This window comes from Pleurodeles waltl, chromosome 7 (genome assembly GCF_031143425.1).
Source record: "Pleurodeles waltl isolate 20211129_DDA chromosome 7, aPleWal1.hap1.20221129, whole genome shotgun sequence".
NCBI lineage: Eukaryota > Metazoa > Chordata > Amphibia > Caudata > Salamandridae > Pleurodeles > Pleurodeles waltl.
The window spans coordinates 1,161,687,115-1,162,263,830 of record NC_090446.1 but is presented as its reverse complement, the minus strand read 5'-3'; positions in this window follow the sequence as shown (position 1 = coordinate 1,162,263,830).

The following is a 576,716-nucleotide window of genomic DNA, read 5'->3' as shown; positions in this document are numbered from 1 at the left end:
GGCACACACCCACCCACCCACACCCACTACAACACACACATCAATGCATTCCCACAGATCACTGTCACAACCCACAAACCACCCCCCTCCGAAATAATGCAAAGACCAAAAGAAGAGATCATAAACGGGCAGATATATTGAAATATGTACGCCATTAATCCCAATAAATAAATAAACTATGTACAAAATATATACAGCTACTAAATGTAGTCCAACCACTGTCCGTGGATCACAGGGGTCCTGTGCAAAGGGGCAAGGCCCAGTCCCACGACAAGAACTCCACGGAGAGAACACTGCAGGGGCATCAGAAAGAAAATAGGACAGCCACCTCAGGGGGAAGGGAAGGGGGGGCACCTCAGCCACTTGAGTACACGACGCCAGATCCACGAGGGGACTCCATGACCACTGGGCCATCCTGGGGAGAGCAAAGCCACAGTCCATACAGTCCATACAGTGGGTGGCCTGCCCACTGGGCCATCCTGGGGAGAGCAAAGCCACAGTCCATACAGTCCATACAGTGGGTGGCCTGCCCACTGGGCCATCCTGGGGAGAGCAAAGCCACAGTCCAAACAGTCCATACAGTGGGTGGCCTGCCCACTGGGCCATCCTGGGGAGAGCAAAGCCACAGTCCATACAGTCCATACAGTGGGTGGCCTGCCCACTGGGCCATCCTGGGGAGAGCAAAGCCACAGTCCAAACAGTCCATACAGTGGGTGGCCTGCCCACTGGGCCATCCTGGGGAGAGCAAAGCCACAGTCCAAACAGTCCATACAGTGGGTGGCCTGCCCACTGGGCCATCCTGGGGAGAGCAAAGCCACAGTCCATACAGTCCATACAGTGGGTGGCCTGCCCACTGGGCCATCCTGGGGAGAGCAAAGCCACAGTCCATACAGTCCATACAGTGGGTGGCCTGCCCACTGGGCCATCCTGGGGAGAGCAAAGCCACAGTCCATACAGTCCATAACAGACCCCACTGCCACTGGAGGAGGCAAGTTGGCCAGAGGACATCCTGCAGCCCTGCCCGAGATAGATCCTGCCCTGCCACGTGTGCCAAAGGGCCAGCGGTTCTTGCCCTGAAGGGCCCAGTTCAGCGGTTCATGAGACGGCGGGGCCCAGTTCAGCGGTTCTTGCCTTGAAGGGCCCAGTTCAGCGGTTCTTGAGACGGCGGGGCCCAGTTCAGCGGTTCTTGAGACGGCGGGGCCCAGTTCAGCGATTCTTGAGACGGCGGGGCCCAGTTCAGCGGTTCTTGCCTTGAAGGGCCCAGTTCAGCGGTTCTTGCCTTGAAGGGCCCAGTTCAGCGGTTCTTGAGACGGCGGGGCCCAGTTCAGCGGTTCTTGAGACGGCGGGGCCCAGTTCAGCGGTTCTTGCCTTGAAGGGCCCAGTTCAGCGGTTCTTGCCTTGAAGGGCCCAGTTCAGCGGTTCTTGAGACGGCGGGGCCCAGTTCAGCGGTTCTTGAGACGGCGGGGCCCAGTTCAGCGGTTCTTGCCTTGAAGGGCCCAGTTCAGCGGTTCTTGAGACGGCGGGGCCCAGTTCAGCGGTTCTTGCCTTGAAGGGCCCAGTTCAGCGGTTCTTGCCTTGAAGGGCCCAGTTCAGCGGTTCTTGAGACGGCGGGGCCCAGTTCAGCGGTTCTTGAGACGGCGGGGCCCAGTTCAGCGGTTCTTGCCTTGAAGGGCCCAGTTCAGCGGTTCTTGAGACGGCGGGGCCCAGTTCAGCGGTTCTTGAGACGGCGGGGCCCAGTTCAGCGGTTCTTGCCTTGAAGGGCCCAGTTCAGCGGTTCTTGAGACGGCGGGGCCCAGTTCAGCGGTTCTTGAGACGGCGGGGCCCAGTTCAGCGGTTCTTGCCTTGAAGGGCCCAGTTCAGCGGTTCTTGCCTTGAAGGGCCCAGTTCAGCGGTTCTTGAGACGGCGGGGCCCAGTTCAGCGGTTCTTGCCTTGAAGGGCCCAGTTCAGCGGTGCTTGAGACGGCGGGGCCCAGTTCAGCGGTTCTTGAGACGGCGGGGCCCAGTTCAGCGGTTCTTGAGACGGCGGGGCCCAGTTCAGCGGTTCTTGAGACGGCGGGGCCCAGTTCAGCGCTTCTTGCCTTGAAGGGCCCAGTTCAGCGGTTCTTGCCTTGAAGGGCCCAGTTCAGCGGTGCTTGAGACGGCGGGGCCCAGTTCAGCGGTTCTTGAGACGGCGGGGCCCAGTTCAGCGGTTCTTGAGACGGCGGGGCCCAGTTCAGCGGTTCTTGAGACGGCGGGGCCCAGTTCAGCGCTTCTTGCCTTGAAGGGCCCAGTTCAGCGGTTCTTGAGACGGCGGGGCCCAGTTCAGCGGTTCTTGAGACGGCGGGGCCCAGTTCAGCGGTTCTTGAGACGGCGGGGCCCAGTTCAGCGGTTCTTGCCTTGAAGGGCCCAGTTCAGCGGTTCTTGCCTTGAAGGGCCCAGTTCAACGGTTCTTGAGACGGCGGGGCCCAGTTCAGCGGTTCTTGAGACGGCGGGGCCCAGTTCAGCGGTTCTTGCCTTGAAGGGCCCAGTTCAGCGGTTCTTGAGACGGCGGGGCCCAGTTCAGCGGTTCTTGAGACGGCGGGGCCCAGTTCAGCGGTTCTTGCCTTGAAGGGCCCAGTTCAGCGGTTCTTGCCTTGAAGGGCCCAGTTCAGCGGTTCTTGAGACGGCGGGGCCCAGTTCAGCGGTTCTTGCCTTGAAGGGCCCAGTTCAGCGGTTCTTGCCTTGAAGGGCCCAGTTCAGCGGTTCTTGAGACGGCGGACGGTCTATGGCCGACTGCTAAATGCCTGGTGGTGCCCTCCTGGGCAGCGGGGATGGTGCTCCTTCACTGCCCACCTGGGCTGTGGGTGGTGGGGCCCTCCTGGCCAGCTGGGCTGGGTCCTCCCTGGGCAGCGGCTATGGGGCTGGTGGGCTCTCCCGGGGCAGCTGTGCCGGTTCCTCCCGGGGCAGCGGCTATGGGGGTTGTGGGCTCCTCCTGGGCAGCAGGCCTGCTGCCTGACCTCTCCAACTTGCTGCCCTTGCCCTCCTTAGTCGTCGGCCTGTGGCCCTTTCCTCCCTTTGGAGCTGTGGCTGGTGACTGTCTCTGGGTGGTGTCCGGGGGGGATGTAGAAGGCGGGCTCCTGCGGCGCCCCTTCCGCCTTCTGCTCCTCTTCCCAGGGGGTGGGCTGGCTGTCCCCTTGCTGCTGGGCGAAGATCCAGACATGCGGGCTGGCGGGCTCCAATACCCCTGCACCCTTGTCAAGGGGGCTGCAGGGCTGGTGGTGGCTGAGGTGCTCTTCTTACCCCGACGAGAAGGAGGGGGGGGCTCAGGGTCAGGAAAGAAGTTAGTAGTGGCAAGGAAGAGCTTCTTGGGACAATGGAGAGTGGTAGGTACAGTGGGAATGGGAGTGGAGGGAGAGGATGTGGTTGTAGGTGAGTCACGTTTGCTGTCTTTGGGTGCAGGTGCAGGAGGGATAGGCTGTCGTGAGGTGGATGGCTGTTGGGTGGGTGGGTGGCTGCGTTTGTGTGGTGTGGAAGAGGGGGTGACAGACACAGTGGGAGAGGACACAGGGGACGTGTAAATGGCAGTGGGGGTGGTGACTGCACGTGTGCGGACTGGAGTGGAGGGTGTGCTGGTGATGGAAACACTGGCTGATGGTGAGGTGAATGGAGGTGTGAGTGTAGACGTCACAGGGAGGGAGGAGGGAGACGAGGAGGTGGGGGTCACAGAGGTGGTAGTGACTGTTGGCATGTCTGCATCGGAATGTTGCGTGTGTGAATGTCTGCGTGATCTGTGGTGCTTATGTTTGGATGAGCTTCTCTTGGGTGTTGAGGTGTGTGCAGGCTGGTCTGATGGTGTGGGTGGGACAGGCAGAGGAACAGGAGACTGGGAGGAGGGAGTTAGTAGAGGCAGGCAGGAGACAGGGACAATGGCTGCCGTCAGTGCTGAGGCCAGAGCCTGGAACGATCGCTGATGGGCAGCCTGACCCGAATGAATGCCCTCCAGGTACGCATTGCTGCGATGAACCTCCCTCTCCACCCCCTGGATGGCATTCAAAAGGGTAGTCTGCCCAACAATGAGCGTTCGGAGGAGGTCAATGACCTCCTCACTGAGGGCAGCGGGGGTAACAGGGGCAGGGCCTGAGGTGCCTGGGGCGAAGGAGATGCCCGGCTTCCTGGCAGAGCGGGCACGGGGCGAACGCGGAGGGGCTGCTGGGAGGGCGGAGATGGTGCGCTGGGTGGCGGCTGTACCTGTAATGGCGGGGGGCACGGATGGTGCCACCCCCGCAAGGGAGCCCCCTTCCGAGGACGTGTCCGTGTCGCTGCAGGCTCCAGTCGTCCCCGTCGTGGAGCTCCCCTCGCCCTCCGTCTCACTGGTCCAGTCTGACTCTGTGGCATGGCCCTCCTGGGCCATGTGAGATGCAGCTCCCTCCTGCCCCGATGCCACTTCTCCTCCGCCTGATGATGCTGATGCACACAAGCACAGAAAGACAAACAAAAAGGGGGGGGGAGAGAGAAATAAAGGGATATTGAGTACATGGATCTCCGGTACAGTTAGCGGACATGACAGACACAGATGCCCCCTGCACTAAGTTGCGCACTTGGGGTACGCTACGCATTCCGTGGAACATGCCCTACACGCCTAGAGTTGACAACTGCACCCATGGATGACACGGCCCAGGGATGGCTGTACTGACAAACTACTGAGGGTGGTGGCTGGGGACACAGGGGCTTACGGGGGTGCCCAGCCTACAGATATCGCCCTGGCCTAGGGGGACCCCCAGCCCTCCTCCCCCACCCAGACACCTCCACTGCGCGACAACAGAGTAGATAATGCTTGTACTCACCCCCTTGTGTCTGCTGTGCTGCCCTCACGCGCCCATCCAAATCAGGGTAGGCCACCGCCAGGATCCGGAACATCAGGGGGCTCAGTTGACGGCAGGCACCCCGCCTACGTTGGGAGGCCATCCCCAGCAGAGACTCGGCGGTCTTCTTGGTCCTGCGGCGGATGTCCTCCCACCTCTTGCGGCAGTGGGTGCCCCGTCGATGGTGGACCCCCAGGGCCCGGACTTCCTTGGCGATGGCACGCCAAATCCCGATCTTCTCATGGGCGCGGACCTATGTGACACGTACAGGGAGGGAGAAATACCACGTTCAAGTTACTCAGCATTTTCCTTTCCAGTGGCCCAACGCCCCCCCATCCCCGCCAGGCCCCCCGCCAGGCCCCCCGCCAGGCCCCCCGCCATGCCCAACATGCCCCCCATCCCCGCCAGGCCCCTCGCCATGCCCAACATGCCCCCCATCCCCGCCAGGCCCCCCGCCAGGCCCCCCGCCATGCCCAACATGCCCCCCATCCCCGCCAGGCCCCCGCCAGGCCCAACATGCCCCCCATCCCCGCCAGGCCCCCCGCCAGCCCCAACATGCCCCCCATCCCCGCCAGGCCCCCCGCCAGGCCCCCCGCCATGCCCAACATGCCCCCCATCCCCGCCAGGCCCCCCGCCATGCCCCCCACCATGCCCAACATGCCCCCCATCCCCGCCAGGCCCCCCGCCATGCCCAACATGCCCCCCATCCCCGCCAGGCCCCCCGCCAGGTCCCCCGCCATGCCCAACATGCCCCCCATCCCCGCCAGACCCCCCGCCAGGCCCAACATGCCCCCCATCCCCGCCAGGCCCCCCGCCATGCCCAACATGCCCCCCATCCCCGCCAGGCCCCCCGCCAGGCCCCCCGCCATGTCCAACATGCCCCCCATCCCCGCCAGGCCCCCCGCCAGGCCCAACATGCCCCCCATCCCCGCCAGGCCCCCCGCCAGCCCCAACATGCCCCCCATCCCCGCCAGGCCCCCCGCCATGCCCAACATGCCCCCCATCCCCGCCAGGCCCCCCGCCATGCCCCCCACCATGCCCAACATGCCCCCCATCCCCGCCAGGCCCCCCGCCATGCCCAACATGCCCCCCATCCCCGCCAGGCCCCCCGCCAGGCCCCCCGCCATGCCCAACATGCCCCCCATCCCCGCCAGGCCCCCCGCCAGGCCCAACATGCCCCCCATCCCCGCCAGGCCCCCCGCCAGGCCCAACATGCCCCCCATCCCCGCCAGGCCCCCCGCCAGGCCCCCCGCCAGCCCCAACATGCCCCCCATCCCCGCCAGGCCCCCAAGCCAGCCAGTGGCCCCAAATCCATATTGAATTAAACTCACTTGTTGGTCTGGAGGACCGTAGAGTAGCGCATACTGGGGGAGGACCCCATCCACAAGTTTCTCCAACTCCTCTCCAGTGAAGGCAGGGGCCCTTTCCCCAGTCGCAGCAGCCATTGTCCCTTCCAGACCGAGGTCACAGCAACACTTGCAGTATAGGTCCTCTCCTGTGAAAGTTCAAGTCGCAAGTGGATAAGTAGATAGAAAATGGCGGTCACGTCCGCGGCGGTGCGTACCGCAGCGGTGCGTCCCGCCACCGCCGGCGCCCTTCGCCATTGGCTCCTGAAACCCATAGGCTTCAATGTTAACCAATGCGGCTTCGCGCCGCGGTCTTCGCCCGCCGCCCGCCGCGGTGTGCCACGCCAGCGCATTGACCTCACATCCCATTGTCACACTTCACAGGTCAGGCAGCCGCCATTTCCAGGGCCCACATGGCTCAATTTCAACTGCGTCACACAGGCCTAGGCCTTGCATAGCCACTCAGACACGCCATTCACTGCATAGAGAATCGTATACTGTGCAAGCTGTGAGTACGTACCTGTGGGTTGCCTGACTGTGTGCTCCATGTTGTCCTTCCTAGGCACCGTCCGCTGGGTTGGGCGAGGAGACGGATGAATCCTCCCGTGTACCGACCGCTGGTGGACCTGTCGACAATGGAAGAACGCCACATTATCCTGACCTACCGTCTTAACCGTGCCACTATCCATGAACTGTGTGCCCAGCTGGAGCCCGACCTGATGTCCCCCATCCGCCAACCCACAGGGATTCCCCCTCTGGTGCAGGTCATGTCAGTACTACATTTCTTGGCAAGTGGGTCATTTCAGACAACCGTGGGAATTGCTTCCGGGATGTCTCAGCCCATGTTTTCGAAGGTGTTATCCAGAGTGTTGTCTGCCCTGATGAAATCCGTGAGGAACTACATCATTTTCCCTGAGGTGGGCGAATTGGCTACAGTGAAGGGTGATTTCTACGCCCTTGGACATATTCCCAACGTAATTGGTGCCATTGATGGGACCCATGTGGCTTTGGTTCCCCCAAGAGACAGGGAGCAGGTGTACAGGAACAGAAAAAGTTACCATTCAATGAACATCCAGGTGGTGTGTTTGGCTGACCAGTACATCTCGCATGTAAATGCCAAATTCCCAGGGTCAGTGCATGACGCCTACATCCTCAGGAATAGCAGCATCCCTTACGTGATGGAACAGCTACAGAGACACCGTGTATGGCTAGTGGGGGACTCTGGGTACCCCAACCTGTCGTGGCTACTGACCCCAGTAAGGAATCCCCGGACCAGGGCAGAGGAACGGTACAATGAGGCCCATGGGCGTACTAGGAGGGTGATCGAACGCACCTTTGGCCTCCTAAAGGCCAGGTTTCGCTGCCTGCATATGACCGGTGGATCCCTAATGTACTCACCTAAGAAGGTGTGTCACATCATCGTGGCCTGCTGCATGCTTCACAACCTGGCTTTGCGCCGCCAGGTGCCTTTCCTGCAGGAGGATGGTCGAGACGGTGGTGTTGTGGCAGCGGTGGAACCTGAGGAGAGTGACGAGGAGGAAGACGACGGGGCTGAAACAGACAACAGGGACAGAATCATTGAACAGTACTTCCAATAGGACACAGGTAACATTTCAAAGATAATTTAGTAAATGTTAACTACTCTGCAGCATCTCTGCTGCCTGTCTATTTGCCCCAGTGTATGATGACTGAGTTTTGGCTTTTCCCTCCCTATTTCAGATCTGGGGTCCCCACTACGAGTCCTGTGCTTCGTTTCCCCATGGACTACAGCTTTGTGGCAGCTGTTTGTTGACTTCACCATGTACAAGGACATATTTGCACTGTCATGTCAATTACAATCTATTGAAATCACAGCCAGACTCCTGATATTTTGGTGCAAAATAGGTGTTTATTGAAGTGCTCAAAATGGGATGGGTGGTTTCAAGTGGGTGGGGGCTATGGTGAAGGAATGTCCATGGCAGAGTCCAGAGTAACAGTCACACAGGTGCATTGTCCAGAGGCCTGTGGAGAGATGGAGCATGGGCAGTTCGAGGATGGACAGGGTGACAATGTGGGACAGTGGGATGACATCAGGTGGTATCCATTGCTGGCGGGGGTCTTGACATCCTACTCTGTCTTGCGAGATCTCAGGGCCCTCTTGCGGGGTGGTTCTTCTCCTGCAGGAGGTGGGGGTCTGGTGGGCTGCTGCTGTGCGGGGGCCTCCTGTCCACTAGCGCCGGCGGAGGTGGATGGCTGTTCTTGGTCCAGGCTAGTGGCAGGGGCCCTTGGGTGTTGTTCAGTGTCCGCCCTGCTGTTTACGAGGTCCTGCAGCAGCCCTACCATGGTAACCAGGGTGGTGTTGATGGCTCTGATGTCCTCCCTGTACCCCCGATAGTGTTCCTCCTGCAGCACCTGGATCTCCTGGAACCGGGCCAGTACCGTCGCCATCGTCTCCTGGGAGCGGTTGTATGCTCCCATGATGGTGGTGAGGACCTCGTGGAGAGTGGGTTCCCTGGGCCTCTCCTCCCCCCCCTGTCGCACAGCTGCCCGCCGAGTTGCCCTGTTTCCCTGGGCCTCTGCCCCCTGGCCGGTGTGCCCACTACCACTGCCCCCAGGTCCCTGTTGTTGTTGGGGTGGTGGGTTATCCTGGGTGCCCTGTAGTGGTAGACACACCGCAGATTGACGCGCCCTGGAGACAGAGGCATGGGCCCGCTGGGTGGGAGCTGTGCTGGTGTTCCCAGAGGGGTTAGGGTCTATAGTGGCCTGTGCCTGTGTGAGGGGAACCGACTGTCCAGAGGTCCCCGATGGTCCGGGCTGGTCATCGGTGTCCAGATCGACAGAGCTGCTGTCATCGCTGACGGCCTCTTGGGTGGGGGGTGTGGATAATTCTGGCCCCTCCGCCGCGGTGTGTTGACGGTCGGGTCCTGCAGGGGTATAGAGGTATGGTTATAGTTTCAATGTGTGGCATATGGGTGTATCTGTGGGTTCCCGTGTCCCCAAGTGCTGGCATTCGTGTGTGGGGGCTTTGGTGAGGGTGGCTTGTGGGGGGGATGTGTATATGCATTGGGCATGCTTTGGTGATGGGTGTCCATGCTTAGTGGACGCATGCAGGCCTAGGTTTTGGGATGTGTGGGTTGTGATGGTGAGACATTGGCGGGGAATAGGTGTGCTGGGGGTGGGGGTGAGGATGGTGGTGGGGTGAGGATGGTGGTGGGGGTGAGGGTGGGGGTGAGGATGGGGGTGGGGGTGAGGGTGGGGTTCGAGGATGGGGGTGAGGGTTGGGGTCTGATTTGGCATGCAGGTGGGGGGGAAGCAGTATTGAAGCTTCAACTTACCAGTATCCATTCCTCCGCCGACTCCTGCGAGGCCGTCAGGATGCAGGATGTTCAAGACTTCCTCCTCCCATGATGTGAATTGTGGGGGTTGAGGTGGGGGTCCTCCGCCAGTCTTCTGCACGGCGATGTTGTGCCTGGATACCATGGAACGCACCTTCCCCCGTAGGTCGTTCCATCGCTTCCTGATGTCTTCCCGATTTCTGGGGTGCTGTCCCACTGCGTTCACCCTGTCGACAATCCTCTGCCATAGCTCCGTCCTCCGGGCAATGCTGGTGTATTGTATCTGTGTGCCGAACAGCTGGGGCTCTACCCGAACGATTTCCTCCACCATAACCCTGAGTTCTTCGTCTGTGAAGCGGGGTTGTCTTTGGGGTGCCATGGGGTGGTGTGTATGATGTGTGGGGTGGAGTATGTGTATTTAAGTGAGTTGAGTGTGGTGGTGTGTGTTGTTTTGTGTGTGGATAGTGTGTGGGTGATGGTGTTGAGTGGCTGTGGCTGTTATGTTTTGGATGCTGGTGTCTCGCTCTTGTCTTCTTTACGAATTTTTAAGCGTAGGGGTTTGTGGGTGATGTGGGTGGGTGTTTTATATTGTATTGTGTGTGTGGGAGTGGTGTGTGTATGTGTATCAGGTGTGTGGGATTCAAATCGTCCAATGTGGGTGAGTTTTGTTTGTTTGTGTGTATTCTGACCGCGCCGGTGTGTCCCGCCAATGGAATACCGCGTTTGAATGACCGCCGCGTGGATTCGTGGGTCGTAATGGCATGGGCGTATTTCTGTTGGCGTGGCGGTGGAGGTTTGGTCACCTCCACCTTTCCGCCGACCGCTGGTCTGGCGGTCTGTTGTGGCGGTCGGATTTTCGGAGGTTTGCCTTCTGCGGGTCAGAATGACCGTGGCGGGTTTCCGCGACCGCGGCGGGATTATGGAGGATTTCTGACCGGCGGTAGGCGCCTTTTACCGCCGAGGTCAGAATGACCACCATAGTATCCCTAGTCAAAGTATTTTTTTCAAGTCATAGTATCTGGCTCTATGGACATTAGGCTTAAAGTAAATGAAGCTGGGCATTGGTGTGTCTGGTAACAATGTACGAGTTGCTTAGCCTTCAGTAGCTCAAGACAATTTTCAAAGATCAGAAGTAGCTCTCACTACAAAAAAGGTTGGCGACCCCTGCTTTTGAGGGTCCTGTGTGTTTCAGTGTACTGAGATAGTTGCACATCACTCCATTTTTATTTAAGAATCACATGTGCTGGGCTTATGCTTGCGAGCCAGCTGCATCATTAGGGGGCATGCGCTATGTGGTAAAGTAAGAACACTGGTTGGCACATGAGGCCTTACCGAGATACATTGTCCCTAAATTCACTGGTCCGAGGAATTCTGCATATTTTATGGCCCCCACAAAGTGTTCAAAGAAGATGGTGCTGCTCTTGCTAGCATTGTGGTCAAGGCAATGAACAGAACTCTTGTGACAAAGCACAGCAGAAGTTAAATGGGAACTTTCTAGTGAAAGTCAGCCAGCTCTAAAAGAGAAGGTTGTGGTGTTTCAGGGCATAGCAGCACAACTTGCTTGTGAGAGAGCCTTACCAGTGTCTTGAATTCCAGATTTCGGTGTCAGAATGGAGGCACTGAAACTGTAGACTTTGACATCAGGAAGGAGGATACCAAGGAGATGTTTGATTGAGACAGGTCTGAAGGCGTGTGAAGAAAGCCTTCCCAAGGCCTCTTGGTTAATTTAAAAAAAGAAATCGGTCTATCTTCAAGGACATTGGAGATAGAAATTAGACTATGACCCTCATTCTGACCTTGGCGGGCGGCGGAGGCCGCCCGCCAAAGTCCCGCCGTCAGGTTACCGTTCCGCGGTCGAAAGACCGCGGCGGTAATTCTGACTTTCCCGCTGGGCTGGCGGGCGGTCGCCTTCAGACCGCCCGCCAGCCCAGCGGGAAAGAGGCTTCCACGATGAAGCCGGCTCGGAATCGAGCCGGCGGAGTGGAAGCTGTGCGACGGGTGCAGTTGCACCCGTCGCGTATTTCACTGTCTGCGCAGCAGACAGTGAAATACATGTAGGGGCCCTCTTACGGGGGCCCCTGCAATGCACATGCAAGTGGCATGGGCAATGCAGGGGCCCCCAGGGGCCCCGCGACCCCCCCTACCGCCATCCGGATCCCGGCGGTCGGACCGCTGGGATCTGGATGGCGGTAGGGGGGGTCGGAATCCCCGCGGCGGTGCAGCAAGCTGCGCCGCCGTGGAGGATTCAATGGGGCGGCGGTACACTGGCGGGAGCCCGCCAGTGGTGCCGGTCCGACCGCGGCTTTACCGCCGCGGTCGGAATCCCCATTGGAGCACCGCCGGCCTGTCGGCGGTGCTCCCGCGGTCCTCCGCCCTGGCGGTCTTTGACCGCCAGGGTCAGAATGAGGGCCTATGTTGTTTGAGGGTATGTTGTGACTCGAAGTCATGGAAATTCGAAACATCGCCTTTCTAACTGTTCTCAAATTTCAGTGAAAAAATATGACATTCGATTAATTAATCAGTGCAGTTATTTGACATTCATGGAGTTCATATTATTCTATGTACTTCAGTTGAGAAATGTGCCTTGTTCCCACTGTGGACTTTATTAGGTTGGGGAAATGCTTGATTGGTGATTATTGGATATAACCTCCCATACACATCTTACTGGTGGAGCAGGTGTGAGGTTAGTAAGTTTCCACATAAGTTTACTTTTGTTGTTTGGGAACAGTAGTTTGTTAGTGGCTGTGCTGTGCTGAATGCTTATGTACTGCAAGAAAAGTTGGGAAGTTTAAGTAATCCACCTGTAGGCTGTTTTGGGAGAACAGGGTGAGGACTTACTTTCAATTTCATTTGGAGTCTAGTTGGCAGTTTGGAAGGTGGTGCAGTGCACATCTGCATGTTGTTGTGCATGTACGTGCATTCTGTATGTCCAAGTGTCATGGATGTGGGGAAGATTACCACCCTATTGCGAGAGATATGAGTGTAGTACATAGGTATGTGTTTGTGTGAACTGAGGAAAGAACAGTTCCCCATAACTGGAGATTGTATGGGGGAGTATCGCATGGAATGCAAAGTTGGGGAAAAGTAGGACCATGTCATGAGAGTTTGCATAGGGGAGTACCCAGTGGTGTGCTAAGTTGGGGAAGAGTAACACCCTGTGTGAGATGTTGCATAGAGGAGTGCAATGCTGGAGAAGAAAAGTACTGTGTTGCAAGAGTTTGCATGTGGAAGAACCCCGTGAAGTAAAAAAATGTGAAGTGATAGCTACAATTTTCACTTGAATGTGCTGTAGGACCAGTTGTCATCCTGTACAAACAGGATGATTTGACAGGTGTGTGGTACAGGAGGCAGAGTATGTTTGTGATTGTCTTGTGAAGTGTTTTATTCAGTTTGTATGTTATGGAGTCAGTGTTGTGTTTGAATGGTAGTGTTTTATGTAGCTCTAGTGTGTTGTAGGTGAGTGTTTCTTTACTTATTAATGTGGTCAGAAGTCAGTGGTTGTTTTGCTAGACTATGGGGGTGATTCCAACCCTGGCGGTCGGTGATAAAGCGGCGGCCAACCCGCCAACAGGCAGGCGGTCAAAAAAATGGAATTCTGACCCTGGCGGGAACCGCCAACACAGCCCGCCACTTTAACACTCCGACCGCCACGGACAAACAGCGCGGCGGTCACCGCCAACAGGCAGGCGGCAGACAATGTACCGCCCACAGTATCACAACTCACCAATCCGATAAAAACACGGCGGAAACAGACTACGAACGGGAAAACGCTCACCTCTATACACTCCACGAGGACGGAGGACAGCATGGAACCCGAATTAAACATCCTACCAGCTATTGTCTACCTGCTCATCTACCACGAGTACGAACTCCGGCGCAGAAGACATCAGTGAGTACTGCACCTACGACACAGGGGAGGGGGGAGGACGAAAGGTTACGGGCACACACATACGCCCCCCCCCAACTATCAACATACCAATGCAGAGCAACAACTGAGTGACACCCCCCTGAAAAATGCAAAGACATAATAAAAATGTGAATTTAAATTTATGTATAAATTAGGTTCATTGAAGTCATGGAAAATTATCGATATGAAATATCAAAGCAAAAATAATGAACAGTGCGAAAGCTATGTACATAGTCAATAAGTCCTGCTCAGTGTGTCAAATATCCACAGTCCGTGGGCCAATGTCTACCAAACACATGGGCAAAGCCCACACAGGAGACCTGAGTCCGTTGGAGAGAACACTGCTGGGGCATCAGATGACAAAACTACAGGCACCTCAGGGGGAAGGGAAGGGGGGGCACCTCAGCCACATGAGTCCACGACGCCAGAACCACGAAGGGGCCACCATGCCCACTGTGCCATCCTGGGGAGTGCAAAGCCACAGTCTCTCAAGTCTCTACAGTGGGTGGGTTGCCCACTGTGCCATCCTGGGGAGTGCAAAGCCACAGTCTCTCAAGTCTCTACAGTGGGTGGGTTGCCCACTGTACCATCCTGGGGAGTGCAAAGCCACAGTCTCACAAGTCTCTACAGTGGGTGGTTTGCCCACTGTACCATCCTGGGGAGTGCAAAGCCACAGTCTCACAAGTCTCCACAGTGGGTGGTTTGCCCACTGTGCCATCCTGGGGAGTGCAAAGACAAAGTCCATCAGGTGGATTACAGACTCCACTGGTCATGGAGGAGGCAGGGTGCCCAGAGTGCAGTGTGAACACTAGCTCGACACAGAACCGGCACTGTCAATGGGCCAGCGGAGCTTGAGAGGAAGGGCCCAGCGGAGCGGTGCTTGAGAGGAAGGGCCCAGCGGAGCGGTGCTTGACAGGAAGGGCCCAGCGGAGCGGTGCTTGAGACGGCGGGGCCCAGCGGAGCGGTGCTTGACAGGAAGGGCCCAGCGGAGCGGTGCTTGACAGGAAGGGCCCAGCGGAGCGGTGCTTGACAGGAAGGGCCCAGCAGAGCGGTGCTTGAGACGGCGGGGCCCAGCGGAGCGGTGCTTGACAGGAAGGGCCCAGCGGAGCGGTGCTTGAGACAGCGGGGCCCAGCGGAGCGGTGCTTGACAGGAAGGGCCCAGCGGAGCGGTGCTTGACAGGAAGGGCCCAGCGGAGCGGTGCTTGAGACGGCGGGGCCCAGCGGAGCGGTGCTTGACAGGAAGGGCCCAGCGGAGAGGTGCTTGAGACGGCGGGGCCCAGCGGAGCGGTGCTTGACAGGAAGGGCCCAGCGGAGTGGTGCTTGAGACGGCGGGGCCCAGCGGAGCGGTGCTTGACAGGAAGGGCCCAGCGGAGCGGTGCTTGAGACGGCGGGGCCCAGCGGAGCGGTGCTTGACAGGAAGGGCCCAGCGGAGCGGTGCTTGAGACGGCGGGGCCTAGCGGAACGGTGCTTGACAGGAAGGGCCCAGCGGAGCGGTGCTTGAGACGGCGGGGCCCAGCAGAGCGGTGCTTGACAGGAAGGGCCCAGCGGAGCGGTGCTTGAGACGGCGGGGCCCAGCGGAGCGGTGCTTGACACGAAGGGCCCAGCGGAGCGGTGCTTGACAGGAAGGGCCCAGCGGAGCGTTGCTTGAGACGCCGGGGCCCAGCGGAGCGGTGCTTGACAGGAAGGGCCCAGCGGAGCGGTGCTTGAGACGGCGGGGCCCAGCGGAGCGGTGCTTGACAGGAAGGGCCCAGCGGAGCGGTGCTTGAGACGGCGGGGCCCAGCGCAGCGGTGCTTGACAGGAAGGGCCCAGCGGAGCGGTGCTTGACAGGAAGGGCCCAGCGGAGCGGTGCTTGACAGGAAGGGCCCAGCGGAGCGGTGCTTGAGACGGCGGGCCCTGTTCAGCAGTGCCTTTCTTCACGGTGGGGCCCTGTTCAGCGGTGCCTTTCTTCACGGCGGGGCCCTGTTCAGCGGTGCCTTTCTTCACGGCGGGGCCCTATTCAGCGGTGCCTTTCTTCACGGCGGGGCCCTGTTCAGCGGTGACTTTCTTCACGGCGGGGCCCTGTTTAGCGGTGCCTGCCTTGTCTATCAAGGGAGCCAGACCTGGCCAGGACTCCCTGCTTAGTCGCCCTCCGACCGTGCAGTTGCTGGACCCTCCTGTGACGGAGTCCTGGGCCTGTGGGTGTCCTCCGTCACACCCGGGATGGGGCTTGTGGGGCCCTCCTGGTCCGCGCCCCTGCTGGCTGACTTCTCCGCCCTGCTGCCCTTGCCCTCCTTCGATGAGGCTCTCTGGCCCTTGCCTCCCCTTGATGTTGTGGCAGGTGACGGGCCACGACTTTGCTCCTTGGGGGCAGCCGTGTCAGCCTTCTCGCGGCGGCCCTTGGTTTTACAGGTTCTCTTTCCAGGGGGGGGGCTGGCTGTCCCCTTGCTGCTGGCCGATGTATCTGTGCTGGGAAAGGGTGGACTCCAAAACCTGTGCACAATGGTCAGACTTGATGCAGGGCTGGTGGTGGCTGAGGTGCTCTTCGGACTCTTACCAGATGGAGGGGGTGGGTCAGGTGGTGCAAAGAGGTCAACTTTGGAGAGGAAAAGTTTTTTAGGAGCAATGGGAAGGGTAGGTGCAGTGGGTATGGGAGTGGAGGAAGAGGATGAGGTTGTAGGAGAGTCAGGTGTGCTGTCTTTGGGTGCAGGTGCTTGTGACGTAGGCTGTCGTGAGGTGGTTGGCTGTTGTGTGGGTGGCTGCCTGCGTTTGTGTGTTTTGGAAGAGGGGGTGACAGACACAGTGGGAGAGGACACAGGGGATGTGTAAATGGCAGTGGGGGGTGGTGACTGCACGTGTGCGGACTGTACTGGAGGGTGTGGTGGTGATGGAAGTACTGGCTGATGGTGGTGTGCATGCAGGTGTGAGTGGAGACGTCACAGGGAGGGAGGAGACGAGGAGGAGGGGGACACAGAGGTGGGAGTGACTGTTGCCATGTCTGCATCTGGATGTTGCTTGGGTGAATGCTTGTGGGATCTGTGGTGCTTATGTCTGGATGAGCTGCCCTTGGGTGTTAAGGTGTGTGCAGGCTGGTCTGATGGTGTGGATGGGATAGGCTGAGGAACAGGAGACTGGGAGACGGTGGAGGCAGTTAGAAGAGGGAGGCTGGAAACAGGGACAATGGCTGCCGTCAGTGCTGAGGCCAGAGCATTGAACGATCGTTGATGGGCAGCCTGACCCGAATGAATGCCCTCCAGGTATGCATTGCTCCGATGCACCTCCCTCTCTACCCCCTGGATGGCATTCAAAAGGGTAGACTGCCCAACAATGATGGTCTGTAGGAGGTCAATGACCTCCTCACTGAGGGCAGCAGGGGTAACTGGGGCAGGGCCTGAGGTGCCTGGGGCGAAGGAGATGCCCGCCTTCTTGGGCGAGCGGGCACGGAGCGAAGGCTGAGGGGCTGCTGGGAGGGCGGAGCTGGTGCGCTGGGTGGCGGCTGTACCTGTTGAGGCGGGGGGCACGGATGTTGCCGCCACCGCTAGGGAGCTCCCTTCCGAGGACGTGGCGGTGTCGCTGGTGTCACCACGGGTCCCCGTTGTGGAGCCCCCTTCGCCCTCCGTATCACTGGTGACCTCGGTGTCTGTAGCATGGCCCACCGGGGCCTTGTGAGTTGCAGCTCCCTCGTGCTCCGATGCCAATTCTCCTCCGCCTGATGATGCTAATGCACACATGCACAAGAAGATAAAGAAAAAGGGTGGGGGGAGAAATAAAGACAGGTTGAGTGCATGCATTGTCAACACCGTTGTCGGAGAGGACAGACACAGGAGCCTCCAGCACTACGCCGCACAATCGGGGTACACTACTCAGTACTTGTGACTAGGCCTACAGGTCTATGGACAACAAATGCACACATGGGTGATGCTGGACCATGGATTGCTGTATTTGGCACCCTACAGAGGTGGGGGGCGGGGGCACAGGGCCATGCCTAAAGGAGGGGACTACACTACAGAAAGCGCCCTGGCCTAATGTCACCCACAGCCCTCCTCCCCCACCCAGACACCTCCACTGCGCGTAAAGATAGCAGAATGTGCTGGTACTCACCCCCTTGTGTCTGCTGTGATGTCCTCACGCGCCCATCCAAATCGGGGTAGGCCACCACCAGGATCCGGGACATCAGGGGGGTCAAGGTACGACTGGCACCCCTCCTACGTTGGGAGGCCATCCCCAGCAGTGACTCGGCGGTCTTCCTGGTCCCGCGGCGGATGTCCTCCCACCTCTTTCGGCAGTGGGTGCCCCGTCTGTTGTGGACCCCCAGGGCCCGGACTTCCTTGGCGATGGCACGCCAAATGTCGACTTTCTGATGGGCGCTGACCTATTTGACATGTACAGGGTGGGAAAGGAAATTTCATCATTTTTCTGCATGTTAGATGTGATTGCCCCCCCCTCCCCAACCTTGCCATGTGGCACATGCTCTCATCTGTCGTGCCTTGCACTCCTCATTCGCTCCCCACCCCATCATCTTACATCCACCATAGACAACCCAGGCATAGCCCATTCAACGTGCACCCAGTGTACTTACCTGTTGGTCTGGAGGACCGTAGAGTAGCGCATACTGGCGCAGGACCCCATCCACAAGTTTCTCCAACTCTTCTGAAGTGAAGGCAGGGGCCCTTTCCCCAGTCGCAGCAGCCATTGTCTCTTCCAGACCGAGGTCACAGCTGCACTTGCAGTATAGGTCCTCTCCTGTGGATGATCAGGTCTCGAGTGATTAAGCAGATAGAAAATGGCGGTCACGCCCGCGGCGGTGCGTGCCGCGGCGGCGCGTACCGCGACCGCCGGCGCACATCGTCATTGGCTACTGAAACCCATAGGGTTCAATGTTAACCAATGCGCCTTCGCACTGCGGTCTTCGACCGCCTACCGCCACGGTGTGCCACGCCAGCGCGTTGACCTCACATCCCACTGTCACACTTCTCAGGTCAGGCAGCCGCCATTACAAGGGCCCACATGGCTTAATTTCTACTGCGTCACACAGGCCTAGGCCTTGCATTGCCACTCATACAAGCCTGTCACTGCATAGCAATTCGTGTACTGTGCAAGCTGGGTGAACGTACCTGTGGGTTGCTTGACTCTGTACTCCATGTTGTCCTTCCTAGGCACCGTCTGCTGGGACTTGCGAGGAGAAGGATGAATCCTCCCGTGTACCGACCGCTGGTGGACCTGTCGACAATGGAAGAACGACATATTATACTTCGATACCGACTTGACCGAGCCACTATACATGAACTGTGTGCCCAGCTGGAGCCAGACCTGATGTCCCCCATCCGCCAACCCACAGGAATTCCCCCTCTGGTGCAGGTTCTGTCAGTACTCCATTTTTTGGCAAGTGGGTCTTTTCAGACAACAGTGTCCATGTCATCAGGGATGTCTCAGCCTATGTTTTCTAAGGTTTTGTCCAGAGTGTTGTCTGCCCTGATGAAATACATGCGGAGCTACATTGTTTTCCCTGAGGATGGTGATTTGGTCACTGTGAAGGGTGATTTCTATGCCCTTGGACATATCCCCAACATCATTGGTGCCATTGATGGGACCCATGTGGCTTTAGTACCCCCAAAAGACAATGAGCAGGTGTACAGAAATAGAAAAAATTACCATTCGATGAATGTCCAGGTGGTCTGTTTGGCTGACCAGTACATCTCCCATGTAAATGCCAAGTTCCCTGGGTCAGTGCATGACGCGTATGTCATGCGAAATAGCAGCATCCCTTATGTGATGGAACAGCTACAGAGACACCGTGTGTGGCTAAAAGGTGACTCTGGTTACCCCAACCTGCCTTGGCTATTGACCCCAGTGAGGAATCCCCGGACCAGGGCAGAGGAACGGTACAATGAGGCCCATGGGCGAACTAGGAGGATTATAGAATGGACCTTCGGGGTCCTGAAGGCCAGGTTTAGGTGCCTGCATATGACAGGTGGATCCCTAATGTACTCACCAAAGAAGGTGTGTCATATCATCGTGGCCTGCTGTATGCTTCACAATCTTGCATTGCGACGCCATGTGCCTTTCCTGCAGGAGGATGGTCCAGATGGTGGTGTTGTAGCAGCTGTGGAGCCTGTGGAGAGTGAAGAGGAGGAAGACGACGGGGACGACACGGACAACAGGGACACAGTTATACAACAGTATTTTCAGTAGCACACAGGTAAGAATCACCCACGCCATTTTACATTTACTTCTGGCCTCCTGCATCTCTACTTTCTGTGTTTCCCCCCAGTTCCTTTTAACTGATTTTTGACTTTCCCTTCCCTTTTCAGAGCTGTATGACCCACTGTGTGACTTCTGCTTTGTTTGCCCATGGACTAATGCTTATTGACATTGGTATGTTGTCATCACAATGTAACTGAACATTATTGCACCGTTATGTGTAATACATTTGTTAAGAATACAAGCAGACTCCTGATTTTTGAAGTGCAATTGGTGATTTATTTTAAGTGCTACATATAGGTCCATGATAGTAAAACGGTGATGGGTGGGGGTGGAGTAATGTCCATGGCAGAGTCCAGTTCTCAGTCTCACAGGTGCATTGTCCATATGCCTGTGGAAGGATGGAGCAGGGGCTGTTTAAGGTTTGACAGGGTGACAATGTGGGACAGTGGGATGACATCAGGGGGTATCTTATGCTGGCGGGGGTCTTGGCATCCTACTCTGTCTTCTTGTGTGATCTCAGGTTCTGCTTGCGGGGGGGTTGATCTTCAGCAGGAGGTGGGGTTCTGGTGGCCTGTCGTTGTGTGGGGGCCTCCTGTCCACTAGCGCCGGCGGAGGTGGTAGGCTGTTCGTGGTCCTGGCTAGTGACAGGGGCCCTTTGGGGTGCCACATGGTCCCGCAATGTGGTGACTATCTGGTTGAGGGCCAGGACGATGGTCCCCATTGCGGAACCGATGTTCCTGAGTTCGTCTCTGAACCCCATGTACCGTTCCTCCTGCTGTGCCTGGATCTCCTGGAACCTGGCCAGTACCGTCGCCATCGTCTCCTGGGAGTGGTGGTATGCTCCCATGATGGTGGTGAGGGCCTCTTGTAGAGTGGGTTCCCTGGGCCTGTCCCCCCCCTGTCGCACAGCAGCCCTCCCAGTTCCCCTGTTTCCCCGGGCCTCTGTCCCCTGGACGGTGTGCCCACTACCACTGCCCCCAGGTCCCTGTTGTTGTTGGGGTGGTGGGTCAGCCTGGGTGCCCTGTAGTGGCGGACACACCGCTGACTGACGCGTCCTGTAGACAGAGGCATGGGCCCGCTGGGTGGGAGCTGTGCTGGTATTCCCAGAGGGGGTTGGGTCTGCTGTGGCCTGTGTCTGTGTGTGGGGAACCGACTGTCCAGAGGTCCCTGATGGTCCGGGCTTGTCATTAGGTTCTAGGTCAACAGAGCTGCTGTCATCACTGGGGGCCTGTTCTGGGGGTGGGATGGACAAATCTGGACCCTCCTGGCCGGTGTGTTGGCGTTCGGGCCCTACAGGGGTAAAAGAGTATGGTTATTGCTTCTGTGTGTGCCATGGCGTGCGATTTGTGGGTGCCCTTGTCCCCCAGTGCTGGCATTCCCTTGTGGGAGGAGTTGTGAGGGTGGTTTGTGGGGGGGGGGGATGGGTATGTGCAGTGGTCATGCTTAGGTGATGGGTGTCCATGGTTTGTGTTGGCATTCAGGGATTGGTGTTGGGTTGGGTGGGTTGTGCTGGTGAGACATTGGCAGGGAGGATGTGTGCTGGGGGGTTGGGGGTGAGGGTGGGGTTGTGGGTTGGCATGCTGGTGGTTGGGGGGGGTGAAGTAGTTGAGATTAGACTTACCAGAGTCCATTCCTACGGCTACTCCAGCGAGGCCGTCAGGATGCAGGATGTTCAAGACCTCTTGCTCCCATGCTGTGAATTCGGGTGGAGTGGGTGGGGGTCCGCCGCCAGTCTTCTGCACAGCGATGTTGTGTCTTGACACCATCGACCGCACCTTCCCCCGTAGGTCGTTCCAGCGCTTTCGGATGTCTTCCCGATTTCTGGGATGCTGTCCCACAGCGTTGACCATGTCGACGATCCTTTGCCATAGCTCCGCCTTCCTGGCTATTGTGGTGTGCTGCACCTGTGTGCCGAAGAGCTGGGGCTCTACCCTAATTATTTCCTCCACCATGACCCTGAGTTCTTGGTCCGAGAACCTGGGGTGTCTTTGGGGTGCCATGGGGTGGTGTGGATGAGGTGTGGGGTGGTGTTTGTGGTGATGTGAGTGGTGTTGTGTGGTGATGTGTGCGTAGATGTGGTGTGGGTGATGATGTTGGGTTCCTGTGTGTTGTGGTTTGCATTCCCTGTGCTCTCTCTCTGTGTATTGCGCCTTGTCTCTGAATTTCAATTTGTGGGGGTTTGTGGGTGATGTGGGTGTGTGTTTTATATGGTGATGGGTGTGTGGGAGTGTTGTGTGTATGTGTATCATGTGTGTGTATTTGGAATTGTCCAATGTGGCTGTGTTTTGTATGGGTGTGTGTATTTTGAGCGCGGCGGTGTGTACCGCCAATGGAATACCGCGGTTGAAAGACCGCCGCGTGGATTCGTGGGTCGTAATGGCATGGGCGTGTTTGTGTTGGCGTGACGGTGGAGGTTTGGTCATCTCCAGTTTATCGCTGACTGCTGATGAGGCGGCCTTCCGTGGATGTCGGGTTTTTGGCGGTTTGGCAGTTGTGCGTCAGAATGACCGTGGCGGTTTACCGCGGCCGCGGCGGTATGATGGCGGTCTTCTGACCGGCGGTAAGAGCCTTTTACCGCCGAAGTCAGAATGACCCCCTATGTCTACTGAAGGCTGTCATCAGTGTATTTTGGAAGGGGTCCTGACTTTTTCATGTGCTGTTTTCAGACATAGTGGTACTGGTCATGTTGGTCAAGTTAGTCTGGCTCATGTGACTGGATGTGGGATGTACTGGAGTGTGCTGGCCTGCACTTTTCTGTGCAAGTGTGTGGTGGAGTTGTTTGTCCTTTTTGTGGGTTTGTGAGTTGATTGTGGAAGATGGAGAAAGGGTGAGAGTTTGGTGTGTCTGTGTCACCTGCATGTCTCAGTAGTAGGATGTGGAAGTCTGGGTACCGCGTGAATGGCTAGTGGTAGGTTTTGTGTTAGTGTGCTCAAGAGAATTTTGAATTAATTTTATGAATGGTTAAATGGTCCTTTTTTGTTAGGGTCAAGCCTGCGGAGCATGCGCTTGCGCATGTATATCACTTGCGAGACGCTGTAGTAATTACAAAAGGGCTCGGGCCCTGCACATGTCACGTCAGTGTATTTTATTGGTTTGTGGGCTTGCCTTTTAAAATCTGCTTGCTTTCATTAGTGGGAGGCATGCATACATCATGCCTTTTTCCGGTGGTTAGCCCTCCTCGAGTGCAGCGACCAAGTACTAAAAACTTAAAAGGCTTGCTGTTTTCCGTACGGGTTGTGGACTACTTTTTCTCTATCTTCACAGCACGATCTAGCTTGTTTAGCAGCACGATCATGCTCATTTTTTCCATTTAATGAGGCAAGAAAAGTCCGGTTGGGAGTTTACAACTGCTAATAGCACTAACTCGGAAAAAATGCGAGACCCGTTGCATTGCAAATGCTTGTTTTCTTTGTGCCTTGAATGTGTAGACTTAGGGATGACAAGGGAACCCTTTGTCGAAGGAAGCTAGTGGGTTTCTTGCTCTTTCTGCTGAGTGGCTGCGCATCTGTGACTACAAATCCTGTGTGAATAAGTGTTGTATGGTATCATTGTCAGTGTGCAGACTTGTTGTGGTTGTGCCTTAAGTTGTGATTAATTGCATAGTGTCTGTGACAGCTATTTGTTTCCTTTGTGTGTTTGCCTGGGTATTGGAGAGTTTAACAAGTTGTTGTTCGTGAATGAGTAAAAAAGGCATGTTGGGGATTGAGTGATTGTGAATGATTGTCCACATACTTTATCTCTAAGGGAATGGCTGCCCTTTGTTTTTTTGTTATTTGTAAGAAGGGTTCAGGGACAAGGGAGTAGCCAGAAAATTGAAATACACCCGTCTTCGAATCAGGGGTGTGCGGAATTCTCATGTTTTGCTTTTTTGTAATTTTGCAAAATTTTAGGAAAATTACAGGAAATTATGCAAAATGCAAATGTGGCATTTATTGTTATATTATAACATGAAAGGTGTGTGTGCATCTATTTGTGATGCAAGGGCACATTTAGTACTAAAACTAAAAATGTAGTGTAAAAAACAAGTGCTGCAAACAACCGCCACTCCCGTTTTGGTAGTCTGCACTGCTCCCATAAGCTTGCCCTAGGATTTTGCCGTGGCATAAAGACGTGAGTACAGGAGTTTCGCATAACATGAAATTTCCAAATTTAAGCAAGTTGTGGTGGTGTAATTCAAATTTCACTAGGCCTACTCTGAACCGAACCTCTAATGATACCAAGCGAGCAAACCAAGTAAGCCTGACTCTTTTATCTATTTATCCTCCCACCCTACCATCAATTCTTTCACCTTTTCATATGTCCTATTACTATTATAATTAACATCTCATCCATCTACAGATACATCTATCCATGCTTTTACTCGCAATCAACCCTTTCACATTTTCCTATCCATCGTCTGACCATTCTGATCACACTTTGATCCATCCATTCTTTCAGTCTTCTATCCATTAATCTTTCTACCCTTACGGTTACCAATCCAATCATCCCTTCAAAATATCTAGCTTTTTCACCCTTTCTTTGTCCTTTTCACTCTTTCTTTTCACTTTTCCTTTTACAGTTCTGTTAAATACCAAGCATGACAGTGGAAAGTTATATATAAATCCTCGAGTTTATTTTGATCAACAACAGCAACATCCGCTTGCTTCGGTCTCCAACAGCCGAGTCCCGAATCCCAGCATGCCTCCCACATTCCAACTTCACCCCACATTCCATAAACACATTCTCCTGTTACCTAGATACAACACATTTCCCTTCCTAAAACAGAAATATATAAAACGAAACCAAACACAATAAATGGTGTTGCATAGTCCAAAATACACAGAAAATACAAAATAAAAACACAAAATATAGATAATGATGGAGAATGCAACAAAACTATTATACACATTAACACTTAATTTCTAATTACACAAACTCTCTAAATTTGCCTGGTGGACAACGTTTCCTCACATTAAGTTTTACTCTTGAAGCGACAGAATCTCCATTCCCTATCTTGTCCCCAAAACTCCCTTGATCTGAGGAAGCATCAGCAGAGACAGACTGTCTGTACTCTCTTTCGCTTCCTGCCCACTCAACAGGTCGTACAACTTCTTCACAACAACCACTCCACCCTGTTACCAGCTGATCAATACAATTACCTTCATTACCATCAACTTGGTCACCACGGCACTTCGCCACCCTTCTCACATTCCACACCCTGCCATCCTGCGTAACCACACTATTTCTTAACACCTTGACCACCTTGATAGCCTTGCTAAATCTGCTTTCAGTCTTTCTTACCAAACCAGGCTTACGTATCTTAACCCAATCTCCCACTACAAACTTAGGTTCTTTCACATTCCACCGTCTGTCATAAATTTCTTTAATCTTCATCTGTTTGCCCTTGACTCTTTCCCTGACTTCTTCCAGAGATACACTTTCCCACTCCTCCTTTCCATGCTTCCTCTTGAACCACCATGGACATAATTTTGATACAGGATGTCTTCCCCTTAACAGTCTAAAAGGACTCACCTCTGTTGTGGATTGTGGAGTAATCCGATAAAGCCATAATCTTTCTCTTAACTTTTCCTTCCACAAACCTCCAAAACCACGTGCCCAAATTATGCTGTCTTTAAGAACCCGATTAAATCTCTCCACCTGTCCGTTGCCTTGTGGTTCATACAATGGAGTAGTAACATGTTTAACGTTGCTGTACCTAAAAAATCTCTGTGTTTCACTAGCAACCAATTGAACCCCATTGTCCGTAACTACAACTTCTGGATAGCCCTCTCTTGCAAAAATTTCCTTGAAAAATTCTATTATACTACTCGCTGAAACGCTTGGAACCATTTTCACCTCAGGCCATTTGGAAAAATAATCAATAAGAACCAGAGCATAACGTGCATCAGCTGGAAGTGAATAAAATGGACCAGTAATGTCAAATCCCAACTTCTGCCAGGGAGAGGTCGGCCAGGAAACAGGTGCCAAAGGGGCAGGCACAGTTCTTAACATTTTTTCTGCATTTACACAAACATCACATTCTCTGACCACTCTATCTACCATTTTATCTAATCCTGGCCACCAGAAACATGTACGTACCAAACGTTTCATAGACGACATACCCGGATGTCCCTCATGGGCTATGCTCAAAATGGTCTGTATCAATCCACTGGGAGGAATGCACTTCCCTTTCTTGAATAACATCTCATTTACCACTTCCAATTCATCCCTAACCATAGCAAACGGTTCTAGTTCTGATGCAAACCTCCCTTTACCCAGCCAACCATTTCTCACATATTTTATTACCTCCTGCAAAACACTATCATTTTTCAACCCATCCATCCAATCTTCTTCTTTGATACTCCCAAACTCTTCAGTCATGTATCCTGACACATTAGAAATTACATCATTCTCTAACATCTCACGGACTGCCTCATCCCCCTTAGTCTCATTCTGTGGAAGTCTTGATAGACAATCTGCCATCGCATTATTCCTCCCCGGTACATATTCAACATCAAAACAATACTCTTGCAATCTTGACACCAGCCTTGCAATACGAGCTGTGGCATTCCATCCCCCACCTGGAGAAAGAATACCAACCAAAGGTTTATGATCCGTTTGAAGAATGAACTTTGTACCCCAAATATAATCCCTGAAATGTTCCACCGCCCAAGTACATGCTAACAGCTCCTTTTCAATCACAGCATATTTTCTTTCTGTGTCGTTGAGTGTACGTGAGGCAAACGAAACATTCCACCTGTCCTTACCACTTCTTTGAGATAGTACACCTCCAATTCCATACATGCTTGCATCCACCGTCACCACACATTGCGCCCCCACACTGAACGGTTTCAAAGTTGGAGCCTCCACTATCTCCCTTTTTATCGCTTCAAAAGCTTCATTTTGTCTTTCGGGCCAAATATATTGGATCCCTTTCCGTGTGAGCTCTCTCAAAGGTTCCATTTTTGTGGCAAAGTTGTCAATAAATTTACTATAGTACTCACACAATCCAGCAAATGACAGTAGTTTCTCCCGATTGTCAGGAGCAGGAGCCTTCACAATAGCATCAACCAACGCCTGTTTTGGAACTACCCCATTGCCAGATATGCTATGCCCCAAATACTCCACAGATTCGGCAAAAAACTTACATTTGTTTTCCTTTAAAGTCAATCCTTTTTCCCTTAATACATTACAAACATTTGCTACATGTTCTTTGTGGACTTCTTCATCACTGGAAAATATTAAAATGTCATCTTGAAAACACTTTACATATTTATCCATGTCCTTGAACAAGTGAAACATTGCCCTTTGAAAAACTGATGCCGCAGAGGCTAAACCAAAGGGCATCCTTTTGAACTGGAACAAACCCTGTGGGGTGATAAACGCCGTAAGATGCCTTGAATCCTCCGTCAATTCTATTTGATGATACGCTGACCTTAAATCCAGGGTGGTAAAAATGTTTGCTCCTTCTAGCAGACTGATCACCTCATTGATCTTAGGCAGAGGATGACAATTTACAATAATGTTTGCATTCACCGCCCTCAAATCCACACACAATCTCAAAGATTTGTCTGGTTTCCGGGTCAACACAATTGGAGAAACCCATTCAGAAGATTCTACTTCTTCTATTACATTGTCTTTTATCATCTCCATCAATATATGTTTAAGTTCTTCTCTAACACAAATGGGTACATTTCGAAGTTTCTGCACTACAGGTATAGCATTATTCTTAACCTTTATCTTATGGCTGTAATTCACCAATTTACCCAGATTATTGGTGAATACTTGTGGAAATTTGGAAACAATGTCCTCCCTGTTTTTCTCACATCCTACTGCCAACACTGGTTCTCTGCTCCTGGGGTTCAAAATTATATTCAACTTACCTTGATCCTTCCAACCCAAGACATTCACGCCTTTCGATGCCACATACAATTTAATGTTTGCTCTTCTTTCTTTGAACACAATTTCCGTCTCCACAAATCCCATAACATCAATTGTCGTACCTTCAAAACTCTCAGCTACAATGTCAGGTCCACTCAAGTCAGTCATGTCCCAAATACCTTCAAACATAAGTTTGAAGTAATCTTGCACAACAATTGTCCACGGCGACCCCGAATCCGCCATGAGTACTAACTTTCTTCCTGCCACCATCACCTCACACATAGGTCGTTTAGAAACACTCTCTTTTTCGCCATTGCAACTTTTCAGTGATAACACCGTCCCACTATACTCATCACTTTTCACATCACTGCCCCATCCATCCACCTTAGATTTTCCAACACTCACCCACGCCATCTTCCCTCTCAAAATGTTATTGTTTTTCTTAACATCCCTGCATACCCTAGCAAAGTGTCCCATTCTTCCACATCTCTTACAATCCTTCCCAATAGCCGGACACTGAGCTGATGACGCTAAGTGATTTAAACTACTACACCGAAAACAAGCATATTTATCCACCCTGCCAACCCTTTCTTTTCTCTCCACAACATTGTTGCTATCACCCATTTTACTATTGGAATTCCCTCTCACCGCTCCCACAACATCCAATTCCATACTACTAGCTTTGTCAGATTCTTGTATCGTTTTTATCCATTTTTCTGACTGTTCTAAAGCTTTAGCCGTTGCAATAACATCTTGTAGTTTAGGATCTCCCATAACCCACAAATGTTCCTGAATTTTCCTACTTTTTACGTGCACAATAATTTGATCCCTAATCATTTCATCAGTTATTTCTCCAAAATTACAATGTATCGATAAACCCTGGAGTGCCGTTAAAAAGTCATCAAAAGTTTCTTCAGGATGCTGCATTCTTGTGTAAAACTTGAATCTATTCAACGCAACGCTTGGTGTAGGCTTGAATCTGTTTTCCAATCTTATTAAAGCTTCTTTGAACACATCTACATCTCCTTCACCTTGTCCCAACATAGCCACAGGTGGTAAAGTTCTGAACACCATTTGTCCCTCCGAGCCCAAACAATGCAGCAAAATATTTTTTTTTCTTTCTTGAGACATATTTTCAACGTCAATCGCACTCAAATAGGTTAAAAATTCTTCCTTCCACCTGGACCAATGCATAGGCGGATCACCTTTGTTTTGCAAAAATTTAGATGGTGGTTCAAATTGCATCTTCAATCCTGGTAAGTCTTATTGTCCTGATACAATTCCTTCTTTTAAAATATATCACTGAAGCACGAGTTGCTCCCAATCAATACAAGCAGCACGAAGAAGACAGTGCAGCGCGTGTTACCTGATCGCGCTTACTGAACAGTGCAGCGCGTGTTATTTGAACGCGCTACTCCATCGCTGAAGGAGAATGCTGGCGCGCGGTAAACATATTGCGTGCGCCGCTTGTTTTGAACTTAGTCTTGTTAACGGCTAAGTTCAATGCCATAAATCACACAGTAACTAACATTAAAGTTACCAATTCAGTCCGTAGAATTTCTCCTCAGCTGTATGTTCTTAAAATGCGATCTTTCCAGAACACCAAAGAAAAATAATCGAAAAACTTCCCATACGCATATAGGTCCGCTAAAAAATACACTGTATCTAACAAAATTGTCTCCAGATCCTCGTCGCCACTGTTAAATACCAAGCATGACAGTGGAAAGTTATATATAAATCCTCGAGTTTATTTTGATCAACAACAGCAACATCCGCTTGCTTCGGTCTCCAACAGCCGAGTCCCGAATCCCAGCATGCCTCCCACATTCCAACTTCACCCCACATTCCATAAACACATTCTCCTGTTACCTAGATACAACAAGTTCCTTCCTTTCACGTTTGTTTTCACCCTTCCTCCCTTTCTTCCTTTCCAAATTATATCATTCTTTGTTTTCTTCCTTTCCAATTTATCTAATTCTTTCCTATCCAATCATCCTTTCATCCCTTCAGTCATCCAGCCTTGCACCCTTCCTTTCTTTGTTCTTTTCACTCTTTCCTTTCACTTTTCCTTCTACAGATCCTTCCTTTCACATTTGCTGTCACTCTTTCTCCTTGCCCCTTTTCTTCTTTTCCAATTTATATCATTCTTTCTTTTCTCAGGTTGTTTCTTTTTTGTTCTCCTCTTCCCCATATACTCTGCTGGTCGTTGTCCTGATGTTTTTTTTTCTTTTTCCTTCAATGAGCTTTGCTCACTTCTTAGCCGTTAACTCCCACCTCTCAGCCCTGCATTTTTCTTAGAGCATTTTATGAGCTTTTTTTTACAGCACTGCAGATTGAAGATGCCAGTCTAAAATGAATAAACTTTGAGTTAGAGGCTGATTACCAGGCTATCCATTGCAGTGACTATCCCCACCTAATATGGTAAAGCTGTGCTTGCCGGGTGAGGGAGGGAGATGGTCAATGCCAATGCACTCTCCTTATGTTGGAGTCTCATCCGTGCTGGGAGCTATTTGGAGCCCAACACCTTGATGTTGATGCTATGGAGGAAAACAAAGGCACTCAGCTTCTTCAAAGCAACTAAGAGAAACTATGGAAGTCAGTTTTTTGTCTTTGTTTGACCCTTGGGATACATATGCCCAAAATGTAAGAATGTCAGATGTATCTGTTAGTGTAATTATACTAATAAAGATGTAAGTAGCAGCCACAATTGTATTAACTTAATTTCTTTTATAGCGCAACTCATGCCGCTGGAGGATGTCGGAGTGCTTTACGTCACATACTATACAGAGTCAATGAAGCATACACGTGTAAATAAATGTACAGGAAATGTTACACAAGATAATGAAGGCTACCAGGTGTAAGAGTCACAGCATTCATACTGGTATGCATTAAACCTTAAAAGTACTTGGTCTGGGGTAACTCTGACATGATTAAAAACTATGGGTTATCTGTACTAATAAAAACATTACTTCCCAAATAACCACCTTTTAGCAACCACAGAGTAACAGAGATTCTGAAAAGGAATAATGTTCTAATCCTGAAATCTGATTGCAGCTCCTTCATTTTGGTTTATAGCTGACTGTGTTATGTTAGAAAGACTGCAGTGTACCAACTTCAATTAACAAAATGATATATTCGACAAAAGCAGTAATTCACTGATCTTTCATCATAAAACTCAAATTTAAAATCTGCATTTTACATATTGTGCTTTGCAGCAGGCACATTAATCCCCTATGTTGCATTCTGTGGGGTCACAATTGTGACTAGGCAAAAAGACAAATAAATGTTGTTTTTATTAATATTAGCCCCTGTAAATTGATGGGCACGCGAAGACCTCTAAATCAGGAACCTTTAAACCTTTAAATATTCTGAAACAAAGCCACTTTGTAACCAGTTGCAGCACAGACGTGTATTAAAAATTGTTGAACCTCACTCAGGGTGGCTCACTCCGTCTGGCTCACCTGTGCTGCTCAAACGGACAGAGCCAAAGTGGGCCCAGGTCCTCCTTCTGCTGTCTTTGCCCTGTCTCTATGGTTTCTCACTCTGACACAGTTACTCCTCTCTCCTGAGGAGTGGTGTGTTTGAGATCCTGGGAGCAGCTAAACTTCAAACGGATGTCATTGGTAGCACTTTTAAGCACTACATTAGATTGTCTGCCTTCTGACCAGTGACACGGTCACGCTGGGGTCCTGTCAATATTTCAGACATAACAGACAAAGGCATACGTGCCATCACCTCACATGTGTGTGCTACCAGGGACGATGGTGGGGACTACCCTGGAGGGATACCGAAGGCTCCTGAGGCAAAGGGAAGGAGGCGCAGAAGGCTCAGTGAGACACTGGCAGTGCACTTACACATCTGTGTGAGTAAGCATTAAAGGGGGGGTACTATCTCATTTAAAACAAATCAACACACTGGCAAAATAAGCTCAACTATAACTCCTCCACCAGTTCAGGATTTTTCTGCACAAATGGTAAAATATTGCCTATTTGTGTGGGAAATAGCCCAATCTGGCAACACAGATTCATGCTGCTGCCACTAGGAATCTGAAATGCGTCACCACAACCAGCATCACATGTGGAGGAAAGCAGCCTCTGGGGGTTGCAGTGCTAAAAAAGCCAGTCACAAGATGGAAAAAATGCCGGTGGACTACAGTTCCCAAGCAGCAACAGTGCCTCGCCAAAAAAGTTACGAGGGACAAAGCTGGTGTGTCTCGAGTCAACTGTGACAAGAACAGGTGAGTTTGGCGACCTCTGCACTAATATCTCCTTGGCCATGTGGGGCCCAATAAAACCACTCCTGCTCTAGCAGATGAAGCAGGGGGTTGACAACACCACTGGTCAGGGAGGTGTGGGGTGATCCCATTCCCTATATGTCAGCTGGTGTCTGAAATGGTGAGAGTGAATGATGTAATTGAATGTTGGTGTCTGGTCTGCAGTTGAAGCTAGGAGAAGAGGAGAGGAAGGAGCTGGTGCTGTAACCTGAGGGCTTAACATGAAATAAAGAATTTGCCTCCTAGAATGGCTTCAGACTCTTGTATAAAAAATCCAACCCTCCAAATGAAACAGTTTCTAGGCCATACCTAAGTAGGAAAAAGACATTAGGCTAAAATTAGTACCTTTGCACACTGTCATTAAATTAGTCACTAGGTGGTTTATTGCCCAAATTATGTCCCACAAAGATAGAAGTGCTTCAAATCATTACAGATAAGGTTTTCTTAAGTGTCAAAAAGAGGCAATAGCCCATTAAAACCTTTGGAAAAGTGTCCATAAGTAAAAATCAAGCTCTCTGCCAGCATATAATTCTGTAAGCAGTACTGTTCTAAAGTTGCTCAGGAGAAAGTCGCAGCAAAATTTCAGCACAAAATAATTAGCATTGAAAGAGGAACATGAGGCTTTATTTACAGTTTGAAACTGAAAATCCTCCAAGTTCTGTAGCAGACTCTAGTAGGCATATTTACGAGCCCCTTGCACCAGCCTAACGTCAGTTTTTTACAGTAAGGAGGAGTTAAGTAGACCCCCACTGTGCACCATATTTACAAAGTGGCGTAATGCATGCATTGCACCACTTTTCAACCCCTTGCTCCACATTATACCTGTACCAGGTATAATGTATGCGGGGGGAGGTTCCCACACAGGGAGGCCAAAAAAAAATGGTGCAGTGAAATGTACAAGAATTCACTGCGCCATTTTTTCCGTAATTTTTAACACCTGCTCAAGGCAGGCATTAAAGGTGCGCTCCCATAATAGCCAATGGGCCTCCCTGTGCTTTGCTGGACTAGCGCTAATACAGCAAAGCGCCACAATGGCGTCATAAATTATGATGCTATTGTGCTAACGTGCACCATGGTGTTCTGTACAGTAAATAAATCACAACCATGGTGACGTTAGAGGAGTACAGGACGACGCATGAAAAGGGGCACCAGAGCTAATGCGCCACTTTTTTGTAATTATGCCCCTAAATTCAAAAGGAGATTCCCGATCTGAACTTTCCCCAAAGTATTATCCCTATGGTGGATGACATTTACACAGTTGAGTTTCTTGCAACAATTGGAGGAGTTCCATTTCCTTGCAAACTGTAAATCAGACCCAAAGTCTCTTCTGGCATTGGATGCACACTAGGCACTGTTATACCATGTAGCTGTGTAGCGAATGCAAATGTATTCCACTAGTGATTGGATATTAACCTGCCACGAGATTAACTCTGATTAATACTTGCACGATTCCCAGAAACACTGGCTTCCCAGGAATTTTCTTGATTCTTCTGTAAGAAAGTGTACCTCTCATTTTGTCTCCACCACTGCCTGAGCTGGTGTGAAATAAGGGAGAGGAAAAAAAACACAAGGCAGTTCTTATTTTTAATGGGCAATTTGTCTTGCCTGGCAGCTACAGCTGAGCTCACTGCGTGGCTCAGTGATGGGTAGCAATGGTCGACTTAGTGCTTGTGGGTTTTTAAACCAGCCATTTTATAGTGTGCCCTTGGCTGTCTACGCGGACGCTGTTTCAGCAGAGAGAATTAGGTTACGATGTGTGTGTGTTCTGAAGCCTGGGCCTAGCATGCATATGGCAGGTCAGGTACGGCACTGTGAACCCATGAATTACTTAAATGTCTCCAAATAATATTTCCTTTGTTGTTTGAACATTAGGGTGTGTATCTGTATTTCTGTGCCTGCATGCACAGACCTGTATGTATGCGTGTGTTGCTGATGTTACTTATGCTGTACTCAGTGGAGTAACACAAAATGGTGGCATCCCCCCTACAAATCATGAGCCCGGGAATTTGGGCCACTTATGTCATAACTGAAAGAATACCACCATGCCAGCTGTTCATATAAAAAAAACTCAGCCTGTCATCCTTAGAGACATTGGGAATTATTCAGGAAGAAAAACGTAAGTATTGGCAGAAATGTACGTCTCCCCTGAATGTCAGGCCATTTTATTTCCTACTCACAAACATTCCCAGCAGTATGGAGTGGCGTCTCATTAATACTGGGTACAAGGGCTGTACCCACCCATTAATAAACAGAGCAGCAGAGATGAAACACAAAATAATCATCTTGCTGCTGCGTAAGCAAAGAGTGCAAACTTACTCTCCTTACTTGAGTGTGTTACGCTCCTTGCTTAAGTGTGTTTCCACCAGTAAACTGTTTTTTCTGCGCAAGTCAGGGCACTCTTTTCACTATCCCTAAATCACCCAGGGAGAAGTGTCATGCTCCATGGGAAAATATAGAAGGGGAAAAGGCCCACCTTAAAAGAAGCTCCATGGGTGCTTGGCATAACAACTCAGCATCATATGAATGACTGTTGTGTCGGAGGGGGGCCTACAGGCTGCTGATCACCTGGGCTACTAAATTACACCAGTTATGTGTTACAACTCTTGGTCAGTCAGGCTGGTCTCCCTGTCTCAAGCGTACGTAGACCCAACCTGCCGACCTCCGTTATTTATCACCTCTGATCCACGTAATTACAAGACCACATCATTATACCATGAGAGAGAGGGGGTATAACTTTGTGACCCCTCACGCTCGGCTAACACCTTGGTAGTGCCTGCAGACCAGTTACGTCACTGGCACAACACTACATTCCTCCCCAAAAATAAAGGCGACATCACAAGACTTCGTGCGGATGTTCTGAAGTACTTAGTCGCCCAATTTACACTAGATGATCCCTCAGTCTTTCAGACGGTACAGGATTGCTTCGCAGTTCATACCTGGTGCGGGTAGTGCGGTCGGCTTGGCTTTCTGGCTGTTGACTCCCGGGTTTGTTTGCCTGACTTCTTTCCGGCAAGCCTCTGTCACAGCTGGGAGGAGGATGCAGGGGCAGCATGGGTGGAGAGCTGTCAGTTTCAGATAGCGAGTCTTGGTCCACCCCGCAAGGATCACCTTCCCTCCCGAGCCCATACTGGCAGGGCAGGGATAGACCTTTGTTAACATTGAGACGTTCCTGGTGATTTTGTCCGCCCCTCGTCTGGCGATGACCATTGTGCCTTGCTGGTGGAGGATGGTCCAGGGGCTTCTTTCAAATGGCAAACAAAACTTGCTCCCTGAAGTTTGGTCTTTGAGGAGTACCAGATCCCCCACCTTCAGATCAGAGGTTTTAGAGCGCCAGCACTGACTAAACTTGTCATTTGCCTCTGTTCTCTTCTTGCTTACTTGCAGATCATCCACCAGGGTGGGTGTCCAGAGATGATGGTGAGGAAAGGAGTTGGCAAACACACGCCGAATGCAAAGGTGTCCTGGCGCTCGCCCATGGTGAAATGCGGGGTCTGGTGATAGTCTTGCAAAAAGGAATGTGTCGCTAGTTCTGCGGCTCGATGACAGGCTGAGGCTATTCAGATTACTTTGTTTAAGGTTCACATGAACCTCTCCACTTCCCTGTTCGCTTGAGACCAGTGGGGAGTGATCTTTCTGTGACGTATGCCCGCCGACTTGAGATAGGACGACAGCTGATGAATTTGAAGCAGGCGCCCATTGTCCATCTTCAGTTCTGAGATCAGGCCATGCGTGGCCTACGAAGGTCTGTGGAAGCATAAAGTCAAATCCATAAACATGGCTGCACTTAGGATCAGATGCTTCACAAGAAAGAACCACCATCTCCTGAAGGCAGAATAAGGCAGTTGAGAACTCCACAGCTTCCCAACTGGATGGCAGTTTTTTTGCCACAGCATTCATTGCCTAGTAATGTCACATATGCTCTCATTATTCTAATGAGACTACTGGATTTTGAGCTGTAGAATCACCTGCGGTGTGGGAGACTGAGTCTTTACCCACTACAGGTGACGCCTGTCACCCTAATCTGGGCTTTGCTCCGGCTAACTAGCAGTGCCTCATCTCTACCCAAGGACAGGGATGATTGGGCAGCCAAGCGCATGACATAGTTGATTTCTCAGGGAAATCGTGGTCACTCAGGTCTCATCCGTTTCTCTTGTTACATTAGTCTCACATACACGATGACAAACAGAGGCAGTATATGTTTCAATAAGGTTTTAATGAGGCGATTGCATCTTAGATAGCAAAGTATGTTTTGCAATAACCAGGACGATACAGCATGACAAGATTAGAATTGTGACAAGGAGAGTTAAGCATAGAAATAACGCTACCATACTGTCACTAGTCAATAGACTAATTCCTACCCAGGCTATAATCGAGCACAGCATGTTAAGCTCTAATTCTGCCCTTCAGGTTCCCCTGGGAAGACATCATCCCCCATACCTGAGCAAAGGCCTGAAGTCTGCATAATCAGCTGTAGCGAAGCGTTCAGCAATCAGCATACAGTTGTGGTTCTCTGGCTGGAATCTCCCTTCAACCTGTAAGGGACAGGGAAGTGTTTATATAATAAAACAACTGATGTTCTGACAAAATGTCCCTACGTAAGGATGTGTGTTTTTCTATGAATGTCAGAGACAAAACTTTTACCACGTTCACCGGCAACCTATCTTACTGCAGCCTTGAAAGAAGCACAGAGTGAACAAGAATGCCTTGTTTGAGAACATAGTGCTGGCCTAAGCAAGAACAGCTAGGTTGAAGTAAATAAAAACAAGACCGCAAAAGTGGTCAATTTTCACCACTGTTGCCGCCTGCATGGCCAATGACCAAAGCCAAATTGCAATGAGTGAGTGAAGCAGCCGAAGATACATTCCTAAGGAGTGCTGATGAGGTTCACCCTCTGAAAAGGTTTTAAAATAATTATGTTAAAGTGTGGATATTACAGCAAAACTATCATTTATAAGTTTGCAAAAACCCAGAATCTCTGAAAATGTTCCCTGAAGGGGCACTATTTAAATAATCCAGCCACCAACTAAGGAGGATGTCCATTCCCACTTATGTCCCTCCACATTTGCACAGCCTAAAAGCTTAAGTCTAATTTGTTTAAAAATGGAGGTTGTGAACAATGTCGAATTACAGAGCATGGCATTTGGAAATCTTATGCATTCATTATTAGTTTGAAGAAAAATGCCTTGGACTTACGCTGGGATGCGAGCTCTGCTCCAGGGCCTCTTCTATCCCACGACGAGCTCTAGTCTGGTCAGGGGGAAAAGAACCAGGGAGGCCGGATCTACATGCATCGTTTAAGAAGCTCACGTTCAGACACCCGTGAATTGGTGATATCACAGGTCAGGCAGATACCCGCACATCTATTGTTCACTCTTGTTCAGCATTCGTCTGGCTGGGCCGGTGGAAGGGGTCTGAACCCTGCAGGCTGAAGTACAGAGGTGCCTTCATCGCCCGACACCTCTGACACTTTAACTCACTTTCATCTCCCCTCTTCCCTGGTTCCTACTTCACTCTCACTTCCCACTTTTCCAACTCTTTTCCTTTTACATCCCCAGGGGGTGAAGTGCATTGAAGGAGACCAACAGCAGTGTTAAATGGACTACACGCACTTTACCTGCGATGGAATCACTGTCCGTCGTGTTGGAATCCTTCTTCCCTTCCTCTCTTGCGTACATTCCTTACCACTGCACACCCATTTCTAACCAGTTCCGCAGGGGAACCTAGAGGGATGCCGGTGACAGTATATGAGCAGCATCATGTGTCCTTCCTTTCTCCTATCTCCTCTTCCCCGTCTCTCTCTCTTCCGTTCATCTACTGTTACTCATTTACTACAGCGCTTTGAAGTGCAGAGTTATAAAACTAGACGCTCCATGCGACCTTTGTGTTCTCCAGCATGCGATCAGTCAGCATTGTTGTAACACAGGTACTGTAGGATGTCAGGTTTTGTACTCACATTCCAGCTATCCCCTGTGCGCAATTTCACTTTCCATATTGCATGAGGGGCCCATGGTAAAATTAACCCCTGGCAGCCTGTATTGGTTTTTCACAGGGTATTTTTCTCAGGCCTGTGGACAGGTTTTAGCAGGAGGAACTGGAAGAGTCCCCATCCCATTAAATAAGAGCCAGTGGGGCCTCCATCGGCACAAATTAACCAATGGACTGCAGAAACAAAGCACCCCTCCACCCCCGCTTCAAAAGAGGCACGGGAACAACAGTGTGGTGGTTGCAAAATCATCTGATTTGAGGTGGGCGGAGTCTTCACCACTCTAACCTAAATGAGTCCTAATGGCCTGAATGAGACCTGGCCTGAATGAGGGCCTGATGAATATATACAACCACTTAATAAAAACTCTCTTCCCACAAAGTAATTGCCAAAAGCTACTTTCAGAGTATTGGTTCCTCTGCATCCTAATTGACTGAAACATCAGTGGACTGCTTGGACGATGCAAACCTACCAATTTATACCATTGCGCAGAAGGCCAGAGAGGGCATAAGAAAGGGAGGAGGTGCATTTGCACAGGTTGAAGAGACTGGATATACTGTGCTCGAAACTAGTTCACTGGCACGTATATGATAGCAATATTTAGGTGCTCCTGCGACAGTGGAGCCATATTTGATGCATTTAGAGGCTTTTCACCACCCCGTGATGACTGTGTACTAGGAGGGTGCCTAGACTTGCCTTACCATAGATTTGACTCTGACTATGCTCTCCTGAATTCTTTATGCCAAGTTTAGATACCTTGCTATTCAGTGCACAATTGATGCCACCTTTATGGTCGTCTTGACTTTCACCCACTATTCTCCAGGGTAAAACAGACACATCCTATGTGTAACCCCTAAGCCTCAATGATCAGGACTTCAACCAAGCAATCAAAGTTTGACTGCATGATTAGATGTGAGCATTTTCTTTAGTGCCCATTGAAACAATAAGCCCACCTCTGCCTTCCAAATATTGATGGACTCTCCATGGATCTATCTCTGCTTAGTCATTGTAAAGTACAATGGGTATTCAGTGTTTAGGCAGACCAGGCATTGTAAAACGACTGACCATTCAGAGTAAACATTAGATTTACCAGTGATACTAGCAAACTGCATGGTGAGACAAGCCATGAGCATATACAAGGTAACTTTGACTCGATGCTCAGAAAGTCATTGATGAATCCCAGTTAGCATGACAGCATTTTGATTTGAGTTTTGCCATATGGATCCAATTTTTTTGCGGCCAAAATATGGCTGATGAGAAGAATGGGAGCGAACGATGTAAATGAGGGTCACTTGTACGTCACCTTTGTGGACTTAAAGTCTGCATTTGATCTAGTACCATGCAAAAAACTCTGGTCGGTTTTAGAGGTGAGGGTTCCTAGTAATATATTGTCAGTATTATTCCTACTACACAATGACAATTACACTCAGGTGCGGTGAGGTAGCCAGGGCGAGCCGACAGAACACATCATCATAAATAAAGAAGTGCAGCAGAGGTGACTTCTGGCTCCGACTTGTATTTCTTTGTATCTAATTGATGCAATCCCATATTTGGATATTTGTGTTAATGACTCTCCAATACTTGCAGGTAGCAAAGTGTCTGCATTACTCTTTGCAGAGGATACACTGCTGGTCTGAACAACTCCAAGAAGGTTACATCTTTTGATTGTCTGCTTTGTAGAGTTCTACACTGAGTGCAGTTTGGAGGTAAACTCCTCTAAATCCAAACATATGACCATCAATTGCACAAATCATATTGGTGAGAATATCTGTGGGCGGGGTAAATCTTGAAAGGTTGTCTGATGTGGAGTATTTGGGGTTAAAATTAACAGCAAATACTTCTTGGGCGTAGCAAATTAATAAGAGTTGTCTAAAACTTCAACAGACCATCCTTAGAGTTTTAAAATCTACAACAACCAGATCAGTGTCTTCAGCTCTCCACATCCGTAAACTTAAAGCCCTGGGAGGCGTGATCTATGGTGCTGAATTATGGGGTTTCCTGCAGCCTAGCAGTCCCACTTCAAATGAAAATAATTTGTTGGGATCTCTTATTAACTTGCCCCTGAGTACCCCGATGCTACCAGTCTTTTTGCATTTGGGGATAAAGAATGCATGTTCAAAGGCAAACATTGGGCCATTGCTATATTGGTTGAGGTTGTGGAATACCCTGGAAATATTAACATATTGCGCAGCCTTAACAGACATCATTTCATTTGATAGGCAATGTCATATCCTCTGGATAAGCAGTTAACGCTCAATGCTAACATTGCTCAGTTTGGAAGAGCAATGGAAAGATAGGATGGGCTCCCAACCACTATCAAAAGAACGGATGAAGGAATTATATTGGGAATATGTGTCAGAGGAAGTAATCACCAATTCTTGACTCGGGTCCCTAACTCTAGACTTTTTGGCTTGTAAATTGACTTGTGTTACTTTGATTTTATTACTCTCTCAGTGGTTAGGCGGGTGTGTGTAAAGTTCAGATTTGGCACTTTCTTGGTCATTGTCTTTTGTTCCAAATGGCAACATTACCACTGTATGCACAGTGCTTACCCATCTTGTAATTCACCAGCCAAAACAATGGCTCATGTACTTTTTTGTGTAGTGGATAATCACGATTTGCCAATTCCTGGGGGTAACACAACATGCAGTGGCACTAAGGTTATTGAGGTCAGGTACTAGTGAGGCCACTGCATGCAGTCTGGAAAAGTATCTCCATGGTGCTTGGTGTACGAGAAGGAAGATTATTGACGGACTAGCCCTACAATATTATAATAAAAATGGTCCATTACGTAATGCTGGTGAAAAATATGAAATAGGACGAACATTATCGTATGATTATATTTATGTCTAATAATGTTTTATAAATTGGTTTATTAGTGAGCTACTTCTATGAACTGCACAAATGTTTCACTTTTGTAATTATACCAGTGGCCTGAAATGAGGGAATCTGTTACTATTTTAACCAAATTTACTGTTTTTTCTTGTATGGTTTTAATGAACTGAAATAAATATTTATGACTGACCAGAGAACCTTCCTAGCAACATTTCAAACATACTTAGCCAAGTCGCACCTCTGAGTATGCTGAAACTGAAACACAAGGAGCTCAACAAATTATATACTACTGAGGTTGGTGACGCTGCCAAGGCCATGTTAGAAGGGTTAAGATCCCTGGTGGTGAGTAAAAATGAATTCTTGCTACTAGATATTGAGGGCCTACCTGATGTAAGGCTCTAAAGGTAAGTGTGTGAGTTGTAAACAAAATCCCTTGTTCCACAGGCAGCCTGTGAAGAAAAAGGAGATGTGGGGCGCCCCTGGATCTCAGAGGAAGATTGAGAAGCAACCTTGCCCCTGCATTTTGTACAGCCTGAAACGTATTTCTTAATTAATCAAGCAAGCCCAAATATAGAACGTTGGCATAATTCAGCCTAGAAGTGATTAAGGCCTGAATCATAGTTTTCCTGACTGAAAGGGAAAGGGAATGCAAACATTTCCTTAACACAAGAAGAAAGTCAAGACAGGTCCCTACTGGCACCGAAACTTGAGGTTGAAAGGAGAGCTGGTTCTCAAACGTGGCCCTCAGGTTCTTAACCACATCCAATTGAGGAAGCAAGCAGGAGCACCCTCAGGTCAGCCAGTGGACCAACTCAAATGGAGAATTAAGGCCAAAGAGGAGGAGTTGGGTCTTATCTGCATTAGCCTTCAGCTGATGATGATGCACCCAAAAGAAAACTGCAGCCAAACACAGCAGGATCAATTTCTTCGATTTATTAAACAAAAAGAGCAACTGTTTATCATCAGCATAAAAGGATTATCTTTGCTCCAAGGGGTTCTACAAGGTGTGCTAGAGGAGTCAGTGTAGGACTTAAAGCAGAACTTGGTGCACCCTTACAGTCAGAGCCTTGGTACCAGATGAGGATGAGGAAGGAGGGGTCCAGACTTCCTGACCTCTGTTCCCCAAAAAGCAATCTGGCCATCTGAATGCTCAACCCTCTAACCCAAAGGTCTGTAAACGGAGGAGAAGCATCGAGTAAGACACCATATCAAAGGCTGCTGAACTATCTAACAGTCTCAGCACAGCCTTCCCACCTTTATCTAGGGTACATTTGATGTACTCTGTCACCTCTAGAACAGCCATCTTTGTATTCAGGTTAGGCCAAAACTCTGATTGACTGGGGTGAAGGAGATCATTAGAGTGTCAGTAGTGGGAGAGTTGTTGATTTACAAATTCCTCTAGCATTTTTAACAGCACAGGAAGTAGCGAAATAAGCCTATAATTAAACAGAATATTAGGATCAGCCGAGGGTTTTGTCAAAAGAGGAATTATTTTAGCCTGCTTCCTTGCAAAACGTACAACAGCAGTGGCAAGTGAATCATTAAATAGTTTATTCACAAATCGGTTGATCACATCTACCCCCAACATTAACAAATCAGCTAAAGGATACTCCAGAGGGATGAAATGAAAGGTGGCCAGGGAATAATCCACATCCTCTGTTACTTCATCAAGAGGGGATATGAACACATCATTCGCAGTAGCTGTGTCAAAGTCAGACTGTATTTTAAGAACCTTATCCTGGAAAAAGTTAGCTAATTTTTCACACCATTCTAAAGAAGATGACAGATATCTAGAACAAGCAGCTGCTGCAAGAAATGTTTTTACAGTCTTAAATACCTCACACATTTTTTTTCCTGCTGCCTAAATTCTTTTCTCAAAGAAGGCTTTCTTGGTAGTGTTAACTGTGGCATATTTCCTTAAAGATGACCAATAGGAGGCTTTAATCTTCTCACTATAGTACTTGCGCCAATGTCTCTCTACCCTTTTGCAAAGTTTTTTTTTCAGCTCTTATTACTTCCGAAACTCGCTTGGCTTGATCTTGCTGAACGGCCTAAACGAGTTTGGGCATTCCCTTGCATGTTTTTCAATAGGCAATAACACAGATCACCTAAACTTTAGTAGGAAATAGTCTGGGCAGGGTATCAAGCATGATATTCGAAAAAAAACAAAATCAAACATATGCCCGACATAGTGAGTGTGTCTAGTGACAAATTGGGTCAGATTACATAATGACATTTTAGGGTCACTACCTCCCTCTCTGCCAGATGGTCCTCATAAATGTTAAAATCACCTAACGCTGTACAGTGTGAGAACCTCAGTGCAAGGTGGGATTGCACTTCATCCAAAAGAGTTTATGACGTCCCCTGCAGAACCCATAGGCCCTATATATTAAAATGCCAGAGTAGTGAGGGGAGAGAGAGAGAGACAAAAAACAAAACATTCCGCTCCCATCAGATCGGTGATCATTAAGGTCGTGCACTGGTAGATTTGTTGGTAGGCCCTTTAAACTCCGCTTCCCCTCCGACTAGGTCTATCCAAATTATGAAATTTGTACTCAGTAGAAATGGCTTTTCCAGTCATGGGGAGGGCAGTGTTAGTTAGACAAGTCTCTGTTGGAAAGAGGACATCAGGTTGTTCCTTGCATAAAATATCAATAATAAATGTTGCATGATTCTGTAAGGAGTGCGCATTAAGAAACGCAGCTGAAAAAAACACTGCACCTAGCGGCTTTGCCCCGACCAAATGAGAGATCACCTGAGGGAGCGTGCCGTTCATTGAAGTGACAGGAAGAACAAGAAGGAAGCCCCCATCAATGTATATATTAAAAAGAAAGGTACAAGAACTCCTAGAGCATAACTTAAGAAGCTCTTGGGCAGAGTAACAAATAATTGAGCCTGAAGGCAACTTACTACGGGCATAGTGGCTGGCGCTGGATACTAATGGGATGCTGACGGGTGCAGTGGGCTTTTCTTGGGTTCGCCTTTGGCATGCCAGCGGTGCACAGCTCAAAATTCAGAGCAGGGCTTTACCATATATACATGAAGAAACTGCTGCAAACCGAACTTTGTGTGCAAGACTTTGACTAAGGGACAGTCAGCACAGTAAATGAAACTCTGATCCATAAAGGAAGATCTACCCGAATAGGAATAGCTATGATAGAAGTATCCTGAAGGGAACACATCAATTGTTGGTATAACTCTGTCAATATATAAATATGTTGCCATGAATGAGTAATAAAACCGGATAACATTACAATTTTGAGAAGCCGTGAGATTTACTGCAGTGCCAAATGACGCAGACAGCTCATCAGCTTTGCTACCTGAAGTAATGTTTGTAACTTTTAGACCCCAGACCTAAATAGCATTATCATTCCAAGAAAGTGCTGCATAGTGCTGTGACTCAAGTCAAGAGCAAACATGCTAGCCTCCAGTCTTCACGTGAAATCAATACCGACAGATGTCCTAACTAATTCAGTCTGAAGAGAGATACTTCATTTTCTTTACTTTTATATTCAACATGGAATGCAAATTATATAGTAAATAAATACCATTCATTGCAATGAGGCATTTACTCACAAATATACCCCAGTTTCAAACATAAAAGATATTCACCAATGATTGTGCAGACATGAGTGATATGCGTATGAAATTTTAATTGTCATCCTACCTCTGAAACATAAAACAGGACCATTAAACAAAACTATATGAGGCTAAAAAATAGGGAGGAAAGGGTATCACGCCTACAAACGTCTATATAAACGTACAAATGTATATAAAGATTCAAAAAGCATTATATTTTCAAGTTGAGCCCTCTGTCACAGAGATTTCTGTAAACCATGAAAACATGGATAGGTCTTAGGTCCAGTGGAATACGAGTAGTATCTTTACGCGTGCGGATACCTCTCTTTTTATCTGCAAAGAGAGTCTGCACTGGTAAAGATGCTACTCCTAAATACCTTGGTGAATGTCAAACAATTGTGAACATATATGAAAGTGTAAGTTTACCTTCTACCTTTGTGAATCTGGCTCTTTGTGCTTCAAAGGAAGTTCTTTAATTGAATTGTCAAAGGGAAGATGGGTACACCTGATGAATTTCACCTCATAGGTCAATCACACACGCAATCATCCGGAATACCTCAGACCAAAAAAGGCAGTCACGCGGGGCACAAGGTCCTCCAGCATTTCCACAGGACCATCATGTGTCAGTTTCCAAAAAAACACAGCGATGTATCAAAAGAGGTGCATAGTATTTGCGAAATGATAAACACTGCTGAGATGATCTTAAATGCAGGCCCAAAGTGTATGCGCATCTATTTTTCAAAACTGTTTCACAGTGTAAAAAACGATTGGGATAGCCTATAAAGTCTAACATATGTTTAATGCAAAATAGCCAGTGTGCAATCAAAAATAATTTGAGGTAGTTGCCGTTTCAATTGACCAGAGCTTCAACATTGGTCAGTTAGGGCAATTAATACTAAAATCCATACTTTTAAAATGTATTTCTAAATATTTTCTCACAGTGAATTGAATAGGAGTGAGACCATGTGATAAAATAGAAGCTCAAAGAAAATGACTAATGCAGACCTGCCAACCTGTAAATCTTTTTTACTGCGTGAGGAGGGGGCGAGGGTTTGAAGGGGGGTGGGACTTAGTGCCGAGCACAGCCTGTGGAACTTTTAATGTAACTGCCTTTAAGCCCCTACCCCACCCCTCAAACCTCTTCTACCCCTCCAACATCAAAACAAAGGTTTTCAGGCCACCACCAATGTCCTGAGGAGGTCTCACACCCTGTAAGGGACATAGGGCCAGGTGTATGTCCATTTAATTTTGGGAGTCTCTAATTGCCACTTGCAAAATTAAATTTACAAAGGTGCCTCAGACACATTTAGCGATTCCCAATGGGGTCTCAAAGACCTACCTCATCAATATTCATGAGGTAGGATGCACTTTGCAACCCCACTGGTAAAGGCCACACTCACAGGGATAGTGACCTGCTGGGGACAGCAGACAACCATGCCTGTGACTGCTTTTAAATAAAGCAGTTTAAAAAAAAAAACGGGATGCATTTAAAACAAAAAAATGAAAAGTTTTCTTTTCATTTTTTCACAGTAGGCAGTGGTCTGTGGGACCACTACCTGCTCTGAAAAAATATTTATGGTTCCATTCATAGAGGAGAAGGGGTTCCTGGGGACCCCTTCCCATTTGCAAATGAGTTACCACCAACTTGAAGTTGGTGGTAACAGCAAATGTTTTCCGACCACATTCACGGTGGCAAAACATTCCTACATGCCAGTGCGATTCGGTAGTAGAAAGGGACGCCCTAAACACACCCCTTCCTCTACCGAATTGCAAAAGCAAAATGCGATTCGGTAAACAAGTTACAGAGTTGCATTTTGCATGGAGTTTCCAGCTAATTGTTTGCACACTGCTTGATATTGGCTCTGCCGATATTGTGTTGCACATGGTGGCACCGTGTGAACTGGAAGGTGTGCTAATGTGCATGTGCCAGGACCTGCTTGTGGCAAGGATTGTGAGCAGTTCCTCACAATATGTTACAAATAACAATAACAGGAGCTGTCTCCACTACTTTCTCAAATTCTTGCTTCATTGTGCCAACCTCAGAGCAAGCCTGCACTTCACTAAAACAGGTCAACAAATTTGTATTGCACCACATGGCATTGCATGATCATAACACACTTACAATTTGTGTAAGTATGCAAAAATACTAAGGGCCTGAGTTAAGGTTTGGCGGATGAAGTGCTTTACCTCCCCACTATGATGGACTATCGTCTGCCAAATTTAGAAATGACAGCTTGCACAGAGGTTATCTCTGTACAATGAAACAAAACGGCCTTCACTGCGGTTCTTTTCAAGGTACAAAACGTTTGGTGGACAGCAACCATCCGTTCTGATGCCCATTCACCAAACTTTTCCAAAGTTTTTGTTTTTCAGAAACAAATTTTCAAGGTGGAAGTTTGTTTCTGAAAAGCAAAACATGAACAACCCCAACTCTCTGGTAGCTTTTTCCCTGGGCGTGGAGGTCATTAGTTTTTTCCCTGTCCCTTACTGCCAGATTTTAGCTGGCAGTGACAGATGGAAAAAAGGATGTTACAACTTCCACCCTAAATGGAGTGGTCCCCATCTAATCTTACTCCGATAGCCCCTACGCCATTTACACATTGGAGGAAGCTTTCCATCAACAGAGCCAATAGGGGCTCCATTGATGGAAAGCTTAGGGTCTGCCTGTCTCTAAATGAGGTGCAGGAACAAGCGTTTGGCAGACAAGGTCCTCTTTCAAGTTTGCGTCCCTGTACTCTGCCCACCAAACTCTAAATCATACCGTAAGATTTTAAACAACATGGGCAAATGATAAAAAAAATGCAACAGCACATGCTAATGCACACATGAGCATTACATTTCTTTTAGTAAACATATAGGAATTGAGGCACATATATGGATAACTTCACATTTGCACCAGCAACTTATTTCAATGGCACATTTAACTCTTCAGACCAGGCAATGCAATTACTAGATTACGTCTTGGGCTCCCTTTAGAACTGTGAAGCTGATATCCTAGTTATCAAAATTACGCAAAATAATCACTGTGGATTTGAGCAGAGAATACCAACATTATGATGTTAAGCAAAGTTTCACATAAAGCCACAGACCTACTTCTTTCTTTTTCCACAATTCCATATTGATCCTTCAAGTGTTCAAATGATGAAAGGGCCCTCATTTCCTATACGTCTTTTAGACTATGGATGCCTTGTTTAATCCACAGTTTCCAGTAAACTATTTATCCTTGGTGTTTGAGAAAAGCATCCCCCGTAAGGATATCATTTCATCTTGTTTTTTCTAGTCCAGGAATGCTAGATAACTAGCTAAGAGTAATACTAATACAGATGAATATCTGCTATCAGGGCAAAGAAGCCAAGCCCAAAAACACCTCCATGACACAGTGCATCGAGGACACTAGTTGCCCGTATGGAAGTTTACACTTTCCCTGACTGATGCTTGCGGGGGTTGGAAGTAAAATGCTTCCCCTAAAGTATTAGAATGTGGATGTGTGGGTCATCTTTGGGATATAACACTGGATAACCTAGTGAGGTCAGGGAAGTCAATTTCTTGTCTCTTTCTAGACTGTGTGCAAGGGGAGGCTGCATTGTGCATCCTCAGGGTGTACCTGTTTTGTGTTAGAAGAATGCTTCCACTGTGTAGGAAGGTAGCCTCTTTCTAGCCTTGTTACCCCCACTTTTGGCCTGTTTGTGAGTATATGTCAGGGTGTTTTTACTGTCTCACTGGGATCCTGCTAGCCAGGGCCCAGTGCTCATAGTGAAAACCCTATGTTGTCAATGTGTTTGATATGTGTCACTGGGATCCTGCTAGCCAGGACCCCAGTGCTCATAAGTTTGTGGCCTATCTGTGTTTCCTCTATGGTGCCTAACTGTATCACTGAGGCTCTGCTAACCAGAACCTCAGTGTTTATGCTCTCTCTGCTTTTAAAATTGTCACTGCAGGCTAGTGACTAATTTTACCAATTCTCATTGGCACACTGGAACACCCTTATAATTCCCTTGTATATGGTACCTAGGTACCCAGGGTATTGGGGTTCCAGGAGATCCCTATGGGCTGCAGCATTTCTTTTGCCACCCATAGGGAGCTCAGACAATTCTTACACAGGACTGCCACTGCACCCTGAGTTAAATAACGTCCACATTATTTCACAGCCATTTAACACTGCACTTAAGTAACTTATAAGTCACCTATATGTCTAACCCTTACTTGGTGAAGGTTAGGTGCAAAGTTACTTAGTGTGTGGGCACCCTGGCACTAGCCAAGGTGCCCCCACATTGTTCAGGGCAAATTCCCCAGACTTTGTGAGTGCGGGGACACCATTACACGCGTGCACTACATATAGGTCAATACCTATATGTAGCGTCACAATGGTAACTCCGAACAAGGCCATGTAACTTGTCTAGGATCATGGAATTGGGGGTGACAATTCCATGCATCCCCTGGTCTCCAGCACAGAGCCTGGGTACTGCCAAACTAACGTTCCAGGGTCTCCACAGCAGCTACTGCTGCTGCCAACCCCTCAGACAGGTTTCTGCCCCCCTGGGGCCTGGGCAGCCTGGTCCCAGGAAGGCAGAACAAAAGATTTCCTCTGAGAGAGGGTGTTACACCCTCTCCCTTTGGAAATAGGTGTGAAGGGCCTGGGAGGAGTAGCCTCTCCTGGCCTCTGGAAATGCTTTGAAGGGCACAGATGGTGCCCTTTCGGCATAAGCCAGTCTACACTGGTTCAGGGATCCCCCAGCCCTGCTCTGGCACAAAACTGGACAAAGGAAAGGGGAGTGACCACTCCCGTGACCAGCATCTCCCAGGGGAGGTGCCCAGAGCTCCTCCAGTGTGTCCCAGACCTCTGCCATCTTTAATGCAGAGGTGTGAGGGCACAATGGACAGCTCTGGGTGGCCAGTGCCAGCAGGTGATGTCAGACACCCCCCAAAAATATGAATACATATGAAGACTCCTCCTGATAGGTGCTTACCTTTCTCAGAAGCCAATCCTCCTCTGTGGGCTATTTAGGGTCTCTCCTGTGGGCATCTCACCAGATAACGAATGCAAAAGCTCACCAGAATTCCTCTGCACTTCCCTCTTTGACTTCTGCCAAGGATCTACGGCTGATTGCTCCAGGACGCCTGCATAACTGCAACAAAGTAGCAAGAAGACTACCAGCAACATTGTAGCGTCTCATCCTGCCGGCCTTCTTGACTGTTTCCTGGAGGTGCATGCTCTGAGGGCTGTCTGCCTTCACCCTGCACTGGAAGCCAAGAAGAAATCTCCTGTGGGTCGACGGAATCTTCCCCCTGCCAACGCAGGCACCAAACTTCTGCATCACCGGTCCTCTGGGTCCCCTCTCATCCTGACAAGCGTGGTCCCTGGAACACAGGAGCTGGGTCCAAGTGTCTTCGACAGTCCAGTGGCCCTTCTTTCCAAATTTGGTGGAGGTAAGTCCTTGACTCCCCACGCCAGACAGTAATCCTGTGAACTGCAGCTGCTCGGGCTTTGGTGCACTTTTGCAAGACTTCCTTCATGCACAGCCTAGCCCAGGTCCCCAGCACTCCGTCCTGCATTGCCCAACTCGCTGAGTTGGACTCCGACGTCGTGGGACCCTCTTTTGAGACTCTGAGTCGACCGCTGTCCTCATATCTCCTAAGTGCCTGTTCAGGTACTTCTGCGGGTGCTGCCTGCTTCTGCGTGGGCTCTCTGTGTTGCTGAGCGCCCCCTCTGTCTCCTCCTCCAAGGGGCGACCTCCTGGCCCTTCCTGGGCCCTAGCAGCACCCAAAATCCTTGACCGCAACTCTTGCAGCTAGCAAGGCTTGTTTGCGGTCTTTCTGCGCGGAAACAACTCTGCATCCTCCAGCACGCCGTGGGACATCTTCTGACCAAAGGAGAAGTTCCTGGCACCTTCCGTTGTTGCAGAATCTTTGGCTTCTTCCACCCGGAAGCAGCCCTTTTGCACCTTCATTCTGGGTTTAGTGGGCTCCTGCCCCCCCTGGACACTTGCGTGACTCTTGGACTTGGTCCCCTTCCTTTACAGGTCCTCAGGTCCAGGAATCCGTCTTCAGTGTTTTGCAGTCAGTTGTTGTCCTTGCAGAATCTCCTATCTCAACTTTACTGTCTTTCTGGGATAGTAGGGTAACTTTACTCCTACTTTTCAGGGTCTTGGGGTGGGGTATCTTGGACACCCTTAGTGTTTTCTTACACTCCCAGCGACCCTCTACACACTACACTAGGCCTTGGGTCCATTCGTGGGTCACATTCCATTTTTGGAGTATTTGGTTTGTGTTGCCCCTAGGCCTATTTCTTCCTATTGCATTCTATTGTGATTCTACATTGTTTGCACTACTTTTCTAACTGTTAATTACCTGATTTTGGTTTGTGTGTCTATGGTTTGTGTATATTACTTACCTCCTAAGGGAGTATATCCACTGAGATACTTTTGGCATATAAAGTACCTTTATTTTTAGTAACTCGGAGTATTGTGTTTTCTTATGATATAGTGCTATATGATATAAGTGGTATAGTAGGAGCTTTGCATGTCTCCTAGTTCAGCCTAAGCTGATCTGCTATAGCTACCTCTATCAGCCTAAGCTGCTAGAACACCTCTATTCTACTAATAAGGGATAACTGGACCTGGCACAAGGTGTAAGTACAACAAGGTATCCACTATAAGCCAGGCCAGCCTCCTACATGATGTCCATGCTGCACACGTTCTGTGTCTAAGTTAGCTAGGTCTTATGAGCCATAAAACAATATTTGAACAGCCTGTGTAATTTTAAAGGGATGCAAGTGGCAGCATCTACTGCTTCCACAGGCACAAATTAATTACTATAATCACAAAATAACAAGGAGTGTTCTGTTGTGAAAGTCAATGATCACTTCTGTTGGATCCCTCTAGGTAAGTGAATGTTTACTCTACTTCAAGGATCAAAATGCACCCACTTCTTGTTGCTAGGGAGTCCAACCAGAAGTTCTTTGTGACAATTATGACTGATTTCTGCCAAGAACCACCTGCGTATGTGTTGAATTATCAAATTATGCAAGGTTTCCATAGCATCCCAACCACTTACATGAGTATCACTGTGTAAGAACAACATAGATAAGCCACGGAGGCAACAACGTTTGTGGTATGGACTACTTTACGAACCATTTCTCACAATCACAGCTCCCTTATCAGGGATGGGCGGGCATTAAATAGCATATCCTAAACATAAAAGGTTGTATTTAACCAGTGAGAAAAAGCCCCCCGCACAGACTTTCGCTGGGAGGATTAAAAAACCACTTGGATAGAGCCTATGGGAAGGAAAAACTGTGGCACTGAAAAGAACATTCATAGTTTGCTACAACAAATTAAATCTCGACATCTCTACATATTGGTAGTCGCAATCAAGCTTAAGTATGGACCTAGGCTTTTATGTGTTAATATTTACAATAGACTGGGTGCCCCGAGCCAATCGTCTAATACTATTAGTGCGTTGAATGCCTTGGCCTCGGAATTCTCTTCCTCACATTTTATCATCAAAGCAAGGGATTTAAATGTGTCCCTGGAGCACAATTCCCTCTTCTCTCAGTTAACCCAGACAGAGGATCTCAGGTGGGGAATTCCAACTTTTTCATCGTTAAGCAAGCAACCTAAAGCCAGTACCAGGGCCCTCCAAGTCATCGACTTTAGGATAATGCAGGTCTCCTGTCAGGTAATGACCATTTTCCCTCCGATTACCCGGCAAAACCTATGTTTTTAGTAGGGTCTTATAGCAGCTCTATCGACTATGTGCTCATTGATGTAAGAGTCTGACATGAATTTAAAGATCTTAGGGTGGGTGAGCAACGTACTAGTGATCACTCCCCTATTTTGGTGGAGTATTATAGGTGGTTTTCCACAGCAAATAACAATCAACGAGATTATGAGGGTATGCCACTCATCATGGTGTCTAACAACAAGCATGCCATAAAGTGGAAGTCTTTTACAAATTCTAATGCCTTAGTGGTTAAATTGCACAATTTAGCCTCCTCCAATAAATTACTTGCCACATCTCTTATGTGCAATCCAAACCTAATTATTATGGCTATTTACGTAGAACTCTTATCCTCCCTAAAAGATCTATTTTTCAGCGCGAGTAAGGGAAGGTCGCAGTTGAGAGAAGGTAACTGTAAATGGTTTAATAAAGGATGTAGAATGGCTAAGGGTAGACTCTTAAAAGATAAAGAAAGGATAATTCTTGCAAGGCATGAGTACGCTTTTATAATAAAGACCAGCAAGAACAAATGGGTAGAGTCACCCTGGCAGGAACAACTATTAGCAGCTAACCAAAACAACTCTAAGCGGTTTTGGTCATTGATTGCTCATGGAGGATAGAATGTAAACCCTAAAGCTGACTGCCATATTCCTGCTGATGTTTGGTCGCATTATTTTACTGTTCTTTATAAACAGGAGATTGTGCCTTCTCAAAGCTTAATGAGCATAGTAAAGATTGCTAGTCCAGGCACTTACACACTTATCCTGTTTACTTTAGGAGAGACTGTGTCAGCAATCAGAGCACAAAAACCGGGAAAGGCGCCTGGCCTAGATGGAATTCCATCAGGTTTGTACAAGTCTGATCTATGTTTTTGGGGACCTTATATAAACAACGTGTCCAATGCAGTTGTGGCAGGATGCACTCCCCCTCGTTCCTGGAAGGGTGCAATAATTGTTCCAGTTCATAAAAAAAGAGGATAGATCAGTCCCGGGAAACTACAGACCTATAAGTCTTCTAGATAATTTGCAGAAATCTTTTTCTTATCAAGTCTTGTGTAGGCTCCAGGATTGGCTTGAGGAACAGAATGTCTTATCCCACCTCCAGGCGGGCTTTAGGCAGAAGACTAGCATAGTAGACCAGGTCTTCTGCTTTGTCTCAATTAAATGGAAAACTGTCGACCTGCATGCTGGGAGACGTTTCGTCGTTTTTGTGGATCTCAAGTCTGCCTTTGGTTTAGTCCCTCAAGATAAACTACGGGAGATCCTGGGCAGGGCTGGAATCCCGGGCCCTTTGACAAACTTGATCCAGGAGTTATATTCTGATAGTTTTGCCAGAGTAAGGTGGGGCATGAATGGCGAATTGACGGGGGAAATTACATTACAGAAGGGGGTGAGACAGGGATGTGTGCTGGCTTCTACACTCTTCCTACTTTTTATAAATGCTTGCATCCCCTATCTCTATGACTGTGAAAACGAAGCTCCAAAACTGAGTGGTGTAAAGACCCCATGTCTCCTGTTTGCGGATGACACCCTCCTCCTTTCCCAAACTGCTCATGGCCTTGATAGACTCCTTGAGAGATTTTCAGGGTTTTGTAGGGATTTTGGCATACAAATTAATGCCACCAAAACAAAATAAATGGAGTTTGGTAACCTTAAATGCAGAGTGAAGAAAAGGATATCACTGGATGGTAATATCTTAGAAAGAGTTTCAGACTTTGACTACCTGGGAATAAGGCTGGAGGACTCGCACAAGTGGGAAGCCCAATCGTTAAAAAGTATTATGTCTTTAAAACAAAAAGCAGGAGGCATTTTGAGATTTGCCTGTAGAGCCCCTAGTTTTTCTACCACACCAGCAATGGAGATGTACAAAAGCCAAGCCAGAGGAGGAGTACTTTATGGTGCCAAGCTGTGGGGTCATGGCAATTTATTAGACTTAGAGAGAGCGGATAACTTTTTTCTCAAGGCCTTGTTAAAAAATCCCTTTGAGCTCTCCCACACTTCCTATTTGAATGGATTTGAACTTACATTCGTTTGCGGATATAGCCGCCATGAAACCACTGCAGTATTGGATAAGACTATGGTCAACAGACATTTTAGACCCATACAAAATATGGCTACGAGCGGTGCTAGCTGCCCTGCTTAATGAAAAAATTCCCTGGTGCAGATATGTGAAAAAGGCCTTTTATACCCTGGGGTTAGGATCGTTTTGGACAGATCCTCTGCACTGTCCAAAGATCGCTATTTAAACTTTGAAGGACGCATATTGGATGAATCGGACAGTTGTACAGCTGGCCTCAGTTTCGCCCTCAAGTTTAACTGATAGTTTTCTATTAGATAAATGCCACTATGAATTTGAGCCCTATTTTGACATGATTTTGGTACCTCATGCATGTGCACTTCATATTAGGTTCAGAATTGGTTCCCTACCACTTCGGGTTTTTACTTCTAGATTGAAGCAATCCGAGTGTCGAGTTGATCTCTGCCCGATGGGATGTATGACTACAGAGAATATTTCTCATGTCCTATTCCACTGTATGGCATATAATAGGCAAAGGGTGTGCTAGATTAGGCCTCTCTGCAAATCTTTGGGTATTAGAGATTGGCACTGGGCCCTCAGGATTTGTAGAACAAATCTGCATGGGACTGTGGCATGTGCGTTTGCAAAATCTTTAGAGGCAATATGGCATATCAGATCTAAACTCTTGAATTCCAAAATATAAGTTTTACCAAGTAGTTTATATTGGTGTCTCCTTTTTTGTATTTTTTTTAAACTAATGTATATATATATATATATATATATATATATATATTTTTGTGGAGGAAATTTTAATTCTCAGGGCAGCACGTCTTATGCGTAGAGTGAAATTATAGGTTGTGAGCCTCTCCTTCCGGCAAATAACTACAAGTTTGCAAATATTGTTGCTAGTAGTTTGGGAATTAGTGTGGTGGATAAAGTCCAAGCCACTCTTTTATATGAAGAATTGGATTTGTAAATATCCTTCACTTTGCTCCAGTTCTAGTCTTTTAATCTGTTCTTTCTGTCCTGAGTGCAACTATTGCAAGACAATTTATATTTTATATCTTGTGAAATGTTATTTATAAGTTTGTAGATGAAATTCTTTTTAATCTGTTTTAAGAAATGTATGGTTTTATTTTTATTATAATGAGCTTCTATTGAAGACTGTGTGACAAATGTGCTTTAAGATCATTGTTTTGCCGAAATAAAGCTGAATTGAACTGAATCTCTACATCAGTCAGTAAACTGAAAGCCAAACCTCGCAGCTATTATATGTAGTCTGTAAAGTTTACAGAAGCTGAAGAGGAGCTGTGAGGAATCTCACAGCATTTAGCTGACAATCCAAAATGGCAAAAGCCATTCCATGTCTAGCCCAATGGGCACTGTCTACTCAAAGCCTGAATCCTCAGTTGACAATAATTTCTCTTGCACCTTTTGCTGTTATTTTCTCCATCAATTAATCCCTGATTATTTCATCTTTGAACTTTTTATAGTAGATTGTGGCAATCGATCAGGTTAAGCCTGACATACAGGCATCAATCAATTCGCCAGCCATCTGCAAAAACAATAATGTGTTTCCATGGCATCTTTCTTTAGGATTTAAACCTTTTATCAAACATTTATTCACTGATGCCTAATTATCAACTACACAACCTTTCCTTTCACTCACATAACTCCTCTCTGGTCATGTGTTTAAGCATGGTTCTTCATTAAGCACTCAAGCCATGTTTGAGGAGAGCAAATTTCATAGTTTCATAAACACATCGCCTCCAAAGGCAATGAGAAATGCCAGTACAGATACATTTGGTGTACATAGTGTTAACGCTGATTTTAATAATGAATATTCAAATATTCCAAGTGTTGAATTTGCACAGAAAATGTAAGAATGTAGAGAAAAATAATGCACGCTTTTAAAGGGGGGCCCACCAGAATGGCCGTCAATGATTACGAAGTGTACTTATTAATGGCTTATTAATATTAAATGTTGAGCTTATGTTTGATTAATGCAGTAATATGTCATATTAAGGGTTATGCATTATGTATTAGCTTTATTAATCGCAGGCCTTAACTTAGCGAGGTATTGGCCTAGTTGCACTGCCTCATGTCAAGCTGCATTTCTTAACCGACGTCTAAAATGGATGCCTAGAGAATTAATTTATGATTTCCCACCGTGCTGACCAAATAATTGTAGCTAAAAATCCATTCTCATGAGAACTGCTTGCTAGGAGATTATGTATTTGGTAGCGCAACAATGTTTAATGTAATGTGTGTGATACTAAGTTTCCCAGGAAGACCATACTGACTAGAGTATAAGCTGCAACAATATTGTTACCTGACGAGCCGGATGATGAGAATGGTATGGAAGGAGCCAATCACCAACATGGGAACCATGTACTAGTAGAAATGTAGATCTGAACTTTTAGTTTTATTGGACAAAGTGTGAACATGTGATCCCCTGACCAATTAGGATGTGGGAAGTAGTTTTAGGAAATCTAACTTACTCAGACTGCACTGGGAGAAGACAGACCATTTTGCCCATTTTCCGTCTTGAGAAGAAACATGCTTAAATTTATTGATTAAAAGACTTTTCCTTTTCTGAAATTTGATGCTGAATCCTGATGCCTTGCTGACCAGACTGATACCCTGATGTTGAAGACTATCTTAGCTTGCCGATCCAATTGAGGAGAGTTATACTATCACTGAGGTTGCTTGCTATGTCTATTTGCTTTTGTTTCTAGGTACCAACCGCTATTTTGATAGAGCCATAGTTAGATGTTTTCCAAATTTTTGTTGACTAAATTGTTTTGCATGAAGCCCAAACATGCTATGCCAATCTAATGTTAGTTAGAGATCTCACTGAGGAAGATCGCTACATGAGATAACAGCTGTTGTCTTTTCTTTGCTGAATCTAAATGTATGTAATATTGTTTGCACAGTTATTCTTGTTATTAATTTGCACTGTAACTTTAGAATGTGTAGTAGTGCAAGCTTTGATTAGTTTGCAACTTTTTTTTTTTTATATTTCTTTATTGCATTTATATTTCAACATGACATATTGCAGAGTAATAGTGCATGCGACCTACATGTTTGTAATCAATGTCAATTCACAACAACAAATATATGAGGAGGAAGATGCTGGCAAAACAGATCCATGTATCTACATTCCAGAGTTAGCAAAATTGTGATACAACTCACATGGGCTCAGTAACCTGTCCCTACACATCCATTCTATGCAGCCTGTAACTGGTGCAGGAGCCCGAAATCTGAAGGGAGCATGCTGAATTGGGTACATAATGTTTCAATTATCCATCGCTTACAACAGACGAGTCAAAGTGGAGCAAGCGCAGGTGTCAGCAGTGTGCAGAGGTCTGTTAACATTAGCTTCCATTGTGCCGCGAGGGGATACTTGCGTAGTCCCAATACATCCTCGTGCTGGAGAGCCGTGCACTCTGCTCTCGCCCAGATAGTTAATAAACGTACCCATGCTTCATATGTAGGGGGCTCGGAAGACCATCAGTTATGGGTTATAAGGCGTTAAGCCACCTAGAACCCCAGATCCAAAAAGCGGGACGTAGACTTCAACTTTTTACCCCAGGAAACAATCCCAGAATACATGTCTCCCATGTCAATAGTAAGGGCCGGTCTACACAGTGCATTAAGCATGTAGGGATTGAAGACCAGTAGTGACTCAGAGTGGGACATGACCACATCATGTAAAGAATTTCCTCTCCCAAGCACTGATAGCGCTGACAAGCTGCATCTGCACGGTTAAAATATCTGTTGATCTTGTCAAGTGTAAGGTAGGCTCTTTGAGTAACATAGTACTCATTGAGTTGAAAACGCATATTGTGTGGGACATACATGGGGGTTTCCAGTAGGGTCGCCCACTCTCTGTCCGTCAAAGGCTCCCCCTGTCTCCTTCCCATCTCCCTTGGAGATCCACAAGTGGGCCAGATGTATGGAGATGCAGAGAGTCCGCTATACAGTGTCTTAAATGCCTCCCTTCCCCAAATACATGTAGATATTGTAGTGTGTAGTGCACATGGGGTTCCTCCATGAGGTCACCCTATGCATGTTGTAAGGTATGCCTCAGGGAGCTGTATAACAGAAAGGTACCTTGATGCAGCCCAGTGGCCTCCATCAGTGTGTCATGAGTATGGAGAGTGCCATCCATGTAAAGGTTCTCTAGGATATATATTTCAACTGCATGCCAAGCTGCCAGTTCTGCAGCCGACATGCGCCACGTGGTGTCCCCAATAGCGGTATGGCTGGTGCATAGGGCATAGTGTCCCTAATGAGGAACAGCATCTATGGAAGCAGCGATATGCTAGGTTCAGCAGTATGGGTGCCGGCGTTGTGAATTTGGCACAGGGATGAAATAGGTGAAGCAGTTTACACCGTGACCACGCTGGAAGGTCAGTGGTCGTGTCTGCCAACTGCCTCGAAGAGAGGCAGCGGGCCACGCACTGTAGCTGCACAGCCATCTGGTAGTAGTGTTCCAAATTCGGCAGTGACAAACCCCCCCTGATTCAGTCGGGGATAAACTTTAGATTATGCCACTCTGCAGCCGGAAGCATTCCAAATCAAATTACACACATTCCGCTCTATGGACTGCAAGAAAGAAACCGGAATGTGTAGGGGCAGATTCACAAAATAATATAATAGTCGAGGTAGCACTATCATTTTAACAAGGGCCCCTCTGCCCATGACCATCAGCGGCAATGTTTTCCAGAATGCCATCTGATGATGCATGCCTGATACAGCACATGCCAGGTTCCCGTCAAACAGATCAGACTCTGTGTGATATACCTGTATGCCTAGGTATCTAAATGTGGTGGATTGCAATGCCATGCCAGTGGGTATAGACGCAAGGCTGGGCTCAGACACAGTAGGTGATAACGGGAAAATATAGGACTTGGCCCAGTTAACTCATAAGCCAGAGACCCTCGCATGCGCATTGAGTAATGGTATTATATCGCTGGTAAAATTCTCTAGGTCTCTAATATGCATTAGAAGGTCATCCACATATAAAGAGACTGTATGATTCCCATCCCCCAGTGGTATCCCCCAGCTGCGTCCCACCTTGCGGAGTGCAGCCACCAGTGGATCCACTGCAAGAGCAAAATGTAGGGGAGACAGAGGGCATCCTTGCCATGTGCCCCTCAGAACACTAATGGGGGACGATATAAGGCGCCCTGTTCTATTTCAAGCTAAAAATCTACATAGATTAAGAGACGTCGTGCGGCCTGGTACAAAGCCATTCGGATCCTCATTGACCAATGTGGGCACCAGTGGGGCCAGGCACAGTGCAACCACCTTGGCCAGTATTTTATAATCTGTGTTTAGAAGTGCCAACGGTCTATAAGAATGCAGATCGGTAGGGTCCTTATGCGGCTTGAGAAGGGAGACTAACATGGCCTCTCGTAACGTTGGGGGTAAGCATGCCAGTGCTAAGGACTCCTCGTATAAAGCGAGCAATTTAGGCGGTAGTTGGGCAGCGTAGGTCTTATAAAATTCAGCCAGTAGCCCGTCCGGGCCAGGTGCCTTGCCATTTGCAAGAGACTGGCTGGCCTCCCGTATCTCGGACAGCAGAGGAGGACACTGCTCGGGCGTGATCTGGGGCAGAGATACTCTTGCGAGGAACTGCTCAATGTCGTTTAAAGGAGGAGTAGAGACAGAGCTATATAGGTATTCATAATGAGTGTGAAATGCTGCATGAATCGAATCCTGTGTGTACAACAGGTCGCCGGACAGAGTCCGAATAGATGGAACCGAACTAGGGGAAGTCTCCTAGCGTATCAATCGCGCAAGCAGAGCGCTGGCTCTATCTGCCCTTGCACGTGCATTTGCCGAGTGTGCTGCATAATTATTAGATTGCCATTCTTTTGCCGCTTTGGTCAGCCAGTGTTGTTTCTGTATGTTTATCATTTGATTTTGAGAATGAGTTACGTGACCTTAGCATTGCTAATATAAGGAAATAAGCATTCTACCTTTTACACAAAGGTGTGGTTATTCATGACTGCAAGGTCATGGTGTGTGACATTTACTGACTCCTATTGATTATTAATGCTAACAATTTATTATTTGTTATTGATCGGTATTGGTACAGGGTTTACATGGTGGAAACATCGTAAGCGTTGTCAAAAGGTTCATTGACCTATTCACATCTCCTTTGTAAGTTTACTTATTAAGGTCTGATGGGCTAGAAGAGATGGTGGCAGACTGATGGTTTGTCTCCTTAAGAGCCCATCATAGAGGCCCAGTACATGGTTTGTCTTCTTAAGAGCCCATCATAGAGGCCCAGTACATGGTTTGTCTCCTAAAAAGCCCATAATAGAGGCCCCGTACATGGTTTGTTTTTCAAGAGCTCATCATTGCTGAGATTTGCATTTATTTTTTTCAATGATACAAATTGGAGATACAATGTGCCCGTAAGTACCTGAAATGCTTTCCCAGAATCTTGGAGCTTGACAATGGTTGTTTGAGGATTTTCTTAGCACTCTAGTGATAGTGTGAATGGAGTAGGTTTTGCACTTGCACAGCTTGTGCAAATCACAGGTGAATTGTGATGTTTGCGAGGGTATAGGGAGCTTGCATACTCCAAATGAAGTTGTAGAAGGAGTGTGCATACTCCAAAGTGTGAGAGTAGGGAAGTCGTCAAATTTCACATGTGTGTGGCGCTTTGTGCTAAAAAATTGACCACATGGTTGTTGGTATATGGACCCTGCATGGCCTAAGAAAAGTGTATGAGACACTTGGTTTTTGTTGTAATTTGTCTGGTTTAATAGATTGATCGGGCGTGGTTGATAAGTCAGAGTGTGAGTCAAAGTGAGTGAAATAATTTTTCGACTGAGATCTGGTAAGTCTTACGTGCACCAGGACACACCCACTGATCAATTGAGAGTGAAATTTGCAGGTTAAATTTTGCTTGCGAATCAGGGAAACCGAGAAAGAAGGAGTAGCTGTTAGAGCGAAACACTGTCAGTGAAAAAATCTGTAAAGTTTCTGAAGCGATTGTGTCACCTTACCTATAGTAATCTGACAAATTGGGCTTTGATTTTGTTTAGTGCTCGCAATAATTTTGCATTAGTTTAGTGTGAATCTAAGTTTAAGAGGACAAGCCGCAAGACTTTGTCAGCTGCAGTGTGACGTCATTGGAGCTGCGCAGGAATAGGTTGGTTAATGAAGAAGGCTCGCACACAGATTGGCAGCCGTCTGTGAAGCGCGATTGGTTGAGAAGGTGGGTGAAGAGAATTCTGGAATTAAAAGTCACTTCCTGATTTGATTTTGAAGAAAATAAAGGTCATAGAAATGAAATTTTTCAAAGCTTTAAAGAGTGCTTTAAGGGGAGATGTGTACATTACCACGAGCATAGGGGATGTAGCACCACCAGAAGGTACACCAGCTTACATTGTAATCGAACAAAAGGATGTTGTGCCATGTCTTTGGCTGAAGCAGTGGTTCAAAGTGACAGAGAAGGATGGAAGTTTAGCGTTTCCTGCCAACGGAACATTTAGGGCCAGATGTAGGTAGGATTCCTTTTGCGAGTTGCAAATTGCGAGTCCCAGCGACTCGCAATTTGCAACTCGCAAAAGGAAATGCAGAAAAGGTGTCTCAGACACCTTCTGCGACTCGCTATGGGGTCGCAAAGACCCACCTCATAAATATTTATGAGGTGGGTCGCAGTTTGCGACCCCATAGCGAGTCTAAGCACTAACGGGGATGGTGGCCTGCTGGAGACAGCAGACCACCATGTCTGTGACTGCTTTTCAATAAAGCAGTTTTTTTTTTCTCTTTGCGGCCCGTTTTCCTTAAAGGAAAACGAGCTGCAAATAGAAAAAATACCGAAACCTTTTTTTTTCGGTTTTTTTCAGAGCAGGCAGTGGTCCATAGGACCACTGCCTGCTCTGAAAAAATAAAAAATTTTGCATTCACAAAGGGGAAGGGGTTCCATGGGGACCCCTTCCCGTTTGCGAATGAGTTACCATCCACTTCAAGTGGATGGTAACTGCGAGTTGATTTGCGACCGCTTTCGCGGTCACAAATCAACTCTACATCGCGATGCGGTCGCAAATAGGAAGGGAACACCCCTTCCTATTTGCTAGTCTGAATCCCATTTTGTGAGTCGGTACCGACTCGCAAAATGTGATTCTGCATTGCGTGAGGGCTTTTGCGCCTCACAAACTGCGTTTTTCGTCATTTGCGAGGCGCAAAAGCCCTCCTACATCTGGCCCCTAATTTGAGGAGTTTAGAGAATCTGAGGAGGGTGCTGCATGATCTAAAACTCTCTCCGAGACCAGCACAGTTTGAGGCATTGGCTTTTTGGGAGCTAGTAGCTAGGCAGCAATAGCATCAGAAATTTGAGAGGAGGATGAGAAAGGCAGAAAAGATGCTGGCGGAGGCTAGATGGGACGTTGGTTAGAAATTATGGAGAACTGAGACTTTACAGGGAATTAAAATGTTTCCAGCAATTACACAAGACAATGAGAGAGAAGGGAGGAAAGCCTCTAGAAAATCAAATAGGAGACCTTCCGAGAGTAGAGATTAGAAATCATGGGAAACCATGAGATCTTTGACATATGAGGAAGAGTCAGACGATGATGAGTTTATCTTGCAGTTATTGAGAAATCGTCCACCACTGTATGCAGCACAAAGAGAGTGGTCCGAGCACGAGTAAAAATCCCACAGCTCCGACCCAGGTTAATGCAATAATGAGTCCAGTACCAGTTAATCCGAGCATAACACAGAGCCCAATGCAGAGCAGTCTAAATGCACCTATTACTCCGTTAGCACAAAACCAGGTGCCACAGCCAAATGTCCCAAGAATTTACTCTGATGTACCTATTGTGGAAAGAGCAACAAGCTTAATAGTGCCTACAGGACAGGTTTTCACGAGGCTGACAAATTAGTTCAGCCAGAACCAACTCCACTTTTACTGCCTCAGGTGTAGTCACAAACAATGCCAAAGTACACTCCTATAACAGGGACACAGTCAGGTATGTCTGTACTGATGAAACAGAATGCGGGAATTATGCAACCACAGGACTTGAGTACCAGACCAAGCCCAGATGCTGTATCTGTACCTGTCACCATTGGACCAATCGTACCTTTGTTTGCACAGGAGTCTAACAGAGCAGGTGGACAAGCAGTCTTGAGTCAGAATTCAATGAGGGGAGGTCTCAATGAGAATGCTCGAGTAGTCTTTCCAGTGGGACAGACTTTTGAAGGGACGAGATCATTGCTAGACCTTAGCCCATTTGGTGTTCTTCCGGATACTGTGATAGGGTCGAATGTTAGTCAGAGCCTGAAATTATTGACACCGCAGACTCCGAATATAGTTGTGCAACAGGTGCCACCTCTCCAGGCCAGCAACATTTAGTTGCAGGGTTTGACTTCCCAACAATTGACTGAATGGTTGGATAAGCTGAATACCCCGCAGAGTGCTCCTAGGGGAGAGGAGTACTTGAACTATACGAGACTAGGAATGGAAGCGGGTGAGCTCATTGAGGGAACTATGGGCGTGAACAGATTAGAGTCCTACACAGAAGCAGAACTGAGATACCTGTAACCCGAAACTCACAAGGGAAGCGAGAAATGTACATCAAAAACTAGCAGACCTGGCAAAAAAGTACGGCATAGAAACAGAGAAAATTAAACATTTAAAAAGGAGTTACAGATTAGATTTTGACACAAAAGATTTTGAACACATGAGATCTGCCGGACGAAATGGAGGCACACCTTAAGGAGTTACTTCAAAGTGCCCAAACCTTGGGAGCATTAAATAGATGGGAAGGCAGATGGTGAAAGAAAAGAGATAAAAGGATAAGGGATTCTGCATAGCTGACTTAAAATGTGCAGCAGAACAAGGAACTGGTGAAACTTTTACCAATGAGAGAAATTCCAGGGGGGATCTTTGTTCATGTTCCTTGGAGGAGAAGTGACATTCTGTCCTTTACAAATGATTAGCCCAGGTTGAGAGAGAAACCAGTGGAATGGTACCAGCAGACAGACAGGTTCGTGAAATTTGCAAAGTGCCTGTGTGAGGACTTGAACACTCTTTTAGAGATAGAAGTCCTAGCTGATCTGTGGATGAAGTGCAAGAGGAGTATAGATTAGCCGACAAAAGAACCAGAGAGAGAGATCGGGTTACAGTTGCGCCTTCTCTTGAGGTAATGAAATATTATTACAAAGTGACTGAATTTTTGAAAACAAGAATTTTGTCCAAAAACATTGACTGGCAGAGAATAGACAGGACAGCTCTGGAAGCTAAGGAGTCGATACATGCATATTATGAGAGGTTGTTGCAGGCATTCAAGCATTACAGTGGTACAGAAACGATCAAGCCGAAAGACATGATTCATTTTGTGTTCAGATTTGTGGAAGGATTGAGACCTGAAATTAGCCAGATGATTAAGAGTTATTTGATTTGCTGGCAAGCAAAGCCGATCGATCAGGTATTGCATTATGTAAAGTACTGTAGTGATGAGATTCGAGTTTAACCGAGAAAGTTGAAAGTAAATGCAATGGTGGTGCAGATTAAAGCTGCACAACAGGGATGTAGGGAAATTTTCCACAGCAGCAACAGCAGCAGTAGCAGCAGGGAAATATGGTATTGCAAAATCAGATGAGAGGTAGAGGTCGTGGAGGAAATGGTAATGTAAATTGTCGTATCAACTTGGGTACAGTAGTGGTTCACAATGATGTGCAGGGAATGAAGAAATTATTGCCTTGTCATGCTTGCAGAGCGGTCGGACATTGGAAACGGGAGTGTCCGATGTTGGTACAGGAAGGTGTTGTTCAGCAAACTGATGGCATCAACTTGTTTCAAAATATGAGAGGACTGAAAATGAGAGGTCATAAACCGAATTTCCAGAATAATGTGAATCAAATGCAAGGTTTTCAACCCATGCAGCAGGTGCAAATGCCACATGTACACATGACACAGGTGCAACCCATGCAACAGCAGGTTCCCATGGTACCAAGACAGCAAATTCAAATACCTCATACCCCAATGGAACAGCAGCAGGTAATGCTTCCGCAACAGGTCACAGGTCACACCAAAGTAATAACACAGTTCACCAATTCCCGATACACAGTGAGATTGGAATAAATGATGATTGGGTGAGTGAGAGTTCAGATGAAGAAGAATGTGTGCTTGCAGCTCCCTTAGAAGTAGATCAAAAAGGATCCTATGTGGAGGGAAAAGTCATGGGTCACAGAGTTTCATTCATGGTTGATTCAGGAGCTACACGCTCTACAGTAAGTTCTGCAGAAGTTCTGAATTTACCCCTTTCAGGAAAGACAGTCCAGATTGTAGGAGTAGCAAATCAGTATTTGACCAACCCAATTACAGAACCAGTTCAGGTTAAAATTGGCAACTTTCAAGGGTTGCAAAAATCTGTAGTCTGTGATTCAAGTCCGGTATCCCTTTTGGGAAGAGACTTGCTGTGTAGAACCAGGTGCTCGATTACTTGTTCAAAGACGGGTTTGAGATACAGACGAATAGTGATGATGAAGATGACCAGGCTCCAGAAACCACAAACGAGGAATACCCCCTGATTGATTTCTTTCCAGTGTTCACAATAAAGGAGCTTCCTCCTGATTTACAGGGAACGGTTAAAGAGAAAGTGTGGGATCTGACAGGGAAAGCAATAGGTCTGATAAAGGGAGTTGAGCCAGTTAAAGTTCCTGTAAAGCCAAACACAAATTTTCCCCAGATTACCCAGTATCACATGCCACAGGACATCCTTATAATGATTGCCCAAATAATTACGGGATTTGTAAACAAAGGGGTCTTGAAAGAAGTATTGAGCAGCCCATGTAATTCACTAATAATGGGATTGAAGAAGCCCTGCGGGAAAGTTCGAATTGTCCAGGATTTGAGAAAAATAAATTACAGTTTGATCAAATTCTGCCCTGTGGTGCCTAATCCAGCTGTGATAATGTTTCAGATTCCATGTGATGCTGAATTGTTCACTGTTATTGATTTGTCACAAGCCTTCTTTTCTGTGTCTCTTCATGAGGTCAGCCAATTTCTCTTTTGTTTCAAGTTTTTGGGCAGAGATTACTGTTGGTGTCAAATTCTTCAAGGGTTTTCAGAGTCACCTTCCATATTCAATCAGATCTTTAAAAAGAATTTGAAGACATTGGATTTGCCTTTCCAATCGACCTAGGTACAGTACATCGATGACTTACTAATTGCGTCCAAAACGAGGGACAGGTGCAAGTATGACACAATTTCCTTACTGAACCATTTGGGAAAGAATGGTCATAAGGTATCTCCACTTACTTTGCAGTACTGTCAGAAGTAAGTGAAATACTTGGGTCACCAGACTGAGAATGGGTTCGAGGAAAATATCCAGAGATAGGGTCACAGCCATATTGAAGATGAGTCCCCCAGCCACACAGAGAGATGTGGCAGAATGTTTTTAGGAATGGTAGGCTACTGTCACCAATGGATTCCAATGTTTTCAGTTATTTCCAAGCCCTTGCAGAAGCAGACTCATAAAGAAGTCTCCAATCCCATAGTGTTACACCAGGCTTGCATGAAAGCGTTTTCTGAATTGAGAGAGTCTGAGCAAAGCTCCAGCTTTGGGTATGCCTGACCACACAACTCTTTAACATTGTTTTGTCATGAGCGTGATGCATGTTCATTGACTGTCTTGACGCAGGTCCATGGAGGTGTAAACCGCCCAGTAGTATATATTTCAGCTACTTTGGACCTGGTTGCAGTAGCTTTACCAGGTTGTTTGCGTGCAGTTGCAGCGGTTGGACAGGGCCTCACACAACGTGAAGGCATTGTGATGAGACACCTCTAACAATCATGGTCCCTTACTCTATTGAAATCCTACTTACAAAAACGAAGACCTAGTATCTAACAGGTGCCAGATTGACCCGTTACGAGACAAGTATTTTGGGGTCAACAAATGTGTCATTGAAAAGGAGTACAGTGCTGAACCCAGGAACCATGCTTCCAAATGAAAATGTTGAAATTGAAAAGCTGGAAGACATTGAGCATGATTGTCTTGAAATAACTGACTTGCGCACAAATCCAAGACCTGACATTAGAGACACCTGATTGGAAGAAAATGACCAAATTATCTTTGTTGATGTTTCTTGTCTAAGAGATAATAAAGGAACACTGAGAGCAGGATATGCCATGAAAACAATTTCTGGTATACTGGAAGCGTCTTGGCTTCGAGGAGTGTATTCTGCACAAGTAGCGGAATTGGTAGCCCTTACTAGATCGTTTCTGCTCAGCTTAAAGTTACCATCTATACGGATAGCCAGTATGGATGTGGAATAGTCCATGATTTTGGCCAGTTGTGGTCACAGAGAGGTTTCATGACCTCTTCTGGTTCACCAGTGAGTAATGGTGAGAGAATTAAAGAATTGTTGCATGCTATCCAAATGCCTGAAAAGATTGCCGTGCTGAAATGCAGTGCTCATCTGAAATCGCAAAATTTTATGTCAATGGGAAATGTTGCAAGGTTTTGTGCATTGAACTGTATATTGTTCAAAGATAAGTGGTAATTGTTATATGAAGATGACAAAACATGCCCAAGTTTTGCATTGCATATAATAGATACAATGGAAGAATTGAGAACATTGCAGAATAATGTTGACTGGAAGGAAAAATACTCATGGAGCAAAATGAAATGTTTACAGAGACAGGATGAACTGTGGGTGTCAGAAGAGGGTCAATTGGTTCTGCCCAATAGTCTATTGTCTCAAATGGCTAGGTATAATCAAGGTCAAGCATATTGGGAGGGATGCCATGATTTGTTTGATCAAACACAATTGGTTCAACCCAAGGTTTAGACAAGTTGCTGAAGCAGTTTGCCATTGTTGCACCATTTTCCAGCAAATGAACGCGGGGGAAGGGACAGTGGTTAACTTGAACCACATTGGAAGAGCAGGAGGTCCATTCAGCAGAATACAGATAGATTTTATTGAAATGCCTGTGTGTGGAGGTTTGAGATATGTGTTGGTGATTGTCTGCATCTTTAGTCATTGGATTGAAGCGTACCCTACATGAAGAACTGATACCACATTTTGGGTTTCCGATTCCTTTAGAATGAGATAGGGGAAGTCACTTCAACAATGAAGTAATTAAATTACTATGTGCAGCATTGAACATTGAGCAGAAGTTGCATTGTAGTTACTGGCCTGAAGCATCAGGACTAGTGGAACAGATGAATGCTACCTTGAAGTCAAGAATGGCAAAGATGTGTGCTTCCACAAACCTGAAATGGCCTGATGCACTGCCGTTAGTACTGATGACAATGAGAAACACACCCAACAGAATTGTCACCTCATGAAATCCCCATGGGCAGAGCAATAAGGTTGCCAGCGGTGCCTGCAAATGCACTTGTGAACATTACAGATGATATGGTGCTGAACTACTGCAAAGGTCTGGCTGATGTGGTTCACTTTTTCTCGCAGCAGGTGGAAGCCACCACACTGCCACCGATCCATGACCCAGGACACAATCTGAGAGCTGGTGACTGGGTTGTGGTCCGGAAACACGTGCGGAAGACCTGTTTGGAGCCTCGCTGGAAAGGCCCATTCCAGGTAGTTCTGGTTACTACTACAGCTGTGAAGTGCGCTGGAGTACTGAACTGGATCCTCACAAGCCACACAAAGAAAGTGGCATGTCCTTTGGACGATAAAGAAGAGTTGTTGAGAGTACCAACAATGACCAGACAAGCCTCAGAGCCGGAAGGAGAAGAAAGAGGAACCGAGCCCGGATCTGAGCACATTGAGGACAGTTCAGTCACTCCTGTGAGAGACGAAGGAGACGACCTCCAGGAGGTTGACAGTGAACCAATCGCAATTGAGGCAACAGGAGAGTCAAATCAGAAAAGAAATCTCCCAGAAGTAGACTATTTTGAAAGACAAGCAGAGCAATTGCCAGATCCCGGGGTAAGGAGTTGAGGCAGATCAAAGTGGATGTGGTCTGACTCCTCCTGAGCCAGGTGTTGGTCTGTCAAAAGAAAATCCTGCAGAGCAAGAAGAAGATTCAAGTTCAACACTGAAAAGAGCATTGACAAGGGTCTACTGGAAGGAGATAAGTGGCCGGACTCACAAGCAAAGAGAAAGGAAGCAGTTGTTGAAACAACAATTGAGGAAGAAGTAGATACGACAGGGAGAGAAGACCTGAGTGAAGGAGAGTTGCAAGGAGATCAAAAGTTGAAAAGAAAGAGAATGGCAAGTCGAAGGTGCGCAGGTCCTGAATGGGCATATGCAACTACAAGTGAATAGCACAAATCATTTTTGTCTTTTTGTTTTGATTGAGACATTCCATGTCAATATTTTGGCACTTTGAAGAAAGCATTGGACTGAATTGTTGAAACAAATTTGAGAAAGTAAAAAGAAAAGAGACTGTTGAAAGTAACCAGAAAAGACTTTGATAACCTGATTTTGAAAAGCTGCTAAACTGATTTTTGACATGTTTATCGATTTTTGACAAAAAATCCTGGAAGTGAGACTGAAAGCTGTAAAATACTGCTGAAAAGAAAATGTAAGGTTTTTGTTTTATTTTGTTTTAGATTTTTGCTGCAAAGTTGCTAAAGTTTTCTCTTCTCCTTTCTGATTCTTTACAGATCATGAGTAACATTAGCCAACAGGTAGAAAGAGCAGGTGCTGTAATACATGAGTGTTGGTTTGGCAATTGTGTGTGTGATATTGTTTGTGATATTGACTTTGGGAATGACTGTTCTTGATAAGAGTAAAGCCAACCATACTTCAGCTTTAAAGACAAATACTGCATTAACTGCAATAGAGAAGTTTAGGCTTGATGAGAAGTATTTGCATGTAAGTAATGCTCAAGGGGAACTTTCTTCTAATGTCTTCCATCGCTTATTGAGTGAGGACGTTGAAACGATGGATGCAAATAATTTGTATGCGTGTAGACAGATTCCTTCATCATTCGAAGAAGGAGTTATCTATCATAGTTTGCCTCTTACTTATGGGATAAGTTGTAGTCTGTTACTAACAAGATTCTATAATCAGGAGTACATTCACTACTTTTACTCCAACCACGACGTGGTGTTTTCGTTTATCCCCATAATTAGGTATCTGAGTAGAATAGCTAAGGATAATGACATAGTATTAGTTAGAGATTTCGTTGAGCCTATATTAACTTTTGGCACAGCTTATGCACACCGTAAGAACTTGACATGCTTGCTTACACTTTTAGAGAAGAGCTTCTTAGATCATACAGATGACAGGAGAAAGGCATTAAAGGAGAAATTAGAAAAGGGCTTAGAGAAAAGGACTTATAAGAATGATTATGCTTATAGTGCAATAAAGACAAAAGGGAAATTAGCTTTAGATGTGCAACACATAGGGAAGCTTTGTGTGTATAGACCTAAATCTCTCACTGACACTTTGTGGGAACAAGTGAATGTAGTCATGTGTTTTTCTTTCGGAGCAAGGTTTGTGCCAAGGTTTTGAGAACAATACATCCACGGAAATGGATCAAACATGCATCACAGATGTAGCACGTTTGAGCATCAATGAATATTGGACTGTTTTTAAGTATAGTTCCAAAAAAACTGGTTACAAAGTCATGGACACACAAGCACAAAACAAAGACATGGGGCCTCATTTACTAAGAAGAGGCCAAGTGCAACACTGCACCAAATTTGGCAGCGCCGTGCTGCGTCACTTCAGAAATGCAGGGATGTGCTGTATTTATTACAATACGGTGCAGCCCTGTGTTTTCCCTAGCGATGGTGCTAAAATTAGCTGCCTAGCACCAACGCAGGCACCCTTACACGATAGCGTGTCCCTTCCTGCATATAAACAATCAATAATGACAATTTGCTCTTCCAATGTGTGCTGCAGAATGCAGCACACTTAGGAAAAGCAAAAACGATGAGAAATAAAAGTATTTCTCCTTGTTGCGCCATGCTAACGCCACCCCTGGGCTGGCGTTAGTTTTTGACTCTGCCTCGGTTTCCGAATCCTTGTAAATCTGGGGCAGCTTGAAAATGCAATGGGTGTTACAGTGGAACGCCCACAGCAACACCCATTTGCATGCCTCTTTCATGCAAAGTGATGCGTGTAAAGGGGCCATATTTCCTAAGCCACAAAAAGTGGCTTAATGCCGCTTTGTAAGTATGGGGCAGGGCACTGCGCCACCGGAATATCGGTAAAAGTGATGCAGTACCCTTTTAAATGAGGGCCATAGTGTACTCACAGACATGTGTGCAGACATGTGATCGTTATGATAACAATCAGGCAAGGCTTCATCAGCTGTACCTGCTCCCTACATATGAAACACTATAAGGATAGTTAACAGCAGTAGAGTGAGCAAAAAGGAGGGAACGGGCTTTTTTGGGAACCCACATTTTGTTTTGTGCCGTAACGGGGGTGCTGGCTGTACCTCTGTCTCCATTCGCAGGGCAACAACACCTTTGATTGAATGCCCTGGCCTCTTTGGCAGTGAGTGGCAGTGCCAAAGTTTGTATCCAGGATTCCTGTTCTTTTCTTGCATTCTCTCTGATACTACCTGCACAGGACTTCCACTTGGATGGGTGAGAAATGTCACGACCACACAAGAGATAAAATAACACTTACTCTCATCTCTATAGCATGTTTTTGGGATTGATATTAACCTGACTGTTAACTTGTAATACAACTCCTTAACTTTATTCTTGATTCCTGCCTTTCTCGGTAGCTACCTTTTTTCCTTGGACAGACACTCTGTCTGTGCCTATTTAGAGCCTCCTTTTACTGCACTGTAACTCCAGAAAGTGCGGGAATCTTCTGCTGGTGCTGGAAATGAAGCATACGTTTCCTGGGATCTCACCATCATTGATGGCAAGGCTTGGGGCATTTAGGGGTAAGGTGTTTGGTTTCAGGAAGCTGATTGACTACTTAGGTGACATTTACTTCCACAGTCAGTTGTGCTGTCACCACTTTAATTCCAGCAAGTTTAAAGAAAGTCTGTTATTTTTTTCATGAAGAGTGCTTCCCTTTCTAGACCGGGCTGTCATATTTTTTTATAATAGGGAAGTACCAGCACTTCTCAGCATGGCTCTCGTAATTATTTATTGGCAGCACCTGTCAGCAGGGATTTACCACTATTGGTCAATGCAAACATGGGGTACTGTCCTAATTGGGGAAGCTTTCTAAATAAGGCATTCGTACACAAGTTTAACAGTACTAACACTTCTCAGCATGGCTGGAGTAACCTTAATGAGACTGAATTATTGTTCCTAGAAGGACTGCCATACCTCACATGACATTACAAAACTTGTTGTCAGGCTATCCATGTTTTAATGGAGAGTACTGAAACCTCTTAGCAATGTTCCCTGGCATTCATTTGATAATACTAGCACCTATAAGCAAGGCTGCCATATATGGTATGTTATGTGTACTTGTACAGGGCGCAACTCACCCTGGACGGTATTCAATCACTGAAATGGGAGTTCCATGAGCAGAGCCAGGGCAAGGGCAAGGTGATTTGCCGGGTCTTCAGTTTTGTGCGGAATTCAAGAACTGAAGAGGCAGCTCTGATATACAGAGGCAGGTCATTCCAGGTTTTAGGAGTGAGGCAGGAGACAGCACAACTGCTGGATCTGGCTCTTTGTATGCGGGGAATATGTGCAAGTAGGACTCTAGCTGTGAGGAAGTATCTGTTTGGTTTGTGGTAGTTAATACCATTGTTGAGGTGGGTGGGGCCAATGTTGTGCAAGGCTTTGTATGTATGCATAGGGGGTTTAAGATTGCCCATTTGTGGATGGGGAGCCAATGGCTGTTTTTGAGGGACAGGGTGATATGGGTGTGTGGGATGACTGGCAGCTTAGTTCTGCATAGTCTACAGTATTCTGGTCAGTTGTGCATTGATTCCTACATAGAATGCTGTATTGTAATCCAGATTGCTGGTGATGAGGGCTTGGGTGACGGCTCTGCGAGTGTGTAAGGGAAGTCACTTGAAAATCTTTTAGAGAATCTTTAATCTGTGGATGCAGGAGACTGAATAAACTGTATTCACTTGGTCTGTCATTGTGAGTTGGTTTTTTATTAATATTTTGAGGTCCTTTGCTTGGTTGATTGGGATGACTGTGTGTTCTAGGTCAGCAGGCCACCAGTAGGAGTACCATAGCAAGGTGCCTTTATCAAAGAAGACTATTTCAGTATTGCCTGTGGAGTTTGAGAGAGATGGTTTTCAACCATCTGGCGAATTTGGACATGTAAGTAGAGAAGTTGGTCTGGGTGTTCAATGTTTTGATGTAAAGGGAGAGAATGAGCTGAGTGTCGTCTGCGTAGGGTATAAAGTGTCCACAGATGATACTGGTGAGATGGGCCATGTAGGCATTACAGCCTGGGACTCAGCAAGGATCTTTGTGGTACTCCACAGATGAGGTTCATGGTTGCTGAGGTGAATGGAGCCAGGCTGACCAACTGGGTGTAACCTGTAAAGAAGGATTCTATCCAGCAAAGTGAGGGTCCTTGAATACTGGCTTCATGCAGATGATGAGTGAGGATGGGTGGGAGACAGTGTCTAAGCCAGCAGATAGATCCATAAGGATGTCTCTTCTGTCCAAGATCCATGGGATATCATCTGTGGCAGCAATGGGAGTTCTCTCATTGCTGTGGTTGAGTCTGAATCCAGATCTGGTGGTGTTGAGGAGGTGGTTGTCATTGAGGTGGGCAGCTAGACATTTATTCATGATCTTCTCCATGATTTTTGCTGGGTAAGGTAGCAAAGAGATGGGTTGGAAGTTTGTTAGCATCTTTGGGTCCACTGGAGGTTTCCTTAGGAGAGGAAATCTGTGGTGTGTTCCTATGTTTTTGGGGAAGGAACTGTGTTGATTGAATCTTTCAGGATTGGAGTGAGAGCTGTGCTGATGGTGTCCAGTCCATTAGTGAAGACGTGATGAGGAGATGTGGCTAGGGTGCCCCAGAATGAATGGACTGAATGGTCACTGACGTTTCCTGAGTGGTGATGGTGGGCCTGCTGGTCACGGTGGTCCTTTGGGAGCTGGAATTAAAGGGTAGGATGGCTTGAGGGTGGATAGGTTTAGTTATGTCTCAAAGTTGAGAAAGAGGTAGACGCTCAACAGAGTGTGCGAGGGGAAAAGTGGCAAAGAGCCCTGAGGAAAGGTCACAGAGGTAAAAGCACAAGTAGGAGAGGAGGTCAAAAGTCAAGAAGCAGACAAAGTGGTGAAATGCGAGAGAGAGCAGGAGAGCAAAACAGACAGATAGAGCAACAAGTAGAAGAAGAGACAGAGAGAGAAGTGGTTGAGGGTGGGGGCCTCAAGTCAGCACTGGAGCTGGGCCCAAAAGGACCATACATCGTCCAAGGACCATGCACAGGTAAAGGCGCAGGTGCAGGCAGGACCAGGCAGAACTTAATTACAGTACATTATAGGTACTACAGTTGCTATGGATAGTATCAACACTTATCATCGGGGCTAGAATCGAATTATTGGATAGAAAAAACACTCAGTTACCAATACTCATAAGCAGGGATGCTTTTCACCAGGGCTCCTACACGTTTTATGGTGGGAGGTAACAACACTTCACAGCAGGGCTTTAATAACATTTGAGAAGAATACAAAACTGTCTGTGCACTGCTGTTCTTTAGGAACGTGCCAACACTCCTCAGCATAACTCCTGTACTCTAATTATGATTGGATAGCACAAATACTTCTCAGAAAGACTGTCATCCCTTTACTGAATAATACCAACATTTCTCTACAGAGTTCCAATTGTTTGCACGGTCAAGGGCAATATTTTTCAGGGATACATTTATTTCACAGCACCAACACGCCTAAACCATGCTCTTATACATCTATATGTACATACAAAAACTATTCAACAGGACAGGTACACTTTCATGGAACAGCACCAGCATGTCTAAGATTGTCAGTAATACTTTCTATAAGAATGCTAACAGTTCTCAACAATGTTTCGATAACTTTACATGAATGCATATAAATTGGTCAGCGGGGCCGTTGTATGCTTAGTGGACTTGTGCCAGCAGTTCTCATCTGGCTGCTCTACGTGGACCATGCCAACACTTCTCATCAAGCTGCTGTGAAATTTTCCATCCCTATTGCCATGAGTTATAGCTAGATTATCCTTAATAGCTCTCAGTTTTTAATGTGCTTGTTTCAATCTGATCGGAGTTGTAAGAGAGCTGCTCAGTGAATTAATCATTTACATCTGACATTTGTGATTAATCTGCCGGTTAAAATCCCAGCAACATTGTCTGAACCTTTCATCCTTCTAGGCTTTACAAAATTATCACCACTTTTTATGGGGGAAATAATAATCGTACATACAATTTTGTCTGCCAATCCCTTCTGCCAAAGTGCTATATCAGTAAGAGTGTCATTGGAATGAATATTTTTATGTAATTTTTGCACAAAACTAATGGTTATCAATTCACTCCCCCATCTTGAAAATGAAAGCTACAGGTGAAAGAATATAAGTAGACTGAAGTGCAGTGCTCCTTTCTTAATTAAACACCTTTCCAGTTCAAACACAACATGTTTCCACAAAAGGTCATGCCAATCACTTCCGCGAAATGGCCTCTTGTGCAAGGGACTACATTGCTATCAGTACAACCTTTTAGATTCCAAACATTAAATTGATGCATATTCTACTTGTTAGCAGCCTTGCTATTTCTCAATGCTCAGATGCCATTCTCACCATTATCAACAAATATGCGTCATTACACAAATACTGTCATCTTACTTACATAAAGAGATAATTTTACACCCCTTGGAATGTTTATTTCACAATGCAGAGCATGTCTTTCACTTTAGCTAGCGTGATGTGCTTATTTCGGCATGAATGAAGCCTGTTGTTTATCTGAGTAGTTCAATTAAAAAGTCATCCTGTCAGCATTGTCTATTTTCTTTCGAATTTAGATGGGACCAAGCAGAATATTTTGTGCTAACCCATCCTTCACAGGCTTTCTCTAGTTACGGCCTTGCATTTTTAGATTTCGCCTCAACAGCACATGCACTATCTCTGCAAGAGATTTTGGCCCTCATTACAACATCGGCGGTATTGACCACCTACCGCCACGGCAACGGCCGCCAACATACCATTGTCGTGACTACCGACCGTCCATGCCATTATGACCGTAGCCAGAATTCCGCCAGAAGACTGGCGGAATTCCATTGGCGGTCATGGCAGCAACGGCGGTAAGGTGGCGCTGTTGACAGCAGCAGCGGCAAGCCAGCATAAAACCACCTACCGTATCATGTTCCATGATACGGCCTGGCGGTGTTTTGCTGGCAGACGCTGCTGCTGGCAGCAGCACCGCGTCCCATCTCCTGCCGGAGGACCCCCTGCAAGTAGGTAAGTCAGGTTCTCTGACAGAAGAGGGGGGTGTGGGTGTTGTGTGCGTGTGTAGGGGTGTGTGTGACTGCGAGTGAATGCGTGCATGCGGGTGTAATGCATGTGTGCATGAGTGGGTGGGTGTGTGTGTACGTGCATGTTATGTCGCAAGATTGCGTGTGTGCCTGGATGTATGTTTGTGAGTGTGGATGTGGGAGTGTATGTATGTATGCATGCGTGGGTGAATGTGGGTATGCGTGTGTGTGTGGGTGTGTATGTATGTGCGTGTATGTGTGTATCTGAAGGGGGGGACGTGAGGGGGTGGGGAGGGCGGGGGAGGCTGGGGGAGGATTCTGGGGAGGAGGGCGGGGAAGCCCCTATCAGTGCCAGGGAAGGAAGGAATTCCCTGGCACTGATAGTGCCTACCACCATGGTTTTCATGGTGGTAAGATTGCCACGAAAACCATGGCGGTAGGCGGAGTCATAAACCCAAGAGTAGGACTGAGACGGCCGCCTGGCTGGAGACCGAAGTCTCCAGCCCAGCAGCTGTTACCGCCCTGGTGGACGGAGTGATACATTGGCGGTTTGGCTTGAGCCAAACCGCCAATGCCATATTTTGGGGAAGGGTACCGCCAGTCTGTTGGCAGTACTCTTTTCCAAAATACCGCCATCCGCCAGGGTCGTAATGAGGGCCTTTGTTTACATGCAGTGGGCTTACAGCACGTCCATAGCTTACCGTTTGTTAGCTTCAGCGTCGCTCTCATTTCCTTCATTCCTATTGGTCATGGCATGTGAGCATCATGTCCACTTCTTGTGTTTGACCTTCCCCTGCAGCAGGACCAAGTACTTGTGTCCATCCACTGCTCCCATTTTTGGAGCTACTTTTTTCTTTGTGTTCAAGCACTCCATATGACTGCTTGTGTTACCATCTGCTTTCTGTCTCCCATATCCCCATCCATGTAGCTTGCATTCCCTCACACCCATTCCCCTTCCATGTTGATTATTTTCCCTTCCACCCCACTAGGCCATGTACTCTACACCACTGCACTTTACTCTGCACCATTCTACTGCATACCACTGCACTCCACTCTGCACTACTCTACTCTACACTACTGTACTCTTTTCCACTGCAGCCTACGTCACTCTGCTCTTCTCTGCACCACTTTACTCTATGTCACTCTACTCTACGCCACTGCACTATACACCATTCCACACCACTGCACTGTACATCACTCTATTCTACTATGCACCACTCTACTCTACGCCATTGCACTCCATGACATGGCACTTTACACAGCGCCACTCTGCTCTACGTCTCTGTACTCCATGCCACTCTGTACCACTCTACTGCACTCTACACCATTACACTCTGCACCACTCTACTCTGCACCACTCTTCGGCCCTGCACTCTACGTATGCTATGCCATTGCACTATACCCCACTGCATTCTACGCCACTGCACTACCGATCAATGCACTCGATTACTGCACTCTACACCACTTTAGTCTATGCCACTGCACTCTACTACACTGCACTCTATGTCACTCTGATGTTCTCTGCACCACTCTACTTTGCACCACTGCACTCTACGCTAGTGCATTCTACACCACTGCACTATTGGACAAACTATGCAAATGCACTTTTCATCACTCTACTCTACACCACCCTACTCTATGCCACTGCATTCTACATCACCGCACTCTGTGCTTCTGAACTTTACTCAGCACCACTCTACTCTAGGCCGTCGTAGTCTGCATCACTGCAGTCTGCACCACTGCTCTCTATGCCACTCTACTCTGCACCACTCTACTCTATGACACTGCATTCTGTCACTGCCCTCTGCTCTATCCCACTGCACTCTACTTTGTGCCACTCTATGTCACTGCACTCTATACCACTGCATTCTACACCACCCTACTCTACTATGTACCACTGCACCCTACGTCACTGCACTTTAAGACACTCTACTGTGCACCACTGCACTCTATGCCACTCTAGTCTATTCTGCACCACTCTACTCTATGCACTTCACTCTACGCCATTCTACTCTAACCTGCACCACTCTATGCTACTGCACTCTACTCTGCACCGCTATACTCTGTGCCATTACATTTTGCGACACTCTACTCTGCACAACTGCACTCTACACCAATCTACTTTGCAACACTCTACTCTATGTCACTGTAGGCTACACCACTTCACTCTACTCTGCACCAATCTGTGCCACTGCGCTCTTCTGTGCATCACTCTACTCTATGCCACTGCACTATATGACACTGCACTCAACTCTACATCACTGCACTCTATGCCACTACATACTATACCACTCAATTCTGAACCACTGTACTCTACACTGCTGCACCCTATGCCCTTCTACTCTGCATCATTCTACCCTAAGCTGCTGCATTCAACGCCACTGCACTCTATGCCACTCTACTTTGCACCACTCTATTCTATGACACTCTATTCTACACCACTGCATCCTATGTCATTCACTCTACTGTATGCCACTGAACTCTATGCCACTCTACTCTACTTTGCACCACTCTACTCTATGCCATTTCACTCTACGCCACTGCACTGTGCAAAACTACACTTTATGCTAATGCACCGTATGCCACTCAGTTCGACTCTGCACCACTCTTCTCCACTGCACTCTACCCCAGTGCACTATATTCAACTCTACTCTGCACCACTCTACGCCACTGCTCTCTACACCACTGCACTCTATGCCACTCTAGTCTACTCTGCACCACTCTATTCTATGCCACTGCACTCTTCTCTGCACCACTCTACACCACTGCTCTCTATGGCACTGCACTCTATGCCACATCACTCTACTCTACACTACACCACACCACTCAACTCTATGCCAATCCACTCTACGCCACTCCATTCTGTGCCACTCCACTCTATTCCACTCCATTCTACACCACTCCACTCTACTCTACTCTGTGCCATGCCACTCAACTTCACACAGTGCCACTCTACACCACTTGATCTGACTCCACTCTGTACAATGCCACTCCACTTTATGCCACTCTCTCCACTCTACTCTACTCCATGTCACTCCACACCACTCTATGCCATGCTCCTCCACGTCGCTCATGTCTATGTCAATCTAATCTATCGCAATCCACTCTATGCCACTCTACTATACTCACTGCCAGTCCATTCTACACCACTGCACTCTACACCACTCTATGCTACTCTACTCTACTCTATGTCACTCCACTCTATGCCACTCCAAGTGACTCTATGCCACTCCAAGCCACTCTACTTCACTGGACCCCAGTCTACCCCACTCTATGCCATCCCACTCCACTCTACTCTATTCCAATCCACACTGCTGTACAACATGTCTAAAAGACATTGGCAAAGCCAATAGCTTTCGCAGAGGCGAAACCTATTTGCTAAGCCAGTGCTTGTTCTCGAATGTTTCAAGATTACCGATCCAATCCTTCACTCTGCACTGCTGATACACACCTCTATCAGAATGTTAGTGGACACACTAAGGTTGCCCATAGACCACCTGTCACAAATGAAATAATGCAAATATTCAAGATGGATATCATAGGTTTTCCCAAAACAGACAGCAACTGCCAAACCTCTAGCCTTAAACATAACCCCTGCACTCGGGCCACATTCGTCTCTTTTCTTTGGCAACAATTCCAGAGACGTTGCTGAGACTAAATGGCCCCAATTTCAGGTAGATTCATTTTACAATTTTGAGCAATCGTCATTGTTAGTCATCATGACTAACATAGTAACCTTTTGTTTGATTCATCTTTTATCCTTTCCACAGTTGTGACCGCTTGGGTGATTCTAGGCTCCATTTGCTACTCTTTTCGATCCAGCCCCTGCCGTACCTGGTCTACAAATGGTCTGCTTGCGGCGTCTGTAAACCAGCCCACAGAGACTTCCTGTCTTTCCCATCCCTGCCAGACAACTGTAATGTGGTGCCAGCATCATAGGCACTTGCATGCCGAAGCTGTCAAACTGAGGTTGGGGGCCAGGTGTAGCTCGGGCCCTTAGGGCATTCTCACCTCGGCCCTATGCACAATGTGGCCTGGCCCAGAAGCAGTGTCACCACCCCCTGGGCCATTACTTTCAGGCCATGGTGGATGTGGGGAGGGTGGGAGTTTGCAGGGGCTTCGCAAGGGGCCAATTCTCACCAAAGCTCACAGAGCACCAGCAGCTTTGTGCTTTCCTAGACCCCTCCCCTGCCAGGACATCAGCCTGAGGCTACACTGGGCTGGGAGGGGTGAGTAAGAGAAATGGCCTCACTAGGAGCAAGGTGTTTTATCTTAGGTCCCAGTGTCCTTGGTGGAGGAGTAGGGGTGTATTTGCATAGGCCTCACTGTAAGGCAACCTTTACCGGAGGAATAAAAACATAGTGTGTAGCGTTCTAGTCAGAGCAGCCAAAGTTGGATCTCAATATCCTGTGATTCTGAGCAAAACACTTAGACCCTCATTACAACCCTGGAGGTTGGTGATAAAGTGGTGGTAATACCGCCAACAGGCTGGCGATAACTACCGCCACATTATGACCATGGTGGAAAGAGCTCAGATAGACAGCCACTTTACCACACCGACCGCCAGGGCGGAAACAACAGCCACCACGGCGGTAGCTGCCTACAGCCAGGCGGAAGTCAATGTTTCACCCACCGTATAATGACAATCCAATCCGCCACCTTTTTTTGGGGTGGTACCAATGACACCAAAAGCCTGGCGGAAACAATGCACAAAAGGGAAAGGACTCACCATTGGAGACTCAGGGAAACAACCACGCCACCATGGAGCCTGAGCTACAAATGTTTCCTATGATCTTCTACGTCCTGCTCCACCATGAACACCAACGACGGCGAAGATGACCACAGTGAGTACAGCCGCCTAGCACCCAGGGGAGGGAGGGAGGAAAAAGAGAGTGACACACACACGCAACACCCCCATTCACCCCCAGCACCATACACACAATCAGATGCAGTAAGAAAACATATATATATATATATATATATATATATATATATATATATATACCCCGTACCCCTCAGGAATAATGCAAGGACAACACGAATAGATGAAAGTGTGTGTAATAATATAAATACATCAAAAATACTTACATCCAATTTAAAAGTATATACATATGTACAAATCAAGGGACACTGCCCAGTCCTCACTGTCCGTGGGCCACAGGGCCATCTGACAAAGTCCAAGGCCCCACTTGTCTCCTGCAACAACACGAAGGGAACACTGCTGGGGCATCAGTTTGAAAACAGGCAGGCACCTCAGGGGGACGGGGAACAGGGGGCACCTCAGCCGGCAGATGGGACAACACCACTGGTCCTGGAGGGGGCAACATCACCTGTGCTTGGTCCTGGAGAGTGCAAGGCCACAGTCTCTCAAGTGGGTGATTTGTCCACTGCTTGGTCCTGAAGAGTGCAAGGCCACAGTCTCTCAAGTGGGTGAATTTCCCACTGCTTGGTCCTGGGGAGTGCAAGGCCACAGTCTCTCGAGTGGGTGCCATACCCACTGGTCCTGCAGGGGGCATCGTGCCCTGTGATCTTTATCCTGGGGAGGATGGGGTGAGTGGGTCTTTTCCCCACTGGTTCCAGAGGGGGCATCGTGCCCTGTGATCTTCATCCTGGGGAGGATGGGGCGAGTGGGTGCCACATCGTCTGGTTCTGGAGGGGGCATCGTGCCCTGTGATCTTCATCCTGGGGAGGATGGGGTGAGTGGGTGGCTTTCCCATTGGTCCGGGAGGGGGCATCGTGCCCTGTGATCTTCTTCCTGGGGAAGATGGGCTGAGTGGGTGTTTTCCCCACTGGTACTGGAGGGGCATCGTGCCCTGTGATCTTCCTGGGGAGGATGGGGTGAGTGGGTGCCATACCCACTAGTTCTGGAGGGGGCATTGTGCCCTGTGATCTTCATCCTTTGGAGGATGGGGTGAGTGGGTGGCTTCCCCACTGGTTCTGGAGGGGGCATCGTGCCCTGTGATCTTCATCCTGGGGAGAATGGGGTGAGTGGGTGCCATACCCACTGGTTCTGGAGGGGGCATCGAGCCCCGTGATGCAGATCTTGGGGAGTGCAAGGTCACAGTCTCTCTGGTGGTTGTCATACCCACAGGGTTTGCAGGGGGCAGGCTACCCAACAGCCCATGGACGCAGGACTACAGACTGTCCGCCGGCGGTGACGGCTGCTCAGTGGTGGTGCTGTTGTGATGCTGGTGGTGGTGGTGGGACAAAGCTCCTGCCCATCCCCTGCAGCCTCAGATGGCTGCTCAGTGTGGTGCTGCTGCTGGTGGTGGTGGGGGGAGGCTCCTGCCCATCCCCTGCAGCCTCGGACGGCTGCTCAGTGGTGGTGCTGCTGGTGATGCTGGTGGTGGTGGGGGTAAGCTCCAGCCCATCCCATGCAGCCTCGGACGGCTGCACCACCATGGATGGTGGTGGGGGCTCGGCTGAGTCCCAGCACCATGCTCCTTGTCCCTCCTGCCTGCTGGTGCAGGCCCCTTGTCCTTCCTGGCTGCAGATGTGGATGGCTCCTTGCTCTTCAGGGCAGCTGCTGGTGCAGGCCCCTTGCCCTCCCTGGCTGCAGCTGGGGATGGCTCCTTGCTCTTCAGGTCAGCTGCTGGTACAGGCCTCTTGCCTTTCCTGGCAGCAGCTGGTCAGGGTTCCTTGCCCTTCCAGCCAGAACTTGGGGGAGGCACCCTTTCCGTGAGGCTCCCTGGTGCCCTGGATCCTTTTCCACCATGAGTTGCTGTGGACACTACTGGGCCCATGGACTGGGAGCTGAGGTGCTTGCCTGGGTTTTACCCACCCTGGCCAGATGTGAAGGCGGGGGGAGGGGTAGGGAAGAGGTCAATGGTGGAGAGGAAAAACTTCTTAGGAACATTAGGGCAGGGAGAGGGAGAGGGAGAATGTTTGGGAGTGGAAGAAGAAGGAGTGGTTGTAGGAGGTGTATGTCGGCTGTGTTTATATGCAGGTGCATGGGCTGGATGCCTTTGTGAGGTGGATGGCTGTTGGGTGTCTGAGTGCTTCCGTTTGTGTACCTTGGGGGGGGCACAGACACAGTTGGAGAGGACCCAGGGGACGTTTGCATGACTGTTGGGGCTGTGTCTGCCAGTGAGGTGTGTGTTCTGATAGGTGTGCTGGTGATGGCGGTAGTGGATGAGGATGTAGTGCATGCAGGTGTGAGTGTAGACGGAACTGGGAGGGAGGAGGAGGAGGAGGGGTACACAGTGGAGGCAGTGGATGTTGGTATGTCTGCATCTGGATGGTGTTTGTGCCTATGGGATGATGTGTGGTGCTTGTGTTTGCCTGTGCCACTCTTGTGTGTTGTCTTGTGTGCATGCTTGTCTGCCTGTGTGCTTGGGATAGGTTTGGGCTGGGGGGAATGGGACTGGGAAGAGGAAGTTGGAAGGGGAAGGGTGAAAACAGGGACAATGGCAGCCTTCAGAGAGGAGGCCAGAGCCTGGATTGATCTCTGTTGGGCCGCTAAGCCAGTGTGATGCCCTCCAGAAAGGCATTAGTTTGTTGCATTTGGGCTGCCAGCCCCTGGATGGCATTCACAATAGTTGACTGCCCAACAGAGATGGATCTCAGGACCTCACTCTGGGCAGCAGGGCTAACTGGGGCAGGGCCTGAGGTGCCTGGGGCGAAGGAGATGCCCACCACCAGGGAGTTTCCATCGGAGGAGATATCTGTGTCCGAACTGTCCCCTCTAGTCCCCGCCGTGGTGCCCCCCTCACCCTCTATCCAACTGGTGCCCTCACTGTGAGTGGACTCTGCCTCCTGGGTCCTGTGTGATGCAGCTCCCTCTGTCCCCGGTGCCTCTGCTCCTCTGCCAGATAATGCTAATGCACATAAGGACAGGATGACAAAACAAAAAGGGGAGGGAAGAGACAAAGGAAACACTTGGTCAATGGCTGCACCAACACCACCATTGGCGTACACAGCACCCTCACACACAGGGAACAGCCCTACGCACTATGCAATGCACTACCAGCAACAATGCTAGTCACCAGGGCATGGGGAGGGACACATACCGCCAACTGCAGCACACCAGGGACCCACACAGCCCTGCCCAGTAGTGGATGCCTACTAATTAGGTAGGAGGAATATCAAATCAGAGCCCTGCCCAACATAGGACCTACTCTGCAATGTCAGGCCTGGTCTAGGGGCACCCACAGACACACATCCCCTACACGGACACCACCCCACCAGGCGTAAGTTGTAATGATGGGCACTGTACTCACCCCATTGTGGCTGCTGTGATGCCCTCAAGCGGCCATCCAGGTCCGGATAGGCCATCGCCAGTATGCGGGCCATCAGGGGGGTCAGGGTGCGACGGGCACCCCTTCCTCATTGGGAGACCATCCCCAGCTGGGCCTCCGCCGTCTTCCGTGCCCAGCATCTCAGGTCCTCCCACCATTTCCGACAGCGGGTGCTTCGCCTGCCGTAGACCCCCAGGGTCCGCACGTCCTTGGCGATGGCACACCATATACCCTTCTTTTGATGGGCGCTGACCTGCAGAGGAAATACACACAGGCGAAATGTATTAGTCAGACCGTCCTGCCTGTTACACTCATGGCCCACCATACCCCTTCCCATCCCAATTTGCACAAACATGGCCCAGCACACAAGCTGCACGCTGCCCAGGGGATATCCACCAACCCCCCCTACACGAGGCCTTCACACACACCACTCCATGCATTCATGCCCCATGCATCGTGCTCACAGTCTACTCACCTGTTCGTCTGGAGGCCCATACAGCAGTCTGTACTGGGGTAGGACCCCATCTTCCAGTCACTCCAACTCTGCTGAGGTGAAGGCAGGGGCCCTTTCCCCAGTCACACGGACCATGGTAGGTTCCAGACACAGGTCACAGCAGCACATGCAGTGTAGGTCCTCTCCTGTTGAAGGTCAGGTAGCAAGTGAGTGAACAGATAGAAAATGGCGGTGACATCCGCGGCGGTGCATACCGTCACCGCCGGCGTACATCACCAGTGGCCACTGTAACCCATAGGGGCCAATATTATCCAATGAGCCTTGCACGGCGGTTCCCGACCGCCTCCAGCAACGGCGCACAATGTCAGCAGAATTACCTCACTTCCACCTGTCCCTCCACACAGGACAGGCGGACGCCATTTCAGAAGGGGGGTTATAACTGCGTCACAGTTCACAATTGTACATACAGGACAAATGCCACTTATACATCTCAATTTCACATCATGCATTGTACTGTTGTGTCTACAATGTACAGTTTATGACCAGCTCCTCACTCTTTTGCCCCATAGATTGCAACCGCTGCGGATGAATAGGGGATGGAGACATACCCCTGAGTACAGACCCTGGTAGACTTGGCAACAATGCAGGACAGGCACATTATCCTCACCTACAGACTTGACAGGGCCACAATCACGGAGCTGTGTGCCCAACTGGAGCCTGACCTGATATCTGCTATCCGTCACCCCACTGGGATCCCCCCTCTTATGCAAGTCCTATCTGTGCTCCATTTCTTGGCAACTGGTTCTTTCCAAGTGACAGTGGGCTTGGCAGCTGGAATGTCACAGCCAATGTTCTCAATAGTGCTAACAAGAGTGTTGTCTGCCCTGATTAAACACATGTGCAGCTATATTGTTTTGCTCCAGGTGGAGGATTTGGCCAAAGTGAAGGCTGACTTCTATGCAATGGGACATATCCCCAACATCATTGGGGCGATTGATGGAACACATATTGCATTTGTCCCCCCCACCGGCAAAATTAACAGGTCTTCAGAAATCGAAAGAGCTTTCACTCAATGAATGTCCAGATGGTGTGCCTTGCAGACCAGTACATCTCCCAAGTCAATGCAAAGTATCCTGGGTCTGTGCATGATGCCTTTATCCTGAGGAATAGCAGCATCCCAAATGTGATGGCCCAACTACAGAGGCAGCAGGTGTGGCTAATAGGTAAGCCCAGGTTCCCACACAGTGGAAGTTGGTGTATGGGTATGGTGTGGGCCATAAGGGATAGTGTGTGGCTAAATGTTGTCCCTTCATATTTGCAGGTGACTCTGGTTAACCCAACCTATCATGGCTACTGACCCCTGTGAGGAATCCCAGGACAAGGTCTGAGGAACGTTACAATGAGGCATATGGGTGAACAAGAAGGATCATTGAACGTACCTTTGGCCTCTTGAAGGCCAGGTTTCGGTGCCTGCATCTAACAGGTGAATCCCTGTGCTACTCACCCAAGAAGGTCTGCCAGATAATCGTGGCATTCCTCATGTTGCATAATTTTGCCTTGAGACGCCATGTGCCTTTTCTGCAGGAGGAGGAGGCTGGAGATGGCCGTGTGGCAGCAGTGAACCCTGTGGACAGTGAGGATGAGGACAACAGAACTCAGTGATTAGAAAATACTTCCAATGACACACAGGTAAGGCAGTGTAACTTCACATTTCATTGTCATTTTTTTGTTAAACATTGTCACTGGCAGGCTCTGAATCCCCACTGCTATGCCCACTCACTGTACCCTTTGGCAACTCCTTTTGCAGATGTCGGTGCCCCACTATCTCTCCTGGTGTGTTCACTGCACCCAACTGCAGGTCTTTCCTATGTGAACATTACTGTACAGTTGAATTGAAATGTTTAAACTTTGTTAAACGAATACATACTTAAATCATTTGACATACTCCATACTTGTTTTTTTTCAAAGTGTGTTTATTGCAGTGCTAAGATGAAAAGGGGAAGTGCAATGGGCTGGGGTGATGATGGAGGAAAGTCCAGGGTATTGTTCCAGTCTATTTGTAGCACAGGTGCATTGTCCAAGGGGGCATAGGAAGGGGAGCAATGGCAGTTCAAGGTGGACAGGGTGACAGAGTGGGACACAAGGGTGACAATCAGGAGAGTCTCATTTCCTGGCAGGGGTCTCAGCAATAGTGTCTGTCTTCTGCCTGGATCGCAGGGAACGTTTGCGGGGTGGTTCTCCTTCTGCATGGGGGGGTGCTGGTGGCCTGTGGGTCATGTGGCGTGGCCTCATGTCCACTAGCTGCAGTGGAGGTGGAAGGCTGTTCAGTTGTCTGGCTAGTGGTAGGGGCCCGCTGTTGTAAGACTGCCTCCCTCATAATGTTGGCCATGTCTGCCAGCAGCCCTGCATTGGAGACCAGGGTGGTGTTAATGGTCTTCAAGTCCGCCCTGATCCCCTGGTACTATCCCTCCTGCAGCCGCCTGTTCTCCTGCACGTTGTCCAGGATCTGGCCCAGCGTATCCTGGGAATGTTGGTATGCTCCCGAGATGTCAGCTCCAAATAGCTGTGGCTCTACCTGGATGATTTCCTCCACCATGACCTTTAGCTCCTCCTCAGAGAATCTGGGGTGCCTTTTTTGGTGCCATGGGTGTTGTGTGAGTAGTGTGGGTGAGGGTGTGTAGGGTGATGTGTTGGGGTGTGTGTTGTGAGGTGCAAAGGGTGAGTATAGGTGATGGTGGTGTGTGGCTCTGGTCTTATCTGTGGTCGTGGTGTCTATCTCATGGCAATTGTTTGTAGTGGTGAAGGGTTGTGGGTAATGTGGGTGTGTGTTTTATAGTGGTGTGGGTGTGGTGTGTGTATGTGTGTCAGGTGTGTGTAGTTTGATTTGTCCAATGTGGTGTCATTTTGTTCGAGTGTGTGTATTTTGAGCGCAGCAGGTATGTACCGCCAATGGTTTACCGCCATTGAATGTCCGCCGTGGTGATTTGTGGGTCATAATGTGATGGGAGTAGTTCTGTTGGCGTGATGGTGTGGGTTTGGATACCGGCAGTTTATCACTGACCTTTGGTGTGTCAGAGTTGTGTCTGTGGCTGAATAGTGACAGATTGTGTGTGTCATAATATGGTGAACGGATCTCTGCCGCGGCGGCGGTATGTTGGCGGCAGTCAGCATGGCGGTAAGTGGGATTTATTGCCAGTGTCATAATGAGGGCCTTAATCTCCCTCCCTAAAATAAAAATGAATTTGATCTTGTGCAAGGTAACTGGTTCTCTTGTAAATTGCTTCAGTGCCTTTCGGTCATGTCCACACTATATAAAACTACAAAGAATAATAACAATTCATGAATGTGGGCCACGTTTTTTGGGAGTGCCCAGGCCTAATTGTGTTTCCAATCCAACCCAGCTGATTGCCTTGCCGTTCGCAACCCCTAGGACCACGGATAAGGTGAGACCAGAGGTTAATTTGTAAATTGAAACATGCCAGTGCCCAAAGCTCTCCTCGGAAACATGCAGCTAATGCATTTAAATGTGCGAGCACAGATTACTGAGGCAGCGTAATCATAAAGCCATCTCGAGCCTCTTTAATCCATTTACAGCCACTTCCTGCCGCTTTAGCTCACTCTTGCAGCTTTCTGCTTTCTCCCTTTGTGATGCTTTTCCATCTTTATTTCCTCTATCTCTCTCATACATGTCTTTTGCTTACAGTAATTGCCTGATACAGAAAAAAAAGTGCCAGCCCTCAAAAATAAGTGCTGGTGCCCCCCACCGGAAACCACCAGCTTGAATTAAGCACTGAGTATGACTGTGTTACAGTGGTGGCTTCTACGGAACAGGGGTGGCGGACTGATAAAAAAAAAGAACACTTACCTGTTCTGTCGAGAGACGGGTTCTGTCTCTCCTCTGTCCTGTTCTTGACTCCCGGCAGCACACAGGCTCCCAGAATACCCTAAGCCAATCATGATGCTGCTGTCACCAGCATGACAGCAGTGTTGTGATTGGTTGGAGCAGCCTGGTTTAGCGCTCAGACAGGGAGTGGGAGCCTGTGCACGTTCTCCACCCGGCTGTGCAATACAGCCACGTGGAGAAATGCTAAGTGCGCACTTATGGCTGGTCAAACCTTCATGCGCACTTATGGTGCACATACCCCCTCCTCCCTGTAACACAGCTCAGCTCTGTCCTGCCCTAACCTGGTTCCAGCATTGAAAAATAAAATGATAATAACCCTGTGTTATTATCATGTTGTTTTTTCTTTTTTGCACTGCTCATAGCAGTGGGGCGATGCTCCTCAGCCTTAGCAGAAGAGCTGCTGCTGCTGCGTTATCCGGCCACCCTTGCGACTCATGTCCATTGTTTTTGTTGTAGGCAGACTGTCTTTCTTTCACCACCAGGACGTGCAACCTCCTGTGCATAGTACCAGTACGGGTGGGTGGGATATTACTCCCAATGGCAGTGACAATGGTTGTGGCTGCTGCCTGCTGCTCTTTAATATCCTTTCGCTCTTCTTGATCGGGCAGCTTGAATGGTGCACTGGCCCTTGATCTGCTCACCTATTCTCTTGCTCGGCTTTCCTTTTGACGCCTTTCCTGTTCCCCCCAGCAGGCGCGGCCCGTCCTTTAGGGCTGAGGGGCCACGCCCCCCCCACCTTTTGCCCCTCATGAAGAGTGTCTGTCAGGCTGAACAAAGGTCAGCCTGACAGACACTCTTCATTTTCAGCTCAGACAGCCAGGAGTGAGACATGCGCGATTTGTGCAGACTCCTGGCTGCCTGAGCTGAACTTTGCTGGGCTGAGGAGGTCACAGCTCCTATGGGCGTGACCTCCTCGGCTCAGCAAAGGTGCCTCGAGGCCCTCCCCTGGGTGACGAGGAAAGCGTCACCCATTGACACTCACCCTGGGCGCTTCAGGTTTAAGCCCTGATGCGCCCAGGGCGAGTGCCAATCAGTGACACTTCGTCACAGAGTGGGGTGAGGTCAGCAGTCTCACTGACCCCATCCCACTCTGTGACGAGGCTGGGACTGCTACCTTCCCTCACTGGCTGACCTAGGGAAGGTAGCAGTCCCAACCCTCCTGGGACCTCGAGACTGAAGGTAAGTGTGTGTGTGTGTGTGTGATGTTTTAAAATGAATGTTTGGTGCGTGTGTGCATGTTTGAATGTAATGAGTGTTAATGGATGTGCGTGTGTGAGTGTGTGAAAGAATGAGTGTGTGTGATGTTTTAAAACAAATGTTTGGTGCGTGCATGTTTGAATGGTATTAGTGTTAATGGCTGTGCGTGCGTGCGTGAGTGTGTGAAAGAACGAGTGTGTGTGTGTGATGTTTTAAAACTAATGTTTGGTGCGTGCGTGCATGTTTGAATGGTATGAGTGTTGTTAATGGATGTGCGTGCGCGTGTGTGTGAAAGAATGAGTGTGTGTGAACTTTTAAAACGAATGTTTGGTGCGTGCGTGCATGTTTGAATGTTATGAGTGTTGTTAATGGATGTGCGTGCGTGTCTGTGTGTGAAAGAATGAGTGTGTGTGTGCTTCCCGCCCGCCCCCTCTCCCTCCTAAAGCTGCTGGCCGCCACTGCCCCCCAGTAAAGAGGGGGGCTGAGACCCACATCATACTCTTGTGTAGAAGCTGAGATATGCGTAAACATACTTTTTTTGATAGGGGAGGAAACTTAACTTTAATACGTCAACCCAAACAACACACAGAATGTAACAGGAAATTGTCAGAATTAAAAATTACGAGTAATAAATGTGCCCATGGTTTGCACGTGTGCTTTTAAAAGCAGTACTCAGGAAAATAAGTGCGCCAGAGTAGTATAATGAACCACAAATGTATAAATGGTTGCCAGATCCAGGAATGGAGAGGATCTAGAGAAAACGATCTGTTTTAGATGTGTAATATAGATACATCATAGGCTGATTGCAGATAAGTACTGCTGCAAGATTTGAGTAAAGAACAGGTATATAAATTGTTGGGCGTGTTAAAAAACAGAAGTTGGAATTTAAGAGAACTGACGCTGAGGACACATGGGGCCATATGTACGAACACTTTTCCCCATAGACACGGAATGGGTAAAAACCTTTGCTACATCTGTCCCATGGTTTCTCCCTATGGGTGGTGTGGCAGCAGCTCATTGAGTTCATTTACTGCATTACTGCAAGAGATGGAACCGCGAACGGCTCCCTCCCAACTTCTGCCTGCATAATTGTCCGTCAAGATGAGCGCTGTCATCGCGTGAGTGACTGCCGCGCCTGACGAGGGCAGTGCATATGGTTTTTAAGTGAAGAGTGCGGGCGGGATTTAGCGCTGTCACAGCTACAAGGGCCGTTAATGCAGCAAGGAGTGGTGAAGGACTGAATAATGCGCCAAGGGCATCGTTGTGATGTTCGCGCCTTGATCTATCACTAGGCGCCAAATGAATGGCTTGTCCGAACGCGCGGGAAGACGAATGTCTCGGGGCCTTCGCTGCGAGCAGAATAGAGTTTTAGAGCATCATTTATTCACCTAATGAGCAACCCCTTTCCGACATGCTTCCTGCTGCATCACCTTGGAGGATACTCCCTCCCAACTGCACGAATTGGCCCCTGCCCGAAGAGCTGCCTGGGTCAGAGGTGGGGAGGGTAGGTACGGTGCTCCACCTGGCAAGGAAGCAAATTCAGGAGGAAGGGTCGAATTTCAGAACAAAGATTCAGGACAAAAGGTCACTTTTACTGACACATCTGAGGAGTCTGCACTAGTTTGAAATAGCTGACAGAAGTACAAGCAGCAAACATTCACATGTAGGTGGAGGTATTCATCAATGAAAAACTAGCGAACATAAGCACCTGAAGCAGAATTTGACAGCCAACCACCAATGATAGTGCTAGAAGCAGTGCTGTGTTACTGAATGTAGACTTAAAGTCAACAGGCTGTTGCACTACTAGAGAATGTGAGACACAGAGAGAATGATAATAAGAAAGGAGGCAAGAGGGATATTTACGGAGATGGAGAGAAAGAATGTTGGGGCATTGAGATTGGACAGTGAGAGAAGTGGAATGCAAGCGTGGGGTGGCCAGAGGAGAGAGAGAGAAAGAATAGATGGAGAAAGAGAGAAAAGAATGAGATGGGTCACATAAAGGAGAGAAAAGAGCTACAGAAATATGACAGTTAAAGAAGAAACAAGCTTTCTGTCCATTGTGCTTGTTACATGAAAAAATGTAAATGTATGCAGCAAATTAATCAGCAAGTCTAAAAGCTACTGGGGAGCACGTGGTATACTGTGTAGCTCGCACTTACGAGACAGTCCAAGAACTTACAGTGGGTTACAGCCTGCCATTGCCTACCTTTGATTGTCTTTAATGTCAGTCTTACTTGCTTGCTTCTTCTTCAGTGGCTTTCCTTCTCCCAGCTTGTCCATCTTGTGTCTGTCTCTCTGTCAATTAGTCTTTAAGTGTCTCCTGTGTCTGTCCTTGGATACTGTGTATTACTCCATGTAGACAGTTCAAGTCGCAAGTGCAAAAGATCACCTGCCCATGGTGCAGGTCAGCCAGGCCATGGTAGCCCTTCAATGTGTTTCCAAAGAGTTGCATGGTTGCACTCAAACAAATCAGTTTGATTCTGTTTTTTAAATCAGGCCTAGACACAGTGCTACTGTCTTGCCAGCCTCATGTTTAAAAAAAAATCATAATAAAAATATATATACAAATACACAGTGCTTTAAATGAGCAGGTACTGTCTGATACTGAGTACCTGCACTTCTTTAACTTGGAAGAGATAGTACCTGCACTTCTCAGCAATGCTGCAATACATTTAATATAAGAGAACTGGCACTTCTCAGCAGCAAACAGGTACTCTAGTTAGTGAGTACCTGCACTTCTATAGTTCCATTTAAAACACTGCAAATACATACATAAATGGCCTGTCAGGCAGCTCTCTTCAGGACTGTCAGCAATGCAATTTTCACTGAACACATGTGAGCAACAAGCGGAGAAGAAAGTGCTTCATCGACAAGTGCCAGTACTAATGTGCCTCGGCTTTTGGGTGACTTTTTTCACTTCTACATTTTTGTATATTTGCCTGTTTCTTTCATATTGCGTATGTTTGCAAGACAATATATTAAAAAATGTCACACTAATCAAGCCCAGACCTTTTGGCTTTGCATGATATATTTTTAATGTATGTTCACCGTTCGAGGTGAGGTGTTGTAGTGTATTTTCAATTTATTTCAGGCTTGGATTTAGGGTACTTTTTGTATGATCAGGGAAAGCAGGGAAATTAAATCTTAAAAAAAAAATATATATATGCTTTCTGGTGAAAATATAAAAGCAAAAGTCGACACAGAGTTGACAGATTACTCCATATGTACCAATCAAAATGTATTTAATGTTAGACTTTCTCTTAATATAACACTGCATTCTGGGAGTTGTATATTTCCTTGCTTGAACAGAACCATTTTTATTGATTTGTCAAATGAAAGCCTAGACTCTGTACACAGCATTAGGTCTACTCGGGAAAATGTGGCAATTCCATTGGCTGTTTCAGAATCTTCTGATTTTAGGGTTTTCCAGCCCAAGGTACCTCCATCAATTAGATTCACCTTGGCAAACGACCCTTCATTGCACTCCTCCTTAAACAAGGGACTCCATCTTCCTGAGAGGAAGAGGTCACATAGAGCCTTATGCTGAAGGGGCAAGAGGTCCAGAGATGTCAGTATCTGTTGTGCATCCTGACGTTTCACCACTTTCAATCACTTGATATAGTTTTGGGGCATAATGTGGACCTACTCAATGGGCAAGGGCTACCGACCCCACTGGCTATTTGATGTGGTTTCAGACTGATCTAACTGAAATACTCCTTAGGACATTTTATACCAGAACCTGTTTGGTGAAAAGAAAATTGATAATGGATGGCTCCTATCCGAGAGGGTGTGAGAAGGAAGGCTCTCTGCTCTAAACCATCGGGACCTATTCAGTGATTCAATTTTTCTTGAATGGGGTAATTTCCTGGCTGAATACAGCAGTGAAGTACGGTTGTTCTGGGTCCTAATGCAAGCAGTTATAATGCCCTTCACCTCCGAGGTCGGTATTAAAAGACAGCCATTTTAGGGGTGCAGTTAGCACATTGCAGCCCTGGGCACTGATGTTACTACATCTTCTGCACCAGTGATAGGGATGCCACTACTTACAGATGTCTGAGTTCCGCATTCCTCATATGCACACACACATATATATATATATATATATATATATATATATATATATATATATATATATATATATATATAGATAGATAAATAGATATGTATATATATACACACACATATATATATATATTCTCCACTTTCCCCTTTCCTGCCTTCTCATCCTATCCTCTTTCTTCAACTTATCTCTAACTACTATGTCATACCCCTCTCTTTGTCCAGTCTCCGTTTCATTTTCCTATTGTGTCTCTTTACCTTTCCTTCCTTTCACATCCATATCTTCTTTTTACTTCTCTTTTGCTCTTCATACTATTTTCTCGGAAACCCTAACTTCTGCCCCTTACTTTCTTCTCCTTGTCCCCTTATGCTGGTACTGTCTTTTCTCTCTCATACTTACTTCCTTTGCCATTCTCTCATCTTTTCTTCTCCCTATTTCATTTGACATTTTCTGTTTTTTCCACTCATTCTTCCATTTCTTGCTTATTCTCTTTTCCACAAAAGCATATAATCTTTTCTTCTTTTCTCTCTGCCCCTCCATTTCTGTCCTCCTCTTTTCTCTCCAAACTCAATCTTTACTTTCACTTTCGCTCCTTCTCCCTCTGCCCTCCTCTCTTTGTTTCATTTTTGTTCTTTGCATCTGTTCTCATTTCCTCTTCTATCATTTATTTTTCTTCAAAAATATATATTTTCTACCTTCTTTGCCATTTTCCTTCTTCCTGGCTCACCCTTTAATTTACTACACCTCTCACATCAGAGCCACCCTTCACTTTCAGGTTCACAGATGCAGACTCCAGTGAGGTACTGGCAAGCAAAAAATGCTGACTGAGTTTAAGTGACCAGCAATCAATTTACGGCACGCTGCCCACCCCCCAACACCTTAGAACCTGGCGCTACTGCACTGCCTGCCTCATGATAGCTGTGTCAATGGCTGAATACAGTCATAAGGACTCTGCTACAAATGACTGAAGGGATAGTGCTGCTAGGTGCATGGGGATTCATGCCCTGCATAAGTTCCAGAAGTAATTTTGGGACTTTGGAATAATGGTGGTCTGAAGAGACATAGAGCAATGAAGTAGTTGTCTCTGCCCCTTGGTTTTGCATGGACCTAAATATGGACTGGTATATGTTGGACAGGAGGGTGGTGTAGAACAACCGTGGCAGCACTGACTCACCAAATGGTGACATGCTTCATCATCAGGCTTTTGCTCCTCGTCAGGCCGGCACTGCAATGCCTGACGGGCCCCTCGTGGGGGCTCTTTGCCGGAGATCTTTTGAGTGTAAAGAATGCCGGTAGCTGAGTGCTAGTATGTGGGATTGGTATATGGGTATGTGAAAATAAAAATGGCTAGAGGTCTGGAAATATCGTATTTAATCAACCCAGACCCCTGTCATGATTAAAAACAGAGTGTGGGTAAGGATTAGAAGTAATGTCTAGTCCACCCTCAGAAACAAAAAATTGTCAGTCCCTAAATTGGGGGAATGTGGAGAGTTAGAGTACAGAACTAACTATACTTCTATCATTGGGGTCAACATGTTTCTCGCAAAAAATGTCTGTTAAGATCGGTGCGATTCGTCAGGACCAAAAAACGTACCTAATCCACATGTTATAACCCAATACGGGATTTCTTTGTACCTGGGACGCAGAGCAGGGGTAGGTTATCCACCCGGTGGCCACACGAGCGGGTTGACTGTACAAACCTGGACCACTGATGCTTATCGCTATCGCGATGGGGCGCATCCTTTAATACAAGGAGGGTTTTTGTGGTACGAAGAAATCCCGCATTGCAGTGCTGGCCTGACGAGGAGCAAAAGCCTGATGATGAAGCATGTCACCATTTGGTGAGTGAGGGCTCTTGTTCTAATAAGAGCAGACTCATAGACTCTATTACTTACTGTATGCATTTGTACAAGTCTATTGGCTGGAACTGTGTACTTTTGTTTTTTTGGTATTTTGATGGGAGTACCGTACACAGGACCAACTTTTCTCTAAACTCTCCTGACATATTAGCCCTTCTTTGTTTGTATTCGATAATTGTGTTTCTTTGCACCAGGTTCAATGGGTGGTGAAGGGGAGTTCCTGTACATTCACCCATGGATTTTGACGCAAACCCAGATTTACATAGGCCCAAATTTACAAAGATTCTGTACCTGGGTTTTGTGACTTTTGATCTTTTTGGTATTTACAAAGCAATGCAAATATCGATTTGCGTGGCTTTGTAAGAAAAAAGCTGCACAAAGCAACGAGTTGTGCTGACTTGTGTTACTTTGTATCAGGCAGGGTTCCATGGGTGGTGCATGTGTATTCCTGTCCATCCACTTCTGGATTGAGACGTAAATGCATATTTACAGAGATTTGTAGACATGGACTATAATGGTACACCTGCCTGAAGCTGGTGTAACAAGGAGAAAAAACCTTTTAAGGATATTTTGTGTACAGGTAGGTATCCCTTCCTGCACAAAAACTATCCTGAACATAACACAGACATCCTTGCACTATGGTGCAAGGGTACCTCCTTTTACATTAGGCAGCTCAAAGTTCACCAGTACATGGGGAGAGGTGAACTGTGCCATTTCTCTGATGCAGTTCTGCTCTCTTCCGGTGACACAACGCAGCACAGAACCTTTGCTTGCTGTGCTGCATTGCGCCAATTATTTGAAAATATGCCCCTTTAGTGACCAGTTTACCAAAGAAGAAGCAAATCTGCACCCACAGAAGTGAAAATTTGCTACTTTTAGAATTCACAATATTGCGAGTAGAAGGCTTGGAAAGGTACACCAGTCTCATGTTTCCAGGCCTACTACTGGCAATCAGGCACCCAAACGGTAATTGGATGATTGCTTGCACATAGTGTACCACTTGCAAATCCCTAGAGGTATCATTCCAAGCTATTGTTTTTTGCCCACTGTATCACTCTAGACAGAGGGCCTGATTTCTGATTTAGCAGACAGAGTAAAGGCAGACAGAGTGGAATGTGGACTTTATTGTCTTTATACCGCTCATCAAATTTAGAGATATCCATCAGACCAGCAGACATCCCTATACATTGGCAGGAACTGCCATCAGGGTGGTTTCTGACAGTGTAGGAAAAGTTTAAACAACAGCTCTATTAAACATGACAGCCGGCTCTCAAACTTCTCCAAAGTTCTTTATTTTTCAAAACTGAACTCCCAAAGTATTAGTTTTTTTTTTCAAAACTAATGCTCCCTCACTCGTTTTCTCCCGCTGTGTGGGGGTAATTTTTCTTTCTTTTTATATTTGTATTCTTCCTCACCCCCAGGACATACCTGGCTGTGATGGTTAGTTAAAAAATAAAAAAAAGGTTGACTGACCTTCCAATCTAAATAAAGCTGACAGTCGGATGGCTTACTTCTGAGGGCACCTAATCGGTCGGGCCATCAATTACTTTTTACACTGACAAAGTAAACTTTACTCTGTCTACGTAAAACTTGTGGTCCATCTGACTTAAAATTGGACAGGCAAACCTTGAGTTTGAGGGTCAGGGTACTCGTCGCCATTGCCATCTCAAACTCTAAATCATCCCCTGAGGCCCACCTAATGGACATAAGTATTGACCCTGCTCCTCATGGAAACCGTTCATCCCGAACCTTGGTCAACTCACACATTTACCCTGTGCACACTGGTACTTTAGTTGGGAAATTGAGATTCACACTCCCTTGAATCTCACTGGCTAAGTTACTCCCCTGGCCATTTGTACCTAAGGTTATATAGTCTGGTGGGGAGCACGGTAGCATGTGATGCAGGCAAACAATATTGTTGCGACCACAAGGCTGTTTTCTGTTGTTTTGTGCCTATAATCTTTGGGGTTTGATCTGACTTTTGGTTACAATTATTAGATGTCAAAGAAAAGTATAAAATGATTTTTAAAAGTTTTAAAAAAGATTTCCGATCCTCATATAAAGTCAAAATGGCCCCTGTAATTATTACTGTTTTTATTCTCCCCAGAGTTTGAGAGGGTAAAACGAACATCGGTCTGAGTGTCTCCTTTTGGAAAGGGTTAGGCCTCAAGATAGTGGATGTGTGCATGCCAGCACAATTACCTGGTCACCCACTTCCTTCATCGTTACTTGGCTAAACAAGGGCAAGCAAAGCTTGCTCAGCATGCTGGCACCAGAGCACACCTCGATTGCCCAGCAACAGAAGAGCTGCACGTAATGTTACTCTGGAGGTCCCATCTAGCCTCTGCATGGTGGAAGGAAGCCTGCAAAGACGACGTCTGCCTGATTGCTGCCAAATGTGTGAACCATGCATTGCCAGAACCTTAGCCTAAGGGCCAGAGCTCCATGTCATCCGCGCCAGCAATTAGAAGTGCTACACCTGAAAAAGCCTATGATAAAGCTGTTGTGGCTCTCTCGACGAAAGCTGCATGACACATGTACCTTCAAGGACAGATAAAGCCCAAAGCTCTGACAAGGTCCTCCTGCTACCTGCTAACTATGTTGGATGGCTACCGAAGACGAGATCCAGCACCATCCCAAGGAGACCAACGCAGTGCTCAGAGCTCCTTTAAGCCCTTAGAGACCACTCACAAGAGACAACGGAGAAAGTCAGGAAAGTACAGGTGACCTGTTCCTAGGAGTGATGATTCTGCCTAAGAAACATGCACCCCTGCACCACTGCTTTGTCCTTGTGACCTTCCAGTTCTCTCCTGCACCTGACTAGAACAACTAGTTTAGATAAGGCATGGTATGAGCATGTGCCCCCACCGGCCATTGGTATGGTCTCAGAAGAGTGTCCTGGTGCCAAAATTGGGATCCGCACTAAATCTGCCAGGCTGTGCAAAGTTTCATTCGACGAACAGCGCCTCCTGAGTCCGTGATCACAAAAGTGTCTTTTGAGAGAGCGTTTGACCCCTCTGGGCTGGTCTTATGAAATTGCTTCAGTCAGTCCAAATTTTTTAATCTTCTTACAGTCACCCCTGAGTGGCTATCTCCAACAGCCCAGAGTCATACATTATGAACGTCTAGAGAGGTGCTAACACTAGCAGGGAGAAAGCAAGGCCTCACTGCCGCCATCCAATAGCTTTATGTTATTGGACCACCTTTGTCTAACAAGAAGAGACTGACTCAAGTGTAATGGGCTGCCTTTTGATTGTGGCCAAAAGTTGCCAAGATATTGGTCCGGGTGATACCTACCCTAAATTGTGAGACACAAGACTTTGTACCTTCAAAGAACCTTACAATTTGGACTGCATCCAGTGGAAAATGTGATAACCAGTCATTATACAACTTTGATTAGCTTTGATTTGAAATTGATTCAAACTTTGAGTTATTTTGAAAAATAACAGAATTGTCATTAAAACTTTGCAATGCTCACTTCTGAGCTTCAGAATAAGTACCTTTAGTCTTTAAGTCTGTTTATTCTTTTCTCAGTACCGCGAGGACGTCTACATATACTTCAACTTCAGCGTTTCAGGCTTTCGGAACAATGACCAGCTCCTGAGCTATCCATGGTGCTGAACTCTCATAAAACACCACTGGCCTGTTGTTTCCTGTGATACGTGTTCTGTAGAACGGGACCATGGAACAGTATAAACAACTAGTGTACAAGCTGCTGAATGCAACCCACTTCAAAAGGTTATATTTACACTATCTCTTGAAGCAGTAGGACCAAAAAGTAGAACCTACAGCCATTCGTCTCCATGTTTACTGTACTATATTTTTACGGTGTTTACTACGTTATTTATTTTCAGCTAATACGGTTAAATAGTTATTCATATTTATTTTGTGCGTAATATTTGTGTTGCGTTGTTTCTAACCCCCTCCCCTCGGTGCTAGGCCTTGATTGGTGGACCCAGCTAACCAATGAGGCTTTGGAAGGTCAAGTTTTCGTCTGAGACCTAGTATATCGATTATTAGGGAACGCATGCAGCCTTATCTTTGATCTCTTTTGGGTGTTTTTGAACGTCAGTATTTGATTTAAAAAAAAACGTGATAACCACGATCCTGGGTAAAAACTGAATTAAATTATTTGCTAACCCGAGCGTCAACTACATAAAACAATCAAACATACTGCAATTTGCAGCACTAGGCAGGATCGTGGTTTCAATAACCTCTTAATACCTCTTAAACTGCATCTTGGCGATATAAGTTGTTTATGTTGAAAATATAAACAGTGTTTTCCTGCAGTATAGTCTGATGCCTTGTACAAAACTGTGGGAGCTCTCACAGTGCCCTGGTACCTCAGGACAAATATATAATAAGATGTGTGACAAGACACCTCCATCCTGACTTTCACAATACACTGGTATTCAAGTAATGACATCTCCACCAAGCTCTCATGATGTAGTATTATACTGACCTGCTGTATGTACTGCTTACCACGCCTTGAGACATCCACAGAGCTCTCCCAACACCCCGGTGATGTAACGGTACCGTGCACAGATATCCTATTGAAACACTGGCATTGCGTTCACAATGTGCCTTTATCTCCACTTTCGGTTTGGGCTATTATACCTGTGATGAACAATATAGAGAAAGTCCTTCAGTAACGTGATGGGAAGTGCAGTCTATTAATAATCAATACGGTGGTTCCTTTTAGTAACCATTATGCAGGACCACTGGTATTATGTGGCAAGGGAGGAACAAACTATGTGGAAAGGTTGCTAGATTAAGGGGTTAAAACAAGCAAAATCCGAAGTGCTATGCAGCAAATTTTGAAGCAGTATTACTTCACTATTTTGTCATGTTTGCCCCGGTGCAGCGGCAAAACTAGCCAGGGGCATCGCGAGGACACAGTAAACCAGGCAACGCAATATTGATCATGTTGCACCATACAAGATTAGACTCAACCCGTCATCCATTTACTGTTTCTATCTTGATGGAACGCTTGCCTCCACTGCTATCACTTCAGTGCCCTCCTTAAGAAGGTGGAACCATTCTGATTGTGTGCCGGGGGAGCCTGGTCACCACATGCCGCGCACTCTGCTCCTCACCAGCAGCGGTGCGCGAGACGTTCCTGAAGTTGTTCCAGGAGCGCGGCGGGCACCAGCGCATGCTTTCCTCCTCCGTGCGCCGGCGCGGTGACCCCAGCCTGCTTATCATCAGCTGGGGCATGAACCAGGTTAGTGTGCTGCCTGGAAGGGGCATGGCTTCTGCTGTAGTGGTTGAGTCGCCAGGTATGCATATTCGGTATGTACCCGAGGGCGAGCACCGTCTGAAAAATAAAATAAAGGACAGCGGATATCTGTTATGGAATACCATACAGTCTAGAGAAATTCTATGTCAGGACCGGAGGCTCAGATTATGCTTCTCTTTCTATGCTTTATTAAACACAGCAGCCAATCAAAAGTGAGTATAACAACGAAAACATATCCCAACATTCAATGTATATCGTCATCACCTTAGAGACTGTAAACCATATATAATCAGGGGAGGATAAAGAACTTCCTCTTTCTTTGCTGCTGCCGCAGCCAGATAAGTGCATTTCTCATTCTTCTATATCACACTGCCTTGTTTGTTTAGCGCACGCTCAGCGTATTGATTTGGGCACATTTTTGTGGAGCGGGAGCATTCTACGAGGCTTTGCCCGTAGATATTTTCGATCCCTCAGGACCTGGAGTACCGGCTCTCTCGCGTGCTCGTTCCTGCTCGTAACCACCCATTACCTTCCATTCAGAGGTTTTGGTGTTTTTTGTACGCAGAACGATCGCGCGCTAAAGGCTCCTCGCCTCTTCCCGTTTTTTCACTGTCGCTTTTCAAAATTCTGAGCTGAGTACTCCTACATTTTAAATACATTTTAAATATTACAGCTCCCTTACGCCCTGGGACCTTCTGATTGGCCCAGGGTTGGAAAATTATCATAGGCTCTGCCTAGAGTACTGCCGGCTGCTCCCTCCACGCTATATAGATATTTTGGTGCCCTTTAGCCTGCTGGGGTTTTTTGCACTCCCCCCGACTGTAGTCTTTGACTACCTTTGATTTCAGTCCCTCAGACAGACTACTGTAATAATGGCTCACTCATTTTCATATGAGGAGGAGGAATATTTTGGGGAAGACGCCCAATCTTTTGAAGAAAATCTGGTGGGTGCCCTGGACAATAGCGTTTAGCTACCTGTGAATAAGGCTCTAGCAAAAGCCTTGGGACCCCTTACCCAACACTTTGCGAGCTTCTCTCACCATAAGGGATGGCTTCCTCTCATTACAATTGCTGAAGATGCCCAAATGAGCCAACTCTCTACTTCCAGGGCAAATCTAAGTCCAAAAAATGGGCTCATTCAGAACTTTTTGAAAAGTTAACTGCCTCCATCCAGAAAGAACATGGCTATAGCTCTTCCAAGTTACAGGAGGCTCAGGAGACAGACCAGTCATCTGATCAATCCTCTCCTAAGGTCTCTTCAGACTCCGGATCTGACTCCACTCGGAGCGAGCGCCCTGGCCCTAGTAAACGTAAGAGGTCAGACAAGGTTAAGAACCCTTCTCCTAAGACACCCCGAGTACTTACCTTTAATCCAGAAGACATTGTCCACCCTCGATCCTCCAACTGGACCCCTCCCCCAGAAGTAGCTCTATACATGCAGGAACACATCAGGGCAAGCTTCGACAAGGATGTCAGAGCAAGACTTTGAGCTTAATGCCCTAGACCGGATCTGGAGGGTAAGGTCACTGACACACCTGATCTTGACCCTACTATGGTTACTTTCATGAAAAAGTGGGCCAAGGACCCCAAGAAGGGTCTGGACCGAGCGTGGAGATCTTGTCAAGACAAACTTCTCGATCTCTCTGGTCCCCTAGCAAAAATTTTGGAATTGGCACACGTATCTAAAGAATCCAACACGGCCATTGACCCAGATGTCCTCGTGGGTTGGGCTCAGCGAGCTATTTGCCTTCTAGGTAATGCTAACGTAGCGATATCTACAGAAAGAAGAAGCTCTATTTTGATGCGCATTGATCCGCAGCTAAATGAACTCGCATCCTCTGAAGCAGGTCAGGTAGCCCAAGGTCTCCTCTTTGGTGCACCTTTCATTAAAGATTTATCTAAATTTGCAGCTACCTTCAATTCAATGGACAAGGCACAATTATCCCAATAAAAGATTTTCAGAGAAACTCTTTTTCGGAGGGCCGGACGTATGCGGGGCCACTCATCAGGCCATTCCTACTATCAAGGCCCCAGATGTGAATCCTTTGCCCGTGGTCGTGGGTACTACAGAGACCAACAAGCGGACTCCACTTTTTACCCCTCACGTCCCCGCGGAGGGAGATCTCGTTTCCGCAAGAACCACTACAAAGGACAACAGGTGTCCTCCCAAGATGCCTCCAATTCAGGTGAGACTCATTCCTTTCTCAGAAGTAATTCTTGGGGGCAGGGTCCAGACATGTCTTTTAGAATGGAAGAAATTAACCAGGGACCCTTGGGTATTAGAGACCATTCAGGGTTTCAAGTTGGAGTTTTATCAATCCCCCTCCAAGGGTTTCGCCCTCCCCCTCCCCATTTTTCCCGTCTCGACCAAGAGGTAATAAGTTCAGAGATTCATTCTCTCCTCCAAAAGGAGCTATTTGCCCTTCGGATCCCCATCCAAAAGGGTTTATCAGTCCCATCTTCCTTGTCGACAAGAAAGGCGGCAGTTCAAGACTAGTCCTCAACCTCAAAGATTTCAATGCCTGGATAGTCTAAAGGCATTTAAAAATGGAGGGAATTCATCTCCTAAGAGACATACTTCAAGAAGGAGATTGGATGGTTCGCCTGGATTTAAAAGATGCATACCTAAGCATTCCTATTTTTCCCCCCATCAGCATTTTCTTCAATTTTTTTGGATGAACCAATGTTTTGAGTTTCAGGTTCTCCCCTTTGGTCTTTCCTCTGCTCCTTGGTGCTTTACCAAGGTGATGAGACCAGTAGCGGAATCCCTACGCGCCCGGGGGGGTGCGCCTGATTGTTTACCTCGACGATCTGATAATTATGGCTCAAGATCCTTTAGTCCTTCAAGATCACATAACTTGGACAATCAGTCTTCTTCAGAATCTGGGTTTCTTGATCAACCAACCCAAATCTTGCCTCCTTCCCTCTCAACAGATGGAATTCTTGGGATTCCAAATAGATTCTGTGAAGACCCAATTGATTCTTCCGCCCCAGAAGATTCGCAATATAAAGAAAGAGTTGCGTCTTCTCTTATCCAAACCGAGAGTGTCCTTGAGGAGCTTAGCCCGGATGGTAGGTCTTTTATCCTCCTCGATTCAGGCTATATTCCTGGGTCCCCTTCACTACAGAGCTCTTCAGCGTCTCAAGATCTCGCATCTTCAGAAAGGACTCTCTTATTCAGACAAGGTTCCTCTCTCTGCGGAGGCCCAATCGGAGATAATTTGGTGGCTGGATCATATGGAAGCCTGGAATGGCCGGGCAATTTTCGGCTCCTCGCCGGATGTGATTCTGGAGTCGGATGCCAGCAGATGGGGCTGGGGCGCACGTTGCGGATCTCTGACCACGGGAGGTTGTTGGTCGGAAGTGGAACTGCACCTCCACATCAACTGTCTGGAACTGCTAGCCGGTTACTTTGCGATACGAAATTTATCACCCCTGAGGTCGGATTGTTGCATTCTTTTGAGAATGGACAACATATCTGTGGTCAGGTATGTGAAAAAATTGGATGGTACGAGGTCTCGGACACTTGCTCAGATTGCCAAAGAATTTTGGCAATTCTGTCTTCAGCACTGCATCTCAGTAATGCGGGAACATCTGCCAGGGGTGAACAACATAGTGGCGGACTGGAACTCCAGATTCCTGCGGGATGGCAGCAATTGGAGACTCCTTCCAGAAGTGTTTCTGCATCTGAACCAGTTGTGGAGCACGTTTTCCATAGACCTGTTTGCCTCGAGACTGAACCGTCAACTTCCCCTATTTTTCAGTTGGAGACCAGATCCGGAAGCAGTGGCCACGGATGCTTTTCTTCAGGACTGGTCCCTTCATCAGGGATATGCCTTTCCCCCGTTCAGCATGATACCTAGAGTTCTGTCCCAGGTTCGCCACCAGAGATCAGGAATCACCCTTGTGACTCCCCTTTGGAGAGCTCAGGCCTGGTTTCCACTAGCTCTGGAGTTATTATGCGATTTTCCCCTTCTGATTCTGCTGCAATGCAATCTGTTGCTGGACCCTCTCGGGAATCCTCATCCTCTGATTGTGTTGGGCAAGTTACAGTTGGTAGCTTGGAAAATTTCCAGAGACAATGGCTCCTGCCAGGCATTTCTAAACAAGCTTCAAACTTCATTCATCAGGCATGGTCATCCAGCACACATAAACGTTATGCCTCCGCCTGGAAGCGATGGGTTCATTGGTGTGCGGAACAGGATTCAGATCCCTTTAGTTCTGATGTCAATCTCGTAGTTAATTTTCTAGCTTCCCTAGCAGCTTCAGGCCTAGCTTACAGATCTGTAAATAATTATAGATCCTCCATTTCGGCTGGTCACATTCCAGTCTCAGGTAAACCGATTGGTGAGCACTTTGTAGTTTGCAAATTGATGAGAGGTATTCGGCTTGCCAAACCTCCTTTTCCTCATTACTCGTCGTTTTGGGATGTTAACATAGCTCTTTTGTTTATTTCCTCCTGGCCTGATAATAGATTTTTGTCACGTAAACAACTTTCGGCCAAGCTTACCTTGCTTTTGTGTCTAATCTCTTGTAAAAGAGTATCGGATGGTAGAGCTCTGGATCTAGCAGGAAGGATTTTTTCTCCTTCCGGAGTTTCCTTTTCTATTTTCAGATGCACTAAGACCGGTACTTCTTCAGTTTCCTATCCAGCCTTTCCACATAACCTCAAACTATGTGTAGTACAGTGCTTAAAAGCTTATGAGGCGGCTACAGAAGAGATCAGGGGAGACCCCAGGGGTCAACTTTTGATTGCTCTTCAGAAGCCTTTCAACCCTGTTTCGTCTGCTACTTTAGCAAAATGGATTAGATGGATTCTGGCTGAAGCAGGCATTGATGTTTCCATCTTCGGAGCTCATTCTGTTTGCGGGCTATGGCTTTCAAATCCTTCAATTTGGGAGTTAGGTTAGAAGATATTATGAGAGCAGCGGACTGGTCTGCAGAGTCGACATTCAAGACCTTCTATTACAAGCCCGTATTGGATATAGCATCAGTGGTGGTAAATCAGCTTTGAACTAGCATAATCTGAGCCTCCGGTCCTGACATAGAATTAAAAAAATTCTAGCTGTTGCGTCAAGAATTTTCAATTCTATTAAGGACATGGAGGCAAGGATTATCCCACCCAGACTACAGGAATAAATTATAATTTAAGCGTTGAGTATCTCAATTTATTTTTATAGTCCTGTTTTATTGCATTTCCCTCCCATTACATATGTTTAGCTATGATGTTGATTGCTATGATCTTGCCGTAGTCTATGACTGGTTATGTTTCTTTTTACTTAGGATTCGACCAGAAACAATGATAATCTGGACAATCGCTGGATTTCTGAGATATTTTTCTTCTGGAATTCTTGTACTTATTTAGTCACTTTGACCTTTGTAGATTACCACTTTGGATCTGTTCATTTATAGATTTTACTTGTTGACTTTGTTGGTTCAGCATTCGCAAAGAAAGAGGAAGTTCCTTATCCTCGCCTGATTATATATAGCTTAGAGTCTCTATGGTGATGACGATATACATTGAATGTTGGGATATGTTTTCTTTGTTATACTCTCTTTTGATTGGCTGCTGTGTTTAATTAAGCATAGAAAGAGAAGCATAATCCTCACCTCCGTGTCCTTAATAGAACTGAACATTCTTGACGCGACAGCTAGAATTTATTTCATTGTTGGCAGATAGTCACTGCTGACCCAATCACGGTATTCCTTAGTTTGTGCAGAGGCCCGGACCGGTTCTGGTGGGTGCAGGAAGTGCTGAAGCATGCTAAGCATTTTCATGGGAGGAAGAATCGGTGTGGAAAGATCTCCTGTACTGGGAGCTTTAAAAAAACTGCGGAATGTAAGAAAGGATCTGCCTTTTGTGACCAGAGACCTTTGAAGAACATGGTAGCTGGCGAATGTGTGAGGGTCTGATTCATGATTGTCTGCTGTAATGAGGCAATAGTTTTTAAGAAGACACTCTCCTTTGGGGAATTTTGCACAGAAGCTACTGTTTACTGATGTGGTTGGATTGGTATTAGTAGAGCACTTAAAGCAAGTTAAAATGTTTTCATCCAGCATCTTTATTACATAAATGCAATTTTAAGTTTATAAAGGTAGGTCCTTAAATTTCATGACATCCATGGGACAATATAAACTCTTCAATTTGTAAGCATCCCCACAGTTGATCTCCTCGTACCATACCATGCCCATTTGTGTCTCAGAATCCACCATTATGAAGTTTTTAAAGTCACTGTACATTCCAGCTTTCTCAATATTAACCTCAACAGAAGGGTTTTACTTTATTGTGGTCTGTGAAATAGTAAATAGTGTCCAATTGATTCTAAAAAAAACAATTGGACTTCTCTTTCCAGAGTAAAGTAAATTGAACTCTCATGAGACGATAGTGAGATCAATCCAGGCATGACAAAACAACAATATCATTTATTGAAGGAGTTTGTTTAATGCTTCTGATTCAAATAATAAAGAAGCAGAAATTTTTAAAAATGTGTCTTCGCTCATAGGAAGGAAGATGCATTGTAAATATCGATGCAGCTCTGGCTCATTAATGGCTTTCCATTTGGGATTTTAAAATTTCCAACTTGGATTGGCTTGGGCCTACAGACAACAGTGAAGCGCACTGCAAGTAAGCTAATACTTTATCATCATACTGCCACACACACTGTCATGATGAGATGGCAAGAGGAAAGAAGAGAGAGGGACGACACATGGAAAAGAAGAGAGGAAAGAGCACAGAACAAAGGAAAGGAAAGCTAGAGAAGCAGATTGATGAAGGCAGGGCAAGATGAGAGGATGGAGAAAGATTGAATGGAGAAGAGGAAGAAAGCAATGGATTAGTAAAGTGAAAGAGAGTAGAATGAGAAGTACAATTCTAGACCAGGGAGCCAATGAACAGATAGAAGAGTAAAGGGCATAGTGAAGACGTAAGGAAGGAGAGAGGGTGTCTCCTGAGATGGATGGATAGTGTATCACACACACCAGCATAGTTCCCTCGCAGTCCAGCAGTCTAGGGCCTAATTTAGTGGCAGATGGTAAAGAAGAATCTCCTGATTTATGAAGCACTCACTTAACCAATTAAAGCTTTTTATTAAACAACTGTTATATTTTTATTTTGTTACATCTATGAATATAATAGCTTCATCAGTTTCATCCCAATTATTTTCCAGGCTGAAAATGGAAGTACTCCAGAGGCTGGGATTCCATTCTCCCACCTGCCAAACAAAAGTAACATAATGGGGAGCCGTGGCCAACACGACCAGTAGGTCAAAGGACCCGGAGATCGAAAAAGTTTGGCCTAGCGAGCAAGCGAAGCAGGCAAGCCCTACTGTTATAAGGGAGGTGGGGGCGAGACATAACATTACAATAACTACCTTTAACCTAACAACTAGCTTCATAATGTGGCGCTTCAGGAACTCGAACCTCATGATCACGTTCTCGAGCTGCAGCTGCATGAAGGTGGGCCTCTGATTGTACTTGCCGTTCATATCAGTTCCCACAGGTTCACATTTCATGCTCATGGGCGCCTGCACATACATAAATATCATACACACGTCACAGGCGGGCACACACAAAACATGCACATAATCAGTGCGCAGGCACAAATGACATAATCCCTGCATCTCATACAACACTCTGACACGCACACACTCTGGAATATCAGTTTCCTCGCACTGCACCATACCAACTTTAGTTTCAGAAACTTAGGCCCAGAATTATACTTTATCATGCAAAACTGTGTTCGCGTGAAAAAGTATAGCGCCGGCTAGCGCCATTCCAAGTCGCCGGCCGGGCACCATATTTATGGAATGGCGCTAACCGGCGCTAATGCCCTGTTAGCGTCCTTGTAAAGGACGCAAACAGGGTGGGGGAGGAGTAGGGGAAACCGGAGCTTGTGCGCTGAATTATGGCACTACACTGTTTAGAGGCAAAAAATGCCTCTAAGCAGTGTAGCACCATTTTCTGGAGCACAACACCAATGGACATGGCTCCTGTCTCAGTAAAGACAGGAGCTATGCCCACCACCCCAATCTCAATAGCCAGGGGACGTATGTCCCCTGGGCATGGCCACTGGGGCAAGTGCCATGCAGGGGTCCCCAAGTCAGGACCCTCGGGCGTGAACAAAAAAATATATGTAGCTACCTGGACTTACCTGGGATGGGTCCCCCATCCTGTGGTGTCCCTCTGGTGTGGGTGGGGCTGGATGGGGGGGTCCCTAGGGCCAGGGAAGGGCACCTATGGGCTCTTTCCATGGTCTCTGACCATGAAAATATGCCTACAGATCCCCTAATACTGCCCATACCCAGATGTTAAATAATGGTGCTAAGCAAGCTTAGCGCCATTATTTAAGGCCCCCATTCCCTGTGCTGGATTTTAGCATCTCATTGACGCAAGGTAGTTTTTCACGTCCAGAAAACAACATTAACTCCATTACTTTGGCACTAAAAGTGTCTAATGCAAAGTATAGATCTGGAGTTAGGTTTGGTGCTGAATTAGCATAAATAAAATGACGCTCATTCAGCGCAAACCGAGTATAAATGTTGGCCTTAGAAACTTGGAGTTTTTTCCTGCCCTGCTCTTCATTGAATCGATCTAATTATAAATAGCCTGACTTGAAGTCTGAATGTCAGCACCCTGCACCTTCTGAGCAAGTGGCATGAACCTGTGTCAGTTCATGATTGAAAACTATCACTTCTAATAATAAATGTCAAGCAGCGCAGTGATATGATCTAATTTACGTAAGTGAAAGTCTTCTGCATGTTAAATGAATACCGTTTTTGAATGTTGATGTCTTTATCACACTTTTGAATGGCCTTTGTTGGACGATTTAATTGACAAATATGTTGTTCTTTCTTGTTAAGCCCCTTAGAGCAAAGTCAAATCCTTGGCCCACTCTCATTTTCATTTGCTGGTTCATCCATCTATATTTCTTAGCTTGCTCAGTGCTTCGCGCCATATCTTAATGCATATGCTCACCTGCCCATTTCTCAAACCCAGGATAGGCGATTTGGACGTAATGAAAAGTGTTTTGGTGTAGGTCAGAAAATGCGAGGTGTTTGGTCAGCCTCGCTCTGTCCTTTTTGGTCCCACCAGTTCTGAGTAGTATCAACAGAAGCCGTCGGTTATAAGGGCCTGAATGCGCTCTACAATAGTGTGTTTTTATGATCAATATGTAATATTCAGTGAACTAAAGCCGCCGAGATGTCAGCTTTATTGTGATTATGTCAGATTAGGCAATATTAAACCCTGCCAGTCTTACAAAGAAAGGCAGTAGCAACAAATACTTATTCAAAGGAATCTGTAATGTGGTTGTTTTTCAGGCAGCAAAGAGCTCTGAGAATACCGTGTGCTCACATCTTAAACTAGTTATATAAAGGTATTTGTGTTTTTAACCTACTATATAAATATGAACTTAATTTTTGACAAATCGATGTGATCCATGAGCACGTTCCATTCCGACAGACATGAGATCTCTGCATTACCCCTCATTTAAATTTGTGGAGCCCAGCACGAAAATCAATGTGTTTACCAACGTCAGCCGAGTTAATAACAGAGTTGTTGCTCATTTGAATTCCACTCCATCCAAATGAAGGCAACTAAGCAGGAACAACCTCATTTCAGCAGAGAGGTGATTAAACGAGAAAAGTGAAACACCCTTCAGAGGAGCACTGGCAATGCGCGTGAATGGAAAGTGGCGGCTGCCGCAAATCTTAAGCAGGGGGAATGAGAGGGGTGGTGGGGGCAGGGGAAACAATAAAATAATAATTTGAAAAAAATTACCTGTCCTGCCTTTGCCGGCTGCCTCACTCCTCTTCTCTCCTGATGGTCTCCCAGCAGTTCCTGGGACACCAGCACAGGCTTCCTTCCCACACAATCCTGGTGCTGCTCTCATGCTAAACATAGAAGGAGAGCAGCACCAGCACCGTTCTGAGTGCCTTGGTCTGCCGCTCAGAGAGTGCACTGGAGTCTGTGCTCTTTCTCCAACCCAGCTGTGCAACACAGCCAGGTTGGAGAAACCTAAATGTGCATGTCAGTTTGACCTGCCAATCTGACACGCGCACTTAAGTGAACTCCACTCCAATACTCCTCCCTTTTCCCATTGCCCAGCCCCGCCCCTCTTAGCACATGCTGGCTCAACCAGCAGCTGAAAAATAAAACAATAATAAAATATTGTTTTATTTTTCAGCTGCTGGCTCGTAGTCCGTGGGGCGATGCTCCTTCGCCATTGCAGAGGAGCTGCCCCTGCAAATGAAGAGCATCATGTGAAAGCCAAAATGACTGAAATATGGCCAATCACTGCACAGCTTTCAAACAAAGCTTCACAGTGACTGGACATGATCTGTCACTATTCTGCCCCTGCGTTGTACTGTGTGCACGAGCCAGACAGTTGGACTGTCTAATAAATCCAAACACTGTTCTCCTGTTGTTTTTAAAAGTAAACAGCATGAGAACAGTGCAAGGATTGCTTAGAGCAGGAAATCTCAGCGCTCAAAAGGAGACAAGGAGAGCTGTGTCAGTGTTCCTCCTAATATAGCGAAAGTTGGAAAGGCCTCTATTGCGCATGTCAGGCAGGACATAGCAAGTCTCTAGCTCTTCTTGACATGCGCACTTGACTTCAAACTGTGCCACCAACTGTCCTGATTCCATTCTGTCCATCAACACGATTGCCCCACCCAGAGATCGGACACAAACAGAGAGTGCTGCAGTCAGGTAAAACCATTTTTAAATATGAAGAATATTTAAAATTCTATGAATGAATGTGAAGGACTCATAGTGGGGGGTGTAGCTCCTACACTTAAAGGGATGAGCCGCCTCTGGTTTCCGCTCGCATTATTTTGCATGTGCATGCAGCATCATGCATGCATGTGCCTACGAAATGATGAAGGTGCCATTTTCCTTTGTATGTAGTGATTTAATATGGGGAAATCCACTTGAGTAGGTAAATAAAACATATTTTTCTAGTGCAAAATAAAAAAGGACTTCAAGGGTCGGGGGAGCAACAGAGGAGAGGGTGGGGGAGCAGCAGAGGAGGTAGTGAGGGAGCAGGAGAGGGGGTAAAGCAGCATACAAGGGAGACAGCAACAAGGGGGTCAGGGAAGAAGCCCATGATGGAGAGAACAATATGGAGAGTAGGGACATTTGGAGAAGAACCATATGAGAGAGAGCCAGCAGAACACAATGGAACAAACAACATAGAAGGTGTGGGAGAAGCACACAAGAAAGAGTGCAACACAGAGCTTGGGGGAGAAGTACATGAGAACGAGCAGCATATGATGGAGAGAGCAATAGGGAGTGTGGGGGCAGAGGGACAAGCACAGGAGGTAGAGAACTGGAAAACACATGCACTCTCATGAAGTGGTTAACTCAAAATAAAAAATGTAGTTTCCTAAAAGTGAGCAGTGGAAGCATACAAGTCAGTCAATTAAAATGACGGTAAAGAGGCTATGCTCTAGGAAAGGGACAAACACAAGAAGAGGAAAGCAAGCATATAAGAGTGACAGTAAAGCCAACCAATCATAAGTAATAGGCAGGCTGAAAACCCATCTTACATTCCTGGTAAGCACACAGTAGGTATTTTGCATCCAGACAGCTGATGCTGTTTTGGATGTGAGACCCATAAACGAGTCAGCCTTGAACATAAGGTAGAGAGCTAAGAAACAACACAAGGATTAAAATAAAACTTGTTTGAGCAAATTAGGGAGCAGCAAAGTAAATTGTGGAATAAGGGGTAGCCAGGTCCTCCATTTTTATCAGAGTTTGAGTGTATCATGCATGGGCATCATTTAGAGGTCACCAGGGGATGCAGATGTGGCCCTGGCTTGCCCCTTGCAACCCCTGGCACTTCGTTTGCTACCCCTAGTCTCAGAGGGGGCTAGATTAGTGCCAAAAACATAGGCACAGCTCACTCTTTTAGTCATTGGAGCTCCTCTCTTCTTTTCAACCAATTGCTTTATTACATTAATAGTGACTAATAGTGTGTTATTCACTATTAGTGTAATAAAAACATGGGACACCAGGAGCTGGAATGAGAATTTTGCTGGCAGCTAAGGTAAGTGGATTTAAAAAAAAAAATGTATGTCATGTGCATGTTTGCAGCTGCAGATCTGTCTGTGTAAGGGAGACAGAATGTGTCTGTGTGTGTGAGTGAAAGTGAGTGGGTGAGAGTCAGAGACATGCCATAAGAGTGAGTGAAACCAAGTCTCAGTAAGGGAGTCTGCACCTTTCTGCTACCTGTCCGCTCTCTGCAAGTAGGGAGGTCATGTGTGGTGTGCCCCAGCTACCCTAGTGACAGGTAGCAGGAGGGTACACCGAAATGTAGGGCATGCACTGTGGCACTCACCATGTAAGTGTACAGGGTGCCAGGGGTGGTGTCCTGGGATCCCTATAAACAGTGGCAGCCACTGGGGAGGTAACAGCCTCCCTAGTGGGGGCAGTATCCAGTTGGAGAGGGAACCCCAACCACACTCCTTCTGCATCTAATTGGTTTGTGGTCTCAGGGATGGGAGTTTTTAAACGTTGGGCAGGTGTCTCACACAATAAAAAAAACTTTTGGTTGAGGGTGTTTCAGTCCCACTGGTACCCCTCCACCATGCCCATTGGGTCAGGGTATCCAAACCTTGCACCCCATATGTAATTTCCTTTTTTTTCAGGACACGGGCGACTGAGTCCCCAAGTCCTACAATGGCTGCCGTAACATCTTTGTTGATATTGACAACAGCCAATCAGATTATTATCTTATGTTCTGCCAGTCCTGTGGTACTACTACTGCATTGCTAGATATCTATACATTTTGAACCTTATTTCTCAAAAACTACTGAACAGGTTTACACCAAATCACAAAAAGCATGCTTTCTGGGAAGCAATCTAGCTTTCTGTCAAATTTGACGTAATTCCGTTCAGCTCTTTTAGCTGTAGCATTGCCTAAAGTTCCTATGACAAATTGCTGAGGGAAACATGCTTTGGGAACCCCCCTTTTTCTTGGCTCCTAATTGACAGATCATTCTGAAACTTTTCAGAGAGGAGCTGAGGTGTTTGAACCTTTTTTAAAGGTTTGTGAAAGTTCATTAAATTACACCAAAGTTATTAATAAGCCAAAAAATGCATTTCAGATGTAAACATGGTCTTAAATATAACTACACAGTGGCATTTGCCACTGTGTAATAAATATATCTTCTGCCATTGGTCAGAATAAATTTCATGCATATTCTGCTGTTATCCATGACAGCATGGGGCAATGGATAGACCACTTCAGCTATTCGCTCCCTTGTTCTGTGAGCAAACGTGTTGCCTGATCATATGTACAGATCTGCTTGAAAATGAATGTGCTTCAATGCCAGGGGTGGTGGTCGGGTCCTTTCATTTTCCACTTTCTGTCTTTATAGGACCCTTTATTTTCTTTCGTTCTCCTCTTTTTATTTAATTTTTTAGAGCATACAACAGTTTTCCATGGGTTGTATGATAGAACCATGCATGCCGGAACAACGCATGCCTTAACAATGCAGTGGGAACCACAACCACATCGTTTCCACACATGCCTTTACCAAGAATGCCTTTACAATAAATATTGTTGTAAAAGCATGCTTAGCAAAGGCATATGTGGAAACAGCATGCGAAACAGCATGCGTGGTTCTGATATACAACCCCCCCCCGCCTGCCCTGAGGCTGAAAACTACCACCACACCTAATACCTAAATTACCCCAACCCCCCACCCGCCCTAAAAAAAACTACCTCGACCCCCTGCCCCTAAAAACGAAACTACCCTGACCTCTCCACCTGCCCTGAGCCCCAAAAAAAAACAACCCATCCCTGCACCTAAAAAATAAACTACCCCGACACCCCCATCCACCCTGAGCCCTAAAACCTTCCCCCAATAAGTAAATTACCCCAACCCCATCCTTCCTCCTATTCTCTCCTCCCTCCTCCCACCCTTCTTTAAGCCTTTCCCCACCCCTTTTAAAATAAACTAAGCCCTAAATTTAAAAAAATACCCAGACTCCCCACTCCCACCCCTAAAAAACAGAATTAGCTCAACCCCCCACCGTAATACTTAAAAACAATAGCCTTCCCCCAATGCCACACCCACACCAAGCCCTTAATTCTACCCCACCCCAGCCGCACTTACCTCACTGCGTCCTCTGCGTCCTCTCCCAAACAACACATGGCTTTTTCTGTGCCTTTTGCGTAGTTTGGCAAATGCATGCATTAAGGCACAGAAAAAGCTTGTTGTTCCAGCAAGTGTGGTTACGCTTGCGTGGGAAACTTCAGAATTGTTTGCAACGCGTTGTCAAGGACGTTTCCCTTCTCCATGCAGTGCTAATAAGCCACTTGCTCGCTGCTCATTTCATTTGCAGTGAATCACAATCTGCGCTGACTCTAAACCAGGCAAGGGTCATTCCAAGATGGCCAAAATGTTGGTTCTAAACTTAGTGGCCACTCTGAAACTTTAAAACAATAATACACTATGTACAATGTCACTACAAGTCAGCTGTACACTGCTATGTTTAATTTTATCTGTTGTAAGCAGATGCCCGCCATACATATGTTGTTGAGTTTGTGGTTGTGTAAGTGGGTGTGGGTGTGGGTGTGGGTGTTGGCGTGACCACCTAGATAATCTCCATGATAGACATAACACTCAATGTGCCCATATTCAGAGTCAGGGACTGTGTTGTCCTCCAGAATAGATTAGGCAATATGTACCTAAAGACAAGAAGGAAAACTGCATTTCGAAATGTAATTGAAAAGCAGGAACGGGTTCAAAATATGAGTTTGAGATCAAAAACTTAAAAACATCATGAAGGTTTATTACAATAATAAAGTCCAATACAGAAAAGTAAAATATAGCAGTCTCAATAATCAATCAAGGGACACAGAACTAATTTACCATGAAGGCTCTCAGATAATTAAAAAATGTTTAAATAATTGCAGCAACGAGCAAGTCTAAAACGATAAGTCCCAAATGTACAGAAACTTGATAGGGAACGGGGTAGGGACCCAGGAAGACTCACCCCCAAATCTAATAGTTTATATAGCCAACTTCACCATAGAAAATGATAGAAACTGCAATGTCAGCATGGGCGAGTAAAAGTTTCATTATACCTGCAAATCACATTTCAGCATTATGAAATGTCATATAAACCTACCATCCTAACACTATCCCACTACATGAATATTGATCCGCCTCTTTTGACCTAATGTCATCTGGCGATGTCAGAATAGTAATAAGAACAATAAAAAAGAGTTGTGAATGAACACAATACAGTGTGCTAGCAAGAAGAGCCTTGGAAAGTAGCAAACGCTTTCTCCAAAGAGTTATTCAAGAACAATATGTTGACAGGGCTCATTTCCTGCGTGTGGTGTCAATCAGAATTAAAGCACACAATGAATATTATAAAGTCAGGAGCCGTGTTTATAAATATGGGGTCATAGCCTAGTTGAGGCCTAGTTAGCATGTGGCCTTGAGAACTGTTCTACACATCAAAGCCTTTTAACTTCATTTGCAATCAACCCATATTATTAAGCACATATGTTTATGATTAAGGAAAACTCTAACATGGATGGCAAAAATTAGTCAGTGATTGGGTGAATGGATGTGTGAGTGTAAGGATGAGTGAGCGAGTGCATGTACAATGACTTATTGAGTCCTAAACCCATCAATGACCGAAGAGGCACATTCATTTATAAACAACACCTTTTTGTTAGACTATTTTGAACAAAGGAATGTTTCATTGACAGCTGGCATTAGGGGTGGTTTCATATCTTTTTTTCTGTATCACATATCACAGAAATCGTTCTAGACAGTGTTGTAGTTTCAGGGGTTAAATGAGCTACAGGGGAAATTATTTTCTACCAGGAGAATAGCTGGTAAAGGCTGGCGGGAAGGGTGTGGAGTTGCAAATGACGTTATCATAGGCATTGACCGCCTTATTCAAATGAGCTGTAATCTTTCCTTAATTAGCTGTCTTCTAAAAATGTATAATCCTGCTTCCAGAAGTGGATCAGTAAAATGCTTCCTCAATGCCATTTTACATGCCACTTTCATTCCTGGCAGATAATCTTCAGGGAACTCGCACTGATTATGGGGTGCCCTGTGGGAAGTTCGCACTGGTGTTTACTAGTTAGAAACACTATTTAGAGACTGAACTCAATTCCTCTTTAGCATTGTCTTTGAAAACATTCAGTCTTAATTTATTTTTTGACCACATATGTTTTGATAAGAACACCATTTGCCTCCAATCACAACCACCAAGACTTTTCAGGAGGGACCCCATCCCTTCAGAGAGCATCCGATGTTAAGGTAAAGTTTTCCTTAAATTCTGTCGCTTTTTAACCATATGTCATTGGCCCAACATTCATCAATTCTTCAATCCTTTTCAAAGTGACATACTTGGGGATGGCAGAAATGGCTCACGATACTGGGCACAATAGAGATTGGAAAGAACAGGGAGACTCTTCAGCAGGTTCAGCGCCAGAAAAGAGGGCTTATGCACAGAATAAATTGAGCAGATATGCATTTTAAAGATTACTCAAATGGGTCCAGGACCCAACTATCACTTTCATAAACTTCAACGGTACAAAACTGCTCCATTCAATCAATATTTATAAAAAATGCCTCAGGTGTTGCTCACAGAGGTTGGAAAAGTCCTCAGTTTCAATCGTGGAGCAAGACATGGAAGCACTGCCAAATACTTGGTAGATTGCTCTAGAGGCTTCTATGGTAGGCATTAAAAAAATTAGCCTTAGCAAACGTGATGACAATAAAAAAGGAGCTATGTATAGTTCAGAAACCTCTTTGGTTATCATAACCCATTGCTTTGAAAATCACCAATGCGACCTAAAGCACCACAGTTAACAAAGTTAGCATTAACAAAAGACCAGCAGAACTAATTAAATATACATTTAATTAGATTATCTGGCAAAAGAACATCAGAATAAGGCTCACTCTACAAGTTGTACTGATTTGGCAGAACCAGAGTTTCATTCTGAATCGGTATTACAGGACATGCAGTAATTTCACATGGGGTATTTATTACTGCAGGCAAAATTAGCATGGCTAATACTGGCAACAAAGTCTCCTAGTCAAGCCTAGAGTAAATTGTTCCTCTAAAAATGCACATGATTCATGGGTAATGGCCCTTATTGGTCGCGGTGGTGGTCGGACCACCGCCAATGCGGTGGTCCGATTTCCACATTACGACTGCTGCTGTAGCTCTGTGGTCGGACCTTCAGCTCCGACACAATATGACTGAAAATTGGTCTGGTGGTGCTGGCGGTCCTAATCCGCCAAGGCAGTGCTGCAAGCAGCGCTGCCATGAGGATTACGACTCCCTTCTCCGCCAGCGGTTTCATGGCGGTAGAACCTCCATGAACCGACTGGTGGAGACAGAGAGCGGGATGCCGGGACTTCGGCAGACAGGCTTTTCCATCCACCAAAGTCATAATAATACCCTATATGTGTCAATCGATGCAGTGACAACAGTTCATGGTGTAATTCCCTATTCCAAATGGGATTACTTGTAATAGTTCAGTAGTTCTGGGTTTCAAATTACAACAATACAATTACACTGATAATTGTGATGTGGGCCCAAAGTGGTCAGTATCATGCCCATCACAATATGTATTTACACATTAGACATAAGAAGCTGACGTTTGGGATATTGGACAGTGTAGGCATGAACATACATGGCTGCAAAGCTATTATGTGCTTGGATATTGTTCAGTAATTGCAGAATATCATCAACATTGTTTAGAAGAGGTTTGCAAAGAGGAACATTTATGTGTGCAGCATTGGAAAGCTCCCTCCTCTTTTCATTTGCCTCACTTATGTTTTTCCTCCGCCTTCTCCTAGCTCTTCTTCATGTTCATGGCTATCCTCCATCCCCTGCTCCTTCCTTTGTTCTCTGTTCCTTTCTTTTCATCGGCCATCCCTCTCCCCTCTTCCCTACTGTAGTCCTTCTTCATTAATGGACTGGGAGCTGGAAGCAGCCCTCGAATGCCAAACTATCTCCACAAGAACGGGAGAGGCATTTGTAAACGTTTATTCAAATCTAATACATACTTCCTCCAGGAACTTTTGACAAGCTGGACAAGCAAGCAGCTCCCCCCTTGCTCCGCCTATCGGGGGTTTTCCCTGTGTCCTATGTGGCATGTCCCGCCCCGCCCTTCTTCTCCGCGTTTATTCCTCTTCCGTTCTCTTTTTTTCCTTCCCCCTCTGTCTTTTGCCCCAGTTTATGTCATGCTTCTTCCTGTGCCCTCTTACCCTTACTTATGATATCCTTTCCCACACTCTGGCTCCTCCCCTTTCCTCTGCTCTGGGCACTTCTCTTTTCCCCACCTTTGCTACTCCTTCCTACCCTGAGTCCCCTGTCCTGCCCCTGTTCCCCAATCGGTCCTTTGATCTCTCCTTTGCTGCCTCCTCTCCCAGCTCCTCCCTGTTTTTGGTTGTCCCTGGAGCCGCTGTAATTGACATTTTCCATCTGACAGGTCCGGCTTTCCTGGCCCGGGGTTGCCAGGGAAACACTCGGTGGGACCTGTGATGGGCGCAGTGAGCTGGCTCGGGGCCTGCCCGCCTGTATCAACATCAATCTTATTGTGAGCCACGCCGGGCATAGCCCTCGGTGCTGGAAATAAAGGGCCAGAAACGGGAGAATGCAGTAACATCGATGGGAACCGATCAAACGGTAGAATACGGATAGGGAATACATTTATTTTGTTCGCCGTTTTGAAGGCATTAAGCAGGATCACGACGCACCCCGACGTGAGACTGGCTCTTCTACAGCCCATCTGGCCGCTCAGAGGCACTGCCCTATCAGGACCACCCCTCCATGCGCCAATAGACCATTTTATATTATGCAGACCAGGAAAAGGTTCTACTACGTTACAGTGGCATAACAAAAGCCCCCGCGATCTTGGGGGGGGGGGGAGTTTGAGCTCCAGAACCCTCCCTCAGCACACTACGCTGTGCACGGGCGCCAGGCGCCTCACTGGGTCCAGAGAGGAGGGGCCCCTACAGGTACGTTGCAGCCCCCCTTAAGTTTCGTTACGCCACTGCTCCGTTCCTATCCATGTATAACTTGTTTCATTATTTCTCCAGCACTCTCCCCTTTTACTTTCTCACTTTATACCCCCGTGAAGTTTTCTCTGTTGCTTTTTCCTTCCCTTCTGTATTTCCCTCCCCCCACTCCCTGTGTCCCATTCTTACTAGCCTTCCCTCGTGTCTCCTCATTCCCTTTCTTTTCCTCCCAATTTATTTCATAAATCGTATATTCTCCCTTTGCGTCCTACAGCCCCTCCCTTCCCTCTTTCCCCGCTCATTCCCCTCTCCCTCTGTCTCTCCTATGAACCCTATCTGTTATTTCTCGTTCGATCATTTATCTCCCTACTCCCTTGAACTCCTTCCTCCCTCTTCCATATTTCCTGTGTCTCTGTTTCTATTCCCCTCTTTTGTTTACTCCCTCCCGACATTGCCCTTCCTGGTTACTGCAGCTCCATTCACCTGTCTCCTCTCCATTTCTATTCACCTCTCTATCTTTCCCCCCTTTTCATCCCTCCTTGTGTCCCACTCTCTATTTTTTTTATGGTTCTTTCCTCCTACTCACTATAGTTGAACTTTTGTCACTACTGTCTTGCTGACCCCCCACCCCCCCTTGCACCTTTAATTCCTTGTTGTTCTGCCTCTCCATTGTTTCTCTCCCTCTCGTTCGCCATTACTGCCTTCGGGTCCCTTCAGCTCATCTCACCCCAGGATAATGGATCCAGTTCAAAATGCCACATGTCCAGAACTATAAACCCAGAATAAGTCAGCTCTTCGAAGACCCATCAGTATGGTGCTAGGTATTAGGAAAGGATATGAAGGGGCCTTCTTTCTGGAAAGCCAAGTAATCCTAGCACTTGCACTAAAGGACCAATTACCCACGGCAATGAAACACCCATTCGGTAAGCATAACTCACCACCACCATATGGCAAACAACAGCTTGGCAATAATGACTGGTTTTCAAGGTTACTGTCAAACTAACTGTGATGCAAAAATGTCGGGTTAGGGAAACAAACAGCTGGAAGTAAATATTTCCTGTAAAACAAATATTAACCTCCCTCTGCGGCCCTGTATTGCCTCTTGTCTGGAGTTCCCAGCACCTTATACAAAATCTACCGTCTAGTATGTCTTTTAATCTAAAAAATGAATTGAATGAATTCAAAATATTTTTATGGTCTGCCTTGTGGCAAATAAACACTCAGAATATGGTACCTATATAAACGGAATGTGGGAGTCCTTCATAGTTTGATCTGAAATTCATACTGTAATCAGACTGCCAAACTTCTATTTCTAATTGTATTTTTATAGAGGTTAAAAATATTAACTTCCTTTCAACTACACAATGTAATTGCACATCCTATTTTCGTATTCTTTTGTCTGGGACAGCGCTGAATTGGGCTAGGTAAATTTTAATGAACCTGCCTGGTTACATTGGCACCCTCAAATCAAGCAGAATATGGACATCTCGTTATATGTTGGATGAACTACCCCCTGCTGCACATTATAAGGATATTGCAAGTCACTGAGAAATTCCATTGCCATATGAATAAATTATGCTGAAGACCGAGTTCTTTTATAAGGTTATGAAAGTCTGAGGTGTACCATCTACGTCAGTGGGTACATTATCCCTTCTAATACATGGTCACACCATCATCTTTCCCACAAACCACTTAAATCCTCGGTGCGTTGCTCTTTCATATGAAAGAGAATGCATTTTTCCAAACATAAAGAATAAAAATAGGATCACTAGGGCAAAATTGAACACTTTAAAAAGTTGTTAGCTAGTTGTTGAAAAAATATATTGGAAGCAGTAGAATAGAAGTCTTTTTTTTTAAGACACAGTAGAAACATGTAGAAAGATTTAAAGATTCTGACTTTTCTCTAATTTCGCAAGGAGTGCAAAAAAAAAAAAATGTTGCAATAAATATCTACTTTCCGCTTGACACTGTAATGTTAAAAAATGCAGAAGGCATTGTGACGTCAGAACTCGACTGTAATAAGTTATTACAGTTTAGTTGTGACATCATTCCTTTATAATCGGCGACGGTGTGCATCACAAGTCGCTGATTATAAAGAAACTAGAGACAGATTTTTATAGAGGGGTTGCAGAATCCAATGTATCCTAGTCAAGTATGTTTCTCAGTTGAGGAAATAGCTAAGAATGGAGAAGTACAAGCTTAAAATCTATTAATAGACTTTACAAACATAGACTGGGTTAACAATCTTTTTAGCAGTTTTCCTTTAAGAAGAAATTACAGCGATTCCAGATAAAATGGCCATTCTGGGAGTACTGGTAACTAACTCATAGATGCCAACATTTTAGAGCAGACAAGTGGGAGATTTTAAAAAATTGTCAGGAGAATGTATTTCCCCAATAGTGTATATTGGAGCAGAGGCAATCTGTTGGCATCTGGTCTATTGGTATCTTTTGAGACAATCAGCATGTCATTTTTGGCAGTTAATAACATAGCACAAAGTAAAACAGAGTTCTAAACTATGTTTGTGTATGCTTTATGTAGAACTGCCAACAATAAATTACAGAGGCGGTCACATATTCTAATCTCCCCTCCAGGAATGAAGGACAAAGGGGGTCATTCTGACCCCGGCGGTCTTAGACCGCCGGGCCAGGGTCGGCGGGAGCACCGCCGACAGGCCGGCGGTGCCCCGCAGGGCATTCTGACCGCGGCGGTAAAGCCGCGGTCGGACCGGCAACACTGGCGGTCTCCCGCCAGTGTACCGCCGCCCTTTTGAATCCTCCAAGGCGGCGCAGCTAGCTGCGCCGCCGAGGGGATTCCGACCCCCCCTACCGCCATCCAGTTCCCGGCGGTCCGCCCGCCGGGAACCGGATGGCGGTAGGGGGGGTCGCGGGGCCCCTGGGGGCCCCTGCAGTGCCCATGCCACTGGCATGGGCACTGCAGGGGCCCCCGTAAGAGGGCCCCTACAAGTATTTCACTGTCTGCTTGGCAGACAGTGAAATACGCGACGGGTGCAACGGCACCCGTCGCACCTTCCCACTCCGCCGGCTCGATTACGAGCCGGCATCCTCGTGGGAAGGGAGTTTTTCCCTGGGCTGGCGGGCGGTCTTTTGGCGACCGCCCGCCAGCCCAGGGAAAAACTTAGAATACCCTCTGCGGTCTTTTGACCGCGGAGCGGTATTTCGGAGGGGGGAACTCTGGCGGGCGGCCTCCGCCGCCCGTCAGGGTCAGAATGACCCCCAAAGTGTTAACCTTTGATGTCAGAGGTCATTCTTGGAGGCAGAGATTGAAGCATGACAGGCATGGTAATTTTATATTTGGCAGTTTTACAAACCTCCGAATCAGTTTTCTGCATGCAGGAATCAGTGCTTTGAGGCCCTACAGTTGATTAGCCGCACTTTAGAAATCATTGATTGCTTGATTGAGGAATCGGGAGTTGGGAGACTAACCATGAAATTTGTAGTCTCCCACCTGAATCAGGAGCGTTGGCATGTATGCCAACCCAGATCACAAGGTTTTGGTCAGCCAGTCTGAGCTACCTACCTTCAGATGAAGTGTGGGCATCTCTGGTGTAAATCGTCGTGACCACAAGGTCTTAGCCACACAGAAGCTGATAATGATTTGTCACCACTTTCAGACCCTGCAAGGCTTTCTGGAAAATCAGAAGCATACAGTTACCCATGAACTAAGGTAGCAGGAATGGCACAAATACTGTGTATTGTCACAGACTAAGCAGTGCTTTTGTACCCATTAGGGGTTTGCCTTGAACCTCTAAACACCTGAATCTGGTTCTGCTTGACTAGCAGCTGCGTGTTAAATTAGCTACTGACGCAGAATAAATGTCTCTCTATATTACAAAATTCAAAGGATACTCCTAAGCAGATAGGAACAACAACAAAAGAAAATAAGGAATCTCCACCATCAAGATGAGGCCAGCCCAACAGCCAGCATGTTTGATTGTTTCACATTCTATAAAGCCCAGCAAGGAAACAAAGAGAGCTAGTGTCATCACTACCTTATGCTAGCATTATTCTGTGCTTCTTCTAAATTGCAGAACACAGGTCTCAGCACTTCTGTCATTTTCACCTGTTTTTTACCTGATTCTCTTGAGATTTAGGCCCTAATTATGACCCTGGCAGTCTGAAGACCTCTGCCAAACTGCCACATCTCCCCTAGTACGCCTGGTCGGTAGGACAGCTGGGCCGGTGGACTGCACCTCCAGGCCGGCTGTCCACTGAGGACCACTGGCAGCATTATGAGTCGCCTTTCCTCCAGGGTTTCCGCAGCGGTAGCACCTCCACTAAAACCCTGGCGGAAAGGCTGCCGGCGACAGGAAATTCCTTACCTGTCACCGGCAGACGACTTCCCCAACACCCCTTTCGAATCCTTAACCCGCCTCAACCCCCCCTTCCATGACAGCACCCCCTTCTGTGACAGCACTCCCCTTCCCTCGACCCACCCTCCCCGCATACACGCACACACACACCCTCATGCACCCCGCATACCCACATTCACCAACACTTACATACATGCATTCACCAACACTTACATACACACATTCACCAACACTTACATACATGCATTCACCCACACCAACAGACACGCATTCACACAAACATACCAAGACGCACTTACTTCAACAATCACACACTCATTCACACACTCATACACACTTACATTTAGAAATGCCGACATTCACCCACTCACATGCGCTCCCACCTCCCTCTCCTGTCGGACGATCAAGTTACCTTGTCCGGCGTGGAGGTCGTCCGCCAGGGAACATGACCCAGTGCTTCCACTGCCGGCAGCCCTCTGCCATCAGGACACCAAAACGTCGTATTACTGTTCGTAATACGGAGGGCGGAGTCCTTTTGGCGTGGCGATGACGGCTGTGGAACCGCCTCTGCGCCACCGACCACCAGCACGACTGCTGACAGATTTCCACCCAAATTGTGACGAAAATCCTTCAGTAGTCATAATATAGCGGTCGGAAGACCTCCAGCACTGGCGGTCTTCTGGCACCCGTGGCTTCGGCGTTCTTTGTAAAAGACTGCCAAAGTCACAATGAGGGCCTTAGGCCCATATTTATACTTTTTTAGTGTCGCATTTGCGCCGCTTTTTGACGCAAAATCGGTGCAAACTTACAAAATACAATGGTATTTTGTAAGTTTGCGACGATTTTATGTAAAAAAATTACGCAAATGCAGCGCTAAAAAAGTATAAATATGGGCCTTAGTGTCCTTATTTAGGGTATGGGGTCATGTGTGGTTGTGTTGTTGTTAAATTTTTTAATCAGCATGAGTTAAGCATGTTATTACAAACCCGCAGAGCCTGCTCTAGCATTAAGATATTGATAGACATCCTGTGGGAAGCCACTCGATAGATACCATCTGTTAAATGCAAGTGTTCTGAGGTTGAATGTGGTGACAGAATAAAAGACTGCCACCTAACGTCTCTGTAAAATGCTTACAGTGAAGTCTATTTGAGGATTTCTGCTCCTTCTTTTGGATTCAGGTTTACTCACGATCTCATATTCAGGGAATCACATAGAGAGCCACTGGATGGGGGAATGGATTGATAAAGCACGGAGAGCCAACTCATAGTCCAACTAACATTTGTAAAAATCCAAACAAACTTTAGTCTTTAAACTTCGCACTGCCAGTAGAAAGGAAGAGAACACGTCTGCAGCAGTGTCTACAGGCTGCTGGCCTTAGAGTAGGGTCTTACCCTTTTCTAGCGTGAGCTTGGTTTTGTTCCCCTTTAGAAGTGTTTCCGGTCTGGTAAACATATAGTGAGCCAATGGAGGAGACCACAGTGCCCAACAGAGGAGGAGAAGAAGATACACAGGAGTTAATATTCATCAGGTTGAAGCACACTATTGAATTAAAACAAGATCATTTTTCAAGAACATAATCAATGGCAACAAATTCGGTGCATGAATTTATCCGCACGGTTTTAAGTAATTGCAAGCAGTTTACTCACTGGATGTGGAACATGATGGGCTAAAACACAGGAGGAACGTGATATCTTCGAGGCAGAGAACGAGGCCAATAATCCCACTCCAGATCAGGACTCAGGAGCCCTGGAGACGATTGTTTTCTTTGGTGCTAGCAAAAAACTCAGAATCTGATTCAAGTTTTATAAAAAAAAAGAGTTGGATTCTCTGTATTACTGCTTTGTGTCTATTGTATCGGTCATTGAGTAGCTGAAGTTCCCTGTACTGAAGGCGACTTGATACACATAGGGGGTCATTACAACATTGGCGGTATAAGGCGCTTACAGCCGTGCAGAAGACCGCCAATACACCGCGCCGGCGGCGGTAGACCGCCACAGCTATTATGACACACATTACGGAATCTGCCGAAATTCAGACACCCACACAACACCGCCACACCAAAGGTCAGCGATAAACTGGCAGAAACAAATCCTCCACCTCCACGCCAACAGAAACACGCCCATGCCATTACGACCCACGAATCCACGAAGCGGTCTTTCAACCGCGGTATTCCATTGGCGGTACACACTGCAGCGCTCAAAATACACACTCATCTCCAAAACACCGCCACATTGGACAATTCAAAATACACACAACTGCTACACATACACACACCACTCCCACACACCCAACACAATATAAAACACACACCCACATCACCCACAAACCCCTACGACCAGAAATTCAGAAAGAAGGCCAGAGAGAGAGCACAGAATAGACAACCCCATCACACATAGGCACACAACACCATCACCCACACAACATCCAAGCACAAACACCACATACCACTACACTCACCACACTCATCACCACATACACCACCCCACACATCACACACACCACCCCATGTCATGCCAAAGACACCCCCGCTTCTCCGAGGAGGAACTCAGGGTCATGGTGGAGGAAATAATCCGGGTAGAGCCACAGCTATTTGCCTCACAGGTACAGCACACATCAATAGCCAGGAAGATGGAGCTATGGCAAAGAATAGTGGACAGGGTCAACGCAGTGGGACAGCACCCAAGAAATAGGGAGGACATCAGGAAGAGGTGGAACGACCTACGGGGGAAGGTGCGTTCCACGGTCTCCAGGCACCACATCGCGGTACAGCGGACTGGCGGCGGACCCCCACCTCCTCCCCCACAACTAACAACATGGGAGGAGCAGGTCTTGACCATCTTGCATCCTGAGGGCCTCGGAGGAGTCGTTGGAGGAACGGACACTGGTAAGTCAAATCTTAAATATCACATCCCCCACCCTACCTGCATGCTATCACACACCCCCACCCTCACACCCTCCCCTATCACTCCAACTCCTCACTAATGTACTAAGAACACATACTACACATCCCAAACCCGAGACCTGCATGACACAACTAAGCATGGACAGCCCTCACTAAAGCATGCCCACTGCACATACCCAGAACAACCCCCAACCATCAGCACACAAGCCCCCACACAGGAATGCCTGCACTGGGGATCACGCACACCCAACCATTGCACACCATGACACACACACATGCAATAATCATGCTCTTATACCCCTGCAGGAACACGAAGGAACGTCACCACACCAGAGGGTCCAGACAACACCACTCCACCCCCAGAAGAGGCCCACAGTGACGACAGCAACTCTGCCCTACTGGATCTTGATGACCAGCCCGGACCATCGTGGGCCTCAGGACAGTCGGTTCCCCTTGCCCAGCCACAGCCCAACACCGAGCTGCCACCCTCTGGTAAAACCAGCACAGCACCCACCCAGCGGGCCCAAACCTCCCTACCCAGCACAGGTCAATCAGCGGTGTGTCCACCACTACAGGGCACCCAGGGTAACCCACCCACCCAACAACAACAGGGACCTGGGGGCAGTGGTAGTGGGCACACGGTCCAGGGGACGGAGGCACAGGAACATAGGGGAACTGGGAGGGCTGCTGTGCGACAGAGGGAGGACAGGCCAAGGGAACCAACTCTCCACGAGGCCCTCTCCTCCATCATGGGAGCATACCACCACTCCCAGGAGACGATGGCCACGGTCCTGGACAAGTTGCAGGAGACCCTGTGTCTGCAGGAGGAACACTATTTGGGGTTCAGGGAGGAGCTCAGGACCATCGGCTCCGCCCTGGGCACCATCGTAGGGGTGCTGACGGACATTCAAAAGACCTTGAGAGACACCGTGGCACTCCAAGGGGCCCCTGATACTAGCCAGGACGATGAAATGCCCACCACCTCCGCCGGCGCTAGTGGACAGGACGCCCCGCTACAGGACCACCACACCAGCACCCCACCCCCTGCAGACGGACAACCCCCACGCAAGCGGGCCCTGAGATCCAGGAACAGGACAGAGCAAGATGGCAAGACCACCGCCAGGAAATAAGACCACTCTGATTGTCCCCCCACTGCCCCACTTTGTTACCCTGTCCATATCGGAACTGCCTCAGCTCCACTTCCAATGGGCAGATGTGCAATGTACCTGTGAGACTAATAGACTGGACTCTGCCATGGACATTCCTCCACCATCACCCATCACCATTTTACAACCCCCCTTCATTTTTTGAGCACTTAAATAAACACCCTTGAAAAACAAAAAAAAATGCAGTCACTCTATGATTTGTAATTGTGTTTTATAAATGACAGTGTCATAATGGGTTACCCATAGGAAGGCTAACATACCTATGTCACACATCACAAGCCCTTCAAGGATGCAAGCACTTGACACGTAGGTTACCACATTTGTGAAACTGAAATGGAAGGGGACAACTCAGTTAACAAATAGTGAGTGAAATGGAGCTACAGGATAGAGGTAGACGTGTGAAAGTTACTGTAATGTTAAACCTGAAAATGTACTCACCTGTGTTTCACTGGAAATATTGCTGGATGACTGACTCCCTGTTGTCGTTTTCTTCTTCCTCAGCTTCATCCTCATCACTGTCCACAGGCTCCACAGGCTCCACAGCTGCTACAACACCGTCATCTGGATCATCCTCCTGCAGAAAAGGCACCTGGCGTCGCAATGCCAAATTATGAAGCATGGAGCAGGCGATGATGATGTCGCACACCTTCTTCGGTGAGTAGAATAGGGATCCACCTGTCATATGGAGGCACCTGAACCTGGCCTTAAGGAGGCCGAAGGTGCGTTCAATAACCCTCCTAGTACGCCCATGGGCATCATTGTACCGTTCCTCTGCCCTGGTCCTGGGATTCCTCACTGGGGTCAATAGCCAGGAAAGGTTGGGGTAACCAGAGTCCCCCAATAGCCATACACGGTGCCTCTGGAGTTGACCCATCATATCAGGAATGCTGCTATTCCGCAGGATGTAGGCGTCATGCACTGAGCCAGGGAACATATAATTTACCTGCGAGATGTACTGGTCTGCCAAACATACCATTTGTACATTCATGGAATGATAACTCTTCCTGTTCCTGTACACCTGTTCACTCCTGTGGGGGGGACCAGAGCTACCTGGGTCCCATCAATGGCACCTATGACGTTGGGGATATGTCCAAGGGCATAGAAGTCACCTTTCACTGTAGGCAAATCCTCCACCTGATGGAAAATGATGTATCTCCTTACTTGTTTCAGCAGGGCAGACAACACTCTGGACAAGAAGTTGGAAAACATAGGCTGGGACATCCCTGATGCCATGGCGACTGTTGTCTGAAATGACCCTCTTGCAAGGAAATGGAGCACTGACAGCACCTGCACGTCAGGGGGGATTCCAGTCGGATGGCAGATTGGTGACATCAGGTCTGGCTCCAACTGGGTACATAGTTCCTGGATAGTGGCACGGTCAAACCTGTAGGTCACGATTAAATGTCTTTCTTCCATTGTCAACAGGTCCACCAGCGGTCGGTACACCAGAGGATTCCGCCATCTTCTCATATGTCCCAGCTGACGGTGCCTAAGAAGGACAACAGCGAAGAACCAGTCACTATTCCTCCAGGCATGTACCCACAGTTACACACAAGACTACACCAGACAAAACCCCTTCCTGTATGTGTGTTGAGTATAGGCCTAGCTATGTGTGACGCAGTAGTAAATGAAGCCATGTGGGCCCCTGAAATGGCGGCTGCCTGACCTCTAAACTGGGACAATGGGATTGTGGGGTAACTGCGCTGGCGTTGCACACCGTCACGGTAGGCAGTCGTAGACCGCGGCGTAATGCTGCATTGGTTAACATTGGACCCTATGGGTCCCAGGAGCCAATGAACAGGTGCGCTGGCGGTGATGATGCGCACCGCCACGGACGTCACCGCCATTTTCTATCTGTTCACTCACTAGATACCTGACCTTCAACAGGAGAGGACCTACACTGCTAGTGCTGCTGTGACCTCAGTCTGGAAGCTACAATGGCTGCGGCGTCTGGGGAAAGGGCCCCTGCCTTCACTGCACAGGAGTTGGAGAAACTTGTGGATGGGGTCCTCCCCCAGTACACCCTACTCTACGGTCCTCCAGACCAACAGGTGAGTACACAGGGAGCACGTTGTATTGGCTAGGCCTGGGTGGAGAGGGCTGGGTGGAAGAGGGAAGGGGGCAGACTTCATAGGACATAAATGCATGGGAATGAATGGGCCACATGGCCAGAGTAGGGAGGGGGCCACTCACATTGACAGTGCAGTTGGTAATGACTGTTCCTCTTTCCTTGTGCATGTCATGTAGGTCAGCGCCCACCAGAAGAAGGATATTTGTCGTGCCATCGCCAAGGAGGTCCGGACACTGGGGGCCCACCAGAGACGGGGCACCCACTGCCATAAGAGATAGGAGGGCATTTGCCGCTGCAGCAAGAAGACGGCGGAGGCTCAGCTGGGGATGGCCTCCCAACGTGGGAGGGGTGCCCGTAGCACCATGACCCCCCTGATGTTCCGGATCCTGAGTGGTGGCCTACCCGGAGTTGGATGGGCGCTTAAGGACATCACAGCAGACACAAGGGGGTGAGTACAACCTCATTCTGCGGACTTTGCGTGCAGTGGAGGGGTCTGGGTGGGGGAGGTGGGCTGTGGATGTCCCTAGGCCAGGGCGAGTTAGGTAGGCAAGGCCCATCCGTAATGTAGGCCATGTGGTACTCTACCCCACCTCAGCAGAGTGCCAAGTTGAGGGATAGTTGCCCCTGTGGCATCCATGTGTGCAGATTTCCACCATTGCCATGTAGGCTATATCCCAGAAATTGCATGTGCAGAGGCCAGGAGCACGGCGTTATGCAGGGGGCTGCTGCGTCTGTCTTGTCCGCCAACGGTAACGGTGTGCCATGCACTAAAACTCTCTTTCTTCTGTCTCCCCCCCCCTTTTCCTGCTCTCCCTGTACTTTTGTACATCAGCATCATCAGGCGGAGGTACAGTGGCACCGGAGCACGAGGGAGCTGCATCCCACATGGCCATGGAGGGTCACACCACAGACTCTGAATGCACCACTGGGACGGAGGGCGAGGGGAGCTTCACGTCGGGTACCGGATCACCAACCAGGGACACGGACTCGTCCACCGATGGGAGCTCCCCTGTGGTGGCGGCACCATCTGTGCCCCCCACTTCTGCAGGTACAGCTGCCACCTCCCCTACCAGCACTGCCCTCCCAGCAGCCCCTCAGGGTTCGCCCCGTGCCCGCTCACCCAGGAGGGTGAGCATCACCTTCGCCCCAGGCACCTCAGGCCCTGCCCCAGTCACCCCTGCTGCCCTCAGTGAGGAGGCCATTGACCTCCTCAGGTCACTCACTGTTGGGCAGTCTACCATTGTGAATGCCATCCAGGGTGTAGAAAGGGCGTTGCAACACAGTAATACATTCCTGGAGGGCATTCATTCTGGTCAGGCTGCCCTTCAGCGAACCCTGCAATCTCTGGCCTCAGCACTGATGGCAGCCATTGTCCCTGTGTCTAGCCTCCCCCTCCAACTTCCTCCACCCAGACCCAATCCCCTGTACCCCAGCCCATCCCAAGCACACCTACAGACCAGCATGCACACAAGTCAACACCCAAAAGTAGCTCAAGCAAACATGGGCACCACACATCCCACAGGCACTCACACAAGCATCACACACATACAGACACAGCAACATCCACTGTCTCCACTGTGTCCCCCTCCTCCTCTCCTCCCTCCTCCCTCCCAGTCTCGTCTACACACACACCTGCATGCACTACATCTACAGGCATTAGGATTTGCACCAGGACACCCAGCACCACACGCCGCTCACCTGCACTCACCACCTCCACTGCCATTTACATGTCCCCTGTGTCCTCTCCCAGTGTGTCTGTGACGCCCCCTCCCAAAGTACCCAAACGCCAGCAATCACTCACCCAACATCCATCCACCTCACGACAGCCTCCAGTACCTGCACCTGCACCCAAAACACCTAAAGTGACACCTCTTACAACCACCTCCTCTTCCTCCAGTCCCAGATACCCTCCAGCTACCCATCCCAGTGCCCGTCAGAAACTGTCCCTCTGTCAAATTGACCTTTTTGCCTCCACCCCCCCCTCCAATTCATCAGTCCTGTCGTAGCGCCTCAGCCAAAAAGCCTCCAATACCAGTGGTGCGTGTTCCAGGTTTTTGGAGTGCACCGTCCACCAGGGCAGGCAGTAGGACCCGGAGCCAAGGCACTGGTAGCCCACCCCCTGTAAAGGTTCTGAAATTAGAGAGTGGACGACAGGACCGTGTCAAGACTCCTGGTGGGACAACAAGTGAAATGGGATCAAAGGCGATTGGTGAGTCAGCTGTTACTCCAAAAAAGGTGGGGAAGGTCCAGAGGAAGTCTCCCCAGGCCTGTTGTGAGTGTCACGGCGGAGAAGTGCGCCATCATTTCCGGCGGTCCAGACACAACCGCCAGCACCGTCGTCACTGGTCCGGAGACCACCGCCGGAGTCACAGCCCAGGAGGGCCCAGGTATCATTTCTGGTCAGGAGACCACCGCCGGAGTCATTGCCCAGGAGGGCCCAGGTATCGTTTCTGGTCAGGAGACCACCGCCGGAGTCATTGCCCAGGAGGGCCCAAGTATCGTCACTGGTCAGGAGACCACCACCGGAGTCACAGCCCAGGAGGGCCCAAGTATCGTCACTGGTCAGGAGACCACCGCCGGAGTCAGTGCCCAGGAGGGCCCAAGTATCGTTACTCGTCAGGAGACCACCGCCGGAGTCAGTGCCCAGGAGGGCCCAAGTATCGTCACTGGTCAGGAGACCACCACCGGAGTCACAGCCCAGGAGGGCCCAAGTATCGTCACTGGTCAGGAGACCACCGCCGGAGTCATTGCCCAGGAGGGCCCAAGTATCGTCACTGGTCAGGAGACCACCACCGGAGTCACAGCCCAGGAGGGCCCAAGTATCGTCACTGGTCAGGAGACCACCGCCGGAGTCAGTCCCCAGGAGGGGCCAGGATGCCACAGCCCCGCTGCCCAATGATGGAACTTCATGCCACACACCAATGTCCAGTATGGAGATTGTCATGCCACACACCAATGTCCAGTGTGGAGATCGTCATGCCACACACCAATGTCCAGTATGGAGATCGTCATGCCACACACCAATGTCCAGTGTGGAGATCGTCATGACACACACCAATGTCCAGTATGGAGATCATCATGCCACACACCAATGTCAGTATCAGACCCGCCATGTCAAAGCACCGCTGAACAGTCCTGAACCGCCATGGCAAAGCACCGCTGAACAGGGCAAAGACCGCCATGTCAAAGCACCGCTGAACAGTCCTGAACCGCCATGGCAAAGCACCGCTGAACAGGGCAAAGACCGCCATGTCAAAGCACCGCTGAACAGTCCTGAACCGCCATGGCAAAGCACCGCTGAACAGGGCAAAGACCGCCATGCCAAAGCACCGCTGAACAGTCCTGAACCGCCATGGCAAAGCACCGCTGAACAGGGCAAAGACCGCCATGTCAAAGCACCGCTGAACAGTCCTGAACCGCCATGGCAAAGCACCGCTGAACAGGGCAAAGGCCGCCATGTCAAAGCACCGCTGAACAGTCCTGAACCGCCAATCCAAAGCACCGCTGAACAGTCCTGAACCGCCATGGCAAAGCACCGCTGAACAGGGCAAAGACCGCCATGTCAAAGCACTGCTGAACAGTCCTGAACCGCCATGGCAAAGCACCGCTGAACAGGGCAAAGACCACCATGTCAAAGCACCGCTGAACAGTCCTGAACCACCATGGCAAAGCACCGCTGAACAGTCCTGAACCGCCATGGCAAAGCACCGCTGAACAGGGCAAAGACCGCCATGTCAAACCACCGCTGAACAGGGCATGCACTGTGTAGGAATAAATGGACCGCCACATCAGGCATCCTTATCCCATGTGCAGCTGGGACAGTGGCAGGACAGGGACTTTCACGGGGAGACTCATCCAGTCTGGGCACCAGTCCCCCTCCAGAACCAGTGGAGACCTGCATCTACTTGTGAGACTGTGGCTTTGCACTCCCCAGGATGGCACAGTGGGCAAGCCACCTACTGTAGAGACTTGAGAGACTGTGGCTTTGCACTCCCCAGGATGGTACAGTGGGCAACCCACCCACTGTATAGACTTGAGAGACTGTGGCTTTGCACTACCCAGGATACATCAATGGGCATGTAGCCCCGTCATGGATCTGGCTCTGCATTCATGTAGTTGAGGTGCCCCCCCTTCCCTTCCCCCTGAGGTGCCTGTAGTGTTTCTATCTGATGCCCCGGCAGTGTTCTCTCGGATTTTGGTCAGGTATCTATTGTGGGCCTCGCCCATGCATTTCTGGACTGTTGGTGCACGGACATTGTTGTGTAAATATCTGCACTACTTCTTGTATTGTATATATTATTATGTGTGATTTAGAGATATATATCTGTATATTTTTTTATTACATGTATATTGGCACATTACAGTGTTTGACCGAAATTCGCTTTGTCTTTGCATTCTTCCGGGGGGATTGTGGGTTGTTAATGTGATATTTTTTTACTGCATTGGTGTGTATGTTGTAATATGCGAGGGTGTGGGTGGGGTTGTTTGGTGGGTGTCCCCCTAACTTTTGCCTCCCCCCTCCCCTGTGTTGTAGATGCAGTACTCACCGGCATCTTCTGCGCCTACGTCGCTGTTGGTCGTAAATGAGCAGAAAGACAAGGGCAGGGAGTATTTGTAATTCCGGGTCCATGGAGTCGTCGTTCCTCGTGCGATGTGTTGAGGTGAGCGTTTTCCCATAGCAAAAGCTGTTTCCGCTGTGTTTTTATCCACGGTGAATCCGTCCCGGAAAAGGTGGCGGATTGGCCTGTTGTAATAGTGTGGGCAGTACATTGTCTCCCGCCTGTCTGTTGGCGGTGACCGCCGCGCTGCTTGTCTGTACCGCCGTGGCGGGCGGTGTGTTAAAGTGGCTGTCTTTGTTGGCGGTTTCCGCCAGGGTCATAATTCCCTTTTTTTGTCCGTCGGCCTGTTTGCGGTATTACCCCACCTTTTACACCGTCCGCCAGGGTTGTAATGACCCCCATAGTCCCATATTTAATCAGTTTTTGCCAGCAGAGCAACCAAATTTATTGAAACGCATTGTGCAAGAGGGAAAGCACATGCAGAGCTAGATCTACTGAGAATGACTTGCTGCTGCTGTGATCCTGTGTGCTGGCACTCTAAATTGCTGCTTTGTGTGATACACAGTCTCAGAGAGGTCTGTGTCCACTGTCTAACATGGATTTGTAGAGGAAGCAGAATAATTCCAAATCCTATGTCTAGATGACTAAAGAAGGATCACATACACTGGAGATGTCCGGGGCACTTTAGCACACATGCAATAGATGAGGGTTTTTAGGAAAAAAAGATGTCTCCTTTTTGTGCCTGTTTCAAGAAGAAATTATTTTTTTATGCAAAACCTGGTTTGACTACCTTTGTAGATCATGCTTTGCATCTAAACCTATTGATGTGTGTGCTGATCAGTCCAAGTAACACCCCCTTGATGCACAGCTGTGCAAAGTGATTTTTGTGCTTAACAAAGGAAAGCTTTCCAGCGCAAATTACCTTTCGCACTGGAAAGTTAATACCAGGAGCCAGTTTGCATTAATTCAAGCTCACCACAACCCAGCAATCAAAATCACTAAGTAACCCTTCTGTTGTTTATTTCTTCAATATTTTATCTTTCTGTTGCTCACTCCTTGTTTCTAGTCCTTTCCATTCCAAATCATTCTTTTGATACATATTTGTGTATATTTGAGTGGTACAAAACCATACATTTCATCCATGATTTACAATACTAGTCTTTACGTTTCCATAGTCACGTCTATGTCAAACAGTGAAAACTTAATGCATTATCATGCCATCAAACATTTCACCACAGGAGGAGTGGCCGACAGTGCATGGAACTAGTCGTATCAGAGTAGAGCTCCAGCACTGGGCCTGACGGAGACCTTTCTTCTGCAAAGCATGGCCCAGGCCTTGGAGCTGGCATTGTGTGGTGGGGCTCCCTGAGCCTCGGGGTGAGCAGAAGGCAAAAGCGCGCATCCGATGATGGAGTTTGGGCTGGTTGGCCGCTGCAACTCCGAGGCCTTGTGAGTGACTCAAAATGGTGGCAGTGGTCCAGTCCAGCTCGGCGGAGGAGTAAGCACGGCCTGTTGGCCAGGGTACCCCTCACCCCATGGGTCAGGCTATCCCCCATTGCAGAGGTAAGGGGCAGCAGAGAGGAGGCCCAGGGCCCCGGGGGAAGTAATTTGGAGGCACAGTTGAGCATGCACGAGAGCACGAGAGCAGCTGTGCCATCGGCCAAAGTTTCAAAAGCAGTGCATCAGAATTGAGTGGACAGTGCAATCTGGTGCCACAGAGAGGCCTCATCATGGGGGCCCAGAGAGGATAGCTTGGACCATTCTCCCCCATTCCATGGAGTGCCAGAGGTTGGAGCAATGACTACGTTGATGATCTTCAGCTGGTGCTGGAGGAGGCATGAGGCTGTGCGTGTGCAGCCTGAGAGGTGACGTCATTGGCAGACCACTGCCTGGGGTGCTCATGCCTCTGGGGGGATATCGACTGCCTGCTTGGTGTCTGGCTTGCTCTGCTGCCCAAGTGCAGCTAGTGGGGCTGAGTAGTTGGATGAAGGGGGACAGGGCCATGGTGGTGTAGGAGGCTGGTCCTCACGGGTTTAGGAGCACCCTGTACGGCAGCCCAGGCAATACGATTGAGGCAGTGGTATCTGCGAACACCTTGAAAGAGGGGCTGAGTCTGGTCTCAGAGAAGCAAAGCCTGCTCGTTGGGGAGCAGTAGTAAACATCCCTGGTGCTGTCTGCCCCCTGTCCCTCCATGGTGAGGACCAACATGCAGAAATTGGGGCCGGCGGTGGACCCTGCAGAGAGTGGGAGTCAGCAACTGTGCCCATATGGGGGAGGATTGCAGACTGGAGGCCCACAATGCAACAATTCTGGTGGCAATGCACAATGCCAATAAAATGCAGAAAAGTACAGTTGACCTGGGACTCCTGATAGCAGATCACGAAAGGCTAGAGCACTGAGTGCCCCGCACAGAATTTTTGATAACGCAAATGCGTCCATAAGCTGCCGGATACTGACACCAAGATGTGCACAATACAGAAAATGATTGTGCAGCTTTCGGGACAGGTGGAGGATGCAGAGGGCAGGTCGAGACGCAACAACGTGTGGCTGGTCGGGCTTCCAGCGTGTTGGAGGGCTCCGGCATGAAGCTGTTCTCAAAGAACTGGCTGCTGTCGACCTTGCTGGGGGGCAAGGCATCTAACCTACTCCCAGTAGAAGGGCCCACAGGGTGCCCGGCAGGTCACCGGTACCAGGAGCGTTGCCCCATCTGGTGGTAGACAGACTCTTAAAATTCCAGGACCATATACTACAAGTGGCCCACACACACAGTCGGCACTGTGAGCACATAGAAGCAATGCAATGCAGTGCAGTGCCAGAGAGAGGCTTTCCTTGCTGCGAAACAACATTTGAGGACATTGAACCTGAAAAATATGCACTCTTCTTTCTAGGAAAACTGCAAATAATTGACTAAGATGGATCTAATTTTTTTAAGTCAGCCACCGAGGTGTAGGATTAACTGGAAGTGAGGGGCACCTGACCCCAGAACAGAATCACGGGGTGGATCAGCAGTGATGACAGTGATAAAAGTCAAAGTGAAAACTGTGTTAAAAGCTGTGGATTGTCCCTTCGCAGGACCACATGAAGACAAATTGGACTAAGATGGTAACAGATGTTAAACAGTGTCAGTACCTACAAGCTGGTACCACTTGGGCTGCCTTGACAAATGACTTGAGGTGACGATGGAAGACTCGGAAATGTAAACTGGAGACTTGGAAAAAGAGCCTCCCCCCCCCCCCCCAGTGGACATCATGCACCAAGCCATACCGGCTGTCCATTCTTGTACTGTCAGGACCATGGCCTTTCCTTAGCACTTCCCCGTCTCCTTATCAGGTCACTCTGCGCCACCAGCGGTGCCACATTATAAAAAAAGGAGCGCATATCGATCCAAAGTCTGATCTCCCCAAGCTCCCAAGGCCACTAGTTGTGGGGTGAGGTCTATTGTTATGTCCTGAGTTGCCGAAATCCGTCCCCCTCCCAGAAGCCCCAGGCCTTTGGGTATCTCCACATTGTGTGTAGAGGTGCACCTCTTTGTCCACATCCCCGCATTCAGAGGTCAGCCTCTGATCTACCCATATGAAACAACTTGGTCCTGGCACGCCATGTGCAGTATCTTCAATTTTATCAACTGAAATCTAGCCCGTATTGCCACCTCCCAGGGTAGCAGCATGCTGCACCCCAGCCATCATCCTCCAACTTACCCACGTCCATCTCCCATTTACTCCTAAGACAGTCACGAGCAGGGAAGACTGTTGTGCAGAAGCATGGAGTATATTTGTGGCACCCCATGGCTGGTCAGTGAGGCCCCAAGGGCCCTATATTCCAGGGGGGTCTCTTCTGTGATCTCATCCAGTAACTCCCCATAACGTTATAAGATAGATGTCAGTTGCAGGTATCAGAGGTACTGTCTACCCGCCATTTCCTATTGTTCCTGCAGATCGGGTCCCATTTCTTGTACTCTTTATTGTTCTTAATGTGGCCCGCACATCAGAGTCCCATAATGGGGATTCCACTGTCACTCTACCCTTCCATCCCAGAGCATCTGTTGCCCTTTTTTCAGATTTTGACCGTCACTGTAGTCGGGGCGGGCAATGGTGGAGATCCTTTGTTCTTGTATAGGCAGTGGACATAGCCCTAAGGGTCCATCGCTTGCTATTCAGCCAGCAGGGCTGGTTCCTGTTGGGATGATAAAGCACAGTCTTTGATCACTTGGAGCTGAGTTGCCCAGTAATACAAACACAGGTTGGGGAGTGTGATTCCACTCTCTAGGGGTTTCCTTGTCAGAGTAGGTAAGGCTATTCTCAGGGTGCCCCATCCCATAGCAGGGTCTTAGTCACTATTTTAAAGAAGCCGTTCAGAGCCTCTAATGGGGTGTTTTGTAGTGTATATACAAATTTCGGCAGGTATATCATTTTGTAAAGGGCAGCTGATGCCATTAGCAACAACAGGAGTTTCCATTGTCTACCCATGTCTCTTCTATAGTTGTCAAGGACCTGGTGAGTTTTCCAGGATATAGATCTCCTTAACTGTCGTTATGAAAATTCCCAAGTATTTAAATCCAGACAGTTCCCATCTAGGGGGTCGCTCCAAACCCCACGAAGACCAACATGTAATACAAGGTAGGCTGTTGATTTAATCCTGAGCAAGACCCAACAATATTAAAATCGGTAGGATTCTGGTCATGGATTGTTCCAGGTCAGCCAAGAAAAGCAGGATGTCATCTGCATAGAGGGATATGACATCCTTCCACCTCGGGTCCGACCGCAGTCCCCGGAGGAGAATGTCCTGGTGTCTCCATGCCACCACCGGCTGAACTGCCACCACAAAAAGCATGGGGGATAGAGAACACCCCTGGAGGGTACCCCTACTCCATGCAAGCGCTGTGGAGAATGCTCTATTAACCTTTACCTTAACAATCAGATTCCTGTATAACAGCTGCACCCAAGACAGACACCCTGGGCTGAAGTCCATCTTCTGCAAAATTGCCCACATAGAAGGCCTTTCTAGTGAGTCAAACACCTTTTTAGCATCCAGAGTGAGCAAAATGGCTGGTCCAGCTACTCAGTCCCGGTGGGCAAGGCACCCTGACAGTAATTGTAAGTTATGTTGTGTCACCCGGTAGGTCATACACTACCACTAGTCAGGCTCCACCAGGGAATCAATCACCTGCTTCAGGGGATTCACCAAAACTTTAGCCAGGGTATTGCTCTCAAAGTTGAGCAAGAAAATTGGTCAGTTGGAGGCGCATTTATCAGGGGGTTTCCTTGGCTTATGGATCATTACCATAGTTGTCCTCTTCAGATCCCGTGGAAGGATCCCATCCTGCAATGCCCTGTAGAACATTGGGCCCACCACACAAAACCATATTAACTTTAAAAATTCAGGTGGCAGACCATTAGGTCTGGAGGATCTCTGCCCTTTCATTTGGCCAATTGCCTGTGAGATCTCCATCATTGTGATCTCCAATTACAGTTCTCTACTTGCTTTTCTCCCCAGCATTGGGGCTGGAATGTTCACCACAAAATCTCTCTGGTCCTCCTCTTCCCATCTGGCCTGGAATCTATATAGCTCATTCAAGTACGGGGCAAAGACATGCAAGATTGCCACTGGCATTCCAGCCATGTCTCCCACAGGAGAACTGACCACTGCACCAACACCCAGCACTGACCATCTTCTCTACACAATAGCCAGGCCAGGAGCTTCCATGCCTTGTCATCTCGTACAAATGGCCTTGCTATATTCAGAACTTTGCCTTTGCCTCTTGTTGGGTGTGTGACTGCAGGTCAGCCTTTATTCCCTCAATCTTATGTTGTGTGCAAGACAAGGGGGGCAGCCACATATTTCTCCTCCTACTTCGTCAGCATGTATTGCATCTCCCCAACTATCTTATCCCTCTTTTCCCACTTTCCGATACATGATCAGCTGGCCCCTTACGAATGACATAAATGACTCCCAGAGGGTCACATCTGAGTCTACCATTCCCTTCTTGTCCAGGAGGTAGTCATGTACTCAGATACCGGTTTCCTGGTGTTCTGGTCCATCACTTCCCACAGATCAAATTTCTATTTCCTTTTCATTCCTCAGGGGTTATATTTACATATGTAGCAATGGGAGATTAATCAGAGATGCTCTGTGATAAAAAGGAATGCACATGAAATGGCCTTGTTGGGGAGATGGTAATAGCAGTTAATCTAGCCTGAACGAAGAGTGATGTTGGCATCATGTTGGCCGCTAAGAGCACTTACGTTCCCCTAGGTGTTTCTTCCTCCATAAGTCAGACAGTCCCGGCGCCTCTAGGCATTGTGATAGGCGAAGGTCAGTCTGAGGCCTCTTCCCAGTGGCAGTCACCCGGTCCATCTCACTCTTTATGTTAGGTTTTGGTCTTCTCCAGGGAGAAGGAGGGTCTCCAGGAGCCCCAAGGATTTCAGGCCAGGGAGCAGGTAGCAGAATGCCAACATCAGGTTTTGACCGTTCCATCTCCCCCTCACTGCCGCCCGGCAACCCTGATCATCCATCCAAACTTGGGTAAACTGAAGTTGGAGGGATTTGTGAGGTAGGATTCCCACTCCTCTAGACCACCTGGCAAACCCCACATGGGCCTGTAGTTTTTATCTGCGCTGACCCCTAAATCCACAGCAATGGCCCACCAAGGTGGGTTTCTTGTAAAAGAATTACGTTTGGGTCATGCCTAGACAGATACTTTCATACTATCCCTTTCTTTAGTTTATTGACCTGGCCAATACCATCCCAAGAAAGTACTTCCACGGTCAACCACAGGCCTTTATGTCCACTTACATGTCTCATCATTCTGCAGCTACCTTCCATGTCAGGCTTTGTCTTTTGGTACATGTGAATGTGTCACCTGAACCAGAATTCCTCATACAAACTTCCCATTTCCCCCTCCCCACTACCTCACACCACAGTCTCAAATCTAGCCGACACTCCAATGCCCAAGGAGTCTGTCACCCCAAAAACATAAACATAAATATGTGCTATTTGTCAGTTAAACTGATATTTAATTTGGTAACAGATACAGATATTCAAACATCAAAGTCGCGAAGTGGGGGAAAGGTGGCCCAATGGAGGTAGTATAGACATATATTAACATCAAGATCTGTCCCTGTGACCCTTATCAGGGAGCACTCCCCCAGTTTAACCGGGGGCCAGCATGTTCTCTCATCTCTTCAACCCAGTGTCTCTGACTTCACTGGGGTGACCACTGGGTGGTTAGAAAAGCAAAATAATCTGCAAGTTCTTTTGGTTGTTTACCTTCAGGTAGCTACATATAAAATAATACACAGCCTAAATTAAAAATCAAGATAAAATGTTAGGTTAGTCAAATGCACTATTAGGTGAATCAAATGAGAAATGCACTAGAGTACACTGTGAAACCTCTATTAGTTAATGCACTGCAGAGGTCTTTGTGCACCCAGAGAGCCACAGAATTAAATGTTGGTTTCTTGGTTGGTGCACTGGAGAATAGTGACGTGTATTTTCTGTGCTACGAGATCCCAGCCTGTGACAGAAAGCACTGTGAATATGTAAGCCATTTTTTAAACTTGTGTTGCACACAGTATAAGATAGACTGCTAAAAAATATGCAAAATATTTAATATAAAATGTGCTTCCAAAATATAGATCTTAGTAATGCCCAGACTGTATGTAATGTATTTTTTTAAATACAACTGTCTCCTAAAAGCATGCACCTCACTGCTCAGCTAGTAACTCCCTTGCACTACCACTCATAAATCTGTCATCAGGAAGCCTCAAGTGGTTTCATCAATTAAAGCCAATACCAGCTCCCATGCACTCTTTACATTTGCAGATTAACCAGTTGCACACATTTGCATTTCTTTCAGGCAAGTAGGCACTCTGCCAAAAAGGCTTGTTTTATTGTTTAGCTGTCTGCCCACCTTTGATAAAATGGCATTTGAGACTCCCTGAATGACACTTCAGCTGAAGTATTTAAACTATCGGAACAAACCATCCCAGGATGGTTGTTTTTTCACAAAAAGTAGGGAAACGGTTTTTCATAAATGAAAAAAGCATGGGCACATTGTGCCCCTGCGATCCCACCCACTTTGGTCAATGGCTATCTAAGACATTTAAATGGCATTACAATGTAGTGTGTGCCTCTGAAAAGTTCAACCTCAGGCAATTGGTTAAATAGACAAAATGATCACAAATGGGTGGAGGGGAAGCATTTTTTGTGGGAGCACCAACTCTGGCTCCCAACACGTGGACGCAGCCAAAGTCCATATCTAGTGATGCTCACATAATTGTCTGGTGAAAGCAGCGAAGTCAAACCACACCATAAAAAGGAAAGGCGAATAAGGGTGTGTAGGTATGGGGTTTTCCAACTGTCTACTCCTGGGAATTTATTTTAACTGTGCAGCAGTGATCGACCCAAATGGAAAGAAACAGTATTATTGGCATTGACAATTTATGTATGCTTAGGTAATTCTTATGCAGCAGGTGTACTTGCTACTTTGATACAATTCAAAATATGTGATTCTCTATGAAAAAGTGGAATTTTCTGAAAATGTCGTTCACGATCAGCTCCTATTATGTTGTTCCAATGTGCAGATGAAAGGCAGAGAACCGTGTAATTCTAAGGTGTGCTTAAAAAATAGACTTGTGTTATAATGGTAATAGATCAGTTTTAACCATACACGTTCTAAAATTCATACAGCTTTTACATGCAAATGCTGGTGGTTATGCAAACAACTTCATGCACTCGACATCATGCGTGAATGCCTGCAAATTTTAAGCATACTGATTTTCATCCGACCAATTTGTGCTGTAAACTTCCTTCACAAAAACAGGATCACGTCTTTTTAGAGCGTGTTGAGTGCAGGGATGATTGCGATTTTCTGTCATTAAGTACTTTACCAGAAATATTCTAGGACTGGAGTGAACATTAATAAATAATGTTCCTGCGGGATAATTTTTGTTAAGGGAGGGTCGTTGTGTCTTCCTGTAATTACTAGAGATAATAGAAACTCTTTCTCATCTACATTTTGTCAGTAGTTCTGTCTCACTCCTGACTTAGGTATAACATACTCCTGAATTTCACTGTTTAAAGTACACTTACTAATGGGGAAAAAAATAACATTGTGAATTGGACCGTTCTTGTACGGGTTCTTTATTGGTGTGCACACATTGTAGAGGTGTTGCTTTTGTGTCAGACAATTTATGTGAGCTAATTCTATTGCAAATTGATGAAAAATGTGCATTTTTTCTCGTCCTCTCTTTCAGACTTCCATATCAAGTATAGTGTTATAGTTATAGTTAGCTACTTTTGCATCCTTCATTTTTAATTATTTTTTCCTTCTAGTACATCATGTGAGAGAAATAACAAGCTTCTACATCTTTCAGCTGTCTCGCCATAAAAACATAACAAGCATTTGCAAAGCCAATAGGTCTTGCCTATGCAAGAGCTATTGGCTTTGCCAATGTGTATTAGCTATGTTGTACACCAGTGTGGCTTCTGTTCATCGTGGCTAAAAGTTAGTGGCTTAGAGGAGAGTCACATTGAGAATTGTAGAGTGGAATTGAGAAGTGTAAAGTGTTGTAGAGTGGAGTGGAAGAGGGTGTTGTGTATAAGAGTGGCATATTGTGGATTTGCATACAGTGACATACACTGGCGTGACGTAGAGTAGAGTGGACAGGTGTAGAGTGCATTAGCATAGAGTGTTGCGATTATGGTGGCGAAGAGTGCAATATCATTGAGTGTAACGGCACTGAATGCAACAACACAATGCAGTATCGTAGAATGCAGTGGCATTTATTAGAGTAGTACATTGTAGAGTGCAGTAGTGCAAAGTGGAGTGGCACAGTGTAAAGTGGCACGGTGTAGAGTGGTGTAGAGTAGAGTGACATCGAGTGGTGCAGAGTAGAGTGGCGCAGAGTTGGGTGATGCAGAGGGCAGTGGCCCAGAGTAGAGTTGAGAGGCACAGAGTGCAGTGGCTTAGAGTGCAGAGTAAAGTCAAACAACATAGAGTGCCGTGGCATAGAGTGGTGCAGAGTAGAGTAACATGGAGTGGTGCTGAGGAGAGTACAGTGCCATAGAGTGCAGTGGTGTGGAATGGAGTAGTGTACAGTGGCATAGTGCAGAGCAGAGTGGCATGGAGTTCAGTGGCAGAAAGTGAAGTGTTGCAGAGTAGAGTGTCAGAGAGCAGTGGCATAGAGTACAGTGATGCAGAGAAGAGTGCAGTGGCATAGGGTGCAGTGACATAGAGTTCAGTTGTGTAGAGTGCATTGGCATAGAGTGGAGTGGTGCAGAGTGGAGTAAAGTGGCACAGAGTGCAGTGGCATAAAGTGGGTTATTTCAGAGTAGATTGAAGTGGCATAGAGTGGAGTGGTGCAGGGCAGAGTGCAGTTGCATAGAGTGGCATAGAGTGTATTGGTGTAAATAGGTGTAGAGCGCAGTGGCATAGAGTGCAGCGGTGCAGAGTAGATTAGAGTGGCGTGCAGTGGATTGCATTGAATGCAGAATCATAGAGTTGAGTGTTACAGAGTAAAGTGCATTGGCGTAGAGTGTATTGGCATAGAGTGCAGTGTTGCAGAGTGGCTTAGAGTACAGTGGAGTAGAGTTATGCAGAGAAGATTGGTGGGGCCTAAACTGGAGTGGTGTAGAGTGCAGTAGCAGACTGCAGTGGTGTAGAGTACAGTGGCAAAACCTTCATTGACATAGAGTAGAGTGGTAAGGGGAAGAGTAGAGAGGCAAATCATTAAGTGGCATAGAGTGGAGTGGTGCAGGGTTCAGTTGTGTGGAGTGATGTAAAGTGGAGTGGTGCAGAGTAGAGTGAGTGGCCTAGAGTATGCATGGTATGGTAGAGCACTGCTATTGCAGACAACACATTTTCAATTGAAATTACCATTACATTTGCACCAACATATAGTTTTACTAATAAAACTATGCAGTGCACAAACGAAAATGTGTGGAAATTGCATCACCTAGTGTAATGATTTGTTTTGATCATATTAAAGTATTTGTGTACAACACACCAAAAATAACAACAAATGTGCTTCATTTGAGTTTCTAATTCTGATATATTCTGAAAATACTTACACAGTTCATTTAAATGTTGTCATGAGCTAGAAACAAACTCTTTCCTACCCCCAGTATCCCGCAAGATTGTCACATAAATCCTATCTTTTTAAAGTCAGAGAAAGAAAATTAAACAAGCACTCTTGGAAGACAGGGCCTGACATTTGACCTCTGTCTTTGAATGTACAGCAAATGTGACACGATAAGAACAAGATTTAAAGGCTTGTTTAAAGAAAGGGATTTCATGGAAGAATACACTAAACACGGTTTAGGCAACGCGAGGGACGGACTGAACCTGGAGAGCCTAAAGCAAATAATGCCAGCAAATAAAAAGCCAGAAAATGTGAGTTACAAACCACAAAGCCAATGGTAATCAATGGGCTGAATGCATTCCTAGGTCAACTTTCTGAAAGTCCCCAAGATGTCTTTAGCAAACCAGACATCTGTGCAGTCTGGTAGGTTGCGACCTAAAAATGTATGTTTCACATGTACATGGTCTTGTCTGACTGTATGGCACTAATGACCTTCTACCTGCAAATTAATTCATATCTTCTAACTTTAAAGTTATGGTGTTAATTTAGGGAGAACTGAAATTGCTTATATTTTTCTGTCTTTTTCACTGTCTTCAGTTCTTATTTATGGGGTGTTTTTTCACAATACTGAGTATTTATTATTGTACTGCAAAAGTATCCTGTAAAGAATATCTACTATTGCAATATCATCAATGTATGTTTGAATAGGTAAGCATAGATTTATGATTCCTATAAGTTTAATTTCTATATATGCAGGAGGAATCAGACGGAAGGGTTAAGCAAGAGCTTAATTGGCCACCTGCTAGTCTGAGCTATTACTGATTACCGCCGGGACAATTGAGCCTTTAAACCTTCCAGAATCAATGCTTTTAAAAAAAAGAAAAGCAATGAATGTGACAGGCAAGGAGCTTTCTCCCACCTATGGGGTCGTATTTGATTTTTCCCTTAAATGACTGTCCTGTTTACTGAAAACGAGTAGTGGTCATCCCTACTAAACAGTGTGGACTACTCCACTTTCATCTGATGGCCCTGTGGCTTAGATTACGCTGTTACGATGGTGTAAACCTAGAGTTTCATTGATTTCAAATAGAGTGTGGGGAACCACCAATTCACAACAGTGGCAAACTCTAAATAAGGCTCTTAGAGCCAGTTGTTTGAAGCATTTTATTTTTATTGACCTATGGGCCTCCCTGTGCGTTACTGCACTAGTGCCAAAAATTTTGTCTCTAGTGCAGCAAAGTGCCACAACAGCACCAAAAATGTTGACGCTATTGTGGTAACAACCGCCATGGTGTGCCATATTGTAAATACGGAGCAACCATGGTGTTGTTAGGGGGGCACAAGGGGACACAAGAACAATGACCGATACACCATTTTCTTGTAAATATGCCCCAAATTTTGTCAGGTTTTATCTGGCAAAATTGTTGCAATGAATAACCACCAGGCCAGTGCATCACACTCAACAACTTGGCTATTGCTAAGCTAAGCAGTGATATACTGAGTGAGTTAAAAAGTAGGACACTAGGGACATGTCAAAACTCTTTACTGTTAGTAAACTGTCAATTGCATTTTATTTCTATTTCTATAGCGCAGCATACTGCGAGGGCATCCATGTGCATGAGGTCAAGCAGGAAACAAAAACATGAGATTAAAATACAGAACGTCATTGTTTCAGGTAGAGCTGCACGTCTCATATCAGACATATGCAAGTTACTGTGCATGGGCTGGCAAGAAAGGGCAAAGGGGAAAAGGTCAAGCCTAGTCATGGGGAGAGACATCACATATGAGACTTATGAGATCAAGGATTCAAGAACTCATTTTCCTGTAACGTGCCTCAGGATTCATAAAGGGAGGGGCAATGGGCGATAACTAGTGGAAGACGGTGGTGGAGAATTTTTCTGTCTCTGGCACCTGATAGGATGTGTTCAGATCCATTTCTTGTTTGTTTATTGATTGGGCCCTGTTTCAACTTGATTGGGTTTAAATAGTTTCTCACTAGGAAGAAAAAACCCTGTGGCACTGGAGCATCAGAGATGTATTCAAGCGACAGAGCAGGGAGGCTATGCTGCAAAGTGAATGTCCTTCTCAGAAGCTTTATTCCAAGCATTTATATGACAGATCTCATGGTGTTTGACGAGGATAACCCTGTAGGATGCTAAAGATTTGGGCACAGAAGCTTTTTGAAGCGAACCCCTCTCTATGCAAGGGGGGGAGACAGCTAGGAAAAACCTGGCAAGCTGCACCACTTTCCATAAATCCATGCAATCTAACCTGTACTGAACGCCCAAGATTTTGAGGGTCGGCTCCTGACAAGAGCCTTCAGCCTACTGGTTGCTTGTCTGGCTTATGTTTCATACAGTGAGCCAAACATCAGAGACTAGAGATACTTAAGGCCTGATTTAGATCTTGGCATTAACAGTCCTGCCATCGACTTTTCTACTGGAAACCCGTCCACCACCGTGACAGTCCGCCCGCCAGATATAGATGTTTGCAGTCCCATACATAGAAGCCCTTGTTGGAACTGCCACCTCCTTCAAGAAACACCACCCCCGTTGATGGTGGGGGAGGGAAAAGAGGATGCTGGTGGGAGCTCAGACACCCTTCCACCCATGCAGATTTTGATGTGCTGTACCGCTAACAAAAAAGTGAAGGTCTGACTTCCATCCCTGAGTTGGCGGATGGGGGAGGAAGTGTAGGGAGGTGAAAACTCACCTTTTTTCCACAATCCACCCCTGTCTCCGACTGGACATGAATGAACAACACCTGACATCACTGCTGCCATCCACTCATGGAGAAAACATGAATCGCCAGACTCGAAAGTAGGGACACCGCATTGCCAGTGTACATTGGGTGGGTACTGCACTGGAGGTTGGGCCTACTGCAGACATATACATGTTGCAGTAATTTTTAAAAATCCCTGTGACATGCATATGTCAGGGACACAAGTGAGTCAGACACGGATGGAGACACACTGGTACACAACACATATCGCACACAGACACAACTGTCATTATGGTGCCAGTATTCATTGGCAAATGAATGCTGGCACCACAATGACGGTACGTTAACACCTGTCACCTGTGGCCATGTGTGCACATTGCCAGGGGACCTCTACCTGTCATGTTGTGCTGTGAGTTGTATGTGTGAGTCAGCAGGTGTATGTGTTTACAATGCAAATGACTGATTGAGGTGGAGGGAGCTGGAGTGGGTGATGTGGTTGTGTCTGTATGTGTATCACTTGTATGTGAGACAGATGTTGTTGTGTATGTTGTGTTGCCATGTGACATATACAGGTGAGTGTGATCGTTGTGTGCAGGACATTGTCATGATGTGTGTAGCTGCGCGTGTGAGTGTGTTTGTGTAGCTGAGTGTGTAGTTGTGTTGGTTGTTGTGGTTGTGTTGTGTGTGGATGCAGTGTCCGTTGTGTGTGTATGTTGTAGCTTTACTGTGTGGCAATGTGGGTTTTCAGCTTGTATAGGTTGTGTTGTGTTGAAATGGCAATGGGTTGTTATGTAAATGTGGTATGTTGGGTACTCTGTTGTGCAGGGGTACACCTATGACTAAGGGACAGTGTGTTTGTGGCACTTACCTCCCTTTCATAGCCTCAGACATTGTACGAAGTTCATCGGGTCCCACTGCCGTCTCCCTCTGTCAGCAATCAGTCGCCAATCAATCCGCTTGCTGAGATGTAACGTCTAAATACGGCAGGTGGGAGACCACAGAATTGACCGTCTTCTCAGGACTGCGACTGATGCAGCTTGACAGTGTGACCTCAAAGATCTAAATCAAGCCCTTAATCATATAAAAGGAAAAACAATAATGCTATGCTGGTTTCATTTATTGTATCCCACAAATAGTGTCATACTGCAAAGCTGTGTGGCTCCATAGACAACTGTACTCACAAGCATTTACGTTGCTGCCCATCCTTTACAGTGGAAGGACTCACAGATCCCACACAGTGACACTTTCCTCACTATCTGTGGGTTTGTAGTTCTCTGCTTTCCAGCCGAGCGTCCTAGCATCTGCCTGCAAGCTCCCACCTGCGTTGTACTTGCAGCAACAAATTCATCATTGGGTTGGCATGTACCAAACTCCTGGACAATGTGGCATGTTGCAGCTTGGTTCATCCTTTTTAGGTCAAGCCTACTTAAGAATGTATGTGCTGTTTGTTGCAAGACATATTGGCCCTCATTTCAACTTTTGCCGCCCGCCAAGTTGAAACCGCACTCCCGCTGGGTCTATTTGGAGATCCCCGCCGGCCCAGCAGGGATCTCGGCCGCAACACGGGATCCGGCTCCAAATGGAGCTGGCGGTGTTGCGGCTGTGCAACAGGTGCAGTTGCACCCGTCGCGCTTTTCACTGTCTGCATAGCTGTCTGAAAAGCTCCATGGGGCCGTGGCAGGCGCCCCTTGACTCCCCTTTCCGCCAGCCTTTTCATGGTGGTTCCTACCATGGCGGGAGGGGGGACTCCCCTGGGCAGCGCTGGGGGGATTTAAACCGCCGGGACAAAAGTGGCTGGAAACTGCCGGTCCTGCGGTACAAACTCCAAAACAACTTTCCTGTCACTCTCATTTTGCCTACTTCTTATTTGTGCCCCAGCTTGTCAATATTGTGCTTGTCCCTCCTATGGAGCATTGCCTCTTTACCATCTGTTTGATTGTCTGGCATCTCTGCTTCCACTGCTTGCTTTTCAATCAGCAGTTGCTTATTCCCACCCCCCATGTTGCCTCCGCCCACTTCCACACCCCCACCAACCTCCCTAGACTTGCGTATGCACCCATATTGCTTCAGCGTCTCCTCCTGTGTTACTTCAGTGACCCATGTTGGTACAGCATACTCCTGACCCCCTACACGTTGTTTGGCATCCCTTGACCTCCCCTTTGCTGCTTTTGCTTATCCTGTTGCTTCCACTCCACACACAACTTAATGAAAAAAAAAATGCTTTTTCACATTTTGTTTTCTTTTGAGTTCCCAATCTAACTCAGATCCGTAACTAAAAAGAAAAGAGAGCCCTCATCATTTTGTAGGCATTTTACATGCACGCACATGCATGGTGTGCTTGCATACAAAATGACGCTGGCAGGTGACTGCATCAAATTTGTTTTTATAAACACTTTAGCTATCCTGAATATCTTTGGGGATGCTGTGCAGTGTGGATAACAATTGGAAAAACACGTGGGTCATCCAATGCCTGAATTCACTAGAAGACCAGGAGCCAGATTTGAAAAGCATTTTTAGAATCCAACACCACTCCTATGGCTGCCTCTGCACTGAACCTTCCACCCAACTGAGCAGATGTTTCAGACTGATTACAAACACTACCCTATAGCAGCATCAGCTTCGCACTGCTTTGGTATGTAACAGCGTTGGTTCTGCCATGAGATGGGATCAGAGTAAAAAAATGTGCGCAAAGGAGAGACCCAGAAATAAACGTTCTGCTACCACATGACGAGCCTAACTCTGCAGTCTGGTAGCTAATTTCTTATAAATTATTTTTTTACCTTTCAATATTTGCATTTTTCTATCATATCACCCTCTCCTATATGAGCCATCTCCGAATTTCTTTCTTCATTTTATCACCCAGAGTTTAAATCAGTTTGCTTGCCCCTGATGACAAATGAGGAACATGAGCAAAAGTTGCCTGGCAAGGAAGCCAATCATGACCGAAATTACTTTCAAATGAATTGGGTTGACTCATCCCATGGTTTACGTTAAAGCACAAACAACTTATGTTATTCACCAACATTATGCATGCTCCTATCAGCATCTTTATCAAGCTGTATTACTAGTCCAGTCAGAGCCAAATAGATGTCAGCTGAAAATACCCAAGGTTCACCTTCTTGAACAAGGATTGTTTGGATCAGACTAAAATAAAATTGCTATTATCACTGGCCATTCACATTTCAAAGTTCCTTCTGTTGTAAAAGCTACTATAATCCATTTTCAATCTATAGTATTGGTTTGTAACAGTATTGATTATGCCGTGGGCTTGTGCCAAATTCAAAGGACTTGTGAAGAAGAGATCCAGAAATAGAAGTCCTACTTTTACAAAAATCCTAGATACTTTTGAAAACTTCGAGCACACAATGATTAGACCATGTAGTGTTCATGAATCACAGTTCCAACTTTAATTCTTTTTTTTTTATGTTTGAGGAGATGTTCCATAACAGTTCAGCATCTCTGCCAACTACATCTCTATCAAATCCTCCAATTTACCTTTTTCTTTACTTCCACAGTTCAATAAAAGGCTCTATACAGTTTCAGTGCCCAAGCCAACACGTGTTTCGTCGGTGCTGCATGGGTGGCAGCTGACTTCTTCAGGGCTAAACTAAATTCATATATATGGAGCAATACAAGGGGAAGTCATATGTATTGAAATGCCATCACCAAGCCATCAGAAATCGAATTGTGAAGAGCTGCATAGTGTAGGCTGGATACGTCACTATACCCTTACCAAATCAAAATAGAGATAACCTTATTTGCCCAGATCTGAAATAATCAACAGACGCACTTGGTGTGTTAGTAATTCACCGGCAACAAGTACTTCTTACCTAAATCTTTGTAATAAAGCACAAGAAATCCAGGAACTAAGTGATACAAAACATCCTGAAATGTAAAAGCACCATCTTATTATTAGTGTCTCCCACTCAGGTGCATGGCCTGGTTAGTCAGTTTAAAGTCCCTTGTTATCTCTTACCTCAAACGCAACGTATTTCAAACTTGACAAATTTGCATGTGCATAACAAATGTTTTCAACCTGTCCCATAGAATGAAGGAAAAACAAAAAAAACACTATTTAGTCTCCACAAATCAATACTCAAATATACATGTACTTTCAAAGCCACATTTAAGTCAGCGTTATCTCAACTCAACCGCTCATTATTTAATTCTATTGCAGTATACACAACACTCCAAGGCATGTTTAAACATCATAGATTCCAAGTTATGTATAGAATGTAAGTGAGTCACAAACAATTGTAAAAATCCCGCGATATGCAAACTCAAGCTGAGGCATTGTCTAAAATATCACATTTTGAAATGCGTCTAACCATGTTAGTAACAAAATGATACAACGCTGCGGTATATGAAAAATTCCGACATGTAACTAGACATCTCACATGATGTCTGTATATGCCGCTATGTATAGAGTGTAATCTATGTCACTCTTGAACGTACCTGACAGAGAAGTATATAAAGATCTGACATCTTTGCATGTACACCAGACAAATCTACATTTACCAAAATTAAATCTGTAGATGCTGCTACTTGAAAAACGTAATCTGTGTCACTCTTGAACACACCTTACGGGCGAAGGGGAGAGCGCTCCCTGTGTCCTTGGTTTCTAGCCACTGTAGTGGTATGGAACACGGACGCTATGTTAAAACCCTTTAAGTCACAAACACGTGACCATAGAGTACGTAATCAATCCCAGAACCAGTGGCGGCCCGTCCTTTAGAGCGGAGGGGCCACGGCCCCCCACCTTTTCCCCCCCAAGAAGGTTGTCTGTCAGGCTGAACAAAGGTCAGCCTGACAGACACTCTTCATGTTCAGGTCAGGCAGCCAGGAGTAGACATGCGCGATTTGCACAGACTCCTGGCTGCCTGAGCTGAACTTTGCTGGGCTGAGGACCTCCTCGGCCCAGCAAAGGTGCCTCGAGGCCCTCCCCTGGGTGACGAGGAAAGCGTCACCAATTGACACTCTCCCTGGACGCTTCAGTTTAAGCCCTGAAGTGCCCAGGGCGAGTGTCAATCAGTGACACTTCGTCACAGGGTGGGGTGGGGTCAGCAGTCTCACTGACCCCATCCCACTCTGTCACGAGGCTGGGACTGCTACCTTCCCTCATTGGGTGACCTAAGGTGGGAATGAGGGAAGGCAGCAGTCCCAACCCTCTTGGGACCTGGAGGCCGAATGTAAGTGTGTGTGTCTGTGTGTGATGTTTCAAATTGAATGTTTGGTGCGTGCATGCATGTTTGAATGGTATGAGTGTTGTTAATGGATGTGCGTGCGTGCAAGTCTGTGTGTGAAAGAATGAGTGTTTGTGTGTGTGTGTGTGCCCCGCCCGTCCCCCTCCCTCCTAAAGCTGCTGCCCGCCACTGCCAAGAACCCTGTTCAGTGTCCACGTAACAAGTATGTAGTTACAAATAGATGAATGCGGCCGCAATCTTGCAATAGATAAACACACCATACACGTCAATGTGCTTACCAGCTTACATATACAGATTCCCTTCACTCTCAGTATAAATGAAATTAAAAGTACAAAGGACCTTAACACTCAACATTATTATGAGGACACTTACGCCATAATAATACACCATCAAAATGTAAACTATAAAGCGTTTCTCTTGTTACTGTTCAAGCTACCATTGGGACTCAGTGAGAGCACCATAATTCCCTACCACCCACTCCACTTAAAGTGTATTTCACAGCAATCCTCCCACATCTGCAGCCTGGCTGCTTGTCTCTTGTAAATTATTTCTAACCTCTGGGTACTTGTCTATGTTTGTCATGTCCTCCTTTGCTCCAGTGTGTCTGCACCCCAATCATTTCTTTGTTTTATCATTAACAGTTTAAATAATTTTGCTTTCCTTCCAGAGGATTAATTCTACTTTGTCGGTGTCACCCCTGAATCCTGAACTAGACATAGCTGAGATAGTTCCTTTTCTCACCCAAAAACAGGTAAGGACACCACTGTGTGTATAATTACTTATTCATTTGGGGAAATAAATATGTATACTGAGTAATTCAAGAGGAGAAGCCTTACATTAAGTGCATTGCTACAGTTTCAATTAGAGGCACATCTAGAGCTGGACTTCAGGGGGCAGCAGGTGAACCAACGGAGGTAGGCTAACACTTCAAACCAAGGGACGGAGCTATCCTTAGAGCCAATACCAGGAAAAGCAGTGATACAGTGTGCGTTTTAAACATGTTGGTCGAACCTGTATCGATCACAACAAACATGTGTCAGTACATTTGACAGTGTTTATAGGATACTGGCAAAGATGTTTTAAAAGGGCAATGAGTAAAATGACAACTAAAAAGCAACTTCTGCAGATTTCAACAAAAAACATTTTAAAACCAGTTTTTGCAGTTATTTCAATAAACAACCCTTTTGCCAATTATCTGAAAATATCTTCTGTGGAGTGATAATGAGCTCATGAAATATTTTAATTCTATCTTCAGAAAGACTCTCCCTTTTGACTGTTGGTGAAAGGTATGTTTTAGTCTGCTCATTAGGACGTTGCAACATATGATTGTTTGCGGTCTTAAAATATTGTGCTATTGGGTAAACAAATGAGATATCACGATGTCTGACTGGCAATTCTCAAGTTTAATTCCTAATGCATCTTCAATTCCTCTTGAGATTGAATAAGCAAGTGCCAATCAGTTAGCAATACTGGCACAAGCTAATTACTCTGCCAAGAATCTATGTTATTCTAAGTCAAACGAGAATGGTTGTTTTCACCCCACATGCAGCATTTCTCGCATTAGGTGACTGAGCTTCATCCATGTGGGAAGTTACCATGCCTTAGGAACGTGCAAAAATCATAGTTGCCTTGAAATATCTTTGCAACAAATGGTGTTTTACTATGCAAATTATATATGTATTCCTTCGAGCTCCAGAACACATAGAATGAGTAGCTGATGGGCAATGCCCTGCAAAGAAATAGTGCCTCTTAATAGCATACCTTATAACAACAACAACAATGCTTCCAATTCTGTTCTCAAGACCACAGCACGTAAATTGTGAGATCCGCTAAAATGTCAATGTTCATTTTAAATCCTCCAGGGGTAATGTACCTTATAAAATGCAACATTTGTTATTAATATTTCCAAACTTCCTTTCAGAAGAGTGACCATGTTGTCTAATGGTTGTTCCTAAATGTCTACACTAATTATAGCAGTTAGTCTGGCCTGGGTGGAGAAAGGGACCATCTTGAATAGGGCATAAGACAGACACTAGGCAGACAGCATGGTTAACAGTTCGTCATTGAAACACTGGAACAAGCAGTGCACAAAGTAGTGGTTTCATTGTGCAACGTTTTTGCATCTGTAGCCCATTTTGATCTATATCACAGCTGTGCTACTTTTGATAGGCCCAGGCTTAGTGTTACAGCAGAACAAGGTTTCAGAAGTATTTTGCTGCCAACCTACACGAGCTTGAAGAGACAAAATAAAGTGACACAATGCCTACACAAGGGAATTGTTGGTGCACTTCTGTCTAAACACCATCATAAAAATACACACAAAACATAGGTTAATACAGATTCTACACCTGTTTTACAATGCCCTCTCTGAAAATGATGAACGAGGTGTTTGTTTTATGCAGTTGATGTATGCCTTGGTTAGAAATATATCATATGTTCAGATTTCACATAGCTAAGCTATTTCTCACTGCACGTCACCCCGTGGCCCCGCCCTTTTCAAAGAAAAGGATAGTAAACAAAGGTTTTGCAGCTGCCGCTGCTTGCGGGGAGGGCGACGCTCCTCCACCCTTATGGAGGAGCCGCCCCTTAATACATGCAAGATGTGAGTTGATTTGTTATCTATAAGGTGTAACAAACGTCTTAAGCTATCTTTGCACTGAACGAACAACCCCAGAAAAGATATGAAGATAATCAATATAATAGTTCAATTTAAAGAGCTTCCTGCACATAGCATGGTCCTCTATTTCGCACAGGCCAAGACAGAGTGCATTCAAATAGAGGAAACAACAAAAGAGAAAGAACATTCTCCTGTATATCCCCCTCCAACAGAGCATTTCTAAGTTAGGGGCCAATCTAGTAACTGGTGCTATTCAACATATTTAGAAATCCTGTGAGCCACAACTTTTCAACAATATTAATGCCTCCAGGCAATAGAAATATGAGCTTTTGGCCTGGATCCAAGTTTGCTTCTTTAAAAGAGTTTCGCAATCCTGTTCGTCCATCCACTATGGACAGTGCCAGATGGAAACAGATGTTAAGTATGAAGGTAAACACAGGTTTAATTAACACAAATAAATATTTTAGAGGCCTAACTGGTCATACATGATTTGAGGAGCCCAACTTTAGTGGGATAAGCAACAAAGAAACCTACTCCCCTTCTGGGATAAGCAACAAAGAAACCTACTCCCCTTCCTTAATGATTATGGCAACTGTGAGAGAAATGAAAAAAAGTGTGAAGGCTTGTAACCATGCTCCACCAGGCAGGATGAAACTGAATGTTGGGAAATACAGTCATGACAATGACCTTGATCTTCTCATAGAAAAAGAGGCCACATTGTCACAAATAACCTGAGAAAAGGAAATAGACATTTTGATGCAGGGCAGACTGGTGAGATTGGAGACTGCCTGAAAAGAGCCCTTAAGAAGTTGGAACCCCAAGATAGAGAATTTCTAATAAAAGAGGTCTTAGACACGTGATCCCCGAGTAACTGGTGGTTCTTTAAAGTCGTACATGTGTGTGTGTGTGTGCATACAAGTTTGTGTTTTACTAAATGCAAGGTTGTATATTTAAGAAATTGGGTTATTACTTCAGAGCTGTGGAGGTCCCACTCAAATAATAAACACAATTCTAGTCAGGGTGAACCACACATATCACTAAATTAACCCGTGATTGACCTTCTGGTAGTTTGATACAAAATTAGTCAGCCTTAACTTAGAGGCAATGTGTTAATATTTATGTAACACATAAACAGTCATGAAGTGAAAACACAATTCAAGAAAAGTCACAATTTGGAAACATAGGGGGTCATTCCTACTTCGGCGGGCGGCGGAGGCCGCCCGCCAAAGTTCCCCCGCCAGAAGACCGTACCGCGGTCAAAAGACCGCGGCGGTCATTCTGACTTTCCCGCTGGGCTGGCGGGCGACCGCCAAAAGGCCGCCCGCCCGCCCAGCAGGAAAGCACCAGCAACGAGGAAGCCGGCTCCGAATGGAGCCGGCGGAGTTGCTGGTGTGCGACGGGTGCAGTTGCACCCGTCGCGATTTTCAGTGTCTGCCAAGCAGACACTGAAAATCAATGTGGGGCCCTGTTAGGGGGCCCCTGCAGTGCCCATGCCACTGCAGGGCAAAATAATCTCTTACAAGAAATTATATATACATAATTGCATTGAAGATCGTTTTCCGACAAATCACAATTCATAAATATAACTTGTTGCTGATCATCTGTGAAAATTACAACCCCTTGGGCCCCCAGGGGCCCCATGACACCCATTCCCGCCAGCCTGGTTCTGGCGGTTTAGGCTGGCAGGAAGGGGGTCGGAATCCCCTTGGCGGCGCTGCTTGCAGCGCCGCCGTGGAGGATTCCCTGGGGCAGCGGGAAACCGGCGGGAAACCGCCGGCTTCCCTTTTCTGACCGCAGCTTTACCGCCGCGGTCAGAATTGCCCCAGAAGCACCGCCAGCCTGTTGGCGGTGCTTCCTCCGTCCCCTACCCTGGCGGTCTCGGACCGCCAGGGTAGGAATGACCCCCATAGTCCATTGTAATAAATAGAATGGCATAAAAATGGTAAAACTTCAATAAGTAGAAGTGGAGTTAATAGTTTTTTTAATCCCAGGTTAAAAAAGCACCAATGATGTGTATCTAGTCATGCTGGACCAGGACAAAGTCACAAATTCAGGCCACCCACTTTGGAGCGGAGGCTGGGTATAGGACCAAGTTTTCCCTTTTGGGAGTTGTACCTTTCGTCGTTGATAAAACGTCTGCACAGCGTTGCTGTGTGAGGCTTTGCATAACTTTTTGTCCATCCCAATGAGGCTTTCAGCTGTGTAGTGAGACTTTGTGGAGTGTCATGTCACTTGGTGCTGCTTCAGATGAAGCTTTCAGCTGTACGGTGAGACTTTGTGTCACTTGGCATGAGACCAAATGAAGACTTCAGGTAGGAACTGTACAGCTCTGTGAGGCTGGCCTTTACTCTGTGTTGGGTCTGGTGAAGCTTTCAGGCTGGTTCTGAATGGCGTGGCTATGTGAGGCTTCACCTTCCTCAGCATTGGATCCAGTGAAACCTTCAGTTTGGAGCTGCGCTGCTTTGTAGAGCTTGCATCAATTTGCACCAGATATGGTGAAACTATCAGTTAGTCCAAGGGAAGTGAACTCTGACTCCAACCAAGATTACAGGACCTGGGGGACAATACTTGGAGGGTAAGGACTCACTCCAACAGAAGCTAGCACTGGGGACCAGATGAGGTGCAGATGGGTCTGGTCAGTAGAAAAGCAGAAAAGGCCTCAGGCCACTTTTTGTGTCCCTGTAGCTCAAGCAGGAGGTCAGCCAACTGACCCTGGGAGTCAGTCTGTGTAGCCTGGGATCAAGGCAAGCAGGTCCGATCATCCTTCTTCAGACAGAGAGGCAGTCCTTCAAACAGCAGGGCAGTCCCTGTAGTGGCAGCAGGGCAGTTCTTCTTCTGAATCTTTCACAGGTCCAGAGGTGTTCTCATGAGTGGTTCTGAAGGTCCTCATTTTATACCTGGTACCAGCCTTTCTGTGGGGGCATTCACTGACCTACCCCCAAAACTGATTCAATTCAATTCTTCCCCTTCCCCAGTTCCTGGTTCCAAACTGCCTAGGGTGGCAAAAGGCAACACATGCATGGTGTCAGGCTTTGTGTGCTGCAGGCAGGACCCTCATGCCTATGATTCATCTGTCTTACTGTCAGAAACCACTGCACAAACCCTGGCAGTAGAGCTATTCGCAGTCATATGACCCAGCACACTGGCAGAAAAGCACAGTTGGTTTGGACAAGGAAATGCCACTTTCTAAAAGTGGCATTTTCAAAATCAGATTTCACCATTAAAGAGGATTTTTAATTACAATTTAAAACAGCATATCTCTATCTGCTCCCACTTAGCACTTATTCACTGAATTAAGGCAGCCCAGTGTTATTCCATGGGTGAGATAGGCCTCACAACAGTGAACACGACTTCAGGAGTTTTTCAATGCCAGAACATGTAAAACTTAAACCCGCATGACTTACTTCTTTAATGCCTCGCACCCTGCTTTATGGGTTTTTATGGTCTACCTTATCTGTGACTTGTAAGTAACAAAAAGGTAGGTTTAGACCTGGAAAAAGGTTTATCATACCAATTTCTCCATGTTTTGCATTTATATCTTAGCGTTTAGTCCTGATGGATTTCCCCAGGCTTTTTCTGGTGGAATCTGTCAAGAGAAAATTGCATAATGTGGTAAATGATTCACAGCTCAGAATTAGGATCTGTGTGCAAATAACCATTTGAGCCTGGACTTGAATTTAAAACACAGCTTGGGATCCATGTCTGTGAAAAGTTTGTATGTTTATTGAAGGCAGGAAGGGGGTGTGTCAAAAGAGATTTGCCTAGCTCTGTATCACCATTACTGTGGACTCCCAGTGCTGTAGTGCTCAAATATGCTGTGTTGTATTGTAGTATTATTTATACATTGCTTCAGTCTCCTAATGAGTCTCCAAAACACATTTGCAAAGAGGAAGCACCCACCTCTGTAGAGTGCCATAGATGAGACGGTGTATGTTTGCTGTGTGGCCTACCTGAGAATCTTTTTGTCATGCTCTTAATATGTTTTGCTGCTACGACCCTGAGGGAATTTAAAGAGAAAATCAGTGAGAGAAAGGTTGCTTGTTGAAGGATGAAGTGTGTCAATGCAGACTGGCCTGTTTCAAGTATTTGGTGTGTGAAAATGTCTGAAACTACTGAAACTGTGTAAAAAAATAAATGTGTAGCTATGCTTACTCATTGGTGTAGGAGAGAAGTGTGAGGATAGATACAGCTGCACAAGCCAATGCCTGCCATCTATGGAGTGTTTTGGGTACAGAGAGTTCGTGCAACTCAGAATACAGGGCTAAGGAGGTGCACCAAGTTGATGGGAGCTACCCTTGGGAATTGCAAACTCTGGGATTTACACAGCAAATGAGTGCAACCAATGTACTTCAAAAAGCCACATGAACTTCACAGTACAAAGGGGAATACTGTACCCACAATACACTTTACTTAAGGCAACAATTACCTGTGATCAGGAAAACGGTTATGTTTTGGAGTGCTGGGGCATCAATTACAATCATTGCTAAAACCTAATGAAAGAATGCATGTTTTATTTCATTTTCTATTTAAATAATGTCTGATGTTATTAATGGATTCAAGATATCAAGAGAATTAAAGAGAGAATGTTTCTGCCACATCTCCACTTTGGGCCTCTCGAGGATTTATAGCGTGATATGCAAATGACAATACAGTACAGTACAATATCACTGCCTCTCTCTATTACATCCTGAGGAAGCTTCCATTCTCCCTCTTTTGTTGTTGTTAAGGTGTAGTGAAGTACTTGCTGTATATTTGTAGATGTTGTGGAATATAACTGGGCCTTTTACCACTGCTTATCTATTGACAGTAGCCGAACATGGCCCTATTACAATTTGCATGATACTGGCATTTTATTATTTATGTTATTTTGTTATTCCCTTTAGCACACACATTTAACCTATTCTCAGCAGGTGGTAAAAGTCTGCAGGAGCCGGAAGTAAAAGTGTGAAGGTGGGCCATTATAAGGCATGTTTTAGAGAGGGGTGAGGAGGTACGAGGAAAAAATGGAGAATGTTGTCGGGCAGTGGGGAGTATGTGACGTCTTTCCCCTGCGCTTTATCTGAGATTTATTCAAGGGTAATAGAAAGGGTCCGGGCTACAGTGCAGGCTTTTCCCACTATGTTTTTACTTGCTGTGATTTCCTGCTGGTAAAACTAGGTTTGTTGTTCCTGGGCCATGTAAGTCCGGGTGCACCCGGATTTACTTGGCCCTGTACCTGAAAGAAATGTCAATCAGCAAATCTAAAGGCTGCTTTGAAGCCAGAATATGGTTTTCATTGATGGAGTCATTTGAGGCTTAATGGTGACAAAGGTTTATCCTTTTTGAGAGGTAAGGTAAGGGAGTAGTTAGCTGGGGTCTGGAATGCATCCTTATAATGGAGACATATAAAAAAAGATTTACATTGGGTACAGTCAGTTTGCTTGTTTCTAGAAAATTTTTTTTTTCTTTTCTCTTAAACACCAAGGGTATGATGTGTGAAAATGCCATTTGAAAAATGTGGCCTCAAATTGTACACCAACTCTTTGTAAATGGAAAATATTTTGGGAAACTACCTTATGTGCAAATAGTCGGTTCACAAAATTATGAATCCGAGTGGATCACAATCTGGCCTAACCTCATCTTTATTTGTGGGGTAGGTCGCAATTTGTGACTCAACTCACTAAGATTAGATGCCATTATAGGAATGGATGGTGGCCTGCTGGGGTTAGCGGACCACCGTGTGTGATAGCACTTAAATAAAGTAAACTGTGTATTTTTTTTAACTGCTGCATGTTTTCCTTAAAGGAAACACAGCTGCATTTATGAGAAAATGTTTGCGTGTTTTTTAAAGTTTGCTTGAGAGTTGGCAGCTGTTCATTGGACCACTGTCTACTTCCCAAACACGGGTTTACATTCACATTTGCAAATGTGTTGCCACTCCAACTCAGGAGTCAGTAACTTTAAAATGTTTTGCGACTGGATTTCAGTTGCGGAACATTGCTATATATCACAATGAATCACTGTTTATAAGGGTTGCCCTAAACAAGCCCCTTCCAAATAGCTTTTTGGTATGCCTCTGTGTTTTGTGGTCATAAACCCTATGATTTGGCAAAGCACAGTCTTTTCAACTGCAAAATGACTTTGTACATTAGGCCCAAAATCTCTTTCCATATCTTGGGGCAGTCTACCTTATAGTGTGTGCAATACAATTTTCAAATAATGACTTGTATATTCATAGTGCTTTCAATCATAGGTTGAGGCCTCATAGCACTACAATACAATGTCACTATACTGCACTACACCATCCAGGATTTAATTGTGTGACTATCTTGTTACACACAAAGGCATCTACAAAGATCACATTAGCCAACTGAGCTTTCATAACATAAAACAATGAATACATGTTTCACTGATTCCTTCAGCTTGCATTTATTTTTCATCTAAGGTGTGTGTTATATTTTATATGTATTTACCTGCAGGTGAAAGAACAACAAGTAGTTACAAAATATTTTATTGTTTTTTAGCTACATTTCTGGTCCCATCCCCATTGCACTCAGGATCACAGTTCCCATACTTTTTTTTACTTCAAATTGGTGGCACTACTGAATATCGAGTATACATACATATATATATATATAATACCAACAGCCATAGGAGTAATTGGAAGACATGCACCCGGACATGCTTGATTCACAAAGCACGCTAGAGTACACATCTTCCAGTTACTCCTGTGGCTGTTGGTATTGTTTAATTATGGTTTTGTCGGCCGTACGACCTGCCACCCCTGTCTGGGTGCCGGTTTGGAGTCTTTGGTTCAATATATATATATATATATATATATATATATATATATATATATATATATATATATATATATATATATACAGCAGGGCAGTCCCTGTGGTGGCAGCAAGGCAGTTCTACCTCTGAAACTTTCACAGGTCCAGAAGTGTTGTCATGAGTGGTTCTGAAGGTCTTAGTTTTATACCTGGTGCCAGCCTTTCTGTTGGGGCATTCACTGACCTACCCCCAAAACCAATTCTAGTCAACTCTTCCCCTTCCCCAGTTCCTGGTTCCAAACTGTCTAGGGTGACAAAAGGCATCACAGGCATGGTCTTAGGTTCCTTTGTGTGAGCTGCAGGCAGGACCCTTATGCCTATGATTCACTTGTTGTACTACTGCACAAACCCCAGCAGTAGAGCTATTCACAGTCATGTGACACAGAACACTGGCAAAAAGGCACAGTTGGTTTGGACAAGGAAATGCCACTTTATAAAAGTGGCATTTTCCAAATCAGATTTCACCTTCAAAAAGGATTTTCAGATAATTTTTACAACAGCATACCCCTGTCTGCTCCCACTTAGTACTTATTAATTGAATTAGGGCAGCCCAGTGTTATTCCATGGGAGAAATAGGCCTCACAACAGTGAACACGACTTTAGGAGTTTTTCAATGCCAGGACATGTAAAACGTAAACCCACATGTCTTACGTCTTTAATGCCTGGCACCCTGCTTTATGGGCTTTTAGGCTCTACATTATTGGTGACATGTAAGTAATAAATAGGTAGGTTTGAACCTTGAAAAAGGTTTATCACATCGATTTCTACATGTTTTGCATTACATCTTAGCGTTTAATCCTGATAGATTTCCCCAGGCTTTTTCTGGTGGAATCTGTCAAGAGACAATTGCATAATGTGGTAAATGATTCCAAGCTCAGAATTATGATTTGTGTGCAAATATCCATTTGAGCCTGGACTTGAATTTAAAACACAGCTTGGGATCCATGTCTGTGAAAAGTGCATATGTTTATTGAAGGCACGGAGAGTTTGTGCCAAAAGAGATTTGCCTAGCTTTTTATCACCATTTATACCAGTGCTGTAGTGCGAACATATATATATATATATATATATATATATATATTCCTTCCAAAAGTAATTCCCAGCACTCCAAAAGACTTTGAATTAATATTTATTCTTCTGAAGAAGAATAAATATTGATACAACGTCTTTTGGAGTGCTGGGAATTACTTTTGGGAGGAATCAATTGCAGGGAAATGGTACATCCCTGACGCAGGCCCCAGCCGAGGAGCGCGCCGTGAGAGGACTGTTTTGCCTGTATATATATATATATATATATATATATATATATATATATATATATATATATACTGAACTAAACCGGTGCCCAGACAGGGGTGGCAGGTCGTACGGCAGAGAAAACAGTAGATAAACAATACCAACAACAGCCACAATAAACATACACAATGAATAGAGGAAGGTATGGAAAACAATCTTGTCTGTCAACTCCAATCATATGCTGCATTAAATTGATACCCAAACCCTTCAAGTTGCTTATCTATGCTCATGAACAAACACTTTACCTCATTTGGAAATTTTCACACTAAAATATAGCACCAATGCTGTTTTTGTATTTTGGATAATTACATGTCATTCTGCATATTTTTTATGAAATTTTGTATAATTACGCAAAAGCAAATTACATGAATTTAGCACACCCCTAAAATTCACTATACCTACCATACTTCTGAGCCACTCATTTATTTTGCTATGCGCCTTTAAGATTTTTTCCCTTTTTTTTTTTGCATACAAAGAACAATGTGAAACAATGTTGACACTGGCTCTGAGGGACCTCCTTTCTTCTGAGTCATAAATAATAGGCCATTTGTATAAACTATATGCCACAACATAACTAACATATTTATCACTATCTATAGTCCTCTGCATTAATTTGAGTAACTAATACACAAATGTTCATACTCAGCAGTTACACATTTTCTCCACTATTCCCTTGGTATCCTCAGTCAGGGCAAAGTGTTTTATACTTTCTAAAGGTTTTGCTTTACCGGTATTTCCCACTGAGTAAGTGGAGTTATAGATAAATTGTATTTATTTGTTTATTTTTATATTCCCCGAGAAAACTACATTTTAAGGAGAACTGACCCAGTTTTGATAGTGAATACAGCATAGAACCTCAAAAGACATAAAATTCACAAGTTAAGGTATCACGTTAACCTTAGCTCCCACCCGTGCTGTACTCACTTCATTTCAACATCTACCCCACATACACTCTTTTCAACATCAGTCATGCTTCCATATATTGAGTACGAATGGGGCCAGACACTGGAGTTCACTTAGTCTATTGGGGTTACAAGTCGTGCAGTAATATCAGGGGCCTAGGGTTTTTCTTTTACCTGGATAGCTTTCCGGGTGAATTACTGAGCAGAGATATGAGGATAGCATGCGGAAACACAGCCTGCAGTAAGTTGTTCGCCAAACCCCTGTAGTGAGAAGTAATTCTGCACTCCTGCCCTGTCTTCCTACCCTCCCACTCCTGGTATCGATTATTCCAGAGATGATTACCTGGCCATTTCCCGACCCACTGATAATGGATTGGAGCACAAAGGGCGAGTGCAGGGGGGCTGTAGGAACCCAGAGGAGCTGGAAGAGGCCAGGGGCATGTAGAGGTGAGTCAGGGGGCATAAAGAATGCCTGCAGGAAATGGCGGTACATAGAAGGGCTTCAGGGGACGGGGACACACAGTACATAGAAGGGTCTGCAGGGCGGGTGGCGTGCACACAGAGGGCTGCAGGGGACTTATGAAGCACATAGAAGGCCAGAAAGGGTGGGACTGGAGGGTGCACGGTGCACACAGCGGGTCTTGAGGAGAGCGGGGACACACAGGCTGGCAGGGGTCAGGCAGGATGCACAGACCAGCTGCAAAAGACACACAAAAGGTGAGTGGGGTGTGGTGAGGTAACAGACAGTGGCTGCAGGAGGAACAAGGTACACACACACACAGGCTTCAGGTGGAATGTGCCAACGAGAGTAGATGCAGAGGAAGAGGAGAGGCTGAAGGGGTTGGCGGAAGTGCTATATAGCATGATAGGGTGGCATAAGGGGGGCTGCAAGATGGACCTATAGGGATAGCAGGGCACAACGAGGGAAGGCAAGGAGATACAGAGGGTGGGTGAAAACGCTATAGGGAAGATGGGACAAATGGAGGGTCAGCAGAGATGAGGTAATGTGGCACACAGGGGAAGCGAGGTGACAGAGGACGTGCTGATCCCGCAGAGAGCCGAGCTGAACTGACCATTGTGCTACTCTGGCATTCGACTCGAAATATGGAAGGGCCAGAAGTGCCCAGTACTCAGTGTTTTTCAAGAATTTTTGGGGCCCTGTGCAAGACATATTTTGGAAACAACTTTGAATTGTATTACCCATTTTCTTCTAAATTAAGCCTGCATACTGCCAGGCAAACTTTCAGAAATGGGATTACTCAAAAACTGTTTGAATATACCTGGCTTGAATGAGGTTGAACATGGTTACTATTCCTATTTCCAATTACCTAAAACCAACAAAAACTGTTTATAAAAGCAACTAGAAATATGCCTTGTCCAGGACCTCAACAATTCTTAAGGTGATGATGGTCAAAAAGAGACAGCGTTAGTGGTAGAGGTAGACAGTGAGGAATAAGAATCCCATACAGAAATAGACAGAAATGAGACAAAGAAAAAGTTTACTTGCCTAGAGGGCTCCTTTGAAGGAGGAGTCCTGGACAACTGCCCACTTTGCCAATGCCTTAAAATATCACTGCCAGCAATGGATATCAGTGCCCCTCCATCCTGGGTTCACCTTTTTACTAACTGAGGTTATGTGCATCTGCACAGAGAAGGAACCAGACCATAGATAGAAGTAAGACGAGATGATACTTGATAGAGTAGCCTGAGCCAAAGTAGAGCTTCAGCAGCCCACTTGTTGAAGTACTGACGTCATAAGGGTGGCTTGGGTCCAAAACAGGAAGCATCCCAGATGGTGGCCCAATATTGTTGAAAGCCCCACACTTTGCACCCAGAGTCCAGTTTGTGGTCTGGAAGAGGCACCATGTTTAGTGACCCATCACCAGTATGAGCTCTGACAACCTTTAGGTCTGAGGCTGGCAGGTAACCCAGTAAGTGCATATTGGGAGACACTCTGTGAGGTACCCCATCACCAATAAGGGCCTTGGCATTTCTGTAGATCAGAGGAAAAGTGTGAAACTGCACAATGGTAGAAGTGAATATAGTTAACTGCCCGTGCCAGTAATAAGGGCTAAATGTTCTTGTTATTTTTAAATATTGCGAACAAACAGAATTTATTTAAGGGGTGCTACATCAGAAAAGCACCCTGCTACCATGAGGCTGCAACCCGGGTGAAGGAAAGAAAGACACCTCCACAACGTCCAGTGTGTGAAAATGCAGGCTGTGTGGTGTCTTATTACTTGAATGGGCTCCCTCACACTGGACCCAAAAGTGTATCTGAGTGACAGAAGAACAACTGCAAGCTGCACAGAAGATGTCATCACCACTGTGACGGTTATCAAGGCCAGCACAACTGTCCTTCATCAGTAGTGCTATGTAAATGTGACCATCCAACATTGCCCCTTCAGCAAGAGCACCAATGCTTACACTGCAGCAGGCAGACTGATACCACTGAGTCCTCGTTACACCAGCGAATGATTGTCACCATGTGTGGTTAAACCAGGTAGGCCACAATCACTACAGAGTTTGAACTCCCCTGGGAGCCCTGAACTCTTGCTTTAGCACCACCTGGGGTCCCGGAAAAGGAGTTTTTACTCTCCTGTTCCAAGTTCAACAGCCAGCAGTGCTCAGGGATGAGTGAGACACCATCAACACCAATCTCACCCTTTAAGGTCGACGAAATCTTTGGACTTGGCGAAGTGTATAGTAGTCACAATTCTTCAATATCTAAACAATGACATTATACCATAAACAATTCTGGACACCATAAACAATTTAACTCTAAATCAAACTCCAAACCGAATAAAGTTTCAAAGGTTTATTACAATACAAAAATCAATGTCACATAAATGGTGTGCAAAGCAAAGTTATAAACATACATGAAAACCATAGGCTGACCAAAACGTGTAAAAAGATTCAACCACCTAAACATCAATATTGTAAGACATTTGAAAAGAATGATATAGATTAGCAACAGTTCAATATGCGCATGCTTATTAACATTCAAAGCAGATGATGGTAACATCAATATATCATCAAAATAAAGTTTTAACAATAAATTACGAAGCTAGGCCCTTCCTAATTCTAACCAGAATTGGGACTAGCATGCGTGGGAATGGGCTAACACATGCGGGCAAAAGCAAAAATAAAGAAGGCAAAAATAATTTAGAAAACATCTAGCTAGGGCAACTAAGTATAAAAATATGCTGGTGTAAGTGACTAAGCTAAAGGAAACAAGAAATCACATTTAGTTCTATCTCTTCTCATGGGACAGCATACAGGATGATTCCACAGGAACAGTCACCATCTTCTAGCGCCAGTTGATAGCAGCATCAGGATGGTGCAGAACACGAGCTGCACATAGAACAGATCAGCAGTTCAGAATTAGTTGGCCTTATTAGTACTGAACCACATAATAGAATAGGGCAGTTAAGCATATCATGAGAAAACTCATCATGGAACTTAGAGAAGAGATGTGTGAGAGCAGACAGATATGAGCAGAATTATGAACAGCTTGAATACATGAATGGACTTTTAGAAATATTTTCAGCAAATGTGCGTTGCTTGCTGTGGGACTTAATACAGTCCTACCAAAATATTATATTTCTAATAATTTGCATCTTACAGTTCCTCTCACCCGATTCACAATAAACTGAACTAATATTCTTACACATGAATACGGTGATTTCCTACTCCATTCAACATCTAGAACAAATATTGTTACATTATTTCATCTGAAACATGTCTCTTGCCTACAATGCAATAGGACATTCAACATTATGTTAGCAGCCTTAAGGAAAGAATTCAGGTCAGAGAGGACAGAATAAACAAGTGTTTTTCCATGATTGCTTGCAAAATAAATCTTAAGGCCTAGTCAAGTTAAGAAACCTAAATGCACTTGAATACACTTAGGCCCGTATTTATACTTTTTGGCGCAAAACGGCGCAAACCTACAAAATACAATGGCATTTTGCAAGTTTGCGCCGTTTTTGCGTCAAAAAACGACGCAAATGCGGCGCAAAAAAAGTATAAATACGGGCCTTAATACATTAATAAACCTATTGTGCACCTTAAAATTCATATATGCAAAGCATATTTTTTTTATGTCAAGCATTATTCATGTTTATCAAAGCAATTTTAAACATATATTCATTTTTCTAAACACATTATTCATAATAATGAAATCCATTTATTTCAATGTAAGTGTGTTTAATTCATATTTAGTTAATGCTCAATATACATTTAATTTCTACAGTTTCTACTTGGAAATAATATTTTCAGGTTAATGTTTATTAACAATTCACTCATTTATGAATACACAATTATTTCATGTTAAACGTGATGTCAAAATACGAATGGTAGGCACAAATGTCCACCATATTTAAACATGCACATTTTCATTTCTACATTATTTTCTCTGCTAAGCTTTATAAAACTGCAGATACATTAGCTGTCATATGCTACGTCAATACTACTAGTTTATTAATAAAACTTGATCCCTCTCACTCTCATAAAAGACTCCAAACAGTACTTGGAAATCCTTGAAGTGATGATATTCGAAATAAAATCTACTGTAAATCCACTGGCTAAATGTTGGAGGAGACCTCTATGGAAGAAGAAAGAAGCTGGAACATCACAGCACCTGATATGACAAAGGACATTACCATTCTACAAGAGAGAAACTCTTTAAAAAGGTATAATTAGTGACATGCCGACTGTGATTACTTAATGACTATACCTATACTGATAGCCCAGCTGCTCCAGCTTTTATGCGCAGCAGAAGATCAAGCTAGAATAATTATAAATATTGAATCCTGGGTGTGTGCTCTTGAAATGAGGGTTGTGCAAGGATTGGAGGGTGATTACAACCCATTGATATTCAATGTTAAATTAAATCCCAAGATCTTAGACACTGCTGTGCATATTCTGAATCTCATGCATCCTACAAAAGACCAATGAAATGGAACATGGAAAGATACTTAAATGAGGGCAACTCACCACTATTTGCACTACTGAATATGAATAGTCTAGAGTCATTCTAGACTCATATAGTGACACATTTGAGAAATTATCTGTCTTCTGGCCAACATCACGTTTGATTTGACACAGATTGCAGATTTAAAAAAGAATGTCATCTAATGCTTACACCTGCAACCACTCTGCTCCATATAAACAAAAATATTTTAAGACCGTTGAGCAGCTGGATTTGGCTGTTACTTTTTCTGTCACAATGATGATCTATATGTGACGTGTTTTCATTATATTGTGTGAGATTTTAACATGTTAATTGTAAAGTGATGCACTGAGAGCTCATAATAAGGTGCATTCACTATAGACTAGTCATCTAATGTGATGTGGTAGAGATATTTTAATATAAGCATAATCATTTGTTTTGATTTCAAATGTTTCCTTATGATGTTAAGAAGTAGATTGTATTGAAACAATAAAGAATTTCCCTTTATAAATGCCTTAAATGTATTATGCTAATGTTGACAATTTTAGTTCCCCATTACACCTATTGCAATGCATTAAGGCATTATTTTCCTCTTTGAAACTTACTGTAACATGAATTATTGACAAAACTTATTAATGATGAGTGTATAATTATAACATGTATATGTGTTTTGGGTAACAAGAATACGTGTGCCATTTAAACTATATTCTGCTTTAGTTAGCCATGTTGATTTCCTAGGCCTCAGACTGTCAGAACTTGAGCAAGCTGGTTTCTTTTGCTAACATGTTATTTCTTTTCAGATGTCATTCCCATGAATTGTTAGTCATCTTATTCATAAAGAACCTGAGAAAGTAACCTTGACGTTGTATCACCTAGAGACTGAGACCAGGGGGGTTATAATTTGTTGCAAAATCATCATAGGAGAGCAAAGATGGATGCCTTCCCATGATGGAATTGTAAAATTTCCATCACTTTGCATATGCATGTTATACGATGTGCTGTGATTGGATAGAAAACCTTCCGCACCATGGGGCATCATTAATGGACAAGTCACTGTTCATTTGGACTTTAATTTACCATTCCCCAGTTGGATTAAGGGAGACATCATTTGGATTTTAAGAGGTACAGACCTCTTTGCTCTTGCCTTGCACTCTCCTAATGCTTGCTTAGGGCCTGATTTAGAGTTTGGCAGATGGGTTACTCCATCGCAAACATGGCTGATATTCCGTCTACCATATTATGATCTCTGTGGGACCTGACCCTTTTTGCAGGGCTATCCCCAAAGTTTTTGCCTTCTGCCTCCTATTTTTTTTACATGTTTTTGGTGGCTTTAGGGATCTGGGCACTTTACCACTGCTAAACGGTGCTAACATGCATATGCTCTATGTCTAAATTGTATTTGTGATTGGTTTCTTCATGATTGGGTTATTTGATTGACTAGTAAGTCCCTAGTATAGCGCACCAGGTGTGTCCAGGGCCTGTAAATCAAATGCTACTAGTGGGCCTGTAGCACTGATTGTGCCACCCACATGAGTAGCCCTGCAAACATGTCTCAGGCCTGCCATTGCAGTGCCTGTGCACACAGTTTTAAACCGCCATTTGTACCCGGCAAGTGCACCTGCTTGCCAGGCCCAAACCTTCCCTTTTACTACATGCAAGCCCAAAGGAGCCCCATGGGCAGGGCGCAGTGTATTTAAAAGGTAGGACATGTGCTGGTGTGTTTTACATGTCCTCATAGTGAAATACTGCTAAAATTGTTTTACAATATTGCAAGGCCACTTCCATAGGGTAACATGGGGATTGCTGTGAAATATATTTTAAGTGTAATTTCCCATTGGGGGGGAGATAGAGAGATGAAGTTTGTGGTCTTTGAAATTGCAATTTAAGAATACAACTTTTGGTGGCGTTGGTTTTTGAATTGTAAGTTTGAAAATGCCACTTTTAGAAAGTGGGCATTTTCATCCTTAACCATTCTGTGCTTCTGCCTGTCTGTGGAATACATGTCTGGGCCAGTATGACAGTTGGGCTGGTTCCGAATTCCCTCTAGACAGTCACACAAAGGGAGCTGAAGTGTACCCTGCATATCCTGATGGCCCATCACCAGGCTGATGGGTCTTCCCGAGCTAGAGTGATAGTAGGATCTGATACTTGAATAGGACTGTGCCTGTCCTCACTCAAAGCAGTCTCCAACCCTCTGGAGTGTGTCTGGGGCCATGGCAGGGAAAGGCAGAGTCTTGTGCACTACAAAGACCTCTCTGAGGTTTGCCTACTTCAAAGACAGAAATGGGTATAAGTACTGGACCTCTGACCCCACATACTTTGAATGCTTCGGGACTGAGGACATTCTGCCAGAAAGAAGAGCTGGATGCTGTAGGAGGGACTGCCACTCTCTCCATTACTTTGCTGTGCTGGCCTTCTGCTTGCTGCTTCTGTCCTGCAAGTGAAATAACTGGACTTTGCTTTCTACATCCTGCTTCTAAAGGTTCTTCAAGGGCTTGGACTGAGCTTGCCCCCTGTTAAGAGGTCTCAAGGACATCAAAGATGTCACCGGCCAGCATCTGGGCTGTTTTGCTGAGAGTCCTGACTTGCCAAGTGATGCCAAATCCAGTTTCTGAGCCCTTGGGAGTGAGTTTGGGTGTACCAAAGAAGAAACTAGTGCATCGACCTCCAGAAAAACTTTGGAATAGCATCAGGCCACTGACACCGCGCTGCTTCCTGCACCAGATCCATGGTCCCTGCTGAGTGCAACACGTGCAAAACTGAAGGCACAGTCGTGACACCGCTGCAGCGCCTCTGAAGTCCCACCACTTGGTGAGTCCAGAGAGCTGTGTCACCGAGGCCCGTGGCACCCAACTCCACAGCAGCACCTGTGGTCCCGTCGTGTGATCACAACACCACAAAGTCAATGTCTCGCATCTTTTCCTGCTGGATTTATCAACCCCACCTTGTTGTAATGAACCGATGCCTCACAACCAACGTAGCATCACCTCCCCTGCAGCCGTAAGGAACCAATGCCTCATCTCCGCTGCCTAGCAGTAAGGAACTGACACCTCACCTTCCCGGTAGCAGTGAGGAACTGACGCCACACCAGCTCCAGCGATGCCTCACCTCCCCAACTGCATGCAACTTCGTTGTTTCCTCATTGATTTCCAAGGTACTGTACCAGGGGTCTGTGCAACTTTGTGACCATCCCACACTCCCTCATGAGTGGCGTTGGACTGTTAGAAACGGCTCCATCAAGATGACGTGACAGCCCCAATTGAAGCTATTGTGTTTCTAAGCGCTATACTAAGAGTTAAATCTTTGAAAATTGGTATCTTTACTTGTGTATGTTGGATGTTTGTTGTTTTGGTCTTTTTTTACTCAGATACATATTGACTATTTTTTCTAAACTGGTGTGGAGTACTTTTGTGGTGTTTTCATTGCGTTACTGTGTGTGTACAAATACTTTACACATTAACTCTGAAATAAGCCTGACTGCTTGAACCAGGGTTGTCTTAGGTGTGTGACTCCTTTGTCCTGACTATAGTGAGGTTCTCAACTTGGAAAGGGTGCACACCACTGCCAACTAGAGACCCCATTTCTAACAATCTCCATAGGCTATTATGGCATAATACGATGAACGGGATATCTGTCATGTGTGGGACGAAGTAACCCCTTCCACCATACTCTAATTCAGGCACTTAGAGTTTTCTCCTGACCCAATGAGAAGGCTCATAACCGAGCTGCTGAAATACTGACACTTTCCCTTTTTATTTACTTTTTGCCAACCTTAGCATCATTTTGCCCCAGATGTTGTTTTCCCAAATTCTTTTTGTCCTTTTTCCTTTTTGTCCTTAAGTGTTGTAGCCCAGCACATGTCAGTTAGCGAATTGACATTTTTGGATTTCCTTTGCTTAATCAACTAACTTGGGTGACTTTTAGATTTTCTTCATGCTTATAAGTGTTAGATAGGGTTTGTTTACTGACCACCAGATTCTACTCTTTTTGTTCTGTATAGCCATAATTGAGTGCTTAGTATGTATTATGCTAATTAGTCTTCGATTTTTTCAACATTTGAGACATCTGAAGGTAATATTGTATTTTTATAGTCCTGTATTGAGAATCGTTTACATTAACCTGAGCTTGAGCTTGTAATAAAACCCTTTAACTTTTTTTTCAGAATTGGGTGTTCCTTGTGTGGCCAAATTGGTCATACTATAAAAATGTAAATGTTGATTAATTTGTAATGTTGGAATCTCTCCTACTCCTTTCTTAGGGTGAAAAGACCTGTTGAACTCATTTAAAGCATGCCTGGAATGCTTTATCAACTGTAAGGAAGAAATATAAAGCGCTAATAAGAAAAAAGGAATGCAGAAATCAACAAGCTGTTTGGGAACATCCTTGCTTGATAGCTGCAGAAAAAAGATTCTAAAGGATTCTGGGCAATTGTGTCCAATGCAAATAGAGAGGGAACAAAGACGTAGAGACATCATATTTGCACTGATGCATGGGTAAAGCACTTCAAGAATCTCTTTAGTGCTTGCAATAACGCATGTGCGCCCGAACAAGCCCTGAGTATTGGCAAAGATAACACCGGCAATAAATCACCAATTACTGCTAAAAATTGAAAGAGCTATATTATCCCAGGACCTTAACAAAGCACTGGGGCCAGATTTTGTACCAGTAGACATGTTTTGCGCTGACCTCAAACTATGGGCAGAAGTTCTGACAAAACTATTTGCCTCAGTTATGGCTTCCAACTCTATTCCAGCATCCTGGCACTCCACAATTTTAGTGCTGCTGCATAAGAAGGATAGTAGAATGCCACCAACTTATAATAGGCCAATATCACTCTTAGATTATGTGGGTAAAGTCTTTGACTACATGTTCCTGACGGGCTGCAGATGCGGGCTGATAAAAATTCCATCCTCATTGGTGCCCAAACCGGCTTCTGTAAAAGAATTGGCACAAACTACCAGGCAGGCTGCTTATGATCTGTGTTAGAAAAATAATAAAATCAACCATCATGCTTGAAATCAGCATTTGAACCAGTTAATAGATCTAAATTGTGGAAAGGTCTTCAAAGACTAGGAATTGATAAAGCATTACTACAGGCAATTGAAAGAAACTAATGTTTGAGTCCGATATGTGGCATCTAGGTAATGCAGTGACACCTTTTTTCATTCCTATGGACATTCGTCAGAGGTTTGTCATGGCCTCAATTTTGTATTTTTCTTACTGATGTCATAACACACTTGGAGAAAGATAATCCCGACGTATTGAAGATGTGCAACTAAAAGGCAGTAATTATTATTTTTGCTGATAATGCAGTGATTCGTTCTTGGGCACAAAATACATGAACAGGTTGCTATATGATTTTGAAGAATATTGGAAAGACAAACGCCTTCACATCTATACTACCAAATGATAATGGCCACCCTCTTTAGGGAAGTTGCCTGAGGTTAATAGTTAAGAACTTGAGAGTGTACTAATGTTCATTTATCGAGACCTGAGTCCTTGAAACAGTAAGAAAAATGTTTTCAAGGCAGGCTCACCTCCAAATCTTTATGGAAAGGATTACAGACCTGCAAACTTGAACAAAAATGTCACCATGTGAGGAGGGGGTGGGGCTTTGACTAGAGTAGGGCTTCATGCTGAGAAGTATTGAAGAGGCACTTTTGCTGTCACCCCGCTCTCAAGTCCCCTTCTCCAAAAAAACAAAAAAGATTGTTGAGGTTGTGCCAAGGAACTTGGGTATTTTCACACCCATTAATGGATATCAGCAGTTCAAAGTCTCCAAAAACAAGCTGAAAACCACTCTTTACGGAGATTTTCAGCTCATTTTCCCTGCCACCATGTGATATCAGTTCTTCACAGTGTGACCATGTGATGGGAGCCTATATCGTGTGTCACACTGTGGCACTGTCTGAGTTGGCAAGTCTGGAATTAGGTGAGTGAGATGGACAGGGCTCAGCCTCCAGGGAGAGGTCCATGGGATAATTTCAGGGGTACTTTGTCTATAGCTGTTAGTCCACATGAAATGTGAGACTTATAAAACAGCAAATGAATCAAACAAAAGCTGTAAGTTACCCTAACATATTGTTCTCCATAAATAGGGGGTTTGAGAAATTAGGCTGTTGGTTGACTGGGGTGTGAGTCCTGGTCAATCATCAGCCACAATCCCTTGCAAGATGAACCACAAAAAGTCAACAATTTAACCTGTGCTAAGCCCTGTGTAGCTTAGCTTAAAAAGGAGTCAGGCTTAACTCAGAGTTAATGTGTAAAGGATTTATGCAGCACATAAACTGTAGAGCCCCAACCAATCGGTAGCTTCTTGGTGCAGACCATTTCCCTTTGCTTGTACTCTAAATGAGAGCACTGAGGTTGGACATGGGCTGGGTCCAAACTGGGGTGGCATGGTGAGCAAAAGAACGATGGATTAAACCCAGATCTATTACTGGGGGTGAGTGTTTGACAATGTTCAGCATTCCATCCATCACTTGTTGTTTTTGCTCTGCCCTAGTCCTACACCTGCCAGAACCTCCCCCCAGTCACAGGAGGGGCATGGGAACCCTTTTCTTCCCTCTTAGCCTGAGACTTGTCTGTGTCACCTCTGGCCTCCACCTCACTCTTCTGGGGAGAACCTGAACCACCCATTTTGGGATCACCCCCAGATACCTTCTTGAACACTCTGTAGCTGACCCAGAGGACTGGGTCAGTAAGCCTGCTAGCCAATAGGTGTTGTTGCAGCTCTGTAAAACAAATATTGTGCTCCCTCAATATGAGGTTGTACAGCCCAATACAACAATCCACTTTGCTGCCCCTTAACTAGGGCCTGACTGGAATAGTTTAGGACATCCACCCAGGACTGGTTTGGGAGTTTGTGGCTGTTCCTGTTCCTCGGGCAGTATTTCTCAGGGGTAAGCCCAAATAGGGAAAGAAGCATAGCCTTCATGAGGGATACTTTGTCTGGTTGTCTACCTCAAGTGTCAGCAATGTGTCCCTTCCCACTGTGGGCATGTACCTTCACAAGCAACACCCCAGTACTCTGCTAAGACCTTGTATACCCTCAGAGCTACCCCATATGCTGAGAACCATTTATCAATATCATCCACCACCATATTGCTGGGCACCAGATCCGTGAGAATGCGGACTTTCACCTCTCCAGTGGCCACTACTGGAATGCTTCTACCAATATTGCTGGACTTCTGTTGCTTTGAGACTGAGGTAATGAGCCAGTCTCTCTCTTGCCATCCTCTCCTCAGATTTCAGTTTTAGTTTGGCTAGCTGCAGCTTGAGCAGCCTCTCGTCTTAACTGTCTGCCAGCTCCTCTGAGGTCAGACTCCTTGCAGACACAAAGCTCCCTGCTCCATCCTGGGCATCATGGTCACCTGCTAGGGTTGAGTAGGGCTCTCCTTGCAGCAGAGGGAACTTGGGCTGGATCCTCTCTCTCGTCATCCTCTGTTTATGCTCGCTTATCCTCATTGTCACCACTATCATCCTTTCCTGATGTGGACTGCTATACCTGCTACTCCTCAAAGGCTCTGAGGGCTACCTGGAGATTCAGTTTGGTAGCCATCTTGTCTACTTTTAGCACCCTCTGTTTGCAGAGTTTCAGCTGCTAAACCTAATGCAAGCAAGGAAGAATAGTAAAACAGTAATGTTTGGATTTTAGTTAGCTCTTCATATCATTGAACCCTGTGGCCACTGTACCTGCAGCACCAATGGAAACAGCAAGGGTGACTGGGCTTTAATGCTAGCAAGAACAATGCGCCCTCTTTGTTTATTTTTGCAATAAGGCAGCCATTATTGGGGTGCAGTGACCATGTACATCCTTAGCCTGATGACCTGCGGCAGTAATGGTATTGATGGCCCTTTCAAATTGCCCCCTTACATTGCCTCCTTCCTTTGGGGCATTTCTCTGAGGAAATTGTATCTGTACTTTTGAAAACAAAAAAATGGAGCACCCAGATAGTGTACCCTCTTCTAGGCCATATGGCACTATCCATGAATTTTGATCCTTTTCTTATTACTTTGAGCCCCCTTCCGAAGAATACGACCATGAAACCCCAGGGTGGCACATCCCACAGTTTGAAGACCTCTGATATAGGCATATGTTCTAAACACAAATTAGATTGATATGCTGACCTAGATAAGGCCACACTTGTGCTTAAACAAACAGCTAATGCTGTACTGCATCTTGAAGATATAATTGGTAGCAAATCGCTGATTAAAATACTATGGATATGGACAGAATGCTGTAGCTGCTGCAGTTTATGGAGCTAAATTATAAGGCTATACTAAGGTCAAGCAATTGCAAATAATTCCAGATAATTTTCTGAGGGCTCTACTAACACCGTTAGTCCTTATACATGTAAACTTGTCTCAGACCTATCCAGTATAATTGCACTATGCCACATGTGTACTAGTTATGCCCGAAAAGAAACCATTATGGGCAATACATGTTAAAACAGGGGTTCCCAACCTGTGGTCCGGGGACCCCTGGAAGTCCGTGAAGCCTCCCCGGGGGATCTGTGACACTTTAGAAAATTAACTAACGGTAACAGATTAATAAAGTGTATATAAATGAAGAGGCTAAATGTACAACTGAAGATTTTTAAAACGTACTGTAAATGTCAAGGCATCTGAAATTTGGGCTAAAAATTTAAATAGTATCCTCAGATTGACTCATGGGAGCAGTGAGGGTGCATCAAACAAAAAATAGTATGAATGATGCATGCCTTCAATTGAATTTCAAAAAGCTCCATTCTTCCTATTATTTTTTTTTTATTTCTTTGCAAATGAAATGAAATGTGCTATTTATGTATGTGTTGGATGCAATGTTTGTTTCTGTATTTTTGGTGTATTGTTTTGCAGTTCAATTCATTGACAATGTTTAGGCATGGGTTCCCCAGCGTCCAGTAATGACTCCATGGGGGCTCCCCAGATTCCAATAATGATTCAGTGGGGGTCCCGGGTTCTAGTACTGATAAAGTGGGGATCCACAGAAGTCAAAAGGTTGGAAACCACTATGTTAAAAGATACATTGATGAATTTAGGGTTCAAAGATTTTTGGAACGACTCTGCAACAATTGGCCCTGCATATAACTGAAGAGCTTCCATTTACGTTCTTCCTCTATCTGCAGCAAAAAATGAAACTTAATTTAAATCTGTCATGCTACTTCATAAAAGTTCCATCAGAATGATCATCTTTCAGCATTCATTTCTAAACATAAAAGTAAAGATACTTTTGTGTATTTGATATCAAATGCTAAAGCAGCAGCCAGTTTCCAGTAAGATGAACAAAACATCAAAATATTAAAAAAATGTTTCAGAGTAGGCTGTGGGTTGCTGGTGGAAAGAACATCTTGACAGTTGTGTGCCCGTTATTTGGGAAGCCCCTCGCCTGAGGTGTCATAGCCTGAAGCGGTGTTACAGGCAGCAGCTTATAGCTGCCTGAAATGTGGACGTTAACAGGCCTGTCACTAAGTTTACTTAAGACTCATTTGTCTCTGCCTGTTTCAGCGCAGAAATGCTGGTGCTAAAGACGTACTCGGGCTCTGACAACAACAGTTTGCAGGGAGATAAAGATTGTACTTAAAAGATTCCTATTTTAGCCAGCACACAAACTCGCATGCCATCTCCTCATATGACCAAGAAAGACACATGAAGGCCTGTTTTATATTCACAACAAACATAGTTTTGTTTCAAACTGAAATATTTTTGACAACCTGTGGTGTCTTTAAGATCACATGTTTAGAATCACATGCATGTATATCAGTTGCTATATCTATTAATACACCAAATTGTGTGTATTTTGCTTGATGTGTCTACTTTGAAAGTGCTAACTGTGAGTGTGTGTGCAGTTTTCTGCAAGCATCTGTGGTGGTCATGTGACTTATGACGCTTATGCATGCAAAGTCCTAGTTCCCTACTGTTAAACAATTACAGGTTTGAACAAGTAATTAAATAAAAAATGGAGGAGGTAAACATACAGTACAGCCTCGAGTGCTGCGCTGTAACAATCAAAGGAACTAGAATGCATCATGTGCTCCACGGAAACGTGGTAGAACAGGTAGAAGGTGTAGCACAATGGCTAGAGCTGCTGACTTTGGAACTAAAGGCCCGAGTTCAAGTCATGGCGTCAGTTCAACATCACTTAATCCCCGTGTGCCTACAAAAAATTAATATGTTCTTGTGCAATGTAGCTGGTACTTATGTAAAGCCTCCACTATCTTTGGGTGGAGTTTGGGCTACTTAGCAAACAAGTAGTTAAATAAACACAGCAGGCAGACACACTTGGTGAACAAAATCCAAACCAAGGAAGGGTGGAAGTCAGGCAGATTGGAGAGAGCAGTGAAAGAGGGCGTAGAGCGAGGAAGAGCAAATGTGCCCAAGATAACAGCCTTGTTTACAGCAAAGCTGAGAGCAAGAATGCTCTGCAAATGAAAGAGACGCTTCACTGAACAGGACCAGGAAACAAAGAGAAAAAAAGTCCCCCAAAGAACAGATGAGCACGACAAAGAGTAATTATACAGTAGTTTGTCCCTGCTCCCAAAGAGAAAAAGGAGGGACAAATATGCATGACTGACCACTAGCAAGCCAGGATTTCTAAATGACACAGACATGAACAAATGAAATGGCTTTAAGCCCACAGTACAAGTATACTTAAAAGTATACAGGATGCCATATGCTTTACGCTCATCCTAAAAAAGGCCCCTGGCATTTCAGTGAGCCTACAATAGTATTTGGTTTCTGCATTCCCAAGGATAACAAGATACTTATTACAAGGATTGTGTAAATGACCTAGGGTTGTGCAGGCCCCACAGACTGCCCTAACACGTGCACATATTGTCAGTTGACCTTCAGGGGCAAACTGTAGTATTTCACCTTCTCAAAATTACTGATACTTGTAGTACTGGTAATCTTGGTGCCATTTTTAAACATAAAGCAGCCAAAAGGGCAGAATCAAGTTGCTAGTATTCTTTGAACATAGGGTTTTGAGCAGAGGAATTACTGTAACTCAGTGAACTGTAACTCAGTCAGGAAAGTTATATCCTTGTCAGATTTTCTGTATGATTATTGAGTAAATTATCTTCATTTATGTTGACATCCTGTAAACCTGCACACAAATATAGATACATAGTTATAGTTAGGACCTACTTTCCATAGCAAAAGCATTTTTTGTTTTGCCAATAACTTTGTCACCGCTTGACAAACCTTCACGAAATTTTCAAAATGAATGCTGCAGTCGGTTTAGCCGCTGACTTGAAAGTTTCAGGGTGATCCATCAAGTGGGGACTGAGACAAAGGAAGGATGGCAAAACCTATTTTCCGAGTGCATTTTCCCACAGGGTCTTTAGACACGCCTACAGCCCAAACTGCTGAATGGAATTACACCACATTTGGCAGGAAGCTAGATCTCGGTAAGCAGATTGTGCTTTTTGTGATTTGGTGTCATTACTTTCAGAGTTATTTAAGGTACAAAATATAGAGATGTAGGGATGCAGATCCTCTGGCGAATACAACGAATTAGTGCAAAGCCCTGATTGTCTGGCCTCAACCTGACAGAAAAGTTGAGGCCACCAGTTTGTTTGTAACATCTGCTGGGAGTGGGAAAAGAAGAGTGAAAAGACATACAGGGGGTCAGGATACAGGTATCTTGACCCCATAGGACACATAGCGGGGACTGTTAGGGACCCATGGTGGGTAAAAATTGGCCAATTTTATTTTTCGTCCAATCCACGGATCCACTGCGGGTCTCAGTGTGGCACCCGTGTATATTCATGGAGTATCTGCAGATAAAGAGAAAATTAAACAAAAAAACAACCCCCTGCATCCAACCCCGAAGGCCGTGAACAGCTTGGGTTTGGGTCCATGCGTCAGGGTTGGTGACGCTGGTTAAAGGCCATGCTCAGATCTGGTTATATTAACCCAGTAACTCAATGTCCCCAAACACAACTAGGCACATGTGTCATCCAAGTGATAGGTCTTAGTGGAGAGGCCAGTCCCTACACAGATCCTACTATGCACACTGGTCATGCAAGAAAGGGGTCTCAGAAGAGAGGCTACTCCCTTCACGCTCATTACTGTGCACATCTGTCTGTTTGACACGGCACCTGCCTGGTCTCTTTAATTGGTGGAGCATGTAGCCTTTTAGGCTGCATGCTGCACCCTGAATGACTGCTCTTCCTACCCCACTTCCACTTACCTGCACGTTCTCATCCTGCGTCCACTGTTCTCCGAGTCTTCACATGCTCCTTAGCGGCGGTACATGTCCTGCCCCCGCTTAAGCATCCACGTCCCTCCACACCTCTGTCTTTGCTGTCTTGATGTCAGGCAGTGGTTCTGCTGAGTCCCTGTTTGCCTCCGTCGCCCCCTGCAAACGACAAGAGACAAACAACATTAAGAAAGCGGACATACTCTTCAAGGTGGTAACGCTCTCATCACGCTAATAAATCTGCTGATACTTATGTGATATAATCCTGTTCGCACTGCACTTGTGAAATGAGTCCTAGCTCCTAGAACTACTTCCTAAATGTAAGTAAAACAGTAATACTGTTGGAAATCATAGCCATGAACAAGACAATAATGGTTATATATTAATTGGACTTAAACTCTATTTCATGGAACTTGGGTGTTAAGGTTCTTACAAAGAATGCTTCTTTGCTTTACTTGTTATGATATCACTGCCTGACCATTAATCAAGAAGTGTTGTTTAATTTTAAAATACCCAGAAGCAGTATTTCTCTCCACTTGCATCAACATATTTGGGTATGTCTAGAACTATATTTACCTTTACGTGTACACATGAATGTTCCCTAGGGGAATTAACATTGTAAGTTCTTGTGATTCTAGATGCAGTTATCAGGAGCTGGGTCTTTTCGCAGAAATCTGTCAAAAGGGAGGAAGGGACATCAGGTTAATCCAAAAATACATTCACATTATTGATTATTAGGCTAGGAGCCTCATTACGGGTCTGGCAGTCTTTAGACCGCCAGACTCGCAGTGGCACTTGGACCGCTGCTCTCCAGGTGGTCCGACTACCAAATTATGACTCTGGCGGTCGGATCGCCACCACCTCCAGGAACAAGGTTCCCAGTGGGGTGGCCGCAGTCGTAGTCATGATCACCCATGGAAACATTGAGTTCAGCACTTCTGTGCTGAATATGAGTCCAATTTCCATCAGTCTTTTCATGGCAGGGACCCCACTGCATGCTGCAGCCTGAATGACTGCTCGTCACTCCAGAGTTCCTGACCCCGCTTCCACTTAACTGCACTTTCGCGTCCTGCGTCCACTGTTCTCCCCATCTCCAAAGACTCCTTAGTGGCGGTTCACATCCTGTTCCCGTTTCAGCGTCAATGTCGCTCTACACCTCTTTCCTTGCTGTCTTGACATCAGGCAGTGGGCCTGTTGGGTCCGTATTCTCATCCATTGCGCACTGCAAACGACAAGAGACAAACAACATTAAGAAAGCGGGCATACTCTTCAAGGTGGTAATGCTTTCATCACGCTAATAAATCTGCTGATACTTATACCTATCTGATATAATCTTGTTCACACAGCACTTGTGAAATGAAGTCCTAGCTCCTGGAACTTCCTAAATGTAAAAATAAAGGAAGAGTAAAACAGTCATACCTTTGGAAATCGTAGTAGTGAACAAGACAATCATGGCTATATATTAATTGGACTTAAACTCTACTTCATGGAACTTGGGGATTAAGGTTCTATCTAAGAATGTTTCTTTTTTTTTCACTTGTTATGCTGCCACTGCCTGACTATTAATTAAGAAGTATTGTTTATTGTGAAAGTACACGGAAGCAGTATTTCTCTCCACTTGGATCAACATATTTGGGTATGTGTTAGACGAGCTAGAACTATACGTACCTTTATATGTATACATGAATGTTCCTTAGGGGAATAAACATTGTAAGTTCTTGTGATCTTGATGCAGTTATCAGGAGCTGGGTCTTTGACAGAAATCTGTCAAATGGGAAGAAGGGACATTAGGTAAATCCAAGAATACATTGCATTAAAGTAGTCATTCACATTATTGATTATTGGTCTAAGGGCCTCATTACGAGTCTGGCAGTCTTTAGTCTGCCAGACATGCAGTGACGGTTGAACCGCTGCACTACAGGCGGTCTGACCACCAAATTATCACTGTGGCGGTTGGACCACCACCACCGCCAGAAACAAGGTTTCCGGAGGGGTGGCGGCAGTCGTGGTCAGCCATGTCGCAGTGCTGATTGCGACTCCAGTTCCCACCAGCCTTTTCATGGCAGGGACCCCACCATGAATAGGCTGGTGGAAACCCAGTGCTGGGGTCCAGAAGGGGGCCCCTGCATGACCACAACCATGTCATGGGCAATGCAGCTGTTACCCTGCCCAGCACCCTCGGAATGCACACTGTCTGCTCCAGCAGACACTGTGCATTCCAAGGGTACTGGGAGAACCCTCTGTGCGACGACATTGGTGTCGGCACCATGAGGGGCCGAGGCCAATGCTGCCACATGGTTTCCAATGGGCTGACCAGTAGAAACCTCTGAAACCTTGTAATCGGCTTGAGGGGGGGAGACTGCCAGGTCTGCTGCGGTCTTCCTCCACAGGGCTGGTGGGCTGACGGTCAGCCCACCAACCTCATAATGAGGCCCTATATCTTGTTACTTACTTTATAGAAGCTGAGAGAAGACAAGGCAGCTCAGAAGTAATCGAGTAGCAGTCCGGTGTCCATTAGCTATCATCCCTTCGTCTCAGGAGGTCAGGTCTGATCCTCATTACTTGGTCTGCAGGGAAGCAGGGAATTAACCGTGTGTCCATTTCACTCCTGCATAAAGGTAAGAGCCTAACACTGTCTAGCTAGTCCCTCCTCAAACAGTACTACAGACACCAGTAATCTAAGAGAGAGGTCTCAGTTGAGAGGTCAATCCCTCTCCACACCCTGTTACACACACCTGTCATGCAAGAGAGAGGTCTTAGTGGAGAGGCCAGTCCCTCATTACACCCTGTTATGTACAGCTGTGGGCCTGGCTGTAAGCCATGCCCAATGGCCAACACCACAATGCGCATGACAAAAGGTGATACGAGGGGTTGGCTTTACGTATGGTAATAAACATTTTACTTTACGTTAAATAAACCCTAGAAATGTATTGATAAAAACAAAGATTAAAATAACGTTATAGTTAGGTGTGATAATGAGATCTGTTTTTTTTTAAACTTAGAAATTCCCTGAAAAAAACAAAGGTTAAAGTAATGTTATATTTAGTTGAATATGTGACGGACAACATTAAAGTTTTGAACTCAAACAACCATAAATTCATCAGTTATAGTTAGCAGAGTGAACTATAACTTGTGCCCTCATCACGACTGCTTAGGACTTGAATACTGAAAAAAATAATTTTTTTAACTTTGCTGCGAATTCCGTGGGGGTACATGGTAAAATGTTTTTAAAAAGCACAGGCTCCCATGCTTTACAAAAAATACCCCCCCATGGGGTGGGGTGGAGGACAGCACATTTATAATTAAGAGAGAGGAGGCATGTGGCCCTCACTCCTCAAGCTCCTGCGGAACGCATCCCCTGGGGTCGATATCTTAATAAAGGTGAGCGGGATGCGTGGTCTCCTCCCCATGTATAAAAACACCCTGGAGACCCCCATACCCCAGGACTGTATAAAAAACTAAGGGGAGGGGAACACAACCCTCTCCTCAAGCCTCAAAAGCCCTGACAAACCCATCCCCAGCGACCACAAAACACTAGATGGCGAGTGGGTCACATCCTCCCCCTCCCAAAGCCGCACCATGGCCCTAGGGCCAACTCAGGGACGGTGTCCCAGGGTCTTCAACCCTCAGGACACCATCTTTTCCCTGCCCTTGGGCCATGCAGCCCACACCAAGAGCCTGAAAACGCCCTGCCTGCCCGCACTCAGGGCCGGAAATGCAAAAAATGGGGAGGAGGCCATGCTGCTCCCCCTCCCTGAGCCTGAAAAGTCCATGAGGAGACCTACCATGGGGCCAATTACTTTAAGGGTGGGGGGTGTGCGTCCCACGCCTAGGGCCGACTTAGCAGCTATGTCCTGGGGTGCCCACTCCTGGGACATAGCGGTTTCTTTGCCTGCCGCAGCACAGGCAGAGAAGCCTGCGTTTGGTCTCGCTTGGCAGGGGCATTTTCAGATCTCCTGCCAAATGGTTGCAAACACTAAGGGCCTCATTACGGCCTTGGCGGAGGGGATTACTCCGTCCCAAACGTGACGGATATCCTGGCCACCGTATTACAAGTTCCGTTATATTCTATGGAACTTGTAAAACGGCGGACAGGATATCTGTCACTTTTGGGACTACCAAGGTTGTAATGAGGCCTGATGTCTGCTCCCAGCTGGTAGGAGCTTCAAAAATGCTCCAGCCTGCTGGGAGTGGACTTTAGAGCTGTTTCCCTGATCACATCACTGCAGGCACGGAAAAAGATCTAAATATAAGCATTTTTAGCTGCTCTCTTTAAGCGGGAGCAATGCTGGCCTTCTCCACTCCCCTTCAGGATAATGTCAGGCCTAGGGGAGCTGAAATTAGCCTGGGGAAGGGGTTTGTGCTCCTCCCTTCAATATACTGTCTGGCCCCGGGAAATGGGGGTCCCTAGGCCCGAAAGCGGTCCACAGATCTGCCAAGACCCAGGGTATGGGGTTCTGGGGGACAAAACTGGCCTGGACAGGGGAGCCACACACCCTTTCCCCCTTCAAAATTGAACCAGCCCCCAGGGGTTGGGGTCCCATGGGCCAAATCAGCCCAGAAGTGGAGCTGCATGCCTCTCTCCCCATAACAATTGCACTGGGCCATGGGGTCCCTGGGGCTAAAATCAGCCTCAGGAGTGGTGCTGCATGCCCCTACCCACTTCAAAATTGTGCTGGGCTGAAGGTGGCAGGGCCCCCGAGGCTATAATTGGCCCAGGGATGGGGGATGTGCACCCCCTCTCAATAAAAATTTCACTGAGCTCCAGGGGATGTGGTGACTGGGGCTCAAAACAGTCTGGGGAGGGGGGCCACATACCCCCTTCCCCAAACCAGCATGCCAGACCCCATAAGAGGGGGTCCCAGGTCTGAAATCGTCCCAGGAAGGGGGCGTAATCCCACCTCCCCCAAACAAGCATGCCGGGTCCCTTGGGATGGAGATGAAAGAGTGGACCTAGGCGATGGGGTCCCCAGGGCCTAACAATGTTGGGGAGGGGGCTCCCTTTAGTTATGTGACTGGCCCCTGGGGTTATGCTCCCCAGGGCCGCTAATGGGTCAGGGAAGCGGGGGCTTGCGGAGAGCATTCTTCTTAATTAAAAAAATTGCCCTGGTGGAATAGGCCCTCAGGGCCAGGCCCTATGGCCAACTACCCATGCTAACAGCCAAAGGCCGTGCACAGCGTGGAGTTGACTGCATGGGGGGTAGTTGGGTGCAGAACCAGGCCTGGCCACAGGTCAGGCCCTGTAGCCAAGCTCCTGCTGCACACTGCCTAGCTGGGGTTTGCATTTATATATGGCAATTAAGTACTTTACACACAAAAAAACTAGAAATTCACTGAAAAAGCCAAAGCATAAAGTAACATTATTGTTAGGTGTGATAACAGGATCTGTTAAAAAAAAAACTTAGAAATTCACTGAAAAAAACTAAAGGTTAAAGTAACATTATAGTTAGGTGAACTTGTCAGGGACAACATTAACATTTTGTACTAAAAAAAGGAAATTCACCAGTTATAGTTAGCATTGCTAACTATAACGTGTGCCCCCACCATGCACTGCTTATGACCTCCTATATGACATCACTCATGACATGTTCTATTAAATCATTTATGGCATCACTTGGCTGCACCCAACTCTTCCCCATAGAATCAACCCCTCACTGTGCATGGCCTTTGGTCATGCGCAGAAGTGGGTTGTCCAGAGGGCCTGTCCCTATCACCCAGGGCTGCTTATTTAAGTAAAGGGGAGGAGGACCCCGTGGTACCTCTCCCCAAGCCTTTTTAGGCCCTGGGGACCCCATCCCCAGGGCCACTCTTTCATCCCCATCCACAGGGACCCGCTGTGCTTGTTTGTGGGAGGGGGCATGAGGTGCCCCCTCCCGGACCAATTTCAGCCCTGAGGACCACTTTCCTCGGCAAGGGGAGCACACGGCCCCCTCCCTGGGACAATATTGGCCCTGGAAACCCCATTCCCCAGGGCCTGGCAGTATAGTCATGGGGGAGGAGGGTATGGCCCCCTCCCCAGGATGAGTTCAGCGCCAGGGCCCAGCATTATACTGAAGGGGGGAAGCAGCCCCTGTCCCTGGGCTGATCTTGGTCCCAGAAACCTCATGCCCTGGGGCCTGAGAGTATATTGAAGGGGGCACATGGCCCCCCTTCCCCAGGAGATTTCGGCCCCCGGGCACCAAATCATGAGGACCAGTACTATATTGTGGGGCCACATGCACCCCTCCTCTCTGGGCTGATTTCAGCCCCCCGGGCCTGGCAGTTTATTGAAGGGGGAAGGGGCATGAAGTCCCCATCCCTGGGCCGGGTTCTGCCCTGGGGACACCATCCCCAGATCGACAAAAGTTGGGGGCCCACCCGGGGCACCCACCACACTGTCATTGGGGGCCACGGAGGGACCCCCAAGGACCCCGTAGCCCTGGTCAACTTCTCCAATCCAGCAGGAGCAGGCATTGCTTTCTTCCATAGGAAACAGCTAATAATGCTGCTCCCTTGGGGTGGGAGCTCTATTTAGATCTCTTTCCCTTACAGCATCACTATATATAATTCCCCTCCATCCAAGATTGGTGGTGGGGATACTTCGTCATAAAAGTGTTGGACTTTTTGTTCACCATATTACACATGCATTATAATATCCTACAGCACTTATAATATGTCGGACAGGACATCCACAGCGTTTGCTAAAGAATATTCTGTCCACCAAACCCTAAATAAGGTCTTAAGCTTACTCAAAGCACAATATTCAGAAAACCACTCTATTGCATGACTCTCTGGAGTAAATGCACTGAATGATTTCCTGGAGAGCACAAAACTAATCCCAATAACCAACAGTAACTATTGGGTAAACTTAATCTTGGATTCCGGAGCAGCGTGCTCCTTGCTGTAAAGCACTGCAAAACCTTGTAAGTGATTGCACTATTCAAATGCAATTAAAATGCAATACAATCTATTTTGAGGATGAACATGTTCCAGGTAGCAATGCTGCAAGATTTTTGATCCCACCTGAATGTTCTGTACTACACTGCAACATTTATATTACACGTACTACTCCTATGTGGGGTGCTGAAGCACTTGCCTACATGATTAGTATTCTACACTGTGTATGGTGGGTGGTTTTGATCCTGTGGGAAAAGTGTTTCTATGTCATGCGTGATGATCACCAAGGTGCGGGTATCATGTAATAGGACACAACTTAGCAGCTGGATGGATGCAGATGTGTGTGAGAGAGGAGAGCAGTTTATGATTTTCAGAAAACTGGTAGCTTTTAGCAGATCTGCAGGCCCCATTAGTCCACATAGCTATTTACTTCTCTTGGGTGTCCATTCTGAGAAATTTTGATTGAAGTTTAGGGCCCTAAACAGACATAGGTTAGAGGGAGAAATGGTACAGGGATCTGCTAGTGCAGTTACTTCTTCTACGCTTGAATGGTGCGCGGACTTTTCCGGTCAGGCGCTCACAGCCTGCTCTCTGAGTTTCTGCATGCAATAAACACCACTTAACTGTAATTGACTGTTGTTGGGGTCCTCACACCATCTAAATTGAAATGTTAATTGCTCTCAATTTTCTGCTGATAAACAGCCGCTCCTCCAGCGCCATTGCTGCACTGGCAGTGATGAATGTCAAAGAGCGGCGTACATGAAGCGCTCTCCATGTACAATAGTTACAGTATCTCTGAATAGCGCACGTTTAGCATAGGCTGCCTTGTGTGAGTCCGGACGTGGACAAATAATGAAATCTGAGTTTGGTTCGTTGTGCTCTCCTTGGCTCAACTTTATAGCAAGCGTGCACTTGATGGGCTGTATTTAGGGTGACCAGACGTCCCGGATTTCCCCGGACAGTCTCGGTTTTTAGAGGACTGTCCCGGTGTCCCGACGCTTCTCTTAATTTTAAATAAATGTCCCGGTTTTTTGGGACAAAGTTCAGATTATTAAATAAATGTCCCGGTTTTGGGGACAAAGGTCAGATCATCTAGGGAAGCATAAGTTAAAGACGCCTACAAAGTATGAAATAATTAAAGTGATGTATCTGCCACTGTCAGGCAACACAGTCCCCTGTGGGCTCCCAGCAGAGAGGGAGTGGGGAGTAGAGAGAGTGGGTGGGATGGAGGTGCAGGGTGGGATGTCAATCCATAGATAATTTTATATATGTAGTCTTGTAAATGTGTGTATGTGTGTGTGTGTTTGAACACACATGTATAGGCACACATTTACAAAGCTACGCAAAAAAATGGGACAGGCCAGATATAAAAGTGAGAGTAAAGTTGTTAGTCCTTCTTTTATGTCTGACCTGTCCCGGTTTTTGCTCCTCAAAATCTGGTCACCCTAGCTGTATTCCATACAGCGAGCACTGGCAGTGCTAATTTAAGGATTGGTCCCTGCCACGGTTTGGGGCTGACCAGTGTCTTGAATAAGTAAAAAGCTGGAGCAGTGCAACTTTACCAAACGGTTGCTTGTTGTGGGAATCCTAAAAGCCCCGAGGACCACTTTACCCATTTTCCACTTTCTCAAAAGCTTTTGAGTGGAAATCTAGGAGCATTTTGACACATCTAAAGAAATTAACAAAACATATCATAATAACATGCAACGAAACAAACCAACAAAGCGATCAAAGCAGTTTGAAACAAAACAACCTTATACAACACAGCAATACCACATCCTAACACAATGCAGTACAAACAAATAACAGACTACATGGCCATCACAAAAAAATCCACACAGCAAATATGCACAAACGTTCTTGTCATAGATTGCAACCTTCAGAAAACAACTCTCATACCAGGGTGGTAAAAGCTGTTTACACCAAGCACTGTCTTATTTACCATCAAGAACATGGAACAGCACCAGTCAAAAATATTTTCTGATCCAGCCCCACATCCTTATTCTCATTGTTGGCGAACATATAGTTGTTTTATTTTCTAACAGTGTGGTGTTCACGGCTCACTGTATTGGCAGCCATACTTTCCGTGTGCTTCTGCAAATTGTTGCTCCCAGGGGAAAAATTGTCAGGGCTGCTTTGAGTTCCCATTCAGGCCCTGGTGGGTATGGCATGGCAGTAGCCCAAGGACGAGGTGTACCACACCACCTTTGTAAATCTGGTAGCCCTTTATAATGCAGATCCGGTCCCCCTCACTCCTAGTCTGCGGGAATGCTTTGAATGGGGCTTGTAATCTGCTCTGTGGAAACAATGTGAATTTCTCAACTACCTGTAGATGTACACAGATTCCCGTTTAGAGTCTGAATGTATTGAGAGAGAGAGAACCACTGTGATTTTTGTGGGTCTCTATTTCTCGGTATCTCAGATTACAGTCCCGCAGGCCGGTTTAGGAAGGTTTATTTGCCAAAAGGGAGTATCTGTTTTATTTGCCAATAGGGAGTATCTGACAGTGCAGATGTAAGCATTTATTTTTATTCTAAATGAAAATTACTGTAAGTTTTACAATTGAAAATAAGTTTCACTCGAAACTTTAGGCATTTTGCTAAATTGGTAATTCTACATTTTGCCCATCTGGTCTTCATTTTAGGCATTCCAAATGAGAAACAAGCAAAGGCAAGGATAGTGTGGGGGGCATTGCGGTACAACAGCTGGAACATCGGCTTTTATTTTGAGTCCTCACTAAAATATAAAAAAGCCAGCTGCAGTGAAAAAAATGTTTTGCTCTAAAATTCTTTTCTAAGCTAAAGAATTTGTGTTATGATTTTTAAGTTGGTAAAAAATCATTGAGCATTGAAATGCAAGCACTGCAGTGGAAAAGGAATGATATATCAAACAACTAGGAATATGAGGTGAGACATACTCCTATGTGCAGAGCCAAACCACATTCTATAAATCAACAATGGTATCCTCCCAGCTATATTGTACCATACTAAATAATAGACCGGACGATCTAGAAAATTATGGGAAGAGTTAAAACTTGGAAGATATTGACAGGGAAGTGGTCCTGATGCACCCATTAACGTCAGGCTATGCCTGATCCAGTTCACCATCCTTCCTAGGTCCTACTATATTAGGTCCCATTTCAACAAAATGGAAGAGCAAAGAACATGATGTGCCTTTGTTGCAATACAGACAACTGCACTTTTCTTCGCAAGATTTGAAGCTGCCAGATGGTGGGTGACTATTGGGATTCAATTATCACCAAACAGGAAGCAGTTTTGAGACTGCCACTCCCACAACACCCTCACTGATTATTATGGACATACCCAATGTCATGGATAGCCCAAGGAAGCACCAACTGTTTTGTATGCTAGACTTTGTCATAGCCAAAAGACACCTGGCCAAGCTGTAGGGAAGGAAAGGCACACCCACAAGAGACATGTGGTGAGCAGAAATGAATCGATGTTTGTAGGTAGAGAGAGTCAGGGCTAAGGTTGCCCCAGGAAATTTGACAAAGCCTAGGGGAGACGGAGGGCCAAGAATACACCAAGAGAGGCGCCAGGGGTGTTCATTCTGGTGCTGTGCATCAACTGCGTCGAGAATGGGGGGCAGGGAACATTGAGATGTAACCATATGTGTGCTTGAGTGCTTACCACACATGTATTGGCTGCTGTTCTGTAAAATCAATTAAAAAAAATATTTGGATGTGATAAGATATGCACACTGTTGTTTATATTAACCAGCAAAGTTTACTGCACAAATCTTTAAGTACATCAACATTTCAAACACCAAGAAATGTTTCATGATCATTCTTCCATAGAAGAACATCTATATTCAAATGTAATTGTCTTTAAGTGCCGACATGTGTTTCACAGAGCAGCTGCTTTTTTAAGACAAACACAAATGAATAGCAGCTTAATTAGTCCATAATCCGAAGGTTGGCGGTGTTTTGCAACCAATTCATCTCCAAATTCCATCACATCTCTTGCAGTTAAAGTTGGTACAGTCTTAGTCAAGATGTATTCCGATATTGGTAGCCTCCAAACAAATCCTCCAAAATATAGCGAAGTATTATCACTGATTAGGTTAATTTCACAAAATGTGCTAAGGAGATCTATCCACTAATAATACTATTACATTGCTATGTTTCAGAGGATTTGATTGGAAAATACCAGTATGGGAATACCTCTTAACTAAGACCACGGGGTGTTGCCTGATCGCTAAACATGGCGGTTGTGGGTTAGAGGAGCTCCTGAGTCAGGCGACCATCTGGCATCATTCTTCGGGACTCGGGCCCCCACCCATGTATAGCTGGCACTGCCACACCTGATGACCCCCTAAGTGCTGCCTCACCATGGGATTGTTGCCCGATCATTGCTCGGACGACATCCTGAGCCAGAAGATTACCAATGTGGTGTGGGCCCTGCTGCTTGGACATCTGCACCTGGAGGAGCTTGCTTATGGGCTGTGACTCCTCCCACTCCTCGCTCCCTTCCCAAGGCTGATTGAGGCAGATGTCCCCTACATCTCACACCAGTATGCAGGGATGGGACATGTAGCTGGGACTTCACCCTACCCCAGGACCTTGGATTCTGTGGGAGTAGGATTTCCACCGGAGCAACCCCTGATGTCAGGATCGGCTTTGCAAGGTGGGCCATATGGCCTTAACGTCCACACCTGGAGGTGCTTGCTCATGGGCCAAGGCCTGTCTTGGCCTTCACGCCTTCCTCTAGGGCCACGTCCGAGGGATATGTTGTGTGCTGCAGCCTGGTGAATGGGAGTGGGCCATAGGCTGAGGACATTCAGTCTGCCAGGGCCTTGACTATTAGTCCCTTGCTTGTGCTGGCCGCAGTGAGAGACTCAGCATCCACTTGGCCTAGGCAGCTCGTCTCTTCTCACCATTCTAATTATAATTTCTTCCACTGGCCCCTGAGGGGGTGCTTATGGCCAGCATACTCCTCTGGTGGATGTGGATTGCCCTGGGGTAAAGGGGGGATGCCCCCACAGATTATAAGCCCCTTGACAGTGGAGACCCTGTAGCAGGCTGGCCCTCTAAAAGTGTGCAAAACTAGGCACACTGTGCAGGGGATCCAGTCAACAACACGTTGGTTTACAGAGGTAAAAACAAGATCACCTAATGCTCTAATTGTTAAGCTAGCTTGGTCAAGCTGTTAGGCTAATCTTGGAGAAGTGCAAAGCATGTGTTGTACTCACAGTATCAATCTTGCCACTCACACACTCAAAGGAATAACTTGAGACCAATTTATAAAAATACTTCACATTTTTATATAATTTTTAAGACTACGATTATCAAAATTGGTTAAGTACTTTTTGACATATGGATTTTTGAAGTTGAATAAAAATAGTCTTTTTGTGTGTAATTATGCACCATAGGAATCAATGGAAAGTCACCTTTAAAAATACATATAAAATCACACAGTTGTTTTATCAAGTTCTTCTTTTGCAGGTTAGTCGAGGCTGTCGGTGGGCACACTGTGCCAGCTGGAGAAGTTCAGGCAGCTCCCAGTTCTAGTGGGAGCAGCAGTGAAAGGTCTCTGGAGCTGGTGCAGGGCCACTGCGGTGGACCACTTGGAAAAGGTCTGTGCAGGTAAGTTTAGAGGTGGTTCCTTGGGATCCCCTTGGAATGTAGAGGTCGCAAGGGGTGAGGGATCTTTGGGGCACAGCAGGTTCTTCGTTACAGGTCACAGGGCGGCCGGGTGCAAAGCGAATCGGTGAGCCAGGAGCTGTGCACAAAGATGCCCTTTGGATCTGGAGGTAAATCGCTTCACGGGTCGTCTGCAGGACAACTGCAGAACTCTGGCAAGAGGTCAAGGGTGTTCATAAAGTCTCTTGCTTGGGGCTTCTTTCTGGTCTTTTTTCAGCCCTGGGCAGGCTGGTTTTCCTGGTGTCCGATGTCAGCTAAACAATACCCAGGGTATTGGTACAGTTTGACCACTGGAGGGTGCAGTGCCACTAATCTTGGAACACTTTCAGGGTTGGTCCTTGTGGTATTTGGTGTGTTGTCAGGTCCAGCTGCAACTTCCAGTTCAGGAGTTAGCGGCTGGTAAGTGAAGTGACCCTCACTGGGTTGCTAGTTTCTTCTTTGTTGCAGAGCGGTACCTACACTCTGGAGGGAGTACTTGGGTGACTGGTGAACCCTGGAGGTCCTCTGGGGTTCTTGAGGTCAGTCCAATAGCCCAGCAGCTCTGCAGCAGCAATTATCGGGTCCTGGGTTTAGCAGGCAGGGTTTGGCGCCTTTTCTTTTTGCAGCAGGTCCACAGTTCTCGTGCCTTGGATCTTCTTGGTGCTGGTCTTCCTTGTGTCCTTCAAATCTGATTAGCTGGTCTATGGGTGCCCACTAAACCCTGAATTTAGTGGGCATTTTACAGGGAACCTGGTAGTGTCCAATGGGACACTTACCTTTGGGTTGGTACACCCACTACAGTGACCACTTCCTGTGGAAAGGGTCGCTTCCCTATCCTTGATTGGCTATCTTCCTTCCATCAAAGATGGAGGAAAATGAAGTAGAGTGCCCACCCCGCAGACAACTCCTCCTGCCCCTTTTATAGTTTCCCACTTTTGTTACCACCAAAAGTGGGGATTTGCAAAGGTATTTACCATCTTCTGCTAGCAGCAGGCCTGGGGATTGAGTTTCAATGGGGGAAGCCGTTTGAAGCTCACTGCTAGGGCAGTGCACATTCCTGAGGGAGGAGGTGTTAGCGCCTCCACCCAGGAATGGTATTGTTCTACAAACCAGAGAGATAGTGCTCTCCCCAAGGTTTGTAGATTGGGTGTTTGAGGGTGGCAGGTTGGATTGAACCAGTCCGTAACCATGCCAGGGTAGTTAGCTTTGGCAGGGGTCACCTCTAAGGTGACCCCTGGGTACATTTAGGGAAAAATCCAATAATGGTACCAGTTTCGATTTATCATTCTGAGTTGTTTGATACCAACCAACCCAGGGTTCAGAGTGGCCACCATGTAGCTGGGAAACTCGTGTTGACCAGTGTCCAGCACAAGCATTAAAATGGCTTCTCTGTTCACTCACGATGTCCTAGGTTGGCAAGGACACGGTGGGGTAATATTGCTCATGCAGGATTGCCCTCTCATATGATATGGTGCCTTGCCTTAGGGCTGTAAGGCCTGCCAGAGGGGTGTCTTATCCATAGTATATGCAGTGTATGGTGGACAGGGCACACAGGCAGTGTGCCATGTTGAGTTTGTGTTTTAGGTTTGCACCAGTACACCCAGTCTGCAATGGCAGTGCTGGGTGCATCTTAATGCATAGCCCCAGAGGGTGGCACAATCAGTGCTGCTGCCCTCAGGGGCCTAACCATAGTAACCCATGCTCTGGGTACGTACGTAAGTGCCTTTTACTAGGGACTTATAGTGGTAGCTAAAGGTGTATCCAATTGTGCCAATGCATCACAACAGTTTTAGAGAAACATCACCTGGAACCTGGTTGGAAGGGGCCCTGGGTACTACAATTTCTAGGCTACATCATACGTCAGACAAAAAGTGGGGCTAACCATGTCAAAAAGAGGCCTTTTCTCACAGACCCTAACTAAATTTCCAGAAGAGCAAGGCCAATTTTGTAACACACCACTCTCCTCTCTCACTTAAGGATTACCTGCCCTTCACTGATGACAAGGTCAGGATCTTGAGCCTCTTAGCCCACCCTTGTACACCCTCTCAGAAACCTGGGATTCTGACTAGCTGTGAACATGGCACCTGATATTTGTCAATGATATGTACTTACCTGAATCTCAAGAGCAGGATCGGAACTCCTGAAACTGTTAATATCTGTATAATTATTTGGTGCTGCTAAGACTGCTCATGCCTTTTAGTCTGTTTGGTCATTCATGGGTGAGGTGGGTCTCTTCTCTTAAAGTATGCAGACTTTCTCAGGACCAGCTACCATCCCTGTTGCTGAGCACATAGCTCAGTGCCATAGGCCTGATACCTGCATGGGCAGACTGAGAGGGCTGCGCAAACAAAAAAAAGGGTAATCTCCTGGGTGCTACAACCCCCCACTGCAGCAAACTTTAATACAGCACAGTCAGGTGGCCTCCACACTGGACTCCTTGACGGGGTCAGACTTAGCCATGACAGAGGGCACGTTACTAGGACAAAATACTAGCAGGCAATGAAGACTCTCAAGAAGCCTTTAAGGCTAAATTTAATGTGTTCACCAGTGATATGTCACTCCTCCGTGAAAACCAACAAAAGCTCTTGGAAAGTTTCAACGCGAACACTTATCCCAATGCAACCATATTCTTGCACAGTTCCTGACAAACTCAGTCGATTCTAAAGCAGCAACGCATAGTGGATCATAATTAGATGATGCAGAGCTGCGCTCATGTCATAATAACATCCATATTGTTGGCCTGCCAGAGTACGTGGAGGAAACTGATCCAATCTCCTTCCTTAAATGTTGGATTTAACAAGATATTGTCCCTTCCGCACTCTCGCTGTGCTTTGTGATAGAGCGGGCACACTTGGTCCTGTATCGACTGCTCCCCTTACCCCCAAGGTGCACAGCCCAGACCCCAGGTTATGAGACTGCTGAGTTATTGAGACCAGAGCACGATTCTGGATGCGGGTCGAAACAAAGACACTATCTGATATGGAAATCCGAAAGTGATGTTGTTCCCCAACTACACATTGGCAGCTCAATGCCAGAGAGCATTCTTTCTCCAGGTCAAGAAGAAACTGCAGGACATCAGACTCAAGTATGCTTTACTGTTCTGCGAACACAGTTTTTTAAACTCCAACCTGAAGACACATGGGACTGGGTGGAAGAATTTGACAAACAAACACTCAGTTGCTCCCCATTGCCCTCCCCTTCTTCACCTAAGACAGATCAAATAACAAACACTGTCTGGAGACTTCACCACGGGAAACAGCAACATGGCCCACACTTGCTTGGGCATAGCCAAAGGGAGTCGTGGGACGTGGTGACCACTGCGACCTCCCTAGAAGGGCTTTCATCTACACCACATCTGCTTTTCTCTGACTCTAAAGTCTCCAGTGATTATTAGATGTCAGAGGAACTTAGCTCTGAAGTGTTACCTCTGCCGGTATTACAACAAAATCTACCACAACTCTGGGGCATCTGTTTCCATCTGTCTTTCTATGGTTACATTAAGGATTAGTGGTATCAGTCATGTAGTATCCTCTCTTGGTTTCTTTGCTGCACATACCTCAATTGGGGAGTCTCCACCGGAGTTTGCAGCTCTATGCCCCCTCAGACCCTTATTTATATATATCTACTGAGGCCCTGCAGACTGCTTTTGTTGTCCTGAGCCTCTGATGGGAATGGAGTCTCCTCACTACTTCAGCCACGTCCCTCAATTTGCTACCTTGGCAGATATAGCTAAGGCACTGAAGTGGATATGTTTTGTCCTCCTTTACCTGTACTTGGTTGGGTTAGTATGTTCTCCCTTTTATGTTTGTATTTGTTGGACGGTCCTGTTCTGTACTGTCCTATGGATGCCTCTTGTCGATGCCTGTTCTATTTTATTTCCATCTGTCAATGCCTATTCTATTTTATTGGCACCTGTTCTATTTTAAGGCCACTAAAACTAAGATTCTCTTGCTATGCAGACATAAACATCTCTGGAGTGACCAATGGTGGCTGGCAATTTAGGGTTCTCCCCCTGATCCCAAATCCATGGTGAAAAACCTAGCATACATATGGTTAACTGTCTATCCTTCGAAACACAAGTCAAAATGCTAGCTAGTCACTGTTTGGTATCCTCAGGAATCTTAAGCCCATTTTGGGCTGCTTTTCGCAGCAAATGTGCCAACTGATCATGCAATCTTTAGTTATCTGTGACCTGATTACTGCAACATCTTCTATCTGGGACTACAAATATCCGCTCTCAATCATATGCAGGTCATTTAAAATGCTGCTGCAAGACTTCTTTTTTCCCTCCCCATGTTCGGTTCTACCTCCCATCTTCTTGTCAAGCTCCACTGGCTACCTATCGAAAAGTGTACTAAATTTAAGGCCCTATGTACTTCTCACAAAAACTTATACAAACAAGGAACTCCCAGTCTGTCAACTCTGATGCATTTGTACGCACACTCTAGTGCATTTCACTCTGCTGATTGAAATTTGTCTTATGTCCCCCCGCTACAGTAGAGCCAGAATCAGAGTCCGCTCTTTTCGTGTCCTAGTTCCGACCCTATGGAACTCTATGCCACCTACCAATAGGAAAATTCAGGACCACTTACAGTACCGGAAACACCTGAAATCCTGTTTTCCAGCTAGACTTTCGTATGGTGTCTTACTGCTGCCATATCTCACCTGTGACTAGAGCTGGGAGGCCCCTTTGGGGGTATCCATGGGATTTACAATCTTTCATAACATAACATAACATAACATTGCAGTCCATTCTTCGTTCCTGTCTGCGCTAGGCACCTCAATTACATTTACGGGACACTATACCCCCTAGAGTGTTCAATTATACACCTTTCTCCTTTCTAGTGCTCTAAAGCTTACAGCATGATCGTGTGGAATGTCACAGGCATGAACTCGCTGAAAAATTCTATAAAGTCCAGGTAAGGCTACTCTGCTGACAGGAAGTTCATTTAACAACGGGAGTGATATCTAAATAAAAATACAGCTGGAGAGGGCAAGTGTTTGGAATGGGGTTCTCCACATATAATCGATAGGCAATGCTGTGGATCAGGGCGAGAGTCCCATTTAAGGTAGTTGGAATCTAAGTTGACACAGATTGTTGCTATTTACTTGCAGTCGTCCATTACAATTAGGAGTTATCAATGCACCACAGGCTGACCAGCTAGCCTTTTGGTACCATGTCACAACCATTTTGGGCGATTGGGTGTTTGGAGGAGATTCAACTCTGTTCTCAACATGCACCTCAATCACTCAACGCCTCCACTTCCACAAACCCCTGTGCTACTGTATGCCATACTTCTATGACAGTGGCTCACCCACTGGTCAGTAGATGACACCTGGCGACTCAAATACCCAACATGCTGGGAATTTTCCTTTTATTCCCCAGTACATAAATTACATTCACGCCTGGACAGGTTTGTCTGTTCATTGCCTCTTCATAAAGCTGTTGTTTCTATACATCAAACTACAGTACATTCCATGCAGTCCCACCGTCAATGTCGGATGTTCTGTTCAACAGATTTGTTCCTCGTATCTCCCTTCTCGGCTTATACCAAGACGCCTGAACATCCCTCAATGCCCAATTGACAACCCACAAGATTGCCTTGAACCTGATGGACCTTCCCTGTGGGAAAGTCTTGTGGACAGACGGCTTACCATCAGAGATTTATGCCCAGTTCGCTCATGCCCTAGCACCCAAATTAGAGTCACTTTACAACACCATTTACACAACAGGATCTCTCCCCATCTCTTAATGCGGATCTCATTTCCACCATATTGAATCCACATAAAGACCCAACAGACTTACAGGCATATCAACCATTGCCCATTTTTAATACCAGTAATAACTTCTTAGCTAAGATTTTGGCCTGATTCGGGCGCAGGAGAGCTGGGGGATGTCGTGGACACCAGGGGGCCACTTTAGCTCGAGCCATGGGCGACAGCAGCAGTGGTTGCTTCAGATGTCAGGTTTCTCTCACCACAAAAGCTGCGAGAGAGGGGCCCAGCTCGCATAGGCTGCAGCTGTCTTTGGTGAGTCCAGGCGGGGAGAAACCACAATGGACTCGTACTCTAGAGAGCTGGGAAACCTTTTTGGCAATGGAGCTCCACTCCAACTCGGGTCGGTGATGACGGGTGTAGTGGTGACTTCAGTTGTCAGGTCTTTGCGGGTCCAGAGGCTGCAGAATACTTCCTTTAGAGTTTGTTGGTGAGCAGGTCCACTGCTCACTGGAGTCTTGAATCTTTTTTTAAGGCAGGCAGTCCTCCTGGGTTTCTAGAGGCTCAGCTGCAGGTCGAGCCTTCTTTTGGTGCAGAGTCTATCAAGGGTTGCACAGTAGCCAGAAGTGTTGGTACCAGGTCAGCTGCTTTTCTTCTCCTCTTCTGCTGGCGTGACTATTCAGTGTCCTTTGAAGCTTCCCGCACTGGAATGTCCATCCTGCCTGGAGTAGGTATTAACACCTCCTCACAGTGCAGGCTATTGTCTCTGGCCTCCGAGAGTGCTGGCTGTCACGGTAGGGGATTAGAAATGTGTATAATGTGGCTGACCTGGTCAGGACCAGTCAGTCAACATACTAGTAGTTGGTCAGTTTTCCGGGGGCACCTGAAGGGTGCCCTCTGGGTGCATGTATTGGGTGCATGTATTGGTATATCCCACTCTGGCATCAGTGTGGGTTCACCAATATGAGATGTTTGATACCAAACATCCCTATCTTCATTGAAGCCATCATGTAGCTGGTGAACGTGTATTAACAAGTGTCCAGCACATGTATTTAAATGGCTTCCCTGGTCGCTTGCTATGTCTGAGAATCGACAAAGGCATAGCAGGGGCATATCTGCTGGTGTAGATATGCCCTCACATGTAATATACACACCCTGCTTTAGAACTGTAAGGTCTGCTTTCCAGATTACTGTGCCAGACAGCAAGGGAAGCTACATCTACCCCACCGTCTGAGACTAAAGTTGCCTCAGTAGGCTCATTGACATGGTCAGGGTCAACCTGGAATCCCATCTGGAGACTTACTGCTGCATCGACTGCAGGTGCAGTAGAGGCATTCTTTTTGTGGGGATGGGTAGGGTCTCCAATTCATGGCCAAGAGCATTGCAGTTATGGCACCAAGCCTTTTTGGAATCACAGTTTTGACCTCTGTACCCATCCTTGGATTGTGAAGAGTTTCGGGCCCATCCTCCTGTGCAGGTTTTTGGGTGCTTTTAGAAGACTATTTGATCTTATCCTTGTTCTGATTATCATCTTTCCCTTGGGGGCTTTTTGAGCTCCTTTTTGTAGTTTACCCCACCAGTGATTGTTGTGGTCACCCTTTTCCTGAACCAATGGTCTGCCTTCTTTCCCAATTCTTGAGGAGAAAGTAGACCTAGGTCTTCCAGGTACTGATGTAACTACTCTTCAACACAATTACTCAACAGATGCTCTTTCATCAATACATTGTAAGGCCCATCATAATCATGCACATTGTTACCTGTTAACAAGCCAACTAGTGTCTTTACTAAAAAGTCTACAGAATCTCACCCAGGACTAGCTCTGCGTTTTTCGAGCCTCCGTGAACCTGATTCTGTACTCTTCAGGAGTGAGCCCAAATCTCTTAATAAGGGTGCCCTTCATGAGCTAATAAGACATAGCATCTGCCTCATTCAGTGTCAGGGGCTTATCTCTGCTCTTTCCTTAGAATATTTCCCCAAGGAGAGAGCTCAAGTGCTTTTTGCTAAACTCTCTGGCAACACAGGCCCTCTCAAAGGCTGTGAACCACTTGTTGATATCATCACCATCCTCATATTTGGCGACAATCCCTTTGAGGATTTTAGAGTCAGAGTTTCCTTCTCTGTCCCTAGGTATAACGTTGCTGCCACCATTCATGGGTGCTAAACCCATTTCTGCTCATTCCCTTTCTATGACAAGTGTCCTGTTCTCCAGGGCAATTCTTTGATTCAATATTTCTATGGACCTTGAGGGGGGACCTGAGCCATACTCACTAGAAGGAGGTACTCTAGATACCTTGGTTTGACTGCGAGGTGCAGGTTCCTCTCTTTCAAGTGGTGGGGGTCCACATCCTCCTCCTCACTCAATCTGCCCCGACCCCCAGGTCAGTGGCCCCATCAGTAGTATGGGCCTGTTCATACTCTGACAACACCTTCTGGAGCTTTTTTAGTGGTAAGGTTTGAGCCAGTTTTGATTTTGTACCCTTTGTAGGGGGTCCTTAACTGCTTATAAGAAAGCTAGAGGTAAGGGGTAAGGTTGAACTCCTTATCCATACCCTCTGAGGCACCCATTATTGTACTAAATTTGGGACCTTTTTAAGAGTTAGAAAAAAATCTTAACAGATTTAGGGCCTAATTAAAACTTTGGAGGAGGTGTTAATCCGTCCCAAATGTGACAGATATACCACCAGCCGTATTACGAGTTCCATAGGATATAATGGACTTGTAATACGGCTGGTGGTATATCCGTCACTTTACCGTCACTTGTGGGACGGATTAACACCTCCTCCAAAGTTGTAATCAGGCCCTTAATCTAATTAAATTACGTTTTTTACATTATTTAAACTGTTAAACTATAGAGACCTAACTACGGCCCTAACAGTTACTTTTAAGTATTGGAACAAAATAACAAATTCCATAAATGCAATTTATCTAAAGGCAATTTTTGAATTTACTCATTTAGTCACCTATTGCATTCAGCAAATGTAAAGTCGCAGACCCCGCCATTGTTCCACCAATGTAGGAAGCTGGCTCTCTACATGGTGCACTAAAAAGAATTACACTGTGCAGAGAGTCCAATGGATCCCCAACTGGTTTAAAGAGGCAATAGTATATAGTACTAATGCTCTATTTTGTGGTAGTGTTGGTGACCAGTTAGGCTTATCAGAGGTTGTGCTAAGCAGTTGTTGTATTTATAGAGGCAATAAATGAGACACACACTCAAAGAATAAGCTTGGGACCAGAGTAGAAAAAAATACTCCTTTTTCTATATACTTTGAAGCCAAGAACTTAATCACAAGGTAAGCACCATTTTAAATATGCATTCTTTTCACTTTCAAAAGTGGACCCAGTGTCCTTCAATGTTATTCTATGGTAGGAAAAACAAGTTCAGCAACCAGATACTGTATGATGACTTACGAGACCAATCCCTCAGACTTAAGGTGAGTATTGGGCAATGGTCAGGAGCACACTAACAGGTTACTCATGGGCAGCACCGAGGCGACCAGGTGCAGAGGTGTAGTATGGTATTGGGTGCCCAATGTATTTCAAAGAGGATTGGTCTCCGTGGAAATAGGCTACAGGCTCTGGTCTGGAAGTCAGTCTGGGAAAACCAACATGTATATGACAGATGTAGAGTGCTCAGAGACGTAGATGCACCTTTGGTCCTCTTAACCGAGGCCTGGGGGCGACAGATGCAGGGGTGTCCTTTTGCGCTGGGTTTCTGTGTCCAGGAGCACTCACAGGTGATGGGTCCTGTTGTATGAGGCTGCAGGCATCATTGTGGAGTCCAAGAGGGGTGGAACCACAGTGGACTCGGGCTCAGGAGAGCTGGGGGGCGTCGTGGACACAAGTGGCCCACTTGAACTCGGGCCGTGGGCAGTAGTTGCAGTGGTTGCTTCAGGTATCAGGTTTCTCTCACCACAAAGGTTGCAGGAGAGGAGGCCTATGTGCAGGGGCTGCAGGAGATTTCGACAAATCCAGGAGGGGTGAAACCATGATGGACTCAGAAACCATGATGAACTCAGACAGCAGTTGCAGTGGTGACATCAAGTGTCCTGTTACTGCAGTTCTGGAGGTTGCAGAGTCCTTTCCTTAGAGTTTGTTGGGGAGCAGATCCACTGCCCACTGGAGTCTTGAGTCTTTTTTTGAAGTCAGGCAGTCCTCCTGGGTATCTGGAGGCTCAGTTACAGGATGAGCCATCTTTGGTGCAGTGTCTGCCGAGGGCTGCACACAGACTGTCAGGGTTGGTACTAGGTCAGCTGCTTCATTTCTCCTCTTCTGCTGGTGTGACTCTTCAGTGTCCTTAGGCTTCTTAGATCATCAGGATCTGAGTTCTAAAATACTCAATTTAGGGGAATTTATAGGGAGTGCAAGTTGGCAGCTAATGGGTTGCCCACCTTTAGGGTGACTACACCCTCTCTATGACCACTTCTGTTGGGAAGTGGACATAACCCTGACCCTAGAGGTCTAATTCCATCCAAAACAAGATGGAGGAATTTAAAAAGTGGTATCCATTTCAGCTTGTTCATCTTAGGGGTGGGACTGGCATGTTGGGGGCACACCTCCTAATCAAACAAATGTTCTCATCTGTCTTGCCGCCAATAAGTGGGGTCAGGACAGGGGGGTTGGGCATCTCCTCCATCTGGAGAGACCTGGGTTGCATTACAAAGGTGGCTAGGACTTTGAAGCTTTGCGCCCTGGAATGTCCATCCTGCCTGGGGGAGGTGTCAACACCCCCACTTAGTGCCGGCTTTTGTTTCTGGCCTCCAAGAGCACCTAAGGGGGTCAGAAACGTGGCTAAGGTGGCTGAACTGGTGAGGACCAGTCAGTCAACACACTAGAAGTTGGTAGGTTTTCAGGGGGCAACTCTATTGTGCCCTCTGGGTGTATGTATTGGTAAACACCACACTGGCATACCAAACATCTACATCTTCAGGGAAGCCACCTTGTAGCTGAGGAACTCATATTGACCAGTGCCCAGCACATGTATTTAAAATGGCTTCCCTGGTCACTTACTATATCTGAGAATTGACAAATACATAGCAGGGGCATATCTTCTCATGCAGATATGCCCTCACATGAAATAAACTTCAGTGCTGTAAGGCTGTAATGCCTGCTAGAGGGGTCGCTTACATATATTGCATGCAGTTGTAAGGGACATGGCACACAGGCTGTGTGCCATGTCGTTTTGTCCCTTTTGTCTGCACCAAGACATGCAGCCTGCAAAAACAGCCTGTCAAGTGCTTGGCGAGGGGGTCCCTTAGGGTGGCACAATTCGCGCTGCAGCCCTTAGGCCCTAGGCACCAGGGGTACCATTTACTAGGTATTTACAGAGGGTACTAAAGGTTTTCCCAGTTGGGGAATCAACTGTGCAGTTTTAGGAAAGAGATCTGGCACTGGGGACCTAGTTAGCAGGAACCCAGTGCACTTTCAGTCAAGATTACATCAGATACCAGGCAAAAAGTGGTAACCATGTCAAAAGCGACAATTTCCTACAATCCTTACCTTACTTTACCTCTCATTGTTTGGTTGAATGGCCTTAATCAAAATGGTGGTCCTTCACTGTTTCCTTTATTACTTCACTAACCTTCCCATACTTCGATCCCGCCCTCCTTATTTAAACAACTAGATTCCTCTCTGCTTGCCTTTCTTTGTCATTCTGGGTGATGCTGCGTAGCCCTAACCACAATGAAGCTCCAGGAGGAAACTGGTGGGCTTGCCCTCCCAGACTTTGAGTCTCTTTATCTAGCTGCACAGCTTCACTGGATAGCTCATTGCTTTTCCAGGAGCTTTATTTATGAGACAGCTTTAAGTGTCTGACTTTGAGGATGTACTATTATATTACCTCTTGCTCCCTTCCACTTGCGTGGGGCCCCATGCTATGGTCCTACTCCATTTAGCAGTGTCTTGGTTAGCTATAAAGAACAGAATGGTACAGGGACCCACTTTGCTCCCGCCATTCCCCTAGTAGGTTTGCCAACAACAAAAGAACACCTGACTTGGGGAATTGATGGACCTGGCATGCTGCTGGTATTTCTACAACTGGTAAATAATTTCTTAACAGAGATTTGATGGATCTCCAAACTTTGGTGGTGGACCACGATCTCTCACCTGGGCAATGTCTCACATAGAAACGTATCAGACAGTCTCTATTTAATCTTTTTCATTCCTGCCATGAACTACCACCCACATGTAGTCCATCAAAGACTTCACGAAGCAGGTACATGGGGCAAACCTATAATATGGTATTACAGAGCAATCTACAACAGATCCTGGGCACATGACAGAGCCACTTGGGAGATGGACCTAGCTAAACCTCTTCATGACACAAACTGGACTAAAATATTGGAATAGCCTCATAAAGTGTCTAGGGGGTCCTGCTTCAATTATATCCTATTTAACATTTTAAATAGAGCCTATCTCACATCAGCTTGGATCAACAGAATATTCCCAGGCTCTTTAGTGGGTTTCCACTGTTTGCTTTCTAACGCTGACCTCCTTCATATTTTCTGGGCTTGGGCCTGCCTTACTGGTCCCGAATACTGCAAATATAGACCACCAGGACTGGCCTATCATTAACAAATTCTCCAAATGGAAAGTTGTTGGGTCTCTTTTTTCGATTCTCCACCTTGAGAGACCAGCGGTCAAATTCTTCGACCTCGCCCTGCTTGTGGCTAAACGACCCTTAACTATGCATTGGAAACAGTCCTCTGCTCCCACAATAACTGCTTGGGCTCTATCTTTATTGTTGTGGAGCTGGGCTGACAGCACATTGCTTCACAGGGAGGAGCAAGCAGGCCTAAGAAAATATTTAATTACCCAGGCATGGAACATGCTCCTAGAGCCATTTAACAATACTACCAAAGATGATATCCACCTGCCTTGATCTTTTAATCGTTAATAAAAATGTATTTCAAATTACAGAGTCCAGTGTCGCAAGTGGAGAGTTGTTATGTAGAGAGTCGCCCAGTAAAGTGGAGGAGAGTGTTGTAAAGTCTACTGTCATAGAGTGGAGTAGTGTAGATTGGAATAGAGTGGAGTAAAGTGTAGAAGTGTATTGTACAGTCTAGTAAAGTGTTATCTAGTGTAGTGGCATGGTGTCTTATATAGTGGAGTCAAGTACTAAAGACTAGAGAAGCGAGTTGTACAGTGGAATGGCATGTCGAACAGTAGAGAAGAGTGTCATGGACTGTCATATAGTAGAGTAAAGTATCATAGAGTTGAGTAACATCTCATAGAATATAATGGTGTGAAATGCAGTAGAGTGGCGTAGTATACAGGTGAGAAAAGTGTTATAGGTTGTAGGGCCATGTTGTAGAGTAGAGCATAGTGGGGTGTTGTACAGTGTTTGAAAGTGATGTAGCCTACAGTGGCCTAGAGTGGCATACAATCTAGCTGATTTTTGTAGACTGGAGTGGTGTACAATATTGTACAGTGCTGTAGAGTGTGGTACAGTGGATTGTCTTACAGTGTTATACAGTACAGTGGCAAAGTGTGGCATAGAGTGGAGTGATGCACAGTGAAGTAGTGAAGTAGAGTGGATTACTGTGTCATAGAGTATAGTGGAGAAAAGTGGGGTGCAGTGGCATACAACGAGTTGCGTACAGTGTTGTATGGTGGACTAGAGTATCATTGAGTAGAGTGGAGTAGAGTGTTGTACACTGGCATACAGTATAACAGTATAGTACAGTTTTGTAGAGGGGAGTGAAGAGGTATAGACAGGAGTAAAGTGTCTGAGAGTGGCATATGGGGGTCATTACGACCCTGGCGGTCGGTGGTAAAGCGGCGGTAAGACCACAAACAGGCCGGCGGCAAAAAACATGGAATTATGACCGCATCCGCCACTTCACCATTCCGACCGCCATGGCGGTGAAGACCGCTGGGCTGGAGACCGCCGATGCTATCAGGACCCTGCATACCACCATGGATCTTAGGTGGTTGGGAACCGCCATGAGATCCATGGCGGTAGGCACTATCAGTGCCAGGGAATTCCTTTCCTGGCACTGATAGGGGTCTCCCCCACCCCCGCTACCCCCCACAATTCCTCCCCCAACACCCCCACCCCCCTGCCACCACCCAAAGGTGGCACAACCCCCTCCCCACCCCAACCATGCACATATACACACCCCTACATGCACACACCCCCAACATGCACATATACACACCCCTACACGCACACATACACCCCAACAACACATACCCACTCACTCACTCACCCCCTCTACACTCTCACACGCACACCCCCATGCACGCACACAACACACAACACCCTCCCACCCCCTTCCCTAATGGACGATCAACTTACCTTGTCCGTTGATCCTCCAGGAGGGGACGGGATCCATGGGGGCAGCTCCGCCACCAGAACACCGCCACACCAAATCATGGGACGTGATTCAGTGGGCGGTGTTCTGTTGGGGAAACATCCTGAACAACTAGGTCTAAACCACTACTTGCCTGAACCACTATTGCTAAACAACTAAAAAGTCTCTACAGCTAAGTACTGAACAACTACGGTCTAAACAACAATTGTGCCTGAATAACAATTGCCTGAACAACTAATTTTAAGGTAAGGTTTTCTTTTTGTTTTTTTATGGTTTATTAGTTGTTTAGAATATATATATATATATATATATATATATATATATATATATATATATATATATATTAGTTGTTCAGGCAATTGTTATTCAGGCACAATTGTTGTTTAGACAGTAGTTGTTTAGTACTTAGTTGTAGAGACTTTTTAGTTGTTTAGCAGTAGTGGTTTAGGCTATAGTTGTTTAGGACCTAGTTGTTCTGTCACATATTCGTTCTGTTGACGTGGCGGTGGAGGTTGAGCAACCTCCACTTTCCCGCCGTCCGCCAGTATGTCTGCTGGCGGCTTTCCGTATGAAAAAGGAGAGCGGGCTGCCAGCGGTCATAATACGCAGCACAGAAGACCGCCACCACTGGCGGTCTTCAGCACGGCGGTACCTCGGCGATCTTGCGAAAATACCGCCAAGGTAGTAATGACCCCCATAGTGTAGTAGAGTTTTGTAGGATGGAGTTGCAAAGTGTACAATAGTGTGTCAGAGAGTGGAGCTGCATAGAGTAGATTGTTGTATAGTAGCGTAGAGTGAGATAAAGTCTTATATAGTGGAATAGAGTTGAATGGAGTAGGGTAACATAGTGTGGAGTAAAGTACAATAGAGTGTTTGGTGTGTCATAGAGTAGAGTGGCATGGACTAGAGTGTACTGACGTAGCATAGGTAGTAAATTATTGTAAATTGGAGTGGGGTTATGTACAGTAGAGTGAAGTGCTGTATCTTATGGAAAAGTGTTGTATAATAGAGTGTACCGGGATAGAGTGGAGTATACAGAGTTGGACAGTGGAGTGTACAGGGATAAAGTGGAGTAGAATGTCACAGAGTGCCATGGAGTGTGGTAGACCTTTTGTAGAGTGGAGTTATATGAAGTGGAGGAGAGTGCCATATAATTGAGCGGTATAGAGGGGAGTGGCATACACTGTAGTGGCATAGAGTGTATTACTGTAAAGTGGAGTAGCATACAATGGAATAGCGTACAGTGGAATACTGTACAGCGGAGTGTAGAAAAGTAGAGTGGCAGCTTAGAGTGCATTGATATACAGTGGAATGGCATAAGAGTAGAGCAGCATAGAGTGGATTAGGTCGGTATACATGGAAGTGGTGTAGCTTAGAATCGAGGAAACTGTTATACATTGGAGTGGCGTCTTTTACAGTGGAGTGGAGTGCTGTGTCGTACAGTGTTAGAAACTGTCTTAAAATTGGGTTGTGTTTTGTTCAATAGAGCGTAAGGGCATAGAGTTGAGTGCAAATTTTGACAGTGGAGTGTACGGAGATAGAGTGGAGAAAAGTCTAGTAGAGTGGCATAGAGTTTAGTGCAGTGTAGTAGAGTGGAGTTCTGTGGAGGAGAGCATACTGGAGTGGCATTGAGTGTAGTAAAGTGCAGTGGAGTGGCATAAAGTGGAATAGTGGTGGAGTGGATTACAGAAGACTGGAGTGGCGTAAAGTGGAGTGGCTTGGAGCATAATAGCAAATAGTAGAGTACAGTGGCGTGGTATCAAGTGTAATACAGTATGGTGCAATAATGTACAGTGGAGTGGCATACAGTGCACTCGTGTAGACTTGAGTGGTGTATTGTGGGGTAAGGCAGAGTGTAATAGCATATAGTGGAGGGGGTAGAGCTGAATACCATACAGTAGAGTGGCAAACATTGAAGTTGCATACAGTGTAATAGCGTAAGTGTGGCGTACAGTGAAATAGCTACAGTGGAGAACAGTGAAGTGGCATAAAGTAGAACAGCATAGAGTTGAACAGCTTAGAGTAGAATAGCATAGAATGGAGTGGTGTGAAGTGGAGTGGGATAGATTGGAGTGATGTACAGTGTAGTGAGATAGAGTGAAATAGCATGCAGTGGAATGGCGTAGAGTGGAGTGGCACCCAATGGACCAGCATAGAATGGAGTGGTGTAGAGTGGAATGCATCTAGTGGAGTAGCGTATAGTGAAGTGGCACACAGTTAAATAGCATTGAATGGAGTGGTGTACAGTAGAGTGATGTGGACTGGAATAGCATATAGTGTAGTAGCGTACGGTGTAGTGGCATACAATGAAATAGTGTAGATTGGAGTGGTGGTCACTGGAATGGGGTAGAGTATAATAGCATAAAGTAGAGTGGTGTACAGTGGAGTGGCATCCAATGGAATAGAATAGAATGGAGTGACATAGAAAGGATTGGTGTACACTGGAGTGGTGTAGAGTGGACTAGCATACAGTGGAGTGGCATACAGTGTAATAGCATAGAGAGGAGGTGTTAGAAATGGGTCTCTAGTTGGCAGTCGGTTTTCACCCTGTCCAAGTAGGGACCCTCACTCTAGTCAGATAAGGGAGATACCTGCTCAGATAACCCCTACTCGCCCCCTTGGTAGTTTGGCACGAGCAGTCAGGCTTATCTCAATAGCAATGTGTAAAGCATTTGCACATAACACACAGTAATAAGGAAAAACACTACAAAAGGACACCACACCAGTTTTAGAAAAATAGCCAATATTTATCTATACAAAACAAGACCAAATACAATAAAAATCTAACCTACGGTGATAAATATATAAATTCTGCAAAAGTTACATAAAAAGACAGCTCAGCGAAGTCGATAGCTCCATCTGGGGCTATCACGGCATCATGATCAACAAAATCAACAGTTCAGGCTAGCCGACGCATCGCGGACCAGCTACGGTGTCAGGAAGTCCCACAAACAGTACCTTTGGAATAGCAGGGCATCATGATCCTTGCAATGAGATCCAGAGAGCGGCGTAGCTGGCATCGCTGTGTCGGTTCCGGAGGTCTGTGCGGGGGTCGTTGAGCCCTTGAAGTCACAAATGTTGCAGATCGAACTCTGGGCTGATGAAGTCCGGAGCACTTGGATGGTGCAGGGGCTGCGTTGCAAAGCGGGACGATATGAAGTACGGTGCACGCAGGTCACAGTGCAGGCAGCGGCTTAATGACAGTGTCCACCGGCATCGGTGAGACCAGGGCTATGGTGGGGCGGCGCAACTTGCGGTGTAACCAGGTCATAGTGCAGGTAGCAGTGCCATTGTTGCTGAGGCGCCGTCATTGGTAAGCTCAAGTAGGCGGTGTGGCGTGGGACGGGCTCCGTGTGGTGTCCACGGGTCACAGTGCAGTCAGAGACACCTGGTGATGATGCTGGAGTGGATGGTGCTGGCGTCGGTGGACCAGGGCTGTGGTGCGGGATGGGACGGTGCTTCGTGTACCTCACGAGCGGTGTCCACAGGCCACGATGCAGGCAGCGGCACCGGTGTCAGCAAGAGTGGCGGCTTCGGGAATACCCAGGCTGCCATTTGACTAACTTGATGCCGGAGTGTGGGGCCCACAGGTCACGCTGTAAGCAGCGGCTCGGTGGTGGCGTCAGATGGCGTCGTCAGTGATACCAGGGTATGGCTATGTGCGGCTTCGGCCGGTCACGGTGCAGGTCAGTGGCGTCGTTGGCGGTAGTGCATGTTTTTTCTTCCTGAGCAGCAGGATACACAGCAAAGTTCACCCTTTGCTCTGTTTGCTGTCTTTTAAGGCAGAAGCAGCAACTACAGGCAAACCCAGCAAAGCAACACAGCAAAGGGGCAGTACTCCTCCTCCAGCTCTTCAGCTCCTCTCCTCTGCAGAAGTTGCTCTTGATCCAGAAAAATGATAAAAGTCAGGGGTTTTGGATCCAGTACGTATACCCCTTTCTGCCTTTGAAGTAGACAAACTTCAAAGGAAAGTCTCAGTTGTTGACAAGATCCTGCCTTGCCTAGGCCTGGCACCAGATACACACCAGGGGGGCGGATACTGCATTGTGTGAGGTCAGGCATCCCAGTAGGCCTACAGTACCACCATGGCCAACAGTGTAATGTGGCACCTTCAACCCCTGGGGTCTGACTTCAGTTCCCGTCCCAAGGAAAACTCTGACGACAAGGATAACAACCAACATATGCCACTGACAGCTGTCAGTGTCAAGAGTCAGGCCCCATGCCATCCTAGGGCCTCTAGCCTCTGTGGTTTCAAAAAGTGGGGGGCAGTAACCCCAGATGACTTGCGCTCTTTTTCCACTTCACCTCCCACCAGTTCAAGGGTGGTATCCTGAAACTGACCACTCACACTAGGGTCTGTACCCTCAGACTGAGTAGAAGACAGGGGTGGGCTCTCCCTCCTCCTGTCCCTCTTTCTGGGGTCCTGTTCCCTCTGCCTTTGAGTGGTACCCCCAGACAACTGAAGGGTAAAGGCGCCTCTGGGGGCTACCCCTCTCAGTTCCCCTGACACCTGGGGCAACTCATTCCCCAGAATGCAGTCTATGGGCCTCTGAGGAGGGCCATAGGGTGGAAGAAGTCCTCCCCATGGGCTGGTGTCACCTTACACACCTGGCTGGTGTACTGTTCTGGGGAGACAAGTATGTCCACCATCATGGTATGGCTAGCCCCACTGTCCCCCAGAGCAGTGCCTGGGACCCCATTCACTGTCATCTGGTGGAAGTGATGACTCCCACCCTCAGGGATCACCAACTCACCCTCCCAACTAAGGGATATCATGGCATGGTCTATGACCTGCCCCTGAGGGGTTGCCTTACCCTAAGGCCACATTGGCCCCCCCTGTAGAGGGGCCACCAGTGGGTGTGTTTTTGGACACACAGCTTGCTTGTGTCCTAACTGGGAACACTCAAAGCACCCGGGTTGAAAATGGGATGCCCTGGGCCACCGCCCACCAGAACCTCCCTCATTCCTGTCAGAAGGGACATGGGACCCTTTTTCTCCCCCCTGATCTTGGGACGTCTCTGTGTCTCCCTTGACCTCCCCCCCCCTCCTTCTTCTGTTCGGGATCCTGTCCACCATTGGCTGAGTCTCCCACATACACCTTGTTGTGGACCCTGGTACTCACCCAGTGGTCTGCCTCCATAGCAAACTTCCTAGGTTCAGTCAGCTTACTATCAGTCAAGTGCTGGCCCAGCTCTGCAAAACACAGACTAGACAAGTGCTCCCATGCAATTAAGATGTACAGCCCCTGAACATCTGTGACAATACTGCCCTTCACCCAACCATCCAGTGCTCTGCAAAAATAATCCACACATTCTAACCAGGGCTGTGAATCAGGTTTCTTACTCCCTCTAAACCGATCCCTGTACTTGGCAGGAGTGAGACCATACCTGGTGAGAAGGGCCTCTTTCAAGTCAGCATAGGTGAGATTGTACCCCTCACCCAAAGCCAGCAAGGTGTCCCTCCCCACCTCTGTGAAGTGGTTCCAAAATCCTGCTCCCCAATACTTCTCAGGGACACCATTCATCCAGATAGATGCCTCATAGTCCTGAAAGCACCTCTGGATATTATCTACTTTCTTGTACTCTCTCCCTACATTGTTGGGAATGTGTACTATTCTGATTGCACTGAGGTATTGCTGCCACCATCACTGCTTGATCTACTCCTATGATCCAGCTCCTTCATTCTGAGCTCATGGTCTAAAAGCATCTTCCTTTCCTCCATGGCCCTCTTCTCCTTTTGGTTCTCCATTTTTAACCACTCCAACTCTATCTGGTGCCTCCTGGCTTCTCTCCTGCCCCCCAGCTCCTCTGGAGTCAGGCCCTTAGAAACACCACTGCTGCCTGACCCAGAGAGAACCTTCCCCGGAGCAGCTCCTGCACCCTCAGCACATCATCCCTAGGATTTGGGTCCATAGACTCCCCAATTAGATCCTCAGACTGCCCACTGGCAGTTCTGGCTGCTACCCCTCTGCACCTTTTTAACTTCTTCTTCTTGGTGAGACCTCTGACTTGGACTTTGACGTTTTTGCAAACTGCCTTCAGTTCCTTCACAGTGCAGGTTTCCATCCTATCCTCCTCAAAAACCACATCCTGGGATGCAACCGATGATGCCCTTGACTGAGACATGATGTTGTTGGAGTTTACTTGAACTCAAGACCAAAAATAGACCGAAGGACATTTAAAACAAAATCTGTATGTGGCATATAGTGGTCTGCGGTATGGTAGTAGTTTACACCAATCACTGTGGGTCAAGTGAAAATGCAAGTCCTATCCTCACCGCTGACAACCAATGTTAGAAATGAAATCTCTATTTGGCAGTCGGTTTGCACCCTGTCAAAGTAGGGACCATTACTCTAGTCAGGATAAGGGATACCCGCTCAGATAACCCTTGCTTACCCCCTTGGCAGCTTGGCACGAGCAGTCAGGTTTATCTCAGAAGCAATGTGTAAAGCATTTGCACATAACATACAGTAATAAGGGAAACACTAGAAAAGAACACCACACCAGTTTTAGAAAAAGAGCCAATATTTATCTATATAAAACAAGGCCAAGTACGATAGAAATCCAACATACAGTAATAAATATATGAATTCTGCAAAAGTTACTTAAAAAGACAGTTCCTTGAAGTCGATAGCTTCACCTGGGGCTATCACAGCATCGTGATCAACTAAACCAACAGTTCAGGATGGCCGTGGCGTCACAGACCAGCTACAGTGTCGGGAAGACCATCACACAGTACACTTGGAATTGCAGGGCATTGTGATCCTCACAATGAGATCTGGAGAGTGGCACCTCTGGCGTTGCAGTGTCGGTTCAAGAGGTCGGTGCGGGGTCATCAGGCCCTTACAATCATATGCCATGCAGATCGAACTCTGGGCTTTTGAAGTCAGGAGCGCTGTTGTGGTTGGTGTCAGGGCTGCGGTGCCAAGCAGGACGATGTGATGTGCGGTGCCTACAGGTCACAGTGCAGGCAGCGGCTCAATGATGGTATCCAGAGGCGTCGGTGAGACCAGGGCTGCAGTGTCAAGTGTGGCAGTGCGACGTGCGGTGTCACCAGGTCACGATGCAGGCAGTAAAGTAGTAGTTGAAGCACTGTCATTGGCTGGCCCAAGTCAGCAGTGCGGCATGGGGTGGACTCCGTGCAGCGTCCACAGGTCGCAGTGCAGACAGGGACGCCTGGTGACAAGACTGAAGTTGATGGTGCTGTGAGCAAGGCAATGCTGGAGAGCGGGGCTCACAGGCCAAGGTCCAAGCAGCGGCTCTGTGGCGGCGTCAGATGGCGGTGTCGGTGAGACCAGGGTTGCAGTGGTTTTTCTTCCTGAACAGCACAAAACACATAGGGGGTCATTACAACATTGGCGGTAAAAGCCACTTACCGCCGTGCAGAAGACTGCCAACACACCGCCGCAGCAGCGGAAATCCGCCACAGCTATTATGACCCACAGCTTGGAATCCGCCAAAATTCAGACACCCACACAAGTCTGCCACACCAAAGGTCAGTGATAAACTGGCGATACCAAAACCTCCACCGTCACGCCAACAGAAATACGCCCACACTTTCACCACCCACGAATCCACGCAGCGGTCTTTCAACCATGGTATTCCATTGGCGGCACACACCGCCGTGCTCAAAATACACTCACACATACAAAACACATCCACATTGGACAATTCGAAATACACACACCAGATACACATACACACACCACTCCCACACATCCAATACAATATAAAACACACACCCACATCACCCACAAACCCCTACGACAAAAATCCTGAAAGAAGCCCAGAGAGAGACACCACAGTCTATAACCAGGCATCCACAGGCACACAACACCATCACCCACATAACATCCACGCACCCCACACAACACACCACTAAATATCACCCGACATATCACAACAAACATTACCCCACACATCACCCACACCACCCCATGGCACGGCAAAGACACCCAAGGTTCTCTGAGGAGGAGCTCAGGGTCATGGTGGAGGAAATCATCTGGGTAGAGCCACAGCTATTCGGATCACAGGTGCAGCACACCTCAATAGCTAGGAAGATGGAGCTATGGCGCAGAATAGTGGACAGGGTCAACGCAGTGGGACAGCAGGAAGAGGTGTAACGACCTACGGGGAAGGTGCGTTCCGTGGTATCCAGACACCACCTTGCGATACAGAGGATGGGTGGCGGACCCCCACCTCCTCCCCCACAACTAACAACATGAGAGGAGCAAGTCTTGGCGATTCTGCATCCTGAGGGCCTCGAAGGAGTAGCTGGAGGAATGGACTCTGGTAAGTCAAACCTTAACTATTACAACCCCCACCCTACCTGCATGCCATCACATACCCCCACCCTCGCCCTCACCCCCATCACTCAAACTCCTCACACATGTCCCACTATCACAAACCACACATCCCAACACCAAGCCCTGCATGCAACAACAAAGCATGGGCACCCATCACCAATGCATGGCCACGGGACATACCCATACACCCCCCTAAACCATCATCACACAAGGTCCCACACAGGAATGCAAGCACTGGGGTACACAGTCACTCACCCATTGCACACCATGGTAGATGCAGTAATCATGCTTTTACACCCCTGCCAGACCCCTACCCAACGTCACCGCACAGGAGGTTCCACACATGTCCACACCACCAACAGAAGAGAATCACAGTGATGACAGCAGCTCTGTCCAACTGGATCTAGACGACCAGCCCGGCCCATCTAGGACCTCGGGACAGTCGGTTCCCCTCACACAGTCACAGGCCACCACAGAGCTTCCCCCCTCTGGAAACACCAGCACAGCACCCATCCAGCGGGCCCATACCTCTGTCCCAAGGACACGTCAATCAGCAGTGTGTCCACCACTGCAGGGAACCCAGGCTAACCCACCACCCCAACAACAACAGGGACCTGGGGGCCGTGGCAGTGGGCACACCGTTCAGGGGACAGAGGCCCAGGAACACAGGGGAACTGGGAGGGCTGCTGTGCGACAGGTGGAGGACAGGCCCAGGGAACCCACTCTCCACGAGGCCCTCTCCAACATCATGGGAGCATACCATCATTCCCAGGAGACGATGGCAACGGTACTGGCCAAGTTTCAGGAGACCCAGCGCCTGCAGGTGGAACAGTATTTGGGCTTCAGGGAGGAACTCAGATCCATCAATTCCACCCTGGGCACCATTGTAGGGGTGCTGAAGGAAGTCCTCAACACCAGGAGGGACACTGTGGCACAACAAGGGGCCCCTGACACTAGCCTGGATGATGAACCGCCCACCACATCGGCCAGCGCTAGTGGACAAAAGGCACCGCCACAGGACCACCACACCAGCACCCCACCTTCTGTAGATGGAGAACCACCCCGCAAACGGTCCCTGAGATCCAGAACAAAGACAGAGAACGATGCCAAGACCCCCGCCAAGAAATGAGACCGCCCTCAATGTCATCCTTTTGTCCCACCTTGTCACCCTGTCCATCCTCAAACTGCCCCAGCTCCACTTGCTATGCCCCTTTGGACAATGCACCTGTGAGACTGATAGACTGGACTCTGCCATGGACATTCCTCCACCATCACCCCTCCCCATTTTACAGCACCCTCCAATATTGAGCACTTAAATAAACACCCTTAAAGCACAAAACAACCTAGAGTCTGTCTGTGATTTCGAAATAGAGTATTAGCAATTACAGTGACAAAATGCTCTTTCAATTGGAATGTCAACACACCTATGTCACACAGCTCTAGTCCATGAGGAAACAAAGCAGATGTCACACAGTGGGACCCACATCTCTGAAATCGTAAGGGAAAGTGAAAACTCAGTGACCACACACTGGGTGAAAAGGACAGACAGTAGAGAGGTTGTAGTGTTACATTACATGTAGTAGGCAGGTTTGTCTTCTTACCTGTGTCTCACTGGAAGTATTGCAGGATGACCGAGTTCCTGTTGTCGATGTCCTCTTCTTCTGCTTCCTCGTCTTCACTGTCCACAGGCTCCACAGCTGCCACAACACCGCCATCTGGACCATCCTCCTGCAGAAAAGGCATCTGTTGTCGCAAAGCTAAGTTGTGAAGCATACAGCAGGCCACGATGATCTGGCTCACCTTCTTTGGTGAGTAGAATAGGGAACCACCTGTCATATGGAGGCACCTGAACCTGTCCACCAGGAGGCCGAAGGTCCTCTCTATAATCCTCCTAGTTCGCCCATGGGCCTCATTGTAGCGTTCCTCTGCCCTTTTCCTGGGATTCCTCACTGGGATCAGTAGCCATGACAGGTTGGGGTAACCAGAGTCACCTGAAAAAGGCGAGGGACAGCTGTTAGACACACACTAACCTGTAGGGATATCCCCAGACCCAGATAACTATTCCCACTGCTTTGGTTCCAGGTGTTCACCTAATAGCCACACCCGGTGCCCCCGGAGTTGCCCCATCACATAAGGGATGCTGCTATTCCGCAGGATGTAAGCGTCATGCACTGAGCCAGGGAATTTGGCATTCACATGGGAGATGTATTGGTCTGCCAAACACACCATCTGCACATTCATCGAATGATAACTCTTCCGGTTTCTGTACACCTGTTCACTCCTGCGGGGGGACCAAGGCCACATGTGTCCCATCAATGGCACCTATGATGTTGGGGATATGTCCCAGGGCATAGAAGTCACCTTTCACTGTAGGTAAATCCTCCACCTGAGGGAAAACGATGTAGCTCTGCATGTGTTTCAGCAGGGCAGACAACACTCTGGACAACACGTTGGAAAACATAGGCTGAGACATCCCTGTTGCTATGGCCACTGTTGTTTGAAATGACCCACTTGCAAGGAAATGGAGTACTGACAGCACCTGCACTTGGGGGGGATTCCTGTGGGATGGCGGATAGCTGACATCAGGTCTGGCTCCAACTGGGCACATAGTTCCAGGATTGTGGCACGGTCAAGCCTGTATTTGATGATTACATGTCTTTCCTCCATTGTCGACAGGTCCACCAGCGGTCTGTACACCGGAGGATGCCGCCATCTCATCACATGTCCCAGCGGATGGTGCCTATGAAGGACAACAGCGAGCACAGAGTCAACCAACTCAGAGGTACGTACACACAGCTTACCCAGAACACGATTCATAATCCGAAATGAGCATGTATGAGTGTTGAGGCAAGGCCTAGTTATGTGTGACGCAGTTAAAAATAGAGCCATGTGGGCCCCTGAAATGGCGCCTGCCTGACCTGTAAATTGGGACAATGGGATATGGGGTATCTGCGCTGGTGATGTACACCGTTGCGGTAGGCGGTCGAAGACCGCGGCGCAATTCTGCATTGGTTAACATTGGACCCTATGGGTCCCAGAAGCCAATGACGATGTACGCCGGCGGTGACAGTACGCACCGCCGCACAAGTGACCTCCATTTTCTATGTGTTCAATCACTCGATACCTGATCTTCGACAGGAGAGGACCTACACTGCAAGTGTTGCTGTGACCTCAGTCTGGAAGACAATGGCTCGTGCTTCTGGGGAAAGGGCCCCTTCCTTCACATCGGAGGAGTTGGAGAAACTCGTGGATGGGATCCTCCCCCAGTACACGCTACTCTACGGTCCTCCAGACAAACAGGTAAGTACACTGGGAGCATGCTGTATGGGCTATGCCTGTGTGGAGTGGGGTGGATGAAAGATAGGGGGGAGAATGAGGCATGCATGAAACGACGGTGACTGCATGTGCGTCATGGCAAGGGCAGGGATGCGGGCCATTGACTGTGACGGTGCAATTGGTAATAACTTCTCTTTTTCACCTGTACAATTCCTGTAGGTCAGCGCCCACCAGAAGAAGGATATTTGGCGTGCCATCGCCAAGGACGTCCGGACCCTGGTGGTCTATCACAGACGGAGCACCCACTGCCGTAAGAGATGAGAGGACATTCGCCGCTGGAGCAAGAAGACGGCTGAGGCCCAGCTGGGGATGGCCTCCCAACGTGGGAGGGGTGCCCGTTGCACCATGACCCCCCTGATGTTCAGGATCCTAGCGGTGGCGTACCCGGAGTTGGATGGGCGCTTGAGGGCATCACAGCAGCAACAAGGGGGTGAGTACACTCTCATTCTGCTGATTCAGCGCGCAGTGGAGGTGTCTGGGTGGGGGAGGTGGGCTGTGGGTTCCCCTAGGCCAGGGTGAGTGTGCTAGTTAGGTCTCCTTTTTTCAGGCAGGCCCTGTGGCACCCCACCCCACCTGGGTACAGTGCCAACTACACCTAGTCAGGCTCCTGTGACATCCATGTGTGCAGATGTCGGCCATAGCCTTGTAGGCCATGTCCCAGGGATTGAATAGTGGACCCCAAGTGCGTGGCGTAGTGCAGGGGGCTTCTGTGTCTGTCATGTCCACCAACGGTAACGGTAATGCATGCACTCAACATGTCTTTCTTCTGTCGTCCCCCCACTTTTTGTGTCCTCCCTGTTCTTGTGTGAATTAGCATCATCAGGCGGAGGAGAAGTGGCACCGGAGCAGGAGGGAGCTGCATCCCACATGGCCCTGAAGGGCGAGACTACGGACTCGGAATTCACCAGTGGAAGGGAGGGCAAGGGGAGCTTCACGGCGGGGACGGGAGCTGAGACCAGTGATATGGACTCGTCCTCTGATGGGAGCTCCCTTGTGGTGGCGGTCCTATCTGTGACCCCCATCTACAGGTACAGCCGCCACACCCCCTTCCAGCACTGCCCTCCCAGCAGCCCCTCAGCCTTTGCCCCGTGCCCGCTCAACCAGGAGTGTGGGCATCTCCTTCGCCCCAGGCACTTTAGGCCCTGCCCCAGTCACCCCTGCTGCCCTCAGTGAGGAGGACATTGACCTCCTCAGGTCCCTCAATGTTGGGTATTCTACCGTTTTGAATGCCATCCAGGGTGTAGAGAGGCAGTTGCAACAAACCAATGCATTCCTGGAGGGCATCCATTCTGGTCAGGCAGCCCTTCAACAAGCTTTTCAGACTCTGGCCTCAGCACTGATGGCAGCCATCGTCCCTGTCTCTAGCCTCCCCCCTCCAACTTCCTCTACCCAGACCCACACCCCTGTACCTCAGCCTACCCCAAGCACACCATCAGACCAGCATGCACACACCCCAACACACAAAGGAAGCTCAGACAAACATAAGCACCACACATCCCACAGGCACTCACGCAAACATCACACACATGCAGACATAGCAACATCCACTGCCTCCACTGTGTCCCTCTCCTCCTTGTCTCCCTCCTCCCTCCCAGTTTCATCTCCACTCACACCTGCATGCACTATATCAACAGCCACTACTTCCATCACCACCACACCCCACTCACGTGCAGTCACCACCCCACTACAATTTACACATCCCCTGTGTCCTCTCCCAGTGTGTCTGTGACGCCACCTCCCAAGGTACACAAACGCAGGTGCACACCCACCCAACAGCCACCACCTCACGACAGCCTCCAGCACATGCACCTTCACCCAAAGTCACCAAACGCACACCTCCTACAACCACATCCTCTTCCTCCACTCCCAAACCCCCTCCAGCTACCCGTCCCAGTGTTCCCAAGAAACTTTTCCTGTCCACCCTTGACTTCTTTACCTCACCTCCCCCTCCCCGTCAGTCTCCTAGGGCCCGACTCTCCAGGTCCCAACCTAGCACCTCAGCCACGACATCAGCAGGTTCAGTGGTGCCAGTAGTCACCGGATTCTGGAGTGCACCAGGCAGCAGGGCAGCCAGTGTGGTAAGGAGCCACAGGACGGACAGTCCCCCACCTGTCATGCATCAAAAGTTGGCCAGTGCCCGGCGGGAGAGGGGGAAGACACCAGCCACCAAAGCAGCTCCCAGGGGTACAGGTGGGAGTGTGGTGTCAGCTGCGACACCTTCCAAAGTGGGGAAGGGGCACAAGAAACCCGGCAAGTCTGGGAAGATCGGCATGGCGGAGAAGACTGCCATCAGCCCCGCTGCCCAGGAGGCTACCGCCAGCACCAGCCCCGCTACCCAGGAGGCGACCACCATCAGCCCCACTGCCCAGGAGAAGACCGCCATTCAGCCCAGCTATCCAGGAGGTGACCGCCATCAGCCCCGCTGCCCAGGAGAAGACCGCCATCAGCCCCGCTGCCCAGGAGGCGACCGCCAGCACCAGCCCCGCAGGCCCAGACAGGACCGCCAGCACCAGCTCCGCTGGCCAGGATGCGACTGCCAGCAGCAGCCCCGCTGGCACAGACAGGACTGCCAGCACCAGCCCCGCAGGCCCAGACAGGACCGCCAGCAGCAGCTCCGCAGGCCCAGACAGGACTGCCAGCACCAGCCCCGCAGGCCCAGACAGGACCGCCAGCAGCAGCTCCGCAGGCCCAGACAGGACCGCCAGCACCAGCTCCGCTGGCCAGGATGAGACTGTGGCATTGCACTCCCCAAGATAAAGCAGTTGGCAAAGCACCCACTTGAGAGACTTGAGAGACTGTGGCTTTGTACTCCCCAGGATAAAGCAGTGGGCAAAGCACCCACTGGAGAGACTTGTGAGACTGTGGCTTTGCACTCACCAGGATGCAGCAGTGGGCAAACCACCCACTGGAGAGACTTTTGAGACTGTGGCTTTGCACTCCCTGGGATTGAACAGTGGGCAAACCACCCACTGTAGAGACTTGAGAGACTGTGGCTTTGCACTCCCCAGGATTGAACAGTGGGCAAACCACCCACTGTAGAGACTTGAGAGACTGTGGCTTTGCACTCCCCAGGATTGAACAGTGGGCAAGTGGCCCCCTTGTGGATTTGACATCGTGCACTCATCCGGCTGAGGTGCCCCCCCTTTCTCTTCCCCCTGAGGTGCCTGTTTTATTTCTATCTGATGCCCCTGCAGTGTTCTCTCCGTCATGTTCGGGTACCTTGTGTGGGCCTCGCCCATGCAGTGTGGGCCCAGTGTTCCACAGACTTAAATGGAGCAATACCTGGACTTCTATTCTTGGTGTATATATTTGTTAATAGTGTATATATATTTTTGCGTACAGGATTTTAATAGATTACAATGGTTACACTCACTCACTCACTGTGGTCTTCGCCGCCGGCGTTCGTGCTCCTGGTAGAGGTGCAAGAAGATGAAGGCTGGGAAAATGTGAAGCTCTGGTTCCATGGCATCCTGGTTCCTCGTGGGGTGTGTAGAGGTGAGCGTTTTCCCTTCGCAGTGAATCCGCCCCGGAAAAGGTGGCGGATTGGTAGGTTGTGATACTGTGGGCGGTACATTGTCCTATGCCTGTCTGTTGGCGGTGACAGCCGCGCTGTTTGTTTGTACCGTCGTAGAGGTCGGAGTGTTAAAGTGGCTGTCTTTGTTGGTGGTTTCCGCCACGGTCGCAATTCCATTTTTTTTACTGCCGGCCTGTTGGCGGTCTTACCGCCGCTTTAACACCGACCGCCAGGGTTGTAATGACCACCATAGTTCCCAGTGCTGTAGGCAGATGAAACTGAAGTCTTTGGTGCCCCTGAGACTTCCAACAGGAGGCAAGCCCTACTCCAAGCCCTTGAAAAACTCTCTCAAGCAGGATACACAACAAAGTTCATCCTTTTCTCTCTTTTAAGGCAGACGCAGCAACTGCAGGCCAACCCAGCAAAGCAACACAGCAAAGGGGCACTACTTCTCCTCCAGCTCTTCAGCTCTTCTCCTTGACAAAGGTTCCTCTTGATCCAGAAAGATTCTAAAAGTCAAGGTTTTTGGGTCCACTACTTTTACCCCTTTCTTCCTTTGAAATAGGCAAACCTCAAAGAAAAGCCTCTGTTGTTAACAAGATCCTGCCTGGCCCAGAACTTGCCCCAGACACACACCAGGAGGTCGGAGCCTGCATTGTGTGAGGGCAGGCACAGCCCTTTCCAGTGTAAGTGACCACTCCTCCATCCTTTCTAGCCCAGATGCCCCATCGGGATATGCAGGCTACACCCCAGCTCCCTTTGTGTCACTGTCTAGAGGGAATTTACAACAGCCCAAATGTCAGTCTTTCCGAAACGTGGAATGCACAAGCAGGCAGAGGCATAGAATGGTTTAAGCAAGAAAATGCCCACTTTTTAACAGAGGCATTTTCCAACAGACAATTTAAAAATCAACTTATCAAAAGGTGTATTTTTAAATTGTGAGTTCAGTGACCCCAAATTCCAAATAACCATCTGCTCCCAAAGGGAAACTGCATTGAAACGTTAATTAAAGGCAGCCCTCATGTAAACCTAAGAGAGATAGGCCTTGCAACAGTGAATACTGAATTTGGCAGTATTTCACTGTTAGGACATGTAAAACACACCATTACAAGCCCCACCTTTAACATACACTGCACCCTGCCCATGGGGCTACCTAGCGCCTACCTTAGGGGTGCCTTACATGTATAAAAAGGGAATGTGTGGGCCAGGTCGAATTGGCAGTTTAAAACTGCACACACAGACACTGCAGTGGCAGGTCTGAGACATGTTCACAGAGCTACTTATGTGGGTGGCACAATCAGTGCTGCAGGCCCACTAGTAGCATTTGATTTACAGACCCTGGACTTCTCTGGTGAACTTTACTAGGGACTTACCAGTAAAGCAATTATACCAATCACGGATAAACCAATCACCAATATAATTTACATAGGGAGCACTTGCACTTTTAGCACTGATCTACAGTGGTAATGTGCGCAAAGACAATAAACCAGCAAAAACTGAAGAAATAGGAGGAAGAAGACAACAAGTTTGGTGATTAGCCTGCAAAAAGGGCCATTTCCACCAGGAGGTGCATACTGGGGAATGTTATAGAGTGGAATAGCATATACTGTAGTAACATATAGTGAAGTGGCATACAGTGGAATGGCTTACTTGTTTCTTTCTGCCGTGACTGTGTGAATTACCTTTCTAGTTTGTGGCACATGACTTCATAACCCCACCCTCTTTCCTAAGTAAAAAGGCTACATACATCTTGCAGAGTGTGTTTTAGGACACTGATTAATCAGTTTCTGTGATTTAAATTGTGTTTAGAAACTGTCTGCTTCCCCTGTTTTTTGCCTTAAAAAAAGTCACATTTCAGAGCGCGCGACAAGCAGTATTCCAGTGTTTGTTTTTAAACAATCTCTCCCTTACCTGGAAAGTAGACTCTGCTAGCTTGAAAGTGTGGATTTAGCCTGTCTGTATCCAAGGAGATTCTGAGTAGAGCAGCAGCTGCCTCCTCCCTGCCCACAGGGGTTGGAGTTCAGTTAACTTGCCCCTTAAATAAGTTCCTATTGGTTGTTGCATATGTTGATGTGATAGGTTGTTGGGAGCTGGTCTTTCCATTGGTTGCTTGTTCCAGGGCTAGGGCTGTGATTGGTGGATAAGGCAGAGATTCTGATTGGCTGTTAGTTCTAGGGCTCTGATTGGTGGTTAGGGCTGAGATTCTGATTGGTTGTTGGTTCTAGGGCTGTGATTGGTGGATAGGGCTGAGATTCTGATTGGTTGTTGGTTCTAGGGCTGTGATTTGTGGATAGGGCTGATATTCTGATTGGTTGTTGGTTCTCAGGCTGGGGGTGTGAATGGTTGTCAGGATTAAGGGTATGAATGGTGATCAGGGCTGGGTCTCCCATTAGTTGTTTGAATCAGGGTTACAAATCGGATTGGTTAGGGTTAGGACCAGGTTCCTATTGGCCAGTAGGGCTATTTAAGCCTATGACTCAGGGCGTCTCAGCCCGGGCATCAAGGCTAAGGGCGGAGAGAACAAGGGCAGTTGCCTGTTTGGGCCTGTTCGGGTGTTGAGGCTAAGGGCGGAGAGGACAAGGGCAGTTGCCTGTTTGGGCCTGTTTGGGACTGATAGGGACTAGGGCCTAGGGCCAGAAATGCTACCCAATTCTAATGACCAGGAATGATTACAGTCCCTCCACATCCGTCAACATGCAAACACAATATCTGCAAAGACATCCAACTCATGCATCACAAACTGACCGCAGACAGATTTCAATGTCCCATCACCCAACACAATACCCACTATACAACACATATACACATATCCTCCACAACTACAATAGTCAAACACCTTCATTCTCACATCAAAAACTACTCTGTCCACTCCCACTAACAGAACCTGGCATCACCCACACAACACAAAACCACACTATACATTTCTCTCAGCCTTCCAGATGCACACTCCCTGTTCATACTAACCAACAACACTATCCTCTGTTTGGTCCACACAGACCACCTTTCATCATAACAATGCCCAAACCCAGCCTTCCAACACACCATCTACAAACACCCTTCCCCTCTCTTCACCAATTACACACAACAATACAATCCCCACACTTCACTCCACCACACATATTACCTCTTCCAGTCATCACAACTAACACTAACTCCCCTGACACACATCCATCACCTCTTACACACCCCGTACCTTTATCTCCAAAACACATCAACACCCCATCTAACACTCTAATTCCACTCACCAGCACTAACTCACATACAAATCCCTCACCAAAAACAACTACATCAATATCCCCACTCACTATTCCACAAAAACAATACAGACCACACACATCAACACATCAAATCAACACAAACTTTCATTATACTCATCGTAACACCCACCCCCACCCTCATGACTACACAAAGAATACAAGTCCCACCCTATCTTTATCCCTACTTTCTCACTCTTCACAAACACCTACCACAAGCACCCCAACTTAGCAACTTTCATTCACTCGCCTCTCCTCCATTGCACAATTTAGAGCCTTACATCATGATCCATATGCTCCTCCACCACCCCTAACCCATACTCCATCCACACTAAACAGATGCAAACAAAATAAACAACATGCCACTCTTACCAACCTTGCATTCCCTTGTCTATTACATAATAAGACTACCCTACAAAAAACTGTACACTCTTCAGGTCTCTCTCAGCCACCACGTCCACCACCCACACACACAGACCCAACAAAATGCCTCCTTAATCTGCTGGAAGAGGAACACTATATTGAAAAGCAAGACTTTTGTGAGCCTCACACAGTTATCACAACTAACAGCACTCATGCTTCAAGCTCATATTTTACTACTTACCCTTCTCCTAAACAACACTACCACTAACACACCTTTTCTAAACTGTCAGCTCATAAATGCTCGATCACTCTCAAATAACAAGCACCACATCTACGACCTGCTCACAGACACACAGCCTGACTTACTACTCATAACGAAATCTTGGTTGAGAGATTACATGGCCGCGGTGTTGCACGAAGCCCTTCCTCCAGGCTATCAAACCATCACAGAAAACCGTATAGGCAAGAGAGGAGGTGGACTAGCTATTATATTCAAACAGGCAATAAACCTCAGTAAAACAGACATTTCCATACAAGGTTGTGAAGCCCTCCTCACCAGATGCCACCCTACTCCAACTTCCTCCTGTAACGTTCTCCTCCTTTACAGACCTTCACCTAACAACTCCACATTCCCAGATGCTTTTCTAGATACATGCTCAAACCTTATTACACTATACTCCAACCTATGCATTCTTCGGGATTTAAACATTTGGCTTGACAAACCCAATGTGCCCCATCCAAAAGCTATCACCACTGGCCTAGTCGCATTGAACCTACATCAGATTGTACACAATCCCACACACATCGCTGGACACATCCTAGATGTCATTTTTGCTAAGCCTGAACTAGTTACCGTTCATAGCATCACACCAATCACTTAGTCAGACTACCATTTGATAACTTTCCAACATGAAACTCCACAAATCAACACACCCCACAACTACTTACATACATGCACCTATCAACCATGGAGCAAACTCAATTTTGATGACTTAGAAACACAACTAACAGCCAACACAGATCTAGATAAAATTAATTATGTTCCAAAACTTTATGAGTGACTATAGGAAGCTTTTGCTATCCTAATACCATTCAGAAAAAACTAAACACAACAAAAGAAAACCAACACCTTGGAGAAACAGAACTTAAAAAGATAAAGAAATAACTCAGAAAGTAGCAGCGGACCTGGCTCAAAACAAACAACAGTCAAGACGAACTGCAGCTACACAAACTTAACAGACTATACAAATCATCAATCAAAAAAGCTAAAAAAAGGTACTACTCAGACAGAATTCAAAATGCTAAATCTACAACCAAGGATTTTTTTTTAATTCTCAATGAATTTCAAAAACCTACATGCATGGAAGGAAGTCATCCCATAACTCAAGATTTCACAAACAAATTGGCAACTGACTACACAACCAAGACACATTGGACTCCTATTTAAAACAGAAGAAAACCATCAGCACCAACCCCTTTCCTAAAATACCCTCTAAAAATAAACCAACCCAGCCTCTACAGTCCTTCCAACAAGTATCCCAAAGTGAATTTATGAATTTGGTCAAAGCAAGCAGGCCTTCCTGTTGCCCTTGTGACCCTTGTCCACCACAAATCTTCAAGAACATTGTTTTATCTACTTCTGCTGCCACACCTGTAAGAAGAATCATCAACAACTCTTTAACCACAGGAACTGTTCCTGTAGACCTGAAAAAGGCATACATACGACCATTATTAAAGAAAACAAACCTATACCCGCAGGACCCCAATAACTACAGACCAATCACAAATGGACCTTTCCTGGGCAAACTGATAGAAAGAGCGGCATTCCCCACAGACCTCACAATTCATTGAAGACAATTCTATACTTTCAGACTTCCAAACTGGATTCCGCCGAGGAAGAGGCACTAAATCGGCACTCATAGCTATCTGGGATGATCTTAAACACACAGTCGACCGCAATGGAGTTGCGGTACTACTTCTCTTGGACCTCTCGGCTGCCTTTGATACGTTTGACCATGACACCCTAATTCAAAGACTCCACGAAGCCGGCAGACAAGGGACTGCTCTTGACTGGATCACTTCCTATCTTCAAAAAAGATCTAATATCATCTACTCGCCCCCCTTCTTATCCAAACCCTACCTCATAAAAGCAGGGGTCCCCCAAGGATCAATCATCTCACCTTTGCTTTTCAACATCTACATGATATCATTACCAGAACTGATCATTGATTTTCATTTCACATGCTACAACTATGCAGATGACACACAAATACTACTTAAATTAGAATGCCCCAAAAACATTGAAAACTCAGAAATCTTCAGTTGCCTCAGAGCCGTTGATCAGTGGATGACCTGGAGCCATCTCAAACTAAATACTTCCAAAACAGAAATTCTCATATGTGGTGACTGGAAAAGTTATGACCCACTGTGCGTCTGACCTGACGATCTCAGACCACCTCCTCAATTATCCAAGGGAGTTAAAAACCTTGGAATCACCATGGATTCCAAGTTAACTATGTATGCCCAAATGGACAAATTGGCACGAACAAGATTCATCACCTTGAAGACTTTACGACGCATCTTCCCCCACCTCGGATTTCCACACAAGGTGCAAGCTACTATCTCGCTTGTACTATCCAAACTGGATTATGCCAATGGCCTCTACCATGGATCATCTCTATCTATTATGAAAAAACTACAACGTATTCAGAACTCCGCAGCCAGGCTACTATTACATGTAAAGCCGCAAGCCCACATCTCCCTTGCCTTGAGAGCACTACACTGGTTACCCGTTGACAGAAGATGCACTTTCAAGCTGCTTTGTTCACCAACAAAGCTATACATGGAACAGGACCACTTTTTATCAGAAACAAAATAACCAAATACATCCAACAAAGTAACTTCCGCTCAAGATTGGCACCCCACCTTAGAACACCACCATACAAGAAAAAGACTATAGGTGGTACATCCTCCTCCGTTCAAGCAGCCAAACTATGGAACTCATTACCCCAACTATAAGAGCCACAGACAACTTTCTTGTCTTCAGAAAACTACTCAAGAGTTGGCTCTTTCCTTCATAACCACCATATTCAAACAACTATGGACTGCATATGCCTATGTTGATAAATATATTTTCTGATTATGTGTATATTTCTAGTTATGTATAGTTCTTTAGAAAATATGTATTGCTACTATGTCATAACAATAAAATACACACACACACTTGAAACCTGTTTAACTAAGTATATTTATTCTAATTATGTACTGTATGTACATATATGTGGGCATATGTGTGTGTATTCATGTGTGTATGTATGTGTGTGTGTATATATATATATATATATATATAGATATATATATCTATATATATATATATATATATATACACTTAGATATATATATATATTCCTATATATATACTGGAAGATGCAGGACCACAAGAAAACAACAGCCAGCTAGGGCAAAAATCTGGATCCCAAAGGATACAAAGAGCCACAAGAAAATGTAATATCCAAGAAATGCTCATTTGTATCTAAACTGGACTTCATGTCACCCACGCCACACTAAACACAGCATCATCTACAGCCAAGCACTCAGAATAAGACGCATCTGCAGCAATGAAGACACTTGTAAAGGCCATCTACAGGAGCTTGTTAGATTATTTAAAAAGCGAGGCTATCCTCTGCATATCATTCTGCAACAAATTGGCAAGTCTTTGCAGTTACCCAGGGAAGCACTTATTTGGAATAACAACAGAAGAAACAAAAGTGACAGAATCCCTTTTGTGGTTGACTATCATCCATCATCTCCCAACTACAGAAATATAATACAAACAACTTTTCCCTTACTATCTACTTGTGAAAAATTGCAAAAGCTTTTTCCAAAACCGCCAGTCATTGCTTACCGCAGAGCTCCCAATTTACGATCACTTATTGTGAGAGCTGAACTTAAGAAAGCTGTAACAAATGCAGGAGTTCATTGCTGTGATTCCAAAAGGTGCATCACATGTGAATACCTTTTACAAACATCGTCAGTAACTAGCTCTGTTACAAAAAGGACCTATGGAATAAGACAGCATCTTACATGTCGCTCTAGATGCATTATTTATGTGAATCAGTGCCAACGTCAAAGCTGTAAAAAACAATATGTAGGTCAAACTGTGAATGACCTCCGTACACGATTCAGGAACCACAAATCGGCAATAATTAACAAGAAACCTGACCAGCCTGTAGCCAACCATTCTAACCTTGTGGACCATTTACTATCAGATTTGAAGATTTTCCCTGTGGAACATGTTTTAAAGGAAGAACTACTTGACATCAGAGAAAATTTCTGGATGTACCGTTTAAAATCACTGCATCCAGATGGACTGAACATCACTGACAACACCACTTGATTTCTGCATATCTGAAGAGTTCTCAGGACTGCATTGATTCCACATTCCAATTGGAATCTTCACTCATGATGCTTTTTGAAAATCCACCAGTGTCAGCTGTGCAGCCACTGAGCAAACCATCTTGTACTACCTGAGGAAGGCGGAAGCTGAAACGCTGTAGTAGAAATATATTTTTGGTCTTTAGTGAGATCATCTGTTTGAGTCACTTCTTTCTTATATATATATATATATATATATATATATATATATATATATATATATATATATATATATATATATACATATGTATGTATGTATGTGTGTATGTTGTTCTGTGCTTGGCATGCTTGTGGGTTATTGCATGGCTCCTGGGTGGGTTGTTATACTAGATATCTATGAATCCCTGCTCTCATCTTATCACACTTATCTACCCATCATCATATGTCATGTCTTTATCAATCTATCCTCCGTTCCCACTCTGACTCATCCCAAATCCATTCTACTACTTTCATCTCCTAAATAACTCTGCCTAAGATCTTCCCTCCGCTTCCACATCTAACTCACCAAACCTCACTCTACTACCATGACCTCCCAAAGAACCCTACTAAATTCACCCTCATTTATATCATCCTGCTACTATGATCTCCCTAGCCCTTCCACAGACTCTTCCCTCCTCCATCCCCCTTTACTCATCCCAAGCCTTTGGGATGAGTAAATGAGGGATGTACTCCCAATTAACACTTCTGGATTTCTTTCCTCCTCCACCCATCTATTACTCCAGTCAATCTAACTAACAAACTCTCATATCTGCGGCTCAAATTAACTCATAATAATACTAAAACTGTACTCATATTTCCCGATACTAATCCATCACTAATTCTTGTTGGGTTCCAGAGTAGCGTGCTACTCACCGAAACGTGCTTCGACACCTCGTCAGGGGTAGTAAGCACTATATAAATACTATTACAATACAATACAATACACTGATTGTATTGGCCATGAAAAAATCAGCCAAGTTAAGACTTAAATGGACCTCAGGTCTTTGAATTGGAATATCTTGGTTGATTGTTTTGCCCATCCCAAGATACAAGAAATGCCAGCTTAAGTAGGAGGAGCAAAGGTCTTTTCCACAATAGATCTAAGGGCAGCGTACAACCAAGTGCAGCTGTCACATGATTCTCATTCCCTTACAGCTTTCACTACTCCTTTTGGAGCATTCACATGCCATTCAGACTGGCCTCAGCTGCATCAGTGTTTCAGAATTTGATGTATCATATTCTGGGGGGTCCGGATGGCGTGTTGGGATATCAAGACAACATTTAGATTTTTACAAATGATACCCAAACTCACAGTTAATTGACAATGTACCTTGTATGCTACACAGTTGTGGTCTAACAGTAAAACAAGAGAAATGTAACTTAATGGTGGACAAGGTGCAATATTTGGAGCATAACCTGTCAGCTGCTGGAATTTCTCCAAAATGTGACCTTTTAAAAGCCATCAGGGACAGCCTTTCACCTGTTGATAAAGACCAATTGAGGTCTTTCTGAGGGTTGTGTGAATATTATTCAAGATTTGTGCAGAAGTTTGCCTTGCAGACCAAAACCTGAAGATGGGTGTTGAGATTGGGATAAAATGTGTATGGGAACAAGAACAGTCTGAAGCAATCAATAACTTAAAAGAGGTAAGCATTAAAGCTAATGCACTTCATCCATACAGAGACAGTATTCCATCAGTTGTAACTGTTGATTCCAGTAAGTTTGGTTTGGGGCAGTGCTAAGCCAGTTGGTAGAACATGATTGCTTTTGCTTCCAGGAGACTATCATCAGCAGAGAACTATTGCACAATAGAAAGGGAGGCATTAGCATGTGTTTGGGCTGCTAAACAATTTGCCACTTATATGTGGGATAAAAAGTTTACTTTGATTATGGACCAAAAGCCATCGGTGTCACGGTTAAAAATGTCCAAAATGTGTGAGTACAATTTCAAGGTCAAAACACATACCTGGAGGGAATAACGATAGGGCTGATTTTCAATGGCGATGTCTGACAGAGTGTGATGAAGAATTCTGACTTGGATGATAAATTGGTGGTTGGTCTGGTGGATGATGTGGCTGTGACTGAGAAGTTTATTAACTTTCAAGATTGGAAGTCAAGTGTGGAGAAGGATGTGTGTTTGAGGAAACTTGTGGAGGTAATCATTCATGGGTGGCCCACAGAAGGCTCAGTCTCAAGTGAACTAAAGGACCTTAACAAAGTTACAGATGAACTAAGTGTAGAAAGTGGTTTATTTGTGAGACAAAGATTGCTTATTCCTCCCGGGGTGTTGATCTCAAAGTTAGTTAGTTTGGCTTATCAGGGTAAAACTAGAGCAATGGGAACTAGGAAGAGGCTAAGACTTTAACTATCAGTAGCCAGCTATGGACCTAGATGGACAGGTTTTGCCTAACAGATGTTCAGAGTGTGCCACGGCAAACAAGTCATTACTCACAAGTAGCAGGACTTAATGACTAATTGAATTCCACAATTCACTCTGGGAAGAGTTGGGAATGGACTTAATTGGTCCCATGAACAGCTGGGTGAACATTTGAGATTTGCATTGGTTGATTACCACTCCAAGTGGGTTGCAGACAAAGTTCTGAGAGAACTAAACACTAGTAATGTTATTCACTTTTTAAAAGGTTTGTTTCACTGGAAGGTGTACCCTCAGTGTTAATCACGGACAATGGGGTGCAGTTTAAGTCCAGTCAAATGCAATTTTTTGGGATGGCCAACAGATTAAACATCTTAACGAAGCCCCATATAGTCCTCAGGGGAACGGCATGGTGGAAAGAATTAACAGCATGCTGAAGGAAACTATACAGTTAGGAGTTTCTTCTATGTTGAATGTTGAGGCGATATCAAAAATAATTTGGAGTTACCATAATACTCAGCATTCTACTACAGGCATTCCCCCTTTTGTGGCACTGCGAAGAAGAGGCTCATTCAACAGGCTCTCTCCGCAGCGGTTGAAAAGACGGTGTCTTGTGGAGATGCATGGCCGACTCTGGAGGAGGTCAAGGCAAAAGTAGAAGAACAGCAAAATAGAAGCAAAGAGAGATATGACCATGTTAAAAATGTCAAGGAGGTTGAATTCAGGTTGGGGTTCAAGCAAGAGTGAAGAAACTGTGGAATTTCAAGAGGGACATGACAAAATATTTTCCCAGGACCACTGTGGTGCAAGTCTCCAAACAATCTGTCAAGGTTGAGAGGGAAAACATGGAATAAAAGAAATGTAGCCAAAACAAGGGGTGAGCAGTGCACAAGAAGTACATATGGTTCGAATTATGATGTCACTCTTGGCACACATGAGAAGGCAATCACGTCCATGGTTGGTTCTGGAATGGAAGAACCCTGTAGTTCAAGTAGGTCTCAAAGGAATCGGTGAAGTCCATTAGGTTCTTGTAGGAAAGTACCTTCTTTTTGGCATGTTACTCCCAATTTCTACCTGATGTCAGTGTGTTTGACTGTGTCACTGGAGTCCTGCTAACGAGGGCCCTGCTGCTTATGCTCTCTCTCCTCTCAACTTTGTCACGACATACTGGTAACCCAGTATTTCATCCCAAATTGGCATATTGGTCACCCTTATAAGTCCCTAGTAAATGGTACTTAGGTACCCAGGGCATTGGGGTTCCAGGGGATCCCTATGGGCTGCAGCATTACTTTTCCACCCATAGGGAGCCCATGAAAAGGCTTCTGCAGGACTGCCATTGCAGCCTGTGTGAAATGGTGCATGCACCATTTCACAGCCATTTACACTGCACCAGATCACTTATAAGTCACTTATATGTCAGGCCTTCCAACCCTGAAGGCTGGGTGCAAAGTACCTGTGTGTGAGGGCACCCCTGCACTAGCAGAAGTGCCCCCACGTCACCCAGGACCATTTTCCCAGACTTCGTGAGTGCAGGGCCACCATTTTACACATGCACTGGACATAGGTCAATACCTATGTCCAGCTTCACAATGGTAACTCCAAACATAGCCATGTAAGGTGTCTACCATCTGGAAATTGTAGCCCAAACCTGATTCTAGTATTGGTTTTACAATTCCATGCACTCTGGGGGTTCCACAGTGGACCCCAGTACGGCCATACCAGCCTTCTGAGGTTTTCCAGACAGCCCCAGCTGCTGCCAACTTACAGACAGGTTTCTGCCCTCCTGTTGCTTGAGCAGCTCAAGCCCAGGAAGGCAGAAGAAAGCACTTCCTTTGGGAGAGGGGTGTTACACCCTCTCCCTTTGGAAATAGGTGCTACAGGCATGGGAGGGGTAGCCTCCCAGATCCTTTGGAAATGATTTGAAGGGCACAGATGGTTCGCTACTTCCATAATCCAGTCTACACCAGTTCAGGGACCCCCAGTCCCTGCTCTGGCACAAAACTGGACAAAGTAAATGGAAGTGACCACTTCCCTTTCCATCACCACCCCAGGAGTGGTGCCCAGAGCTCCTCCAGAGTGTCCCTGGGTTTTGCCATCTTGGATTCCAAGGTCGGAGGGGCACTCTGGGAGCATCTGAGTGGCCAGTACCTGCAGGTGATGTCAGAGCCCTCACCTGATAAGTGCTTACATGTGTAGCTGACCAATCCCCATTTCAGGGCTATATAGGGTCTCTCTTCTGGGTGTTTCCTCAGATTTGGACTGCAACACTCCAGCAGGAATCTTCTGCATGCTTTGCTTCATCTTCTACCGACGGAACTACATCTGGCTCCTCCAGGAACTCTACAAACTGCAACCAAGAAGCAAAGACCACTTCTGCAACATTGTATCTTCAGCTCCTGCCAGCAACTGCAAATGTTTCCAGGTTGTGCATCCTCAAAGGACTGCCTGTCTTCAGCCTGCACCAGAAGAACCAAAGGAATCTCCCTTGAAGTGAAGGGGTCACTTCCCTGCTTCAGCAGGCACCCCTCTGCAACAACGACTGGTGGGGTGGGTCCCCTCTCCTGACGAAGTGCATGAATCCAGCAACACGGGTGGTGGACTGAAGTTGTCCTGACGGCCCTATGGTCCATCTGTCCAACTTTGGTGGAGGTAAGAGTTTGCCTCCCCACGCAAGACAGTACCCCCGTGCACCACCTGCTTTGCAGTTGCCAAGGCTTGTGTGCAACCTTCCATTAAGTTCTTTGTGCACAGCACAGCTCCAGCCCCCAGTACTCCTTCCTGTGATGCACAGCTTACTGAGTGGTTCTCCTGCGGCATGGGATCCCTTTGTGTTATGCTACATGGACCTCCATTTGCACCTTCTTTGTCCCCGTGCTGTGGGACTCCTGTGCACGCTGGCTGGTCTTCTGAGGGCTCTCTGAGTTCACGAGAGCCCCTCTGCCTCCTCCTCCTGGGTAGAGGCCACCAGGTCCCTCCTGGTCCCAGGCAGCACTATTTTCTGCTAAACACGAGCTTTGCATGTGCCAAGGCTTGTTGGCGGAATCAAGCAACGCAAACCAGACTGCAATCATCCATCCGGCGTGGGACATCTTCTGCACCAACCAGGAACCTGCATCTGTCTTCTTGGATACGTAACTGACTTTGGCCCTCATTCTGACCCTGGCGGTCGGTGATAAAGCGGCGTCCAAGCCGCCAACAGGCCGGCGGTCTAAAATATGCAATTCTGACCCTGGCGGGAACCACCAACACAGCCCGCCGTATTAACACTCCGCCCGCCACGGCGGTACAAACAAACAGCGCGGCGGTCCCCGCCAACAGCCAGGCGGCAGACAATGTACCGCCCACCCTATCACGACCCACCAATCCGCCACCTTTTCCGGGGCGGGAGCACCGCCGATAAGAACACGGCGGAAACAGACTACGAACGGGAAAACGCTCACCTCTACACACTCCACGCGAGATTCCGGCAGTATGGAACCAGAGTTGCAGGTCATCCCCGCACTCCTATACCTGCTCATATACCAGGAGCACGCCCGGCGGCGCGGAAGACATCGGTGAGTACTGCACCTACGACACAGGGGAGGGAAAAGATTACCGGCACACACCCACCCACCCACACCCACTACAACACACACATCAATGCATTCCCACAGATCACTGTCACAACCCACAAACCACCCCCCTCCGAAATAATGCAAAGACCAAAATAAGAGATCATAAACGGGCAGATATATTGAAATATGTACACCAGTAATCCCAATAAATAAATAAACTATGTACAAAATATACACAGCTACTAAATGTACTGTAAACTGTCCGTGGATCACAGGGGTCCTGTGCAAATGGGCAAGGCCCAGTCCCACGACAAGAACTCCACGGAGAGAACACTGCAGGGGCATCAGAAAGAAAATAGGACAGGCACCTTAGGGGGAAGGGAAGGGGGGGCACCTCAGCCACTTGAGTACACGACGCCAGATCCACGAGGGGACTCCATGACCACTGGGCCATCCTGGGGAGTGCTAAGCCACAGTCCAAACAGTCCATACAGTGGGTGGCCTGCCCACTGGGCCATTCTGGGGAGTGCAAAGCCACAGTCCATACAGTCCATACAGTGGGTGGCCTGCCCACTGGGCCATCCTGGGGAGAGCAAAGCCACAGTCCAAACAGTCCATACAGTGGGTGGCCTGCCCACTGGGCCATCCTGGGGAGAGCAAAGCCACAGTCCATACAGTCCATACAGTGGGTGGCCTGCCCACTGGGCCATCCTGGGGAGTGCAAAGCCACTGTCCATACAGTCCATACAGTGGGTGGCCTGCCCACTGGGCCATCCTGGGGAGAGCAAAGCCACAGTCCAAACAGTCCATACAGTGGGTGGCCTGCCCACTGGGCCATCCTGGGGAGAGCAAAGCCACAGTCCAAACAGTCCATACAGTGGGTGGCCTGCCCACTGGGCCATCCTGGGGAGAGCAAAGCCACAGTCCATACAGTCCATACAGTGGGTGGCCTGCCCACTGGGCCATCCTGGGGAGAGCAAAGCCACAGTCCATACAGTCCATACAGTGGGTGGCCTGCCCACTGGGCCATCCTGGGGAGTGCAAAGCCACGGTCCATACAGTCCATAACAGACCCCACTGCCACTGGAGGAGGCAAGTTGGCCAGAGGACATCCTGCAGCCCTGCCCGAGATAGATCCTGCCCTGCCACGTCTGCCAAAGGGCCAGCGGTTCTTGCCTTGAAGGGCCCAGTTCAGCGGTTCTTGAGACGGCGGGGCCCAGCGGAGCGGTGCTTGAGACGGCGGGGCCCAGCGGAGCGGTTCTTGAGTTGGCGGGGCTCAGTTCAGCGGTTCTTGAGACGGCGGGGCCCAGTTCAGCGCTCCTTGCCTTGAAGGGCCCAGTTCAGCGGTTCTTGAGACGGCGGGGCCCAGTTCAGTGCTCCTTGCCTTGAAGGGCCCAGCGTAGCGGTTCTTGAGACGGCGGGGCCCAGCGGAGCGGTTCTTGAGACGGCGGGGCCCAGCGGAGCGGTTCTTGAGACTGCGGGGCCCAGCGGAGCGGTTCTTGAGACGGCGGGGCCCAGCGGAGCGGTTCTTGAGACGGCGGGGCCCAGCGGAGCGGTTCTTGAGACGGCGGGGCCCAGCGGACCGGTTCTTGAGACTGCGGGGCCCAGCGGAGCGGTTCTTGAGACGGCGGGGCCCAGCGGAGCGGTGCTTGAGACGGCGGGGCCCAGTTCAGCGGTTCTTGAGACGGCGGGGCCCAGTTCAGCGCTCCTTGCCTTGAAGGGCCCAGTTCAGCGGTTCTTGAGACGGCGGGGCCCAGTTCAGCGCTCCTTGCCTTGAAAGGCCCAGTTCAGCGGTTCTTGAGACGGCGGGGCCCAGCGGAGCGGTTCTTGAGACGGCGGGGCCCAGTTCAGCGCTCCTTGCCTTGAAGGGCCCAGTTCAGCGGTTCTTGAGACGGCGGGGCCCAGTTCAGCGCTCCTTGCCTTGAAGGGCCCAGTTCAGCGGTTCTTGAGACGGCGGGGCCCAGTTCAGCGCTCCTTGCCTTGAAGGGCCCAGTTCAGCGGTTCTTGAGACGGCGGGGCCCAGCGGAGCGGTTCTTGAGACGGCGGGGCCCAGTTCAGCGCTCCTTGCCTTGAAGGGCCCAGTTCAGCGGTTCTTGAGACGGCGGGGCCCAGTTCAGCGCTCCTTGCCTTGAAGGGCCCAGTTCAGAGGTTCTTGAGACGGCGGGGCCCAGCGGAGCGGTTCTTGAGACTGCGGGGCCCAGCAGAGCGGTTCTTGAGACGGCGGGGCCCAGCGGAGCGGTTCTTGAGACGGCGGGGCCCAGCGGAGCGGTTCTTGAGACGGCGGGGCCCAGCGGAGCGGTTCTTGAGACTGCGGGGCCCAGCGGAGCGGTTCTTGAGACGGCGGGGCCCAGCGGAGCGGTTCTTGAGACGGCGGGGCCCAGCGGAGCGGTTCTTGAGACGGCGGGGCCCAGCGGAGCGGTTCTTGAGACTGCGGGGCCCAGCGGAGCGGTTCTTGAGACGGCGGGGCCCAGCGGAGCGGTGCTTGAGACGGCGGGGCCCAGTTCAGCGGTTCTTGAGACGGCGGGGCCCAGTTCAGCGCTCCTTGCCTTGAAGGGCCCAGTTCAGCGGTTCTTGAGACGGCGGGGCCCAGCGGAGCGGTTCTTGAGACGGCGGGGCCCAGTTCAGCGCTCCTTGCCTTGAAGGGCCCAGTTCAGCGGTTCTTGAGACGGCGGGGCCCAGTTCAGCGGTTCTTGAGACGGCGGGGCCCAGTTCAGCGCTCCTTGCCTTGAAGGGCCCAGTTCAGCGGTTCTTGAGACGGCGGGGCCCAGCGGAGCGGTTCTTGAGACGGCGGGGCCCAGTTCAGCGCTCCTTGCCTTGAAGGGCCCAGTTCAGCGGTTCTTGAGACGGCGGGGCCCAGTTCAGCGGTTCTTGAGACGGCGGGGCCCAGCGGAGCGGTTCTTGAGACTGCGGGGCCCAGCGGAGCGGTTCTTGAGACAGCGGGGCCCAGCGGAGCGGTTCTTGAGACGGCGGGGCCCAGCGGAGCGGTTCTTGAGACGGCGGGGCCCAGCGGAGCGGTTCTTGAGACTGCGGGGCCCAGCGGAGCGGTTCTTGAGACGGCGGGGCCCAGCGGAGCGGTTCTTGAGACGGCGGGGCCCAGCGGAGCGGTTCTTGAGACGGCGGGGCCCAGCGGAGCGGTTCTTGAGACTGCGGGGCCCAGCGGAGCGGTTCTTGAGACAGCGGGGCCCAGCGGAGCGGTTCTTGAGACGGCGGGGCCCAGTTCAGCGGTTCTGGAGACGGCGGCCGGTCTATGGCCAACTGCTCATTGCCTGGTGGTGCCCTCCTGGTCAGCGGGGATGGTGCTCCGTCAATGCCCACCTGGGCTGTGGGTGGTGGGGCCCTCCTGGCCAGCTGGGCTGGGTCCTCCCTGGGCAGCGGCTATGGGGGTGGTGGGCTCTCCCGGGGCAGCTGTGCCGGTTCCTCCCGGGGCAGCGGCTATGGGGGTTGTGGGCTCCTCCTGGGCAGCAGGCCTGCTGCCTGACCTCTCCGACTTGCTGCCCTTGCCCTCCTTAGTCGTGGGCCTGTGGCCCTTTCCTCCCTTTGGAGCTGTGGCTGGTGACTGTCTCTGGGTGGTGTCCGGGGGGGATGTAGAAGGCGGGCTCCTGCGGCGCCCCTTCCGCCTTCTGCTCCTCTTCCCAGGGGGTGGGCTGGCTGTCCCCTTGCTGCTGGGCGAAGATCCAGACATGCGGGCTGGCGGGCTCCAATACCCCTGCACCCTTGTCAAGGGGGCTGCAGGGCTGGTGGTGGCTGAGGTGCTCTTCTTACCCCGACGAGAAGGAGGGGGGGGCTCAGGGTCAGGAAAGAAGTTAGTAGTGGCGAGGAAGAGTTTCTTGGGACAATGGAGAGTGGTAGGTACAGTGGGAATGGGAGTGGAGGGAGAGGATGTGGTTGTAGGTGAGTCACGTTTGCTGTCTTTGGGTGCAGGTGCAGAAGGGATAGGCTGTCGTGAGGTGGATGGCTGTTGGGTGGGTGGGTGGCTGCGTTTGTGTGGTGTGGAAGAGGGGGTGACAGACACAGTGGGAGAGGACACAGGGGACGTGTAAATGGCAGTGGGGGTGGTGACTGCACGTGTGCGGACTGGAGTGGAGGGTGTGCTGGTGATGGAAACACTGGCTGATGGTGAGGTGAATGGAGGTGTGAGTGTAGACGTCACAGGGAGGGAGGAGGGAGACGAGGAGGTGGGGGTCACAGAGGTGGTAGTGACTGTTGGCATGTCTGCATCGGAATGTTGCGTGTGTGAATGTCTGCGTGATCTGTGGTGCTTATGTTTGGATGAGCTTCTCTTGGGTGTTGAGGTGTGTGCAGGCTGGTCTGATGGTGTGGGTGGGACAGGCAGAGGAACAGGAGACTGGGAGGAGGGAGTTAGTAGAGGGAGGCAGGAGACAGGGACAATGGCTGCCGTCAGTGCTGAGGCCAGAGCCTGGAACGATCGCTGATGGGCAGCCTGACCCGAATGAATGCCCTCCAGGTACGCATTGCTGCGATGAACCTCCCTCTCCACCCCCTGGATGGCATTCAAAAGGGTAGTCTGCCCAACAATGAGCGTTCGGAGGAGGTCAATGACCTCCTCACTGAGGGCAGCGGGGGTAACAGGGGCAGGGCCTGAGGTGCCTGGGGCGAAGGAGATGCCCGGCTTCCTGGCAGAGCGGGCACGGGGCGAACGCTGAGGGGCTGCTGGGAGGGCGGAGATGGTGCGCTGGGTGGCGGCTGTACCTGTAATGGCGGGGGGCACGGATGGTGCCACCCCCGCAAGGGAGCCCCCTTCCGAGGACGTGTCCGTGTCGCTGCAGGGTCCAGTCGTCCCCGTCGTGGAGCTCCCCTCGCCCTCCGTCTCACTGGTCCAGTCTGACTCTGTGGCATGGCCCTCCTGGGCCATGTGAGATGCAGCTCCCTCCTGCCCCGATGCCACTTCTCCTCCGCCTGATGATGCTGATGCACACAAGCACAGAAAGACAAACAAAAAGGGGGGGGGGAGAGAGAAATAAAGGGATTTTGAGTACATGGATCTCCGGTACAGTTAGCGGACATGACAGACACAGATGCCCCCTGCACTAAGTTGCGCACTTGGGGTCCGCTACGCATTCCGTGGAACATGCCCTACACGCCTAGAGTTGACAACTGCACCCATGGATGACACGGCCCAGGGATGGCTGTACTGACAAACTACTGAGGGTGGTGGCTGGGGACACAGGGGCTTACGGGGGTGCCCAGCCTACAGATATCGCCCTGGCCTAGGGGGACCCCCAGCCCTCCTCCCCCACCCAGACACCTCCACTGCGCGACAACAGAGTAGATAATGCTTGTACTCACCCCCTTGTGTCTGCTGTGCTGCCCTCACGCGCCCATCCAAATCAGGGTAGGCCACCGCCAGGATCCGGAACATCAGGGGGCTCAGTTGACGGCAGGCACCCCGCCTACGTTGGGAGGCCATCCCCAGCAGAGACTCGGCGGTCTTCTTGGTCCCGCGGCGGATGTCCTCCCACCTCTTGCGGCAGTGGGTGCCCCGTCGATGGTGGACCCCCAGGGTCCGGACTTCCTTGGCGATGGCACGCCAAATCCCGATCTTCTCATGGGCGCGGACCTATGTGACACGTACAGGGAGGGAGAAATACCACGTTCAAGTTTGTCAGCATTTTCCTTGCCAGTGGCCCAACTCCCCCCAACACCCGCCAGGCCCCCCGCCATGCCCCCCGCCAGGCCCAACATGCCCCCCATCCCCGCCATGCCCCCCGCCAGGCCCAACATGCCCCCCATCCCCGCCAGGCCCCCCGCCATGCCCCCCGCCAGGCCCAACATGCCCCCCATCCCCGCCATGCCCCCCGCCAGGCCCAACATGCCCCCCATCCCCGCCAGGCCCCCCGCCATGCCCCCCGCCAGGCCCAACATGCCCCCCATCCCCGCCATGCCCCCCGCCAGGCCCAACATGCCCCCCATCCCCGCCAGGCCCCCCGCCATGCCGCCCGCCAGGCCCAACATTCCCCCCATCCCCGCCAGGCCCCCCGCCATGCCCCCAAGCCAGCCAGTGGCCCCAAATCCAGATTGAATTAAACTCACTTGTTGGTCTGGAGGACCGTAGAGTAGCGCATACTGGGGGAGGACCCCATCCACAAGTTTCTCCAACTCCTCTCCAGTGAAGGCAGGGGCCCTTTCCCCAGGCGCAGCAGCCATTGTCCCTTCCAGACCAAGGTCACAGCAACACTTGCAGTATAGGTCCTCTCCTGTGAAAGTTCAAGTCGCAAGTGGATAAGTAGATAGAAAATGGCGGTCACGTCCGCGGCGGTGCGTACCGCGGCGGTGCGTCCCGCCACCGCCGGCGCCCTTCGCCATTGGCTCCTGAAACCCATAGGCTTCAATGTTAACCAATGCGGCTTCGCGCCGCGGTCTTCGACCGCCGCCCGCCGCGGTGTGCCACGCCAGCGCATTGACCTCACATCCCATTGTCACACTTCACAGGTCAGGCAGCCGCCATTTCCAGGGCCCACATGGCTCAATTTCAACTGCGTCACACAGGCCTAGGCCTTGCATAGCCACTCAGACACGCCATTCACTGCATAGAGAATCGTTTACTGTGCTAGCTGTGAGTACGTACCTGTGGGTTGCTTGACTGTGTGCTCCATGTTGTCCTTCCTAGGCACCGTCCGCTGGGTTGGGCGAGGAGACGGATGAATCCTCCCGTGTACCGACCGCTGGTGGACCTGTCGACAATGGAAGAACGCCACATTATCCTGACCTACCGTCTTAACCGTGCCACTATCCATGAACTGTGTGCCCAGCTGGAGCCCGACCTGATGTCCCCTATCCGCCAACCCACAGGGATTCCCCCTCTGGTGCAGGTCATGTCAGTACTCCATTTCTTGGCAAGTGGGTCATTTCAGACAACAGTGGGAATTGCTTCTGGGATGTCTCAGCCCATGTTTTCGAAGGTGTTATCCAGAGTGTTGTCTGCCCTGATGAAATCCGTGAGGAGCTACATCATTTTCCCTGAGGTGGGCGAATTGGCTACAGTGAAGGGTGATTTCTACGCCCTTGGACATATTCCCAACGTCATTGGTGCCATTGATGGGACCCATGTGGCTTTGGTTCCCCCAAGAGACAGGGAGCAGGTGTACAGGAACAGAAAAAATTACCATTCAATGAACATCCAGGTGGTGTGTTTGGCTGACCAGTACATCTCGCATGTAAATGCCAAATTCCCAGGGTCAGTGCATGACGCCTACATCCTAAGGAATAGCAGCATCCCTTACGTGATGGAACAGCTACAGAGACACCGTGTATGGCTAATGGGGGACTCTGGGTACCCCAACCTGTCGTGGCTACTGACCCCAGTAAGGAATCCCCGGACCAGGGCAGAGGAACGGTACAATGAGGCCCATGGGCCTACTAGGAGGGTGATCGAACGCACCTTTGGCCTCCTAAAGGCCAGGTTTAGGTGCCTGCATATGACAGGTGGATCCCTAATGTACTCACCTAAGAAGGTGTGTCACATCATCGTGGCCTGCTGCATGCTTCACAACCTGGCTTTGCGCCGCCAGGTGCCTTTCCTGCAGGAGGATGGTCGAGACGGTGGTGTTGTGGCAGCTGTGGAACCTGAGGAGAGTGACGAGGAGGAAGACGACGGGGCTGAAACAGACAACAGGGACAGAATCATTGAACAGTACTTCCAATAGGACACAGGTAACATTTCAAAGATCATTTAGTAAATGTGAACTACTCTCCTGCATCTCTGCTGCCTGTCTATTTGCCCCAGTGTATGATGACTGAGTTGTGGCTTTTCCCTCCCTATTTCAGATCTGGGGTCCCCACTACGAGTCCTGTGCTTCGTTTCCCCATGGACTACAGCTTTGTGGCAGCTGTTTGTTGACTTCACCATGTACAAGGACATATTTGCACTGTCATGTCAATTACAATATATTGAAATCACAGCCAGACTCCAGATAGTTTTGTGCAAAATAGGTATTTATTTAAGTGCTCAAAATGGGATGGGTGGTTTCAAGTGGGTGGGGGCTATGGTGAAGGAATGTCCATGGCAGAGTCCAGAGTAACAGTCACCCAGGTGCATTGTCCACAGGCCTGTGGAGAGATGGAGCATGGGCAGTTCAAGGATGGACAGGGTGACAATGTGGGACAGTGGGATGACATCAGGTGGTATCCATTGCTGGCGGGGGTCTTGACATCCTACTCTGTCTTCTTGCGAGATCTCAGGGCCCTCTTGCGGGGTGGTTCTTCTCCTGCAGGAGGTGGGGGTCTGGTGGGCTGCTGCTGTGCGGGGGCCTCCTGTCCACTAGCGCCGGCGGAAGTGGTTGGCTGTTCTTGGTCCAGGCTAGTGGCAGGGGCCCTTGGGTGTTGTTGAGTGTCCGCCCTGGTGTTGACGAGGTCCTGCAGCAGCCCTACCATGGTAACCAGGGTGGTGTTGATGGCTCTGATGTCCTCCCTGTACCCCCGATAGTGTTCCTCCTGCAGTACCTGGATCTCCTGGAACCGGGCCAGTACCGTCGCCATCGTCTCCTGGGAGCGGTTGTATGCTCCCATGATGGTGGTGAGGACCTCGTGGAGAGTGGGTTCCCTGGGCCCGTCCCCCCCCTGTCGCACAGCTGCCCTCTGAGTTGCCCTGTTTCCCTGGGCCTCTGCCCCCTGGCCGGTGTGCCCACTACCACTGCCCCCAGGTCCCTGTTGTTGTTGGGGTGGTGGGTTATCCTGGGTGCCCTGTAGTGGTAGACACACCGCAGATTGACGCGCCCTGGAGACAGAGGCATGGGCCCGCTGGGTGGGAGCTGTGCTGGTGTTCCCAGAGGGGTTTGGGTCTGTAGTGGCCTGGGCCTGTGTGAGGGGAACCGACTGTCCAGAGGTCCCCGATGGTCCGGGCTGGTCATCGGTGTCCAGGTCGACAGAGCTGCTGTCATCGCTGACGGCCTCTTGGGTGGGGGGTGTGGAGAATTCTGGCCCCTCCGCCGCGGTGTGTTGACGGTCGGGTCCTGCAGGGGTATAGAGGTATGGTTATAGTTTCAATGTGTGGCATATGGGTGTATCTATGGGTTCTCGTGTCCCCAAGTGCTGGCATTCGTGTGTGGGGGCTTTGGTGAGGGTGGCTTTGTGGGGGGGATGTGTATATGCATTGGGCATGCGTTGGTGATGGGTGTCCATGCTTAGTGGACGCATGCAGGCCTAGGTTTTGGGATGTGTGGGTTGTGATGGTGAGACATTGGCGGGGAATAGGTGTGCTGGGGGTGGGGGTGAGGATGGTGGTGGGGGTAAGGATGGTGGTGGGGGTGAGGATGGTGGTGGGGGTGGGGGTGAGGGTGGGGTTCGAGGATGGGGGTGAGGGTTGGGGTATGATTTGGCATGCAGGTGGGGGGGAAGCAGTAGTGAAGCTTCAACTTACCAGTATCCATTCCTCCGCCGACTCCTGCGAGGCCGTCAGGATGCAGGATGTTCAAGACTTCCTCCTCCCATGATGTGAATTGTGGGGGTTGAGGTGGGGGTCCTCCGCCAGTCTTCTGCACGGCGATGTTGTGCCTGGATACCATGGAACGCACCTTCCCCCGTAGGTCGTTCCATCGCTTCCTGATGTCTTCCCGATTTCTGGGGTGCTGTCCCACAGCGTTGACCCTGTTGACAATCCTCTGCCATAGCTCCGTCCTCCGGGCAATGCTGGTGTATTGTATCTGTGTGCCGAACAGCTGGGGCTCTACCCGAACGATTTCCTCCACCATGACCCTGAGTTCTTCGTCTGTGAAGCGGGGTTGTCTTTGGGGTGCCATGGGGTGGTGTGTATGATGTGTGGGGTGGAGTATGTGTAGTTAAGTGTGTTGAGTGTGGTGGTGTGTGTTGTTTTGTGTGTGGATAGTGTGTGGGTGATGGTGTTGAGTGGCTGTGGCTGTTAGTTTGTGGATGCTGGTGTCTCGCTCTGGCCTTCTTTCAGAATTTTTTTGCGTAGGGGTTTGTGGGTGATGTGGGTGGGTGTTTTATATTGTATTGTGTGTGTGGGAGTGGTGTGTGTATGTGTATCAGGTGTGTGGGATTCAAATCGTCCAATGTGGCTGGGTTTTGTTCGTTTGTGTGTATTCTGACCGCGGCGGTGTGTCCCGCCAATGGAATACCGCGTTTGAATGACCGCCGCGTGGATTCGTGGGTCGTAATGGCATGGGCGTATTTCTGTTGGCTTGGCGGTGGAGGTTTTGTCACCTCCACCTTTCCGCCGACCGCTGGTCTGGCGGTCGGTTGTGGCTGTCGGATTTTCGGAGGTTTGCCTTCTGCGGGTCAGAATGACCGTGGCGGGTTTCCGCGGCCGCGGCGGTGTTATGGCGGTCTTCTGACCGGCGGTAAGTGCATTTTACCGCCGGGGTCAGAATGACCACCTTTGTCTTTTTACCTTCACCCGGGTTAGCAGGGGCTCCTGTTCTCCCTGGACTTTTCAGTGCTTCTTGGACTTAGTCCCCTTCTTTCACAGGTCTTCAGGTCCAGGAATCCATCACTGGTGTCTTGCAGCCTTTTCTAGTTCTTGCATAATCTTCTATCAGAACTTCTTGTGAGTTCTAGGAAACTTACTGTAATGTGCTCCTGTTTTCGTGGGCTCTGGGTTGGGTTCTATTACTTACCTTTGATGTTTTCTTACACTCCAAGCGCTCCTCTACACACTACACTTGCCTTGGAGGGAAACCGACTTTGCATTCCACTATTTTAGTATATGGTTTGTGTTCCCCCAGGCCCATTGCAACCCATTGTGATTTTCACTATTTGCACTGTTTTGTAACTGTTTTTACAGCTATATCTGCATTCTAGTGTATATACGGTGTACATTACTTATCTCCTAAGGGAGTATAGTCTCTAAGATATTTTTGGCATTGTGTCACTAATAATATATTACCTTTATTTTTGTAACACTGAGTATTTTCTTTCATGTGTGTGAGTACTGTGTGTACAGTGGTATTGCAAGAGCTTTGCATGTCTCCTAGATAAGCCTTGGCTGCTCAGCTACAGCTACCCCTAGATAGCCTGGCTTCTAGACACTGACTACTTTTCACTAATAAGGGATAACAGGACCTGGTATAAGGTGTAAGCATCTTTGGTACCCACTACAAACCAGGCCAGCCTCCTACAGTCCTCTGCACCCAAATCCAGAAAAGAAATTGTTAAACTCAAATATTTGAAGGACTATGGCCATCATTATGACATTGGCGGTAACGGTCCCGCCACGCCGGCGATGGCGGTCGGAGCGCCTCCAGTCTGGTGGTGCAGACTGCCAAATTACAACCACGGTGGTCAACCCACTGAAACAAAGCCAGTTTGCCGACAGTACCCAGTACCACCAGTGCAGCCAGACAAGCGCCGATGGCGGTTGCCATCCCCAGGCTGGCTGTAGCCACTGCACTGTCCACCCTATTAAGACGCTGCAGATCGCCATGATTTCCGGGGCGGGACGACCGCTACCCAAAGCCTGGCAGAAACACCAAGTAGAAAAGGACCCACTCACCTCCAGGGACACAGACGGCTCTGCAGAAGCCACGGAACGTCACCTTGAAATCTTTCAAGTGCTCTTCCTCGCCTTCCTCCTTTATGTCCGCCATCGGTGACACAACACTACATACAATGCCCAAATACAAGAAAGAACAGTGAATCAGAATGAAAAAATGCCTAGAAATGCATGTTGTACAGCACATGATAGATGGATGGAAATCTACCAGTAAAGAGAAAGACTCGACAAATGTAAGGTAAGTAAACCAACAGGAATCCTGTTGTGGAAATATATTTAAACAAATGCAATGTAAAGTGCAACAAAAAGCACCAAGACCCGTAGGTCATTCCAATGTCCAATAGGCATAACTGTGCCTGGCAAAGGCCCCAATTTGACTCCTGACAGCCTAATAGCCTCCACAAGGTAGGGGCATCAACGGCACAGATAGGCACCTCAAGGGTCTGGGGGTTGGGATGGGGGTTTTGGAGGGGAGTCCTTTGGCTTTGGTCCTTTGGCTTTGGCTTAGAAGGGGGGGGTCTTTAGGTTTTGGTCTTTAGGTTTGGGGGTGGGGGTTTAACCTTTTCTGTGGATGGAGTTGCAGAAGCCATGTTTTGGGGAAAGTGTTTTTTTTTGGAACAGGGGAAGGCTTTTTTGCGGGTGGAGGGGCAGGAGAGGTAGAAGGGGGTTCATGGGAGGGCTTGGAGGTGGAAGGACTTGGCCTCGGGAGGGAACCATGATGGCGAGGGGCAACACAGGGTAGGACAGGCTCAGGGAACAGGTCAAGGAGGGCAAGGAAAAGCTTCTTAGGAACAAGGGAGATGGATTGGGAAACTGGTTTGGAAGTGGAGGTAGAGGGAGTGATTGTAGGATGTGCAGATGTGCTGGATATGGGTGCAGATGTATGCAGAGTATGTATGTGTGAGGTGGAGGAATGTTGAGTGTCTGAGTGCGGGCGTTTATGTGTTTTGGGAAGAGGGGGAAGAGAGGCTGGGAGAGGACAGACAGGTTGCATGGATGTATGTTGGGGTGGTGTCTGAATGTAAGTGGGTGTGCTGCATGTGTCAGTGATGATGGTTGTGGTGAGTGCAGATGTGGTGCATGGGGTGCATGTATTAGTGTCTGCTGATGTGGTGACTGAGGGTAACACAGAAGTGATGACAGGAACTGGGAGTGAGGATGCAGTGCTGGTAGGTGTGAGTGGTGATGTGACTGTAAGAGAAGAGGTACTAGGGGAGACAGGGGAGGTAGTGGCTGTTGGTGTATCTGCTTTTGTGTGTGTTGAGTGTGTGCATGCTTGTGATGTGATTTGTGGTGCCTGTGTTTGACTTTGAGTACCATGTCTGTTGCTTTGGGTGAGTTCAAGTCTGTGTGTGTGGCTTGGCTGGGAGAGGGGTCAGGGCTTTGGGATGGGGCACAGGTAGCAGGAGGGAGGACGGAAGTACTAGGGACACTGGCTGCCGTCAATGAAGAAGCCAGAGCCTGAAATGATCTCTGTAGGGCAGTCAATGAACTTTGAATGCCCTCCAGGTAGGCATTACTCTGCTGCATCTGTGATGCCAGGCCCTGCGTGACATTCACGATGGTTGACTGCCCTACAGAGATTGGCCTCAGGAGGTCAATAGCCTCAGCTGTGAGGGCAGCAGGGCTGACTGGGGAGGGGCATAGGTGCCTGTGGCAAAGGAGACGCCCACCCTCCAGGTCAGGAGAGCCACCAACAGCCATACTGGTGGGTGGCGGGGAAGTGGAGGTTGCTCCACCTCCACCGCCACGCCAACAGAACACCACCCACCGTATTAGACCCCTATCAGTGTCAGGGAAGGAATTCCCTGGCACTGATAGTGCTTACCGCCATGGATTTCATGGCGGTTTCAAACCGCATGAAATCCATGGCGGTCAGCCGGGTCCAAATACCGCCAGCGGTATAGTGACGGCCGCCTGGCTGGAGACCCAGGTCTCCAGCCCGGCGGTCATCTCCGCCCTGGCAGGCGGGCGGAACAGAGAACCGGCGGATACCGCCATGGTCATAATTCCCAAAAAAAGACCGCCAGCCTGTTGGCGGTCTTACCGCCGTTTCTCCGCCTTCCGCCAGGGTCGTAATGACCCCCTATGTGGCAGGTGCACTATTAAGCAGAGAACACCGCTATCACAGTCACATAATTCCACTTACCCTAGCGATAAGAATTGTTTGTGCACCCAACGATTGATTCCCCTTGCACCTTATTATGCCCTGGTAGCAAGTTGTGTGTATGTGTGTTGTGTCTAACCACACCCTGCTCCCTTTTTAATAGATTTCCTGTTAGTTTCTCAGCCATGTTTGTCTAGGCATATAACAATGGTGCTATATTGATCAACAGAAGATGGATATATACGCTGCCAACATTATTAGCAAACAAGCACTTTTGTGACACACCACCCTTTTTAACTCTGCCCTACAACACACCACCCTTTTTAACTCTGTCCCACTTGGTGAATTTGCACATATTTAAACACAGTAGAAAAAGGTTAAACATGCTAAGCCCCCGTCAAACTCTGTCCAGATGCATAAAGTGGTGCCAAAAATATAGTAAATCAAAATTGTGTTTACCCCCACCTTTTTTTAACTTTGCCCACATCCCCCAAACTGGATCTTCATGATAACTAATATACCTGCACTGGGTATCACCTGTTAATTACATGCTAGAATTGATACAGATTGATAAAACAGTGCTAATGTTATAAGCTAATAGAAGATTTATTGATGCCCCTTTTAACTATGTTGCCTTTATGGATTGGCACAAAACTTAACATGTCTATAAAAACGAATATCTCCTAGTTTCTGCCGAATTTTGACCAGATTCATCACACAGTGAAAAACCTAATAGGAAATGAACACTTTTTGTTCCCATCCCTTTATACATGCCCCCTTTATGGATATGCACAGATCTGAACATAGAATTAAAAATTTGAACAAACTAAGGCCCTCATTCCGACCCTGGCGGTTTGAAACCGCCAGGGTGGAGGGCAACGGAAGCACCGCCAACAGGCTGGCGGTGCTTCCAGGGCTATTCTGACCGCGGCGGTAAAGCCGCGGTCAGAAAAGGGGAACCGGCGGTTTCCCTACGGTTTTCCCCTGGCCCAGGGAATCCTCCATGGCGGCGCTGCTTGCAGCGCCGCCATGGGGATTCCAACCCCCTTCCCGCCAGCCTATTCCTGGCGGTTTTTACCGCCAGGAACAGGATGGCAGGAACGGGTGTCGTGGGGCCCCACAAAGATTTTCACTGTCTGCTTAGCAGACAGTGAAAATCGCGACGGGTGCCACTGCACCCGTCGCACCCCTGCAACTCCGCCGGCTCCATTCGGAGCCGGGTTCATTGTTGCAGGGGCTTTCCCGCTGGGCCGGCGGGCGCTCTTTTGGCGCCGCCCGCCAAGGTCCGAATGAGGGCCTAAGTGCCTCCAAATTTTTTGCCATTTTAGTCAAACCATGCCAATGTTACAATCAAGTTAAACAAGCATTTTCAATGCAATGGGTCTCACATTTGCTCGAGATGGAGCTATTAACATTGAAAGAAAAAAAGCGAAGCGCGATCGCACTATGTAAAATGCAGTGCGATCGGGCTGTGTGAAAAATAAACAGATAAAGTAGTCCGGACCCCAGGCTGAAAACATCGAGCTTCGTATGTTTTTAGTAGTTTACCGGTGCTGTGTAGGTGGGCTAAACACCGACAAAAAGGCATGACGTATGCATGCCTTTCACAAATGAAAGCAAGCGGATTTTAAAAGGCAAGCCCACGAACCAATGTAAGTGACTGACGTGAAATGGGCGTAGCGCTTTGCGCTCATCCATAAAAACGACTTTTCAACTGACAAGATATTAAGTTGAATTGTCCCTTTATATTCCTCCTAGCATCTGTTTTTAAATGTGAATATCTCATAAACTGCTGAACGGATACACTGAATCAAAAAAATACACTCTCTGAGTAAAGTTCTACTTTCAAGCCAAATTTGGTCTAAATCTGTTCAGCGGTTTCTGCTTTTTCAGCAAAATTTCCCATGGGAGTTACAATGGGAAATTATGGATGTATTTACCCCCTTAACATTTTTCCTATTGACAGAGCTTTACAAAACTTGGCATGACAAAAGTTAGCTGATGACTTACTAGGCTGGAAGTTTTGTGCACATCCGCCCAAAGGTTCAAATCTTTTAAGCAAATCAAAAAATGCATTTTAAATGTAATGTGTGACTAAACCATAGCTCATCACTACAAAGTAGCAATGGCCACTGTGTAATAGACACACAAACACATATAGCTGCTTATCTTCGAGGTAACATATATGTACTTACTTTCATAATATTTTTGTGGAACAATATTTTTTTCATCAATGTGGTAACATTCATCCTCCTGTCCACGTCGTTTTACTCTCTACAGGACACCTGAAAGAAGATTCATTGTCTCCTACATAATTCAACCCTAAAGATGCATCAAGAAATATTGCAGAGGAAGCCCTTTCATTGTGTCCAGTGTTTTCCTGTATCAGCAGCATTTATGGGTAATGGCTTGCCCATAGAGACTCCATGCTTCAGAGTTGGCAAAACTAATGCCAAAAACACAGGGGTAGCTCAACATTCATTAATATCTGCCCGTTTTTAGGTTGAGCGCCAATTGCTTTTCGACCTGTTGTAAGTATTGTATGGGTTTTTAACCACACCCATCTCATGCCCATCACTTTAACTCATTTGTGGGCTTACCTTTCAAAACTTCCTTGATGTAATTGGTAAATGCTTTACGTTTGTCCCACCTTGGGGAAGTTTTGCTTGCAGCCTGCCCATGTTACATAGATTACTGCACGATTGCCGATATGCTTCAGCATGGGCAAACAATTTTTTTCTTTTGTCTCTCCCCTTCGTGCTCCATGGCGCCATGGTGCTCACAGTGCGAAAGCACAGAACAGAGTGAACTAAATTGATGGTAATGAAGCGCTGGTCACATTGTTCACACTGTTACCTATTAAGAGTAATTAATTGTGGCTCTCCCCTTCGTGCTCCATAGTTTCCACAAAAACATTTGTAATTTATAAATGCTTTACAGAAAAAATGCAGAAAATGCAGAAAATGCAGAAAAGCTGCTCTCCTGACAGTGGCAGTGTCAGTGTCAGTGGGCACACGGTTCAGGGGACCGAGGCACAGGACAACAGGGAAGCTGGGAGGACTGCTGTGCGACAGGGGGATGACAGGCCCAGGGAACCCACTCTCCACAAGGCACTTGCAGGGATCCTGGGAGCACACCACCATTCCCGGGAGACCATGGGCCAGATACTGGCCAATTTGCAGGATGCTCAGCGGCTGCAGGAGGGACAGTACCTGGGGATCAGGGTTGACTTCAAACACATCTACACCATCCTGGTCACCATTGCAGGGGTGCTGGCTGACATGGCCAACACCATGAGGGAGGCAGTGGCATACAATGGGCCCCTGACACTAGCCACACCGAAGATCAGCCCTCCACCTTGCCGGCGCTAGTGGACAGGAGGCCCGCCACTAGAACAACAGGCCACCAGCACCCCACCCCCTGCAGAAGGAGAACCACCCCGCAAACGGTCCCTGCGATCCAGCCAGAAGCCAGAGAACATTCCCAAGACCCCTGCCAGGAAATAAGACTCTCCTGATTGTCACCCTTCTGTCCCACTCTGTCAACCTGTCCACCTTGAACTGCCATTACTCCCCTTCCTATGCCCCATTGGACAATGCACCTGTGATACCAAGAGACTGGACTCTAACTGGACATTCCTCCACCATCACCCCAGCCCATTGCACATCCCTCTCTACTTATTAGCACTTAAATAAACACCCTTGGAACAAATACAAATCTGGAGTCTGTCAATTGATTGAAGTATGTATTAGTACAACTTTCTGAAAACATTGCAATTCATATGTACAGTAATTTACACATTGGTATGACCTGTAGTGGGCAGCAGTAAACATGCCAGGAGCCAGAGTAGGCCACACAGATCTGAAAATAGAGATGTCAAAGGGTACAGTAAGTGGCCACAGACATAGGGACATGTACAATGTCCAACAGAAAACTGAAAAGTAAAGTGAAGTTACAGTGTCTTACCTGTGTGTCACTGGAAGTACTGCTGTATGGTAACTTCTGTTGTCCACATCTTCCTCCTCTGTCTTCTCTTCCTCACTGTCCACGGGCTCCACCGCTGCCACAATACCATCTCCAAGTTCATCCTCCTGCAGAAAAGGCACCTGGTGTCTCAAGGCCAGATTGTGCAGCATGCAACATGCAACGATGATCTGGCACACCTTCTTGGGTGAGTAGTACAGGGATCCCCCTGTCAAATGGAGGCACCGGAACCTGGCCTTCAGGAGGCCGAAGGTTCGCTCAATAATCCTCCTTGTTCGCCCATGTGCTGCATTGTAACGTTCCTCTGCCCTTGTCTTGGCATTCCTCACTCGGGTCAGTAGCCATGAGAGGTTGGGGTAACCAGAGTCACCTGCAAACATCGAAGGACAACTAGTTAGACACACACTGACCATTAGGGACAACCCCATACCCAGACACCAACATAGACTGGGTGGGGACCTTGGGCTCACCTATTAGCCACGCCCGGTCCCTCTGGAGTTGAGCCATCACATATGGGATGCTGCTATTCCTCAAGATAAAGGCGTCATGCACGGAGCCAGGATACTTGGCATTCACATCGGAGATGTACTGGTCAGCCAAACACACCATCTGCACATTTGTAGAGTGATAGCTTTTTCTATTCCTGAACACCTGTTCATTTCTCCGGGGGGGGCAAATGCTACATGTGTACCATCAGTAGCACCAATGATGTTGGGGATATGTCCCAGGGCATAAAAGTCAGCTTTCACTGTGGCCAAATCCTCCACCTGGAGGAAGACGATGTAGCTGTGCATGTGTTTCAGCAGGGCAAACAACACCCTGGTCAACACATTTGAGAACATTGGCTGAGACATCCCTGATTCCATGGCCACTGTTGTTTGGAAGGAACCACTTGCCAGGAAATGGAGCACTGAGGGGACCTGCACTAGAGGGGGGATACCTGTGGGCTGGTGGATAGCTGACATCAGGTCTGGCTCCAATTGGGCACACAGTTCTTGGATTGTGGCCCAATCAAGTCAGAAGGTTAGGATAATGTGTCTGACTTCCATTGTCGCAAGGTCCACCAGGGGCTGTACACTGGAGGATGTCTCCATCTCATATTCATCCTCAGCTGTCGAAGCCTAGGAAGGAAAACGGTGAACAGAGGGTCATATTCATACATCTATATGCTGGGGCTGGCCTCCCAATGGAGGAAGGGGTGCCCGTCGTACCCTGACCCCCCTGATGTTCTGCATCCTGGCGATGGCCATCCGGAGTTGGATGGGCGCTTGAGGGCATCACAACAGCCACAAGGGGGTGGGCACAAATTCAGATTAATGATTTGGCGCTCGTTAAGGTTTTACCTGGGTGAGGGATGTGGACTGTGGGTGCCCCTAGGCCAGGGCGATCATGGCAGGGTAGGTCCCTTGCTGGGAGGCTCTAAAGCACTCCAAAACCAATGGTGCTCGTTGGCATCTACTACTGGGCAGGGTCCTGTGGGTTTCAGGTGTGCAGCTGATGGTGTTATGCCATGTCTCCCATGGGCTGGTGACTAGCATTGTAACTGGTAAAGCATGGCATAGAGCATAGGGCAGCTCCCTTTGTGTTGTGTACGCCAACAGTAGTGGTGTTGCTGGCATTGACCAAGTGTATCCTCTGTCTCTCCCACCCCTTTTTGTTTTGTCACCCTGTCCTTGTGTGCATTAGCATCATCTGGCAGAGGAGCAGAGGCACAGGCGACGGAGGGAGCTGCATCCCACATGGGCCTGGAGGCTGAATACACCGAGAGTGAGGGCAGCAGTGGGACGGAGGGTGAGCACCACAACAGAGACAGGAGGGGGCACTACAGACAGCGACTCCTCCTCCGATGGAAGCTCCCTGGTGGTGGCGGACATCTCTGTGCCTAGAGGTACAGCCGCCACCCCACCTACCAGCACCGCCCTCCCAGCAGCCCCTCAGTGTGTTTCCCGTGCCCGCTCACTCAGGAGGGTGGGCATCTCCTTCACCCCAGGCACCTCAGGCCCTGCCACAGTCAGCCCTGCTGCCCTCAGTGAGGAAGCTGTTGACCACCTGAGATCCCTCACTGTTGGGCAGTCAACCATTCTGAATGCCATCCAGGGTGTCGAGAGGCATTTGCAACAAACAAATGCATACCTGGAGGGCATTCACTCTGGCCTGGCAGCCCAACAAAGAACATTTCAGGCTCTGGCCTCCGCACTGATGCAGCCATTGTTCCTGTCTCTATTCTCCTCCCTCCAGCTTCCTCTACCCAGTCCCAATCCCCTCAACCCCAACCTATCCCAAGCACACCTTCAGACCAGCATGCACCCAAATCAACTCACAGAAGTGGCTCAGGCAAACACAAGCACCACACTTCATCTCACAGGCACTCACACAAGCACCATCCCCATTCACACACACCAACATCCACTGCCTCCACTGTGTCCCCCTCCTCCTCCTCGTCCGCCCTCTCCCAGTAGCGTCTCCACTCACACCTGCATGCACTACATCCTCATCCACTACCTCCATCACCAGCACGCCTATCACCAAATGCCCCTCACTGGCAGTCACCACCTCCACATCCATGCACACATTCCCTGTGTCCTCTCCCACTGTCTGTGACCCCTCCTCCCAAAGTACCCCATCACCAGCACACCCATCTACACACACCGCTCACGTGCACTCACCACCCCCACTACCCACATCCCCTGTGTCCTCTCCCAGTGTGTCTGTGAGCCCTCCTCCCAAAGCACACAAACGCAGGCACACACCCACCCAACAGCCATCCACTTCACAACAGCATCCAGCTCATGCACCTGCACCCAAACACAGCAGACGGACACCTCCTACAACCACTCCCTCTCCCTCCACTCCCAAACCTTCACCCTCTTCCCGCCCCAATGTCCCTAAGAAGCTTTTTGTAGTCAACATTGACCTGCTTCCTACCCCTCCCCCCATCCTTCCCCTCGGGCCAGGGTGGCCACAACCTAGCCCAGCACCTCATCCCCCAAGTCCACATCCGCTGTGGTTCCTGCAGCCGTCATAGGCTCAAAGGGGGCACCGGTCAGGCCAGCCAGTGTGCCACCAACCCATGCCAAGGCAAAGAACATTCCGCCACCTTGCAAGGTGAAGAAGGGGACAGCATCCAATAAGGGGAAGGAGCCACAACCACCCAGCAAGGCCACATCAAGGACTCCAGCTGCCAGACCCAAGGTGACACCACCATCTGCCAAGGGCAGGAAGGGGCATTAAACATCAGCCAAGGCACTACAGCCGTCTGAGCCTGCAGGTGAAGGACTTGTGGCTACCAGCACAACCGCCAGCACCGCCACAAGCTCTGCCACCTGCACCGCCATCTGCACCGCCACAAGCACCACTACTGTCAGCAGCAGCAGCCTCAGTGGGCAGTCGTCCAAGGCTGCAGGGCAAGGGGTGGAGCCTCCCCCCATCACTGGCAGCACCGGCACCTCCACCGCGGCCAGCACCACCACCTGCACCACCGCAAGAACCGCTGCAAGCACCGCCACCTGCACCGCTGACAGTAGCACCACTGGCAGCAGCCCCAGTGGGCAGCCGTCCAAGGCTGCAGGAGAAGGGCTGGAGCCTCCCCCCACCACCACCGACACTACCACCACTGTGCAGCCGTAGCCGCCGGCGGATGGACTGTAGCCCTGCCTCCATGGACTATCATGCATCCTGACCACTGCAAATCTTGTGGCTCTGACACCCAGGTGAGGGACTGTGACCTGGCACCCCACAATTGCGGCATCACTGGGCACAGAGCCCCCTCTAGAACCAGTGGAGAAAGGCATCCACTCCCCCTATCCTTGGCAAGATGAAGCGCACTGGGCACAAATCCCCCTCCAGAACAAGTGGAGAAAGGCATCCACTCACCCTGTTCTTGGCAAGATGAAGCACACTGGGCGCAAATCCCCCCCCCCCAGAACCAGTGGAGAAAGGCATCAACTCATCCTATCCTTGGCAGGATGCACACTGGACACAAAGCCCTCTCCAGAACCAGTAGAAGAAGCCATCCACTTGAAAGACTGTGGCCTTGCACTTCCCAGGATTAGGCAGTGGACAACCCACCCACTTGAGAGACTGTGGCTTTGCACTCCCCAGGACCAGGCAGTGGGCAACCCACCTACTTGAGAGACTGTGGGTTTGCACTCCCCAGGACCAGGCAGTGGGCAAACCACCCACTTGAGAGACTGTGGCCTTGCACTCCCCAGGACCAAGCAGTGGGCAACCCACCCACTGGAGAGACTTGAGAGACTGTGGCTTTGCACTCCCCAGGACATCACTGTGGGCATGGAGCCCCCTCCAGGAGCAGTGGCGTAGTACCATCTTTCGGCTGAAGTGCCATCCTCTTCCCCGTCCCCCTGAGGTGCCTGTGTGTTTTGGACCTGATGCCCCTGCAGTGTTCTCACCGTTTTGAGGCAGGAGTCAAGTGTGGGCTTGGCCTATGTGTTTTGGTCCAGTGGGCCACGGACTATTTTTGTGTGGACATTGTCCCTCATTTTGTATATATTGTATATATTGTACATACTGTTTATTTATTTATGAATGTATTTCTCTTAAATTCTAATTTTACTCCATTACTTTTGTCCTTGCGTTATTGCAGATGGTTTTGGGGTGTATATGTAATATTGTTGCATGTGTTTATGCGTATGGTGTTAGGGTGAGGGTGGGGTGGGGATATTGTGTGTTGCATGTGTGTGTCACTCTCTTTTTCCTCCACCCCTCCCCTGTCTACTAGGTGCTGTACTCACTGTGGTTGTTGTCGCCGCCGTTGGTACTCCTGATGTATGAGAAGACAGACCAGCATGGGCAGGACCTGCAGATCAGGCTCCATGTCGTCCTGGTTCTTCCTTGAGTGTCGAGAGGTGAGTGGTTTCCCTTCCAAGTACTGTTTCTACCGTGCTTTTGAAGGCGTTGGTACTGCACCGGAAAAGCTGGCGGATGGGCGTGTTATGATGGGGTGGGCGGTACATTGTCTTCCGCCTGTCTGTTGCCGTTTACCGCTGCGGTCTTTTTGCTACCACTGTGGCGGTCGGAGTGTTAAAGTGGCTGCATGTGTTGACGGTTTACGCTGTGGGCGTGATTCCAATTTTTTTTACCGCCGGCCTGTTGCCAGTATTACCGCCACTTTAACACCGACCGCCAGGGTTGTAATGAGGGCCTATGACAGTTTGAACACTCTTGATATATTGGGTGACCCTTCTAGTTCATTTCTCTTGTTACTCCTCTGTGGCTGTCTTGTGTCTTTTTTGGGGGAATTGTGTTAGCCAGCCAGCAACTGTGATGGTGGGGTGGTGAAAGTGGTATTCTATTAGAATTATCATGGCAGGTTTAAATTAGGATGCTAAATGGCAACATTTTCATTTTTGGATGCAGATAGAGGAAGAAGGTAAATAGAAGCGCTTTAGTTATATACAACAAATTATGAGGTAGGGTTGACCAATTTATGTGGCAAGAAAAGTCCAGTTATAAATTTACAATGCCAATAGCTCTAACTCAAGCAAATGCGAGACCCATTGCACTGCACATGCTTATTCATTATACTAATAGTTAATATTTTTTTATTCACTATTAGTGTATTACAAAATGGGGCACATTTGGGACCTTTCATGGCAGCTGTAATAAGTAAACATGGTTTTAATTGTATGTTGTATGCATGCTTGTGGGTAAGAGCCCTTTTAAGTGAGAAGGAGCATGCATATGTGAGAGCAAGTATGTGTAAGCATATGTGTGAGTGAAAGTGGGTGAGAATCAAGTGACAGGTAGTGAGTGAGACTGTGTGAGATTGAAGTCTAGATTTTCTATTCTTTGATGCAACGCTGCAACAAACGTGATTTGCAATGCCTTGTATCAAAGGGAATGTCCCATATTTAAAAAGGTATGGTGCATTTTTTCTTTCCCCATGTGCCGGCACACTTTTGGCAGCCATGCGAGAATATTCACAACCTTTGTCCATAGTTCAAGGGTATTTGCATTCTCTGAGACATATGTGCTTCACTGAAAGGGGTCCCTTGCAGTACAAAAGCTATGCTTTAAGGCCTTTCTCAGATTGTATGACTGCTGTACAATGTAGCACACATGCAAAGTTGGAAAAACAATGAGAAATTTAAAACAAATCTTGTTATGATTGCTTTGGGGAGGAATAATATTTTGGGTCAAATTCCTGTGTACCAATATTTGTAGATAGGGATTTGTGTCTAAACGCATGGGTGATTGCATGGTAATATTCATACACCACCCATAGAATGCCCTCTTGATACAAAATAACACAAAGAAGCTCACAGCAAAACTTTCTATTAATTTTCTATACTATCCAACACAACTCCTTAATTGTCATGTTAGGGTGATGTGACATGGTTTTCTGGAAACGTCCGGAGTCATATGATGTCACTTCCTATGATGTCATTAAGGTCAAAGGATATGTAACGGCATTTACACTACCTCTTGCATTTTGGCAAATCAAAGCCCATGGCATTCTGTTAGTTATATCCCCAGCTTCACAAGACAGTACTGTCCTGCAGTTTATCTATACTTACAGGTTACACTTTTAGTAAAATGCTTGAACACCGAGGGGGTTTTTCACTCTCAAGTTTGCCTAAAGAGACAGAAGGTTTTAAACATACCTTTAGGGCATTTTATTGAAAAATTCATATCCAACTACGGATTTCCTGTTAGCTTCTCAGCCATGTTTCTTCAGCACGTTACGTCAACAGGAGACGAGGGGGTTTCTCTAACACACACATAACAACATTCCAACTTCTCTGTAGCTCAGTGAACCTCACTTTCCTCTTAAAATTGCGTTACTTGTTTTACTTGAACCCATGGTGAGCTCTATGTAATTATATATTGATCGCAACTATTTAATCTTTGACCTGTTGTGGTCTCAGTATCTGCAGCACTTTATTATATATCTCCTTTAGACTTTAACCCGTTAGAGGACAAACTTACGCTAAGCCAACTCCCAGAAAAAAACTTCTCTATAGGGTGTGCAACTTCTTCGAAATATACACTCCAGATACATTTCCCCCGTTGTGAAAGGCGTGGAAGACAGACGTTGGCTCACAAACAGTGACTGGCTAGTTGCAGTAATGGCCCCATAAGGGAGAGTTATTTTTGTGAAATACAGACTCACTTGGTTTCATTATTCACTTCACTGGACTGCTACTGTGGCAACTTCAAAGGGACTCACCCCCCATTCATTGAGGTGGAAGGGAGAAGTGGGTAATCTTATACACACAGTCCTGGTGTGTACTGGTGTTCAGAGATTCTGGGATAAGGTAGCACGGACGCAGTCAGAGGTGAAAAACAAATAATGTTGACACCACAAATAGCACTGTTGAATAGTCCAGATGATGTAAGCATCGACAGGTATCAAAGATAATTGGGAGGGCGTGACCTGGTGATTGTGAAAAAGGATATTGCACAGATGTGAAGGGCAGATAATGCACCATGTTGGTCATAATGGGAGGTTAAATTGTAGAGCCATGGTAAACTGATTAATGAGGCTCAATGATGCTCATGCATACATCGAATAATTTGAGGTGTATAGAAGGAATACACAGAGGAGGAGGACTAAAGCAAGTTGACTCAATATTGCTGGATAAAGGAGAAACTGATTATTGTAGAAAGAAACCAGACTTATAGCCATGAAGGTGATACATATAAATCAGCACTGATTATGTGCTACACCAGTGTTCGAGGTCCTGTCTTGTTGGTGTTTTTAAAACGCATTAAGTGTAGGCGCGCGCAAGCCGGTGACAAAGATGGCCGCCTGATTACGGAGCTCCGCTCATCGTCGGGCGAGTTTCTACCACTGGAGCCGTTTTTTTGTATCTTTTTCATGTTGTTTTACTAGGAACAAGTATGGGATGTTTTGGTGAGCATTTTTATCGTTTTTTGGGCTGCCTAGCTTATTTCCTGACTCTGTAATTACGTTTTCTTACTTCTCCTCATGAGTGCGGCCATTTTGACTAACTTTGCTCACCATTACATTATACTTTTTTGAATATTTGACTTTCTTTTTTGCGTAAGCCTGGTTATTTATTTTGTTGTTTCGTTAACATATTTTTGGAGTTCCTGTGTCACTTGCTTCCTTATTGAAGGTTTTTTATTCCTTTATGGGCAAACTAAAGAAAATAAAATCTCTGTTGCATCTGTTGCATCAGTCCTCCTCAGCTGACAAACTTTCGCACTTTTTACAACTGGACACTTCTGCTGCAGCGTCTTCTTCTTCCATATCAAAGATGTCTTCCTCATCTTCTTCTTCGCCTAAAGTTCCTCAGAACATTTCTACATCCACTCATAAGAGGGTCAAACAGGACCCACCTTCACCAGTAAAATCTCCCTTGCCAATTTCTCTTGACCTTGTGCTTGACGAAATACGCGCATTGCGTCCTTTTATCGAAGAAACTAATTCTCGGATACAAAATCTTGATTCTAAGTGGTCTCAAATGGAAGTTAGAGTCTCTGCTTTGAAACAAAGAGTCAGCGACGTGCAGGATGAAACACATAAAATTATTAGTTTGGAGAAGGAAGTGGCAACCTTGAAGACTCTTACGGAGGATTTGGAAAACAGAAATAGACGCAATAATCTTCGCCTTTATGGATTACCGGAGGGTCTTGAAGGGAGTGACCCAATTTCATTTTTTACCTCATACTTTCCACAGTTGGTGGGTCTACCATCTTTACAGTATTGAACAACTAAAAAGCGCACTGCCTTGGTCATCGTTCTCCGCATTCCTCCACATCTAAACCAAGAGGCGTGATTATTTTCTTTCTTGAATTTACTGACTTATTGAGAATTCTTAACGCTGCGAAAGCCAAAAAACAATTTTTTTGGCAGGGAAGTAAAATTTTCATCTCACAGGATGTGTCCAAAGCTACAGCAGGCAGGAGGAAAGAGTTTTTGGATCTTCGTCCACAGCTTTGTGACTTGGGAGCTCGTTTTGGATTATTCCATCCGTGTTTGTTCAAAGTGACATATCAAAACAAGACCACTTCATTTACCTCTCCTGCAGTTCTTTGTGATTTTCTACGACTACACTCTACAAATTCTATGGAAACAGCTGGTCCTTCTACACGATGACTATATACATTTTTTAATTTATTATGCCCTTTCATTACTACTGCGTTATAATTGATGGTCCTTCATGTGCAGTTTATACAGTATATTATATTGCCGTGACTACAGAACCTTTTTTGTTAATGTATTGTTTTCTTTTCACATGTTCCTGGTGTTCTATAATCATTATTTTTGCTCATAACCGTTGTCTGTTGATGTGTTCGGTTCCCTTGCTGTGCTTTAGTCTGTGCTGTCACCACCCCTCCCCTATTGTTTATTCATGTCATGTATGTTTTTGCAGTCGTCTTTATTTGACATGTGATGTCTCTCCTTTTTTTCTCGACTATTTTACATCCTTTTTCCTGCTGTTTTCTCTTTACTCTTCTCTCCTTTTGTTTTTTCTGTTTTCGTTTCCCTTAAGTGTATTTTCAGTTATTTATGGTACAAGGCCTTTCGTGTACAGTATGTATGTGGTTATGTAACGTAAATTCAGGGTTGTTTCTTGGAATGTCAAAGGTTTTATTAATCCAATCAAAAGGCAGAGAATTTTATTCCACTTATCTAAATATAATCCAGGCTTGGTTCTTCTACAGGAGACCCATTTGATAGTTTCTGAAGCTCTGAAACTCAAAAAAGGCTGGGTGGGCAATGTCTTTACTTCACCTTCGTCTACAAAGAAAAATGGTGTAATTGTGCTTTGCCATAAAAAGTATCAGTTGATGGCGGATGGTTCTTTGTGAGGCTTAGTATTAATGGGATTATAATGACTACTGGCAATATTTATGGTCCAAATAACTCAGATTATCTTTTGTGGCCCAATATTACTCAACAATGTTTGCATTATAATGATGATTTTCCTCTTATTGGAGGGGATCACAGTCAAATTCTTGATCCCTTTATAGATAGGCAATCTGTAATTAAATTCTCTCCCCATAAAATGCATAAACAATTTGAGGCATTTTTCTCACAATTCAATTTAATTGACTCATGGAGAATTTGTAATCCTGATAATAGGGATTTTTCGTTTTATTCTCCACCACATGGCTCCTTATCTAAACTTGACCACATTTTTGTTTCTAAATCATTATCCCCAAACCTTATTAACTCCTCCATTAAACCTATGGTAATATCTGATTATGCCCCAGTCATTACAGATTTTGACTTGCTCCTGGTGCATCCCAGGTCCAATAGGTAGCATTTTAATAATTCTTTATTACTTGATTCTAAATTTTCCACTTCCTTTGTTGCCTTTGGGGACGAGTTTCTAATAAAAAGAAAACTTTCAATGCCCAGCATCAAGCACTGCTTCTCAAAATTAAACGCTTAGAACATCAGTATTATTCTTCCTCCTCCAATTTTAATATACAATAACTTATTCAGGCAAAACTGCAATTTAACAAAATCTCAACAGATAATGCTTCCTCTTTTTTTCTATGTAGTAGTGCCTGTTATTATGGAGGTCGAAATAGAGCGGGGAAGCTACTGGCTAATTATTTCAAGTTCGAAAGCAACGCCATAATGTGAAGTCTATAGTTTCAGATCCTGGTGAGTCCCTTTTTAAGGATGAAGATATTTTGGCTGAATTTGTTAATTATTATTAGACACTTTATACTCCTGAGTCTGTCCTGACCCCCTTACAGATTGATGATTGTTTAAAGAATATTCCGAACCCTAATAAGACACAGACTGATGCTACTTCACTTGAAGCAGATATTACTTTGTTAGAAAGTTTTAGAGCCCTTCAATCTCTAAAAAAAAAGGTAAAACTCCTGGTCCAGATGGATTTACAGTGGCATTTTTTTTACATTTTCCTGACATGTTACTTACCAAACTTTTTCAGCTTTTCCAATTCTTCATTGGTTCTGGCTCTACAGGGGTCACATTTCAGTAAGCTTTGTTTTGCCTAATTCCAATGGATGGTAAGGATCATACTTTCTGTAAATATTTTAGACCAATCTCTCTTCTCAATACAGATTATAAAATCTTTGCTAAATTATTAGCCCTACGTCTTGATAACCTTTTACCTGCACTGATAAGTAAGGAACAAACGGGTTTTGTCAAAGGTAGACTTGCTTCTGACAATTCTAGAACATTCTTTAATGTACTCAGCAAAGCTCCCGCTCTGTCGTATTCTTTAGCGGCAATTTCCATAGATGCTGAGAAAGCATTCAACCGGTTAGACTGGTCTTTTCTATTAAAAGCTTTAGCTTGGCATGGTTTAGGGCCTCATTTCATTTTGTTTATCTCTTAGGTTTATCAATCTCCAATGGCATCGATATTGGTAAATGGGAAATTGTCTAGATATTTTGTATTACGCCGAGGTGTACGTCAAGGGTGTCCGCTCTTTCCACTCCTATTTATTCTAGCTCTTGAGCCCTTTTTAGCCAGTATTAAAAATAACATTAAAAATGAAAGTTTCCAGTATGGCAAGAAACATTTAAAATTAACGTTGTATGCAGATGATATACTTTTCTATATCTCAAACCCTGAGCTCTCGATTCCGTCTCTACTTCGGGAAATTGAGGATTTTCCTTGATTTCAGGTTATGAGATAAATTTGGATAAAACTGAAATCCTCCCTCTAACAAAATTTAGTTTTAAAGCATCGTTTGATATCAGTGGTTTTCACTGGAATTCTTTCAAGATTAAATAGTTAGGCATTTGGTTCACTTCATCCATTAAAAAGTCCATTGAAGTAAATATTTCAGAGGCTTTAGAGAAAGTTGATAGATCGATTCTGGCTTGGAATCCCTTATTTTTATCGTGGTGGGGGTTGTCTTAACGCCATTAAAATTATGATTTCTCCTAACATTTTATATCCCCTATCCATGATTCCGCTTCCTTTACCTGGTACCTTTTTTACACAATTGGACTCCAGATTGTCTAAATTCCTCTGGAACAATAAGAAATCTAGAGTTTCTCTCAGTCATCTTCGCCATTCTAAACAGGAGGGAGGAGTCAATTTTCCTGATTTTAGATTGTATCACAAATCCTTTTGTTTGCGTCAAGCTTCTAGGTGCGTCTCCCTGTCAGAATCTAGGTTTACTACATTATGGTTGGATATTGAGTGTTCTTTTCTTTTGCTTTTTTCCCCTAGCGAGGTGGCATCCTTTTCCTATAATATTTCACTTATCTCCTCTCTGCTTCTTAAACATACATGTCCTCTTCTGCGTTCTCACTTTTTACCTCCCTCTGTTTCTCATTCCTCTTTTCTGAACTCCCCTATTTGGCATAATTGTCTTATCACTATTAATAAAAAAAACCTTATTAGGAAATCCTGGGGACAAAGAAATATAGTTTGTGTCAAAGATTTATTCTCCAATAATACTCCACTTTCTTTTTCACAATTCCAACTTCTATTTCATTGTCCCAATTCAGTTCTGCCTAAATATCTTCTTCTTATTAATATTATTCTTGATGTACTTTTTTCCTTGCCTTCCCCTTCTTCTTCTTCGGAATTACCCTTTTCTTTGTCCTCCTTTCTTATCTCGTATCCTAAGGCATCAAATATCTATAAACTTTTTCAGTCTCCTGTTTTGACACGTCCTAAATCTAAAATTGAATCTCATTTGGAATTGGATTTGGGATGTACCTGGACTTGTTCCTTTTGGAATAAGGTGTGGCATCGATCTTATAAAATATCCAGATCAGCTTCTACCACACAGTCCTTTTTCTTTCTTTATCACAGACTTTTTTTTACCCCTTCTACTATAGCAACATTTTCTGTATCCTCCACTTCAAGTTGCTGGTCCTGCGATAGCCCAAATGGAGATCTTATGCATATCCTTTTTGAATGTCCCCCTACTGTCTCTTTTTGGAGAAAGGTTTGGTGTCAATTTACCTGCATTTTTCATTTGCTATCCCAATTATCTCCGCTGGTGCTTTTTGTAGGTAGTCTCTCTGCGGACGTTGTTTCAGATGATGATAATTTAAAATTGTTGGATCTCATGTTAGCTCTGGCCTTTCAACAAATTACTCTCAATTGGAAAAATTAATCCAATATTTCCTATAAAGCTTGGTGGAATAATGTTAGTCACTACCGTAGACTAGATATTGCTTTTACCTCTTTATGCTGCCCTTCCATAAATAGAGATTTGTACTGGTTACCTTTGACTGATTATCTTAATGTTGTTGCTCGTAATTCTACTAATTGTACATTATCTGATAATTTTAAGCCACCATGAATTCTTTATTTTCTCTGTTCTTGAGTGAATTTTAATTTAGCTTACATTTATGCCTTTTTGAATATTACTTTTTTCTTTTATTTACCTGTTGAAGATCCAATGCATCTTTTGCGTTGTAAATGGTCTTGTTCCATTTTCATTGTTTCTTCCCCTTTTTATACTTTTAAAATGTTAAACAGCTTTTACAATTCCTTTAAAAATGTTATAATTATCAGTGTGACAGATATCTTGTATTGTTGGTATGTAACCCATATGTATTTTGATTTTAATAAAGCTGATTTACCTTAAAAAAAAACGAATTGAGCGTTTTTATGAAAAAAATGCATACCTTTTTTTGTTCTGAGAGAATTTATGACTTTTCCTCCCTTCATTTACTCAAAAATACAATTTGCCCCCGAACGTGACTCTGGGTTCCCCCGTGCATCCCCTGATAAACTGTTTTACAGGTACCAGGATAGGGCTTTTTGTGAAGGTAGTTTACCTCTGAGATGTACCTCACCATTTAGGTGACAGACCAGTGCAAAATGTACATGAGGCTATTTGTAAGCCCTACATGCTACTGAGAGGGTTTACCGTGTTGCATCAGGACAAAGTGGGGAAAAGAGGTGGGGGGGTGGCCATTGCTTTTAAAAAGAGACTCATGTGTGTCATATCTGAGCTGATAGATTGGAAGCGGGATAAATCGCTTGGTTTGTGCTTCATCCTATCAGCCAACGTATTTACTCCACCCACCCCTGGGCTATGCTGGAGAGCTTTTCTCTTCTCTGGATGAGAGTTTATCCAAACCCCCCTGATAATTTCTAACTTTTCAGTCCTCAGTGACCTGAATCTTTACCTTGATTATATTTCTGACCCACAAGGCAAACTACTATTTGACTTTATGGCCTCTTGGAATTTGAGACAATTTGTCAATCAACTCACACACCCTGCTGGTCATACTGTTGACCCCACTTTCTCAAAAGGCCAGGTGTTGTTACTGATTCTAAAATTATTAATTGGTCTGACCACGTTATCATTTTTTTCATTTGAAAGATTGCATCTGCCCGACTGGTAGCAAGTTTATACCTCCTGCTCCCTATATGAATTGGCTTAAAGCCTCGAGGTTAGGTTTAATGTTTATTTTTCATGATACCATGACAAGGCTGAGTGGAGACATTGAGGTTGACTCTAAAACTGTTAACTGCAGCTGTTGCCAATGGCGGACACTGTTGCGTTCACTAGAGTTCAGAAATCAGCTAACTCTACAAGTAGGGTATCTTCTACACCCTAGTTTAATGATAAACGTAGGGTGCTATGCAGGTATTATAAGACACTAGAAGGAGTCTGAAGAAATAATTATCTCCTCTCTGACAATGTCCATTAACAAAAAAGCTTTGAATGGCTTTCATTGTTCCATCAAGTAAGCTCAAGCTGCCTTCTTTTCCAACTAAATTGCTTTGTCTTGTCTGGCAATAATTTGAATGATATATTTAAAATAGTAAAGAGGTTTTCCTATCCAGATGCCCTCTCCCAGCCGTTAGTGGCTTTCCTCATTTTGTGTGAGCCGTTTTCAAACTTATTTGACAATAAACTCTTACTGCCCCCGGTGACGATTCAGACAGTTGTGATGTGAATGTTGTAAGTACTTGCCCTTCTAAGGCGCCATCTTGTTCTTTTCTGGAATTTGCCCTCATCACATTAGAGGAGACTGAACAGACCTTGGCAGGATGTAGATCAGGTTCTCCTGATCACCCTGTTCCACCTTTCATCTGGAGTGCAAGAGAAAAAGGCCATCAAGCCCATCCTAAATTCACTATTAAATAGCTGTGTGTTGTGAAGATAAACACGTCAGCACAAGCTTCAAAGGAATAATGTATTTTAATCAGGAGCTCTTCCAACGCAACGCTGTCTCTTTCCCGATCAGCAAGCCAACTGTCGGGAAAGCGAACGTCGCACTACATTCCACAAGTTCGGCTCGAGGCTAAATATGGAAGCCACCACGAGCCGCATAACAACATATCTGTCTCCGTTAACAACATTGAGGAGAGTAGAAAACACAAACCAAATAAAACACAAAATATAACAATACATAAGAGAACCAATAAAATAACACTACAAAAACATTACAACCAGAAACTAAAGATTAAATATACTAACAGAACACATAAAGAAATTAAGGCACTAAGTTACATAATCATTCAAAAATGCGGGTGGCCTTCTAACCCTAGGAATCCTTTCCTTCAAATCACTAGAGGATGTACACATAGCGTTCATGGCAACACCACCCCCATCCTGAACACATTCACCCTCCTGACATCTACAAGGTCCTACAACATCTTCATCCCTCATCAGCATATAACCACTACAATCATCACTGCTCAACTCACTGTTCCCAGACCAATGAGAAGCAAATTTAGCGACCCATGTGAAGCTCCAACGCTGCCCATTTTCAAGCAACACATTCCACCTGTAAACATTTCGAACTTTGAAAGGACCTAAAAACTTGCAAACTCCTTTTTTTATTCTTCCAGACTTGATTTTCACCCAATCACCCGGCTTAATCTTTGCATCATTACACCTTAACTCACTTACATGCTCACCCTCATACTCACTACAACCATTGATCAATTTCTCCATCCATGAAGTTTTGAGTTTACCCACCGGTTTCCTGCCTCTCATGATCTCAAATGGTACCCTCCCAGAAACAAGATTCTCAGTGGACCGATGCGCCCATACCATATCCGAAATTACCAATTCAACATCCAAGCTGTTAACAACAGCCAATTGTAGCCCACCTTTAATCATGAGGTTAGCCCGTTCAACAATACCATTTGCACGAGGATTGTACAACGCTGTACATATATGCTTCACTCCCCAAGCGTCCAGAAACACTTTCATCTCATAAGACGTCAACTGTGTACCATTGTCAATGATCAGCACCACAGGAAACCCCTCTTCTGTAAAAATCTCCCTCAAGACACTTATGGTCGCAGCAGTCGTAACTTCTGACATAAACTTGACAATAAGCCATTTGGAATGTACATCCACCATAACCAGTGCAAATCTCTTACCTCTGCCTACACCGGCCAAAGGTCCTATAAAATCCATGCACACACTATGCCACGGCCTACCTGGGTCAGCTATATTACCTCCACCAGACTGTCTTCCCACTTTTAAACTTTTCTCACTTTTTAGACACACCGAACACCTCTCAACCCATCCCACAACATCTTCATCCATCCCAGACCACCAAAACTCCATTCTCAATCTCCTTTTGGTAATGGTTTGTCCCAGATGACCCTCATGCGCAATATCAAACAATTTTTTCCGTACACCTCCTGGTGGGACAATCTTCTCTCCACGCAATATTATCCTCCCATCAACCTCCGAGAGTTCATCTAACACCTTGTTAAACGGTCATACCAACACGGGAAGAGTACTGTCCCTTCTGCCACCCTTTCGTACCAATTCAATGACCCCCTCTAAAATCACATCATCCTTCATTGCCATATCCCATTCTGTTTCATTCACAACTCCTTTACTCCATTGCGTAACTTCACACACCGATGCTACCGCACCCTCACACTCACTCTCTAGTACATTCACTTTATCCACCATTTGCCAATCAAGAGGCAAACGAGAAAGACAATCAGCCTGTACATTCTTCCACCCAGGAATTAACCCAACCTTGTAGTCATATTCTTGTAGACGTGAAGCTAATCTTGCTAGTCTCGCTGACCCCTTACCAGTCCCACCAGGTGACAAAATTTTAAGAAAAGGCTTATGATCTGTACGCAACGTGATGTTACTACCCCATACATATGTACGAAAGTATTCCACACCCCATGCTGCAGCTAAAGTCTCTCGTTCAATAACTGCATAACATCTCTCTGCAGCTGTTAATGTGCGAGAAGCAAAGGCAACAGTTTTCGCAACAGATCCATGCCACTGTGACATAACCGCACCAATGCCCAGTGCGCTTGCATCAACAGTAATAATGGGTTTTTTTCTTGTGTCAAAAGATACCAAGACACCCGCACCACACACCTCATCTTTGATCAATTGGAAACATTGACTCTGTGCCATTCCCCACTCAAAACTTGCTCCCTTGCGTAAGATCACCTTTAGACATTCTGTTTTGCTAGCAAAGTCTTTGACAAACTTGGAGTAATATTCGATAAGCCCCAAAACTGACCGTAATTTATCTTTGTCCTTAGGAGCTGGTGCCGACCTGATGGCATTAAGTAAGTCTTTTTTTGGTTTAACACCTTCCTGCAATATCGAATGTCCAAGATACTCCACCTCCTTCATCAAAAACTGAAGCCATCCACTCACAGATCCAATCTGTCTAATTTGAAGTCTATTTCCCTACTGCCTACCTTCTCTAAGATTTTGGAAAAGGTCATTAATCGCCAACTGTCCTGTCATTTGGAACACGGCCTGCTACCACACCAATCCAAATCGGGTTTAAGTCCCCGCTTCAGTAAGGAGACCACCCTAGTGGAGGTCACTAATACAATCAGGACCGGCTTTAGGACTGGTAGCGCCCTGTGCGACAGTTTATTGTGGCACCCTCCACCCCATGACCTCCTCCTCGGTTTCACTCACTACCAACCGGCAAATGTGATCTCTCCATCGCTCCCACTTCACATACATTCATGTGTTTTAAAGCACTTGTAAAGGTTGGCTTTACTAATCCACTCAGCTAGCCACATAAAATATAGGGGCATATTTAAGAGCCCCAAACGCCATTCTAACGCTACATTAGCGTAAGTTTTCATGCTAATGTGGCGTTAGAAGGCCAAAAAAGCCGTGCCATATTTACAAAGTGGTGCAATGCATGCATTGTGCCACTTTGTATCCCTTTGCGCTACAATATGCCTGCGCCAGGAATAATGTATGCAAAGGTGGCATTCCCCCGTTAGGGAGGGCCACAAAATGGCACAATGAAATCTGACAGATTTCTTTGCGCCATTTTTTTCCCGGCACTTTTAATGCCTGCTCAGAGCAGACGTTAAAAGGAGGCGCCTGTTGGTTACAATGGGCCTCTGGGTGCTTTGCAGGATTAGCATCAATCATTTTTACGCTCATCCGGCAAAGCGCCAGACTAGCGTAAAAGATTCTGACACTAGTCCCTTAACTACCACCATGTTGCACCATATTTTAAATACAGTGCACACATGGTGGCGTTAGGGGAGTACTAAGGGGCACAAGAAAAGTGGTGCAGCACTGTGTGCAGCGCCACTTTTTCAAATATGCCCTAAAGGGGCATATTTAAGAGCACCTAGTGCCATTCTTATGCCACATTACTGTATTTTGTTTTTAGCTAATGTGGCGTTAGAAGGCTAATAACGCTGCACCATATTTACAAAGTGGCACAATGCATGCATTGCGCCATTTTGTAACCTTTTGCTGTACATTATACATGCGCCAGGCATAATGTATGCAAAGGGAGCATCCCCCCGGTAGGGGGGCCAAAATAAAGACGCAAAGAAATCTGACAGATTTCTTTGCATCATTTTTTTCCAGCACTTTTAATGCTTGCTCACAGCAGGCATTAAAAGGAGGCTTCCATTGGTTACAATGGGCCTCTGGGTGTTTTCCAGGATTAGCGTCAATATTTTTTATGCTAATCCTGCAAAGCGCCGGACTAGCATAAAAGGTTCTGACGCTAGTCGCCAAACTACCACCGTGGTGCGCCGTATTGGCACACATGGTGGCGTTAGAGGGGCATTTACGGGGTGCAAGAAAAGTGGCAATTTTCTTAAATATGCCCCATAGTTCTGTTTTTTGCAGCAGGCATATTAACCCTCTATGCTACTTTATGTTGAGTCAAAGCTGCCACTAGGCAAAACTCCCATCTCTCGCTCTATCAGGAACATTAATCACAAGAGGTATCTCAGACATTTTAATTGTTTCTTGAAGGCTAAACGCACAAGGAACTTTTCAGCATGTTCTTTTAAATCGCAAGTTTCAGAAGTTATTGATAAACACAGCACCCCCCCCGAGGTCAGCACCCGGTGTGGTCGCACCACTCGCACTGCCCAAAAGCCAGCCCTCGATACAATCAAGCTGACGGTGGATCAAGGGAAACAAGTTGCATTGATTCTCTTTGATCTATTGGTGGCCTTCAATACGGTGTCCCATTCCATTCTTTTCACTGTCTGGAAAGCATTGGTGTGAGCAGATCAGAGCTGGTCTGAATTAGTTCCTTTTTGATAGGCAAAGCCCAATCAGTTTAGATGGCTCTATTTGCTTCTGTTCCCAAACCAATAAAGTTGGGTGTCCCTGACACTATTTATTTAATATATACATGATTCCCCTACCAACATTGGTGGAGTCTTTTGGCATCCAGACTGTCTTCTTCTTACCCTGGACAGTAACGCCCCCTCTGCTTTTAGCAGGTTTAAACCATCTCTGACAGCCGTCTTCCATTGGATATGGCTCAGTAACCTTCAGTACAATGCCATTAAAATGGAGATCCTTTTATTTGGCTCAGCCCCTATAGTGGTTCGGTGTATGCTGGCCCAGTCATCTTCCAGCCCCCACTGCCATTCTTCTATAGTGGACACGAGGTAAAGTTTAATACCCTTGCTACTTTTCACCCCCTGGTGGTGGGAATGGTGGGCTTGTGCAATGGGCTTTTTAAATCCATAAATACATTTCTGTATTATTGCTGTTAGAGAACCAGAAAACAATCATTCATATTATCATTACCTGTTGGCTTAATTACCCCGTGCTTCTTACTGGGGTGTGTCAGTAGATCAGCTAAAGAGGCTTCAGCTGATTCAAAATGCTGCTGCTTCCTACTGAAGGTTTCCAGAGGTGCTCATATTCATCATCATCTTAATGAGCGTCATTGGTTGCCAATTAAGCTGAGGATAAGGTTTAAAGGGCTTCTTCTGGCCCATGGAGCTTTTTACCAGACCAGCTATGTGCATCTGGCCAAAAGGCTTACTCCATACCACCCAGCACAAACTCTTCACTCCTCGGGCACTGCTTTGGTCACAGTTCCTTGAATTAAAGGGGAAAGATGGGGCGGCACTTCTTCCTTCCTGCCACCACTGCCTGGAATGCCCTCCCCTCGTTTCTATGGTCTAAGAAAGACTAGCACTATTTCAAGCAAAATCTGAAAATGTGGCTATTTCTCTCGGCTAACCAGAAGAGCACTTGCTGGGATGGGTCATTTAGTCTGCTTAACACCAGGACAATCACCAACATGCAAACTGCTAGGGCTCTCAGTCAAGAAAGTGAACTAACCAAGCCCCAACTTAGTCCAAAGTCTATACCAATGGAGTGTGAAGAATAAACCTAAAAATAGCAACATGTTGGAGTTCTAGAAAGCAATAGACAAAAATTACAAGTTCGTTTTTTTCCTGGCAATATAGAGCTTGAGCACGACACAATCAACACTTGTCTTGGGCTCAGAGTAAGTGCAATTGGATGTTTTCCATTGATAATAAAAAACCTCAAAAAATATCCCTATATGCCATCAATGAATGACAATGTTTCAATCCATCAGTAAAATAAAAACAATGTTTGGACAATGGGACACATTTCCCTGAGAAACCCCGCAGCTGCAATTCTGAAAAAGATACCTGTCATTTTGTGGATCGAGAATCAAACTGTAAAGGTTATTGTTTCCCCTTACCACATTGATGGTAAGGACGTCTGTGTACTCCTACAACTGACACTTTATCCAGTGTTTTTCTGACCCTTGATGAAACATTGGAGTGGCTCTTCTCTCGACATTTGTAGCTCATGCCTATGAGGTATACATACAGAAGTGTACAAACATTGATGGAGGCAATGCTTAAAATATTCTCAGCCATTGATAATTACTCGGGCTGCATCCCAATCTATGGTTATTTTGCACACCATGCCACCCCAGTTTGGACCCAGCCACACGCAAATCAGACCTGACTCTGCTTCAGTCGGAACAGTCCAGCCCGAACTGCCTAGCTAGGTCCTCCCTGAATCGGAACACAAGCAACCCAAGACGTGTTTTGCCAGTAAAATAAAAACAATGTATGGACAATGGGACACCCTGAGAAATCCTGCAGCCCCAAATCGGAAAAAGATACCTGGCACTTCATGGATCTAGAACCGAACTGGGAAGATTCCCTTTTCTCCTTAATACATTCACTCTAAGGGTGTCTGTGTACTCCTATAATTGATACTTTATCCAATGTTTTTCCAACCCTTGTGGAACCATTGGAGGGGCACTTCTTTCAAGGTAAGTAGCTCATGTCCATGACGAATTTATACACATCATAAGGGCATACTGCTTACAGCTTTTGTGACATGTAAATATGTCCACAGGGCGGCTAAAAAGCACTTCTTAAAATTCTGGTGCCACATAAAGTAAAGAGGCCGAAATACCCTCAACTAGTATGCACCTAATAACAAACAGGCTCATCTAAACTCCCACCGTAAATGTGAAATTGTGCGCAAACTGCGTTTGTATTGGATTTCACACCAAGTCGAATGCTAATTGCGCGTTTACAGCTTGTGTCGCCACATGCAAATGCATCCAGCAATTACGTGGACAAATGTTGTAAAGCGAGTAGTTCGAAAGGGAAATTACATGTGGGAAAACAAACCAAAATGTATTCTCTGACTTGTGAAATTTGGAAACAGGGGGTAAAACCGCTCAAGACAATACCATGACCATGCAGTGACTGAGGTTCTTCCGGGTGGCTTTATCGCCCAGTAATGCAGACTAAACCAGAATCGACCGCAAATCCTTCTTCCAGTCACTAGAATACTCTCTGACATCGCTTTAACCCCAAAGCAAGGGGATTAGAGAGCAACTATCCACATAACACGTATTTACAAGCTCCTGTGTGACCCCAGCTCAGTGGATTCTCTTGGCACTCAAGCACAGCTTTGTACCAAATTACCAAATGAATCGGGAGAAACAGAGAGGCTGTAACCCACACATCTCCCACAACTTACCTGGAGATAATGCATACTGAGCAACTATCAGATCCTGCCAGAGACTGTAATGAATACACTCTGTTTTGGTGGCTCACTGTAGTACTTTTGCTCGAGTTTACACACACAAGAAATTCACTCTATTATTCAAACATGCTTCACTAATGTATTGAATACACATTTATGTGTCACACTACTATTCAAACAGGCTTCATTAATGTATTGAATACACATTTATATGGAGTAGCATAATTACAGATATAAGCATAATGGTGAATAAAATGAAAGCCACAAGTAAAAAGTAAAAGGATAATAGATGGCAGTTTATGACTGAATCCTTTCTTTCCTGATCCTAGCTAATATTTACAAAAGCAGCAAAATCGTGCCAAAAATAGGAAATTTGTAAATGGCACGCATGCATTCCTGCTGATCATATTGTGGTTCTTCTAATCTGTCACCTACCAGTAGGCAAGGCCAATCTTCATATCTGTGTTGTCGCTATTCTCAAGAGACCCAGATAGCAAGGAATGCAAACTTGGCAGACTGACATAGATGCTCCTTCTGGAAAGTCTGAAGAAGGTATCGAACAAGCTTTATATAATAACTCCAACATTGTTTCGAGAAAAAATACTAACTCTGTGATTTTGTGATGTAGGGTGTGAATGTAAGCATGTGGATGCCTGGCAAATATGCCTAAAACTAGAAACATAAAGTCAAACTATAAGAACCATTCTGCTGTAAAAGCATATAAACAAAATAGCAAGTACTAATTGTGCATTATGAAATATACGTGATGTCTTAATCTATGATGAATACACAAGCAAATATACATTACAAAGGCGCTCAGAGGCAGAAATAAAACAAAACATATAAGACAAAGACCCAAATATCTCCCTGCAGACAGAGTAAATTATTCCTGGCATGGGCCAGACATCAAGATGCCTCTTCCTTCCTTCCACACAGAGATATATGGGCCATATGTACGAAAGCTTTTTCCCATAGACAGAGAATGGGTAAAATCCTTTCGTACATCTGGCCCATACTTTAGTCTTCGTCCTGAGCTCAATAACAGGGGCTAGTAACTGGTAAGAGACATGCTCCGGCAGCAAAGCTCATCACGTCTAGCGCAATCTGCTGCCCGTCCGCTATGTGCACACTATATAATTAAAAGAATACATAGTACATATATAACGTTCTTGCAGAGAATACAGCCCTTCTAAAAAAAGTATTTTATATCTTTGTGTTGCATTACATCTTTGACTCCTGATTACCTCCCAAATTATATACACTGCCACCCTCACGACATTGCCAAGTCCTTTGCTCACCGAAGTATCAGACAGAGGTGTCACAGAGGCCTCCTCATTAACTAAGCCCTCATGGTCATACCCACTAAACCCACAGACATCGGTCCACCCTCCCTTGGACGCACAAATATCGCAGTTCTCACAATGTTGAAACATTATTATGCTGTATTCCACACCTTCCCCTTCCTCTCGTGGTTCTTGGTTACATCTACCACGCCCCTAAAGACGGAAAGTGTTATGATTAACTAGCCCCTTAGTCAAAACACTATCTATCTTCTTGCCCTAATGTGTTATCAGTGTAAAATGACAGATTTGTGCCGAGAACGATCAATGGGGATATCAACTGAAATGAATCTGAACAAGAAAGAGCTGACATTTCATCCCTTTGCTACAGCTGCATATACTTTTGTTCCTGTGAATGGCATTCTACAATCTTTCTCTACAGTCGCATGTGAGGTGCATCCAGCAAAATAGCATGATAACAGGTCATGATTATACACAGCAAGAAGGCAATCCACTAAAGACATTCAGATATCCCAAACTGCAGCACCTAGCAGGGGGATAATCACAGTTTAAATACTTCCAGGATCTTGACAGGGCCAAACCAATGAGGGTATAGCCTTATAATAAACTCTTATCCACTTTGCAGAGAATACATTGATGAGAGTGGAAACCTCAGAATACCATCAATGGCCCAATGTCAACGGCAGATAGGCCTTGCCACTCCTCCTTGTTTTCGAATGCAGGAAGAGTGTCCTTTGCTGAGACACTCTTCATGTTCAGATCGGGCATCCAGGTGCTGTATTTGTGCCAAATGCACAGGTCCCAGACTGCCTGAAAATTTCACAGCACAGTGGGCATGACCTCCGCAGCCTGTCAAGGTCTTCTGTGGGCACCAATCTCATGATGAGGGGGAGCATCATTTATAGGCTTGCACCTGGTCTCTTCAATTTTAAGCCCTGAAATGCCCAGGGCCAAGTGTCCATCAGTGATGCTTGTCAGACAGCGGGTGGGATCAGTAGTCTCACTGACGCCATCCCACTCTGTTTCTAACCTTCAGCAAATTTTATTATGTGTGTTCCCGTACTACCCGTCCTGAACATTATGAACCATCATTGCCGAATACATTCACATTTGATCCAAGCTGGAGAGCACTTTGGCACTGAGGATGAAAGTCCCATCTTAAAATCATGTCACCTGCCAACCTGGAGAGAGCTATGGGGTACCAGAGACAAAGGCCTAGTAGAAATCCATATCTACTGCAGTGACATCTGACGAGAAAATAAGTACCAGCGGCAAAAAGGCATCCCTGCAGTGGTCAAAGGCTCTGATGCATGCACATTTGGAAATTTTTATTGAGTCTGTATGCAAGATTCAGACCAAGCATTCCCTCCGCACTCAGACCCATAGTTTTTATTGACTTGTCCATGCCACTTGCAAGACTCACTGCAGGTGTATGATCGTCTTTTAATATGCAAGCATGTTCTGCTAGCTGCATCTAACAGTCACACAAATAAGATATATTTATATTAAAATAATGCGAATATTTGATGTATTAGAATGAATAAAATGGAGTTCAGCAGTCAGGACTAATTTCTGGCACTGTCCGCTAAGCAGAAGATGTTCTTCTGATATTCACTAAAAGGAGGTGAAGACATTGCACGCATTGTACTTCATTACTGAGGTGCACTAGATATGCATGCAGCAGTGTTGGTGAAATTAAAAGGAGCAGCAGAGGAAATGCAGGGGAGTGGTTTACAGAGAAGAACGAGGATGACCTGACCATCCAGGGCACGTTACATCTTTTAGTAGAAACATATGGGTAGAAAAACATATTGACTGAAATAAAGGTGGTCGAAACATATGGCTGTAAAATGTTTTAAGCGAAAACACCTTTAGAGGAATTGTAGTAAGGCGATCTCACGAATACTGACTAATAATATTTTTGCATCAATCACAGTTAGTGAAGACTATTTCATCAGGGGTTTAAGAACAAGCACGTTGCCTCCGTATTGGCCACGATATTGATAAACTAACCACAATATTTAATTATGGTATAGTAAAGTGTAGTATGTCTGAGCTTGGATAATTGGTAACCTATCCCGTGGTTAGCCTATTTAAAAAATAGCTTGGAGTCTTGGGATGAACCAACATTTTTATGCTCCTGAAGGGTTACAGATTCAAACAAAGGATATTATCAAAAATGTTATTTGTCTCATAAAGATGAAGGTCACATTGTAAGGTCCTTTAAGATGATTTCTGTCTTGAACTACATGCAGCTTTTTAACAGTTTGGGCATGAATGGGATTGACATGGCTAACTGACCGGCAGCATAGATTTTATTATACAAGGTTAAGGCTGGATTTAATACACCATTTAGTTGCTTTTCCAACAGTGGGCGCGAGAGTAGCATTTTATTCTCATTGCCCCTGTGACAAAGTTTCAATACAATCAACTATGCATTTTATGCTTTTTTGTAAATTGTATATAGTAATTCTGGATGATTTTCTTTGCCCTGTTTTAAAGCATGTTCACTTTAAATCTCACAAAGATGGTTTGAGATATCTGTAATCTTATCCCAAGTCGGAAATATGTTACTCAGTCGTGAGTTATATGAGGGCTGCAATTAAACTCCAGAAAAAATGTGGTATCTAGGGCTGTATTTTTAGGGGTGTTTTCCTAGAAATAACTTGTACTCCCCTCTTCCCACAAAGAAAATGATCATAGGTACTAGAAAGGGATATGTTACTGAAGGGTGTTTAACGAATTCATATTTTATTTTAGGTGTTCCATTTTATGGCTATGTAAATAACAATGGTGTTTTAAATTTTTTATCAGTTGGTGAATAATGTTGTATTTTATGTGCTTTTATGGTCAAAAATGGGCGGAGTAAAGTTTTTATGACTGATGGCCTGAGCTCAATTGCAATCACCTTACTCCTTGCTTGGGGGTAAGGTGCTTTCCAGGACTTAGGGGGGAAGATCAATTTATCTAATAGCACTAAAATAAAAACGCCCCAATATTAATAAACTAACCATTTAATACAAACTTGTACATAATCAAAGGATCAACAGTAATTTCAACAATTTCTTTTTACTAACAATACGTAGATCCACAAGAGAGTGTGCTGCTGATATTGTGGAGCTAGATGGAGGGTCCCGCAGACATGAAGGGATGGGACTTGCTGGCACACGGTGAAGCGATGTGGATGGCACCATGAATTATTCAGGTCCATTGTTTTCTGACATGTTGGGATGGGACTTGCTGCACGCAGTAAAGCCATGTGGTTGCACCATGAATTATTCAGGTCCACTGTTTTCCGGAGGAGTGGACATATGAAATCCAGGTAAAAATGGCAAAATACATGATAGTGAGCATCCATCGGCTGTGCAGAGGTATAGCCGGCTGCCGTGCAGTAAAGCTGCATGCTGACGTGCAGGGAAGTGATGTGCAGGAGCGTTTTGGAATGCAGGAGTGGCCCAGACTGGACAAAAAAGGGAAGAGCAGAGTCAAACTGGAGAACAAATACATGAAGATCAAGACAAGAGTGGAGGTTGGGAATCATATTACTGCCAGCACCATGGAACATTTCATCAGAATAATAAAACATAAAAACTATTGGAGCAACACTATTATGAATAAGACTTAGGACAGCAGCATGGCATATAATGGCATCAACTACGATGGTATTTTATTTTCAAGCAATAGAAATGTTGATGGGCTATTAGTTGGCACAAGGAGCAGTGTTGGGTCTTCTGTCCTGACTCACTATTTAAAGCTTCTGTTATATCACCGACAAAGGATTTTCAATTGCCACTTTTGTCAGTAAGGTGCAGAAAATGAGGTTGGTGCTGCGTCCTCTGAGCACAAATACATTTATCTGGTGTACACTCAGTGGCTCATTCTGAATAATACGGAAAAGGAGTAGTAATTACCAATTTGATATTTATAAGATGCAGTATTTAAAACATTTTACAGATGGATGGATGAATGGATTACACATTAGATAGGGTGGCAGCGCGCGACCTGTCCTCACTTTAATTTTTGGGCAGAGAGACTCATCCTTCCCTTTTAGAGAACTACAGGGCTCATGTGAAGATTTGGGACTACAACAATGTGTTTGGCCCATTCCATTAGTCTGGACATACTTTAGACTTGATTTTTGCCCCAGAAGCACTGGTTGACTTGAAAGAGATCTGACCCCTACATTGGACTGATCATGCACTTGTTCCTTTCAATCTGCTGGTAAATGATCCTGGTCATCCCAAACTTTTGAAGATGGCACGAGGAAAGGAAGTCCTTGGCAGAAGTTGAAGCTGGATAAGTCCAATTTTTAATTTCTCTAATTTCTCTAATTTGATCCTACGGTGTCAGTGGAGGCCAACTGTATAGTACATTCATAGATCTTAGACCAGAGGTCTTCAAAATTTTTGGTGCCGGAACCCCCTCTCAAACATTTTCATGTGTAATGACCCCCCCTGATAAAAAAATCTAGAACGTGGTACTCCTCATCATCGACAATCATAAACATCCTGAATTCCCACGTCAAATCATTTTTACGGTGAGAAAATAATATCAAACAGAGGTTAGCAAACCAAAGGTCAGTGAGTGTGGGGGCGTGGTCAAAGATGTAGCTAAAAACAAAGGTCATCATTTATGAGGAATTGGTGTAAGGCAGTGCTGCAAGTCTTCTTGCTACATTGCCCTACATCAATATTAAAGGGCAGGAATGGACCATATTTATGAAATACAGTGCATACTTGTTCATTCACCCTGCACTGGCACACAAATTACTGCCTAGCGTCAACATAGGTAGGGTTGTTTTTGTGCAGAAAGGGGCACCCCTCTGCACAAAAACAATCCTGAGAGGGGTTTTCCTCTTTCTATATGTGCTGCAGAATGCAACACACATTGAAAGAGGATAAAACTAGGAGAAATGAAAACATTTCTCCTCATTGTGCCTACTCTGGGGAGGCGTAAGGTTTTGGTACTGCTCCAGTTTACGTGATTTTGTAAATCTGGTGCAGCATCAAAACCCATGGGTGTTGCGTCCAAACACCCACCACAACGCCCATGGAACATCTCCTTCACGCAGAGTAAGGCAACTCACCGGCTTGCGCTGCTTATTCCTTACTCTGTATGAGGCCATGGTAAGTCATGCAGGGGGACTTTGCGTCACCTCATACGTATGACTGAGAGGCTTGCACTGCCGGAGCATCAAAAAAAGTGATGCTCTACCGACGCAAACCCCTCATAAATAAACCCCAAAATAATCTGTACATTTTCTTAGGTCTCTCACCATCAGGTAACTACACATAAAATAACAGTCAGCTTAAATGAAAAATAAATAAAAGAAAGTTGTTACTCATTGGGAAGTGCACTTTATTGCATTATGAAACCTCTATTTCTTATTGCACCGCAGAGTTCTGTGTGTTGCCAGAGAGCAACAGAATTAAATCTTGTTTGGTAAAGTGGAGAATAGTGACTTGTGTATTTTCAGTGCCACAAGGTCATGCCTGTGTCAGAAAGCACTGTGAATATGTAAGGCACTATTTTTACTTGCATTACATACATTATAAGATAGGCCACTACAAAATGGTTTAAGATAAAAAGGTGCTTTCAAAATGTAGATTTAACTAATACCAGAGCATATGCAACACCATTTTTTAATAGCTGTCCCTTCGACACATCCTGGTGAAGTAAGAGCTATGTAAATAATATTACAATTAAAAGCACACTTCACAGCGCTGTTGTTAACTCTTTGCACTACCACTCAAAAAGAATAAATGTCATCACAAAGCTTTGAGAGATTAGGTCAATTAAAGCCAGAACGGGTTCCCAAGCATCCGTTACAGTTACAGATCAACTCGTAGTGCACATTTGCATTTCATTCAGAGAACAGGCGCCCAGCACAAAGGCATCTTTAACTGTTTGTGTGGCTTCATTTCAAAGCACAGGAAGGAAGGAAAGTTCATGATTGGACAAAGTGAGGGGGAAGTGTGCAATCCCCTGCCCAGGACTCCACAATTCCTCTGGGAGTCGCACCCCACAGATTGAAAATCTCTGTCTTAGACACATTGGATAGAACTAGCCCATCTACCGATCTAAAATGCCACCATAAACATTCAACACCTTGATACAAAGATTCATTAAAAAAAACGCTAAAATGTGCATGTAAGAAACTGGAATGCATATGGCGCAGGGGGTACAATGAAGGAGAGAAGGAATGTCTAAAAAAGGCACTCTGAGAGTAAACAATTGAGGTTTGGAAAGCCAAAGTAGAATATTATGCCAATACCATTCGCTCAGCTTCAAATAGCACAAAAAAGGTGGTCGAGGTCCTTTGGGAATTAAATGACCTCGAGTGCGCTAAACAGGGAGTTTCACCTTCACAGAAGCTCTGTGACTGCTTTGCAGAGTTCTTCGATAATAAGATCTGCAAGATCCTAGAGGACATCAGCCATCAGTCCCAGCAAATAGCCCCCGGTCTGACTACTCCAAATAATGCTAAACACTCTATCCTGTGTAAAGAGAGTAACCTTTGAATAGAGACTCCAGTATCCAGACCCAATGTGTCTAAAACTGGCTCGATCGCTCTGGAGGATCAGAAAAAATTATTTGAGGTGTTCAAAACTATTTGACCTCATTGGGCTTCCCCCTTGACTCTGTATCCCCCAGGATATGGAAATAGTTGGAAGATGAGCTTATCCACCCGACACTGTGATTATGAAACCAGTTTTTGGAGACAGGGTACCCTTTATGTGGAAGAATGACATTGTTTTCCCCTTCTACAGAAATCTACAGCAGACCCCTCAGCTTTGAGCAACTTTAGACCTATATCACTCCTCCCCTTCCCTATGTAAAAATTGGAGTGCTAAGTGAGTAAGAAGCTGTCACTATTCCTGGAAATACAGTCTCCTCTGGAAGATGAACAATTCGGGTTCAGTCATGGACATGGCACTGAGTCTACTCTACTTGTTGCCATGGACGAGTTGTACATGAGAAAAGACAAGGGTCAGCTGACAGTCTTGGTTATGCTGGATTTCTCAGCTGATTTGACGCTGTCATTCACAAAATTCTCATTGATGGGTTAGTTGAAATCTATGTAGGAGGATTGGTTCTGAAATGGATGGAATTCTATCTATTTGACCAGTCTCAGGCTGCTGCCTTGCCCCTTTTTTGTTCGAACTTTAAAAGTCTACGTCGCAGAGTCCCACAAGGCTTGGCACTGAGTCCAGTTCTGTTCAATGTTTACATGAGGCCAATAATCTCTCTGATAGTGGCTCCTGGCATTACAGTGGTCAACTATGCAGATGACACACAGCTGATTCTGTCTCTCAATCACGAACAGCAAGATTCGGTGGCAGTCTTTCAAAATTGTATTTTAGGTATCCTCAACTGGATGAATTCAAACTCTCTTAAATTAAATAGGGACAAAACTAAATGTTTAGCCTGTTTGGCTAGCAGAATTTGTATGGAGCTCCTTCCGAACTTCTGGCCTCCAACACCAAACGAATAACTGCATCCTTACAATGCAGTCTGTAATCTGGGGATTCTATTTGATGACAAACTATCTTTGAGAGGGTATGTCACGAAAGTCACAGGCACCTGTTTAGAGCCCCCAGGGGGTCTTAGGAAGGTGGTACCGCTCCTACCCAATAAAGTTAAATCTACCATTATGTGTAGTGTCATACCGAGCAGGTTGAATTACTGTAATGTCCTCCTACTTGGTGCCCCAGACTCCCTAGTCAGCAGACTGCACAGAGTTCAAGTGGCAGCAGCTTAATCGGCCTTAAATAGATCCCGCAGGTCATTGGTGGCTAAGGTCTTGAGAGATTTACACTAGCTACAAATCAGACAGAGGATTATGTTCAAAGCCATGTATGTTGTGTTTAAAGCCCTGCATGGAAATGGCTCGCTACCATTACAACACAGACTGAAGTGCTTTACTCCTGGGAGATGTCTCCACTTCAGCACTGCTAACCTGGTTCTTATAAGCAAATTCTTCAAGATCAGGCAAGGCGGCCGTGCTTTCACAGTTAAGGCAGCTCAGATGTTATAAATTAGCTCCTGACCTGAGATCAGCCCCTGAATTATTACTTTTCAGGAAAGCTTTAAAGACTTGGCTTTCCCAACTAATGCAACATATGCTTCAATTTTTACATCCTCTTTCTAAGTGCTCTCTTTTGTTATGGCATGCTCTATTTCAATTTTGTTATGAGCACCAGGATGCCAGTTTCGGCAACAGTTTGCACTTTACAAATTAAATACATAATATAGTGCACACTATATAACATGTCTCTTGGCACTGAGATGCTGAGAACAGGCCAAGTTTGCAACCCCTGCATTGCAAAGGACATGAAGGGATGCCTGTTTGCAAATCATTGAATGAGTAGCAGTAGTCTTGCATGGGCTTCCGCTGAGAAAGAACTCTGTTTCGCTGTTCAGACCCTTTTATTCAAAGGGCAGCTCCCACTCTTCTTTATTATAGCTATCTCCTAGCCACTCATTTCTGACCACAGCAAGATGTTCCAAGCATTTCGTGAAACGAAAGGTGGGAATTGGCAGATTTATAATGCCATGTACGAGCCGTACTGTTGATGGACGTTCTGCAACTGTGAAAGGCAGCTTCTCTAACTTAAATGTTAAGCATGGTATATCTTGCTTTCTTTTTAGCCGTTATCTGTTGTTCCCTGGATACATTAAAAGCAGCAAGCAGGTCCTTACTGTTAATATATTTCCATTGAATGTGGCTATTTTTCAGAATCTGTAATGTCCAACTTAACTGCATGATGGAGCGCAGCTGACTTTGCCCATGGTGTAAAAGGGACATGTCATTCTGAATTATATCAATTGCATACTAAACTATGTTATTAAGGGTGTATATTCTGCTGGACAGAGTATTCATGCCATTATCGACAACAGCTAAAGCTTTTTCCAAATTTTCCTTATCAATCTGCCTTAAATGTGCAGCCGCTTCCATTTGCGAAAGCTTCCAGATCTCATTGTATATAACGTACAAGAATCTCTTAGAGCAGGACTTTCTTGGACCTAGCAAGAAATTTTGCAAGTCTACGTCCTCTGATAGAAGATTAAGACGTTTCTTGACTGCTGCTAATGTGTTAGTCTTTAATGATTGTTGGCACAGCTTACACATAATGTATGGGGTAACTATACCCGAGTGGTGACCCAAGACAAAGCGAGGGTCTGGCCGGCTAATCTTGAAACCCCCTGAGCAATTAACAAAACGTGTCTGACACCCATTTGTGTCTACTGGCCACAATAACCACCTGTTGGGACTAGAAAGTGATGAATTATAGGTACCATCCCGAATCTTTGCATCTAATTCTTCCTCTGTGACATTTAGGAAGGATTGCCAACTGGTGAATTTGGCTGGTGTGGGGATACTGGAGGCATTGAGTTCTTTTATTTTTGCTAACCCTAGGCAGGATGTTTGTTGAACTGTATCATTTAAAAATATCATTTGAACAAGAATAAGGCATGCTCTAAACAAAGTTTCCCTACCCTGAATTTGCCAATCTTGTATTCCACATACACTTTTTACATCAATGGTGTTCTTCCAGTATTCGTATCCTTCAAATGCAAGTCAGGAAACAAAGGAATCTGAATAGATCAATTTAGTGTTAGTTAGCAAAATCTTCCGTATCTTTGAAGGTGGTAACTTGAAGTAATATGATTCTGCATTCTTAATGTTATGCCCAAAAAATATGCACATATTTCTGCATATGTTTTGGGGCTCACCGTAGGAGGTGTTGAACAATGTTTCCACTGTGTATAGTTAAATACTGATCGGCCTTGTTACTTGGTGCAGGTAGTAATGTCCCCAATTATTATAACAGAGCATTTTCCCATACTCTTCACTTTCTATTACAGTGTGATCTTGCAGCTCAGCAAGCATTCAATCAACCATTTGAACATCCTAGTCATCAGAAACATCAGGTGTAGTTACATCAGTCATTGAAATTTTGTAAACATACGGAGGTTGTATAACCTCAGTAGGTCCGTATATATCAAAGGGAACTTTATCCCAAACAACCCCATCTGGAATTGGTACTGCTAAAATGTTCACAAGGGACAAGTCTCTTCGGACCTTATGTGAGGAAAGATATGGAGTTAGAATTTCATCCACTGGCTCGACAGAAGAGCATTCAGGAAGATAATTACCATTTATCAAGAGAAAGAAAACAGTCACAAAATCAATCCATAACAGAAAGGCAAGCAATGTCAGACATATCCTAGATAATTCCATGGATAAACCAAATAGTTATTTTTAAGCCATATGTACATATTTCGTGTCTTTGAAATAGTTTCATTTGCAGACGCGGATGAAGATGAAGAAAAGTCATTTTGGTCAATGAAGTAACCAGAAGCAATCTCTGCTAACACAGGAGCTGGTGCATTACTGGTGGGTGGATCCACTTCATGTGGAGGTTCATAGTAGACGGTGTCTAAGTAAAAAATAGCCACTTCTTGGACCGTTCTTGTTGATGAAGTGGTAACAGGAATCAGCAGAAGCTCATTTTCCACCCTTCCAATCCTCGAGGATGCAACTGTAGCAGCGTTGTACATGCTGGCATAGTCAGAAGAGTTGTTGTTTCTTCTTTGAAGAGGTATGTCCTGTTGGGTAGTGAGAGGGGACCGGGAACTAACCAAGGGACTTCTGGGTCTACTGTGCAGGATCGGCCACATGGTGTAGTTTGATGTTGTCAATCGAGACTAATCTTTTTGCTTTGGAACATGGCAGTGTTGGGAAGATGATAGTTCTTGCGCATTGTATTCCCAGGACTGGTACCGGTGCTCTGTAGGATGGACAAATTCCTTTCTTCATAGCAATCTTCTCACGAACCAGATCCCCAACTTTAGGAATCCAGCCTGTAGATGTTGTTGGCAAATCCCTTATTCCTAAGGTGGCAGCACTAGCAGATGAAATATCATCACAAAACTGTTGAAGCTTCTGTAGAACAGTGAGACGTTCATTTATGTCAAAAGTTATGTCTGCTGCCACCATACCAAGGCCATCTAGATCTGGGACATACGTAAGTATCCCAAAGAGGACCTCATAAGGAGTGTGTCCTCCGAAGGACCATCTTGGCAGATTATTCAGTGCTCTCTGGGCCCCATATAGGTGATGAAGCCAACTGCAGCCTGAACCTAATACTCTAGCTGTTAAGGACTGCTTTAGATCTCGATTCCTCCTCTCCACGACAAATTACCCTCAGGATGGTAGGGTGAGGAGTATTGGAGTTCAACACCCATCGTCCTCCTGGTGTCCCTGAATGCCTTGGAGGCAAAGGCACGGCCCTTGTCCGAATGGAATGCTGCAACCGCATATGTACCGATAAAGATCAGCAGGTCTTTTAAAAGAGATTGAGCATCAGCTGACTGCTGTGGCCATACCCACAGGAATCCAGAACAAGAATCTACAGTGATTGATAAGTATTTTCATGCACCATCAGGTTGTAAGGGACCACAATGATCCAAGTACACACATTGTAATGGCCTGTTGAACACTAAGAGGGATGTCTGCGGTGGGCGTTTGATGTTTGAGCCCTATATCTCCTGGCAAATGTCACAGCAAAGGATATATTGTTTGATCTGTTTGTATGGACTTGGCCACCAGAAGCATTTCTGTAAGAGTGTTATTGTGATCGCAACACCAACATGAGCAGACCCGACACCATCTTACGCTGCTTTGGTGCGATCTACTCTCTGATCTTGGTTGGGGATCACTCGATCTCCAACCCCAGGAATTGTCACAAAGGCAACAATCTGTGCACTGAAGAGGTATAAATATTTAGTGGGGTATGCTTGAGGGAGAGGCTTGACTTCAGCCGAAGCTTTCACAGCAGCCAGAATTTCAGTATCCAATCTCGTCTGAGAACGAATCACTGCAGCAAATGAAGCCGTAGCTACTGCGGATTTGACTGATTCATCAGCTAAGGTGTTACCAATAACGTGTACCCCTACACGTTGGTGGCCCAATGTATGTACTACATGAGCCTCAGGGAGCTTATCCTTAAGATCAGCCGCCCTATCCCACACAGATCTGTGTTTTATAGTGTTCCCCTTTGAGTCTCTGAAACCATTCAACCTCCAATTATGGAGATAATCATCCTAGGACTGGACACAGTAGTATGAATCACACACAATCAATGTGAGTTGTCCTGGAAGCATACATTCTAGCGCTAGGATAAGAGCTTCAAGCTCAGCTAACTGTACTGTGCAGTCCCCTAGGGTCTGTGTGTAGTTATTGTGAGGGTGGAATATACCATCCTTCATCACTCCACTCACAGCTGCGCAAGTGGCTGAGTATTGATGTTTTGTGCCTTCAGCTGGTTGTGCTGAACCATCAGTGTAAATGACAGGGTGGTACCTGTCAAGTAGCAAAATGTTAAGAGGTGTGGGATACTCCTGTTTGTATTGGAGAAATTCTTGTGTTTGAAGTTTTGGGTCAAAGATGTAATCAACATCAGTGGCAGTCAGGGAGGTTGCCCATTGAATCTAACATGGATGTAATGGTTTAGCGTTAGGAATGCTTGCTTTAGTGACGGCCTCTAAAACCGGCACAGGGGTAACAACAATAATGTTTTTCCCTGGGGCAAGTAGCCTCTCCTTGATGACAGCCAGCTGTACAGCAGTTAGATTTTTTTCTGGCCCTAAGGCAGGGTGCGCTATACTGTTTGTGTCGGCATAGATGCATGAGCAATATGCCCCTACTGTGTCCTTGTCAAACCTGGGACATAGTAAGTGAACAGAGCAGCCATTTTAAATACATGTGCTGGACACTGGTCAGTATGAGTTTCACAGCTACTTGATGGCTACTCTGAACCCTGGGTTACTTGGTATCAAACAGCTTAGAATGATAAATCCAATCTGGTACCAGTATGGGATTCATTGCAAAATGTATCCAGGGGCCACCTTAGAGGTGACCCCTGCAAAGCTAACTAGCACTGGCATGGGTACTGGCTGGTCACTACCTGCCTGCCACCACCAGTCAAGATTCTGCAACCCTGGGGGGAGAGCTCCTGCTCTCTGGGTCCCAGAAAAAAGCCCTTCCTGGGTGGAGGTGTTACACCTTCTTTCTCAGGCATGTGCACTGCCCTGCTAGCGAGCTTCAAAGGGCTTACTGCCTTTGAAACTCAACCAGCAGGCCTACTGCTAGCACCAGATGGGTGCCCCTGGTGCAAACCCCCACTTCTGGTGGGAGCAACGGTGGGAAAACACATAAAGGACAGGAGGAGTGGTCAGTCCCCAACTTGCACCACCCTGAAGTGTTGCATGCGAGGTGATCCTTCCATTTAATTTTCCTCCATCTTGCATGGTAGGAAAATAGCCAATCAGGGATAGGGAAGTGATCTGTGATTACAGGAAGTGGCCACTTAGTGGGTGTAGCCACCCTAAGGAAGATGACTCATTGGTCACTACTAGGTACTCCTGTAAACGCCCACTAAATACGGTATTTAGTGGGCACCCCTAGACCAGAGATTCAGATTCCAAGGACAAAAAAACACAAGCAACAAAGAAGACCCAAGGCTCAAGAACTGAAGTCCTGCTTCACAAAGAAGAAGAAGGCGCCAAATCCTGCCTGCTGTACCCAGGACTCGACAATCACCGCTGAGGGGTTGCTCGGACATCAGATGGACCATACAAACCCCCAAGAAACATTCACTATTCTAAAAATTGCTGAAGATCTTCCTCCAGCATGAAGGCATCACTCTCCTGCAGCAAAGACCAAAAAAAATCAGTGAAGTCCAGTTCACTGATGGGCTGCTGACCAAGGAATCGGACACCACAGCTGGACCAAATTTCACTTGACAGACCACATGGACAAAACCTACCAGTGTGTCAAGTTTGGTGATCCTGCGATCTCCAGTGGCTGAACCATGCAATAGCCCCAGGTACTGGTCACTCAACATTGGAACCCCAGAAGGACAGTTTACTCTGGACTGAAAAAGGACCAGGCAGAAGCTTCAGTTGAGGGACTTCAGAAAACACCGGACTTCCAGCCAGAGTTCCCCTCCTGACCTGCAAGCAAACCTCAAAGCATCCTACCTCCTGCTTCCAAGGGCACCTTTGCGCACAGCTCCTGGATCACAGATACACTCTGCACCCCGCCGCATTGTGCCCTGCACCAAAGATCCAGCTGTGTCCTTAGGGTCTCCCACCCCTTGCAACCTTGGCACTCCAAGGGGACCTGCTGGACTCGCCATGAATTCCACCTGCGCAGTGGTTTTCCAAGTGGTCCCCCGCGGTGGCCCTGCACCAGCTCCAAAGTCTTTTCTGCAGTTGCCCCCATCGAAACCGGGAGCCACCCAAACTTCTCCAGCTGGTCCACAGGGCCCACCCATGACCTCAACCTACAACCGAGAGGAGACATTGGTAAACACATTGCCTGATTTTATATGCATTTTCAAAGTGTTCCTCCATTGATTCCTATAGTGCGTAATTAGGCACAGAACTGAGACATTTTCTAAACTTTGAAAATTCATAACTTAAAAAGTACTTACCCTAATTTGATGATCTTTGTCCTAAATTTTTTATTATATAAAAATCTGAAGTATTTTTGTAAATTGGTCTCAGGTTATTTTTCTGAGTGTGTGTCTTGCTTTATTGATACTGTGAGTACAACAAATGCTGTGCACTTCTCCAAGGTTAGCCTAATAGCTCTACCAAGCTACCATAAAAATGAGAGCATTAGGTGGTCTAGTTTTTACCTATGTAAGCCAATGTGTGGTTTCCCGGACCCTCTGCACAGTGTACAACATTTTGCACACTACATGGAGGGCCAGACTCCTACAGATGTCCTCTAGGGGCTTTTTATGAGCATAACAATCAACATACTACATTATTTTCAGCACTCAGAAACTCCCCATACTAGGTTAGTGGGGACCCCAAAATAATAAGCCCTCCCACCATTTAGTGCCTTTTTAAGCTGGAACTTTTGTTTTACAACTGAGAGTATTTTGTGTTTTAAGGGCCTTGTTTGTAAAAATGTATGGTTACATTGCATTACTTTCTGCCATTTTATTTTCATGTTAATTATATGGTTCTGTGACCATGTTTCTTACAAACGCTATTTTCATTGTGGTGTCCTCTAGGGGCTGTTCTGAGCATTGCAGTCTAATGCCAAAAGTTTATTTCTGTTTTTTATTGGGTTTATATGATAATTGTAAATGCTTTATTAATCTCCTATTGCATTGATGAACATTATTCAGGCCAACTTAACATCCTTATTGTACTGTGACTGTTTGAACACTCTTGATATATTTTGGTGACCCTTCTAGTTTATTTCTCTCGTTTCTCCTCCGTGGCTGTCTTGTGTCTTTTTTTTGGGCAATTGTGTTAGCCAGCCAGCAACTCTAATGGTGGGATGGTGAAAGTGGTATTCTATTAGGATTAGCATGGCAGGTTTAAATTAGGATGCCAAATGGCAACATTTTCATTTTTGGATGCAGATAGAGGAAGAAGGTAAATGGAAGTGCTTTAGCTACATGCATGGCCACTGGAACTATGCGGCAAGAAAAGAACAAATTATGAGGCAGGGTTGACCAATTTATGTGGCAAGAAAAGTCCAGTTATGAATTTACAATGCCAATAGCTCTAACTCAAGCAAATGCGAGACCCATTGCATTGCAAATGCTTGTTCATTATACTAATAGTGAATATTATTTTATTCACTATTAGTGTGTTACAAAATGGGGCACATTTGGGACCTTTCATGGCAGCTGTGGTAAAGTAAAAATGGTTTTAATTGTATGTTGTATGCATGCTTGTGGGTAAGAGACTGTTTAAGTGAGAGGGAGCATGCATATGTGAGAGCAAGTATGTCTTTATGTGGAAGCATATGTGTGAGTGAAAGTGGGTGAGAATCAAGTGACAGGTAGTGAGTGAGACAGTGTGAGATTGAGCTCTAGATTTTCTATTATTTGATGCAACTCTGCACCAAGTGGCTTGCATTGCTTTGCATCAAAGGGAATGCCCCATATCTAAAAAGGTATGGTGCATTTTTTCTCTCCCCATGTGCTGGCGCACTTAAGGCAGCCATGCGTGAATATTCACAACCTTGGTCCATAGTTCAAGGGTATTTGCATTCTCTTAGGCATATGTGTTTCACTGGAAGGGGCCCCTTCTAGTACAAAAACTATGCTTTAAGGCTTTTCTCACATTGTATGAATGCAATGTAGCACACATGCAAAGTTGGAAAAACAAGGAGAAACTTAAAACAAATCTCCTTGTTATGATTGCCTTGGGGAGGAATAATATTTTGGTGAAATTTCTGTGTACCAATATTTGTAGATGGGATTTGTATCTAAACGCATGGGTGATTGCATGGGAATGCATGCACTATCCGTGGAATGCCCTCTTGATACAAAATAACACAAAGAAGCTCATAGCAAAACTTTGTATTACTTTTCTAATCTATCTCAGTTGTTGTCATGTTAGGGTGATGTGACATGGTTTTCTGGAACAAATCAGCGTCAGGAGTCATATGATGTCACTTCCTATAATGTCATTAAGGTCGAAGGGTATGTGATGTCATTTCCACTACCTCTGGCATTTTGGCAAATCAAAGCCCATGGTGTTCTGTTAGTTATATCCCTAGCTTCACAATGTCGTGACAGCACTGTCCTGCAGTTTATCTATACTGACAGGTTACACTTTCACTAAAACGCTTGAACCCTGAGGGTTTTTTTTTTCACTCTCAAGGTTGACTAAAGAAGACAGAAGGTTTTAAAGATACTATTAGGGCATTTTAATGAAAAATTCATAGTCAAATATAGATTTCCTGTTAGCTTCTCAGCCATGTTTTTTCAGCATCTTATGTCAACAGGAGACCGTGGGGGTTTCTCCAACACACTTATAATAATCCAACTTCTCTGTAGCTCAGTGAACCTCACTTTTCTCCCAAAATTGCATTACATGTTTTACTTGAACCCATGGTGAGCTCTATGTAAGTATATATTGATCAAAACTATTTAATCTTTGACCTATTGGGGTCTCAGTATCTGCAGCACTTTATTATGTACCTCCTTTAGACTTTAACCCGTTAGAGGCCAAACTTACGCTAAGCCAACTCCCAGAAAAAAACTTCTCTATAGGGTGTGCAACTTCTTCGAAATATACACTCCAGATACATTTCCCCCGTTGTGAAAGGCGTGGAAGACAGATGTTGGCTCACAAACAGTGACTGGCTAGTTGCAGTAATGGCCCCATAAGGGATAGTTATTTTTGTGAAATACAGACTCATTTGCTTTCATCATTCACATCACATCTACTTCACTAGACTGCTACTGTGGCAATTTCAAGGGACTCATACCCTATTTATTGAGGTGGAAGGCAGAAGTGGGTAATCCTATACACACAGTACTTGTGTGTACTGGTGTTCAGAGATTCTGGTATAAGGTAGCACAGACGCAGTCAGAGGTGAAAACCCAATAATGTTGACACTATAAATAGCACCCTTGAATAGTCCAGATGACCTAAGCATCAGCATGTCTCAATGTTTATTGGTAGGGCGTGACCTGGTTATGTTATGCTATGAAAATTTATAGAGCGCATTGCTACCCGAAGGCCTCCCAGTGCTATACAGAAAAAAGCTTTGTATATACGGCTTTGGGACACAAACTAAAATAACCAAGTTTTTAATAGCCGCCAGAATGACAGTTCAAGGCTGGTTTGACATAGATTCAGTGGTAATGAATTCCACAGTCTAGCTCCAAGATACAATATTGATCTTCCTCCCCATTTGCCCTTTTTATTGGAGGAATGACAGCTAGGGCCGTGGAGGATGATCTAAGATGTCTGGTAGGTTTGTAAAACGAAGCCAGAGTTCGCAATATTGGTGGGCCTTTGTCACATAGCGCTCTATGTATGTAACAAAAAGATTAAAATTGTATCTGTTGCTCCAAAGGAAGCCAGTGCAACGTTGATGAAGCTGATCTGGCCGTTTCATGACTGGGTAGACTGAAGAGAAGGCGGGCAGCAGTGTTCTGCACCACCTGCAATTTCTTCATAACATATTTTGGTGCACCAAGAAACAGAGCATTCCCATAAATCAGCTGAGAGATTATTAAGGCCTGTATGATGAGCCTCTTTACAATGAACGGAAGTATTTTGAAAATCTTTCTAAGAAGTCTGAGTATGCCAAAACAGGAGGAGGATATTTTTTTTGCTTGATGATCCATGGTCAACCATGGATCAAACCATACTCCCAGACTCTTAATGCTTTCTCTGGGCAATGGAAGATCTTCTAATGGATGTAATACTGGGGAGATTAAGTTTGGTTTTGCCTGGTGGCCCAGAAACATAACCTCTCTCTTGTCTCCGTTCAACTTAAGTCTACAGCTGGACATCCATTTGGAGATTGCCTGTGGACAAGGAATGAGCCGATAATTGGTTGAGTTCTGATCAGTAGAAAGGGATACCACAAGCTGGGTGTCATCTGCATATGACACTACAGACAGTCCATAGGGCTTCACTACTTTTTCCAGAGGGGCCATATAGATATTAAATAATGTATGGCTCAAAGAAGAGCCCAGCAGCACCCTCCACTTACTCTTAAACCAGCTTGAATAAAAGGAACGGTCCAAAACTTGAAATGATCCTGCTTCCAAGAATGAGGCAAACCAACCCAGGGCATTGCCTGAGACTCCACTTTCCCTCATTCTCTGGAGTAAAATATTGCACTCCACCGTGTCAAAGGTGGCACTAAGTTCGAGAAGCACAACTGCCGAGACCAAGCCTTTTTCTACACATTTCCTAATTCTTCAGTGACTGCGATTAATGCAGATTCCGTACTATGTAATGGTCTAAAGCCCATCTGAAATGGATGGAGAATGTTATTTTCCTCCAAAAAACTCGATAGATGAGTATTGACATGTTTTTCAAGTACTTTGGCAAGGGCTGGCAGCATAGAGATGGTCTATAGTTGCCAGGGATGAGTGGATCCAGGCTGGGCTTCTTAAGCAACAGCTTCACAATTGCATGTTTCCATTGTGGAGGAACGGTGCAGACTGATAGTGACATGTACAGCAGCTCAGTTACCACAGGGACTATTATTGAAACCTCTTGTCCTAAGATTGAAGGTGGGGCTGGATCCTGGGGAGACCCTGATTTAAGGGTGGTCAATAGTATAGAGACCGCTTCAGGAGAGAGGGGAGGAACATATGTAACCCTTACTACACCTTTGGAGCACTCCTCATCTACCGCTTGGGGACGATGGGCATCTATTGGAAAGGTTGAATAGATCTCTGCAATTTTTTCCTGAAAAAATCCAGCTAAGTCATTACTATGTTTATGCGAGGCTTCTACAGTTTCTGTGTGTGCCTGAGGAGAGGTAAATTCTTTTAACAGGAGAAAGATTTCCTTCGGGTAGTTAGAGCTCTGTTCGATTTTATCCGCATAATATGCGCTTTGGGCTGCTTTAATTTCAGAATGAAACTTTCTGATAGCCTTCCTAAACTCATCTTTAGAGGAAGTCTCATAGGATTTTCTCCAATTTCGTTCCAGCCGCCTACATTCCTTCTATATTAGGCTAAGATGTTTGGAGAACCAGGGGGCACTTTTATTCTTATGTCCACTCTGCCTTAACGTATATGGAAGGATTGTGTCTAAGCTTTTGCTAATGCAATTATTAAATGAGTCTAAAGATGTAGCCATATTCCCATTCAATGTGGGTTTTGAACTCTCTAAGATGTCAATCCATTCTTTAGTCTTAAGCATATGCCAGCGCCTATAAGGTTGGATAATGCTTTGGGAGGGTGTTTCCAATACTGGAAGGGGAAGGGAGAGAGAGATTAGATAATGATCGGACCAAGCTAAGGGGGTGGGGGGCAGGGCAGTTAAGTCGGCTGTATTGCTGAAAACTAAGTCAATGGTATTACCCTTGATGTGTGTAGGTGATTGTGAAAAAGGATATTGCACAGATGTGAAGGGCAGATAATGCTGGTCATAATGGGAGGTTAAATTGTAGAGTCATGGACAAACTGATTAATGAGGCTCAATGATGCTCATGCATACATCGAATAATTTGAGGTGCATGGATGGGCTACAGAGAGGTGGAGGACTAAAACAAGTTGACTCAATATTGCTGGGTAAAGAAGGAGAATCTGGGTATTCTAGAAAGTAACCAGACTGATAGCCGTGAAGGTGCTATATATATATATAAATCAATACTTATTATGTACACCACCAGTATTTGAGGTCCTGCTTTGTTGTTTTTAAAACGAATAAAGTGTTTTCATGGAAAAAATGCATACCCTTTTTATAGTTCTAGGGGGATTTCAATACTTATCCTCCCTTCATCTAATCAACAGTACAATTTGCCCCCCGAACGTGACTCTGAGTTCCCCTGTGCATCCCCTGATAAACTGCTTTACAGGTGCCAGGATAGGGCTTTTCGTGAAGGTGGTTTACCTCTGAGATGCACCTCACCATTTAGGTGAGAGACCAGTGCAAAATGGACATGAGGCTATTTGTAAGCCCTACATGCTACTGGGAGGGTTTACCATGTTGCATTAGGACAGAGTGGAGAAAAGAGGTGGAGGTGTGGCCATTGCTATTAAAAAGAGACGCAGGTGTGTCACATCCGAGCTGATAGATTGAAAGTGGGATGAATCGCTCAGTTTTTGCTTCATCCTATCAGCCAATGTATCTTTGGCAGGAGCTTTTATTTGATGCCCCCACCCACCCCTGAGCTATGCTAGAGTGCTTATCTCTTCTCTGGGTGAGAGTTTATCCAAAAACTGCCTGATATTTTCTAACTTTTCAGTCCTCAGTTACCTGAATCTTCAACTTGATTATATTTCTGACCCACAGGGCAAACTACTACTTGACTTTATGGCCTCTTGGAAATTGAGACAGTTCGTCAATCAACTCACACACCCTGCAGGTCATATTGTTGACCCCATTTTCTCAAAAGGCCAGGCGTTTGTTACTGATTCTAAAATTATCGATTAATCTGACCACATTATCATTTTTTTCACTTGAAAGATTGAATATGCCCCCAGTAGTAGAATGGTTATACCTCCAGCTTCTTAATTGAATTGGCCTAAAGCCTAGAGGTTTGATTTAGTGTCTATTTGTCATGATACCACGACAAGGCTGAGTGGAGACATTGAGGTTTACTCTAAAACTGGTAACTGCGGCTGCTGCCAATGGCGAACACTGTTGCGTCCACTAGAGTTCAGAAATCGGCCAACTCTACAAGTAAGCTATCTTCTGCATCCTAGTTTAATGATAAACTGAGGGTGCTATGCAGGTATTATAAGAAACTAGAAGGAGTCTGGAGAAAGAATTATCTCCTCTCTGACAAAGTCCATTACAAAAAGTTTTGAATAACTTTCATTGTTCCATCAAGAAAGCTAAAACTGCCTTCTTCTCCAACCAAATAGTTTTGTCTTACCTGCCAATAAACTGAATGATATCTTTAAAATAGTGAGGAGGTTTTCCTGTCCGGATTCACTCTCCTAGCTGTTAATTGCTTCCCACATTTTGTATGAGCAGCTATCTGACTTTTATAACAATAAAATGGCATTTTAAAAACTCTTAACCTTACTGCCCCCGGTGACGATTCAGACAGTTACGAAATGAATTTTGTAACTACCTGCCCCTCTAAGAACGCAATCTTGTTCTCTTATGGCATTTGCCCTCATCATATTAGAGGAGATTGAACAGGCCTTGGCAGGATGTAGATCAGGTTCTCCTGATGACCCTGGTCCACCTTTCATCTTGAGTAGAAGTCACAAGGCCATCAAGCCCATCCTAAACTCACTATTAAATAGTCAGTCAGCAACGGTTCTGAGTTGCTGGAAACAAGCCAAGCTAACACCGTTATTGCAAAAGCCATCCACTCACAGATCCAATCTGTCTAATTTGAGGTCTATTTCCCTACTGCCTACCTTCACTAAGATTTTGGAAAAGGTCATTAATCGCCAACTGTCCAGTCATTTGGAGCATGGCCTGCTACTACACCGATCCAAATTGGGTTTCCGCCCCCGCTACAGTAAGGAGACTACCCTGGTGGAGGTCACTGATACAATGAAGCTGACGGTGGACCAAGGGAAACAAGTTGCATTGATTTTCCTTGATCTATTGATGGCCTTTAATACGGTGTCCCATTTAATTCTTTTCACTGTCTGGAAAGCATTGGTGTGGGTGGATCAGAGCTGGCCTGGATTAGTTCCTTTTTGATAGGCAAAAGCCAATTGGTTTGGATGGCTCTATTTGCTTCTGATCCCAAACCATTGAAGTTAGTTGTCCCTCAGGGCTCGGCCCTAAGCCTGACACTATTTAATATATACATGACTCCCCTACCAACATTGGTGGAGTCTTTTGGCATCCAGACTGTGGCCCTCATTCTGACCTTGGCGGGCGGCGGAGGCCGCCCGCCAAAGTCCCGCCGTCAGCTTACCGTTCCGCGGTCGAAAGACCGCGGCGGTAATTCTGACTTTCCCGCTGGGCTGGCGGGCGGTCGCCTTCAGGCCGCCCGCCAGCCCAGCGGGAAAGAGGCTTCCACGATGAAGCCGGCTCGGAATCGAGCCGGCGGAGTGGAAGCTGTGCGACGGGTGCAGTTGCACCCGTCGCGTATTTCACTGTCTGCGCAGCAGACAGTGAAATACATTTAGGGGCCCTCTTACGGGGGCCCCTGCAATGCCCATGCCAGTGGCATGGGCACTGCAGGGGCCCCCAGGGGCCCCGCGACCCCCCCTACCGCCATCCGGATCCCGGCGGTCGGACCGCCGGGATCTGGATGGCGGTAGGGGGGGTCGGAATCCCCTCGGCGGCGCAGCAAGCTGCGCCGCCTTGGAGGATTCAATGGGGCGGCGGTACACTGGCGGGAGCCCGCCAGTGTTGCCGGTCCGACCGCGGCTTTACCGCCGCGGTCGGAATCCCCATTGGAGCACCGCCGGCCTGTCGGCGGTGCTCCCGCGGTCCTCCGCCCTGGCGGTCTTTGACCGCCAGGGTCAGAATGACCGCCTGTGTCTTCTTCTTACCCTGGGCAGGAACGCCCCCAGTGCTTTTCGCAGGTTTAAGCCATCTCTGACAGCCGTTTTCCATTGGATGTGGCTCTGTAACCATCAGTACAATGCCATTAAAATAGAGATCCTCTTATTTGGATCAATCAGCCCCCATAGTGAGATGGTGTATGCTGGTCCAGTCATATTCCAGCCCCACCTGCCCTTCTTCTATAATGGACAACTAGGGGTACATTTTGATACCCTTGCTACTTTTCACCCCCAGGGGGTGGGCGTGGTGGGCTTGTGCAATGGACTTTTTAAATCCATAAAGACATTTCTGTATTATTTCTGTTGGAGAACCAGAAAACATTCATTCATACTCTCATTACCTGTTGGCTTGATTACCCCAATGCTTCTTACTGGGGTGTGTCAGCATATCAGCTAAAGAGACTTCAGTTGATTCAAAATGCTGCTGCTTGGCGCCTACTGAAGGTTCCCAGAGGGGCTCATATTCATCATCATCTTAAGGAGCTTTATTGGTTGCCGATTAAGCTGAGGATAACGTTTAAAGGGCTTCTTCTGGCCCATGGAGCTTTCTACCAGACCAGCTATGTTCATCGGGCCAAAAGGCTTACTCCATATCATCCGGCACAAATTCTTCACTCCTCGGGCACCGCTTTGGCCACAGTTCCTTGAATTAAAGGGGAAAGATGGGGAGGCACTTCTTTTTCCTACCTGGCCACCACTGCCTAGAATGCCCTCCATTCGTATCTATGGTCTATGAAAGACAAGCACTGTTTCAAGCAAAATCTGAAAATGTGGCTATTTCTCTCAGCTAACCAGAAGGCCACTTGCTGGGATGGGTCAGTTAGTCTGCTTAACACCAGGACAATCGCCAACATGCAAACTGCTATGGCTCTCAGTCAAGAAAGTGAACTAACCAAGTCCCAACTTAGTCCAAAGTCCACACCAATGGACTGTGAAGAATAAACCTAAAAATAGCAACATGTTGGAGTTCTAGAAAGCAATAGACAACAAGTACAAGTTTGTTTTTTCCTGGCACTATAGAGCTTGAGCACAACACAATCATCACTTGTCTTGGGCTCAGAATAAGTGCATTTGAAGGTTTTCCATTAATAATAAAAAACCTTAATAAATATTCCTCTCTGCCATCAATAAATGACAATGCTTCAATCCATCAGTTAAATAAAAACAATGTATGGACAATGGGACACATTTCCCTGAGAAACCCTGCAGATAGAAATCTGAAAAAGATACCTGTAATTCCGTGGATCGAGAATCAAACTGTAAAGGTTATTGTTTCCCCTTACCACATTGATGGTAAGGGCGTCTGTGTACTCCTACAACTGACACTTTATCCAGTGTTTTTCTGACCCTTGATGAAACATTGGAGTGGCTCTTCTCTCGACATCTCTAGCTCATGCCCATGAGGAATACATACAGAAGTTTACAAACATTGATGGAGGCAATGCTTAAAATAATCTCAGAAATTGATAATTACTCGGGCTGCATCACAATGTCTGGTTATTTTGCACACCATGCCATCTTGGTTTGGACCCAGCCACACGCAAATCACACCTGACTCTGCTTCAGTCGGAACAGTCCAGCCCGAACTGCCTAGCTAGGTCCTCCCTGAATCGGAACACAAGCAACCCAGGACGTGTTTTGCCAGTAAAATGAAAACAATGTATGGACAATGGGACACCCTGAGAAACCTTGCAGCCTCAAATCTCAGAAAGATACCTGCACTTCATGGATTATTCTCCTTAATAGATTAACTCGAAGGGTGTCTGTGTACTCCTATAATTGATACATTATCCAATTTTTTTCCAACCCTTGTGGAACCATTGGAGGGGCACTTCTTTCAAGGTCTGTAGCTCAAGCACATGACGTATATGCACATCTTAAGGGCAGACTGCTTACAGCCTTTATGACATGTAAATATGTCAACAGAGCAGCTAAAAAGCACTTCTTAAAAATCTGGTGCCACATAAAGTAAAGAGACGCACCTAATGACAAACAGGCTCATCTAAAATCCCACTGTAAATGTGAAATTGTGCGCAAACTGCGTTTGTATTGGATTTCACACCAAGTCGAATGCTAATTGCGCGTTTACAGCTTGTGTCGCCACATGCAAGTGCATCCAGCAATTACGTGGACAAATGTTGTAAAGCGAGTAGTTCGAAAGGGAAATTACATGTGGGAAAACAAACCAAAATGTATTCTCTGACTTGTGAAATTTGGAAACAGGGGGTAAAACCGCTCAAGATAATACCATGACCATGCAGTAACTGGGGTTCTTCCGGGTGGCTTTATCGCCCAGTAATGCAGACTAAACCAGAATCGACCGCAAATCCTTCTTCCAGTCACTAGAATACTCTCTGACATCGCTTTAACCCCAAAGCAAGGGGATTAGAGAGCAACAATTCACATAACACGTATTTACAAGCTCCTGTGTGACCCCAGCTCAGTGGATTCTCTTGGCACTCAACCACAGCTTTGTACCAAATTACCAGATTGATCGGGAGAAACAGAGAGGCTGTAACCCACACATCTCCCACAACTTACCTGGAGATAATGCATACTGAGCAACTATCAGATCCTGCCAGAGACTTTAATGAATACACTTTGTTTTGGTGGCTCACTGTAGTACTTTTGCTCGAGTTTACACACACATGAAATCCACTCTATTATTCAAACATGCTTCACTAATGTATTGAATATTCATTTATATGTCACACTATTATTCAAACAGGCTTCATTAATGTATTGAATACACATTTATATGGAGTAGCATAATTACAGATATAAGCATTATGGGGAATTAAATGAAAGCCACAGGTAAAAAGTAAAAGGATAATAGATTTCAGTTTATGACTGAATCCTTTCTTTCCTGATCCTAGATAATATTTACAAAAACAGCAAAATCGTGCCAAAATAGGAAATTTGTAAATGGCACGCATGCATTCCTGCTGATCATATTGTGGTTCTTCTAATCTGTCACCTACCAGTAGGCAAGGCCAATCTTCATATCTGTGTTGTCGCTATTCTCACGAGACCCAGATAGCAAGGAATGCAAACTTGGCAGACTGTCATCAATGCTCCTTCTGGAAAGACTGAAGAAGGTCTCGAACAAGCTTTATATAATAACTCCAAAATTGTTTCGAGAAAAAATACTAACTCTGTGATTTTGTGATACACGGTGTGAATGTAAGCATGTGGACGCCTAGCGAATATCCCTAAAACTAGAAACTTACAGTCAAACTATAAGAAAACACCATTCTGCTGTAAAATCATATAAACAAAATAGCAAGTACTAATTGTGCATTATGAAAGATACGTGATGTCTTAATCTATGATGAATGCACAAGCAAATATACATTACAAAGTCGCTCAGAGGCAGAAATAAAACAAAGCATATAAGACAAAGACCCAAATATCTCCCTGCAGACAGAGTAAATTATTCCTGGCATGGGCCAGACATCAAGATGCCTCTTCCTTCCTTCCACACAGAGATATCGTTTAGTCTTCGTCCTGAGCTCAATAACAGGGGCTAGTAACTGGTAAGAGACATGCTCCGGCAGCAAAGCTCATCACGTCTAGCGCAATCTGCTGCCCGTCCGCTATGTGCACGCTATATAATTAAAAGCATACATAGTACATATATAACGCTCTTGCAGGGAATACAGCCCATCTAAAAAAATATTTTATATCTTTGTGTTGCATTACATCTTTGACTCCTGGATACCCCACAAATTATATAAGCTGCCATCTTCATGACATTGCCAAGTCCTTTGCTCATCCGAAGTGTCGGAGGCCTCATAAACTAAGCCCTCATGGTCATACCCACTAAACCCACAGACATCGGTCCACCCTCCCTTGAACGCATAAACATCACAGTTCTCACAATGATGAAACTTTACTATGCTGTATTCCACACCTTCCCCTTCCTCTCGTGGTTCTTGGTAACCTCTACCACGCTCCTAAAGATGGAAAGAGTTTTGAATGTTTGTGTGTGAATGCTTTGAATGGGTCTTTACATGCGTATGTGCTGGGTGTTTTTATGTTTGTTTGTATGTGTGTTCCCGCACCACCCATTCTGAACATTACTAGCTATCAATTCCGAATACATTCATATCTGATCCAAGCTGGACAGCACGTTGACGCTGAGGATGGAAGTCTCATCTTAAATTCATGTCTTCTGCCAACCTGTAGAGTGCCATGGGGTACCAGGGAGAAAGGCCTAGTAGAAATTCCTATCTACTGACATCTGGCGAGAAAATAAGTACCAGTAGCTAAAAGGGATCCCTGAAATGGTCAAAGGCTGTGATGCATGCACATTTGGACATTTCTATTGAGTCTGTATCCAAGATTCAGATCAGGCATTTCCTTTGCACTCAGAATGATAGTTTTTATTCAATTGTCCATGCTACTTGCAAAACTCACTGCAGGTGTATGATCGTCTTTTAATATGCAAACATTTGTTGTTAGCTGCATCAAATAAGATGTATTTACATTAAAAGAATTAGACAATTTGATGTATTAGAATGAACAAAATGTATTTCAGCAGTCAGGACTAAATTCTGGCACACTCATCAATCGCATTTAGTGAAGATTATTTCATCTGAGATTTAAGAACAAGCACCTTGCCTCGCGTATTGGACAATATTAATACACTAACCACAATATTTAACTATGCATAATGGTACAGTAGAGTGTAATATGCCTGAGCAGTCTTTCAAGCACCTTACCCCTTGCTTCGGGGTAAGGTGATTTCCAGGACTTAGGGGGTGAAGAGCAATCTACCTAATAGGCATAGCACTAAAATAAAAACGCCCCAATATTAATAAATTAACCCTGACATTTAATACTTGTACATAATCAAAGGATCAACAGTAATTTCACCAATTTCTTTTTACTAACAATACGTAGATCCACAAGAGAGTGTGCTGCTGATATTGTGGAGCTAGATGGAGGGTCCTGCAGACATGAAGGGATGGGACTTGCTGGCACACGGTGAAGCGATGTGGATGGCACCATGAATTATTCAGGTCCATTGTTTTCTGACATGTTGGGATGGGACTTGCTGCACGCAGTAAAGCCATGTGGTTGCACCATGAATTATTCAGGTCCACTGTTTTCTGGAGGAGTGGACACGTGAAATGGAGGAGTGGACACATGAAATCCAGGTGAAACTGGCAAACCACATGATGGTGAGCATCCATCTGCTGTGCAGAGGTATAGCCGGCTGCCGTGCAGTAAAGCTGCATGCTGACGTGCAGGGAAGTGATGTGCAGGAGCGTCTTGGAATGCAGGAGTGGCTAAGACTGTCCAGTCTGATAACAGGGAAGAGCAGAGTCAAACTGGAGAATAAATGCATAAAGATCAAGACAAGAGTGGAGGTTGGGAATCCTATTACTACCAGCACGATAGAACATTTTATCAGAATAATAAAACATAAAAACTATTGGAGCAACACTGATATGAATAAGACTTAAGACAGCAGCATGGCATATGATGGCATCAACTACAATTGTATTTTATTTTCTGGCAATAGAAATGTTGATGGGCTATTAGTTGGCACAAGGAGCAGTGGTGGGACTTCTGTCCTGACTCACTATTTAAAGCTTCTGTTATATCACTGAGAGAGGATTTTCATTTGCCACTTTTGTCAGTACGGTGCAGAAAATGACATTGGTGTTGCGTCCTCTGTGGCATAAATACATTTATCTGGTGTACACTCAGTTGCTCATTCTGAATAATACGGAAAAGTAGTAGTAATTACCACTTTCTGTAAATACAAATACCCGTGGCACGATATTTATATGATGGAGTATTTAAAACATTTTACAGACGGATGGATGAATGGATTACACATTAGGTAGGGTGGCAGCGCATGACCTGTCCTCATGCACGCACAGCCATAACCACATAACTTTGAAATGTGAACTGATTAATGCTAGATATTCAGTAAAACATGACACTGTAATAAACTTACTGCTGGAAACAGACGAGTGGGACATATTATTCTTTACCGAGACTTGAATTTCGTCTGAATCTGTGGTAGATTATGGACTGGCATCCTGATGGTCCTGCATCCTAAAGGTAAGATTGGGAGGTAGATCCTTTTCTTATATATCCCCTAAACTGTGGAATACTTTGCCCATCGGATTGACTACAGAACTGAATGAAATTAACTTTAGGAAACTCCTCAAAACCTGGCTTTTCACCAACTATCTGAGGTACACAGGAATAGGCCTGTTATTTGTTACTCACACAGTGCGGGGAAGCCTCAAGGCAGCACATCCTCAGGGGGCCTTTGTTACAGGCCACCAAGAACTCCCATTTCACATCTTCAGAGCTTTATAGAAGTCCTCTGGAATATGGCACTTACTCACTCTATTTTTTTCATTCTGGGGGACTTTACGTTTTGGGCAGAGGGAGACTCGTCCTCCCCTTTTAGAGAACTGCAAGGCTCATGTGACGATTTGGGGCTACAACAATGTGTGTTTGGCCCATCCCATTGGGCTGGACATACTTTAGACTTGATTTTTGCCCCCAGAAGGACTGGTTGACTTTAAAGAGATCCTACCCCTACATTGGATTGATCATGCACTTGTTCCTTTTAATCTGCTTTTGAACAATCCTGGCCATCCCAAACTATTGAAGGCTGGCACTAGGAAAGGAAGACCTTGGCATAAGTTGAAGCGGGATAAGTCCCTGTAGAGGCCAATTGATGATTTTTCTACTTTCTCTAATCTGATCCTACAAAGTCAGTGGAGGCCAACTCTATAGTACATGAACAGATCTTGTACACATTGGATAAAATTATGTCATCTACCCATCTGAAATGCCACTGTGAACCTTCAACACCTTGGTACAATGATTCATTAAAAACTCTAAAATGTGCATGTAAGAAACTGGAACGCATATGGTGCAGGGGGAATGAAAGAGAGAAGGAATGTCTAAAAAAAGGCACTCCATGAGTATAAAATTGAGGGTTGGAAAGCCAAAGTAAAATATTATGCGAATACCATTCGCTCCACTTCAAATGGCACAAAAAGGTGTTTGAGGTCCTTCTGTAATTAACTTATCCTGCGTGTGCCAAACAGGGAGTTCCACCTGTTGTGTAGTCATTTTAGTTATAATTTAATGTTTGTTATTTTAGCAAACGAAGCCTGCCGCTGTGCACTTTAACCTAGATATGGTTTATTTTAGCTTTGTTATATTATTTTAACAATAGCCACATTTGTGGTCTTGTTTTATTTTCTCTATCTAGCTGTTCTTCGCCTAGGTCAGCACTGCGTTCTTGAACAAGACATTTCTTTCACTCTGTGCTCTTCTCAAGGATGCAGTAAGATAGGTTGCCGGCAGAAGTGGTACGCTTTCTCTCCAATGTTCACAGAAACATACACACTCTCAGGGGGGATCCTCTCTTGGAACAACAGCTGTTTTACTATAAAAACACTACTTTGACCCATGTAATTTGTAGGGAGATTCCAGCCAGAGGACAACGACTGTATGCTTCTTCCTGATCGCTTCACTGCAGCTGCTTACGTAGACTACAGGCCTCTTGCTCCAGTATGAGGGATGATGTTTTCCCAGGGGAACCCTAAAGGGCAGAATTAGAGCTTAACATGCTGTACTCTAACATGACTTCTTTCTATATTTTCCTTTCCTGTCTCGTTCTTATCTTTGTATCACTATCATATCTTTCTTTCTTCCTTTCTGGCACTTGAGGTACTTCAGCACATCGACTTCAGTTATCTTGTAAACCTGAAATGTTTAATCAGTTTCTCATACGGCAACATCAGCACATCATTCCTGTTAGTAATACTTCATAGCTCTGTTTTCACAAAACACATAACGAACAATTATGCGACTACACAATAGGGTGTTAACGATTAAAAAGGTATATTATGCGCAACATTATATATTGCTATTACCACATACTATTTAATACAACAACAAATATACCCTGCTCAATGTGATGTGATTTACATTTATAGATATATTCATTGGATTTGGTTTAGTTTGTGTTGGAAAATAAAATAAAATAAAAATTAATAAAAATAAAGTGTGCAGAAATTCTGGAATGAAGACTGTTAGCATAGAGCAATCTTTAGCTGACTATTACCCTGACCAAAATGTAATGGTAGTCTGGGGTGAGCTGGATAACCTTGTATACTCAAGATCAGTGGGGAAAGATGATAGGAACTGTCTTCACCACTGTTGACTCATGGTTAGTTTGGAAACCAGCTGAAACCCCAGTGTTTCTGACAATGGCTTTTACGTCAATGGATTGGCAAATTAGCTCCAGCATTGAGCTCCTGATAGATTGATTGGAAAACTTTATTTGATAGATCAAAAATAACATTTCAGTTTTTCCACGGTTTATGTGTAGCAGCTTGTAATCATCCATAAGCTAATCTAGGCAACTTCAGCAATTAATCTCGACCAGGGGCTGGGTGTAATCAGCATGTGATTGAAAGGTCATATGACTTCAGCTCGGAATGAGAGACAACATGCGTGGTCAGCACTCCCTGTGCCTCGACCACTGCAAGTTCTGCCTTTTTTCCAACCATTTTCACCAGTCACGACTTGCTCCTATTTAAGGGGGTGGGTGGCTGCAGTGTGCTGGGGAGAGGGCGGTCCCGGGGGGGACATTTAATTTTTTTTAAAGAGAGAAATAAAGAAAAAAACTTACCTCCTCTGTTGCTGCCGCTCCTCTGTCCCTCGTCGCTCCAGCTGCAGGCACAGGCTCCCTGCCTGCCCTGCGGCCAATCTTGATGCTGCACAGAGCAGCGTCAGGATTCACTGGGAGCGCCCAGCCAGGGCACTCCCAGGCAGACTGATAGCCTGTGCAGGCTTTCTCCAGTCCGGCAAGAGCCTACTGCTCATGTGTGTTTGGCTGGTCTGAGACGGTTGGCCAAACACACATGGACTCTGTCCATGGCTGTCATCCCCAATACCCTGCCCACTTTCACCACGAAGGGATAACAAACCTAGTTTATTATCCCTTCGTGGTGAAAGGGTTGCAGCTTCTGCTGCTGGTGGGGGGGCGGGGCGGGGTGAAGCCCCTCCGCCCTAATGGAGGAGCCACCCCTGATTTTCATTGAACACATTTTGCAAAGGTTTTCCTCTACTATGTGCTGTAATAACAGTAAAACTCAGAATGTCCATCCGTGTGCAAACTCACATTTGTGCACATATCGTGCTTATTTTGACAATGCCCTTGTATCTAATACTCTAGTCCTATACACAAAGGAAAATATATACATGCAGATTTACCAGTGTGTAAATCTACTCCTACACTTACTTTTTCACTTTTCACCATCTTCTCACACCTAAGTGTGAAGTTAGATGTGTCAACCCCTTTAGGTTAGGGGTGGAGACATATAGGTCTGAATTTAGTGATACAATGTTATTACTAGTAACCTTTCACATGCAGGTGAAGTTCTCCACTACAATGGTGGAGATCTGTGGGTGTGAAAGTATAGGGGAAATAAATACAGTTCGTTATTTAAAAAACATAATTGAACAATTTAGATGTGAAATACAATTAATTGATACATTTTACCCTAGAACTAATAAAATAAAATATTAGGGCACAGTAACTCTTCAAAACCAATGTCTACCAAAAAATAAATGTGTTAGATATATTAATTGCTTTTCTCAATACTATTTTTAAACAAAATAATATAACACCCTCACACTAGTATGTTTGTTTAATTATTATTTAGTAAATGTTTTTAAAAGTCGTTTAATCAATATAAATTATTTTTTACATTTGTAATACGTTTTAAATGTAATGCAACATTTATTAAATAATGTAAATATAATGTAAATATTAATGTATTAATTTTTTTAATAAAATGTGCAATTATTAATTTTCCAACTTTATAAGGGGCTTAACATAATAACTCATAAGAAATAATGTTAAAATATTAATCAAAAACTTTGAAATTATACATATACATAAATATATTTTTATATGTATATATTGTATATACACAGACTATATTCACTGAAAAAAACAAATTTTAAAGGGACATTATAGTAAAGGTTGACGTTTCACCCATACAAAACCATAGAAATTCAGCAGTTATAGTTATACTTACCTGAAAAAACAATAACTTGTGAAAGAAAGTTTATGGTTTTGTACGGGTAAAATATCAACCCAACTATAACATCCCTGGAACCGTTGTTTTTTCAGTAAATATATATGTGTGCGTGAGGATTTGGGTGTACTATTTGATATGGATGGGTAGCCTTATTGTGCAGTAAACTCGCAAATCATCTTGGGTCCAGTCAGGTACGTTTACTAAACCTTAAGCTCAACCCTGTGTATCTGTGGCTATGAGCAGCAAGGCTTAGCAAAGGAACAATGTGTAAAGCATTTAACAGCACCGAACAATGAAATAAGAAAGTCACACAACATGAAATAAACAATACATCTCTTTTTAACAATAGAGCTTGATTTGTATGAATTTTTAGAGACCTTAATAATCAAACTCCACCTGAAGGATCTGGAGATACAGATTTTGGAAGCAATAAACAACTTTTAAATCAACCGCAAACAAGCATTGGCCAACAAAAAGTTTGGAAACTTTTTAAAAGTTTGAAACAGTTAGTTCGACAACTCCAGACCGAGATAGATGACCAAGTCCAACAGGACAGAGGTTGATGGGTACAGAAAGGATACTCTGGACAGTTACCTTGCCACCGGACCATTTTTAAAGCAAGATCCGAACTTTACATGATGACTGCCATAGACAACAATAGAATGGTCCTGATGCTGAGTGTTGCAGGCATATACATGCTCAAGAATGCTCCTGATGCTATGCTGTCCAGAAGGGCGAAGTCCGGTTGAGTCATTGGTCCACAGTTGAGTGGGGGTGCCTCTGACCATGGATCTCAGGGTCCCACATAGTCCTATTGGAAGTGATTCAAGAGCTGCCAATGCAGACCTTGTGCTTTTGCATCACAGGAGCCATGGTCCAAATCTTTGGTAGCTGCTGGTGTCTGCCTTGGGAGATGAATCCGGTCACAACCAACACTCACGTGTCCAGCAGACACAGGTGCACCTTTTGGCTATCTATGACTTGTCCTTTGGAGTGCCTAGCATCTGGTAGCGGCAAACCATCTGCAGTGGCTACCAGAGATGCGTCTTGGCCTGTTTCTGCTTTAATGTCCCCAGTGCCATTCTAGGGGGCAGGGGATCAACCTTTCCCCAAGCCAGGCACGTAGTACAGGGTCCATATTCTGCTAGCCCAAACTGCAGCAGGTGTAGTCACTCCAGCATCGCAGCCTGGTTTTGAGTGCTTTCATCTGGTACAAAGTGGCCTTCTTCTCACCTTCCTTCCAAGTCCAGCAAGTTCTGACTGTCAACATGCCGGGGGTGCCATATTTATCCCAAGAAAGAACCTTGAGGGGACCAAGTGGTCAGTAGCCAATCGGCTACTGGGTCCCCTCCTACCTAGTGATGAAGTTTCTGTGATGTGTGGCATCTGGCTATCCCTGAATGCCACATTTGTGCCCCTTTCAACATGGCAGGACCCTCCCTCGGTCCTGAGGAGCAAGGAAGCCCACCGTAGAGGTGTGGCTAACTCAAGACAACACACCCACGGTAAAACCGGTTTGGGGTAAGTTTCCCCTTGCTGGTCCTGTTTCCAAGCTATCTACAGCAACAAAAGGCATCCTTCTCAGAGGTGTGGTGGTGGGTAGCCCTTCAATGGCAGCTACCTCTTTGAATCCTGCCTCTGATCTAACCACCCCCCACTCCCAGTGGCCATTCTGGCAGAGGAGGTGACACCTCACTGCTGCAGCACTGCCCTTTGTTTCTGGACCTGTGAGTCGTTCACACGTCTCCCCAGGGGGTCAGAAACCTTTCTGAATGTGTGTGCCTTTGTGAGGCTGATGGACAAGCAGAGGGGCAGCTTTCTAAAAGCTGACCACTATTAATTGTGACAACAATTCTGACCTGGGTATCAGGTGGCACTTAATGCCATGATTAATGTAATACCTCTACATGACTCCGTTTGGTAGTCCCAGTCAAAAGTTAGCCGGGTGGGGATGACACGTGGTAATCCTTAGGCACTTATAAGTAAGCCAGATCTTGCTGATTGGGTGTATCCGTATTTGTATTGGGTTAAAACACTGGCACTGAGGTCTGGCTAGCAGGCATCAGTGCACTCTCAGAGTCGAAAAACTAGCACCATAAGCCCACAAATGTGGAGCTGAACATGCAAAAAGAGGGATTTTCTTACTAGATACACATGCATATATATATATATATATATATATATATATATACAAATATACATATATATGTATATATATTCACTTAAAATCAAAGATTAAAGGGACATTATAGTTAGGCTCACATTGTAAACATACAAAACCATAGAAATTCAGCTATTATACTTAGAGTTATTTCAAATACCTATAACTTATGCCCTAAAGTAACTATAACTCACGCCCCCACCATGCACAGTTATCTCATCAATAGTTTTACTGGAAATGTTACAGTAACATTGTCAATGGTGCTCTTAAAGATGTCATGAGTGCCGTAATATCTGAGTATTTGGTAATGCATAGCGAGGGCGCCAGTTATAGTTCTCTTAGGGTACGGGTTATAGTTACTTGAATTTAACTCTTAACTATAATAGTCGAATTTCTATAGTTTTGTATGTTTAAAATGTGAGCCTAACTATAATGTAACTGTAACAATTTGTTTTTTAAGTGAGTTTCTATGTTTTTTTAAATCCTATTCTCTATCAATAACGTCCTTGTATCGCCAGTTTTTGTGTGAATTTTCATGGTTTTTTTATATAAAGTAATTTTAATTACTATTAGTTCATCCTAGCATATCCAATACCCAGCCTAAACACCGAAAAACAACTTAATACCTAAAATCCAATTCCCACCATAAACCCTAAAAATTGTCTTGCCACCCAAAAACCCATACCCATCCTAAACCCTAAAAATACCCTTGCCACCCAAAACCCAAGCACACCCTAAACTCTATAATTCCCCATTCTACCCAAAAGCCCATACCCACCCCAAACCCTAAAATTGCCCTTGCTTCGAAAAAAAACATACCCATCCTGAACCCTAAAAATTACCTTGTCACCCATACCCACCCTAAAAACTACATTTGTCCTTACCACTCAAAAACCTGTAACCACCCTTAAACCCTAAAATACCCCTTGTCACCTAAAATATTGTCACTCAAAAACCCCTACCCACTCTAAACCCTACAAATTCCCTTGCCACCCAAAACCCATACCCACCCTAAACCCAAAATTACCCTTGACACCCAGAACCCCACGCTGACCCTAAACCCTAAAAACTCTTCGCCACCCAAAAACCCATACCCAACCTAAACCCCAAAATTACTCCTGCCACTCAAAAACCCACATTCACCCTAAACCCTAAAATAAACCTTGCCACTCAAAACTCAAAAACCCATACCCTCCCTAAACCTTCAAATTACCCTTGCCACCAAAAACTAATACCCACTCTAAACCCTAAAATTACCCTTGCCACCCAAAAACCCATACCCACCCTAACCTCTAAAATGTCCATTACCACCTAAAACCCATACCCACTCTAAACTCTAACAATTCCCTTGCCACCCAAAAATCCATACCTACCCTAAACCTTAAAATAACCCTTGCCACCCAAAAACCCATACCCACGCTAAACCCAGAAAAACACTTACCATGCAAAAAATACCCACCCTAAACCCTACAAATGACTTTTCCCATAAATATGTATATATATATATATATATATCAAAAACGAAGTTGTCCTCATGTGAAAGCGCACTCCCAACAGGTTAATTAAACGGGAAGAAAAAGCAAAGCCAGCAACTCACAGTGAATTTCTTTAAGCTGTTTCATTATTCCAGGCCTTTGGTTATAAAATCATCTCTGGACACGTGTTTCTAGGTCAATCCTTTCTTCAGCAGAGAAAAATATAGAAGTGTTTCACCCTCGTAGGTGCAGCCAGTGCTGGAAGTGTTCCAGGCATTTCTTTCTTGTTGAAAAGACCGGCATGGCTTCAGCTTGTCTAATTGCAGGCACCTGATTAGTCTCTTTAAATACCATATATATATATATACCCTTTACCATTGACTCCTTTACAACAAAATTAGTTGTACTGGCATTCGTGGTAAAGGAACATTCATTGTAAAGGCATGCGTGGTAATGTTACATGTGTGGTTACGCCTGTGTGGTAATGGCATGCAGGGTTCACCCTTCATTGTAGAGGCTGTTTCCCCTACAGCACTAGCCATAATTTCTATGAAAAAAATGAAACCCCTCATGTTGTTCCTTTCTAAATTAAGGGGGTCATTACAACATTGGCGGTAAAAGCCGCTTACCGCCGTGCAGAAGACCGCCAATACACCGCCGCGGCCGCGGAATTCCGCCACAGCTATTATGACACACATCTCGGAATCCGCCGAAATACAGACACCCACACAAGTCCGCCACACCAAAGGTCAGTGATAAACTGGCGAAAACAAATCCTCCACTGTCACGCCAACAGAAACACGCCCATGCTATCACGACACACGAATCCACGCGGCGGTCTTTCAACCGCGGTATTCCATTGGCGGTACACACCGCTGCGCTCAAAATACACACACTTCTACAAAACACCGCCACATTGGGCAATTCCAAATACACACACCTGATACACATACAAACACCACTCCCACACACCCAACACAATATAAAACACACACCCACATCACCCACAAACCCCTACAACCAGAAATTTTGAGGAAGCCGAGACAGAGAGCACAGCAATTGAGAACCCCACCACACAGAGGCACACAAAACCATCACCCATACAACAGTCCACGCACAAAACACCACACACCACTACACAGCACCACACACATCAACACATACACCACCCCAAACATCACCCACATCACCCCATGTCACGCCAAAGACACCCCAGGTTTTCCGAGGAGGAGCTCAGGGTCATGGTGGAGGAAATCCTCCAGGTAGAGCCACAGCTATTTGGCTCACAGGTGCAGCACACCTCCATAGCCAGGAAGATGGAGCTATGGCGCAGAATTGTGGACAGGGTCAATGCTGTGGGACAGCATCCAAGAAATCGGGAGGATATCAGGAAGAGGTGGAACGACCTACGGGGGAAGGTGCGTTCTGTGGTCTCCAGGCACAACATCGCGGTACAGCAGACTGGTGGCGGACCCCCACCTCCTCCCCCACAACTAACAACATGGGAGGAGCAAGTCTTGACCATCATGCATCCAGAGGGCCTCGGAGGAGTCGGTGGAGGAATGGACACTGGTAAGTCAAATCTTAACTATCATATCCCCCATCCTACCTGCATGCTATCACACCCCCCCACCATCACCCCCTCCCCTATCACTCCAACTCCTCACTAATGTACTAATAACACAAACCACACATCCCAACACCAATCCCTGCATGACACAACTAAGCATGGTCACCCATCACTAAAGCATGCTCACTGCACATACCCATAACAACCCCCTAACCATCATGACACAAACCCCCACACAGGAATGCTTGCACTGGGGTACACGCTCACCCACCCATTGCACACCATGACACACACACATGCAATAATCATGGTCTTATACCCCTGCAGGACCACTACAGAACGTCACCACACAGGAGGGTCCAGACATCTCCACTCCACCCACAGAAGAGGCCCACAGTGACAACAGCAGCTCTGGCCAACTGGATCCAGATGACCATCCCGGACTATCGTGGGCCTCGGACAGTCGGTTCCCCTCGCACAGGCACAGACCAACACTGACCTTCCACCCTCTGGTAACACCAGCACAGCACCCACCCAGCGGGCCCATACCTCCGTACCCAGGACACGTCAATCAGCTGTGTGTCCACCACTACAGGGAACCCAGGATAACCCACCACCCCAACAACAACAGGGACCTGGGGGCAGTGGTAGTGGGCACACGGTCCAGGGGACGGAGGCACAGGAACACAGGGGAACTGGGAGGGCTGCTGTGCGACAGGGGGCGGACAGGCCAGAGGAACCCACCCTACACGAGGCCCTCTCCTCCATCATGGGAGCATACCACCACTCCCAGGAGACGATGGCGACGGTCCTGGCCAAGTTTCAGGAGACCCAGCACATGCAGGAGGAGCAGTATTTGGGGTTCAGGGAGGAGCTCAGAACCATCAGCTTCACCCTGGGCACCATCGTAGGGGTGCTGAAGGACATACAAAAGACCATGAGGGACACCGTGGCACTCCAAGGGGCCCCTGACACTAGCCAGGACGATGAACTGCCCACCACCTCCGCCGGCGCTAGTGGACAGGACGCCCCACCACAGGACCACCACACCAGCACCCCACCCCCTGCAGATGGAGAACCACCCCGCAAGCGGTCCCTGAGATCCAGGAACAGGACAGAGCAAGATGGCAAGACCCCTGCCAGGAAATGAGACCACCCTGATTGTCCTCCCACTGTCCCACTTTGTTACCCTGTCCAGATTGGAACTGCCCCAGCTCCACTTCCTATGCCCATATGGGCATAGCACCTGTGAGACTAATAGACTGGACTCTGCCATGGACATTCCTCCACCATCCCACATCACCATTTTACAACCCCCCACCATTTATGAGCACTTAAATAAACACCCTTGAAGCCCAAAACAATCTGGAGTCAGTCTGTGATTTGGTAAATTTGTATTATCAATGACAGTGTCAAAAAGCGTTTTCTATTGTAATGCCAACATACCTATGTCACACATCACAAGTCCATGAAGGATGCAAGCAGATGACACACGTTGGTAACCACACCTGTGAAACCGTAATGGAAAGGTACAACTCAGTTACCAAATACTGCTACTAAAGGACAGACAGGATAGAGGTAGAAGTGTGAAAGTGAATGTAATAGTGAAAAAAAAAGTTTGCACATGTGTGTCACTGGAAATATTGCTGTATGACTGACTCCCTGTTGTCTATGTCTTCTTCCTTAGCTTCCTCCTCATCACTGTCCACATGCTCCACAGCTGCCACAACACCGCCATCTGGACCATCCTCCTGCAGAAAAGGCACCTGGCGTCGCAAAGCAAGATTGTGAAGCATCGAGCAGGCGATGATGATCTGGCACACCTTCCTTGGTGAGTAGAATAGGGAACCACCTGTATTATGGAGGCACCTGAACCTGGCCTTAGGGAGGCCGAAGGTGCGTTCAATCACCCTCCTAGTCCGCCCATGGGCCTCATTGTAGCGTTCCTCTGCCCTGGTCCTGGGATTCCTCACTGGGGTCAATAGCCATGACAGGTTGGGGTAACCAGAGTCCCCTGATAGCAACACCCGGTGCCTCTGGAGTTGACCCATCACATACGGGATACTGCTATTCCGCAGGATGTAGGCGTCATGCACTGAGCCAGGGAACATAGCATTTACCTGGGAGAAGTCACCTTTAACTGTAGCCAAATCCTCCACCTGAGGGAAAACGATGTAGCTCCTTACGTGTTTCAGCAGGGCAGACAACACTCTGGACAATACGTTGGAAAACATAGGCTGGGACATCCCTGATGCCATGGCCACTGTTGTCTGAAAAGACCCACTTGCAAGGAAATGGAGCACTGATAGCACCTGCACTTCAGGGGGGATTCCTGTGGGATGGCGGATTGGTGAGATCAGGTCTGGCTCCAACTGGGTACACAGTTCCTGGATAGTGGCACGGTCAAACCTGTAGGTGATGATTAAATGTCGCTCCTCCATTGTCAACAGGTCCACCAGTGGTCGGTACACCGGAGGATTCCGCCATCTCCTCACATGTCCCAGCTGACGGTGCCTAGGAAGGACAACACCGACCACAGAGTCAACAAATTCACAGGTATGTACCCACAGCTACACAGAACACGACACCAAATACAAAACTCTTCCTGTATGTGTGTTGAGTGTAGGCCTAGGTATGTGTGACGCAGTAGTAAATGAAGCCATGTGGGCCCCTGAAATGGCGGCTGCCTGACCTCTAAACTGGGACAATGGGATGTGAGGTAACTGCGCTGGCGTTGTACACCGTTGCGGTAGGCGGTCGTAGACCGCGGCGCAATGCTGTATTGGTTAACATTGGACCCTATGGGTCCCAGGAGCAATGATGAAGTGCGCCGGCGGTGATGAGACGCACCGCCGCGGACGTCACCGCCACGGACGTGACCGCCATTTTCTATCTGTTCAATCACTCGATACCTGATCTTCGACAGGAGAGGACCTACACTGCAAGTGCTGCTGTGACCTCGGTCTGGAAGGGACAATGGCTGCTGCGTCTGGGGAAAGTGCCCCTGCCTTCACTGCTCAGCAGTTGGAGAAGCTCGTGGACGGGGTCCTCCCCCAGTACACGCTACTCTACGGTCCTCCAGACCAACAGGTAAGTACACAGGGAGCACGTTGTATGGGCTATGCCTGGGTGGAGAGGGCTGGATGTCAGTAAGAAGGGGCCAGAGGTCAGGGAACATGAAGGACTGTGAATGCATGTGCCACATGGCAAGGGTAGGGATGGGGGCCACCCACTTCGACGGTGCTGTTGTTAATCACTTCTCTTCTTCCCCTGTACATGTCATGTAGGTCAGCGCCCACCAGAAGAAGGACATTTGGCGTGCCATCGCCAAGGACGTCCGGACCCTGGGGGTCCACCAAAGACAGGGCACCCACTGCCGGAAAAGATGGGAGGGCATTCGCCGCTGGAGCAAGAAGACGGCGAAGGCTCAGCTGGGGATGGCCTCCCAACGTGGGAGGGGTGCCCGTCGAACCATGACCCCCCTGATGTTCCGGATCCTGGCGGTGGCCTACCCTGAGTTGGATGGGCGCTTGAGGGCATCACAGCAGAGTACACTCTCATTCTGCGGACTTTGCACGCAGTGGAGGGGTCTGGGAGGGGGAGGAGGGCTGTGGGTTTCCCTAGGCCAGGGCGAGTTCCGCAGGCTAGGCCCCTCCGTAATGCAGGCGATGTGGCACTCCACCCCACCTCTGTAGAGTGCCAAGTACAGGTATACATGCCCCTGTGTCATCTATGTGTGCAGATGACCACCATAGCCATGTAGGGCAGATCCCAGGAATTGCATCTGTAGAGGCCAAGAGCACGGCGTAGTGCAGGGGGCTGCTGTGTCTGTATTGTCCGCCAACGGTAGCAGTAAGCCATGCACTCAACCTGTTTTTCTTCTGTCGCCCCCCCCCCTTTTTGTGCTCTCCCTGTTCTTGTGTGCATCAGCATCATCAGGCGGAGGTACAGTGGCACCGGAGCACGAGGGAGCTGCATCCCACATGGCCATGGAGGGGCACACCACAGACTCTGAATACACCAGTGGGACGGAGGGCGAGGGGAGCTTCACGTCGGTCACCGGATCACCAAACAGCGACAAGGACTCATCCGCCGATGGGAGCTCCCTTGTGGTGGCGGCACCATCTGTGCCCCCCACTTATACAGGTACAGCCGCCACCCCCCCCACCAGCACCGCCCTCCCAGCAGCCCCTCAGCCTTCGCTCCGTGCCCGCTCACCCAGGAGGGTGGGCATCACCTTAGCCCCAGGCACCTCAGCCCCTGTCACCCCTGCTGCCCTCAGTGAGGAGGCCATTGACCTCCTCAGTTCACTCACTGTTGGGCAGTCTACCATTGTGAATGCCATCCAGGGTGTAGAAAGGGAGTTGCAACACAGTAATGCATTCCTGGAGGGCATTCATTCTTGTCAGGCTGCCCTTCATCGAACCCTGCAATCTCTGGCCTCAGCACTGATGGCAGCCATTGTCCCTGTGTCTAGACTCCCTCCACCCAGACCCAGTCCCCTGTACCCCAGCCTATCCCAAGCACACCATCAGACAAGCATGCATACACCTCAACACACAAAAGTAGCTCAGGCAAACATAAGCACCACACAACCCACAGGTACTCAAACAAGCATCACCCACATACAGACACAACAACATCCACTGCCTCCACTGTGTCCCCCTCCTCATCGTCTCCCTCCTCCCTCCTAGTGTCATCTACACTCTCACCTGCATGCACTACATCTACAGGCACTAGGACTCGCATCAGAACACCCAGCACCACACCCCGCTCACCTGCACTCACCACCCCCACTACCATTTACACGTCCCCTGTGTCCACTCCCAGTGTGTCTGTGACGCCCCCTCCCAAAGTACACAAACGCAGGCACCCACACACCCAACATCCATCCACCTCACGACAGCCTCCAGTACCTGCACCTGCACCCAAATCGCCTAAAGTTACACCTCCTACAACCACCTCCTCTTCCTCCACTCCCAGACCCCCTCCAGCTACCCATCCCAGTCTTCGTCAGCAACTCTTCCTCAGCAACGTTGACCTCTTTGCCACCACCCCCACCCCTCCAATTCATAGGTCTCGTAGTAGCACCTCAGCCAAAAAAAGTCCAGTACCAGTGGTGCGTGTTCAAGGTGTGTGGAGTGCACCGGCCACCAGGGCAGCCAGTGTGACACGGAGCCAAAGCACTGCCAGTCCACCCCCTGTAAAGCACCTAAAGTTGGAAAGTGGCCGATGGGACAGGGTGAAGACTCCTGGCGGCAAAACTGCTCACAAGGGTCCCAGGGGGAGTGCCGAGTCAGCTGTGACTCCTCCAAAGGTGGTGAAGGGCCAGAAGAAGTCTGCACAGTCTGGGAAGAGCAGCACAGCGGACAATGGCGCCATCCTCGCCGGGACGCCACCGCCAGCACTGTTGTCACTGGTCTGGAGACCACCGCCAGAGTCAGTGCCCAGGAGGGCAGCACAGTCGTCACTGGTCCGGAGACCACCGCCAGAGTCAGCGCCCAGGAGGGCAGCACAGTCGTCACAGGTCCGGAGACCACCGCCAGAGTCAGCGCCCAGGAGGGCAGCACTGTCGTCACTGGTCCGGAGACCACCGCCAGCGTCAGTGCCCTGGAGGGCCCTGGCAGCCACAGCCCCGCTGGGCAATGAGGGACCGTCATGCCACACACCAATGCACAGGTCAGAAACTGCAAAGTCAAGCACCGCTGAACAGGGCACAGACCGCCATGGCAAAGCACCGCTGAACAGGGAAGAGACCGCCATGGTGAAGACCGCTGAACAGGTCAGAAACTGCAAAGTCAAGCACCGCTGAACAGGGCACAGACCGCCATGGCAAAGCACCGCTGAACAGGGAAGAGACCGCCATGGTGAAGACCGTTGAACAGGGCAAAGCACCGCTGAACAGGTCAGAAACTGCAAAGTCAAGCACCGCTGAACAGGGCACAGACCGCCATGGCAAAGCACCGCTGAACAGGGAAGAGACTGCCATGATGAAGACCGCTGAACAGGGCAAAGCACCGCTGAACAGGTCAGAAACTGCAAAGTCAAGCACCGCTGAACAGGGCACAGACCGCCATGGCAAAGCACCGCTGAACAGGGAAAAGACCGCCAAATCAAGCATCGTTAGCCCATGTGCAGCTGGGACAGTGACGGAACAGGAACTGTCACGGGGAGCCTGATGCAGTCTGGGCACCAGTCCCCCTCCAGAACCAGTGGAGACTGTTATCCACTTGAGAGACTGTGGCTTTGCACTCCCCAGGATGGTGCAGTGGGCAACCTACTCACTGTAGAGACTTGAGAGACTGTGGCTTTGCACTCCCCAGGATGGTACAGTGGGCAAGCCACCCACTGTAGAGACTTGAGAGACTGTGGCTTTGCACTCCCCAGGATACATCAATGGGCATGGAGCCCCGTCGTGGATCTGGCGTGGTGCTGTAATCCGGCTGAGGTGCCCCCCCTTCCCTTCCCCCTGAGATGCCTGTTGTATTTGTATCTGATGCCCCTGCAGTGTTCTCTCCGTTTGTGGACAGGTATCTAGTGTGGGCCTCGCCCATGCATTTTGGGCCCAGTGGTGCACGGACATTGATATGTGCATACCTGCACTACTAATCGTTATGTATCAGTTCTGGAATGTGTATATATATCTGTATATATTAGCTTACTGTATTTTGCTACATTACAAAGTTTGAACTGATTTCCTTTTGTCTTTGCATTCTTCCAGGGGGGTTTGGGGTTGTTACTGTGCTGTTTGGACATGCATTGGTGTGTGTGTTGTAGTGGGTGAGGGTGGGGGTGGAGGTGGGGGTGTTGCGCGTGTCCCCCTGACTTTTGCCTCCCCCCTCCCCTATGTCATAGGTGCAGTACTCACCGTTGTCTTCGGCGCCTACGTAGATGGTGATCGTAGAGGAGCAGAAAGACAAGCGCAGGGAGTATTTGTAATTCGGGTTCCATGGTGGCCTACTTCCTCGTGGAGTGTGTTCAGGTGAGCATTTTCCCATTGCAAAAGCTGTTTCCGCCGTGTTTTTATCCACGGTGTATCCGCCCCGGAAAAGGTGGCAGATTGGCGGGTTGTGATACTGTGGGCGGTACATTGTCTTCCGCCTGTCTGTTGGCGGTGACCGCCACGCTGCTTGTCTGTACCGCTGTGGCGGTCGGAGTGTTAAAGTGGCTGTCTATGTTGGCGGTTTCCGCCACAGTCATAATTCCCTTTCTTTGTCCGCCGGCCTGTTTGCGGTATTACCGCAGCTTTAACACCGTCCGCCAGGGTTGTAATGACCCCCTAAATGTTTTAAGTTTTACCAGTTTGGCTCAATCATGATGCCTTTAGGAGTGCCACACTTTTGTCTTAAATAAGACTGTTAGAGCTCTAGTTGTTCTTTAGAACACTCTGGGAAACTGCTTTAGAACACAAGGGAATCAACTGACTGGCTGATCCTGTTGGAAGAACATGTTTTACTGAGAATGTCAGGCTTCATTCTCATATGGCTGAGAAAGAGTGTGAATTTACAGAAAATATACTCTTGTTTTAGCTTCTGGAGCACCTTCCATCACCTATATGGGAAAATCATGAGAAGACAGTTTTCTCTCAAACCTGACTAATTTAATCCCAGGGGGTGAAATCACCTCAGAACACACCACAATTCCTAAAATTAGTATTGTAGTGAATCAAGTTTAGCTTTTATTGGGACTCAGGAGGTTAGCTTAGCTTTTTTGGCTTGCAGGCCTGTGCCCTGTCACTTAGTGACCTTTAGCCTTCTTAGCTTGTTCTGTCTTAGCCCATTCATTTTATTATTTCTTTTAAGATGGCTGCTATTATTTATAGCTAGAGAAAGGTTTTGATTTGCATTATCAGTGCCACTCTGTGAAGGCGTCACTAATAGCATCATAATCAAGTGATGTACGCAAGTATTCACATCATGTCCCTTTCTCACTTACGTGTGACAGAAACATAATGTACACTTGTTGGGAATTGTTTACATAATTGCGGCCACAAGTCTGCCCCCTTAACTATTGTTTGGGAACATACCTGTGTCAGGGGTCCTACAAGATCAGTATAAATACACCTCGTCCATACAAGGTTATCAGAGGGATTCCTTCCAGATGCCATCTACGCATCTATGCTGCACGTCACCTTGCTGCAGAACTCAGCCTTCATGTCACCACGGGGCCTGACCTAGAGACCTCATTCTAAGGTAACGAGGGTTGTGGGGTGCACCTCATGGACTCATGGTTTAGCACACCTAGCTCTCATTAGGTTAGGGATTAAGTTCTCTTTGCTAAAGATTTTACATCTCATGTTTATTGCAAGATGGTGGGGGTCTTTGTATTTTCGACACTCATCCTCACAATTATGCTTCTTTTATTGTTTGTTATCCTAATCATTGCAGCTCATGCAGTTTACTGTAGATTGCAGTCTTTTCAATAAACCTATTGAAAACTCACCTGCATTTCCTTCATTGCCTGTGTGTGACACAACCATGAGAAAAGGGTAACTTCCTTTGCACCACAACTCCCCTGAGATGTTGCACTCTAGACTCCATGCAGAAGGCTGCCAGAAATCACCTTCTACTGTTTGTCTTTTTGGTGAGGTACTGCTTGTGAGCAGGGAGGGGTGGGCTGACAGTTTTGACTTGTTGGAGGATTGGCCTAGTCACCTAGAAACATAAGTGCTGTCATCCCTAAACCAGCAGTCTCGCCTAGGAGTGAGAATCCAACTATAACAGTATGGTACCATCAACAAATGATTTATACGTTCTCCTTTTTGTAACCCTCAAAACCTACCGTTCACTACAATGCATTTCAATGGTGTGCTATCATGTACGTTGGTCCCAAAATGGCTGCCATCACTTTCTGGTTGAAGTGCTGACAGCCAATCAGATCTCATCATGAGATCTGTGCTTAGGCTCCACCCAGATATACAAATTTGGTTTTCCTTTAATAGCTCAAAAACTAATACACAGAAATAAACCAAACAAGAAAAAGCGTGATCTGTGAAACAAAGGCTAGCTTTCTGGCAAATTTGGTATAATTCCGTCCAGCGGTTCAGGCTGCAGTCGTGTTCAAAACTCCTATGGGAATTAACATGGGAAATGCACTTTTTTACCCCCTTTTTTTCTCGGCCCCTGCTTGACAGATCATCCCGAAACTTTCCATGCGCAACAAGAATAACTCGCACACTTTTTGGGGGATTTTTTTTTGAAGATTCGTCAAACTACACCAAAGATATAGCAAGTCAAAAAATGCTTTTCCTATGGAGTCATGGGCCTAACTATAACTACCTACTAACGGCCGCCAGTATAGATATATATATATATATATATATATACATACATATATATATATATATATATATATATATATATATACCTAAAGGCGGATGCCACTTGGTGGTTATAGTAAGAATCTAGTTTCTATATAAAAAGCGTATTTTTATTTGCCTATGACTTTGACACCACTTGACAAATCTTCACAAAACGGTCCCAAAAAATTGGGAGTCACATCAACTGCTGTCTGGAAAGTTTCGGAGTGATCCGTTTGGGGGGCCGAGAAAAAGGGGGGTCCCAAAACACTTTTTTCCCTTTTATTTTTCCATAGGGATTTTGAACAGCGATAGCACCAAAACTACTGCACGGAATTACACCAAATTTGGAAGTAAGGTTGGTCCTGGTCCAGAAAGCGACTTTTTTGTGCTTTGCTGTGAATCTGTTCAAAGCTTTTATGGCAATTAATGGGGAAAAAAGGTGTATATATAGGGTTGCGGATCAGTCGCACATCCTATGTGCACCGCCACGAATCCACGAGCGACACGGAGGAGTATGATTGTCTAGGTGCAAGCCATTCAGAAAGTTGAGACTGCCATTTTATAGACCAGCAATGGTCGGGGTGGACATTTATTGAGAAATGGGTAGAAGGGGTCAGGGTACAGGTACTCTCATCCCATGGGGATAATGTATGGGATAGTGAGGGATGAATTATGAGTTTGAAAAGGATCTTGGATGTGCGACTCCGTCACGGTGCTCAGTGCGCGCCCCGTGTAATGTCATGACCGAGTCACGAACCCTGCAAATGAATAATATATATATATATCCCAGAACAATGTGGTCTAAAAGCGGGAGCACCAACTGCTGGTGCCAGCGTAGGGGTAAGGACCATAACCCCTATTAATTGCCAACAAAGGAAAAACGCTGCACTCCCGGAGGCTTTATTCTGCAGTTTCCATTTATTCATCAACCAACAATCCATCAGACCTCCACGACGCATTTCGACTTATGTCTTTCTCAAGTGGTTTGATCACGGTTATCTATTATTACTCCTTGCTAGCTTTTTATCAACACCAAAGCATTCTGGGAATTTTAATGGCACATATAATTCACCTGGAGACCGTTGTTTAGAGCTATATTAATGTTGTTCATTTATCATTAAAATATAATGTATAGCAGTCTTGTAACCGTGTGGGTGTGGATGAATCACTCTAGACCGCGTTATAGTCTTGGAAAAAAAAGGAATTTTATTGATGATCTTGGATGTGGTATGAATCAGGTGAGTATGCTTCAGTCTTTGGTTGCTGGGTTTAGGGTGGTGGGATGTTCTTGAGGTTTGGTCTTCACTCTTCTCTTTCTGTCTTCCTTGTTCACAGGTCGTCCCCCGGGAAGCGCATGTGGAGAGAAGAGAATAATAGCAGTAAGTGAACGTGATACTTGTATCTAGTTTGTTTCCTTATACTTTCTTGTTGTCCCTGTCTCACTGTTCTCGTCAAGGTTACATTTCTCAAACTGGTTCAGGTTAGTATGTGCTTTCTTCCATCTGTTTCTTAGTGGTCTAACTCCTGTCCTTTCTGTCTTCTTATTTTCTTTCAGCGCTCAACCGTTCCTGTGCGCGGGGCTTGGCTGGTCTATTTGTGGTGACAGTGTTCTATGGTGCCCGGTGGTAAGTATTTTATCTTTACCTTGTCCGTTTCTCTTTACACATACCCCCCCCTCCAGTGCTCGTGCTTTTGTGTTTCCCGGTGTTGTCCTTCCCCTCCCTTCTCTCCGTGTTACCCTTTTTCCCCTTCTTCCCCCCCCTCTCACTCCGCTCTTTTCCTCTCTTTCTCACTCACTCATTCAGGGACGTGGTCCCATGCACCTGAATGGCCACGCTTCTCCTGAAGCGTGGCAGGATACTGCACTTCGTCCTCCCGGTCGCCTGGAACAGGGTCTTCCGTCACTCGTCCTCCGCTTTCTCCTCCGGTACTCGGGCGGTACCGCTGTCTCCAGATCTCGAGTGGGCTCCGCTCCTCGTCTTCCTCGTTCGTCTCTCTCTCTCTGGGTTTCTCCTCCTCCGATGGCTGGTTCGTGGCTGTTTTCTTGCCTCCCGCTTTCTCCTCCCAACCTCTGAACGCCGTAAGTCTTGGCAGCTGCACTTTTGACCTCCCGGCGTCCCGCCACTGCTGGTCTTCCCACCAATCACAGGCAGAGAGACCAGGAAGTCTCGGAGTAACAGAGGCAGCGTCAGCACAAGTGAGAGCCATGTGCGGGCGAACTGGTTCCAGCCCGTCACATACACTCCCCCTAGAGAGCGGCCTGTCGAGACGCTCCAAGACCAGATAACGGGAAAGAAAATCCGCGCTCACCATATGTTTAACCGGAAGATGCTGGATCCGAAAGGAGAAAGGCTGTAAGGAAAGGAACCAGCGGAGAACACGGGCATTGGTGTCCTTATGATGGGCGAGCCAGGTAAGAGGAGCGTGATTAGTAATCAGGGTAAAGGTGCTGCCTGACAGGTAATATCTGAGAGATTCAATCGCCCATTTAATCGCCAAACACTCCTTCTCTATAGCTGGATAATGTACTTCCCGCGGTAGAAGTTTCCTGCTGATGTATAATACGGGGTGGAGGGAATCATCATCCTGTGGTTGGGATAACACAGCCCCAAGACCCACGTCGGAGGCATCGGTTAGCAATACAAAGGGTTTACTAAAATCAGGACAACATAGCACAGGTTCAGATGTGAGAGCGGCTTTTAGCTTATCAAAGCTACGTAATTCAGTCACAGAGGGGGGCCCAAAGGTGTTGGGATAGGTGTTTTTTAGCATATTAGTAAGAGGTTCAGCAACTGTGGAAAAATGGGGAATAAAGCGCCGATAATAGCCGATCAATCCCAAAAAAGCCCTAATGTCTTTTTTTCTCTTGGGGAAATCCATTTTAGAGATGGCTTCTACTTCTTCTACTTGGGGGTTAATCCGACCGTTCCCCACAATATAGCCCAGATATTTGATACTAGTCTGTCCAAGTCTACATTTTTCAGGATTGGCGGTTAACTGGGCCTTTCGTAGAGCTTGTAATATGGTATCTAGGTGTGTCAAGTGCTCCTCCCAGGTCTTGCTATAGATGATAATGTCATCGAGATAGGCAGCAGCATATTGCTTAAAAGGTCGTAGGATTTCATCCATGAGTCTTTGGAAGGTGGCGGGGGCCCCGTGAAGTCCAAAAGGGAGGACAGTAAAGTGATATAATCCCGAAGGGGTGGCAAATGCTGTTTTTTCTTTGTCTTCCCTTCGTAGGGGTATTTGCCAATAACCCTTTGTGAGATCTAGGGTGGATAAGTACTTGGCTTGGCCCAATCTCTCAATAAGCTCGTCGATTCTAGGCATGGGATAGGCATCAAAATAGGTTAAGTTGTTGACACCCCTATAGCCTACACAAAACCGAATACTGCCATCTGGCTTGGGAACCAACACGACTGGCGAGCACCAAGTGCTGGTTGACGGCTCTATGATGCCAGCTACCAACATGGCTTTGACTTCTTCTTCAATAATCTTTTGTTTTGCTTCGGGGATGCGGTATGGCCGCTGTCGTGAGACGGTATTTGTTTTCAGGCGAATGGGATGTTGGACTAGGGTGGTTCTACCCAGATATTTAGAGAAGACATCTTGATTGTGATGCACCAGGCGGATTAGTTGGTTGTGATATAACCTAGTAAGAGCGGGATTGAGCCACGGTTGTACCTGGTTGGACAGGTCATGGGGAGGTAACCTGGGATACGGGATGTCGTCAGTAACATCGGAGTTGATAAAGTGTACGGAATAGTCTCCTGTGGGTTCTAGCCATTTTTTAAGAAGATTGATATGATATATCTGCTCCCTACCACTTCCTTAGGGAATGGCCAGCTTATAGGTGGTGGGGTTGATCTGTGCTATCACTTCAAATGGTCCCTGCCATTTGGCCAATAACTTATTTTCAGTGCTAGGGAGTAAGACTAGAGCTTTGTCTCCTACTGTTAGGGTGTGAACTACACTTCGGGTATCATATATTTGCTTTGGCTTATTCTGTGCTTCCTGTAGGGCAGTATGGGCTTCTTCCCATACTGTATGAAGATTCTCTCTTAAATCTCTGGTATAGGTTAAGAGGCCTTTTACTTCCTCTTCTGTGTCCTCCCACTGTTCGTCTAATATATCTAACAGTGTGCGTGTGTCATGACCACACAAACTTGCCAAGTCAAATCAAAGAAGTGCATGAGAAAAGCAAAGAGATATCCTCAGTGGAGACAGCAAAGCCCAAACTGGAAGAAGGTTTGCAGAGTAATCTTGCGCTTATTTCAAAGGAAGAATCAAGAAGAGAAGATCCAAGATGGCCGCTGTGAGTCCTGAAGGTTAGTTACAGTTCTAGTCTTGCAATCGGTTGGTTGCTAGGTTACGAGCTCTCCAGCTGGAAGCCTTGCACTTCAACTGAGGTCTGACAGGAATCAGCTGTGTGGAGAGAGAGCGCACTTCAGAACAGAAACTCCTATGAGGTAAAATTACATTTGAAGATTATATTACAGAAAACGGATAAATATTGTCAAGGTTTATTCGAAGAGTTTGATAGTAGACCGTTCCCGTGGAAGTCGGCAAGGCTACAGAGTTAATGTATGAATTAACCTTATGTTTACAAGGTTCTTGTTTAAGATATTAAAGTCAAAGAAAAAACGAACTTTAAAAGAGCAAGCATCTACAAATGTCAAGGTTATAAACAAAGGCCAAGTTTAAAGGAGAAATGAACTGTTAACAAATAAGCATTTACAAATTCAATGGTAATAAACCAAAATAGAGTTTAAAAGAGAAACTAACTTAAATAAACAAGCATTTACAACTACAAGTTATCGACAGATGTCGAAGTAAGGAAGGAGAAACTAACTGTAATAAACAAGCATTTACAAATACAAGTATTGACAGAAGTCACAATAAGACAGGAGAAATTAAATAACATCAGCTGATTTGAAGAACGCATTATCACCAACTATATATATGTATATATATAGCAACATAAAACCAATCTCTAACAAAGGTTGAGAAGTTCTTCCAGAATCAGTAAAAAGCATTTTTTAAAGAAGAGCTATCATTTATAGAGAGAAGCAAGGCTACAGAGAACTCAGGGTGAGTGAAGAAATAATAGAATTAAAGAGAATTAAGTGTTGAGAGTAGAAAGTGAAAAACTGATGTTGTATGTCCCTAGTAATTGCGACTGTGACTCTTGCAGGTGCTGTATCCAATCTTAGATGTGAAGAGGCAGACTGAGTACTGGCGTTCATCATCTCTGTGGCAGTCTCTCTACCATCCCATTCCCCTTTCCCCCTCCGGGGTACCCAGCACAAAGGATTAATATTCATTGTGAGTAGCTCGGGTCGGGACTGAGGAGTTATCTTCTGCTTCTGAGGAAATCGAATTGAAGTATCCTGACAGATTGAAGTGCCATCACCCTAATTTTAGGGAAAAAACAGACTTCCTCCTGAGCAGAATGGCTGAAGGAATTGATATAAAAGCATTAGCCACCGTTTTGGAAGGGTTACAGAAACAATTAAATAACACCATAGAAGAAACATTCCAAATAAAACAGCGAATAAATGAGTTAGGGAACACCGCTAAATCAAATGAATCTGTGTTTTCACGAATCCCTAGCCCTTCACAGTCTGCAGGTATATCCACTCAAGTAATTCATGCTGTTTCCCCTATTATTCCTTTGGCTCAACCCGAGCGCTTCGGTGGGGATCCAAATAAGGCGCAGATTTTTCTGACCCAATGCTCATTGCATTTTTTATGTAGACCAGTCATTTTTTCCGAAGACCAGTCCAAAGTGGCATTTATATTGTCTTATCTGACAGGAGATGCGGCCGCATGGTCCATGCCAATAATTTCCAGAAATGATCCTGTTTTATATAATTTCCAAAATTTCAAGGAAGAGTTCTTAAGAATATTTGATCGGCGAACTGCAGCTCAAGCCACTGACAATGAACTACTGGAAATCAGGCAAGGTAATAAAGATCTAGTAGCCTATCTGGCTCATTTCAATAAACTCATTGTAGAGACTGCCTGGCCGGAGTCAAAAAGAGCCGCCATATTTTATCGTGGACTGAGAGATGAATTGAAAGATGCCTTAGCACAAGTTCCAAATAGACCCACCGAAATTTCAGAGTTAATTGATCTTGTGTTACAGATTGACCACCGGTTAACTGAACGAAGAGCAGAAAAGAGAAGAGAGTATCGACCATTTCCCCTGAGAATTGATCGTGTAAGAAATGATCATACGAGAGCCGGAGAAGGGATAACGATAGAAGAACCAATGCAAATTGGTTCCATCCAAGGTCCTTTATCTAAGGAAGAAAAAGAGAAAAGAAGAGTGAATCAACTATGTTTATATTGCGGTGCATCTGGGCATTTTGTTAAAAACTGTCCCAAGAAACCCAAAGCTCTTCAGTCGGGAAAAGGCCAGCTTCATCAATAGAGGGAGTTGCCCTGATGAAAGCAGAACCCAAGACAACTCCTTTAGATCAACGAGTGGCGAATACCTTACAAACCGCAGTGCCACATTTGGTACAAACAGTATCAGTTAAGACCCTTGAGAAGGAAATTCAAGGGATCTCAGTTATGATAGACTCTGGAGCTACGGGCAACTTCTGTGATATCAAATACGCTCGTAAAATGGGTATTCGATTTATCAAGAAATAAACTTTGGAAGTAGTAAGAGCTGTGGATGGAACCAATCTTTCTTCAGGACCCATTTCCCATGAGACCGAACCAATTCAGATGCAAGGTTTTGGTGGACATCAGGAGCAGATAATCTTTAATTTGATAGATGCTCCACAATTTCAACTCATTTTGGGTCTGCCCTGGCTTACAGAACATAATCCACAAATTGATTGGAGCAAAAGAACAATCAAGATGAATTCCTCTTACTGCAAAGAGAATTGCTTTCATGATGGAGTGGAAGTGTCCACCAAGTCCCAAGCGGCCTGTTTATCATCACACTCTTCAATGATCTGTGCACTAAAGACAGCAGAAATCCCAAAAGAATATGAGGATTTAGTCGCCGTTTTTGATGAAAAGGAGGCTGAGAAATTGCCACCACATCGACCCTACGACTGCAAAATTGAACTGGAGCCAGGTGCGATATTGCCATGTAGCAGAATATACGCATTGACCGAAGCAGAGAATCAACATTTAAAGGAGTATTTGGATCAATATCTTGCTAATGGTTTTATTCGTCCTTCTGAATCTCCAGTGTCATCCCCACTATTTTTCATACCAAAGAAGGATGGGAGTCTTCGAACTTGCATTGATTATCGAGCCCTCAATCAGGTTACCATCAAGAATCGATACCCACTGCCTTTAGTGTCAGTTTTATTAGATCAAGTAAAGAATGCTAGAATCTACACCAAATTGGACCTGCGAGGAGCATATCATTTGTTTCGAGTGGCTTCAGGGGATGAATGGAAAACCGCTTTTCGGACTCGATACGGATTATTTGAATATCAAGTGATGCCTTATGGGTTATGCAATGCTCCCGCTGCCTTCCAGCATTTTGTTAATGATATATTACGAGAATTCCTCGACCGGATTGCCGTGGTTTATATAGATTACATTTTAATCTTTTCCGACAATCTACAGGAGCACATTTCCCATGTTCGATCCATCCTCACAAGGTTGCAAGAAAACCACCTCTATGTAAAATTGGAGAAGTGTGCATTTCATGTGGAAAGAGTTGAGTTCTTAGGATTCATTTTGTCACCAGAAGGAGTTAGTATGGATCCTGCCAAGATAAAGACAGTGCAACATTGGCCTTCTTCTTGCAATGTCAAAGAGATCCAGAGTTTCTTGGGGTTCGCTAATTTTTATCGAAAATTCATATCCAATTTTTCTCAAACAGTTACACCCATTACTCGATTGTTGAAGAAAGGAGTGAAGATTGAGTGGACAAAAGAAGCTGAAAATGCTTTAAATTTTTTGAAGAATTCCTTTGTCTCAGCTCCAATCTTGCTCCACCCCAATCCAGATGAGCCATATTATGTGGAGGCAGATGCTTCAGATGTTGCCATAGGAGGTATCCTTTCCCAGCGTCATAAAGTTACAGGTCAATTACATCCAGTGGCCTATTTCGCTCGAAAATTCACACCACCAGAGATAAATTATTCAATTGCGGATAAGGAGCTATTGGCAGTCAAATAAACTTTTCGTGAGTGGAGGCATTACATTTTGGGAGCTAAGCATAAAGTGACCGTTTACACGGACCACCGAAATTTACAGTTTTTAAAATCAGCTCGAACTCTAACAGCTAGACAACTGTGTTGGTCCCTATATTTTGCAGACTTTGATTTTGTTATCACTTTCAGACCAGGAAAAGTAAATGGGAAGGCAGATGCTCTATCTCAAATTGATACCGGTGCAGTTAAAGAGCCTCCAGAAAAATAATTGATTATTCCACAAGAGAAGTTCATATCTGCCATATTGTATGAAAATTTAACCAAAGATATTCAAGAAAACTTAACATTCGAAGGAATGCTGAAGTGGTCCAAAGAAAGCCAAGGAAGAGAAATCAAAAAAGGTTTGCCATACTTTAAAGGTGCACTGTATGTTCCGACTGTGGAGCTGCAAGAAAAAATTCTTCAGGCTTATCATGACAATCAATTGGCTGGACACAAAGGAATTCAAAAGACTCAAAATCTAATACAACGAGAATTTTGGTGGCCAAAAATGAAAACTCAGATAAGACAATATGTGTCAACTTGTGACAAATGTCAAAGAGGGAAATCAAATAGAACAGCTTCACAAGGTCTGTTAAGACCTTTGCCCACTGCACCCCATGCCTGGCATACTGTTACTATGGATCTTATAGTGGACCTCCCTAGTAGCCAAGGTTTTAACACTATCCTAGTTTTTGTAGACACTTTCACTAAAATGGCGCATTTCATTCCTTTGAAAGAAATCCCTCGAGCCCCACAGGTTGCACAGTTGTTTACACAACACATAGTACGCGCCCATGGTATCCCAAAAATTCTAGTTTCAGACAGGGGGTCCCAATTTGTTTCTCGCTTTTGGAAGGCCTTTAGTAAAAGATTAGGAATTGATTCTCGTTACTCTACCAGTTACCATCCTGAAGCCGATGGGCAAACAGAGAGAGTGAATCAAGAGTTAGAACAGTATTTAAGACTCAATTTATTCGATAAAGAGAAGTAATGGCCCGAGGTGCTGTGGGCAGCTGAATTTGCTTACAATAATGCTGTTCATTCCACCACTGGGTTCACCCCCTTTTATCTGAACCATGGTAGACATCCTAATGTAATGTTGGGTAAAGAAGATGATTCAGTGCCTGCAGTAGAAGAGATGGTGAGGGATTTGCAGACCACGTTAGTTAGGGCTAGAAAAAACATCATTCAAGCAAAAGACTCATATAAGACTCAGGCTGATAGAAAAAGAAGAGAGAGACCCATTTATTCGAAAGGAGACAAAGTTTGGTTATCCACTCGTCATTTACGTCTCAAAGGAAATCGCAAATTTCAGCCACGATTTATAGGCCCATTCAAAGTTGACAAGATGATCAATCCAGTGGCAGTTAAATTGCAGTTGCCAGCCCATCTAAAGATACATCCTGTTTTCCATGTCTCCTTGTTAAAGAACAGTCCTCCAAATTTACGTCAAAACTCCCCTCCAATTCCTATCCAGATTAGCTCTGCAGAAGAGTATGAGGTCAATCAAATCTTAGATTCCAAAATCCGTAATGGCCAGCTTTATTATCTAATTGATTGGAAAGGTTATGGTCCAGAGGAACGATCCTGGGAACCGCACGAGTATGTACATGCTTCAAGATTAGTGAGAAACTTTCATAGAACCTACCCAAGCAAACCTAAATTGGAGAACTGTTCCTTGAGGGGGAGTACTGTCATGACCACACAAACTTGCCAAGTCAAATCAAAGAAGTGCATGAGAAAAGCAAAGAGATATCCTCAGTGGAGAGAGCAAAGCCCAAACTGGAAGAAGGTTTGCAGAGTAATCTTGCGCTTATTTCAAAGGAAGAATCAAGAAGAGAAGATCCAAGATGGCCTCTGTGAGTCCTGAAGATTAGTTACAGTTCTAGTCTTGCAATCGGTTGGTTGCTAGGTTATGAGCTCTCCAGCTGGAAGCCTTGCACTTCAACTGAGGTCTGGCAGGAATCAGCTGTGTGGAGAGAGAGCGCGCTTCAGAACAGAAACTCCTGTGAGGTAAAATTACATTTGAAGGTTATATTAAAGAAAACGGATAAATATTGTCAAGGTTTATTCGAAGATTTTGATAGTAGACCGTTCCCGTGGAAGTCGGCAAGGCTACAGAGTTAATGTATGAATTAACCTTATGTTTACAAGGTTCTTGTTTAAGATATTAAAGTCAAAGAAAAAACGAACTTTAAAAGAGCAAGCATCTACAAATGTCAAGGTTATAAACAAAGGCCAAGTTTAAAGGAGAAACGAACTGTTAACAAATAAGCATTTACAAATTCAATGGTAATAAACCAAAATAGAGTTTAAAAGAGAAACGAACTTAAATAAACAAGCCTTTACAACTACAAGTTATCGACAGATGTCGAAGTAAGGAAGGAGAAACTAACTGTAATAAACAAGCATTTACAAATACAAGTTATCGACAGATGTCGAAGTAAGGAAGGAGAAACTAACTTTAATAAACAAGCATTTACAAATACAAGTATTGACAGAAGTCACAATAAGACAGGAGAAATTAAATAACATCAGCTGATTTGAAGAACGCATTATCACCAACTATATATATATTTATAGCAACATAAAACCAATGTCTAACAAAGGTTGAGAAGTTCTTCCAGAATCAGTAATAAGCATTTTTTTAAGAAGAGCTATCATTTATATAGAGAAGCAAGGCTACAGAGAACTCAGGGTGAGTGAAGAAATAATAGAATTAAAGAGAATTAAGTGTTGAGAGTAGAAAGTGAAAAACAGATGTTGTATGTCCCTAGTAATTGCGACTGTGACTCTTGCAGGTGCTGTATCCAATCTTAGATGTGAAGAGGCAGACTGAGTACTGGCGTTCATCATCTCTGTGGCAGTCTCTCTACCATCCCATTCCCCTTTCCCACTCCGGGGTACCCAGCACGAAGGATTAATATTCGTTGTGAGTAGCTCGGGTCGGGACTGAGGAGTTATCTTCTGCTTCTGAGGAAATCGAATTGAAGTATCCTGACAGCGTGGTTGTCGACCGAACAACATCTCAAAAGGGCTATGGCCTAAGGACGCTTGTACGTGGGTACGGATAGCATATAAAACCAATGGTAGTTTCTTTTCCCAATCCTTACCAGCCTCAGATATACTCTTTCTTAGTAAGGATTTAATGGTTTTGTTGTACCTTTCTACCAGCCCATCTGTTTGCGGATGATATACTGAGGTACGAATTAGTTTCACCCCTAGCAATCGACATACTTCAGCCATTAACCTAGACATAAAAGGAGTCCCTTGGTCAGTCAATATTTCGGGAAACCCACCCTGGAAAAGAACTCTATCATTGCCTGGGAAATAGCTTTAGTGTGTATACTGGGAAGGGGAATGGCCTCGTGATATTGTGTGGCATAGTCCAGCAAGACTAACACATATTGTCTACCCGGGTGGAAGGGGTGAGGGGACCGATAAGGTCCATTCCAACCTGGGTAAATGGAATGTCAATAATTGGAAGAGGTTGAAGGGGAACAGGTTTTTGTGGAGAGGGGTTGTACAACTGGCATTTGGGACACTCGGAACAATGCTTGAGTATTTCGCCATAAACCCCTGGCCAATAAAATCGTCTAAGGACCGCTTCCTCAGTTTTCTCCCTTCCTAAGTGCCCTTCCCCGTTATCCCCATGTGCTAATTGTAACACTTGCTGGCGGTGGCTCTTAGGCACTACTAATTGTAGATCATTTCCTCTTGTGGGTGTGGGATTTCTGTATAATAGTTTATTACGAATCAAGAATCTGGGACCTACCCCTTGTGCTGCCCCGGACTCGGCCTGCTGCCATGCATGTTTTAAGGTAGGGTTCTCATTCTGATTCTGCCGGAAATCCCCGGTTATTGTGCAAACTTTCCCAATACCAATAGGACCGTCTTGGGATGAGCAGTTCTGTATATAGGAACGTCGTTGCTCTCTTTTTTGTCTCCTGCTGAGGGTAATTTGTACCCTTTTGGGTTCCGCTGTACTCATTCCACTAGGTGCTTCTGTCCACCAATCCCTCAAAAGGTGCTCTTGTCCGGCTTTCTCTAACAAGGAGGGAAAATCCTCGTAATCTGTCCCGAGGATTATGTCCTCATCGAGGGTGGAGAGTATCCCCTACCCGGAGGTTCTCGTTTCATTCTCTCCATTTCAACCTTATAGTAGCAATGGGATAATACCGTTGATCACCATGGACACAGGTGATGAGGACCTGGGTTTCTGTATCTTCCTGCCCTGGTAATACTAAATCTCCCCTGATCACGCTCTTGCTACATCCAGAATCGATTAGAGCCATTCTTTCAACTTCATTGACGATGATAGGGAGGGTATATTTAGGTTTCTCCCCTCCAGTCCAGAATACTCTTCCCTTGGTCATGCCTATCTCCATGGGCTCCTCTGCATCTTTTTTATGTGGGCAATATCGGGCAATATGGCCCCACTTTGAACAGTTGTAGCACTGGGGACTAGGGCCTGCGTATCCAGAGGGACCCGGGCCCGCTGGTTGTGATCGGTCAGCTCCGGGATGTACTACCGGCCGCGGCAGATGTATTCTAGGTATGGCTGGTCTGACCGGAGGTGGAGGAGCCCGACTAACTGTAGCCCGGAAGTCCGAGTCTCTATGATAAGCACAGGCAAGATCTACGGCCGTCTCATTCGTGAGTCCAGGATGTTGTCGTACCCAGTTCCGGGTGGTAGGTGGTAAAGCATCCAAGTACTGTTCTAAGACTATGATGTCAAACATGTCTTCTCTTGTTTTCTCCGTGGGATGTAACCACCACCCGGCTGCATGTTGGACTCTATAATATAAGGTACGGGGGTTCTCCTGATGCTGCCATTTCATTTGTCTAAACCTGGTGCGATAACTCTCACTATCCAAACCTACTCTTTCTAAAATGTTTTTCTTAAGGTCTTTGTATGGAAGGTTACCACTCGGATTAATAGCTTGGTATGTTTTTGTAAGTGGCCGGTGAGTAGGGGGGCAATATACTGTCCCCATTTGTCCTCCGGCCAATTAGCAGTACTGGCCACTCTTTCAAAGTTTGTGAAGAAAGAGTCTTGGTCTTCCTGCTCCTGATAACGTTGCAACACACTACTTGGTACCGTGGGGTGCACTTTTGTATGGGCGATGGTATCAGTAAGCTTACTAAGTGCTGTCTCATGTACCAGTTCGTTATTGGCCATAATCGTTGCCTGGCTCTTTAGTGCTGTTTGCAACGCCTCCCTTTCCTCTTTGGCTTCTTTCATTTGTTGTTCCCATATCAACTGGAGATGCCATTGTCGCCTTCCATGGTGGCGGTTTCTCCACAAATCCCACTTCTGACACCACTTGTAACCGTGTGGGTGTGGATGAATCACTCTAGACCGCGTTGCAGTCTTGGAAAAAAAAGGAATTTTATTGATGATCTTGGATGTAGTATGAATCAGGTGAGTATGCTTCAGTCTTTGGTTGCTGGGTTTAGGGTGGTGGGATGTTCTTGAGGTTTGGTCTTCACTCTTCTCTTTCTGTCTCCCTTGTTCACTGGTCGTTCCCCGGGAAGCGTATGTGGAGAGAAGAGAATAATAGCAGTAAGTGAACGTGATACTTGTATCTAGTTTATTTCCTTATACTTTCTTGTTGTCCCTGTCTCACTGTTCTCGTCAAGGTTACATTTCTCAAACTGGTTCAGGTTAGTATGTGCTTTCTTCCATCTGTTTCTTAGTGGTCTAACTCCTGTCCTTTCTGTCTTCTTATTTCCTTTCAGCGCTCAACCGTTCCTGTGCGCGGGGCTTGGCTGGTCTATTTGTGGTGACAGTGCTCTATGGTGCCCAGTGGTAAGTATTTTATCTCTCCCTGTTGGTTCTCTCCCTCGTCCTTGTCCATTTCTCTTTACACACACCCCCCCCCCCTCCAGTGCTCGTGCTTTTGTGTTTCCCAGTGTTGTCCTTCCCCTCCCTTCTCTCTGTGTTACCCTTTTTCCCCTTCTTCCCCCCCTCTCTCACTCTGCTTTTTTCCTCTCTTTCTCACTCACTCGTTCAGGGACGTGGTCCCACGCACCTGAATGTCCACGCTTCTCCTGAAGCGTGGCAGGATATTGCACTTCGTCCTCCCGGTCGCCTGGAACAGGGTCTTCCGTCACTCGTCCTCCGCTTTCTCCTCCGGTACTCGGACGGTACCGCTGTCTCCAGATCTCGAGTGGGCTCCGCTCCTCGTCTTCCTCATTCGTCTCTCTCTCTCTCTGTTTTATCTCCCCCGATGGCTGGTTTGCAGCTGTTTTCTTGCCTCCCGCTTTCTCCTCCCAACCTCTGAACGCCGTAAGTGTTGGCAGCGGCACTTTTGACCTCCCGGCGTCCCGCCAGTGCTGGTCTTCCCACCAATCACGGGAAGAGAGACCAGGAAGTCTCGGAGTAACAGAGGCAGCGTCCGCACAAGTGAGAGCCATGTGCGGGCGAGCGGGTTCCAGCCCGTCACAAGTCTGTATGATATTACTGTAAAACAGCCACAGTCCCACAGCAATGCAGTGTTCAATTTATAATCCCAGACTCAAGCGGTTGAAATCAATTATACGTTGTTACTATCCATCCGCTTATTGACAACACCAAAGCCTCCTGGTAATTGCAGTTCACTATATAGCTCACCTGGAAGCTGTTCTCGAAGCCCTGGCAAAATTAAACGATTACACAGCAATCTGTAGATTATTCCAATGAGCCAGCCACCTTCTCACAGCCACCCAGTATTGATAATATGATCCCAGTTTCAAACACGCTTTTAGCAAGGACAAAATATATTAAATTAGATGAAAAATGTTACACCATTCCTCCGGGCCCTTTATCATCGAATAAGTATTCCATTCAAGGACCGCATCAGTATTAATCATGAAAAACTCACTGGGTGGCGAAAGGTGATTTTGATGTCCCGACTAAGTAGCCAATTAATCTTCAAATGTAAAGTACACACACGGGAGATAAGTATCTCCTTGCCAACTCCTTAACAGTGTGCTGTTACGCAGTGTGCTGCTCCACAAGCTGAATGTTCGGCTCGGGACGCGGCCTGCGGCAGCAGGACACACCGGAGCCTTTCATACATTTGTCGAGGCCCCAAATTGGGCATGGGGCCTCGTTTTTTCTTTAGTGCAGCGCTCCCCCAGTAAATCCTGCTTCCCCCACTCACCTCTTTTTATTCTTCTCTTCTTTTCTGTCGCTCTTGTTTCTGCTCATCATATACTTACTGTTTTTCCCATGTTTCTATCTCTTTTCCCAGCATGCTTTCCTTTTTCCCTGCATGCACTGGTTCCCTATGGTATTTTTTCTATAGCATTCTAACACTGGATCCCAATTCAAGATGGCACATTTTAATTCCTGTCGGTTACTTCCTTTTCCTGGGGTATATAAGGTGTGTGATTCTTTTTCGCTTTGCACTGCAAACCTTCCTGTTTGGTGGGGATCTTCATCCTGTTTCTCTGCATCTAATATTGAAACTCTGATTTTGTTCCAGTTTTTTCCTGGTCATTTTTTCCTTTTGTTTTGATTTTCTTTTACTCTTGTTTTTATTTCAGGAGTTCCCTCTTGTTGAGGTTTTTTCCCCTTTGTTTTTTTTTTCCCTTGGGGACTCCTTCTGGAGAGCACAGACGGCCTTTGGCGTTCTCTTCGTCAGCAGCACGGTGGCTACCAGAAAGGGTCGCCCCTATTTGGGCCAAGGCAGAACTTACAAGAACAAGAAGTCAGCCACACTTCCTGTGGGTCACACACACAGACTGTGAGTAGGTCGTGACATGTGCAGTTCATCGTTTCCAATACCGGGCACTCTCCGCTATCAATTTGAATCCCAGAACAACGTGGTCCAAAAGCGGGAGCGCCAACTGCTGGTGCCAGCGTAGGGGTAAGGACTACAACCCCTATTAATTGCCAACAAAAGAAAAACGCTGCACTCCCGGAGGCTTTATTCCGCAGTTTCCGTTTATTTGTCAACCAACAATCCATCACACCTACATGACGCGTTTTGACTTACGTCTTTCTCAAGTGGTTTTGGTCATGGTTATCTATTATTACTGCTTGTTAGCTTTTTATCAACACCAAAGCATTCTGGAAATTTAATGGCACATATAGTTAATCTGGACACCATTGTTTAAAGCTATATTAATGTTGTTCATATAACATTCTTCATTAAAATATAATATCAAGCAGTCTGTATGATATTACTGTAAAACAGCCACAGTCCCACAGCAATGCAGTGTTCAATTTATAATCCCAGACTCAAGCGGTTGAAATCAATTATACGTTGTTACTATCCATCCGCTTATTGACAACTCCAAAGCCTCCTGGGAATTGCAGTTCACTATATAGCTCACCTGGAAGCCGTTCTCGAAGCCGTGGCAAAATTAAAAGATTACACAGCAATCTGTAGATTATTCCAATGAGCCAGCCACCTTCTCACAGCCACTCAGTATTGATAATATGATCCCAGTTTCAAAAACGCTTTTAGCAAGGACAAAAAATATTAAATTAGACGGAAAATGTTACACCATTCCTCTGGGCCCTTTATCATCAAATAAGTATTCCATTCAAGGGCCGCATGAGTATTATTCGTGAAAAACTCACGGGGTGGCGAAAGGTGATTTTGAAGTCCCGACTAAGTAGTCAATTAATCTTCAAATGTAAAGTACACACACCGCAGATAAGTATCTCCTCGCCAACTCCTTAACAGTGTGCAGTTCATCATTTCCAATACCGGGCACTCTCCGCTATCAATTTGAATCCCAGAACAATGTGGTCCAAAAGTGGGAGCGCCAACTGCTGGTGCCAGCATAGGGGTAAGGACCACAACCCCTATTATTACCAACAAAAGAAAAACGCTGCTCTCCCGGAGGCTTTATTCCGCAGTTTCCATTTATTCGGCAACCAACAATCAGTTGGAATTCCCAGAATGCTTTGGTGTTGATAAAAAGCTAACAAGGAGTAATAATAGATAACCGTGACCAAAACCACTTGAGAAAGACATAAGTCAAAACGCGTCGTGGAGGTCTGATGGATTGTTGGTTGATGAATAAATGGAAACTGCGGAATAAAGCCTCCAGGAGTGCAGCATTTTTTTATTGTTGGCAAAATATGTATATATATATATCTATATATATATATATATATATATATATAGAAAGATATTTATATATAGATATATAGATATATTTAAACACATTCACTGAAAAATCAAAGGTTACAGGGAAGTTATAGTTAGGAAATAAAATTTAAAAACAAATAGAAATTCAACTTAAAAATCAAAGGTTACAGGGACGTTATAGTTAGGCTCACATTTTAAACGTACCAAACCATTGAAATTCACCAGTTATAGTTGAGTTATCTCAAGTAACTGTAACTCGTGCCCTAAGATAGCTATAACTCATGAATTTCTATGGTTTGGTACATTTGAAATGTGAGCCTAACTATAACGTCCTTGTAACCTTTGTTTTTGTATAGATATACATATATATGCATATTTATATATATATATATGTATATATATATATATATATCCCTACAGCAAAAGACACACTCTTGCACTCTTGTTTGAAGCTCATATTTAATTAACTTAAATGCGAATCCGGTGAAAAGAACGTTTCTTAACAAATCCCTGACGCACTTCGGTCCACCTGAACCCCATTCATAGGTAAGCTTGCTGTAATTGAATTCTGGCAGTTCTATCTCGGCAATATGTTACCACAATTTCATCACATTTTACCAGCTGATATCCGAGTGACTGTAGTCCTTTTTGTGGGTGTGTCTGGCCTTATTTGATCTCTGGTCATTTATATATAAGGGGACGCGTTAGAGGTTCGATGGACCTTTTGACTAAGCTTACAGTGATTCCACCATGTACACAATCTTTACTCATAATCTAATCAGCAGCAATATAACATGTGCAACAAATCAATTATCAGAATCTTTGAGTCAATAATCTTTACGCCCCATGACCCATGAGGGCATGAATAACCACGCCTTACAGTAAAATTAGAAAGTTATTTCCCTATATTAACAATGCTAATATCACGTAAATGAATCTCAAAATCAAATGATAAGCGTATACAAACAATACAGGTTGACCAAAGCAGTGAAAGACTCTCAATTTAACTAAAACATGTATTATGACACATTCAAGAGTCACAGTACAAATTAATAGCATCAATAACTGAACAACAGAGACAGCATACATCTAGATTCAACAGGTGAACAAAATCAATTCTTTGTTAATATTATTTGTCAACACCTTAGGTGTACTAACTCTCCAATTATAATAGCATGTTTGGGTTTTCTACAAAAAGCTATTTTAGTTCAAAGTTAATTTGGAAACATCTAACTAGGGTTCAATCAAAATAGCGGTTGGTACCTAAAGAAAAGAACAAAAATCTATAACAGAAACAATAGCATTTTGTATACCTCCCCTTAATGGACCAGCAAGCTGTGACTTTCGTCAGTTGGACATCTGTCTGGTCAGCTTCAGCAAGGGACAGTGAAAGGGAATATCTCAGCCACAGTTGGACACTAAGGCGGTCATTCTGACCGCGCCGCCCGCCATGCGGTCACCGCCGAATGACCGCCCCGCGGTTAAAAGACCGCGGCGGCCATTCCAACTTTCCCGCTGGGCCGGCGGGCGACCACCAAAAGGCCGCCCGCCGGCCCAGCAGGAAAGCCCCTGCAACGAGGAAGCCGGCTCCGAATGGAGCCGGCGGAGTTGCAGGGGTGCGACGGGTGCAGTGGCACCCGTCGCAATTTTTAATGTCTGCTAAGCAGACAGTGAAAATCTTTGTGGGGCCCTGTTAGGGGGCCCCTGCACTGCCCATGCCAGTGGCATGGGCAGTGCAGGGGCCCCCAGGGGCCCCCCGACACCTGTTCCCGCCATCCTGTTCCTGGCGGTAAGAACCGCCAGAAACAGGGTGGCGGGAAGGGGGTTGGAATCCCCATGGCGGCGCTGCAAGCAGCGCCGCCATGGAGGATTCCCTGGGCCAGGGGAAAACCGGCGGGAAACCGCTGGTTCCCCTTTTCTGACCGCAGCTTTACCGCCGCGGTCAGAATAGCCCAGGAAGCACCGCCAGCCTGTTGGCGGTGCTTCCGCGGTCCCCGGCCCTGGCGGTCATGGACCGCCAGGGTCGGAATGACCCCCTAAGTTAGCTGAACCAAATAAGAAAGGGCATCAAGCTAGGAAACTGCACCAATGGCATTTACAGTTAAGCTATAAAGCTAAAGTAAGAAAAGAACATCAGGAGCCAAGTAGCTCCAGGGACTAACTGCAACAGAGCTGCATAGAAAAGACTAACCAGCAACTGCCTAGGAAAAAGAAAAGACTAACTTGTGCCTGCCAAGTGTAGTTAGAATAAACTAAAATCCATAAAGTACTTTCTCACATCACAATTGGAGAGAATATTGTGTGTTTACAATAGAATCCAATGCACATCCATTTCTAAATCTATGATATAACTAGACAGTCTTTCACAAGTCGATGATTGGCTCCTCTTCTCCCGTTTCCATCACCAGTCTCGTCAAGTAACTTTTTAGTTGCAAGTATAACTCCAGTCAGTGCGACCTTTGTCCAGGCCTGGGAACATTTGCTTCTCACGCATCAAGGTAACATTAGTATCAATTTGTAGTACAGTACATTTCAGCAGACAGTTCTCACAAGAAAGTTTGTCATTTACAAATCCCTTGGTCAGCACTGTGTGAACAATGGACAATGTTAATTCTCTGCTTTCACAAAACATTTACGAACATTTATTTATGCCATGAAACTTAACATGAGGCTCTTTCGGCTAGGCCCAAACCTCATAATTAATCAATGCCTAATATTTTTAAGCCAACACATAACATTAATACATTAGTATGATCCACTAATACATTTTCCTACATTATTTTCTACATGTGCACAATTAACTATAAATGTCAGCTCTTTATTAGTTGTCATACAAGTTATGATGGCCACTCAAGTGGGCACATTTTCCAAGACACACCTTTTTCTATGTTAGCCTAATTCAAGTAAATTCTTAGCCATTAATGAATGCAAATTTATTACTAATGAATTCAGCTTTCACACTTTCATACGTTCCTTGACAACGGGATCTGCTTACTGTGGCAGACTTGAAAGTGTTTCACTAGTTCTCCTTAAGAATTACCTATAAAGCCGTTGCCATTCTACACAATATATTTTAAAAATATGCTGTAAAATGGGTCATTTATCCACAGTGTTTTGTTCCCCTCCAGTCTTATCTGTAGATATGCAAAGACTGCAAAGGCTTGCTGGTATGAGGCAGCAGTGCCCTACAGAAATGCCCGAAGATTAGGCTGCGCTGTGCTGTGCAGTGAAACCTCATTCAGTGAAGTGATGCTGATGCTCTGACACAGTGCATGCAGTGCATGGACAGGCTTGTTGGCTAGGAGTTAAACTGCTGACCTTGAAACTGCGAATATATTGTCTAATCTCGGCTGCTGCACTTTGCCAAATAATGTGTGATTCTAGGCAGATCACGTTACCAGGCCGTACTTTCTAACTGTATATGTTTGGAATATAGGTATGTGGAAAACAAACTATACAGTGGGTGGTTCTATTGTCGAAACTACTTTGTCATCTCCCCTGGAAGCTCCCACGTTTTCCTGGTTTCTATAGTTCAAGCTCAACCAAAATGATTTATTGTGCACACAACCACATAAACAGCAGCTCATATTCGAATGACTCATGCTACATAAAATGTTCTCTGTTAAGCGTCCGCTGCCTTGCTTCTCCCCGAGTCTTGGTCTGGGCTACATCAAACACCTCAAATAAAATAATTAATATGCAATATCACGAGAAGGAGATTAACGTGCTGACGACACACACCAAAGCTGCCCACGTACAGGGTGGACAGGAGTCGCAAGTGACTGACACTATAGGAGGGGCTTGGAGAGTGGCCGAGGAATAAGCCGTTCCTGGCAAGAAGCGGAATGAGTCAGAGAGACATCCAGCTGACATTAACTGTGAAAATGACCTATTCGCAATGTGCCAGCGCCTTGTCCGAAATACCGGGCCCACTGAAGGGCTTCCCTTCACTTTTTTACGCAGTCACAGCAGGAAACGGTACCTGCCAGACAAGGAGGGGCCTGGAAGCGACGGAGAGAGTGAGCAGCGGGCGGGTGGAGAAAGTGTATTAATAGACGGGGATAACTGCGCAGCAATTATGATAAAGACATGAGCATAACAAGGGGAGACAGTGTAACACATGGTCCTGGGGGACACATCAGGGGCTCGTTTCATTCTCATTTACTACAAGAACAGCCACCTCCCCAGCACCGCCCGCTCCAGATGCAATTATTCGAAATTTCATTGCTCATTACATTAATGGTGTCGGTGTCAGTTTCTCCCCTCTTTTCAAGCAGATTGCCATTACAACAGTCGCTCAGCCTGTGAGTGTCACTGGTGGTTCTTTGGTTGCCAGGGTGAGGGCGCATTTTATTTTTAGTAGCAAGTCCTTTTATTGAAGTTTGTGTCATGTATATAGACCATGATTCAAAGTTCAGGGCCTAATATTCCCACAATGAAGAGGTCCCGGGGAGAGCGAGAGGCTCCATGAAGAGGGAGCAGATCATGGATAGGTTAGTTTTAGGATAGGTGTGGGGTTTTCGGATAGGTTACTTAAGGGGGATGGGGTCAAGGGTTCAGCTTCTTGCTTTTTTCTTCACCAGGGCAGAGAGAGACAGAAAAAAGTGTGCCACCCACCCACCCTGCAATACAGGGGTCGAGTGGGAGGATCAGATATGCCACAGTAGGACAGAATTGTGTTATCAAGGGTGTGGCGGTACTTTGGGGGATGGTGGGTCAGGTACGGGTTTATCTACCTCTCAGGGGGGAGGAGGGGACCACAGGCGAGGGAAAGATGAAGTTTTGGGCTTTGGAGTAGGATAAGGAGATTTCATTCCGGGGATGCTGGGTAGGGTGTGAGAGAGAGAGAGTCTGGAGGAATACAAGCAGGGACAGTAGATGAAAGATGAAAGTGTAAGGTTGTTATGGGGAATTGGTGGGTGAATGTTTGGTACATCTGGTAAATTGTTGAAGGTAAAGGGATTGTCAAGAGCTGACGTATTGGCGAAGTTGATAACACGTTAAAGTACTGTTTTAAGTTAAATAGGCATGAGTTCAAACCTATCCCAATAAAGTGGCTTTTACTCTTCCAGTCGGTGTGGTGTGTTTATTTCACGATCAGCCCAATAGATAAAAATATTCTTGTTAACTTGTTTGAAAAGTTCTGTAAAACTATGTTTTTTTAAATCTAAAATGAACGTTTTGGAAACCTTTTTTCTGGGACCGTGGTGCACCGCTAATGTCTCTAATTCACTCGTTATTTCGCCTGTGAAACACATTTGCATACTCGTGTGTACTTAAGGGTGACCCCCACTGATCACTGGGCTCCTTAAATTCCATATATTCGCACCATCCACTTGGGTAGTTGTCATCCCTTTTGTTGCACCAGACGTGTAATTTTCACACTCTTGCATGATTCAACAAAGCTTCAATGTTTCTTATTTTGTTTTTTATTCATACTTCATATAATGATGATTTAAAAAAAAAAATGCTCCAATGAAGGATTGATTTAACTTCAAAACAAGATTGTTATTTCACGTCCCAATCGCAAATGTATTTTTGGCCTGACTAAAGCTATTATCAATGGGATATTTGATCTCTAACCAATGAAAAAATAACACTTAAAAAATATACAAAAAATACAAAAAACTATAAATCTATAATTTAACTTTTTTCTTCTCCTGAGATCATGATCACTTTATGCACAATGTGCCTGTATTGCTTTTTACACAACTCACGATTCTTACCTTAGATTATGTATTGGTGTTCATACACTGTTATTGTATGTTATCAAGCAGCAGTCTTTATAACATAAGACTGGCATAACACTGAGGTCGTTGTTTGGTGCACATGATGGTGGCCATCATCAGCTGGAGCTCCTGTGCTCCACGCCCTAGTATCTACAGCAATTCTGCCTTATATGCCAGGGTCGAGGGAATGCTTCTCAGACGCCTCGTGCACCATAGATATATCTCTAGGCAGCTTCTCCAAAGCCTGTGAAGGCTGGACTGACTGTTGTTGCTGTGCAGTCTGTAGGCCTTGAAACACGGCCTGAAAGTTCAACTGCCCCCTGGCAATCTACCACAAGATCGTGGTGTGCTTGGGCTGCCTCGGGGTGACTAGCTGCCCGGCCCGATGTCCAGGGGATGCAAATGCCCACTGCGCATGCTAGATGGAAGGCTCTAGAGCTGCGGTTATGCAGGCTGCCCGGCGCCAGTCTAGAGTTTTCTGCAGGCTCTACCTCTTTATCCGCCACTGGAATGTGTGAGACGTGGAGCTCACCCTAAGAAGGTGAGGCCTGCCCCTCCATTGTGGCACAATCTGGTGTACCGGATGGCACTTGCCTTATTGTGAATTCTGCTGGATTGCCATGGCATAAGACCTAGTGACACTCCTACAGTTATTTGGAACTGCGACTCAGCCTTGTGGTAGCGCTCCCTCTACCGCAGATCCTGCCTGTAGATGCCTGAAACAATGTGGGGCATGAGCCTGAACCAGGCAGCAATCAATATTCTAGAGCTTGGTGTCCAATGAGACTGGCTTTAGAACAGAATGTGAGGACGCTGGAGTAAGAGCGGACAACCAAACCACACCAACAGTAATTGGTCACCAGTGGGCACAGGCTCACTGGATGTGAATTGTAGAGAGGCAGAAACTGTTGCACTAAGGAAGACTCACTGATCACCTGTGGTGCAAGGAGAGACTACTCAGCCCTGGACACCCTTGGTTGGGGTCAAACAGCGCACTGGGAGGACTTTGATACCAGGTGTTAGGCAAGCATATACCCACACCAGTGTACTTATCAAGTTTTACAGCAAAGTCTGGTGATGGAGGGGCTGCAGGTGCTTGTTAGAACGTACTTCTGTCCTGTTACGTTGGCTGGGTGCTGCTGAGAGATTGTTTACAAAAGTAAGGAGACGCTGTGCATGAGCTTCTTCAACCTATATGTCTCCTCTTTGTTGGCTGCTCGTGCCACACATGGCTGGGGTCTGGTAAGTCGACTGAGCATTTACCCAGTTGCACCAATGGTGATAGGCAAGGGTCTCCTCAGGCAAGTGAAACTGCTCAAATACATGAAACCGCTTGCAGCAACGGCCGAGACGCCATCAATCAGACATGTGAAAGAGGAAGAGGAATCTCCCTTACACACACGTTATTCTGGAACAATACTTTCCTCCCTAAAGTCACTAGAGCTTGGTGCATTAGGAGAGGACAAGGGCTCCTTTGCCAGCACCTTTATCAATACCTCTGGCCAAGTGATGAAGGCTGAGACCTGCAATGCAGCAGTGGACATGGTGAAGGACCTACACCAAACGGTGGGGAATCTGCAAAGTGCTTCCTGTGAAATGGCAGTCAGAGTGGAGGACACAGAGGGCCACTCAAGAAGCAACAACCTCCAGTTTGTGGGGATCACAATAGGACTCAGCACTTACATACTGAAATATTCCTAGAGAACTAGCTATGGACTTTCTTTCCTTCCTGAAAAACAACTCTCTACCTGGTTTTTGATTGAGTGGGCACACCTCGCTCTCATATCGAAACACCCTCTCTCCCAATGATAACCCACTTCCTCAATTATAGAGACCCAGACATGGTGTTGAGTATGGTCAGAAGATTGGAGAATGCCCAAATCAACTTCCAAAAGATCCTTATCTTCCCTGACTACACGCAATTGGTGCAGCAGCAAAGGAAAACGTTTGATAAAGCAAAACAGAAACTTATAACCATCGGAATCCAGTACATGCTGCTGTACCCAGTGAAAATAAATTTCATATTTCAAGGGAAGGTGCTGATTTTCGACCATCCAGAGTAGGAATGGATTTGGGAGCTGCTGTTACCCAAAGGCACAATATCCTGCTGCAAACCAGAGGAGGAATCGATGACAAGACACTCGAATAATTGGAGGTGAGGTGGTGGCCATGTAAGAAAGAGACGAGTGCAGGGTGCGCTCTGCGCCCAGAGTGAGGGTCTGGATATATTGTACAGGTTTCCACAGACCCACAGCAGTGCATGTCCCCCAAATTTGGAGGTGATAGCTCGAGGTTCAGCTAACTCAACTTAATGTCTTCAAGGCGCAGTATTTTACCAAAAGTGGTTCAATCTTGCAAAAGGGTTTCATTTATGGACACAGCATTATTTTATAGTGGGGCTCTTGAGGAAGTTTTGTGATCTGAGAAGTTTAGAGCTATAGATGCTTCTAGGTAAGAAGTGTCTGGAGGGGATGCAAGGGTGCTGTTCAGTTGGAAGGTTTATCACAGCCAGCGCTGCAGGGAGAACTGAAGTTACATGTATTTTTGCAATCCTTACCAGTCACACTGAAAATGGGCAGCACAAAGCCCTATTATAGACTCGTGACATGGTAAGTCAATTGGCTTCTAGATAAAATCAAAAGTGGAGCTGTTATATCCTACACTAGGCACCGCACCCCTGATATACTGTTCTTACAAGAGACACACTTACTGGGGGTGAGATGTGGGTTCCTGGGAGGTTGTGTATACACACAAGTACACTTGAGGGGGTTTGCTAAAGGCTCCCGAGTCATGGCTATCTTTTTAAGCAAAATCTCCCATCTGGTTGGGCATGTTTGTGGTGTTGGAGGGAACAACAGAGGAGACCCCATGAACACTCTGTAGTATATATGCCCCCTAGTTGGTAAGTGTCATGTTGAAGACGATCACTGGGACACTCCTGAATGCTCCAGCAAAGATTTTGGTCATAGGCAGAGATTTCAATATGGTACACTACAGGAATCGATGCATGTGGGCCCTCTCACCCCTTAGTCATCCAGGCAAAGGGTGTTGGCCAAATCAGTGGCCTCTCGGGGCTTGGAAGATGTGTGGCAAACATGGCACCCAATGAAAGGCAGTAAATATACTATTCTGTTCTGTATAAAGGTCACTCCCACCTGAGCGCCTCATTTGAGGCTAATATCTTTTGGACAGGTCCTCCAAACCATGCCCATGTAGAGGTGCAGATGTCCTGTCCTCAGTGGGACTCCAGAGGCTTATGGTGCCTCAAGGAATGGTGGTTGAAAAATGAGACAACTGCTACCTAAGGGATACCATTACTGAATACTTTGAGTTAAATACCTCATCAGTTAACTCCTCAGGTATATTTAAGGTAGTGCTTCGAGGGTAAGCTTCCAACATTGTAAAAGGAAACAAGAGGGACAGAGAAAAAGAGATCGTAAAGCTGGAAAGCAAAATAAAATGCCTTAAGTGAAACGCAAGGGCTGGTCGGCCTGAGGGGAGGTGAGACACATTGAGCAGCTGCATCAGTTGCTTAGAAACAAACTACCTGACACAGCGAAGATGGCTTGGACAGTGACTATGTACAGAGTGTATGAATTTGGTAACAAAACTAGTAAGATCCTCCACTCGCTGTCCTTGAGGGAGGAGGGCAGTAGGATAGTCTCTAAATTTTGCTCGGCAGTCAGGCCTGGTGGTCAACTCCTCTGTGGAGATAACGGTTTTTACAGTCTATTACAGGGAGTGTACCAGGTGAGATCCCCACAAGAGGAGGAGGCCATATGACCTATAGTGACTAACTTCTTCATAAGGCCACTCTTGGGTGAAGAGTACAGAGAGAGCTAGAGTAGCTTTTCACACTGGATGAAGTACAGGTACCAATCACCAAGATGCAGACAGGCAAAACCTTTGGCCCCAGTTGAAATGTATGTGTTTTTCTTCCCTCGTGTCCCCTCACTTACTGAACCTGTTCGTATAGACAGAGGCAAAGGCAAAGGTCCAAAAGACCACAATTACTATTCTCCACAAGCTGGATAAACCACTAAATGAGTTTGTCTTACTGTCCCATTTCGCTGTTCAGTGTTGAGATAAATATTCTGACTCTAATCTCCTAGGCTGAACAGTGGAATACAAAATCTTATCCATGAAGACCAAAATGTCTTCATGCCAGGTAGGGGCACTAGCCACTCCCTATGGTGGGCCTGGTTGTACCTTCTGTATTACAGGGACCAGCAGCTCTGATTTCAATTGATTATGGGAAAGCATTCAACACAGTGCACTGACCCTTTGTGTCTCAAGTTCTGGAGAGAATGAACATGGGTCCACATTTCTTCACTCATATTAGGGCTTTGTTGATTCCACCGAACCTGAGGTCAGGGTGAATGGTATGCTCTCCTCGATGTAGCCCGTAGAAGGGCACCTGGCAGGGATGTCCTCTATCTCCACTCCTTTAGTCCCTGACTGTGGAGTCATTTTTGGAATGGGTCTGTCGAGATTCCTAGTGAACAGCATTCTGCTGGCCAAATGGTCAAGAAGATAGGATTGCTTTATACGCTGATGAACTACTTGTTTTCGTCCAACACCTGCAGACCTCCCCTTGAAGATTAATTGAGATGCTGTTTATTTATGGAGAAGCTTCCTAACAGTTAATTGGCCTAACTCATCATACGTGCCCATAGCATCCCCCCCCACAGATCTCCCTTTCCAGCCTTAGAGTAGCCACCTTCCATTTTAAATACTTGCAACGCTGTATCACAAAGGATCAGCAAGAAGCTTGGCACTAAATATTGTCTCCCTACAAGGAAGCATTTGGGTGCATGGATTCAGTTTCTATTCTTTATCATGGGGAGGGCAGCACTCTACAAGATGGTAGCCCTCCATAGATACTTATATGTTCTGCAAAACTACCCCTTCCTACTTGAACCCACTTTTTTAACAGAAATACAGTCTATACTCACAAGATACTACTGGGCTATGTTTGATATAAGAAATGTGCTCAGTCTATGTACAAGGGAGGTCTGGGTCCCCGATCTTAGATCATATTTCAAGGCAAACCAGTTTCCATTCTCTATCATGGGAAGGGCAGCACTCTACAAGATGGGAGTCCTCCTTACATACTTATATGTTTTGCAAAACTACCTTTTCCTACTTCCACCCTCCTTCTTTACGGAAATACCATCTATATCATATTTCAAGGCAAACCAGGTGGATCCAATTGGGTATTGGCTATTTGGAGACTGCCATGACTCAGCATTCAGACTGGAAATTGAGGACAGGGCAGAACTCGGGTCACTAGCAAGGAAAGAAGCAAGGAAATGAGAATATGATGAAGCCAACAAATGGTAAGCAATGAGCAGGCTCTAAGGCTCCTGTAAGTAAACAAAATGTCTCACAAGTGATAACATATGCACTATGTCAGACGATACCTAAAGATATGGTGTGGGAGGGGAGGCATGGGGTCAAACTGTCAGAGAGGGGGAGGTGCCCACAAAACATACATTATGGCATAAAACAACCAACAGTGCCCTCAAAACATTTAGGGGCACTAAATTGAAGGCAGGAGAGTGTTTAAGGAATGGCTGGGGTTGTGGGAAAGATCATTTACCAAACAGCCCTTACCATCCAGGAACTTAACCATGCAGGTAAGTACCACACAGGTAGGTAATTGTGTATTTACCAACCACGTAAGTATTTTCTTTTTAAATCTTAAACATTTTATGTTCTTTACAAAAAGTGATTTATGGGTTTAGGAATATGTAAAGGCGAGTTAAGATTTACTTTAGGGTTGAGGGTTAGTAAAGGCAAAAGCAGGAGAGGATGATTTTAGGGGTTAGGGATGGGTAAAGGTAAAGGTAAGGGTAACGCTAGGACTGAGGGTGAGAGGAGGTAAAGGCAGGTGAGTGTCTTGAGGGTTCAGGGTGGTAGTGGTAAAAGAAGGTTAGGGTGATGTGATGGTTGAGGGGTTGGTAGAGGTAAAGGAACCTGAGGGTGAGTTGAGGGTTCAGGGGTGGGCAGAGGTATGTGGAAGTTGTGGTGACTTGAGGATTTTGAGGTACAGAGACGTAAAGAGAGGTGAGGGTGGCTTGAGGGTTAATGGGAGGATTGAGGTAAATGGAGGTGAGGGTGACTTGGGGGTTGTGGGGCAGATAGAGGTAAAGGGATGAGAGGAAGACTTGAGGGTTCAGGGTTGGCTAGAGGGAAAGGGAGGTCAGACTATTTTGAGGGTTCAGGGGTGGATACTGGTAAATTCAGGACAGGGTATCTTCGGGGTTCGGGTGGTCAGAGGTAAAAGGAGGTGAGAGTGACTTCCGGATTCAGGCAAATTGACCGCCAAAGTCAAAATTAGGGCCACAGTGCTTTCCCTTCACTCCCACTTAAACTAGTAGCATCAGCAGTCAGTTTCCTTTCAAAGACCTCCCCTCCATTCTTTTCAATACTAGGAGCTTCTTTCGATAATCAAAGCCTCTGAATAATAATTGATTGTGATACACACCACAATGATGCATGTGCATCACTGCTCATTTTTATTATGTAATTATGGATGTACTCAAAGCTGTATTTGAAGGACTCTCAGTTAGGATGACAGAGGATTCTGCCTGACATAGTAAGAGAAATTCAAAGAAGCCCCTGTTGGTGGCAGATACCCGAATCAGAAGAAAGAGGGCAGTTACTTTACATGGGATATATTGGGATATATTCAGGCACAGCACTAGATGTGGACTACTAATAAAATCAAGCAGAAATATAGAGACATAGTATAAAATAAGTAAGCATTTTCGGTAAGAAAATAAACCACAGTATAAAAGCTATTAAGTGCACATCTTGTAAAGTCTTCTACAATTTTTTTGCGTACATTTCGTGCAAATCCTTGCTAAAAAAGGAGTTTAAAGATTTTATGGAGATTTTATAAAACCCCAAAACATCAAATGAAGAGGGTCTAAACGGATAGGGTTGAGGCAAATATTAGTTGAAAATCTTTGCATATTATTTCCCATAAGCCAACCAGTGTCCCAGGACTTGGTGTATCTTCTACCTTTGCAATAAAGTCCTGTCTGGAATGATGTGCATTTATGATATTCAACCCTGTGTGCTGAGACTCGAGGCCTCTGGGCTCGGAACTGGAAGGAGAGTAGAGTGGTCCCAATATTTGAACACATGTTCAAAGCCTGTCCCTATAATCAGAATACTCCTACTCAAAACTTGTGCTACAATTTATCTGTAGGTTTCCATCTAGTTTACTTCTATCTGTAGGGGTATGTGTGCGATGCATATGTTTCCATAAGAAGACTTTGGCTTTTGGGACATTGGATATTAGACAATAAGTTTTCACATTGTTCCATTTCCCTATGGGATCATTCACCATGGCTGTCTTTCCAGTCTCACCATTCTTGTCAGGTACTCCTTTAGGATACAGGCCCAGTATGCAAATGGCAAACTTGCTACCCTCCTCGAAGTGGAATTGTTTGCAAAAACATTATATGCTGAAAATCGTTCTCTAAGGGTCAATGAGGATTAAAAACAGAATCATCAGTGACTGTTAGAGAGATGGAAGATGTACAGAAAATAATAAAACTCAATCTTTGACTTAGGGCCTGGTTTAGATATTGGCGGACAGATTATTCCATCACAACGGTGACAGATATCTTGTCCGCCGAAATGTAAATTCTCTTATTACTGTGGGGCTAGTGTCTAAATCAGGCCCTTAGTCACTGGAAATGGAAAACTCTGGAGCTTCTGAGAAGGTTGATATTTTCTGCAAATGCATATTAGAAATTGTCTAAATGAAGAAATTCAAAACAAACCATCAGCTTTGATTATTTTAAACAAAGTTTAGAGTCCAGCTGACATCCTTGAATAGTTGATGAAGTTGTGCTTGCTTCTGCCGAATTTAGCTGGTTATCAGGTAACCTATAGTGAATTTAGGCATATGTGCATGACAACATGTAGATTTTTGGATAATGATTCAACCAGCTATCTGGTACACTATGGCTCTCTTTAAGGACGTGGCTGGATTCATAAAGATGGTGCCAATTTCCATGTTCAGATTATCTCTTTCAAAGCATGCTCCTCTTGGACCTCTTCCACTTCTCCAATGTGAGCCTGAAACTCTGCTTCATATCAGGCACTCATGCTCATTGCTCAGGCACTCCTGATACCCATCACAACAACTCAAGTCTTAACAGTCTCATTACCAGTGAGCATGCAGTAATCTCTCGCCGCCTTGTCAATATCCCTCACCTTAATTGAGTATCACAATTAGCCATTGAATGCTAATGGTTTTAGTCTGAACACTATCACTGTGCAAAAACGTGTACGGCATGCTTGTGCTATTCACCAGGATCCTCATTTTCCGTTCCTTTTAGGGACTTTTCTCTAAACTTTTCTATCTGGATTCCTGACATCAGTGCCTGAGTAGGTGGGTGATGCTTGTGTTATGCAGATATCATCTCTAACTCCATAACATGTGCAGTGAGTGTTGTTCTCGCTTCATGGATTTGAACCATTGTACTCCGGTTTTCTTTTTATTGAATGTTCAGTATCACTGAATTTTGTATCAACATGCTGTGAATATTCTTTTCCTCAAATTATGTTTCAGAACCCAACCAAGAATTTTGGAAGTATTAAGGTTTTGTCTCCATCCTACAACTTCAGGCCTGCACGTACAGCTCTACAGGGTTGACTACATACATTGTCTTGCCTAGGGACCTGCCCACCAAATGCTCTTTTGTATGTATTCTTCCCTCTGGTGCAAGCTAGCACTACTTTCCAGGAGGCATGCTTCTGCAGCACTTTACTAATGAGACAATGGGGGTCATTCTGACCCTGGCGGTAATTACCGCCATGGCGGAGGTCGGCGGTAGCACCGCCAACAGGCTGGTGGTGCACCGCTGGGCATTCTGACCGCGGCGGTTCAGCTGCGGCCAGAAACAGAAAGTCGGCGGTGTACCGCCGACTTCCCGCTGCCCTTGAGAATCCTCCATGGCGGCGGAGCGTGCTCCGCCGCCATGGGGATTCTGACACCCCCTACCGCCATCCGGTTCCTGGCGGGTCTCCCGCCAGGAACAGGATGGCGGTAGGGGGTGCCGCGGGGCCCCTGGGGGCCCCTGCAGTGCCCATGCCAATGGCATGGGCACTGCAGGGGCGCCCGTAAGAGGGCCCCACGAAGAATTTCAGTGTCTGCTTTGCAGACACTGAAATTCGCGCCGGGTGCAACTGCACCCGTCGCACCTTCCCACTCCGCCGGCTCCATTCTGAGCCGGCGTCCTCGTGGGAAGGGTGTTTCCCGCTGGGCTGGCGGGCGGACTTTCGACGGTCGCCCGCCAGCCCAGTGGGAAAGCCAGAATGACCACTGCGGTCTTTTGACCGCGGAGCGGTCTTTCGGCGGGAACCGCTTGGCGGGCGGCGTCCGCCGTCCGCCGCGGTCAGAATCACCCCCAATGTGTCTTCTGGAAGGAGGTTGCACTTACTCGAAGAAACGTAACTATTGACTCAGACAGTCAGCCCTTTACACCTGAGAAAATGGCCTGCTTTGGCGCACTATTGTTAACCTATATTGGAGATGAGTAATATGAAGATTCATACCCAAAATATTCAACAAAGGGCACAACAAACCTTCATGGAGGATAGATAAGAACAAATTGGTGAAAGTAACATACTTTCCTTCCTTCAGCATGTTCAAGAAATGATTAATTGGAATCCACAGATTGAACAGAGAATATTTCACATCATCTCTGCTGTAAGAGGCATACTTTCGCTTGAAAAGACATTTGCCTGCATTAACGGAACGGTTAATAAAGGAATAGGAACTATAGATAATGGCAACAAGCACTTTTGTGAAACAGATTCTTATTTGACACTTGAAAGTATTCATAATGACTAGGAAGGAGAATGCTTCACATTAGTTTTAGGAATTATAAATAATACTTAAATTCTGATTTTGAGATTGTAGTTCAGTCCATGGACTTTAGCGCCAAAACCAAAAGCTCTTGGTCCTAGTACTGTGGGCATATTAAAGAATGCACTAACTCAATAGTTTCATAAAGCTAACTGCTTTTCTGGGGAGTGGAAGGAGCTTTTTATGGGGTACAGGATACTATTTCCCTAACTAATACCCTTTCTACAACGGGTATCCTACAACCATATTTGTCCATTCTCCATCTGGATGAACTCCAGCCTCAACCAACAACCTTGAGGGTTTTCTTATTTGACCCTCAGACTCATCCTATTAGTGTCATGCTTCATCATCTGGTTTTATCCTCATCCCTATAAACCAGGATGGGATCAACCATTTTCCAGGGGGCACTTTGGATAGTTATTTATCTCAGACAGGTTCTAGTAGTGAAGAAATACAAATTGTCTTTATAATTAAAATCTAGCCTGTAGGTGCATGCAGAGGATAAAGTGTCCTTACACCCTAGTTTTTGTTGACATGTATTATCTCTTATATTTAGGCCACTAACAGTCAGGGGCTTTCGTCAGGACCTTTGTAGATGCCCCATAAGCTTAGTTCTACTTCCATGTCCTGAGTCAGAGTCTTGGTAGTACATCAGACGACATGCAGCATAAAACAGGTCAACCTGCATATTTGTTTTAGTGGGCATATATTAATGCCTCTATTGGGAAGACCATAATAAAAACAGTTGATAAACGTTTTTGTATGACGGCATTTGACACAATTATTCGGAGGAACATACGAGAGACACATCATGCACACTGCACACTTGCATGCAAATGATGCATCAGCATATCCCCAATCATAGGGATACCATGCAGTATTAATTAACACCCTTCTAGAACACGCAGGGCATGCCTCTACAGTCAAACTGTGATAGTCAAAGAAAAACACGAAAGAAAATAAAGTGGTGTTTGTTAGACTTGGTTAGGCCCTTAAACCTTTACTTGTTCGTCGTGAATAACAACATTCTGACTCATCACTCCAAGGGCACCGGCCGCTGGCAGTACCTATTTGTCCACTGCTCTGTCCTATCCGAGTAATCTGACAATGCTGTGAGAACTTTTGAGAAACAAAGAAGCACACCACAGATGTCTGAATACAAACTAATCGTTATTGTTTTCCCCTTGATTGTAAGCTGTACACGTTGTTATGCTTACTTCAAGTTCTGTACCCAGTTGTCTAGAAACGGTTGATGAAATTTAGAATCTCACATTTATTGATAATGCAAACAATACACTATAAATCAAGTTTTGTTATTATGTTCTGATCTACTGTTGTCGGGTAAAGCACTTAATGTCATATTAAATTCAACTGAATATATATAATGGAAACGATGCAAGAGATATCTATTGGTTCGATATACAAGCAAATGCATGGTAATACATTATTTTCCTTTGTGTGCAACATGCAAACAGTTTTCACATAGAACAAAACAAATAAACAGAAGCTTGTATAGTGCAAAGTCATAGCCTAAACATACCTATGAACTAGACCTCGGCTGCAAGAGACTAAGGGAGGCAAGGTGGATATATGAAGTAATCAGTTATGCAGGGATAAAGAAATGACCATTAGCTAGGGGGCATGGGGTGGTCACATAGCTAAATTGCTTATTCTCATTTTGTATCCAAGAGGCTTGGGTTCTAATTGCACATTCACCACGTGACTTCATCATAATATTATGTGCCTACTACTTAATCTCCTTGCAACTAAGATCTGTACCAAAAATGTGCATGCTTAAAAACAGAGTGTGGTGGTCCTTGGCCCGCCACGCTCGTGGTGGCTGCCGGTCCGCCGTGGCTGTGGCGGTCTGACCACCACATTACGAGGTTGGCGGGCAGCCTCGCCAACCTACTGCCATCTGATGTTCAGACGGTGAGCATTGTGAGAGTGCTGGTGCCCCCTATGGGTGGCAGCATTGCCACCGGCTCTATTAGGAGCCGGCGACAATGCTGCCACCACTTTCCCGCTGGGCTGACAGGCGGAAACCTTGGTTTCCAGCTGTCAGCCCAGTGGGAAAGTCATAATGGGCCCGGCAGGGAGGTAGTCAGTATGGCGGTAGCCTCCCCATCAGAAGTTCTGCGGATGGATCATCCCGTCCGCCGAACTCGTAATCAGGCCCTAAGTGTATACATGTCCCAGGTTCCTTTGGTTTTAAAGGCAGCAGCAAGTGAGCAAGTGTGTGTATGATGCACTGTCATAAGTAAGTGAAAGCTGTGCAGGAAAGGAAGCACATATGTGCAACCAATGACATCACCTTTGTGAAGACTCGAGGTGCGGAAGTAAGACCAAAAGGAAGGACCGCAAACTGGTAGTGTTGTGACCTTACCTACCACAGATACTTCCTGTGCGACTTCAGAATGGGGATATGAAAATAAGCGTCCTGCAAGTCGACAGACACCATCCAGTCTTCCTTGTTCAATGCAAGAAGCACCTGTGCTAGGCTCAGCATTTTGAACTTCTCCTGTTGAGGAACCAATTCAAAATCCTCAGATACAGGATAGGCCTCAATCGACCATCCTTCTTGGGAATCAGGAAATACCTCGAATAGCATCCCTGACCCTTTTCCTGCTCTGAAACCAACTCCACTGCACCTTTTCACAAAAGGTCTTGCACTTCCTGCTGAAGCAACAGGAGATGATCTTCCATGCAAAACAAATGACGGGGAGGGATGGGAGGAGGAAACTCTCGAAAAGGAAGGGCATCACCTTTCCCCACAATATTCAGCACCCAAGAGTCTGATGTGATTAACTCCCACTCATGGAGAATATGAAATAGCCTTCCCCCTACGGGAGAAGTATGATGCAAGATGGAGAGAAAACTAGTGCTGCTTTCCTTGATGGATTACCCCAGAGGAAGAGGATGAGGCAGGAGGCTGCTGAGTGGCTCTTTGCGTTCTAACCCTCACCCACCTTCTATAAGACCTATAGAGAGGGTTGGCAGGGTGCTGCATGCTGGACTGTGGCCTCCCAGGAAAAGAGGACCCACGGCCAAAACCCCTGACCCTCTGAAAACATCTAAAGGGTGTGGGCGCTGAAGCCTGGAGTCCCAAGGACTTTGCAGTAGCCCTGCTGTCTTTAAAATTCTTCAAAGCTGAGTCGGCTTTGGACCAAAACAGCTTCTCGCCATCAAACGGAAGGTCCAACAGAGTTGCCTGAACATCCGTGGAGAAGCCAGAATATCTGAGCCACATCCAAACCAGACTGAATAATCTGCTTGGCCGCCGCTTGAGTGTCCAACAGGAGTTCATCAAACTCCCCCTGCACATCCTGAGGCAAGCTTGGCACAACAGCTCTTGCCGTGTCCATCAGTGCATGAATATACCTCCCCTGCACACAGGTAACATTGACAGACTTCAAGGGCATACTGCATGAGGCGAAACCCTTCTTTACTGTTTGCTCCATTCGCTTAGACTCTATATCTGATGGAGTGGCAGGGAACGAACCAGGTGCAGACCGGGCAGAACAAAAAGCTTGCACCACCAAGCTCTCAGGTGTTGGATGCTGAGACAGAAACTGCGGATCCCCTGGAGCAACTCTGTACCTCCTAGCCACAGTCCTTGAAACCGCTGGAGTTGAGACAGGCTTCCTCCAAATGTCTAGGATGGGCTCAGTAAGGGTATCATTAAAAGGGAGGAGGGGCTCAGAAGATGTAGTGGAAGGATGCAACACCTCAGACAGAATGTTCGTCTTTGCCTCCGATGCTGGTAAAGGAAGGTCCAAAAACTCAGCAGCCTTTCTTATCACACTGTGGTAAGATGCTGCCTCTGCTGTGAGCTCACCAGGAGATGAAAAATCCCACTCAGGGGATGTATCCAGTCCACTTGCGGAATCCAGGCCCTGAAATTCTCCCATAGGCTCAGGAATCTCCCCTTCCTCCAACAGCTGTTGCCGATACTCCTGCTCCTACAAAAGCCTCAAGGCCCTCCTTCTCGACCTCAGTCTGACCTCCAAACGCGGCATCGACAGAGAATTAGCTGACGTCGACTGCGCCGGTTTCAAAGCAGATGGACGCTCCAGCGGAGAAGAGGGTGGAGAGACACTGCGGCCCGTTCGGGATCCATCCAGCACCGGCATCCACTCCATCAGCGCCGTCGGCAACATCATCTGGGGTGACGACGTCATCGGCGCTGAACCAGCACCTTCACCTGGATAGAAGGGTACAAACGGGACCTGTTTGTACGGCGCCAGCGAACCCGACGTGAAAGCGAATGGACCCGTGGGACCAGCTGGTGCACCAGCAGGGGCCATAGCTCTGTTGAAAATGCTAAACATAGCATGGAGGAACACTGATGGATCTGCTCCCGGAGTTGGGAAGGCAGGAAACCTCTGCCCCTCCTGAGGCGCTTGAACCAAATCCAAAGCCTGCACACCCGACTCCTGACCATGAGTGGACACATGAGAAAAGTGAGCCGGAGGGCTCGCTGGGGACTCGAAGACCTCTATCAACGTCGGCGCCAGAGAAGCCTGTGGACTTTGAGGCTGAGGAGTGACCTTTGGACTGACCTCCCACGCCGTACGGTGCCGTCTTGGAGGGGATCGAGACCGAGACCGATCCCTGGAAGAACGGTGTTGAGAATCGTGCTGGCGCCGGCTCTTATGCGACCTCGAGGACTTATGCGAAGATGAATCCTTCACCTTAGATCTTCGATTACCCTTATGCTCCATCTTAGCTTTTGCTAAACACTTCTTTCATCCTTTAATCCTTCTGTGAAAATTATTTTTCTGAAATAAAACATATGTAAAAATTCACTCAAATAAATTTTTGTTAAGATTACTTTAAAATAATAGAAACCGTGCTAAAATTCTCTCAATGAGTTAACATTTTTCTACTTAAACATAACTTCACAGTAAAACGCATCCTACCACATCAAGGGAGGGTGTGAGGGATAATGCTAGCCTTCTTGTCTTTAATAAAATCATGATTCTCCATGCAGTGAAGCCTCAGGGAATCAACATTTTATAGCATGACAGGAGGCTAGCATTATGCATGTTTAAAGCTCTGCAACACTTTGTTTGAAACATGCTCTATTGGTTTGAAATAAAACTTTTGAAACAACCTCTGCATTACTCCAATCTGCTACCTTTAACATTTCTTCCAATCTTCAGCCATGTAAATGTGCTTTGCGAACCATTGTCCCTCTTACAGACTGTGCTTTAGGTTGATTTAGACTCACTCCAGCTTCACTCATAACCGCCTTAACTCAGCTAGCTATCGTAGCAGATGGTACCTCTTTGTATGGTTTAACATAAGATAACAATAACTGATTCAAACCATGAAAGCTGTTCTCTTCCACTCTTGATTCATATTCTTGGAAATATTGTACAACACTATGGGGCACATTATAACATTGGCAATAAGTGCCGCCTACCGCCGCGGCGATGGCTGCCAAAAGACCATCCCCACGGCTAACATCCATCAGCCAAAATATGACCACAGATGGATTTCTGCCACAAGAAGGGCGGAAATCCGGCTGTGGCCATACTGGCAGACGGTGTTAAGGTTATGTCAAATAATACGGCCTGGCAGTGATCTGCTGGTGGGCGCTGCTGGTGGTAGCAGTGTCCCATCCCGTTCCCTGCCGGAAGACCCCCTGGATGCAGGAAAGTCAGGTTTCTGACAGGGGAGGGGGATGAGGGTCGTTGTGTGTGTTTGGTGGGGTGTGCCTGAATGTGTGAGTGTGTGAGTGAATGCAAATGTGTGTGTAGTGTTTGCGTGTGTGTGTGTGCATGTGTGAAAATGTGTGTATGAATGGAAATGTGAATGCGTGTCTGTGTGTCAGTATGAATGTGGGTACCGATGCATGCGTGAATGAATGGATGCATGTGTGTATGAATATGTGTATGCCTGTGTGAGTGAGTGTGTGAATGCGTGGTGTGTGCCTGCGAGTGTGCGTGTATGGGGGAATTGGAAGGGGGGAGCGTGGATGGAGGGAGTGTGGGGGTCCTTTGGAGAGTGGGGGGGATGGGTGCGCCTCCTACCAGTGACAGGGAAGGAATTCCCTGCCACTGGTAGGGCCTACCGCCATGGTTTTCGTGGCAGGGTTAAAATGCCGCCAGCGGTACAGTAGCGGCCGCCAGGTTGGAGATTATTATCTCCAACTGGGCGGCTGCTACTGCCATGGTGGTCAGTGTGGTATATTGACGGGTTGGCTTCAGCCAACCCGCCAATATCATAATGTGGCGGTATGTACCACCAGCCTGTTGGGGGTACTACTGCCACATTTACACCGACCGCCGGGGTCATAATGACTCCCATAATTTCGAATTTCCATCAAATCTATGATAAAAAAACAGAGCCTGACATTGTTTCAGTTCTTCTCCCAATTTTAAACTCTCTTTCTGGTTGATAAAATCGTTTGCCTACCTCCAGCGCTTTAAAGTCTGAAACTCTCTTGAAGGATGTTAAACATAATAAAGTTGCTAACTTCCAAAACAACATTTTTCAGGTAAGATAATTATTACCAGGCCAATCTTTAAAAAGGTTTAACACCAGATCGCCTTATATCTTGGTACTGACGGTCTCTTTAACTGAATACCTTTTAAGACTCTACATATCAATGGGCAACGGAAAGACCATCAACTAATGAGTGACCCGCAGCGATTGCAGACCTATAGCAATGTACTGCTCTATACTGAAAACATGAAACAAACTGACAGCCTAGTCTCCTTACCTGAACTAAGACCCTTTGGATCATTACAAAAGGAGTAAACGCATAACCCCTCATTTCTGACCATTCCTGGGTGAAAGCATCTACTGACAAAGCCCACGGATCTGGCATCTAACTGTAGTAACTCTTCAACTGATAAGTCAGTCTGGATGCAAAGAGATCGATTTCGAATGGACCCAAAAAACTCTGAATCTTGTAAAAATATTTTTTATTCAACTTCCAGTCAGTGTAATCCTGATAAATTCATGGAATTATAATCTGCTATCCAGTTCTCTTTCCCTGGTAAATACTGGCCTTCAACCCTATCTTATGTTCTAGGCAAAACTCCCACATCTACTTCGCTAGATATGGTAATTCCATTGACCTGCTGACTCCTAATTTGTTTATATATGTGACCGCTGTCACATTGTTCATCTTCAAAAGAACTTAGGCTCCCTGCACCTGAATCCTTAATCTATGTAGTGCAAAAAATTCTGCCTTCATCTCCAAACAATTTATATGTTCCTTCCTTTCCTCCAAAGTCCACACACCTCTTTTTTCCTGGTTTGGACATATAGGTTCCCAACCTAGATAGCTGACATCTGTTTTCATTATAAAATATGGGTTCATTACAAAAATGGCTCTCCCGTTCCAAGCCTGTAAATTCTCCAATCATCATACCAACTCCGTTCTCGCAGCTAGAGGAATCTTCACCATATCTCCATACCAACAACCTTTTGAAAGTTCCAATGTCTTCATTCTTTGCAAAGACATATCAACAGCGGACCTGGAAAGACTGCTTGTGTAGATGAAGACAGAAGACCCATTACTCTGGGTATGTCGCTCAATTTGACACTCTTTCTTTAAAAACATTCTCGCCTTCTTCATAATCTTCACAGTTTTCTTCTCCGGTAACAGTATTTGAGCCTTGACTGTATCTTCTACAAATTCCAAAAGCTCTAGACTTTGAGTTGGAATCAAAATGGACTTCTCCTGATTTAGCACAAAACCTAAAGAAATTAAAAGATTCTTTACTATGTCCAACTGTGAGATTAAGATGTCTGAACATTGACTCATCAACAAAATGTCGTCTAGATAAATTATCAGACAGACCCCGGTTTTTCTGAAGTAACCTACAACCACTCTCATTACCTTCGTAAAGTACTAAAGGCTGGGGCTAATCCGAACAATAGGCATAAAAATTGATATAACTGACTTTCTATATGAATTTAAAAAAAACTTTGGCTGTGTTCTGCCATCGGAACAGTGAAATATGCATTCTTAAGATCAATTTTTATTAACCAATCTTTTTCAACCAACACATCTTTGAGAAGATGGATCCCCTCCATCTTGAAATGTCTGTGTTTCAAAAAATAATCCACCCAAATTTAACACAGGACGCCATCCCTTGTGTTTCTTCTCTACTGCAAATAACATACTTACAAAACCTACTAGATCATTGCTCGCCCTCCTTCTTGCACCTTTCTCCAACATTGACTGTATTGTCCCAAGTTATTACCTCCTGTAACTCTGCATTGAAACTGGGCTGTTTTGGCCCTCTGGCTTGTGTAGGAATCAAATCAAACTCTACTTGACACTCTGCAATTAGGGATAGCAGTCCACCTGCTCCTTGAGCACCTCTACTTGAACCTCTTTCTGCATAGTGGGACTTATAATAGGAGTGGCTGAGAGGCTGCCCTCTCCTTCCAGCCCTGTCATGTAAATCACTTTGTGTAAAAACTTTTTTCATTGAATAATGTGCCTTATCTAAGGCAGTAAAAGTGTGAAAGAGGAATCCTTTAGCTTCTTCATTAGGTTCTTTCCTAGCTAAATCCCATAACTTCAGATTAATAGGCAGTAATACTGCCTTTCTTCTTTCTGATATCAGACCCGCATTTGTGTTTCCTAGGAAACAATTAGTGCGTTTACACCAGCCCCTTAATAAAAACTTATGTCTAAGTCTGTACCTTTCACATAGACCTCCTCTACTAAATCAAAAATCCTGGCAAGAGGACCCACGACTTCCAATAACATATCCTCACATTGCTTGAGAGATCTCTATAGCCAACTTCTAAGATCATACCTAATTTAAAAAAGTACGTTATTAATTCGGGATCCAAATTGGAAGTTAAATTTACCTTATCTTCAATTACAGGCTGTGCTCATTCTGCCATCCTCAGCCTTCATTCCTCCCTTCCTAGAGGTTTTTAATCAATTTCTAATGTATTTAGCCACATGGTGCAATGGCCACCATGCAGAAACCTGAGGATGTTTCATTTCTCTTAGGCCAAATAACTTCTTTCCCAAAAGGTCTGTCACAATACTTTTTGAAACCTATTTACTTTGGGTGCTTCCATCCCAGTCATCCTCAAAAACATCTTTATAATCCCGATCTGGGATTTACTCATCCACTTCAGCAACATCATAGGCAGGGAGTACCTGCCCATCTGTTATGTCGCTCTGGACACCCAATCTTTTTGAACTGCTTGGGACTCCACTCTTTTCACATAACACTTCTAAGTATTTCCTTTTTTCAGAACATTTACCTCCTTGACCTCTGACATTCCTGTCCTCTCCTTCTGAAATAGAAAATTATTCATCATCTTCAATCAATCCAGTCTTCCTTTTATCCAGCAAAGCAACTGTGACTGACTCTTGCACTAGCTCCTGTAACTCCTGAGTAATACTGCTTCTCACATTACCTGACTGGGAAGACTCCCCCAAAACCTGATGAGTTATATTTAAGTGAATTGTTTATGAGCTAATAATAAGTAAAAAAATATTTCTTATCAACACTTTGGATGGGGTATTCATAGCATCATAAGGTTCTAAAGATTAATTATTTTACCACAGCACAGCAACACACCATGCTCTTTCCCAAAGTTACTTTCAACTAGACACCACCACTAGTATAGAAAACAGTATAGATCAGTTTATTTAGAAGAGACCTCCCAAGCAGTTTTGGAGGAGAGATAGGACTCCAAAGGATAGCATATTGATCAGTAAATGGACCTAACTAAACAGGATTTTTAAAGAATTGTAAGTAAGGAACACATGTTAGAAATGCCAACTTCATCAATTGTTTCACCGTAGAGAAGAAGGGTAGGGGGTCTGGAGGGTTTTGGATCTGATAAGCTAGTATGTGCATCAATCAGACGCGCTGGGCTTTCTGGTAATGACACATCTTACTTAGGGCCCTTTCTTATCAATTGGAATTACAACATGTGCAGAGCAATCATCTCCCCTTGGCTGTCCTAAAAGGTTGGATATTGGTTCAGTGGAGGATGGAAATCAGACTGTTCAGGTTGTTCATGGGAATCCTGGGGTAGGTGCGAGCAATTTCAATGCCTTTATTGACTACAATTGAAACATGTGGAACTACCAGGCAGAGCTCTTCCACACAACTGGCTTCTTTCCCCTCTCTCGTTTCCCTGTTTGCCATACCTCCAAGCCCATCCAGTTTCTCCATTCCTCCCCAAACCCTCCCTCTAAGTGTTGGAAATATTGCATTTCAAATGGCATGAAATTAGATTCAGTGGATTCTTTCTAAAGCTCTGGAACCACAACACAGCAATTTGCTACAGAAACCAGTTCTGAGAGATTCTTGTTTTGTCAATCAATTCATATTGCTTTCAATTGCTTCTGCACATTTGGCTACAACATTTGAAAAAATGCAGCTTCCACAGCTTTTGCATTCTTTAACCAGATTTAACAATACCAGAATAATGAGCCAACACACCTTTCAAGTGATCAAAGAAATCAGCAGGGGCTTCCCTTTGTTTTGTTTGCAATTATTCTTTGTCCCGTCAGTTGTCACAGGACACACTTCAACATTGGCATTCATTAAATCATGTGTAGCAGCAAACTAAGCACCTACATTTGTACGTAGTTGTCATAGCCAATTGGTTTTCGTTAGTGGCTGGTGTTTGACCTCTGCCAATCTAATGAAACTGCACAATTGGTTAACATTAGCCAATTTAAGACTATGACATCCAAAAACAGTTTGGAAAACCTCTTGAAGACATTTTTGGAGGATTATTTTGTAACCTATATCTTGGGGAAGTGCAGAGTGATATTTAAAAGGTCTGATTGGTACCATTGGCCAAGGAAGTTGATTTGACCCTCTTATCCAGCTCCAGATTACTCTTGTAAGAGAGCAACAGGTCGTACCAGTAAAAGGTCATTTGAATCCTCAGTGTGCTCACCAGTAGGTGGAAGGCCCCATCTTTCAGATCGAGGTACATGTTGGGATTCTTTCTATCTCTTTGCCCTACAGTTTGTCTCAGTCTATCCCAGGTAATTGTCAGACTCCACACCTGGCAGCTCCAAACCAGCATTTTAAACCTGTAGGTTTAATGAGTGAGACTGTACCAAATATGTTGTTGTGTTAGCCTGTGATCATTCTATCCCCCTTATTGCACTGACAGCAATAATGCAGGTGCTCACTGCACTTGCTTGCAAGGTTCCTGCTTATGGCCCTGTCACCAGCCCTTTGGCACAATTTTCAGGTGCCACATCAGGTACACCGCCAACATCCCCTGGTGGTGTGGAAAAACTCAAGATATCCTCCCACTTTTCTACAGCTTATCGAATATCAGTCATCATTCAAGAAAATAAATAAGGCGCAGATGATTCATTAGGGACAAAAGTCCTAACTCTGTCCTGCAAGTGAATGATCTGGCATGTCGGTTTCTCCTGGTTCTATTTCAGTCCTCACACCTGGGATTCCAGTCTGCATTTCATGGCTTCTACCCACCAATTTCAAGAAGCCAGTGATTTTTCTGGACTAGGCTTGTTTCAAGTTTCTCTCAATCTTTTTTTAAGATTATTCAAACACTCATTATTAAAGGAGATTTCTTCCCAAAAATGACTTTTTACTGTCATTGTTAATACATGTTACCCAGTTCCTTCTATTCCTGCTCATGCTATTATCATATTGGTACTGAACAACATGGGCAGGAGTCTGTTTTGGTAGTTCAATTTCCATTCTCAGGCTTCCATTTTCACCACTATACCCTCATGCAACCTTAGGCTGCCACCTTGTGCTGCATCTTATCCCATGGAGGTGGTTGGTAAGAAAGGCAGAATGGTAAAGTGAGGTTCTGACAGTTCTTTTCCTACCAATGGCCTATGAAAGAGGTCATACACACTTGTCCACTGAACCCCTTGCAATTGGGCTACCTCTGGTCGCAGCCAGCTGAGGCTCTCAGACGTTCTGGGTCGGTTAAACCAGTGTACTTCTCTAAACACATTCCTTTGCTATTGTTGATCCTGTTGTTCTCAGCAACCCTTACCTCCCCTTTTAGAGCCTCCTATTCTTATTCCATAGGTTCCATTCATACTTCTGGGTCCTAAATCAAGGAACTCTTCCCCTGTACATACCCAAACTGCTTTCATCCTAATGTCACCTGCCCAGATGACAATTCTCATTTCAAACACAAATGTTCCAAGTACAACAGTAAACTCAATCAGACTCACTTTTCAAATTTTAAAAAGGGCTAAATTCTGTCCTAATCAGTGAGCCGAACACCAGGCTTCCCCCACCCAAGTTCCCCCATACAGAATTTGCTGTATTGCCTTTGGCACTTGGGGCTGTTTTGTGGGGATGTGGTCCAGCTGTGGGCATTGTCAGAGCATGCATAGTACTTCCTGGCTAAACACTTCAGATTCTGTCAAAGAATATCTGCTCACATTCCAATCAAATGAAATATTTTTTAGACAAAAGACAAATAATAATCCGACAGTCCCATATTTAATTTAGTGGACCAAGCTTATAATTAGAAGATGAGACTAAAATGTATACCCCATTATACACAGGTTCCAAGGAAAAATCATGTGAATAATTCTTACAATAAACACAGGCATGTACCTAATCTGAGATCATGGAAACCAGAAAGGATGGTCTTCACATAGTAACATAGTAACAAGAATGTAAACAGTTTTGATTGATCAAGCTCTTTTTGGTTGTTCATGCCTCCTATACATCCTATTGTTTCCATGATTGGTTTGGTGATTGAACTTTTGTCACAATATAAAACCTAATATTTGCATTTAGGTAGAGATTCGAGACAAAACATAATTACACAATACTTATATAACTATATGAATTTTTATTCGTTACCTCTTAGATTGCTTTCATTATGTAAATGCGATCATTTTGGAGAGCTGTTTCAAGCACTCGGCTGTTTGTCAGGTATGGGGCAGCATAGTCTACTATATTCTACTGCTATTCTGTAGTGTGGTTTTCATTCTACCACTTTTCTGTTGTGCTTTTCTTCGTTGTGTTTGTTTATCTCCTCAGTCGTCTTTATCTTTTCAGGGTTAGGTGGCCTCTTAATTCATTTTGCACTGGTGTTCGAATGTTATTTTTGGGAAGCACTGAGGGATCATTGATTCTTTTATTCTTTTATTGATACTAGATGTTTTTTTTTACTTTTTGCACCTTGCTGGTTAATATCCACATTTACTTCCACAAAACCAATTTCATTGACAGTATATTCCTCAATTCCCTATTATACATGGATGTTGTCTTAATGGCATTCCTTTCTGGGTTGTTATTTAGTTCACCAACAAGGAGGTGGAGCACCCGTTTGGATATTCGGCCCTGACGAAGGTGGTGCAAAGAATTAAGGTGATATACTAATATTGCAAGTCCACCGAAGCGTGCATCAGCAAGAACTTCAGTTGGCAACCACAAGAGCTAAGATAATGCAGTAACTTTGGATGGATGTAGTGATGGCTAAGGCAATTGCCTAGCTTAGATGCAAATATATTAAGTGGATTTACTTTGAATTTCGATATTTTGACCGTCTATAAGTGGTTCAGGGAACAACGTATAACTTTTATTTTGGACATTTATCTTCGAAATTCACTGATCTGTTTCTGAGAGATCCTTTAGTAATACCATTAGCTTTTAGATTATAAGGCTGACAATGGTAGATGCAATGTATATTTATAATGATGTGTGATTTTACATGAACTAATATTCATGCAAATGTATGATACTTCATGACTTTTGTGTTTACATATCTATGTAGCATTTAGTTGTGTGATATTCGTTTGTGTATGATTTTGTGGTTTATATTGTTCTGTTTTTGTCTTGTGATGAAAGTTTTGTGGTTGTCCATTGTGTTGTGTGATTATATGTTCACCAAGTTTTGAGATATTCTGTTTGGTTGATATTACTCTAGGGAATTGATGCTGTGGTTTTGCTGCATTTAGAAATTGGCTAATTAAAGATATTATTGTTTGGATTTATATTTTTTTTAAAACATGTTTTTTCAATATGTACAATATTGATCAATGACTGACAGTCTTAATTGTATAGGAGAGTTGTAAGTATTTTTGTTTGTTTAGTGTTCATGTCTCAGGAACAAAGATCAGACAGTAGCACTTCTAGTGGGGTCTTTGGGGGACATGAATGTCAGCCTTCAATAAAAATCCACCAATTAAGATTTTTAGGTAAGGAATTAAATACATTTCTAGCAGACTCAATCTCATATGGGCCAAATAAGGAGTGGGAAGAGAAAAAACTAGACATTCAAGCTCCATCTTTCTGATGCCGGTCAGAGCCCATATGGCAACCAGAGTAGAAAGTGATCAGTCAGCCAAAATAGTACACAGGCCTGATGACATAAACATACACAAATGGTAGAAAAAGATATTAACAGGCCTAACAAGTAATGGGAGGCAGTCTGAGAACATACTGATTTATAGACCCCCTGATGCTCCAGGTTAACTGATGAAACAGGAAGCCTCCGGACATTTTCTCCAACTTCGTGTATCAAGAGGAAGACCCTGCTGTGCCATAACAAGTAATGAAGAAAGAAAGGCAGATTGCTGACACCCAGAAACAGTACTCTGAAGTAGTAAGCTAACTCACTAAGAGAACAAAACAAAGGTGCAGAGTATGGATCTGAAAGAACTGTACAGCTGCTTGAAGCTGCATACAACCAGTGCAATCGTGAGGAAACCTTTTTCGCCACCACTGCTTCTTGAATTACCATGGAAGCATCAGTTCCACCTCTTCCCTATATACAGATTAGTCCTCTAATTTTGTCTGATCTACAAGGCCCTTGTAATATGGAAAAGTATTATTTGAAAAGTATTATTAACTGAGTAACCTTAACGTGACCTCGGGAGCCATCTTGAGGGAAACATAACATTTTTTTTCCATCATTTCAAAGGAAGAAATATAAAAACTGCTTTTAAAGCAATTGTGTACTTTCTGTCACTTCACTGACCACTTCCTGCTTTTGTTTCTACACATTCTCTTCTACATTCATGGATTTGAAACTTAATTCTCACCACAACCCTCCTTGTATCTTAGCACAGCTCACCACTGTCTGAAATTCCCTACCTTCAAAGTACTGTACCATTGTCTTTGATTTTTAGTTCTTCTATTTCTGCCACGCTGCACAAGAATGTAATTCCTTCTCTTAGTTTTTTTTGTCATGTCATGAAATATGACAGTTTGAGCAAGAAAATGTGGCTTCAGCAGGTTACAGTAAATCAGATTTACATTCTCACAGTAGGCCCATAAGTGAATTTTCATGGCGCTTGTCTGTTTTTCCCTACTTCTCTTGAGAAGTCTAATTTGATAATTAGTTTTCAAAAAACTGGGATTGAGAGAGGCCATGCCACCCAGAACCTTCCAATGGACCATCAACAAAGCTCTAGAATCCTGCAACTAGTTGGCCTGCAGGCCCTGAGTAAACATTGCCACCTCTTATCATCCAAATAATGTCACAGTGTATCTCGGGCCATAGGAAAACCTCAATGTATTGGGAGCCAGAAGCTCAAGTACTAAGATGAAACCTGGACTGTGTTTCATCACCATATGACTTGATGTGTTCATTTTTCATCACTAAAAAATCTAAAATGCAAACCTGAAATTCTCTTTGACAGTCTTATCCTCAGTTGTCAGCTGACTTGAACCCATTCCATTCAACTTGTCCAAAGTCGTTGGCTTGTTGAGCTCCCTAGAAAATAAATCCTTACACAGATCCTGAATAGCTTTGTCTTCCATAGGTGAATGACCTCTGCTCAGTCCTTCTGAGTACCTTGGCGCATTGAGAATTCCTGTGTGTTTCCTCTTACATTTGAAGTAAATTTTAGGATTTTTGTAGCTTCACAAACATTTCCCAAAGTACTCCTTCATGACCATGATAGATTTCTACAAGTACTCTTAATGGCCACTGTTTACTCATGTGGGGTTTTCACTGTGTGGAATGGCACATTTAACTGTACAGGAAAATATTTTATAAAGGTGAAACTACTTTCTATGCACCGCTCTAAAATTTGATATTGTTCCCTGTGTAATACCATCCTCGAAACTCAGTTGTTCCAGTTTGTTTTTCAGGGGTAATGTTGTAAGTGTTTCTAGTAGGGGCATAGGTGTCAATGTGGCAGCATGCACAGTGGCAGTGGGATCCATGAAGTGTGAGAGGACTATTGCACCAGATGTTTTGGTCATAGCTGCTTTCTGACCCTAGTTATGACCATCTTTTACTACCCAGCTGGTGGAAGGGAGGCACATACTCCTTACATGCATTAGAGCCTGCAGCAACCTTAATGGATCACCGGTTACCAGGGTCACAATACCCAGGCTAAATATTCAATCTATTAATTTCCGAGCAACATGTGCATTTTGTATGCTTTCCTTACATATAAACCTTTTAATTAATGCTTTCTGTCATCGTAGTTGCATTATATAATTCTAAATTTCTACAAATGTGGATTCTGATTTAGAATCATATATGCCCTGTTTTACAAAACTCACTTTCCACCTAGTCAAGCAACTTGTTTCATATAAGCTTTTGGACGTTTTTGTGTGTGATAAGCTTTTCTATCTTCACCTTTTTAACTGTTGAGTGATATGGTTAAGGTTTTTTATCCCCAGGGGCATTATTATTGATGCTTTACATTTTTTTAACAATTTGATAAATGTTTCCGTATATTGCGGCTCTAATGTTGTGCCTTTTATTTTAAGCCTTTAGTTTCATCTTGTGATCAAATTTTTATTATTTTCCCCATCAACCTTAGTCTCGAAGTAAGGCATTGTGATCATTGAGTACTGCTGATTAAGTAGTAAGCTCATGCCCATATGCTCACACTGCCTAAAGTGGAGCCAGCGGTCCATCAAGGAGGTCTTGGTCACCTGCATGTGTGAATGTCTGGATATAGGGTACTATGGAAGCTCTGCAGAAGGTTTATTGAGCACCTAAACGTTCTCCAACCTGTACTCTATCAAAGACTTCTTCACAAAGTTTAAGTGGGGAAATGCTAGGGCAGGCTGACCTTTTCATAAATCAGACAGTCTATCGGCGGGCTGGATGGATTGGAGGCTGGTTTTGAAAAACTGGGGCTGTGTAAGCCACTCACATTGGTCTTTGCACTGTGTCCTCCGGGGATGGGTAGAACAGGGATGCAGCTCACAGACAAGAGGTGAAGTAATCACTACACCTAGTATATTCTCCTGCCCCTTTTCTTGTACAATTCTGACTGGATGACACCATCACTCTAGGCAGCCCTTTATATAACCTCGCTGTCCTTCACCCTGGGTCTGAGGCCACCTATTATTATCAGCTCACTAAAGTTGAGCTGCTGCTCAAGCTGAACCATCCCAGCCCCACATTGAAGTAAGCATTGCTGCAGGCTTTGCTCTGCCCATTCCAACCCATTTCACAGATCTGCCAGCTCACACACTGCTAGTTCCACACGGAGTGTATACAGTGAGCTGAAAACCCATGCAGAAAGCAGGTTTCTAGATCATTGTGTGGATGTTCTGGGGAGCTGATGTTCATCAGATTTAGAATCTCCCAAATAAGTGGATGGCACCTTCCCAAGCCTTCGTAACTGGAGAGAGAGTGAGGATTTTCTCGGACAGTGCCATACCCTCTCCTTGGCTTCCATACTTCCTTCATGTTTCATCAGAATTTGATGGCCTCAAAAACCTACCAAGTGCAGACTCCACTCCTTCAAGGCCATGCTTCCTCCCACAGATGTGAAAACTGATTTCAATGTTGGTGGGTCTAATTTCAGAGACACTGCAGTGAATCTTTCAGAAACTACCAGAGCATAAGCTCTAGCAGCTTTGGAGTGGAACTCTCTGTAGCTTCACTTCAGTGATGATGCACACACACAGCCAGTCATTCAAGTCACATGTTGGGGGCCAGCTCCTTTGTCATTTTCCCTAAGCCACTACAGTTCAGAAACATCTTTTCTTGAGTTTAGGAAAGATATTTATTTGGTACCAAGAACAATCAGAAATACAACAAATAATCAAACAAAGTTCAGTTTAATAATTGTAAAACATTCTATACATATTAACGTCAAGATTTGACAAAAGGAAAGACAAAGAAATGGAAGGGAGTAACTAGAGCACAGAAAGCGAACAGAAATATACTGTGAATATGAAAGTAAGTGAATAAAATAACAATTACATATGAATATAAATCATGGGTTAATAACCAAAATGAATCCAATGTGCAGATACATTACAAAACGTGAAAGATTCAAGGTGACTTTCCAACTTCTTTGTTTAAAGTTTGACACAATCCTAGCATAGCTGATTTAAGATATGGGATTGTTATGAGTGACCTAAGAGATTTTGTTTTAACAGCAAAGCAAAGAAGCCAAACATAATCTCTGTCTAACCTCTTATTATTGTAAGGCAGAGCACCATCAAGCCTGAAAAGAAATATTACCAAAATGTTTCCCGTTTTTTGTCATTTGTTAAAAAGTGATTGCTGATAAATATACCAGTATTGACAGCAGAGTTACTCCAATATTCTAAGAAACTCCCCAAAACTATATTCATGTATTTAAAAAGAACACTTGATTGGAAGATGGCGTTTATCTGATTCCAGGCTCTTTGCCATAAGTCATGAATGAAAGCATATGTAAATAGTAGAAGTTTTGAATCAGCAAGATTATCTTTACATGACCAGCAAGCATCTTGTATTTTTGGATCAAACTGGTGTAAGTTTCATGGAGGTATCAAACATCTACTATAAACAAAAACAAAGTTTGAATGGTGTTTGCAGCACAAGAAGATATCCAAATGTGATCCTGTATTTAGTTCCAGATAGAAATTGGCTAGTTTACCTCTAATACTGTTCCAATCCTAATTCTATTACAAATTTCTGTCTGTTAACATTATCTAGACTGAGCAATCTATACATGATTGAAGCTTTTGGATTTAACACTAAAATGTGTAAAAGGTAAGTTTGTCCTAGCTAAAACTCTCCATGCACATATAATCCATTAAAATAACAGTGATAATGGAGATTCAGATTTCTTGTCATTTGAGTTTGAGAAACCAAAACTATTTTGTGCCTCTTGAAAAGTAATAAAAATACCCTAAAAATAAACCCTTATGAATCAGGGTCTTTCAATGCAGCATCCCATTATTCATCCTAATGAGTTTATTGTGCCAAATGATGAAGTTTATAAATCTATCTGTTTTATCACAATGTGGAAAAAATTAAAACATGTTAGCAATCTTCACCTGTTTTAAAGAATAGGCAATGACTTAGACTATGGCATTTTTGTAACTTGTAAACACATTTTGAATGAAAAAGGATGAGTAAAAGATTTCTTCAAATTAACCCACAAATGATAAGATGACACATCAGTGTTAGTAAGCCAGTAAGAGGATTGTTTCAAGAAAAAGACATTCTTGTAGCCCTGAAAATCAGGAAAGTTTACTCCACCTTCCCTACTCACTCTTTTTTAATTTCAAAAGAGACATACAACGTTTAGTCTTATTCTATGATAAAGTGGAAACATTTGAATATGTTTTTTGAAATAATAAGAGATATTTGTAGGAATTAAAAATAAAACATATACGATTATAGGGACAAGGGTAACTGTATTAGAATTTAGACCTCGCCATGAGAGAAACAAAGGTTTCCATCTAGTTATTAGATTGGTTACCTTTTCAGTGTTTCTACTAAATTCAATTTGATTGAATCCTTCGTTGAGTTTGAAAAAACCCCAAAGCTCTAGATATTAATTTTGTGAGGATTCCATTTAAGGTCAGAATCTCAAAAATGTTGTTTGAAGCTAAGCTTAATAAGTGACAGAATTTTACAATTATCTGAGCTCAGTTTATACCCTGAAACTAATGAGAGTGTTTTGATTTCTTCAGTAAAATTTGGTAATGATTAGGATTTGAAATGCATATCAGAATAATCTCTGCATAGCCCGAAAATGTAATGTCACCAAATCTACAGCCTTGAATTTGATTATTTTCTCTATTTTTAAGAAAAGCTTTTAAAGTTAAAATAAACAACAGTGGTGAAAGTGGGCATCTGTCAGGGGTCTCGTGAACTTCAGGACAAGGCAAGATAACAGGATGGTGCTTGCTGACTACAGGAACATGGAATTTCCACATAAGGGGTAAAACTACAAGCAAAGGAGTACCTAAAGGCTTGGAAAAAGGCAAGCCAGCAGCTCGGGACTGTAGCAGGTTGGAACAGCGAGTGACTAGGGAAAAAATAGATAAACTTTTCAAAATGATAGTTTGTCAACTAACAGAAGTCCGGGGATCACCCAGCAGTGCCTATGGAGAAGAAGGGCTGGGTGGTTCTCTGTGCCAAAGGCACAAGCTTAGGAGTGTAATTAGCACCCTTGGAAGCAATGAAAATCGGGTTAATGTGACACACAAGAAAACAGAGCAAAGTGGTAGAAGGTGCACAGAAGTGGGAATTGGGCTCAGAGAAAATCTGTGCTGAAATCAGGGAAAGGACTGGAATACACACACCTGTGAATACTTGAAGTCTGTACACTACCTAGGACAGGACATAATTATGCAGTCAGAACAGGAAAATATATTACAAGACAAGGAATCTGCATAGACAACATAGGTCAAGATGTGTGCAGTCAGAACTAGGAACAAGGCAAACTTAGAAATAAAGACAAAGGAAGAACAAGAGACAGATATAAGACACAAATAACTAATCAGATCAGGAACCTGGGATCAAATAACAATGAAAACAGAAATTAAAATGCAAGCCTGGAATATAGTAGTAGGCTCAAACAGAGCACAAAGAGACTCAGCAGAAAGATCAGTTGCATGATGCTGCACTCTGGGCTTCACAGGCACAAATAGCAGGAGGCTTAGGGGAGGAGTATGGCTGCAGGGAGAGAGCCAGGTGCAAGGAACTGTGGAACCACCAATGAAGGGATAGCTGAACTGGGATTTGGAAAGGGAAAGAGTAGTAAAACCAGTAGACCAGTATGGGTCGGAGTCAAGAGGGTGAAACAACCAGAAAGCAAGTATAAATGGTTCAGAAAGGCCATGGGATCCAGGAATCAAGCGTGAATGGAGCACTACCGTCAGGGCATGACAGGGGTAGGGTTTGGAAACAGAAAAGACCATAAAGCAATCCAGATTCAGGAAAAACCATAGCACCGAAACAGCACTCCTGGCCGCATCAGATGACATCCGCTCCCTGATGACAAGGGAGAGGCGGCGGCACTTATCCTGCTAGACCTCTCGGCTGCCTACAACGCAGTCTCCCATCACACCCTGATAAGAAGACTCCATGAAGCCGGCCCTCGACTGGATCCAATCCTTCCTCACTGGCAGAACCCAACGAGTAATACTCACCCCCTTCCTTGCAGACCCCACACCCACCACCTTCAGAGTGCCCCAGGGATCCTCCCTCAGCCCCACGTTGTTTAATGTCTACATGGCCCCGCTAGCCACCCTCGTCAGAAGCTACGGAATCAACATCATCTCCTACGCCGACGCCACCCAACTCATCCTCTCCCTCTCCAACGAACCGACAAAGCTAGACACAACTTCCACAAAGGCATGGAATCAGTTGCCAACTGGATGAGAAAGAGCTGCCTTCAACTCAACTCTAACAAGACAGAAGTACTCATCACGGGCCCTCAACCCAACGCGTGGAACGACTCCTGAGGGCCACCCACCATTGAAACACCACCCACCTCCACCAGGCAAGCCTGCAACCTCGAAATCATCCTGGACTCCAATCTCAGCATGAACCAGCAAATCAGCTCAGTCAACTCCACCTGCTTCCGCAACCTCCGCCTCCTACGCAAGTCCTTCAAGTGGATCCCCTCGCACATAGAAAGACCATCACACACACACCCTGATCACTAGCAGACTAGTCTACGGCAATGCACTCTACGCCGGAATCAACAAGAAACTCACCTGCAAGCTACAAAACATCCAGAATGCCGCCGCCAGACTGATCCTCGACCTACCTCGACACTGCCATATCTTGCAACACCTGCGTACACTGCACTGGCTTCCCATAGAAAAAAGAATCACCTTCAAGATCCTCACCCACACACACAAAGCCCTCCACAACACCGGACCAGCATACCTGAACCAGCGACTCAACCTTGACGTACCCCATAGGGTCCTACACTCAGCCCAGCTCTCTCTCACAGAAGTAACCCGCATCAGGAAAACCAGAACAGGAGGACGCTCCTTTTCCAACCTCGCAGCCACCGCCTGGAACACCCTTCCTCTCCACATCAGACAAACCACCTCCCTCCTCAGCTTCCCGAAGGAACTGAAGACATGGCTTTTCTATTAACCACCTCACTGATATACACTACTCCTTCCTCCCCCCCAGCCTTGAGACCCTAACGGGTGAGTAGTTGCACTTTACAAGCACTGATTAATTGATTGATTGATTGATAAAGCATCAGTGAAGTAGGACAGAAACTCCCAAAAAGCCCTTGTAAGTGGCAAACTAGTGGCAGTATGATAGATGCCTGACAACATCTTTGCACTTCTACCTAATGAAAAGGTTAAGAAATTAAATGATGAGCAAATATGGCCATCGTAGGTGATAAATATAACAAGGAAATTAAATGGAGTATTTTAGGACCCAAGTCAAACTTGAGGGTATTAAAAATAAAAGAAACAGTTCATACAGTTAAATGCTTTTTCATCATCGAGAGAGATTGGTGCTATTGGGTTTTTATATCCGTATGATCGACTTAAAATGTAAAAAAGAAATCTTGGATTCTGGGAGATATGTCACCCCTTGACAAATCCTGATTGCTCTTGCTTTAACAAACGAGAGGCAACAAAATCAAAACACAGGACAATGACGTTGGCAAAAAGTGAATTATCTCTATTGGCTAATGATATAGGCCAATAACTTCTGCATAGTTTAGGTCTTTTACTTTCCTAAGGTATTAAGCAGATTAAAGCATCTTGCAAACAGTGGCGGCCCGACCTTTTGCCCCTCATGAAGAGTGTCTGTCAGGCTGAACAAAGGTCAGCCTGACAGACACTCTCCATGTTCAGCTCAGGCAGCTAGGAGCAGACATGCACGATTTGCACACACTCCTGGCTGCCTGAGCTGAACTTTGCTGGGCTGTGGAGGTCACAGCTCCTATGGGCGTGACCTCCTCAGCTCAGCAAAGGTGCCTCAAGGCCCTCCCCTGGGGGACGAGGAAAGCGTCACCAATTGACACTCTCCCTGGGCGCTTCAGGTTTAAGCCCTGACATGCTCAGGGCGAGTGTCAATCAGTAACACTTCGTCACAGAGTGGGGTGGGGTCAGCAGTCTCACTGACCCCATCCCACTCTGTGACGAGGCTGGGACTGCTGCCTTCCCTCATTGGCTGGCCTAAGGTCAGCCAATGAGGGAACACAGCAGTCCCAACCCTCCTGGGACCTGGAGGCTGAAGGTAAGTGTGTGTGTGTGTATGTGTGTGATGTTTTAAATTGAATGTTTGGTGCGCGCGTGCATGTTTGAGTGTTATGAGTGTTGTTAATGGATGTGTGTGTGTGTGTGTGAAAGAATGAGTGTGTGCGATCTTTTAAAATGAATGTTTGGTGCATGCGTGCATGTTTGAATGGTATGAGTGTTGTTAATGGATGTGCATGCGTGTGTGCGTGTCTGTGTGTGAACGAATGAGTGTGTGTGTGTATCCCGCCCGCCCCCATCCCTCCTAAAGCTGCCGGCCGCCACTGCTTGCAAACTTCCTTTAGCCTGGCTGTATAATGAATAATGTGTAAATAATTTAAGTAGCTGCACTACTAGTCATTTAGAAAAATAAGAATAAAATTCAATAGCGAATCTGTCTGTGCCAGGCGTGTCCCGTCTTTTAATTACATTTTTGGCTTCAGTTCTGTCTTCTAAAAAAGGTCAGGTTCTAGATGGCAAAAGTCAACATTTGTCCCAAAATGTTCCTGTAATGTCTTTAAATATGGTGTGATTTGTTCCATCTAAGGTGTAATTTCTGGGGATTATGGATTTTTAGAATGTGTACATATTCATTTAGAATTTCAGAATCTGAGAATCTGTCTGGATGAGACCTTTGTCATTTTTAAGAATAGTGTCTATTTTAACATTGTCCTTTTAAAACTTAAAATAGTTTGCAAATAGTTTTCCAGCTTTACTTTGAACCCCATAATATTTTGAATTGGATTTGAGATAATATGAAGATGCAACCTCAGAATGTTTTAAAATTTAAATTCAGCTTTAATTGATTGATCTAAACCAGGGGTCTCCAGCTTTTTTGCAGTGAGAGCACCTTCTGGTCAGTGCAAATCATTGTGAGCTACTGAAGACTAAGCACTTGTGCATTATTACCAAACACCTGCACACCCAGCTTCACTGGCTTTAAGCCTAATGTCCATTAAGCCAGATACTATGGTTTGAAAAAAATACTGTGACTAGGGGCACTAAGACAGGGCTGCTATATGTGTCAGTGAGAACATAAGCCCTCATTACAACCTCGGCGGTCTTTTAAAAAGACCGCCGAGGCTTCGGGAGCCAGAATACCGGCAGTGCCGGCGGTATTCCTGGCTCCCTATTATGACTTTTCCCGCTGGGCCAGCGGACGGTAACAGTGTTACCGTTCGCTGGCCCAGTGGAAAAGTCCCATCAACATTGCTGCCAGCTCGTAATAGAGCCGGCGGCAATGCTGATGTGCAGCGGGTGCAGTAGCACCTGTCGCGCATTTCACTGCCCGAAGTTCGGGCAGTGTACTGCACGATGGGGCTATGTCTGGGGGCCCCTGCACTGCCCATGCCAAGTGCATGGGCAGTGCAGGGGCTTCCAGGGGCACCCCAAGTCCCCCTTACCCCAAGCCTTTCCATGGTGGTGTTTACCGCCGTGGCCAGGCTGGCGGTTGGGGACTCACCGCTGCCCTGGGGATTATGACCGCCAGGCAGAAGCCTGGCGGTATGTTGGAGGGGCCAGCGGTATGGCCGTGGCTATTGCGCCACAGTCATAATAGCTGGCGGAACACCGCCAGCCTGTTGGTTGTGTTACCGCCAGCTTACCGCCGGCCGCCAGGGTCGTAATGAGGCCCATAGTCTTTGAGGGTGTATGAACATGTGTGCATCTCAATTGTATATATGTGTGTATGGGTGACTGGGAGGCTATATCATACTTATGACATACGACATATGGGGCACTGTTACATGTATACCACAAACATACAACCATTTCTTTAAATGTAAAGTTGTAAAGAAATTCAAAGAGCCAAACAATGATCTTTAAAAATGTTCTTAATATGGAACATTTTTCTGCACTTTAAATTTCTCCTATTTAAAATAATTGCTGCATTTTCAGTGATTAATATGACACCATATCTGCCAGCCACTGGGAACAAGATTCCTTCTGTGTATAAAGGCGACACTTTGAAGTGGGCAAAGATTAAATTGAAAAGTTAACTTTATGTTTATATGGATTCCATAACAATCATTATTTACATTTTCTCCCGCTTCCAAATGTCACATCTACAAACAGCAGGCATCTTGCTCCTAGTTGCCTGTAGACGCAATGCTGTATTTATAACAGAAAAATACTGCCATTTGTTTAATTGGAAGGAATTTAAAATGAGGAAACATGCTTCATAAAACATTAAGACGTAACTGGCTTAATTGAAGGTAGGGCAAGACATTTAGGGGCTGATTACGACCTCGGCAGAGAGGATTACTCAGTCACAAACATGAAGGATATCCCACCCACCATATTACAAGTTCCATTATATCCTATGGAATAGGATGGGTTATCCGTCACGTTTGAGTAATCCCCTATGCCAATCAGGCCCTTAATATTTCATAGAAATATTTTTCTTCACTTTAAGTTTCTTTCATTCAAAAAATGACCGTATTTTTCAGTTATAAATATGGCACAGTATCTACTGCCCACTAGGAGCAAGAGGTCTGCTGTTTGTAAATATGACACTTTGAAATAGAAGAAAATTAAAATGAAGAGTTAACTTAAATTAAAGTAACTTTTCATTGTAATTTTCTCCCATTTAAAATCATTCAGAAACATAATTTTGTTCTCGTACCCTAATATTGAGTTGACAAGCACTTTTATTTAAGAGTTAAATACTTCAGTGCTTCGCCTCTGTGTCCCAGCCTGGGTCATAAATCTGACTGATCACTGCTCATTATCAGGCCCTGCTACCTCCAGCCTGAAGATAATAATGTAAAATAAGCACAGCCTTCCCTTAACTTTAATTACAAAATGTGATCCTGCACTAATTTAAAAATGACTTTAAGGCTATGAGCTGCTCTGAAGGTGCCTGTGAGCTACTGGTAGCTCACAATTGACTGTTTGGCTGACAGCTGATCTAAACAGGTCTTAATATTTTTGTTCTTTCTTAATCTTAGTCATCAAATTTGTGGGTTTTTCATGCTTCACGTTATTTTTCTTTGACATATAATAAATTATAAAATCCCTGAATGTAGCCTTAAAAGAATCCCATACAAAATGCATAGAGGATTAGAGTAACGCATTATCTAGTAGCATTAAATTGCCACCTTCTGATGACTTTGGATTTAGGCATTAAGGGCCTGATTACAACTTTGGAGGGAGGTGTTAATCCGTCCCAAATGTGACGGATATACCACCAGCCGTATTACGAGTCCATTATATCCTATGAAACTCGTAATACGGCTGGTGGTATATCCGTCACATTTGGGACGGATTAACACCTCCTCCAAAGTTGTAATCAGGCCCTAAATCTATTTTGGAAATTATAGGGGCATTGTCAGACATCAAAATCTAACCAATTTTAGCAGAAACCACGTTTTGAGAAATAGGACTGTATACAATTATATAATCAGTTCCAGATTAGGTATTGTGGGCAGAAGAAAAAAATATATATATTCTCTTAACATGGGATTACACAGTACCCAAACGTCAATGAGAGATCTTTGAAGTTTTGCATTAATAAATTGTTTCTGCATTGTGGTTTGGTAATTAACCTTTTGTGGAGTTTCTATCCAGAAAATAGTGAAACACCTGACTGCATTTACCAACCTAAATCACATTGTCAACTGGATGGTCCATTTATTTGTTAGTTATAACACCCCAAAATGTATTAGCAATATGGGTAGGGCCGTTTACATAAAGCTAGTTAAAGAGATATTGTTAACAATTAATCCACAATGACCCACCTCCCTTTGTAACCATTCTCTTGAGAAATAAATGTGACAGCAATATATTTTTTTACTTACAATTATCATACCTTTATTCTTCACCAAGCCTCAAAAGAACAAGCTTTGGCAAAGTCAATAGGTGTCACCTACACAAGTGCTACTGGCTTTGCCAATATATTTTAGCTGTGTTGTACACCAGCATGGCTGCTGTTTAGCATGGCTGAAAGTTAGTGGGATAAAGGAGAGTGGCGTGGAGTGGTGTGTCATAAAGTGGAGTGTTGTGGAGTGGCATGGAGTGGAGTAGAGTTGAGAGACATGCAGTGGAGTGGAGTGAAGCAAACTGGAGTGCCATGGAGTGGCGCTGAGTGGTGTAGTGTTGTGGAATGTCATGGAGGGAGGAGAGTGTTGTAGAGTGGAAGGGCATAGAGTGGAATAGAGTGTCAGAGTGGGGTAGAGTGGAGTGGCATGGAGTGTCCTGGAGTGGTGTAGAGCAGCATGGAGTGTTGCTTTGAGTCAAGTAGAGTGTAGTAAGGGACAGTGGCACAGAGCAGAGTAGATTGTCATACAGTGGAGGAGAGTAGTGTATGAGGTAGAGTGGTGTAGCATGCAGTGGCGTAGCATGCTGTGGTGTAGAGCGCAGTGGTGTAGAGTGCAGTGGCACAGACTGCAGTGATGCAGAGTAGTTGGCATAGTGTGCAGTGGCATAGAGTGCATTGGTTTTGAGTAAAGTGGTGTTGGGTACATTGGCTTAGAGTACAGTGGTTAAGAGTAGAGTGGCATAAAGCACAATGGCACAGAGTATAGTGGTGCAGGGCAGAGTGCAGTACAGTCCAGGGATATAGCGTGCAGTGGCGTAGAGTATTGCAGAGTAGGGTATAGTGGCATAGAGTGCAGAGTAGTTGACGTAGAGTACATTGGTTTTGCGTAAAGTGGTCTTGATTGCATTGGAGTTCAGCGCAGTGCTTTAGAGTAAGGTGGTGTAGAGCGCAGTGGCATAGAGTGGAGTGGAGCAGAGTGGAGTAAAGTGGAGTAGAGTGCAGTGGCATACAATGCAGTGGCATAGAGTACATTATTTCACAGTTGAGTGAAGTGGTGTAGAGTAGAGTGCACATGGTAGAGTGGAGGGGTGGAGGGTAGGGTGCAGTGGCATAATGTAGTGGCGTAGAGGGCAGTGGTGTAGAGTGCTGCAGAGTAGAGTCCATTGGTGCAGAGTGGAGTACAATGGCATAGGGTGCAGTGGCATAGAGTGGAGTTGCACAAAGTAGATTGCTTTAGAGTGGAGTGAAATGGCATAGAGTGGAGTGGTGCAGGGTACAGTGGAGTAGTGCAAAATAGAGTGCAGTGGTATAGAGAAGTAGCATAGAGTCCTTTGGTGTAAAGTGTAGTGACATATAGTACAGAGTAGAGTGGCACAGAGTAGAGTGATGCAGAGTAGAGTGGAGTGGCCTAGACTGGAGTAGTGTAGAATGCAGTGGTGCATAGTAGAGTTGTGTGGAGTATTGTGCATTGGCATAGAGTAGAGTGATGTACAACAAAGAGGCATAGAGTGAAGTAGCACAGAGTGGAGGGTTGCAGAGTAGGGTGCATTGATGCAGTGTGGAGTGGTGTGAATTGGAGTGGTGTAGTGTAGAGTGGTGCATAGTAAAGTGGAGTGGCTTAGAGTGGAATATGCATGGTGTGGTAGCACACTGCCATTACAGACAACCCATTTTCAATTGAAATGCCCATTACATTTGCACAGTTATGCAGTTTTACTGATAAACGTATACGAAGCACAAACAATAATGTGTGGAAATGACATTACCTAGTTTACTGATTTGTTTTGATCATTCAGAAGTACCAAGTATGTGTTTCATTTGGGCTTTGCCAATTCTGAAATATCTTCAGAGTTCATTTACAGAAATATGAATTTTGTTGTGTGCTAGAAAAAAATAACATTGTTCAGCCTTCCTCAAGCACTCCCTTGGAGAAAGCATGATTGTCAAATCCTCTCATTTTGAAGTCATAGAAAAGTAAACACCGAGCTCCCTGGAAGACATAGTTGATGCTTCTGTCTTTGAATGCACAGCAAATGCGACAAGATAAGAATAAGATTTAAAGGCCTGTTTACAGAAATCACTTGTGGGCAAATACCGTAAATAGAGTTTGAGCAAGGGAATGGATGAACTTGAGCTGGACAGCCTAACAAAAAAGAGCCAGCAAATAGAAAACAAGCACATGTGAGTAACAAACAACAAAGTCAGTGGTAAACAATGGGTGGAATGCATTTCCAGGGAAGCTTTCTGAATATCCCCTACATGTCATTAGCAAACCAGATAGCTGAGATGTCTGGTAGGCTTCGACCTAAAAAAGTATTACCCACCTAACCTTTTTAACCTTCAATGCTTCTAAATCTATGAGGTGAGTCTCCCATTGCAATTCAACATTAACCTTAAGGGTCTGATTTATGAAAAGTTAGCGCTGCCTTAGCATCATTTTTTTACGCAAAAGCGCCTCAAACTTACAAAATATAAGTATATTTTGTAAGTTTGTGCTGCTTTTGTGTCAAAAAATGACACTAAGGCGACGCTAACTTTTCATAAATCAGGCCCTAAGTTTCCAAACATGTGATAACCCTTTGTGTTTTTATTGGAGACCCTAGCCCCTTGACATTCCAAGAGATTACTCAAGCATCACATTAACAAAACATTATTAATTTAAACAATCTACGCATTAAAAGACAGAGCACGAGGAGCATGATAGTATGAGACAAGCGTCTCTATAAATACATGTATGTAATATGTGATAAGGTAAGTTACCAACCACCTATAATAATACAACTTGACATGAGTTAGTCATAAGATATCTGCTTGCAAAGGACAGAAAAAGATAATAGAAAAGACAAAATAGAGAAAAAAAAACTAAATACATAATAAAAAGACATACCTGCATTAGAAACAAAAGGTTGAGGTTGATGAAGCCTCATGCTGAAAATGTGCATCTGCATTCCAGGTTAGGTCAATGGTAAGGTTATACGATACATACAAAAACATAAAGGTATAAAGATTACTGAATATTAGTATACCATTACCATATAAAATTTAAAATAACTGTGGAGAGAGAACACAAAATGCTGAATTTCAATAAGCAAACATTTAAAAACTTAAGATCAATTATGAGAAGGCTTAGAATTGTCCATGTCTTCTCTACAATCATTCAAAAGATTTTTAATTTATCTGGATAGTCATAAGTAGTTGTTTGGTTCCACTAAGTGACTTTAAAGCGGCAAGAGTGAAAAAGTCTAAATCTGGCCTTCTCTGCACCATCACCCCCAAACTTTTTGACTTTTTCCCTCCACTTTTTGCTGAATTTGTTTTTCTTGGTCTTAAGACACTGTGAGCTTTAACACTGGTAACCAGTGATTAAATGTTTTTTTCTGTCTCCCTAAAACATGGTTTGATTGGTATGTACCTAATTGGCATATTTAATTTACTTATAAGTCCCTACTAAGGTGTCCTACATGTACCCAGGGTCTGTAAATTAAATGCTACTAGTGGGCCTGCAGCACTGCTTGTGCCACCCACTTACGTAGCACTTTAAAGTGTGTCCCAGGCCTGCCATTGCAGCCTGAATGCAGTGTTACACTGACGTGTCTACTTGGCATCTAAAACCCCTTGTAAAGATGAAATTGCCCTTTTATTACATATGAGTGACCCCCTAAGGTAGGCCCTAGGTAGCCCATAGGGCAGGATGCTATGTAACTAAAAGGTAGGATATGTCCTTCTAAGTTTTACATTTCTTGGGGGGGAAAAATTACCAAATTTGTTTTTCACTACTGTGGGGCCTACCCTTTCAAAGGTTAACATTGAAGATTCCTTAGTACATTTAATAAGCTGTAATTCCTAATTAATAAGGAGTAGATATGTCATGTTTATTACCTATGGAATTGATATAATAAATCACCTTTAATGGTAAAGGCAGGTTTATTATTACAATTTTGAAAATACCACTTTAAAAAAGTTGTCATTTTAGTGTTTTTAGCCTGTGTTCCTGCAACCTGTCTCCAATACACATCTGGGCTGGGTGGCAGCTGGACATAGTGCATTCGCTCTAGATAGCCATACACAAAGGGAGCTTAGGTGTGACTGATGGGACATCAACATCCTGATGGGCCATCCTGGGCAGGATAGGAGGGTGGAGCTCATACTTACACCTGAATAGGCAGTGTCCTGTCCCACACAAAGGACTGCTTAACCTCCTGATGTGAGTCTAGAGCCAGGAAAGGAAGAAATATCCTCTGTGCACTTCAAAGGCCCTTCTTTGAAGTCATCCCCACTTCAAAGGCACAACAGGGTATCAGTACTGGACTCTGACCAAACCAACTGAGTACACTGCTGGACCAGTGAAGAACTCTGCCAGGAAGAAGGACTGCTGTGCTTCTACAAGGACGGCCACTCAAGACTGCTGCTCTGGAAGAACTCCTTTTCTGCTGTGCTGCCCTGTTGCCTGCTGCCCTCTACCCTGCTGAGGGAGGACTACACCCATCTCACTTGAACCCAGAGTGACTACAAGGGCTTGCTGGTCCATGGAAGTGGACATAAAGGGGGTCATTCTGACCCTGGCGGTCCATGACCGCCATGGCGGAGGGCGGCGGAAGCACCGCCAACAGGCTGGCGGTGCTTCCTGGGCGATTCTGACCGCGGCGGTAAAGCCGCGGTCAGAAAAGGGGAGCCGGCGGTTTCCCGCCGGTTTCCCGCTGGCCCAGGGTATCCGCCATGGCGGCGCTGCTTGTAGCACCGCCATGGGGATTCCGACCGCCTTCCCGCCAGCCTGTTTCTGGCGGTGTCCACCGCCAGAACCAGGATGGCGGGAACAGGTGCCGTGGGGCCCCTGGGTGCCCCTGCACCGCCCATGCCTCTGGCATGGGCAGTGCAGGGGCCCCCTAACAGGGCCCCACAAAGATTTTCACTGTCTGCTTTGCAGACAGTGAAAATCGAGACGGGTGCCACTGCACCCGTCGCACCCCTGCAACTCCGCCGGCTCCATTCCGAGCCGGATTCATTGTTGAAGGGGCTTTCCCGCTGGGCCGGCCGGCGGACTTCTGGTGGTCGCCCGCCGGCCCCGCGGGAAAGCCAGAATGGCAGCCGCGGTCTTTTGACCGCGGAGCGGTCTTTCGGCGGGAACCGCTTGGCGGGCGGCGACCGCCGACTGCCGCGGTCAGAATGACCGCCAAAGTCTTGCAACTGCCAAAATCCACGCATCTTCATTGGAATGGTGCATCTTCGCCTTTGCGTGGGTCGGAACTAACGCAATCTCGTCCTTGAAGGGATAGGACCCTGGCTGTCAAAAAAATGCAATTAGAACCAAAGCATTGCCATTGGAAACGCTGCCTCGGCCTCCAGTGCAGGGAGGCGATTGACACAGCCCCTCAACTGCATGGAGAAACCCGGCGCATTAGCCTTCAAACTGACTCATCTCAGAACTGGTGCGGCATCTTCAGAACCAATGCATTGCCATTGTTGCGTGGAGAAAATCAGTGCATCAGCTCAACTGCGGGGTCGATTCTGACGCATTGCTCAGCTACACCCCACTTCTCAATGTTACGACCAAGATAAAGTTACTTTTGTTCAGCGGGCCTTGCATGGTCCCTGTAGTTGGTCCACACTCCATCGCGGTCAGCTGAACTCTTGACTTTTCGCTGTCCAGTACAACCAGATTGCCCCAAGTGGCGCTGTATGCTTTTGAGCACTACAGTTTCATTTATTATTTAAAAATTAATATCTCAACTTCTGCTTTTTGATTTTTTGTCATTTTGCTCTTGTTTTATTCATAAACATACAATCTATTTTTCAACTTGGTATGGAGTCTCTTTGTGGTGTTTTCACTGTGTTACAGTTTGAAGTGTTGCACAAATACTTTACACATTGCCTCTTAAGTTAGGCCTGCCTGTTCTGTGCCAAGCTACCAGAGGGTGAGTAAAGATTAATTTATTGTGTGTATCTGACTTACCCAGACTAGGATAGTGGTTTATGCTTGACCAGGGTGCATACTTCTGCCAACGAGAAACCCAATTTCTAACATCTGGCATTCAGTGTTCTAAGACGTGGCTGCATGTCCAAAAAGTCCTTCTTCAGTCTGACTGCAGTAGCCTTTGAAACATCTTAGGAAAAAGACTAATTGAGAACATTCCGAGACTTTTGCTTTGTAGCTTTAGCAGACATGATGACCTTGAGAAAATCTGAAAGTTCTCAAAATAAGTTGATGACATCCCTTGGTTTATGAGGTAAAGCGGAGAATATGGTCTATGACTCAGTCTATGGACTGTACAACTGTGTAGCTTCTTTCATATCCAAACTTTAGAGATAAAAACCAGGAAAAAATCTATTGGGTCAATCCCTTTAGAACCTTGAGACAGTCCATGTATGCTCCTGTTACAATTTTCTAAATCCTCAGTCTGTTTTTAAGCAGAGTGAGTTTTGTTTGAAGATGGCTGATTTTTAAAGCCGAGTCTTGTAAATCACCCACTTGTTGTACTGCCTCTACTACTCTGTAGCCAAAATGAGACTATTATTATGCAAACCCTGTAACCTCATAATGGTCTCTTCTACCTGTGGTCTCAAAGCCCTATTCTCCTCCAAACGTAGTTCCTTTGATATAAAAGGACTGAATTAAACTGGTGAATGATAATTTTAGTTGTGAGGCTAAATGACACAGTGCTCACAGATGTTTTTGCCAAGCATGTCGAACTACCAGGCTTTTGGTTTGATGTTATAACCTCCTCCATAATGGCAGACACTGGGAAAGGTCTGCAGGGACAGGATGTTTTCTAGTAAAATGAAGTGCACAAGCATAGCTGATTAATTTCTATTTCCCTATTCTGCCATACAGAAATATGTGCAGAAGTTTAAAACAATGATAACATTAGAGTTATATTGCCACAAAATGGCTGTCAAAAAATGAAGAATACATAGTACCTAAAACATGTTCAAGGGTTTGAAGAGTTTGTTTGAAGAATTAATACTGTCCATAATCCTGACCAAAAGGTACGTATTTTGCCAAAGTTAGAAGAATTCAGCTTGGAGATCAAATACTACACTTCCTCAGAAGTACAAAATAGTAGGTGCCATAAAGATATGGAAACCCTGCTAGAAGTTAAAAAGGACATGATTTTGCTCCAGTAACGTTCCGATGCATAAATCTTCGTTTTTTATTTATCTCAGTAGTAGATTTTGCTGTTGTGCTCCGTCAGAATCCAATCTGCCACGGAGCACGTAAATCAAGCAGTCATCTTTAGAAAGGAGCCATGACCCGCCATTGCACTTTCTGACTTGATGCAGTTGTTGCAGTCATCTTCATTTACCATATAAGTCAAAACTTAGATGGCTGGTCAAATAAATCGGGGTTATTTGCTTAATGCTAACAGCTGCATGTAATCTACGAGACACACTTTTGATTCAACTACAGGCTGCATCCTAATCCTTTGTTGTTCTACGGTTGATAAAATGGATGCCCTTGTCTTTGCTAGTATCTGTATACCCTTCCCATCCCTGTCCTCTGCATCTACTTGGGTGAGAGCCTCCTTGGTCGCTCGTTGGAAATGAGGTCTGGATTTCTACTTTTTGTCAGGGCTCTTTTCATTTTCTATGCAGAATGGGGTCTTGGGTGGCAGCCGACCAACGGGAAGCCTACCCCCCGGGGGAGTTTGGGAGACACTGCAGTAGGATGACAACTGTTTCCCATGGGGTCCTTTGGAGCCCAACAATATCCCAAATATTGTATGCAGGCGGTGGGAGTGGGCTACACCGTGCCATTTTTTGGGGGGATGTTCCTGTTGGTTGGTAGGGAGTTTGGTGAGCGGCAGAGAGCTTAAATTGGTCTGTGGGCAGCAGAGTCTTAAAAGTGGCCAAGCAGTGGCAATTTTCATTTCATTTACATGGCTAACCTTTTGGGATCCATTGTCGGCTACGCAAAGCAGATCGCATGGACTTGGTGGTCGAGGAGGCAAGAGACTTGAAGGAGGCCGGCATGCCACGCCAGGCTTCGCAGGTCGTGGCCGTTGCCATTTTGGCCTGTTCACCACCCCGTATGATGCAGGTGGCATCTTCCCTCTTGTTAGAGGTGAGTGTGAGGGGACACTCTGTGGCTAAACATGCTGCCCCTCGGGGAGGGCATAGGGGCAGGGTCGCGAAGAAAAGCCAAGAAGGGCATTGTGGCTTGAGCAGCAGTGAGCCTACAGCACATGTGGTGGTAGTGCGGAGACCTGACTTGGAACACAGGAGTGTGCGAAATGAGGGCGAGGGACTGGCGGCTGTTCTCCAGGAGCATGCAACATCTGCAAAGGCACCACGGGCAAGGCCTGTGCCGGCTCGACTGGCTGCGGAGGGATCGGGCAGAGTAGGCTTTTCATGCCAGAGCAAGTTGGTCAGTGGGGGAGGGCGAGTCAGGGGTGATGGGGCCATCAATATTCAAGGATTCTGCCATGCTGTGAGAGAGGATTCAGGCCTTTATTGCAACAGGGAAGGGGTGGATCGAGGGATGACAGGCCTCAGTAATGCCGCTGAGGCGGGGCAGTGCAGGGATTCCTTGGGGCACGAGACATGGTTATAATATGGCTAAAATGCAAAACAAATTCAGTCACACCCCCAGCTTGAAGTGCGTATGGCCGACCTGGACAGTTCTGGGAGGTCCACGGTGAGCATGCAGGACAGGTGGTCAGATGGGGCCACGTGGGGCACAAGGGCCACAACTCATAGTGTAGTGGGGGCCTTGGATGCTCCACAGCACCAGTGGTGCAGGGGAGGAAACAGTGGGAGGAGAGCCCCTGGGGTGGCTCGACAGCAGTTGTGAAGGGGAGGGGCAGGCACAGGGCAGTGGCAGTGGTATTTTTTGGGGGGGCTCAGCACAGGAAGGCACAGGATGGATTGGAGCTTCCATCTTTCAAAGACCGGACATGCTCAGTACCATCAGGGTTAGTGCAGGAGGGGGCATTAGTACACCAGTCCTTTCTTTCTTGCCCTAGGGCAGGGACCACAGAAGGCTTACTGATTCAGGAGAGCTTGGCATGGCTCGTTTTCGCCCAGAACAGCCTGTCGCAGCTGGCACAAGTATGGCCAGTACGTACTTGTCAGCTCCACTAGCCAGAAGGGCTTCTAGAGACTACGGCTACTCCAATGCAATGGATGGACACACGAAGTCGACAGTACCATACAGAGGGACTTTTACAGCTCCTCTGGATGCCAGATGTGACACAAGACAACAGGCTTCTAGTCTGGTAAATAGTAGTATGGGTGTGGCCCCCAGTGGGGCTATGTTGGTGGACACCTTGGGTTCGTCATTGGTTGAGTATGAGGACAGCCTTGAGGAAGGGGAGGCACATGAAAAGGATGCCCCTGCGGAGTCACAGGTGGGGACATGGGACGGGAGACTAGCTAACCCATTTCTCAGTCATCTTTTGCAGAAGGAGGCGCATGGGGAATCGGTGATGGTGAGAAGGCATATGGCAACATGGCAAGCTTCAGTACGGGTGCCAACATTGGAGCCAGGTGAGGCTTAGCCAGAAGGGGTTTCAATGGTGTCAAAAGAGGTTGAAGCAAGGAAGGACATGAGCAAAGGGGGAACATTTGAGGAGAGTTAAGTATGTACCTGATGTTGGTAGGAGGATAAATGGGGAGCAGGTGGACAGTCAGAAAACAGACAGTAAGGGCCAGATGTAGCAAGTTCCGATTCGCAAAATCGGATGCAGAATGGTGTCTCAGACACCGTCTGCGATTCGCTATGGGGTCGCAAAGACCCACCTCATTAATATTAATGAGGTGGGTCGCATTTTGCGACCTCATAGCGAGTCCCTGCCCTCACAGGGATGGTGGCCTGCTTAAGACAGCAGACCTCCATGTCTGTGACTGCTTTTTAAATAAAGTAGTTTTTTATTTTTTATTTTGCAGCCCGTTTTCCTTAAAGGAAAACGAGTTGCAGAATAAAAAAAATAACTAAACCATTTGGTTTCGGCTCTGAAAAAACCTTTTGGACAACATTCGCAAATTCCCTTTTGCGAATGGGTTACCACCAGTGTGACACTGGTGGTAACTGCGAATTGCTTTGCGACCACATTCGCGGTCACAAAGCAATTTAGCATTGCGATGCGAGTCGCAAACAGGAAGGGGACACTCCTTCCTATTTGCGAGTCGCATTCACAATTTGCGAGTCGGTACCAACTCGCAAATTGTGAATGAGCATCGCGATGAGCATTTTGCATGGCGCAAACTGCGATTTTCGCGGTTTGCACCATGCAAAATGCTTCCTACATCTGGCCCTAAGTCTGTTGGAACAGAAGGTGGGATGGTGAGTCTTACAGGTGTCCAGGTAAGGCATTTGAGACATCAGCAACAAGTGGGGATGGGAAGGTGGATGGCCCTAACTTCCCGGTACAGCAGACAGAGGATGTAAAAGATGGTCTGGGGAGTAAGGAATTAAAAATAGAGAAGCTAACATGCATGGGGACGACAAAGCCACTTCGGTCCCATCTGATGTTAACCATGAAAGAGAAGATATGGATAGGGGAGTATGTGGGAATGCTAAAGCTCCTGCATATGGAAGTGCATGTAAAGTAAGGGTTGAAAGAAGAGGAGTATGAATTGGCTAAACTGTCAAAAGTGCCTGTGAATATTGAGCAATTTTAGTATACAATACCATTTACTATGAAAGGTTTCCTGAGCGCAGTGTCGTTATGTTTAAATATATGGACGTAACATGTAAGGCTCAGATTTCGTTTGGACATTATGACTGGGCTCAATATGATTAAGAGTTCAGGGCGTGGCTAGCATGGGATCCAGAGGCGAAGTACGGAGAGTTAGCTACAGACTTATGGCAATATACTATGTGGCCTGCCAAATTTGGTAAGACTATTTTTACAGCCAGAGGTCTGCCCATAACTTATAAGCCCTTTCAAGGGTGTCACACTCAAGGTGGGTTGGAAGGCAATGCTAAAACACAGTCAGGGACAGGGGAGCTTGCTGGGTTTACAATACGGGAGCATGCACGCATGAATATTGTAAATTCAGGCACAAGTGCTCTAAGTGCTTTGGCAGGCATGTCCTCATCCACTGTTTCGGGAATGCAGGGGGTTCCAAAGGGAAGTATATGGGACAATGACAGGTAACCAAGGAGCACAGCAACCACAGAAACATTACCATAATGGGGGAAGAACACAGGGACATGGTGCGAAAAGCGCATACTCTGGTTACGTTGGACAGGTTAGAATACTGGCTACGGTGGTACATCAAGTTGGACAAGGCGACGCTGTTGAGAGAAGGTTTCCGATGGGGTTTTCTTTTAGGTTAGGAGAGGCCAAGGTCTCAAAGGTGGCTGAATAACTTGCATTCAGCTGGAGAACACAAAGTGGTGGCACAGCAGAAGCTAGACAATGCGGTAGTGAAAGGGAGAATGGCGGGCCCTTTTGAAGACTGGCCTATGGAAAACCTAATTGTGTCACTAATTAGTGTGGTACCTAAAAAAGAGCAGAGGCAATTTCAGTTGATGCAACATTTATTGTGGCCCGAAGGCAGGATGGTAAATGATTTTATCTCAGATGAGTTGGCATCAGTCTCAGTCCTCCATGGAAGTAGCAATGGCCTTGTTGGTGTCAGCATGGAGGGGAGCGCTGATGGCAAAATGTTGCAACAGGTACACCCAGAGGACTTCGAGCTATCGGGTATGCACTCTGAGGCAAGGTGGTATGTAGATAATGCACTACCAATGGGATGTTCAATTTCATGCACATTGTTCGAATGTTTCAGTTTCTTTTCGCAATGGCTTTTCGAGTGACAGTCACAGCACATGCTAGTGACACATTATTTGGATGATTTTTTCTTTGTGTGCACACTGGGTGTGACGGACTGCAACCAGATGCTGACAAGGTTCCAAGAGCCCATGGAGTATGTGGGTGACCAACTGGCTCCGAAAAAAAGACAGAGGGGCCCAGTGCGGCACTGTCATTTCTGGGAATTTAACTGGATTCAGTTCAGATGGAAACAAGATTTCCACAAGAAAAGCGAGATACCATGCTGGCATTGCTGGGGACTATGCTACAACAACTTGGTAGTGGTGCAGGTGCTAAACAGACATCAGCAAGAGATGGTCAAGTATTGAAATTGCTGTGCATGTTTGTTTTGGGCTGTTTGCATCATGATATCACTTTCAGGACACTGCAGGTTCCGGGCGTGGATAATGACATTGCGAATGCTTTGTCTCATTCCCAGTGGGAGAGATTCCTTGGGCTGACTAAGGATGTAGACAGAAGTAAGACGCCAATACCAGTGGAACTGTGGTCAACAGGCAACACAGGCTGTTACTGTTGGTGGTAGGATCCCTGGGGTAAGCCATGAGGAAAGCATAAGGTCAGGCTTAAAGAGAGTTTTGGGAATTGGGAGCAGGGCAAAGAATGTCGCAGTGGAGTAGGACGGAGGATGTGGTGCAGTTCATTCTGGCGTTGGCAGAGAAGGGTCTTTCTAGTGTGTCTATTACAGGGAAACTCACAGGCATCTTATTCATGGGCAAGCTGCTGTGGGGATACGTGCCATAAGAGGGAAGTTGGGGCAGAGAATATTGGAAGGTTGGGGAAGAGAGCTCAGATATCAGGGACGCAAGAGGAGACCATAGACAAGGTGCAAGGTGCTGCAGAGGTTGCAGACTGTGTGTAAGGATGAAGGGAAAGTTTGCCTGCTTTCCAAACTTGTGTTGTTGAAGTTTTGTGGGGCCTTCAGATTGTTAGAAATGTTGGGAAGCAGTGGGAGAGTAATTTTGCTGGGTGAGGATGTTTCAAGGGCTGAGGACGGGTGGATTATCAGAACCAAAATGGACCAAATGGGCCAGAGTAAGTCAGTGGTATTGCAAGCGGGACCACAGGGGCCTTTTGTCCTATCAGGTGGAATGCGAATTGGGCAGTACATTTTTGGGGCAGTGGGTGAGGAGGTTTCCCAGAGGCCAGCAGGGGCAAAGGTAAGGGCATTTCAGTTCCTCTCAGTGCTTTGCAGGACTCTGGTGTCATTGAGGTTGAACACAGCTATTTACAAGACACACTCTTTTCGAATTGGGGCTGCAACAGAAACGGGTAACTGTGGCTGGGCACAGAAGGATATCATGTGATTGGGTAGATGGAGGTCGAATTGTTTCCAGAGGTATGTGTGCATGGAGAGTGGGTGCGTGGTGGTTTTGTTGCGTATATAATTTACTGCTTTTTCTGTTTCAGGTACGGTTGCTGGGCCAGAGGCGAATGGAGTGGCCAATTGGGTAGTGGGTCATTCCTTTATCAAATTGGCATAATGGCAGGCTGCACAGAGGGACTTTGGGTCAAGTTTGGGCTTGGACCAGCAATCATTCAACGTAACTTGGTAAGGAAAGGGAGCATGAGATGGTGTGATTTGATATCTTGTTTGAATGACATGTTTGTGTGTGGCAGGTGTCCAGATATCTCTCCATTTTACGGGAAAATGACCTACCACAGGAAAAGAGCATTTTGTGAATGAGAGCTATGAAGCAGGACCATCAACAGATTAAGACACAATGGTCTGGCTGTTATGTTATGGATGGAGTTTGTACCTAGAAGACAATGGGGAGGGGGGCTAAGAAAACGTCAACTGCTGACAGAGCTCAGAAGAAGCTGAGTAAAGAGATGAGTCATTTTTGCAGGAGCCTCGGTTTTGGTTACATTAGACATGTGGATATCAGGTATATTAGTGTGGAATTGTTAGGAGCGACTGAGTTCACCTGTCTAGAATTGGTTTGGAGTTATACCTGTTGGATCTGAGGGAGGCAGTGTCTTGTATTTTGGGGTGTAATGTTGCATAACAAACATGGAAGTGTTCGGGGTTGGGGTGCAGAAGAGGTACCAAGCGTCTTTTCTGGGTGGAGGTGCCCTGGGACAATTTGACAGGATTTTCACAAGAATTCGACTTAGCATTGCCATTGGTGAAAACCAGGAAAGGGACGGTAGGTAGCAGTTCAAAACTAACTAGACAAGTATTAGTTGTTTGCAGGTTAAGACTCAAGGATATGTTTTAGGAAAATTAAGGTTGGGAATGTTAATGAATTTTGGTTGAAAGGTTGAAAGAAATGTTAAGAGTTATAAGTTGTTTGAAGGGAGGGTATGTGGGTGGGAGCTTTAGGGGTGCGGGTGGTGTATTGGTTAGTTTGGTTTGATCTATAGCGAGGGGGTAGTTCTGAAAGGCGTTTGGCCCAGGTTTAGAATGGTTAATGTGTACCTGTTTCATTAAAAGCAGCCTTTTTCACACTTATAAGTAGTTGGTGGTTTGTACAACACCTATATCACCCAAACTGGTATCCTCGGAGTACATATATTATTAAGGTACAATGTGAAAAATGGCATAACAACGATGTTTTTAACCTGAGGGATAACTTAACTAGCTGAGAATTAAAACTATAAAATTTGTCAACATAGTGATAGTTTTGTGACCTGAGGCACACGCCTGCAAGGCCTTTTTAGCCATTATTTGTTGTTATTGCTATCTGGCATTTATATATTGTTCAAGCTACCAGTTCTGTGGCATCACAGCGCTTTAACCTTAAGGTCTCTCTGAGACCTATGTGCATTAGCTCTACCACCCAAAGCCTAGCTCTATGAAACCAAGCTCAATAACCTGACGTATTGTTCTACTGACTGTGGAAAGAGCCTTTCAGATCTATGGACTGTTATTGATTAGTTGAGTTGTGTTTAGGCTAAAGTTGCTAATAGTGAAGAGTTCTTCAAGCAAGCATGCGTGGGCTATAGACCATAATTTGTCTATTGTTATTTTATATACCATGAATCTAGCTCAAGAGGTGCATTTCAAAGAACATTGACATTTCAACAGGAGCATCATGAAGTGCTCTCCATAGAACATTATTGTGTCTGCGGAGCCCGACTGGAACCAGGAAACCAAAACCGGGATTTGATGCATAGTGTGAATGTGTAGATTTAACAGTATTATACAAAATAGTGACATTTTTATATCATACATATTTGCAATTTTGGATTGTAGTAGGATAAAGTTATGCCTTCCGCACCACAATTTTTATAATTCTCAGCGCTGACATTAGAATCAGATTTCCAAAGCGTAGTGAACGCAACTGATCCACTATGTAAAATATCGTGTTAAACAAGGCAAGCCAACAGATAAAAACACAATGTTGTGGCAATTCTTCTTCCAGAAAAAGAGAGGCTCTTCGCTGTAATGGTGGACTCAGCCATGGGATACTTTTTGGTTCAAAATATGTAGTAATCTTTTCTCACCACTTCACAGAAAAACAAAATAAAGCATTCCTTCATTATGCCAGGCACATCTGAGGAATGTAGCTCCTGGTTTGTTATGTCTTGTCTTGCTGTGAATCAAAACCTAATTACCATAAGCACAAGACAGATAAGCAGGGAAGTATTAATGCAAGGGGAAGTTAGCTATTGCCCAGGGTCATCACCTTTCAAGAGCCTCCTCAGAAAGTGATCTTTCTCCACCTCACATCTGTCAATTTCCATATCCCAGACTCTTTCCCGCTCTCTGCCTACCTCTACCTCTGAATCTATCTACACAGGGCCATTTGGCAAGACCTAATAAAGGGGCTTAGGCCTTGTGCGCGCAGAAGGCTCCGCACTTCACAACGCCTTCAGGTTTGCATGACAAAAGGAGCAGGCCCTGTTCACTGCTGGGCCGGGCTGAAGCAGCGCCAAGCTGTGTGCAGACTTCTCCCCACATAATGGAACCGTACTGCAAGCCTTCTCGTTTCGCTCCATCAGAAGAGATTATAAATAACATTCACACGCGCTAGTCTCTGACGCTTCCTGCTGGTATCAGGCAACTGCGCAAAGACATGCACAGTTCTGTCAGCCTGACTCAGTGCCAATGCCAAATTAACCCCTGGATATACATGGTGCATGCCAGGGCATCAGTCTCTAAATCTGAGCTCATCTCACCCACCCAGCACTTCCGATAATATGTCTACCCATGCACACCCCACCACCTGCCACCATTAACGCCTCGTCTCTTCCACCTCCCCATGCAATATTACGGTCAACACTACACTATGGTAATTATTGTTGGCACCAATGACCGCATAGTTTTCCCGCCACCCCCACGTTAATCCAAACACCTCATTGCTTCGACTCACCACAATTTTATCAGTCTGATTGTTCTTCTGATAACAGTACACAGCCACCGTTACCATCAACCCCTCCTCAGCCGCACGACTTCCTGCTGCCTCCATTACCACTAGAACTACGCACCTCCTTCACCTACCCCTCATTCTCTGTCATTTTTCCACTTCCTCACCCTGGTCTGTTACTCTATCAATCAAAATTCCCTTCTAAATCCTACCCTTCCAGTTCACCCTCTGCAGCCTCAAGCATTTTATCCCTCCCACCCTATTTTTTTCTCCACATAACGCCTCATCTTCACTGAATACTTCAACACTCTGAATCTATTACCATCGAGCTAATGTTCACGACCTCCCTCATTCGTCCTTTGGTGATGTAAGTAAGGTCCACACAAGAGAGTACTGGGATATCAGCAATACAGTGAACCTGGGAGAGTTACATTTTAAGAAAAATTGCTGACATCTACCATCTAAGAACCTTAAATAGGAAGTGTAGTGGGAAGAATGACGGGTTTCTGTGGGCAGATTCCCTTCTTTAGCAACACCAAACTTATGTATACTTATAGTAACAAGTTCCCATAGCACAGAATGCCCTGCAAGAGGCTGAATACACGTCAAACTAAAATGGGGAAGTATGAAGCCATGTTACAATCAACTTGAGGTCCCAAGAGGTGAAGATAAAAACGTGCAAAGTCATTGGTTGAAACCTAGCTGTGAGAATGGGTTTGACCAATCCAGGGTTAAGTCATGGAAGCTTCTGTCACTGTGTCTCTCCAGCAGGAGGTGATGGTCGATGCTGTCAAAGGCTGCTAAAAGATGTAATTAAATCAAAGCCCCAACATCACCACATGTACCTCTCAACAGTGATCATCCAAGGGCCGGGAGCACCACTAACTCAGTGCTTCTTCCTGCTTTGAAACCTGCTTGAAGGGAGCCCAGTAGGCCAGTCTCCTCTATATATACCTGCATCTGTAACATCATCACCTTATCTAGTAGCTTCGATGTGAAAGCCAAATGGGGGATGGGAAGACAGTTGTTAAAATCTCTATGGGGTAATGTTGGATTGCTGAGTAGAGGGCTTTATACCTCCAACTTTACACTCTGCTGAATAAACTTGTGTTTCTAAAAAGCAATTACACACAAGTCTTCCACTAATGCATGTTTGATAGGTGTGTCAGAAGGCCTACTGCCTGTAATGATCCCTGCATAATCTCTAACCTCCTTTTGTTTTGACACCAAAGAAGTTGAAGAACAATATAGTTATACCATAACATAATTGTGCTGCCAATCGTCATGAAAATTGTCACAATCCCTCACAATGATGTCTAGGTGCTGCCAGGCAAACTTTGCTACCATCCACCAGCTGCATGTTGCCCCATTTACCCTAGTTAAGTCTGAGGCTAAAGGCCCTGCTGAAGATCTCCTGGCCTGCCTTTCTGCTGATCCTGCCCAAGTGGAAGCCCACAGTCTGTGTAAGATGACCTAAGATGTTAATAAGACTCTTAAAACCTGTGGCATCCTTCACCATCAGTCTACTGGTTGGCTACTGAAGAATCAACCTCAATGACAACTGATGTTCATGAACTTTAGCTGAGTTTCTTGAATCCATCACTAGAGACAGAGGCAGACCGCTGAGAGACTGACTTGCATTTTGCATGTGAAATGGGTAGCGTTAACTAATTTGTATGGATGTGATGAGGCTTTGCACCACTGTTCAAGAGAAAGAAATAGAGGCTGGAATACACAAGAGCGTCATCAGCACTGGGGCTGGCTGCCCTATGTTTTGTTTGGGCGTTTGTCCAACTACATAGGAGCCAGGTGAGTGTCACTGTTACCCTTTAGGCACAAACCTTAGTATTTAAGTCAGCTGTGGTGGATAGCCTAGTTTTAGTGACTTTATTATTGTTTGCCTTAGGGAGCTTACTGCTGTGGCACAAGGCAGGATCAGCTGTGCATAGTATCAAGAGCAACATGCATGGTAGATCAGAAAAGTTATGGTAGGAGGGGCACCTGTAAACTGGGCATAGCTAGTGTGCTCCAACCATGCCTATGTTTCCCTTGTTGGTTTGAAGTTGCAAGGGGCTGGAGAGGAGCCACTGCCGATCTGAACATCTGAGACGGTATGCTTACATGTAGCAATATAGGTGTATCCTTGGACTGACTCAGAGTCACTCACTCATGCAGTGTCACTGGGTGCTATTAGGCTCACCATTAAGGCTGCTCCAGTTGTTTTGCTCCTGGCCTGTGTTCACCTTGGAATACCTGCAGTGGACTGTCCATATGTTGGCCATCACCACCAGTCATCCCTTCAGCATGTTACTGCAGCAGGATCTCTTTCTCTCAATTAGCTGCAGCACAGGGCGTGACATCAGAGGTGACACTGCCCTGACCCATGAACAATGTCACCCCAGGCACTACACTCCAAACCTCATTCAGTTTGTGTCTGACTCTATGTGTGTAGGTGTGTTAGTGGAAGGCTATTTGACACAGTAAAGGGTCTTGGACACCGCAGCTCTAACGGCATTTGTATGTGAATTATTTGAAAAGCACATATTGCAGGGGAGGAAACTCTAGTGTAAGATTAATGACTGAAAAAGAAAGGCTTTGTTGAATAAGTAATTTTTAATTCCCTATTGTGGGACAAAAAACTAAGGGGTGAGTCATCCACTACAGCTGAAATGGAACATTAAAATATCAGTTTGGAGTCATTATGTAAAGTAAAGAGTAAAATCACTCTGCATACATTTGCCTTTCTGGTGAATGCATAAAAAATGTCATGTCACAAACACCTTTTTATGCACACCACTTTGCAAGTCACCCGATACATATATATATTACCTAGCGGCGGTCGCCACTAGGTAGTTATAGTTAGAACTTAGGGGGTCATTATGAACACAGCGGGATTTCCTGCCATGTTCATGCTGGGGGTCTAAACACAGACCGCCAGCCCGTTGAAGACCCCGCTGGCGCAATAAAGAACATTGCGCTGGACCGGCAGGCGGAAACAGTGTTTCTGCCAGCCAGCCCAGCGGAATGTTGGGCCTGGACATTGCCGACGGCTCCACATGGAGCCGTCGCCAATGTCACAGTGCGGCGGGTGCAGCAGCTCCCGTCGCACATATCACTGCCTGTAAATCAGACAGTGACATGCGCGACGGGGCTGTGCAAGGGGGCCCCCGCACTGCCCATGCCGAGTGCATGGGCAGTGCGGGGGCTACCAGGGGGGCCCCGGAGCACCCCTTCGCTAGCCTTTCCCTGACGGAGAAAACCGCCAGGAAAAGGCTGGCGGAACACAGGTTCTTTATCTGGTGGGCAGCGCTGCTTGCAGCGATGCCCTGTCGGATAAGGAACTCCTCCATCGTCAAGCTGCCTGGCGGCATTATCCTGGCAGTGGTGGAGTTCCACCTGTGGTGGTCTCCCTTTGTTCAGATTATGGCGGTCCAGACCGCCATGCCGGTGGCGGTAATTTCCACCACCGCCGGCATGGCGGTCTAGACCGCCATGTTCATAACGAGGGCCTTAGTTTCTATGGAAAAGTGTTTTTTGACTTGCCTATATCCTTGATGCCCATTGAATCTTCATAAAATTTTCTAAAAAAATGCAATGCTCACTTCAGCTGCTGTCTGGAAAGTTTTGGGGTGATCCGTCAAGTGGGCGTCGAGAAAAAGGGTAGTCCCAAAATGTGTTTTCGATATGTTAATTCCCTTAGGGTTTTTGAAGCTGACTACACCCCGAACCATTGGACGGAATTACAGCAAATTTGGCAGAAAGGTAGCTTTTAGTCCAGAAAGCGTCCTTTTTTGTTTTTTAATTTAAATCTGTTCAGTAGTTTTTGAAATACGAAAGAAAAATCAAATTTGTATATATAGGGAATCAAAGGCTCAGTGAACCCTCCCGATCTCGTGCTGAGATCTGATTGGCTGCAAACACTTCAACCAACAAGTGTTGGTAGCTGTCTTGGGACTTGGCTTCATCCAAGTCCCTGAAAAAAAGCTAAAAAGGGGGGGGGGGGGGCAAGGTAGGGACACCCTGACCCCTTAGCTCTGATGCAAAAAAGCTTTTTTTTTTTTATTTTCAATGAAAATCGCAGTGGATCCGCAACTCCTGTGAAATTTTTTTTTTTAAAGCTTGGGCATCCGCACTTGTTTTGGAAAGTGCCCGGGTAGGCCGGGTCCAATGGGCATTATTTAAGAAAAAGGAGGGAGAGGCATGGGGCCCCCTCCTGAGGTTCTTTTAGCCCCAGGGACCTCCTCGGAGCTCCATTTGGAAAAAAGGAGGAGGGCACATGAGGGTTTATACGCCTGTGGACACCACCTCCCCGGGGCTAAAATAGCTTTAATGGGGTGGCACGCAGACCCCCCAGGCCCCGGGGACCACTACCTCCCTGGGGCTAAATAACATGTAATGGGGGGCACCACACACCCTGAGGTCCCGGGGGCCACCACCTCCCTGGGGCCGGCCCTGAAAAGTAAAGGAGGGAGGCCGTGCAGCTCCCCTCCTGTAGCCAATAATGGCTCTTGGGACCACCACCTCCAGGGATGGCTCCTGTTATGTCCTAGGGTGCCCACCCCAGGTACATAGCTGTTTGCTCTGACTTGGCTGAAGTCAGCACAAACACTCCGTTTCCAGCAAGCGAGAGCTGTCAAAGTGCTCTGGCCTGCTGGAAGTAGAGGTTTCATCTCTTTCCCTGCCTGCAGAAATGCAGGCAGGGAAAAAGATGAAACTATTGCTCTTGCACACACGGAGCTGCATGGTTAGCAGCTCCCTGTGTGCAATAGCACTGTTGGCTCCCGCAGGAGGCACGGAGCTGGCTGGGAACTCAGGGGCCTGGAGGCTTCCCCCACGGTCCCACTGCAAACTGGGTCCCTGGCTGGGACCAGGACAACCAAGGACACATAGCTGGGCCCCAGAGGATGGGGTCCATGCCGCTGAAACCGACCCGGGAGGGAGGTCTTGTGGGCCCTCCTTCCCCATGGAATTTTGGTGGGCCCCGGAGGATAGGGTCCCCAGATCCATTGCTCCCACCCACAGGGAGTATCTAAAAATGCTGTTTCTTGCAAGCAGCAGCAATATTTTCATCTGTTTCCCGTCTGACTTCAGTGTGAGCAGTGAAACAGGTGAAAAGCCTGCTCCCAACGGGCGGGAGCATTTTTCATGCTCTCGCCCACTGGGAGCAGACTTAGGCCCTCATTACGAGTTTGGTGGGTGGCAGAGGCTGCCCGCCAAACTCTTCCCACCTTCAGACTGCCTGTGTGGCCTGAACCCCTCCGACCCTATTAGGAGTTCACCACAGGGCCAGCAGGTGGAAATAGTGTTTCCTCCAGCCGACCCTGCGGTGAACAGGGCCTTAACAACTCCTAATGGAGCTGGCACCAATGTGACGATGCGTTGGGTGCAGCAGCACCCGTCATGCATTCCACTGTCCGTAATTTGGGAAGTGGAATGCACGAGGGGCTGTGCATGGGGGCCCCTGCATTGCCCATGCCAAGTGCATGAGCAGTGCAGGTGCCCCCAGGGCCGCCCCAACTCCCCCATTCCACCAGCCTTTCCATGGCAGTGTAAACTACCATGGAAAGGCTTGTGGGTTGAGGACTCACAATCCCCAGGGCGGCGCTGCAAGCAGCGCTGCCTGGAGGATGAAAACCACCAGGACTGCCGGCTTGCGGCAGCCTGGCAGTGTCAGTGGTCCGACCGTGGCAGCTCCACCACAGTCATAATGTGGCGGTCCCACCGCCAGCCTGTTGGCAGTGGGACCGCCACCGCGAGTCTGCCACCACCAGACTCATAATGAGGGCCCTAGTGTTTGCTTTCATTTGGCAGGAGCTTTGAATTATTTGCTCCCATCAAGCGAGAGCTGACACAGATTTCCCTGCCCGTGCAAGTGTGGGCAGGGAATCCGCTATGTCCGGGGTGTGGGCCCCCCGGTACATATCTAGAGCTGGCCCTGGGGGATGGAGTCCCCAGGGCCTTTAATGGCTCCAGGAAGAGGGCTGCACAGCACCCCTCACTATTTAAAGCACAGTCAGGTCCTAGGGGATGGGTCCCCAGAGCTGAACGTGGCCAAGGGAGGGGGCCAGGCAGAACCCCTCCCTGTTTTTAAAAGTGTCTGAACCCTGGGCAATGTGGTCCCTGGGGCCAAAAGCAGCTTGAGGAGGGGGGCTACATGTGCCCCATCCCCCAATATATAATACTACCTTCCCCAGACCTGGCCCACCAGGGGGCTAGTGAAAACAAGTGTGAAAAACCAAGCTTGGTTTTTTTCAAATTTTCCCGAGGATGCACAGATTTGCAGGATTATTTAAAAAAAACATTTTTGGCCTCCAGTGAGATCTCTGTGTGACCCGCCACCAGGTCTAGAGAATCGGGGTATTCCTACCCTGCCCCCTTGTCTTTTTTATGTTTTTTCTGGGACGAGGCCAAGTTCGAGTTGCAAGATGGCTGCCACCACTTCTTAGTTGAAGTGGTGGCAGCCAATCAGCACTCATTTTGACATCTGTCAGATTTGCGGACTCTCTATATCTCTAGATATACATAAATCTTTTTTCGTTAATAACTCCATAACTACTGAATGGATTTACACCAAATCACAAAAGAGATGTTTCCAGACCAAATTTGGTGTGATTTCATCTAGCGGTTTGGGCTGTAGTCATGTCTAAAATCCCTACGGGAAATTGCATGGGCAAAATGTGTTTTGGGACTTCCCCCCTTTTTCCTCGCCCAGCTCGTAATTCACCCGAAGTGTTCCAGACAGCAGCTGCATTGAGTGGCAACCTAGTTATGAAAATGTCATGAAGATTCTTTAAACGGTGCCAGAGTTATTAGCAAAACAAAAAATGTGTTTCCTAAGGCAACCAGTCCCTTACTATAAATACCTACTGGTGACCGCCTGCAAGGGGGTGCATCAGTGTTGAGTGGGTCTGTGAGTGGATGCATGAGTGGCTGATTTGGTCTGTGACTGGGTGCATGAATGTTTGAGTGGGTCCATGACTGGGTGCGTGAGTATCTGAGTGAGTCTGTGAGTGGGTGAGAGAATGTCTGAGTGGGTCTGTGAGTAGGTGCGTGAGTGTCTGAGTGGGTCTGTGAGAGGGTGCATGACTGGCTAAGTGGGTTTGTCAGTGGGTGCGGGACTGTTTCAGTGGGTCTGTAAGTGGGTGCAGGACTGTCTTAGTGGGTGAGTGAGTGTACCAAATTTACTTATTTTATGCTTTTTTTCTGATATACGCAAATTCATCGCAATGCTACACAAGGGGCCACGCTTAACGTCGCAATGGATTTGCCGATAACCATGTCATGAAAATAAAAGCATCTTCCCAATTTTAAAACACATAACCTGTCACTATAACCACTTAGCTAAATAATTCATAGGGTCAGAGTACCTCCACTCTGACCGCTAATTCCCCCTTTCAAATATTTTTTCACCTCCTTTCAGCCCCAGAGACCATTCCAGTTATAGTAAATGGTGGTCGCAACTTTCAGATCAGGTTGTGGCCAGCCAATGAGAGCGTTTCTGTGGTTCTAGGGTTCACGAATATGCTGCAATTAGATTCCTGAATTGTTCCCGCCTCCAGATATCTATATTTAGTTTTCTTTCAAAAACTACTGAATGAATTTACACCAAATAACAAAAAGCCCTCTTTCTGGGACAAGAGTTAACTTCCTGCCAGATTTGGTGTAATTATACATATCATTGCCCAAACACCACTTCTAAACTGATGAACACTTCAATGATCGGGGTACTCCTTTGCGTGCAAGTGGCTGCACGTATTACTTAATACTAACAGTGCTCCACAAGGAACATCAAAAATCTATTTATTCAGGCAGTCGCATTTCGGCGTAACCTCGCCTTTCCAAGTGCTGGTTCTCACTGCAAGACTTTACATCAGAGTTCTTTATACTTCATGACACATTCTCATTGGTTGTTCATTAAGTGGACACACAAGTACCACAATGCATCTCTTCACCCGAGAACGATTTCCCTTAATACATGAAGTATCCCTGTCTCTTACGGAGCATTGTTGTTGGCCTTAATCTATATATTTATATAAATATATATATATATATATATATATATATATATATATATATATATATATATATATATATATATATATGTGGGCCAATAACTTGCTATTTGGAGCCACTGTACTAATAAGCATACATTCACACATTTAGTTATCCAGTGCAAATGTAACATTTCAGATTTCAGTTTAGTACCACAGTATTCTGAAATTGATATGAGAAAATCATTGTTTACTGCCTATTAGATTTCATGTTGCAATTACTTTACACACCACATAACTCTCCAAATAGACATGATGCATGTTTAAAGTGATTTCACCTTAATGCACACATTAACCTATTGAATCCTAGATTTGGTTAAAACCCTTCATTTTTTAAACAAATTCATGTGAAAACCGTTATAGCATAAATCCTGAATGTAGATGTGCAGAATATAATATGATTTTTATTACTATGGCTGAAGGTGGAGAGAAGTATAATGAACTTTGCCTTTCATGAGACATGGGCCCTTCCCTCAATCAATAACGGTAATAAAGAGCAAGTTACTTATCTTCAGTAATGCTTTTTCTGGTGTATTCTTCACCTTTTGAATATCCCAATGAGCCACCATTCCACAGAAACCTTTCTTCATATCTCTTCACGTCAACAAGGAAGTTATAATGTCACGGCTCGACATTTGACTAAATCTGACATCATCAGAGCCATAAGAAGCCCTCGTCGGCATGCTGACGTCAGTTTCCACCTACTTTTTTTGGTGCCTTTAAGGCGAACGAGTGAAACCAACATCACAAATGCAACAATATGTTGCAAATCACATCTCCACATAACTATATCCATGAATTTGAAAAATGTATTAACAATATACAAACACATTTTCCTTTTTGGCATATACAGTAAAGCAACAGGAAGGCGGGTGGGTCAGTGAGGAATCTACAGGTAGATACTGTAGCCATCAGAAAAAGTGTTACCGAAGGTAAGTGACTTGCTGTTCTGATGGATGCATCTACCTGTGGATTCCTCACCTTTTGAGCAGAATCCCCAAGTAGTCCCACACTCGAAGGTAGGTGCCTGTCTGCTTATACCAAAAAATCATGCAATACAGAATGAACAAAATGATGGCCCCTTCTCACCTCAGAGTCTAAGCAATAGTGCTTCGCAAAAGTATGGAGGGGGGCCCAAGTTGCTGCTTTACAAATGTCAACTACTGGCACATCTCTAGCTAAGGCAGAAGTAGAAGACTTAGCTCTAGTGCATTGAGCTCTAATACCTTCAGAAGGTTCTTCATTCACCATGGCCTAGCAGATATTTATGCATAGGATGATCCACCTGGACAATGTCCTCTTATGCACAGCCTTGCCTTTCACCTTGCCAATGTAGCTGACAAACAACTGATCGTCCAGCCGGAAATCATGAGTCCTATCAATATAGAAGCTCACAGCCCTTTTAGAGTCCAAGTGATGAAGCTTTTGCTCCACCTTAGAAGGATGTGGAGGATAGAAAGTAGGAAGGGTGACAGACTGGCCCAAGTGGAACGTAGCCACCACTTTTGACAGGAAAGCAGCCCTGGTTCTCATTACCAACTTATCTGCATAGAAAGTCGTGAAGGAAGGTGTAATAACTCACAACGGTAGATGTAGTTGACTGGTTTATTGTACAGACTCCTTGCAAAACACCTCCTCAACTCACAGCTTCTTTTCTCCTACTGTACTCTTCACATCAACATTCTAAGGTGCACTCCTGGTTGTACCATTAGCTAACATTCTAAAGGAGAGCATAGGAGCGTACCATTTCACAAATACAAGTGGAATATAAACATAACTGTAAAGATTTAGTCATGTGGTATTTTAAGTTAATTAACTAAGTAAGAAACAGTGTTTATATAATAGGTAAATATGGAGTATTACATAGGTATATCATTACAACAATATTACAACACTTCCCCTTTCCCTCCAATACACAAGGGAGAGCGGTTCATCATATTGTTCATTGCCGTAGGACATAGTCTTTGTGCCATGTTGGAGGAGTCTTTCTCCTGGGCAAATCAGTCTGGGTTCTCCAGGGAATGGTATGGCTTCCTTCCCCAATGCTCTCCTGTTCCTTATCCGGTTGGCTGTCCTGGATGGCAGATATGCGATCCATGCTCCATACCCGACCATCCTCCAAAGTTACCACATTTTTATGTATTCTCGCAATACGTAACGGTTCCGAGAACTTGCTCGTTCCCTTCAGAGTAGATTCTGGAAGTTTCACTCTGACCCATTGACCCACCTTCCATTGTTTACTCCTAGTACCATATTTGTTGTTATACCACTCCTGATACTTTCTCTGACTCTTCTCTACTTTTGCCAGCACTTCTTCACGCTAAACCAAAACGGGCTCCCCCCCCTTTAGCCAATTGGGGTTTAATTTGGTTCCCGGTTGCCTACCCTTAAGAGACACAAAGGGAGATACTCCTGTGACCAAGTTAGGCGTGGTGTGGTATGACCACAACATTCGCTCAATCGCACTCTCTCCTGGATCTCGTGATATGCTAGCTAACTGCAAGCACTCCTTGACCATCCTGTTAACCCTCTCCACAAGACCGTTAGCCCTAGGGTGGTACAGTGCTGACCTGAAATGTTGGATCCCACTGTTTCTTAAGAACTCCACCATGGCTCCTGAAGTGAACTGCACCCCGTTGTCTGTCACAATAGTGCTAGGAATACCTTCTCTGGTAAAGTCTTCTTTCAAAAATGCTATTGCTTCTTGGGTTGTTATACTATGCACAGCTTTTGTCATTACCCAGTGTGTGTGGTAATCAACTAAAACAAACATGAACCTTGCTCTCAATCCTAAACATGTGAGGGGTCCCAGGATGTCCAACCCCAGCTTGTCCCAAGGTTTGGTGGGAACTTTGACGGGAGACAAAGGGGACTTGTGCGTAACCTTGGTTTTATCACTCATTGCGCAAAGGACACATTCACGGACAGCACTTTCCACCAACCTGTCCATGGTGGGAAACCAGTACGAAGCTCGAAGTTTATTTTTGGTTAAAGTCCTACCTAGGTGTCCCTCGTGTGCCAGAGCTATAAGTTTCTCCCACAACACTTTGGGAGGAACAACTCGTTCACCTCTCATGACAAAGTCATTGGCTATATGTAACTCGTCACGCACCTCCCAATACCCCTTGAGTTCTTCTTCGACCGGTTGTAATCTCTCAGGCCACCCACTCCTTATCTTACTTTTCAGGGTTTGTATAACCTGATCCTTATTAGTGGCTGCAACCCATTCTTCCTTAGTAATGCCTGATAACTCCACATAGAGCACTGGTTCAAGGGTCTCCTCCGTTTCGTCTTGCCTCTCCTCTCTGGGTAGCCTAGACAGACAATCTGCTATTATGTTTTTCTTTCCTGGAACATATTGCATATCAAGATTGAATGCTTCCAGCCCCATGATCCATTTTGCAATACGTGGTGTGGCATGGTCTTTACCTTTAATGGTGAACAAGGAAATGAGGGGTTTGTGGTCTGTTCTAACCAAGAAAGGCAAACCCCACAGAAAAAACTTGAAGTGATTAATGGCCCAAAAGCATGCAAGTGCTTCTCTCTCGATTGTAGAGTAGTTGAGTTCTGCCTCTCTCAATGACTTGGATGCAAACGCCACGATCCTTTCCTGCCCGTCAACACACTGAGATAAGGTGGCACCAAGACCTTTCCCACTAGCGTCCGTGGTAAGCCATGTGGTAAGCCATGTTTTTCTAGAGGGATCAAAATTTCCTAAAGTGGGACAATGAACTATGGCATCCTTGACTTGTATGAATGCTGCCTGACACTCATCACTCCACTCAAAAGGTACATTCTTCTTTAATAATGCTCTCAAAGGGGCAGTGACCACCGCAAAATTGTGAACAAATTTAGACATAAACTCAGCTAATCCTAAAAACGATCTCAGTTCCTCTTTACTAGTTGGGGCTGGGGCTTCCTTCACTGCCACAACAAGATCGCATTTAGGTTCTACCCCATCTTTATTTATCTTATGCCCTAGGTATTCCACAGACTCCACTCCTAGTTGGCACTTTTCCTTTCTAATTGTCATGCCAGCCTCATCCAGGGCTTTGAATACCTCTCTTAAAATGGAATTGTGTTCACTCTCTGTACTTCCATACACCAATATATCATCCTGGAAGCACATAATTTGCCTAATTCCTTGCAAAATGGTTTGCATAATTCTTTGAAACACCGCAGCTGCCGACGCGAGACCAAAGGGCATCCGGCGATATCTAAATGCCCCGAAGGGAGTGATAAAGGATGTAAGTGAGCGTGATGTTGGATGCAATTCCACTTGGTGGTAAGCGGACGACAGATCAATTACACTAAAGCATTTGGCTGCCCCTAACATACTCACCATTTCATCTATCTTGGGTAAGGGAAACCTGTCCACCCATATATTAGCATTCAAATCCCTCAAATCTACACATAGACGAATGCCTCTGCCGTTGGGTTTCCTAGTGACCACTATGGGTGCTAGCCACAAGGAGCTCTCAATTGGTTCAATAACTCCAGATTTAGCTAGTTTCTCCAATTCTTCTTTCAGGGGTTCCCTCATCAAGTACGGTACAGATCTGCACTTGTGTACTACCGGTGTAGCACCCTCCTTGAGTTTAATTTTATGTTGGAAATTTTTCAATAATCCTAGTCTATCCTCAAACAGCTTGGGAAATTCCTCACTTATACCTTCACTAATTTCTTGCAAGTCTACTAACAACACTTGTTCCTTGCAATTAGGATCCAGTTTGATTCCAAGGTCCTTTTGGTGTTTCCAACCTAATAAGTTCGATCCTTTCTTTGTGACATATACTGTCCCTTTGGTGTGCCTATCCTTAAATGTAATGCCCATATCTAACATCCCTTTAAGTGGTATCGGATCATTGTTGTATCCTCCAGGTTTTATATTGGCCGTGTTCAATTTGTGCCCCCGAGCTTGGAATTTATCAATATAGGTTTGGTAGTTCATGAATGTATATGGTGAGCATGAATCGGCGTACGCTTCCACACCAATACCATCAAGTTTGATGTTGCACAATGGATAAATGTTACTAAGGGGTTCCCTCCCTTGACTTGCCTTGACTTGCAGAATAAACTTACTGCCCAGATCGGTAACCTCATCCACCTTATTAGCCCTTTTCTTCATGTTTCTGTCATTTCTACACACACGTGCATAGTGCCCTTTGGCTCCACATTTCCTGCACGAACAGTTACGCGCCATACAGAGGGGACTGTTAGCAAGGTGATTGGGATTCCCACATCTGAAACACCTTCCCTTTGACATTTCTTCACTCTGATTTTTTTTTATTGCTGTAGTTGAAAATATTGAATCCTCAACTTTATTGATCACACTTTCATCTAGTTTATTACAACTTTTGATCTCCTTCACTTCATCTACCTCTGGTGAATTTTTGATTTCCTTCATACATTCCATTGTATGCTCAATACTCTAGCTATGTCCACAGCTTCTTTAAGAGAGGGGTTATGTGTGAGGAGTTTTTCCTGTACCATTGAACTGTTTGTACACCTCACCAATTGGTCACGTATCAACGAATCCTCCAAATCCTCAAATACACATGTATGTGCAAGACCCCGCAAAGCGGCAACATAGGTGGCTACCTTTTCCTCTTTGCCCTGTACTCTGCAAAAAAATCTATGCCTTTCCAGGACAATATTGACCTTGTGACCAAAGTGACTTTCCAATTTGACAAGAGTTTGTTGGAACACATCCACATTTTCTCCCCCTTCACCATCATCCTCTGCAATGGTTAAGCTTTCATACACCTTTCTTCCATGTATTCCTAAATTATGTAGCAGTAAGTGTTGTTTCCTTAACGCTGTGAACTTTTCTCCCCCAATAGCAATCAAGTATGATTTAAAAAATTTAGACCATTCTTTCCAGGGTAAAACCGGTTCACCTATTTCATTTAAGAACGGGGGCGGTTGGGACATTCCTGCTGCTGCCATTCTCTATGCAGATAGTTTCACTATATATATATGTAATGTATAAACTCTTCTTCAATCTAGGTTATTGTGCATTATGCAATACTTACTTACATAAACACAACTTCCGTTTACTACTACTCAAAACCCCACACAACTAAACAATAAGAATTTTTCTTATTTTTTTTATTTTTATTTTTTCAACTCTTATTTTGAAAATATTCTGGAAGCCTACAGTCAGGACTCTTATTTTGAACACTATTCAACTGGGGAAGACCCAGACACTCTTTAACACGTAATATCCCGTCGTCGATGTGCACTCGGATTGCACCGTGATCCACTCGATCAGGAACTCCTCACCAGGTAAGTTCAATAAAGTGAAGATAATGTCTCATATCATCCCCAAATAGGTCGGTGACTATTGCGCATAAACGTTTATACCTTCAATAGTACGGCGCTTTGCCCTTCAGCACACACATAGAACACAGCGCGCTCGCCTCGTTGAATGCAGTTTATTGACAACACGCTTCACTGTGTGAGAGGTTTTCCCACAGCGTATGCGCACCTGGTCAAACGCGCTCGAAAACTGCGCGCGTTGACAATTACAGCACTCTCCCCCGTATGGCTGGCGTTGACACAGCTCCGTTCCCAGCCCGGCTTCTTCCTAATAGTAGTGCCCGCGTCACGGAGGTCGGTGCTGAAAGCAAACCGAACGCGTTCTGAGGAGAAGTTGAACACGGCGCTACCTGCGCTAGAGTTTACAGACACTAGTTCAGTTCAGCCGCTGCTCCGAACAATACGCCTTCAATACAGTTCACCCCAGGCTTGCAAACAAGATAATTGACACTGCTTCTCACATACGGTATTGCCTGAGACAAGTGCTGGTTGTATTGCCCCTTCTTCACCTCCACAACACACCAAATTTCAGTGTGTGAGTCACCGTGTCTGTCTCTCAAGGATACAGTCCTTGTAGTGCCTGCCACTTCGCCGCTCAGAATCCCATATCAAAAAGGGAAATTCTCACACAAAACTCTGATTTCCTCAGACACTCTATCAATCTATGATGAACAGTCACCATGAGCGTAACTTCGACTGTACCTTCCAGGTTATATAAGAGGAGCACGGAACAAGCTGCTGAGGTGCTGTAACACTTCAGGGGCAAGGAGTCTTCACCGCCCCTGCGCAGTATCCCATCCTCGTCGCCAAAGTTCTTCTGTAATAACTCACAATGGTAGATGTAGTTGACTGGTTTATTGTACAGACTCCTTGCAAAACACCTCCTCAACTCACAGCTTCTTTTCTCCTACTGTACTCTTCACATCAACATTCTAAGGTGCACTCCTGGTTGTACCATTAGCTAACATTCTAAAGGAGAGCATAGGAGCGTACCATTTCACAAATACAAGTGGAATATAAACATAACTGTAAAGATTTAGTCATGTGGTATTTTAAGTTAATTAACTAAGTAAGAAACAGTGTTTATATAATAGGTAAATATGGAGTATTACATAGGTATATCATTACAACAATATTACAACAGAAGGTTTCACACTTAAAACCTGTAACTCACTAACAGATCTAGCCGACGTTATAGCTACCAGAAGCACAGTTTTAAATGAGAAATCTTAAGGGACAATTATTAAAAGGTTCAAATGGAATACCCATAAGGTGAATCAATACCAAATTAAGATCCATTTGAGACATGACAAATGGAGTGGGAGAGTACCTATTAGTAAGCCCCTTAATAAACCTTAGCATTATAGGGGACTTAAACAGGGAAGGTTGGTCGGGTTAACAAATGAAAGCTGAAAGGGCAGACAAATACTCCTTAACTGTTGCAACTGCACAACTTTGCTGCGCCAGAGAACAGCAAAACCGTAAAATGGCAGGCAAGCTGGCTTTTAAGGGATCAATAGAATTTTCCTCGTACCACTTTACACATTTAGCCCATCTGCCAGCATACATTGATGGAGTGTCGCCTGACCAATAATAAAACATCCACCACATCAGAGAGGAGGGAAAAAGAACCCAGATTGGCCCGTTCAATCTCCAGGCATATAGGTGCAGGCTCTGGAAGTGGGGGTGCAGAACCTGCCCCTGCAACTGTGAGAGGAGGTCTTCCCTGTGAGGGAGACAGAGCGAAGGGTACAATGAGAGTTAAACTAGGTCTGTGTACCACACTCTTTTTGTCCATTCTGGGGCTTTTAATATGACTTGGGCCCGAGCTTGGCGAATCTTCCTCAGAACTCGAGGAATTAAAGGTATGGGGGAAACGCGTAGAGCAACTGGGAGCCACAGTCCAATTAAAATGCATCCCCCAATGCTCCCTGTGTTGGTTACTGGAGACTGCAGAATGACAGGCAGTGCACATTCTTGTGAGTGATAAACAGGTCTATCTGAGGGGTCCCCCATAGCCAGAAGATTTGTAGCACCACCTCTGGATGGAGATGCCCCTCATAATCATCTGAAAAATGCCCAGTTGAGACTGTCCGAAAGTACGTTCAGAACTCTGGCCAAGTGATTTGCTACAATGAAAATCCGATGGTCCTGAGCCCAGGACAAGAGTCCTCTCTCTGCACAGAAGATAAGGCCTTATATTTCCCTGTGTGTTTATGTACCACATTGCGGTAGTATTGTCTGTCAAGACCTGCACTGGCTGACCGCAAATGGAAGGGAGGAAGGCCTTGAGAGCCAGATGTATCTCCCACAATTCCAGCAGATTGTGTGCTCCCCACCCTAGAGTTGAGGCATCCGTTATCACAGTGGCCACCGGAGTTGGAGGAAAAAATAGCTTCCCTTGTGATAGATTGCTGCCCACACTCACCATCAAAGATCTGCTGCAGCGTCTCTGGAGATTCTGACTATCTCTCTGAAATCTCTGTTGTGTTGAAACCACTGCTTGCGGAGGCATCACTGAAGGGCCCTCACGTGCCAGTGTGCATGGGTGACCAACAGAATGCAGAAAGCAATCAAATCAAGCAGGCGTAAGACCTTTAGGACTGAAGCCATCACTCCATTCTGAAACATCGGAATCATAGCATGTCTTGAATCCTCGGAGGAGGAGGGGAGGCACAATTCACTATGGTGTCCAGTACTGCCCCTATAAACAGGGTGCACTGAGAGGGCTCCAGGAGAGACTTGGGCACGTTTATGGAAAACTCCAGGTAGTACAACAACTGAGCTGTCAACTGCAAGTGGTGCAGCACCAGCTCTGGAGACTTAGCTTTGAGCAGCCAATTATTCAGGTAAGGGAATACTGGTACTCCCCACCTTCTAAGACGTGCTGCAACCCCTGCCATCACCTTCGTGAAGACTTGAGGTGCATAAGTAAGACCAAACGGAAGTAACTCAAACTGGTAATGTTGCGACCCCACCGTGAAGTGGAGCTACTTCCAATGCGATTGCAAAATGGGGATGTGAAAACATGCATCCTGTAAATTGATTGAAACCATCCAGTCCTCTTTGTCCAGCGCAAGAAGCACTTGTGGCAGGGTCAGAGTTTTTACATTTTTCCTGTGGAGGAACCGATTCAAAAGCCTGAAGTCTAAGATCAGACGTAAATGACCGCCCTTTTTGGGAATCAGGAAATATCGTAACATCCCTGACCCTGTTCTTGCTCGAGAACCAACTCAACTGCACCTTTTAAGAGTAGGGTTTGGACCTCTTGTTGGAGTAACAGAAGATGTTCTTCTGAACAAAACTTTGTTGGGGAGGGAAAGGAGGGCAAAACTCCTGGAAGGGTAGGGCATATTCATTTTCTACAATACTCAATACCCAAAGGTCCAATGTAATGAACCTCCACTGTTGTAGAAAAAGAATCAACCTCCTTCCCACGGGTAAAGGATGCTACAAAATGGCAGAACTGGGGCTGCTTTCCTGAGACATTGGTCAGGGTGGAAGAGGAAGAGAATAGCTGATGGGTAGCTCCCCAATGGCTTCCACAGCACGCCTCTGTACCTTCTATAGAGGATATTCAACTGCTGCTGTTGCTTTTGCTAATATTGTTGCCTTGCTCGAAAGGAAAAGGATCTTCCGAATCCCCTAAACTTTCAAAACTGTCTATAATCTTTGGGTTGCAATTTCAAGCCCTCTCTGAACCTTTCCAAAGTCGAGTCAGCTTTAGCACCAAACAAATTCGACCCATCAAATGGAAGGTCCAACAAGGTTGTTTGCACGTCAGGAGAAAAAACAGACCCCCTTAACCAAACATGCTTCTTGGAAACAACTAAGGTCCCCATTGCTCTTGCCACAGAGTCAGCAGTGTCCAGATCTGACTGAATGACCTGGTGCACAGCAGCTTCTCCATCATTTAAACGTTCAGCAAAATGGCCCTGTACATCTTCCGGCAAGTTTGGAACCACCAGTTTAGCCAAGTCCTTCAAAGCATGCAGGTAACAACCTAACAAACATGTTGCATTTGTAGATTTTGAGGACAAACTGCATGAAGAGAACACCTTCTTTGCTGACTGTTTTATTCTTTTTGACTCTTTATCAGCAGAGGAAGTGGGAAATAACCCAGGAATTGACCTTGAAGAACATGAGGCCTGCACAACCAAACTCTCAAGCATGGGATGTGAAGTTAAAAACAGTTGGTCTCCCGGAGCAAGATTGTACCTACTTGCAATCAGCCTAGGTACAGCAGCAGAAGTCATAGGTTTCTGCCAAATCTCCCACAGTGGCTCCATCACTGCCTTAATAAAAGGTAATAATGGTTCAGAAGTAGAAGAAGATGAACGCAATACCTCTGTTAACAGATTTGACCTAACTTCAGTCATGGGTAAACACAAGTCCAACATCTCCAGTGCCTTATTTATAAAAGAATGAGAGGCCATAACTTCAGGTGGAGGGATACCCTTTGGAAATAATAGCTCCCATTCAGGGGAAGTGTCTAGCCCACTTGCAATTTCCAGCCCCTCAAAATCAGGGTCCAAGGTGACATTTCTCCCCCTCTTCACGGTCATCTCCATCCAAGGCATACTGTTCCTCCTCTAATAATCTCTGAACTTCTCCCTAGATCTCTGTCTTGACTTCAATGCCAGCATCAGTGACATCAACGATGGCGTTGGTGATGCCAGCAATGGTGCAGGCAATTCCAACATCAGCACCAGAGACTTAGAACTGTGAGCTGAAGGAACAGATGGTGCTGGAGTCGAATGATGCGATGTTGCAGCCACTTTGGCCGACGCCATAGAAGGCCTAGCCAACACCAAGAAATTTTGTTCAATCTATGAAGTCGACCACCTCAGCGCTGGATGAGGGCAGGACACCTGAGGCATTGGTACAAACTGCAAGAATGGACCTTACTGGTATGACGCCAGGAATCCACCCAACAAATAGGACAGCTGACCCATGGGGCCGCAGGCACACCAGATGGAGTCAATGCCATGGCAAAGTTACCATACATAGCATTCAGGAAACTCAAGAGATCCATCCCTAAAGCTCGAAATGACAGATAACTCTGTTCCTGTGAAGAAGAAGTAAGTATCCCAGAAGGCACAGGCTGTGCTTCTGGCTCAAGATCAGGAGGTGGTGAAGTCGGAGCCAGAGCCAGGCTCAAGGGTGCATCATCCCTTGAAAAATGAAGTTGAGAGAAATGACGTTGCTTCTTCTTGTGTTTCCTTTTCAATGACTTTGAAACTTGGGGCACTGGTGACTTTGATTGAGGCCATGGGTTCTGATTACCTCTTTTTATCTTGCCTGACCATTGCCATAAAAAGCTTCGCCTTCTGCTCCTCTAATGCCTTTGAGTTCATCTTTTGACACGACAAACAGGATTCGACATCGTGATCTGAACTCAAGCACCAAAGGCAATAGTTGTATGGGTCAGTAATAGACATCTGACCCTCTCATTGCCGGCACATCTTAAGGCCTGACTTCCTTGGGAGAGACATATCTTTTCCCACAACAAAGTAGCTACTTTAGGGAATAAACTATCAAAGAAAGTCTGCAATGTAACTTGAGAGCTCCCAGAAAACTGTTACGCCTCGAAGGTGCGGAAAAAAGGGAACTGGCATCAGCACGGCAACTGACGTGGAGAGTTTTGACAAAAAGTTTCTGTGTAATGCTGGCGCACTTGGATATTCAAAAGGTGAGGAATCCACAGGTAGATGTAACCATCACAATAGCATATTACAATCTGTGTTTCTGCATATATAACATATATTATAACATATTGTTATAATGTTGTTGTGTAGCACACCACCCTAGCTTCATACTCATACTATATTGCAACTGTGATGGCTGTATTTGGCTGTAATTAAACCAGCCACTGCACTGCCTTAACTGAGTTAGGCCTTGACAGTTCATCTATGTCTACACAGATAGTTGAAGAATATTACTGTCTTCTTTCCACTGCAGATTTGGTTTTGGACCACTGGTTTCTAGAGACCCTCGGTATCCTCCCTTTTGGAGCACTCAGTCCCAATGCAACTGCCACAAAGTCCGATTCTGACATGTCCTTCAGAACTGCCTATAAAACCTGCAGCTTTTTAGCAAATGTATTTGAAAGGCATACTGTAAAATTTAAGATGTGACTCAGTTTATTTCACATTGGCTTGAGGTGGTGAGCCCGCAAGATTCCTCCCTGGCAAGTAGAGTTCATGAGGAACATATTGAACTGCTATTTATTTGCCTTTACTTTCAGAGTTCACCAGATGTGACTGAGTACGTTTTCAACTGCTATAGGTGGCCTAGAGAAGAGACTACCTCGGTGATTGGGCCTCCTTTGCTTTTTTATATTCTATTACCTGTTGTCATCCAACCACTTGGTAAGTGCAGCACTAGCAGCTGTGAAGACACAAGGTCCAGCACCAATACCACTGGCCCAATCACCGAGGGGGCATCATGGCTCAGCAGTGAGGGCCTGGCAGCTGCCTAAACAGCTCCGATGTCTGTGAATGGACAAAGAACAAGAGCACCCCACGGCAAGTCTACATACAGACTATGAGCCCTACTATGCTCCCCCAATGGCTTATGCCTACATGTATCTGGACAGTTGCCAGATGTTCTACCAGGGCATCCCTGAAGCCAGGAACTGCCCAGGAGGGTTGGATGCCTATTAGCATGAGGGAAACAGTCAATGTTCGCCAAGTCACTTCTTGTCAGCAAGAAACGATGCTTCCTGTTCTGGGCTTTCCTTTTACAAGTCACTGTTATCAGAAGCATCTAGGATACGTGGCTCTCATCAGTGCTGAAGGTGTAGCTCCTTAAGTGAACTACTAAGTTGTCTTGGTCTATGGTGTCTTTGACTATCCTACAAGGGGACAACTGGGAACATACACAGATCCTGGAACAGATTAGCATGCAAAATGAAAGTTAACGGCTGCAAACATGGCGTCCTGCTCACATGGAGTGACCTGAGAATTCAAAGCTTGTGTGAGTCTGTGTGGCCATGTACGTGTGAGCAGTGTGTCAATGCCAGCGTTTCTGTTTACTCTCGGCTTTTCAATTGCATTTAAAACCCATAGAGCTGTCAGAGATTATTTTGCTCAAAATCTACATAAAGCATCCCATTTGCCATATTGTTTCACTAACTTCTTTCCTTCCTGGCCAAGTTATAATTAAAGGCTATACAGTTTGACCAATGATTCAAGCCCAGTGTGTCAGCAAACACATGAACTGCTACTTATTTTCCTAAAAAATAATCAGTGAAGAAGAAACACAATTTATTTAAATGGTATCCTGTTCCCACCAATATCACTGTCCTAATGTTCTCTGAAACACAATTTTCTATTCATTATCTAAAATAATCATTGAATGAGAACCATGCGTCCTCCTTAACTCAACTCCTCCGTACCAGAGAGGTGCAATTTCAACTTGGGCAAACCCAGGCAGGTAATATCCCTATTTTCACCACTCGGCAGGTTTTCTACAAGACCATCTAGGTTTTAATAGCCACATGCCAAAACCTTGTTGCCAAAATAAGGACTACTTCAACATGTGAAAGTAGGTATATAAAGGGTACGCATAAATGTACTCTGTATTTATTTATATGCACCTTGATTACATGATTTCTAGTTATCTATATGCATATACTATTATAATATAGTCGTAGTCAATATTTTAGTTGCAATATTTTGGATGTCAATATTCTTGCATACAACGTACGCTGCAACTACACCCATTGTGGCAGGTGCAAACAATAGGAGGACTACAGGAAAGTCCTGAGAGAGTTGTATGTTTCACTAAGGGAGATGATGCAGGTATGCTCTTTCAGAATTCATCGGCTCCCAATTGAACATTATTAGAAAGACAAGCAAGCAAAAGAGACAATAAAGCACTTGCAAAGCCAATAGGTTTCGCCTTTGAGGCATGTTGGGTTTGTCAAATGTGTTTAGCCATGCTGCTTGGTATCAGAGATGCTGTGCTTCATGGCTAAGATTTTAAAAGCAAAAAAAGCTTTTGGCACGGCCCTCAGCGTCATTTTTTAGACAGGTGCACCACGCATGCGTGCAGCTACAAACTGAGACAGGTTTTTTTTCTTCTCAATTACCAATAAGTAAATATGAAATAAAACTCACAAAAGTGTTTTTTGTTTTTTTTTAAAGCAGGGAAAGCGGGGCAAAAGAAACACAGGCTGCAAAGCAAAATGGGGTGGGCGGGCAGCCTCAAAAGCTTTGTTTTTGGTGTTGATAGGACAGAGGAGCGATCAGTGGTGGGGAAAGCTTAAAGACAAGTTAATTTAAAAGTGCCTCGAGCTGTGCACAGTACCAAGCCCTATTCTCTTTAAGGGTCCGTCCCCTCCTCACACTGGTCAAATGTTTCACAAGTTGGCAGGTCTGATATAGGACTGCTGGAGCCTCTGCTTAAAAAAGAAAATGAAAAAGAGGCAGTAAAATCATAAGGAGGGGACATACACAAAGAATTCCACAGACTGAAACCCCATGCATTTTCTTTTTTTAAACAAGTCCCTGGACCTGTTTTACAATATACTATTTGCAACAAAATTCTTATAAATTACTAGGGCGCATAAAAACACATTTTCCCCATCTTAAATAACTGTTTTTTTTACCAAATATTTCTTTGAGTAGAAAAAAAGAATCATAAAAAAAATTCAAAAATGCATGCCGTTGTTTGACATCTAACTATATTGTGCCTTCCAAAACAAGTCTGCGTGCAGGATAGCTCAGTGGGTTAAATGCTCACTGCTAAGTAAGGCAGTGACATGCAGATGACGAGTTTGAATTATTGCAAGGCTTCTACCCTTCTGAGGTTGGTAACTTAAGTACCATCAAATTAGGTAGTTTGCAGTGTTTGGAATTGGCAGAGTTGTGGCATGAAGCGCTATGTAAAACTAAAGTTATTACTACCAATATAATTGTAACTGAGGCCATCCCTAAAGATATGGGGCCTGATTTAGATATCGGCAGAGGGGAATACTCTGTCACAAACATTACGGATATCCCGTCTGCTGTACTACGATCCCATTATATCCTATGGGGGATCGTAATAAGTCTGATGAGATATCCGTCACATTCGTGATGGAGTATTCACCTCGCCAACATCTCCGCCGGCCAATAATCTTGACTACTACCCAAGCCCTCATCGCCAGCCGACTCGACTACGGAAACGCGCTCAATGCTGAAAACACTAAACAGCTTATCAACCGCCTCCACACCATCCAGACTACAGCAGCAAAACTTGTCCTTGACATCCCAGAAGAACCAGCATCACCCCACACCTCAGGGCCCTCCACTGGCTCCCTGTACAGCAGAGATGCCTCTTCAAGCTCCTCATGCACAAATACAAAGCCATCCACAATGCCAGACCTGTCTCCATCAACAACCGCCTCTCTTTCCACCAACCATGCAAAGACTTCTGCTCAGCCTCCCTCGCCCAGGCCCACGTTCCCCACATCTGCCACGAACACCATGGAGGACGCTCTTTCTCCCACCTCACCACCAGGTCCTGGAACGACCTCCACCTGTGCACCTCCTCTTCCCTGAAGAATTTCAGAGAGCAGCTAAAAACTTTGCTGTTCGAACGCCAGCAACAGCCTGATGAAGCTAGCAGCACCCCCCTGCGCCTGGAGACGCCTCAGGGAGAAAAGCTTGCGCTCTACAAGAATCTGTGATTGATTGATTGACTAGGAGCAGATAAAAGGGGAGGCAAAAATGAAAAAGGAGTACACGGGGAGAGTAAAATATCAGAAGAGAAAATATAAGAGAAGGTGTGTTCATGAGACCTGGTCGAAGGTAATTATAAGAGAAGATGAGTGTTTGATTTCAGAGAACAGGTTGAGATCAGGTTAGACGCAAAAGAGATGAGAGGGAAAAATATAGGAGGAAAAAGAAAGATAAAAGAGGGGAAGGGAGAGCAAGGAAGGGGAAAGGAATGGAAGTAAACAGGAAGAGATAAATAGAGAATGGAGTGGAAAGTAAGAAGGTAAAGACAGAAAGACACAAAAGAAGAGCGGATTAAAAGAAAAGAAGGCTATAATTGGAGCGAAGAAAAGAAAATGTAAGGCAAGGGGAGAGATAGATATCAGCCAGAAAAGAAGATGCGATAACTAGAAGGGAAAGAGAGGGAAACTGGTGCGACACAAAATGAAGTTAGAAAAGAAAACAGAGCATAGATGGTCAAAGCCCTCTAAAGCATTGCTCGAGTCGTAGAGGAAGCGTGGCAGGGACTGACAGAGGCGGCAGAAAAATCCGCAGAGAGGCAGGCGCAGGTGCCGGCCTAGTCACGGAGACAAACACGCCAGCCCCAGAGGCTCTCGTTACAGACCGCCTCCTCGTCCAGAAATCAGAGCTGAGGGCAGGGGCATCTCAGGACACAGCCGCACTGGCCGGCCTCCTCTGGTTACAAGAAGCTGAATATGGATGCCGGCAGACGGCCTGTTTTCGCTTTAATCCGGGTGACCTTCACAAAGCTGGAAGGCCAGAGCTGCTATACGAGCCTGCCTCGCCAGTGCCAGGGGGCTAGGATCCCAGGCACGGGTGCCTGCCTGCCCAGGTGTTGTGAAGGGGTACGCACATTTTCTGAATCTATAATGATACGTTTTATAATCTACAGCATGTGTACCAAGCGACAGCAGGAGCAGCACCAGTTTTACGGCCGTCAGACTGAGGTATCCAGGTTTCACAAGCAACTTATCCCGCTATAGAATCTCCAGTTCTTCATTTGTAAAAGAATGAGTGCCGGTGCCCAAAGCTTTGCTTAGCAGGCCGCCGCCAGCGCTATTAAATGTCGCATACCAAGTCTGGGAAGACTTGAATCCTCCTCATGCCTCTTTAATCCACTAACAGGCACTCCCTGCCCCTTTATCTCACTCTTGTAGGTCCTTGCTTTATTTCTTTGTCAAGATTTTCACGTCGTTTTCTTCCTACTTAACCCCTTTTAAATTATTTTTATCTTGCTCTGGGTAAATATTTGAAGAGGAAAAATAAGTGCTGGTCCCCCAAAAGGAGTGCGTGGCCTCCACGGGCAACCACCAGCTCAAATTAAGCACTGGAGATCCATCCCACACCCTCTAGGTCTCATTGTTCATACATGCCACTTGTGGCTATTCCGCATCCTGGTGGAACACACATGAAGCTTGCAGTAACATTACATCTAGTGCGACCAAACATGCATGTGTATTTCACCCTCTCATGGCACAGAATTCAAGAAAGACAGGCTACAATCGCCCCTGTCTTCTCTTAACTATGCATAAACAGAATGTACATCAGCACCCCACTCGTACTACGCCGAAGATAGGAGAGAATCCGTGGAACATCCTTCAAAGGGAATGCACAAAGTCAAGGGATTCCCTCCCGGCAAAGGACAGAAAAAAAATCAAGATTCTAAGGAATACAGGAAGCCAGTAAAGGCCTGGCTCTGACAGGTAATGCCAGATCACACCAGCGAGAACGGGCATAACTTTCCCAAACAAAGTGGGAATCCACAACAGATGAGTTAGGGGTGCACCTACCACAAAGTATGATCCAAACATTCCCCATTAGGATGGTAGGCATGATGCTAAAATATCTCTCACTAAACCTTCTTCCATTCACTGCATACGTACAGCCATACCAAAGCAGTAACACAAGAAGTGCATGCCACTACTCATTTACGTGTATATCTCACTCACACCCACACTATTCTGACCACAAACAACAAAAATGGAGCTCCAACTGCCTATCCTTCGCCCCTTCTTGCTCCATTACACACTCAATCATAGCAAAGTGTTACAAAACAAAAGCAACCATCTGCTCATCACACATAACAGCAAACCACTTCCCCCATAGGCCACACTACAAGCTTGCATCCTTCAAACCAATGATAACAGATAGTGGGAAGGGCTACCCACTGGCCGATGTGCCATTCTAGGGGTATCACAAGCTCAAGGAATGCAACTGCAATACAACAATATTGGAGCTAATAGGTCTATCCCTTATAAAGCGAACACTACACTGTTTGCTTTGCCAGGATTTTTTGTAAAGGAATGTTTAAAAACGTTAAAGGAAAAAAATTCAAAACAGTAGAAGAAAAGCAAACACCCATCTTAAGCTATCTCTTAACATTGAATTAGGTATTTCTAATATTTATAAACTGCATTATTTATGTTTCAGACACTTTCATGCAGAGATCTATGCACAGCATTTAAACTTTTTATACGTAACCCTGTTTAAATACAGAGGAATAGTCAGAGGTACTTAACAAATATGACAGTCAATATTTAAAGGAAAAAGGTTGCCATGACCTACAACTGGAACACGTGCACCTGGCATTTCGTGCTCTGCAGCAACTGCAGGAATTGTCTTCTTTCTTCCAGTGACACTAAGTACAACGTCTGCCACAAGTGCTGATGAATAAGTGCAGCAAAGGCACTATAAATACACTTTTGGGTGATGAGGTCAAGGCTTTTGAGTAACATGAAGAATGCAAGAGGTAACAGAAAACTGAAAACTAGTCTGCTCTTTAGTCAAACCTCAGTACAATATACTTGTTGCTTTTTATTTTCTAGATGGTCCGGGAGAGGTGGAGAGCAACACGAAGAGAGTGAGAGTGGGTTTTGAAGAGGTAGAATGCACATGGGTGTGATAGCATGCAAATTAATGCACTTCCACCATGAAGTGCTCGAGGAAAAATAAAAAGCAGCTCCCTAATTTGATTGTTTAAGGATTCAAGCCAACCAATCAAAAGGATAGTAAGGACGCTATGCTCCAGGGTAGGGACTAACTTAAGCAATGGAAGGAGAGCCATCAAATGAGAAGAAAGCAAATGAGGTTCATAAAAAATCCAACAAATGATAAGCAATGAGCTGACCCAAAGCCCACTCTGAGTATGGGTACTGTGCATAATAGGTCTCTGACAACAAACAACTAACCACGCCCTCTAGGCAAGATCTACATGCAATTTGATAAAATGTCACTGTCTTGGTATATTCTGATCTCTCCTTACCTCAGAAATCCTCACACTGTTTTCAGAAATACACAATACATATTGATAATGCTCCGAAGCATCTTCCCACCCTTTCAAGACTACCTTGCGATTCCAAGAGTGTTGATGTTATCCCCACTGAACTCCAATTATCTTCTTCATGGGCAGGGAGATCCAAAAGTGACAAAGAGTCTAAAATGAAGCCGCCTGGTTATGGAAAGATGCCTTGTTTACAAGCCATGCTATCTCTTCTCCAGCTCCGTAATAACCAGAGGCTCAAACCCACGGTGTTGTTAAGAGCTTTACTGCAGAAGGTGCCAATTCTATTACATTCTTTCTAGACACCCCGAGAAATGAAAACTGGCAAATAGCAGTGCAGTTGAAAATCACTTTAAAATCAATGAGGCTAGCCAGGCAGGAGTCAAAGTTTACTTATAGGTGTGAGACTCACACCTAATGAATGACTCTAAAGCTCACTACTTTAGCCAGATTCTATGCCTTCTTTCCGTTGCTTGTATGCCTCGCCTCTCATTTCTTTTTTGTTGTCTATTATTTAATCAGGAAGACATAATTCAGTGTCCTCTGTGTATTCTCTTTGCCCCTCGCTTTCTTTAATTTTCTTCCTGTCTAGCTCACTAAGACCAGAGAGGTCACTGATCAATACCAAGAGGGAACCGATATTTAGGACTGGTGTTTCCTTAAGGCAGGTTACACAGCAACCTTACATCTCCACCATGTAGGCACAAAACAATTTTCCAATGCATGAAAAATGACTTTCTGTGAAGAGGTCAAGTAAATAAGTGAGAAAAGCATTTTTTCCAATCAAAAAGTTAGTTGACATAGGATTGAAAATATGACTGAAATTGCTCATTTCCACAGAAGTAAACACTAGTAGGAATTGTTTGGCTTAGATTTTAATTGTTACGTTTTTCTTTTTTTAATTTATGTCATCCTCACTCTTAATCTTAACTCTATCACTAAATCCTACTCTATCCTTGCCATGTTTCTATCCTTAGCTTTAAATGTGATCCTAACTCTGTCCCTCACTTTAGCCACTGCTCAGTCTCTGTCACCAAACTATTTTTCAACCTTAACCTTATTTCCAACGTTAATACTATTTTTCAAACCCTAATTTTCAGCCATTACATAAACTTAACTATCATCCTCCCCTAATACTAAGGCTCATTCCAAACCGAACACACTATCCCTAAAAATAGCTTTCACGTTACCCCTGAGCCTAATGCTAAACTTGACCCTAAACCCATCTGCCTAACATTTCAAACATTTCTCCCTTCTTTACTCACTGTTTTGCAAACTATAGAACTACATGTAACGCAAACCAAGCAGATGAGGCTAGTCACTGATTATCCCGAAAAACATCCACTAGTTCTCAGTAAGAATGTTGCTCGAGACACAAAATATCATTTGATCTGGAGCTCAGACGATCCTTACACAATTTCATCAGCTTATAATTTGCTGCCATTGGAACTGCATTCTTGCCTTGTGGCCATGCCACTCACCTCACTCAAGGTGCTTTTGCTGTCCAGAGAACAGAAACTGCTTCCCAGGTTCCAGCACTTCAGGGAAAACGTCAATTAAACTAAGCCCTGTCACTTTACCCTGCTCATGATGAGTTAAGAAGGGCCTATGTGAAATATAGCACTCAGGTCCACAGTGTTCTCCTGTATTCAGGCATTTCATCCACTTTGGATCTTCTTTACGGCCAAAACAGATAACCTCCTAATGAAGAACACAGTCCAAAATTCTCCCAAAGGTTGCTGAAGTCTTCAGTAATTAATAAAAAATGGGATTTTGTTCTCTCAAAAAGTGATGAATAGTGTGTGGACAGGCTAGCATCTGTCACCACCTTCAAGGACCAATAATTCCAAAAATTTCTCTAAGATATTTTCTTGGGACACAGAGTTTATTTTCAGTTCCAGCCATTCATCAAAATCACATGGCATTAGTTACATCGCACATCCTTAAGTTCCTCAATAAGATCACTAGACAGAACATCAAGTGCCCTTTAATGCTAGTCATGTGCAATAGTATGTTATTTCATGAAAAACGTAATGGAAACCAACAGCTGCAGGACGTTAACAGGGAAGTGCTAGCTAATAAGCACAATCAACAAACTACAAAAAAGTAAAGGGCACTCTTATTCAGATTGGTGAAATCATGTCAGTTTTATATAGTACAAAAGTGACCCAGGGGCATTATAGTGTTTTACTAATGGGCAATAATGAGCAAACACTAAGTAACAAATGCTGCTGAACAAAAATAATTTAATAATAGATGAAAGACTGGATACAGTTCTCAGATAGAATCAAAGTGTCATTGGAACAAGAGGACTTTAAGCTTCTTCTTAAAAGGACAGGAAGTGAAGGGTGGAGTTGGTGGTAATGAGTTCCAAATTCTTCTGGCACTGCCAGTAAAGGATTGCTTAATTCACCTTTTTTAGGCAGAGCGTAAGCATTCAACCTTGTGTATACTTTTAGTATACTTCTTATGGCTTAAAGCGATTTTCTTTGTTGGTCGCAGTGTCCTTTAAAAATTCCTGCTCACTAGTGGTCAGTTCTGTCTTTTTCTCCCTCCTTTTTTCTGTTTCAGAGCAGTGACCAACTACTGTACTATTCCACTTTAGTTTCTTTATCTGTTGTTGTGATGGACTATTTTTGTTATTTCTATGGTGCTCCTCTTTCATTGTGGATGTTTTAGGTTGGTAGCTGCCTGTGTATTATTGCAGCATTCCGTTCCTCCCATCTCCTCCCATATTGCTGACATTTGTTTTGGCTTTATTCCAGTGCTGTCCTTCTTTACCTCGGGCTCCTAAAATGAGCTTATTTTACAAAAGAAACACCCGGTCCTTTAGCTCACTGCTCACGAAAGCCACAACATACCCTTTCTGGTAGAATGGAGCTAAACCTAGAAGCAATGCTGTGAAACTTGCTTAGGCTCGTATCACATCTCGAGTCTCTCTCTCCTGGACCCCTCCCTGCCAGCACGCACAACATCGCCCACAGGGCATTCCATATCTCCTTTGTTGGGGCCATATATCTTTTCAGACTGCTCTGCTCGTTGCAATGCAAGGCAAGAATGCTCGCAAGACTTTTCATTCTGTTAAAATAAAAAGAAAAGACTTTTCCAGCCTTATTTTCCAATATCTGTTTGGACGTTTAAACAACTTGAAGTAGTGCTGTCATCTTCTCATCTCTCCTCAAGGGCTTGTTTCCACAGCATGTACAACTTTAGTTGTGATGTCAATTACCAGAAACGCTCACGCCGAAAAAAGTGTTCCAACACCACCGTGTGGAAACAGAACAACCAACAGCATGTGTTAATGTGACTGTGACAGGCGAATTAAATTAAGTTAAATTAAGTCATTCACAACAACCCCACTGTCAGGAAGTCTCACACTTGTGCTGGTTCACTCTTCAAACCTCTACCATTTGCTGTTCAGTACAATGTAGCCAGACTCTAGCTTTTGCCACGCCTTGCACACCAGTCAAACTGAAAACCAAAAATTCCTTGAGTGAATCACAATGAATGAGTTCCATTCAAACTACGTAAACAAGGAAACCGTCCTATGATAGTGCGGCTCTCCACAAGGGCAAACAACATAAATGTTTGTTTTCCTGTTCAGGCCGACATGCAATGCGTCTTGTGGTGCGTTCGGTCCAAAATACAATTTTGAGTATTCCAGTTCTTGATGGTAACTAATGGAATAACATCTAGGCCCCTTCGACAATAATTATAATCTCATAATTTATGCAAGGGCACTCTGTGTGAGGGTTAATACGCATATATGTGCTTTGCATAATTGCTTTATGTGATCAGTAAACAATGTCGTCTGACAAGCGAAGCAGAGAGGCTTAAATGGAAGAAGACAAGCATGAAAAAAGCAGTGCGAGTCACGTTAAATTTGTTTACTGAAACAATAATATACATTGACTTTGATGTTGGAAAGCCAAGCCCACTGCCAGATAATGCAATTATAACATGTTAATTCTGAGAGTTCCACTGAAAGCATCTTTGTGGGAGAGTTTCGATGCTAGCTGGTATAGCGTTTTCAATTACAACATACTAGAACATTTGACCCTCTGTAGATGGAATGTTCTGGCAGCATTGGAACCCTCTTGGCTCTGGGAGTCCATGGCCCTCTTCTTTTAAGTTGTAGGCCTCGAACTGGTCTAGCCCTAGAAATCAGAGGGCTTATTATAACCAGGCAAGCCTGCGGCAGAAGAGCTATAATGCAGTAGAAAGTACCAATGTATTAGTTAGAAAACCTCATAGTGGCCAGCTAAATCCAGTTAGGCGTATGGATATGTGTGCTCCAAAAGACTTTACCATGCGTTCTGCCCTAGGGGTGCATTGCTCAACTTATTGCTCATTTGGGTAGAATATTCACCAATCATGTGGCTTTGGTGCAATGTGAGGGTGTGATAGATTTATGGCAGCTTCTTTTCACTGACACGCAGACTGGAGACAGTATATGGTGCGTCACCTGGGTGGCAACACATACACAACTACATGGGGCAAGGAGTTTGTCAATCTTTGTTTCAGATATATGGCCCCCTAAGATCCAAGTATTGACGTCAACAGTCACTCTGGAATGGCGCCAGGTTGAAAATGCTTATCATGTGAATGCGCATCTTCTGAGTACAGCCCTGAAGGCCCAAACTGTGAGGGTGATTCAGAGGGGCCTACCATTACTTAATGTAGGTCCATTGTCCTGTTAGGTTTCAGTTTGGGCTGCATGCATATCAAAAGTAGCACCGGACGACACTCAGCCATCGGTTATTCTTGTCTTTACTGTCTAAGTCTCACCCTGCCTTTCCGCCTGCTGCTACCATAATAATGGTCAGTAAAAGAGTTGGACCCCAGCAGCTAAAGCTACCGGGATCTCAGTTCCAAGGATGTAGATGTGCATATAATTAACACAGCAGACTGAAATTAGAATGCTAAATGGCAACATTTCATTTTTCTTGCTGCAGATAGAGGAAAAAGGTATATGGAAGTGCTTTAGTTATATGCAGGGCCACTAGAATTATGTGGCAGGAAAGGACCAAATTGTAAAGCATGGTTGACCAATTTATGTGGCAAGAAAAGTCCAATAGGGCATTAACGATGCCAATAGCTCTCACTCTCGCAAATTTGAGACCTATTGCATTGCAAATGCTTGTTGCTTAAATGTCAGAGGCTCCAGGAAAAGAAAATAGGCCTTTCTTAAGCTTTGATGACTACTTTTAATTAGTCAGCCAAATAGGAAAGAGTGGAAGTTAATAGGGCTTTGTAGGTGATGTAAGCTGTCCTGAATTGTGTTTTAGTTTCATTGGGAGGTTACTGTGATGTTTGAGATCAGATGTGATGTGGTCATATTTCTTGCAACAGAGAAAAAGCGAGTGGCCACATGCAGCACTGGTCTATGAGAGGCCAGATAAAACTTTGGTAGGTCAGTAAGAACAGAATTATTACAATCTAGTCTGGCAAGAAAAAACAAATAATAGCCGGATTACAGTCTAGAAGGGTGCAGTTTTCAGTCCACGACTAAACAGATTTATGGTGAAATTAACAGGAGCTCAGATTCATTGTAATTGTACTTATATAGCACTTACTACCCCTCAGAAGACGTCAAAGTGCTTTTCAGCGAGTAGCACACTACTCCGGAACCCAAGAGGATTAGTGGTATATTAGTATAGGGAAATATGAGTACAGTATTAGTATTAGTATAGGGGGGTAAGAGTTAATTTGAGCCGAGGAACTGTGAGTCTGTTAGTTGGATTGAGTAGAATAATGGAGGGATAGAGGAGGACAGAATCAAGAAGTGTTAATTGGGAGATCATATTAGTAAAATGAGGTTTGGGATGAGTAAATGAGAGGTGGAGAATGGAAGAGTCAGTAGAAAGGGATTAGGGAGATCATAGTAGTAAAATGGGGTTTGGGATGAGTCAAAGGAGAGCTAAATGAGGGAGAATTTAGTAAGGTTGTTTGATAGATAATAGCAGTAAACTGAGGTTTAGGTGAGCCAGGAGGGAAGAGTCTAGGAGGGTTATTTGGAGATCATAGTAGTTCAATGGGTTTGGGGTGAAACAGAGGGTGGAGATGGAGGATAGATTGATAGAGGTGCAGGGTGATGGTGACACAGAGTAAAGCTTTCAAGAGAGTAAAAAAATGTTTTCTCCTCTTTTACAGTAGGACTAAAATAGTAAATATATGTATATATGATTACATAATAAGGGAATATATGCATAAGGAATATAATATATTTAGATTTAAAGTTATATTGCATAAACTCAGAGTTGCAGCATTTAAAGTTAATGTATTTGCATACTTTTATAACATTATTTTATCTTTCCTCAATATTTCAATAGTGAAATGCTTGTAGATAAATAGTTAAGAAAATATTTACCTATTGTGATAGATAAAATAAAAACAGAGACTCATAAGCATCTAATCAAACAAGTTACATAGAAACTATGCAATGACATCTGAACTTGTCAAGCGTAAAATAATACACACACATACATATACATACATACGCATTCACATAATATATATATATACAGGGAGTGCAGAATTATTAGGCAAGTTGTATTTTTGAGGATTAATTTTATTATTGAACAACAACCATGTTCTCAATGAACCCAAAAAACTCATTAATATCAAAACTGAATATTTTTGGAAGTAGTTTTTAGTTTGTTTTTAGTTTTAGCTATGTTAGGGGGATATCTGTGTGTGCAGGTGACTATCACTGTGCATAATTATTAGGCAACTTAACAAAAAAAAAATATATACCCATTTCAATTATTTATCATTACCAGTGAAACCAATATAACATCTCAACATTCACAAATATACATTTCTGACATTCAAAAACAAAACAAAAACAAATCAGTGACCAATATAGCCACCTTTCTTTGCAAGGACACTCAAAAGCCTGCCATCCATGGATTCTGTCAGTGTTTTGATCTGTTCACCATCAACATTGCGTGCAGCAGCAACCACAGCCTCCCAGACACTGTTCAGAGAGGTGTACTGTTTTCCCTCCTTGTAAATCTCACATTTGATGATGGACCACAGGTTCTCAATGGGGTTCAGATCAGGTGAACAAGGAGGCCATGTCATTAGATTTCCTTCTTTTATACCCTTTCTTGCCAGCCACGCTGTGGAGTACTTGGACGCGTGTGATGGAGCATTGTCCTGCATGAAAATCATGTTTTTCTTGAAGGATGCAGACTTCTTCCTGTACCACTGCTTGAAGAAGGTGTCTTCCAGGAACTGGCAGTAGGACTGGGAGTTGAGCTTGACTCCATCCTCAACCCGAAAAGGCCCCACAGCTCATCTTTGATGATACCAGCCCAAACCAGTACTCCACCTCCACCTTGCTGGCGTCTGAGTCGGACTGGAGCTCTCTGCCCTTTACCAATCCAGCCACGGGCCCATCCATCTGGCCCATCAAGACTCACTCTCATTTCATCAGTCCATAAAACCTTAGAAAAATCAGTCTTGAGATATTTCTTGGCCCAGTCTTGACGTTTCAGCTTGTGTGTCTTGTTCAGTGGTGGTCGTCTTTCAGCCTTTCTTACCTTGGCCATGTCTCTGAGTATTGCACACCTTGTGCTTTTGGGCACTCCAGTGATGTTGCAGCTCTGAAATATGGCCAAACTGGTGGCAAGTGGCATCGTGGCAGCTGCACGCTTGACTTTTCTCAGTTCATGGGCAGTTATTTTGCGCCTTGGTTTTTCCACACGCTTCTTGCGACCCTGTTGACTATTTTGAATGAAACGCTTGATTGTTCGATGATCACGCTTCAGAAGCTTTGCAATTTTAAGAGTGCTGCATCCCTCTGCAAGATATCTCACTATTTTTGACTTTTCTGAGCCTGTCAAGTCCTTCTTTTGACCCATTTTGCCAAAGGAAAGGAAGTTGCCTAATAATTATGCACACCTGATATAGGGTGTTGATGTCATTAGACCACACCCCTTCTCATTACAGAGATGCACATCACCTAATATGCTTAATTGGTAGTAGGCTTTCGAGCCTATACAGCTTGGAGTAAGACAACATGCATAAAGAGGATGATGTGGTCAAAATACTCATTTGCCTAATAATTCTGCACTCCCTGTATATATATATATATATATATATATATATATATATATATATATATATATATATATATTTATATACACACATACATACACCTGCACATACATATACATATATATATACACACTTAACCATACGTAAAAGATACATTTGTTAAACAGGCCTAAAGAGTATGCATGTATTTTAAGATACAATAGTTGTTATACATATTTGTAAAAAAAAAATGCACATTTTTAGATATATACATATAATCAGATTACAACATCTTTACATACACAGGGATATGCAGTGCATTGATGTTTGAGAATGGTAGTTATGTAGGAAAGAGCAAACTCTTGAGTAGTCTTCTGAAGATAAGATAGTTATCCGTGGATCTTATATTTGGGGGTCATGAATTCCATAGTTTGGCCATTTCAACAGAGAAAGATGTATCACCTATTGTCTTTTCCTTGTATGGTGGTGTTTTGAGGCGGGGTGCCAATCTTGAGCAGAGGTTTCTTTGTTGAATGTATATGCTGATTTTCTTCCTGATGAAAAGCGGTCCTGTTCCATGTATTGCTTTCTGGGTGACACAAAGCAGCTTGAAGATGGATTTTCTGGCAACTGGTAACCAATGTAGGGCTTTACATGTAGGAGATTTACATGGTTTGACTTTTAAGTGATGAGTAGGCAAACATCTTTGGAAATTTTCCAGGGTGCTGGTGAGCAAAGGAATGTCATTTGTACTAGAAATCTTGATGGAAATCTAGTAGTTACAAGCATGTTGGTGATAAAATATCCTGGATTTTTCAAGGAAAGTCAAAGGGATTACAAATAAAAATTGAACATTGTCAGGGACCAAAAGGAGCCCTAAGTAACCGCTTCATTTACGCTGACATAGCTAGTTAACAATTTCAAGTGTTTGGATTTGGTTAAAAAAATTGGGGAACTAGTTTAGCACTACATTTTTAATGCCTTTTTGTTCTTTCAATGTGTTGATCAGAGCATTATGATTGACAGTATCAAAGTCCACTGAAACATCAAGAGGTGCTAGTAGGCATGAGCTTCCAAAGTCATGGAAGCGGGGTCCATCAGTTTGTCGAACAGCATTTTCCATCTCAATTCAGATTGAAAATTCTCTGGGGAAGAGGTGGCAACACAGCTTTCAATCACCTTCTCTATGAATGGTGATCCCGACATATGGTGGAAGTTGGTGAGTTCAGATGTATCAGCGGATGTGTTCTTCAATAGGGGTAAAATTCAATAAGGGTAAAAGGACTGCTTCATACACCTTTTTTGGTTAAATGTCAGAGGCTCCAGGAAAAGGGATTAGGCAGTTCTCAAGCTCTGATGGCTGCCAGAGATTTTTAATTTGTCAGCCAACTAGGAAGGAGAGGAAGTGTAAAGGGCTTTTTGGGTGATACAAAGTGTGTTAAATTGTCTAGGAATGGTAATCCTGTGATATGGTGGAAGTTGTTGTGTTAATTTGTATCAGTGGATGGGTTCTTCAACAGGAGTATAATTTTCCAATTTTCATATAGTAAGGGGACACACCTTTAGCAAATGACGAATGAACCCAAGCAACCTAGAAGGGTAGCATATGTGTATCCAGATCCATACATAGCTCACTGGGCACCAAGCTGGTCAAACGGTTGGCATCTTTCACTTTGGTGATAACATACATGTATCTTTATGGTATTTCTATAGAACAATGCTATTTAAAAGCTATCAGAGAGCTGTACAGGGTCAAGGACAAGAACAAAGTCAACGAGTGTTAAGAGAGTTAGCTGGGTTGTGAGCAGTTAATGCATTGTGATGTAGCATTCTTCAAAGATGTGAGTCTTCAACTCTTTCTTAAATTGGAGAAGTGTTGGAGGTCTGATGGATATCAGGATGTTATTTCAGATCTTGGTCTGGAGCCTTGTTTGTCTGTTTTTACACTTCGTAAGCCATAGTCTTAAGATGGTCTCCTGGCTTCTAGTGCACCAAGAGCCACCAGTTTGTCTGCAACATACTTGGGGGTGATGGTTGTTATGGCTTTGAAAATGATGTAGTTGAATTTGAAAATGGTGTGGGTTGACAAGAGGAGCCAATAAAGTGCCATCAAAATGAGCATAATGTGGTCATATTTCCTCAGGCCTATGAGATGTGCTGCCACATATATGATGCTGTTAAGAGGTGCCAGTGTGGAGTCTGGAGGCCATGTAGCAGGATGTTACAACCATCTAGATGCAGTGGCGGCTGGTGAAGTGTGAGAGTGGCGGGGCTGGGGTTCGCCTTTGATGGGGGGTCAGGTGAGGGGCACATTGGAGGGACACAACAGCATTTTTCGGGAGGCCAGTCACCATTTTCTTTGCAACTCTTATTACAAATAGGATAACACTACGCATTTTCCACTCCTCCAGTTAGGGCAGTCTTCTAGTGCCCATAGGTTGGCAGGGTGTTATACTTCTCGGTGGTGCTAGGCCCCATGACATTCATAGCTAAAAATGCATTCACCATACACAAGGGGGACCACCTGTCCCATAGAGTCTGTTCATTTCCCTATGTGTTGTACCACTGTGGAATTTATTTCCCTGCTCTTACCTTTGGCTTTATAACACTGCATGAGAAGTAGTTATTGAAGTGATTATTTTTAAACATGAACCATTAGTGCACTAAGTAAGAGGTAAGACAGTTGCCATGTAAACCCTGTAGGTGGCCCAGATTACTATAGAGCACGGTCTGAGCAACATTAGGAACACCTTCAGGTCAATTTCTCGCAGTCGCTATATAAAAACTGTAATTACTGGCTGATTGTACAAAGTGAAACTAGACAACATGGATAAATCAGGGCTGCCCCACTTAAGTATGTGATTTTAGGCAAATTTTTTATCTCACCAAATCTCTTTTTCTTCATTTTTACGTATGAAAGTACTCTCAGTCAAATATGTGCGCTCAGACCGCCAATTGTACAAAAACCATTAGCTCTGCCTTCAGGTCGAGTTCTTGCAGTTGCTATATAAAAACAGCAGAGAAATGCAGAGGTAAAAATCAAAGCCTTAACTCAAGGAAAGTTTAATAGATACTCAATTACTGGCTGCTTTATAAAATAAAACCAGAGAACATGGATAAAACGGGGCTTCCTAACTTAAGTTGTGTGATCTTAGGCAAACATTTAATCCCACCAAAACTCTTCAGAAAACAAAATCCATGATCATATACGTACAAAAGCACTTTCAAATATGTTCGTTCAAAATGCCAGTTGTGAAAAGATCATTATCGCTTCTGAAAGCACTACCAAATGTGAGCATAGATTTCAGTTGTACAAAATTCATTAGCGCTGCCTTCAGGCCATGGTCTCCCAGTCGCTATATAAAAATTGCAAAGAATACACAAAACCAAAGCACACACACAATTGTTGATCAAAAGCTTTTCAGTAACAGACGCAGACCTAAAGTATAAACATCTAACCTCGTTGTACACAGGATTGGGGGCTTCACTGCACTGTCTGGAGTCTCCAAGCTAGTGATCCCGCCCGTCCGAGTGACACACAACAGCAGTACGCATCAAGCACCGCGGCTAAGAAAACTCAAGTCTGTGCAGTATGTCTTTGATAGTCCTGATGACAAACTGCGCAGACTCAAATTCTCCCACCTGTTTCTACCCAACCCTTTTCCACCTCGTCACAGGGTGGGACCACTCCCCTGTGACGAGGTGGGAAAGGGTGGGGTGACTTCCTCCCAGATTCTCTGACTGACGTTAATCCCTTGGTGCTGCAGGGCTTCAGTCTGAAGTGCCCGGGCCTAACTTCACCCCCAATGTCATCAGTGGGTGGAGACTGTCCCTAAAGGCTATGTAATTGCCGAGCTGATGACCTCACAGACTTCAGGGCTCCCAGCAAATATTGGAGACTTTAAGTCCGCCCAGGTGAGAAGCGTCACTCAGTGTCATTGACTAACGGTGACTGGAAGACTGGCAGTGTATAGCAGTCCTGGCACAAGCAAGGAAAAATAATGACGCTTGCAAGTGAGTGCATTGTGGGATTTTTGGCAATTTAACAACTTACTTTGCTTTTATTTTGGTAATGGCAATGGGGGTGAAAGTAAAGGGGGCGGAGCCCTGATGCCCACGACGAGAAACCGCAGCTGTCTAGATGTGACAGTACGAGTGCTTGAACAACGGTTCAAAAGTCACTTTCTAGAAGAAAAAGTTTCCTTTCTTTAGAAAAAATAGCTGGTATCAGGCCATTTTTGTGTTTTCTTTTGGTAATGTGCTCCTTAAGGGTGAGGTTGGTGTCTAGGGCAAATCCAAGTGACGTTTCATTTGGTGATAGGTGGTGTTTGAAGTCATCAAGGTTCATGTCACTGAGGCAGATTTTTTTTGTTTTTGGCAAATAAAATTAATTTTGCCTTGTTTGGGTTGACTTTCACATAGGCACTAGACATCCAGGTCTGGATGATGTGCAGGCAGTATTTGAGGCATTGGATGTTTGAAGCAGAGGAGATCTTCAAGTAGATTTGTGTATCATCAGCATATTGGTGAACCTTGAAGCTCTTATATATGAGTGGAGCGCCAGGGGCTGCCATGTAGAGGCTGCAGATGACAGGAGACAGAACTGCTGGGGACCTTGCAAGTGACAAGGCATTTTTGGGACCAGAAGCTGAGAAACTCAGATTCCAAGAGTTCTGTAAAATGACAATTGAGACATGTTATGTAAAATTTAAAGACCACTAGATCTGTTCTGTGCTGCAGTTCTGGACTTCTACATGGTTGGTGTGCCCTATCACAAATGATTCACTGCCCCCAGCCCTGCTGCAAACTGATGCCTTATCTGGGGTCAACAGATTAGTGAAAGGTGTTTGAGGCACCAAGCTGTCCTTGACTTTGTAGTTGCCATGCGACCTGCCGCTCAGAGGGGGACAGAGAACCCCTCTGCAGTTGAGTGTGTTGAGTGATTGCACCTGCCTGCAGGGGATGTCTGGAGTGTCCATGGGATCCCCTTCTCCCCATTCCAATGCACACCCTGGGGGCACACTTGCCCCGGGCCCCCCCACAGCCCTGGGGACCACCACTTCCCCAGTGCTTATAATCTAATAGAAGCAGGAAGGCCCTTGGTTCCCCCTCCCCCAGGGACCACCACCTCCCAGGGCTTTTATTAAAATATATGTGGGTGGCCCATGGACCCCATGACCCACGGACCACCCCTCCTTGGGGCTTCTATTTATATATATGCGGGGGGCCACAGCCTCCCCACACCCCAGCAACCACCACCACCCCGGGCAAAGAAAAAGCAATAGAAACATGGTCTGTTTCGGACTCCAATTAGCTCTGGGGACCCCCCCCCCGGGCTATCTTCATGTTGGAGGAAGACCCCCTCGAGGAGCCACTGATGGCCCTGGGGACCGCCACCTCCCAGGGCTGGCTCCTGCTATGTCCCGGGTGCCCAACCCCGGGACATAACTGTTTGCTGTGGCTTGGCTTCAGCTCTGCAGCTGCAGCCAAGCCACAGCAAACACTTTGGGTTTTGACAGCGGTACCTATAAAGCAGGTACCGCTGTAAAAATCTGAAGCTTGCATCTCTGCTCTTTGCACACGTGCAGGGGACAGAGATAAAATGCTTCAAGCACAGAGCTGCTATCAAAGCCTTACGGCTTCCCTTGCGGTGCCAGATAGCCCATGAAGGGATTTTCAATAAGCTCCTTCGCGGTCCCAGATAGCCCGTAAAGGGCGGAAAAAAAACATAGCCCAACGTGAATGTTGCAGACCTTCAAACTGAGCATTTGGGGTAAAAGTCCAGCTTGACTCGTTACCAGTTTTTGTTTTGTTTAATAAAAAACAAATGTTTCTATTTTTTTTAAATTACAAATAAATATTTGAATTTAAATTGTAGACAAATATCTCATTCTAAGTATATCATTCATCAAAGCCTAAACAAATCCCTATCTCTTTCCCTCTCACTTTCTTTCTCTCTCTCTGTCTCTCTTTCAATCAATTCTCCCACTCACACACCCACTCAGACACGTACGCACCCACTCACAGATCCACTCAGACACTCACACATCCTTTCACAGACCCACTTAGACCCTCATGCATTCACTCACTCACAGCCCCAGTCAGACCCTCATCCACCCACTCATACAGTTACGCACCAACCCACTCACGAACCCACTGACACCCTGATGCACCCACACACAGACCCGCGCACATACTGGAGCTCCCACTAAAACACTGATGTATGCACTCTCTTACCCAGACAGACACTCTAACAGCCAATCTTACCCCAGATACAGCCTCTCACACCTATTCTCATACCCAGAGAGGCCGCGGCCAACTTCTGCTGTGCATGCGCAAGGGGCCATGCACAGCATTGGGTGGTTTGGGGGGTTGGCTGCAGGGATTGGCTGCAGTCCAGTCCTTGCAGGCAACCCCTACTGCACACAGGAGAAGTCAGTGCATGGTGCAGGCTTTGGTGCTTACAGGCCATGCGCAGGGGTGGTTGGGTTCACCTATAGCAACTAAAACTACTATACAACTGTACTAAAAGCATAGAAATTCACTGAAAAGCCCAAAGGTTACAGGGACGTTATAGTTCAGAATTTACTCGTACAAAACCATAGAAATTCAGCAGCTTTAGTTTGAGTTCTTTCAAATAACTAAAACTTGCACCCTAAGGTAACTATAACTCACGTCTTCGCCCTAGGGGGTGGCAGTCCCCAGAGCCATTAGTAGCTCCTCGAGGTGGGGACGCGCAACCCCCCTCCAGCGCACAGATAGTCCCGGGGGATGGTGGTCCCCTGGGCAGGTGGAGGTCCAAAACTGTCCCCTTTCTATTGTTTTCTCTTTGCCTCAGGGGTTGGTGGTCGCTGGGGCATTGGGGGACGACGAGCCCCTGTATAGATTTAAATAGAAACCCCAGACAGATGGTGGTCTCCAAGGCACGGGGGGCCACGGCCCCCCCACATAAATTTAAATAGAAGCCCTGAGGAGGTGGTGTTCCCTGGGGCTGTGTGGGGCCGGGAGGCCCCCCCTCACAAAATGTTTAATGCCCAGGGGCCTTATAAAAAAACAAGCACCTGTTTTTTTCTCATTTTTTTGCAGCAAATTTGTGAATATCGCGAATTTGTGGCAAAAAATACTTTAAAAAAATGCTTTTTTGCTCTTGGGAGGTCCCTCTGCTAAGGGGTCAGGGTGTCTCTACCCTGGGCCCTTTTCTTTTTTTTCTATTTTTATGGGACTTGGCTCAAGCTGACTCCAAAGATGGCTGCCAACACTTCCTGGTTTGAAGTGTTGGCAGCCAGTCAGAGCTGTGCATTTCCCTGCACAAGCTCGTTTTTGTTGACGAATACTTTACAGTCAGAGATTTACAAATTTGAATTTCCCTAAATTTCTGAAAACCCACTGAACAGATTTACACCAATTAACAAAAGGACAATCTGCGTACTGACAGCTAGCTTTCTGCTAAATTTGGTGTAATTCTGTAAAGCCGTTCGGGCTGTAGACATGTTGACAGATCCCATGAAAATTAACATAGGAAATGCAAAAAAATTTGAGGCCCCCTTTTTCTTGTCCCCCACTTGACAGATCACCAAGAAATGTTCCATGCACACCAAGATTCACTGGGCCACTTTTTTTTTTAGAATATTTTGTGAAGGTTCGTCAAACGGTGCCAAAGATATAGGCAAGTCAAAAAACTCTGTGGTTCTGGTATCCAAGACTGCCCACTGGACCCACCCCAGAACTTAGGTTCTGTGTGGATTACAAGTGCCTTAGTTCAGTCATCAAGATTTATGCTCACACTATCCTAGAGCTGATGAGCTCACTAATCAGTTGGGGCTGCCCAATTCCTTAATTTCTTCTCCTTGACACCAGGGTATTGGCAGATCATCCTTACTGAGGGGGGAGAAAGGACGGTTTTCTCTACCCCAGAGTGTCACTCTCAGGTCAGAGTGAGGCCCTTTGGACTAAGGAATGCCCATGCCACCTGTCACCTGCAAGAGTTTGGTCAAGTCGATCCTGGATGAACTAAATGTTTTCATTGCTGATTACTTAGGTGACATTGCTGTTTTCTGCTCTGGCTAGGATGACCACCTGCACCACCTCTGGGCAGTGCTTCAAGTCCTGCAAACGGCAGGCCTGACTTTCAAGGCCAGTAGGTGCCAGTTATGACAGGGATCAGTGAATTACTTGGGCCACCAAGTCGGTGGAGGCGAGGTTAAGCCTCTTCAGCACAAAATACAAAATATTTTGGCTTGGTAGCCTTCCAAGACTCAGACTGAAGTCAGAGCCTTTTTAGACCTTACTGGGCACTGCAAGACTTTTGTTAAGGGATATAGCACCATTAGGATGTTGCAACATTGTTGTCCCTTTAACTGACCTGACTTCCAAGAAGCAGCCGAAGAAGGTGATCTGGATGGATGTGTGCCAGAAGACGTTTGATATTCTGAAGGAGGCCATGTGAACAGCACCTGTGCTCAAGACACCTGACTTCGCCAAGGAATTTCAGTTCCAGAGAGATGCTTCAGAGCATTTTATTGGGGCTGTCTTGGCACAGCTGAATGATGAGGGCTTGGACCAACCTGTAGTCTTCATCAGCAAGAGGCTACCTTTCAAGGAAAATAGGGGGGAATGCAATTGAGAGGGAAGCAGGTGCCGTGGTCTGGGCGCTGAAGAAATTAATACCATACTTGTTTGGACCTCACTTCTGGGTTCAGACAGACCACATTTTCCTCAGATGGCTAATGCAAATGCGGGATGACAATCAGAAATTGTTGAGGTGGTCCATCTCCCTATGGGGTAAGGATATGGGCTTTACGATGGAACATCGCCCTGGGACTGACAATGCCAATGCCAAGGGTCTTTTCAGGTTTTTCTGCCTTATCAACAAAAGCTTCCAGGAAGGTGGTTAGCTCTCCCTGCTTTCTGCAGGCGGATACACATCTTGGCAATGACCATCTTTCACATAGTTTTCCCCAGAATCTTGCTTTCTTTAGCTGAACCTGTTTTTGTTGGCCATAGGAGACTTCACACTTTACTCCTCCTAACACATGGTAAACCGCTTGTATACTCGCTTCCAACCATGGCAAAATTGGTATACACTTGTGTGGTACATCCCCAGTATATAGTACTGTATGTACTCAAGGCCTATAAATTAAATGCTGCAGTTGGGCTCCAGCACTCTTTGTACCATCCACTAAAGTAGCCCAACAAGCATGTCCTACGCCTGCAATTGCAGCCTGTAGTGCAGTTTTAACCTGCCATTTCGACTTGGCAAAATAAACCTTTTTGCCAAGCCTAAACCTTCCTTTTTAATACGTATACATCACCCTAAAGTAGGCCTTGAATTCCCAAAGTGAAGGGTGCAAGTAGGACATGCGTGCTTCGGTTTTACACGTCCGGGCAGTAAAAACCTCAAAAGACATTTTTCATTATAGCAAGGCTGTCTCTTCCATAGAAAAGCAGAGGGTTACATTATAACTTCTTATGAAGTATAACTTCATTGTAGGACAAACTAGAAAAAAGAGTCAAGGGCTCATTGCAATAGGAAGTTAAAATTCTAACTAATGGTAAAGTCAGATTTTAAACTACTGTGTTGAAAATGCCACTTTTATAAAGTTGACATTTTCATGCGGAAGCCAAATGTGCCTTTCTGTCGGTGTTCAGGGTCACCACAGTGGTAACGGTCTCCTGTGGTGTAATGTGTATCACTCCCAGACAGTGGACAAAAGGCCTCATTGTGGAGAGGTAAGGGCTTACCCTACAGGATGGCTGGGAAGCACCTGTGCCCCTGCCCTGATTGCACTTCATAGACTAGCCAGGGGGCTGTGCCCAGCCCTTCCTGACTTCAGAAGAAGCCTGCCCTTTCCCTGGTCGATGCTGCTCACCCCTGCCTGCAACATCTGCTGTTTGCTTTACTAACCAGGCTCGAGCCGAACCCAGGCGAATGAGAAGGACTGATCAGAACCAGTTTCAATGTTAGGTAAATAGGTGTCCCACACCCCTGGTAAGTGAAGTACTGGCAGTGGGCATAAAAGTGGCACCCCCAGAACCTGAAATCAGAACATTCCAGGGCCTGTGGAGGCTCCAGAAAGGGACTGCCCTAAAGTCTGAAGCCTAGACCTGCTTGACGTGAACCGAGGACCCGTTCCCTGCAGCAGCCCAGCTGACCAGACCAAACTGGATCTGACCTGGTCACCTCTGCTGGCCTCTATGGGAGTGAATTTTGACTCCCATGTGCTGTCCTCAAGGTCCTGGACCCTTGGTTGGAATCAGAGTGCACTTCTCCCTGTCAAACTGAAGGCTTCACCAAATCCAACACAGAGCAACACAGAGCGATACAGAGCTATGTATCTCTTAACCAAAGGCTTCAACAGATCCAATACTGTGCAATGTCAAGTTCCACAGAGCATCCGCATGCTGTGCATCTTCCGACTGAACCAACACAGTGCAACAAAGAGCAATGCAGAGCTCCATAGAGCTCACCATGCAGCTCCTCGCTGAAGGATTCACCAAATCCAGGACAATGCGATGCAGAGTCCTGCAGCACCACACTGCTCCCAAATGAAAAGCCACATTGTGTCCACACAGGACGACACAGAGCCACACTGCACCACACTGCCGTCTCATCAAACTCATGAGGTAACACCTCCATCAGGACAAACTTTGTCCCATATCTGGCCCACACACCATTGTATCCAGCCTGTACTTGTGTAGTTGTTCCTGGTCCACCATAACCAGATACCCGCAGTTGCCTACTTGTGCCTTTTGGCACTATTTTTACCTGCAAATTTAAAAGACCATAGTCCGGTTCTGCTGATTACATTTTTGTCATTTTGTTGTTATGGCATTTATTAAAATATTTTTTTAATTGGTTTGGGATTCCTCTTGTTTTGTGGTTCAACGTTATTACTGTTTATGTGCTGCATATGTACTTTATACAGTGCCTCTAAATTCATCCTGAATGCTTTGTGCAAGCTACCAGAGTGTTAGGCGCTGGTTTCTTCAGCGCCTTTTGTGGTTCACCATGACAAAAAAATGTATTGTTCGTTGAAGTGGGTTCTCATCCCCTTCATCAAATAACCCAATTGCTTTTGTTAAACTTACCAGGTACACTCCATGAAATGCATGTTTAAATGGGACACCCAAACACATGCTAGCTGGGAACTTACCAGTTATCTTCCTGTTGCTGTAGAACCTGCGATTTGGGATCTACAAGCAGTACCTTCCTGGTTACTGAGTCGTCAACCTTGAAATGTAAACCTTTTTCGAATATAGACCACAAAGTCATAGCAAAGCTAAATGCAGCTCCGTGCCTGTCTGAAAATATTTAGAGCCTTTTTGTGCCCCCCTGTTTTTGTATGCATGCAAGCCCTTTCTAGGTTACCCCTTCTCCCTTTGTAAGTTCCATACTGTGTTGCTGCATAGTCAACTAATGAGCACATGTCGTTAAATCTGTGTTGTGAGCTAAGATCTCAAATATCATTTTTCATAACAAAATGCGATCGTTAAACATTGTTTCTTTCCAGAGTAGTTTACGTAGTGCATTGTTGTATGGCATTTTTACCTGCTCTGACCCATTATCAATGCTATTCACCTTGAACAGAATCAGGGATGCGTAGACCTTTCTGGCATCGGAACTGATGGCCTTGCAGCTGTTCAAACAACCTTCACACACAGGAACAGGTTCACTATAGAAAAAAGCAGTACATGCCTCCTTCCACTCATGTAACAGGGACAGCTACAGAGCAAGAGTGCAACATTTCCTCATAGACAGAGCAGGTATTACTCATGCAGCATCAGTCCGTTACTCCTCACATACAGAATACATATGGCTCAGGCAGAAGCTGTATCATTGTCCCATGCATGGCAAGTAGGTGCTTGGGGTCGACAGGACTTATATGTGTCATTCTGATACCTTTACTTCAGTTCATTGCAAGGTCTCTTTCTAGTACCTGTACATCTACTCACGTGGGAGCTAGTCTCCGCCTGTGTATTTCCTTTCTCATTGTCTAACTTTCTACCAGAGAGTAATCAATGTCTAGTCCCTGACCCTATACAGGCTCATGGCACCACTCTATACCTTCCCCTTTGTGAAGCTTACACACGTCTTTTTTAAATGTTCTCAATGAGTCAGCAAGGTTTTCTGATGTTTTCTAATAATCAATATCCTGGAGTTGAGGGCATGGAGCACTTTGTTTCTCTTTTCTGCAGCCCTGGGATGCAAGATGTTCATCCTCGTCTTGTGATCGTGCCATAAGCCTGGTTTGAAATTGAAACGTTTCAGATGATTGATCTTTCAGGCCTGGTGCTTCTTTTCGGAGACATTTAATATAAGGGGGTCTGATTGCTTTCTTTGTGGCTGCTTGACTACCACCCAGGTTTCCTGGTATAAGTTGTCTCTTTCCTGCTACCACTTGGTGTCTTTGTAGGACTTTGATTTCTTCTTTCAATTGCCCTTTGCGTCTTGCACCTTTGTGTCCTCACCAGGAGGCATCGAGTGTGGAAGCTTGGTGAGCACTGACCAACTTGAACATGAGTGGGGCTGAGCATCCTCCTGTGGTTGAGTGTGCTGTGGTTTGGTATACGTTCAGCAATCGATATAATGAACTTCTTAGTGTCACACCTTCAGCTTCACCCTTTGTACAGTCCACTTCGTGCCAACGTCTGACTTTAACACTTATGTTTAATGATGTTTTATTGAATAGCTTTAACATACAGTACAACATAACACACGTCTGTTACTTAGATAAGGAAACAAATAAAATTTGATGCAATAAGAAATACTCCCTATGCAATGATGAACATGCATTGCACTTTTAAACTATAGACCTATGATAGGAGCTATAATATAGAGTACTGTGATAATAATGTGTTTCATATTTTATGTTTTGTAGGAGGAAAAAAGCGAAAGAAAAGAAAAGAGCAAAGAAAAGGAAGAGAGAGAACAAGATGAGAAAAGAGAAGAAAAATGTATACAACTGTATGAATACCATTAATTCTTATGGTTGTAAGAGAATTGATACATTTATATTGGAGTACCATGCAACAACAAATGAAATATAATTCATGGTGGTTTAAATGTGGTATTCAGATTTTTGTTTTGAGAAGCACTGTTAGAAACATACATAATAAGAGTCAGCCAAAAACTCTTTTTCTGAAGAAGTTGTTGCGTAAATGTAACATAAGCTCTGTCAAGTCTAGGATGATGACAGAGTAAGTTCCACCATCTGGTAAATGTAACCTTAGTAGCATCTTTCCAGTTGTAATGCTTTGAAAGGCAATAGCAATAAGCAAGTCAACAAATGTACCCAACTCGCGCTTATCGATCCAGATATGAGATGAACTTCCCAATAAACAGATTTAATCTCAAAACGAAAAGTAACAGAACACATTAATGAAATTATTGTACATATTTTTGTCCAAAAGGATTTAATGGATGGGCAAAAAAAACATGTGCATGTAGGTGCCCGGTGTGTCCTAACAGGTCCAACAAGTATTTTGTATGTTTGGATTGTATTTACTAAGAGGGGCATGTGATAGAAATAATATAGTGTTTGTGTTGTGCTGGTGTTACAAGAAGTATGATGTATTTTTGACCATATTAAACTTCAAGATTGTAAGGAAAAAAGGTGTTGTAATTCTGATTCCCATATTAGTTCTATCTTGGATTTGGAACACGTTGGAAGTGTATAGTGAAGATATTTGTATATTTAGGAGGCTTTGGTATGCGAGGAGAAGTCTACTGGGCCTGGAACCAAAGCAGGAATGGAGAAAGGCTCCTTTGAAAGGGGGAAATGTGCTGAATAAGAATATTTCTCAAAGAATCATATTTGAGAGTGGAGGCGGGGGAGGCCAGAGTCGCTTTGAACTTTGGATGAGGAAAGATGAAATAAACTCCACTTATTAATTGTTTAACTTGAGTAATTCCTTTAAGCACCCGATGTTTCCAAAAATTGTATGGCTGGACACTTTAATGTGTTTATTGAGCCATATTGAGGAGTCCAGGAACGTCTGCAGTGATTATAAAGATCGAGTAAGCATCAGAAATATCAGTGATATAGAATATGTTATGATCGGGGATGCAAAAGATCTTGAAAGGTGTGGAAAATGTGCATGAGAATGAAAAGAGAAAGGTGATATCAGAAAATCTTCTAATTTGCACTCAATAGTTGGAGGTGATTCCATATCAGTATGGAAGTGAGGTAGAATTTGTTTTATCACAAAAGAGGAGTGATATTGTCGAAAATTAGGAAAATGTACCCCTCCCACATCCTTAGGTTTACACAGGGAGAATAGAGATATACGTGCCCTTGTCCAATCCATAGAAAGTTTCTCAGCATACTGTTTAGGGATTTGAAAAATGTTAGAGGGAGCTTCAGTGGCAGCATGGATAAGTAAAGGTTTATAACCAGCAGCATCATCATTTTGATAGTGTCTAACCTGGCCCACAAAGATACGTACAAGGAGGACCATTACTCTAACGTTTGAAGAATTCATTTATTAGTATCTTCTAAATTTATCTGGATGGTTTTTGCAATGGAAGAGGAGGATTTATCCCTAAACACCTAGGGCCAGATGTATCATGCATTTTTGCGTCTGTATGTATGCATTCCAATTTGCAAACCGAATGGCAAATTGAAATTGCGACTACATATCGATTCGGTATTAGGAAGGGGAATGTCAAGGGCGTCCCTTCCTAATACCGAATCGCAGCGGTTTGTATGAATGTTTTGTGACACAAATACAGTCGCAAAACATTTGCTTTTTACCACCTACTTCAAGTAGGTGGCAACCCATTCGCCAACGGGAAGGGGTCCCTAAGGAACCCCTTTCCCTTTGTGAATGCATTTGAAAACATTTTTTAAGAGCAGGCAGTGGTCCCACTTTTCATTTTTCTTTTTTAAATGCATCCCGTTTTCCTTTAAGGAAAACAGGCTGCATTAAAAAAATATATATTGCTTTATTTAAAAGCACAGACATGGTGGTCTGCTGAGCCCAGCAGGCCACCATCCATGTGATTATCGCCATTCACAAAGGGTCACAAAGTGCAACCTACCTCATGAATATTAATGCGGTAGGTGGATTTGTGAACCATTGGGAATCGCTAAATTAAATTCCTGGAGTTTCATACATTCAAATAGCGATTACGTAATTGCAATTTGCAGATAATTGCAATTAGGTAATCGCTATTTGAAAAAATGATACACCTGGCCCTCAATGTAGTTAGAATTCCATTTGAAACCAGTATCTGTACACATTTCTTTCAAGCAGCATTTGCTTAATGGAAGGATCTCAGATTTAATTGGACAGACTCGAATAGGTAGTCACGAGCTTTGTAAAGGTAGGAATAGAAGTTTGTACATGAAAAACAACGTCATCAGCATATGCAGTAAATTTGATTTCAGTGCCTTTATATTCGAAACCATGTAAGGATGACGAATGTCGCAAAGCACGAAAAAAAGCTCTAAAGGCAAAATAAACATAATGGGGATAGTGGATAACCTTGTCTGGTGCCTTGTGAAAGGGGAAAGTATGAAGATTAAGTACCATTGACGTGGATGGGGTGGGGACAGGGAAGGGGCAAAAATGTGTAGATTGTCCTTTTGGACCCACTTTGGTTCCCCCTCAGTTTTTTTAAATAGGTTTTTAGGCTGACTCTGCTTTAGGCACTCACACAAGTGAGGTCATCATTTCTTGCGTGAGACTGAGGGAAATGCTGGGTGCTAAGAACTTTGTCTCAGCATGGTGATTCTACAAAGAAATGTGAGGAAAATGTAAATTTGTTAGCTACAGTTGAGGTTTGCATGGGATTCTGGGTAAGAAAATGTTTGGGGATCCACCCAAGCCACATGTTCCTGGACTCCTCCAGGAGTCTAGTTTTCAGAAATGTCTTGGTTTGGTAGGTTTTCTTAGATGGTGGCCGAGCCCGGGACCAAAACTGTAGGTTACCCCCTTGCAAAACCAGGTTGTTTAGTGAAAGATAATTTAGATGTCTCCACTATAGATTTTGGGCCATTTCCTGTCACGGGCACTAGGCCTACCCACACAAGTAAGATACCATTTTTATTGGGAGACTTGGTGAAATGCTGGGTGGAAGGATGTTTGTGGCTCCCCTCAGATTCCAGAACTTTCCATCACTGAAATGTGAGGAATATGTCTCTTTTTTAACAAATTTTAAGGATTTTGTAAGGGATTCTAGGTAACATTACCTGTTGAAAGCCACACAAGTCACCCCATCCCATCCTGGATTCCCCTGGACATTGAGTTTTCAAAAATGTACAGGTTTGCTAGGGTTCCCTAGTTGCCGGCTGAGCTAGGACCCAAAATCCACAGCTAGGCACATTGCAAAAACAGAATACGTTTTTAGTGGAAAAATGTTATGTGACCACGTTGCTTTCTGGGCAGTTTCCTGTTGTGGATACTAGGCCTACCCACACAAGTGAGGTACCATTTATATTGCAAGACTTGGGAGAATGCTGGGTGGAAGGAAGTTTGTGGCTCCCCCCAGATTTCAGAACTTTCCATCGCAAACATGTGAGGAAAATGTTTTTTAGACAATGTGTGAGGCTTGCAAGGGATTCTGGGTAACATAACATGGTGAGAGCCACACAAGTCATCCCATCCTGGATTCCCCTCGCTGTCTTATTTTTAAAAATGTACAGGTTTTCTAGGCTTCCCTAGGTGTCGGCCGAGGTAGGGCCCAAAATCCATAGCTGGGCACATGGCCTAAAAGGGGTACATTTTCTGTGGTGGAAAAATGTGATGTGCCCACATTGCATTTTGGGCCGTCTCCTGTTGCAGGCACTAGGCCTACCCACACAAGTGAGGTACCATTTTTTTGGGAGACTTGGTGGAATGCTGGGTGGAAGGAAGTTTGTGGCTATCCTCAGATTCCAGAACTTTCCATCACAAAAATGTGGGGGAAATGTATTTATTAAGACAAATTTTGAGGCTTGCAAGGGATTCTGGGTAACAGAACCTGGTGAGAGCCACACAAATCACCCCTTCCTGGATTCACATGGGTGTCTAGTTTTAAAAAATGTTTCTCTAGGTGTCGAATGAACTAATTGTTTTTCTCTGCATTCGCGCATTCTAAATGTAAGACAGTTAGTAAAAATGAAGTTATTTTGAAATGCCCTCTAATTCACATGCTAGTATGGATACCCACAAATTCAGAGATGTGGAAATAACCACTGCTTCTAAACTTCATATCTTGTGCTTATTTCAGAAAAACATAGGTTTCCTTGATTCCTACTTTTCACTCTTTATATTTTACCAAATGAATTGCTGTATACCCGGTACACAATGAAAAACCATTGTAAGCTGCAACTCAGTTCTGACTCTGGGTACCTCGGGTTCTTGGTGAACCTACAAGCCCTATATAGCCCAGCAACCAGGAGGATCCAGCAGATGTAATGGTATATTGCTTCTGAAAATCTGCCATAGTAAGAAGAAGTTACAGATGAAAACGTAGACACAATTGGCTGTTTTTTCACAACTCAATTGCAATATTATTTTCATTTCAACTGTTACTTTCTGTAGGGAAACCTTGAAGGATCTACACAATTGACCCCTTGATGAATTCTGAATGTTGTCTACTTTTCAGAAATGTATAGCTTTCTGATATCCACCATTGGTTTTACACTCATTTCTACCACTAATTGGAAGGAGGTTCCAAAAACACACGAAATAGCAAAAATGGCTATGTCCCAGTAAAATACCAAAGTTATGTCGAAAAATGTGGGAGTCTGCCTGTTCCTGAAAGCTGGGAAGATAGTGATTTTAGCACCTCAAACCCTTCATTGATGCCATTTGCAGAGAAAAAAAACAAGCAGCATTTTTTCCCATTTTTCCCAAAACAAAACACAAAATGTAGCTGTATTTTGGCTAATTTATTGGTCCCCTCCAAGGGAATCCACAAACCCTGAGAACATTCTCAATCCCCAGAATGATGGCAAAAAGGACACAAATTTGATGTGGATACCTTATATGGACAAAATGTTGTGGCGGCCTAAGCACAAACTACCCCAAATTGCTAAAAAAAAGGCTTAGCACCAGGGGAAAAAGGATATCAATTGAAAGAGGGGAAGGAAAGAGGAGGAAGGAACAGATACATTAAGAGAGAAAAAGCAAGTAGAACGAGGAACACAGACTAGTATACTGAGTCGTAACTATAATTAGTGCAGCAGGTGCAGTGCAGGGTGTCCAGAAGAACGTAGGACTCACTAACTGAATAAAGGCTATCTTCTAATACGAACATTATCTGGAAGGAGACTCCTTTTCTTTCCTTGCACCACTTGGCCCCCAGTTTGTTTAATTTTCCAGCTGCATAGATCTATCAATATTCTCCTACCCTACCACTGACCGGCAGTTCTTCGCGGAGTGCGCCAAATCCCGGTATCTCCTCCTCCTCAGTGTCTTGGTCTTTCCTGTCATTTGCCTCCACTACTGTGGCACTGACAGCTGCTTAACCTGGGAAAGTATAATGTTTCATATCAATTTATTCACAAAGAAGTGCCCCTTAATTGTTGTTAAATGCTGAAAGGGGAATGTGTGGTTAGCAGGGATTGTTCCACAGAGTGTTCTCCTTAGGTCTGGTATCAGAATATCATATCCTAAAATATCACCTGACACAAATGTGGTGCCCTAGGTATTCCTTAAAAATATCTCCGCATTGCAACAATTCAGCGATAACTATATTTCAAAATGCCAGAGCGCTTGCTAGTCTTGAAAAGATTTGATGTATTTTTTTAAGAGCCCTGGCTGCAGGATGGAGCCCATCAGAGCCCACAAAAGTGTTTACAGTGTGCAGTGAGTTCCACTGAGAACTGGAACATTATCCTTCATAGAGGAAAGCAAACAAAGGACTGGAAGAAATCGTACCACTTTCCAGTTAAAGTGCCTATTATCATAAAGGAAGAGGCTGAGGTAAAACTGCTCTCCGAGTTCAGTGAAACATAAAGCCAAGGCAACAATAAACTGCAGGTGGTTTAAGCAAAGTGTTCTGTATAAAGCTTTATAGAGAGTATGTGAATATTCAGCTAGAAAAAAAACAAGACAAAAAGACTGCCTTAAATGGACAGCTCCTGATGAAATCGGCGCTACCATTCTAGATATGACTGCTGGCACCTGTAGAACAAGCATTAGCAAAGGCAAACTTTAATGTGGTAACAATTGAAAAAATAGGCATGCACACATTTGCTTGCATACACTTACACATTAAAAGCTGACCTACTGGCTTTGCCAGTACACACCCAGCTTCCACAGTGAAGGATTTACCTTCATGTCCACACACAGCGCAGGTGTTTTTTCATACACCACAAGAATATAAGGGTGAGTTTGGTCGATGCCTCGTGCAGGACATCCTCATACTTACTGCCCTTTATAAGGGCACCCTGACATCTTTGGCATACACAACAAATCACCTGTAGCGTGAATGCACAACTAAGTTTTTTTTTAAACTGCAGGATGTATGGTTTTCAGGGGAAAGACAGAAGGACTTTTATGTTGTAGCACATGAGGAATTAAACCAGTTAACCATATAATAGGGCTTGCAGACCTATATGCTGTGAAAAAGGCCTACAGAATGACTGCTTGGACTTGAGACAATAGCAACAAAAGCGCCCTGACTTTACACACGGAAAGAGCAACAGCGCAAGCACTGAGACATCCACAGACATATTGGGGGTCATTATGACTTCGGCAAATGGAAAAGCCCATCCGCTGAGTCCCGCGGTCATGTTGCCGCCAATGCACCTGCCTTTCGCAAGACCCATTAAGAGTTTCCCGCTGGCCCAGTGGGAAATGGCCTACAACACTGATGCAAGCGCATAACATAGCCGGCAACAATGCTGTAGTGCATAGGGTGCACCAGCACCAATCGCAATTTTCACTGTCTGAAAATCAGACAGTGAAAATCGCGACTGGGCTGGCCAGGGGGGCCCTTGCACTGCCCATGCCAAGTGCATGGGCAATGTAGGGGCCCCCCTGGGGCACCTTGCACCCCATCTCCGCCAGCCTTTACGTGGCGGAGCTACTGTCATGTAATCGCCAGCGGAGAAGGGACTCGTAATCCCCAAGGCAACGCTGCTTGCAGCACTGCCCTGACAAATTAGGACCGCCAGTAGAGCCAGTCCCTCCAGTGGAGGAAAGCTGGCGATGCTGGTGGTCCGAACGTGGCGCAGTCGCCACAGTCGTAATGTGACTGTCGGACCGCCACATTGGCGGCAGTCTGACCTCCACCGCGGCCCCAGCGGCCTTAAGACTGCCAGGGTCTTAATGAGGCACTTAATCTTGAGTTTGCCGCTTCAGATCTACTCTCAACAAACATATAGGCCCTCATTCTGACCCTGGCGGTCTTTGACCGCCAGGGCGGAGGACCGCGGGAGCACCGCCGACAAGCCGGCGGTGCTTCAATGGGGATTCCGACCGCGGCGGTAAAGCCGCGGTCGGACCGGCACCACTGGCGGGGTCCCGCCAGTGTACCGCGGCCCCATTGAATCCTCCGCGGCGGCGCAGCTTGCTGCACCGCCGCGGGGATTCTGACCCCCCCTACCGCCATCCAGATCCCGGCGGTCGGACCGCCGAGATCCGGATGGCGGTAGGGGGGGTCGCGGGGCCCCTGGGGGCCCCTGCAGTGCCCATGCCACTGGCATGGGCATTGCAGGGGCCCCCGTAAGAGGTCCCCTAAATGTATTTCACTGTCTGCTGCGCAGACAGTGAAATACGCGACGGGTGCAACTGCACCCGTCGCACAGCTTCCACTCCGCCGGCTCGATTCCGAGCCGGCTTCATCGTGGAAGCCTCTTTCCCGCTGGGCTGGCTGGCGGTCTGAAGGAGACCGCCCGCCAGCCCAGCGGGAAAGTCAGAATTACCGCCGCGGTCTTTCGACCGCGGAACGGTAACCTGACGGCGGGACTTTGGCGGGCGGCCTCCGCCGCCCGCCAAGGTCAGAATGAGGGCCATAGTCTCTCTTTGGCATTCCCTAGCTTGCAGAGAAGACAAGACGAGTACTGCCATCTGCTGTGACGAAGAGAGGGCACAGTATAGGTGATGCACAGGTCGCACAAGACGGACCGTGGTCCCGTTCTGAGGCTGAGCAGGCAACACAACTCGTTTTGACCTCTGCCCTACTCTGACAGGCAACCACAGTCTAGCACACATATAGAGCTATACAAAACCCTAAAAAAGCAACCTTTATGTTACATTTCGGCTAAACGTCAGTGTTTAAAATGTTTTATTTGCAGGTTTTTAAACAAATAGTATTTTGCACTGAGTGGCCTAAGTTAGGTTCATGGGTTCATTCTACACATTGTTGTGACACCAGGGTTGCACTAGGTGTACTTTAGGAGAAGACGAGATAAATGTGCAGATGATTTCTGTTGAAGCAGCAGAAGTGATCTCCTCTGAGGAACCCCAAAACTAATGGTCCATCTTGCGGAGCACTCTTCTGGCACTCGTCACACCAGGCCTGTTAATCCCAAATGTCCTCTATTGACCCCAGCAGTGGGACTAAAAGACCTAAAACACTGGGGCAAATTTAGGATCATAGGAGAGAGATAGGTACCCTTCAACACTTGCCACACTGACTCATTGGTTCTTACTAACATATCTAGCCCGCTGTAAAAGTTAGCCAGTATGGCTAACCCATTCTTCTGCATCCTCCAAATCATGCTTTCAATGCACACTCTGGTCATACAAGACACAAATTAGGCATAGGGAGCACATTGACAATCTGGGCATGGAAAGGTGCACAATGTGGAAAAAATACAATTACATCAGGAAAAAAACTCTATATCAGAGTTAAGTGAATACACAAGTAAGACATATTTACCACAAGAACATGCAAGAATATGTGGTACAGGCTTGGATCCAGAATACTGGGACTTATCCCTATCACAATGTGTGCACAAGGGATGGGTCTTCGGTTCTGCCTACTGATGTCTGGAAATCCTGAGCTTCACAGTTTGACCTAATCTAGATTGGTTCTTATATACTCTTTTTAGGGGGGTCTTATGCGCTACTTGGAGGGGAAAAAAAGATTTGTTTTTGGAAAAAGGACAACTTTACTCAGCGGTGAAAATCACACTGCAGTGTTGCTACAGGCTTGTGGACTGGGAATAGAAGAATAACTGTTAAACGACTTCCACATGATGCACAGCCTTTATCCACAGAACCCAGATGATCTGCTGTGCAGTCATCTGGAGAGCTCTTCCTAACCCTGCTGCTATCATACAATGTTACCACTGGACACTGCAGAGCACTGTTAGAGATTCCTGATCTGTCACCATTGAGGACATGGCCAGTGAATCCATGGAGAGCAAAAGACAAAAAGGATCTTCCCAATACAATCTAGCCTTCAACAAAGACATGATTTGGAGAAGATTATGGTCTAACGCAGTGGCCGACCTTAGATCCCACGTCTCTGTACCTTTGTTGCAGTGATGCTGCATCTGCATGAGTAAAAGCCATCAGACTGCTATGTTTTCAAGAAATCTGCTACATGGCAGGAGGTAGTTGGATCCATTCCATGTCCCCGCATTATCAAAGGACCCTTGTTCTGCATGAACGGTGTTCAGTGTAATGAATTTTGATTTTTCTTGTGGTGATGGCTACTTCACCTATTTTCAATCGCTTTCTAGTACTTCTGCTTCTACACCCATGGCCTGGAGAGATACATCAGGTCAGGCTGGCACAGAGCATGTTCACACCGGGGCAGTGCAAGTGAGCATGAAGCTTGCTGAAGCTCTGTTTCTCTTTCCTCACGGCATCCCTTAGTCACTTTTGTCCTCACACTTTAACACCCCCAACACCCTCGACCACGCCTCTGCCTTGTGGCTCTGTCCTGTTTAGTAGATGCTGTAATGCAACCATCTGATCCTATCTCTGTAGATGTTCGGAGCATCACATAAAGCAGGTGTGTGCAGTGCTAGAACATCTGTGTAACCGATTCTTTGAAGCATGCTTGAAGTGTAAAGCAGCTAGAATGGCTAGCACAGGATGTCAGCTGTGCCGAGCAAACCTGCGAAGTTGTTCTTTACTTTAATCATATTTTTAACGAGCATCACCAAAAGGGAGAGCAGCTTAGCTGAAGAGCTGCTCTTGCTCTTAGTCGTGTGTGTGATCCCCGCCCCCATGCGGCCTCCTAACTCCACTCTTATTTTCCACTCACTTTTCTTTGACGTTTTTTTAAGTGCACTTTCGTTTTCTTGGCATCGGCCTGAGAGTGGAAATGTCAGACAAGCTGGAAGTTAAACATGCTTTTGGCTCCTGGCAAAGGAGACTGCAGTGAGCTAAGAAGGTGGGGGAGGGTGTACTGTTCTAAAGATGTTCACGTTTCTCTACAACTCCCTGTGCATAAACGGACTGTAGGCACGCATGATTTCGGACACGGCAGCGTTTGTTTTTACGTTTTGCCCTGTTTCCTGCACCCTGATGCCTATTTATGTCGCTGTACGGCTCCCCTTTCCTTCGCGATGCTCTGACTTTCTCTGACCAGTCTCTTTCCCAGATTATTTATCTCTTCCTTCAGGGTGTTGTTTACTTCTTGTGATCGATTCAGAAATAAAAACCTAAACATTAAAAAAAAAATGTTGCTAGCATTTCCGGTAGTACGCCTGGAAAGCTTTGTTGCTGTTGGGTACCTCAAGTAACAATTTCAGCTGGCACTAATATACCTGTGTGTGGAACTCCACGTAGTGTCGAACTGCGCACAGTGAGGTGGACCGCCCCACCAGTAAATGCATGCTTTTTACTACATTTTCTACATTTTTCCACTGTAGAGTAATTCCTTGCCCTACACCTTAGAAAACCTGGGGGTGATCCATTCCCCTTCCTATACTGGAAGTCCTTATATAGAGAGGCGGCTCCTTCCTAATGGTGCAGGAGGTCGCAAACCCCCGTACCCCATCCCCCCCCGGCTGAGTCAGGAGGTGAAAGATAATACAATATTTCTTTATTGTTTTATCTTTCAGCTGCTGGTGCAGCCAGCAGCATGTGAAGGCAGGGGTGGACTGGTAGGTGGTAGGGGAGAGGAGGAGAGAGTGCACCTAAGTGCGCATGTGTGTTTGGCTGGCCGTCATAGGCCAGCCAAACACACATGCGCACTTAGGTTTCTCCTACCCAGCTGTGTTGAATAGCCGGGCTAGAGAAACTGCACAGACCCCAGGGTAGTCTCTGAGCAGCAGTCCAAGCTGTTCAGAACAATCCTGGCGCTGCTTTCAAGCTAGGTTTAGCTTGCTGTGGAACCTGTGCTGGTGTCCCAGTGAATTATGACTGCACCATGGAGGAGAAATCCACAATCAAAAATGTATTTACATCCTGTAGGAATCCCTCTCTGAAATCCAGACAGGCAAAAATGATTTGTTTTGGGTCATGAACGTATGTCTATGGCCGAAAATAGCTTTGTGATTAGGGCCTAATATGAATTTGGAAGTGCTGCAGAGTTGGTGCCTGGTCGCCATAACGTCTGTGTCCCGCCTCTGAAGAGCTGGTCTCCAGCATGTACTGCTTTCTGTTCCACAGTGGATCCAAGCCACTGACACCTATGTGGGCTCTCTGGTCTCCAGGAACAATACCCTGACAGTATAGATTTTATGACAGGACCGAAGGCTTCATTAAATGCATCAGCACTCACAGCACTGAGTCATAAAAAGTGACATGTTATTGAACAAACAAGTAAAGACATGAAAAAAACTACTATTCCCATGATGCCATTGGAAGAAAACAACAAAATGCGACAATAAAGGTTCTCAAATGACGTATAGAGAACACATTGTCCTAGACCTTCCACTTTCTTGATGCTCCAGCTGTCAATTATGTAAAGCTTAATCCATCTCAAATCTAAATCTCTTGTTAATTGACTTTTGTTGACATGTATTTTGAAAATTCTGGTACTTTGTTAATAATTTTCATTTCAGTAAGATGTTCAGTCCTTTTTCAAATGGACAAATACACTGCAGTCAAATATATAAACCATCTGTGAGGAACTTGTTCACAAATCCTAGCCACTTTAACCAAGCAGTTCTAAAAATGTTGCCTGTCTCACCAGATCTCTGTCAGGGCAGAGTATCTACCAGGTCATCTAAACAAAATTGCCGATTGGAATTCTCACCATTGAAAAGACTACAGCGATTGGAAGCTTCATCCTCCATTCTTCAAAATAATTCAATCAATTTGGGGCCAGATCAATTTGCATCACAGCACAACAACCAACTTCTTCAGTTGGAGACTGGATATGTTGGCCACTGAAATGGATGCTTTTCTTCAACAGTGGCACACATTTCACCCTTGCACCTTTCCTCCTTTTGGTATGATATCCAGAGTCCTAGTAAAAATCAGAAGGAAACGAATATCTTTAGTAATAATAACCAAATTCTGGCTATCCCACATTTGGTTCCCGGACCTTCTTCAGATGTCAGTAGACTTTCCTTGCCTGGTCTCAGATGTCAGCTATCTCCTCCTATATCATCTCGACCATCCTCACAATCTCATTTTATCGGCCATCTCCAATTAATGGCATGTTAAATATCAGGCACAATTTTGTTGCAGAAGGTCTTTCACAAGACTCAATATTCAGTTTGGAATCGCTGGTGTCTGGAATCAAATTCCAACCCCATTTTTTCCAGTATTGTCACAATAACACATTTGGTTCATTAGGCTCTTCAGCTAAACGTTACAGAACAATCAACAATCACAGATCAGCAATTTCTTTGAACCATAAATTCATAAATAACAAACCTGTCGGAGAACATTTTATAATTCACAGATTACTTTGTGGAATTAGGATGAGTATTCCTTCTCCTAAACATTCTTTTTTTGGGATGTGAATGTTATGTTACAATTTCTTTAAAAATGTCCAGATAATGTTTCTTTGTCACTGAAAAAACTATCTGCAAAATTAGTGATGTTACTATGTTTAATTTCTTGTAAAAGAGGCTCTGAAGTAAGAGCTTTGTATCTTTTAGGGAGGCAGTACACTTCTACTGGAGTCTTTTTTTTTCTCTCTTTAGGAGAACAAACACTCTCTGGTTTTCGGTGGAGTATCCCTCTTTCCCGTTACATCCACATTTCTGTGTAGTTCGCTCTCAAATAATATGAAGGCAGAACAGCTGCATTAAAATCTCCTGCAGTGCTCTAACTACTAATTTCGTATGTTAAAACTCATGCTTCTGTTTCCTCTGCCACCTTAGCTAGATGGGTCAAATGGATTATGTCACAAGCATGTATTGATATTTCTCACTTTGGTGCTCATTCCACTAGAGGTGTTATCGCATCTAAAGCTTTTTCTGTGGATGCCAGATTGGAGGATATCTTGAGAGTGACAGACTGGTCTTCATCTTCTACCTTCAAATTTCTATCATAAACTTATTGACCATGTATCATTACCAGTGATTAATCTGCTTTGAAATAGCATTATATAAAGCTTCCAGTCCTATCATAAAATCTGGATTTTCCAAGTAATCATGATGGGAAATTCTATTTTTATAAAGGACACAGAGGCAAATATTACCCCACCACTTGTTGTTCAGGGGTTAATTTCCTTCAATAGTTTTCTGTAGATTGCATTTATTTGTTTAATTGATGCAATCCAACCTATTACTACTTTAACATGTTTAATAAAGTTCCTCATCTTTTTAATAGTGGCACAGTCTACAGTTCTTCAGTTGGGACAGTGAAGCATCAGACTTCAATGAACGAAAACTTGTCCTCTTCATAGTTGGCGTGTTTGCATACAACTTTAATAAACTTTTGTTGCACCGAGAAAGAGGAAGGACTACAACAATGCCTTCTCTATACACTACTGGAGAACCTTTATTGTGTGATTTAGAAGTTTTCTTCCCATGGCATCATGGGAATGGTAGTTGTTTCATATGTTTAACCATTTCCCTAATGTAGAAAGTTTATTTTGCATTCATACATGTTTTTATTCACACAGTGTAAATAATTCTGCTGCTGTTGGGGAGTGGGCTTTCCAGGGCAGGAAAGTTTTAGACGTTTCTGATCACAAACAAACTTACACGTTGAGGGATTTGAACAAACCATTGTCTGACTCATTCCTGTTGTGGAAATGATGTCCGGAGAATTACTCCTTTTGAGGGGCAGGGTAAATTGTTTTCCATAATGGAAAGTGGAATGGAACAGCTCCCCAAAATAGCAAGAGTGTATTGTGAAAGGGTTTCTCCATGTTAAAAAAAAATCCAGATAGAAAAGGAAATTTATCACCTGTATTTGCATTTCACATGCAGTAACGGAATTCACAAACCATTTTCAGGATTATACCTGGGAATGTGTGACTGATACAAGTTTCCCAGTACAACATAAAACATGTGTGCCTTCCAACATTTAGGAACAACCAAAATGTACATTTAGAAAACAAATCATGGCCATTTAATTCCTCCATTATATGTTGTGGTATGTAGAAAGTGTTAATGAGAAAAACTGTTCTTTACAAATGTTAGGTAGTGGAACAAGTTATGTGGTTTAGTCTCAGGTGGCACCAGGGTGGATATATGCTGGCTTCAGTTTGGATTTTGATAGTGTGTCAGGATCATAAACACAGTATGCATTACTTGTGATCAGAGTAGGAATGTTTTGAAAATTACCCTCTTTTGTGTGATATTCCACCAGATTTTAGTTGACCATCATCTTGGTGCACTTTAACCCAGCTAACCAGTGGTAAAGTGGTGTGCTCTCCCAATAAACATGATGAAATTGGCATACCCCTAATTGGCATATTTAAGTTACATGTAAGTCCCTATTATATGGTACTAAGGGGTATGAAGGGCCTGTAAGTTAAATGTCACAAGTGGACTGCAGCACTCATTGTGCCATCCACTAGAGTGACAATTCAAACATGACTGAAGGCCTGCCACCAGTAAACTGGTTGTGCAGGTTTTAACTGAAAACATAACCTGTCAAAACATCCACTTTTGACAGGACTACTCCTGCCTTTTAATAATTTATGTGACACTTAAGCATATTCAATTGTGCATGAGGCAGGGTGCTTGGTATGTAAACACAGGGCATAATCATTAATAAACATGTCCTTACAGTGAGGAACTCCTAAAAGCTAAAGTACTGTTTTCCTGTTACATACCAAAGAATTGGGACACAATAATAGGTTTACTAACTGTATATCTGCCTAGGAAACATGTACTGATTTAATTTTGGGACTTTGTGAAATATTTAACAACCCCAATTCACTGGTAAAGTCAGATTTATAATAATTGTTTTGGAAAGATGCATTTTAAAAAGTTACCTACGCCCTGCCTGAAGTCACTAGAAGCTAAATATGCATTTTATTCTCACACATCTGCCAGCCAATAATTAGCATTTCAGTAAGCATGAATGAGGCGTGAACTTTCTCCCAGGACAGGGACAATAGATCTTGGGTGTGGGGAGGTGTTGTTGTTCCCTTGACAGCGTGGCTGCAGACTAGGCCCAAGGACTTGATTACTCTGTCACAAGCAGATGTAGTTAACACCTAGGTCTGCAACATTTATTTGTCCCCACAGCCGACAAGCTTCCATCATATTGAGCCTCTTGTTGACATCACAGTGTCAGATTCTGCTGGAGTGTCACGACTTGCTACAAGGGTCTGCAGGAATTTTCATATAATTTTTGGGGCACACTTCAAAGCAGGGACACAGAAGGGCAAATCAGTTTGAGTGTATCCACTGTCTGGTTGCTGACAGCTCAGGTTTGTTCCATAAGACTGCTGTCTCTGAGTTTGTTGGGGGGTACAGGGACTATCTATAACTGGATGTTAGTATTAGATGTGGAAGGATACTAGGGTTACCAGAGTACACTCCTCACACACAAGCGCACACACACAGCACTCAAAGCCGAAATTCAATGTGGCCGAATACTTCAGCCATCTTGGAAATACCCAAATTGTGTCTGGTTGGCCCTGGGAATTTTTACCCCTTTGGTTAGGGCATCCCTATGAGTCATTCCCACCCAATAACTTGTACCAGGCATAAATGTGACATCTCCAGGCACCCACTTCAGAAAACGTCCAGACCTGTGGAAGTTCATAAGAGGACTGAATTTGCTCTATGAAATCTGAGAAAAGAATAGAGAGACTGGACCTGCTCTGACCTCCTTTTAAAGCTACAGGAGCATAACAAGCCTTTTCCTCTAACTGATAGGCTTACCAGTGGCAGCTGGACCAAGACTGGACCCTGCTGACCTCTGTCTGCCACCCTCTAAGTGCTTCCCAAGATTCCTGGAGCACTTTACAAGACTACTCCTGTGGTGGATAGGGACTTAAAGGACTAAAGTTGGAAGATAACATTTTTGACCAGGAGAAATCTGGCTTGTGTGTTCAACCTGCACTCCATCACGATCAGCGTCAAATTGCACCTAAGTCCTATTCTATCGTAATCATTTACTATAATTGGCAGTGTGTACTTCTTAGTGCTATTTCTACTTAAAACTTTTAAAATGTGTACCTTTTTAGGACTGCATACACACTTTACACGTTGCCTCTAAGTTAAGCCTGGCTGCTCTGTGCTACAGCTAATAAGGGGTTGAGCTTAGATTAATTTACTGACCTTAATGGTTCATCCTGACATGGATTGTTATTACTACATGAGGTGGGTACTAGCCCCCTCAGCTATTAACCCAGTTTTCTACAGAGAGGATTTGTCACTCAATGACAATCAATGTAGATGGACATAGGCATCAGCTACATTTATGGTTCCCTACATTTTGTCATTCAGAACATTTTTATCATGATTATTAATTTCACATATTTTATATTGAATGCAAATTGAAATAAAGTTCTACATTTACGATTGAAGCCAACATTATGAGTGTCTGGTGTATCCTTTTAAAACTTTAATAGTGCCCACATAGTGAGAGTCACAATTAAAATGAGAACAAACATGATCTAGAATGTGGAATCCACATTCAAACTCTAGTATGTCAAGTTGCTTACCATGGAGAACCTTGCTTCTCATTAGCAGTTTCTTGTCTGCTGGGTCACTCAGTTTGAAGACTAAGGCCCTCATTACAACCCTGGTGGTAAATGCTGCCTACCGCCGTGCTGACGGCCGCCAACATACCGTGACCGCAGCGGTATTCCGCTGCTGGTATTATGGCCCACACAGAGAAACCTGCCACTATACAGACACCCACACCAGTCCGCCAGACCAAAGGTCAGTGATTAATTGGTGGTACCAAAACCCACACCATTACGCCAACAGGAATACGCCCACAGTATCAGGACCCACAAATCACTGTGGCGGTCTTTCAACCGCGGTAAACCATTGGCGGTACACACTGCCGCGCTCAAAATGCACACACTCTATCAAAACTACACCACATTGGCAATTCAGACTATACATACCTGACACACATACACACACCACACCCACACACTCAGACCACTATAAAACACACACTCACATTACCCACAACCAATATTCCCTGTAAGGCGCGGGCGCAAGCGCGCGCACACCTTTCCTTCCCCCATCGCGCAGGCCCCTTCGGCATGCGCGCACGTTAATAAATAAGCCTTTTAGAGCGATATACGTGCTCCCCTAATGCAGATAATGCTCATATTTGAATCTGGATTGAAGTGAATGAAAACAGCGTTGAAATGCCGCGGGGAGTGTTTTAAACATCATTTGGCGTACTTTAGCATACAAGCGAGCAAGTGATATTTATGTTGAAAATTAATGGTTAATGAGCTAGGAAATGCTTCAGAACAGTAGGAAATGTGCTGTTATCAACTTTTCCATCATTGTCATACTTCAGAGTTGTTTATATGCATTATCACTTTCTCAGATCAAATAAGCCTTTTAGAACAATAGTCGTACTCTCCTATTGCAGAAAATGCTCATATTTGAATCTGGATTGAAGTCAATGAAAACAGCGTTTAAAGGCCGCAGGGAGTGTTTTAAACATCATTTGGCGTACTTTAGCATACAAGCAAGCAAGGGATATTTATGTTGAAAATTAATGGTTAATGAGCTAGGAAATGCTTCAGAACAGTAGGAAATGTGCTGTTATCAACTTTTCCATCATTGTCATACTTCATAGTTGTTTATATGCATTATCACTTTCTCAGATCAAATAAGCCTTTTAGAGCGATAGTCGTGCTCTCCTATTGCAGAAAATGCTCATATTTGAATCTGGATTGAAGTCAATGAAAACAGCGTTTAAAGGCCGCAGGGAGTGTTTTAAACATCATTTGGCGTACCTTAGCATACAAGCGAGCAAGTGATATTTATGTTGAAAATTAATGGTTAATGAGCTAGGAAATGCTTCAGAACAGTAGGAAATGTGCTGTTATCAACTTTTCCATCATTGTCATACTTCATAGTTGTTTATATGCATTATCACTTTCTCAGCTTAAATAAGCCTTTTAGAGAGATAGTCGTGCTCCCCTAAGGCAGATAATGCTCATATTTGAATCTGGATTGAAGTGAATGAAAACAGCGTTTAAATGCCGCAGGGAGTGTTTTAAACATCATTTGGCGTACCTTAGCATACAAGCGAGCAAGTGATATTTATGTTGAAAATTAATGGTTAATGAGCTAGGAAATGCTTCAGAACAGTAGGAAATGTGCTGTTATCAACTTTTCCATCATTGTCATACTTCATAGTTGTTTATATGCATTATCACTTTCTCAGCTTAAATAAGCCTTTTAGAGAGATAGTCGTGCTCCCCTAAGGCAGATAATGCTCATATTTGAATCTGGATTGAAGTGAATGAAAACAGCGTTTAAATGCCGCGGGGAGTGTTTTAAACATCATTTGGCGTACTTTAGCATACAAGCGAGCAAGTGATATTTATGTTGAAAATTTATGGTTAATGAGCTAGGAAATGCTTCAGAACAGTAGGAAATGTGCTGTTATCAACTTTTCCATCATTGTCATACTTCATAGTTGTTTATATGCATTATCACTTTCTCAGATCAAATAAGCCTTGTAGAGCGATAGTCGTGCTCTCCTATTGCAGAAAATGCTCATATTTGAATCTGGATTGAAGTCAATGAAAACAGTGTTTAAAGGCCGCGGGCAATGTTCCTCTGTTTTCTCTAACTGGGGTGTAGGTGGCACTTAACAAGTCATGTCCTTGGGGTGTGCAACCAGGTCACAAAACTGCCTTGATGCCCTATTGCATGGAGCAATGATATCCCTTTTTTGCTTTAGTGGTATGGAGAGGCTGATGCCAAAGATCTTGGCTAGTTATGCGCTGCGCGCAAGTGAATGGTCAATTTCTTGGCGCACGTATCCTTGGCTGCAGCGCACAGAGACCGCACACTGCCGCACACAGTGGAACAAAATTAGAGGGAACATTGCCCACAACCCTTTCAAAAGGATTTCCAACAGAGAGAGACACAAGCCAGGAGCACCCAGTCAATCAGAGCCACAGAACACCATCATCCATACACCATCTACGCACCTCACACCACACACCCCAACACATCACCCCACACACCCTCACACATACCACTCACACCACATCCATGGCCCCCCAAAGACACCCCAGGTTTTCAGAGGAGGAGCTAAGGGTCATGGTGAAGGAAATCATCCGGGTAGAGACACAACTATTCGGATCACAGGTGCAGCAGACGTCCATTGCTAGGAAGATGGAGCTATGGCGGAGAATCGTGGATAGGGTCAATGGCGTGGGACAGCACCCCAGAACAACGGATGACATCAGGAAGAGGTGGAACGACCTACGGGAGAAGGTGTGTTCTGTGGTTGCAAGACACCAGGTAGCTGTACAGAGGACTGGCGGTGGACCCTCACTTCCTCCCCCACAACTGACCACATGGGAGGAGCAAGTCTTGGCGATCATGCATCCTGAGGGCCTCGCAGGAGTAGCAGGACTGGACTCTGGTAAATCAGATTTTCACTACTTTATCCCCCACCCTACCTCCATGCCATCACAAACTCCCACCCCTACCCACACCTCCATCACCCCACCACCTCACACATACCCCACTATCACAACCCACCCATCCCAATACCAAGCCCTGTATGCCACAACAATACATGGACCCCCCATCACAGACCTGCATGGAGACCCATCACCACAGCATGCCCATTAGAGAGAATCACCTAGCCCACAAAATCAAGACGCACTCAAGGCAAAGCTGACAGGGCAATCACAACCATAGAGAGAAACACACCCATGCACAAGATGGCGCACGCAGATACAATAACACTGCATTTGCATCCCCTAGGACCCCTACCCAACATCACCGGAGAGGAGGTGCCACCAACATCCAGTCCCCCCACAGAAGAGGCTCACAATGATGACAGCAGCTCTGCACGCCTGGATCACAATGACCAACCTGGCCCATCAGGGACCTCTGGACAGTCGGTTATCCTGCCACAGTCCCAAACCACCACAGAGCCTCACCCCCCAGGAAACACCAGCACAGCACCCACCCAGCGGGCCCATGCCACTGTTCCCAGGACACCTCTATCAGCAGTGTGTCCACCACTACAGTGACCCCAGACAACCCCACAAACCCAGGACGATCAGGGACCTGGGGTCAGTGGCAGTGGCACACAGGTCAGGGGATAGAAGCACAGGACAGCAGGGAAACTGGGAGGACTGCTGTGCGACAGGGGGAGGACAGGCCCAGGGAACCCACTCTCCAGGAGGCACTCACCAACATCCTGGGAGCATACCACCATTCCAAGGAGACGATGGGCCAGATACTGTCCAAGTTGGAGGAGCCCCAGCAGCTGCAGGAAGGACAGTACCTGGGGATCAGGGAGGACCTCAAACACATTTATACCATCCTGGTCACCATTGCAGGGGTGCTGGCTGACATGGCAAACACCATGAGGGAGGCAGTGGCACACCAATGGGCACCTGACACTAGCCACACCGAAGATCAGCTCTCCACCTCTACCGGCGCTAGTGGACAGGAGGCCCCGCCACTGGAACAACAGGCCACCAGCACCCCACCCCCTGCAGAAGGAGAACCACCCCGCAAACGGTCCCTGCGATCCAGGCAGAAGCCAGAGAACATTGCCAAGACCCCACCAGGAAATAAGACCTCCTGATTGTCACCCTTCTGTCCCACTCTGCCACCCTGTGCACATTGAATTGCCATTACTCTCCTTCCTATGCCCCCTTGGACAATGCACCTGTGATACCAAGAGACTGGACTCTAACTGGACATTCCTCCACCATCACCCCAGCCCATTGCACATCCCCCTGTACTTATGAGCACTTAAATAAACACCCTTGGAACAAATACAAACTGGAGTCTGTCAAATGATTCAAAATGTATTAGTACAACATTATAAAAGCATTGCAAGTCATATGTACAGTTATATTTACATTGGAATTACCTTTAGTGGGCAGCAGTAAACATACCAGAAGCCAGAGTGGGCCACAGAGATCTGAAAATAGAGATGCCAAAGGATACATTAAGTGGCCATAGACATAGGGAAATCGGGCTGCCATGTACAATGTCCAACAGAAAACTGAACAGTTGAGTCAAGTTACAGTGTCTTACCTGTGTGTCACTGGAAGTACTGCTGAATAATATTACTTCTGTTGTCCACATCTATTTCCTCTGCCTCCTCTTCCTCACTTTCCACAGGCTCCACCGCTGCCACAAGACCATCTCCAGGTTCATCCTCCTGCAGAAAAGGCACCTGGCATCTCAAGGCCAGATTGTGCAACATGCAACGATGATCTGGCCCACCTTCTTGGGTGAGTAGTACAGTGATCCACCTGTCAGATGTAGGCACTGGAACCTGGCATTCAGGAGGCCAAAACTTCTTTCAATTATCCTCCTTGTTCACCCATGTGCCTCATTGTAACATTCCTCTGCCTTGTCCTGGCATTCCTCACTGGGGTCAGTAGCCATGAGAGGTTGGTGTAACCAGAGTCGCCTGAAAACATCGAGGGACAACAGTTAGACACACCCAACCCTTAGGGACAACCCCATATCCAGACACCAACTTATACTGGGTGGGGACCTTGGGCTCACCTATTAGCCACGCCTGATGCCTCTGGAGTTGGCCCATCATATATGGGATGCTGCTATGCCTCAAGATAAAGGCATTATGCACAGAGCCAGGATACTTGGCATTCACATGGGAGATGTACTGGTCTGCCAAACACACCATCTGCACATTCACAGAGTGATAGCTTTTTCTATTCCTGAACACTTGTTCATTTCTCCAGGGGGTGGGGGGACAAATGCTACATGTGTGCCATCAATGGCACCAATGATGTTGGGGATATGTCCTAGGGCATAAAGGTCAGCTTTCACTGCAGCCAAATCCTCCACCTGGGGGAATACAATGTAGCTGCGCATGTGTTTCAGCAGGGCTGACAACACTCTGGTCAACACGTTAGAGGACATTGGCTGAGACATCCCTGATGCCATGGCCACTGTTGTTTGGAAGGAACCACTTGCCAGGAAATGGAGCACTGACAGGACCTGCACTAGAGGGGGGATACCTGTGGCCTGGCAGATAGCTGACATCAGGTCTGGCTCCAATTGGGCACATAGTTCTTGGATTGTGGCCCAATCAAATCTGTATGTTAGGATAATGTGTCTGTCCTCCATTGTCGCAAGGTCCACCAGGGGTCTGTACACTGGAGGATGTCGCCATCTCATATTCATCCTCAGTGGTTGAAGCCTATGGAGGAAAATGGTGAGCAGAGGGTCATATTCACACATCTATTGAAATAATGATGCATCTTTTCCTTTACAGAACCAGTATGTGAATCCGAGAGTCAGTTGCTGTGCCAATGTCTGCTGTGACACAGTTAGGTGCCATGCCCTGTGCCCCCCTGAAATGGCGGCTGCCTGACCTCTGAGGAGGGACAAGTGGAAATGAGGTAATTTTGCTGCCTTTGTGCGCCGTTGCGGAAGGCAGTCAACGACCGCTGCGCAACTTCATATTGGTTATCATTGGGCCCTATGGGTTCCAGGAGCCAATGTATGCCGGTGGTGATGGTACGCACCACCATGGACGTGACCGCCATTTTCTATCTATTCACTCACTTGCTACCTGACCTTCAACAGGAGAGGACCTACACTGCAAGTGCTGCTGCGACCTGTGTCTGGAAGCAACAATGGCTCATGTGTCTGGGGAAGGGGCCCCTGCCTTCACTGCGGAGGAGTTGGAGAAACTGGTGGATGGGACCTACCCCAGTACATGTTACTCTACGGTCCTCCAGACAAACAGGTGAGTACACTCTGAGCATGATGCTTGGGCCATGAATATATGGATTGCTGTGTGTGTAAGCCACATGTAGGGGGGGCTGAGGCTTCCTGGCCAGAATGCTTCATGTATGGTGGCCAATGTATGTGCATCGGGGATTGGAGGGATCTGGTGGGCCATGAGTGTGACGGTCCGGACGGTTGACTAATTCCCTTTTCTGCTGTCTTTTCCATGCAGGTCAGCGCCCATCAGAAAAAGGGTATTTGGCGTGCCATCGCCAAGGAGGTGCGGACCCAGGGGGTCTTTGACAGGCGGAGCACCCACTGCCACAAACGGTGGGAGGACCTGTGTTGCTGGGCAAGGAACACAGCGGAGGCCCAGCTGGGGCTGGCCTCCCAACGAGGAAGGGGTGCCCATCGTACCCTGACCCCCCTGATGTTCCACATCCTGACAGTGGCCTATCCGGAGTTGGATGGGCGCTTGAGGGCATCACAGCAGCCACAAGGGGGTGAGTAAAAATTCAGAATCATTATTTTGCATGCGTTAAGGGTTGACCTGGGTGGGGATGTGGGCTGTGGGTGCCCCTGGGACAGGGCGAACATGGCAGGGTAGGTCTCTGAAGTACTTCAACCCCAATAGTGTTAGTGGGCATCTACTACTGGTCAGGGCCCTGTTTGTTTCAGGTGTGCAGCTGATGGCATTAGGCACTGTACCCCATGGGCTGGTGACTAGCATTGTAACTGGCAGTGCATGGCTTAGTGCATAGGGCTGTTCCCTGTGAATTGTGTATGCCAACGGTAGTGTTGTTGCTACCTGCTACAATGTATCCTCTGTCTCCCCCTCACTTTTTTTGTCACCCTCTCCTTGTGTGCATTAGCATCATCTGGCAGAGGAGCAGAGGCACCAGCGACGGAGGGAGCTGCATCCCACATGGGCCTGGTGGTCGAATCCACAGACAGTGAGGGCACCAGTGGGACAGAGGGCGAGGGGAGCACAACGACAGGGACATGAGGGGACACTACAGACAGTGACTCCTCCTCCGATGGAAGCTCCCTGGTGGTGGCAGACACCTCTGTGCCCACCCCAACAACAGGTACAGCCGCCACCCCCCTACCAGCACTGCCCTCCCAGCGGCCCTTCAGCGTGTTTCCCATGCCCGCTCACCCAAGAGGGTGGGCATCTCCTTCGCCCCAGGCACTTTAGGCCCTGCCCCAGTCAGTCCTGCTACCCTCAGTGAGGAGGCTATTGACCTCCTGAGATCCCTCACTGTTGGGCCATCAACCATTCTGAATGCCATCCAGGGTGTCGAGAGGCATTTGCAACAAAATAAATGCATATCTGGAGGGCATTCACTCTGGCATGGCGGCCCAACAGAGAGTATTTCAGGCCTCCGCACTGATGGCAGCCATTGTCCCTGTCTCTAGCCTCCTTCCTCTAGCTTCCTCTACCCAGTCCCAATCCCCTCAATCCCAGACTATCCCAAGCACACCTTCAGACCAGCATTCACCCAAATCAACACAAAGAAGTGGCTCAGGCAAATACAAGCACCACACTTTATCTCACAGGCACTAAAGCAAGCACCATCCCCATGCAGACACACCAACATCCACTGCCATTCGCATTCAGCTTAAATGGGGCTTCTGGTGACATCATACCTCAATGAAGATGACAATAATTGACACGAATTTAGGCAAAATGCTGGTGTTCTCCGATGACAGTCATCTTTGCGAGAACACTATTGTACTTAAGCAGAGGCTACTCAAAGTCCTCAGCCACTTGTGGGACCAGAAGGCCATGCTGATCCAGAACAAGATACATGACAGCTCTTTCAAATATGTTTGTCATCCTGCCTCGAAACATGGAATATATATTGACATATCAATGAGGGGTGCCCTTGACTTGTACAAGACTCTAAATGAGCTACAGAGCTTCATAATGTGCTGCAGTTATTACCATAATTTTGTCAATGGATTTGTCAAGATTTGCAGGGCCCTCTTGAAATTTAAAAAGGGCTACTCCTCCAATCAAGAAAGAAACCAGTAGAGAAAACTACAATACCAATGCAACCTACCAGGAGGTGTGGATACTGCTTCAAACCAGATGGACAGTTGATGCAAAGAAAAAGTTTGCAGCCAGACAGATATATAATAAACATTATTAGTCCTAGCAATCACCATCCCCATTCAACTCTACTTTCTGACCAGAGTGGGAAAGAGCTGTACATTGCAAAAACTAGAATTCCTTCTCCTGAGACTTGGTGTCTCGGAGACGTTTCACTACTACATGTAGGGGCCAAACCCATTCTAAGAGGAAGACCAAATGTTCCTAACCTTTGTGACAACTTCAACAAAATTGAATGCCAAAGTGGACTGATGGCTAGTAGCATTTCATGCCTATGAATTCCATCTTCTGTCCATAAACAAGAAGATTGAAAAAGATGTAATGCCTTGTTCATGCATCATCATGCCAGTGAGACTGAGCCAACATTGCCTAAGCTGCCAGTTGCCAAAGTGAAGAACCTTTGCAGAGCCACAACATCTTCACCAACACAAGAGGTTATTATTCAAAGCTGGACCATGGGGATGCGTAGTTCCAATGTCCTACATTCAACATCATTAAATTTAACTTGGTGTCACTTTTAAAACAGCACCATAAGGATATCAGAGCAACACACCTGTGCAACATAAGCATTTTGAAAGCTAAAGTGTTGGATAAACCGGTGACAAAAGTCAGGTGTTCTTATCCAGACTCTTGTATAGCTCTCTGGGACTGGAATAAATCGGTGGTGCTGGTAGAAATAATGCAAAGGGAAAGCTAAAATGAGCCATTTCATACCTATCACTGGCTGGTTCTACACTAAAAGTAACATGAGATGGTGTAATTATTGTCATCTTCATGAAAGTATGATGTCACCAGAATCCCCATTTAAGCTTTAAGGTGTTTGATGACGTCCAGTGGACAACAAGAAGAGGATTATTCTAATCCCTTTTCACCGTGATAATCTGATCATTGCTACTTCTCAAAGATGGTACTGAAAATCAACAGCTTCCTGCAGTTTATGAGCATGTCATCCACATAAGGCACAGTGCACTGGTCACAAATTGTCCTCCTGGTGAAGGTGTTATACTCACTGCACAATCTGACCTTATTGTGTTTGTTGTGGACTATCATAATTGGTGAAGCTTTGGCCAGATCTCCTTAGGACGTTTGAATGTTCTCCTCCACTGCATGGAGGTAGGCTCCTACAGTGTTCTCTGAATGTAGTGTTATTCTTTTTTCAGATACTATGCTCAAACCTGTGGGCCTCTTGTAGTATTGTGAAGTAAATGCATTTTATGAATGATACTTGAAATGTGAACCATCTAGGGTTCTGGCAGTAACCAGCATGTCAGTTGCTGCCAGGATCCTAGCAGGACTGGTTGCGTTCTTATTGTGTGCGCTCTGTATTTGAATAAAAAGTTCATACAATCCCTCAAACTGTGCTGGAGACCATGACTACATATTTAGAGATGAGCAGAAATGTCCTGACTGCCAACAGACCAGAACTATGCCATTAATGGTGGAGATTGGAGCTGAGGCAAGCGCTTGCTGTATCTGGCGATGAGGATGGTCAGACCAGCGATTCCATCCAGACCGCATTGCAGTTTCGGGAAACACCCAAATAAAATTGGGGCTTTCTTTGATGCACGTGCAGTGCAAGTAGTATTCAGCGTGTGTGCTTAGTATTCAGCGTGCATTTCTCAGCATGAAGTTTCCATGTATATGTGAGTATGCTGTGACGGGGATGACCATCTTCAGCAACTGCACACTGCGTTCCTGGCCTCGCTTTGTGATTATTTACAAGACGGCTATTTTAAAACTAATTTCCGCATTTCAAAGCAATGTTGTATTCTAGGCCTCATTCAGAGATTGTTTACGGCGCAACCATTTTTAAAGTGTTTTCCTCATTGCCTCATTTTGCATTGCTTTAGGGCGCTGTGACACACGCACTAACATGCAGCAATCTCAAGTACAAAGCAGAGATGCAACAGTCATTTAGGACATTTGACTATTTAAGGTATTTGTTTAAAGTGGGCAGAGATGGCATTCTTATCATCTCAACTTTGTTTACAGTGCACTATTTGTACATAATATAAGTGTAGAATGTGCTTGGGTTCAAGTTGTAATGAGTAGAAATCTCCCACGGTTCCTTGTTTTATTACCAAAACAAAGTAGGATACACTTATAAACAACTTTTGGATGTGTTTTAAGATTGGTACCTTAACAATTAAACATTAAGATGGCATCATCTATGCCTCACTTTGTACAACCACCACCATTCTCACAAAGTCCTGGGAAACCACTTATTAAGTAGAAACAGTGGTTCAGACTATTTGAACATTACCTGGTTGCAATTGAGGCTTCTCGTTATTCTGCAACATGTACATTGGCATTAATATTTGGTACTTCGGTCAAGCTACGGAAGCGTTTTTTGATAAACTGCCTACATTAGCACCACCTCAAGGTCGATCTGGTGATAGTGATGGTAATTGTGATGTATATAAAGAAGCTGTGACGAGATTACATAAACATTATTCAGATGAACCAAGTGCCATGTTAGAGAGACATATTTTTTAAACGTAAACAACAAGACGAAGAAAGCGTGGAAGAGGGTACTTGTAGCAACGTGGGAATTTGCTGCCAATATAGATGTATATATTGAAAACCAATTCATATTTGTTATTCAAGAAAGTTACATGAGAGGTTGTTAGCATGTAGGAATCCAACATTGACAGAAGTCATTGACATGTTCAAAGGCATCAAACACTCCATGATTCCTTTAAGGCATTCATCGCTGAGACTCCAGTCAGCATGTTGTCAACTAATGATGCACATATGGAGGTCTCCAAAAGAGCAATGTGTTCAGTTAACACATGGGGGAAAGGAAAGAATCAAATAAAGAGGCCGAACTTACAGCATTATAGATGTGGCTGTAAAAGTAATCTGGGAAACAATCAGTTGTATCCAGCTATTGGAAACTACTGTGTGAGGTGCAAGTGAACTGGTCATTTCCAGGCCATGGATACAAACAGCAGGAATCCTGTAAAGATCAGCAGTGTGGATGTTTCGGAGGATATATGTTTAGAAAAATCTTAATAATATGATATTAACCATTAAACGCAATTCAGTTACAGGCACCACCCTAGTTAAAGGTCAGTTGGTTGATGCTACCATTGGGAGTGTAACTCTTCAAATTACGGCAGACTCTGGGTCGCCTATAACAATTTTGAGGGAATTCTACCTTTAATGAATATTGGTACAGTAATTGTGATTTAGTACCATTAGATGTTACCCCTAAGACCTTTGGATAGAAGGACATCAAAATGATTGGGTATTTCACAACCAGAGTAAGATGTTTAGGAAGGTTGTATATCGGAACAACACATGCCTTCACAATGTATGCTGTTACTCTGCATTTTTTGCAATGAATGCGTCTTAAGCACACATTCCTTTACCATGCATATGGTTTCAATGACATGCCTTACGGAAAGCGCTGGACTTTGGAGCTGTATAACTTACTATTCCAACTCCAGTCTGCACTACAGTATGGAAAGTGTTAGACTTTAAAGTCCAACGCTGTTTTCCCTAAGGCATGCCATTAACATTCGTTGTAACAGCCACGTTCTAACAGCACAGCGTGGTTCAGCTGCCATGTTAAAGGCTGTTTCTTGTTTAGGAAGGACAACCACCACCAAGTTTTATGTGGCTGCTGTGAAAGGAAATAAATATTATCTGGTGACAAGATTCAGCTAACATGGACTTATACTTGATAATGGGTGCTGAGAGTCCTGTTGTTGGTGAGTTAACTAGAGACTATGTCGAGGAAGTGCAAGAGCCAATAGCTTGTGTGTTTGAGAATGATTAGAGTGATTGACACATTCCGAATGAAATCAAAAACATGTGTAAGGAAAAGGTGGGCGCATTTAAAGGATCTGAGCATCAAATCAAGCTCAGGCCTAGTGCTCAGCCCATTGTCAATAGGGTCAGGAATGTCCCTCTTAGTGTAAAAGAGATTTATTAAAATTATTAGCACAATGTGTTCTCAAGGCATAATTGAATCTGATGAGTCCTCTCAGTAGGTTTCCCCCATTGATGTCCCAAAAAAAAAAAAATCTGAAGAGATAAGATTGTGCGCCGACTTGCATGCATTAAATTAAAATATATCGGTTAATATTTATCCCATTAAAATACACAAATTATTAGCTAATTTGGGTGATTCTAAAATGTTTTCCATAATTGATTTATGCTCTGCATTTCACCAAATCATATTGGCACTGGAATCACATGATCTAACCACTTTCGTTACACTGTTTGGATCTTATAAACATCTCAGGCTTCCTTTTGGTTTGGTTTGGTTTAGCATCAGTGACTAGCATCTTCCAAAAATTGATGGATAGGCTATTTGATGATATGCAGCGGGTACGAGCGCACCAGGACGATACCCTAACTTTTGAAAAGGAGAAGCAAATCATGACTACATTTTCAAGAATGCATTGAGGGTGTTTACACAAACTGGGATGACTCATGGGCACAATAAATGCCAATTTGGAGTGCAGAAGTTAGAGTATTTAGGACACGGTATTTCAACTGCAGGCATAAAACCAGAATTGTCCCTCATAAAAATCCATTGAGGACGCAAAAGCATCTATGGATAGAGGCAGTTTAAGATCTTTTCTTGCTCTAGCTAAGTATTATGCATGCTTTGTACAAGGATATGCTTAACGCGTAGAACCATTAAGAATGTTGCTTAGAAAAGGAGTAAAATTTGTGTGGACTAAAGAACTGGAAGACGTTTTTTGTACAGTAAAGAAATTGATTGTTGAAGCACCTACCTTATGTCCTTACAGAGCAGGGAGAAAATGCATGATCACACTCGACACAGATTTAAATGAGTTAGGTGCAGTTCTTAGTGAATGGGTGAATGGGTAAATGGAAAAACGCAAACGGTTGGTTTTGCGTCAAGATCTCTCAAAAAAACTACAGTATGATAAAAAGGTAAGCATTGACATGCATATGGGCTGTACAAAAATTTTAAATGTATATTTGGGGATGTCAATTCAATCTATTCACTGATCATAAACCATGTGTACATATACTGAATGGGAGGGAGTCTAGCAATACGTCTGCAGGGTTAATAAGGTTGACATCCAAACTACAGCAGTGTAACTTCGATATTAAACATCTACCTGGTGGGAGAATTTTGCAAACTGGCTGCTTGTCTCCGATGTCATTAAGTAGTGATGGTGATGAAGATATCTTTGATGATTATGAGTATGTGGTGGATGTTTTGGATGCCATCAACAGATTGTGAGCAGGAAAATGGTCAGGAGCATGTCAAAGTGATGAAAATTTAAAGAAAGTGATCCATTTTGTGATGAATGTATGGCCAGAAAGTAGATGATTATCTGATGAGTTTAATGAATTTGCCAAAATGTCAGAAGAGCTGTCAATTGTTACTGGGCTAGTCATGTGTGGGAATTGTTTGTACCCCCCAAAATGTAAGACAAGAACTTATATTGCTAGCCTATCAAGGGCATTTAGGTATTTCTACAACTGGCAAAAGAGTAAAACAGTTTTACTGGTTGCCATCACTAGATGCTGATGTGCAACATGCTATTGATAAATGCCCTGAATGTCTTCTTTCAAACAAGCCCTGGAAGGCTCACGAATCTCCATTACATCCAGTACCATTCCCAAGTGTTGTCCAGGACAAGTAGGTTGGGATCTCTGGTCCATTTTCTTTACTTCCAGACAAAAACAATTATTTAATTTTACTGATTGACTACTATCTCAAGTAGATTTATTTTCGATTCATCAAATCACTTGAAAGCAATGCAGATATAACATTTCTAGAGAATGTATTCAGTTTGAAAGGGTTACCTAAAATGGTTGTCACCGACAATGGTACTTATCTTGTGTCTCAGCAGATATGTTCATTTTTTAAACAACATGACATAACACACCTGAGAGTCGCTCTATATTCAGAAAGTTCAAATGGTTTAGTAGAAATAGTGAATAGGATTGTAAATGAAGGAATCCAAAAAGCCATGATCTCAGGTCTGGAAGTTTCCAAGTTTTTAAGGACCAAAATTTGGAACTACTACGTCAGTGCGCATGGAACCACAAACAAATCGCCCTTTACATACTAAGTAGACAAAGGGTTCACACTAATTTGTTCCCTGAATGGATAAAGGGTAAGACAGAGAAGAAAGGTTTGAAACACTCTAGTGGGAATGTCTGTCATACTGTGGCATTGAAGCAGGCTTATATGAAGAAATGTTCTAATGATAAGCACAGTTCTCATGACCGTAATTTCAGCAAAGGAGACTTGGTCACGATCAAAAATCTAAGAAACGTTAGACAAGAAGAGTCTAAATTTTTCTTATCAGTCAGGGCTACTAGAACTACCAAAAGTGCTCTCTTAATAGAAGGAAACAGGTGGTTGAATATAAGATACTTGTCAGACTTTCACCTGAAAACTCAGGCATGCATTATCAAGCAAAAGAGAGGTACTGATTTTGAATCTGATTGGTGTACTTGGTTTCAATCAGAAAATGTAGGAAATGCTCAAGCAGATGAGAAAGATTCTGTAAGAATAGATGCATCTAGTAGTGATTCTTCTGGATCTTTAGGTGTGACAGGGAATGTTGGGTCACATGCGGTAAAAATGTCATGCAATTTTAAAGATAATTTGGTGTATTTCATATTAAATGCTATAACTTGTATTCTTTGTAGGCTTAGAACTTATTAGCCATTAACTTTGTATTTATGTTTCTTTTCTTTTTTGTTTCATATTTTATTATTTATTAATTTTGCGTAAAGGGGAATGTGTTGTATTATTGTGAGGTAAATGCATTTCATGGATGATACTTGGAATGTGAACCAACTGGGGCTCTATCGGTGACCGATATGTCAGTTTCTGCCAGGATCCTAGGAGGACTGGTTGTGTTCATGTGGTGGGTGCTCTGTATATGAATAAAAGGTTAACACAATCCTTTCAATTGTGCTGGAGTCGGTGACTACACCTCTCCAGTGTCCCATTTGCAGATCTGAGAATACTGCAGCCCTCTGGGCCAGCTTGCAAGAAAAGTATTGCCTTTGCAAGTTATAATATTGAGGAACCACCAAAGCTAAGTGTGCTGGAGTTGAACATCAGCCCTCACAAGTGGTTTGCTATTATCTGAACTGCTGTGGCCTCCAGGTTCATGTGCACCAGTCAGTTCCCTCAGGACAGTGTGATGGGCTGGCTGGCGAGGCAGGTCATAGGCACTGCAATGTGACACGTTACTCATGGTGGAAAGAAGCCTCTGCACAAAGATGCCTCCTGTCAGTGTGTCCATCCTAGGTGCCTCTATCAGAATGACCCTCATATGCGCTTTCTTTGATATTCTTGCACAACGAATATAATGCCTGTTTGTCACTTTACTCACAGAACAGTACATCATTTTGTGGAAGATTTCCCATAACTGTCCTCTTCCAAAGTATTGTGAGATCATTCAATGGATGGCCTCTTAATGGCAGTCGAAGTGTGGATAGGTAAAGCAGCTCTCTCTATTGGGTTCTTCTGAGTCAAAAATGCACAGCCTGGCTGGACAGTCAGTCCCACTCTGTGAACTGTAATCAGCTCAAAGAAAGGCACAGTCTGAAAAAGGAAATACAGTTATTTGGCGTGTTTTCTGCTCCAGGCAGGCACAGACCAGAGAGGGAATCCGACTCAGTCCCTTGTGTTCTGCTTTTCAAGGTGAACACACGCAGAAAGATAATAACATTTCCAACCCCAGAAGAGAAGGGCAAACTGATCCTAATTGGATTTCACAGAAGGGACTCTGGGGGCTCTCAGATACTGAACGAGGCTGAGGCGAAGAGATCTGAAGCCATCATATGGTGCGGTACCCTGCATTCTGTCTGAATGTATAGTACTCAAGCATACGAACACAGAGAGGCCTAGTTTCACTGTAATATACCAGCCTCTGGCCGCTCTTTCATTACAAGTCAAATCGTCCTTCACAGATAGGGGCAGCGATGTACCGCAATTATTGTAGAGTACTACAGAACATTTTTAATACTGACTTGTTTGTGTAGAGAGTAATAATTCCACACTTTAGTCGTTTCTAAATTACTCTCTTTATCCACCTCGGAAGGACTAAAGTCTAAGTCTGACCTGCCAGGATTCAAACTTATGACCCCTAGAATTTATTGGTGTTAAATTGGTAAGTAAAGTCACTTTTCGACATAGAAGTAGCGCACTGTAAGGCAAAGTACGACTCCAAGCACAAAACACATTGGACTGTTGTATATGTTTAAACATATACACTTTTACAATGTATTTGTTGTTTCAGCGATAATTACAAGCCAAATTGTGCACAGTAAACAATACACCACCCCTGCACCATTCTACTAACAATATACAATTAGTAAACCTGGCAAAACGTATATAAGACTTTTGTGTACCAAAGAGCACTCGGTTTAGAAAATACTTTTGGCTGGATTCACAGTAAATCATAAATTATGATCTAAGATCTGTCCTTGTGTACCTGCATAATTAATGAATATTTCGTTTTTCGAACTAATCTCCAGCAGGTTCGCACCTGGAAAATCTACGGAGGCGTTTCTTTCCTTAAATATACATTTTGTACGCATTTTTCTGCGTCACGTACTTCATGATGTAGAAAAATTACAAATTCAAGAATTATTTTCTGTTCACATTTCTACCTCACCAAATATTATCCGGTACATGCCAACCTTCCTTACCAGCTCCTTCATGACCTCTACAGATTGGTGCATTTTCTTGCAGTTTCTGCAGCACCGACGTATGGTTGATCTGGGTGCAAGATAAGCGTAGTTTACTCATGCCTGAAGTACTGTAAATACACACAAATGTACTACTTGTAGATTCCCACCCTACCCTTCCACTGCGTCTTTAATCACTACTGTGACATTCCCACTAATGCAAAACGAACAGATTGACGGAATGCTGAACAATGTCAAACATTCACCCAAAGTCAGAGATCTGGGCCAAAATCCACTGTTTATTTGCTCAATGAGCTATTCGAGTTTGAACCGAGCCATATGCAAATCAGTCATGACCCTGCTCCCCATGGGAACAGTTGAGCTGGAACTACCAGGCCAGGTCCTCCCTGGATGGGAAAGAAGCCTCCTGGGACCAGCTTTGGGAAATCACCCCTCATCAGTCAGGCTAGCTTGAAGCCAGTGGCATGAAGAGCACAGGACACACGTCTAACCATTTCCATCCCACTTAGGGTGACAAATGCAAAAAAGACCTGGCCTAGTTGATGGGCTGCACTGTTCCCATGGGGACTCATTTGCATATGGCTGGGTCCAAACTAAGTGGCATAGTGGGCGAAAAAACAATGGATTGGGATGCGGCCCGAGCGGTTGCCAGTGGCTGAGATTAATTCAAGTATTCCATCCATAACCTTGCTATTGTTACACCCCCACTAATGCACATCCATGTTTAACATACAAGTGCAGGAGGCGTGGCCAGCTGTCCAAGATGGTGGATGCATAGCTTGAAATTTCCCGGGCCCCTTAATCCAAATTTTACACATGCAAGAAGTGGCATCGGACCATGACTGGGCCGCGCTGAAATCCCCACAGCACCCGTCACTCTCTGCCAGCTACAGCGGAGTTGTGAACAGCAAGAAACATTGATGTTGGTTTTTCCCACCTGGGAGGGGGAGATATCGTCTGGGGCCACATGTTCGCTGGACCACTGTTTGGCAAAGCTGAGGCCCGCTGTGGCAGAGCCTTCCTGGATGCACTGTGATTTGTTCTAGGGAGAGGGGTGCCTGAGAAGGACTGCAGTGTCACAGAGGAGGTGAGGTAAGGATGTGCTTCGCACTTCGAGCCGTGCTGAGTACAAAACAGACCTCGGCCTAGCCACCACGCTACCTAATCGATGCGCCAGCTAGGCTCGCTGAGGTGAGGCGATGCGGGGGGAAGCATTTGGACCCCTTTCATGTGCCCTTGCGACCTACCCATATGGACAGAGAGCACTCCACCTTAGTGGACTGCTGGGCCCGATTCCAACAGTGGGCTCCTGCTGTGGCTGCATTCTCTGGCTCTCCTAGGCATGGGAGGCCTGATGCCTAGTGGAGCTGATACAGCGCATCGGCAGCAATGAGCTCATTCGTACAGGCATGTACAAGTGGATATCCTGAGCAGCTTGACGCCAGTGTACTGCCTTGACTTCAATGATGGATATTTTAGATGGACCCAGGGCCCCCGGGAGATGTGACTCTATCTTTTCAGTACAGCATAAGGAGACCAGCAAACATAGGCTGCAATGGACTGTGCCAGACTGTTTGACTAATTATACTGAAAACATTGCACACAGTGGCAAACGTGCTATGCTCTATCTAGCAGCAAGCCCATGCGCGTGAAACTGTTGAAAGGGCTGACTCCTCCTGGAATCTGTATAGGCCACAAACGACAATGCCAGAACACACCCAAGACAGACACACCTCTCAGTGTGGCACAGATCTTCCCTCCATCTGAGGTACCAGTGAGCCCACAGCTCACACTATGGGATGGACCAAACCAGGAACAGCAGACCGGCATCACATACACGTTCTTGCTACTTTCCATCTGAATGTTCCTCTGCCCTGATACTGGAAACTTGTGTACCCCCCACTATGGCGGCACCCTCCATGGACAAGTTAGAAGTTATTCTTCAGGTAGTTTGTGACTCATACATAGCCATTGAACTGAGTCATCACTACAGACATTAGCCTACTTAAAGATGACCAGCGCAAGTTAGCAGAGAGGCGACAATTGCCACTCAGACACCCAGCCATGCAGAACATATCTTGCACTTGCCCAACTGCGTTGACAAATAGATGTGCTCCAGAAGCGTGCCGAGGATGCAGAGGGGAGGGCCACAGAAACAATGTCTGCATCATGGGTATGCCGGACAGCGCAGATGGTCCCCAAGCAAATCAATACATTGAAGACTGGCTCTGTACTGCAGTGGCCCTAATGGGGTTATCGGACCTGTTTACAGTCAAGAGGGCCCACCGAATTCCTACTAAAAAAACAACATCAGGAGCACCGCCAAGACACATTGGCGGTCATTCTGACCGCGGCGGGCGGCGGTCGCCGCCCGCCATGCGGTTACCGCCGAATGACCGCCCCGCGGTCAAAAGACTGCGGCGGCCATTCCAACTTTCCCGCTGGGCCGGCGGGCGACCGCCAAAAGACAGGAAAGTCCCTGCAACGAGGAAGCCGGCTCCGAATGGAGCCGGCGGAGTTGCAGGGGTGCGACGGGTGCAGTGGCACCCGTCGCGATTTTCACTGTCTGCTAAGCAGACAGTGAAAATCTGTATGGGGCCCTGTGAGGGGGCATGGGCAGTGCAGGGGCCCCCAGGGGCCCCACGACACCCGTTCCCGCCATCCTGGTTCTGGCGGTGAAGACCGCCAGAAACAGGCTGGCGGGAAGGGGGTCGGAATCCCCGTGGCGGTGCTGCAAGCAGCGCCGCCATGGAGGATTCCCTGGGCCAGGGGAAAACCGGCGGGAAACCGCCGGTTCCCCTTTTCTGACCGCGGCTTTACCGCCGCGGTCAGAATAGCCCAGGAAGCACCGCCAGCCTGTTGGCGGTGCTTCCGCTGCCCTCCACCATGGTGGTCATGGACCGCCAGGGTCGGAATGAGCCCCATTGTGGCTAAAATACTCAATTTCATAGACCATGACACGCTGTTGAGGGCTGCCTGGGAGAGGGCACCTATTCTCATGGAGAATGCGAGGATTTCCTTGTTCCTGGACTACATCTTGCCTTTGCAACGCCATCATTCCTGCCTTGAAAAGTGAAGCGATACTTGCGCACAGCTGACCTCGCTTATGATCTATTGCTTCCGGCCAAGCTTAGGGTGGTGCTTGGACAACTTGCCATCTTTTTCTCCTTAACTGGTGTGGAAGTGGGTGAAACAACACTTCTCGGACTCCGTGAGGCTGGTCCTTAGGGACCCTCCCTTCCAAAGGTACAACAACCTCCTTGCCGACGGCAGAAGGATTAGGCTGCCCGGAGAAACCCGGAGGGAACACCCTCCCCACAACAAGTACTGGCAGACAAACTGGAAGCGATACAATCTGCACCCACTTTTTGCGCCGGTGCCCTGCCCGCCAGCTCCAGCTCATCACAAGTAGTGCTTCAGAGTCACACTCCATTGATAGTATGGCTCTGCCGCCCCCCCATTATCCCACAAACTGCCAATGACTTATTGGGGTAACTGTTGTGGGTACCCTGTGGGAATAGCTGATGTTTTTTAGAGGTAAAGGGTGTTGAAAGAATGTAGGCGTGATGTCTCCATATTGAATGCTGACTATAATGTAACACTCTGCGGATGTCATAATTCCTATCCGATCGCTCCGGTGCCCAGATGTAATCATACTACACATGTTCCTGATAATGTGTAGTTTATTGGCACTTTTGTCCTTTGGGGCTCCATGTCCGAGTGGCCCATGTATACCAGCGTGCTCCTACTCTATAGGTCAAAAATGTCTGCCAAGGTTGCACACGATCACCCCAAGTTCGTAGGCACATTTATTTTTTAGATAATCTGTTAAGGTTTGGTATACATTTTGATCGAACAACGAAACATCGATGGACCGAGTACTGCAGGGAAATGTTAATTTGTTTGCTGCAGTCACCTATATTTTGTGTCTTATGTATTTTGTTGTGTGCTATACAGGACATACTTCAAGCTTCATTCTATATGTACGATGTGTACTGTATTAAGTTAATATAACATTGTTACTTGGAATGTGCAGAGTCTGGGCCTGACCCGTAAACTGCACAGAGTACTAGCCCAATTGCACCGAAGATGTGCACAGATTGTTTATTTATAAGAAACCCATTTTACAGCTACTGAAGCTTAGAGGCTGCGCAAGAAGTGGAGGGGTCAATTGTTCCATACGTCCTATTCTGCCTTTGCACGTGGAGCAGCCATGTGGTTCCAGACGGGTGTCTCCTTTGCAGTGCAGGGCACTTGAATTGACACAGAGGGTCGGTATGTGCTACTGAAGGGGACCCTAGATGGTGCCCCACTTGTGCTAGGATGCATATATGCACCCAACACAGAACAAGACATATACTAGTCCCACTTGTCAGGCGTGTTGACAGACTGGACACACTACCCATGGGTACTGGGAGGGGACCTTTACCCAGTACTGGATTTAACTCTGGTTGCTTGCACCCCCTTTACCTGGTCCAGGTCCAATAAGGCAGTCGAAGGGCTTGCAACAATGGGTGGAGGGCTGGGACCTCTCGGATTCCTGGCGCAGCCGTAATTCAGAAGTAAGGGAATATTCATGTATTTCTTATCACAACATACTGCATTCTCGCCTAGATAGGTTGTTGTGCTCTTTCCACTTTCAATCCAGTAGGAAGGCCCTCCGTGACCTCATTGCAAATATCATGTTCAGAACAGATACTGCACTGCAGAGCACTGTCTGAACGTAAACTATTCACGCCCGAAAATGGTACACCACAGCGAACGTGCAAGCACTCCTCTCACGCAGAGTGCACAACCCAGTACCCAGCCAGAAAACAGTAATACCAGGAACGCCGCTTCCCTGCCGCATGAGGGAGATTCAGCCAGGCAGTGTCACTCCAGGCTCCTAATACACCAGATGGTAACTTTTGCTCACAGACATATAGAAAGTAACCCCTGTGGCTGACCTAAGCGGATCTCAATTATTTGATATCATCTGCAGCTTCGAAAAGCAAACCACTTCAATGGGGAACACAAACGCAGAGTTATTGACTTTCTAAACATTTGTGTTTGTTTACGTGCACAATGCAATAGAAACCCCTTATATGGATGTGCATGGAGGGACTGGGATAATGAGATGGATGAGTGAGTGTGGATGGATGCATGCATGGATGAATGGATTGAAGGACGGATGCATGGCTCGGTTGGTGTTGGGAGAATTTAACGAATAATTGAGTGGACGGGTTTATGAACACGAAAGACAGACAGAGACAAAGAGACACAGAGACAGGTAGACATGGGAGAGCCAACCGAAGGACTAATGGGGAGCAATGCGAACAGACAAGTCAATAAGCAACCAAGCAAACAGACAGACAGGCTAATATTGATTATTATTAAATTAAAGTATGTAAATCTTGTAGTGCCTACCTTTCAAACAATGCAGATATGCGATGGTCTGCAAACATGCCGTAGAAAACATTGGTATTCTGTGAGCGGGCGGGTGTTGGGGATGAGGAGACGTCAGTAGGGGTTAGGGAAGGCCCTTGCCCTGGGTCACAACTAGTATATGCTGAAATAAAAATAGTAAGTACTGTTTAAAGCAAGCGCAGCACTTTGTGTGTGCGCATGTCTGTGTGTGGTGCACAGCACTCTAGAACTCACCAAGAGGGGCCATACAACACGCACCTCCCTCCCAATGCGCCACACATGCCATGTCTCCTGCACAGTTTACTCTACAGTCTGCACACAGCCACGGGCGCTCAAGAAGCGTAATTCAGTGTGCTGCGTGGTAGCCACTGCTGTGCTCCCTGTGCAAATTGTTCTATATCAAGGTGAGATACACAGCAGTCCAATCCTGAAAAGTACATTACTCTTGGTGACACCCAGCTTAGTTGCCCATTTACTGTAGGCGCATGAGGGGACAGATCACTCTTACACAGATCATTGCAGACACGATAACGATACGGGCATAACAGATCAGAGGTCAACATTCCACCATGGGTGAAAAGGAGGCAGAAGAGAGGGTCCCGGGTGTCACAGACTAGTCTCCCCCCCCGGGAAGTTTCATGGGACAGAGGCAGGAGGGACAGGATTGGACAGGCCTGGGGGAAGTGGAGGGGGGCACATGGGTAGGGATGATTTTATGGAGCTTGGAGAGGAAATGACGTCCGCTCCCAGCTCACAGCATTACAGGGGACAGGGCGTTTAGGAGCACTTTTTTCCTTTAGTTTAGGAATTTTCTGTAGTCACAGGCCCAGTGCCTGAGGCGAGGGCTATGATTGCCCTCGGGAAACAGGTGTAGGAATGGATGGGAAGCATGACGCCAAGGTAGTGCGCACCACGCCAACCTCTTGAGGCCAGCGTTAGAAGAGGCCTGGGTTGGCATAAAATGAGCAACCCGGGCCACGTCACGGGCGTGGTGGCTGCTGTGGCAGCTTGCAGCTCGTCAAGAAAAAGTAAGCAGAGGGCAAAGAGGGGGAGGGGGATGAGCATCTCTCCGGGGACAGTGGGCCTCAAATTGTCAGGGAAGTGGAGTGGCCTCACTGTGCCACCGGGGGAAGGAGAATCTGGGGCCATATGGGGGCATGCAGGAGGGCAGTGGGGGGCATCACTGAGTCCTCTCTGGAGACACAAGAGAGGCAAAAGGGGTATGGGGGATCATGGGTTTGGCCAAGGCAGGCAGCAGCTAGTACGGGACAGGTGCCCAGGCCCCATGCATGGGTTGTAAAAAGAAACAGGCAGGGGATGGCATAAGCTGGCTCAGGGAGGAGGCAGTTTTGCACGCAGAGGGCCACAGCAGCGAGGGCACAGTTCCACGTGTGAGCTGGATGGGGGGGGAAAGAGGGTATGAAGCTGACAGGGTCCCACATTGTGTTGGGCGGGGGGCTCAGCAACGGGTCAATGGAGTACATCAGTGATGGATTTGGAAGCCATGAACAAGGAACAGTGCAGGGCAATGGAGGAGGCAGAGGCCCTTTGGGAGAGGTTGTGCAGGGCTAGGGAACAAGATGCAGAACAGGCGGAGCAGGTCAAAAAGGCAAACGGGGCACCAGCCAAAGGGGGGAGCTAGGTTGGAGCCGAAGAGTCAAGGCCCGAGACGACACTGGCTGTGGGTGCTTGTGGAATCAGAAGAGGGACGTCAGACAGGGGGAGCTGGTGTTGCTCATGGGACCGGCAATGACAGCAATGCGCCAGGCTGGAGCGTCCTGGCAGGTGGTGGCATGAGACCAACATGTGAAGCTGGCAGAAAGATGGCACAACCAACGGGGAGCTTGATGGCCTCAGGACGTTGGCCTGAAGAACTAGGGGGGTTCACTGCGGCCTTCCCTAAGGCGAAGGACCATGTGCATTGTGTGACACCTAAGGAGCGGACGGCCCAGGAAGAGTCTAGGTACACTTCTATGGATGTACGATCAAAGGAATGGGTGATGAGTGAAGCGGTTGACTGTGAGGATGAATTAGAGCTTGACTATGAGGACGTGAGTGATAAGTGGGAGGAAAGTGAGGTCTGTGAGGAAGGAAGGGGTGATTGAAAGGTGATGTCAGGTGCCAGGGTGGAATCACAGGCGGCAGATGTTGGTGTCTTACAGGAGTCAAGTGTGGATATCGGAGGCACACAAGGGTGATGGAAGCAGCCAAGCATGGTGACCAGGTAACCAAGGAGGAGTGAATCTGGCATCCCAGCGGGTAAGAAGGTTTGGTGGGCTGTGTGGGATGCACAGGAGGGTGGATCAGAGAGAAAGGCATACAAATCAATAGGAGTTGGTGACCGGGTGATTGGTAAAGAGGGTGAGGCTGAAGTATGGGAGGGGGTGAGCAAGGAGTCCAAGGAAGATCCAGGTCACAAAAAACGTTTACCCTGCATGGGTTTCGCCATTCCACTGGGGTCCCACCTATCTGACAAGACGAAGGGCAGAATATGGAAGCATGAGTATGTTGATGTGTTTAAGCTCCCTCATAGGGGTATTCAGGCAAAGGGTCAAAAGAGGAAGAATGGGACAGAAGACCCAGGGTTCTGATATACACTAGCGTATATTGTGATAAATACCCAACTGGGCCATCGCCCTATTTAAGTACATGGATATCTGGAAGGCCCAAATGCACTTTGGGGGGTTTGCTTGGCTTAGCTACAATGAGGAATTCAGGGTGCGGGTCGGTATAAACCCTGATAAGCCATGGGGGGATGTGGACTTCAAATTATGGAGGCAGTAGATGTCATCCACTCAATCTACAGCCTCAAAGCATACGGCGAGTGGCTTACCTATCACGTACAAGTACTTTTAGCAGTGTTCTGCCTTAAAAGGGGTGGGTAACGCAGCCAGCAATGTGGGCAAAGGTACCTATGCAGGGTGAACATCGAAGGCTTGCTGGAACTTTAATAAGGGATTTTGCAAGAGGAACCCTTGCAGGTTGAAGCACGAGTGTTCCAAGTGCAGGGGAAGACATCCCATTACACAATTCTTTATGTTGGCCAGCCCGGCAAAACAGTGGAGGGTGAGGAGGGGCAAAGAACAGCAGGGCCTTGCTGGTCCAAAGGGCTCCAATTAACCTGGAAGCATTCCTGCCATGGCTGGCGCAGTATCTTGATGTAGATGTGGCATTAAGACTTGAGTGGGGGTTCCAGGAGGGCTTTTGAGTGGGTTACCAAGGACCTAGAGGGCACAGGTGGGCTGACAATTTGCGGTCAGCCAAGGAGCTTCTGGAGGTAGTGAGGAAAAAATTTAGCAAAGAGGTGCAGGAAGGAAGGATTGTGGGCCTCTTTTCGGAATGGCCGCTGCCTGATCTGATTATATCTCCTCTGGGTGTGGTACCTAAAAAAAAAGTAGGGGCGTTCAGGTTGATACATCATTTATCCTGGCCTGAGGATGCATTGGTCAATGATTTCATAGCCACGGAGGATACTAAGGTAGTGTACGCCTCTACTGACGATGCCATTGGCTTGGTCAGGGAGCGCAGCTGGCAAACTGCAATATTAGATCAGCATTTCGTTTGTTACCTATTCATCTTGGGGATATCTCTTTGCTGGGGGTTCAGTTTAATGGAGCTATCTATGTAAACAGGGTTCTGCCCATGGGCTGTGCTATTTCTTGTGCAGTTTTTAAGACTTTCAGTTCCTTTTTACAATGAGTTTTCACAAAGGGGAGTGGGCACAGGGAGGTCACACACTACCTGGACCATTTCTTGTTTATGGGTAAGCCAGGTTCTGGTGATTGTGGGAGGGCACTGCAGAAGTTTGAGTCCATCGCTGATATTTTCCGGGTGCCTCTGGCTCTGGAAAAGATGGAAGGCCTCAGTATGACCTTGTTTTTTCTGGAGATCGAGTTGGACACAGTCAGCATGGTTGCAAGACTGCGGGGGCAGAAGGTACGGGAGATTCAGACTTTTTGGGAATAAATAATGGGGGGTGTACTTTTTGCAGGTGGTTGGTCATGGCTATGTCAGGCGCTACGCTACCACACAACAGGATTCAAATTTCAATGGCAGTAAGGGCAGATTTAGGGGTATGGCACTCCTTTCTTGGCAATTCCAATGGTGTGTCCATGTGGTTTCAGGAAGAGAGAGTGGTTAGGCAGGTCCAGATTTTCTCTGATGCATCAGGAGCAAATGGCTTTGGCTTGTTTTGGGATGGCAGATGGTGTGCAGAGTTTTTTCCATTTCTGGTGGCATTGGCAGTGTGGGGTGACAAGTTACAGAACAGGAGCGTGATGTTTCATGTGGATAACATGACTGTGGTGGAGCTGGTGAACAGACAGACGACACAAGATCTGAGGGTTTTGAGGTTGCTAAGACGATTCATGTTGTTGTGTCTGCAAAAGAATATTGTCTTCAAGATGACCTATGTGCCCGGAGTGAACAATGTTATAGCTGACTAGTCTCGTTCACAGTGGTACCACTTTCACACTATAGCATCAGGAGCGGAGCAAGTCAGGATGTCGGTACCTACTGTAGTCTAGGAGTGGGGGGCTTAAGAGTTCTTATGCTGGTGGAGATGTCTCTAGCCAAGTCTACCAGGAGGAGCTATCAGCTAGCATGGAAGGAGTTTCAAGGGGTGATAGTGTTGCAGTAGTGAATGTGTACAGGGGTGGGGCAAAAAAACACCCTCCAGGGTTTTTCTGGGTAGCAGTAAATAAGGGGGGTGGAGAGTCAGATGTGGACAGATCCACCCCTTGGGAGGAGGAATAAGGATTTCAGATGAAGGAAGATTTGGGGGTAGGTTGACCTGAACAGGTGAATGAAGTGGGGTTTGGAGGATGTTTCAGAAAGAAAGCAATGAGAATGACGGTGATGGGAGAAAGTGACGGGGGTGAAAGGCAGAAAGAATATTTGAGGCGAGACTGAGGAGGGGGAAAGGAGAAAACACAGTTGTTATGTTATGGATTTAAATATGTTGTGTTGTTACATGTTGTAATTTTTATTGCAATCTTGTCCTAATAAATGTCCTTTTGCACTAATACTGGAGTCAGCATGACTGTCCTATGAGAAGTACACACGTTTTGTTTTAATGTGAGTGGCAGCATGGACAACAGAGAGGGTGGATTGGAAACATCCACAATGGAACACGAAGGAGAGAGGGAAATGGCTGAAAACGTGCACTCTGGTAGAGTGCTTGAACACAAAGAAACTCCTAATAAACAAGATGGCTTTTTCACAGCGTGGTCCATGATTGGATCTGAGGTTAGGCACGGCTGATAGGCTGAACGCCATAGCTTGATTTACATATTGGAAGTCTCAAGCTATTATTGGTTTTGATGTTGAAACCCAGACATTTTCGAATTCATAGGGTGCGTTTTATACATACAATTGCATCTTTAGTACATTGCTGCAAAGTTCCAAAAAAAATAGAATACATATATAATACACCCTCAGTTACCAAGTACTTGAAATAGGGCCATATATAAAGAAGCAGTGGGGTGATGAATTGTAAAGTGGGGAAAGCTCATCACTAAGGTCAAATGCAGAGTCTGTCTGTTACTGGGGGAGGTGAGTGAGGGGGAGAGGTGAGTGAGGGTGGGTGGGTGGTTCGGGAGCCAACAAAAGCCCTCTTTAGAATGATGAAATACAAAGAAAATATAGTCCCTAAACCAGGTCCTAAAATGGTGACCAGTATATTTACATAGTACTTAGCCTATGCTGTCTGGGACAACGAAACACAAAAAGAGGCATGACATGAAGAAATGGGAAGAAATAATATATGATGGACAATGGAGCCAGCAAATGGGAAACCTAAGAGTGGGCTGAAGCCCACAGACTGAATACAATCTGAATGCTGAGACCTAAAAAGTGAAGTAACAAAAGATATTGTAGAAAGAGTTGAAAGAAGCAGAGGGAATGTAGACTGAAGGTACGGTGAAAAGGTTCAACTAATTTGTATAATAATAGAGAGCATGGTGTGACCCAGTGTGTGGTGTCAGAGAACTGTATCCACCAGATCTTAGGCCTACGGTCTGGGATGGTGTATCTCTTAGGTGATAAACCTGCAGTTCTAGCTTCAAGTACACAGAAAGTTCAAAGTGATGTGTAGGAAGGGCCAACTAGTACCAGCAGGTATTGACTAAGAGTATTGTAATTTGTTCTTCTTTCTTTTTCTCTCTCTCTTTCTTTCTTTCTTTGTCTCCATCTTTGTTTCCATTTTATTTACCCTTTTCCTTCCACATGTCTTTTCTTCTTTTCTTCATTCTTTTTTCAATCTTTCCTGCTTTCTTTCTCCTTTCATTCTTTTATCGTTCTTTGCAGCTTTCTTCTTTATTCACTTTTTGCTCCTTTCATGTTGCTTATTTGTTTCCATTTTCTTTTTCATCTTTCTAACCTTCATTTGTCTTTCTTCTTCCCTTTTCTACCTCTTTTTCCTGATTCTTCTCATTCATTTCAACTTTCTTTTAATCTTTTCGTATTTTCTTTCTATTTTCTTTCATGTGCTTCCCCTCTTTCTCGCACAGTTCTTTTTCATTTGGCCATCATCTCTGATTTTCCTTCCAATCTAATGATTTCTTTTGCTCTCTGTCTCTGTTGCTAGGTTTAGCTTCTTTTGAACCACTTAACCTTCAGCCCAGCCATGCTACTTGGTCATTGGTTATTTATGAGCTCTTGCCTGAGATTGTATCTGGCCAAAGGCAAGCAAACCATAGAGAACATTTAAGTAATTTGATTTAATAATGTAACTTTCTCGATCACTTTAACAGGGGACCTCTTGGAAGACAGGGTCACGGGGTCAATTTGACCATGCCTTAAAACGACTTTCCCTTCTTTCTTTTTTTGCATCCTTGTTTCCATTTTCTTTATATTCCTTTTTACATATTTCTTTTTTCTTCTTATCTTCTTTCTTCCATCTTTCTTCCCCAATTATTTTCTTATCTTTCTTTTAGCTTTTACTTTTGTTACTTTCATGCTCGTTCTTTCCATTTTGTTTTTCACCTTGCTTTTTCTGCCTTTCCTCTGTTTTCTTTCCTGCCTTTTCTCCTGCATTCCATCTTTCTTATAATCTTTCTGTATTCACATCATCTCATTGTTTTTATGTTTTTGTTTCCTTCTCTTCCTCTTTTTCTCACACATTTTCCTCATTTCTGTTTTCCCTATCCCCTGTTTCTCTCTTGGTAACTGTGTTCAGCTTCTTTCAAATGGTGAGACCCTGAGTCCTGTCATTCTATTAGGTCACATCGCCACAGACCAAAGGCATGGAGGTGATAAAGAGCAATTTAATAATTTAATTGAAAGTTTCACAATCACTTTAACGGGGGCTTGGAAAATAGGGGCACTGGACCTATTCTCACTTTCTTCAATTTTCTGGTGGTGACCAGAGGGTCCTTGGACGAGACAAGAGGAGTAGTGCATGAAGCAGACATGGAGTGGGTACTTGAGGGCTCTGGGAGTAAACAAGGTAAGATGGTGCACGAAAGCACCTTGTATACACTGGTAGGGCTAGTGGACCTGTTATGTGTTGCTTAGTCTCCATTCAGTGGATTGTGAGTGCACCTGTTCCCTCGGTAACTCTTGTGTCAGTGCCATCTGCTCTAAATGAGAACGGGGTAGGCACTGAAATGTGACAATGATCTTTGAAGTATTGCTTCTTCACAACTGGAAATATCTAGCTGCAGCTTTTCTTTCATTTCCAGTTCATCTGCTACATTACAGAAGTAGACCGATAGATGCAAATCAGTCATGTTCATCCTATAAATGCAAATCACTTCTTATTCAGCCCCAAACTAGGCGTCTAGCCCAAACTGCTGGACCACGCCCCCTTGAGTTAATAGAAATCACTAGATGTTTTCTAGCCTAATTGAGGATTAGCCTAGATATTTGGGCAGAGCAAGCAAGTGGTCCGCGTTTGGGCAAGGAAGACTCTATTTCACTTAAGACGATTCAAGAGAAAACTCAAACTGGAATGACCTTAGCTGCATTTCCATCTGTGCTCCCTACTTCCTCACCTTCATGTGCATATGAAGAACCTTCTCATAGTTAGGAGGAACAAATGTCATTCAACAATAGTAAAAGATCAACAAAGAGCTCTATGGATGTTACAAGCAGCAACGTAGACACAATCCCTTCCTTACACAAAAGAAAACAATTCAATCTATGCCATTTATAGATGAATGCACATTTAACTAAAACAAATACAACAGTGTTGGTCTACTGATGGATACAAAACCAGACATACTAGTTATCACAGGAACCTGGTTGGAAAAAGATACTTCATGAGACTATCCCTTCTGGACATCAAGCCGTTACATACAACTAGCAAAGAAAGAAAGGGAGAGGGCTACCTGCCATCTCTAAGAATACCACAACGGTAACCAAAATGGAAGATGTAACAATACAACATTGTGAAGCTCCTCTTGCTTGTGAAAACAAACCTCCACTTTTACCTGCTTTATAGAGCCCCTCCCAACAACACAGCCTTTACAGATTCTTTCTTGGACACAGGCAGACATCAGTCAACCAAACCCTCCAATATATCTAGACTGGTGACCTGAACATCTGGTTCAATAATCTAAGTATGCCTGAAGTATATGCTATTAAATCATTACTAAACGCACACAACTTAAAACAGATGGTCTATAGACCAACCAACATAGCAGATCATACATTCAATGGCACATTCTCCAACTGAAAAATAATCAGTATTCAACAAAATGCACCAGTCTAACTGACCAACCATCACACTGTCTCCTTCTCACACAAGATCCCAAATAAAACATCAACTCAATCCCACCACGTCTTAAAAATTTACAGACAATAAAACAAAATAAACTTGCTAGAGTTGACCTCTCACTGAGAAAGCATAAATTGTCTGTGCCATTATGCGTTGCTGAAGGGACATAAAAATTTAACCCATGACATATGTAATGTGTGTTCTAATGTATGGATTTCAAGTAGTGCATCTAAATCATCTTATTCAAGGTGCTCTCATAAGTAGAAATGTTGAAATTATATGTATGTTTTGATAACAACAATAATTGTCTGAAATATAATATACACATGCATTTATATTCAATGTTTTGGGATTACGGCATTGCAGTTAAAAGTTATCTAATCAAATTATTCGCCATTTATTATGCTTATGAGGAGAAATGCATGTGTAACTATGTATTTTGAATGTGCATTGAACTGCTTGTTTCGTTAACTCAAGTGAAAGCCTCAAATGTTTTCTTATGTTTAACCTTGAAAGTTGAGTTTTGCTCACATTGTATTTCTTTTATTTACATGTGCATCTTCACAAATCTACAGTTAATGAAAGGCATGTTGTGTGTTGCTAATGAGCGAAAGAAAGGAGTACTCCTTTGTGAGCTCTTGGACTACAGAGGTACCCAAGGTTGTCCTGATGCTTGGTTCATGGGATGAAGTCTAATGGGAGTTACAAATTCCAACTGTGCACGGAAGATGGAAAACTATTGGTCATGATGATGGGGATTCTCGAAGATTCTTCAAGGTCTAAACTGGTGGTCAGTTGGTAGATCCTTTCTACCCTTGAACTAGAGCGGATTCCTTTGAGACTTAGAGAGTTAATGATCTCTCTATTCTTACTTTGGCTGAGTGGCTTCATGCTACACACATCTCTCTTTAGCAAAACTTTTACAGAGGCTTCTGTTATGCTGACACTTTTTGACTATTATTCAAATCCTCGCATTTCCAGAGAAATACTTAGGTTTCCTCATGGCTCAGTTAGAATATTTCGAATATTTCGATTAGGCTAATTAGATCACCATTTTAATTCTGACCACCAAATATTGTTTTGTAACTTTTGTATTGCTGGAACAGAAATACTTGTATGCCTTATGCTTCTATGGTTGAACCTGATTCAATGCCTTACGTTGCCTTTGGTGATTCTGTACTTATATAGTATGTTTATGAGACTCATTTACATAAGTCTGGCCTTAAATTTGATTTGCAATAAATATTTGATGTTGAACTTCCATCTCCGAGATTCAATGTGTGACCAAATGGGCTACGCTGTAAATTGATTTGAAAGTATGAATTTGATTAATGAAAACGGGCCAGATGGGTTCTCAGCACCTAACCTCAAAGACACAATTGCTGACAATAAACTCAAAGACACAATTGGAAACAATAAAGTTACTTAAGAAACCCTTTGAACAGTTGTCTACAGCTTTTGACAATCCTAATAACAACATTAGAGCAAGGCAAAAAATGAAAAAGCTCCTTGGATGAATGAAGAAATTAAAAAGATAAAAGAGCAAATCTCAGCACTTCAATTGAAATTGTACAAATCTAAGAACCCTCACATGACACAACAGAAAATACAAATCATGATCGATAATGCCAAATGCCTAATCAAGGAGCTCAACAAAATTCTGCTGCCATTCCATCATTCTGAAAGCTTTTCATGTCTCCACCAAATTTTCACAAGACTTGTTCAATAATTTAGCAACACTTTATTGTGTAAAAGCACACACATTAAGCAATCAAGAAAAACAATTGCACCCCGTGTGTAGAAACCAAAAACCACTGCATCAGAAAAAACCTCCATCTCACCCTTTCAAGAAATTACAACTGCAGAATTTGATGAGCTGCTAAAAACCAGCAACTTCGCTGGTTGCCCATCAGACTCAGCCATCCACTCATTTTCAACAACATTATTCAATATCTGCATCCTTCCCAGTCAGAAATACTGTCTACACCTCCTTAAACACAGGAGTATTCCCAGAGGAACTGAAGAAAGGATTCCTGTGCCCATTACTTAAGAGGAAAAACTTGGACCACCAGGACCAAAACAGCTGCAGGCTGATCTCTAATGTTCCTTTCCATGGCAAACTTATAGAGCGGGTAGAATTTCTCCATATATCAACATTAATGGAAGAAACCAAACTATTCTCATACTGGCAAATGGGATTCCATTCAGGAAGAGGAACCAAATCAGTCCTAATTGCAGTTTGGGACAAACTTAAACTAGGTTCAACAAAAATGGTGCAGCTCCATTTCTAATCTTTAATCTTTCAGCAGGATTTGAAACAGTGTACCATTATACCTTAATTTTAAGAATCAAAGAAGTTGGTATGGACAGCATCAATCTTACCTGGATTTCTTCTTCCCCAAACAACAAGTCCTACCTGATTTAAAGTCCATCTTTTTCATCAAATCTTTACAGCATAAAAACAAGAACTCCACAAAGATCTACCATCTTACCATTTTGTTTCAATATATACAAACCATCAATCCTTCTACAATTGTTATATCCTCAGATTGCATGCTATTCTAAAAAGCCTCCTCCAACTCTATTCCAACTACCTGCATGGAAAAATTACTTTGGCTTGAAATCTTGGGTTTCCGTAGTGGCGTGCTATTCACCACAAAGAGCTTCAGTTCTTTGTCAGGAGAAGACAGTGCTATGTAAAAACAATCACAATACAATTTGCAGCTACTCTGTACAATTATGGAAGATTAAATTTAAGCAAACCACTCAAATCTCATTCCCACAAAGCAGCCCAACTCAGGCTGTAGCACAGTTTATCATGCATGAAACAACATGTTTGCATGGCCTCCAAGGTCCGCATTACCATCATGCTTTCACTCAGTGCTTTAAATGGGCAGGTTCCCTAGGATACTTTATTTTAAAACCTTTATTTATCATTTTCATCAAACACAAATAACAAAGTAGCATCATCAACAATGTGTCACAATGAATAATTATTAGCAATACAGTAATATTCACCTCAATGGCACGGATACAGCAGTAAAACAATGCACAATGACATTGAAAAGGACAGACAGCTTTCTGAGTGCAATATATATCTCCAATATACCTCACCCAGTGTGCACAAGGCTTTCCCCATAGGCTAGAAATGTATCACTATCAGCTGAATCATCTTCAGGCATTTCTTACTTCACCCCCCAAAAATTGTTACAAAGCACCCCCCAAACCTGCATTTCACATGTAATTTTGCATCTGTTCATGCACGTTGGAGATGCAGTTCCTCTGCCAACGACCATTCTGACACATCCCAAAACCACTGGTCCTCCTTTGGCGCCCTAACTTCCACCCAGGCAATGGCTACCCTCCTCCTTGCCAACACTCGAGCCAGTTGCAAGAAGCTGTAGGCCATCTTACACTTCCTGCGACAAACAATATTCTCCAACAGTCAATGCTGGGGAGTGAGGTTATAAGCCAGGGTAATGGTCAGTTGCAATCTACCCACCATGACTAACCAGAAGACCCCCAACAGCGAACAACCCCATGCCAAGTGCATTAAATCAGCATCCGCAGAACCGCACCGGGTCAGGAAGATGAACACTCCAAATTAAACCGATGCATGCTTGCGGGGGTAAAGTGGATCAACTTGAATTGGGCATTGACAGATACAGATTTCAGTAACACACAGACCCTGACCCAATCAACGTCTGAAAAGGGAGCTCCAACATCTACCTCCCAAACTTCCTATGCACCACGTCCACCTACATTGTCTTATACATCAAGAAGGCAAGATGACGGGCAGAACTCAACATCAACAGCGTACCCACTACTAGTGACTCCGACTGCGCCTCCGGAAAAGACAACAAGAGCTGCTTGTCTGTCTCAGTCATATTTGCATAATGTGACAATTTTCCATCTCCTAGTCTGAATTGAGACTGTGCATCCTCAAAAGTGATAAACATAATATTGTGAGACAGATCCCTGCCTAGCACTCAGCCCCTGTTGTGCCAAGCCTTTAACGACATGGCCACCTCTAGCTGACGGAATGGGGCCAACACCCAGATCGGCACCTCCCTATGAAAGGGAGCCTTCCTAATCACCAAAGTGACCACGCTTTTCCATATCATAGCGGTCTGGTACACATTGTAACGGGCGCCGGCTGGGAAAACACGGGCGTCACACAGGTAAAACAAGACACCATTAGCATAAAGGGGTATGATGTGCCTAGTCTGCCCAAGCGCAATACCCCAATCATGCATCACCCAAAGGACCTGGATGTCCAGCAGCTCCACTGCCAAGAGGGGCGACAGTGGACAATCCTGTCTGGTTTCATGCTCAATGTCCCACCGGGCAGAACAGAACTGTCCCACCCGAACCTGTGCTCCCAGATTAGTGTAAAGCAATTGTACCCAGGTCCAAAACTGAGGACCAAATCCCTTAGCCTGCATGATCCCCATAAGATACCCCAGAGTCTACTGTATCAAAAGTCTTCTCGATGTTGATGGAGGCCAAATCCATTTCCTACTGCTCACCTTTCACCTCATGCAACACATGAGTTAACTACTGCAGATTAACGGTTGTGCTGTGACCAGGAATAAAGCCACATTGATCAAAAAGTACCAGCCCGTTATTGACCAGACACAGACGTTTAGCCAGCAGCTTACATAAAATCTTTACATCAGTGATATGACACTGGATCTGCCTCATCCCTACCTGGCTTCTGCATCATACATATAAGACCCTCTTGCATACTAGGTGGTAGCACCCATCTCCCTGGCCTTGAAGAACACCTCAAGCAATTTGTGAGTCAACACAGCTGAAAAACATTGATAGAATTCAGTGGGGAATTCATCCCCCTTTAATGTTTTGGCAATAGTTATTGAGCCACCAGCAGCTCTTCCAGTATAATATCCGCTCCAGGCTCTCCTTTGATAACCTCCACCATCCTGGGAATGTCAAAGGGTGCCAAATACGCCTGGACTTGATCCGTCATGCTGCAAGTGCTGTGAGTGCCCCCACAATATACCCACTCCAGATGTGGCTGAAAAGTGGCCACAACCGCCTCCTGTGTGACTTCCACCTCACTGGTCTCATCTATCGAGTGAAGTACTTGAGAAGCACTCATCTCCCTATGTAACAGCTAAGCCAAACGCCTACCCAACTTATCACTCTCTTGTTGCAGACGTTGCAGACACTGGGTACATGTGTATGAATCCAACCTGTCCCATTCTCTGCTCTTGGCTCACCAAGCCCTCTGTTCATCCCTCTACCTCTCTGGGCTAGACATATCCTGCCCCTGCAACAATACCAGGCATTCTTCTCCAGTTGCAGCTCCCGCTGAAGTTGCCTGCATATCCCACAGATCAACCCCAAGCACTGAATCCTCATAACAGATTTCATGGCTTCCCATTTATACGAAGCGGGACTCTGTTGTGCCCCAATTAGACTCCAAATATTCTGTTAGTGTGTGCAACAGTGTCTCCCTATGATCAACATCCATCAGAACATCCAGTGGGAGTCTTCATCACTGTGCCTGAGATCTTGTTCCCCCTCCCAATGCCAATTCACAAAGAACTAGTGAGTGATCTGAAAGAAAACAAGCTAAGTGTGTCACCCACTGTACATCTCTGGGTGGGACTCCCACCAACAATATCCTGCCCAATCTACTGTAGGTATTATGTGTAAGTGAGTGGCAGGTAAACACCATGTTAAAATGGTGAAGCACCCTTCAGGCGTCCAAGAGCCTCAGGTTACCCATCACCTCTCTTAATGATGAAGTCATCTGTGGCTTTGTGCCAAGCCTCAGAGGTTGTCTATCTGCTTCCCCATCTAGGACACAGTTGTAATCTGCTAGCCCCAAAACCGGACCATCAAGGTCTGACCCCAACGTTTCCTGCATCTTGAAGAAGAACTAGGGGTCATCCAGATCGGTTGCATATACAATGACCAAGCATATGGCCTTCCCATTCAGCAGGCCCTACAGGACAACATGCCTCTCCTCAACATCTGCCTCCATATAGGTGAGCGCAAAGCGAGTCCCCAGAGCTAATCACACCAGCACCCCTATGGAATAGGCTGTAGATGAACCATGATATGCCTGTCCTTTCCATTTCTTCCGTAATCTCTTGGCCACCGCAATATGCACTTTGTGACGTTTCATGAAAGAAAAAACCCTATACCTTTTGACGTATGTTCCCAATCCCCGGACATTCCAGGTTAGTATCTTGAAATCTCTACCCTTGTCTGCACAATGTCATTTTGTGGCGAGCGTTCTCATTCCTCAATCTGACAATGCTACATAGAAGAAAAAAAAGAAGAAACAACTCAAAAAACATCAAACAACCCCGTATAAATATAGCTTAACCATATTACTACATAAGCCCACCTTGTATGTGCCAGGCCAACACGTGTACCCCAACAGTCCAACAGAACCCCAACCCCTTCCCCCAACCAGCACCGTCTAATGCATGTGCCACGAATTGGAACTCAAGATAATGCAAGCAGGCAGGAAAAATACTACTCAAATCAGTGAATCAGTCTATGCCATATTCACAAGCTGATCTCCTATATATCTGCAGCCTCCCATGTCCTGCAATAACTTATCATGGACATGAGCTGTTCGTGGCCCTACAGGCAATGCAGGAATTAGACTGTCATAGTTCTGTGGCCTGCCACATAACTGTCCCATCCAGAGGCCAGATAGTCAAAGAGCAAATTCCCTCATCAGGATCCAACTCTGCTCTCCTCACCACCCTCACCCCAACAGTGCTCCACGGAGAAATGCTCATCACAAATAAGACTCTATGTTTGGGCGTGCTACTCATCAGGACGATTAGCTCACCCAATGGCATCAAAGACGGGGGTGACGGAAGGCCTGACTCGGTCAACTGCGAAGCTCCTGCCTCAGTCACTTGCATCGTCCTGTATTGTCACTTAGTGGAACTCTGAACCATGTCCCACAGACCTATCCCTTCTGAAGTGACCTCTCCAGGCACTATGCCGCAGGAACTTCCTGGTGCAACCCTGAGCCCAAGGCTTCTTCGTGGGATCTTGTCCCACATTTCCAACCAATCCCAGACCTCCTCGGGGCTGTCGCAGAAGTGCTCCTTCCTATTAGAAAGGTCCTTAAGTCTAGAAGGGTAAAGCAGCATATATCTCAGTTTCATAGTGCACAACTTTTGCTTCACTTCCAGGAGCAATTTCCTCTGTTCCTGCACCCTCTTAGTATAGTAAGGGAATACTGCAATTGTGTGTTTTTCATATTTCGGTATGATTTGTTTCCTAGCAGCCCAAAGAATGCAGTCCCTGCCCCTGTAGTGCAAGATATTTGCTAGCAAAGCTTGTGGAGGAGTGCTCAGAGACAGGAGTGGATGGAGGCATCAATGCGCAATGCGCCCTCTAAATCACAAAGAGATCTGAAAGGCCCTGTGGTCTCAGCCGCTGCGGCGCCCACTGTTCCAAAATGTTTTCAGCTGAGGTGCCCTCCACCTGCTTTGGAAAGCCCTGGAGGCAAATGTTACTTTGGGAAGAGAGACCCTCTGCATCCTCTACCTTAGCCTCCAAATCCCCAGTGATCAATGTCACCCTAGTCATCTGCTGCTTTAGAGCCGCCACCTCACCCTGGAGTGTTTTAATGTTATCCTCTTCCATTGTCACCTCCTCAGCAACTTTACATAAGTCTGCTTGGAGCAATTTAATAGACACTGTTATCTTATGCTCCAGTGCAGTGTGTGACCACCAACAACCAGAATAGCCACCAGAAGATCAGGATAAGATGGGTCCTCTGAATGCTCTGGGAAAGTGGGTGCGGATTCCCCCCACTGTTGGAGAAGCCACTGAGACGTCTGCCATGGGAGTAGTATATTGGATAATGGTGTTCATGGTCGCATCCCTTGGCTGTCTGTCCTTACCCATTGTGAGTCAACCAGGGGCCCCAACACTTCACCTCTTTGCACAAGCCCGCCACCAGTAGCAGGCAACTGGCACAATCCAATCACCCCCTCAGTCAGTCCAGAGAGACTTGCGGATGCAAGATGAGCAGTGTGCCGCGAGGACCCACCAGCCACTGCCTTTGAAGGAGTTCGTCCACCTAGCTCTGACACCCCACAGACAATGCCGGGGCACCAGCTCCTGCGCTCAAGATCACCTTGGAGGAGAGACCTCCTAATCCTGCCTCTCCATCAGAGGTACTCCCAGGGGGAAACACTCTTGGGCACAGTCTGCCCTGCCAGCAGTAGTATAAGGAGCAACCAGGAATCAGAGTCAGCACCAAACATCAAATGTCACTGGCAGCACGTCCAGCCATGCTCCTGTCTCTGTTAAGGCCCAAGGATAGCGCCACGCTGCCACCATCATCGTTCAGTCTCAACACCTGAAATGTGGAAGTCCACTGCGGTATCCCTCCACAGCGAGGCACAGACCAGGCCCACACTCTCCTAGTGCCTGAAGGCAAAACTTAGGGGCATATTTGAAAGGCCATAGCACCACCAGAGAGTCACTTTTCACAGCGTTCTGGTGGTGCTATGCTCTGTGCCATATTTACAAGGTCATGCTAAGCCACGTTTTGTGGCTTAACGCCGCCTTAAAAATATGGGCCCCTCGGACGCAGTCTTCTGCAGAGGGGTGTGCATTGTGTGTTGCTGTGGGAATTCCACTAAAACACCCATTGCTTTTGATGTTACCCCAGAATTACAAGGAATTGTAAATCTGAGGCAACACCAAAAGTGGTGCAACAAGGAGAAATACTTTTTTTCTCCTTGTTTTAGATTTTTCTATGAGTGCTGCATTCTGCAGCACACATAGAAAGAGCAAAAGGCCTTTAATGATTGTTTATGTGCAGGAACGTATTCCTTCCTGGACATAAACAATCATTCAATAATGATGATTTGCTACTTCTATGTGTGCTGCATGTTTAGTATCATTGGAATGGTAGTGATAACTCCTCTTTACTAGTAAAGTCGGATTTATTATAACAATTTTAGAAATGCTACTTTTTGAAAGTGTTTCCAAAACACAGGGCAACCTAATATTCCCCCAGGAAACCAGGTAACAGAGTACAGAAAAAGTGTTTTCTGGAGGACTTATTTCAATCTTACTTCATGCTTCTGTGTTGGTCATATGTTCCTAAATTCACTGTAAACTAATGTTCCTTAATAAATAAGTAACTAACTTACTGTAATCACAAAAATGTTTTAATTGCAAAAAGAGAACTCAAAAGATGTACAACAACACTGTCATCTCCCATAAGATCATACAATAATATGACTCAAAGATCTCATGAAGGTAAATGTTCCTCTTAACACATCGTATATGAGTAATCCACAATATAGAATCTGAGTTCTATCTTTAACACTAGGAAAAATTGTTTAACAAAGTCCAAAGCATATATGTTAATGGGGAACAGGTGTCGACATTTTGGTCTCCTATGGCCAACCGGTCCGAAAGACCATCATCAGGACCCAGTGTTATAAAACGGGTACAAAGTAAACCTAACTAGCCATTCAATGTATGTAGAAGCATATCTCAAAACTTTCACCACTGAGAAAAGGAACTGAAGCCGCCACACTGTACTTTTAGTAAGTGGACATTTCTCTGTTTTCATTTAGTATAAGTACTGGGTCTCTTCCCCCTAAAGACAGTACACTACTGGACTCAACAGAACTGTGCTGGAATAAAGACTGCTAGGTGTCAGGATTGCCACTCTGCCAGGATTGACTGTTCACAGGAACTCTTCTGTGCCTTGTTGTGCTACCCTGCTGCCTGATGATCTCTGCCCTGCAAACTAAGAACCAACATCCACCTCCAGAGTGACTCTAAAGGCTTACAGGCTTGCCCCTCAGTCTAACCAGGATCTCAGGGACATCAAAGATCTTGAGATCGGTCTGATCGTCGCTCTTTGCATCATCTCAAACTGTCTCCAGTCTCCACTTGGTGCAAACATGTCAGATTGACAGCTGGGAAGTAAGCGCAGTGTCTACGCCATGCAGTTGTCGATTTTATCAGCCTTCATTGACTTATTCTGCTGAAACAAAGCTCCCAGCACTCCTGACCTTTGTGCCGGTCGGAGGCCCAACTCTTCATCTTACCATGTCGCACCAGAGGAGATGGTTCCCCAGCACAGCCCCTCCCATCTGTCTGCAGCGAGGAGCTGTGCCTGCCTGCAGCCACACCAAAGGAAACCTCCAGCGCGGCCCATGCAGCTGAACTTGGTGCCGAGAAACACTGACACATAGATCCTAGCATGAGTGCATGAGCGGCTTAGGTTGACTCCAGCCACATGCTCTCCCCTGGGCATAAAGATTACTTGGGTTAGGGCCTAAGTAGTCCCTGCATACCATTGCCGCATGAGGAACTCCCTTGTCAGGCGCTCGTAAGATTCCTTGTATTGCTTACATCACCAGCAGATTACTCACACTCTGCTTCCCCCCTCTCCCCATGGGGGCCCTAATTAAAGTAAAAAAAGCAGTCTGGCTCCTAGAGCCACATTATTAACAAAATTATGCCAAATGCTGAGATTGCAAAGCACTCATTTTGATTAATTTAAAAAGTGAAATATCTTGATTGCATTTTTGTCATTTTGGTCGTATTTAACAGATAAATGTTGTCTATTTTCCTAATACCATGTGGAGTCTTTTTTTGTGGTGTTCCATTGTGATAACTGTATGTGTGTTGCACAAATACTTTACAAAATTGCCTTCCAAGTCAAGCCGGCTGCTCTATGCCAAGCTACCAGAGGGTGAGCACAGGTTGATTTGGGTTGTTGATTTGCCCTGACTAGGATTGCAGCCCTTACTTGGCCAGGGTGCATACTGCTGCCAACTAGAGACCCAATTTCTAACAACCCCTCATTACTTGAGGATGGGGACATAGAGCAGGTCTGGGACCCAAGCCTGTTCTGGTGTTTGCCCGGGATCATCCCCATAAGACATGCAAGCAGTTTCAATGTGTGTGAATACATAGAATTTAAGCAACGCTCTATCTGATGATATTGTAAATCATTTGAAATATAATTGTATATATGCCATTGTTACGTGTGTGAAAGAAATTCTAAGATGTGTTTAAAAACATGACATGCTGCTTTCTTAAAAGTACAACCCAGTCAAAACCCACTTTTTAGGTTGAAGCCTTTCAGACAGCACAGCTGTCTGGTTTGCTAACAACATCTTGGGAACATTCTGAAAGCCTCCCTGGGAATGCATTCCACCCGTTACTTACAATTGGCTTTGTGATTTGTAACTCACATTTTTTGTCTTTCTATTTGCTGACTTCATTTGTTTTAGGCTGTGCAGCTTGGGTTTGTCCCTCCGTTGCCCAAACATTGTTTAATGTATTCTTTCACAAATTTGCTTTCTGTAAACAGGCCTTTAGATCCTGTTCTTAGCTTGTCACATTTGCTATCCATTCAAAGGCAGAGGTCAAATGATAGGCTGTCTTTTGAGGAAGCTTGGTGTTTATTTTTCTTTGACTTCAAACGAAGATAATTTATTTGACAAGTCTGCTGAGTACTCATGTGAGGGAGAGAGTATAGGATATTTTTTTTCCTAGCACACCTAGCAAAAAATGAACTGTGCTGATGTTTCAGAATATATCAGAATTAGTACAAATGAAACACATTTGTTTGTAATTCTGAAATGTGGTGAAAACAAATATTTGAATACGATCAAAACCCATCAATACACTAGGTGATGACATTTGCACACAATATTGTTTGTGCGCAGTGAAACCATATTTTGGTGTAGATATAATTGTCATTTCAAATGAAAATGTGTTATCTTTAATGGCAGTGTGCTAGCACACCATGCATATTCCACACTATGCAATTCTACTGCACATTATGCCCTTTCACCCTATGCCTTGCCACTCCATTCTACGCCACCCCACTCTATGACATGCCACTCCACTCTACGCCACTCCATTCTGACACTCTATGACAAGCCACTCGACTCCACACCACTCCAATCTAGGTCTCGATCTACCCTACTCCAATCTACCCCACTCCAATCTACCTTAATTTACTCCACTCCAGTCTACCTCACACCACACCAATCTACCACACTCCAATTTACCCCAATCTACCCCACTCCACCCCACTCCAATCTGCCCCAATTCAACCCCCTCTATTCTACCCCACTCTACCACCACTGTATCCCAATCTACCACACTTCACTCTACCCCAATCTACCCCACTCCAATCTACCCCACCCCACATCAATCCACAGCACTAACTTTTAGCCATGCTGAACAGCAGCCTCACTGGTGTACAGCATAACAAACATATTGCTAAAGCCAATAGCGCTTGCATTGGCAAGAGCTATTGGGTTTGGCAATGCTTGTTACTATCATATTAGTTGTAATTGACTCGTTTGATTGGGGGGTAGTGATAACGCATCCAGCCCTTATAAATTACCTGTACCTGGACACGTTGGAGGTCGGTGAACCTTTTAGCCGAGTTGGGCTCTCCTCATCCTTGAATAGTCGGGTCACTTAAATCAATAATCAATAACTGTTGTAACCGACAGCCAATACTCAATTAATAGATCGAAATAACACATTAGAAATCAGTAACAGTTGGTATTTCGACGCACCATGACCTTTCAGTCATGAATAACCACACCGGTTTATTAAAAGTTAGTGAATTTATTTCCCTATATTAACAAAGCTAGCACAATGTATATAAGTCTCAAAACCAAATGATATATGTATACGAACATTACTAGCTGTCCATAACGGCGGAAGAAACGCAATCTACTCAAAATATGAATTATGATACATTCAGTTATGGCAATGCAAATCACTAATATGAGTAACTGTATTTGACTAATCTCGTACATTGGTCAGCATAACAAGATTTCAATTCAACATGGTGCATCAAGTTCATACCTCGACTAACCTCTAATTAGCATTGGCATGTGGGGCTTCATGCAAAACGAATTTAGTCAACACGAATTTTGAAAACTTGTAGCTTGGGCCCTATCAAAATAGCAGTTGGTACCTAAAAGGAAAAACACAATGCATAATACAATTATCCTTTCATATTTACCAATTACATTCAGCATTCAAGAAAGTCCTCGTCCTTCAGGTACCGGTTCGATCAGCATGGGGCAGAATTTCAAAGGGGCAAAGTTAAGGGCAAGTTTCCTTGCAGCAGCAATGAAGATGGGGCAAAATTACTGCATGGGCAAGACGGGGCAATTTAAAGTTAAAGTCTCTAGGGTGAGAATTCTCAAAGTCTCTTTCTCAGTAATAGAGAAAAGGGCATCAGGATGTCGTCTAAGATGGCGTCTGGTGTTTGGTTTCAAAGATGGCATCAAGGAAAATGGCTGACTTCTCTTTGTCCAGTGGGTTTAAGTAAGAAACATTCCAAATTCTGCAGGGTCTTCCATTGGAGGGTTCATAGAGTGTCTTCAAATTGACCAATGAAAAATGTATTTCTACTAGTACTCATTTATGCATACATTGTCCTTGGAGCCTTGGAACACAAGTTGTAACAAGGCTTGCCAATTATTTTGGTATCTGTACCCTCATTGTCCGCACCTGCAGACTGACCTTGGATCAGAGGGGATGAAACCGGCCTAGCACGAAACCTTGGAGATAAGTGTATTAGTCATCTATACTGGAAAAATACAACTTTAAGCAAGAATATATGGTACATTAGTTCAAGGAAAAGCCACTAGTCAGAATTTGAGACCAGGCAACTAGGCCAAAGCCTCTACTAAATGTAAGCTAAGCACAAACAGTTTCAATAAGAAATCATGGCACACATTTGCAATTATGACGGATTACTACACTTTTCAATTCTTCATGATTAATAAAGCATGTTTATAATATTGGCGAACTACTCCGAGGGCACAATTTCCCCCGTACATTATTTTCTTTACTAAAATCACACTACATTATACGATTTTGGTTATATGATATGTGAATATATGTAGGACCCTCTTTTTCTGCGTCATCAGTAGTTTGGGACCCAGCTGGACACATCCCAGGCTTAAGCAATGAAGTACATTTCTTCCCTTCACAGAGCACGGTCAGGTCTTACTGGCAAGTACTGTACCCCTCAAGCTAAAGCATATTTCATAGTTTATAGCTACTACACGTACAACACGTTTTACAGGTTAATGAGGACATTAATTAAAACGGGGAGATAAGCCTTGCCATAGGCCCTGTATTCCATGTCCTTGCATTGTAACAGCAGAGCTATGGCTGCAGAGATTTGCAGATTCATCTCTCACACTAAGGTTTGCTTTGCCATTCCATCCGCCAACACTTCTGTAATGCTAACATTTAAAAAAATCATAGAGCTTATGTGCATGAAGCTGAATATAGTAACTTGCTTTAATGCCCCAGTTTGTCACTGGAGATAGCTTGGGCGGAGCTCGGGTCTCAGCTCAAAGGCCTGCGCGTCCCGGGAGACCGTGATTTGCTTTTGTATGCAGAGCTCGTCCTGTCGAGCAGAGTTTTAGGTCTGTGGTGGGCAGTAAGGGGCTGTGTGGACTCCGACGAAGAGGCAGTTTAATAGGCCGGCCCTGAGTGGCGGCATGAAGGCCTCGTCAGATTGGGGGAGTGCGCACGGTCGCAGCGAGTGTGGATGAAGGCAGCCTGTCAGCCGCTGGGAAAGTTTAATAAATTCCATGTCATTTTAAACAGCGCAGCACGCAACGGCGGGCCCAGACCAATCAAGGTCCTGCGCCCGTAGTAGGCCCGGCATCTCAGCTCGTATGATTGCCTCCACACTTACAGGGAACGTGCTGGGTCTCTTTGTCTGCTAAAAAGGGCTCCCGACCCTGCTCATTTTGCTGCTGTGTGACTAAAAGCACCGGAGTGTTTCTCTCGGGGCTTTCGCTGTTGGCAGCGAGATGCAAAAGAACATTTGCAAAGGCCAACAAACAGGGGCAACGGCACTAGAGCTGGTGTTGGCAAAACTGGTGCAATGGTTGTCTTTTTAATTTTCAATTTGAGGATCTGTCACAAAAATAAAAAGCAAGAATACATGCCGCCCAAATGCTTGTGATAAAGTACATTAAAAATAAATAAATAACCAAAGCATACAATTTGACAAATATGGGTGCTTTCTACGTGGCAGATGTCCTTAGAAGAGATATAAATCCTTTGTATTCTTAATACACACCACAGGAAAATTTGATTAGTACGTATATTATATATTTCTTTCGTAAAAATAATAAAGTCGACTAAACCCGACCTAAATAAGAAAAAGAATGGAAAGAAAAAGTCACTGACAAAGAAAAGATTGGTCGACCAGCCCTAACACTTTTTAGGCACATTAAAAAATAGCCCACACTCACAGTGCAACACAGTCAGTGACTAAAGTGGACTAACCCACTGTCTCATGCTTTGGTGAGAGGAAGCAAGATAAGAGTGCCAGTCGAGCAGACCAAGTCACCAAGTCCAATATATTCTATATATGTATTTTTCATGTGTGTATGTTGTTTCATAATACTACTCAAGGGAACACAGTAGGGATATATTACCTCAAAACACAGCCTTCTGGGAATAGCAGATGCACAAAAGATGCTAGTAGTCATGAAAGGATGCAAAGAACTGGGTCAAGCCTAATTTTTTGTGCATATTTTCAGGGCTGCTGGAATTATAATTATGCTTCAGGGTTGTAAGAATTATGTGACTAGAAAAAGCTAATTATGTGGCATAATCATTATACAGCATAATTTGTAATAGTATTACTTCATTAGTTTGTCTCTTGCACACATTTTAACATTGTCTGGGCAAACGTTTAACCACATTACTATCAGATTAACTCACAAATACAGCAACAAGCAACTAAAAGGTGACCAGACAACCTTTGAAAAAGGCCCTCCACTGTTCTGCAAAACATGCTGTGGTATGTGTAGTAACTTTTGATACATTTGAGCTAGAAATATTTTTTTTAATTACAAACTGAAAATTATGCAGCAAATTATGGATTATGTGGCGAATGCAAAAAATCCATATGGAAAATGCCATGGCTGCAGAATCGCATAATTCCATTTGCCCTATCTTTAACCGGTCTATTTCATTTAAAGGACGAAAGCCCTCACCCTCCCTAAGATGGCATGCTTTTTCATAGTACCCCTTCTTACACCACTATCTGAGGAGATAGAGGTGCGAGCTAGAAGGCGGGGAGCACTTAGGGAGGCAGTTAACTGAGGGCAGCTACTTCTAACTCATAAGGGTGGGTATGATCACAGAGAGAAAACAAGCAATCAACTTAAAACTACCTCTTGGTGGACCTTCGTAGTTTGTTATTCCTGTCCCAAAAGGGTAGAAATCCAAAAAAAGCATTTGCAATGCAATGGGTCTCGCATTTGCTCAAGTTAGAGCTCTTAGCATTGTAAACTCCTGACTGGACTTTTCTTGCCACATACACCGATAATGAAAAGTGAAACAGTTTCACGTATGCAAGCCGACGGTAGCCATGAACGTGAAGGAGACACAGAAAAGGAAACAGAAGTTTGCAGTTAAAAGTATCGGCAAAAGTGCATTATCCATGTAACCGGCAAAAGTAGAATTATCCATGTAACGAACAAAAGTAGAATTATCCATGTAACAGGGTTGATGTTATGTGAAGTGCTCAACTACTGCCCAGTGAGATTGCGCTCTGTAGGAAATAAAAATAAATAATGCAGGAGCCATTTGGAAAACACAGAGCCTCATATGTTTTCAGTAGTTAACCGGAGGAGGGCTAAACACCAGAAAAGGCATGACGTATGCATGCCTTTCACTAATGAAATCAAGCAAATTTTAAAAAGCCCACGAACCAACCAAACTGATGGGTGTGGTTAAAAGCCAACAGAGAGATTACAACAGGGGCCAGAGTGCTTGCGCGCGCTCAACCCTGAAAATGGGTATAATTCTACCCAATGTGCAAGGTCGACATGTGTCTGTCTATACTGAACCTTTAAAACAAGCTTAGCGGCAATCATCAGGACAACAAAAAACATTCTGTCAAAATGGGTAAGGAAAGAAAAAAAAGAATGAATACATCCAATCAATGTAATGGTAATAAATGCATTCATTCACTAGCAGCTGGCTCCACTAACATTTGGTGTATAGCAGGTGTCTCCAACCAGTCGATTGCAAGCTATCAGTAGCTCACAGACACCTTCAGAGTAGCTCACAACCTTAAAAGAGCACAGGATCTCATTTTATTATTAAAGTTAAGGGAAGGCTGTTTTTATTTTACATTATATTTAGGCTGCAGATGTCAGGGTCTGATAATGAGCAGTGCTCAGTCAGATTTATGACCCAGGCTGGGACACGGAGGTGAAGAACTGAAGCACTGAAGTATGTAACCCTTAAATAAAATTCCTTGTTAACTCAGCATTAGGGTATGAGAACAAAATGATGTTTATGAATGCTTTCAAATGGGAGAAACTTAAAATGAAAAGTTACTTTAACTTATAAGCTAACTCTTCATTTTGATTTTCTCCCATTTCAAAGTGTCACATTTACAAACAGCAGACCTCTTGCTCCCATTTGCAAGTAGATACTGTGCCATATCCACATAAGACTCAGCACTCATAAAGGTTCCATATCATGATAAAAGGTTCGACAGAGTCTGATTCAAAAGTTATGGAGGGCACAGATTCTCAAAATTTCCTTCTTGGTGGCCTTCACTGCCTCCTGACAAGCTAGTTAACTCGTATGGGGCGGTGTCAGATGGGATGTCAGATGTGAATGGCGGGATCTCCTCAGCCACTCACTCCTCTGCTTCTGAACCAAATTTGCACAATTCCAGAGGCAGTGAAGGTGGGGGTGCGCCTGGTTTACATCCGCCACTCGGCGGGGCTGGCTAGTCCCCGTCATATCAGTCATTGTGCTACTGGATTCAAACGTGTGTTACTTGGTTATAAATTACTTTTCTGGTCACGTTCATGTGCGCTCCATGATACGGGATCCGTGTCTCACATCATTAGCGTTCTCCTTCCTTCCAGATTTCAATGCAATTGAAATTGTAATTTATAACTAAGTAACACACATTGAAAACCGGTTATTTAGCCAAGGTGGGACATGCTTAATGCAAAAACAGGTTACCAAGCGTCAAAAATATCATGCATACAATTCATTATGTCAACAGACCAGCACTTCTCCATTTGATCAGTTGAACCACATAATGCAAAATTCTATACTTTTTCACAAAACTTTTGTTCCGGTTTTAGATCTCACATACACAGGTCAAGCGCTGTGAGAAGTATTGTTGCGTTTTAGTAGGCTTACAACCAGCCCACAGCATATCATTAGTTGTTTTCGTTGTTTCTCTCATTTACAGTCTTTAGATTGCTTAGCTCCCATAGGCTTCCCTTCCTTTCTTGTGTTAGCTCTTTCCTTGAGCATGGACCAAGTACGTGTGTTTTGTGTTTTTCCTCATCTTTGTTCTTCCTCGTCATTTTGCAATGCACTATTGTTATTATAAGCATTTCAGTATTATTCCTGAATGTGCAATGGGCTTTCCTACTTTTAACACAGGCATATGTCTTCTTATTTATGTTGTTTTTGTATTGTGCCTGCTGTGGCTATAGATGCTTTAGTTACTTGCACCCCCCACCTTACTACTCTATGCCACTCTACTATATGCTACTCTACTCCACACCACTCCACTCTACGCAACTTTACTCTATGCCACTCTACTCTATGCCATTCCACTCTACTTGATGTCACTCTATTTTACTCTTTCCAACCCCACTCTACACTGTGCCACTCATCACCACTCTATTCTATGTCACTCCACTATATCCTACTTCACTCTACTTTATGCCACTCTACTCTATGCCACTCTACTCTATGGCACTCTGCTCACTGCCACTCTACGCCACGCCACTCTACACTACTTTACGCCACTTCACTCTACTCTTTGCCATTCCACTCTACTTTATGCCCATCCATTCTACTCTTTGCCACCCCACTGTACTCTACACTACTCTATTCTTTGCCACTCTACACAACTCTCCTCTATGCCACTCGACTCTATGCTACTCTACTTTATGCCACTCTACTCATTGCCACTCTTCAATACTCCATTCCACTCTACACCACTCTATGCCACTTCACTCTACACCAACCCACTCTATGCCACTCTACTTTACACCACTCCAGTCCCCTCTACACCACTCCATTTGACTCCACGTAACTCTGCTCCACTCAATACCACTCTACTCTATGCCATTCTACTACACGCGACTCCAGTCCATTCTATGCCACTCTATGCCAGTCTGCTCCACTCTGCTCCACTTCATGTCACTATACTCTATGCCACTCTATGCCACTTCACTCTATGCCACTCCACCAAATGCCACTGTACTCTACACCACGTCATTCAACTCTATGCCATTCTACTCTTTTGTATGCTCCTCTACTCTACACCACTCCATTCCACTTTACACCACTGTGTGCCAATGTACCCACCTCTACACTACTCTACGCCACTCTATTCTATGTCACTCTACAATGCTCTACTCCATGCCACTCTACACCAAGCCATCTACTCTATGCCACTCTACTCTACACCCCTCCACTCTCTTCTAAGCCACTCTCCTCTATGCCACTCTACTCTACGACACACAACTAACTTTTAGCCATGCTCAACAGCAGCCACTCTGCTGTACAACATGACTAAAAGACATTGGCAAAGCCAATGGCTCTCACCTAGGTGAGACATATTGACTTTGCCAATGCTTGTTACCAATGCAGTAAGCAGAGGACAGAACACGCGATTAAAATGAAACTCAAGATAGACACTAACAGGTGTCCAGCTCTTCTTGTGTGAAGAATGTTAGTAGGCCTTTCAATATGTACACAGTGGTCTATGTTAACTGGCTGCCTTCACTAAATCCGCAGTTCTTGCTTGGCTATGTCAACTTCAAAACAAGGCTATGCTTAATTGAATAGTCAGACTAAATGTGCAATCTACAACACTGAAATACAAAATGGAAGTTCATTTAAAATGTGTGTTAATGTGTAATAATGCAAAAGCTTTAGTAATGCTTTAAGCAGGTTTAAAAATTAAACAAATTCACATGTGTTATTGTAAGCAGCTGTACATATATAAAAAATACATTTAAAGGACCAACATCACTGCAGAATGTGGTCTCAAAGCCCTTCACAGTGTGTGTTCTTATGTGACCCTTTCACTTCTAACACTGCAGGGACCTCGCCATCACACTGTAGGTATTGTAAACATTTCGTGGGGTTTATCTTAGGCACAACAGGAGGTAGTCAGCCTGTTATGTCTATGTCAAGATGCATGTCAAAATATTGATAACAGAAATATCGCCTGACATACATTTTTTGTCCTAAACATCGTTTTCAAAAGTATTGCTCCATTAGATTAACTCCAAAGGGCCGATAGACTTGTAAACGAAAGTTAGGACACATTGTTTTGGCAAACCAAATTTAGACCATGATATTCTGGCATACATAGTTGATGTATTCAGCTGCGCACTTTATAGATCGATTACTCTTGATCTTACTTACAAGCAGACACCTACGTTATGTGCTGTGTGAATCACAGAGAAATGATGTAAATTATGCATACGTAAAATATCCTTTTTTCAGCCGAAAGGTAAAAGCTTTGTGAATCAGCCCCTTTGTATAGAGTTCAGGAGTGATGCTCGTCACAGCGGCGGTCGGAGGGCCCCCCGAAGAGCGGCGAGGACGCAGACACTCACGGATGCCTCTGGCACTCCTAGCGCTCCAGGAGAGGCCGAGCCTCACACTGCTGTTTTAAATCCGAAGCGTGAGTCCAAGTATGTGAAGATGAAGGCAACATGCCTCTAATCAAACAAAGGAAACTAAGGCACACATCCCATGCCTTACCAAGAGGCTGTGTTTCATCAAAGCCCCAGGCTATGCCTCTGCTGACCTTTGATGACTTCTCCCACGAGGCCTTATTCTAGTGCCTTATCTTCTCACGCTTTGTCTCCAACTTTCTCTTTCATTCCTTCGTGCATTCCTCCATTTTTATTGTTCAGTTTCCAGTTGTATTTACTTCCTCATTGCTTTATTTCTTCGCTTTGTGTTGTCTTTTATTGTACCACTTTGCATGTACTTTATTCACACTTAGGTATTTAATGTAGTGCTTTTCACAACCCCAAAATTACAAATGTGTAAATGAGTTATTTTCCGTTGATCCTTCCCCATTCCCTTTCACTTCTCTCCTCCCGTCTATCCTTTATTACGTCGTTGCTTTCGTTCACACATCTCTTTTTCTCGCTCTTCCTTCCTTAGTGTTCATCCTTTCTTTGTCCCCTCCCTTTATTAAATGAACTTTTTATTTCTTCCTCCTTCAGTCTCTCCCCTTTAACACCCTTTGATCTTCTCTCACGTATATCTTCATTCCCTCCTTCTCTTTCCTCTCTCCCCGTGCTCCGTTTCTCCTTCTTGCTTCCTTTCCTCCTTTCTACCCCTCCCCCTGCCCCTTCTATTCATGTCTTTGACTGTCCCTCGTTCCATTTCCCACTCCTTCCTCCTTTATATCACCCCCTCCCCCACAGTTCTCGATCACTCATTCCCACGGAAACAAAAAACGGACTATAGACGGCCAGGTGTGTGACACCCTGGACTGTTTCTCAGAAACCTGGTATTTCTATTACACGTCGGTATATTTATATAGTTCAACCTCCATCTATAATTCAGATTGGTAATAAATTGTAAAGTTGTTCCAAACAGGAGCCCGCAAAATATTTGTTGCCCAGGCCCCTAAAAAATCCTTAAAATGTCAGGAAAAAGGGCAGCAGTTGGACAACCAAAATACTTATCAGTACGAATAACAGCAAAAAGCAAATTCGTAGTCTTGACTCCCTCATTGATTTTAAGGGGCGAGACGTCTCCACTGCCGGTCAGCTGCACATTCCTGTGTCTGTGGAGATGGGTGTTCCCGAAGTAAATTCCTGAGACAAATTCTAAGCTGCTACAGTTGTGTCCTTTCATATCTCAGGAAACAGGATCACACTTGTAGTTTTTGTTACAGTCCAAGTAGCGTGTGAGTAGGATCGTGAACCCTTTCCCCACCACAGTCCACAATCAGATCCAGCCTGTGCATAAAGTAGGGGTGTAGATTCAGAGGAAAGTGTTTGGGGTGTCTTCCCCCCCCCCCCCCCCCACCACTAAATGTATTTTTTGGTGAATAGTTGGTTGCAAGGGCTTTCACTTTGGTATGGTGGGAGGTCTTTCGGATTTCACATCTTTTTTACATACATACAGACAAAAAGCGCGCACACACACTCTCCCTCTCGGTTTTGAAATTATTTTAAAATGCTGGCTATTTTACAAAATATTCTGATTTCTCTCACTTCGTTCTCCTCTACCAATCCGCATTCTTCTCCCTTTCACTTGCTCCTTAAGCCTCTCATGTGCTGCGCATTTGGTAGAATAGTTGTTAACATTATATTGTTTAAATATCTGAAGCCTCATCCCCGATCTTAATGACCAAGCTACTCCCCTGAGATTAAGGAATAAATGACTGATCGTATCCCAACTTTGCTGTCCTTTCCCTGGCGATAGAGGGTCCTCACGAAGACTGGAACCGAGCATAGGAGGGAGCGTCAGATAAACATGTTTACTGCACAACTGTATTTGAAAAGGCATGGGTGCTTGGGCCTCCTTTCTCCAATGATTGCTTTCTTCTGTTTTTACTTCCCTCCTTCCTCATATCTGCTGTTACTTTCTTTCCTGCCTTCCTGCTTCGCTGCTGATCTTCCAGTAATACCCCCTTTCGTTCTTCTCCCCATCTTACTTCCTCTTTTCCCTCTCGTCCCGTCTTTAAATCCCTCCATTCCCCTTCTGTCGTGTACGTGTTCTTCGTTCTCACAGTATTTCCCAGTTCCACCTCATCCTGTCCCCCTTGTAGCTTCCTATCTCCTTTTCCAGACGACCCCATCTGTTTACGTCCCCCTCCCAGGCACTTTGCCCTTCTCCCTCGTGCTCTCCCTGAGCGCCACACTCCTCCCCCCCCCCCAACACCCCCCCCCCCCCTTCGCCGCCATCTCCTCGGCCGCGCGCGAGCCATCCATCCTGCCGCCTGAACCCCATCACCCAGCCGCCGCGCTGAAATTGTGCTTGCCCACCAGCCGTGAAATGGTATTTTCCTCCCCAGCTCCCCCCACCCCTTGCTCCGCATGCAGGTCGCCGAGGGAGCCCTGGCTCGCAGATATTGGCATCCTTGATAATCATCTCTCCTGATGCATATTTGTTTGTTGTTGCTCTGCTTTTAGCATCGGTGGAACATCAACATAGAATTCCCAGCGAGGAGAGAATGTGGAACAGATGTGCGGGCCCAAAGTTGCGTGTACACATGCAAATACTGGGGGTATTCTACTCTTTAGCCGAGTAATTTCAGGCACTGTAGTGTGCTGCTGCCTACATATGTTGGCAGAAGAGTTCTTTGGCTAGCACCAAGCTCCTGGCTCCATAATGATACTTTGGGGCATATTTACAAGCCCCATAGCTCCGGTGCCACTGTGCATTACGCATATTTACAAGGCCATGCTATGCCACTTTTTGTGGCTTAACTCTGCCTTGTAGATATGCACTCCAACGCAGCTTTCTGCGGCAGAGGGGCATGCAATGGGTGTTGCTGTGGACGTTCCACTGCAACACCCATTGCTTTGGACGTTGCCACAGATTTACAAGGATCTGTAAATTAGTGGCAGCTCCAAAAATTAACACCAACACAGGAGTGGTGTTAGCATGGCGCCAACGAGGAGAAATGCTTTCATTTCCCCTCTGCTTTTTTCTATGTGTGCTGCATTCAGCTAAATTTAGCACCAGCGCTAGGGGAAACACAGGGGTGCGTTGTATTTTTGTAATCATGGCGCATCCCTGAGTTTCAGAACTGGCGCAGTGCTGCCAATTATGGCGCAGCGTTGCACCAGTTTATTGTAAATATGCCCCTTTGTGTGCTTTTCAGCTAGTCAGCATCACTGTGACTTGTTAAGCAGACTGCAGTTGTCTATCACTGAAATGAAATAAAAACGATATATAGAGCGCAAGCAGATGCCCAAAGGCGTCAAGGCGCTGGTAGCAGTTAGTCCTAAGGAGGGAAAACAAAGATGAAAATAGAGATTCCATGAACGCAAGCTCAGAAGCATCTGTTAAAGAGTAAAAACCCACATTTTTAAGCCCTTATGGAATTGGGTGTCAGCCTGAAGACTGGAGATCGAACAAGGAAGGGAGTTCCATAGCTTGGATGCGGCCACCATAAAAGCTCCGCTTCCCCACTTTGATTTTCAGTATTTAGGAACAATTAACAAATATTGACTTGAGGATTGAATCTGTCTGGTGGAAATATACCACAGAAACATAGATTTAATTCCTCCAGGCCGAATGTTATTCAGTGCCTTGTGAACAATCCATAAAGCTTTAAAGGTTATCGTATGTACACAGGTAGCCAGTGGAGCTTTCAAATCCCTACCAAAACTGGTTGAGACTTGGGAACATCAAGAATCAATCTTTTCACCACATTTTGGGCCAATTGCAGTTTGGTTATTACAACATTGTTGGTATCCAGGTAGAGCACATTACAGTAGTGTAACCTAGATGAGGTAAGTACCAAAGCCACTTGCTTACACTACAGGAGGGAAGTGGTCACCCAAAAATAGGTCGAAACCATCCGATTAACCTGAAGGTCAAATGATAAGTTTTTGTCAATCAGTACTCGAAGGTTCTTTGCTGAATCTGTTGGAGTGGGTAATGTACCCAGCATATAAGCAGTAAGGATCAATGTGATATCTCAGGTGTCAATAAGATCAGTGAAGCGCCTAACAGGCAAAAACTTTTGCCAGGTCTATACCTTTTTAATACATGTAAGTCATCCCTAGGGCAGGCCCTAAACAGACCATAAGTTATAAGTTGTACATGTTGTGGTAGTGAAAAACTCAAATTTGTTTTTCACTACTGCCGGGCCTACCTCTCCCATAGTTATGTTATATTACATCCAATAAAGCGCAAAGGTGTATCTCGATGCTTGACCCCCACATGACTCACATCTAATAATTAAATCAGCAAGATTTTTAACAATCCTTTGAACTGAGCAAAGTCCAAACAGTAACTCAGATAGCCTGGAAGATGATTCCACGTCGTCGAGGCAGTGTATGAAAATGCTCTGCCTCAATACCTTGAGGCAGGGATGAGGGGGTTGAACCGAAGCACCTTATCGCTAGATCTCAGAGAGCGAGAGGGATGGTAGCAGCATAATTGGTCTTTAAGATAAAGAAGAGGCCTGCCTCATAGGGCTTTGTGAGTATGACAACATATTTTAAAGACAATGCACTTTCTGACCAGAACATTACAGACTTACAGTGAAGGGACCTGAGAAAGGAGGCAGAGGGAGAGCCTGCCGAAAGATTACAGACTAATTGGACAGCCGTATTTTGCACCACCTGTAACTTGGTCAGTAGGGTGACCTTTGCTGCCATATGCAAAGCATGACTGTAGTCTAAACAGCTGATTAATAAAGCATGGACCAGCATTTTCCTGGACCAGTATGGAAGCCAGGGGAAGACTGTCCTCAACAGCTGCAATGTAGCAAAACATGCCCCTCTTCTGGCAGCTAAGTGGTTTTTCATGGACAATTCGGGGTCAATTGTGATACCCAAACTTTTTGCCGATTGGCTTGGCCAAGTAGCAGACCCAAATCCAGAAAGCCTCCAGTCAAGAGACCAAAGGTGTTGGGCTTTGCCAAACAGCAGAACATCAGTCTTCTCACTATTCAGCTTTAGGCAGTTCTTGGACATCCAGGCTGCAATGTTCCTCATGCAATCTCGAAAATGTCACATAGTACCATCAATGTCCTGGCCCAAAGAAATAATATATTTAGTCAGCATATGATATTATTTCAAAACCTGATGATTTGATAAACTTAGCCAAAGGAGCAACATAGATACTGAACAGCATCGGGCTCAACGAAGAGCACTGTGGTACTCCTTCGGTGATAGAAACCAGATTGGATTTAAAAGGGCCCAGAGTAACAATTTGAGTCTGGTCTTCTAAGAAATCTGTCAGCCATTGCAGGATATCACCTCTGACACCGATCTCATGGAGTCTGCCAATCAGTATTGCATGAGAAAGGGTGTTGAAAGCCGCTGATAGTTCCAGCATAGCAGAAGCACCCATGTCCATAGACAAAGAGAAGGAATCTGTGACTGCCACCAGTGCATTCTCAGTGCTGTGAGCCACTCTAAATCTTGATTAAAGGGGATCTAGGATCACATGATCCTTTAAGAATGTCATAAGCAGTTTGTTCACACAATATTTGAGTATTTTCCCTAACAAAGGTAGGAGGGATATGGAACAATAGCTAGTCAAGTTTTTGGGTCCACATCAGGCTTTTTGAGATTGGAAAAAAAACCCAGCAGTCTTCCAAGCTGAGGGAAGTTTACCAGATTCAAGAGAACGTTTAAATAATGATAGAATGACTGGGGCTAACACTGTGGTTAGAGTGACTGAAATCCTAGGGGGACAGACATCCATGGAAGAACCTGATTTAGCTTTAGTCAAGGGTGTTAAGATATGATCTGAAGTGAGGGGCTCAAACCTATCCCAGAGGAGAATAGCATCATTACAAGGTGGCATTGATGAAGTGGCATTCATTTGCCCCTGATTGAGGGGAAATTTCTTGTAAATAGGATCTATTTTGTTCTCAAAAAATCTGCTAAAGAACTGCAAAGTTGTGGAGAGCCAGGAATATCAGAGACGCAAGCATGGTGATGGATAAAATCATTGAGCACTTTGTGGAGAAATTTAAAAAAAGTTTCCTGCACTAGTAATTTGACTGCAGATAAAATTCCTCTTAGTCTTCCTAATGTGCACATGGTATTCAGATAGAGCAGATTTGAAAGCTGCTTTGTTGTTTAAAGTTTTTGATTGAAGCCAGCGTCTTTCCAGGTTTTTCACCCTGCCTTCTGTGAACTTAATTCACTAGAAAACTGGGGGGCATGAGGCCTGGAGAAGGTCTGTTTGCAAATGTTTTAAGATGTGAGTTTGTCAAATGCCATGGATAGGGCAAGGTGGTAGTTATTTAAAGCAACATTAATATCATGGTCCTGGGTCACCACTCCCCACAAGACCACCTTGGAAAACATTTCCGGCATGATATTGTTCCACGCTCTATAGGTTTTATTCACTGCTATAGCCAACTGCTTTATTGTGTCGGTCACAGAAATCTGGAACTTAATCAGATGATGGTCTGTCCAAGTGAGGGGAAGAGGGTCTTCACTGACCTAAAGTGGTGAGTTTGTAAAAAGCAAATCCATTGTATGGCCAGCCATGTGTTAGGGGCCTGTAATACATCAGCAAAGAGTCAAAGTTTCTAAGTCTTCAAAGAGACCAGTCACCTCTGGCCTTAAAATGCCATCCAATGGAGGTTGAACTATCCCAGTAAGTTGTCAGAGTAAAGTATATACAGAGCAGTGCTTTCAGTCAAGAGATAGCTAACATCTTTTTTGGATCCTAGGTGGTGGTAAATTAGTGCTCCCTTCCAATGAGGACTTGTTGCCAGCTCAATTTTGAATATACACATCTCCACCCACTCCTAAATGAAGGATTCGATAATTTGAACCTTAGTGAAGTTGCAAAATGCAATAGCGACTCCATCGTCAGGTATGGATTCTCTGTCCTGTCTGACCAGTTGTTAATTGTCAGACAGGGCACGGGGAATGCAGGGAAGAGCGGAAGCATTTAACCAGGTTTCCCTAAAAAAAAACAGAAGTATGGGGAAACAAATGTCAAAAGATCCCAGACTTCAGTTGCATGCTTTGATAGGGACCTAATATTACAGTAGGCACCAGAAAGAGGATGCTGAATTGCTGTTGCTGAGGGCCGTACCAGCGCCGGTGAGGAAAAAGTAGAGAACGAGTCGGTTGGAGAGCTAAAATTCAGCCGGATTGATGCTGGCAGAGGAGGAATAGAAGTCACAGGGGACATTGTTGCTAAAAGCAGGCAAGAGAACCTGCACTACCTACAGGTGATCAGGCCCTCCAAATCCCAAAAGGAATGCAGGTCACAAGTTTGCTTTGGCCTTTCCGAACTTAAAAGATTATTACCAATTTCATACAAGGATGCAGCAGAATAGCAAAGCCTGTCCGCCAATTTCATGTTCGGAACAAGAGAGGCAGGGGTCCTGGCTCTTTGCGATGGTCGGGCACGGATGGGTACAGACGTGCTTGCCATTCGTGTGCTTTTGGCGCACTAGGGTCGTGACAAAGCCCACCTCCGCTCTATCATCTGGGTAAAATAGGTACAGCCAGGATGAGCGCTAGACTGCTGACCAACTAGGAAGTGGGATTTCATGTACCCAACCGCCCTTTCCGCACTTAATACTGCGGCGGGCCAAAGGGCACTATTCAAATCAGGTAAGCATTTTATATGCAGAATCCCTCCCACTAAGCATAACCTAAAAGTTAAAAGTTAAAAATGCAGCATCTAAAATGAGTAAATGAGTGGGACCTGTGTGAGGATAGCTACCTAATTACATTTAAACAGTGCTAACTTTCAGTTAACAGTAGGTATGAATAAAGAATTGTAATTTAAAACACTCATTCATGGTAAAGTGGGATTTTAAGTTACAATTTTAAAAATGGCACTTTTACAAAGTTGACATTTTTTTGTCCCAACCATTTGGTGCCTGCTGTCTGTATCTTGGGTCACATAATTAGGTGTAGTTGGCAGTTGGTCTTTGTGTATTGCTCCCCCACAGTAAGACAAAGGGGGAATAGGTGTTTGCAGGATGGACTCTCTCTGACTTGGTAGAGGTGAGGAACTGTCACCTACTGCACATGCACAATACATAGGCTTTTCCTCACCACACTCCCACAGGGTTTGACACTAGTCTTTGTGCTCCCAGACAAGCTGGGGCCAGGGTAAGGCAAAATTCCAAACACCTCTGGAGGTGGAAACCTCTATAACCTTCTCCGGCTTCAAAGCTGGCACCCAATCTTTAAGTACACTCCTGGATCTGTATATACTGCAGAAGGGTGTCCCACTGCCCTGCAGCCTTAGGCCTATCCTGCTTGCTGAGAAGGAAGACTGGATCTGCACTCTTTAGCCCAGGCTGAAGTGACTTCAAGGGTCAGCGGACTGACCTCCTATTCGGAGCTTCAGGGACACAATAACTCAGCTGACCTGCTCCCTGGACCTGCAACTGGACCTTCCTGAACCCTGCTGGCATCTGCTGGAGTGAATTCCTGATCTCCAAGAGGTGCTCCACAGGTTCTTGACGTTTGGCATGGTATCAGTTTAACTCCTACTTAAAAGAGAGCTCCTAAAGTTTTAGGCTCTTTGCAAGTGCAAACAGCCCTTTTGTGCCAAAATATTGCCTCCCGATCCACCCACAAATGTGAAGTTCTGGTGAGCTTGACTCGTGGCACTGCAACCACAGCCAGTAGCGACTGGCAGTGCAAGATCGTCTCTTTGTGCTACAGCATGGACAGCCTGCAGTGATCGCCAATGCAAATCTTCAGCAACAACTGTTCGCAATGCCCAACACAATCTTTGCGCTGCAGCAACAACCACATGCAACACTCTCCCTTCTCCTCCCGGTCTCTATCTAGAACTGGACTCTTCATGCTAGACTTTTGAAGTAACTCCTTCAGTGGGACTAACCTGGTCCCTGTATCTGGCCCAACTCCATTGCAGTCGCCCTGAATTTGGGACTTTCACCCAGTCTCGCATGACAAGACAACTGAGAATGACACTTTGTGCTTTTACTTATTACTTAATTGTGCCTACTTCCGCCCCTGCAGTATAGGCCTTCAACCAGGAGTCTCCAGCAGCCCCTCTACTGGACCTTCTTTCAATATGACTCCAAGTGTAACCCATCTCGTTGCAGCCAGCCTCGAGGCCTTCGCACCAGTGCTTTTAGGTGATATATTTACCTTAGATTTTTTGAATATCTCCGGTTCTACTGGCTGTATTAATGTCATATTGATGTCAAATAATTCATTACATCTCACTCTATTTTTCGAAATTGGTGTGGGATGTTTCTTGTGTTGTGTTCTTGCGTTATTACTGTTTGAAGTGCTGCATAAATATTTTACACATTGCCTCTAAACTAAGTCTGACTGCTTTTGTGACAAACTCCCAGAGGTTTGAGCACAGGTAAATATGGGGTTTACTTCTGTTTCACCATAATAAGAATACAGAGTGAGTACTTGGACATTGCCCTCCGGGTACAGAATAACAGGCTGATTACATCACTACATCACAAAGAGATGGTGGGCAACATAGTTGTACATGCTAGGCGTCATCACCCCAGTTCCCCCGAAGAGGAGTATCCCTTATGGCGAACTCCTAAGGGCGAGGCACAACCATAGTGAAAGCATGGAGTTTGCAAGGAAAAGCGTCTGTATCTTAGAGAGATTCTCACAAAGGGGTTATCCATCTAATGTTCTTGAACAAGCCCATAACAAGGTTAAGGATGTCACACAGAACAGGCATTGTTCAAGGAGAGAACTTACGGGGAGGATTCCAAATCCAATATCACACCTAGATTCATTACCACTTTCACTAAGCGTTCACATAAAGTCAGGGACATCATTAAAAAGCACTGGAATCTGGTCAAAGCTGATAGGGATATAGGAAAGGATCTGAGAGATGTTCCTGCCATAACGCATATGAAATCAAGATCCATAAGAGAAATGGTGGTACACAGCTACTCTTTCCCCACCAATAACACTTCGCTTGACCCCAAACCTGGATTCTAAAAATGTGGCTCATGCAAGGCATGTGGGAGCAGTGGTAACTACCCTTTACCCATGGGCAAAATGCAGAAGATTACGAAATATATCACATGTAAATCTGACTTTGTGGTACATGTACTAGAACGCCCTGTAGGTTAAAAAGGGGATACTTGAGCACAAAGGCGCCATAACGAATAATTATCTCAATTATCCAGTGGCAAGACGTTTCTTTTGTCACCATGATAGCAATAGTGACCTCCTAACATATTTTGGGATTGACAGATTGGCCGAAAATGTCAGGGGTGGCAACCGAGAGAAACATGTGCGAGTAATGGAGTCTTGTGTATATTATCAAATTGAACTCCAAATTTCCACACAGATTCAGACGTATTGGCTGTACATATTGGTGAATACCCCATTCATGTGTTTACGTGCTTTCATATTTTCCTCATAATTATTGTGTTTTTCACTTTGTACTTACACTTTTGCACTACCTCTCACACCGAGGGGGGCCTCCTTAGGATATCTTCCAGGGAAGTCAAAACGGGCTCTTACAATCGATATTCCAGTGATTACAAGTACACATAAGCTGACCGGTCTAATTAGACGAATGGCCGCTCATAGGGCACTTGCCTGACATTTTTCTTAACAAGGTGGACGTCACATTATTGATGGGATTTTTGTTATCATGTTATATATTTCTGTTCCAGCCATACTTGATTTTCTGGCCGATCATGCCTTCAGAGTACTATCTAGTAATTTTGGCTTTTATTTTTTCTATGTTTGCTCCAAGTAATTAGGCTCCCACATAGGGTAATTCTGTAATTCGAAATATGACAAGTCTACCTTGCACAGACAAGTATGTCTCCTCCACTCTGCACTTTATATTTTTTGCACTACAATTGTGGCAATGTTGCACTGATATAATTGTAATCAATTGTCACATGGGGTCAATCATGCACTGGTCTGAATGTACTGGAAGTCTATGAATTATTATGGAATTCTGAGGGACTGAAAACTTGTTTCCCTAGCAATCATAAAATATGGATTCATGCTGATGAAACTAGTTGTATATACTGTACATTACAATATACTTTACATTTATTAAGGAATTTACGCTACATTTTCACGATAATGTTTTTTACGTCCTATACTTTGTGTATCAGTATGTTTTCAATTTTGATTAACAATCCTAGTCATATTGATGGTGCATAGAAGTATCCCGTAACTTGGCAAAGGCTACTGTGTAGTCAAAACGTGCTGTGCTGTTTGGTGCCATTAAACAATGGAACAGGATTTGGTGTGCAGCGTCTTTCTTCCCAAATCCAGTGGTTGGCAACCCATGTTTGAAAATTTCGACAGAGTGCGAGTTGTCCTAAGCACACACATCACTTGGCGGGAAGCGGCTTGGTCGCTACAGTCTGCATATATATACTCTTACCACTCACATACCCACACCATCCCCAAAATGACCCTTACCACCCAAAAACCCTTACTAACCCTAAAAAACCCTTACCATCCGAAAACCCATACCCACCCTAAAATCTAAAAATAAACTTGACAACCAAAAACATATACCCACCCTAAACCTTAAAAAGTCCATTGCCAACCAAAAACTCATACCCACTCTTAACCCTAAAATCCCCTCACCACCCAAAAACCCATACCAGCCCGAAGCCCTAAAAATACCCTTGCCCCTCAAAAAACCACACACAACATAAAACCTAAAAATACCCTTTACACTCAAACACCCATACCCTCCCTAAACCCTAAAAACCCCTTGCCACCAAAATACCCTTGCCCACTCTTAAACCTATATATATATATATATATATATATATATATTGACAGAAAAAAACAAAGGTTACATGGATGATATAGGTAGGAAATAGAATTAAAAAAACATAGAAATTCACTTAAAAAAGCAAAGGTTACAGGGACTTAGTTAAGCTCTCATTTTAAACGTACAAAACCATAGAAATTCACCTGTTATAGTAAGAGTTATCTCAAGTAACTCGTGCCTCCGCCAAAACAAAACGGTGCAGTCAAAGCTTTGTAAATAGGTTAGAGATGACTTATTGATTTCTTTTTTAAATATCCGAGTGTACAAAGGAAAGAAATATAGGAGTAGCACAGCCAATGGATTAAACTGCTGAGGAGTAGAAATAAGGAGATTGTACAAGGCATAAGTGGAATGTTATGTCTTAACGGTGTACGATTTGAAAGAAAATAATAAAACACAGACGTGCTATCCGAATACAAGAAGGCCCAATAAGTGTCATCCAAACAGTGAGAAAGGCTTACTGGCAGAAAACATTGTCCCACCTGCCAAAAAGAAGGTCGAAGAGAAAGACCTAACAGTGGAGGGGAGAGATTAACTATTTGCTTGCCACAGGAAAAGTACATAGGTGGGTTGTGCAAAAGCAGCCAGTAATTGGTACCAACAAGATAGAAGAATTAAGAGTGACTCTAACATATAATAAATAGAGTAGTGCAATCAGAGAAATTCTTCAAAAATATTGGCACATCTTTGGGGAAGATCCAGACATAAGAAGGAATCTAGGATCCACAGTGTCAATAGCATATAAGAAAGCCCCTTCAATTAGAGACATGATGGTACACAGTTATTTTGAAGACAGGCATGATAATTCATGGTTTCAAGAGATGAACAAAGGCTTTAGAAAGTGCTTTCAATATCAGGCTTGCACCAGTGGCAAAAATGTCAGGTCTTTTATGTATGGAAATAGAGTAGAAATGAGGATCCACCAAAAGATCAGTTGTGAAACAACCTATGTAGTGTATATACTAGAGTGTAAATGTGGACTAAAGTATGTTGGGAGTACCGTCTACCCATTGAGAAAGACAATTTTAGAACATATCGGAGCAGCTGAGAATAATGACACCACATATGCAGTGGCAAAACACATTAGTAATATACATGCTGAGTCCGCATGGAAATTTTTAAAGTATTACAGAGTGAACACGGCATTGAAATCAGTAAGGAGTGGCAACAGAGTATGTAGGTTGAGACAGGAAGAATCCATATATATAATGAAGTTAAAAACCAAGAGCCCATGGGGCCAGAATTTTGATGAGAAATTGTATGTGCGTATTTAAGCTTTTGACATGTGGAAAAGATCTGACTTTGGGGTAAAAGGAGAAGCTAAAGGTCACATAGACATTTCACAGAACTGTGCATGTAGCAAATGTGTTTAAAATCAATGGTTATGTAACATATAGTTATAACTTGACAAAGGCCCACTTGGGAGAATGTTGATTTAGGGGTACATATTTTGCTATGTAGATATATATATGTATCAATTCACTTAGAGGATACACTGGGTAGGCATGCAAAACAGTGGTGAAATGTTGCAATGTCAAGCATACATAAAGAAAAATGCCTGAATGTCTGTATAACAAAAAATGACTACAGTAACCAGAATGCATCTTGAGTTACAAATAGTATATAATGGAAACACAAATGATGGACTAACAGCCATGATCAAGACCAGGCAGGTCGAAATGTGTTGGCTGTTTATACAGTAATTAACAGTATCTAATCTGCTACTGGCGTGAGTCCCGCTCTTTTGGTCTACAATATATAAGAAAAAGCATTTTTTGACTTGCCTATATCTTTGGCACCGTAAAACAAATCTTCACGAAGTTTTCCAAAAAAGCTGACAGCTCCCACCAAGCAAAAGCAGACATAGGCCCTCATTATGAACACAGCGGTAAACACCGTGGACCGCCGTGGTGACGGGGAACAGAAGACCGCCATTGGCGGTGAACAGAAACCCGCCATATAATAATGGAAAAAACTGAATCTGACAAAAATCACCCTGCCACCAGTCACCACCAGGACCTTGTGGAAATGCTGGACCTCCCACCCGCCTCCGCCGAGCACACCAACACCCCGCCCATCAAACAATGAAGCACAAATCACTGCGGCGGTCAGTGGAAGCCGAACAACCATTGGTGGTGCAGACCGCCACGGGCGGCAAGTGGACTCAACAGTAAGAAGTGAACACATTGGATAAGTTAGAAACCCACACACCTGACACACATCCACAATACTATAAAACACTCACAGACACCCCCCACAATCCTTTGCAACGAAAGTAGGCCAACGAAGACAGAGAACACCAGAAGCAGACACCCAACGCCACAATCCACAATACTTACACCCGACCACACAAGAGCACCCTTACCTAGATCCACACAAGACACCATTCACAACACTCACCATGGCACCCCCCCCAAATACCCACGCTTCACAGAAAGGGAGATAAGGACCATGGTGGACGAGATCCTAAAGATCAAGCCACAACTATTCGGGGCACAGGTGCGGCATACACCCATCGCCAGGAAGATGGAGCTATGGCAGATAATAGTCAACAGGGTCAATGCAGTAGGACACCATCCACGCACCAGGGACGACATCCGCAAGAGATGGAACGACCTGCATGGCATCCAGGCACCACATTGCAGTCCAGAAGACTGGGGGAGGACCTCCACCAACACCACCTGGCTACAGTGACTGGGAGGAAAAGGTACTGGCCATCCTGCACACTGAGGGCCTCACTGGACTCACTGGAGGAATGGACTCGGGTAAGTCGTCTACAATTACCCCATATCCATCACACCTGTAATGCATGCACCACCCCACCCCTCCAAAGCCCAGCAGGACCACTGCCCCACCCAGCCCACAAGCACTTATTCCAGTCACCCTGCATGCCCACTAACCCACTAACAGGCCCACATCCCTCCCCCTGTGCACATACACCCACTCCTGCAAGGAAACACAATGGCCTACAGCACCCACAATGCACCTCCACATCCCAAGCTAAAAGCAATGGCAACCTCACCAAAGCATCCTGCATAGCCCCAAAGTGTGTAACCTGCACAAACCCGCCCAGGCCTGTGCGCCCCATCCGACCATGCTAATGGAACAGACATGTCCATTCCTCCCAACAGGCACCACCACCCATGCCTCCCTGACAGACAGGACAAGGAGTGGCAGTGCCCACAGGGAGACAGAGGCACCTTCAGGACACTGGGGATGGAACCCTGGACACTGACGCTCAGCCTGGCCCCTCACACAGTCCTGGACTGTCACCATCCAGCAGCCCCACCCAGGATACCACTGACACCCCTACCACCCAGGCAATAACATCAGCCCTGGGCAACCGTCCACACACCTGTGTATCCAGGCCACAGACTGGTGGAACACAAGTACAGAGGTCACAGTCACCCCCTACCAACAGGCAGGAAGACGATGGCCCCCAGTACAAGTTGACCCGCCAGACCTGTGCAGGGGACACAGGCACAGGGGGCAAGGCCCATTGGGAGGGCATCAGTGGTCCAGGGGGGAGGCCACAGGATGGATGCTGCAGCCCATGGCGTGATTTCGGAAGTCCTGGGAGCATATCACCATACCAAGGACAGATTGGCCCAGATAGTATCCACCCTGGAGCAGAGTCAGAGGATGCAGCAAGCACACCACCAAGAGGCCATGGAGCAGTGGAAACTGCACAATGACACAATTGCCAGCATAGCAGGTGCGCTGCTGCAGCTTGTACAGACACAGCCTGAGGCCCACACAGACAGGAAGACCCTACTACAGCACAGGATACAGACCGGACAACAAGAGCTTCAGCAGCAACTTCACATAAACCACCCTCTGAGGACACACAGGCGACATACATCTCAACCCCTACAGCCCAACAACAGGCACCCAAATGGACCATTAGGCCAATATATGGCACAGGAACACCTGCCCAGAACAAGGCCCCCTCTAAGAAGTGACTCTTCCAAAAACTGTCCCCCAAGTGTCCCACTTAATCCACCACCAAACAGTGCTACAAATACTACAAACTCATGTAAGCCTGGATGGACCTACCACTGTTGCCAACAATGCTACAACCATGTTGCCATATTGGACAACCACCATTAGCCCACTCCCATCACTGTAATCTGCACAATTTAATCCCTGCACCAAATAAAACACCTTTGTCAATGTCCCCTGTCATTAAGTTTGAACAAAGTGAAGTATGGATGCAACTGGTTAATAACTCCTTTATTGGTATCTGAGTAGCATGAAAAGCACCACACACCTTGCATGTTGTTGTGTCGACATATGTGTTGAAATATTAGACTACATTGTAATCTGTTCTATGCAGACCTGGTCACAGTGGCAATTAGTATTGACCCAACACCCCTCTAGATGACAAGGCACACTGACAGTATGATGCACAGACACCAATCTTGTCCAATCGTCCCACATAGTTACTGGAAGTAGAGTTGTATCAGTTGAGTCCCGGAATTTACATCTCCCCCTTTCTCATCATCACCATCACTCTCATCTCCTCTCTGAGGAAGCTGTTCTGGATATACAGCACCCTCCTACTCCAAGAGGGGGATAGAATTTCTCACATCCACGTTGTGCAGCATGCAACAGGCCACCACTATTCTACACACCTTTTCAAGCCCATAGGCCAGGGAACCGCCAGAGATATGTAGACAACGAAATCTAGCCTTCAGGAGACCTATTGTGTGCTCTATCACCCTCCTGGTACGTCCATGGGCCTCATTGTAATTCCTATCTGCATCTGTTCCAGAATTCCTCACTGGTGTCAGAAGCCAACGCAAGTTGGGATAGCCAGAATCACATAGAAAAAGGTGCAAAACAGAACTTTGATTGACAAGCCTCAGAGGCAGACAGCCTGGCTGTCTGCTATGTGGCAATAAGTGACAGAAACACCTACCTATGATCCACCCTCTGTCCTCTTGTAGTTGTTCCATCTTATGTGACATACTACTTTTCCTCAGCACAAATGAATCATGGACTGAAACAGGGAACATGGCATTCACATGTGTGATGTACTGGTCCATAGTACACACCAACTGAATGTTCATGGAATGAAAGTTCTTCCTGTTCTGTACACCTGTTCACTGACTCTTGGGGGGATGATAGCTATGTGGGTGCCATTGATTGCACCTATCACATAGGGTAAGTTGGCAAAGGCATAGAAGTCCGACTTGATGGCAAGCAGGTCAGCACTTTGGGGAAACCTCGCATAGGATTGCAGGTGTCGTAAAAATGCATTCAGGAATCTAGACAGTTTAATGCTAAACATTGGCTGTGAAAAACCTGCACCCATGCCCACTGTCCCTTGAAATGAGCCAGTGGCCAGGAAATGGAGTGCAGAGAGCACCTGCACTTCAGTAGGGATGGCATGCTGATTACGATTTGCCGGTCTCAGTGCAGGATCCAGTAATGCACAAAGTTCAAGAATAGTTGCACGAGTGAGTCTGTAATTGATAATGATGTGACGCTCCACCATGGTCCGCAAATCAACAAGTGTTCTGTACACTGATAGGGCCCTTCCTCGCTACAAGGGTCTGTACCTAGGAGGAGTTGAAAACACGTGTGAGGAACACACATACATTTGCACACATTGTTATTCATTCAGCACTGTTGGCATGATTGTCGTCGACACTAATGCATAGTGTGTGTGACATTACAGCAACATGACCACAATGATAGATCAGGGCTGGTCAGATGAGATAATGTTATTTGTCACATGCCTATGGGTGTTTGGGGCACAATAGGGCCTGCATTGTGCAGATGAGAGTTTTACAAATGCGTACTTTTGGCCAAAATGTCTGCCCCCTGTAACCCAGAACTGTCGTAGTAGAAGTGACCTCATACCGCTACCGGTTGACGTAACAGTGTAAGGCGGTGTTTACCGCCGTGTGCAAATTCATTGGTTAACATGGATGTCAATGAGGAATCCTAGCGTATCATGATCACCGCCGGCGGTGACGGTGCACACCGCCGCGGTGCGTGCGCGAACTCGTCACCCCAACTTCCCTTGACTCCCTGATCTTGTGCAAGCAGGTACTCAACTGAGTGTACAGCCGTGTCCTGCCTCTGGTCATGGAAGTGGCACGTGTTGCAGCGGAAAGAGCCCCGACCTTCACCCAAGAGGAATTGGAGAGGCTTGTGGACGGGGCCCTGCCTCTGTATGCCAAGCTCTACGGACGGCCAGAGGTACAGGTGAATAGGAGGATTGGGAGTCATGGATGTGTGTACATGTGATGGTATGGGGGGTGGCAGAAGATGACACAGTAGGTGTGGGCCCACTAGGGTCCGCCACCACCAGGGATGCATACATATGTGCACTTCTGACACTGGATGGTCCAGGTTTCCTGACATGCTGCGTGTGTGTGCACTGTTAGTCGGTTTGAACTGTCCATCCCATAGTGGACGTGTAGCCAGCTGTATATGATTGGCCAGTGTCTGACCTCTGTGTTACATTTCTGTGTGTCCCTTATAAGTAAGCACCCACCAGAAGAGGGGACTTTGGCATGCCATCGCCAAGGAGGTGCGGACCCTGGGGGTCTACAACCAGCAGAGCACCCACTGCAGGAAGAGGTGGGAGGACCTGCGGCACTGTGCACGAAAGACCTGCGAGGCCCAGCTGGTGAAGTCCTCCCAAAGTGGAAGGGGTGCCCGTCGGGCACTGACCCCCCTTATGCAACGCATCCTGGCAGTGACGTACCCGGACCTGGATGGGCACTTCAAGGCACAGCAGTCACAAGGGGGTGAGTTCACATACCATATTTTTGACCCTTGATGGGTGTGCATTTGGATTTATGCTTCCTAGTAGCAGGGACTATGACTGATGTCCATCTACATCATGGCCCCTGTGGGGAGTAGGGGTGTTTTGGTCAGGTCTACTACACGTTAGGTCCTTCAGTTATTTGGGGAATGGCTGTAGAGCAGGGTTCTGGCCACTAGTCGGGGGCATTGCCATGGGTATAGCCATAGGTGCTGCCTGTTGGAGGGTTTTCTGGGTGGGTGTATGTGTGAACCACTATTGTACCTCCATTCAGCTATTTACAAAATCTCTCCTGTTTTGTCCCCCATTCCTGTTCTCTTGTGTTGTCTGGGTACATCAGCATCATCTGGTGAGGGAGCTGAGGCACCGGCAAGTGGGGATGCAGTGGCCCACGGATCTTTGTCTGACACCAAGGGGACCAGTGGGTTGGAGGGGGAGGTGAATACCATGGGGGAGGCAACTACCACTGGAGGTAGTGACTCCGATACCTCCTCCGATGGGAGCTCCCTGGTGGTGGCGGACCCTATTGGGCCCACACCTACTGTGTCATCTTCTGCCACCCCCCATACCATCACCGCCCTCCCATTTGCTCCCCACTTAGTTGCCCGTGTCCGCTCACCAAAAAGGGTGGGCGTCTCCTTCGCCCCAGGCACCTCCTCCCCTGCACCAGTCAGCCCTGCTGCCCTTATGGAGGAGGCTATTGACCTCCTGAGAACCTGTAGGGCAGACAACCATCGTCAATACCATCCAGGGGCTAGCATCAGAGATGCAGCAGACCAATGCCTATCTGGATGCCATTCACGGTGCTGTGTCTGGCCTACGGAGATCTTTTTAGGTTCTGGCCTCCTCTTGGACGGCAACCAGTGTCCCTGGTCATTGCCCCCCCCTCCAACCTTCTCTACCCCTTCCAGCACCCCACTCCCTTCACCCGTCCAAAGCACACATTCTGACACGCAGGCACACACCTCAACACACAAGAAGCACACTTCAAAACACAAGCACCACACCTCCCACTACAAGCATACACACAGCCATCATACAAATGCACACACAACAACATCCACTTCCCCCAGTGTGTCCACCTCTTCTGCCTCCCTGTCGGTCCCCAGTACATGCACATCCCCAGGCACTGCACCTTCATTCACTGTTGCTGACCCTATTCCTGCAGTCACCACAATAGCACACATCCATGCATGCACCACCGACACCTCACCTGCACTCACCACAACTACTTTAGTTGGCACATGCAGCACACTCACCAGACTTGCAGACACCCAGACAACATACATTCACACTGGCCGCCTGTCTTGTCCCACTGTGTCCACCCCCCCTCCTCCAAAGACACTCAAACGCACCAAAACACCCACCCATCACACATCCATCACACCTCAGCATACTGTCCAGTCACCTCCACTCACATTACGCACACCTACACCACTTACGACCACTCCCTCTACCTCCACTTCCATGCCTTCCTCCAGGTCCACCCCAATTGCACCTAAGAAACATTTCCTCTCCTGTGCTGACCTCTTGCAACCCACTGGCCCACCGCGTCTCATCCCTAAACGTGCTCACCTCGTTGCCCTGTCCACTCCTTCTATGTCACAGCCCCCCTTGTCCGCCCTTCACATTCCTTTGCCCCTTCCCCAGAGAGGAAGAAGCCCTGTGCTGAACCTGTTACATCTGCCACCACCCGGTCCAAGCACACTCCCCCACCTTCCAAGGCCAAATCTAAACCCCCTCCACCTTCTGAACGCAAATCTAAGTCCCACCCCCATCTGAAATCCCCACCCCCTGCCCCTGTTCCCTGAGGTGCCTAGATGCCTCATTGTTGCCCCTATGAGGTGGAGTACCGTAGCACTTGTGGGAGTCAGGTTGGGGCCATTGTGGCCCATCGGACTTGTATGAAGAACTGGCCATTGGCCTTATATGCACTTCGGTTGCTCAGTGAGCATAATAAAGGTTAATGTGTGGCCTGTGTTTATGGAGGCACACTCTGGAGGCGTGGTCTCTCGTTTCATTGTTTGTGGGTGTGGGGCACATGTATGTACTTTGGTCAGGTTGGATTTGCCTTGTGTCGGGTAAGTACCTCTTGCTGTGGGGTGTATGGCTTGTGCTGCTGTGAAGGGTTGGGGGAGCGCTGCAGGGTGGGTGGAGTGGGTGGGTCTGTAACTGTGCCCTTTCTTCCCTTGTTTAGTAGGTTGCAGTACTTACCATCGTCATCTTCATCGGCGGTCTCGGTCGTGGAGGTATATGACAAGGAGGAGGGCTGGCATGATCTGCAGCTCTCTATCCATGTCGCTTCGGCGTGTTGTGTAAGCCTCCGGTGAGTGTTTCCTTATATTTGGTTCGTTTCCGCCTGTTTTTTGCATGGCAGTGGTTCCCGCCCCGGAACTGACAGCGGTCTAGTGGTTCATTATTTGATGGGCGGGTAGGGCCTTTCCGTCGGCCTGTGGGCGGGCTCTGCCGTCATTGTTGGCACTCCTCTGTTGGCGGTGAGTGGTTTTCAGGGTGCCTGTGTTTCAGTTGGTTCATTATTTGGCGGTACGGACCGCACGTCTGTTGGCGGTTGTTACCGCCACCGCCGGCGGTGTGGTGTTTACCGCTGTGTTCATAATGAGGGCCAAAGTCTGCTTCCTGCAAGTGAGAACTGTAAAACAGCTCTCACTTGCAGAAAGTGAAGTTTTCATTTGTCTTCCTTGCACACAAATATGCTTGTGGGGAAAACAGTTGAAAACATTGCTCCCACAAACAGGGAGCTACTATTAAAAGCAGCTCTCTGCTTGGGTGAGCAATTCTGACTTCCACAGGACATGGGTAGGATTGTGGGGGCCTTCTGGCTCCCCCACGGTCTTGTCAAGACACCTTTGATAACATCAGTGATAATATCATTGTAATATTTGCAGTAAGAGTTTTGATTAGAAAACTGTGCATGACGGGGGTGCAATGGTATTGTACGTCTGAAATGTGACTATAACTATAACGTCCCTGTAACCTTTGCACACATACTGCAGAGGATTGCAGAAGTAAAAAAGATCACAGCAAGGAATGCTTTTAAAATTAAATCTGCAAAACTGAAAAGAGACATGTAAAGATTTCATATACCTTCTCTCCCAAATCACCACTTTATAAATCATTCTGTTTTTGGAGATTCACTTGTCAGTGTATGTCACTTGGCTAAACAGTATGAAAAAACTGAAGATTTCTAAGACAAAAAAGACAGTATAGCAACAGCCAGCTCTAACCCTTCCAGACATCAGATACAGTTATTGACTTAACTGGAGGGTTGCTATCACCAGGTGAATTAAACCTCTTGAGCAAAGGCCTCTATTTCTGTCCTGTGCCTAAGGACCATAATACAGCCAACATGAAGAGAGACCTAACAACCTTTGAGAGAAGATACAGACTTGCAGAATACTGTAACAATAATTTTAATGTGGATCTGCCAAGCTACCTTCCAGATCCATTTAAGAAGTTCCGCCATCCCAAGTCATGGACTCCTCAATGTGGTAGAAATCCTGTTCTTGATACATACATTTTATCCATTAACAAACTCATCAAAGAATCAACACCTAAAAGGATTTTTGATAACAGTACCAGAGAGGAAAGAAAAGCTCTCCACCACCTTCAACAGGGAACAGATGTCAATATAAAACCAGCAGACAAATGTGGTGCAGTGGTTGCCATGAAAGTATGTGATTATATTGAGGAGGGAATGAGACAACTGATGGATACCAACACTTACAACCCTTTAGAAACTGATCCCACAGAAGACTCGAACAAAGAAATCAAGAACATGGTTGCGAAATATAGGAGCTTAAACCTCATTGATGAAACAACAGCAGATATACTTGTTCACAAAATGAACAATCCTGGCCGCCCCATATCTGGCAATGATACAGCCACTCAGAGACCATCTTTATTTGTCGACCTGCACCTCCAGCCCATTGTCCAAGAAACTTCCATAATTTGTTAAGGACACCAGTCACTTTCTTCAGATTATTGAAAAATTAAACCAAACCAGCACTTTTGATGATGACACTCTTCTAGCTACATTTGATGTTATATCATTATACTCCAATATACCACATGATGACGGGCTTATGGCATTATCTGAAGCTCTTAATAAAAGAACCATCAACATCAACAAATGTGCTTACCAACTTTGCAGGAGTTATCCTTAAATCCAACAATTTTACCTTCAATGTTAAACACTATTCGCAGATACAAGGAACATCCATGGGCACTCGGATAGCTCCTTCCTATGCAAATATCTTCATGGGCAAACTGGAGGACTATATACTTGTGCGTTCTAACATCAAACCACTGGTATGGCTATGATACATTGATGACATATTTATAATATGGAATGCAGGAAGCAGAACACTGGAACAATTTACAGCTTTTATCAGCAGCATCACTCCTACCATCAAATTCACTGGCAGCAATACTAAACAGAAGAGTCATCTCCCTTTTCTGGATGTGTTACGCACCATTCATGAACAAAAAACTATAACTGATCTGTACCACAAGCCTACAGATTCTCATTTGTATCTAAACTGGACTTCATGTCACCCACGCCACACTAAACTCAGCATTATCTACAGTCAAGCACTCAGAATAAGATGCATCTGCAGCAATGAAGACACTTGTAAAGACCTACTACAGGAGCCTGTTAGATTATCTAAAAAGCGATGCTATCCTGTGCATATCATTCAGCAAAAAATGTACAACTCTTTGCAGTTACCCAGGGAAGCACTTATTTGGAATACCAACAGGAGAAACAAAAGTTACAGAATCCCGTTTGTGGTTGACTATCATCCATGAGCTCCCAACTATAGAAATATAATGCCAAACAACTTTTCCTTTGCTATCCGTTTGTGAAAAATTGCAACAGCTTTTTCTAAAACAGCCAGTCACTGTTTACCGCAGTGATCCCAATTTACGATCGCTTACTGTGAGAGCTGAACTTAAGCAAGCTGTAACAAATGCAGTAGTTCATTGCTGTAATTCTAAAAGGTGCATCACATGTGAATACCTTTTACAAATATCATCAGTAACTATCTCTGTTACCAGAAGGACCTGTGGAATAAGACAGCATGTTACATGTCACTCAACATGCATTATTTATGTGATTCAGTGCCAACGTCAAAGCTGTAAAAAACAATATGTAGGCCAAACAGTGAATGACCTCCATACATGATTCAGGAACCACAAATCAGCAATAATTAACAAGAAACTTGACCAGCCTGTAGCCAATCATTTTAACCTTGTGGACCATTTACTATCACATTTGAAGATTTTCCCTGTGGAACATGGTTTAAAGGAAGAACTACTGGACATCAGAGAAAAGTTCTGGATGTACCGTTTACAATCACTGCATCCAGATGGACTGAACATCACTGACAATACCACTTGATTTCTGCATATCTGAGGAGTTCTCAGGACTGCATTGATTCCACATTCCAATTGGAATCTTCACTCATAATGCTTTTTGAAACTCAAGCAGTGTCAACTGTGCAGCCACTGAGCAAACCATCTTGTACTACCTGAGGAAGGCAGGGAAGCTGAAACATTGTAGTAGAAATATATTTTTGTTCTTCAGTGAGATCATCTGTTTGAGTCACTTCTTTCCTGGATATATATATATATACATATATATATATATATATATATATATATATATATATATATATATATATATATATATATATATATATGTATATATATATCCAGGAAAGAATATATATATGTGTCATACTTACCTGTGAAACTTACCTTTAGACATGCCTGATAGAGGCATATTCATTTCAAAATCCTGCGTGGTAAAGGCATGCGAGGTAAAGATGCATGCATGGTAAAGCCTACGTGGTAAAGACATGCTGGGTTCAGCCGTCATTGTAAAGGCTTTTTCGCTTAACTCCATACAATAGCCATCAGGAAAATTTGAAAACAAAATAGAAGAAAATGGCTGAAGAAAACTACACCAAATTTGGCAGAAGACCATGAGCAGTGGGGGCTGGGTTCAGGGTTCAGCCACAGGCATGGCACTCCAGTCAACCGCCGCTGCACGTGACTCACAGCGGGGGGAGTGGCCGTAAACATATCGTAATAAGATATTATTTTACATTAAAAAACGTAAAAAAGTACTGAAAAATATGATGGATCAAGTGGAGTTATATGCAAATAAGATAGTACATTTTTAACTTATGTAAAAGAAACTTAGAAATTCACTGAATAGAAGAAAGGTTAAAGGGGAGTCATACGTAGGTCTTCTAATAATAAAAAAAACTACAGTTTTAAAACCATAAAAATCACTGAAATTCACCACTTATACATAAGTGACATAAGTATACCTTGCACTGCTGTGATGCAATCCTTATGACCTCACATATGACATCACTGATGGCATTTGAAATCTATGGCATTGCATGTTACCGTATACTGATGTCAGTTACACATAACTGACCTAAGTATAAGTCCTCCCTCTTTCTTATCTGAAGAAAGTCAAAAGATTGTGGGACCACAAATGAAGTCATTCTGATGCTACCCAGCTGTCCTGGTTTACTTTAGATTAAGTGGGAACAAAGCTAAAGAATGCGAAAAATGCAGCACTTATATTCTTAGTAAAGAATTTATTAAGGAACTTCCCAGGTCTCAAACATGAGTGTACAAAAATAACATAAACACTTAATTTGAATGCAGCAACACACGTTCAGCTACTAAAATAATCACAGCAGTTGTATAATAATAATCAGAGAAAAGACAATAAATATATATACAGTGAATACGCATATTTATGCACGCAAACAGTAAAGCTGGATAGTAAGAATTAAAAATGCATCACTATGGGGTTCAAACCCAACATCATCCTTGTCTGCCAAAGTCAAGCTGTGGAACGCACGACAGCTGAGACAGGAGAAATTTCCCCAATGGGATTATTCTGAGCAATGTGTCCACCCTTAGAAATGAATTCTTTCTGCCTCAGTGTCAAGCTTCCCCACTTATATACTTTTAAAAAAACTTAAGAGGAAGGTTCTAGAAACCCCTTTCCTTTGAGTAAGTTGTGAAATTCAACCACTGGCTGTACTGGGTCAGTGTGTTGAAAAAACATGCAAAGAGATTGGCCAGATACCAAGGGGTATTTCCAAGACCAAGCCGTACCCTTCTCTACCATAAACATTCTCATCCTTCTACACTCTTGACAACGGTGCATCCCCCATTTTGTGTTCCCTTCCCTGGTGAGAAAAGCGAAAACACATTAACAAGCTGTGTGTGGAAAAATACCTGTTCCACCAATGTAACATCATTTGAAGCTAAGCACAAAAAGGAGTCAGTGGTCAAGATGGAATCGGTGGTTAAATACAGTTAGCATTACACCAGCAAGAGACTTGAGTTCATATTCTGGTATGTATTCCACCATTATTTGTGACTTGGACAGGTGTGTGGTTACTTTCCCTTACAGGATGATCTTTTAGGTCACTCAATGTTCGAAACCTAGAGTATCTCTACGAGAGTTCCAGTATGCTTCCAAGAGACCCATCCTGAACTTAATCTTTTGTCAGATGTTCTATCTCCACCTTTTTACTGTCATATGTGGGAGTTTCACTCTTGTACATAAGCACCCCTGTTATTGCACTCCACAAAATCCCATGATATATTGTAACAACTTGCATTGCACAAATTAAGTCCATCATAATGTTTTTGAAACCAGATTTGCTGGTAGAGTGGGATCATAGGATTTGGTTCAGGGGCCTTAGATTTTAACGCTGACCCTCATGTTTCAAAACAATGCAAAACCTAACCTAGCCAATTTGTTCATACATTCATTCATCCATTTTCTGGTGTAGGAACCCTGACACGTGTGGGGGCGCTTGGAGTGATGTACTTATGAAGATATGTGCTTCATTCCCAGTATACAATGAGGACCTAAATCACAACCATGTTTCTGTGAAATAGTGTGTCGCATAGTCTCTCATTATCCTAAATGAGACTACTGGATTTCTAGGCAGCAGGATCGTTCACGGTGTGGGGGACTGAGTCGGACCCACTTGGAATGACCTCTGTCACCCTAAACCCGGTTTTGCTCCGGCTAACTAGCAGTGCCTCATTTCTCCAAAAGGGAAGAGATGATTGGGCTGCCGAACGCATGACATCTTTGGAACTTCTCAGGGAAGTCGTGGTCACTCAGATCCAAACCAACTCTCTCATTTACAATATGATCTCATATACAAATGACAAACGCAATATAAGTTTTATATAATGTTTTAATAAAACGACTGCATTTTAGATATTAAGGCGTGAGCCGCAATAACCAGAACCATACAACACAGTAGGATTGAAATAGTCACGAGGAGAGTGAAACATAAGAATAACGCTATCATGGTGTTTAACAATTTCTACTCTCTCTCAGCTAGTTCTGTTTCGAGCACAGCATGTTAAGCTTCTAACTTGCCTTTCTGAATCCCCGGGGAGACATCAGCCCTCATACCTGAGCAAAGGCCTGTGATCTGGTTCAGCATCTGCAACGAGGCAGTCAGCGTCTAGTTGTGGTTCCCTGGTCGGAATCTCCCTCTTGCGTGTATTGGGACAAGGAAGTGTTTTTATAACTAACATGTCAGCGTGATCACAAAATGTCCCTACGCAAGAATGCCAAAGACTAACCTCCTACCACGTCTATCAGCAATGTACCAGACTGTATCCTTGACTGAAGCACAGAGTGAACAGGAATGTGTTATGGAGAACTCCAGTGCTGAAGTAGGCTTAACAGTGTGATATAAAAAATAAAACAAGACCGTAGAACTGGCTATTTGAAAAATAACAGTACGAAGCCGAATAAAAGCATTGAGAGCAAAGTGCACAGAGGCTCTAAGCTGCGAGCAAAGGAATAAAATACATCCAGGGCAAAATGCACAAAGGCCTAAAGCCTGAAGCTAATGCGCAAAGGATACGTAAAACTAACCACACTACAAGTGTAGCTTACACTCTAATTACTATACTAAAGGCACTTTCTTAAGGAAATTAAGACCTTGAATTAGACCTTGGGCAAGCATCTTCTGGGGTTGTGCAAAGATTATGTTGGAATTTGTGCGAAAAATGTTTTTTCAATGGGGGGGGGGTGAAAATCCTTCTCAAGCAACAACCACAGTTCTTGCCAGGGTGAACCACAAAAGTCACTAAATTAACCTGCGCTTAAGCTTCTGGTAGTTTGGCACAAAAGCAGTCAGGCTTAACTTAGAGGTATAGTGTTAAGTATTTACACAGCACCAAACAGTAATAAAGTGACAACAGAGCACAAGAGCTATATCACACCAATTTACTAAAACGTAATAAACAAAATAGTACCAAAAATGGAAATAGTTCAGTCAGTAGAACCCGAGATATACAACTGTAAAGGTTTAAGTAAAAATAGAGCCAAGAAGCAGAAAGCACTAATGTGGGTATCAGGGCGTGCTAGACCAGGGCAAAGTCACAAGTTCAAGCCGACTGCGATGGGGTATCAACCAGATTCAGGTACCAGGGTAGTCCTGCTGAGAAATTTACCTTCTCAAGGTCTGGTTCAAAACTTCAGGATTTCATAGGAGAAGCGCAACCAATGGCAGCCAAATGTCCAGAACCTTGAGAGGCAGGGGATCAGGAAGTCACTCCAGTAGACGCCGGCGGGACTCGGGCAGGTCCAATTGCAGGTCCAGGCAGATCCAGTTGCAGACCCAGGCAGGGCCAATTGCAACAGGTCAGCTGGGTAGTTGAAGGGAAGTCTCTGGAGCATGTGGAGTTCCTTTAGCTCAGAATCAGCCAACTGACCCTTGGAGTCACTCTGGTAGTTCTGATTTCAAGTAGAGGATCCTTTCTCCTTCAAGCATCAAGGCAGGCCTCATGCAGCAAGGCAGTCCTCTGAGAAACAAAGCAGTTCTCAAGCAGCAGGGCAGTTTTCTGGGGGTTAATGCAGACATTCTGTAATCTTCTGCAGGTCCAGGAGTGTACTGAAGAGTTGGTCTAAGTCTCCACTGTTTATACCTGGTGTCAGCTTTGAAGTGGACAAACCATTTGTAGTTTTAACCCCACAGATGGTTCTGTAATTTTGTTCCACCCTGCCCAGATCCCCAAAAGCCTGGTGTTAGGTTCTTTGTGAGTGTGTTCAGAGGCAGCTTGTTAGAAATTGAAGTAGGGTAGAAAACAGCTCCGCCACTCACATTCTGGCAGGAGGGCCCTCTCCCAGCTACACCCAGATCAAACTGTTCACTGTCTGGGTCCATTTGGTATTCCTGTTGGGGCACAATTTACAGATCCAGGCAGCTGGGAACTCCTAGAAGACCTCAGAAAGTTCAGAGCAGGAAAATGGCAACTTTCTAAAAGTGGCATTTTCAAAATTGTAATCTAAAATCTGACTTCACTATGTAAGATGATTTTAAATTAAAATTAATTTAAGTCCAAATAGTACATTTCCACCCACCTGTTGCCCATCAAAAGATAGCATGTATTAAATGTAATTAGGTAACCCAATGTTACCCTATGGGAGTGGTAGACCTTACACTAGTAAAACAAATTTATGAGGTTTTCAATAACAGGACTTGTAAAACATAAAAACACATGTTCTACTTTTTAAATACAATGCACCCTTCCCTTTGGGCTGTATAATGCCTACTTTAACGGTTGCCTATATGTATTAAAATTGAAGCTATAGGCCTGGCAAAAGGTTTATTTTGCCAGGTCACATTCACAGTTTAAAACTGCATACTGCAATGGCGGGTCTGAAACATGTTCTAAAGGGATACATAAATTGGTGGTACAATAAGTGTGGCAGGCTGACATAGCATCTAATTTACTGGCCCTGGGTACATGTAGTACCACTGTACTAGGGACTTATTAGTAAATGAAATGTGGCAATAGGGTGTAAGTCAATTTTATCATGTTTTAAGGAGTGAGCACACACACTTTAGCACTGGTTAGCAATGGCAAAGTGCACAGAGCCCTAAAAGCCAACAACAGTGGGTTCAGAAAACAAAGGTGGAGGTTTGTTACAACTGTGAAAAAAGTTGTTCAACACTGTATTACCTAGTCTTAAAATCCAGCAGTTCAATTCAACTTAGCATAGCCGTCAGCAATCTATTGAAAATAACTAGCAGCAGTGGTATTGTATTGTTATGTAGTGTACTTGCAGTTAAGTAGCACGTTTTACGCCTCACAAGGTAATAAAGCTTATTTGTGGATGTGTAGCGCACTGGTCATTGTCTTTCGGAGTCCCAGTTACCCCTCCTTCAAATATCATTGGAGCAGTAGTGAGGATAGCTGCTTTCCAGTTACAAGCTGCATTGTGGGTAAGGTGTGTGTATGATCTGCTGGAGAGTAAGGCCCCATGGCAACTTTCCTACATAACAGATTAAAAAAGCTGTCTTTGCTAGACCACCTACCCCTTCAGCCGGGCTCACTCATACATCAATAAATTTTGCTATGCATCCTGCTCATTTTGTTGCCTATTCTTCATTCCAAACCACTAATGTATTTTCACTACCCCAAATATATGCATATGCATTCTTACAGTAAACCTGGGACAGAGAGCTAAGATTACTGGGAGTTGTAACCAGAGAGTAGTCTAACACGCTCACATATTAAGACTACAAGGTGTTCTTGTTCTGAGCTTGAATAATTTAGTTGGAAATACGACCTTCTTCCTGAAGTTGACACGTGCCCTTTTGTAACATTATTCCTATCTAGAGTTTCCATGAACTTGTAAACATTTCACAAGTTTGTTCCTTCAGGTACTGTAAATGTGTGTTTTTCACTCCACTCCTAGTCCCCGCTGCTAATAATTTAATCTCATTATATTGCTGATGTGGTGCCATGTAATGCCTGTCACGCCCAAAAAGGAGGCTATACTGTTTTGCATTCAACAGGAACAAGCACTAATCTAGTCAATAGGTTTGGGCTTGGCAAGCTCCTGTTTATTTTTTCATTGCAAGGATTTGCTACAAGAAAACAAGAAGAAACAAGCATGGACAAAGCTAACGGGTCTGGCTTCTATTTTTAGCCTAGAGGGAAAAGTTTTTAAAAAAACAATGTGTTGGACCTGGCTTTTTGACAGGGTCATCCCCAAACTTTTTGCCTCCTTCCTCCTATTTTTTCTGACCTGTTGTTGTTGCCTTTTGACCTCTGGGCACTTTACCACTGCTAACCAGTGCTAAAGTGCATATGCTCTCTGTGTAAATGGTACTATTGATTGGTTTATCCATGATTGGCTATTTAATTTACTTATAAGTCCCTAGTAGAGTGCACTATATGTGCCTAGGGCCTGTAGATTAAATACTGCTAGTGGGCCTGCAGCACTGGTTGTGCCACCCACTTCAGTAGCCCCTTAACCCTGTCTCAGGCCTGCCATTGCAAGGCCTGTGTGTGCAGTTTCACTGCCACTTCGACATGGCATTTAAAAGTACTTGCCAAGCCTAGAACTCCCCTTTTTCTACATATAAGTCATCCCTAATGTGTGCCCTAGGTAACCCCTAGAGCAGGGTGCTGTGTAGCTAAAAGGCAGGACATGTACCTGTGTAGTTATATGTCCTGGTAGTGTAAAACTCCTAAATTCGTTTTTACACTACTGTGAGGCCTGCTCCCTTCATAGGCTAACATTGGGGCTGCCCTCATACACTGTTGAAGTGGCAGCTGCTGATCTGAAAGGAGCAGGAAGGTCATATTTAGTATGGCCAGAATGGTAATATAAAGTCCTGCTGACTGGTGAAGTCGGATTTAATATTACTATTCTAGAAATGCCACTTTTAGAAAGTGAGCATTTCTTTGCACTAAAATCTTGTTGTGCCCTTCAATCCACGTCTGGCTAGGTTTAGTTGACAGCTCCTTGTGCATTCACTCAGACACATCCCAAACACAGGGTACTCAGCCTCACTTGCATGCATCTGCATTTTGAATGGGTCTTCCTGGGCTGGGAGGGTGGAGGGCCTGCCCTCACACAAAGGACTGCCACACCCCCTACTGGGACTCTGGCAGACAGGATTGAACTGAAAGGGGGCTTGGTGCATTTCTTAGACACTCTTTGAAGTCACCCCCACTTCAAAGGCACAACTTAGTATAAAACAGAGCCTCTGCTCTACCTCATCAGACACTTGCTGGAGAAGAAACCTGAACCAGAAACTACATCCTACCAAGAAGAACTGCCTGGCTGCTCAAAGGACTCACCTGTCTGCTTTTCTACAAAGGACTGCTGCCTTGCTGTTGGCCTGCTGCCTTGCTGAACTCTTGTCTGGCTGTAAAAGTGCTCTCCAAGGGCTTGGATAGAGCTTGCCTCCTGTTCCCTGAAGTCTCAGGACCAAAAAGACATCTCTCTTCCTCTTGGACGCTCCGTGCGCCGAAATTTTCGACGCACAGCTTGTTCCACGGCAAGAAAAACGCCGCACACCGACGCTGATCGACGCGACGCCTTCGGGACGACCGAAACTTTGACGCACGGCCTCGCAAGGACAACGCCGCCCGACTTCCCGGGAGAAATCGATGCGACGCCTGCCGTGAGATCGAAACTTTGATGCACAGCCTCGCAAGGACAACGCCGCCCGACTCCCCAGGAGAAATCGACGCGACGCCTGCCGTGAGATTGAAACTTCGACGCGCAGCCCCGCAGAACGACGCGCAGCCGGAAAACAAGCAGGAAAATCCACGCACAGACCCGGGACATCTGGTACTCCCCGCAAACCACAGAAAGAGACTGTCCGCGTGCCGGAAAACGACGCACGACTCCCCGCGTGGAAAATAACGACGCAAGTCCGTGTGTGCTGAGGAAAAATCGACGCACACACCAGTTTTCCACGTACCTCTTCTCCTGTGGCCCTCTGAGGAGATTTTCCACCAGAAACCAGGTACTTTGTGTTTGAAAGAGACTTTGTTTACTTTTTAAAGACTTAAGACACTTTATATCACTTTTCAGTGATATCTTTACAAATTCATATTGCAACTTTGATCGTTTTGACCTGAAGATACCCAGATAAATATTATATATTTTTCTTAACACTGTGTGGTGTATTTTTGTGGTGTTATGCTATGGTATTGTATGATTTATTGCACAAATGCTTTACACATTGCCTTCTAAGTTAAGCCTGACTGCTCGTGCCAAGCTACCGGAGGGTGGGCACAGGCTGATTTTGGATTGTGTGTGACTTACCCTGACTAGAGTGAGGGTTCTTGCTTGGACAGAGGGCAACCTGACTGCCAACCAAAAACCCCATTTCTAACATTGGTGATCAGCGGTGAGGATAGGACTTGTGTTTGTGCAGTGACATACAGTAGCTAAGTATTTCACTACCTACCCACAGTTGAAGGTCAACTTGATTTTTCATCTTTTTTGGCTTTTGATTCTCTGATGTCCTCCTGGATATACTATTGATATTTTGGACTTTGGATTTTGGTTTTTGCTGGTAAGATCTTATCAGAATGGGATTGCTTACCTACTCATTCTTTGTTCGTACTGACCACCTCACTAAGGCTGACCTAAGGAAGCTTTGCAGAAAATGGGGCCTTCCTGTAGCAAGGAGATCTACTAAGGCGGAGATGCTACATAACTACATAGTCTGGGGGGAGGAAAGATGGGCAGAGAGAGAGGCAGCAAGAAACCAAATGACTAAGTACCCCTCAGATGAGGAGGAGGACTACGCACATGAGGAGGAAGACTGCTCACATGAGGAGGAAGACTACTCAGATGAGGAAAGAGACCCAGAGATAGATGAATGCTCCGAGGTCAAAGGCGACAGGAGCAACAATTAGAGGAGTATCTTGCAAGGGTTGAGGCAAAAAGACTCTTAGCCCTGGAAGAAGAAAAGATTGCAGCTCAAGAGCTGAGCTGTAAAGAGCTGAAACTGGAGGCCGGAAGGGCTGAGTCCAGTTCAGATGGTGGCAGCAAAAATCTTGCATCTAGTACTGCTGAAGAAGGGCACAAGCCCAGAGATGTGGTGCCCAACTTGAAGAAGGGAGTTGACACACCCCAGGCGGTTCAAGGGTATGAGGTAGTTCCCGTTATGCACAGGGTCCCTGAGAAGGATTGGGGAACTGGCACAGGGAGTCATATTCCTACTGGGGGGAGGGACACTTTACTGACTCTAGCAGAGAGTGACAGAGAAAAGGGTTCCCCCCTGGTGGACGTCCTGGATATAGAGTGTAGAGACATCCCAGAAGAGTATGGGTTGAGTGTCAGGGACAGACAGATACTGTCTCACCAGTCTCAGGAGGGTGAGGTAGAGTGCTTTTCCAAGGTTGAGTTACTGGGTGGTTGGGTGAAGGGTACTGTGGTTAATACATGTGAAGGGCAGAGTGATGTAATTGCTGGAGAGCATATGTCTGGTCCTTATTTTCCAGAGCTACGCCAACACCAGGTGGAGTGTGAGTTCTCTGACCCCAGGGAACTTACAATGGAGGCAGACTTCTGGGTGAGTACCAGAGAGTCTGAAGAGGCATGTGGGGGTGCTCCTGAAGGGAGTGTTCTAGGTGGTTCCCAACCGAGTGAGGTGGGAAAGGATTGTAGTGTCCCAGGTAGGTCCCAGGTCCTAGAGGGTTCCATGAGGGAACGCCAGGAGGGAAGCCTAGCCTGTACCGTAGGGCCACCTTTTAAGGGAAGCCCCGCAGTGTCAGAAGAACTTGGGGGGGTGACTGTAGCCAGCATCTCAACAGTTCTGGTGTCTGGCAGTACCCCTCCTAGTGAGGGGGTGCAGAAGTCCAGACATAGGGTTGAGAGGGGGTTGCAGACCCCAGTGGAGGACCTTGAGAGTCAGGGGTCAGCTCTGAGAGCAGAGCCCCCCAGGAATGACCCAGGTGAAACTGTTTCTGGTTTGGGGGAAACCCAGACTCTGGCGGATGGGCAGAGGTCGGGAGACCTGCGCTAACCAGACTCTTGTGTGGCCCTTGGGGACGGTGTGTCCCTTGTGGGGGGTGAGAGTGCCCCCCAGGAAGTCCTGGCATGCCAGGCAAAGATTCAACCTCAGGGTGGTGACTCTGGGTTGGATACCCAGGTTCAGAGGTTAAACTCTGACCTGGTGGGAGGTAGGTGTGCCTCCCAAGAAGTCCTGCTGTGCCAGGCAATTGTCCAACCTCAGGGTGTTGACTCTGGGTTGGATGACCAGGTTCAGAGGTTAAACTCTGACCTGGTGGGGGGTAGGTGTGCCCCCCAGAAAGTCCTGGCGTGCCAGGCAATTGCCCAACCTCAGGGTGGTGACCCTGGGTTGGGGAACCAAGCTCAGAGGTTAAACTCTGACCTGGTGGGAGGTAGGTGTGCCTCCCTGGAAGTCCTGGCCTGCCAGGCAATGGTTCAACCTCAGGGTGGTGACTCTGGGTTGGCTAACCAGGTTCAGAGGATAAACTCTGACCTGTTGGGGGGTAGGTGTGCCCCCCAGAAAGTCCTGGTATGCCAGGCAATGGTTCAACCTCAGGGTGGTGACTCTGGGTTGGATAACCGGGTTCAGAGGTTAAACTCTGACCTGGTGGGGGGTACTAGTGCCCCCCAGAAAGTCCTGGTGTACCAGGCAGTTGTCCAACCTCAGGGTGCTGACTCTGGGTTGGATAACCGGGTTCAGAGGTTAAACTCTGACCTGGTGGGGGGTAGGTGTGCCCCCCAGAAAGACCTGGTGTGCCAGGCAATTGTTCAACCTCAGGGTGGTGACCCTGGGTTGGAGAACCAGGTTCAGAGGTTAATCACTGACCTGGTGGGAGGTAGGTGTGCCTCCCAGAAAGTCCTGGTGTGCCAGGCAGTTGCCCAACCTCAGGGTGATGACCCTAGGTTGGAGAACCAGGTTCAGAGGTTAAACTTTGACCTGGTGGAGGGTCAGTGTGCCCTCCAGGAAGTCCTGGCGTGCCAGGCAATTGTTCAACTTCAGGGTGGTGACTCTGAGTTGGATGGCCAAGTTCAGAGGTTAACCTCTGACCTGGTGGAGGGTCAGTGTGCCCTCCAGGAAGTCCTGGCGTGCCAGGCAATTGTTCAACTTCAGGGTGGTGACTCTGAGTTGAATGGTCAGGTGCAGAGGTTAAACTCTGACCTGGTGGGGGGTAGGTGTGCCTCCCAGAAAGTCCTGGTTTGCCAGGCAGTGATCCAGTCTGAGGGTACAGACCCTGGGCTGGAAGACCAGGTTCAGGGTGTGTCCCCGGACCTGGAGGGAGGGGCTACTGATAACAGTGCCCCTACCATGTTGTCTTCTGAGGAGGCCACTCCTAGTTGGAGGGTGCTGGACCCCAGAAGGGAGGGCAGGGGGAGGGAAGCCTCACCCCGGGCCCTAGTCCAACCTGAAGGTACATACCCCAGGTTGGAGGGCCAGTTGCAGGTTAACAGCCCTGCACTGGTGGAGGAATGGTACAGGGCGACTTCTATAAGCCCCCTCACCATGTTGGACTCTGGGGGTACCGCTCCAGGAGGGAGGGTACAGAGCCCCAGAGGGGAGGACCAGGTTCAGGCTGTCATCCCTGACCTGGTGGAAGGGAGAGTGGTTAAAGGGTGCCCAGCACCTGGGGCTACCGCCCCCCACTCTCCACAGCCACAGTGGTGGGAGAGCTTTGAGAGGCTTGGGGCCTGGCTCTCATCCCTGGCAGCTGTCAGTAACCACTGTGGCTTGCTGTCCGGGTGGACAGAGTTATCCCTGGGGAGGGGACAAGTGTCCCACCCCGGGGGTAGAGTGGGCAACACCACTGTGTTGGTCATGGTGGTACTATCCTGCTCCTGGGATACATCTGTGAGCAAAGTAAGGTTAGGTGCTGCACAGATGGGATCCGCAGGTAAGGAGAAAGGTTCCCCATGTGTTGGCTTAGTGGGCCCTGAGAGTATGGACAGAGGGATCCAATTGGAGTCAGGAAGGCGACGAACTGGAGCATGCCCCTGCTGTTGTGGGCCTGGGTCCTTGTTCTGTCGCCTCAAACAGGGAAGTACATCAGGATAGTGATTGTTCTCCCCTGGCTTTAGGCTGGTAGGGGGTCATGTTGGACCTGGCTTTTTGACAGGGTCATCCCCAAACATTTTGCCTCCTTCCTCCTATTTTTTCTGACCTGTTGTTGTTGGCTTTTGACCTCTGGGCACTTTACCACTGCTAACCAGTGCTAAAGTGCATATGCTCTCTGTGTAAATGGTACTATTGATTGGTTTATCCATGATTGGCTATTTAATTTACTTATAAGTCCCTAGTAGAGTGCACTATATGTGCCTAGGGCCTGTAGGTTAAATACTGCTAGTGGGCCTGCAGCACTGGTTGTGCCACCCACTTCAGTAGCCCCTTAACCATGTCTCAGGCCTGCCATTGCAAGGCCTGTGTGTGCAGTTTCACTGCCACTTCGACTTGGCATTTAAAAGTACTTGCCAAGCCTAGAACTCCCCTTTTTCTACATATAAGTCATCCCTAATGTGTGCCCTAGGTAACCCCTAGAGCAGGGTGCTGTGTAGGTAAAAGGCAGGACATGTACCTGTGTAGTTATATATCCTGGTAGTGTAAAACTCCTAAATTCGTTTTTACATTACTGTGAGGCCTGCTCCCTTCATAGGCTAACATTGGGGCTGCCCTCATACACTGTTGAAGTGGCAGCTGCTGATCTGAAAGGAGCAGGAAGGTCATATTTAGTATGGCCAGGATGGTAATATAAAGTCATGCTGACTGGTGAAGTCGGATTTAATATTACTATTCTAGAAATGCCACTTTTAGAAAGTGAGCATTTCTTTGCACTAAAATCTTGTTGTGCCCTTCAATCCACGTCTGGCTAGGTTTAGTTGACAGCTCCTTGTGCATTCACTCAGACACATCCCAAACACAGGGTACTCAGCCTCACTTGCATACATCTGCATTTTGAATGGGACTTCCTGGGCTGGGAGGGTGGAGGGCCTGCCCTCACACAAAGGACTGCCACACCCCCTACTGGGACTCTGCCAGACAGGATTGAACTGAAAGGGGGCTTGGTGCATTTCTTAGACACTCTTTGAAGTCACCCCCACTTCAAAGGCACAACTTAGTATAAAACAGGGCCTCTGCCCTACCTCATCAGACACTTGCTGGAGAAGAAACCTGAACCAGAAACTACATCCTGCCAAGAAGAACTGCCTGGCTGCTCAAAGGACTCACCTGTCTGCTTTTCTACAAAGGACTGCTGCCTTGCTGTTGGCCTGCTGCCTTGCTGAACTGCCTGGCTGCTCAAAGGACTCACCTGTCTGCTTTTCTACAAAGGAGTGCTGCCTTGCTGTTGGCCTGCTGCCTTGCTGAACTCTTGTCTGGCTGTAAAAGTGCTCTCCAAGGGCTTGGATAGAGCTTGCCTCCTGTTCCCTGAAGTCTCAGGACCAAAAAGACTTCTCTCTTCCTCTTGGACACTCCGTGCGCCGAAATTTTCGACACACAGCTTGTTCCGCGGCAAGAAAAACGCTGCACACCGACGCTGATCGACGCAACGCCTTCGGGACGACCGAAACTTTGATGCACGGCCTCGCAAGGACAACGCCGCCCGACTTCCCGGGAGAAATCGACGCGGCGCCTGCCGTGAGATCGAAACTTTGGCGCACAGCCTCGCAAGGACAACGCCGCCCGACTTCCCAGGAGAAATCGACGCGACGCCTGCCGTGAGATCAAAACTTTGACGCACGGCCTTGCAAGGACAACGCCGCCCGACTCCCCAGGAGAAATCGACGCAACGCCTGCCGTGAGATCGAAACTTCGACGCGCAGCCCCGCAGAACGACGCGCAGCCGGAAAACAAGCAGGAAAATACACGCACAGACCCGGGACATCTGGTACTCCCCGCGAACCACAGAAAGAGACTGTCCGCGCGCCGGAAAACGACGCACGACTCCCCGCGTGGAAAATAACGACGCAAGTCCGTGTGTGCTGAGGAGAAATTTGACGCACACACCAGTTTTCCACGTACCTCTTCTCCTGTGGCCCTCTGAGGAGATTTTCCACCAGAAACCAGGTACTTTGTGTTTGAAAGAGACTTTGTTTACTTTCTAAAGACTTAAGACACTTTATATCACTTTTCAGTGATATCTTTACAAATTCATATTGCAACTTTGATCATTTTGACCTGAAGATACCCAGATAAATATTATATATTTTTCTAAACACTGTGGTGTATTTTTGTGGTGTTATGCTATGGTATTGTATGATTTATTGCACAAATGCTTTACACATTGCCTTCTAAGTTAAGCCTGACTGCTCGTGCCAAGCTACCGGAGGGTGAGCACAGGCTGATTTTGGATTGTGTGTGACTTACCCTGACTAGAGTGAGGGTTCTTGCTTGGACAGAGGGCAACCTGACTGCCAACCAAAAATCCCATTTCTAACACAATGGAAAACAAAACAAAACCAGTTCAGGGCTTAATTCGTGAAAGAATAAGTTCCGGAACTAATGGCAGCTGGTGACCCTATAAAGTGGTGGGGCGTAACCCATGGCCTTTTCTTGAAGGGTTCTCACACACTTTCTTGCACTAAGTTTACTGTCACACTTTGACTCACTCAGTCTCACTCAGTCTCACTAATTCGTGCAGTCTCATTCATTCAATCTTTCCCTCTCTGTCTCACTCACTCCCACTAATTCTTACTCATTCTGAATTACTCAGTCTTACTGTGTCTCACACAGTAACATTCACTGTCATTCTCCCTCACATTTATTCTCACACAGACTCGTCCTTACAGTCACTCATTTTCACTCACTCTGATTCTCTTCTTCAATGACTCTCTCTCACTTTAACTCATACACATAGTCACACAGACATGTTCACAGTGCTGGAATTTCACCATCTCTGAACAGTATCTATGATGACTGGCACAGGCACCTTCATGCACCTGTGTCAGCAAGAAAACAATGTCACTAAGTGCCTCAGTTTGCTGCTGAACCCGGAGTGGGTCTGCATTTTGTTTTTATTATACCATTATTCAATAAAAATGGACCACAAAATAAGGAGGGTGTAGCTGTGGATCCCATAAAGGAGAGCTGCCACTGGTCCAAGGATACCCATCCATCAAACCAATCCACCCACTCAATCATCCATCCTCTCGCTTAACCACCCATTTTCAACCATCCATTTATCCATCCTTTCAATCATTCATCCATTCTTTCGCTCATGCATCCACCCTTTTGCTCCATCTATGCATTCTTTCACTCCATTCAGCCATCATCCTCCCTTTGGCTCATCCATCTATTCACCTTTTCACTCAGCCATCAATCCTTACATCCATCCATCCACCCTTTATCCTGTCCATCCATCCACTCATACATCCCTCCTTCTACCCTTTCACTCAGTGATCCATCCTTTCACTCACCCTTCCTTTCACTCACCCATCCAACTATTCATCCATCCATCAATTCCCTTTCACTCATCCATCCATCCATCCTTTCATCCAGACATCCTTCTACCCTGCCTTTCACTCATCCATTCATTGTTTTACTCATCCATCTTTACATACATCTTTTCACTCATCCATCCTTCGCTCATCCATCCATATTTTCACTCCATCCATTCATCCACTCATCCATCCATTTACACTTCCCCTCATCCATCCATCCTTTCACTCATTCTTCCATCCATCCATCTATCCATTCTCTCATCATCCACCCATCCATCCTTTCACTCATCCATCCATCCTCCCTTTCACTCATACACCTGTGATGCTTGTGCAGCACTTCTAAGGAATTAGTAGCACTCAAATTAGGGATTGCACTTTTCATATTTATTCTTCTCAAGATATTTCAACATAAACATCAGATGAAGATTAAGCCTTGTTCTTTTCTGTCTCTCTTCTATGTTCCAAGGAGGAGGTCCGTCCGCCACTCCCTCGAGAGAAGCACACTAAGTAATAATAAGTATTTGATTTTCCTTCTTAGTTTGATACCATCACCGTAAACACCATTAATGTGCACTGAAACTCAAAGGGGTGGAATCGGGGGGAAAAAGAAAGGTTTCTTTCCCTTTTAGATATGGGAAGAAAAAGAAGAATATAAAGAAACGTATAAGTTGTCCTTAATAGGGTAGTAAGACTTATACTTACCCTCTTCCCTGACATGCAAGACAGAATCCCCCCTCCACCTCATGATTTCTTTTTGTTAGAACTACTGGGCGGTCAGATAGCCACAAGCGTCTTTCCCAGTCTTCCCATCCTTTCCCTTCTTGTCCACATCGACCTGCCTTGTCCCCAGGCATTGAAGTGAATGGAGCTTTGCTAACTCCTCCCAGGGCCACTGTTTATGTGCTTCTTTCTCATCTTTCTCAGTGGACCACCGCCTGCTCTTTTAAACTGATCCTGCTTTCATTTAAGGAAAATGGGCTGCAGTGAAAAACAAAAAGAAAACAAAAACAAAAACAAAAAGTAAGATTGCTTTTTTAAAAAGCAATCAAGACATGGTGGTCATCCCTGTGATGACTGTAATTCCCAATGGGTCGCAAATTGTGACCTACCTCATAAATATGCATGAGGTAGGTCTATTTGCGACCCACTAGGAATCACTAATGAAACTCAAGAGTTTCATACATTAGGAATACTGATTTCCTAATTGTGATTCAGAGAGAATCGCAATTAGGAAATCTGTATTCCTAATGTTAGTACATCTGGCCCGTAATGTTTGACAATTCAGAGTACTTTTGAGATGTAAAATAGTTTGTCATGCATGGAAAAAGAAGCACTCCATAGAACATGGATTGATATACCAAACTGCCAATAGCATGAGGTGAGAAAGGTATACTCCTCTGAGAGTAATCGATACCCACTTTATTCATATTTTAAAGAATTGAGACACTAGGTCAAGCAGAAACATGCACTATCAAAAGGAAAGCGTGCCTTTGTATAAATGTAGCAGCCATATGCTTGCAATAAAAATTTACACTTTAAAAAAAAATATCCATTGCATGTCATTTGAGAGAACAGTGGGGTAGCATCATAGCAGGCAAGTGTACTTCTAACAGGTATTAAAACTCTTTTTTAGTTTTAATGTCCATTACAAGATAAATGATTCTTACTGACACAAAGAAACAGTTCTCTTTGCTTTAAATTATTGTGACCTGGGAACATGGTTTAAATACTTGAGGATGAGTGAAAAACTAAAAAAAAGGTAAAGATTAGAAAGAAATAAAGACATTGGCAGAGTTCTGGCCCACCAGCCCTGAAAGTGAAGTGCACTTCTTTTCGGGTGGATGTGTACATGTGATTCGTGCAAGAGAGACACTGGCTTAAGAAGGCTGATCTATTGTCCCATGCTGTGTGCTGTGGTGGGTAGATTATCAATTGAATGTCAACTGAAGATGGCTGAACCAGAGCACCTCTGTGCATAGATGCATGCTTTTTTTCATTTTATTTTTGTTTATTTCATGAGGCTAGCAAAACATTGAAAGATGTCTCTAAGCCACACACAATTAGACAAATCAGCTTTGAGAGGGCAGTACAATAAGTAGGTCTTGCTCTGCACACTAGAATTTCAGACTTTGTTGCTTTCAGGCATTGTCTCAGACCCCTGACATAGCTGGTAGCACTTAGCAACATTTGCTACTGAACAGAGTCCAGGGTTCTAGGTCTGCAATGGAAAAGTGGACCTCAAACGCTCTTCAGGACTCCCTAAGTGAGCATAGTTGAGCCTCTTGCTGATGAGGGGTGGTGTGGAGGCTGAGATTAAATTCAGTTTCATAGCTGTGTTTATTTGTTGCAATATCTGAGCTTATTTATTTAAAGTAAAAACTTTATAATAAACCCCTTAAGGCTGTAGAAAGTAAAAAATACACACATTGCAACACCCCGATGCGTCTGTCATCAAACACTAAAAACTTAAATACCCTAGCTTTGTTAAGGTTCTAGATGGTTTATAGGTTGTGAATCAATTAGATCCAGTTCAGTCTGGGTCAGGGACTTACCATAGGAATCCCAAAGCTGAATTTATTTCAAGGCGTTTCAGCAACATTGATTACTCTGAAGTGTTGAGACTGCTGTAATAATTTATCAGTGGGGGGCCTATGGAAGGGTGTGCACCCTGAATATTGAATCCAGAATTTTGAGACATGCAAACATCAAGGACAAAATATTGAATCCAAAATATCAAAAAGTATGTAAGTATACATTGTCTATGCCTAACTCCACATATATGTACCTTGGTAATATATATGCAAGGTAAGTAGATATGGAGTTGGGAATAGTAAATCTATACTTCCCTATATACAGTTACCTTTCTGCATTTTGTCACTGGATATCCTGTCCACGAAAATCTTACATGTCGATGTTCTCAGGCTCAGTATTCAGTAGTGCCCATTGATGTAACCCTGGGGTACCCTGAAATTAGCAAACAGTTATTAGCTTTGGGAAGTGCCTTTGGGGGGCTTGCTTCTTATTCTCTGACAAAATCTTTCACTACTGATGGAGTTATTTGGGGAAATAAGCATATATATCATACCAATAATCTTAGATCAGTCAGACTAAAGATTATTCGAAACATAATTACAGTATTTTGAACTCTAAATAACACAGTTTCTACCAGTCATAGTTCACTTTTTATGGTGCCTCTGATGTACCTGATCTTCTGGTACTAATATATAAGGACCTACCAGTCAGTTGAAAAATTCCAGCAGTGGCCTATGGTGCTCTGAGCAACTTGAACAATCAGGGTTGGAAACCCACAAAATGTTAAAAGATCTGTAAGAAATTACGCTATTTGTTGAAAGAGATTAAAACCCACTTAAAGAATGATCAAAATTCTTGTCAGCATGAACCACAAGTCACTAAATAAATCTGTGCTTATCTTAAAGACAATACACAAACTATTTATGCTGCATTCAAACAGTCATAAAGTGAAAACTCCCAATCCTATTTAGATAAATATAGTAGATTATATTATTTATTATTATTTTAATAAATAATATGAAACCAAAACAAAAAAATCAAATCAGTAGAATGGGATTAACAAGTTTTAAAAATGTAAGGTCAAAGACATTTTAAGGTAAGAATAATTGTAGAGTGCCGCAAAGAGCCAACTGTTGGTATCTGCTTTCACTATACTCAAGCAAAATCACAAGTTCAGGCCAGCTGCGATGGAGGACAGGCTGTGTAAAGAGCCAGATTCAGCCTTCAGACCTTCATGCGGGGTCTGCGTGGTAGTTCATTTCAAGGCTCTGCATTGCTCTGAGCCAGATCCGGTGAAGCTACAGATCTGGAGCTGCACAATGGTGTGATGCGAGGCTCTACTCACTCTGCGTTGGATCTGGTGAAGTTGCACATCAGGAGCTACTTGGTGCCCTGCATCTTTCTGTGCTGTTTGCATTGAAAGTTGTGAAAACTTCAGATAAGCAGGGAGAAGTACGCTCTGACTCCAGCCAAGTGTCCAGGACCTTAAGGGCAGCACTTGGGGTTCAGGACTCACTCTAACAAAAGGTCAGCAGATGAGACTAGGTCAAGCCCAGTTGGGTCTGGTGAGCTGGAAAGCAGGAGAGGCCTCTGGTAGCTTGTTGTGTACCTGCAGCTCAAACAGGATGATGGCCAATTAACCTGTGGAGTCACTTTTGAGGTCCTCGGTCCAATACAAGTAGGTCAAATCTTCCTTCTTTGAACTGAAGCTCAGTCCTTCTTATAAATGTTCTTTGTCCAGGAAAGTTCTGATTTCAGGTTCTTGGGTGCCACTTACCTACCCAGTGCCAGCCTGTGGGCTAGGGGCAATCCTTTCTCTACACCCAAACTAGTTCTGGTCATTTTTCCCCTCTTTCCTTGGTTTGGCTTCAATCTGGCTAGATAAACAAAAGGCAGGTCTGGTGTCAGGTTCCTTTGTATGTGCTGGGGAAGGTCCCTTCATCAGGGCCGAGTACAGCTCCTGCCCATCCCTTCTGTCAGGAAGTCCCGCTCCCTCTATACTACACTCCAATGTCCCCTGCCTGGCTCCAATACAATTTTCCCAGTGGAGTAGCCATTATCAGCCCAAGTGAGCAACTGGCTACTCACAGAAATGCCTTAGAAACTTTAGGCAGGGAAATGCAAATTTTTAAAAGTGGGATTTCCAAAATAATAATTTAAAATCTGACTTTACCATTAAAAATATTTAAAGTTACTTTAAAAATGAGTGGAAGAAGTATTTCACTAGCTGCTTCCAGACAAAATTTCGCACTTATTAAATGTAATAAGGTGAAAGGTAGTTAGTCTGCGCGAGGCCAGCCCTGCCACAGTGCAAAATGACTTTGGAGTTTTTTCACTGCAGGGTCAGGTAAAAGATTGAATATACATGTCCTACTTTATTTGTTAAACACCCTGCCCTATAAGCCTTTAAGCCCTACCGTAGGTGTTACTTATAATATCAAAAAGGAAGGTTTATGCTAGGCAAAGGGGTTATTTTGGCAAGTCCAAATGTTAATTTAAAACTGCACTGTAATGGCAGGTCTGAGGCACGCTTTATTATTTTTTCCCAAATCATCATTGAGTTTTTTAATGGTACAACATGCCATTTTGTAAGACAGAAACAAAACAGGTATCTGCAATACGTCATGTACAGCAAATGCCAGCATTACTAAGTCAAAGGCAATGAATCAAAGCTAAGGCATGCTTTAGGTGGGTGGCACAATGAGTGTGAGTGCTGCAGACCACTAGTAGTATTTAATTTACAGGTCCTTGGCACATGTGGTACCATAAAATAGGGACTTATAAATAAATTAAATATGCCAATAGGCAGTGCTTCATTTGTAAATAAAAATGTGCCAGTGCCCAAGGCTCGCCTATGAAAAACATGGCTGCTGCAATTAATGTGTGAGCACAGAATGCTGAGGGGGCGTAATCTCAAAGCCATCTCAAGCCTCTTTAATCCATTTACAGCTGCTTCCTTTCCCTTCAGCTCACTCTTGCAGCTTTCTGCTTTCTCCCTTTGTGATGCTTTTTAATCTTTTCCTCCATCTTTCCCATATGTGTCTTTGGCTCGCAGTAAATGCCTGATACCAAAAAGTAAGTGCCGGCCCTCAAAAATAAGTGCTATGTCCCCAACCGTGAGCCACTGGCTCAAATTAAGCACTGCTAAAGAGGTGTGTGGAAATTTTACCATGATTAAAAGGAAAGAGCACACAGACTTTACCCCTGGTTTGCACGGGTAAAGTGCACAAAGCCCCAGTGCCAACAAAAATGGGCTCAGCTACAAACTGCAAAACTCAGCAGGAATACCATGCAAAAGATGGTAATTTCTAACAAGGCCATAAACAACTGCTGTTCATGGTCATAAAATCCCAATACTAGTAATCACAGGGAATGCAAAGGAAGACCTTGGCTGCCTTTTAGCTGATGGCCAGGAACTTTCTGGTGCTTGGACCCTTACCATCAGAGCTCCTGTTGTTAGGTGAGTCACTCTTGCTGCAAGAAGAGGTCAGGATAGGCTCTAATTCTGAGATTAATTTACTGGCGGGTCTGATGGGGGACAATGACAAAATAAAGGATCATACACCCAGTCATGAGCTCAGGATGTGCTGGGTTCAAGGGCCAGTCGAGCATTGTACTCCTCTACAGGTCAAGGAGGCTCAGAAGACCAACCCTAAACCCCTAAGTGTGACTTGGGGAAGCTTTTTCCCACACCAAGGCTAAAAGTGGTGATCAGTCCAACTCACACCACTGATGCTAATTAATTGGTACTGCAATTGCCAAGGTGGTGTCACGATCATCATACGTAAATATTGATGCAACATAACATGTTTACCTGATTTGAGGCATTTGCAGTAGCTCACCTACACTTGTAATGAGGTTCACTTCACTCCTCCTATGTCTCTAGAGAGAGTGTGAGCTCTGAGGGCACCAATGTACACCTTGGGCTGGCTGGTGCACTTCATCCAGGTGGGCAGACGGTGATGGCACAGCAATGCAGCACAGCTTAAGGCACATCTTTGGGAAAGTTCCAAACTAGGGGGAATGGTCATATTACAGCACAAAACATCCAGGAAGTTCCCAGATCTTGTCCTCATATGACTTGTCAAACTAATATGTTTTGAAGTTTTTGGTTAGGATACCAGCAAATATTCACAGTTCCTTGAAGCTGACCAACAGCCCACTGACAATTGGAACAAATGCACTGTTTAAAGTTCCTATCATGGTCCAACCAGATGGGGCTGAATCTCTGAGCTTTACCTCATTTGAGAGTGGGATAGACAGTTTAGGGGGAAAAGGGATTGTTGGTGGGTAGGACAGGCTCACTTTGCTCTCAGAATCAACTGTAGCCATGTTGTGGTGCCACATGGTGGGAAAAGAGCCAGGAAGCTATTGTAGAGGGAACATTTGTCTTTATTACACAGACGACTTTTTCAAAAGAACAGGGAAGGGGCTAGCCACCATGTTGTTCTCCTGTGAGAATGGTTTAACACTCTTTCGGACCTAATGTGGAATACATTATAAAGTAAATGAAAAAATCTGAAGTAGGTGCTTCTGAAAGGTCTCTTGGCTTTATGAAACTGCATCACTGGTTTTAGGTAGAGAGAGTGGTACCTTGGTATCAACAGCATAATAAGTTGTAGATCAGCCATCCAACGGATGGAACGTCATTATTCACTAATGTCAGAACATTAACATTTGTTGATATTAATCGGATATCAGGAGGGGCGAGAAACAGCTGAACTACGGTATACAGCGTCATATAAAAAGAACAGGTTTTTATTGTTTCAACATCTACGGTCAGATGATCGGCTGCTGCGTATAGTCCGAGCAACTAGTTGCATGTACGTAGGTACCTCTGGGTGTGTGACTCTTACCTTCTTCACTTTTTCACTCTTTTGGTCCACCCACTGGTCCGTATGCCAGTAAGCTGTGTCGACGTTTTTCAGGGGCATTGGTTGCCTCTGAAAAGTACTTCCTGCACTTCTAGAGATAGAAAGATCACTGTTCCTGTGTTATAAATCTCACTGACAGATACCTGAAGCTCTAAACAAAACTCTGTACCTGACACCCTGCACACATACTGGAGGACCCCTTATAGCTCGGACACATCGCTCCTCTTATATATATTCATGTCAAATAATTTATTGGAATTGTTGAAACAAACTGTGCTCTTGCGGGCTGAGCATGAAGGCAGGCAGGGAAGGCGCAGGGGACACGTCACCGGTGCATCAGCCACGGAATGCTCTGTCAGCCATTTTTCCCTTTGCTTGAGATCTTTGTGCTGTTTCCTGGTGGCTGGCAGGATGGTAAAGAGCCGTAAAATAAAATTCTTTTCAATTAGGTGCGTGTCCTACTGGGAAGAGCGAAGAGATTGCTTCGGATCCCGGTGTTCGTGTGATATGTTGTGAAATGTACTCGGAGAGATACGCTCAGCCGGTGCTCACAGCTTCTCGCCTGTACGACAGCTGCCTGTTTGTCTGCAGGAGTTTGTCGAATGGCTGTATAACACAACCGTGCAAGATAAGCGCATGTTTCCAGTCTCACACCTCCAAGTCAAGGCATGGTCTCGGGTGCATGCCCGCCATATCCATGCATTTTTAGAGGTGAGCCCCTACAAGTGAGAGCATGGTAATGGTGCACACCTTCAGCTATCGGGACAAGGGTACAGGCGCACACCTTCAGGTTTCGAGGCTTGGTCAGAGGTGCACATCCTTGTGTATCAGGGCACGGTAACCGGCACACACCTTCAGGTATCAAGGAATAGTTACCAGACCCTCCTCTAGGCATCAAGGTATACATGCATACAGGTACTCACCTTCAGGTATCAGGACAAAGTTACACCTCCTGGATTCAAGGAATAGTCAAAGGTGCACACCTTCATGTATCGGGCACGGTTACAGGCACACACCTTAAAATATCAGAGTCAGATTACAGGTGTACAGGAATCAGTGAGATATTGCAGAAGCGGACACCCATGCAACAGGTCACAGTTTCTGATGCCCGGTGTTGGGTACCTGACCATTGTTATAAGTGCACTTCTTCAACAACTAGGGCATTTATACAGGTGTCTACCTTTAGTTATCAAAACATGGTTAATAGTCCACATCTCCAGGTATCAGGGCACAGTTATAAATGCACACCTTTAAGTATCAGAGCATGGTTACAGGGCACACCTGAGGATAAGGTAATAACTGTTGACCAGCTAAATCAGGGCACTATTACTGAAGCAGGCCTTCGGGTTCAGGGCAATGTTGCTAGAATACACCTTTAGATATCATAGCATGGTTACATGCGCACCATCAAATATTAGGACTCAGTAATAGGCATGGACACCTGTTATCATGGCATTGTTACTGAAGGTGGACATCAGGTTCAGGGCAGTGTTAACATAGCACATCTTTAAGTATCATACCTTGGCTTGAAGTGCATACCATTGTGTGTAAGGGCACTGTAACATGCACCGATCGCATTGTAACTGAAGCAGGGCTCCAGGTGAAACCTGAAGATTATGGACTCGAAATGTGATGGGTCAACTCTCCTCCCTCTGAGAGGAACACGTAAGTGCCATGGAAGTAGATAATTAAAATACAACTTTCAAAAGCCTAAAGTTTATTCTATTCGTATAGTGCATTAGTGCATTATGCAAGTGTAGAAATTATTTTTATTTGCAATATTCACCCAGCCTTCGGCATTACCTTGCCACTGCTTTTGTATGTGGGCATACGTACTTGTAGAGCGCAAACCTAGCTAGAGAACAACAGGGTGAAGAACAAGGGCTGAGGTCCGGTGATTGGATGGATGATGCTTACGGGTGATGAATCCCAGTGGTGTAACACAAGCCACAGTGGCACAGGGGGCCCTCACCTCTTCTGCCCGCCCCAGTTCTTCAAGCGACCTCCCTCCACTTTCTGCAGGAGGGCCTCCACATTTTACATTACCACGCTGATGACCCCTATCATGTTGAGAGATAGGTAGCTTTCTATAAAAAGTTGCCTCTTCAGCTTCTTTCTGAACTGCAGAAGGGTTGTGTGCTTGTCACGTTGATGAGGATGCTGCTCTCGATCCTGTGGGCATCAATGGAAAAGGCTTGTCTCCTAGCTTTTATAACTTATGCAGTTTTTGTTTCCAGTTAGGTAATGTACTGGCTACTCTTCTCCAACTTTGTAATTGTTCTTACAGTATCCGTGATGGGACTTTATTGGAAACCCATTGATCATCCCATCAATAGAGCACAAAATGTGACTTGACAAAACAATTTACAAGACACATGCTGCTATTTATCCTTTTATGTATTATTATTTTTATTTGAAATATTGTTGTTGTTGAGTTATATTCATTACTTTTACTTGTTAAATAAACCGCATAACTTAATTCCTGTATCTTAACAATATCAATCCAATACTTAAACTTCATCATAATAACAGTAACTCATTACTCATTTATGTTCTTAAAAAGACAACCCAATAAATGAAAAGCACGTGACAGCCATTCACATTCTTTCAATTGATTGGCAAGTTAGAAGTCTCCCTCTGTGCTCTTATTGTGAAGCATCTATGGTCAGTGCATGCCATTACAGCATTACAGCTCCTTTCCAGCTCCTCTCCAGACAGTCTTTGAGCACAGTGATGCTTCTCTCAGGAGGGTAGCACTCATGCAGAGGCACCAAGAGGTGCAAGCTTACTGTCATCAACCAAACTGAGAGTGTCACAAAAAGACAGAAGACTGGGCCTCTCCAAAGTTATAGTTACAATGCTGATGCCTGATTTGTTTTTTTGGGGGCATTATAATGAGTCTGTTACTGTTGTGTGTGGATGAGGCTTGCACAGCAGTGAGGGACAGTTACACGGTTGCTTGTTTCCTCTGATGTAACGGTTTTAAGAGGTAGATGTGGAACGAGGGCAGTAATAGGGTTTCTGTGTGCTGCATTCAGTGAAGATACAGTAGGAACACACACAGTATTGTTTTAGAATAAAGGAACGTTGATGTTATGATGTCTTAATACCTTGAATTGTAAAATGTTATATGTAAAAGTTTTAAATGTGTGTGTAATAATGAGCCCTTCCCAGTACAAAAGGCCGAGTAGCGCTGTGCAGAGGTGGAGGCAGAGATACAGCCATCGATTCTAGACTCTGTGTTTTGGGTTCTGGGAAACTATTTACTGTGTCATTGTGTAAATACTCCGCAAAGTGCTCTGAGATGGATACAGTGAACCAAGCACCAGTGCCTGTATAAAAGTGTTGGTGGTGTTTTATTTCAGATTATTTATGGGACAGCTCTGTGAAATAATGCTAGCAATGTGTCCTAAAAAACACAGGAGGTGTGCTGAGATGGGTTGGCTCTGTCCACTACTGTTATCTGAGCATTGCACAGGAGTACTGGTGCAAGGTGCTGCTGGTTCTGTCAATCACTGAATATTAACCCGCTCAGAAGTGTTGCCACTCCACTTTACTATGAACAAGAGCTGGTGGTTCAGGAGACCATGGTGTTGACAACAGGGGTCTGTGTTTCATCCTTACGCACATTCACTTAAATCCCAGCAAACACCCTCGGTTTTTGATCATTTCAAAGTGAATAACATAAATGACTTTGAATTCGGCAAAATGACAGATTCGATCATTTCAAGCAGGACACCAGATTGCAGTACGTGCACCGATTAATAGACATAGAGACACTGGAGGCTGTCTGTAGCTCAGCCTGTGGACGTCAGATTCTGCAGCAGTGCGGTTGTGTGCTCTGTGCTGTGGCTGAGAATTGGAGTCTGCGCTGGCAACCAGGATGGGATTCTGACAGCGAATGTTGCTCTGAGTTTTAGAAGCAGGATGTGCACATCACCATTTTCTGCCCTATACGTCATCAACGTTCATCACTCTGTCCGAGCAAGAAGAAGCTCTGTGTCATTGTTCAAGATCCTAGAAATATAACATTTTGCATTGTTTTGAATGTGTTATGAATAACAAAGGGTTTATACGTCTACATTGACATTCAGATTATAATACAACATGGTTACTTTTTTTCAAACGATTACATTTTCTCTGAATTCTGTTTTTAAAAAATTGTGGCAGGGAGCAGTGTTGTTGAAAGCATAGTCATTCACTCGTTGAGCCTGGGGGTTGTGATTGTATGACTGTATTTAACACTTACTGCTTGGACATGGATAGGTAGTTGGTGTACATCTGACATAGTTTGACTGCATTTTAGTTAAAATATTTCTGATAAATAAACTAGTCATATATATGCTTTACCAAATACTGTGGAATTATATTAACCTTGCAGCTATTGTAGGGTTCTGAACTATAATGGTTTAATTCAGGTGATGTCATCAGGGTCAAATGTAATGGGACTTCATTTTCTGGGTAGACATCAGACCCAAGGTCAGACTCGCCTATAGGGCAGTCAGGCTTTGCCTGATGGGCTGGTCTGACAAGTCAGCGCATGGGCCCTTTTTTTGGTTGTTTGTGGGTCCGTTTTATCTGCTGGGCTAGCTTTTACTATTCATTTTCCAGATATTAGGACAAACATTGCCTATAGCAACCTTAAATCCATGCAGTCTTCAATCCCAAGCAAAACACTTAAAGAGGATGTCTTTACAAGTTCAACCCATCCCCAACTTGGAGGCATCTTTTTTACCTATCTAATTCAAATGAGGGGCATTTTTATTAGGGTGCACAAGCGTATTTTCTGTCCCTGTCTGACCCTGATCAGATCTAAAGATGTGACTTCCCGTGATGGCATTGTGATCAGAAGGTGTGTGATGTCACTTCTGCTACCATTGACGTCCACGGATAAGGAGTGTATTTGTTCATAAAGTAGGCTAGGCAAGAATTATGTTGTATCCTCCGTAAAAAATATACTGCACATGAATCATGAAACGTTATGTTTTCTTTATTTCCAGTCAAGCCGGGAAACCATCGCTCCGTCGTCCATCCGATGCGTTCTCCAAACGTCAGCTCAGAACGCTCGGGCATGACGACAGCGGCAGAGTACTCGAGACACAACATAGAACATAACATATTATCTCTCGCTCTCTTTTTTTTTTTTTTTTTTACAAAAGTACCTATTACCCCAATAAGCACAACAATTGCCCCCAATACAAAACACATATATTAAAGATCAATACATACAAAAATAATACTCAGTATCACCAAAGGTGTAAATAGAACTGTGAAGACAAATGAACCGTAACAAAATTATATTTCGTAAGTGCCACATATGCCTATAAACAAATAAGATAAGCAGACTACTATTATTGACCAACCCAAAAAAAATCTGGACATGCATCTAAACACATACCCATTACATAAAATGTTTAACATTTAATTTTCACAACTTTCCACCAACGACCACCCTCCACCATAACTGCATTTCCACACACTTTTTTCACAGTAACAGGTTCTCTGTAACTAGCATTCCCCTTTCTTACAAATGTTTGACACTTTATGCGTACCACATCACCAGGTCGCACAGAATGTGCTTTTGTAGAATTCTTCCAGTCATATCTACCTTTCATTTTCTCTTGTCCTTAACACCACACCACCTTCAATTGATAATTCTTCACTCACTTTGGAATATGGCTGTAACTCAGGACTTAAGTTCTTTTCCTTTGGCCACCCATTGACAATGTGCTGCTTAACACTGGCCAACACAGCATCTTCACTCTCAGCAGCTACCAATCCAGACTGAGAACAAACCTTAGATTCATCAACATCAACATTTGCTATAAAGCAATCTTCATTATCGTCCTCCCAATCGGTAGTCACCTGTCCATTAATAGGTAGCTGGGACAAAAAATCAGCTGTAAAATTTTCCCTTCCAGGAATGTATCTAACATGAAAATTGTACTGCAACAACTTTGTGGTGAGTCGTGCAATGTGTGGGGTGGTGTAAATGAGTTTTTCCCCATTCAAAATGTACACCAAAGGCTTGTGGTCAGTCTGAATCACATATTAACTGCCCCACACATAACTCCTGAATTTTTCACTCGCCCAGCAACAAGCAAGCAATTCTTTCTCAATAACAGAGTAGTTGAGCTCCGGTTCACGTAGAACTCTCGAGGCGTAACTTATGACCTTTTCACCTTCACCAGAGTCCTGGGATAAAATTGCGCCCAGACCAAACTTCCTGGCATCAACTGTGATGATGCACATTTGACTAGGATCATATGGACTCAGCTTCCTAGCATTAAACAATTCCTGTTTAACTTTATCAAAAGTATTTTGGCACTCACGATCCCACACAAAGGGAACTTTGTTTTTTAACATATTCGACAACACCTTCAATTTACTGTCATAATCTGGAATAAACCTTGCATAGTATTCACACATGCCAATGAATGAAAGTAACTCATCTTTGTTCTGGAATGGGACATTCCATAACAGCTTTAACTAAACCCGGTCTAGGTGCTATCCCCTCACTGGATACACAGTGCCACAGGAACTCAATTTCTCATTTCCAAAACTCACACTTTTCTTTCTTCACAACAATACCATTAGTCTGCAAAATCTTAAACACAGTTCTAATGATGTTGTCATGTTCCTCTAAACACTTGGCATAAATTAACACATCGTCCTGGAAAGTCAGAACACCCTTGACATTTCCTAACAAATTGTGCATTTTGCGTTGAAAAACTGATGCAGCGGATGCTAGCCCAAACGGCATCCTGCAAAACTGGAAAGTTCCAAACGGGGAATTGAATGCCGTGTAAGTGGCAAGAATCTTCATCCAGGACCACCTGATGATAAGCTGATGCTAAATCAATTTTGGAAAACCACTCAGAACCTCTGAGTTCTTCCAGAAGATTGCTAATCTTGGGTAGAGGGTAAGAATCCACCCAAATTTCTTTGTTGAGGCTCCTCAAATCTACACACAAGCGGATGTCCACATTCCGTTTCCTAGCAACCACCAATGGTGAAAGCCATAGGCTAGATTCAATAGGTTCTATGAAAGCCATAGGCTAGATTCAATAGGTTCTATCACGCCACTGTCACAAAGCTTAACTAACTCAGACTTGAGATCATTCCTCAAACTAAACGGGACAGACCTAATTTTATGTTTTACTGGGATGGCATTTTCTTTTATTTTTGCCCTATGCTTAAACCCTGCAATTTTTCCCAGACTCTGGGCAAAAACTCTGGGAAACTCCTCCTCGAATGAAAAACAATTGTTAGAATCCTTGACCACTAAGACTTGCTCACTAGCACCAGGTTTAAGTACCATGCCAAACAACCCCTGGTGGAACCACCCCAAAATATTCAGACCTTTATGTGCCACATATACTTTGCCATAGATTTTGTGTCCCTTGAACTCAAGGCTGTCCTCTATAAAACCTTCTAGATCTATCCTCCTTCCTTCGTTAGAGTCTGGTGTCCTATCAGGTGGATGCAACTTCCTGTCTCCCCAGGTCGAATGAAATAACTCCGAAGCAATCATTGTGATGCGTGCCCCGAGTCCACCAACAAGTGTAACCCCTTATCACCTACTAGAATGTCCACGAAGGGATCAAGACACTGTTTACCATCATCACCCATCCCATGAACCATCCTATCACTGTCAGAGACGACAACAATCATATACTGAAATGTCTTCGACAAAAGCTCTTCTCTGTTAGAACTGTCATCACCCATTACACTACTAACTTTTAGCTGCTTACCAACAGCAGACTGACATACTTTTGCAAAGTGACCTAGCTTGCCACACTTTCTGCATACCACACTCCTTGCTGGACAAGTTCTGCCCTCTCTACTGTGTGTTAAGTTACCACACCTGAAACATATGTTTGAGGACAAAGAAGTTGTTTCCATATTTTTTTTGATCATTTTTACTACATACTAGTGTTTTTACAGCTGACTTTACAACATTAACATGTACATTATCATTGCCTTTTCCATCAGGACTACTAGTGAGTTCCTTTATCGAGATTTGTGCCATTTCAATACTTTTAGCCACCTTTATAACTTCCTCTAATGTTGGATTTCCCACGCTCAATAGCTTCTGTTGAATATGCTTATCTGTACAATGCCCTACAAACTGGTCTCTTATCAACTGGTCCTGAAAATACCTAAATTCACATTTTGAGGATAACTGCCTAAGGGCACAAATATATGAGTCGATATCTTCATTAACCAATTGAGAGCGTTTAAAGAATTTGTGTCTCAAAACCACCAGACTTGGTAGTATGTCAAATCTCGTGGCTAATTTCCTACAAGCCACCAGATATTCACCCAATTCTTCTCCATCTTGTGCCATGTCCGGTAGATGTTTGAAAATCTCTCTGCCTTCATATCCTAATGAATGTAGTAACAAGTATTTCTTCCTCTCCGGTCTGAAACAAGACGCTCCTATAGCCCCTAGATACGTTTCAAAACCATCAAACCATTGTTTCCAAGGGATAGCAGGTGCACCTGGAGACTCTAAAAATGGTGGTGGTGGGTTCACTGACTGCATGGTACACCACAAAAATAGCCAAATTAAATCCAAGTCTTGCGCGCTGAACCTAGAATGCACAGGACTTCTCTCTCTGTGCTAGACAATGTATAATATGTTGACTAAATTATTCCTTATTTATTTTTCTTTTCCAGCAGTCTGAAAACTGTGGAGCTTGAATACTTATGAAACATACTATTCAACCGTTTTACTGTGTCCTCTGTGAAATTTTCATTCCAGGAAAACTGTACTCAGCTGATCCAATAGCCCGTAAATGAGTGTTGTGCGTATTCACACCACTACCAAGATGGCAC